Genomic DNA, 551027 nt, shown 5'->3' with positions numbered 1-551027 from the left:
TCCAGCTCAGGCACGGGCTGCCGATGGGAGATGGTTCAGCAGAGCGGGCAGGAGGCAGGACGGGAGGCAGAAACTTGCCAGCGCCACGGCGTGAGCTGGGAAGAGGACAGAGGGATGCTTCTTTGGGCGCTACCTCCTCTTCTTCCTCCTCCTCCTCCTCAGCTTGCATCGCTCCTTTTCTAAAGGAGGACCAGAGCACAAAGCCAGAGCCAGAATTTCCAAAACAAAGAGGATGAATCCGATTTTCTTCTGATTTTAGCTTTGTTTCTGCAGCCACAGGGTGGGGGGTCAGGGCCAAGCTTGCTGCGTGTTCCCAGCTCTGGGGCCAGCGGGTTTTCTCCCAGACAGGACCTCTCCCAAACTCACACATCCCAAGCCAAGGGACCCCGCTCCCCTATGCCACTGCCCGCCCCAGGATTGGGGCACAACCCGCAGGGGTGGGCTGCCCTTCGCCCGGTGCTCTCCTGCTTTCACCTCCAGGTCACCAAGTGCCCAGGCAGTGCCACCCAGCTGGCCGCGTGTCCCAGCCCTGCCAGCGCAGCGAGCTCAGCTCCGGCCACACTGTGGCAGCATTTATTCGTTTTATCCTGTGTTGGATGCTCAGCAGAGCAGGATCTCAAATTCTTCCAATGCCTGGAGCCCTTCTGCTCCTGGATTTTGGGCTGGAGAAGCTTCAGGGATTCAGGGAGTCGAAACTGCAGGAAGTGTCACAGCCCGTGGAGAGGGCAGGAGATCCTGACTGAGGGTGGGAATAACAGCACAGCCTGGGATGGGGGAGCCAGTGGGGCTTGTTCCAGGGGCTGGGAGAGCAGCAAACCTCCTGCAGCTCTTTTTGTGCTGCCTTTGGTTCAGGGCAGGTGATCTCAGCCCTGGGAAAGCTCCTGGACAATCTGCCAGTTGCCAGTTCAGGTGCTCGGCTCCATCCAGGCGTCCATGCACAGCTGAGCGGAGCGGGGCAGGAGGGCAGGATCAGCAGCTGCCACCTCGAGATGCCAACCCTGCATCCCTGCCCCCAGCACGAGCTGCAGGCACGTCCTGCTGTCCCTGTGCTGGCAGCGACGGAGGACAAACTTGGGATTGGCTTAGTTGGGTGCTGAAAACGCTGAGGTTCAACCCCTGGATGGGCCATTCCATCAGGAGCAGGGCTTGGTCCCTGTGGGCCCCTTCCAATTCAGAATATTCTGTGGCGCTTCAGGGTGCAGCAGGAGGAAGGACGCACAAGGTCACGTTTTCTTTCCCTTGCAGGCAGCTTTTCTCTGTTAGAGGCTTTCTGTTTTCTCCAGCCTTCCTGTGGTTGTGTTAACAAATTGCTTTTGGGGCCAGGTTTTTGCAGCAGGGCTGAGGTGTGAGCGTGTCAGAGCCCAGCACCTTTGCAGCTGATCTCACCTCCCTTCTCACATGAGGTGTCCTGGCTGAGACAACTCGTGGCCCTGGCAGGTGGCACAGAGAGGGCTGGCTCACCCCCAAAATGCCACACGTGTCTCCCTTGGCAGGCAGGTCGCTCCATGGTGGCACTTTCTGCTCCCTAAAATGGGGCTGGGATCTGCTGTCCCAGAGGTGCTGATGAGGTGTGCTAAGAGCTGATGGCTCTGGGATTTCAGGATGCACCGCTGGCACATCCTCACCAAGGACCTGGCGCCTCCATCCCCCTCCAAGGGCTGCCTTTGTTCCCAAGAGGTGCCTCTGGCAGCTGGAGCTGCTTCTGTCCATCCTCATGGCTGGGAGAGGGATCACGGCGTGCAGAGCTCTGGGTGCAGCCAGGCCCTCGGAGTTTGGCTGCAGATGGAATATTCCCTGACAAACCCTCTGGAGAAGTCACTGCCAGGAGCTTTTCCTTAGCCTGCGCATCAGCCTGTGCGTTCAGAGCGTGTGGGAGAACTTCCACGCCAGCAAAAGGTGGGGATTGAGCAAAAGGAGAGGCTCACAGGGAGCAGGGAAAGGGAGCAGGGAAAGGGAGACAAAGCACAGAGCCCGTTCAGGAGGAATCGTGAGGCGTAAATCCGATCAAAAACCACACAGCTGTACCTGGGCTGCTCGGGGGGGGGGGGGGGGGGGGAATAACTCATGGGCATGAGGGCATTGCACATCATCTGCCCCCAGCCTCGGGCATGAGCCCAGGTTTGTCCAAATCCAAAGGAAAGCCATGAAAACACAAGGATTCAGCCAAGCCCCGAGCTGCGGAAAGAGGGAGCCTGGCAGGAACAACCCCCAGCTCTGGACAAGCAACAAGACCTCGCCATTGCCCAGCCCCTGCCACCTCTGTTCGCCCCCAAAAATGCCCAGAAATGATCACAAAGGTGGTGATTTCATGCAGCTGTGAAATACCCTCATGGGAAGGAGGGGAAATGTGGAATTCTGGAAAGAGCCACTGCAGGTTATAAAGCCATCGAACTCCAGTGGGGAAACCCAGGGAAGGGGAAGGAAGGAGGTGAAAAGAAATGGCCACAGGACAAGAGCAAGAGGAAGAGGAAGAAAAGGAAATAAAAGTCGTCATCATCATCATCATCATCAGGACACAACAACAGGACGAGAGACAGAGCGCTTTCCATGGGCAGTTCCCCGTGGAAAAGGAGCCACCGTGTCCGTGAAATACAAAACCCAGTGCCCTCCAGCTGGAGGGGGCAGCAGGCGCTGGGACTGGTTTGGCATCCCCCGGGGGGCGGAGGGTCCAGTTAGGAGCAGAAAACCCTGCAAGGGAGAGGGGAGAAAGGCCGGCTTTAGAGGGAGCAGCGAGCAGCACTGGGATCATCCCAACCTGGACTTTCCATGTGCTGGGCAGGAGTCTACAGAGCTGGGTGAGGTGGGCAGGAAGGTGACCTTTATCCCTATCCACAGGTGGGAAACTGAGGCACTCTGATAGAGCCCAGACCCTGGAGTATGTGATTCCTTGCAGAAGAATTCCTACCAAACCTCAGGGACGTGGGGAAACCCACTGCAGGCGTTACACAGGGAAGGGATTTCACCCCAGGCTACTGAGGGCCAGCACAAGGAGCAAGATCCATGCAGCTGCCCAGCTTTTATCCTAAATAATCCTTCTGCTCAGCCAGGGAAAATCCCACCATGACCAAGCTGAGCAAATGGCAGCACTTGGTAGAGCAGAAACAAACACAGCAAATGTCAAGATTTCTTCTTCTAATTTTTTTTTTCTTTTTTAACTTCTGGTTGTTTTTACAACAGCAGGGAGAAAAATCTCTGGATCTTTCGTGAACGGGCATGGAGAGCTGAACACCTGGAGCCAGACAGGCCTCCCTGCAGATGGGGAGAGTCACCTCTTCCCGTGGGTTTTTCTAGCCTGGAAGCAGGCAGTGGGAAGGGCTGTTTTCCTTTACATCCCCTTTGGATGGCATTGGCAGGCCTGAGCACATCGGTGCAATAAATGGGGAAGCTGGGGGGATTTATCCTAGAGAGGTGACAGCTATTCCAGAGGCTTCCAGAGCAAAAATCCTTCCTCAGCCTCTGCTCTAAGGACCACATGTGCACAAAAGTTAAAGCTCCCTTTCCCACCCTTTCCAGCCCTTTCCCCCCCTTTCCCCATCCCTCAGCCCACGAGGCGACTGCAGGGGTTAAAATAAACCCGTCAGCTCACTCATCCGTGTCTTTTTTGCTCTCCTCGATGAACGCGATGGACTCGGATCTAAGGCGGTTTGTCACCTCGTACGTGCGCAGGGTGACTCCGAAAATATCCTCGTGGTACCGGCTGTCATCCTGGGAGAGAGGGTGGCAGAGGGGCACAGGGGAAAATCGCAATTTGTGAGCGGTTGGTGGCGGCCCCAGCAAAACCCTGTGTGGTGGGGAGGCACCAAATGCACGGTGAAGGGTTTGGGGTCTGTCACGGGTGGGACGGAGGAGGGGGAATGGCCTTGCCAAGGTCACACTCCGGGGCACAGTGGAGCTGCTCCGTGTGTTAGACCCCCTCAGCTGCTGGAAATTCCTGGCTGGCAGGGGCACGAGCAGCCCAAAGACAGTCTGTGGACAGCCAGTGGCTCTGGGCTCCCGTGGGGCCTGGATGGAATTGGGAACATGGTTCAGAAGGGGCAATCCCATGGGAATGGTGCTGAGTTCTCCTCCTGGGGAGAAGCAGAGCTGTTCCAGCATCCGTCCTCGGGCCCGTGTCCCAAACTGAGCCCATTTAAGCTTCAGCTGCACCATCTGTGCTTGGCCAGGGGCACACAGACAGAGACATTCGGAGAGGGGACCCACAAAACTCCCTGACAAATCCGATTTTTGACGGAGGGACTCTGCAGGGCGAACGAGCCGTGCCGGGGGTGCCCAGCAGCGCTGGCACCAGCGCTCAGCACGCTCCTCACGGGAGCCGAGTGACCTCCCTGCGCACCCAAACCTCCGGAATGTCACCCTCCCGAGCCTCGCTGGGTGCAGCCGTCACCTCTCCGGGCGGGAGGAGGCAGCAGGTGCGGTGCCCGTGGCAGGAGGTGCCGGCGGGGCACACGCAGGTGGCAGCGGTGTCACGCTGCACACGCGACTCACCCGCAGCTTGCTGAGGAAGGCTCCAGCCTCCTCCGCCGACAGCTGGCCCTGCTGCCGCACGATGCGCTGCACGGCCTTCAGGACGTCCCCGGCCATGGTGACATCCCCGCACACGTAAATGTGGCCTCCCTGCTCCTTCAGCGCTTTGAACACCGTCTGGGCCAGCTGCTCCTGCAACACGTCCTGCACGTATTTCTGAGGGACCAGGAGGAGGAGGAGGGAGCTGGGATTAGCTCGGGTTTCTCAGCCCTGTCCCGCCCTGGGGCAGCAGGGAGAGGTGACCCCTCTTTGGGGGACACAGCTGTGCCTCGCAGCACCCACAGTGACATAAAGGAGATGGGGACAGCGGCGAAGCAGCGTTCTGCTCTTGCATGGGCACACCTGCACCGTGTCTGTCACTGCCAGGCCTGTTCAGGTCCCAGCAGGGATTTGGGGCAGGGATTTGCACTGGCTCTGGGCCACCCCACTGGGTGACAGCTTCCCTTCCCTTCCCTTCCCTTCCCTTCCCTTCCCTTCCCTTCCCTTCCCTTCCCTTCCCTTCCCTTCCCTTCCCTTCCCTTCCCTTCCCTTCCCTTCCCTTCCCTTCCCTTCCCTTCCCTTCCCTTCCCTTCCCTTCTCAAGCAGCCTGGGCACTCATTCAGGTTGGCACCAGGATGGGGACACACCGTGGGAATGCTGATCACTGGGAAGGGACAGCCCTGCACATTTATGTGCCCTGGGGGTGAGTGACCACGGCTGTGCCAAGGAATCTTCACACCCTGCTGGTTCCCCGTGGGCACCCAGCGGTGCCTGGCGTTCCCGGGGCTGTGCCCACCTTTGGTTTGTCCGGTTCCCGGGAATAGGCTGTGTACAGCTCTCTGAAGACACCTTGGGTTTTGGCAAAGAGCGTCTCCTCCTTGTAGATGTGGTCAATCCTGGACTGCCGGCAGCCAAACACCAGGACCATGGGACAAGGCTTCAGCCCTGGGGACGGGATGGGGACAGCAGTCAGATGGAGAGCACCCCAATACCTGATTCCCACAAGCCACCACCCTCCCGACCCGCCAGCAGATCCACTGGGACACCCCTGGCAGGATGGGACCCCCATCCCTCCACCCCAAGCCCAGGGTTCCCAAAATCTCTTGGAGGGGAGGAGCAGGAGGGCCCCACCTTTGTGCTGGATGTCGAAGAGCCGCTGCTGCCAGAAGCTGCGGAAAGGGGCGATGCCGGTGCCGGGGCCGATGAGGATGCAGGGCACCTGGGGGTCCTGGGGCAGGTGGAACCCGGGCGCCCTGCATGCATCAGAGATCCAGTTAAACACAAGCTGAGTGCTCCCCCAAATCTGCCCGCAGCCAGCTGAGACACCTCCCAGAGAGGGAGGGGGAGAAAATGAGGTGAAATCCCAGGATGGGATGTTTTTGTGTGGAATTTCTCCCAGAGGGGAACCATTTGCTCACAAACCCAGCCCTGTTCTCTCCCACTGTGACAACAGCTGAGGGCAGAGAGCTCATCCTGCAAGGGGCCTCATGCCCTCTTCCTCAGCCCTGGCCCTGTGTGGGCCACTCACCCTCGTACAAAGCAGGGCACCACTTCATCCGTCTGGATCCGATTGAGCCACGAGGAGCAGACTCCGTGGTGGATTGGTCCTTCTCCATCTGGAAAGGGAGGGAAGGAGGTCTGTCCATGGCACATCGCCCAAGGACTCCATTTTCCTTCCTAAAGCCCTCCCTGCTACCTCCCTGCTACATCCTGCATGAACCCCTCCCTGAAACATTTCACATCTCAGCATCCATTCTCCAGGAGCGTGGCAGAGTTTGGTGCTTGGATCCCTCTGTGGAGCTACCCAGGACCCAGGCCTGGCATAGCTGGACCCCCACAATCCTTAGGGGAGCACCCAGCTCTCCTTTGGACCTTTTTGGCAGGAGCAGCATCGTGATGCTCCCTGACCCAAACCCTCCATGGCAGATCCACTGTCCTCCCTGTGTCCTGCAGAGTGCCAGGGCTGTGTCCATCTCCACCACGACCATGCTTGGACACCAGTTCTGTGTCCATCTGCTTGGACACACTGTGCTGTGTCCATCTCCACCATGACCGTGCTTGGACACACCAGTGCTGTGTCCATCTCCACCATGACTGTGCTTGGACACACCAGTGCTGTGTCCATCCCCACCACAACCATGCTTGGACACACCAGTGCTGTGTCCATCCCCACCACGACCATGCTTGGACACCAGTGCTGTGTCCATCTCCACCACAGCCATGCTTGGACACACCACTGCTGTGTCCATCCCCACCACAGCCATGCTTGGACACACCAGTGCTGTGTCCATCCCCACCACGACCATGCTTGGACACCAGTGCTGTGTCCATCTCCACCACAGCCATGCTTGGACACACCACTGCTGTGTCCATCCCCACCACAGCCATGCTTGGACACCACTGCTGTGTCCATCCTCACCACGACCATGCTTGGACACACCGTGCTGTGTCCATCTCCACCATGGCCATGCTTGGACACATCAGTCCTTGCACCGCTGCAGAGGTTTGGTTACCGGGAATGTGGATTTTGGGGTGGGCAAACAGAATCCCACATGGAGCTTGGATTCTGTACCTGCCCCACAAGTGACATCTCTGGCACTGCCACTCTCCACGACATGGGACAGCAGTGCCATGGTTTGAGGGGATCTGGTTAAAGGCTTTCAAATATCATCATCTCCCTGCTGGAGATTCTGTGGGGTTGCCCCTGTGCTGCTGCTGCTGCTGCTTTTCCCCAGAGCCCCAACCCCGGCACGATACCTCGGGTGCGGTAGGACACCACGGCCACGGTGAGGTGGACCTCTCCTGGGTACATCTCTGGGGATGAGCTGATGGAGTAGTAGCGAGGCTGGAGGAGAGGGAGCTGGGTGAGCAGCAGCGTGGAGGGCATCTGCACCGAGGGGAACTCCTCCAGCACCTCCACAATCGTGGGGTTCTTGGACCACTTCCACTCCTCGTACTCCTGCAAGCCCTGAGAAAGAGGGAGGGAGGAGAGAGCTGCAGGATCCACCTTTTCCTGGTGCCTCGAGTGGTATCCCACCAGGTCCATGGCAAAGCTGGGTGGTGGTGAAAGCACCTCGAGCCCTGCTCAGGGGTAGGGACTCAGCCTAACACAGTGTGGGATGAAAAGGCCCTGGCTGGGGCTGTGATTGTCCCCAGGGCCTTGCAGAACCTGGGGCTCTTTACCTTGCTGAGGACCTGCAGACGTTTCTTCTCCTTGTCACTGGTGGCCAGCAGAGCGAACTGCTGCAGCAGCAGCGGCGTGGGAGGGGTGGTGATGTCCAGGTAGTACGTGAAGGCCTGGAAGATGGTGCAGGGTGGGACACGGTTCTCGTCTGTCCAGTTGCTGATGACACCTGCCAGGAGGGAATCCAGCACAAGCCTGGCATCAGCTGAGCAGCAGGGCCGAGGTGGGCACATCCTGGTTTTCCTCCCCCCTGGAGACACTGGATTAGGGTTTTCCATCTCCAGTTACACCGCGCGTGGCAGTAGGGAATCTGACTTATCCCAGAAATACGGTGTCGGGATGGCCCCCCAAGATCCATTTGCTCTTCCTCCCAGTCCTAGACATTGCCCTTTCTAAGGGAACATAAACACCTCTAATTTTTCCACGGAGTATCTCCCCCAGCGCCCTGCCCACCCTTCAAACCCCTGCTCCACCTCCCAAGTGCAGATGAGCAACAGCTCTGGGCAGAGCAGGGATGAAAGAGGTGCTCCCAATCCAGGCCAACACGGCAGGGAGACGGAAAATTATCCCCCCTGGGGATTTCTCCCTGAGAAGCTACAAGAACTTCAGGAGCTGAGAAACGAGGAGAGAGGCCACGGGCACTCCCTGGTTACCTAGAGCCGTGTTCCTCTCCTCCAGCAGCTCCACCTTCACCAGCTGGTTGGCCGGAGGGGCATCCTCAAGCCTGTCTATGAGGGCATTGACCAAGTCCTCGTGGTTCCCTGGGAACACGCCCAGATGGTCCCCGGGCAGGTACTGCAGCTCCTGGTGCCCGTTGGTGTGCAGGCGCAGGAAAATCGTCAGGCGGCTGCAGGGGAAGGAGGAAAAGCAGGAAAAAGAGGTTTGGGGGAACTCCTCAGGGAATCGCTGAGCCCTGGCTGGGTGCGCTGGGCAGCGGTGGTGGCACGTCCAAGCTGTGGTGGCCATGTCACCAAGGTCACAGCAGGGAGAAGGGACACTGCAGCACCCCCTGACCCACCCCCCTTTTTAAAAGGGGAAAAAACAGTTTAACCTCCTGCACAGCCATTTTATCCGTCCTTTGCTGCCGCTCCAGCCAGCTCCCCACGGGCTGAGAGAGGCACCAGCAGGGATTTCACCGTGCATGGAGGCCGGGAACACCCTCCAGTGGCTTCCAGTCATGATTTGCCCAAAAGCGGATCCCATGGAGCATCCAGGGCTCAGGGGCCATTTGTAGGACTGTTTTGGGTGCACCTTGTGTGGCTTCAGCTCCCGGGAGAGCGGCATCTCCTACCTGGACTTGGGGCTCTGCAGGTTCTGGCGCGTGAGGAGCCGGGCTGCATAGACGCGTTTTTTGTGGATGCTGTACAGTCCTGAGGAGGAAAAGAGCCGGGAAAGGAGTTCAGCAGAGCACGGCCAACGCTTCTGGCTTATGTAGGATCATTGTGGGTTCAGCCCTTCAGACCAGAGCTGACCACAGGGGTTTGACCTCCCTCCTGCCAGCCCGAGGGATCAGAAACGCCCGAGGAGAACCAAGCACGGGTCCCTTTTTTTAGTGACCGAGGAGGACCCTGAAACCACCCCCACGAGACTCAGGGCTGTGGCCTCACGTTGCCCACAGGCTCCTCTTGCTGCCAGTGCCACCTGGCTGGCAGCAAAGCGCCTGGATTTGGGAAGAGCTGAGCCGGTGCGGCAGATCCTGCGCTGCAGGAGCCGTGCTGAGGGGCCAGGTGTCTGTGGGCCGGACCTGCCTTTGCTCCGCAATGCTCCATGGAGCAGCATTGGACAAAATAAGCTTGGAAAGATCCCAGGTTTCCAGCTCCTCGCTTCACAAAACAGGGTCAGGAGGAGGGAGAGCAGGTCCTATCCAAACATCTCTGTTACAGACACAGACAGGGACCGGCCAGAGGGGCCTGGGACCATCACAGGCGGCTCCTTGGGCCTGGGACGGGGGGAAAGGTGGGGCTGAAATGCTGGGAATTTAAGAGAGACAAAAAAGGGGGTTTGGCCCCTTTGCCCCTGTGTCTTGTCCATCTGCCCCACAGCCAGAGCCCTCCAGGTGAGCCCGCCTGTACCTTGTGTGAGCTCCGGGGCCTCGGCCACGTAGGTCAGGCGGAACTTGCTCCTCTTCCAGCTGCGGTCATTGCTGATGAGGGAGTTGTTGGCTTTCTCGATGTTGACGTCGTCCCCCACGCAGAACACGTCACACGCTGCCTGCAGCACGCACCAGGCCCTCAGGCACCTCCCTGACCCCCGCTGACCCCCCTTGTCCCAACCCTCGTGGAGAAGGAGTCCCCAGAATTGGAGGGCTATACCACGGGCACGTCTCGTGGTGCTCTCCTTCCCTGATAGCTGGGATAACGCAGGAACTCAACACACTGGTGGCTTTTGGGTGGTCAGCACAAACCAGAGCTCCACCAAAATGTGGAGAACCTCTTTATTGTGGGCTGGGGTGGTGCTGGAGTGTCCCGGTGCAGGGAAGGGGAGGCTGCGTTCAGATCCAGCTCTAACTCTGCCCTTCTGTCCCCTGCTCCTCCCCGGAGCCCCAGGGCAGCCCCAGCTTACCTTGAAGACCTTCTTGGCCCAGGTCCTGAAGGATTCCTCCTGGCCACAGAGCTCATCCCCCTCTCCCATGCGGAGGATCCTCTCTCCACCCAGCTCCTCCAGGAGCGTGTCCACGGCGCGGGCGAAGGCGCAGAAATGGGGGTAAGCGCGGGAGCCCAGCCCGAATACGGAGAACCTGTGGAGAAGGGGCACGGCTGTGGCTGCCCAGCTGGGAGGGACACTGGCGTGACCCCTCCTGTCCCACCACCACCCACAGCAGCCTGCACATCGCCAAAACACCTCAGGGTGAGGTGGGAGCGACAGGCTCTGTGCAGCCCCAGCCCCTGCTCTGTCCCCCCGCCCTGTGCCCCGTACCTGACGTTTGCCAGGGGCCCCGTGCTCTCAAAGTTGTCCCTGGAGTCAGGGCCATCGCTGGAGGATTTCCGTGCATCCGAGTAGGAGGAGACGCTGTTGAACCGCACCTTGTAGCTCCTGTGGGCAGCGACAGCACCCAGGGTTACCCTGGTGTCACCTGCGCGGCTCTCCCCTGGCTTCGTGCTCAGAGGGGACCCAGTTGTGGGGGACACCGAGCCAGAGCTCAGGGCTCACCATTCTGTGAGCAGGGGAATGCATTCCCTGCCCGGGTAAAGCCACAGCAACCCCTCTGCATCCCCCAGCCAGAGCAGGAATGCTCCAGGAGGTCCTTGTCACCTCCCCCTGTGCTGACCCAGGTGCTGGCCACCACCTTTTCCCCAGTGACGCAGAGCTGCCAGGACCTTTGGCTCTACCTGTCCTTCCCTGGCAGCACACAAGGTCGGGTGTGTGTCTGAAGAGATATTCTGAGGGTTTTTTTCACTCATAGGAAGTGGGAAATAAAGAAAAAAAAAACGGAGTGAGAGAAGAAGGGATGAGGAGGGGGAAGGGGAGCGGAGAAAAAAAAAAAAATCTGACAACAGCAGAAGTATTTCTGAATTGAACCATCTTCCAAAATTGCTCCACACAAGAGTTTCTAAATTTACAGCCAGAGCAGTGAGCAGTGGTGTGTGCATGAGTCACGGCACAGCTCCCGCAGCCGAGTGACAGCCGGGGTCACAGAGCCCCCGGTGCCACCTCTGCCCCTCAGCCTCCCCCTCTCTTCCCACACCTCCACGCTCCTCTGCTCCTCCACTCCGCTGTCCCTGGGCCGTGCCCTCGCCCCGGGTTACCCCGGGATACGTGGCCTCCCTCGCCAGCCTCTGGGATCTGTGCGGAGAGGCTCGAAGCTCATCTTCCAGTGATGGGGGATTTTCCACAAGCCCAGGTGCTGTGCAGGGCAGCACAACCCCCTGGATCAGATGGACACAAAGCCCCAGTTCCTCACGTCGGGGCAGCAGCAGCAGCAGCAGCAGCTTGCTCTGGAATGAGAAGGTCCTTGTGGTGCGGGATGGCTGCTGAAGGCTGGGCTGCACTTGAACAGCAGGCCCTGGAATAGGAATGGCTTAGGAATGCTTCGGAAAACCCTTGGAAAACCCTCTCTGTAAGACGTGAGGAGCCAAATATCAACCCCAGCACAGCCTCAGGGCTCAGGACAGAGAGCTGGGGCCGCAGAGCCCTAGCAGGGTCCTGTGGCACTGGGGTTTGGAGAGGCCACCCTGCCCTGAGGGGCCTCAGCACTCCCTGGTGGAGCTGGGAGTCCGTGGGCAGGTGCATGGACAGGAACTGCTCTCTCCAGGTCTCTTTTGCCAGGCTGACACTGTCTCTCTTCCCCTCACAGTCCCTTCCAGGTCTCCTTTTCTCATGGCAAAAGGATTTTTGCGTGCTCGATGTTAGCAAGGTGCTGGATATTGGTTGGGACAATCCCAAAAACAGGGTGCCCAGAGAAGCTGCGGCTGCCACTGGATCCCTGGCAATGCCAAAGACCAGACTGGACAGGGCTTGCAGCACCCTGGGGTAGTGGAAGGTATCCCTGCCTGGCTCTCAGAACCTCCTGCCAGCCTTTAAATCACACTTTGGGGTGTCTGGGACAGCAAGCACCAAGCTCAGGGGCTTTTAACTCCTCCAATCTCCTGACTGGCCCTGGGCAGCACCCAAGGAGAAGATCCTTGGAGTGAGAACCACGTGTGGAATGCCCCTATCTCCATCCAGACCCCTCCAGGGCAGCCTGCACGTCCTGCTCCATCACTGTCCCCACTGAGGCCACCAGGACCCTGAGGGGTTTCCAGCTGGGGAGCCCTGCAGGGGCCCATCAGGTGGCTGGGCTGCACAGCCAGGACAGCACTTGGGGCTGCAGCAGGGCCAGCTCCGGAGAGCCACGGGTCGGTCCCTGCCGTGTTCATCACCGCTCCGCAGCCTCGGTGGCACCTCTGCAGGCCAGGGTGCTGGAACCGCCCCAGATCCCCGGCCAGGGCTGGTCCATCCTAAATTAAGGAGCAGCCCTGTGCCAGTTGGTAGCTCAGGAGACATTCCAGGGCGGAGCCGTGTCCCAGTTCAGGGAAATATTTTATCCTTCACGGCTAAAAGGAGACCCCAAACGATTGTTCACACTGCCCTCCCTTCCCAGCCCCCCGGGGATCCGCACGGAGATGCTCAAAGCTCATCTTCCTGTGAAGGGGGATTTTCTGCAATCCCAGATTCCGTCTCCAAGGTACCGGTTACAAACATCACAGGATTATCGCGGCTCTTATTTTCCCTGGAAATCTTTTCACACCATGCTTGGAGCTAAATCTGGTTCTCGAGCCCTCCCCCACCTACATCTGCAAGGCTGGGAACTCCCTTCTACCTCCAACTCGTACTATTTTGGTGTCTCCTGGACAGGCCCTGGCTCTCAGAATCGATGACTTGGGGGAAATTCCTACTTTTATTTATTTTGCCATAGATTCTTGCCTCTTGAGAGAAGCTTTAAGGTGCCATCCCAGGGAATAGCAGGGATCCACAGGCACCCCTGACTCTGTGCTTTTGTCCTTCCTGGGACCTCCACCCTGTCCATTCCCTGGCTCTCCAGGCAGGCCCCATTCCTGGATATTTGCAAATGTGAGACCTGCCCGAGGATTTCCCACTCCCCTGTGAGAGGATGAAGGCAGGGAACCTGTTCTGCACGCTGGGGTTTGGAGTGGGAGGGGAAGGGGTTGGAGTGCTCTTACTTCCTCTCCTCCAGGTTGGAGTTGGGATTCTTCATCTCCATCAATGCGCAGCCAAATTTCTACAGAAAAGGAGTAAAAAAGGCCGTCAGTTTTGCCAGGTTTTGCAGGAAACAAAGCCCCGAGCACAGCCTGGGCCGTGGCTCTGCTCCCTGCTCACTGCTCCCGGCTGCCCAGAGCTGCATGAGGTGGCAGCCCCCAGCCAGGGGACTGTCACCTTCAGCGTGACGCTGGCAGGGGGTCAGTGGCTGCCTCCCGGCAGGGAATCAGGAGATGTCCCTGCTCTGGGGCAGGCTGGAGGCAGGTACAGCACCCGGACCTGGTTTGGGTCACTCCAGCTCAGTCTGAGCTGAAAGAGGCTGTTCCTGCCACTGTGCCACTGCTGTCCCCTGCTGCAGCCACCCCTCGCTGCTGTCCTACCTCTCCGTTCTCAGGGGGGTCCCCGTTGCCGAAGGTGCTGGTGACCACCAGGACCATGGTCTCGTGCTCCAGGTGCACGATGTCGTACTCGTCCATGGACATCACCTGGGAGCACAGGGAGGTTACAGAGAGCTGGGAGCCTCCTGGGGGTGGGAACAGCGCATCCCTGCTGAGATCTCTGCCCGGGAAGGGTGGGAACGGGAGCCCTGAGGGACACGGGCAGCCCTGGAGCTGCCACCCGAGGGACCATGGGCAAACGGGCGCTGCAATGGCTGCACGAAATCAGCCCTGTGCAGGCTCCAACCCAGACCCACAAGGTCACATCCTGAAGGCCCTTGGCAGCTGTTTTCCATGTATTTCCTTGGAGCACCCGTGATTTCACGCCCATCATGAGTCGGGAGCTGGTGCAATACCTTGGCGTCGAAGGCGTGTTTGAAGATCTCGCACAGAGTTTTTGCGTAGACCTGGGACTTTCCCGTCTCTGTGGCGTACAGGATGGTGGCCTTGACCCTCTTGGCCATGGCTTGGCCCATCAGCTTGGCTGAGAACTTCACAGCCCTGGGAAGCAGGAATAAATCCCAGTCAGAGCTTGGTCCTTGGCTGTGCCTCTACCCCAGACCTTTTCATTCCTTATTAAAAGAGCAGCCTGCCTTAAAAAGCTGCACCATCAATTTTGGGAAATTCGGAAAGCTCTGGAAGAGCTTGACTTGTCAGAGAGGAAGAGGAGATGGGGGAGCTTGCACACAGAGCTCAAATAAATGGGTTTAAGGAAGAAAATGCTCAACCAGGCACGGGGGTGGTATTTCTGCAGGGGCAGAGAAGCAGGAGAAGAACTTGGGGCACGTAATGCCAAAGGAAAAGCTGGAACCAAGCAGAGCTGGAGCTCCAGGAGGAACAGCAGCTCCTCCACCCCTTAAACCCAGCTGGGTTCTGCAGGAGCCACCCTGGCCAGCCCTGCTCCACACAGCCCCAGAGCCCGGGGACACCGAGGTCACACCGAGCTGTCTCAGCGCCTGTGGTTCGCGCTGCGGTGACACCGTGAAGTCCCCTGGCAGGAGCAGCTCTCCCGAGGCCGGGGGGTGCCACCTTTACCCGAGCCTTGGCACGGCTGTGCCCAGCTGGCTGCTCCCCCAGCCTGCAGCCGTGACTGGCTGCTTCTCCTCCAGTTTTCCCCACTGGCTCAGCTCTGACAGCAGCCCAGCGAGGTCAGCAGCCTCTCTCCGCTCCTGGAACGCTGATTCCCTGTCTGTGGCACCAGTGGGAGCACCGTGACGGGGGACAAGGGTTGTGGGTTTGTCGTTTTAGAGACATTCGGAATCACTTCAACACCGCTTTTCCCTGCACGCAGAACATCTTCATTTTTCCTAAACAGGTCACCAGAAAGGCAGAACTCCATCGGGTCTGGATTTAGACTGATGTTGCAACAGGGAAAAGGAGGCAATTTTTGGAAGGCTGAGGGAGCACCGAGCATCTCAGTGGCCTCTGCAAGAGGAAGGGCTGCTCGATTCACTCTGACAGCCCCTGCCCCGGGTTTTTGAGTTCAGCAGGACTCCTGCATCCTCTCCAGATGAGCTGTGGGGAACGGAGGCTGCAGCTGGAATGGTCACACTGGGCAGGAGAAGTTCAACTTCCCCCTGCCCCACCTGCCCAGGAATGCTCTGGGTTTGGGGAATCATTTAGGGAGGAAGAAAAGCAGGAAAGAAGAGGTAGAAACTCCCCCAGGCTGGTTTATCCTGCCCGTCCACGGCAGTCAGCCTCAGGAACGTTTCTGTTTGCTGCTGTCCCCGCTCCTCAGTGCGGTCCTGCCCCTTTCCTTCCCCACGGTGGCAGTGCCCCCTGGCCCCAGGACCCGCACTGGCCCCAGGGCAGGGATGGGGCGGGAGGGGCAGGGCTGAAGGCTCAGGTTTGGCCAGAATTTTGAGTCTGAGCAGGCACCAAATCACGCTCAGGGCTCTGGGCTCCGGCTGCCTCTTGTACGGCTGATAAGCTCAGGTCCAGGCAGGATTAATGGTGAATTACAGAGATAATTCCTTTCCCTACATCAGGAACGGCGGGGATTTTTTGTTTTTTAAATTACCTGCCACGCTCACGTTTTTACAAAACCATCCCTCAACGGGGCACGCAGCAATAAAAGCATTTTTCCTCCAAACTCCATGAATCCTCCTCTCTTCACCCAGCCCCAGCGTCAGCTGCAGGAGCACATTCCTCAGCTGCTGAGCCTTTTTATGGATGCACCACGGAAAACAGCTCGCAGGAGGTGACAGCTGAAGAGTGGGAACAAATTGATGGAAGGGATTCGGGGAAACTGAAGCGTGGGGAGATGCTGTGACGAGCCAGGGCCACCTGGCAGCCTGGCCACCGTCACCAGGGCACACCCAGCCCTCTCCCGCCTTGGCCCAGGGCTCTGCTGCCACGGAACCAGCAGCTCCTCTCTGCCAATGGCCCACAGGGGAGGAATTTGGGCCAGGATGGGCCAAAGGGTCCAAATTGCACTTCATTCCTGCGTCCCTGCTGCTGAGGAGCCTTGGCACGGAAGAGGGACTGGTGTGGCCCCTTGCCAGGGGTCAACTGACCATGAAGTGTGAATCCCAGCTCAGCCCTGATCCATCTGCTACCTGCAGGGAGATTCCTCGTTCCCACCTCCCCCCTTCCTTCCAAAGCAGGTGTTTGGGAGGGTTGGGCACGCACTGGAGGCAGGTGCTCCTCAAGTAGGGGAAAAGTCACTGGGAAAAGCAGGAATATGGACGGGAGTTTCATCTCGTTGGTGCCAGCACAGCCCCGAACAGGGACAGGGGGGATCTTCCTGCTCCAAGGGAAGGACAAACAGGCAAAACACCCTCAAAGAGTGGGAAACATCCAGTGGGAAAGCCATCCCCCAGCATTAAGACCTCCTTCCTGGAGAATGAACAGCTCGGGAGAACAGACAGTGCCCAAGATCTGGTATCCACCTGCTCACAGCCCTTTCGGTGGCCTAAGGGGATGTTCAAAGGGCTGCCTGTGTCCCCAGATGTCCCTCATGGCAGGTGAAGCCTCCAGTGGCCCAAAGTCCAGCCCATCATCCATGGGGTGATGCACGCACCTGTAGGGTGCTTAAATCCAGGACCAGCCCCAAACTTTCCAGGCCTTTCCAGAGCCTGCTGGTACTTACTTTGCCAGCTTCTTAAAGCCAATGGCCCTCTTCTTGGTGGGTGTCCCATTGACCCCTTTCCAGACGTGGGTGTTCCAGGGGTCCGGCTAGGAGAGAGAAAAGCCGGGATCAGTTGGTGGGGAGTGCTCAGAGCTCGGAGAAATGTGGCATCCATGGCATTGAGAGTTAAATTCCTCCAGTCAGGAAGGGGAGGAAAAGCTGCCACTCCACTGCTTTCCCTCTCCCCTCTGATCCTCAGAGCCTCAAGGGGCTTTTTTTTGGGCAGTGGAACATGCCCAGGAAAATTGCAATCTAATAAAGCCTCCTGGCTTGTAACAGCATCTGGCCAACCACTCTGTCACCTCTCGAGAGGAGCGTTAATAGGCCACAGGCAAAAAGAAGGCAACGGCAGAAGGGGAGAGGTGATGGAAACAGATCCTTCCCTCCACCCTGGCCACAGGTTTTTTTTCCCCTAAGAGGCCCTTGGGGAAGGGGAGGCAGCTGAAGCCAGGAGCGAGCACACAGAAGCTCATTCCGTGCCCTTGCAGGCTGCAATCAGGGCCAGGAAGCACCGGGGGGCCTGGTGGGTTGGTTACAGGAGTGAACAGACTGCTCCTGCTTTGTGATTATTCCTTAAGGGCTCTTGACTAAAGGTCACATTGTGTGGAAAGCACCGGAGCAGGGATGGCTGGATAACCAGGGAGGGTTTGCTCGGGGGCTTCTCTTCCCGTGGGCTGGAGCGTTAAATGCTCCAGCAGCAGCGTTTGATCCCTGCTGGGCCTGCTGGGCAGGAGCTCCTGTCCCGCTGCTGGATCCCCAGGATGCAGGAGCCATCCCCTCAGTCCTGCAGCCTGGAAAGGCAGGGATACAGCCTGGAAAGGCAGGGATACAGGAGCCTTCCCCTCAATCCTGCAGGCTGGAAAGGCAGGGATACAGGCTAGAAAGGAAGGGATACAGGGATAGAGGCTGGAAAGGCAGGGATACAGGCTAGAAAGGAAGGGATACAGGGATAGAGGCTGGAAAGGCAGGGATACAGGCTAGAAAGGAAGGGATACAGGGATAGAGGCTGGAAAGGAAGGGATACAGGAGCCATCCCCTCAATCCTGCAGGCTGGAAAGGCAGGGATACAGGAGCCATCCCCCCAATCCTGCAGGCTGGAAAGAAAGGGATACAGGCTGGAAAGACAGGGATACAGGGATAGAGGCTGGAAAGGCAGGGATACAGGGATAAAGGCTGGAAAGGCAGGGATATCAGAGCCATCCCCTCAATCCTGCAGCCTGGAAAGGGATACAGGAGCCTTCCTCTCAATCCTGCAGGCTGGAAAGGCAGGGATACAGGGATAGAGGCTGGAAATGCAGGGGTACAGGAGCCAATCTCTCAATCCTGCAGGCTGGAGAGAAGAGGGATAGAGAAGCCATCCTCTCAATCCTGCTCCTGGAATGGGCAGGGATACAGAAGCCATCCCTGCAATCCTGCAAGCTGGAAAGGCAGGGATCCAGGTGCTTTCCAGGCCATTTCCTCCCCCACCCATTAGGCACTTCCAAAGGGAAGGAGCTCCGTGTGATTAAAAAGTTGGGAGCTCAGGGGTCCCACATTCCCAAGGAGGGGCGGGACCCCACTCTTACACCGCGTTAGGGTGAAACGTCAATCGGACTCGTCACGGAGCTGAGGGACAGCCTGGGAAGGAATCGGGTGGTGCCCCTCTCCTTCCTGAGCTCCCACGCCCACCCCGCCCGTGGCCACAAGGCACCGGTGGAAGGCGAAGGTGGGGCCAGCACCTGGTACTCGAAGGAGGGCGTCAGGCGGTAGTTGAGCATCTCCTGGTGGAACACCGGGGTGATGCTGCCTGACATGGGCGGCACAATCCAGACCCAGTCGGCGGGACAGCCCCCCCGGCACCGGTACTCGTTCTCCATGTGCTTGATGAAGGACTCGGTGGCCGAGTGGTGATCCACGATGGTCACCTTGTCACTCTGTCGGGGGACAAGAGAGCAGAGCCAGCAGCTGTCAACGCACCCCAGAGGGCAAAAGTCAAAGTTTTACATTTGGAGCTGTTTCTCCCAAATATTCCTCACTCCCATGGTCTTACAGGACCTTTGGGGATGATCCAAGGTGGCTGCTGACCCTGGTCTTCCCAAGGAGGCTTCTATGTTCCCCCCATTAATTGTCCTGGGCCGAGCAAAGATGGGATCAATGGGATGGAGCATCCTCTGCTCAGAACCTTGGGAAGCTCTTCCAGTGGGGCAGCTCAGACCCAGCTCTGGGAAGGACTCCCACCCTCTGAGCTTGGCTTGCCAAGGACTGGTTTTGTTGCTCAGCCCTTAAGTGCAGGCTGGGGGAGAACCCAGGCCAGTTCCTGCCTCATGGATGAGCCAGAAGGGCTGGGTTTTCCCTCTATTGGGATATTCCCTCTGGATCAGCAGAACTCAGGTGCTGGCAGAGCTGTTTTACAACCTCCAGGGCATGGAGATGATTAGATCTCACTGCAGCAGCCCACGTTAGGGAGGCCCAGTCATCCTTGGGTGGATGTCTCCACGTCGGTCCCACCCACTCCCCATGTCCCTCCAGCCCAGCCCAGACCAAGCAGCGTCCTGAGGAACCTGGAAGCTGTAGAGCACAGCGATGTTGATCTCCACCAGGGCCTGGTCCTTCCACAGCGACGAGGTTTTCCTCATGTCCAGGTTCATTTTCTTGGCCACTTGCTGTAACAACACACGGCAGGAGGGGAGGCATTTAATGGCCAAAACCCAACGATTGGAGATGTCTGCTTGGGCAGAGGAACCCAGAGGAGAGGCCCAGGCTGACACAAGGCACCCACGGGGCAGGGAAGGGCTGATGTTGTGCCTTCCTCTGGGGAGAAATCCTGTCTTTCCCTCTCCACGGCAGGAGCACGGCCACTCCCCCACCCCAAGCAGGGCCAGGTGGCCAAACGCTGCTGAGAAGGCCACCAGGAGCAGCTGGACACTCACACTGCTCCAACCCTGCTGGGTTTCAGGAGACTGGGGAGGGATGGAGCCCCTCTAAAGAATAACTCAGCATTCCTTGGAAGGTTTTGATGGATCCACATCCCCTGCATGGAGACCTTCCCATGGCTTGGCTTGATCTCTCCCAGTGTGGGCAGTCCCTGAGCTGTGGGACCAGCTGGAGGTTCCCCAAGGACAGGCTCAGGTGGTCCCTGAGGAGCCACCAAGTGTCTCAGCACCCTCTCACGTTTCAGCATTTGACCTCAACCGAGGCGCCTGCTGATCCCTAAGATTCCTTGGGAAGCTCCACAGGGATCACACCCGCTCTGTCGGACACCTGCTGGCCCCACAGGACACAGAGGTTTTGCCAACCCTTGCCCACGTGGCTCCAGGAGAGGGGATATCCTGCACTCTCCCACTCCAGGCAACGCCCTCCCAGTGTCCTGCCTGCTCCCCAGTGACTCCTCACCCTCCAGGAGCACCAGGAATTACCTCCAGGATGTTGTAGCGGGAGTTGTCGCAGTAGTCGCGGACGCCGATCTCCGTGCCCATGTACCAGCCACTGAAGGGGCAGGCGGAGAACTCCAAGCCCCCGATCTCCAGGAGCATGTTGGAAACGGCTGGCAGCCCATACCACTTGAGGCCCAGGTCCTTAAACCACTCAAACCTGCCAGGAAAAATGTCAGGATTAGGCAACCAGCCGAGAATTCCCTGCCCAGTGCAGGCAGGGGGATGGGGGCGGTCACTTTGCCACCAGGATGAAGGACTTGAGCAGAACATTTCCATCAGTACCTCCCTTTGGGGCTGTTTATGGGGACAAAGTGACTACAGAGTGGTGTAAGGCCTGGGAGACAGCAAGGAAAGGGAAACTTCCCAAGAAAATCAATCTGGATATGAGGGAAAGCCCTGAGACGTGGACACAACTTCCTTCCCGGCCCTGCCAGCTTTACTGGAGGGAGGACCCGGGAGAGGGTCTTGGGTGAAGCCCCCAAGCCACGGCAAAGGTGGAACCAGAGGAGCTCAGCCCTGCTGATCCCCTTGAGCAGTTTTGGGGCTGCCCCTGACTCACTTGGGGTGCCGGATGGGCACTTCCAGCACGAGCTCCGGCGGGATTTCGAAGAGCTCCGGGTCGTTGCCGTTGGCCTGGAGGAGCAGGGGCAGGATATCGAAGCGCCCGTACGGCGCCTTCCAGCCCTGCTGGATGCAGATCTACAGGGAAAATAAAGGCAGGGTTGATGTCCCAGCAGGTCACCTGCTCTTCAGGCACTGTGGGTAGGGAATTGCACGCTCCTGGGCATGGATCTCAACAGCATTGGTTGACCAAAAACCTCCACCCAAGGGAGCTACAACAGGGGGTGGCCTGTCCCAGCCCACCCACAGGCAGGTCAGGGGGATTTGGGCTAAAAATGAGCCTGGAACAGAACCCCAGTAGGATCACGGCTCGTGTCTGTAACGGTGAAAGGGAAACAGGTGAGAAAAGCAGAAAAGTGACAAAACCCAGCCTTTATTCCCAGAAAAATACCTGAGGGTGACACAAAGCCAACCTCACCCTGCGGCGCCGCGCTGGCCGATCCCAAGCTGCTTGACCCAGCCCCTCATCCCTCAGCATTCCCGTGTGTCCCCAGCAGCCCCGGGAAGGGCAGGTTGGGTACCTCGGTCAGCTCCACGTTGGCGGGATCCCCCAGGATGGTGCCGTCGGGCTGTTTGTAGCCGGCGTAGCGGATCAGCTGCGCGTTCCAGATGCGGAAGTCGTGCTTGCTGTCCGTGCGCTGCGGGAAGATGGTGATGGCGGATCTGCAAGGGAAAGGCAGCGCTGGCGAATGCCAGGAGCAGCAGGAGTGGAGGAAAAGGTGCTGTCCCCACCTGCCACCACCTCTGGGTGCGGCCCCAAAGAGTTGGCACACTGGAGGAAGTCACGGCTCCAGAATACGGGGTGTTGCCAGCTCCTGGCTGCTAACAGGGGGTTTCAGCAGTCCACGGTCTGCCTTGGATGCAGAATATAGGGAAAGGGGAAATGATGGGGAAATCTGCCCTCTGAGGTCCCACAGGGAGCAAGAAGAGAGAGACTTGGACCAGCAGGACTCCTTCAGGCCCGATCAGGTCCCTCTAACGCTTCCCAGGAGTGGTGCTGTCTGTGTGGTGGCCCAAAGCCAACTCCAGCTGGCCCAGAGCTGGATTGTCACACACCCAGAGGCCCTCGGACACAAACCCTGGGACTCCCTGGTGGCTCACCTGAGGTTCCCCTTGTTGGTGGCGTACTTGATGTGGTTGCAGATGTAATTGAACATCCCATGGGCTGTGGTGCAGTCCCGGGCATCGAACACCTGAAACAGGGAAGCAGTGGTGGGGATCCTGCAGGATGTTCCAGCTCCTGGGGCAGAGCCAGGCAGAGGCAACACAGCCCACGGAGAACTCCAGGCACCACCGTGGCTTCTCAGGGATCTAAACCCCCATAATTATGTGTTCCCTGCCTTTGGAACATGTGGATATCAGATCCAGCTGCCCTTTTTGCTTTGGAGAGGTGACTCATCTGCTGCTCAGGCAAAATCCTCCTTGTTCCCGTGCTCCCAACCTGCTGCTGTGCCTGCCTTATCCCCCCACTGTTACGGATTCTGCCCGGCTTCTCCTGTAGATCAGCACTCAAAGCTGGAACAGGACAGCTCTGGGGGACAGTGAGTCATGGAATTATGGAATGGGTTGGGTTGGAAGGGACTTTTAAAGAGGATCCCATTCCACACCCTGCCCATGGCAGGGACACCTTCCACTAGCACAGCTTGCTCCAAGCCCTGTCCAACCTGGCCTCGGACACTTCCAGGGATCCAGGGGCAGCCACAAAAGCATGGGGAGATCAGGAAGGAGGATCACAGAAGGGGCTGTGCCCATTCCCTGTGTGGAGCAGCCACAGGAACTGCTCAGCAGCACTAGATTTGTTCCAGGTTACGGGAGGAGAGGACATCCCTGCACCAAGGGATTCCCTAGGGATCACATATTCCAGCCCTGTTCTGCGTTTCCCTTGCCAAAAGGGCACTGAGCCAAACCCTCTCCTGCTGGATCTCAGTACTGACAAATGTGTCCTGCTGCCTCTCTCCAGGTGGAACAACAGGTTTGGAAGCAGCAGGGGAAATGGATTGGAGCAGGATCTGATTTTGGAAAATGTCCCCTGGGAGCACCAGCTTCCATTTCAGACACAGCCACCTCGTCTCCACCCACCCCACAGACGCTTTTCAAGCTCCTGCCAACATCCCAAATCTGCCGAGGGGAGCCGTGCGTGCTGGACACCTGCCCCTGTACCTGTGCTGTGCTTCCCAGAGGTTGGAGAGCAGGATTTGCCTCTCCCAAACTCCAGCAAACCCTTTGACAGGAATCTCCTGGATGCTTTTGGTGGGATTGGTGCTCACCTGCAGCTTGGACCACTGGATCCTGCCCACGCACCGCGCCGCGTTTCTCCAGGCGTGCTTGGCCCCGTAGATCAGCTCCGTGTCCCGCAGCTGGTAGGTGTCAGTGGCCTCAATCTCCTTGGTCACCTCCTCCAGCCTCTCCATGTGGGCCTTGGAGCCGGATCTGTGCAGGTTGGGAGCAGAGGAGGTGGTGGGTCAGGCGGAGGGCAGGGAATGCTGCTGCTCTCCACCTGGAATTCCTTGTTCCTGCACACACAGGGCTTGTGTGGATGGTTATCCCAGCTTTGGGATAACAGGGGAGCGAGGAGCCGGGGGAGAGGGCAGCGACTTGCACAGAGACACAACAAACACCAGGAGTGAGACCCCACTGAAGAAGCCGCTGCTCAAGGAGCACCAGAGGGTCCCCGTGCTGTGACTCGCAAGTGTGGGAGATCAGATCATGGAATCATGGAATCATGGGACCATGGAATGACCTGGGTTAGAAAAGACCTTAAAGCTCATCCCATCCCACCCCTGCCTTGGCCAGGGACACCTCCCACTGTCCCAGGCTGCTCCAAGCCCCAATGTCCAGCCTGGCCTTGGGCACTGCCAGGGATCCAGGGGCAGCCACAGCTGCTCTGGGCACCCTGTGCCAGGGCCTGCCCACCCTCCCAGGGAACAATTCCTTCCCAATATCCCACCTATCCCTGCCCTCTGGCAGTGGAAAGCCATTCCCTGTGTCCTGTCCCTCCATGCCTTGTCCCAAGTCTCTCTCCATGTTTCTTGACTCCTTCAGGCCCTACAAGGCCACAATGAGGTCACCCCAAAGCTTCTCCTCTCCAGGCTGAACAATCCCAGCTCTCCCAGCCTTTCCTCCCAGCAGAGCTGCTCCATCCCTCTGATCATCCTGGAGCCTCCTCTGGACTCTCTCCAGCAGCTCCAGGTCCTCCCTGTGCTGGGTCCCAGGGCTGGGGCAGCTCTGCAGGTGACACGTGTGACATCTCGGCCCCAGCAGCAGCCTCGGGCCTCCTGCACCAGCACTCACCTCTTGATGGAGGAGTAGTACTGGTCAATGAAGTCCTTGGCCAGGAGCAGCACCTCCTCCTTGGTCCTGGTGTCCTCTGACTTGCGGACGTGGGGGCTGGGGGTCATCACGGAGCCCATGCAGATCTGCTCGGTGCACGCCGTGGCCTGAGGGGACAGGAGGGAGCAGGAACGTTCTGGAGCCACCGCGGCGCCGGTGGTCACCTGAGCTGGGCTGGGGCAGCCAGCGATGGCCCACACAGAGGGTGGGGGTGTCTGACACACAGGGACATTCCCAGCTGGCTGGGGGTGCTGTGGGATGACAGCCAGGCCATGTGCAGTCACCTCTTGTCCCCCCGATCTGGACAATCGGAGAGATGGGATTCACCCCAGCTTGGCACGAAGTCAAATGCTTCTCCTTATTTATCCCAGATTGATTTCCCTCTCTCCCTGTTTATTGCACCAGAGGTTTGAAATTCCAACCCTCCTGGAGACAAGACTGAATTCCTCCACTTCTGCATTCCCGGGTAAGCCCATCTCGGAGACGCCGCCATCCACTCTTTGATGCTCAGGGAATTTTGGCCAGCCCTACCAGCTCTACTCACCATGGCAGTCTTGAGGTGCAGGGTGTCGTGGAGCACGGAGCCCGTCTCCCAGTTCTTGATTTTCACGAACCGGGGGCATTTGGAAGGGCTCCCATTGAGGGTGTTCTTGGTCGGGGACTGGCGCCCGGATGGCGGCGGCTGGAAAAGAGGGAACACCCGGCACGAGGTCAGAATGCACCGGCACAATACAGGAAAAGGTCACAGCAACACAGGACCTGTGCTTGAATTCCGGGGCTGGCACAGCCAGGTGAGGTGCATTATCCCAGTATTTGGCATTGTTTGGGATCCCACAACGGAGCGGTGGAATTAAGAACTGGTGTCTGGTTATGGAATGGCCAAACCTGTGGCGAATGAGTTGAAATCAGAGGTGGAAGTGACTTGGGAGGATGTTGTGTTCAAGTTTTCCTTTGATACCAACGCTGGAAGATGTAGGAATGAGGGTGGATAAATTATCCCAGCGGGGGTGCTGCTGAATCACGAGTAGTTGGATTTGTCCCTGACTCTCTGCCTTGGGATGGGCCCATCCAGCACTCCTGGAGTTCTGTGCCAGCACGGGGAGAGCCCCAGCCAGCACAGAGCTTGTGAGGAGAAGAACAGGTTACAGGTGCTTCTTTTTGCACATTTTCACAGATAAAATTGCAATTTTCTGCCGTGGCCCTTACTCACCCCAAGCATTCAAAGCTTAAGGAGCCACCGGTGCCTGCCAGTGGGGACAGGGAAGGCTGCGGTGCCTCTGGGAAGCAGAGATCTGTCTCCTAGGAATCAGATCTCACACAGGGATGTAATTCCATCGTTGGCACCACGGTGCTGTCGCTGCAGCTCTCCAGAGGACACCTGAGAGCATCCTGGCCAAACCTGCTTGTGCTTGGCACCTCTTCAAGACTCTGCACAGACTGGATCTGCTGTCCCTTCCTACACGAATCCCGGGGCTGGTGTCCCTTTTGAATTAATCTGCGAGGTTTTCTTGAAGCTTCCTTGAAGCTGGCACTGCCTTCAGCAGCGTCACTCTCCTTTTCGGGGTCCTGGGCTCACGGTCACAGACTGGCAGCAGCAGCACAAATCCAGCCTGAAGGACCAGGCAAAGAACCAGCCCAGGGTAGGAGAAGCTCCTGGTTCAGCAGGGAGAGCAGCAGGAGCCACAGGGATGACAGAGCAGCTGAGGCTCCAGATCTGACTCGTTCCCACTTTCCCAGAGGATTGCTCTGCTTTTCCAAGCACAGGGAATGCCTGGCTGATTCCACAGCCTGGGCTGAGCAGACACCTCGGCATTGCCCTGCTGCCACTGCTGGCCAGACTTTTTGTTCAGTTCTTGTTTTTTACCATAATCTCCTGACATTTTTCCCCAGAAAACAGGGATTTCAGGCAGCCTGAGGCTCGCAGTGTAATGCCACGCTCTGAAAACATATTCTGGGAGCAAGGGACAGAGGCTGCAGGGGAAGGCAGGGATTTACAGCCTGACCCCTCAGCAGGACCTTCCTTAGCCCCGGCAGTTCCCAAAAGCTGCTCCCTGCCCCCTCAGGCTGTGCTGCCATGGAGCTCTGACATTCCTCATGTCACAAATCCCATGATTTTCCCAAGGAGTGTGTCCAAGTCCATGCCCTGAAGCCAAAAGAGCACACACCACATCTCGGCCTCTCCTTTCCTCGCTGCAGAAACCAAATATAAAACCTCATTTTGAGCTCAAACCCAGCAGTAAATAAAAAGCCTCCTCAATGTAGTCCTGGAAAAACATTCTTTTTAAGCTCATTTTTTTTCAATTTCGAGCAATCTAACCTGACTGAAGGCAGTGGCAGTTCCTGGTCATTTTTTCCCCCTGCTTGTTTTACTCTTCCAAGAGAATTAAATCATTCTTTAGTCACCACCAGCATCCTGTGCTCCCTGACCCACCCTGAGGACCAAAGGGGACAATCTGCCACCTTCCCTGTGAGCCCGATTGCTCAGAGCAGCTCTTTGAGACGGGCAAAACGAGCTGAGAACAGCTCAGAGATGCAACCAGAACCAATCCTCACCCGCAGCTCCACCTGCCAGACAGAAACCGGGAGCACCAGGCGGGAAGTGTTGATTGTGTCCAGCACTTTTTAATCGGAGTTCTGACCTCCTGACAGGGTGTGCTGCTAAAAGACTTCTTGCTGGAGCAGGTATGGCCCAAAAACGTGCTGGGAATGCGGATGGAGCAGTGTCCCCATCCTCGGGGCAAGCGGGGAGACACTGCCTGCTGAACGTCTGCCTGCAGATGTTCTGCCTCAAACCCCCTCAAAGCTGCTCCCTTTCCCTTTTGTCTTCTCCCTGCATGAGCTGGGCAAGCTGGAATCTTGGAATCACAGGGTCCTTAAGGTTGGGAAAGATCTCCAAGACGGTTGGTTCCAACCTTGGAGTGAGCACCAAGCTGTCAGCCAGAGAGAGCACTGAGTGACATTCCTTGGACTCTTCCAGGGATTAACAGGACCTCATTAATCTGCTCCAGTGCCCGACAACCCTTGCTGGGAGAGGGCCACGGAGCAGAGGGATGCTGAATCCTGGGATGCCAGCCAGGCTGGAGCAGAGGTGTCAGGTCTGACAACCCCATCCCGGAGCAGCTGTGGAGAGAGAGAACCCAGAGGAGGCTGGGAAGGAGCTCTGTGTGGGAGTCTGTGTGTGTGTGTGTGTGTGCGCCTTCCCTGCACGCCGAAACCGAAGCCAAATATTCCCCGTCGCTGTGCCAGGGAGGCTGTGCGAGATCCTTTCATGTTTTAATTAGGCAGCTGCGATATCGGTGACTCAGGAGCGGGACAAACCGGGCGACAACTGCGGCAGCCGGGGCGCACACGCGTTATGCAAACAGCATCTACCGGGAGCGAAGCGCCGGCGCTTTGCGGCTCCGGAGCTCTCCGCTCCTGCAGGGGAACGCGCCCCATGGCCCTGGGGGCTCCGTGGGGACGGAAGGACAGCGGACACCTCCCGCTCGGGGCTCTACAGGTCCTCACCCTGCCTCCACCCGCTCGGCTGAGCCGCATCGGCTGCGGGAGGGCAGCGGCAGCGGCAGCAGCCAGGTCGTGGATTTATTTCCATGCTGACATTTTCCTTCCAGGCTGCATCAACTCCGCTCGGCTGAGAGTGTGGCCTTTAGACAGCTGCAAATCACCCTCGCAAGCTGCTCCGAGTCGCTTCCCCCGAGAGCTACGCGGGCGCAAAGCTCCCGGTTGCCCTCGAGCTGCTCACAAATCAGTCCCCGGGGACTCAAGCAGGACCTGGTGCAGCCGCGGCATCTTCAGGTTTAGGGCCAGGGGGATCGGGCTCCTGGGAAAGCAGCGAAAAACGCGGTGTGGCTTCGTAAAAAACAACAGAGGGATGGGGATCGATGCCTAGCGGGGCTTTCAGCACCTCATTACGAGCCTCAGTGAGCATTCAGCACCTGGCCAAGTGAATCCACCCAATCCTGCTCTAAAAAAGCAAGGAAAGTTCCCACTTGGCTTGACTTTCCCCCGTGTTAATAATATTTATTGCTGCTTGAAAGAAGTTCAGCAGCCTTGACTGCACACAGCCCCGGGGAACGGCTGGGGGAAAAGCCACGCCGCTTCCAGAAGAGCAGGCGTAAGGATTCGGGGATAAGAAGGATAAAAAGAAAGCTGCGCATCCAGTGGGGGAAAAAAAAAATAATAAAGAGTTTAATAGCAGCTTAAGACTGGCGGTTTTGGCAGCCCCAACACAGAGAGAAATTAAGCTCTGCACACAGAAGGTTATAAAGTGCTTATGGTAGCAGACACGGACACGCACGGGGCTTAGCGAAGGAGGCAGGGAGACGGAGCCTTTCCAGAGCTGGGGCAAAGGGGGAGGAGCCCTGACCTGTCCCTGGGCTCGGGATTCCTGCCACACCGCATTATCCACGTGCTGGGACGTGGGGCTGCCCAGGGACATCCCTCCAGTGGCTGCTGCGGCTCGGGGGTGCTGCCACTCGTGTGGGGTGATGCCCACGCCGAGGCTTGGCTGTGCTGCTGGGACACCTGAGGGCCACGGTCCTGAGTAGAGGGCAGGGTGGAAATGGATCACCTCAGCACCCGGCCCGGCTGGTCAGAGCCCTGCAGCATGGGCAGGAGCATCCCAGTGCCCTGAGTGGGCATCAGCACCAGCTCAGAGGGTCTCGTGTCCATCCCTCCCCCATGGGTGTCTGACACTGGGAGGCTGCAAAAGTGCATGGGAACATCATTCCATGCAGGATTCCAAGAAAAATGCATTCAGCTCTGGGGCCCAGCACAGGCAGCACCTGGAGCTGCTGGAGGAGTCCAGAGAAGGCCACGGAGCTGCTCCCAGGGCTGGAGCCCCTCTGCTCTGGAGCCAGGCTGGGAGAGCTGGGGGTGCTCACCTGGAGAGGAGAAGGCTCCAGGGAGAGCTCAGAGCCCCTTCCAGGGCCTAAAGGGGCTCCAGGAGAGCTGGAGAGGGACTGGGGACAAGGGATGGAGGGCCAGGACACAGGGAATGGCTTCCCAGTGCCAGAGGGCAGGGCTGGATGGGATATTGGGAAGGAATTGTTCCCTGGGAGGGTGGGCAGGCCCTGGCACAGGGTGCCCAGAGCAGCTGTGGCTGCCCCTGGATCCCTGGCAGTGTCCAAGGCCAGGCTGGACAGGACTTGGAGCAGCCTGGGACAATGGGAGGTGTCCCTGCCCATGGCAGGGGGTGGGAGGGGATGATCCCAGTCCATTCCCCATGTCCTGCCCTGGATAATCCCATCAGGGAGACCCTTTGCCCAAGCGCTGGCAGAGCTCACACACGTCATGTTTTCCCAGAGGTGATCTCGGTGGCCTGGCAGGGTCTGCCTGACGTCTCTGGCTGTGCTACAGACGTGGAGTTAATCTCCCTTTGGCAAGGGAGCCTGAGAATTGATGGCCGTGGAGTGTGAGGAGATGAAAAGGCTCCGTGGAACGCGTTCTCTGAAGTGCTCTATTCAATTACCATCAGATGAATCCAAACGCCTTTAATGATGCAGCTTGGCCTGGTGCCACCAAAAGGGATCACATTCCCCAGGGAGGCTTCAGCGTCCTGGTCCCTGGCTGGGCTCCCATCCCACGTCAGCCCTTGGATGAAGAGCATCATTCTCCAGTGACCTCCATTCCCTGCCTGAACCTTGTGGACTTCAGCTCCTGGTCCAAAGGGGCTCTGGGATCTGTCACCTCCAGCTTTTGGGGTCAACCACACGTTGTCCCCACAGGGTCTTTGTACTTTGAGAACCCACTGGGATGGGTCACACTCCCGCAAACGCTGGGAATTTTGGTTTTCCCACCCAAAGCAGCCCCGGCCATGGGCTCTTACCTGCTCTGCTTCGGAGTAGGGGTTGTTCAGGACCACGGGGGCGGAGCTCTTCCCCCACAGGTCCCCCAGGACACGCTCGTTCTCCATCCGCACCGGCACAGCTTTCTGGGGGTTGTTCTCCTCTTCCCTGAAACTGAAGGGTTAAAAATCATTTGGGTCGCTGGGTGCTGGGACCACGGGCACAGGTCCTGCTCCCGCTGCTTCCCACAGGAGCGAAAACTTGGCCACTGCCCCACGGGAAGGAAGGAAAGGCTGAGCCCTGGCCAAGGCGATGAATCAGCGAGGTGAGGACAACCCAAACACAATGGAAGTTCCACCTCGGAGCAGCAGGAGAACCCTGTGCCCACGCTGGCTCCACAACAGAGCCTCTGCACCCCAAAACCCGAGCTGGAACCCAGGGAAAACAGGAGATGGGGAAAGGAGGCTGGAAAAGCTCGTGGCAGAAGGAGCCTGCAGAGCAGCTCGGTGTTTATGAGCAGGGAAGAGGGGAAAAAAAAAGCCCCAGAACAAACAGGAGGCTCCCAGGAGCTCTCTCTCCTCTCCCTGACCTTTCCAGATGCTGTGAGTGGAAGTGATTTCAGTCGAGCAAACGGATGGATTGCCCCTGGAATTGCTGGGGATGCGGGGAAGGCTGGGAACCAAGGGTATCCCACCCAGCGCCAGCTGCCCCGGCCCACGCGGTGCCACCGGAGTAACCCGGGTGTAACTCGGGTGTAACTCAGGTGTAACTCAGGTGTAACTCACTGCGCCATGCACGTCTCAGGGTGTGGGAGAGGCTCTGAAACACCACCTGAGCAGCTGCTGCAAAACCTCTGCCACGTGAGCCCTCGCCAAGGAGAGAAAACAAGCGGGGCTTAGGGACGTGGCATTCAGGCGAGGCAGGACCTGGCACCACAGAGGCCACGGAGGGAAGGGGCTCCCTGGGCTGGGCTGAGCAGGGGCACGGGATGCTAGGATGGGCACAGGCACTGAAAAAATGCCCTCTGGAATTGCTTTGCTCCTGCTGTCAGCCCTTAAAAGCCTTTCCAGATGCCTCTGGATTCCATCAGGAGGCTTCTCATGAATGGTGGCAGGGTTTGGGCGCTCACCAAAGCGGGATGCTTGCACCCAGGGCATGGATCTCGCCAGCAGGATGCTCCTGGTTCCATTTCAGGGAGACAAATAAATACAAATAAATTCAGTTTCACAGTCCTTGAAGCCCTTTGGCTTAAGGAAAAGACTTCATTTAAAGAGCATCTCCCTGTGCTTTGAGTTTTCTGTCATTTTCTGCTTTTACAGAGCCATGCTCAGCTGCCAAAATATTTCCCTGGGCTCTGGCCACCTTCCAAACACTGGAAAGTGGCCACCTTGGTGCAAGGGAGGAGGCACAGGTGCCTTGGGGCCGTTTTCCCTGGGATTTCTGTGCCGTCCAGGCCAGGAAAGCTGCTCCTCGATGACCTGGCTCCTGGGAGGACGTGAAAGGGTTTCAATCAGATAAAACACAAGAAACCCCACCCGCAGCACCGCGGCCCAAGGCAGCAGATCCCAATCTCAGCTGCGGTGGTGGTGATCCACAGAGACCCCAGAATCCACACGGATCCCGGGGACAGCCAGGAGCCACGCAACCCCTCTGTGCCCAATCCAAAGGGCAAGCCCAGGCTCTCTTGCCCAGTCCCTCCATCCCAGTAATCCCCAGCAGCCAGGCGGAGGAGAATTAGCAGGATGAAAACACAGCCGGTCTGGCTGTCCCCTCCGAGCAAGGCCCAGCTGTTAAATCTCCCGGAGAACTCTCATTTCCACGGCTGCACATCCCTGCCCTCCTGCCCTGATCCCCACCGTGCCGGCGGACGCGGGGCCAGGTCAGCACAGGGACACTGAGCGCACCGAGTCACCTCCAGCGGCTGACGAGCCCCAGCTGCTGCTCCTCACAAGGGGCCCAAAATCCAGACAGAAGCGCTAAATCCATGAGGGAGAAATCCTTTGGCTCTCCCGGAACCTGGGGCTTAGCAGAGGGGAGTGGAGAACCACGAGGCCTCTCCACGGGCAGGGGCTTTGCCTCTGCGCACACAGGAGAAGCTTGGGATCAGCCAGAGATCCCACAGGCAGCTCCAGAAGGATGCACGACCTGCTGCTCCCAGAGAGGTGTCTGCAGGGCCACTGCCAGCACGAGGGAAGCTGGGATAGGGATCCATCCATCGGCAGCAGCAGCTGGAGGGGCTGGAATGTGGGATCTCATTGTGTGCACGGCGGCAAAGCCGTAAATGTTGGCAGCTGGAGAAATCCCAGATGTTGAATTAAGTTGGGTGCTACTCTGGGTGGGTTGGGATTTACAAGTTCTGCTGGAGCAGGGATTACTCCCCTTCCCTGGCCTCGAGCACCACCTGACAGAGAGGTGCCCCATCCCGAGGGACTGGGACATCCAGGTGGGAATTACCTGGATGCTCCACGTCCCCTCGCGTGTCTGCAGGTGTGGCAGGAGCGGGATTCGTGCTGCTGTTCCTGATGGATTTCCAGCTGTGTGAGCACGGCAGTGAGGGGCTGACCCTGCTGGGAAAGCTGGAAAAAGCTCTGCTGGAAAAGCACAGCCAAGCGTGGCTGTGACAAAGCCATCAGAGTGACCTGGGGGCCGAGGGGGGTTCTGCTGCTGTGCCTGGCCAGGGGCTGCCCCGAGCCAGCGCAGACCTCCCCCGGATGAGGCTGCCCGGAAGGATCCGGCTCTGTCCTTTCGGAGAGAGGCAGGGAGAGAAAAGCCCATTGAGAGCAGCCAGAGCCTCACCCCAGCCCCAGCACAGATGGGGGAGTAAAAATAAAACCCATCAATTGCTTCATTTTACAAATATTTCCTGCCCCTTGCTTGTGAGGGCCTTGTTTGCGAGCTGGGACAGCGACAGGCGTTTTTTGGGATGAGTTGTTTTCCTCTCCTGACGCGGCTGCTCCGAGCCCCCCGAGGCACAGGGTGACCTGGCACGTGTCACTCACACTCGAGGAAGCTGAGGGGACAGCCACCACGCCGTGTCCGAGCTCAGACCCTGGACAGGGTTTCCAAAAGGGTTTTATCCGCAGCAGAACCCAAAGGGCCGTTCCGGTGGGCGCTGGGGAGGGCACAGCTCCCCCGAGGGAGCCCCGGTTGGATCTGCCCTGGGAGCTTCCCAGGGAGAGAGGAGCTGGCTCCTCTTCTTTGGAGAAATCCTGGCCAGGCTGGAAGGGGCTTGGAGCACCCTGGGATAGTGGAAGGTGTCCCTGCCCACGGCAGGGGTGGAATGGGATGGGCTTTAAGGTCTTTTCCATCCCAAACCATTCCATGAGATTTTTAATATCCCCACTTCAATGTCTTTGAGGAACTGGAAGCAGCTCTGATGATGAGTGGCTGAACTCTCCCAAAAGCCACATCCAGGATCTGGGTATCCCTCTCTGACCACTCCCAGATCCATTAAATCCTCTTAGCCAGATCTCTTGGATCCAGAGAGATCCAAACCCCAGTCTGAGGGGGTTTTTTTCTGTTCTGAAAGCCAAACTGGATGCTTTAAAAAGGAAAGAGGAATCCTGCCCTCCCCCTCCAGTGCCGGGCAGAGCCTGGGATGCTGCTCCCCTTGGAAAGAGCATCTGGCTGTTTGGAGAAATGAGAGGCACCACTGTTTTCTTTTGACTAATTTGATGATGTTGCAGTGCTCCGAGTGATGGAGCAGAAGGGAAGTTGCTGAGACAGCCCTTTCAGAAATTTCTCCAAAGCTTTTCCGAAAAGAAATTAAAGGGGGAAAAAAATAAAAAAAAATAAAGAATTTTTTAAAAAGAGCAAAAGGGAAGTTTGTCAGTTTGTCACCCGGATCCTTTGGATTTCCTGGGCACAAGGATCTCTCTGATTTCCCAGGCAGGGAGCAGAGATAGCCCTGGCTGCTGCCATCCCAGCTGGGATGGGTGATAAGGATGGCAGTGCCCACACCTCCGGTGACGCTCTGGTGACATCACCCTGCGCTGTGCCCAGGGATGGGCTCCTTCCTTCCCGGCCCTTCTCCTGAAAATCCTGAGCTTGGGGCTGCATGGGAAGCTCACACCTCAGGAGAGAAATTCCTTCTTCCTGCCCCATTCCCTGATTTTTCCTCGGGAATGGCTGCGCTTGCAGCGCTCCTCCTTCCAGTGCTTGGGGCCGGGATAATCGGCTCTGGCCTCACCTTTTTTTGCCCCATGGGAAACCCCATTCCTCAGGGTATGGCATCCTCAGAAGGGAAAATTCCCTTCCTGGGGCAGTTGGAAAACGCGCTGGAGGGTTAAGCAAGGTCTGGACACCAGCAGAGGGAGAGGGATGGGGCAGGAGAAGCGATTTGCAGGGCGCAGGGGATGGAGCAGGGCTCGGGAAGGAAGCGGGAGTTTGGAAGAAGGAATAACTCCAAACGCTGGGATGCACTCCCTGGAGAGGCAGCAGGGACGGGGTGCCCAGGGTGGGAACTGCAGGGCGATCCAAGCCAGGGGAAATGGGAGAGGGGATGTGGGACAGCGCAGAAGGAGGAGGACAAAATCCTCAGGAAGAACCTGTGGAATGATCTGGAGAAGATCCTGTGGCCTCAGAAAGTCAGGACATGGCTGGGATGTGCCCAGTGCTGGGATCAGGGCCTAATGAGCCTCGGGGAGTCTGTGAAAAATGAGGCTGGAAAAATGAGGGAGCACTGACAGATCCAGCCTGGGGACAGATCCAAGCATTCCCAAATCCCACCAGCACGGCTCAGAATTGCGCCAGCATCGAGCGGTGACCGCCGCTCCTGTCCCTTCCCAAACATTCCCGATGGGCTCCTGGGGGATTCCAGCCTCTCCGGAGGGAAAGCACCCTGGGAGTCACACTGGGATCTCCTGCGGGATCACCCCGGGGCTGTGGGATCACACACAAGGAGAAGGGCTGTCCCATCCCACGGGATGCAGGAGCAGCAGGGAGGGCTGAGCGGGTGAAGGGTGATTTGGGGACTGGTCTGATGTATTTGGGGGGAATATGGGATTTATTTGGGTGGAATATGGGATTTATTTGGGTGGAGTATGGGATTTATTTGGGTGGAATATGGGATATATTTGGGGGGAATATGGGATATATTTGGGGGGAATATGGGATTTATTTGGGTGGAATATGGGATATATTTGGGTGGAATATGGGATATATTTGGGTGGAATATGGGATATATTTGGGGGAACATGGGATATATTTTGGGTGGAATATGGGATTTATTTGGGTGGAATATGGGATATATTTGGGGGGAATGTGGGATATATTTTGGGGAAATATGGGATATATTTGGGGGAATATGGGATATATTAAGGTGGAATATGAGATTTATTTGGGGAGAATATGGGATTTATTTGGGTGGAATATGGGATATATTTGGGTGGAATATGGGATTTATTTGGGGAGGAATATGGGATTTATTTCGGGAGAATATGGGATATATTTGGGGGGAATGTGGGATATATTAAGGTGGAATACGAGGTTTGCAGGCACAAAATGCTTCTCTGGGTCAGAGTGACGGAGTCAGGGTGATGAGGAAGAAGCCTCAGCCGAGGGAGAAGGGGAAGGTTATTCCCTGCCAGAGCTCCCTGCATCCATTTCCAGAATGGCACAAACGTGCTAATCCCAGGGAACCTTTTCCTTCCCGAGGTTTTAAAGTTTTGTGTCCAAGCGCAGAAGAGTGACGAGAGATCAGAAATGCAAATGAAATGTTTTGAGCGACACAAAGAGATTTTGGCGGTGCCGAGGAAGGTGGGAGGGAGAGAAATGATGGGGTTTGTTCCAAGGCAAGATGGAGCCTGAAACCTCGAAACCTTTCCTGAACTGAATTCCTGCTCCCAGCACTCTTCTCCTCTCGGGGCTGCTGTTTGGACTGAAACTGCCATGTTTCCATCATGCTGCTCATGTTATGGAAGAGGCCTGGGAAGGAAAATAAATCCTGGCAACTTGGTGGGGAGGGGGGGAGGAAGGAGGGAAGATGGGACCTGACAATCTCCCCAGAGCTCCGAGGGAAAAACAGACCTGGGTTGGCTGGCAGGGAGTGAATCAAACTCTATTTTTGCTTCCTAGCCCACGGTGAGCCTCGTGGCAGAAATGCCAGCTCTCATCATACCTTGGGCCCCACGTCCACACTCCCTTTTCCGACTGCCGATGGCCTGAGCCGAGGAGCAGCCGCGGTCGCAGCCGTGCCGTGGGCACGCACCGAGGGCACAGGGTGGCAGGAAAAGGCAGCAAGGAGAATTCCCTTGGGGAATGCAGACCATGGGTGCAGGGCGTGGAGAGGAAGCGATTGTGTCCCCACAGCAAACTTAGAATCAGTCAATCAATCAATCAAGCACAGGATGGATTGGAAGGGACCTTAAAGATGAACTTGTTCCACCCCCTGCCATGGGCAAGGACACCTCCCACTGTCCCAGGCTGCTCCAAGCCCCCATGTCCAGCCTGGCCTTGGGCACTGCCAGGGATCCAGGGGCAGCCCCAGCTGCTCTGGGCACCCTGTGCCAGGGCCTGCCCACCCTCCCAGGGAACAATTCCTTCCCAATATCCCATCCAGCCCTGCTCTCTGGCACTGGGAAGCCATTCCCTGTGTCCTGTCCCTCCATGCTCCCATAAGAAGTCCCTCCCCATCTTTCTTGTAGGCTCCCTTCCAGTTTTCCCCAGAAGTGGCACTGGGGAGAGGAGCTGGAAGCCCAAAGCACCAGGTGTAGCTGGAATTGGTTTTGCCAAAGCCCATTGTGAGTGAAAAGTTTCTGGCTCCCTGTGAACAACCTCAGCCTTGCGCCCTTCCCTGGGAACGCTGCCACAGCTCCGGGAGCCGGATCGGCTCTGCCAAAGAGCCACGGGCTGGGAAGGTCAGCACCAGGCAAAGAGGAAACAAACCAGCATTCATCCCAAACCCAGCATCTCCAGCTGGATCCACAGCCAAATGGTCCAGGCTGGAGGTGTCCAGCCCAACCTTGAGCGAGGTTTTGCACCCTCCTGGGTGTAGGTAGAGCTCAATTCCTGTGCTGTTCCTGCCGGGAGAAGTCCCAGCCTAAACCATCTGATATCCATCTGATAGGGCTTGCTGGGGTTTTTTTGGCATTTCCTTGGCACCGACCAATGCTCTCCCCAGCTATCCACTCCCCGTTATTCCCTGACCTTTCTGCACTTCTCCTGCCATCCAAGAAAACTTGAGAGTGCAGGAGACCTTCAGGATGCCCCGGCTCTGCGTGAGCCCGAGGCGAGCAGATGAATCACCCGCAGCCCAATCCCTCAGAAATGCCCTTTGCCCCGCACAGCAGCTCCTGACGGCTTCTCCCCACAGTAAATCTCCTTTCCCACATCTCTGCTCCAGCCTGGGTCCTCTCCCTCAGGATCCAGGCTGCAGCTTTTCATCAAGCAGGAGAATTTTACCGAAAAGTGGATTTTCAACCCCAAGGTATAAAGATTACAAAGATTTTTTTTTTTTTTTTTTTTGCTAGGATAGTGAAAAAAAGAGAAGAGATTGAGATTTCAGTGAAGTCCTCACTTTGCTTCTTCAAGGTCCTTCAGTTTGAGTGAAATCAAAGCATTTCTGTTTCATCCCTGAAGAGAAAAGGCTCCTCCAGGTAAAACCACGTTTTTCATCCCTCCCCATGCCTGGAGCAGAATTTCCTCGGAGACCCTGCAGGGGTGGGATGGGGAGCAGGGTTTGTAGGGCGAGGCTGCTCCCTGCCCGAAGTCCCAGTGTTTGGGATTGTGTCCTCCAGGGCCTTTGCTGGTCCCTGAGCTAAACCAGAGGGGATTTTTAAGCCCCCCCTGCACATTTTGTATCCAATCATGACCCTGTCAAGGTCTAAGTTCTTAAGCCAGGCTCTCCCAGGATGGGTTGGTGCTGGATTAAAGGATGCACAGTCCAGACAGGTTTTTGGAGAGTGTGCTGAGCTCGGGGGGTTAAATCCCCTCCCATTGCACAGCAGATTTCCAAATCCCAACAATTTCCAAGCCAACAAGACCTGGAAGGTACCTGTAGGGGGGGGATGGCAGGAAGGACTCCCAGACACCAGACCGAGTACAGCAGATATTTTTTCCCTCTGACTCAGTGCGAGCACCCTAATGAGCTTTGAGGTACCGTGTCCTCCACGGGAAACAGGAATAATTTGGAGAGCAGGAACGACGTGAAAACAACTGAAAATAAACCAAGGAAGGCGGGAAACGCAGGGGGTGGGGGTGGGATTGGGATGAGAGTGAGCGGGAGCTCAGCCGTGGCTGGGAGCCCACGGGGGGGACCCCGCTGTGGCTCTCCCTCTTGTTTCTGATCAAGAAAAATGAACACGGGTTTTTTGGTTTTTTTTCCCTTCTCCTAAGAAGCGTCTGCAGCAAGAGAACTTGGAATTGCAGAGAACTCGAAATTACAGACCTTTCCGTGGCTGAGCCACGGATCTCCAGCTCCAGCAAACCCTCGGGGCTTTTCCAGCCCGGTCGATAAGCGAGGGCGGCCACAACCTGCTGCAGCACTTGACGCCGCTAAAACGTGTTTGGGGACTCGGGGGAAAGCAACAGGAAAAGGCAACCTATGGGTGCTAATGAACGGCCAGGAGCAGAGGGAGCTGGTACCGCAAAAAACCCAGCTACGAACAACAGCTTTGTAAAGCAGGAAGGGCCCCGGGGGCTGCTCAGGGAAAGGCTGGGGAAAATCGGGAGCTGTCCCACTTCCCCCTCTTCAAGAGGGCGGGGGACAAGCGTTGTCCACGTCCCCACCCGTGCTCACAAGTGCTGAAAAAGCGATCTGGCTCTAGGAGGAGCAGAGGCAGATCCATCCTGGCGTTTCAACAGGGATTGGCCCTTCCCAGCTCTCCGTGAAAAGCATTTCCCCCCTTCCCACCAGGCTGGTCCCGCTGCCCTTGCCCTGGCTTGGCTTCAGATGGAGCTGGACCGGGGTTCTCCTCTCCTCTCCTCTCCTCTCCTCTCCTCTCCTCTCCTCTCCTCTCCTCTCCTCTCCTCTCCTCTCCTCTCCTCTCCTCTCCTCTCCTCTCCTCTCCTCTCCTCTCCTCTCCTCTCCTCTCCTCTCCTCTCCTCTCCTCTCCTCTCCTCTCCTCTCCTCTCCTCTCCTCTCCTCTCCTCTCCTCTCCTCTCCTCTCCTCTCCTCTCCTCTCCTCTCCTCTCCTCTCCTCTCCTCTCCTCTCCTCTCCTCTCCTCTCCTCTCCTCTCCTCTCCTCTCCTCTCCTCTCCTCTCCTCTCCTCTCCTCTCCTCTCCTCTCCTCTCCTCTCCTCTCCTCTCCTCTCCTCTCCTCTCCTCTCCTCTCCTCTCCTCTCCTCTCCTCTCCTCTCCTCTCCTCTCCTCTCCTCTCCTCTCCTCTCCTCTCCTCTCCTCTCCTCTCCCAAAAGGTTTGGAAGCTCATTTCTCCTGGGAAGCACCATGCCCTGCCAGTCCAACCTTCCTGCCTCCTCTCCCGCAGTTCATCCAGGTGGATTTCTACAGGAGAGCTCTAAAGCAGGACCACCAGGACAGGAATATCATGGACCTAATTTGGCAGGTGGGGAAACTGAGGCACGGGATTTTGCCTCAACTTGAAACAATTGGGATTGAGAACACGGAGCAGAAATTTATCCCAGCCCAGCCCGCGATCCGCCACATCCCACAGCTCAGCTTTCCATGAGATCTTATTCCCGCTCTCCCCAATTTCCCGTGCTTACACCTTTCTTCCACAACCTTCTCCCAATTTTTCATTCATCTTCCCCTCATCGACCACTTCCCCCTTTTCTGCATCCCTGCCTCTCCATCTCCACCCCGCTGTGCCAGGCAGCTCCCAGCTGGGGAGAGGCGCTCACCGGCACCTCGGGGAGCCAAAACCAGCACGTTTCACCAAAGGTAAAAAATGTATTTAGGGACCTACCAGTCCACCTGGACTTCTATATCCCGTGTCTCTACCTTGGAGGGCGCATCTCCATCGCTGTCCTTACTGCTGCTCTTCAGCAGGTCCAGGACGGGCTCGATTTCTTTGAGCAGCTCATTGTCTTCCACGCCACCGTTGAGACAGGAGTGACCACAAGCCCCGTCCTTGCCCTTGCCGGCGTCCGGCCCTTTGCTGCCGGGAACGACGCCGTTAACGTGGACCATGGGCTCCACCTCCTTCCCCGTTTCCCTGCTCCACAGGGAGCCCATGGCTGCTGGCAGGGGCTGCTCTTTGCTGGGGATGCTTGGGTTGGACAAGTCAACCGCCTTCGGAGCCGGGCACAGGGGTCTGGTGACACGGATGGTTTTGGGCGTCCCGTCACCCGTGAAAGTGGTCTCCAGGTGAGTGGTGAAGCCCTCGGGGCCGCGCAGGATGAGGACCACGTAGGTCTCGGAGGCGATGCTTCTCAGGATCTCCAGCGCCGTCTCATAGCTCATGTCCACCAGGGGCCTGCCATTGACGGCTAAAATGATGTCCCCAGCCTGGATGAGGCCACTCTGCTCGGCAGCCCCTCCCCGGATCAGGTCAGAGATGATGACGGGCGGTTTGCTGACGCGCTCCTTCACCAGGAAGCCGAGGCCGCCCACCTTGCGCTTGAAGAGCCTCACCGAGATGACGTTGGGCTGGATCTGCTGCACGCTGAGCACATTCTCTTCCATGGCAGCCCCCTCCTCCAGCCTGCACCCCAGGACCTCAACACCCGCTGGGCGCAGGGGAATTCGCTGTCAGAGGCGCTTCCCAACGCTGGGGTGGGAAGGGGCAGCTCTGGCTTTTAAGGAGCTGGACTCACTGGAAAGCTCCCCTGGGCTTCGGCTGCAGGGCGGCTTTCTGCGGCATGCTCGGTGGCACTGCTCTCGGAACAGGAGAAAACAGGGAATGTCACCCCTGGGAAGCCAGGCTAGGGGCAGGGCAGGCAGGGCTGGGCATCGCGTGGAGTGGGAAACATTCCAGCTTCCAGTCAGCCGCTGGTCCTGCGCTGGGCAGAGAGGGGGAGGCAGCCCGCTCGCTTCACCGGCATCCCCGCCGACGGTGCGCGGGCTCCTTTATCTGGAAAGGAGGGGGAAAAAACAACAAAGGAGGGAGAAAAGTGAGGCAGGGCAGGTGCCAAGTGCCTGCTCAGCGCGGGGCTCGGCACGCCACAGGCACCCCGTCCCCACAGATGCCACCCCCCGGGCGGCGTTTGGGAGCCAGGCTGCAGCCTCGCAGCGCTCCGGGCTTTGTTTCCTCCACCTCCCCCTGCGAAAATCGGCACCATCTGTTCGGCGGGGGCCGGGAGGCGCGGGGGGAGCGGGGGAGCCCCGGCGAGGGCCGCTGGGCGCGGGCAGTGCTGGGCAGCCTGGCTCGGACACTCCCTGCTCTGCCCATCCTGCGCGGCTCACGAACAGGTGGAGCCGCGCGGAGCTCGGGGGAGATTTCTGCCTGCTGAGCATCCCCGTCTCCATGTGTTTTCCAGAGCATCCAACAAGCTGATGGGTGAGAACCAGGCAGGGGACGGGCACCCCTGCCCGGGAGGAAACCTGTTCCGTACGTGCTGTCACTCCGAGGTGGCTTCAGGAGCAGGAGCAGCAGCCACGAGCAGAACGAGGGAGCGGAAGAGGCCTCTCAGCTCCTTCTGAGTTAGGAAAACACTTCCAAAGGCAACTGCTTTTAAGGCTGGCTGCAGGGATCACCGCCCAGCTCCTCCTCTCCCCATATTTCCAGCCTGGCACGGGGAGAAGGAGGCATCGCTCGCACTCCCCCGGGCCCAGCCCCGCCATCCGGCTCCGAACAGTTCCCACACCAACTGCTTCAGCGGAGGGAAACCGTGGCGAGGAGAACACGCAGGGAGTTCATCCTGCCCTCGGGAGAGCCCCGTGCAGCTGGGCATGGCTGTGAACAGCCCTGCAGGGCTCGGGGAGTCACATCCCATTGACTCCTGATGGGCCCCTTGTTCCTACCCGGCCACGCTCGGCTTCCATCACTTCTGCTCCCGAGCCCTCCCCGCGCTCCCCTCGCGTTTCTCAGATGCTCTGGAGAACGTTTCTCTCTCCAGGACTGTGCCCTGACACTTTGCATCGAGCCAGCATCTTCTTTTCTTTTTTGAGTCTGAGTTTTGGGCAGAGAACAGAGGGAACTTGGTCTGCTGGAGGCACTGACATGGCAAGGAAAGCTCTTCTCTCTGCCCGCATTCAGGGCAGCATCTGCACCTTCAGCCCTGCTCTCCCTCCAGCTCCCGCATGGGACAAACGGGGATCTGAGGAGCAGGGCGGTGACAGCAGCGCCGCTTGGGCACTTTAATCCCCATGTGAGGAATGCTGCTGACCCCAGGCTGGGCTTTTTACCGGCGAGTTAGGAATAAAACAATTCGAGATCTATAGCCCAAACCCATGGGTTTAACCCCTGTGGCCCTTCCCCTGCTGTGACTCGGCCCCGCAGAGCAGCAGCAGCAGCTTGAAAAGGGTTAAATGCCACCGAGTCACAGCGTCAAGAGCTAATTAACGCCCTAATTGCCAGGGTACTTGCTGCAAATGACAATGGATCAGGACCCCGGGATGGGCTGTGCCCCCTCCCAGGGCTCGGGCAGCAGGGCAGGATAGGGAGGGTCCCGGTTTGGGGAGGAAAGCGGGAATTTGCTTCTTCCAGACAGATTCTGTCCCTTTCCTTCCACCCCATTCCTCCATCCCTTCCCATTCATGACCCCGCTTGCACAGAGAGACCCCAGCCGAGTCTTCCCCTCTTTCCCAGGCTCTTTGGGAATCACAGGAGCAGCCTCCTCCTCCCTGCCAGGGTCTGATTTTCCTGACCCCACTGCCCCAGCCCCGCCGCAAGGTGACCGCCACCCTGACGCGCAGGCTCGGCACCGAGTCACACAAAGCTCATTCCCAACGCCTCGCCCGACGCCGAGGTGGGGACAAAGGTGGCTTTGGAAGCAGCCGGAGCGCCACGGGAGCATGGGATGCCAGCTTCCTGCGGCGGGCCAGCCCCGCTCTTTGCCCGGGATTCGCCACCGGCAGCGCAGCGCAGAATTCCTCACCCTGGGCGAGGTCTGTGCCCACATCGTGCCCGTCCCAGGGGGCACAGCCCTCGTGGGCACGGCCTGGCACGGGTCCCCGTCACCGCCAGGCGTTCCTAGCCGCGCACACGGGCAGATGCTGCACAGCTGGAGAGGACCACGGATGTCCTTCAGCCCTGCTCGACCTTACAGAGGGACTTACTCAGCTCGCTGGAAAGAGCTGCGGAACCCCGGCGTTCAGCGCCTTGCTCTTCTCCCACCAGGATAATTCCCAGCTATTTCCAGGGAAAAGCTTGTCATTTGTGTGTTCCTGCAGTCCCAGGGAACACCGGCACTTCCAGGTGCTCATTGTTCCCCATCCCCAAACCCACCGACACCTCAGCATTCCTTACAAAAGGGATGAGAAGAAAAAAGCAGATTTTAAGTGCTACCTCAGCACCCATCCATGGATTTGTCCTTTTTCCCTGCTGCTCCTCAGAGTCAGGAAGGCCAGAAAAGGGCCAGAAAGGAGAGGGACAGGCAAGGAGAGTGAGGACAGCCAGGGGCTCTAAGCCCCTCAGCCTCCTGCTCCTTTAGGGAGCAGCTGGATAAGGATTTTCGCAGAATCATGGTATCATTTACGTTGGACAATTATCTTAAGATCGTTGAGTCAGATTATTTTCCAGCTGGAAAGTCTTGCACAAACTCAGACTGGAGAGAGGAGGGAGAGGGAGAAGTTCAGGGAGGTGGGAGGCACCTGGGAGCGCTCGGAAGACTCCCCCAGTGAGGGTCAGGGCTCTCCCATCCCAGCTCCCAGCATGTCCCAGGTGTGATTCCAGAGGGGACACGTTTGGATGGAACACAGACAGTTCAACCCTGTGGGGGGCTGAGCTGTGCTGGGCTCTGGGAGCCCACAGATTCCCAGATCTCCCACCCAGCACCACGAGGACTCTGATTTATGGACCCCAGAGCCGGGTCAGACATTGAAAGCTGCTGGAGATGTCAGGTCTAACTCCTTAAAACAGCGAGAGGAGCCCATTGAACGGGGTTTCACTGGGGTGGGAACACTTACTTCACCCCAAAGGACAGCCAGGAGATGGCAAATCCATCGGCAAAGCTGGGCTCAGCTCCCTGTCAGGACACCCTGCTGGAGTAAACCTCCAGGGCTGGTGCCATTCCACCCCTGCCTCAGTTTCCCTGCCCTTTCCAAAGCACAAACCCCACTCAAGCGACGGGAGAGCAACAAACCCTGCAGAGGGGCAGCACCCCAGGCAAGCTTTAACCCCGATCCCAACACCGATTCCTGGGAACATCCCTCCTGTGGAGGCTTTTGGGGAAGAGGGACAGAGCAGGCTCCCCTCTGGCAGCGACAAACTAACCCCACGAGAAGCTCCTTGAGCTGCCAGACAACATTCCAAGAACAAACTCCGGCACAAAGGTTAATGGGATGATTTGATTTCCAAGGCGAAGCGGAGGAGGAATCAGTCCTGGGGGCTTGAACACAATCTCCTTGCTCTGCCAGGCTGTGCCGGGCTGGGCCGTGCCCAACGCCAGCCCCTCACCGCAGCCACCCGGGCTGCCCTCGGCCTCACGAGTCCATTTGGAGCCCTGTTTTCCCGGTGATAATGGCTCCTGGATCCGCGTGCCAGCTTTAAATGGGCACCATTGTCCTCCTTAATTAGTTTTCGTGGGATTTATAGCACTCGAGGAAGAACCCCGGCGCTGATGGATTGATGCCCATTTAATTTTTACGACCCACGGAGCATCGGTGGATGGAACGAGGAGCGCTGGGATGCAACATATGCACAGTTCCTGTAAACCTGTGTGGCTGCACCGCCGAAAATGGAGCATTCCAGTGATTCCCTGGCAGGCAGCTCGCAGGTGCCAGCACTTCCGTGCTCCATCCCCGCCCGGTGTCCCCTCGTCCACGGCCTTTTAATCCTGGGAACCCACAATATTCCTCCAGCGCTCTCTGATTATCCACCTCCCCCCAGCCTTCCCAAAATCCACCCAGGATGGGCGAGCACCTTTTCCCTTCGAAGCCAAACGATGGCACCGCTTCTCTCTTCCCATTCCCGTCTGGCTGGGAATCATTATTCCAGCTGGGCTGCGACTTTGCCCCCAATAAACTGATTTCCACCCAGGAGTGACCGGAACGAGGCACTTTGCCATCTGCGCACCGCCCCGGTGCCAGTGCCCGCTGACCTGAGCTGGACACCAGCAGGCTCCGGAAGGACGCTGCCAAAGGGATGCAATGCCAAGGCCTCCACCCTGGAGACCCCCTCACGTCTCCACCAAAACCATTCCTGTTCCTGCAGGAAGGGCAGTTAATCAAATAAATCCTTGCTTCTGGTGGAAATAAATTCACGGCCAGCCCCCGAGAGGCTTCATCGGCCTCTAATCAGGGAAACAAACTGGAAAAGGAACCACTGCTCTTTGCTTGTGGCCACATTGTGGGGACAAAGCTGCCCCAAAGCCCCGGGACCTGCACCTTTACCCAGCTCCTGGGATGGTTTGGTGTCCATCCCATCTCCAGAGAGTGAAACAGCCAAGGAAAGCCCAGTCCTGCCGGCACAACAGCCACTGGAATTTCCAGGCAGCTGAAATGGTCACTGTAGATCCCTTCCAACACAAATACCCTATTTTATCCAATCCTATCCCATCCCATTCGGACCAGCATCCTGAACACTCCTAACCATGGAGCATTGGAGGAGGCAGAGCCACCCCAAAACTTCCCTGTGATTTACTGGAGCCCCCCTCACCCCGCTCCCCTTCGCCCCATCCGACACAACCCAAGCAGAACCGCCCGAAATGCATTTTAATGTTGCCAAGACAACTGTGTTTACAAAAATCCCCTTTTTTTTTAGCTGCCAGAACCGGGGTTTTGTTGTAATTTGGAGTTCAGGGCTGAGCAGATTTCTGCACCACGCCTGCCATTCCTCTTTTGCTGTTTCCTGCAATATTTTCCCGGCTCCTGCGGTGTGCGGCTCCAACGGAATTTAGATAAAAGCGTCAATTCTGCCGCTCGCCCCATCTCAAACTGATGTTCTTATTAGGGCTTGGCCCATCTGTAAAACCTCGATTCTGCCACCATCAATTTTCTGAGAGGCTGAGAATTACACCAGTGACTCCGGTGTGACAAATTGGAGCGGTGTTAACACACCGCCACTTTGTCCTGGAAGACAAAATAGGTAGGGAGGAAATAAATGGGAAAATGGCACTTGATGGATGGTCTGGCAATCCAATCACAGCACGAGAGGGGAATTGGGGCTCCATTTAGGAAAAAAACAAAGAGAGAGAAAATTTAAAAATCACAGCAGGTTGGCTGGAGCTGTAATAGCTCCGGAGCTGCCAGCCAGCATCAATAAAGTCAGGGACGGAGCTCCCGGCTCCGAGTCCATCCAGGAATAAACTCCTGGATCTTTTCAGCTCCTCACGTCCCCTCCTTTGCTGCTGACACCCCAAAATCCTTCTTGCACGGCATTAAATTTTCCAGCAAGTCCTATTGCCACTGGTTTTCTAAGGAGTGACTCATGTCCCTGGTTAAAACCCTCAGGAGAAGATCGGGCTCCTCACGGCACAAGCCCCCAACCCCCAGCCAGATCCCGGTGGAATTCTGCTCCTGAGACAGCTCTGGGATTTCCTGAGCGTGGTCACCACCCCTCTCCAATGTGGGACGGTGTGGGATTCCTCATTCCCCCATGGATGGATCCGGCACACGCAGCCAAGGCAGAGCTCTCGCCCTCTTTGCCTCGGCATCCTCAGGGATGTGCCAGGGGAAAATCGAGGATGATTTGTTCCCCCGAGTTCCTGTCCATGCTTTGCACTAGCACTTGTTGCCATAGTACCAACCACGGTGGCGAAGTTCTCCAGGGGCCTCCTGGGACCCGTTCCTTGTCCTACAAGGGCTCTGACTCTAATTCCGGCAGGATTCAGGTGGGGAGACGATGTGGAATTTTCTGCCTCCTGGATTTTGCTAAAGGGGCTGCCGGTGGGAGAGAGGCCGTTCCTCGGAAGCAGCAGCAGCCACATCATCCTCACCCCACCAGGGGTTTTTCCCCTTCCCCATGGGACAGCTCCTTCGGCCGAAGCAGCCCCAGCCCCTACCCTAAAACAGCTTTTCCCTGTGCCATGGGAGAGGATTCTGGCTGCCCAAGCCCCTGCTCCTCATGGCTGCCATTTGGGGCAGGCTGTCACCCCAGGGCCAGCTGGGAGGTGTCCCAGATGTAGCCGTGTTGCTCCACTTTGCTGCCCCTTGGGGACGAAGGATAATCCCTGCTCGGAAAACACTGAGCTCCCCTGCCTTTGAAAGCCGGGAAGAGCTGCACGTTTCCAGCACGTCTGAAAACACAAGCCTGAAACTCTGGAAAATGGGATTAAGACAAGCCTCCCCTAGAAGGGCATTGCTAGATCTCGTTAAGCATTTCGGGATCGTCACGGAGAGGAGAAGCCACGGAAAGCGTTTCCTTGGCACCATTGCCCCCGTTTTCGTAGGGACACACAGAACCCACAGCTTTCCGCACTCCACATCCAGAGCCACCATCCTGGTGACATCTGGGCTTCCCACAGCCACATCCTGAGGCGGACCCCACGGAGGGTGACAGCCCAGGGTCCCTTATCACACACGGCCCATCAGGGCTCATTTGGAACGAGCGTGATTTATCCAGCCTCAGCCAGACAGTGGCTCCCAGGCCTCTTCAGGACACAATACATTTATTTTTGGAGGGATCAGATTGCATCTATAGATTTGATTGAATGCACAGATACGACCGACCAGAGCAGTGGGAGTAGAACAAAGGCATCTGAGCTCTGCTCGGAGCCGCCTCTCCAAGCCGGCTCCTCGTTATCGGGGTTGGGTATCTTTAGGGAAAATTTTATGGTATCAACAAGTATCAAACAATATCCTCGTCACTCGGGAAAGGTAAATGCTAATCTGTGCGAGCTGAGCTCATGTGACTTATCAGTTACTAAAAATAGTTGTTTTCAGGCACTGATTTAGGGAATCTGGCAGATTTCCTAAGCCTTTGTACAGACACACCACTGAAACGGAAAAGACAAAATACACAAGCAAAGCAGCGGGGCGGGGGAGGGAGGGAGGAAAGATCTGACAGGGCCAAAATGGCCCCGAGGGCGAGGGAGGACCAAGCCCTCCCCATGAGCGACCACACAACGTTAATTCCAAGTGAGGATTCCAAGGAGGATTCAGCCCAAACCCCTCTGCCTAAGATGGCCTCTCCCTCACGGCCTTCACGCTGGCAGAGGGAATAAACAGAATCCAGAGGGCACCAGGAATTGTCCCTCTCCTGGGCTCCAGAGGGGGGGTGAAGCCTCTCCCAGAGCGGGAGTAGGGAATTGCCCCCTCCAACCCCACGGCCGCGGGGGAAGCGGCTCCGCACCGGGAGTTTGTTTGCAAACATCGGCGCGTTTCAGAACTGCAGAGTCTGTGCCTGAGTTTGTGGCGTCTTTAAGGAAATATTCTGGGAAACACAAGCTGGGAGGAAAGAGAGGGAGGAGGAAATCGCTGATGCAAACCTGAATTCTTTAAATAAGGCTTCCCCACCGGAGACCTTGAACAGAAAATGATAACCGACAAAAGGTGCGGGTAGAAATTGCCGGGTGAGTGAGATTTCCCCCCTGCTCCCAAAGCCTCCCTGCAGCGTCTGTGTGATCATCCCTGTAGATTCCCGTCTGCCAGAGCCACTGGCACTCGGGAATGTGGGTGAGGAAGAGGAGCTGGTGTTTAAAGCAGCCGAGCCCCCGGCCGCTGCAGCTGCCCCTGCGATCTCCCCGTCTCCCGTGCCAGACAGCCCCTGCTCCCCCGGGAAGGAAGGAAGGAGACGCTTCCCCTCCATCTCGGTGAGAGGCGGATCCGCTCCTCGGGGACTCGGCAGAGCGTTGTCAAGTCGCCTGCCAGAATTTCCTCCCGACAGTCATAACTTGGAAGCGTTGGGAGAAAATGTCCGCGCCTGGGCTGTGGGTGCCCGGGGAGCCGAGGCAGGGACCCGGCGCAGGACGGGGCAGCGCACACCCACCCCGGCACCAGATGTTCCAGATGTGCCTGCACAAAGATCTCTTTTCCCTCTGCTTTGCCAGTGAGAACCAAAAGCTTTCGGCTGCAAACCCAGCCGAGGCAGCCGCAGGGCGAGCGGGGTTCACCGCCTCTGATCCCTGCGGCAACAGCTCCCGCCCGCATTCCCGGCTCATCCAGAGCGACCTTGGTGTGCAGGCGAGCAGAGGGAAGGGGTAAGATCCAGACTGAGTCCCCGCTCGCCCTAAAGGACAGGAGCCAGCCATCAAGAGGACACCCCGAGGGCTGGAGCCTCGCTGGGGACTCTCTTCCTCACCCCGGGCTGAATGGGGGTATTGCTTCCACCCCAGCGCCCCGGGGACAGCGGGGACACCCTGGGGACAGCTGGGACACCCTGGGGACAGCTGGCACATCCCGACCCCGAGGGACAGGGCAAACAGCGAGGACAGGACGTGGCGCGAGCCACTCCCCAGCCCAGCACGGGGCTTGGTGGCATCTGCAATCCCAAGCCCTCCCCGTCGGGGTCCGGAGGCTCGAGGGCCCCGGTGCTCGGGGCGGGCGGCGGCAGAGGCAGCGTTCAGCACCCGGGACAGCTCTGGCGAGGCGGGGAGATCGGCTCATCCCCCCGGGACAACGCCGCTGCCCCGGGACAATGCCCCCCGCCCCCGAAACCGCCTTCTCCCGGGAAACGGCATCCCCGGGGAAAACTGCCCTCCACCCCGGCAGGCGGAAATTCTGGGGAAGCTGCCCCCCCTGCCCTCCCCATAAAACGCCCCTGCTAACCCCACTTCGGAAAACCGCCGCTCCCGGCGCCCGCCCGCCCCGGCCCCGTTCGCTGCCCTCCCCGGGCAAAGTGCCCGCTGACCCGGGCTCGCTGCCCGCCTGCCACGCCCGCACTCCGTCCCCGTGTCCCTGCCTGGCCTCCCCCGGCCCGGGCACACCGTGTGCCCTCCGCCGGTGCAGCCCCCTCGCCCCATCCCAACTTGCTGCTCCGAGTTGCGGGGGAGGGAGGCTCTGGTTCCCGCAGCCGGCTCAGCGGGGCCACGGGGCGAGCCGGGCTCGGAGGCGCTGGAGGAACTTTGCGGGGTGCTGAGGGACCGGGGGGGACACCCACAGCGTGTGCCGGGGGTGGGGGGCGAGTGGGAGCCGCCTCTCAGCGCGACCACCCGGAGCAGCAAAGTGGCTTTCACCGGGCAGGTCCACGCGTGTGCCCCGCTCCGCAGAGCCCGGCTGCCCGCACCGGCAGGGCTGGGGTCCCGCTGTGCCTCCCCTTCCCCGGGCCAAGGGCACGGCGGAGCGGCGAGGCCCCGGTGCCCGGAGGCGGCGGCGGCGCTTCCGACGGGGCGCACGGTCCCGCAGCCCCTGCAAAGTTTCCCGGAGAAGCGGCGCCCGGCGCGGGGCTGGGGGGCACCTACCGTGAGGCGGAGAGGAGCCGTGCCCGGCCCCGGCCCCGCGGCCGGCCCCGCATCGCTCCCGGCGGCTCGGCACGGACGGAGCCCGGCGCGGCGCTGGGCTCGGCAGGGCTGGCAGGGGGGGAGCCAGTCCGCGCTGCGCCCCTTTATCCCAGCATCACCGAAACGAATCCGCTTTGACGTCCAACCAGGGTTTTTATGGGTGTGGAGCGAGCCGGTGCAGCCCTCATTAGGAGCCACTCTGCTCTCCAAATCATACATCTTTTATATAACCTCATTTCCAGCGGGGCTTTTCTTCCCCCTCCCTCCTTCCCTTCCCTTGCCGGGGAGCATCGCCCACCTCCCCCCCAACTCCCCCACCAATTAAAGAGCTCAGAGACACCCCCCGGGCCCCACTTGTTGCTCGCAGGCTCCGCTTCACCCCCCGCGGGCCTGACTCAGCCTGCCCCGGGCGAGTGGGGGGCTCTGCCTGCCCCGGGGGGAACGGAGGGGCTGAGCGGTCCCCAGGTCCCTGCCCAGCCCTGCTGCAGCCCCCCACATTCCTGCTCCCAGGTAGGTTATGCTGCAGAAAACCCCCCTCTTCTCTTGCCAGCAGGAAGCCCCCCGTGGCTGCTCGGTGCCCAGGGCACACATCACCATTCCTTTGGGATCGCCCAGTGCTCCCAGCCCGGATCCAGGCGGCTCTGGGACAGCCTCAGCTGCCGGAGCTGCCCCTGGGCTGCACACGGGGCAGAGAACAAAGGGTCTCCTCACCCCATTTCCCCTCCTGACTCTTTATCTGCCCCCAGCACGGCCCAGAGCAGACCCAGGCTTGACATCAGTCTCGAGCCTTTGCGATTGTGCTCATTCCCATGGCAACAACAAACACACAATTATAGATATATAATATTATATAAACCGAGCGGGCTCTCGGGCAGGGGTGTGAGCTTCACCTGTTTCCAGCCTCCTCCCAAGCCCAGGAGACAGCTCCCACTGGAGCAGGGAGAGGTGTCCTGAGCCTGGTGAAGACGCCCAACCCGTGGGTGCCCGGCAGCTCCGGTGCCACCCAGCCCGGGCAGCCCCAGCGCCTCACCAGAGGCAGGCAAACAACACACGGCACAGCGGGCGATCCAATTACAGAACTTCCCACGGCGAGGGGGGAACGGAGCGGCCCCGCTCCTGCCCGGCGCACCAGGAGCTGTGCAGAGGTGGAGAGGACGGGCAAACGCAGCAGCGGAGCCGGGGCTGCCTCCCCCGTTCCGCCCCTCCTCACAGAGACCAGGCTGTAGCACTGTCTGGGGCTAATGAAAACGCGATCCTGCCTATTTAGGGCCAGGAGGACTCATCTAAGAGCAGGGACATCTGCTCTGATCCACCGGCCAGGGAACGCTGCCCCGGGCAGCGAGGAGTGGGCACACACCGGTGACAAAGGACTTCGTGACCCAGGCGCAGGCTGGCAATGGGCAGCTCATCCCGGGCTGGGAAAAGTCCAAACCCTTCTCCTTCCAGGGCTCACAGCTCGGAGCCTTAGAGCTGTAGGGCGCTGTGGGCTGGTGATGGTCAGGGAGGCTGGAGCAGTTTTCCTGGGATAGGGGTGCGGGCGGATGCAGGCGCACGCAGGGCTGTGCCTGTGATGTCGCCTGTTTGAGGGGACTCCGCACCGCCAAAGCCACCCCAACACACGGCACGGGCTCCGGCCACCAGCACCTCCTGCTCCTCCTGCCAGCGAGGCAGATCCATCAGAGGAAGCCAAGCGCTGACCCAGGCGAGCAGAGCTCCCCGTGCCGCTCTGGGACACGGCTTTGGAAGCGCAGCTCTCCCACCCACCACCCTCGGCGGGATCCCAGCCCAAGAACCAGCCCAGAATGCCAGGGAACAGAGCCCTGCTCATCCCTGGGCCACATCCCCACAGGACACGGCAGCGCCTCCTTCCCCCCCGGGAAACCGAGTGGGACAACGCTCGGTTTGGGATCATCTGGAGCTTTGCTGCTGCCCGGAAATCCGGGTGAGCCAGGAGCGAAGTGTCGCTGCTGGAAGGGAGCCGGCGGCCTGTGCGTGTCCTGTGCTCCCCCTGCGCCAAGGAGGAGCCCCAGGTAGCCTTTCCCTCCAGCTGGAAGCCGTGAGTCAGCCGGGAAGGGAAGGCTTGGAGGCTCATAAACAACTGAGGAGGCAGAGGTTGGGCTGTGAATGGGGAAGGTGGAGCGAGCCCCTCCCCAGCACACCCGCACCAGCGAGCCCCTTCCCGACACGGCTGCCGGTGCGACAGCAAAGGGCTGCACCTTCCTCCCTCCAGCAAAAAGCGCTTGGGGACAGGATTTCTCCCCAGGGAACGTGTCCCTGTCGTCCCGCCTCATCCCCCTTGGGCAGCCCCAGGGAGCAGCCCCCAGCTCTGGAGAAGCCCCCCCATTCCCAGCCCAGCCGAGCCAGCCCCGTCCATACAAGTTGTTTCCCCCTTTCCCACAGCTGGGAGCAAATTCAAGCGGCGCTGCCTGGCGAGTTGTCCCCCAAAACTGCTCGGGAGAGGGAAGAGCCGCCTCCCTGCCCCTCACAGCGCTGCTGCCCGGTTCCCCCTCTCCTCTGGAAGCCGCTCAGCGCCGCTCGCTGCCGGCCATATGCTGCCAGAGGTTAGGGATAGAAACCAAACATAACCCAGCACTTAACGCCCAAGTTTCCTTCCCACCCCGCCAATCTCGCTCTTCCCCCTCTCCTGCCGCCCTTCTCCCTCACCCACCTCTCTCTGGGGACCGTGCCGAGGAGCTGGAGCTGGATCCCTCAGCCGGAGCTCCCAGCCCGCTGGGATCCGCCGGGAATGTGCCGCTCAGGATGCTCGGCTGTCCCTAAGATCCTCAGGAACCCGTGGCCTCGGCACGGATCACACACACAATCTCCCCGGCAGCCGCGGCTCGGGAGTTACTGGGCTGCTATTTCCACGCGGCTGGAAATGCGTGCGGGGGATTAAAGCCCGCGGACTAAAGGAAGGGCTGAACATATTTGTACTAAAGCTTTCGGAGCCGCGGAACCGCGCGCACACGCGCGCACCAGCTGATAGCGGGGTCTGGCACTGCCACTGCGGCGATTTGGGACAAATCCCAGGATTGTCTGTCTGTGCTCCAGTTTAGAGCGAGAGACGATGCTGGGCTTTGCCTAGAGGTGGCAGTGAGCCTTCGCTCTTTCCTCTTCCCCAGCCCCCGGCACAGCCTGGGAAGTCCCGGGCGCTCTGCCGGGCTGGGGAAGGGTTGCTGCGACCGTCCCCACAGGGAGGGGTGGGAGCCGCTGGCCCCTCCGCGATCCCCTCTTTGCAGGCTCGGGGGATTCTCTGGCATCGTCCCCCCTGCACGGGGCAAAAGTCGGGGGTTCATCAAAGCCAGGTTTGGAGCAAAACTGGGCTTTGATCAAATCCTTAAAACCTGGGAGTTCACGGCCAGGGCAGCTCGCTTTTGAAACATCCCGGGGCCAGCTCCCAGCTCCTCCATCCCCGTGACATTTTTGGGGTGGCAGCTCTTTGCCCCCCACTTCCAGAAGCTGTCACAGCCCTCTGCGACCAGGTGGAGCTGTGACAACGAGAAATCTCCCAGCACAAAGCCCAGTATCCAACAAGACACCTGCAAACCCCACCAAAAGCCACTTTTATGTCCCAAACCTCGCCGCCCATGGGGGTCAGAGTTGGGAAACGCTGCTGGAAGGATTCCTCGGGAGCTCCTCTCCCCCTCCCGAGGGCACGAGGTGGGCGATGAAGGGCGATCTCTCTCTCTCACACGTGGGCGGGCGCACACGCACGCAGCAAATCTAATAAAAAGATATTAGTCCGAGAGAATTTGGCTCCTGGCATTCAACTATCTCGAGCTTCATACAGACACCAAAGAAATGAGATTATGGGAGCACACAAACAAGAAATTCCAGGGGGATGAATTCATGTTTCATCGCTGTTACAGGGCGGGGAAGGACCCGTCTGTCTTCCCTCGCGTTTCTTTTAAAATTCTACTTCAAAATATGAACCCTGTCCCTTCAAAATCACATTTCCTCCAGCCCCAAGCCCCACCACCTTCCCATCAAAACCCAAACTGCTCTCATTATCATTTTAAGGACGCGCTGAAGGGCTGACAAACGCCCCAAAGTTCAAGGACTCCTTGTAAACCCGGGGTGTAATTTAGATTTTTTAAAAAGCCTGCTTTAAAACCTCGCCTGGCAGCCTGAAAAGGGGCCCGAGACACTCCTGGGTTATTCAGATGCAAACCCTGTTTTGAAGCACGAGTGTGTGAGCTGAGCCATCCCCAGCAGCTGGAATTTCGGGGCAGATGCTTCGCAGCAGCAGCAGCAGCAGCAGACCTCCGCGGCTCCACTGGAATCAGCAGAATCGAGATCATTAAAGCCAGCTAAAACCAGCCAGTTCCCAGGATTTTGTGCCATCTGAGTCCCAATTTCCAGCCCGCTCCTTTTCCAGTGGGATCGGGCCCCCCGATCGGCCCCTTTGAACCTTTAGATCTGTTCTTGGCATAGTTGCAAACCAGGAAAATCACTCTCGAGTCAACCTTAAACAGTAAATTCAGAGATTTTAATTGGTGGGGTTTTTTTCCCAATGAGGTGACACATTTCTGAGGGCTGTAGGTTAAAGACTCTTTTGAAAAGCCCCGAATCCTTAATCTGAAGTGAAAAGTTCTCACTGGAGGACCTCGGGGTGGGTGGTGACAAGCGCAGGAAAGGGCCCTGCGTCAGCCGGGGCTGTGGGTAAAAAGGGCTGGGGAGGAGAGGCGAGGGCTGGAGCAGCCTGACGAGCGTGATAAGGCAAATCTGCACAGCCCTCGCTGCAAAAACCAGCACAAAGCAAACCCAAAAGCACGGGAACAGCTGCTGCCGAGTCCTTCGTTTCTAAAGAGGAGCAAGGAGGCAAAAATAATAGGACAAAAATAATCCACCCCGCAGCAGCAAAGCCCCTCGGTGCCGCCCCGCAGGGTGGGGGTGGGAGGAGGCTCCAGTTCCCTGCTCCCCCCGGACCCACCTCAATAAAACAGGGAATTCGGGCACCCCAGAGGGAGGAGAGAGTGGTGAGCCCCTCCTGAGGGCAGGGTTAGGTGGGATATTGGGAAGGAATTGTTCCCTGGGAGGGTGGGGAGGCACTGGGATGGAATTCCCAGAGCAGCTGTGGCTGCCCCTGGATCCCTGGCAGTGCCCAAGGCCAGGTCGGAGCACCCTGGGATGGTGGGAGGTGTCCCTGCCCATGGGAATGAGATGAGCTTTAAGGTCCCTTCCCACCCAAACCATTCCATGATTCCATATCCCGGCTTCTTCCAGCCAGGACGGAGCAGCAAAGAACAAGGAGAAGGTGACAGGGGGGAAGGCAAATCCCAGCCCCAAGTACAGCCCAGCAAAATCATAATAATAACGACAATAACAACAAAAAAGCCTTGAGTGAGGCTCACCTCTAACTCAGCCCCGTTTGGCTGATTCCAAACAGCTGCCGTGGATCCTTCCCAGCCCAAATCCCCAAAAAAAAGGGGGACAAACAAGAACTCAAGAGACAAAGCTGTGGGAATTCCCCCCTTTTCTTCCCCAAACCTGACAAAAACCCTCTGCTCAGCCTTCCCACCAACGGAGGAGAGGTTTGCAGGTGCTGTTCCAGGAATTTGGATTTATTCCTGGCACGGCTTTTATGGGATATTGAAACTGCTGGAATCTGAAGGTGTTTAACAGCTCCTTCCCAGCCAAGAGAAGGAAACCCTGCCCCAACCCACTCTGCTTTGAGCCAACAAACGCCAGCCCGGCCAGGAGAGCTCGGCACAGAGCCCCAGCAGCAGGTTTGGATATGCCAGGCCCCGAATAAGATTTAAAAACTCAGCATTTGGCTTTTTGGCCACCTCCAGGCACAGCTCAGGGGTTCACCTGGGAGAGGTTCAACAGCCAAATCCCGCCCCATGTGCAGCCCCCGGAATTCCAGGCCCCTGGGAGCAGGACTGGTCCCAGTTATGGGGGGGAACTGGGGCTCAGCAGCTCAGTGGGGTCACCCCGGGAGCCCCTCCTGCACTGGGCACCCCATCCCTGCGCAGGGTTGGGATCTCTAATGAGGTGGATGGAGATTTTGTCAAAAGCATCCCTGACATGCCCTTGTGAGATCCCACAGGTGGATTTCAGCCCAAATCACAGCTCCCTGTAGTTATCCCACCCATTCCAGCCACCCTCTTCCCACGGCTCCCAAACCCATCCTGTTTCTGAGGTCTTCCACTGAATTTAGCAGGATTTGTCAGGATGAGGCAGAGGGATAAAGCCCGGCTGGATGCACCCTGCTCCCATAGGAAAGGGACACCAAAGGGATCCCCAAAAAGAAAGTTCCCCAAAACCTTCCAAAATCTTGGTGCTGTTGGAGAAGGGAGATTGTCCCTGTGTTTAAAATCCGGAGGATTTTCCCCTCTGGATACATCCCAAGGGTGGTGGCAACTCCACCAAGGGTGGAAGTGCTGCCCAGAAATCCCAAACAGCTGCTTTGGGGGGGGACTAAAAGATGTTTTCCTCCAGCCATGGATAAATCCTAGGCAGGGAGAGGATTCCTGATCCCTGGAAGTGTCCAAGGCCAGGCTGGACGGGGCTTGGAGCACCCCGGGATAGTGGAGGGTGGGTGGAACGGGACGAGCTTTGAGGTTCCTCCCATCCCAAATCATTCCATGGCTCCACGCTGGGCACACAGAGATCTCCCCGATCCCACTGCCCACACCTGGATCCGGGTCAGTTTGCCACGGGAGGAGGTGAAATCCTGGGATATCCTGGCTCTCCATGCCAGGAAAACACGGCAGGGGCCCCACCTGGTTTGATTTCCAGGCTTTCCTTGCACCTTAAGGCCCTCCAGCTCTTGGGGACGGCTCATTCCAGGCTGGAATATTCCTGGGAATATTCCTGGGGAACAGCCTGGGTGGGAGGGTGGAGCCCCACAGGCTGGACAGACCCAGCCCCACAATGTTTGTCTGGAAGAATCAGGAACAGGAGGGAGGAGAGGTGCTCAGGAGAGCCAGCGTCCAAACCACTCCATTTTTAATTTAATTTAATTATTTTATTTTATGTTATTTTTTTAATGTTATGTTATTTTGTTATTTTATTTTTTAGTTTTTAGTTTTATGTTATGTTTTTTATTTTATTTATTTTTTCTTTTATGTTATTTATTTCATTTTATTTCATTTTATTTCATTTTATTTCATTTTATTTCATTTTATTTTGGGGTTTTTTAAATGTTATTTTATGTTATTTTATTTATTTTTAAATTTTATGCTGTTATTTTATGGGTTTTAGTTTATTTTTTTATTTTATGTTACGTTATTTTATGTTTTTTATTTTATTTCATTTCATTTCATTTTATGGTTTTTTAAAATGTTATTTTATGTTATTTTATTTTTATTTTTTTCTGTTATGTTATTTTTAGCAATGTTATTTTCCCCTCCTCATCCCAGGGCGTTTTGCAGCAGGAGCAGCTGATGGGCTGGAAAAAGGCTGGGAAGTTGGGAGTTGGGAGGTGCCCATCCATGCAGCCCAGGGGAGAGATTGGAGGTAAAAATGCAGTAAAACGGGAAAAACAACCTCACAAATAACCAGGCCAGCCAAGCACTGCCCCATGAAAGGCTGGAAAATAACCAATTCCTCCCCAATTCCCATTTCAAAAATGGGAAGCAAAGGATCGGGGTCAGCCCCCAGGTTCGAAGCACCCCCGGGGCCGAACTTCCAAGGGAAAAATAAAAATATCCCAGCACTTCCCTGTGGTTCCTCACGTGGCTGCTGGATGAGAGGCAGAGCCCAGGGGTTTCGTGGGACCACCAGGAGCGGGGGAAGGCTGGGAAACTCCCACCCCAATGGAGCAGCCAGAGCACGAGGAGCCCAGCCTGGGGCTGGCAAACCAAAGCTCCTGTTTGCCACCGAGAGAGACAAAATCAGAGGGAGAGAGACCAGGAAGGAAAGGAACAAACCCCGGACACGACCGGGATGGAGCAAGAAAGGAGCTGGTACAAAATGCTGGTCCTCTCCCTGCTCCTTGGGCTGAACGGAGCATTCCCAGCCCCACTCTGCTCCCCAGGGAGGCTTCGCACGCCAGGGTGAAAAGAGACGGATTTGGGAAGTTTGGGGACACCTGCGAGTGGATGGGGGAGGGAGGGAGGGAGGGAGGGATGTGGGAATGGCAGAGGCTGGGATTGCACTGGTGCATCACTGGGACCGGTACTGGGAGTGTGGGGGAGATGCACCCAGTGGGATCCCAGCACCGGCAGCACCTGGAGCTGCTGGAGGAATCCAGAGGAGGCCACGGAGCTGCTCTGAGGGCTGGAGCCCCTCTGCTCTGGAGCCAGGCTGGGAGAGCTGGGGGTGCTCACCTGGAGAGGAGAAGGCTCCAGGGAGAGCTCAGAGCCCCTTGCAGGGCCTAAAGGGGCTCCAGGAGAGCTGGAGAGGGACTGGGGACAAGGCATGGAGGGACAGGACACAGGGAATGGCTTCCCTCTGCCAGAGGGCAGGGCTGGATGGGAGATTGGGAAGGAATTGTTCCCTGGGAGGGTGGGCAGGCCCTGGCACAGGGTGCCCAGAGCAGCTGTGGCTGCCCCTGGATCCCTGGCAGTGTCCAAGGCCAGGCTGGACATTGGGGCTTGGAGCAGCCTGGGATAGTGGAAGGTGTCCCTGCCCATGGCAGGGCTGGAATGGGATGGGATTTAGGGTCCTGATGATCTTTGAGCTGATCCCAATCCCTGCCCTGGATTTTCACCTGAATCCCACAGTTTGCCCAGGCCAGGGGTCACATTCTCCTCTGCCCTGGCCTCACTCCAGTGCCAAAGGTGTCCCAGGGAAGAACCAGGACAGGATCAGAGCTGCCCCAGCCCCAAGTGATGACCACACATCAGGAGGCTGCTGACTTTTCCCTGCTGAAGTTACAAACCAGAATAAACCCCCTTTGGACTCCTCTCAGTGTAATTCCACTCTCCCACAAAGAAATCCCTGCCTCTCCGGAGTCTGTTCTCCGTGTCTCCCTGTTTCCCCTCCCCTCTCCGGCATCCTGCTGCTTCCTAAGAAGCCTCTCCCACCTTCTTCAGACTCTGGAGTGATAACACCACCTCAGAGGTGCTTTTCCTGCTCTCAGGGTCCCATCCTGGGACATCTCAGGGCAGCCTCTGGCCCTGAGCTGCTCTCCCGGGGTGCAGGAATGAGCCACAAGAACCAGAGCTCCTCAAACCTTCGGTGAAACTGAGAGAGAGGAGGCTGAACCAGGCTCCCCCTCCTCTTTTTCTTGCTCTCTCTTTATTTTTTTCCTTCTTTCCCCCCGCCTCTCTCCCCGACCTCCTATTCCCAGTGGCCAAGAACATTTAGTCTGGCCGGGAAAAGGAAATCTCATTACAGAATTACGGTTCATTTAGCAGGTCCCACTGGAAGCCCTGCAATAACCACTGGCTTCCTAACAGGATTAGCCGGTGTCTGAACCTCCCGCTCTCCCTGCAGGCTTCTCCCTGCCCCAAAAACCCCAAAAAAACCCCACAGAAAACCACGATTCAGGTGGATGCAGGGAAGGGAAGATTGAGGGGAGCCGAAGGATTTGTTGGTGTGAAGGTGGGCACTGCCAGCAGAGGTTATCCCAGAGTTATCCCAGAGTTATCCCAGAGTTACCCCAGCTTCTCCAGCTGCAAATCCCACTCAGCTTTGCTGTCCCAACCTGTCCATTCCCCCGCAGTGGTGTGAACTGGGGAGGTCAGTTTGGGACACACCAGGAACACCCTGGATCCCACAAGTGCTGCTCCTGGAAGCTGCTTCAGCTTCTCCTGGCATCAGTCTTGGAGTCTGAGCGGTTTTTGGTTGGACACACCAATTCCTGGCATCAGCTCTTGCTAAGAGGGTGGGAAAATCTAATCCAGAGGTGAAGGTGAGGAAAACACCAAATTATGCTGGGCCACAACAGCCCAGAGCAGCTTTGGCTTCAGTGAGGCTGAAAGCTCCCTGCTCCTCCCATCCCTGTCCCCACTTAGAACCAGGAAAAGTGGGCGAAAGAGCGAGAAACTCAGGAGCAGGATTCACCTGGACTGTCTGTTTTTCAGAGCAGGGAGAGGTTTAATCAAAAGGAATTGGGATATTCCCATGAAATTCCTAATCTATTACATTCCCACCATAGAATATTCCTATTAAATAGGAATACTCCTATTAATTCCTAAAATAGGACATTTTCTGACCAAGCTGGCCAAGCCTGGGCTCTCGTGGCCTTACTCCATCACTCCTCATCCTCACTCCATCCCTCCTCTGCTGACTGCACCAATTTTCATGGGGAAAAGGGGGATTTATTCCCTGCACCCCTTTGTCCGGCAGGGCCCCAGGACAGCCGAGAGCTGTGGGGTCACTCCCTGTGGTCACTTTGTGGGGACTCTCCATGGAGCAGCCTCTGGATCGGGGCGGGACTCATTTAGGGTGTCCAGGGACACCCCAAAACCCACAGAGAGACCCTTCCCAGATCTCCACGCTTTTATCTGAGCACGTTCCCCACGGGGCCCACACTGCCAGGTTAGGAAGCGACATAATTAATGCACATGTTAATTGAAAATTGCGACAGGCTGAGGTTCAGGGATTGCCACCCACTGCAAAAATGCACCCAAAGATCCGAGCCCCTGAGTCTGCCTCGGGATAATCCTTCAGCACACACAGAGTGGGATCTATCGACGATAGTAAATAGCAATAATATTAATAATAAATGGTAATAATAAATAGTAATAATAATTGGTAATAATAAATTGTAATAATAATTAGTAATAATAAATGGTAATAGTAAATGGTAATAATAAATGGTAATAATAAATGGTAATAATAAATTGTAATAATAATTAGCAATAATAAATGGTAATAATAAATGGTAATAATAAATAAGAAATTGATATACTACTACTACTAATACTACTACTACTAATAATAAAATAAAATACAAAGTGTGTCCTCAGCAAGGGGTGGCCACACTTTTGGGGTGGGTAACTCTGGGATGGAAGGGGGGTGTTAATTATAATTAGGCTAAAATCAACTGAATTCACCCCTGGAGAGTTCATCCCTCGTGTGAGAGCTGCTCTGAGCTTTATCAGCTCCAAATTCCCCTCCCTGCAGGGATTTCAGAGCCTGGCCTGGTGTCCCCACTCTGCCCCACCCTCTCTGCTCCATCCCAAGCGAGTGCTTCAGGCTGCAGATTGCGTTTGTGGGGAACCATCACGGAACAGGTTTTGGGGACGCCGACCCATCCAGGGAGCAGCTGCTCCATTTCCCCCGGCATTCCTGCACTGTTATAAACCAATGGGTCCCGTTAAAACGTGAATTTATTTTCCGGTTTTCCCGAATTCCACCAGGGCAGATTCCCCACCCCATGGAGCTCCTTGAGGACCATGCCCACGGACCCCAAGCGGGGTGAGAGCCCCGGGAGGTGCTGGAGCCCCCACAGCCCCGGCGCTCCCACCTTTGATGCTCTGAACGAGCTGGGGATGGCTGAGACGCATCATTAGGAGGAAATGAAAGGCCAGGGTGGGTTGTTTTTCTCAGGGATGAGCCCTGCAGCTCCCACGCTGTTCCAGCCGAGGTTTTCCAGCGTTAACAAGACTTTGTCTGGAGCTGCAGGGATGGGCTGGCCCCGGAATCGCGGTGTGGGCAGGGGTTAAGTGCTGGGGGCAGCAGCAAGAGGAGTTTGGGCTCGCAGGGCGCCAGGGAGCTCCTCGTGAAGGCAGCGGGGATCCCGGAGGGCAAAGCCTGGGGTGAAGATTGTGGGAAGGGAGGAGGGAGGGAGGATGAAGAGAGCAGGGGAAGTTTCCTTCACGGACACTCTGGAATTCAGCTCGCAGCAGCTCCTGAAGCCAGGAACTGAGGCCAGAAGGGATGAGGCGTTTCTGGAGCTCATGGGAGCACAGGGGCTGGGATTGTCCTGCCGGGAGGGTGCAAATCCCTGCTCCAGACCTTCCAGACCTCCCCTGGAGAGGGGAGGACAGATGACCCCTGTCCAGCAGCGAGGATGGGCAGGGAAGGGGCAGCCTGAGCCCTTCCAGAGCTCCAGCACAAGGATCTCATTCCCTCAGCCCAGCAATCCCCGTGGTACCCCTCACCTTGGCTTTGGGGAGGGTTTTCATCACCTTTTCCCTGAGCTGGCCCAGAGCTGTGAGTGCCCTGCCTCCCCCTGGCCCTGCTGCAGGGCCCCCGGAGCACCATTCCCAGCACCACTCCCTCCTTCCACTGGCAGGACAGGAATGGCACTGGGAGAACTGGGAATGGGCAAATCCAACCTTTCGGCAGGGCACGACAGCCCAAAGCATCACCCCGAGGGAGAAGGGGGCAGCAGCTCCTGACACCCAGAGCATCCCTGCGGCTTTGCCCCCGCCCCTTTCCCGTTTCCTCTCTCTCCTTGTTTGTTTATTTGGCCATCCGAGCCTCCAGCAGCAGCCACGGGGTCTGGCAACCCAAAACTTCCCCTGGGGAAGAAGTTCTGGCATCCAGCGGCCAAGTCGGGAGACTCTGGAAAGTTGCTCCGAGCCTGTCTCATCTCAGGGCTTGACATATCGCTGCTGTCCATTTCCCTTCCCAAGGAAATCTGATTTGTTCCAAAGTTTATAGTTTCAGTGACCTAATCCCAGCATAGCTGTTCCTGTTTCCCTTTAATTTACTGCCGCAGCTCGTATTAATTGATGGATTGCAGAGGGTTTGAGCCAAGCTAATTGTTTTAGGGGCAGAAAAAAGAAGGAGAAAGAAAGGGAGATGTGAGGTCCCTTAGTGGATTACGGAGGGATTCGGAGGGGGAAGCGGCGGCCACCGGGAAAAAGCTCCAAACAGGAGCGACCATCTGGAGGCTCTCCAGGCTTGTGCTCGCTGCAGCCGGGAATACCTTCCCTGGGATGACCTTGGAGCGGGAGAGGAGGGTTGGGATGGTTCACCCCTCTGGCTCTGCCCTCACGGAGCTGCTCCTGCCCCTGGGTGGTGCTGGGGACCAGGGGAGCTCCCCGAGCCCAGGGAAAAGGGAGATGTCACCCGTCATCCAGCAGGGATGATGGAGCAAATCCTCCTGGGAGCCGATCCCACCCGTGAGGGATGTGGCAGGCACTGGGAGCTGCCAGCAGGGATTTATCAGGTGGAAATCATGGCCAGTGGAGCTGATCCCTTCCCGGGAGAGGGGAACAGTGCTGCGGATCAGGAACAGCAGTTCCTGTGAGACCTCACTTAAGCCAGGCCTTGGACAGAGTCCTGTAGTGTCGGAGAATGGAATCCTGGATCGGTTTGGGTGGGAAGGGACCTTAAAGCTCATCCCATCCCACCCCTGCCATGGGCAGGGCCACCTTCCACTATCCCAGGGTGCTCCGAGCCCCAATGTCCAGCCTGGCCCTGGACACTGCCAGGGATCCAGGGGCAGCCACATCTCACCACCCTCATCCTTCCTTGTATCTCATCCAAATCAACCCCCTCCCAGTTCAAATCTGGGAGATATGAGCTGGGTCCAGTCCCATGGAATCCTGGGCCAGGAGAGGAAATGGAATCTCCTCTGCCTTCCCTCATCTCCCTGCCCCCATCCCTTCCATCCCTCCTCTCCATCCCTGGGAGAACCAAGGCAGAAGCAAAACCAGGACCTCTCCAGGCAGCCGAGAATCCTTCTGGAGATGGGGGTGCACGGAGGGGACACCCCCGGAGCAAATCCCAGCTCCCACGAGTCCCCAGCACCCTCTGAACCACGGCATCACCAAAGTATTAAAGTTTTCCAGGCGAGGATCTCTCTCCTTGTTGTTTCCCTGGCCAAACCCCTTCCCTTCTCCATAAATCAGCCCAGGCTCTTTCAGCACCGCTCTCGCAGAGAGGTTGATTTACTCAGGAGCAACACAGGGAGTTTCCAGATTCACACTAATTGCTCTCCCAAATTACTTAATAGTTGAAATTGCAGTCCTCTCTTTGGAAATTATCTCAGACAGCTCAATAAAAAACTATCAGCGGAGAGACAACTGCAAATTGATAAAGTCTTTGAGACGAGGGTAATATCATTGTTGTCTGGCAAATTTATTCAGCTGAAGCCCAAACGAGGAGGATAAACAGCCTCGCTCGGCGAGGAAGACACCGCCCGCTCCCGAGTTGCTCAATTTTCTCTTCCAGAGCTGCTCTGATTGCTCGGAGAGAGAAGAGGCAGCGCTGCTGAAACCAGGCAGCCACTGCAACGCCCGCGAATAAATCGCTCCAGCCTTTCCCTCGCCGAGGAGAAACAGAATTGAGAAGAAATAGAATAATAATTGTAATAATAACAACAGAAGTGCTTGTGCTGGCTCTGGCGAGAGGCAGGGGCTGCTGCTCCCCTCGGGGCTGTGGATTCGGGAGCTGGCTGGTGGCCACCGAGCTCCCGCGGGGCTGAAATTGTCGCCCAGGAGGGAAGGGGAAAACTTGTTTCATTTTGGCCGATTCCCAATTTCCCGGCCGCTCCGGGGGTGGGAGGGGAGGGAGGGCACAGGGGGGGTTGGGGCAGGGCTGGGGGTGCTGCTGGTGGGGCACAGCCCCATCGAGGAGGCTTCAAAGGGGCAGGACGGAACGAGGGGTGCCAAGCAAGCGCCGGGGGGATTTGGGGGGACGCTGTGCCCAGGACGGGCGCACTGGGAGCGGCTCTCCTCTGCCGTGCAGCGTTTTGGGGCTCTCCCATTTGGGGAGCTTCTCCTCTGCCGCTTGATTTTGGGGGAAGAGGGACCTCAGACTCCTCATCCCGCGGTGACCCCGCATGCTGACAGGGACAGCCCCCCCGGCCCCCCGTTCCCACCCAGCCCTGCCTGTGGTGCAGCCCCCTGCCCTCTTGGAGGCCAAAAAAGCCGCTCATTTCTTCTGGTTTTAAATCCGTGTCTGGAAGGTTTGGCAGGAGGGCAGTGGGGGAACAGGGTCGTTGTCACCACTGATGGGCAGCGGTTCAGACCCACAAACTTCTTCCCCTGCCATCCCCAGCTCAGGGCATCACACCAGAGACAGCAACGAGAAACTCCTGGCCTTAAATGCAAAATACTCAACGGAGAGGCCCAAAACCCCCCAGTTTTTTCCCAGAGAGCAGCGTGGGAGCGAGGGGGTTACGAGGAGCCGCTGCCCAGCACGGTGCCAGAAGCCGCAGGGATTTGAGAGCCGGCCCGGCCGATGGCTGCCATCTGCTCCTGGCACCTCGTGTCACTGCCGGAGCCCGACAGCGCCCGGGAGCGGCGAGAAAACAATCCCAAACCCCAGCCAGCCCCAAAAGCAGCCCCAGCCCCGCGAGCCCCCGCCGGGGGAATCGGGGCAGCGAGCGGAGAGATGCCGCGACCCGGCCGGGCGGGGACACGCAGTGACACATTCAAGCTGCTGGAGCCCTCCGGGGTGTTTAAAGAGCTGTGAAAACCTCACGGCCAGGGCCGTGTCCCCCTGTCCTTCGTGGGGTGGCAGCGGGAGGGCGGGGAGGAGGCTGGGGGGGTCCCCGTGCAGCCTCCCCCACTTCTGGCACCCAAGGGTGCCCCAAAAGCAAGAATTCCCTGCAGAAACCCCAGCGCCGAGCGATGCCCCGGGGACCTGCGGGAGCTCCTGGGGCTGCGGAGGGAGGGCTGAGGTGGCAGTGCCCCGTTAAAGGGCACTCGCCCGGCGACCCGCGGGGCCGCGGCTTTGATGCCACCCCAGGCGCGGGGAAGAGCAGCGCGGAGATCCATCCCCATCCCTCCGGGAAGGCGTCCAAGGGAGTCCGGCTTGGCAGAGCGGGCAATTAAAGCCAGGACCGGGCGAGCGGCGGCGCAGAGCCGCGGCTGCCACGTCCGGGTGACCTCGGAGCCGCGGGGGAGAGCGGCCGCGTTTCCTGACCCACATCCCAACCCCCCCTCGGGGCTGGGGGAAAGAAAAACCCTTTAAAAAAATAAATAAAAAGAAGTCTCATTCATCATTCAGCCTCTGTTTGTTTTCTGCACTCCGCTAAGCTCAAACAAGCAAAACAGATTAGCTGGGCTCATTTGTTTCCTACTTAATTACACCTCTTCGCTGCTGATGTAATATTTCAAGATTTGGGTTGCTAGGGCTGAAAATCCACCTGCCCCCTCCCACACCCACCTTGGCTTTTCATTCCCATCATGAAAAAGCCCAGATGGGGATTTTTTTCGGAAAAAACTCCCCTAATTATTGAGGAATTCAAGGCTCTGAATGCAGAAGCTGCCAGCGAGCGCTCAGGTTGTCAGAAGCAGATGGACGCCAGCTCCAGCTTTTGATCACAGGCTCGGAACCCCTCCCCGAAAAAAGAGGGAGAAGGGGGGGAAGGACCCCCACATCTGCAGCCGCACACGGCCGCGGATAACTTTAGTCATTCCCCCTCCCTCTCCAGGATTGCTTTGGCATCAATAGGACTTCCCAGGAAGCCGGAGCAGCTGCGGTGCCGACGCAGTTCGTAGGATGAGCTCCGTGCTGGAGGAAGGAGCGCACGCCTCCCCGCAGGAGATGCTTCCCTTCCCCTCTGGATGCTTTTCCTCCTCCCCTCCCCACAGCCGCACCCCACATCCCTGCAGGTGCCCGAAATCTGCCCTGCTTTACCCAAGGCAGAGCACGGCCCTGCCAGCCCGTGGCACGGAGGAGACGCCGAAGGTCCCCCAGGCGGAGCAAGGTGCACCTGGGAGGGGCTTTTAAGGCTGTCGGTGCCTAAAAGGGTCCTGCAGACCCCAGCCAGGAGGGAGCTGCCGACCTGCTCCGGGTGCTGACGGCATCCCCAGCCCACCCCGGCAGGGCCAAAGGTGCGTCCAAGGCGAGGAACAGGTGGAGCAGGCAGAGGGTTGGAGATTGGGAATGATCCCCCTGGGATTCCCAGGCCGAGAGACCAGCAGGGAGATGAACAGACCCCCCCCCCCCCCGATCCCATCCCGAACAAACCATCCTGGAAAACTGCGACTCCCGCTACGCTGGCAACCAGAGCCATTCCCACTCTCCGGGCCGCGCAGAGCCACCCCCACGGCGTGTCCCCGCCACCCGCAGCCTTACTTGTGTCCGGAGAGAGCCGCGGAGAGGCCACCGGGCATCGCGCCCCGCTCGCCCCCGCCGCAGCTGCCGCCTGGCCGGGGCCCCGCTCCTCCCGCCCCGGGCTCCGGGTCCCGAAAGGAAGAGCAAACAAAAGGCACACACCGAGGCCATGGCTCGTCCAGAGGCAGGGGCTGGCCGGAGCCAGGGGAGGAGGCGCTGGGCAGCGGCAGGAAAAGGGCTCAGCCGGCGCTGGAGCTGCGGGAGGGCTGCGTGAGCCGTGCCCGGCCGGCTGCGCGCTCCCCGCCGGCTTTCCCACGGTGGCATTGCCCCTCGGCGGGTCCGGCTGCGTCCTTGTCCTCTCACCCTGCTCATCGGCCCAGCCGGGACATCCCCTGGGGCTCGCCAGGGTTGGGATGGGGGGAAATCGCTGCTGCTTTGGGGGTGACCGGAATGCCCGCCGGGCACCGGGCAGCTGGCACCGGCCGCAGCCCCTGCAGCCCCCGCGGCTGGCGGAGGAGTTGGGTTATTCAGTAACTTTTAACCTCGCCAGCTGGAAGCTGCTCCACGCCTGCCTAACCACAGCTTCCAGACGATTTTCGGGCGTTTAGGGGGACTGGGGGTTGGGAAGGAGGGCGAGCATGGGAGACGCTCCGGGGTTCGGTTCCAAACATCCAACCCATGGGAAAAGCAGGGAAAGCCCAGCAGCCCCTCAGGGCCGCGGGCACGGGCGGTCGGGACCTTCCCTTCCCCAAAATGCTTTTCCCAAAGGTGCAGAACAGGGAAAAGGGCGTTTCCACCCCCCCAGCCGGGCCAGGCCAGGCTCTTTCTGCCCTAAACCACAGGAATTTTATCCATCTGTAAGGAAAGGTTGATTTTTTTAACCCACCCCCAGAGGAGCGGGCAAAGAGCTCCTGTCCTTGACGCTGCAGTGGGGTTTTGTTTGAGGTTGATCGGGAGATAACGGCGCTCTCCCGGCGTTTGGAAGGGTTTTCCATTGATTTTTCTCAGCTCCAAAGGGAGGGAGAGCAGAAAGGCACATCCAGGCTCCTCACCGCGACCTCAGCGCCCCGTGTGCTGCAAAGTCAGGCGTGCCCGAACAATTAGGGCTGCTGCATTAATTAAAGGAGTCCTTGGAGATTAAATCATCTCCGGGGACCCCGTTGTCCCTGTCCCCTCCAATTGTCCCATCCAGTGTCCGCCCAGCAGGACGAGCTGCACCTCAGTTCAGCGTCAGGTTCTGCTGCAAAGCCCCAGAACATCCCCAGAAACAATTTTTCTTTAAACTGAAGAGATTTTAACCCCAACGAGAGCCCCGAGCAGGGAGATATGAGCTTGACCCACCCATTGCACCAACACGGCCGTGGCTCTCTTGCCCAAAAGCCTCAGTTCAGCTCCGAGGAGCCCAATCAAATCAAATAAAAATAGTTTTGGGTGTCACATCGCTGCTGTCAACACCTCCAGAGCAGGTCCCTGCCACACTTCACACGATCCTTCCCATCCCGAGGTGACTCGGACACAGCTCCTGAGAGCAGGAACCCTGTGTGCCCTCACTCCAAACTCCATTTTTATCCATCTGGGAGCCATTGAATCTGGAAATTTCCTTTCCCAAAGCCAGAATCCATCCCTGCTGTTCTGCCCCAGCGCTATTTAACCAACAAGTCTCCGTGGGAAGGATTTTTGAGCAGCCACCTCCCAGCAGTAGGATCAGAGCAGTTCAGTGGTTCTGAAGCCCCAGCTGGGGTTTCCCAATCCCAGATTCCATCCCCACACACCAACCAGCTTCACGGAAACGAGGAGGGAGCAGTAGGAAAAGGGGCTGTGACTGATGGACAGGCCATTTTTCCGGTTTTATAATTGAATTTGTGAGGGGCTTGGACATCTCCAGCAGCAGTGGAGGGATGGATGGATGGATGGATGGATGGATGGATGGATGGATGGATGGATGGATGGATGGATGGATGGATGGATGGATGGGCACCCTGGAGCTGCAGCCAGGCAGGAACAGGCAGTTCCCACCAGGGAAATTGCTGTTTTTGCAGCTTCCCAAATATTTGAACCCTTCACCTTTCTCCCCTTATTCCCACAGCAGGAGCGGTGTTTGGATCCACAACAATTCCCATCTCCCTTCAGGAACACAGCACAACCTTCCCAGCCACTCATTCCCTAAATTCTCCCCACAACAGCCACCCCAGAGCACGTCATCCCATCCAGCAGCATCCCAAACCCCTGGCACACTCGGATCCAGCCCGGAGCATCCCCCCCCAGCCCCAGCACAGCCCGGATCCCACTCACGGCTGCATCCAGGGATGGCCACGGTGTTGTTTCCCAGGAAAAGCGCTCCCGGGGTGCTGCTCCGTGGGAGGCGTGGGAGCAGCTCCCGGGGCCAGGTGTGTTGTATTTAAGCTCTGGGATGGAGCAGGGATAATGAGGCCATCAATCCATTTCCCTCCCGGCGCCTCGGGCAGGGTTTGCTCCCAGCCAAGCCCGGGGGGTGGGACCTGAGGAGAGCCCCTGGTAGTGTCTGCCCAGCCATGGGGCAAGGAATTCCCGCTGCCAGAACCAGGGAATTCCCAGTGCCAGAACCAAGCAATTCCCATCTCTCCCACTTCCCAGCTCTCCGGAGCCTCCCTGCACCCCTGTGGAGATCCATGATGTGGAGATCCAGATGGCAGAGCCATTCCCACCCGGCAGAGCTGTGGTCTAGCTGCTCCCAAAGCACGGATGCACTGCTGGAAATGCAAAATGAACTGGGAAGCAGCCAAATGTTTTGGGGTGTGGGGGGCTCAGGGGCTGATCCCCACGTGGGAGGGGTCATTCCAGCAGCAAACCCCCCCATGGAAGGGGTGAGCAAGGAGCCATCCCCATCCAGGGTGCTGGAATTGGGGATGAACAGAGCAAGAAGGGTGGGAATAAGAGTTTCGGGAGGTTAAATCCCAAAAGGGAGCTTGGCCACGTGGAGGAAGGACCCATCGTGTTGAGCTTTATCACCCATGGGATTTGCAGGGCCAAAAATATCTGAAACCCAATCCAGGGACATCAATCCCAGTGTCCACGAGCCCGGGGGTGGCCGTTGCCTCCTGCAGCCTCCTGGGTCATGGGGCAGCAGCCAAGGCCACGATGCCACCGGACACAGAGGGACAGCAGAGCCCCACGTGCCACAGCAGCCAGCAAAGCAACCTCTGGAAAAACCTCTGGAGAAAACCAGGTACTCCTGGAGCGAGATTTTCCTTCAGGAATCCCACCGGGAGCTCCCAGCACTGCGGCACGGCTTGAGGGAATTTGGCAGAAGGAGCTTGGAAAAAATGGGCAGAAATGGTTTCCAGCCCCTCCCTGCAGCATCCCAGCGCTCCCGGACAGCGATCCCACGTGGAACCACGCGCTGCCAGGCCCTGCCCTGCTCCAGCTGCCAGCCCAGCTCGGGGTTGTGGGTGCCCCGTGGCCGTGGGGCTGGAGGAGGCTGGAGCTGAGCTGTCCCCTCAGGAGCTGCTGGCCAAAAAGGATGGGAGGAGAGGCCGAGGGCTCATCCACAGTGCCTGGCGCCTTCCAGGATGCTGGAATGTGTCTCTCCACCAGCTGGAAGTGAGCCAGGGGGTACCACGGAGCACCCCTGCCCCATGGCTGTCCCTAGGATGGGGGGCACCGGGATTTCCTCACCCTCTCCAGAGCCCCTCTGTGACATCTGGCACCCCGAGGTGCTGGGGAAGGTCACCCACACCCCGGTGGGACAATTCCCCTCTGGGACAACTTCTCTCCTCCAGGTGCCCAGGCACAAACGCTTCAGCATCCCAGACCCTTCCCCATCCCACAGGGAGCTCACAGCACACCCAGCGTGCCCTGACCCCCCCGCCCACCCCTCAATCCAGGCACAGAAAGCCACCCTGTCCTCAAAAACCCCAGAATAAATAAATAAATAAATAAATAAATAAATAAATAAATAAATAAATAAATATCTGTGGGGCACGGGAAAACCTTCAGCCAGTTTTTCTACCTGCTGCTGCCCAGGGCTCGGCTCTGCTCTCCGGAGGAGGCCGCGGGTGTCAAGTTTAGGGCAAAAAGCTGGGAATTGGGAATCTCTCCTCCTTCCCAGAGCTGTCAGGAGGGGAAAGGGTCCCGCGCTGGGAGCCCGGCAGGGGCTCAGTGTCTGCAGGAACACGGGGGGGGGTCAGGTTTCTGTCCCCGAGGGCAGCGTAAAAATAGAGGTGAGGAAAGGGAATCTGCTGAGCAATGGGACAGCGGGAGCGGGGGGACCTGGAGCAGGGCAGGCCCTCCCCAGCGGGCGGGCGGGAGATGCTGGGAACCCCCGGGGGCCGCCCCCCGGCTGGAATTAATCCCGCTGGGAGCCGAGTCTTTCTGCAAAGCGGGATCAGCTCCGCGCTGGCTCAGAGCGACAATCCTGTTAAAGGATGGCCGGGTGGCCACGACACAAGTGGCCAATTAGCCCGGGCTCGGGCAGTCGCCTGCCCGGGGCTCCCCGGGGCTCTCCCCGAGGCTCGAGCTGGCCCAGCGCGTTCCGCTCCCGGCGCAGGGCAGCCCTTAATGAGCTAATCAAGCCCTAATGAAGAGCTGGAGGTTTACCTAGGCAGGACCACCCCTGGACAGTGCTGGGGTGGCTGCGGGGGGCTCAGCCCAGCCCGGATCCCCAGAAAGGACCGGCCCTGTGCTCGCTGCGGCTCCTGAGAAAGCCCAGGCGAGCCTGGGGAGGAAACATAAATCAGAGCTCCGAACAATGCCCCATTGTCCGCTCTGCCGCAGCCCCGCGATGGAGCCCGGCCTGGGCAGGACCGGCACGGGCAGGATGGGCCGGGGCCGGCTCAGGGCTGTGGGGTCGCTGCCAGCCCCAGCCCGGCTCCCAGAGGATCTGTGGATTGTCCCCCTCTGCCCTCCCCGGGACCCCCGGGGACTGGCGGCAGCCCTGGCCGCGGGCACCGCTGGTTCTCACCCTCCCGGCTCCGGGCTCGGCTCCTCGCCAGCCTTTTCTTCCTCTGATCCGGAGCGGAAAGGGGAACCCAAAGCTGCCACGGTGCCTGGGCCCGGCCCTGCGGGGACAGCGCTGGGTCCCACGGCGAGTAGAGGTTGTGGCCACCGGCCAGGTCTAACGGCCGCACCTCGGCGTAGCTGAGGGTTTAAGTTCAGCTCAATAAAAGGCTTCATTTGGGCGGAGGATTAAACAAATCAAGGCAGATTTGTGTCTCTAACAAGCCCCGTGTGTCCGGAGGGAGGGTGGGTGACCCAGGCAGCACTGGGACACCACGGGGACATACCTAGAGCCACCCTCCCTGGTGGAAGCAGAGGTGGTTTGTAATCTCCAGCACCACAACCGGCCCCAAAAGTGTCACAACCCCAAAGCAAGCCCTGTTTGGTGCTGGTGCATCCCGATTGTGCCAACACCGCCACCAGCATCCAAGTGGGAATGACGCCGTGGGCTCACCCAGCAGCAGGGACAGGACAGCTCGAGCTGCTGGCCTGGGGGTTGAGCTCCTCTGTCACTCGTTGCGTTTATCCCTTGCCTGTGAAATATTAATGGCCCGTGACTCATCCCCAGGCAGGAGGAGGTGACGGCCACGTGTGCGCATTCCTGCGCCTCTCCCTGCGCACGCCCGCACGGATCCACGCAAGGATGGATCCAAAGGCATCCCTGATCCTCCAAAGCCGCCGTTAAAGCTGGTTTGGGGAATATTTTGCACATTCCTCCCCGTCCTGGTGCTGGCATCTCATTAACCACACGCCAGGGGCGAGCTCAGCCTCCCTGCGCTGGGCTTGGTGGTGGCTCTGTTCTGGAGCTGGAGTCACCAGGGCTGCCCAGTTGCACACCAGTGCAGACCAGTTACCCTCCAGACTGGTGGCAGCCCTCCAGATTTACCAAGCAAGCCCCTGTTTATTGCATATCCAGGAGACGGTGACACTGCAGTGACCCCAGCGAGGGAGGCAGAGAGGGCACCGAGCGGTGGCTCTTTCCCCCCAAATCCCTCATTTCTCCTGCTGGGAGAATCCACCAGCGCAGCCCCTTCCCAAGAAAATCCTCCCGGATGGCTCCGACCCTGCTCCCCGCCCGGGCTGAGCCTGGTTTAATTGGTTCCCAACTCCTGCAGGCTCTGCAAGATGAAAAGCCCTCGACAGGAGAAGTGTGGAGCGTTCATGGTTTATTAATGGCCAGCCATCATTATTTTACCTTTCAAGTGCTCAGGCGACGGCGAGGAGGGAAGGAGAGGGAGGAAAACCGTGTGAACTTCCCAGGATTTTCTCCTCCATCTCCTGGGTACCCCCAGCAGCCAGCACCGGCACCGCTTTTCCAGAGGGGCCGTTTGGCAGATTGATGGTGGCATCCCAGGAAAACAGCGTGGGAGAAGCAAACAAGGGGAGCAGCAGATGCCAGGAGCCGCCAGTGCTCCATCACCGGGCTCAGCCATCCCTGCGGGGCCCGGCTGCGGAGGAGCAGCCCCCTGGCTCTCACCCGCTGAGCTGGGTGGAAATTTATCTGCTGCCAACCCATAATGTGCCCACTTCCCAGGTTTTCTGCTGCTGTGTCTCCCATCCAAGGGTTTGCTGGGAATTATAATCCCCAAAGGGCTGGGCTGGGAGCTGGCACGGTGGGAGAGAGGGAGAAAGGGGTTTGGCAGTGCTGGATCAGGCAGAGATGGTCCCAAGGCTCTGATGGACTCATCCAGACCCCCCACCACGGATAAAAAATCCCGGGATACGACGAGGAGAGGACGCGGAGCAGCACAGGGCAGGGCAACGTTTTTTTTCAAATGTGTTTTGTTTTCTTGGGTTGTTTTTCTTTTTTTTATTGGCATAAATAATTCATACACTGTCACCTCACCAAACACTGCACGAGAAACCACGGGAACAAATGGCTATCCAGGTCTGCAGGTCCCAGAGATTCGCACCCAGCCAGACAGCGGAGATTAGAAATTACTTTCTTCGAGTGTAGAAAACGTTAGAAATGTTCCTGTACAAATTTACAGCGGGGAGAATCCATCGTGCCTTTCTCAGAAATCCCTTTTTTGTTTGTTTGTTTTGTTTGTTTGTTTGTTTGTTTGTTTTCTTGATGTTGTTGGTTTTTTTGTCAGTCGTTTGTGGGGGTGATTTGCATTTTCTTTATTTCTCACCAGCTTTTTTTTTTTTTTCCAGAGGTTTGTTTTGTTTTTTGTTTTGGTTTTTTTTTTTTTTTTTTTGCAACAACGACAACAAAATATATATATATATATATATTTATATATATATTTATAAAAAGAAAAAAAAGGAGAGGTGGAGGGGCGGGAGGTGGAAAGGGAACTGAAAATCAGCTCATTCTGCGGAACTACCACGGAGAAAACGAAGCAGGCCAGCGAGTTTGGTTGGGAACTGTACAGGACTGGGGGTCTGTATATATCTATATACATACATACGGAAATATGTATATATATCCATATATACCCTATGTACAAGGCGAGGGACACGGGCCTTTACAGGGACCTGAAATTAACGGCGGCGCTCGCGGCTGACCAAGCTCCTCCCCCACCCCCCCCACCCGAAAGGGTCGCTGTTGGCAACAGGAAATGGATAAATTCCAATAAATTCGGAGAAGTTCAAGTAAATTCGGATAAGTTCAATTAAAGTCAAGTGGTTTAAAATGGATAAAGGGTGGAGAAAGGAGGGAGGGCTCGAGCCAGGGCACTTGGGGGGCAGAGAGAGGCTCGTGGCACCACCAGCGCAGAGCCCTTCTCTTCACACGGCCAAAGAGGCCGAGATCCAGGCACTGGCTCGTCTGTACAATCCTAAATTGGCTCAGGGAGGGGTTGGATTGGCTGTTGGGAGGGAATTGTTCCCTGTGAGGGCAGGCACAGGGTGCCCAGAGCAGCTGGGGCTGCCCCTGGATCCCTGGCAGTGTCCAAGGCCAGGCTGGACATTGGGGCTTGGAGCAGCCTGGGACAGTGGGAGGTGTCCCTTCCACCTGGAATGAGATGAGCTTTGAGGTCCCTTCCATCCCAAAACATTCCATGATTCCATGCTCTGGGAAAGGCTGAGCAGCTCCTCCACCTCCCAGACATTCATTTCTGCCTCCCATCCATCCCAAACCTCCATCATCCCAGCTAAATGATGGGTAAATCCCGGATAAATGGCGTGGGGGGCCGAACTCTGAGCTCGTCATTCCCAGAAATTGCCCGGTCAGGGCTCAGCGAGGCTTTGGGAATTTATGGGGGAAGGGCTGGGGAGAAGGAAAAGCCGGAGCAGGGAATATCCTTGAGCAGCCAAAGGAGGACATGGAGCTTTGGGGCCACCTCTTCCACCACTGGCAGAGTCCACACGACCCAGTCCCAAATGTGGTTTTCCCATCAGCATCGGAACTCTGGGAAAAACCTCCGGCAGCAGCAAAGGCAGGGAGCCCTGGGAAGAGCCTGGGGAGGGTGATGGGAGGATGAGGCAGCCGAGAGCTGCAGGGCTGGGCCAGGAGAGCATCCCTGAGGCTGTGAGCGCCGGGGAGCTGCCCTGGGGCTGGGAGTGGCTCCTGTGTCTCAAAGCCAGCGCTGAGGTAAGCCCAGCTCTGCTGAGCTAAGCCTGGCTCTGCTCGGCATGGCTGGAAACAGCTCTGGCTCTCTGCTGGCTCCCAGCTAAGCTGAGTCTCCAGATGGACCCTCTCCCTCCCTCGGAGCTCCGATTGTGGAGAGCTTCTCCTGGACTCCCTCCCTGCTGAAGCGCTGGATATTTTTAAACTGGGCCAAAAAAGAAAAAAAAAAAATCCTTCACAAAGGCAGAGTCAAAAAAAACCAAACCCAAACAACAACAAAAATAAGATTTGTCGGTTTGGTGGGTGGGTTTGGTTGTTTTTTTTTTTAATAATGAGGACTTTAAAAATAAGAAGGAAGGATGGGAATAACGCAGCTGCCTGAGCACCCGGGGCTGGGCTGGATGGAAGGGAAGGAGCTGCTCCTTGGAGCTCCTTTGGGATAAATGCAGGGCAGCTCTTTTTCCATCGCTACCTTTGTGCTGTGCCAGCGGCTGAGACACCACGGCGAGGGGAGAGGGGCAGGGAGAGGGTGGAGAGGAGGGGGAGGTCAGCTGTAGGAATGTTTAGCGTCATCCAGATGCCCAAAATCCAGTGGAGAAAGGCGGGGCCAAGGGGGAATGAGATAGGACGAGGGGAATGGCTTCCCACTGCCAGAGGGCAGGGCTGGATGGGATCTTGGGAAGGAATTGTTCCCTGGGAGGGTGGGGAGGGGCTGGGATGGAATTGTTCCCAGAGCATCTGTGGCTGCCCCTGGATCCCCCGGCAGTGTCCAAGGCCAGGTTGGACATTGGGGCTTGGAGCAGCCTGGGACAGTGGGAGGTGTCCCTGCCCATGGCAGGGGTGGGATGGGATGAGCTTTAAGGTCCCTTCCAACCCAACCCATTCCATGGTTCTCTGGCCGAGGCTGCAGCAGAGCCCTGACACCACGAGGGAACCGGCCCAACACCCAGCAGCTCATTGTTCCCTCGACTCCCGGCCGATAAAATCCATCAGGTGTCTGCCAACAGCTGGGACACCCCATGGGGGACACATCAGGGTGAGACTTCCCAGGCCAGGCGAGGATTTGGGGCCCAGGGAGCAAACCCCGAGTGTCCCCAAGACGGACATTGTCCCTTCCACCATAAATCCACACAACACTCGCCAGGCTCCAGCCCTTTGCCACCCGGGTGATGAGTGTCACCCCGGTGTCACCTCCTTCCTCCTTCCGACACCTTCCCCTCTCCACTGCTCCCCTGAGGAGCTCACACCTGCTCAGAAACCAAACCCACGCAGCCCTGAGGGCACCGGCGATCGCACCCTCCGAGCGGGGTTTGGGGATGGGTGGCACCTCCCTGTGCCCCCCCCCCCCCCCCCCAGCATCCAAGGTGGGCAAGGGGGGTGTTCTGCCTCCCCCAGAGCCCGGGAGCAGCACAGGTGAAGGCATTGGTGAAAACTCAGAGAGACTCCGAGGTTTTAGTGCAACGTTTATGGCACGTGTGCGCAGCAGGAAGAGCTGGGATGGGGAGCAGGGGCAGCAGAGCCTCGGTGCTGCGGGCTGGGGTGGGATAGAAGGCAGGGGAAGAGGTGGGATGTGAAGGTGGGATGAGGGGATGAGCCCTAACTCAGGAACCCCCAATTGTGCTGCTGGAGTAGGGGACCATTAACCCAATCGAGGGCTCAGCCTGCTCGTCCCACTCAGCCTCAACCCCAAAAGCCATCCTGCCTCATCCCAGCCTCACCCCCAGAGAGGGATGTGGCTGCACATCCCAAAAACATCAGCAGGAGACTCCTCCGGATCCTTTTGGGGGCTGGATCCACCCCTCCCTGCTCCTGCCCGCCTTGGAATTCCCACACATGCACGTGTGGGGATTTTAATTCCCCCACAATTAAAACACCGTCTCATCCCAGCTGCAATTAAGTTTCTAATCTTCATTTACTTATGCTAAAACAATTCCAACACCAGCAAGGAGGAGCTGGAGGAGCAGCCAGACAAACCAGGGCTGGTTAAGTTTGCAAAGCCTCGTCATGGCTCCAAATTAAAGCGAAAACTGAGACTACAATTGAATTATCCGAGATGGTTCCTGTCAAGCGATTAAGCTCCACAAGAGCCTGGGAATGCAATTTGCTCTCATCTGACAGCTCGTCTGAGGGGCTGGAGGGCCCATCCGAGCTGGGGGGAGAGGGAAATGCCAGCACATGGAATTCAGGTGGCAACGGCAGCTCCCAAAGAGAATTTTTGGGGGAACCTCTGGGATTTGGCTGATGGGAGATGAATATGTGAGGGGGAAATGGTCCTGGGCACGGCTGAGATGTCCCAGTGTGGGGCTGGGAGATGCTCTGTACAACCAGAGCTTGTCTGCATTCCCAGCTCCGGGAATGAGCCCGGGAAGGCCATGGGAGAGGGGATGGATCCCAATCCCAACTGCCCTGCCGTGCCCAGGCCTGGAGAATCCCAAACCAGGGGCTTGGGGAGCGAGGAGCAGAGGCAGGAGCAGGACCGGGGAGGGCGAGAGGGCAGGGCTGGCTGATGAGAGACGCGCCGGGAAAAGCGGATAAATTAACGGGAATGCGGATCTGTGCCCCGCTGGGAGGGAGACCCACGGGGGGACACAGAAGTGGCCGCGGCTGGGAGGGAGAGGAGCCACTTGTGAAAGGTCAGCGCTGCCCACGAAGGGGCTGCGGGGGCGCGGGGGGAGCGGGACAGATGCATTTCCCCGCAGGGGGCAGCTAATGGCAGTGGCACTCCCTGGCCCCGCAGGGTCCGGGGATAAACTCGTGAATCAGCGACCTTCCCCCTTTTTTTCATGGCAAAAGCGTAAAGAAATAAATAAAGGGAATTAAATAAACCCACAGAGAACCGAGAACAAGCCCTCCCCAACCGAGCGTCGTCGTGAGCGCTGGATTGGGATCAGAGGAGCCCTGGGGGTGAATTGAAGTCATTGTCCTGTGGGTCACCCCTGCTCGGGGTGGGGGGGGACTGTCCCCAGAGCCACCGCCTGTGCACGGGGAGCCGCCCGCTGTGCCCATCCCACCGCAGCCGGGCGTTCCCGGGGCTGCTCCGGCTCCTCCCGCCCGCGTCGAGAGGATTCCCGGGGTGATGGAACGCTGCGGGGGAAGAGTCTCACTCCCGGCCCGCTGTCGGCCCCGCTGCTCCTCCGTAGCGCAGGATGGGAAGCGGAGAGGAAGAGGAGACCCGCTGGGGGAGGAAGGCACCGTCCCTTAACTCCTCCCGTCACAGCCTGGAAGGGACACAAGGAGCAGAGTCAGCGCTGGGCGCCTCCTCCCAGGGAAACGTGGGGGTTTGCAGGGAAGATCTCGGGGAAAAAAAACCTCTGGAACAGCTTTGCCACGGAGCTGCTCCCAAAAGCGGCGGCACCGGGGGAAGCCGTGAGCTCCTGCACCTCCCTGCCAGCCCTGCCTGGCTCCTGGAGCAGCATTCCAGAGGGGAAAGGGCTCCTTGGGTACCACCGCCATCCCTGTGCATCCAGGGTTTTGTGCCCCCTTGGCTCCAGGGGTGGCAGAGCCTGAGGGTACCGCAGACAGCTCATCCCTGTACGCAGCCAGGATTCCCGGACTCCGCAGGGAAGCCAGGACCTAACAGGAACAGCAGCCACAGCTGAATCCTTGCGGGAGGAATCAGCTCCCGTGGAAAGCTGAGCTGGCACATCCTGATCAGCAGAAGATTGGGCCGGTAATTAACAGGGAGCTGCGGGGCAGCCCCAGCCCAGGGCAGGCAGAGCGTGGCTCAGTGATTGGAAAAACATTCCCGAAGCCAGCGGAGCCATTCCGCGGCTGCCTTGGGGCCCAGCGTCCTTCAAGCATTCCCTGGTGCCTGCTTGGAGCGTGGCTTGGGAATGAACTTCCCTCCTGATTAATGGCTCCCGTTCCGGGTGGGTTGGGGGCCACCTGGCCGCGGGCTTGGCGCTGCTCCCGGCAGCCCCCCAGGGACAGGGAGTGGCGCAGGGGACATTCCAGGCACTCCTGGGCCACCCAGATAAGGAAAAGAGGCAGTTTGTTATCAGCAGCAGGAGAGAGGCAGTTTGTTATCAGCATCTCCAACCCTCTCTAAGTAAGGACCAAGAGAGATCCCAAAATGTCCTCACTTCTCTCCCTGGACTCACATCCCTCCCTCCATCCCCACTTCCAGCCTCCAGGGATGCACGCTGGGAGCAGGAAAAATCCCCCCCGTGAATGCCACCCCCGCACGGGCGAGGTTTTGGTTCTATTTGTCACAATATGACAAATTCCAGGGAGGAGAATGAGTTTCTGAGTGACTGCTCTGCGTTCTGCCTGCTGTTCCCACCAGGGCAGATCCCGAAATCCCGACTGGGGACCCACTGACGCTGTTTCCTGGAGCAGAGGGATGTGACTAAGTCAAAGTAATGGAGCGGAGCAGGATTTGGGCACGGGAGAAGAAGGCACCAGGCTGGAAGCTGCGGTGGCTGCGGGTCTGGGGACGAACCCCGGGCAGGGCATTCCCACATCCATTAAATCCGGGAATAGGGAAGGACGGGCAGGGATGGGGACTTACTCTGCCGATTTCCAGAAGTGCCCCGGGTGGGAAAGGCGGCGGTTGCGCTTTGGCAGTTTCTCCAGCATGTCCATGAGCTTGGTGAAGGTCGGTCTCTCCTCCTGCTCGTAGGCCCAGCAGAACAGGAGGATGTCCTGGAGCCACGGGGAGAGCACGTGAGGAAACCCAGCCAGGCCCTCTCCCACCGGGAATTGAGCCAGTCCCTCTCCCACCATGGCCCCTGCGCCCAACGGCCACGCCACAAGGATCCCGTCTCCATCCCCACATCCTTGGAGGGGCTGGGATGGAAGGGATGTGTCCATCCCGTGAGGACCTGTGTCCATCACTGGATCCTTGTGAAGGGTTGGGATGAGGGAATGTGTCCATCCCATAAGGAGCTGTGTCCATCACCACATGCTTGGGAAGTGCTGGGATGGAGGGCATGTGTTCATCCCATGAGCACCCAACTCCATCACCACATCTTTGGGAAGGGCTGGGATGGAGGGCACGTGTCCATCCCATGAGGATCCCATTTCCATGCCCACATCCTCGGGAAGGGCTGGGATGGAAGGGATGTGTCCATCCCATGAAGACCTGTCTCCATCACTGGATTCTTGGGAAAGGCTGGGATGAAGGAGGTGTGTCCATCCCATGAGGATCCCATTTCCATCCCCACATCCTTACCAAAGGCTGGGACGGAGGGGATGTGTCCATCCCATGAGCACCCAACTCCATCCCCACATCCTTGGGAAGGGCTGGGATGGAAAGGATGTGTCTCCATCACTGAATTCTCATGAAGGGCTGGGTTGGAGGGAATGCGTCCATCCCATGAGGACCCATGTCCATCACTGGATTCTTGGGAAAGGCTGGCATAGAGGGGATGTGCCCAACCCATGAGGATCCCGTTTCCATCCCCACATCCTTGTGAAGGGTTGGGATGGAAGGGATGTGTCCATCTCATGAGGAGCCATGTCCATCACTGGATTCTTGGGAAAGGCTGGGATGGAGGGGATGTGCCCAACCCATGAGCACCCATCTCCATCCCCACATCCTTATGAAAGGCTGGGATGAAGGGGGTGGCTCCATCCCCCCATCCTCAGGGAGAGCTGGAGCAAAGGGAATGTTCAAGCTGAGCACAGCAGTAGGACCAAGCGTGGCTGGATGGAGACTGGCAGATCCCAAGACCAGGTCCCTATCCATGCCCACCCCCACAGGGCCCCACAGCACCTACCGAGATCTCCTTGCCCATCCCGATCTGGCTGAGGTTGGGCTTCATCCCTCGTCCCACCTGCCAGATTATTGCCTCCGCTGGCTGCGTCTTGAAGGGCCATTCCCGGGCGTGCAGCTCGTACCAGATGGTGCTGTGGGGAGACACCGGGAATTAGAGACGGAGCAGCCAGGACAGCAGGGATTCGGGATGGCGTCGTGTCCAGCCACTGCACCCACATCCAACATCTCTCCCTGCTCCAGAACCACGTCATCCAGGAGATGCTTCATCCCAGGTGACACCAGAGGTGCTCAGCCCTCGCTACAGAGGTGTCACCTCTCCCATTTTCCATGAAAGCTTGACCTGAAGCGAGCCCTGATTCCCACCAGGGGAGATTCCTGTGGGAAGGATGACAGAGGCTGGTGGAGGCCCAGGCAGAGCCATCCTGGGACACTGAGTGGGAATGTCCCACCTGGATGCAACAGCACTGCCCACGGAGCAGCTGAAGAGAGGACCTTGGGGATCCAGATGCCACCACTCCAGCAAAATTCCAGGAAAGGATGAGCCCAAGAATTCACTTTCACTTCAGCTTTTCCCTTTTTCTCCTCCAAAAAGCTCTCCAAAAATCCGTCCAAGCCGTGCCATGGACCATCCCAGGTGTCCTCACCAGGTGATGGCCACGTGAAGCCCCGGCCATCTGCTCCCACTCCTATCGCTAAGCCAAGCCCTCTTTTCCGTGAGGAATCCAAAATCCGAGGGAATATCCCAAAACAAGAGCATCACCAATGGAGCTGGTGGGCACCCCCATGGTTTTCCACCCCCACTACTGCCTGGAAGTTTTGCATCCTCATTTTCTGGCACCCGGAGCCTGGATGAGCCGGGATTCCCACAGTGCCAGCCCCATTGTCCAAGGCAAATTCCCTGGATCTGCTTTTCCCTTCCAGGGATGCCCTCGTGACCACTTAAAGTACCAAAAAACAGGGCTAAAATGACATCGGGGTGGAAAAATCTGTCTGATAAACGAAAGATTCCTCTCAGTTAGGGAAGCTCAATGATTTCAGGGATGGGAATTCTGAATTCTGAAAAATTTCCAATTTTTTTTGAAAAATCTGCGCAGTTTGGCTGGAAATCTCAAAAAAACCCCAAACAAATTGGATAATGGGAGAATTATGGGGCTTGGAGAAGAGCAGATCCTGTGGGCATGGGACAAAATCCTCAGGAGGAGCATCTAGGCACCCTCAGATTGGATTTACTGCATCCAAGGCGTTAATTCCAGTTTCCTCACTGGGAATTTCTGTCGTCTTTAAAAGACCTTTTCCTCTTGCTGTCCCTGAGCCCCAAATCCCTGGAGGGAAGTGGCCCCTCTGGATCATCCCTGAGCCTCCCGGGCTTGATGGAGGGCAGCAGAAAGAAGAAAGAGGGAAAACGTGGGGAAAGCTTTCCATCTTTTCAGGAAACTGGCGCTTTCCATACGGGCAGAGCTCACACTTGAGGGGAAAAAAGGGAAAATTGCGTCTCCCCACCCACTCTCACTTAGTTGGATACGATCCTTTAATTACCTCTTTATTTTTGTGCTGGAGTTGTACCTCAGGGAGGGCAAAAAAGGAAAAGAGCCAGACCCTTCCAGCTGTAATTACTGCGGGTTTGATGGGAATATTGCCTCGGATATAACGGGCCCACGCTCCCTAATCCCACAGCCTTCGAGGTATCCATGAGAAAATTAATCCTCTGGGGAAAATCTGCGGCTGCCTCAGGAAGGGTTTATCGAGGTGGAATTGGGCTCCTGCCCTCAGGGAGGTTTGTGGGCAGATAAAGGGCAGGAGGAATGAATGGTTCGCTGAGGAAAACTTCGGAATTCTCATTTTCTTGGCTTTTGGCAACTCCTCGTAGAGCTGGCACCACCACCAGCCCCCTGCAGCGGCTGGAGGGGGGAATTGGGATGCCCAGGGGCTCCAAGAGCTCTGTTCCCAACCTTTGGCATCCCCATCCATCATCCAAGCACCTTCTCAGCAGTTCCCACCCCAGGAGCATGCAGGGGAGAGAGGATGCCAGGCTGGCATTCCCAGGATTCTCCAGATCCCATTGCCCAGAGCCATCCTGATCCATGGCCAAAATAGGAGAATTTGGGAGAATCAGGGTGCCATGGGGCTCCCAGAGCTCTGTTCCCAACCTTTGGCATCCCCATCCATCATCCAAGCGCCTTCTCATGGGTACCTGCCCCAGGAGGGTGCAGGGGAGAGAGGATGCCAGGCTGGCATTCCCAGGATGCTCTGGATCCCATTGCCCAGGGCCACTCGGGTCTAAAACAGGAGGATTTGGTTATCTGGGGAGAATTGGGCTGTCCAGGGGCTCCCGGACTTGTGTTCCCACCCCAGCCCGCTGCATCCCAAGCTGGCATCCTCAGGACACTCTGGATAGCATTGCCCAGAGCCAGCTTGGTCCAAACCAGGAGGATTTGGTGATTTAGGGAGGTTTCACTCAAAATTTTTCGAAGCAGGAAGGTTCTCCCAACCCAGAGATGGGAATTCCACCCGGCAGCATCCACTTGGATTTGGGGCAAGCCAACGTGGTCCTTGTCCCTTCCTGCCTGCTCAGAGCAGCTCCCACCCGACCCACCCACACCAGTTCCCTGCTGGCCGTCCCCTCGCCGTGCCCCGGGACTCACCCCAGGGCAAAGACATCCGAGTGCTTGGAGAAGGGCAGCTTGTCCTCCTCGGTGTCCGGAGAGAGCTGCCGGATGATCTCAGGAGCCAGGTGGCACAGCCAACCGTTCTGGATGCGCAGCTTGTTCTCCCTCCTGCCGGGACACGGAGCCCTGGGTACCACGGGGGGGACAGCACCAGCACATCCCCAGTGAGCAGCCCCAGCTTCCCACCCTCTTCCCAAGGTTTTTAAGCCTGGTTTTCCCTGTATCATCCTTGCAAAGCCAGGTTTTAACCCTGCTCTAGAAATGTTGTCCCTGCCAGGGAGCAGGACAAAATTTGGGCACAGGATGGTGGCTCCTGCCGGGACACGGAGCCGTGGGTACCACGGGGGGGACAGCACCAGCACATCCCCAGCGAGAAGCCCCTGGCTTCCCACCCTCTTCCCAAGGTTTTTAAGCCTGGTTTTCCCTGTATCATCCTTGCAAAGCCAGGTTTTAACCCTGCTCTAGAAATGTTGTCCCTGCCAGGGAGCAGGACAAAATTTGGGGACAGGATGGTGGCTCCTGCCGGGACACGGAGCCGTGGGTACCACGGGGGGACAGCACCAGCACATCCCCAGTGAGCAGCCCCAGCTTCCCACCCTCTTCCCAAGGTTTTTAGGCCTGGTTTTCCCTGCATCATCCTTGCAAAGTCAGGTTTTAACCCTGCTCTAGAAATGTTGTCCCTGCCAGGGAGCAGGACAAAATTTGGGCACAGGATGGTGGCTCCTGCCGGGACACGGAGCCGTGGGTACCACAGGGGGACAGCACCAGCACATCCCCAGTGAGCAGCCCCTGGCTTCCCACCCTCTTCCCAAGGTTTTTAAGCCTGGTTTTCCCTGTATCATTCTTGCAAAGTCAGGTTTTAACCCTGCTCTAGAAATGTTGGCACAGTGGCAGCAGGATAAAATTTGGGCACGGGATGGTGCTTAAGGGGAACTTTGGCTCTTCCAGTCTGGAGATGGGGATTTGGGGTCTGCTGGGGCTCCTGCTGTGCCCATTGCACCAAAACTCCTTAAAGGATCCAGGGATAAATTCCCCCACCGTGGTTGGAGCAGGATGTTGGAGTGGGGTCCACAAAGTGCATCTTCCAAGCAAACCCATCCTAAAATAACAGCCTGGGAATTGGTGTTTTCAGGTGTTTGGCCCCAAAACAGCCCCTCCAAGTCCAAGCCCCCAATGCCATCTCCCATGGGAGCAGCCTGGCTTTGTAGCAAGCCCTCATTTCACCTCATCTGTCCTCCCTGCACCTCCCCAAGCTCCCCCTGCTCGGGATAAACGCATCGGAATCCTTTGGCCAACGGCTGAGGATGACATCGGGGACTTCTCCATCCTTTGCATCCTCCAGCAGGCACCTGGGATACACACTGCTGGCTCCCAAATCCCTGGATTGTCAGTGGTGGTGACACCTGAAGCAGCTTCATCATGGGTCTGAGCCCGAATTCAGCAGCAGGAGGGAACAAAGCTGTCCCAGGTCACGTTGGGCTGGAGAAGGCAGAGCCCTTTGGCTCATGCCAGGAATTTCTCCTTGTTCATGCTTGGAACCCTCCCAAAGATGGGGATGAACAGGGCTAAGGGATGGCTGTGGGGTCATCTGTCCTCCTGAATGTCCGTCTGGGGCCAAAATCCCATGGGACACCATGCAGGGATGGGGTCCCACCTCAAAGCTGACTGCTAATCCCAAAACGACAATCCAGATCCTCCCGTCTGCAAAGCCATCCCCGTTCCCAGTCGTAGGTTTGGCAGTGACCAGAGGGAGCCCCTCCCTGGGGAAGGACACTGCCACTCCTGGGAAGCGCTGATGAAGCCTCCTCGTCCCCTCTGGGGCGTCGATGGCTCCTCTCCACTCCCTGCATTGGAATCTCCACCGCAATCAGCGGCTCCGGCGCTGCTCGAACCCTCCGGAGCACTTGGGCACAGAGGGGAGGCTTTCAGCTGCCCAGCCACCTCCCTCCACCCTCCAGCTCTTAATTACAAACCCACATTAAGCACCTGGGCAATTAAAAAGGCTTCGGCTTGCTCGTCCTTCCCTGTGCCTGCGTCTCCATCCTGGGAAGCAGCACTCGGATCTACTCCAGCACCCTCAGCAAGGTTGGGTTTGCTCCTGGGGCTTCCATTTCTGCTCAGGGCTGTGACATCCCACAGGCAGCCTCGGGATGCTCCAGGGGCTGCATTGGGATGCCCAGCTCATCCCTGGGCAAAGCTCCTGTGGGTTATGAGCTCCCAGCAGTGAGGGCTGGGCTTTAGTGGGATCCCAAAAGTGGCTCAGTGACAGCAGTTTGAGGGTTTATGACCAAAGTTTATCTGACTTCACAGCCACAACCAGCTGCGCAGCTTCCAAGCCACCCCTAGGGCAGAAGCAGGAGCAGAAGAGCTCCTCAGGCTCCTCAAGACCCACCTCATGCTCCTCCTAATTCCAGAGCAGCCCCACCAAGCCCAAGAGCACTCAAAGAGAGAAGGAATAAATCTGATTTCACCGGGATGAGACCCCAAGTCACCAAACCTCTGTGGGAAGTGTTTTAACCCCAGAGAAACCAGCTGAAAAAATGCCACCATCCTTAACCTGACCTCCAAAAATTTGCCTCCTTCTCCAGAGATGTTTTTCCAAGTCTCTAAAGACCCAAATCTGGGGTTTATCTCCCTTCTTCATCTGAGAGACACCAAAACCGGGAAAACCCACCTAGAAAAGGGGAGATCAGACCTACAGACACTTCCTGTTCCAAGATCCATGGTGGCCATGGATCCCTGCTCTTGTCTGAGCTCTCCTCCAGCAGAAAATGTGTGCTACCAGCAGCCCAGGGCACAAATTGTCTCATTTTCTCAATTTTTCCAGCAAAACGCCGCTCATTTCTGTCCAGCCTTGCTTTCCTGGCCATCCTTCCTCTCCTGAGTCGTCTCCTGGATTTTAATCCCCCAAGGGACATCCCAATCTCAGACAGAGGTGGCCACACATCGGCCACCTCATCAGAAACCCCATTTCCTCCATCTCTCATTCCCTCTCCGGAGCATCTCTGACCTTCACAGCAAAGATTCCTGGCAAAACTTGTCTGGTTTTGCCCAAATCCTCATTCCCTGCTGGAATGAGCTCTTCCTTCCTCCTGGCAGGCCCTGAATCCCAAACCCTCCGCCCAGCTGCCCAACCAGAGGCAAACCCCATTTTGCCACAGCGGGAGACCCTGGATTTCCTGGCCTTCCAAAGCTTTTGGCCAAGTTTGTGCTGAAATCTGTTGATATTTATCCAGGCAGAGTGGAAAACCTGGGAGTGCACAGTGTGGCATGGAGAGAGGTGGCCGCTGCCGTTCCCTCAAATCCTTTGACCTCACCACCGGGAACCTGGGAGAAAATCCATCATTTCCAAGGGGCTTTTTATCTCCTGAGTGTCTTTGCCATGGAGATGGAAGGACCAGGAGGAAACTGCCCAAGCTTGGCCTGTGCTGCTCTCAACACAAAGGATTTATTGGGAAAGGTGGGAAAAGTCAGCCACGTTCTTATTTCCCACTTAGAAAAGAAAAAGGGAAATATCATCTCTGTTCTTCCTTCCCCACTTCTGTTTCCTTTCCCCCCCCCAGCTTTGCTCTTCCTCCTTTCCACAGCTGCTGGAACTCTTTGTCCTGCCGTTCCTACAGCTGGAAAAGCTCCCCACAAAAAAATTTAATAAGAAACATTTACCAAAACCCTCAGATTTAAAACCCTCCGAGAGCCCAGTGCTGTGAAAGTCCCAAGCTTGGCTCTCATTTTCCATGTCTTGCTCCATGCCCAGCACAGACACCATGGCCAGATGTCTGTAATTCCCAAAATGTCACCAGAGTGGGGATGGCATCACTCAATCCAGGCAGGAGATGAAGCAGATGCCAGGGAATTATAACGATGGAAAGGGAAAAGCCAAGGAATGAACCGGCCCTGCTGCCACAGGAGCATCTCCTGGGTGGCTGCAGGGTGGTTTGGCCGTGGAATTGAGGTGTCCCATGGGAAGAGGTTGGTTCAAGGGGCACAATCTGCCTCTCCAAACCAAAATCCCAGAGATTTGTGTGCGGCACTGTGTTCCTTCCCACGGATCAAAACCAACTCCCTTCAAACCCAGGACACCCCAAGGCCCCCTCAACCCATGTCTGCCGAGGCTGGGGACACAAACAGGCACTTGGAGAGGGGGTTTTGGGATCTTTCCCCATGTTCCCAGCTTTAGGGCAGGGGGAGGAACTCCAGTGTGTCCATGTCCTCCTACCTGCCCGCTTGGAGAACTCCAGAGATGCTGAAGAGCCCGAAGTCAGTGATCACCACCTTCCCATTGTCATAGAAAACATTCTTGGACTTGAGGTCCTTGTGGAGGATGCCCTTGGCGTGCAGGTATCCCATTCCCTAGGGTGGCACAGAGAGAGGAAAACACCCCGAAGTTACAAAAGCGGCACAAAGGGATGGGATAATGCCAGAGCGGGGCCGTTGCCATGGGATACTGGGAGCATCCGTGAGCCACCAAAGGGTCCTGCAGGAAAGGAAAGTGGCTGGAGGGGTCCCTGCTTTGGGATGGGCTCCTGGAGGGAGATGGGATCGTGGCGTGGGTGTCCCAGCTGCCACGGCGCCCACTCGTCTTCCTGATTAATCGATTCCACGGGAAAAATTAACGGCAAGCCCACCCAGCAGCCGCTTCCCTGGAATCCTCTGCTGGGAAATGGATGGTGATGATGTTCTCGCCTCCGTTTTTTTGGGGGCTGGCAGAGGAGGGTAATAAGTCACCGCTCCCCATCTCCCTGGCGGAGCCATCGGCGCTTCCGACGGCCCCATCCGCCTGGAAACAGGCGCCTCGCGGGAGTCCTGCCTTAATTCCTTCCCCCAGGAAAAACTGCTCGGCGGTTAATTAAAATTAGTGCTAATGAGGCACAAAAAGGCCATGGGTGGGAAATCCGAACTCTCCTGTTTAGCGCTGGCAAATCAAGCAGAGTGCCGGCAGCTCCGTGTGGCGGATGTTCAGCTCCGCGGGATAACTCTGGGAATGGGGAGGGGGATAAAGCACATTTATCCCGACTTCAGCAGGGATTTTGATGCTGTCCCACTTTTCACCCTCCTAAGCAGACTCAGGGAAAACTTGATCTGCAGGATGTTGATGAAGGATCGATGCCCAACAGGCCGGCAAACTGTTGCTTAAGAGGGAATATTGGTTGTCTGTCACTGGAAAAGGGGGATTTATTAACTGGAATTCCGTGGGGATCCATCCATCCCGAGTCTCATCTTTTCATCTATCATCATTAACCACGCAGGCTGCGCGAGGAGAATTCATTTTTAAGCTGGTGGCTGATGTGGAGCCAGAAGACCCAACCCAAATTCCACCATCTGGAAAAAGTGGGAAAACAAACGGAAAAAACCCCGACCCAGCAAGGTATGGGGGTTTCACTGCAACCCGTGGGGAGTAAATCCTAAAGAGCTTCAACCAAGGGATGCTGGGGGAAGGAAAGGATTTGGGGCTGGATGCCAGGGCCATTCCAGGCACCAGGATTAATTAGGGGTCTCCAGCTCCCAGCACATGAGATAACGGTGGGATTTAAAAAATCAGCTCTCAAATGTCACTGTCACCTCCAGAAAGTGCCAGGGTGGAGCAAGGAACAACATTCCAATGTTTCTCTGGCCAGGGTGGAGTGCAGGGCCTTGAGCATCCACAGATGAACCCCAGTGCCATGGGAATACTCTGGGGGTGACGAGATGCCAGAGCAGCAGCAGGATCTTGCTCCCACCTGCTCCCACAACCAGCTGGGAGCTCGTCTCCATGGAATCATTAAACACAGCCCAGCCTTTGCTGAAGGAATTTCTCCGGGCAAACCCAAATCCCTCACCTGGCTCCGCACAGATCCCACTGCAAATTCCAGCCCTGGCACCCCGGCCCCTGGGATGATCTGTGAGGAAACACTCAGGGCCCAGTAATGCCTTAATTTGCTCGGCTGTGTGAGAAGCCAGCTCCCTCTGCCGGCACCGCTCCCGGGATAAATCATCCTTCCCCTCCAGAGGAACTTGGGATAACCTTGCACCCACTAATCCAATAATCTGGGCAGCTCTCCCGTCACATTCCAGGACTCAAGGGATAAAATCACACAACTGCTGTGACCGGGCAGCAAATCCAAAGCCTCTGGAAAATGCAGCCCCAAGTCCACCCAAACCAAGGTGTTGGGATTTGCCTTCGCTTCCCAACACCCTCCACCTCCAAATCCACCAAAACATCTTCTGGAGATGGGTGGGGAAAGGTGGGAAGGCTGGGAAGCTGCTCCTCCGCAGGAATGGGCCGAGTGGTTGGGTCATGGCATTGTGGCAGGGCTGGACCTCACCGGGAATTCCCTTCTGTGCCTGGAGAGAGCCTTTGGAACTCTGCTAGTTCCTCCAGGGATCTGGGCTGGATGCAAAGTCCATCTGCCTCTCAACACCACAGAGTTGGAGGTTTCACACCCGTTCTGAACAGGCAGCAGCTGCAGAAAACAAGGATCTCTCAGCCTCATCCTCGAAACCCACACGGAGCAATGAACCCACGCAGGGAAAGGGGCTGAACTGAGCCGTTCTTCCCACTGGGAACATCTGGAAGGCAAAAGCCCTGAGCACAAAAAGGGGGGAAAATACAAGGCTAAACTGTGATGCTTCAAGTGTTTGCTCAGCAGGAAAAATCCACGTCTAAAAGGTGGAAAACATGGATCAGAAGTAGGAATTAAGAAGGGAGAGGCTCTGGGCTGCCTCGGGCACCCCCAACTCAGGCTCCGAGGTAGCAAAAGGTTCAGGCTGTGCTCACCTGTCAGCTCCTGCCTGGAGACTCCAGTAGAATCGAAGGAATTTAAACTTAAAAGTTAAAACTGGGTCTAAATAAACACAAAAGAGGCGATTTAATAAGAGACAGCCTAAGCACCATCCAGGAAATATTGCCGAACGTGTTCTGCTTTATAACCTGGATGTGAATATTTAAGGGGGGGTTAAGATCTGCCAGAAAATCTGATTTTCTGCTGTCTTCTCACAGTTAAATGTGGGATCAGCTCCAGGTTTGGGCTCTGGGGTGGAAGTGCTGGCTGACCTCGAGCAGGGCACGGGGGCAGTGTCACAGCTCCCATGGCAGGACACCTGCCAAGTATTTTTGGTGATGAATACGTTTGGAATCACAGCGCAGCCCCGCTCTGGCAGACAGCTCAATACCTCAGTGCCATTGCCAACCTCCCATGGGAAGCTGTGAGGGCTCAGGACCCAAATTCCCAGCCACTCCACCCTGCCATGGGAGGATCCTCCCTGGGATTGTTTATAGGATCACGTCTGAAGTGTGGAAGATGCTCTTGGAGCCATCCCTGGGAAAGGGAAAACGTTTTTAGTTCTGGAAAATGTATGTGAGCTTGGCCTCATGGCACCATAGCACAGATTTCTCCAGGAGCTTTGGCCCTGGGAATGCTTTATGGGAATACTGGGAATGCTGGAAGTGTCCAAGGCCAGGTTGGATGGGGCTTGGAGCAACCTGGGGTAGTGGAAGGTGTCCCTTGGATGAGTTTTAATCTCCCTTCCAACCAAAACCACTCCATGATTCCATGACTATCACATTTTTTTCCCAAGAGGAGAGGAATATCCAACCAGGAACTCCCTCAAGCAGCAATGCTGGAATTAAAACACCTGAAATTCTGACGGAGAAGAGGAGCAGTGGCCAGGATGAGCCCCAAGCACGGGGAGCCCATGGAAGCTTTGGAGCCACCCCAGTTCAGCCACATGAGAGAGGTCAAAGAGAGCTGGATTTTAAAGCCAAGAGAGTTCTATCCTGCCCAGGATCCTTGGATTTTAAAGCCAAGGAGTTCTATCCCGCCCAGGATCCTTGGATTTTAAAGCCAAGGAGTTCTATCCTGCCCAGGATCCTTGGATTTTAAAGCCAAGGAGTTCTATCCTGCCCAGAATCCTTGGATTTTAATGCCAAGGAGTTCTATCCTGCCCAGGATCCTCGGCTGCTCCTCTCCCACTCCCCAGAATGAGTGGATCGGGCTCTTGGCTGGGTTTTTTGCTGGATCCAGACCCCACCAGACCATACCTTCACGATTTCTTGTGCTATCTGCCTCGTCTTGTTGACATCCAGGACGATTTTGGCGTCCCTCACCACGGAGTAGAGAGTCCGTCCTTTACACAGGCTGGAGGAGCAGGAAAAGGGAAAGAGAAGTTACAAACCCTCCTGGAGAAACACCCCCAGATTATAAAGCAGGGAGCTGTAAATAATCACTGGATTTTGGCCGGATTTTGGCCTCTTGGCTCGAGGCAGATCCAAGATTCCGCAGGGAACCGGGGGCTCTCCCAGTTTGGCACTGGGAGGGAGCTCTCGCTGCTCCTGGCATGTCCTGGTGGCACCACCGTGGTGCCACAAGGGACAACCGGGGCTGGCTCCTGGCTTTTCCCTGTGCCCCAGACCTCAACAAGCCACCTGGTCCTCCTGCTTCTGAGCTTTTGTGCAGAACTGGCCATGGCTCCCTCCTCCTCCTCCTCCCTCGGGATACAAAGCTCGCAGATGTAAAATGAGTCAAAAGAGGAAAGACAGGGAGGGGGAAAAAAAAATCCCCCAACCCAACCCCATGCACCGTACAATGTCCTCCAATTTTCCTTCTCGTACCAATTACAGTAAAATCTATTTACAGAGCCTTAATTACCAAAGGCAGCTGGATTTTGGGGAGGGGGGGGGGGAGATGGATATAAACCAATTAAAAATATATTGGCATTTGAATATCATAATGGAGGACGTGGGTGGCTGCTGCCTCGACTCCCGCCCACAAAAAAAGGGCTTTTTTTTTTTTTTTGCTTTTCTCTATCCACCCACACTCATTCCAGGCAACTTTGGAAAGACGAGACTGGATACCTGTGCCTGGGAAATAAAACACCCAACACTCAGCTCGTTAAAGAGGTTTGGTGACTGCAGATGTTGATTTGATTCTGTTCTGGTTAACAAATTAAAAGTTCCGAGCTTTCATTCTGCTGCTCTCCCCCAGCTCGGCTCCATTGCTTTCCCCTCGCCCAGTTCCTCCTGCCCTGGGAATTCCAGCACGCCCTGGTTTGGATTCATACCCTGGGAGAGGTTTCGTCCTTTTTAGGTGAAAATCACCCCAGAATCATAAAAGAGAGTCATGGAATGGTTTGGGTTAGAAGGAACTTTAAGGACCATATAATTCCAGCCCTCTGCCATGGGCAGGGACACCTTGGATGGGGCTTGGAGCAACCTGGGATGGTGGAAGTGTCCCCGTCCGTGGCAGGGGTGGAATAGGATGAGCTTTAACGTCCCTTCCCACCCAAACCATTCCATGGGTCCATGAAACCCAGAAGAACCCCAAACCTGCCAAAGGATCCTCCTGCTCCTAAGCCAGAAGCTCCACATCACTCCATGGGCAGAGAGCAGAATTTTCAGAACAAGCTGCGAAACAGGAATGGGATCAACCCCATATCCCATGGGTTTTGGAAAGAAAACAGCGCCCTTCAAAATATTTCCTCCCTGGGCGTGTTAGAAGTTGTCCTGCTGGGCATAAGTGACCTGCAGTGGGGATTTAGGGCAGCAAGTGCCCCCTCAGGGATGGGTTTTCCTTGCTCCAGTGTCCCAGCACATCCCTGAGCATCCCAGCTGGATTTAGCCCCGAGGCGGCTGCGGTACGAACACACTAAACCATCTTCCCACCTCCTGCAACGCTTCAGCTGCAGTCAAATAGGAATTTGCTGGAGATTAGGATCCAAGCACTTGGAAATCAGTGATAAAATCCTTGGGTTTACGCAACTGCAACGAATCAAAGCGTGCAGAATGACAACGGACACGAATTCTCCTTCCACCACCTTTATTTTTCTGCACTAATTTGCTGCATAAACCCACCAAGCTTTAAGCTCTGCCACACAACAGCCTTCTGCCACCTCCATGACCTGCCTGCACGCACAGGAGTTCCCCCAGCCCTTCCCCATCGCCGGAAAACACGTTTTCTCCCAGAGAAAACCATTTTACAGCCAGTTGCCTGTGATCTGAATTGGTCACAAATTGACATTGGAAATGCAATGAGTGGATTAGCGCTGGAACAGGGCTGGATTCCAGCCCTAGGGCGAGTTAAGATCAGCTGTTTTCCTGGGGAAGGGTTGTTTAGAGGAAAATCCTCACATTTCTGCCTATCTGAACTGCTGAGATAACCCCGAGAGCAGAGCTTGCAGCCCTTTACTGATGAGATTCCCATCTTTCCACTTCGTTTACAGGATTTCCAAACCCTTCCCAGCGGATGGAGCCACTGCAGGAGAGCAGCCAGACCCACGGTGGTGGCACTGGGACATGTCACTGTCTCCTCTGCTCCTCAGACCCTGGCAGAGCCATCAAAGCAGCCCAGGTGCTTCTCCCCTCCCCTCGATGAATAACGGCTCCGAATGAATTCACCGAGCGCCCGCCGCTGCACCGGCACATCCGACTTTTCCTGCCGGATAAGGAGCTGCCAACGCGGAGATAAAGCCCTTTGATACCTTTTGTGCAGCACCTGAGCCCATTCAGCCACCACCTGCAGAACCTTTTCACGGCACAGCTCAACAATTCCACTCCTCCTCATTCCTCAATCGCTCCCCATTCGGGCAGGACAAAGCGGCGCCCGGGGCACGCTCGGAGTCTTCTGCCTTTCCACTTGGAGTGGTCCCTGCTGAGCGTGGCTTTGAGGGACACGGCTGTGGATGACAAGGCCACGAAATGCCTACGCTCGACACCAAAAACAAGGCAGATGATTTGCATCTTCAGATGGATCACGGTTTATTCAGCGCTGAAGTGAAAACTCATAAGGAATTCTTGTCTTCTCCTCCCAAACTTCTCCATCCCACCTGGTAGCAGAGCAGGTTGATGACACGTGCCCCGGTGCCACGAGGTGGCCAAATGCCATCCAGAGTTGAGGGGTGGCAGGGACAGAGATGCGAAGATCCTTCTGGGGGTCCTCAGGAGTGCACCTCATCCCATGGCACATCCACATCCCGGTGCCTTTCCCGGCACCAGGACGGGCCCAGCCCCATCCCTCTGCAGATGCCACTCTCAATTCAAAATGAGTTTTTGAAGTGTTCAGCCAAGCAAGCCAAATCCCAAATTGCTTTATAAGCACTGCATTCCCAACGTGGGCTGGAGACATCGGCAGCGGGAGCAAAGCCAAGGCGGCTCGCAGAGGAACAATTCGGGTTGAGGGCGGAAGAGCTGGAGCGCTGCCTCTGGGTGTTTTTGCTGTTCCATGGGAAAACAGACTCATCTGTCTGTCATCCATTCGAGTTTTACACTCCTCTCTGCACTATTGATGGTCATCATCTCTACCCTGGTGGCCAGCACCTCTACACTGATGGTCGTTGTCTCTACATTGATGGCCATTACCCCTACAGTGGTGGCCAACACCTCTACATTGACAGCCACCACCTCTATACTGGTTGCCATCACCACTACACTTGTGGTCATCAAGTCTACTCTGATGGTCATCACCTTTGCATTGGCGGCCACCACCTCTACATTGGCGGTCATTATCTCTACACTGATGGCTATCACCTCTGCATTGATGGCCATCACCTCTACATTGATGGTCATTGTCTCTACACTGATGGCCACCACATCTATATTGGTGGCCATCACCTCTACATTGATGGTCATTGTCTCTACACTGATGGCCACCATGTCTATATTGATGGCCATCACCTCTACACTGATGGTCATCACCTCTACATTGATGGTCATTGTCTCTGCACTGGTGGCCAGCACCTCTATACTGGTGACCATCACCTCTACATTCATGGTCACCACCTCTACATTGGTGGCCAACACCTCGACATTGATGGTCATCACCTCTACACTGATGGTCACTGTCTCTACATTGATGGTCATTGTCTCTACACTGATGGCCATCATCCTACACTGATGGCCATCACCTCCATACTGATGGCCACCACGTCTATATTGATGGCCATAACTCTACATTCATGGCCATCATCTCTACATTGGTGGCCAACATTTCTGCAGTTGAAGCCCCATCCTGGCTCCAGCTCAGGAGCAGGGATCATCCCGAGCCAGCAGCCTGGCGGCTGTAGGGCACATTCCATCACTCCAGGAACTTGGTGCTTCCCTTCCTTCTTCCCATCCACATCAACGCCCGTTCAATGAGAGAAATGATAAATGCCAGACCCCAGGAAGTTCATTCCTTGCCGGGATATGGATTTATAGGGAAGCAGCTCGGATACCATGGTGACAATCAGCACTATAGACCCAGGAGAGACACTGGAGAGGAGAGCGAGGTGGGGAATTAATAAAAAATGCTTTCATATAAAAATACCTCTGCTCCCAGGTTACGTCTGTGCCGGAGGAAAGACACGGCAAAGGATGCTTGGATGCTCCCACATTCCCCAGCTGTTTACCCACTTGGAGGTTTTCATGGAAAAAGGACCCTTTGGGGAATGTCAAGAAAGAAACAGCGACAGGAAGCACTGAGCCGGGACTTATCTGATTTCATTTGAGCAGGACCAGAGAGGGAAAGAAGGAGCTCTGCACATTCTGGCACGTTCCTGACTTATTTGGGAAGTTTTCCAGCTGTTCCCATATATTGGCTTGTTCCTCTCTTTTCCTGGCAATGGCGCTTTTGGAACACGACAGCTCCTGAGATGTTTCACAACAAGGAAAATCAAACAAGGCTGGAAGAGCAGCAAAGGGAGAGCTTTGGGTTCATTTTTATCCCGAGGTTTTGTTTTCCTCTAAATAGATAAGGAATCTCGCCCCTTTGACTCCCTGCCAATGCCAGAGCGAGAGGAGCAGCTCAGTGGCAGCATCCAGCCTGAAATTCCTCAGCCCTCTACATCCAAACACCATGACCATGACCAGGGAGGAAAAATTAGGATATTAGGGAACATTTCTTCACTTGGAAGTGTTGCCAGGCCCTGGAACATCCCTGGAGTCCCCATCCCTGGAGGGATTTAACAGCCGTGTGGATGTGGCGCTTGGGAACACGGAGCAGTGATGGCCTCGGCAGTGCTGGGGGAATGGTTGGAATTGACCATCTTAAGGATCCTTTCCAATCTAAACAATTCCGTGGTTCTATGGAAGCAGCAGCCAGGGAGTGGCAGCTTGGTGGCAACTCAGGGCCATGACCTGAGCAGCAGCATCCAGCAGATCCCAGCCCCTCCCAGCTGGAAATACTCATCCCATCCGACCCCATGCCAACGGAACCCAAAGCAACCCCAACGGGAAGCCAAGGAATTCAATTCCTGCCATTTCCAGCAGAGCCCACAATCCCCAGCCTGGAGATGGGAGAGACCCTCCTGCTCCTCATGGAGGAGCCTCTGCAGAGCCAAACCAGCGGGAGGAAACAGAAAAGCCCTGGAGAGCCAACGCTCCCCTCATCCCGCTATCTCTGCCGATGGAAGCACCGGCTTTTGATGGATATTACTTAGGCAGCAAAATTTTCCTGCCGGCAGCTGGCACGCGAGATAACTACAGCCAAACCACAAGGGCTGCAGGAGGAGGAGGAAAAGGAGGAGGAGGAGGAGGAGGAGGAGGGGGATCAGCCTCCCCGAAAAGTAGCTCCAACTCCATCGTCGCCTTGGAAAAAAACAAGTTATTTGGAAAAATCCAACTCCATGCATTTTTATTTGGAGGAAATAGAGGAGACGAGCTCTTCTCCAGCTGCGGGGAGAAGAGCTCAGAGCCAGGTGAATGCAAAGCAGCCCCAGGGCTTAGCTAAAGCCAGACTTGCGAACAAGTCATCCGAAAAAACTCCATGCTCCAGGTGCTGCTTGCCACCTTTGGAAAGGACACACTCGGAATCAGCTCCGAGAGGGAGGGTTGGGCACACAGGGAGGAGTGGAGGCGCCTCGACCTCCTCCTCTCTGATATATTCTCTGCTCCTCCTGCTGTTTTGAACTTCAGGAAGGAAAAGAAATTAAAAAAAAAAAAAAATTCCTTTTGGAGACAGGAATGAAACCTTGGATCAAGCCGGCTGCTTCCCTGGAACCCGACTCCACTTTGGAATAGTAATAATAATTATTATTATTAATAAACAATTAATGCTGCTGTCATGGGAAGGAGCTGTTTCTTTGTCTAGGCAGGGTGCCAGCACACGGATCCCACACAGGCAGTCCTGCTCTGTCCCAAAGATGACCCCAAGCATTGAGAGTGCTCAGAAAAAATCAGGAACGATGCTGGGATGTCACTCATCAGGGACGGGAAGAGCTGACACGATCGGAAGGAATTTTTGGGACCATCTCTCAGCAGGCCACTTAATCAAAGGCATTTCCTTAAATCCCTTCCTCTCCAGCAAAGCGAATCCTGCTGTGTTAAGCACTTTCCTGGAGAATTCGGGGCCAAACCAGCGATATTTCCATGGCATTTGGAAACACTCTCAGAACACAAAGGGAAAACTTCCCCCCTGGAGCATCCTCCACGTTAAGGAGCAGCCGCCGGCAGGGATTTGATGCTTCAGCGGGTAAGAAAAGCTCAGCCAGCCCCAATGTTTCAACATCAAACACAGAGGATCAAGCTGCTGCTTTTCCCCATTCCCAGCCATCTCTTGGCTCGGGATATTCCAGGCCCCTCCCCAAGCTGCTGTCTGCCACTGGAAGATAGATCCAGGTTTAATGTGTATATTAATCCACGTATTGACTTTGCCGTTGTCAGTCGTTATCAAGATTTATCCAGCCTGATGGCCTCGTATCGATCGGGGGGGAGTGTATTCCCACGGGTCAATCCATTCTGGTCCCACGCCTGGCATGAAGTCGATCCCCATTTATTATATGATCTACGAGCTCCATTATTTAACTGCCAGGGAAGGGAATGCAGCAGAAAAGCAGGAAAAGGGAAAACAATGGGGGCAGAGGAGAAGGGCCTGGCTCCTAAAGCGGGTGTTTGAACGTGGACAGGGTTAGGGGAGGCAGGAATCCATGGCTTCCCTTCCCAAAACAGACCCAGGAGTGCGGAGAGAAGGGCAGGACCTGAAAGGCACCTCAGAAACGCTCCAGGATCGTGGAGTGGTTTGGATGGGACGGGACCTCAAAGCTCAGCTCATTCCACCCCCTGCCATGGGCAGGGACACCTTCCACCATCCCAGGCTGCTCCAAGCCCTGTCCAAGCTGGCCTGGAACACTCCCAGGGATGGGGTAGCCTGTCCCAAGGCCTCACAAGGAAGAATCTCTTCCCAAGGTCCTGTCTAACTGTGCCCTCTTCCCCATCAGAAGCCGTTCCCTGCATCCCATCAGTGCATGGCTCCCAAGCCTGGCATGGAGGAAAACAAGGTGGCAACTCCGTGCCTCAGTTTCTCTCCCACTGAGCAGGATTTAGAGCTTCTCCTTCAATTCCTAGTGCAGGACGGAATGCTGGGAGGATGCATTTTATGTCCATTGAGAAGAAAAATCCAATTTCAAATCCAGAATCCTGGAATGGTTTTGGTTGGAAGAGACCTCAAAGATCCTCTCATTCCAACCCTTGCCATGGGCAGTGATGCCACTCGGGATATTCAGGGCTCCATCCCACCTGACCTTGTTGTTCCTTCAATTTGTGGTTCATTAAAGCTCTAAGGACAATTTGGATCCCCTGGAGGGAACAGGGAGCTGGCTGCAGGCACCACGGAGCATCCACAGGGATGCCTTGCTTTCCACCCTTCCCCTTTCCTCCCATCCTTCAAATCAGGTTAAATATCCCCAGCTCCCCGAGCATTGAGATTTACAAGCCCCAAATCCTTCCCAGCTGGGCTGTGCCTGTAAATGTCAGGAGATCTGGCACTGGGAGAGGCTCAGAAGAGCCGAGAGTCTAAAGCTGAGCTTTGTCCAGAGCTCTTCCATGCCCACCAGGAACAGGGTCCAGGGATGGGAGAGCATCCCTTGTGAAGGGCTTGGTCCTCCCAGCAGCAGAGCTGAACATTAAATATTGGCAAAATCCAGCATGGAAAGCTATTATAGAATCAAAACAAACCCCAGTGTTTAGTCCATGCACTAAAGTTATCCAGGAATAAACAGCTGAGGTGCCTTGGCTATCCTTCCATCCCTCGCTCTCACACCTTCCCTATTAATTAGTGCCAGGGAATGTGAAATTAAAACCTGTCTTACACAGAGAAAAAGGAGCAAACTCTTATTTCATCTTCAATATCTCACGTTAGGACAGGGCCTGGGTTTATCTCCATCCCCCCACCACCAGCAGCTCCAGGGAAGGGTTTAGGAGATGCTCCCTCTCCAGCAGAAACGCTCCAAGTTCCTCTGCTCCAAAGGCACCTTCGACAAATTAATTCTCTTGACGCAGCTCTGCCAAGGTCAGGCTTAATTCCTAATGTTCCTCAATGTTCTCCTTGGTCTTCCCAGCCAGGGACATAAATCACGGCCACACAGCCCTGGTGGCATCACCGGCGGCACCCTGGAAAGCTGAAGCCACCCTGGCGTGACAAGAGAGGGGTCAAAACTCAGCCTGGAGCATCCCAAGGAGCAAATCCCAGACTCTTGGCACAGGCTCCGAGAGCCACGTTGGAGTTTTTAAGCAAAAACCCAAAGAATCTTGGAAAAGCTGCCCCAAATCCCCCTCACAAGCCAGCAGGAGCTCAAAGCCCAGGCAAAGCCCAGCTCAAACCTTCTCCCAAACAACATTCCCAACCAACAGGAGCCCCTTGTTGCTGCACCCAGCACGTTGATCCCCTGCTTCCATTACAGACCAAATGAGCGCCTGGAGCCTTGGGAAGCATCAATAAACATCCAAATCCCCCCCCCTTTTTTTTTTTTTTCCCCAGGAGGAGCACCCAGAATCCTCAAATGTGGGAGTTTCTGCTTTCGTGGGTGGCCAGAGCCATTTTCGCCAGATTAGGAAAGGACTTTACCCTTGGAAGGCCACCCTGGGTGGCTGAGGCTTTTCCTCTGTTCCTGCTCTGGGGGCCAGCACCAGGAGCCCCAAGGAGCTGGATTTACCCAGGCCTGGCTTTGTCCCACTCCCCACCAGCAAAACCAACTCGTTATTCCAACAAACTGGGAGCTTTTCCAGCCCTTTCATTCCTGCCGAGCCGAGGACTTCGCCACTGTTTCCCACCATCCATTAAGCAGCGCTCAAAGCACCAAGGCTCGCACCCGCTCCTGCTCCAGACTAATTAAGATGGATGTTAATTGTCCCCAGCGCTCATTACCCAAGAGAAAACCCATTAGCGGCTCTGATGGAAGCGATCCTTGGAGTCACCTCCCCCACTGCTGAAAAACACTGGATTTCTGCTTTTCCGTCGCTTTAAGAGACAACTCGGGAATCATGGAATGGGTTGGGTGGGAAGGGACCTCAAAGCCCATCCAGTGCCACCCCCTGCCATGGGCAGGGACACCTCCCACTCTCCCAGGCTGCTCCAAGCCCCAATGTCCAGCCTGGCCTTGGGCACTGCCAGGGATGGAGTGACTACAGCTGCTCTGGGAATTCCACCCCAACCCATCCCCACCCTCCCAGGGAACAATTCCTTCCCAATATCCCATCCAGCCCTGCCCTCTGGCACTGGAAGCCATTCCCTGTGTCCTGTCCCTCCAGCCCTTGTCCCAAATCCCTCTCCAGCCCTCCTGGAGCCCCTTTAGGCACTTTAAGGAGGGGCTCTTAGCTCTCTCTGGAGGCTTTTCCACTCTCAATCCCAGTGTTTTTATCACTGATGAAGATGTTAAACAGTGCTGGTCCCATTTATCCATAAATGTAGGGAAAATCAGATTTTTAACCCAAACCATCCCACCCTCGGCCAGCTGCTGCCTCAGTTTCCCCTTCCATTCTTTCCCCAGTGGGCTGTTTGGATGGGGAAATTTCGTTCTGCTAATGAGACGATCCCTGAATATCGCAGGCAATCAGGAAGGAAAACGTCGGCATGGGGAAAAGTAAAAATAAACCCGGCTATAAATAACCCCCTTCCGGCAGCGCCGGTGGCACGACGTGGTGAAGCCCCTTCCCAGGGACACGCAGCTGCTTCCAGACGTGCAGGGAAACGGAGATTTCTGCAGCAACTACAAGGAATTGCTGGGATTTTGTGGAAAAAACGGCCTCGAGTGGCCACTTGTGGGCTCCCAGAAGAAAAAGTGGCCGTTTCCACACACAGCATGTCGTGCCCTGGGAATGGGCATAGGGAGAGTGAGGAAATCCTGATATCCTGGCTTTGTATCCATAATCCCCACCTCAGGCAGCTGGGAATGATTTTCCCTCACTCCAAGCAAAGCCTGGTTTAAAGTTATTCCCAGAAATCCCCAGGGAGAACTTGAGCCCCCTTTGGGGGATTTCTGCTTTTCTGGCGCATTAAGAGACAACTCAGGAATCATGGAATGGGTTGGGTGGAAGGGACTTTAAAACCCATCCAATGCCACCCCTGCCATGGGCAGGGACACCTTCCACCATCCCAGGCTGCTCCAAGCCCCAATGTCCAGCCTGGCCTTGGGCACTTCCAGGGATCCAGGGGCAGCCACAGCTGCTCTGGGCACCCTGTGCCAGGGCCTGCCCACCCTGCCAGGGAACAATTCCTTCCCCATCCCATCCAACTCTGCTCTCCTTTGGTTTAAAGCTGATATCGGCTCAACTTTCGAGGGATGCAGATAAAAGCGGGTTGTAGGAACAACCCAACGATGCCTGGAAATGTTGTGAGCTTGGGTTATAGTTTTGGGCAATTGAATAAATTTACATTTTGACCTTAAAAAACAGGACCAAGTGCAGCTGGAAGAGGAACAGGACGAGCCGAGCTCCACAATCCTCATTTTAATTCACCAGGATGCAGCAGCACACGGACTGGTTTTGTCCAGCTGTCAAAAATGGCACCTCTCTGCTTGTACAGAAAGGCCCATTAGACTAGAAAATGGAAGAGAAAACATTCCATGGCTCAAAGAAAAACCAAAACCCAAAAATATCAAGGAATACATTCCCCAGGTTTTGCTATTGAACAGCACTGAAAAGCCGAGCAAACGGGGGCTGCAAAGGGACGCCGGAGCGGGATGGAGACGCCGCCTTTTCCTTTGGGAACGCGGCGTAACACGCGGATGGGGGCTCTGACTCATCCATCAATACATGTGTTTGCACACTTTTCCAAAAGCTTTTGGCCTGGAGCTACCCAATAGATGGAAATGCTGCGGAATTTTCCCCAGATGGCTCATTTTTGGTCCTGAATAAAAGGCATCGCTCTTCCCGTCGCCAGCTGGGGAGAGCCGGCCCCGCTGTGGGGTCACCCTGACTCCAGAGGATGGAACTCCCAAGGCAAACACAGTCCATGAACCCACCGGAGCGGGGAGCAAGGGGTGAGGTGCCACAAATTCGGGGTGAAATCCTTTTGTTTTGGACAAAGAGGGAGCAGAGCACCTGCAGAGCCGCCCCATCTGGGATCAGGGACTGGGAGGTGCCACTTCCAAGGGAAAAATTAGGGACATTAGGAGAAGATGATGCAATATTTCATCACTGATGGCTGTTGGAAGCGGTGCCATTCCATTGCTTTTGAAATACTGCCAGGAGGAAAATTCAGCCTCACCTTGGGGAAACTTCTCCGGGAGAAAATAACCCAGGGTGGGATGAAAAGAGGGATTATATCCAGCCCTGTGGCTGAACACACGGTCTGAAGGTGAAGAAAATCACAGAATTCCCAGGAATAAATGTAATTCCCATGAGAACAGCTGCTCTGGGAGCAGTTGCAGCCTCTTTGCCTCCAGGCCAGCTGGGAATTTTTTGCCCACCCACACAGGGATTACACTGGGAGACTCAGTGCTGCATTCCCACTGGGAATGTGGGTGAGGGCAGGTTTTTGGGAATGCCTCGATACCCAGGAGGAAGCTGTGAAGGTGTTGGATGGTTTGGGAGCCCTCAAATCCCAGTTTGCTCCCCAGAAAGCTGCTGGGAGCCTCCCAGTCTTCCTGTTCCTAAAGGGGCTCCAGGAGAGCTGGAGAGGGACTGGGGACAAGGGCTGGAGGGACAGGACACAGGGAATGGCTTCCCAGTGCCAGAGGGCAGGGCTGGATGGGATATTGGGAAGGAATTGTTCCCTGGGAGGGTGGGGAGGGGCTGGGATGGAATTCCCAGAGAAGCTGTGGCTGCCCCTGGGTCCCTGGCAGTGCCCAAGGCCGGGTTAGAGAGGGCCTGGAGCAGCCTGGGACAGTGGAAGGTGTCCCTGCCCATGGCAAGGGTGGCACTGGATGGGCTTTAAAGTCCCTCCCAACCCAACCCATTCCATGATTCCATGGCGCTTCCTGTTCCTGGATAAAACAAACTATTCCTGCCCGGAGCTCCACTTCTAGATAAGAATGACCTGCCTGGACACACTTCTGGATTTGCCCTGTCCTCCACACCACATGGAGAACATCCCTTCCTTAGGCCAGGAAACTCAACCCAACAACACCATCAGACCGGAAGAAAACCAACAGAAAACCCAAATTTTTAGAAGGAAGAAACGAATCTTTGGACGGAAAAAAACGACTCCAACCTGGTGATGATGGCGAGGTGGGGAGGGCTCATGCAGGCCCCCATGAAGAGCACCACGTTCTCGTGCCGGGTCTGCCGGTAGGCCATGACCTCCCTCTTGAAGGCCTTGAGCTGGTCCTCGTTGTCGCGCTCGATGTCGATGAGGCGAATGGCCACCTCCCCGTGCCAGCGGCCGTGGAACACCTGCCCGAAGCGGCCCTTCCCGATGAGCTCCCCGATCTCCAGCTGCTCGAAGGGGATGTCCCACTCCTGCAGGAAGATGCTGGTCTGGCTGGCCTTGCGCGGGAAGTTGCGCGCGGAGAGCAGCGAGAGGTTCATCTCCTCGAAGTCGTCCTCGGACTCCTGCACCTCCTCGGCGCCTTCCTCGTTCTGTGGTGGGCAAAGGGCATCGGGAACAATAAAACAGGGGAAAAAACTGGGGGAAAAAACCCCACTGATCCAACTGCTGCTCGCTCAGCCCCAGAGGAACCAGGAAGGCGCCTCCCAAAGCCAACGGAGCGGCCCCGTTCTACGCAAAGGCAGCGGAATCCCAGGTTTTCATAGAATCGTGGAATCCTTTAGGTTGGAAAAGCCCTCTGAGATGGGCTCCAACTCTTCCCCAGCACTGCCAAGGCCACCACAGACCCATGTCCCCAAGTGCCACATCCACAGGGCTTCAAACCCCTCCAGGGACGGGGACTCCAGCACTGCCCTGCGGAGCCATTTATTTACCCCGGGGTTAAATTTAAGACTGTGACCCAGCAGAGATTTAGTTAATTTGCCTTAAAACAGTTTCATCCTCCCCTGGCTGAGCTGTGCTCTGATCATTCCCATTATTTCCACCCTGGCACCCCCTGGTCAGCATTCCCAGACCCCCTGATGGTGCATTTATACTTCCTACGGGATTTTATCACACCCTTTAAAAGCCCCGTTCTCATCTTCCCCCTCCCTTCCCTTCCCTTCCGCCGCATTTTTAATGCATCCTAAAAAACCTCATTGAATTCCAAACTGGAAGCCCAGGAGGGTCCCTCTCCACAGGGTGGGGACACGGATGCCTGGCCTTTGATTTAATTATCAGCAGTTCCACTGCACAGATGGGAAACGTCTCCATTTCCTAGGAAATGTGCCCCGAGGTACCCTTAAAACCAAGGCCCATTAAGCACAGGAGCCGTCTCACCTCCGAGGTGGGCTCCACTTCAATTTGAAGCAATGGGTTTCCTTCCAGGCTGTTAAAAGAATTCCAGAATTAACACCATGGAAAAACACCGGGATTCGGGCAGCAGCCCCACTTCCCACCCCAGGAATAAAGGGATCAGGGAGGAGAAGGCATCACTAACCCGGGGTAAGGGACAGATTTAACCCCCCCACAGACTCTGGGGTACATCCTCGAGGTGTTTTTAGGGATTTCCAAGACTTTTTTCCCTACAACACCAGCCAAAGCAAAAGTGCAGAAGGAAAGAAAAGGAGTTTTTCAATCATTTTGGAGAAGTTCTGGGTTCAAGGATCCTCTCCCTGCAGTAAAGAACCCTAATCTGGCTGGTTTTCCAGTTCTTTTCCTTCCCTGTTTACTCAGCACCTCCCACCCCTGGGTCTTGCTGCTCCTGACAATTAACAGGGAATTAGGGAAGCTCTGACTGAGGGATCAGCTCGGGTGGTTTCAAACATCACAGAAATATATTCTAAATTATGATTGTCAATAACATAAACCACAGCATCCCTTCCCAAGGGAATTCCACTCCCCAGGCCACTTGGACATGGTGGTCCTGCAAGTCCTATCCCATTCCACAGCCACTAAAGACTATGAATCCCAGGATCCCATACAAAAGGAGTCAATCCTTGTATTTTGAGCAGTGTTGGAAGCCCAGGTGGCTGCAGAGCACCTCCATGGATGGGTGGTTTGCAGGACCAGCCGGCTCCTCATCGCTATCCCAGGCACAAATTTCTGTCTTCCAAGGATTGGGAGATGTTTAACCCAGCCAAGCCCGGGATGTTTTCAGTGGGGGGAGCCAGAGGGAATCACAGATTTCGGATATTGAAAGCTGTTCCCCCCCAAAAATCCTATGTCTGACACCTTCCTTGAGGCAGGGGAGCAAATAAAAGCTTCGACTTCACCACTTTTCCATGAATTCCCAGGGGACAGTGGCTCCATCCATCGCTCTCCCTCCACCAGAACCCCAGCAGAGCTTGGAGAGTGTGGATGAGCTGCCCATAAACTGGGGCCAGACCTCATCATCCCTTAAACTCCTGGCTTCCAAAATCCTCCAAAAATGGCCTTTAGGAAAAGGCTCAGGAAGAGGCCCAGCAGTGGAATGTCGCTGCTGGAGCGGTGCAGGCACCAGGACATCAGGGAATGATGGATTTGAGCCCAGCCTGCCGGGCAGGGATGGTTCTAGCACTGATTAGATGCTGCTTTTCCCGACTTTCAGCCCAAAGTTTATTGGGCTTGAAAATATTGGAGGTGGCAAAGGTATCCTGCTTATAATTTAATTATAATTTAATTAATCCCCTGGGCTTGGGCTTTTTGGATTGAAATCCATTTTTTTTTCCAGTGGCAAAGAGCTGTGGGTTATAAACGAGCCCCCCGCCCTCCCTCTCAACCTTCCAGAGCTCCGGGGTCTCACCAGGACCACCTGAGCACCCATGGGTGCCCAGAGGGAAGGGGATGGCAAGGGGGAGTCACTCACATGGGGTTGGAGGTGACGGGGTGCAGGACGACCTGCGGGGCTCGGGTCGGCGTCTCGGGCACAACATCTGGGGACAAGAGAGAGGAATCAGAGAGCTCTGGGGGCACCCAAGGGAATTCAATCCCACCCTTCACCCCCAGGTGGAATTCAGTGACTTAGGGCCACCCAGCCATGCAGAATCTTCATGGTCCTGCACCAACAGCCTGGGTTTGAGGAGAAATCCCACCCCAGCACAAATCCAGGGGTTTGGAGAGCTGGCCATGCACCCACCCCCACCAGGAGAAATCCCAGCATCCCACGTTCCAGGAAAAACCTCCCGAGAGCCTTACCTGGGAAAATGAACTGCTGCTTGTACTTGTAGTAATGGGAGGCTGGAAAAGAGGGAAAAGGGGTTCAACACCGACCTGCAGAGCTGGAAAAGCTCCAACCTATGCCCCGTTCTTCACCAGGAAACCTCAACTGCAGTTGTGTGAACCCCCCCTGTGCGATCCAACCTCTCCCACTTCCGTATCCCAGTATGAAATATTCCATATTCCAGCCTGGCACGTAGGGTTTGCTCAGGCCAAAAAATTAAGACTTCTGCTGGATTATAATTTGATTTTTTTCCCCCATCTACTCTTCAACACCATTTGGAGAGTGTTGATGTCATCTATGAAGTCACTGGTGGGATTTGGACACGTTTTTTCCAGCTAAAGCCCGCGGTGGGTTTCAGTGTTGGCCCTCAACCAGAATTTGGGAACCTCTTGGTTCTGCATGGGTCGTGCTGATATAAACACTTAGTTTAACCATCAACAGAAACAATGGACTAATTACTATTCCTTCTAATACTCCTCATTTTTCCCCCTCTATAATTGCAGAACCGATTCTATTATTTTAATGCATCAATCACCTTTCACACTTTCACAGAGAAAGAACAAGTGAGGGGTTTGGAACTGCTGCCCATTGGCCCAATTCCACTTTTTTTTCTCTTGCTTTGGAGCCATGTCCTTCCTGGAAGGAGTCCCGGGAGCCACTGCCCAAAGGCAGAGCTCAGAGAGGCTCTGGGTGGTGGGATCCTCCAGTGGCTCCCATCTCCAGCCCAAGGATTGATCCGACTGCCGTGGAGGCAGGCAGGTCATGGGTGGGAAGAACTCAGAGCTGCTGAGGCCACCAGAGGTTGGCACCAGCTCGAAAGCCACCTTCTTATCTCCAGCACCACCCCTCAGCTTCCCCTCTCCAGCTTGGAGACCCCAAAGTCCGACCTCAGCCCTGCAGCAGGACCTGAGCCAACATCAAAGGAGCCTGGAAGGTAATTCCGGCAGGAGAAGGTCACCGTGTCCCAATTTCCAAGCTCAAATCCTAATCCCTGAGATGACCATCTTGATGGGATAAACCAGGGAAAACTTCCCGGCTGGGAAGATGAAAGCAGGGTAAGTCCTGCTTTGGATCCCATTCTGCTCCTTATGGGAATAAAACCGGGAGCAAACACCCCCCAGAGCTGCCAGGGTCTGATCCTGCCCTGCCCCATCCCTGCTGGCTGGGAATGCATTCCAAGTCCCCAAAAAGGGGGTTAATTCCATGATTTCTGCTTTAAACCACAGGAAATAATGTCCCAAAAAGCCCCACAGGGCGGTCTCTGCTCCAGAAGTGACCCATGATGGGGTCACCAAAGGCTGGGTCCCCCCCGAGCCAGGCAGGGTCCAGGGCTGGCCCAGCAGGTGGATTGGGATGCCGAGACATCGGGATACTTCGGCTTTGGAAGAACTCCTTGCACTGGGTCACCCCAGCACCGAACCCGTGCCGTGTCCTCCCAGAATTTGGAGGCTCCAGGGCTGTACCTGGAGAAATCCTGACCCTATGGAGGGGTCACACCATTCCTGGGAGTGCTCAGGGCTTCCTCCCAGCTCCTCCGCTGTCTTCCTCACGCCACTCCGGGATCCTGCCTGAATCCCAGACACTCCAAAGGGCTGCCACCTCTCCGGGCACACAATGGGGGGTTGATTTCTGGGGGGGGTTCCCAGCTTTTGGAAGTGTTTGTCGTTGTGGTGATGGATTCTGCCAGGCAACTTCCTCCTCATCTCCCTCCTCCTCCTCTTCCTCTCTGGTTGAAGGCTTGTCAGGATGGAAGCACCACCACGGAGCACGGGGATGCCACCCGGTTCCTCTGGAGAAGCCATCCTGATCCTCCTTCTGACCAGCCCAGCTCATTAATCCGGGGATTTTGGGGGTGCAGGAGAGACCCCAACCTTCCAGCTGCTCCAGCAAAGAGGGCATGGACCAAGCAGGGCCCCCAGGACAGCCAGAAGTGCTTCAGCATCCCAGAGATCTCCTCACCTCTCGCCAGCTGTTTTTTGGGAGTGGCTGGACACGCTGCCAGGAGCGATTCTGAGCCATTCCCCTCCAGGAATGGACCTTTCCTGGAGCAGCAGGACATCCCAAAGCAAGGCAGACATGCTGGAACAGCCTTTGGTACGTCCTCAGCTGGAGAGGAGCTTTTTGGGCCGTTTTCTGCAACTTCTGTGTCCTGCAGCCACCAGGACCTCCCTGCCTCTCCCACCATCCCTGAAGAGACAGAGCTCCAGGAGCAGATGGATCCCAGGTCCAGATTCCGTGGGACAAGCCACGGCAGACATTTCCAGAATCATCTGTCACCCCACATGTGCTGCCAACAAACCCGTTGGGGACCCATCACCCCAAAACCACAGTGGGGTCATGGGTCACCCCAATTTGCTCTCACAGAGGGGTAAGCCCCTGGTTTCTGTTTGCACCTGGGGTGAAATGCCATGGAAAATCCATGCCTGGAAAGGTTCTGCAGCCTCAGGCGCAGCAGAAGTTGTGCTGGCTCCAGCCTTGGAGGATTCCAAGAGTAGATGAAGCTTTGGCCTCTGACCCTTCTCCAAGCAGGAGATTTAACCCAAGATGAATTATCCCAAACTCATCTTTTCTCCTCATTTCTACTTCCACCTTCTCCCCATCCCAGCGTAAATCCAGGAAGGGAATTTCAGTCAAATGGATCTTCACCCCAAGGACACCCCAGGACACGAGTCCCTCTCACGGGCCAGGTGGGGACACGGGCACAGCCGTGGCAGTACCTGGCAGGTTGAACTGCTTCTGCTGGCGTGGGCACTGCGGGGACGGGTGCAGCGGGGACGGGGGGGTGGCGCTGGGTGGCAGCGGCGGGGCCGGTGAGGACGGCGTGGACGACGTGGTGGACGAGGGGTTGCTGCTGGAATCTGGCTGGTAGGGCACTGGAATGTGGTCCTGTGGGACACAGGGAAGGAGGGAATAGAGAGGAGCCGGTGAGGGCAGTGCTGGTCGATGCCACCACAGGTGACAAGTGGCACCTGTGTAAATCATCCCACCCGTTTCTTCCAGAAGTCCCAGAAAACACCCAGAGCTTTTTCCAAAGCTGTTGGTGTTCCCCGAAGCCATTTCCCACCATATATTGGCTCCTTTCCCACTCTCAGCCCCAGATGAGGGCCCCAAATCTTCTGGCTCTGCAGAGCCACAGCCACCAAGGCCAGAATTGGGGCCACAACCCTGGGGCTTGGTCCTTGGGGACAACAAGGTCCTGGCAGCTCCTGCTGAGCTCCTTGGAGCCAAACCCCAGGACCTTGCAGGGAGCAGAGGGATCTGGAAGGAGCAGCCAATGCATCCCAAGAAATTCCTCGCCGTTCCTTGACTCTTCCCAGTCAAGGCCAGCGGTTTTGGGCCTGCACTGGGATGGGTGGGAAGGGACACCGAGAGCCAACAGGCAGGAGAACCTGCTTGGATATCTTCAACCCAAGAAGAAAAATCGAAGTCAAAACTTCCCCCCTTGCTGCCCAACCTGGAGCTGCTGAACAGGGTCTGAGCAGTGCCGAGCACTCCCATCCACAGGGAATTTCCCTCCAAGGTTAAAAAATCTGCACAAGCCTTCCCCAGCAGATGATTTTGTCCTAATTAATTAACTCTTCAATGAGCTGGTCTTTCCAGGAAGCCCATATTGGTCATCATTCCGTGCTCAACAATCTTGGCCACGTAAATTCCTTTTTAAGCAACCAGCAAAGGTCACAACAAAAAGATTTCACGGCAGGGCTGGAATTAGAGGATCTTTAAAGTCCCTTCCAACCCAGGCCATTCCATGATTTTATCCAGGATATTTCTAAAGAAATGTTTTTAGAGACACCAAAGTTAGAAGGGGGCCCTGCTGAAATAAGAACATTTATAGGGGAAACTTCAACCTGAATGGGAGTGCTCAGGTCAAAAGCTTTCTGCACCACCCCATAACAACAAAACCAGAGCAGATCCCTGCACTGAAGAATTCCTAAAGAGATTTGGGTTTTAAATCAGCGTCTCCAGGAGCATCTTGGTGCCCAGACTTTTCCCAGAGCCAGGAGATGCTGAGGGCTGGAGGAGCTCAGCCAGGCTTTGGGAATTCAGGCTTTTGATGATCCATTCCCCACCACATCAGTGATGTCCCTCTTCTTGAGCACTTCCAGCCTGCCAGCCCCACACCCTGCCCTTCCTCTGAGGAATTTTCCACTGGAGGCCAGCAGGCTCTAAATTCCTTCAGAACCAGCCCTGTGATGGGTTTATGGTATCAGTGCCGAGCAGGAGTGAGCCAGGTGCTCTGCCAGGTCTGGCTTGAGCAGCTTCGCCAGGGACAATCCAATTCCAGGCTTGTTTTATTTGCAACAGTAAATTTGTTATTTATGGAAGGCTCTGCCAGTAGCAGAGACCTCAAACCACCCCAGATTCAGCTTGGACCTGGAGGCTGAGAGGCCACAATGGAGCAGGAGCGGGACAGCGGGACCCAGGCTGTTCTGGAAGTGCTGATCCCATTTTATTTTTAAAAGAAATAACCTTATTGGAACATCCTTCTGTGTCCAGGGCAGGGAACGGAGCTGGGAAGGGGCTGGAGCCCCAGGAGCGGCTGAGGGAGCTGGGAAAGGGGCTCAGCCTGGAGCAAAGGAGGCTCAGGGGGGACCTTGTGGCTCTGCACAAGTCCCTGACAGGAGGGGGCAGCCGGGGGGGGTCGGGCTCTGCTCGCAGGGAACAGGGACAGGAGGAGAGGGAACGGCCTCAGGCTGGGCTGGGGAGGGTCTGGTTGGATATTGGGAACATTTCCTCATGGAAAGGGTGGCCAGGCACTGGCACAGCTGTGCAGGGCATGGTGGAATCATTTAACAGCCCTGTGGATGTGGCACCTGGGGACAGGGGTCAGTGGTGGCCCTGGCAGTGCTGGGGGAACAATTGAACTCAATTTTCTTTAAAGATCTTTTCCAGCCCAAACAGTTCCATGATTCTCTGAAAAGCTGTGGATGTTTGGGTGCAGGGGGTGCTGTGCCAAGGTTCTCAGGGCTCACCTTGTTGAGTTTGTTGGTTTTGGGGAGCGTTTGGCTGACGTGCAGGTCCGAGTACCGGGGGGGCTTCCTCAGCGGGTTGTTGATGTCGCAGGGCACCGACTCTGTCCGGACTAACCTTGCTGGATTAAGAAGGGAGAGAGGGAAAAGGGGATGGAGAGGAGGGGGAGAGACAGGGAGAGACATCAAAGCTCTGCGGGAGCGCCCGGGGTCACCCTGTGCTTGCAAACCGCTCTCCAAAGCGATTCCCGCGGCACTTCCAGCCTGGCATGGCAGCTGAACTTCGGGATCCTCCGGCACCCCGGCCACAGCCAACCCCCCCCCAAGGGCGTGAGGCTGCAGTTTGGGGTGTCCAGCAGCTGCCACGGCCCCTCCTTGAGCCGGGGCTCGGCCAGCACAATCCTGTTCCTTGCCGGAGCTTTTTGGGGTGGAGGGAAGGAGCCGGCTCAGAACACTCTCAGCAGGGAGATTTTTTTTTGGAGGGGGGAAGCCAGCCTGAAAGTTAGGAGGGGTAAAGAATGGTTTGAGTCCAAAACAATGGATTTAAGGGCTGAGTCTGGGGGTTTTTGGGGGTCGGGAGGTATTTCAGTGGTGCTGAGGCCACCCCAAAGCCATGCTGCTCCTAAAACACACAGCGGGCAGCTCCGGCTCCTGCAACATCACAGCCCTAAATCCCAATTCCTGCCCATCCCAGGAGTCCCCTGCTCCCGGGACGGGACGGTGCCTTCCCTGCCTGCCGGGCAGGGTTTGAGGCAGCTCCGAGCCTGACGGGGGAGGGGAGAGAGGGGGTCTTCAACCGCTTCCACCCAAATTTCCTGCAAGCGAGGGCGTGGGGGTGGAGTGGAGGCCGTAAAATTGCCCCCTCCGAGGTGCCACCGGCACAATCCTTTCTTTTCCCCGGGATTAAACCAAGGAGCGGGTTTGGGGGGGTATCTAACACAAAGGAACAGCTTCAAGAGCTCAAAATTCAAGGCAAAAGCGATTGGAAGCGTTTCCCTCAGGCCGTCGCGGTCCTCTGGCCAGCAAGGGAGCCAAAATCTGGAAGAAAAGAGGTGGGAAGCGCCGCCCCGTCGTCCTGCTGCACAGTTGTGCCTGTCTCTCTGTGGATTTTAGGCCGGGCTCTCCCGCAGGAGAGCGGGGTAAGGCAGCTCCAAAAGCACCACGAGCATCCGCAGGGCCACGGCCGCGTCCCCGGCGCGGGGACCCCGCATGCACCGGGAGGTTCGGGGTCCCACATCCGCCCTGAGCTCTCGACAGAAGCAAAAGGCTAAAACCTGGTTGGACTTACCCCGTGCGGTGGGGAATCTGAAAAGAAAAGGAGGCAGGGGGAGGGTGGGTGGAAGTGGTTTGCAATGCAAATCTGCCTCGCCCCGACCGGCTCGTCTCCCTACAAGCGGAAAAAACGGTGGGTAACATTTCCCCGGAGCGCCCAAGCGGTTCGGGAGCCTCCGTCCCGCCGGGGACCCCGCCAGGGTCCGGCTCCCGAATCGCCCGGGGGGCTCTTGAAAGCTTTACCCGCTGGCAACATCCCCGGAGGCACAGAGCGGGGGGACAGAGGGCCTTACCTCCGCGGTGGATGATCAGCAGGTGACACGGAGGGGCCTCTTTGGTGCATTTGTTGTGGCACTTGAGCCTGGCAGGGGACAGAGAGAAAGGAGTGACAAGGGGGCAGGGATGGATGGAGACTTGATGGAGCGACAGGATAAAGGGGAATGCCTTCCCACTGCCAGAGGGCAGGGATGAGATGGGATTTGGGGAAGGAATTGTTCCCTGGGAGGGTGGCACAGCTTGAAGCTGGGGCTGCCCCTGGATCCCTGGCAGTGCCCAAGGCCAGGCTGGACATTGGGGCTTGGAGCAGCCTGGGACAGTGGGAGGTGTCCCTGCCCATGGCAGAGGTGGGATGGGATGAGCTGCAAGGTCCCTTCCAGCCCTGGCCGTTCTGTGATGGATCTCAGGGCTTTTCCCCCCTTTTCCTCCTGGGAAAGTGACCGGATACGAGGCTTTGGTTGTTCACTCTGCCTGAGTGAACCCTGCCGGATCCCTGCTTCCCATAATTCCCAAGCAGCAGGCTCAGGGATAAGGAACAGTACGGGATGCACATCCTGGATCATCAGGAGGGGCTGGCTGGCGGGACACAGGGGCTGCACACCCTTGGAGAATGCATCCATCCCAATGGAGCGGCACAGAAATTCCCAAACCTCGGGGCTCTGCCCAGCTCCCCCTTTCTCTGCCAGCTGGGGGGGACCAACCAGGCTTGAAGAAGCCCCCAATTGTCACTTCTGCCAGCAGTGGCTGCAATAAAAAGAGCAGAGGCCTGCGCTGGGGGGGAAAGGTTTACTGGAAGGTGGGAGAGGATGAGCTTTAAGGTCCCTTCCAGCCCAAACCATTCCGTGATTCCATGAAATCCCCATTCCCACCATCCTGCTGCTGGATGCTTAATTAAATTCAGGAGCAGTGGAGGGGGAGGAAGAGGCTGGCCTGGGCCCTGGTGTGTCCCTATCACTGTGCCCTCCCCTCCTGGCTTTATTGAGGATATTTAGCCAAAATAAAGAGAGGATTTACAGCCTCTGGATATTCTGCGGAGCTTTTCCCGGTTTGTGGAGCCAGGGCAGGAGTCTGGAGGGCTTCACCCCCGGGTCATGCATACAGGCATAGGCAGACTCCCAAATCCTTCCCATTCCTCCTTAATTAAAGATGGAAATGCATCCCCAGCTCACTGCTCTGCCAGGCCGGCAGCAAGCCACGGGGGAAAAGGGAAAAAAGGAGGAAAGGATTTATCAAAACAAGGGGAAATTATGGGAAAAAAAAAAAAAAAAAAAAAGGAACGGCAGCTTCAAGTCAATGATCTGGGTAATGAAAATTCAGGAGCTGCCCGTGTTAGCTTTTATTACAAAGCTGTTCCTAGAGGGAAAGGCAGGAATTAATTTGGGATTTGAGGCTTGGGGGGTTTGGGGTCCAGTTGTTTGTTTTACCTGCCGGTTCCCCCCTGCTTTGTGGGGAAAGCAGCGCCAGGGCAAGGCTGGAACAAACCTAAATGCCTTGCGTTCAGTCCCAAATTCTGGCTGCCAGGAAATGGACTTGCTCTTTTCTGTGGGATTACAGGGAGCAGGATTGGCGCAGCCAGAGCCGCAGCGTCCCTGATCAGGAACCAGGCACAACATCCCTCCTCCAGCACGGAGAGCTCACAAGAAAAGCCTCCAGCTCCTCGAGCACGGCTACAATGGGAATCACCCCTTTAAAATCCCTGGGTTTGATACCATCCCTTCCAGAAAAGCCTCACCAGCTGTGCAAGTAACCGAGCGCAGCTCGGCAGGTTTAAATCCCAATTTACCAACTCATCAGCGCTTAATCAGCGGCAGCAGCGATCGTTAGCGCTCGGTTACCCGCGGACAATCGCACATTCCCAGCTCCCAGCCCTAGGAAAGGCAATCCCGGCTCCGGCAGCAGCTTCCCCCGGTGCTGCTGGCTGCCCGGTTCTGTCCGAGGCTGGGCTGGGGCAGATTTGGAGCAGCTGAAGCAGCCCCAGCCTCCGCCTCGCTGTTTTCCCGGTCCCATCCCGTTTTATCCCCTCTCCTTCGCACCGTGGATTCACCGGTCTGGGCTGGGTGGGCTCCGCAGGGCCACGACAAGAGGTGCCACAGAGGTGCCCCAAACTTGGCAGAAATAGAGGCTGCAGCCCAAAACTGTGGGCAAAACCCACTCGATGCCCAGAGCTATCCCTGCCTGGTCCAGCACATGCACCCCCCATGTCCTGCAGACAATTCCACAGGGAATCTCCATAACGTGGGGAGCTAAAGCCAGGCTTAGGGAAGGGGGGACTGTCAGGATCTGACTCAGAGCTCTGGAGCGAACAGAGCCGACGTCTGGCGGGCACATCCTCCCCGAGGACCCTGATCCCAGCCCAGACCCAACCCCAGCCCTGCTTTGGGGTGTTATTCACCCGATTCCACGTCTCATTAAAGCTTCCTGTGAGGATGAGCTGGCGAGAGCCTGGTCGGGCGCTCCGTGCCCGAATCCCTGCTCGGTTCCGCCACCAGAACCCCGATTATCCCCTCACAGTTTTAAGGAGGGACACAAACAGCTCCGGCACGGCGCCGTACTTGCAGTTTTTGCACTTTAAGCCGAACAACATTCCCTTCCCGCAGACGGTGCAGGTCTGAGACATCCAGTACTTGGTGGAAAACCTGTGGAGAGAAACACGGAGAGAGTGGGCGGGGAGAGCTGAAGCCTCGCTTATCTCCCGAGCCCGGCTTTATCCTCTCCCTGCTGCCCTCAAACCGCGCTGCAGGTGTTGAGGAATTTTTCTAGGGATGCCAAAACACCAACCTGAGCCTTGCTTTGGGTGTGGAGAGCTGTTCCAAAGGGAATCCAGTCCCAACTCGCTGTGATTCCCCGGCCTTGCCCATCCCAGGCACCCCCCAAAACCCCTCCCTGCCCTGGGCACCGGCGTTCCCAGCCCCTTGGGAAGCAGCTTCCCATCCAACAGCAGCGCTGAGACTCTTCCCAGTGCTTTTCCCTCTTCAGGGAGATATGGAAGGGCGATAATCCAGAGATGGGGAATTTGCTGAAGGTCACGGGTAATACACAGCTTTTATTGATAACGACTCGAGCCTTATCTCAACCAGATCTGAACTGAAATGGAATTGAAATGGGCTTGGAGGACAGCGCAGCCCAGAAAGAGTGGGGATGTCCCCAATCTCCGTGTCCTGGAGCAGAGAGGGAAAGGGGGATGCTCATCCCTCATCCCCCAGTCTGGCGTGGCAGCGGGGTGGGCGTACCTGTGTTTTATGGAGTTTCCTAAATCCCGACGAGGGATCTGCGGGGACCAGCGAGGCACTGACAGCGTATCTGCAGGGAGAGACCGAGAAAACCAGCACTGGTAACAAAATCGAGAGCTGGGATTCGAGTGTTTTGGGAAGGGGAGCAAAGGATGCACACACAAAAAAATTATGGGATTTTCCTGCTATTTCCCCTTGGAATGCCTCACTGAGCTCCCTGTCTGGAAAGCAGGAGACCCCTGGGCTTTGTGGGTGTGTGGGAATCGGGGTCTCCTGTCCCAGATCCCATCACCCAGTTTGGAGCAGGGAGAGGATGCACCCCTGTGCAGGCAGGGCGGGATTGTGAAACCTTTGGAATGGCATCATGATGTCCAAACAGGAAAGGGAAAATAAAGCTGGAACGGCCTCATCATCAGTTTTTAATAAGACATCGAGGCTTGAGGTGGCAGCTGGGGAAAAGCTGAGTGCCAGCCCCTCCAAAGGTGATTCCACTCATATTCCAAGGGGAGAACAGAGCTAAAAGCGGGCCCGGTGCTCTCCTTCCAAGGGAAAAGGAAGAAGAAGGCAAAGGAAAAAGTGGGAAGTTCATTGGCACCACTGGAGCAGGAAGGTGATCAGGAGCGTGGCCATGCTTGGATTCCACATCCTCCTTCAGCCTCAGCAAGGGTGGAAAAGCTCCTCCTCCTCCTCCTGCTGCTGCTCCTCTTCCTGCTCCTCCCGGCCACGGGAAAGGTCCTGCCCCACAGGATGCTCAGCCCCGGGAGCGGATCCATGCCAGGATCCTAAGGCTGGATTTCCACTCAGGGATTCGAGAGGTTTCCCAGGCACCAGCGGCGGCTCCCGGCTGTTTGCTCAGAGGGCCGGCAAATCCCTGGCCAAACAGGCGCTGGATATTATCCCTGGGAGCGGGGAGAGCTGCTGTTTGCTTTAATATCCCATTTTAATATCGCGGCAGGCACGCGGCTCTAATTGCGCTCGCCGGCTGAAGGTTACATTTACATCCCACTCCCCGGGACAGAAATCCTGGGAGCATCCCAAGCTGATCCGGCTCCAGCACCTCTGGCCAGCGGCGGCTCCGGATCCTTCTCCCCCTCTGGTCATTCCATAGGCAGAGGCAGCAATTGAGATGTCAGGACCACGGGATCATGGAATGGGTTGGGATGGAAAGGACCTTAAAATCATCCCATCCCATGGGCAGGGACACCTCCCACTGTCCCAGGGTGCTCCAAGCTCCAATATCCAGCCTGGCCTTGGGCACTTCCAGGGATCCAGGGGCAGCCACAGCTTCTCTGGGAATTCCATCCCAGCCCCTCCCCACCCTCCCAGGGAACAATTCCTTCCCAATATCCCATCCATTCCTGCCCTCTGGCACTGGAAGCCATTCCCTGTGTCCTGGCTTTATCCACCCGTGTAAAAAGTCGCTATCCCTAATTTTTACAAGCTCCCTTCAAAGCCAAGGAGGGAAATTCACCTCCCCAGCGCCACATTGCCAATATTTTTGGTATTTCCTCACCAGCCTTTGTGACAACCCAGCATCCCTCCACTACCTCCACATCCACCACCTCCCAGGGGTGGGAATTTGGCCCACAAATCCCAGAGGTGATGCTCCACTACCTCCGCATCCACCACCTCTCAGGGGTGGGAATTTGGCCCACAAATCCCAGAGGTGATGCTCTAACGAGTGACCCCTCCATGCACGGCCTCATCCCTCCCCGAACGTCGCTCCCCCCTCCCTAAATCTCTAAACCAGATCTCAGTTGTCATCATCGCCCCTCCCTGAAGAGCCGAACAGCCGGGCGAGAACAGCTCCTCTCCCAGAATCAAATCACAACCTCCGCGTTATCAGCCACAATTTATTCCCGCTAACTTTCGGCTGGCCTCAATTAAATCCTGCCAGCCCGGCGAGGGGGAGAGGGGATGGAGGCAACGGCGGCCGCTGAGCCTTTTAATTACTTTCTAAATGTGCTCGCTGCAAAAATGTATTGAAGTGTAGCGGGGATTTTGACCTCGTAACATAAATGAGCCCGACGTGACTCGCAGCTAATTACCTTCATTAGCGGCAGCGAGCCACGGAGGATCTCGGCGTTTAACAATAGAGCCGCTGTTGGCAGGAGGGAAAAGCAGCGGAGCGGGGCAGGAGGGCAGGGAAAGGCACCAGGGATCTGCCCCGGGGGTTTGGGGCGCTCTGGAGTTAATTGGGGATTCTCCCCTTTACCCGGGTTCCCACCTGGAGGAAAAGCTCGGAGGGGATGCCCGGTGGAAAGGTGGAGGTGCAACAGCCTCCCCCCAGCACCGCAGGAATATTCTCCCTGAAACCTCCTCAAATTACCACAATTAGCGTTAATTACAAGGGGGAAAGAAACCCGTGAGCGCGTCTTGTTTCAGGGTGGAGGGGTGAGGCTTTGTTGTGGGGACCCCGTGATGGAGAAGTGGCAGCGGGATCGGATCCTCGCAAGCTTTGGAGCGTGACAGCGGCTGCCTCTGCCTCATCCTCCCTCTCTCCCTGTTCCCTCCCCCCTCCGCCCGCTGCAGCTCCCCGGAGCTGCCCCCGCCCCATTGATGTCTCCCGACTCCCGCTGCCCCCGTGCCAGTCGTCACTGAAACCTTGATCACCAGCAGCCTCCTGCCTGCCTCGAAAATCCCAACTCTCCCGGCCATAATTCCCCTCGCATAATTCCCCCCTCTCTCCCGCTCCGAGCTGACGTTTCATGGGCACGAGCGGAATTCCGCAGGGAAGAGCGCGGCTGGCACCCCCTGAGCAGCCCCGTGGAGACTTTCCCCGGTCACCCACCCCATTCCTGCCTCCCGAGGGGTTCCCAAAAGCCAAACTCCGCTCCCCGATGCGGTGGCGCTGCCAGGGAATGCCACCCTCCATCCAACACCGCCGTGTTTGCCTTCGCCGCTCCGGCAAAGGTCAGGGCTCCTGCTCCGCGCGGCACAGCTCATCCCAAAATCAACAGCCGCGCTTGATGGGATCAGCTGTGCCAGGAGGAGAGCCGGGAAAGGGGAAACCAACCGGGCAGAGGGTGACAGCCACCTCCGGCGTGTCCCTGACAGGCGACACGGCAGCGGAGCGCTGCCACCCCGCTCCCGGCGCTGACGGGCAGCTGTGACAGCCAGCGCCGCTCCCTGAGTGGCACCCGCGCGCCTCGGAGGTGACGGGGACCGCGGTGCCACCTTGGCCGTGACGCCCTCGCTGCCCCCGCTGCCATCCCGGCAGCTCCGCGGTGAATTCCTGGGCATGTCTTGCATGGAGAAAAGCTCCTGGAGCTTCTCTGTTTCGTTATTTTGGGGTCGCACCCTCCTTGGGGTGGGCGGTGATGCCCTCAGCGAGCCCCAAACCCTCACCAAGGACACCTGGAGCACCTTCCAGGGGTGGCGGCGGTGCCGAGCCACACAGATGAGGACTGTTTCATCCCAATTCCCCCTTCCTCGTCTCCTGGCCCCTTTCTGGATGCCGGGGAATTGGTGTGAGCACGTTATCCATCACGGAGACAGCCTGATGAACAAACCCCCCTTCTCCTACTACAGCAAACAGCGTCGGGAGGTGCTCACATTATGAATGGGACGGATAAAATCGATGGAAGTGGCTCTGGAAAGAATCCCGGGATGAGTCACTGCAGAGCCAAGAAATGGCCAGGAGACTTTGCAGTTATCCCAGACACCCCAGGCTGTCACCAAAATGCTCCCAGGATGGGGGAGCCCCATGGAGAGATTAAGGGGAGACACTGGGGTGGAACATCTTTCCAGAAGAGTTCAACAACAAAAGATACCCAGGATCGGGAATATCTCCACCACCGGGCAAAAATCCCAGTCTAGAGGCAAATCATAATATCCATGGAATGGTTTGGGTAGGAAGGGACCTTAAAAATTATCCCATCCCACCCCTGCCATGGGCAGGGACACCTCCCACTGCCCCAGGCTGCTCCAAGCCCCATCCAACCTGGCCTTCCAGGACACTTCCAGGGATCCAGGCTTCCCTGGGAAACCTGTGGCAATTCCAGGGACACTGTCCCAGTGTGTCCCCACCATCCCGAGTTTAATTCCCACATGGTCCCAGCTGGGAGCCGAGCACCCCAGGGAGATGCTCTGCAGCAAAGTCCCTTCATGAGACACCTCCGGCCTTGCTCGTGCTGCTTTTAGGGCCGAAATAGGATGGGAGAGATCCCAGAGCAGCTGCTCCAGCAGCTTTCCCTCCCCAGGATGTAAATCCATGCAGGATTCAAGTCACTGCTGCCTCCGTTAGTGCACGTGGCAAATATTCCACACGGAATTTGGTGCAGTGGGAAGTGTCCCTGTCCCTGCAGGGGGTTGGAATGGGATGGTCCTTAAGGTCCCTTCCAACCCTCTGGATCACGGCCAGGTCCAGTGGGTGGAAGGATGATCCAGGATAGATCCAGCAGGATGAAAGCGAACCTGAGCCGGAATAGAGGGGATCATCCAAAGCAGGAGCTGTTCCCAGAGCCCCTCTCCAGTAAGGAAAGAGTCCAAAGGGACTCTCTAATCGGGGCAGTTCCCCTTTCCAGGGTGACAATCCCATTTATCCAGCTCAAATGTCACCTTCAGCTGGCTTAGAGCCTCACATCGGGATTTCCTCCCCCCTACAATTCCCAGCCTCGTAGGCTCAATTAGGCTTATCCAGACAAAGCTGTGCCCTCCGACTCCACTGCCGGGGTGGGAAACCCTCGGCAGCCTGGCTGCCAGCTGTGGCTGCTGGGAGCTGCCAGCTGTGCTGCCAACACAGCTGGGGAGTGCTCCTGTGCAGGGCGGGTCCAGGGAGGAGAGAACCCCTTCTTGGGTGGGCCCCAAGAGAGGAGGTTCCCTTGGGGAAGTCCCCTCCTGGAGGTGGTTGGGGCTGGGACAGCGTTAGGGAGAAGTGTCCCCCCACAAAGCCACCCCTGGCACTGGGAATGGGGTGACCACGGAGAGGGGGCACGGTCTGGGTGGCACTGGCTGCTTCCCCGCGTCACCTTCAACACCAGCGTCGTGTCCTTGGGGCTTTCCAGCAGAAAAGCTGGGTTTAGGGCTCTGGGATTCCCACCCTGACCCACTGGACATGATCCTGGATCCCTGTCCACCAAACCTACCTGAGGTCAGCCCTCCAGGGGCTCTTTCACAGATGGTTCAGGGGCTGAGGGGGCTCAAGGAGCTCTGGTGGCATCTCAGCACTTGTCACTTGGCCATCCCTGGCTGGGATCCACCATGCTCATGCTCCCACCATGAACTGCAAATTCCTTGCTCACCAAGCCGAGAGGGAGAGGCAGGAGCGGGATTCAGGAGATTCCCCCCAGGGACGCGGCCAGAGCAGCACCACAGTGGGTGGGGTGGAGCTGTCACACAGGACTGGGCTGAGGGCCCCGGCAGGGAGGGGACATCCCTGGAGACCCCATTGAACCAGGGGTTCTACAACTTCCTCCAGAGGGCCAGCTCCGATCTCTGCTCCCTGGGACAGGCAACAGCTGGAGCTGTGTCAGGAGGTTTAGGTGAAAATCAGGGAAAGGTTCTTCCCCCAGAGGCTGCTGGGCACTGCCCAGGCTCCCCAGGGAATGGGCACGGCCTCGAGGCTGCCAGAGCTCCAGGAGCGTTTGGCCAGCGCTGCCAGGGATGCCCAGGGTGGGGTTGTTGGGGTGTCTGGGCAGGGCCAGGAGCTGGGCTGGATGATCCCTGTGGTCCCTTCCAGCTCAGGATATTCCATGATGCTGTGTTCCCCCCAGCCTGGTTTGTGCTGCTGGAGAAAGAGGCTCCTTCTGCAGCTCCCAGCCCTCGTGCTCTGTGCAAATCCCTTCCCATCAGGACAAAGGGATGTTAAAAATCAGAGGGAAGCATCCAAACCTGCTCCCAACCCGGGTCAGGGATGACTCGGATGGGAACGTGCTCCTGCCAGGAGCAGCAAGGTTGGGGAAAAGAAATCCTGGAGAGACGGCCAGGGAGGGACGGGGCCTCGCTGGGCTCCCCTCACCCATCTCCAGCTGACAATGACCACATTTTTTGTGTTTCTGTGCTTAGGGAATTAATTCCACAGCAATCCAGAGCACCTGAGTGCTGCTGTGCTGCTCCCACAGGGGGAATAGGGAAGAGGGATTTTTACAAAATCCCATGGGGATGGGATATAGTGGAGAGCTCGGCTGTTGAAGCACCACAAGGATGGGGACAGGGAATCCTTGGGATGCAGGGAGGGCTTGGAGCAACCTGCTCCAGTGGGAGGTGTCCCTGCCCATGGAAGTGCTCCCTTCTATCCCAAATCATTCCACAGTTCTGCTCCCTACAAACAAATGTCTGCCCTGCTTGGCATAACTCCCACACTGATGTTGATCCTGCAAGGACCAAACGGCTCCGCTGATGCCAAAACCTCCCAACAGGGATCAACCAGCTGCGGAAACCCAGCTCCCATCCAGCTTGGAAAACATTCCCAGCAGCCAGGGAAGACGGAGGGAAATGAGAGGAGACACCTCTCCAGCAGCGTTAGTCACTTGCCAGCCCATCACTTCCCATCGCATCCTGCTCCGGCGGTGCCACGTTCCATCAGGATGTCACACCGCGGGATGTAATCAACACTGAGGCGTGAGGAAAACTAATCCGAGGAGACACAGCTGGGGGTGGCTGGGAATGGGGTTTGGGCCGTGGTTTCTGCTCTGTTGGTCCGGGCTGGGAGCTGAGCTCAGACAATTCCCATGGGGGAAAGAGCAAGGCAAAAAATCTCCCTCGCCCCGGGCAAATGCGGAGTCAGGTGTTGGATATCTCTGGGAATATCAGCATCGTCTGCCTGCAGGGCTCCTGCCAGGTGCCACTGTCCCCAAAGCCAAGGGGAGAGGGGGAAAATCCAGCAGGGATGGCTGGATGAGTCCTCAGTGATCCCAAACTGCAGGGGAAGGGAAGGGAAGGGAAGGGAAGGGAAGGGAAGGGAAGGGAAGGGAAGGGAAGGGAAGGGAAGGGAAGGGAAGGGAAGGGAAGGGAAGGGAAGGGAAGGGAAGGGAAGGGAAGGGAAGGGAAGGGAAGGGAAGGGAAGGGAAGGGAAGGGAAGGGAAGGGAAGGGAAGGGAAGGGAAGGGCGTTGGCTGCAAACCCTTCTCCAAGAGCTGAGGAGGAAGAACAAGTGGAAGACCCCAAAACAAGCCAGGAAGGTGACATTTCCAGAAAGGAAACAAGGGAAAAACCCAGGGAAGGGAAGGTGACAGAAATGCAGCCTGGATTTGTAGCTGGAGGAAGATTTTAGCTGAGGAACAAGAGGCAAGGGGACCTCGACTTGGCTGGGAATCACTCCCAGCAGCTGCCACGTGTTTCCAGGGAAGTTCTTGGGCCAAGAGCCACGCCTGGCTTGGAAAAGCTTCAATCCCTGTGGAATTAATCCCATCACTGGTCTGGGACTGGGAAATGAGGGACAGGTTGTTCCTCCCGGACCAGCAGCACTGCGCTGGGTCAGCTCCTAGAGCCAAACCCAGTGAGTGCCAGCAGCAGCATCTCCCAGGAGAGGAGAAGGGATCAGGGCTGGCTCCTGGGATCAATTCCATGGGGTTTGCTCCAGGCCTGGCTTCCCAAAACTCCACATCAGCTCCAAATGCAGGAAGCAGGAGAGGATTAAACACAGAGGTGAAACCGTGGCTGGGTTTACAAAGGAACCCTCGGAAAACTCACTTTTAGGTGACATCCGGGAAGTGCCACCAACTCAGACAGCACAGAAACCTCGTGGCTTTCCCAAAACCCAGAAATAATCAACTTTTGGGGGGTTATCATTGCTGGAAGCACCTGCACATCCCCAAACACCAACACGAGGCACCTCCACAAGGGCTGGGCTCATTCCACAACGCTCAAGCAGAGCACTCCAGACCACTGACTCCAAAATCCCCCCAGTCCCATCCTCTGCTTGGCATCTCCCACCCTTCGGAAGAGGGATCCGAGGGGGCCACGGGGACTTACTTGCTGAGAAGGTGGCTTCGGTGTGGACGGGCGGGGTGGAGGGCAGGAAGGGCGGGTACCCCACGAAGAAGGAGCGCAGGGAGCGCTCGGAGAGGAGCGGGGAGCGCTGGGCCGGGATGTTCTCACAGCTCCCCACGCTGTTGTGGATCTTGAGGTTCAGGGGCTTGTTCTTCTTCTTGACTCTGGGAGGGAAAAGAGGAAAAAGGAGGGGAAAGTGACGGGAAAGGAGCTGGGGATGGGCTGGTGGCCCCTGTGGGGTGGGGGTGTGGCTGCATCATCTCCCGTGTGATAATTAATCCCACTTCCCATCAAACGAAGGCAATTTTCATCAAGGAACATTCCAGGGCTTTTCCTCTTGAGAACCTGGGTGGGAAAAAAAGAATCAGCTGGTCCAAAAGCTCGTCACGCCCCGGCCTTGCTGACCTTGTCACATCCCCTGAATGATCACATTTAATGTCACTACATCGAATTTAGGGCCCAAGCAAGGCTGGGCTGCAGCAGAACATGCGAGGAACCCCAGCAGATTCCCAGGAAGCAGCTCCTCAAGGCACAGGACTTTGGTGTGGGCACCCCTAAACACTGGGAGAAGCTCCTCAGAGATGAAATCCTGCGGAGCAGGTGGGGGTGAGTCGCCCACCTCTCCCTCCTCAACCCATTTTTCCACACTGGGACAAGGACTGCTGGTTCAGATGATCCCAAAGCTGCGCCAGACTGGAAGGATTTGGGATGCAGAGTGACACTGCCAGCTCAGATGGGCCGGGCTGCAGGAGCCTGGCACTGCGGAGCCACTCCGGCTCCACCGCTCCCACCCCGGCTACTGCGGAGAGAGGAGGAGAGGGACAGCCCAGGGCACGGCAGCTCAGCCCTTGGGAGATGTGAAGGATTTGGGACAGAGATCCTTTGAGAAGATCCTGGCAGGGCAACAGCTCGGGGTGGTCAAGGACCGCTGGAATGCTCCGTACAATCCATGCATCCCAGCTGGAACACTGCATCCGACTCTGGGGCCCAGCACCGGCAGCACCTGGAGCTGCTGGAGGAGTCCAGAGGAGGCCAAGGAGCTGCTCCCAGGGCTGGAGCCCCTCTGCTCTGGAGCCAGGCTGGGAGAGCTGGGGGTGCTCACCTGGAGAGGAGAAGGCTCCAGGGAGAGCTCAGAGCCCCTTGCAGGACCTAAAGGGGCTCCAGCAGAGCTGGAGAGGGACTGGGGACAAGGCATGGAGGGACAGGACACAGGGAATGGCTTCCCAGTGCCAGAGGGCAGGGCTGGATGGGATATTGGGAAGGAATTGTTCCCTGGGAGGGTGGGGAGGCTCCAGAGCTGAGCATCTCCCGCTGCTCCCAGCGGTGCCCGGGGGCATCTGGCCCTGCCAGGCGATAGGAAATGACCTTTTTAATGAGGAAAATTAAACCATCCTCTAATAAGTTAATTATTTCCTCACACAGGGAAGCTGCTGCCGTGTTTAGGGTGGCTGCAGGAACTTCTTTGGGTGCGGTGGGATCAGGATGGGGTGGATGGTTCCAGGCTGGTCCAGCTGAACGGCTCTCCTGGCTTGGAGCTCCCTGGGGTCAGCCCCACAGCTGATGGTCAGGGAGTCATGGATGGGTGGGAAAGGGACCTTAAAGTGCATTAAAGGACCTGGGCACGGACACCTCCCACTATCCCAGGCTGCTCCAAGCCCCCATGTCCAGCCTGGCCTTGGGCACTGCCAGGGATCCAGAGGCAGCCCCAGTTGCTCTGGGCACCCTGTGCCAGGGCCTGCCCACCCTCCCAGGGAACAATCCCTTCCGAAAATCCCCTCTCATCCTGCCTGGTGGCCCCAAATCTTGCCCATTCCCTCCATTCCTGCCGCTCAATCCCAACCCAACCCCGGGGTCTCCACCAAAGATCCCAGTGCCGTTCCCCCGGCCCCGGCACGGCCCCAGCTCCCCCTGAGCTCAACCCCGGCCCAAAGCCCTTCCTGAAAGACAGTGATTAAGCACTAATCTCATTTTTTTTCCACCCATAAATCAGTTCCAGACCAAATATTTACTGCGAGCATCATTTCCTCGCCAAGCAGGGCTGCTGACAGCTCTCATTATTAGGAAGGATGAGTGATTTTGGACAGAGAGAGATTTTTTTTTTTTCCTCTCTCTGTTTCTTCAGGAGAAGAAAAAATAATAAAGAATAATAAACACCGAGATCCAAGTGGGGAACTGGGCTGGCTGCCGGTCTCCCCATGGCCTTGCTCTCCTGAGGGAGAGGGAGTGAGGATCTAATCCTGGAGAGGAGACTCCTCACCCATGGAAAACCCCCTGGCATGGGGGGCTCACAGCGATCCTGTCCCCTGGTTTGGGGACAAGGAGTGCCTGAGGGACATGGAGCAAACCGAGCCCTGTTTGGGGCTTCTTGGGCTAAAAAGGGTCAAATACCATCCTTGGGGCAGGGGTGGAGGATGAGGCCAGTCAGGGGCACCCCATAAAGGACTTGCTGCCATGAGGGGTCATCCTTCCATCCATGGATCCATCCATGGATCCATCCCTTCATCCATCCATCCATCATCCATCCATCCATCATCCATCCATCCATCCATCCATCCATCCATCCATCCATCCATCCACCCATCCATCCATCCATCCATCCATCCATCCATCCATCCATCCATCCACCCATCCATCCATCCATCCATCCATCCATCCATCCATCCATCCATCCATCCATCCCTCCATCCATCCCTCCATCCATCCTTCCATCCATCCATCCATCCATCCATCCATCCATCCATCCTTCCATCCATCCATCCATCCATCCATCCGTCCACCCATCCATCCATCCATCATCCATCCATCCATCCCTCATCCATCCCTCCATCCTTCCATCCATCCATCCATCCATCCCTCCCTCATCTATCCATCCATCCATCCATCATCCACCCATCCTCCTACACACGTTGGAACGAGATGATCTTTGATCCCGAACCACTCCATGATCCCATAGATAGTGAGAGGAAAAGGGGAAATGGTTTTAAGCTGAAAGAGGGAGATTTAGATGGGATATTGGGAAGGAATTGTTCCCTGGGAGGGTGGGCAGGCCCTGGCACAGGGTGCCCAGAGCAGCTGTGGCTGCCCCTGGATCCCTGGCAGTGCCCAAGGCAAACATTTCCATCCTCCCCTTGTTTACCCGAAGTGGGGAAAAACGTGTTGGAAAGGCATCCTGGTCCTCCCAGACTAAATTCCCCATCCCAGCTGGGCAGGAGGAGCCCCATTCCCTGTGCCAGGCTCCCAATCCCTCAAGGACGGCAGAGGCAAAAAGGGGGATTTAAAAATAAGAATAAAAATAAGAATAAAAATTAAAAAATAAAAATAAGAATAAAAATAAAAATAAAAATAAAAATAAAAATTAAAATTAAAATTAAAATTAAAATTAAAATTAAAATTAAAAAATAAAAATAAAAATAAAAATTAAAATTAAAATTAAAATTAAAATTAAAATTAAAAAATAAAAATAATAAAAACAACCAAGGAAAAACGTCATCCCAATTCAATTTTCCATAGGGATAAAACCCACCACAGCCCTGCTTCTGGAAAGGGAGGCAGGATTCCCTCGCTGCTGGGAATTTTGGCCGGATTAATCCCAGCTGGATCAGGAGGAACTGGCAAAGCGCAGCGGGAGATGGAACCGGGTCTCACTTCACTGCTCAGGGCGGGGTTGGCCGCGCTAATCCCCCCCATCGAGCGGCATTCCAGCCCTTCCCGGGAGCTGGAAAAGGCGGCCGCTCCCTCTAAACCATGGCTGGGATTAACGCGAAGCCCGGGAAGCGCAGGGAGAGCCGCAGGGGCCGTTTAGGTGGGTTTGGGTGGTGCTGATCCCTGCCGGCCCCCGGGAAGGACCATTTCCCTCCAGTCACAGCCGGACAATTCCCAAAAGGAGTCTCCAGGCGAGGCAGGAGTGGGGAGATGGTTATGGAGCAGATATTCCTTATTTAGGCTCCAAAGGGCTTGGAGGGAGCAGAGAGAGCCACACATGGTCCATCTCGAGGCTTGGAGCCCTCCAAAATCTGGGAAACATCCGCGACAAATTCCTACATCTGGACATCCTCCCTATTTTTTTTGCCACTCGGGTCCACTCTCCATGTTGTCCCACCCTCATTCCTGCTCCAGGAGGCTTGGAAGCCGGGTATTCCTGGGATTCTACCCCTCGCTGCAGGTCCCAGGCTCCCCATCAGCACAATGGGATCAACCCCTGCCCCAAGCAGCCCCTGGCTTCCCAAACCTTTCCCAAAATCCGGGATCTCAGCCCTTCCCACATCGCGGCCCCGCTCAGCATCCCCGCGCAGCTCCTCTCCTTCACCTCTCACCATCCCCTGACCCAGAATTCCTCATTTTGCTCCTTTTTCCTGTGCATCCCTTGGTTGGGAGAGCCCAAACCAACTCGTCGAGGCAGAGTTCGTGGAGCATCGGGTCTAATTCCTGCCTCGGGATGCTCGGGAGAATCGCCGGGAGCGATTCCATGCTCAGAGAGGTGAATGCCGACGATTAGGGCCGTAATTTCATGCAGGAATTTGCTAAATATATATTTTAAAAAAAAAAAAAAAAAAAAAAAAAAAAAAAAAAAAAAAAAAAGCGCCCAGCGAGTTTGAAGCGTTTAATGCAAATCCCTTTAGGTGTCAATCCCGCCTGAATGGCTCATCCCCGCCTGCTCTGTGGGATCAGTCAAACGCTTATCACCGGTTTTGGGGGAAAAAAAAAAATCGAGGGTTTCAACAGGCGCTGAAAAACAGGAGCAGACACCGGGACAAAGGGCCCGTCACTCCTTTCGGGAGCCGGCGGGGAGAGCAGGGACTGACAGCGGCCTGGGGGTGAGGGGAGGATCTTAGAGGATTTCCACAGAAAGGTGCCCGGGGAGGACACGGCTTTGCCCTGTTAGGATGTCCCGGCGTGGCTGAGCAGCTGGAAGAGGAGGATGTGCTGGGAGAAGCTGGAATATGAGCATGGGCACAGTGGGATCCATGCAGGGAGCAAAAATCCAGTGTTCCCAGGGCTGTGGTGCTGCTGGAATGTGGCTCATCCCAAAAAGCATCCCAACCGTTCCCCAGCAGAGCTCACCCTCCATTCCCAACTCTTAAAAAACCCTGGAAATGGAGTCAGTACCAACGTGCTCTGCAGGCATTTGTTGTTACTTCCATTCTTATTGCCATTAAAAAATAAAATAAATTAATTAAAACGGGTTTAATTTAAAATTTAGCCCCAAGACAGGAGCTGCCCCTGCAGGTGATGTTTTATTCACCACTTTGCTCCTCGCCAGCACACACCAATTTCCACGCAAGCGTTGCTCTTAAAGGAAGGGAAATAGAGGGGGAGACAAAATAAAAAATCCTCTCATCAGTATTTCAGCTGCGAAGGATTAAAGATCGCTGCTGCCTGGCTGGGAGAGCACAGCCCCGGCCGGGATTCAGCCCCAAAGATTTATGGCTTTTTGAAGTGGTTTAAGTGCACGATCTTCCCGATTCAATCCAAGCAGGGAGCAGGTGAAGGGCTGCCCCTGCAGCAGGGCAGGCGGCTCCAGCAGCATCTGCTGGAAGGGCAGAAAAAAGGAGGAAAAGCCTCAAATTCACTCTGGCATTTTTTCATGCAAGAATTACGGAATGCTTTGGTTGAAAGGGAGCTTGAAGAATATTTTATCCCCAACCTTGTCATGGGCAGGGACACCTTCCACTGTCCCAGGCTGCTCCCAGCCCCAATGTCCAGCCTGGCCTTGGGCACTGCCAGGGATCCAGGGGCAGCCACAGCTGCTCTGGGAATTCCAGCCCAGCCCCTCCCCACCCTCCCAGGGAACAATTTCTTCCCAATATCCCATCCAGCCCTGCCCTCTGGCACTGGGAAGCCATTCCTTGTGTCCTTGTGTCCCTGCCTTTTCCAAAGCCCCTCTCCAGAAGAGCTGCCACTTCTTTTCCCTTCCTGTTCCCATATTGGCACATAGATGGCAAAATCCGACCTTTTCCTTCAAGGATTCCTCAAATAAACCATAAAAAACACCCCTGGATAAGGAGTCTGAGCATTCCCAAACAGGCCTGGGGAGCTGGGATCAAGCCCAGCATGGCTGGAGCCATCTCAGCCAGGAAAGGGGGCACCAGGTCACCTTTGGCACCAGGATAAACACACAGCTCCTGTGCCTGGTGCATTCCCACATCCCAAATCCCCGTGCAGCGAGGATGGCACCAGCTTCTTTAGGATTTTCAGGATTCAAGGCAAGGCCAGTGGATTTTTTGAACCTGCCCGAAGAGCTGAAATTCCTTCATTCTCCACCCAGACCTGAACGAGCTCCACACAATGCTGGAGCTGATATAAAAACCCCGAACATGGAATATCCTCCACATGATCCGTTTATCCTCCTCATTCCCATAAAGAGGCAGCAAGCCCTCCCTCCCCCGGCCAGAGGAAAAGCAGCTCCTTCATATCAAAGCCTCAGCAGTGAAATATTTATCCAAGTGCCTGTCCCCACTTCCCTGGATGCCTGAATTTCCAGGCTTGGCTCTGACTGATCTATTATTCTCTTTTCCGAGCACAAAGTAAAACTTTTTTATTACAGCTGCAAATTATAAAGCTGGGAAATTCTTTGAAGGGAGTTTGAGCCAAACAGGCTTTTTCCCCCCACCCCTCCTCCTCCTCCTCCTGGGATTCGAGATGGGGCTGCAGGAGCAACACTGGGAGCAGACACGGGCGGGAAGGAGCTGGAAGAGGTAATTGCCAGGATCCTGGAGCTGGAGCTGTTTCTCATTAAGCCCCGTCTGTTTTCTTGGTTGCCACCGTGACGTTTCTTTGAGGGCCACGCAAGGGCAGCGAGGGTGAGCTGGGGCCAGCCAGGGCTGTGGGCTTGGGTCTCCTTTAGATGGAGGAGCTTCTACAGGGATTCAGCCCTGTCCCATCCCCAGATGACACAGCCTCAGCCAGGTGGGCCAGATCCGCCGCCAAACTGGACAGTCATGGAATGGGTTGGGTGGGAAGGGACCTCAAAGCTCATCCAGTGCCACCCCTGCCATGGCAGGGACACCTCCCACTCTCCCAGGCTGCTCCAAGCCCCAATGTCCAGCCTGGCCTTGGGCACTGCCAGGGATCCAGAGGCAGCCACAGCTGCTCTGGGCACCCTGTGCCAGGGCCTGCCCACCCTCCCAGGGAACAATTCCTTCCCAAGATCCCATCCAGCCCTGCCCTCTGGCACTGGGAAGCCATTCCCTGTGTCCTGGCCCTCCATGCCTTGTCCCCAGTCCCTCCCCAGCTCTGCTGGAGCCCCTTTGGGCCCTGCAAGGGGCTCTGAGCTCTCCCTGGAGCCTTCTCCTCTCCAGGTGAGCACCCCCATCTCCCCCAGCCTGGCTCCAGAGCAGAGGGGCTCCAGCCCTGGGAGCATCTCCGTGGCCTCCTCTGGACTCTGACATCTGCACTCCCTGCTTTGGTTCTCATCCCACTATTGCCAAGGAATCCCTGGAGCTGCTTGGGCCACCGCAGCGGGTCAGGGGTGGGCTGGCAGGAGGGTGAGGAGCTGCTCCCACCGGCCTCTTAAACCACAAAGACGTGAACGGGGGAGCTGCTTCCTGACTCTCCTGCCCAGCTCCAGCTGGAAGAGAGAGCTGGGAAGAGCCCAGGCTGTGCTAACAGTGGTCAATCCCTCTCCTGGCCACCACCCTGGACACTGCCCGCGGCCCCTGCCCTCTCCATGCCCTCTGTCCCCCCTGGACAGCCCGGAGGCAGCACACCAGGCAGTAGGAATGCTGTGCCACCTCTCCCAGGATGCTCATCCTGATCTAAATTCATCCTCACGCCCGCCTGGCTTTGAAAGGAGCCTCGACTCCTCATTAAAGGACACGGTGACAAGTTTCTCCTCGGAGCACAGTAAAGCTCCAGCGCCTCTGGATGGAATAGCAGGGCCGTAATTAACATTAATGACACTCCTAAGGAGCGCCACAGCCCGGAGCAGCGGGATCATTCCAGCACGGAGCCAGGTTGGTGTGGGGGCCACTCATCACTGTCACCTGGTGCTGTGCAGACCATCCTTTAAGGCAGCTGGACACGTTCCAGGAGCTGTGCACAGCTCCACAGCCCTGGCTCGCCGGCAAAGGCAGCGAGATTAATCAGGGGGATGATTTGGAAGCACAGGGAGAGATGCTGCTCGTTTTGCTCTCCAAATTCCGGCACTTCCGCGCTCTCCCCCTTGCAGAAGTTCCAGGCTGGGGCTCTGTTTTCAGGATAAATAACGCAGCGTGAAGATCACGGATCCACAGGGTTCTTTAGGTTAGAAAAGACCTTTGAGATCATGGAGTCCACCCATGTCCCCAAGTGCCACATCCACAGGGCTGTTAAATCCCCCCAGGGATGGGGACTCCACCATGCCCTGGGCAGCTGTGCCAGCCTGGCCACCCTTTCCAGGAGGAAATGTTCCTAATATCCAACCTGCCCCTCCCCGGCCCAGCCTGAGGCCGTTCCCTCTCCTCCTGTCCCTGTTCCCTGCGAGCAGAGCCCGACCCCCCCCGGCTGCCCCCTCCTGTCAGGGACTTGTGCAGAGCCACAAGGTCCCCCCTGAGCCTCCTTTGCTCCAGGCTGAGCCCCTTTCCCAGCTCCCTCAGCCGCTCCTGGGGCTCCAGCCCCTTCCCAGCTCCGTTCCCTTCCCTGGACACGCTCCAGCCCCTCAACATCCTTCTTATCACGAGGAACCCAAACCTGACCCCAAGATGTGAGGTGGGACACAGGGGACTGGGATGAGCCAGGTGCCCACTTGGGAAGATGCTCCGTATGGGTTATTCCCACACGTTGGCACCGTCCTGCTGCATCCACCTGCTCTGCAAACATCAATCTCCTGCTCATCCCTGATGCCAGGAGCCCACCTGCCTTTCCAAACCCGGGGAATGTCAGAGGAGCTGTCTGGACGCCGCTCTCCCGAATCCTGCCCGTGCGGAACATCAAACAATCGATCCACCGGCTGGGTGGGAATCGCTACAAGGGGAAACGTCGTTATTATCAAGGTTGCAGAGCAGCAGAATTAATGACCCACCAGGGCCTATTTAGGACCGGCTTAAATGATTAGATCTGAGGCACAGCCTAAGCATAGGCTGCTCGGTGGGGTGGGGGTGGTGGAGAAGACCTCTGCTCCCAGGTTTTGGGAGATCTGGGATTCATTTTTTCACTGTCTGGCCTCTGCTCCCAGGTTTTTGGAGATCTGGGATTCATTTTTTCACCTCTCTGGCCTCTGCTCCCAGGTTTTTGGAGGTCCAGGATTCAGTTTTTCACCTCTCTGCCTTGATGGCCCCAGTTGGGTGCTGGACTTGGCCAAGTGCCACAGGAAATATCCCGTCCTCAGGAATTTGTTACGTGGGATGGAGAAGAACACCCACAGGATGGAAAGTGTCCAAAGTTAGAGCTGGAAATAATACAAGGGAAAAGGCAAAGGAGAAAATGGGGACGTGCTCTATTGGAAGTTCACATCTGAACTTCACATCTGACTTCACCCAGCCAGGAAATCCTCACCCCAGCTTGGAAAAAACCCACCAGAAAACCACCTCGGTGCCAACGGGGCTAAAGGGAAGGAAATCAACCCCCAGCAGGCTTTGAACCAACAGGTTTTTCCAGCAGGAAAACATCCATGCCTGGAACGTCGCTGTGACAACACAGGATAAGGAGAATTCATGGGGAATTTATCCAAAATCCAGCTGCCTTGAGCTGGAGGAGCCTCCTCCCAGCCCAGACCTGACCTAGGTGCAGCACAAAAATGTCCCACCCTGGCCAGCAGCTGGAGATCAGCACATCCCCGGGGCTCAGCCCGGTCGGGTCATGCTCCAATCTGCCCTCTCCAGCTGCTTCCCAGAGGACGTTCCTTGAGGGCCACGGAGTTCATGGATGTGGCCAGACAGCAGCGTGGCAAAAGGAGCCACAGCTGGGAAGCAGATGGGGGTTTGGGCTCAGCTCCCCTTAGCCTGGGTCAGGGGATGAAGGGCGGGTCAGGGGACAGGCCTAAGGAGGGGTCCAAGCATGAAGGATGGGTCAAAGGACAGGTGTAAAGATGAAGGATGGGTCTAAGGATGGGCCAAAGGGAGAAGGATGGGCTAAAAGGTGAAGGACAGGTCTAAGGAGGGGTCCAAGGATGAAGAAAGGGTCAAAGGACAAAGGATGGGTCTGATGAGGGGTCCAAGGGTGAAGAAAGGGTCAAAGGACAAAGGATGGGACCCAGAAGGAAGGATGGATCAAAGGCTATGTCTAAAGAGGGGTCCAGGGATGAAGGACAGGTGCAAGGATGGGTCTAAAGATGAAGGAGGGGCCTAAGTGCAGGTCGAAGGATGGAAGATGGGTCTAAGGATGGGCCAAAGGATAAAGGATGGGTTGAAAGTTGGGTCTAATGAAGAGTTCAGGGATGAAGGATGGGTCCAAGGACAGGTCTAAAGATGAAGGACTGGTCCAAGCACAGGTCAAAGGATAAAGGATAGGTCAAAGGATGGGCCAAAGGCCAAAGGACGGGTCTAATGAGGGGTCCAGGGATGAAGGTGGGTTCAAGAATAGGCCTAAAGATGAAGGATGGGTTTAAGGATGAAGGGCAGGTCTAAGTAGAAAGGAAAAGTCTAAGTATGGGGCAAAGGATAAAGGATGGGTTGAAAGTTGGGTCTAATGAAGAGTTCAGGGATGAAGGATGGGTCCAAAGACAGGTCTAAAGATGAAGAGTGTCTAAGGATGGGTCTAAAAATGAAGAATGCGTTTAAGTACAAAGGAAAAGTCTAAGTACGGGCCAAAGGATGAAGGATGGGTCTAAGGATGGGTCCAAGGATGAGTCCAAGGACAGGTCTAAAGATGAAGGATGGGTCTAAGGATGGGTCCAAGAATGATGAACGCATCTAAGTACAAAGAAAAGGTCAAAGTACAGGTCAAAGAACAAAGGACGGAGCAAAGGACAAAGGCCAGGTCTAATGAGGGGTCCAAGGATGAAGGATGGGCTCAAGGGCAGGTCTAAAGATGAAGGGCGGGTCCAAGGATGGGTCCAAGGACAACAGGTGGGTTCAAGGGCAGGTCTAAAGATGAAGGGCAGGTCCAAGGATGGGTCCAAGGATGAAGGATGGGTTCAAGGGCAGGTCTAAAGATGAAGGGCAGGTCCAAGGATGGGTCCAAGGATGAAGGATGGGTTCAAGGGCAGGTCTAAAGATGAAGGGTAGGTCCAAGGATGGGTCCAAGGCTGACGGGTGGGTCTAAGTAGAGGTCAAAGGAGCAAGGACAGGCCAAAGGATGGGTCTGAGGGTAAAGATCACCCCTCAACCCTTTGGGCAGGACACCCCAGAGCAGATCCCGCCTCGGACACCCCTTCCAAGGGTTAACACCCGCCCTTAACGAGCTGGACTTTTTGGCTCCCCAGGCAATGGATTTTTAAGACTTCCCATTCCAAGTTGGGATAATCCCTGAGTACCCCTGAGAGATTCCAAGCCCGTGGAGCTCAGGAGGTGTTAAATGGGCATTATACCATCAGCCACTCTCGATGTTTTGCTTCCGTTTCGGGACCGTTCCCGAGATGTTTGTGGATGGAGGATTTATGGAAGTCAGGGGATCTTTTCAGGAGTAATGCTCCGGACCTCGGAGTTACGGTCAACAGCTGCAGACTCCGTGCAGGGAAACTGGAGGCTGGGAGCTCCAAAAAAATACCAAAAACACCATAAAAAACCCCCCCAAAAAAACTTAACCCCTGCCTCAGAAGGTCTTGGCACACAGAAATGATGGATTAAACGCTGGGAATGAGATCCGAAACACAACATTCAAAGGAGTTTATGAGCTGTCAGCGGGAATCAAGCGCTACACGGTGGCCTTGCTCCGGAGGGGACCCGGTCGCTGCTGCTGCTGTCACAAAGAAATGGTGGTGTTTTATTTTCTGTCTGTGCCGAGGTGGAAAAATCCAGCAGGAGCAGCCCTGGAGCACCCTGAGGGCTCCACTCCATCAATCCCGACCCACAGCTCATGGGGAGAGAGTTTTTCCTTCCACCAAAGTCACCCCTGGCTCCCCAGAGCCCGTTTCACCCCATCCTGAGCTGGGGAGGAGATGAAGGGACTTGGGACAAGTGCCAGGACACAGGGAATGGCTTCCCAGTGCCAGAGGGCAGGGCTGGATGGGATATTGGGAAGGAATTGTTCCCTGGGAGGGTGGGGAGGGGCTGGGATGGAATTCCCAGAGCAGCTGTGGCTGCCCCTGGATCCCTGGCAGTGCCCAAGGCCAGGTTGGACATTGGGGCTGGGAGCAGCAGTGGGAGGTGTCTCTGTCCATGGCAAAGGTGGGACAAGACTGTCCCTGACGTCCCATCCCACCCAAACCATCCCATAAATCAGCCTGAGGGACACCAAGCTCTCTCCTGGGAGGGTTTCAGAAGGGTCCTTGCAGGGAACAGGCAGGATGGGGGTAAATCTCGACCCCAAATCACTCCAGGAAATCCCACCTAGCACTTGGGATCCCCAGGAGTGTCCCAAACTCTTGGCTCTCCGAGCCCAGCCCTTCCTTCCATGCTGGAACAGGACACAGGGAACAGAAAGCCCCGATCCAAAGCAACCCAAGAGCCACGGGGCACAACTGAAACCAGCAGGGGCTGATCAGGGAAGGCTCCAAATCCCCTTCCAGGGATGAGCTCCCTCCGGCACTGGACTCGGACACCGCGGAAGTGTGACATTAAAAAAATCCTCCATCCTCAAATTCTGTGGTCATAAAATAACAATTAGCTGAGAAGAGCCCAAAATTTTTTCCATTTTAATCCACTTTTTATCTGTGCCAGGCATTTTCCACCTCATCCAGGCTAATAAACAACTCCCACTCCAGCAGGGATGCGCTGGAAAAAAAGAAGGAAGAAAGAAGAAGCTGCCTCTTTACCGCACTAATTACAATCCCGAAGCGCTAATGGGATTAGCAGGCAGGATTTAGTGGTTGTCTCCTGCAAAATCATTAAGTGCCATTAGAGAAAATGAACTTCCCTGCTTCTCCAAGAGGTTTTCGGGAATCCGGATCCGACCCAGCGCAGTGGCCCCTGGAGCACAACGGGGCCCTGCCAATATTGGCTGTTCCCTTGATTAATTCCCTAAGGGGGAGTTGGGATTGCCCAGCACCACTGGGAAGGGAGTGCTGGAGATGCTGGGAAAACTGGGTGCAGTCAGGAAAGGAGCAAAGGAATCATGGAATGGGTTGGGAGGGACCTTACAGCCCATCAAGTTCCACCCCTGCCATGGGCAGGGACACCTCTCACTGTCCCAGGCTGCTCCAAGCCCCGTCCAACCTGGCCTGGACATTCCAGGGACCCAGGGACAGCCACAGCTTCTTTGGGAAGTTCCTGCACCAGGAAGGTGGAGGGTGATGAAGACAGAGGGGACACCACTGTGTTTGTGTCACCCCGTGGGACATTTCCACCTCCACGCCCTTCCCTGCTCCTTCCCTTTGCAGGAAATTCCAGGCATCCCATTCCCACATGGAATCAGCGGCCAAAAGATTTGATGGTGATGATCCAAACCTCGCCCCAGCTCCACGTCAGGGTGACCACGAGGGCTGGAAGTCCCTGCCCTTGGAATGAGATCCGCTTTAAAGTCCCTTCCAACCCTAAACCTTGATTCCTTTGATCCTCGCCTGACTGCATCCAGTTCTCCCAGTGCCTCCAGTGCTCCCTTCCGGGTGGTGCCGGGCAACTTTAACTCAGGATCATCAGGGAATATCCGATGCCCACCCTGGGGATCAAACAGGGGGAGCTGTGCCCTCAGCCAGACCTTCTCTAGTGAGGGCAGAGCATGGATCGGGAGCTGGAACGGCGATAAAAGCAGGAGAAGGGAGAGGCTGCTCCCTGGGAATGCGGGAATTCTCCCTGGGAATGGCGGGATGCCCCCTGGGGACACGGGGGTGCTCCTGGGGACCGACCAAAGCAAACACTTTCTTTCCGGTGCCGAAGCACGAGGGCGAGGGTGGCCTTCCAGGAGGCATTTCCCAGCTGAAATGGCTTCGTTTCCAACAGCTAAAAGCCTTTGGAGACCAAAAATTCCCAGCTCAGGGAAAAAGGGGGACGGATGATCACCCGCATTTCGTGCAGAGACCGCAGCCACAGCCCGGGGGACAAGTGACACCACGATGCTGAGGCCACCAGACACAGCTGCCACCCCCAAACCCGCTCTGGTCCCCTCTGCCCCAACAAGGGGAGCTCCGGGTCTGGCACTGGGAGCATCTCAGTGGATTGAACTCTTCCCGTGTCCCAGCTGGAGCTGCCCAAATATCACGGATAGCCCGGAGGGTCTGAGCCCTGCCAGGGTATCCAGGCTCCCTCCACATCCCTCAGGGGACTCTTCCCGGGATTCTGGCACGGCCTTTTTATCCTCAAGATCGCCAAATTTTGGGACAGGAAGAGCAGTTCGTCCTGGGATTCTGTTTTGGGAGCCAGCGTGGAGCAGCTTCATCCCAATACATCCTCAGGGAGCGGAGGGGATGTCCCGAAGTGGCACCGGTGCCCTCCGCCACGCCGAGGCGTTGTCTGAGCGCGGCCACCAGAAGGGGTGGGAAGGGATGGAGAGGAGGGAATGTAGCGAGGCCAGGGAATCCTTTCCCTGCACAGCAGCAGCCTCTGCCGGCCCCGGAGCCGCAGAGCAGGAGCAGCGGGAATGTGGCTGAGCCCGGAGAGCGCGCTCCGAACGCCGCCAGGGATGGAACAGATCCCGGGGGGGTCTCCAGAATATAAACCGTCCTCTCCATAAGGATTTCTAAATCCCTAAATCCACTTTCCAGCTGGAAGGTGATGATTCCAATCTCTCTCCAGCGTGCACTCACCTTCCCCACGCAGCTCTCACGGCCATTCCCGTGCAGCAGCTGGAAAATCCAGCCCTCCCATCCCACATTCCAAAATGCCAGCCAACAGTCCTGGAGCCCCTGGGTGTTCCTCATCCCCCCCCCCAAAATGAGATCCCAGAGCAGCAGAACCGACACCATCCCACAACATCCCTGCGAAAAGGGTTTTCCACATGAAACCCCCGAACAAAACCCCGCCATTTGGGATAAAAGCCCTTTTCCCAAGGCGCTGGGATGAGCTTCATCCCCCTCCCAGCACGCACCAGCACCCGGCGGGCACCACTTACTTGGGGGTGTGCGCCTCATCCACGCGGTGCCCCAGCTGGAACTCGTGGGATTTGCTGCGGTGCAGCGCCGTGAATCCCGGGATGAGGTGGATCAGCTTCCGCGACGAGGGCGGGGGCGTCCCGGGGGGCTTCAGTTTGTTCCTGCGGCGCACGGGCGGCGTTCCCGGCGGCGTCATGGTGGTGACGATGTTGGGGGTGCGCGGGGGGGTGTGCGCGGCGTGGCGCTGCCGCGGGGACGGTGGCAGGGAGCGGTGGCCGGACTCCAGGGGTGGGCAGAGCCCCGGGTGACCCTCCACGGTCAGGCGGTCCACGTGTGTGTACATGGGGCCGTGGGACGAGCTGGCGTGGCAGTGGTGCTGCCCGCACTTGGGCTGGATCTTGGGGCTGGGGTGCGTCCTGCCCCAGGGTCCCGTCTCGGGGGGGCATCCGGGGCTGTTCTCCTTGCCCGGCTCCGTGCTGGGCCACTGGATGGTCCAATCCTGCTTGGAGAGGCTCCCGCCTGGATAGGGCACAGAGACACGGCCATGAGGTGGGGCAGAAGCTGGGAATGCCTTGCTCAGCCCTGGAGATGTTGGGATCACATCCCTGGAAGCGTTCAGGGGTTGGAAGGGGCTCGGAGTAACCTGGTTTGGGGGAAGGGGTCGCTGCCCATGGAATGAGATGAGCCTAAAGGTCCCTTCCCACCCAAACCATTCCATGATCGATTCTATCCTGGCTCTGCATCCCAGCGAGAAACTTCTTCGTGTTATGGAACCCTGGAATGGTTTGGGTGGGAAAGGGACCTTAAGGCTCATCTCATTCCATGGGCAGGGACACCTCCCACTGTCCCAGGCTGCTCCAAGCCCCAGTGTCCAACCTGGCCTTGGGCACTGCCAGGGATCCAGGGGCAGCCCCAGCTGCTCTGGGAATTCCAGCCCAGCCCCTCCCCACCCTCCCAGGGAACAATTCCTTCCCAATAACCCATCCAGCCCTCTGGCACTGGGAAGCCATTCCCTGTGTCCTGTCCCTCCATGCCTTGTCCCCAGTCCCTCTCCAGCTCTCCTGGAGCCCCTTTAGGCCCTGCAAGGGGCTCTGAGCTCTCCCTGGAGCCTTCTCCTCTCCAGGTGAGCACCCCCAGCTCTCCCAGCCTGGCTCCAGAGCAGAGGGATGGGTGGGCTGAAGAGCAGAGAGATCATCCAGTGCCCCCCTTCCCATGGGCAGGGACACCTTCTGCTATCCCAGGCTGCTCCAAGCCCCGGCCAGCCTGGCCTTGGGCACTGCCAGGGATGTGACATCCACAGCTTCTCTGAAGATCCCACGCTGGAGTCTCACCACTCCAAGTGAGGGATTTGCCGGCAGTGGAGGTGTCCCCACACCTCCCCCACCAGCACCAGCTCCCCCCGCCACCCTAAAAGGTGGCCCTGGGATGGGGACAGCCCCACTGGGATGGGGACACTCGACTGGGATGGGGACACCCCCACAGGGATGGGGACACTCCCACTGGGATGGGGACACTCGACTGGGATGGGGACACTCCGACTGGGATGGGGACAGCCCCACTGGGATGGGGACACTCGACTGGGATGGGGACACTCGACTGGGATGGGGACAGCCCCACTGGGATGGGGACACTCCCACTGGGATGGGGACACTCGACTGGGATGGGGACACTCGACTGGGATGGGGACAGCCCCACTGGGATGGGGACACTCCGACTGGGATGGGGACACCCCCACAGGGATGGGGACACTCCCACTGGGATGGGGACACTCGACTGGGATGGGGACACTCGACTGGGATGGGGATGCTCCGACTGGGATGGAGACACTCCCACTGGGATGGGGACACTCGACTGGGATGGGGACAGCCCCACTGGGATGGGGACACTCCCACTGGGATGGGGATGCTCCGACTGGGATGGGACAGCCCCATTGGGATGGGGACAACCCCACTGGGATGGGGACAGCCCCACTGGGATGGGGACACTCGACTGGGATGGGGACACTCCCACTGGGATGGGGATGCTCCAACTGGGATGGGACAGCCCCATTGGGATGGGGACAGCCCCACCGGGATGGGGACACCCCTCACTTGGCCCAGGCTGCTGCCCCATCTCTCCCCCCCCCCAATTTGTGCCATTTGCATAACGACGGGGCTGTAATTAACGGAGGCTCCTCTCCACTCCTAATTATCCATCGCCACCAGGAGCAAAGAGCTGCCGGCAGCGCCCTCAGAGCATCCCAAGGATGATCCAAGTGGAGTTTGGTCCTTGATCCCAGTTCAAGGCCCCCTGACTGATGGGCCCCCATCAAGGAAATCCAACAAAACCCCAAATCTCCTCATTTTCCAGCGCCTCCTTCCCACTCCCTGGATCCTCTCCCCTGGCTCCAGCCTTTCCACGGGAATGTTTCAGCTCAAGCTCCCGAGGAAAAGGAAAGGCTTGGGAAACAAAAGGTTTGGGTTGGAAGAAAGCTTCGAGTCAAGGGGTGGAGGATGGGGGACGAGGACTCGGCTGGAATCATTTTCTCGGAGCAGAGCATCAAAATAAAGGAGGAAAAAATTCCCAAAATAACCGTAAAAGATGAAAAAATTAACAGCAAAAAAATTCCCAAATAATTGTAAAATATTTTTTAAAATGTATCAATGAAAGAATAAAACCAGAAAATGATAATTGAAAATGTTAAAAATAAAAATGAATTCATTTGAATGAATAAGAAATTAAAGTAAATATAATAATATTTATTAATTTTTTATAAATTAAAAGTAATTAATTAGAGTAGAGAATACGTAAAAACAAAATCTAATTAAAATAATAATGAAATGTTTTAAATTAAAATTAAATAGCTGAAATTAAAAAGAAATTGAAATAAATAAAGTGAAAATAATAATTAAAAACTGTAAAAAATAAAACAAATGTATTAGAATTAATAAGAAGTACAGATGAATCAAAAGGAAGAAGTAAAAATGTTCTAAATTAAAATCAATTAAACAAGAAATTAAAAGAAACAAAACTTAAAATTATAAATGTTTAAAAGTAAAAGTAATTCCTTAGAATGATGAATAAATAAAAAGAAATGAAACTAAAAAGGCGAATAATAAAAATATTTGCAATAAAAATAAATTTGAAAAATCAGAAAAACCTCCGTGTATGCAAATCACCGCGCGCTTATGCAAATCCTGCCCATCCCATTGGTCGCTGCGCTCGCGCTGATTTGCATAACGCCGAGCCGGCCCGGCGCTAATTAGCGGGGTTAATGAAGATGAGGTGAGGATCTCCCTGCGCCCCCCGTGTCCCCGCTGTCCCCCGTGTCCCAAGGGGAAGAAAAACAACCCCTGGCCCGGGCTGAAAATACCCGGGAAGAGCCGGGAAAAGGCAATTCCCAGCAGGAATGCGGCGGGGAGCGGGCACTGCGCTCGGTGGCATCAGCTCCAAGCGGGAAGGCGCTAAGGAGGGGAAAACACCCCAACAAAAACATCCCAAAGCTCCTCTTGCCCCAAAACCCGCTAAGGGCTGGCGGATTCCGCTCCCTCCCGGCGCTCCCCGCTCTGATTCCCAGCTGGAAAAGCAAGGGAAGAGCTGGCACGGAGGGAAAATCCCCTCTGCCCAGTTTGCCCTCAAACTGGCGGCCTGGTTGCTCCTCCAAGCTGCGTTGTTTTGTCTAGATCCCAAATATTAATTATTTCTGGGATATCAATCACAGCTGCCCCCCGGTCCCGCGGGCACCTCTCCTGTCCCTGTGGATGATCCCTCTGGATCAATTTGGCTCCATTAATCCCCCTCAGGCCCCTCCCTCCGTCCCGCTTCAGCAGGGAAGCTTTTCCCAAACCGCTCCGTTAAAAACCAACAGGAAAACAAACTCCTGGGAAGAGCTGGGATGCAGCTCGGGGATGCAGAAGTGGAAAAATTCCACCTCTTTTCCACCTGTCCCAAACAACAAAGAGCAAGGTTTGCTTTGTTTTCCTTCAAATGAAAGGCTGGGGATAATGGGATGATCCCATGGGGGCCCTGCATCCCAGCTGCTCCTTGGGACGTTCCGAGCGCTCCTTCCCTTCCCAAAAGCTGCTCCCAGGTGAGCAAACCGGAGATTTCGGGATGCCCACGGGTTTTTTGGGAACCCCCACAGTGCCAGGATAGCACCCTCTGGAGCAGACTCTGGAATCTCCCAGCTTGGCAGCACCGGGATACCAGGAAGGACAACTCCTCCCTCCTCTCCACCACACCAGCACAGCTCCCAAATTCCCCCCAAACCCGGAATTTTTCCTGCTTTTCCCTCGCTGCTCCCGGCTCTTCCTGACCCCGCGCTGTCCCCAGGCCACCCTCAGCCTTCCCAGGGTTCATAAATATCCCATTCCAGCTCATTTTTCCCGGTAGGACACTGAGCAAGCTCCACACATCCCTCAGCAGTCACACCCCACCAGCTCCTCGAGCGGCCCCGCTCCGTTCGGATTTAATATGGAATTAATCCCGCTCCGAGACCAAACCCCACAACAAAACCCCACTCCCAAGGATCCACATCCAAGGAAAACCCAATCCAGCCTTGTTGGTGGACCAAAGAGGGGGGGTTAATGTGGATTTGCCGCTCTGGTTGATTTATGGGATGCTCTGGGGTTTTCCCTGCTGCTCCCAGGGCGCTGGGTTTGGGAAGTGCCTCTTTTTCCAAGCCCATCCCGGCAAAATCCATCTCCATGAAACAGCCTCCAGCTCCTCCTCCCCCCCCCCCCCCCCCCCCGGCAGGAGCAGCCTGGGAAATTAGAGGCTTCTAATTAATGACTCAATAAATAAAGATGGATGGGAAAGGTTAATCCTGGAGCTCATTCCTGCTTTATGAATACAAATCCTGGCGTCTCGGAATCGGCCGCTGAGGCTCCTGCCAAGGAATTCCAGCTTTTAAGGAGGATGTGACTTGTTCATTAATTACATTTTTGGGATGAATCTCCTGTTCTACTAGGATATAAAATGCAGATAAACGCAGATTAAAAGGCATTTCTGAGGCAGCTGGTGCATCTGGGGCTCCTTTGGGGGGGGCTGTGGTATCCCAACAGATCTAAAATCCCAATGGATCTAAAATCCCAGCGGATCTAAAATCCCAGCACTGCATCCCAAGAGAGCATCGCTGCCATCCCGGGATGCTTTTCTATCCCCATCCTAGAAACTCCCAGACAGCTCCTCAGGGCTGGGCCAACCTCGCTGTCAGGGAGCCACGGAGCTGTCCAGCAGCTCAGAATCCCTGGAATCCAGCAGAGGGATGGATGGATGGATGGATGGATGGATGGATGGATGGATGGATGGATGGATGGATGGATGGATGAAAGCAGCACAGCATCCCCTCAGCGCACCCCAAAGCCGCCACCCCACCGCTGCTCAGTCCGCAGCAGCCCAGGGGGACATTCCCAAGGTCCCAGCAGCGCTGCTCTGCCCATCCCAATCCCTCATCCCACCAAAACGCTGCCTGGACCGGAGGGAATCTGGGATAATCTGCTCCCAGCAGCCACACTCAGCCCAAGGCATCCAGGGAGCATCCTGCCCTGCCCTGGCCAGAAATCCCACTGTTCCCAGCCTGTTCCCAGCCCCTCCAGCAGGAGAGGGGCAGGGACTCTGCTCCCGCTCTCCCAGGGGACAAAAAGAGGGGGAATTTCTGGGATGGAGCTGTTTGACTCGGCAGAGGCAGGGAACAGGTAGCCCATCCCAGGTGGAGCTTCCCCCACCCAAATCCTTGAGAAATCCCAGGAGATTTGGGTTACTCCACTGCCTGGGAGCTCCTGCATCCTTCAGGGCTCCGCCCGTCACCTCCCTGTCCTCTCATCTGTGGGACAAGGCATGTCCAGCACGGCACGGACCCACAGCAGCTGGCAATTCCAAGGATCCCAATGGTCAGGAATGGCCACGGCTGCATCTCGGCAGTGCCGGAGGGACAGAGCAGCAGCTCCCGCCGGGAGCAGCGGGATGATGGATGGAGTTAAATGGAGCACCGGGAAAGGCAAACGCTCCACGCCTGGCTAGAGGGAGGCTCTCTCCTGCCAGGATCCGATGGATCACCGGGAATGCTGGCAGCCCCATCAGCCGCCCCATTAGGGAGCAAGTGGAGCAGCAGCATCCCACAGACCTCCTGTACTTCCATCTCCACCAGCCGGAAAACTCCGGGGGAACCGGAGGAACTTTGCCGCGGCTGCCGAGCCAAAGGCCGAGGCGGATTTTCCAAAGCAGGGAATTCCCTGGGCCGAGGGGGCAGAGGGAGGGAGCGGGGTTTGTTTGGAGCAACCTTTAAAAGTCAGAGGTGTTTGAACAAAGAGCAGTGAGAGCCTTCCCCGGGCTCCCGGGGAGCCGCCGCCCTTCCTCAAACAGCCGCGAGGCCTCATGGAAATGCCAAAGGGAAGGAGGGCAGGAGCCGGATTTGGGGGGTTGTGGAATGCTCCCTAGGGAACGGCAGGCTGAGATCAGCACTGGGGTCCCACTGCCACTGTCCCCAGCACGGGGGGGTGGCACTGCCACTCTGTGCCAGGCGGGAAGCCCGGAGAGGATCCAATAACCAGAACGGGGGGATGTGGCCAGGATCTCTCCAGGGAGGAGCTGGGATCCCTCTCTGGGACATTCCGTGCTGGTCCCACCAAGCTGCCCCTCATTGAGACCATGTCCCACCACCAGCTCTGTCCCCTGCTGTCCCCAGGGGCTGCTCCACCCCTGCAAAGCCCAGATGGAAACCCAGCAGGGTTCATTCCCAGCCTCCCAACCGCTGGGATGCAGCTGTGTTGGAGGAGCCCCTCCAGAGGGGACAGGAGCCGGGCAGATGGGTCTGGGGTCCCCAAATCATGGAGGTTTGCTGCTGCCCCAGAGTCCCCCGAGCTGGCACCACAGCCCCGGTTCTGTGGTGCCATCCATGTGCCAGAGGGGCTGGAGGGTGTCCAGGGAAGGGAACGGAGCTGGGAAGGGGCTGGAGCCCCAGGAGCGGCTGAGGGAGCTGGGAAAGGGGCTCAGCCTGGAGCAAAGGAGGCTCAGGGGGGACCTTGTGGCTCTGCACAAGTCCCTGACAGGAGGGGGCAGCCGGGGGGGGTCGGGCTCTGCTCGCAGGGAACAGGGACAGGAGGAGAGGGAACGGCCTCAGGCTGGGCTGGGGAGGGGCAGGGTGGATATTGGGAACATTTCTTCATGGGCAGGGCTGTCCAGCCCTGGCACAGCTGCCCAGGGCAGTGCTGGAGTTCCCATCCCTGCAGGGATTTAACAGCCCCGTGGATGTGGCACTTGGGGACAGGGGTCAGTGGTGGCCCTGGCAGTGCTGGGCAATGGCCGAACTCGCTCTTAAAGGATCTTTTCCCACCCAACTGATTCTGCTGTGACCCGTGAAGGCTCGGTTGGCCCTGCCCAGCCCCCGCCGCATCCCCCGGGCCCTCCCCGGGCAGAGGCGGCCCCGGCCCCGCTCAGCCCCCGCTGCCGGCGCCGCTGCAGCCGGAGCAGCTCCGTGCGCGATTGAACAGCGGAGCTCTGCTGCCACCGCCCGGGGAACCGCGCAGCCAGGCCGGGAAGGGAAGCAGGGCTGGGGCATTCCCTGGGAAGGGCTCTGGGAATAGGGAATTCCGCTCTGAGCCAGCCGGGAAGCGCTGCTGGAGCTGCCGGGGGTCAGGGTTTCCCCCTGAGCCTCCTGGCTGAGCTCCTGCAGGCACGGGGGGTCAGGGGGATCCTGTAAAAGTCATGGAATGGGTTGGATTTGGAGGGGCCTTCATCCCATCCCACCCCCTGCCATGGCAGGGACACCTTCCACTGTCCCAGGCTGCTCCAAGCCCCAATGTCCAAACTGGCCTTGGACACTGCCAGGGATCCAGGGGCAGCCACAGCTGCTCTGGGCACCCTGTGCCAGGGCCTGCCCACCCTCCCAGGGAACAATTCCTTCCCAATATCCCATCCAGCCCTGCCCTCTGGCACTGGGAAGCCATTCCCTGTGTCCTGTCCCTCCATGCCTTGTCCCCAGTCCCTCTCCAGCTCTGCTGGAGCCCCTTTAGGCCCTGGAAGGGGCTCTGAGCTCTCCCTGGAGCCTTCTCCTCTCCAGGTGAGCACCCCCAGCTCTCCCAGCCTGGCTCCAGAGCAGAGGGGCTCCAGCCCTTGGAGCAGCTCCGTGGCCTCCTCTGGACTGGCTCCAGCAGTTCCAGGTCCTTCTCGTGTTGGGGACCCCAGGGCTGGGGCAGCTCTGCAGGTGGGGTCTCACCTGGGCAGGGCAGAGGGGCAGAATCCCCCTTGCTGCCCCTGCTGCCCACGCTGGGGAGCTCACCCCAGGGCAGGGCGCTTTGGGGTCCCAGCTCTCACCCACCAGCACCCCCAAATCCTTCTCCCAGGGCTGCTCCCTGTGCAGCTCCAAGATGTTCCCTGCGGGAAACGCGTTCCCAGCCAGCCCCAGCAATGCAGGAACTCTGCCAACGTCCGCATCAAAGCCACGCTGCCGGTGCCACCACAACGGGACGGTGCCACCCAGCCCGGGCAGCCCCAGGGCACAGAGGGCACTCACCGGACTTGTGGACGCTGCGGAGGCAGGACAGGGAGGCGTTCAGCCGTGCACACTCCTCGCTGTTGGCCCCAAACTTCTCCACGGTGGCACAGACCTGGTCATCGGTCATGTCCAGCAGATCCTCCAGGCTCAGCTGCCCGGGGGCGATTTCCTGAGGGAGGAATGGGCCAGGAATGGGTCAGGAATGAGGAAGGAAGAACGAACTCCCCTGGAGCATCCTCTAAACCTCGGGGAACACCAGTGAGAATCCCTTTTCCTCAGGTCACGGCCCCAAACCCATCCATTTTCCACCTGAATCACCAAGAAAAACCTGGAGAAACTTAAGCTTTACCTCCAGCTTTCCCATGCTTTTAGGGATATCCGGACCCAGCTGAACATCTGGGAGCGCCAGGAAAACCCATCCCTGACTGGGAATGTGCAGGACTGTGACCTCCGTTACGGAATTCCCTTTTCCCTGGAGGCGGGATCGCCTTTGGGTGCCACCCACCCACCTGCAGGAGCCCGGGACGCGGCAGCAGGACACTGATGGGGACATGGGGGACGTCCCCACTGCAGCGGGGTCCGCGTGGCACCCACTGGGAGCAGCAGTGGGGTGTCCTCGCTGGTGGGTGGGGTGGAGAATCCACAAAATCCTGGGAAAAACCCTTCCTTTTCTGGGTGGGAATGCCCAGCCCGTACCTCCATCACCTCCTTGCGGATGTCGACGATGCGGAACCAGTGCAGGAGCTGGGGGAAGCCCTCCAGTTTGGCGTTGCGCTCCTGCAGGGCCACCTTCCTCTTGCAGGACAGCTGCCGGCTGAAATACTTCACCAGTTTGCTCTGGAAAAGAAGGGAAAACCCTCCTGGGATCCCTCACCGGCAGCTGGGGCTCAGCTCTCGCCCTGCCCCATCCCAAGGTTCCCAAATCTGCCCCAAAACACGGCCCTGCCGAGCTCCTGCAGCCCAGAGCATCGAGGTTTGGTGGCCAGGAGGGAACTTCCCTCCCCCCAAAAAAGCCTTTTCTTGGCTCCTTCATCCCCAAACTCGACGCTGGGGTCTCGTTCAGGGGGTGGGCAGCCCTCGGCACACCCCCCAAGTGGGGTGTGAGGGGGACAGGGGGGACGAGCACCACTGTCCAGCCACCCCCAGGACGCTTTTCCCGCTTTTAATCCCAGCCTCAGGGCCAAGGGACCCCCAAAGGACACAGTTCCCTCTCTTACACCAGAGTTTAGTGCCAAGGACCCCCCAAAAACCCCCCAAAGGCCACGCTCCCCCCCTTACACCCCCACAAAAACCCTACAAGGGGACCAGCCACAGCATCCCATCCCAAGGCTGCAACGCAGAGTTTTCTCCTCATTCCCCCCTCACCACCCCAAATCTCCCTCACCAGATCCATCCCCCCTCTCTCTGCTCCTCCGTACCCCCATCCCTGCTCTGATCATCCCCAAACCCCCCCCAAATCCTCGCACCCCGAGGCCGAAGCCGTTCCCAGCCGCAGCCCGGCAGCTCCCAAAATAAAGCTGCTGAGCGCCTGCCCTCCTTTCCTGGGAATGTAGAGCAGGGCTGGGAAGCTGCTGGGATTTCCTGCTCCCGGTTTTGCAGCTGGGTGATTCCCCGGCGCCGGCAGCACGGGATGGAGCTGTGCCCCTGCTCCCGCACACCCCAAAAACAGACGCATAAAATTCGGGATGGAGTTTGGGACGGAGAGACGAGGGGAGAACCAAGCCCACTGTGGGATTTGGGAGCTTTCCCATCTCTCCCGGTTCTTTCCCCCGTGGTGACCCACTGGTGATGCCCACAGGGGTTGGCATCACCCCCAAAATCGCCCCCCCCCAGGGGGGTGACCTGGTGACGGCCGTGCCAGGAGCTGGGGACAGGGGTGTCACCCCCCCCGGCAGCTTCTCCCGAGCCCCAGCCTGGCTGCCAGAGATGAATTCCCGAAAATTAACCCCCAAAAGCGAGGCAGGAACAGCAGAGAGCCTGACCGGGGGGGGGGGGCTGCAGGGAGCCCTCAGCTCTGCAGAGCCCTGCCCGGCTCCCAGGGCTGATTTTTAAGGGAAAACACTCCCAAAACGGACAATCAAAGGTTTAAGGATCAGCCTGGATCTCGCATCCCGAACACGCTCCAGGCTCTTGGAGCTGAAGCAGCCCCGGGCACCTCGAACGTGCCCAGAGGCAGCTCCCGCCTCCCAAAAAACGCCCTTGCGAGGACACAGCTGCAGCAAAACACCGGGAAAAGAAATTCCAAAAAATTCCACGTCCTGTCCTCCATTCCGCCGCTCCAGGTGGGATCCCAGAGGGAATAAAGGTGATGCCTGAGGCACCACGGCGTCACCAGTGCCAAAATCAGGGAGCTGGGGACAGGGCAGCCCCCGCCACCGCCGTGCAGAGGTGAGCTGGGAATGGGGAAAATGAAGGAATTTTAATTTCCAGGTGGAGGAAATTCACCCCCACAGAGCCCTTGAGTGACAGGAGGGGTCATTTTTACCCCAAAACAGGACCCCGCTGGGACCCCCAGGTGCTCCGGTCCATGGATTTGCTCCAGCCAGGGGAAAAAAAAAAGCCCCAAAACCCCTCTGGAAAATCCCAAAGCCCTCGGTGTTTTGCTGGGGCTGGAATGGGGAGGGATGGAGACGGCCCCATCCCGCAGGGAAAAATCCCCATCCCGCAGGGAAAAATCCCCATCCCGCAGGGAAAATCCCATCCGGAGGAGCTGCTCTGGCTCCTGCTCATCCCGGGATGGAGCAAAGGTGGGAAATGCCGCGTTCCTGCTGTGGCACAGCTTCCCCCTGCTCCTCCGTGCCTCAGTTTCCCCACCTGGAAGAGGGCAGGGGGCGCAAGGAGAGGGGGTGGGAATCCCGCAGATCTCCCCCTTCCTGCTGCTGGAATTTGCTGCTGGTCCAGCTGGGGATGCTGCCGGGGATGATCCAAAACCCTTCTCCTGTGGAGCTGGGGGTTGTTTCCCAAACCTTTCCAGCGCCTCTCCCTGCTCCAGCACTGCCCGGGGGAACGGCAGGAGCGATGCTCTGATACAAAGGAGCGAAACCGCCAGGATTCCCTTCCCTTTGGAGGCTCCAGCAGCTCCTGGAACCCCCCCAGCTCCTCGGAAAACAACGTCCCTGCTGCCCCGGGGGTGCGTGCTGGGACGGGAGCGATGTCCCCACTCCACGGCACCTTGGGTGACCCCAGCAAGGCGAGGGGCCGGGATCACCCAGGGCTGGAGCCGGATTTCCCATCCCAACCCTTCCCATCACCCCGAGAGGGAATTTCCCCTCGGCTCATCCCAAACCCAGCACGGCCGCGAGTGGCTGCTCCCCCCCCACCCCAGCCCCGCTCCGAGCCGGTCTCCAAGGAGCGGGAGGGCGGCTGTTCCCCCCTGGAATGGGATCCCTGACGTCAGCCGGGCTGGCGACAGCACCGGCCCTGCCTGGAGACCGGGACAGGCGGTGGAAAATCCAGGAGGGGGAAGTTCATTCACCTGGCAGCCCGTGAGCCGCCGGGAATGCCCATCCCATCCCATCCCATCCCATCCCATCCCATCCCATCCCATCCCATCCCATCCCATCCCATCCCATCCATCTCAGCAGGATCCCAGCACATGCCATGGAGTGAGGGGTTCCTCTGCACCCCTAAATTTCCTTCTCCACGACGCAGAGATGCGCCCAGAGCGACTCTTCCCCGGCTCCCACCGAGGGGCTCGTTATTCCAGAGGCACCTGGAGCAGCCTGGGGCTGGGGAATTCCTTGCCACGGTTCTGTTTTCCCACTCAGGGCTCTCCCAAGGCCCTGCTGGGCTCGTGGGATGTCTCTGGCTCTGCACATCCTTTATTTCAGGAGATGCTAAATGGTCCCTGGGGATTTTGTCGGGAATACAGGAGCCGAAATGTCTCCATCCAGCATCCTGGGAGGATCCAGCTGTGGGAGAAGTGTGCTGTGCTCACCCGTGGTGTGAGACACCAGAGAATCCACACGTTTGGGCAGTGAGAACCATAAAATCATGGAATTGGAAGGACCTTAAAGCTCATCCAGCTCCACCCCCTGGGCAGGGACACCTTCCACTGTCCCAGGCTGCTCCAAGCCCCGTCCAGCCTGGCCTTGGGCACTTCCAGGGATCCAGGGGCAGCCACAGCTTCTCTGGACAAATCCCAGTGCTGGGACAGCAACTCCACAGCCCGTGGAGGTTTGGGAATGGCCACAGCTCTTTCCTTGGAGCCTCTTCCCATCCTCACCCACGTGTTCACACAACATCCTGGGAAGGTTCCCCGTTCTCGGCAGGAGCACGGCAGCCCAGGGACAGGGGATTGTTGATCCCGGGATTATCCTTGGAGCCATTCACCAGGTTCTGGGAGCCCTGCCCCACATTTTGACATTAGGATGGGGTTTAACCCCACAGACAGAATGGTGCCATGGGACAGCCGGGAATATTGTCCAGCTCTGAGCAAGTTTTCCTTCTGCTGTTCCCAAACTCCACCGAATGCAGCACCCCCCGTCCATAGTCACACCCCAACCCCCAAATTTAGACCCATAAAGCCCAACTGCCACACTCAGACAGGGACAAAACCCCACAGCCCGGGCAGGGCTGAGGGATGAACGCTCAGATCCCTCTGGATGCCACCCCACAGGAAGCAAACCAGCCCCGATTTCCACTGTTTGATCCCAGCCGCTGCCTTGGCTCCCGCTGGAGCCTGTCCCAAGGCACAAGCAAGACCCAAAACACCTCCCAGCCCCAAGGATTGCCACTGGAACCAGGCTGGATTGCCACTGGAACCAGGCTGCAGCTGTGGCACCCATCCCAAAAAACGCTGCGCAGCGGGACGCAGGAGGATGGGAGCTCCCGTCTACCCTAAAGTGGCTTAAAACCAAAAAAAGAAAGGAAAAACTTGTATTAATCCAGCAAAACCAGGGTTCAGCCTATGAAGATTAACCAAAAAAAACATGGATTCACCCGTTCTATTGCAGGCTCGTGCTGACACAAGGGCTGGGCACTGTCCCCAGTGCCCTCCCAGTGCCACATCCCAGCTCACCGCTCCCTTTGCCATGGCAGTGCCCGGCCCGGGAACAGTGCCCAGGGGAAGGGAAGAGGCACCGAGCGCGGCCTCAGAGTCTGTGTCACGTCCTTGGGACGTGGTGGTGGCAGCAGGGCCTCAGGGCCACAGAGACTCGGGGACTCGGGGACTCAGGGCCAAGCTCCGCTCCTGGTGACGCTGGTGGCAACCCAGGACAACACCAGGAGCCAGTCCAGGGCTGGCATCGGGAATCTGGCCCTGGATTCACTCCCCTCGTGGGAATCACTCTGGTTTTGAGGTGAAAAACAACAGGAGAGTGTCAGCAGGGCTGTCCTTGGCTGGCACATCCCAAACTCCCAGTTTGGGGGTGTTTTAGGGATGGCAATGCCAGGGCTCCCTGTGGCTGGCACTAAGTGATCCATAGGGGCTGGAGAGGTGCTTCCCTGTGAGCATTTGTATGATAACATCCCTCTGATTACCCCCAAACCCTTCATCCAGCCCCTTTGGGCTGCCCCAGTGACACTGGGATGCTGGGAAGGAGCATCCCACCAGGATGGCATCCCCCCAAAAACCCCCAAACCCTTCATCCAGCCCCTTTGGGCTGCCCCAGTGACACTGGGATGCCGGGAAGGAGCATCCCACCAGGATGGCTCCACCACGCTCCCCTCCGTGTCTGTGGGACAGAGACAGGGAATCCTCAACAAGGCCATCACTCCATGTGGGATGAGCTCCTGGAGTCCTGCCCCTCCTGGCAGGTTCTCCTGGGGATTTGGAGCCTGTCTGCATCCCAAAAAGTCTCCGGCACACCCCAAAAGCACTGTTATCCCTCTCCCGAGGTTGCTCCAGGACCAACAGCTGGGATGGGATGGGACAGGGCTTGGATCAAGGGGAGATGACAGCAGGGTGGGAGCGGGAATGAGCACAAGTTGGGATGCAGAGCAGGGAGCTGCACCCCAAACCCGGGGTCTCCCCACGAGTGGCACAGCAGTGACGTGGTGATGTCCCCCTTGCTCCCACAGCACTCGGGAATTTCGGAAGCAGGACAGGGTGTTCCAGTCACAGTCCAGAGCCAACAGCTGCCCCACAGAGGGGTTGCAGGACCAGCCAAAAGGCCTGAGTGGGATCAGGCTCCGAAATCCCCCCACCCGCAGCCCCGGCTCCGCGTCAGCCGCCCCCACAGCACCAGCACGGCCCCGCCGGCGTCTCCCCAGGGTCACGGCCTCGCTTCTCCCCGCTCTGCGCCAGCTGCAGGGATCCTGCTCAGCCCTGGGAATCCCTGGCCGTTCCCTGCCCATCCCAGCCCACCGACCTCCTACTGAACCGTGGATTCACCCCAGCTGGGGCTCAGCACGCTCCAAGGGGAGCCTCATCCCCTTGGAGGCAGGAGTGGGGCCGGGGGGATGCCGCCCGGTGGGAGGGATGCAGGTGGATTGGAGGGGATGCAGGTGGGCCAGGGGGATGAGGTGGGGAGAAGGGATGCAGGTGGGCCAGGAGGATGCAGCTCAAGGAAAGGGATTCAGCCAGACCCCGGGGGCTGCAGCCCCGTGGAAGGGATACAGGCGGGCCGAGGGGATGCTGCCTGGTGGAAAGGATGCAGCCAGGCCCGTGGGATGCAGCCTGCCAGCAGGAACGCAGGTGGGCCGAGGGGATGCAGTCCAGGGAAAGGGATGCAGCCGGGCTGCGGGGATGGAGCCGGGCAGCAGGGATGCAGGTGGGCCGAGGGGATGCAGCCCGGCTGGAGCAGGAGCCTGGAGGAAGGGATGCGGCCGGGCCGGGGGATGCAGGAAGGGGGAAGGGATGCAGGTGGGCCGGGGGATGCCGCCTGCCGGGGCGGTGAGAGCCGGGGGAGGGACGCGGCCGGGCCGGGGGATGCCGGGGGATGCCGGGGGATACCGGGGGGATACCGGGGGAATACCGGGGGGCTGCGGCCGGGGCCGGGCCGCCCCCGTGGGTCCCGGCAGGAGCGTTCGGTGGTCCCGGACCCACCTCGGGGCCACCTGCAGAGCGCGCAGCCTCACTCGGGCGCACCGCAGCGCCGCGGGGGAACCCGCCGCGGCCCGGGGGGGGTGGGGGGGGAGAGTGATGGGGGGGTGTTGATGTTGGGGGGGGGGGGTCGGCGGGCCCGTACCTCCAGGGTGCGGATCTCCTTCTGCGTGAGGTCGTTGGAGGCGGCGCACTTGGTGCGGAGCCCCTCCAGGTTGGAGATGCTGATGTCGATCATGTTCTGGACCAGCTCGCACTGCTGCAGCGCCTTCTGCAGACTCAGCTCCTGCTCCTCGCTCCTCGTCATGTTGTCCTCATCCATCGCTCGCCGCCCCCCCCCCCCGCCCGCCCGCCCGCCCTCCCCTCCGCCCGCCGCCGCCGCGGCCCCCCCCTTCCCTCGGCTCCGCTCGCCGGCCCCCGCCGCCGCTCAGCCCCGCTCGGCCGCGGCCCGCAGCATCGCGGTGCCCACCGAGCCGTCAGCGCGGCGCCGCCGCCGCTACCCCCCCCCCCGGGCGCGGCGGGGCGGGGGCGGGGGCGGCGCGCTCCGGCTCCGCGGGGCCGCGCTCGCTGCGCGCCGCTCCGCGCGGGAACCCCCGCACACCCCCGGCCCGGCACCCCCGGCCCCGGCAGCTTCCCGGCATCCGCATCGCCCCCGCACCCGCACAGCAGCATCCTCATCATCACCCCCACATCCTCATCATCATACCCCCAACCTTATCAACACCCCCATCCTCATCAACACACCCCCCCAACCTTATCAACACCCCCACATCATCATCCCCCCCAGCCCCATCACCCTCATCCTCATCATCACCCCCCAACCTTATCAACATCCCCCCATCCTTATCACCCCCAGCTCCATCACCCTCATCCCCCACACACCTCCCCATCCTCATCATCACCCCCCAACCTTATCAACACCCCCAACCCCAGCACCCCCATCCCCATCAACCCTCCCCAGTCCCACCACCCCAGCCCCAGCACTTTCCTTCCTGCTATCCCCACCCACCCCCCATCCCCACACCTCATTCTCATCAACACCCCCCATTCCCATCCCTATCCCCATCCCTATCCCCATCCACCCTATGCCCCAAACCCCCACACCTCTCTATCCTCATCACCTCCACCCCCATCTCCATCCCCACATCTCCCCATCCCCGTAAGAGTCCCCCCCCTTCCCACTCCCACCCCATCCCTGTCTCCCCCATCCCCATCCCCCCAGCCTTTCCCATGATATCCCAATCCCTCTGATTCCCGGGAATCAGCCAGAGGTGAAGGGGGGAATGATGCATGGGGGGGCAGGGGGGTTCTGGGGCAATGGGGGGTTGGAAATGGGGGGATCTGGGGCAATGGGGGGCGTCTGGGGCAATGGGGATTCCTGGTCTGGAGCAATGGGGCCCAAGCCCAGCCAACACTCAGGAATTATTCCGGAGAGATGGAGCCAGGATGATGCTCCCCGACCCTCCACCTGCTCCAGGCACAGCCGTGACCTCCCTGCCTCTGGATATGTGACTTTATTCCCAGCTGGAATCCCCATCCCAGTCCTTCTCAGCTCTGGGAGAGCACAAACCAAATTCCCAATGGCTTTATCTGTGCTCGCAGCAGTCGATTCCCCCCGAATTGGGATATGGCTAAAAAAGCTGAATTTTGCCTTTTTTATTAATCAGGACTTGTAATTTCCAGGCTCATCCCTGTGCTGGGATGTCCCTTTTCCACCTTGTCCCCAAGGCTGGCTGTGAGGGGGCCTCAGAGGGGTGGGAAATGATAAGGAAAGGAAAGGAAAGGAAAGGAAAGGAAAGGAAAGGAAAGGAAAGGAAAGGAAAGGAAAGGAAAGGAAAGGAAAGGAAAGAAAGGAAAGGAAAGGAAAGGAAAGGAAAGGAAAGGAAAGGAAAGGAAAGGAAAGGAAAGGAAAGGAAAGGAAAGGAAAGGAAAGGAAAGGAAAGGAAGGAAAGGAAAGGAAAGGAAAGGAAAGGAAAGGAAAGGAAAGGAAAGGAAAGGAAGGAAAGGAAAGGAAAGGAAAGGAAAGGAAAGGAAAGGAAAGGAAAGGAAAGGAAAGGAAAAGGAAAGGAAAAGGAAAGGAAAGGAAAGGAAAGGAAAGGAAAGGAAAGGAAAGGAAAGGAAAGGAAAGGAAAGGAAAGGAAAGGAAAGGAAAGAAAGGAAAGGAAAGGAAAGAGGAAAGGAAAGGAAAGGAAAGGAAAGGAAAGGAAAGGAAAGGATAAATTGCAAGCAGGGAGACCCCACTGGGATAAAAGCACCAGAGCTGCAGGATTTTGTGTGCTCACCAAACCTCATGCTTCCCAAAAAACCCTACAGCAGCCTGTGGGACAGCTCCCACGCTTGGAGCTGGCCACAGTCCGAGAGGTGGATGAACATTCCAGACAGTGGGAATGGCACAACGAGTCCATATAAAATTATCTGGTAATGTTTTAATTGATTTCTGCTGGTTTTCTCCATGAGAAAAGGGTTTGGAGCTACTCAGAGTCTCTAAACTGGGTTGATGTTCCTTCAGTGCCAAAGGGGCTCTTCCAGGCACAACATCCTGCCAGGAAGGGAGAGAGAATCCCCTGGCATGGCCACTCCACCCTGGGAAACCAACACCATGGCACCACACCAGGGGTTTCCCACCAAATCCCCCCAAAACCACCCCATGAGGGTTCATTGCTCCGGCTCAGGGTGAGCTGCTCCACGGGATATCAGCACTGGGATTCCTTGGATATGACAAAGAACTTCTTCAGCTCCGCGTGGGGTGGGAGGATCCCTTGGGTTTCAGATCTTTAGGAACACCTGTTTTAATCCTCTCTGGAAGCACATCTCTGTCACCATCACCTCTGTCCCCATCATCCCTGTCCCACCATCTCCATCCAAGAAGGAAATCAGAGCCATCCCAGGGGGATGCTCTCATTAAACAACACCCCAAAGATTTTCCCTGCTCTGGAGCTCGGGATTTATTAATGATGGGGAAAACGCCTGGAAAAATCCATTTAGGAGGACAAGAGCCTGCCCCAGGCGAAGGCAGATCCAGGGGGAGAGCAGCAGCTCTGGATCCAGGCTGTACAGGAAAATCCCAGCTCCAGGCTGTTCCCAGGTGCCTGGGAAGGACCTGGAGGCTCCGAAGGGAAGGGCCATCTGTCACAGCTGTCACGCGCCCAGAGGGACGGCTGGGGCTGCTGACCTCAGCTTCCAGCTCCCGCTCTCCTTTATGGGGCTGCAGGGAAAAAAAATGGGGAAAAAAGGGAAAAAAAGCCAACAGGAAAACAGCTGCCCTCCAGGAGATTTTTGGGGGTTCATAGGATCTAGCCTGGAGCTCTTGATGTTTTCACTTCCCTTGTCAGCAACGGGATTTTTGCAGGGATTTTTTGCTTGCCCTGCACCTCCACTTCCCAATGGATGGCTTCCCATCCTCACTCCACCTGCATTTTCCAAGCCAGCACCTCTCACTCCTGCCTGCTTTCCGTTCTCCATCCGTGGCATGGGATCGGAGCAGCACCGGAGCATCGCCCCAGCAGCCTGGGCCGATTCCCCTCTCTAAGCCCCTTCTCTAAAGGAGGCTCCGGGGGTTTCCCAGAGGTGCTGGGAAGCAGCAGGGACAGGGATAAAGGTGTTCTGTTCTTGCAGCCGCCTCTGGAGTTTGCTGCTCCCGTCACACTGGGAGGATCCCAGCAGGTCTCCTCTCCTCAAGTGTCCCTGCACCCAAAGGTGCCCCTCTCATCCCAAGGGCTTTCTGAGGGCAGGGGCACTGTGCTTGCCCAAAACATTGCTCACAACCTTGATCCAGCAATTCCTGCTGCCCTGATTTCCCCAGGATCATAGGCACCATGGTGAACACCAGCACCGTGCTCTTCCCACAGTCACAGAATCGTGGAATGGTTTGGGTTGGAAGGGACCTTAAAGGTCACCTCGTTCCACCCCCTGCCACGGGCAGGGACAGCAGGATGGGGTGGGTTTCTCCCTCTCCACTCAGGTGGGATCCCATTGGGAATATTGTGTCCAGCTCTGGGGTCCCAGCACAGGAGGGACCTGGAGCTGCTGGAGGTGAATCCAGAGGAGGCCACGGAGATGCTCCAAGGGCTGGAGCCCCTCTGCTCTGGAGCCAGGCTGGGAGAGCTGGGGGTGCTCACCTGGAGAGGAGAAGGCTCCAGGGAGAGCTCAGAGCCCCTTGCAGGGCCTAAAGGGGCTCCAGGAGGGCTGGAGAGGGACTGGGGACAAGGCATGGAGGGACAGGACACAGGGAATGGCTTCCCAGTGCCAGAGGGCAGGGCTGGATGGGATATTGGGAAGGAATTGTTCCCTGGGAGGGTGGGCAGGCCCTGGCACAGGGTGCCCAGAGAAGCTGTAGCTGTCCCCTCCCTGGAATTGCCCCATTCCGGGCAGGAAGGGGCCGGGATTTTCCCGATCCACCGGGACCCGCCCGGACCCCTCAGACCCGCCCCGCCCCGGCGCTCTCGCGCGCTTCGCAGCGCTCTCGCGAGACTTCCCAACATGGCGCCGGCGGGCAGCGTGAACCTGCCGTGGTACGGCCGGGAGCGGGGGGATACCGGGACACCGGGATACCAGGATAAAGCGGCGGGAGCTGCCCCGGGGCTGACCCTCCGCTCCTTTCCTTCCGCGGTGTAGGGTGGAGAAATACCGTCCGCAGGCGCTGTCCGAGCTGGTGTCTCACCGGGACATCCTCAGCACCGGTAATTAGCACCCCCCCCCTCGCCCCCCGCGGTGACTCCCCCCGCCGGTCCCGAGTGTCCCCCGGCCCCGTTATCCCGCTGTTATCCCGTTGTTATCCCGACGTTATCCCGATGTTATCCCGTTAACCCGCAGTGCAGCGCTTCATCAGCGAGGATCGGCTCCCGCATCTGCTCCTCTATGGGCCACCCGGCACCGGGAAGACATCCACCATCCTGGCCTGTGCCAGGCAGCTGTACCGGGAGCGGGAATTCGGCTCCATGGTGCTGGAGGTGAGCGGGGAGGGGATGGGATGGAGCGGGAAGAGATGGGGTGGGATGGGACAAGATGCAATGGGATGGGGTGGATTGGGATGCAGGGATGCGGATCCACACTGTCTCCTTCCAGCTCAACGCCTCCGATGACCGCGGCATCGACATCGTCCGAGGGCCCATCCTGAGCTTCGCCAGCACCAGGACCATCTTTAAGTACGTGGTGGGGCTGTGCTTCCCAAAGCTCCCCGTCCCTTTGGCACCCTCCTGCCCTGGCACTTGGATTGGGAAGGGGATTTGGGAGGTCCCGGGGTGGGCAGTGTGCTGGAGCAGGTGGGAAGGTGCCCAGCAAGCAGGGAGGGTGAGGATGTAAGAAGGGCTTCCCAGGAGTCAGGCTGGGAACAAACATCCCAGCTCCCCCCTTCTCCAGCATCAAACCCACCCTTTTTCCTAGGAAAGGCTTCAAGCTCGTCATCCTGGATGAAGCCGACGCCATGACCCAGGATGCTCAGAACGCCCTGAGGAGAGGTGAGGGGCACTGGGAATTCCACACCGCGGGAATCCCACACTGTGGGCAGCCATCAGCCTCATCCAGCCCGGCACAGGGTGGGAATCGGGATGAGGCAGCAGCCAAGGATCCTCCTCCCCTCCCTCCTTTTTGCAGTGATCGAGAAGTTCACAGAAAACACCCGGTTTTGCCTCATCTGTAACTACCTCTCCAAGATCATTCCCGCCCTGCAATCCCGCTGCACCCGCTTCCGCTTCGGCCCCCTGACCCCAGAGCTGATGGTGCCGCGGCTCCAGCACGTCATCCAGGAGGAGGGGTGAGCGGGGGATCCCTCCCTGCACACCCCTCTGTCCCCATTCCCTGCCCGGGAGGAGCAGCAGGTTGGATTCCCACGGTTCCGCTTCCCTCGGCATTGTTTTCCAGGGTGGATGTGACGGAGGACGGGATGAAGGCTCTGGTGACTCTCTCGAGCGGGGACATGCGCAGGGCCCTCAATATCTTGCAGGTGGGAATGTGGCCATCAGCCCCTGGCCAGCTGAGCTGGAGGGGGCCTCTTCATCCTCCCTGTTCCCTCCTCTTCCTCAGAGCACCTTCATGGCCTTTGGGAAGGTGACAGAGGAGAACGTTTACACCTGCACGGGGCATCCCCTCAAGTCTGACATCGCCAACATCCTCGACTGGATGCTGAACCAGGATTTTTCCACTGCCTACCGCCGTATCCTTTGCCCTGGGGGTTATTCCCAACTGGGATAAATCCTGCTCTTTCCCAGGGATCTCTGTGACCTGTCTGGGGCGGGTGCTGCTCGCTGGGGAGGCCCCTCGGGGTCGCCGCAGAGATGAGGAGCAGGGATCTGGCAGGGAAAAGCCTGGAAGCAAGGCCTTGACTCGCTCTCATCCCAGAAATCATGGAGCTGAAGACGCTGAAGGGCCTGGCCCTGCAGGACATCCTCACCGAGATCCATCTCTTTGTGCACAGAGGTGGGCCCAGGGTCCGGCTCCCGATGATCCTGGAGAGGCCAAACTTCCCCCTGGCCCTCACTGAGCGTTTCCTTCTCTCCACAGTCGACTTCCCACCCTCCATCCGCATCCAGCTGCTGATCAAGCTGGCAGACATCGAGTAAGTGATGCTCCCCCAGTGTGGCGACACTGGGGTGGCTCCTGGTGGCCGCTGGGCACCGCTGGCACACAGCCCACGGCTTCGGGGGGCACCCACAGTGGTGGAAAGCCCCACAGCTGCCCTTGGCCCCCTCTCCAGGTACCGCTTGGCTGCTGGCACCAGCGAGAAGATCCAGCTGAGCTCCCTCATCGCCGCCTTCCAGGTCACCAGGGACCTGGTGGTGGCCGAAGCCTGAGTCCTGCCAGGTGGATCTGCTGCTGGATTTGGGAAGGACCATCAGCCCCGTGCCTGGAGCTGCTCCCTGCAGCTTCCCAGTCCCTTTTTGGAAGCCTTGAGCCCACAGCCAGGGCAAAAGAGTTGGGTAACGTTATTCCCAAGCTCCTTGGGGAAATACAGGTGCCTCCAAAGCCCAGCAGGTCGCACTGGTCTTTGCTTTTCCCTCCTTGAGGGAGGTGGGGGGTTAGGGAAGCACCAGCTTCCTGTGTTCAGCCGTTCCCAAGGGAAAAACAACATCCTGGGGATGTTTGGAGGAGAATTCCCTCCACAGAGCCTGCCAGCACACAAGGAATGTGCTGTTGCTCCAGCCACCAGCTAAGCTGGAGAAAGGGGACAAACAAAACACTGCTGCATGCTCAGCATGTCTGGGAATTGGGCTGATCGAGTGCCACGCTCCAGCACGGAGAGAAAACAACAGGAATGGGAGCAGGGCGTGGAGTGAAGCCACCTTTTCGCACAGATGGACACCTCTGCCACCCCTCCCTGGCAGCCAGGGCGGTGCCAGGCACTCCCAGGTCACCTGAGCAAGCCAGGAGGGAAATCATGAGGAATCAATTTTTGTTTATTGACACCCGCTCGGGCTTGTCCCGCTCCTGGCCACGCCAGGAGAGCGGCAGAGCCCGCGCTCCACCGGGATGGAGGGGCATTCCCAGGTGGGTGTTTTGAGGGGGGTTTAGCCCCATATTTGTGCAGGTGACAACAGCTCTGCTCCCACAGCAGCTGCCCCACCGTCATCCCACACCATTGCACTCGGAAGCAGAAGCACCTGACCCAACCCCAGCAGGCAGCAGGGGACAGGGGGACCTGTGTCCCACCCGTGTCCCCTGCGGGGCCACTGCAGCTCTGCCCCTCGCCCTCTGCGTGGGATTTTGCTGGGTTTTTGTATTATGACACCAAAAAAAGCCCTCCACAGCCCCAAAACCACGGGAGCAGCAGCGCTCCTGGCTCATGGCTCGGCGTTCCTGCAGCACCAGCAGCCCGGGCTGAGCCCCGGGGCTCACCTCCATGCCTCTGCTCCCCCTGCTGCCTTAAAAAGTCCGGTAAGTGAGGAATTCCTTCAGCTTCCTGGGAATGGGCAGCGCCAGCACCTGGTAGGTCGTGAGGAAGGTGCGCAGGGCTTTGCGACACAAGTGCTTGAGCGATGAGAGGACCCTCGGCGCTGTCCAGAACTGGACGTGGCCATCCCTGGTCCTGCAACAGGATCCAAACAACCCTGAGCACAAGGCAGAAGGACACAAGGAATTCCAATTGCCCCCAAATATTCCCAAGCTTGCTGCAAGCATGCAGCCCAGGAAAACCATCCACAGCCCAGGAAAACCATCAGGTGCCCCCAGGGAAGCCCAGAATTTGCTGAGCTGCAGGAGGAGGGAGCAGCCCCGTGTTTCTCCGCCCTCTTCTGCTGTTTACTCACCCTGTGGCAATGAATCCTCCATGTGGGAAGTACATGCAGCACAGACCGTTGGTCATGGGGGCAAAGGCCACTGGAGACCGAAGCTCCAAGGCCCAGATCCTCAGGAGCCTGTGGAGAAAGGGAGAGGACACGATGCGGTGCCTGCTGCCAAAATGAAGCCTCTGGGATCACCTGAAGACACACAAACTGGGGAAGGATTTGCTTCCCATGGGAGTGTCCCAGGCAGGACTGTCCCCTGCAGAGCGAGTGACATGCTGAGGGTGGCACAGCACCCAGGAGGATTTGGACCTCAGCTCAGGGTGCCAGGGCCCTGACCTTGCTACCCCTTGTCACAGCCAAGCCACGGTGTCCCAGCGGGCCTGACCTTTCCACTTATTCCAGGAATTGCTGGGGACCTGGTGCATTTATTCCCCACTTCCTGAGCTCCTGGTTCATTTTGGTCTCCTGCTGGGCCCCTCTCTGGGTCCCCACAGGAGTTCACTCACCTGTCATCCGCCACCGTGGCCAGGTAGAGCCCCTCGGGGGAGAAGCAGACGGAGCGCAGGGAGCTGGTGTGGATTTCACTGCTGGAATCCAGCGTGGAGTGCAACGGGACATGGCTGTGGGTGGGGACAACATCCAGCGTCAGCTCTGGGCTGCCACCAGCCCCTTCCCCGGCCGGGGCTGGCAGAGCAGCCAGACTTGGCAAGCCAGACCCCCATGCCACCCCTGGAAGCAGGGGAGAGGTGGTGGCTGTGCCCAGCGAGAAGGGAAAGCCACATCCAGCCCTAAAAGGCTCCCTGGCATTGCTGTGTCCCCTCCCAGGTCCGTACCGCAGCGTCCTGAGCTGCTCGCCGGTGTAGGGGTCCCACATGATGACACAGGCGTCGTAGGAAGCGGTGACAAGGAGCGCAGAGTCCGGGGAGAAGTCACAGGACACCACACTGCTCTGGTGGCCCTCCAGCCTCCGGATGAGGGTGTAGGATCTCATGCTCCACAGCAGCGCCTGCAGGATATGGGATCAGGCTGGGAGCATCCCAAGGTTTAAACCACACGGGCCCTGCTCCCAATTCCCAGCTCCTGAGGAGCCACGGCAGGATGGCCTGGCCCCTTCTCCCAGGGGGGTTTCTGGGGGCACAGAGGGCTGGATTTGGCAGGCACAGGGATGGCTCCCATCCTGCAGGACTCACCGATTTCTCGCCGGCGGCGGAGCAGAGCATGCTGCAGTCTGGGGAGATGGAGCAGCAATAGACCCACTGCACGTGGCCCGACAGCACCTGGACCTGCCGCCCTGGGGACAGCAGAAATGTGTCACCAGAAGGGAGCAGGACTCCTTGGCTTTGCTTTCCCTCCCTTTCCCCAGTGGGGATTCACACTGGGCTGGGGATTCCCTGGGTAAATCCCAAGGCAATGCCCTCCTGCACCTCCCAGGTTATACTCTGCTGGCCCCTTCTGCCTCCAATACTGTCCCCAAAGGTCCTCTCCCAACAAGGTGGGTTTCTCCCCCTTCCCTGACCCAGCACAGGGATATCCCTGCACATTCCTACCGTCCCTGCTCAGGTCCCACACACGCAAAGTCTTGTCCCGCGAGGCCGACACGAGGATGGGGCTTCCATTGGGAGCAAAGCTCAGATCCCTGACAACATCCTGGTGCCCCAAGAGGCTGAAGAGGAGGTGTCCTGAGAAGAGGAGCCATGCTCAGTGCCATCCCTCCATTGGGATTGAGGCAGTGCCCCTCATGCAGCCCTGCTTGGGACAGGACAGGTATTGGGGAAGGAGGGAGATGGGATCTCTTTCCACAGGGGAACAAGGGACAGCCAGCCTGAAGCCACGACAGCGAGGGCTGCTCACCTGTCTGCACCTCCCACACCTTGATCTGCCCATCGTTGAGCCCGGTGGCCAGGACCAGGCAGGGAAGCCCCACGGTACAGGCAGGATCCGTGTCCCCATCCTCAGCTGCTGGCCAGGCACTGAAGGCCAGGCCCCACACAATCTGCCCACACTCCAGAGTCTTCTCCTTGGCTGCCCCACGGCTCCTGGTCTCCGCTTTGCCGCCCCGGCTCTTGCGCTCCGAGGTTTTGCAGCTGCTGGAGGGAGGCAGGGATGGGTGGAACGTTCACCCCGGGATCCCCCGCCCCAGCTTTGTGCACCCATCTTCACCCCACACTGAGCAACCCCCAGGATCAGTCCAGGCTGGGAAATGGATGGATGGAGAGCAGCCTTGGGGAAAAGGACTTTGGTGCTGGTGAGTGAGGGCTGGCCATGCCTGAAACCACCATGTCCTGGGCTGATCCTTCAGTGTGGGCAGCAGGGGAGGGGGAATTCTGCCCCTCTGCCCCACTCAGGTGAGACCCCACCTGCAGAGCTGCCCCCAACTCTGGGATCCCCAGCATCAGAAGGACCTGGAGCTGCTCAAGTGAGATCAGAGGAGGAGATGCTCCAGGGCTGGAGCCCCTCTGCTCTGGAGCCAGGCTGGGAGAGCTGGGGGTGTTGACCTGGAGAAGGCTCCGGGGAGAGCTCAGAGCCCCTTGCAGGGGCTCCAGGAGAGCTGGAGAGGGACTAGGGACAAGGCATGGAGGGACAGGACACAGGGAATGGCTTCCCAGTGCCAGAGGGCAGGGATGGATGGGATATTGGGAAGGAATTGTTCCCTGGGAGGGTGGGGAGGCCCTAGCACAGGGTGCCCAGAGCAGCCGTGGCTGCCCCTGAATCCCTGGCAGTGTCCAAGGCCAGGCTGGATGGGGCTTGGAGCAGCCTGGGATAGTGGAAGGTGTCCCTGTCCATGGCAGGGGGTGGAACTGGCTGAGCTTTAGGGTCCCTTCTCCACCGAACCCATTCCATGACTCCGCACTCACAGTTCGGCCTCCCCCAGGGGCCACGGGATCAGCTTGACCACGCAGTGTCCCTGGGACCAGGCGAACCAGGCCCCGTCGGGGGAGAAGGCGACGCTCCAGGTCTCGCAGCTGGATTTCCAATCGTAGCGCTGGGGCCGGCCCGGCTTCAGCTCCGCCAGCAGCACCGGCTCCTCTGCGGCGGGACGGCCGCGTTACCCCCAGAGCCCCCAAAACCCCCGTCACCCCTCATATGCCGAGCCCCCGCCGTGTCCCCGCCCGGCTCCCGCTCACCTTCGCTCGGCTTCATGGTGGCCCCGCCGCCCGCTCGGCCCCGCCGGGCCCGCCCGGCCCAGGGCGGCGGCGGCGGCGGCGGCGGAAGCGGCGGCGCGGGGAGGGGACCCGGAGCCGCCTCCTCCGGCCCCGCCGCCAACGGCACCGCCCCACGACCGGGGAGCGCCGGGGAAGCGCCGGGGAGCGCCGGGGAGCGCCGGGGAAGCGCCGGGGAAGCGCCGGGGAGCGCCGGGGAAGCGCCGGGATCGGGCGGGAGGGGGACGGGGAACGGCTCCCCTGAGGGAGAAAGGGCGGGAACGGGGCCTCCCCCCGCCCGCCGGGTCCGGGGACAGTGACCGCCTCAGGGAGCCAGCACCCACACGGGGACACTGCCGGCAGTGACCCCCGTCCCCAGCACCCACACGGGGACACCCCCCGGCAGTGACCCCCGTCCCCAGCACCCACACGGGGACACTGCCGGCAGTGACCGCCTCAGGGAGCCAGCACCCACACGGGGACACTGCCGGCAGTGACCCCCGTCCCCAGCACCCACAGGGTGACACACCCCACCAGTGACGCCTCCCCAGCACCCACACAGGGTGACACCCCACCCCCCCCGTTCAGCAGTCCCCACAGGACCAGCACCCCCACATTCAGTGCCCCCAGCAGCCCTCAAGGATCTCATTGAGCCCCCCATTAGTAGCACCCCAATGACCCCGTGCCCCCACATCGTCCCCGCTAAGAATCAGCACCCCAACATCAGCCCCCCCAGAACCAGCACCCCCCCCCCCTCTGAGCCCCTCCAGCACCCACTGGGTGATGCCCACCCTGGCAATGCCCCCCGTGAGTCACGGCAGGAGACATCTGGCCAGCCCCCTCCCGCACCCCAAATTCCGCACCCTCCAGCCCCCCGTGTCCCCACTATGCCTCACCAGGGCAGGGATGCCCCCCCTCGCCCCCGGGTGCTCTCCGTCCCCCAGCCTCGGGCTCCCTGGTGCAGCAAGGCCGGGGTGCAGGGAGCAGTAGGATTGGGGTGCTGCACCCACAGACACCCCAAGACCTGCTGGAGTCCCCCCAGTTGGGCTCAGCGTGTCCCCTCTGAGGGCTGGGGTCACCCGGAGGGGGAGAGATCCCTTGGGGGTCCTGGGGGTCCCATGCACCTCCTTCCTCCCCCTATCCCCAAGTCCAGTGTTCACCCATTCCCCCCTTATTCTGGCACTTTGGGGTCCAGACCGAGCCCCCCACCCCTTGTGCCCCTCAGCTCTGACATGGCAGAAGCCCCCCATGACCCCAGGTGCCACCGCTCTGCCATGACCCCGTGCCTCAGTTTCCCCACCTCTAGCACGGGGGGTGGCTTTGCTCGCTGGTCACCGGCCCGCGATGGGACCCCCACGGTGGGCACAGTGCCACCTCACCCGCGCTCGCCCTGTGCCCTCCTGGGCTTTCGGGCGCAGGTGGGAGCGAAGCGGCGACAAAACCAGCTTAAAGAGGAAAGAGGAAGAAGCGACGGCGAGAAGCGGCGGAGGCGGAGGCCGGCGCTGGCAGCCCCGCCGGCGCTTTGGGGGGGCTCAGGGCACCCCCGGGCATCCATCGCAGCCCCCCAGGTGCCCACCCCCAAGTTTGAAGTTCGCCGGCATGGCCAAAACCACCTCGCTGCGCTGCCGGGTGCTGGAGGGGAAGGACCTGCCGGCCAAGGACGTGTGAGTGACTTGGGGGGCTCAGGGCCCCCCTATTTCCCCCAGACCCACCCCGGGAGATGTGGCGGGGAGGGGGTGCTGTGTGCTCTTCTTTCTCTGGGTGCTCTGCTCTCCGCACAGTTTTGGGGGTCCCTGCTTGCACCCATTGCCCCCACAGTGGGGGTCTGGGGGGTGCGGGCACTGCCAGCCCCCCCCACAGAGGCGTATGAGCCCCCCAGCCCCTTTAGTATCTCTTTCGTGCCCCCCAGCAGGGTGGGCACAGAGGATGCCCCCAAGCCTGGGGGTGACACTGGGGGGGGGAGGGGGCATAGCCCCTGCACCCCCGCCCCTGCTGGGCATCTGCACCCTTTGGGGGTGGGGTGGTGAGCGGGGGGGGTGCTGGGAGACCCCCGCCTGCTCCTGCCCCGGGGACACGGCTCGGCAGAGCTGGCAGTCCCGGGCACCTCGGGATGTGCCAACTTGGCACCGCCGGCCGCTCCCAGGGCCGGGCAGCTGGGAACGGTGCCGTGTCCGTGCCTCAGTTTCCCCACCGGGAGGTGGGGGGGGTTGTCACGGCGCTGTGCTGGGTGTCCCACTGCGGGGTCTGGTTATCTGCACAACGATGGGGTGCCCAGTGCCATTCCCAGCACCCCAAACCCAGCTTGGGGCTATAATGGGGCTGTGGAAGGGGTGAACAGCTCCCACTTCCCGTCCCGTGGCAGGGACAGAGACTGAGGTCACCTCCTTCATCTATCTCGGGGTCCCAATCCTTGTGGAAGCACCTCCTGGGGATTTGGGGCGCCAGCAGCACCCCAGGGTCGGCACCCTTCGGTGCTGGTCCAGCTGCCAGAAACCAGCAGGAAAGGGCTTTGCAGGGACCGTGTGGATGATCCCTGGATCCATCCCTCAGCCTCCATCCTGTGCTCCCTGAGGAAGGGGACAGGCCGGTGTCACCCTGGCACCGTGGGCTGTCACAGAGACTTGGGCTGGGCTGTGCTGCGGGACAGGCACCGGGACCCGCGGGTGGGTGGCACAGGGGCACGGGGTGGTGGCTTGGGGTGACCCACAGCAGGTCCCTCCGCTCAAGGAGGGCCGGGAAAAGGGGATGTCCCCATCCCAGTGTCAGCTGCAGGGCCAGGCTGAGGCCGGGCAACTCATCTTACCCCCGGGCTGGTGTTTCACTGGTGGGGTTTCAGGCCGCGCCAAGATGGGTGGGACCCACGAGTGGGGGCTGACCATGGGCACCCCCATGCCCTGCCCAGGTCCGGCTCCAGAGATCCCTACTGCATGGTCAAGGTGGACAACGAGGTGGTGGCCAGGTACGGGGACACTGCCACACGCTGGGAGGGGACACACAAGGATGGGGGATCTTCCCTGGGGGTGCGGCCACCTCTGCCATCCCGGCAGGACGGCCACGGTGTGGAAGAGCCTGAACCCTTTTTGGGGCGAGGAATACACCCTGCTCTTGCCCCGTGGATTCCACAGCCTCGCCGTCTATGTGCTGGATGAAGACACCATCGGGTAGGGGGACAACAAGGGCACGGGCGGGCACTGGGGGGGGTGGCATGTCCCCACCAGTGTCCTGCTGTGTCTGTTCCCTCACAGGCAGGACGATGTCATCGGCAAGGTCTCGCTCAACCACCAGCAGATCTCGGCCGAGCCACGGGGTGAGTGGGGGCCATGGCGGGGTGGGGGACAGCGGGACCCACCCTGGCACCATGGGGTGCCCACGCTGTCCCCCTCGGCAGGCATGGACAGCTGGCTCAGCCTGGCACCTGTGAACCCCGACCAGGAGGTGCAGGGCGAGATCCACCTGGAGCTGCGAGTCCCCGAGCGGGGCCACCCACGGGTGCTGCGCTGCCACCTCATCCAGGCCAGGTTGTGGGGCTGACAGCTCCGGGGGGCTGCGACCACCACGGGGTCTTATTTTTGGCAGGAGGGAGGAGAGGAGGGGATGGGGACAGCCGTGGCATGGGACTTGTCCTCCCCTTTCCACACTGGGAAAGGTCCTTGCTGCACCAGGCTGGGGACATCGGTGATGCCAACCCACGTGTGACGATGCCATGGGGGCTCAGTGGGAAATGTGCTGCCATCCCTGCTTGGGGACAGGGGATCAAAAGCGCTGTAGAGTGCCTGGAGTTGGTCCCCAGCCCAGTAGTCGGCTCTCACACCAGGTTTTTGCCCTCTGGTTTCAAAATTTGGGGAAACTGAGGCACGGTCCAGGCCGCCCATCTGGGTTTCGGGGGGTGTATGTGCGTGTACACGTGTGTGTGCACGCGTGTGAGCGTGCCCAGGGACACACGCACGGTGACACGCACGGTGACACACACAGTGACACACGCAGCCGACAGATGGAGCAGGCAGCAGAGGCAGCATCCCACTGCCATGGCAACCAAAGCGGCTACCAAGGCAACAGGATGGCCATGGGGACAGGGTGGCCATGGGGACAGCCAGGAGGGACAGCAGCACCCCCCACGAGGGGCTGGAGGAGGAAGGCCTCCTCTGGAAATGGGGGCACGATCCCCCCAGCATCCCCTGGCACCCGCTGGCTGCCCCCCATCTCCAGGAGGGCTGGGACAAAGGGGGGACGTGGGGCTGCCGGGACCCTGATGGTGCAGACAAACCCACTATGCCCCCACTGACCCCCATGTCCTCACAGGGACCTGGCCCCCCGGGACCCCTCGGGCACCTCGGACCCCTTTGCCCGGGTGTCGTGCTGCAGGCACACGTTGGAGACAGCCGTGAGTCAGTGCTGGGTGCTGGGTGTGGGACCCGGGGCTGGGGCACCCCATGGAGGCTCAGGCACCCTCAGGCGCCTCGTCCCCTGGGCCACCAGTCCCTGTGCCCAGCAGGTGATTAAGAAAACCCGCTTCCCACACTGGGATGAGGTGCTGGAGTTGGAGCTGCCGGAGCAGGAGCTGGGAGAGGCTGTGCTGAGCGTGGAGGTTTGGGACTGGGACATTGTGGGCAAGAACGAGGTGAGGACCTCAGGACACACCGGAATGGGGCAGGGTCCCGGGGGCACCTCTGCACCTCCATGTGCGGGGTCTGGGTGACCCCAGGTCAGGACCCACTGGGATGGGGGCAGTGCCACATGCAGACCCTGCATGTCCTGGGCTGTCCCCCAGCGGTCTGGCAACCCCACCCAGACCCTGCCTCTGTCCCCAAGTCGAGTTCCCCTTGGACACCCTCTGCCCGGGCCCCACCAGGGGCTGGTTCCAGCTCCTGCCTTTCCCCAGCACCACCAAGGACCACGGGTGAGTGCAGGCAGTGGGGACGGGTGGTTGTGACCAGGGCAGAACAAGGTGGCCCTACGGAGGGCACAGGACCCATGTGAGCCCCCGGTGTCATTGCAGGGGACAGCTGGGTGCCCTGAGGCTGGCAGTGAGGCTGGTGGAGGACACGGTCCTGCCCCCCCACCACTACCAGCCCCCCATTCAGCTCCTCACCGAGCCCATTGTCTGCCCAAGCCAGGTGGGTGCTGGGGCTGGGGGGAACCACCCCAGTGTGGAGGCCTCTCTGTGCCCACCCTGCCCTCCCCACAGCCCCCGGAGGGCACGGCCCTGGCTGTCCTGGAGGAGGTGACCTCAGGGGAGAGCCGGCAGGACGTGGCTACCAAGCTGGTGAAGATCTTCTTGGGGCAGGGGCTGGCCGTGCCCCTCCTGGACTATCTCACCACCCACGAGCTGGCCAGGACCAGTAAGTGCCAGGGCCACCCCAAGAAACACCAAGGCAGGGTCCTTCCAGATCCCCATAGAGAAGGAGTGAGGCCACCAAGGGGGAGGCAGGAAAGGTGCCACATGTCCCTGGGGTTGGGCACACCAGGGACAGCTGGCACATCACCCTGTGCCTGCCTTGCCACGGCCTCTGTGCTCTTCCAGCCGATCCCAACACCCTCTTCTGCTCCAACTCGCTGGCCTCCAAATCCATGGAGCAGTTCATGAAGGTGAGCACGGGAAGGGACACCTCCATGATGTCCCATGTCCCCTCCATGATCTGGGGACAAGGGCAGTGCCTTCCCACCCCTTGCAGGTGGTGGGGCTGCCCTACCTGCACGAGGTCCTGAAGCCGGTGGTGAACCGCATCTTTGAGGAGAAGAAGTATGTGGAGCTGGACCCTGGCAAGATGGAGCTGAGCCGGGGCAGGTGGGCACAGGCGGATGTCTGGGAGGGCCACGTGGCAGCTGGCATGTCCCCCTGCCTCCTGCAGGAAGGGTCACTCATTGCTGCATGGGTCACTCTTGGCCAGCTCAGGGCCCCCATTTGTCCTGACCCGGCAGTGTCCTCGCAGGAGGATCTCCTTCAAGGGGTCCCTGTCAGAGGCGCAGGTACAGGACAGCAGCCTGCAGCTGCTGAAGGGCTACCTGGGGGACATCGTCGATGCCATCGTGGGCTCGGTGGACAAGTGTCCCCTCCCCATGAGGGTGGCCTTCAAGCAGCTCCGCAGGCGGGTGGAGGAGCGGTTCCCCTTGGCGCACCACGAGGTGGGACCCACGGTGAGGCTGAGGATCTGCACAACCCCAAGACCACTGCCCTAAGCTCTGAGCTGTCCCCGTCCCCATCCCTGTCCCTGTCCCTGTCCCTGTCCCTGTCCCTGTCCCCATGCAGGAGGTCGGGTACTTCTCCATCAGTGGGTTTCTCTTCCTTCGCTTCTTTGCCCCCGCTGTCCTCACCCCGAAGCTCTTCAGGCTCCGGGAGCAGCACACGGAGCCCCACGTCAGCCGCAGGCTCCTGCTGCTCGCCAAGGTGTGGGACAGGATGGGGACACTGGGGAGTGGTGGGGACCCTGGGGAGGGATGGGGACCCTGGGGAGGGATGGGGACACTGGGGAGGGATGGGGACACCGGGGATGGATGGGGACCTTGGGCAAGGATGGGGACAGCAGGGAGGGATGGGGACAACAGGGAGGGATGGGGACCCTTGGGGAGGGATGGGGACAGCAGGGAGTGGTGGGGACCCTGGGGAGGCATGGGGACCCTGGGGAGGGATGGGGACAGCAGGGAGGGATTGGGACCCTTGGGGAGGATGGGGACAGCAGGAAGGGATGGGGACCCTTGGGGAGGATGGGGACAGCAGGGAGGGATGGGGACAGCGGGGAGGGATGGGGACCTTGGGGAGGGATGGGGACCTTGGGGAGGGATGGGGAACCTGGGGAGGGATGGGGACCTTGGGGAAGGATGGGGACCTTGGGGAGGGATGGGGACACGGAGGGAGGGATGGGGACCCTTGGGGAGGGATGGGAACAGCAGGGAGGGATGAGGACAGCGGAGAGGGATGAGGACCTTGGGGAGGGATGGGGACAGCAGAGGAGGGGTGGGAAACCCAGGGAGGAATGGAAACCCAGGGAGGAATGGAAACCCTTGGAGATGGTTGGGGAGCCCAGGGAGGGATGGGGACCCTTGGGGAGAGTGGGGGACCTGGAGAGGAATGGGGACACCAGGGAGGGATGGGGACCACTGGGAGAGACAAGGGGTGTGGGGAGGGATAGGGAGCCCAGAGAGGATTTGGGACCTCAGAGAGAAACCCCAGAAAGGCCAGAGACTTCGGGGAGGGGTGCAGACCCTGTGGAGAGATGGGAACCCACAAGGAATGGGGAGGCTGGAAAGGGATGGGGACCCCAGAAAGGCGAGGATGCCCTGGGGAGGGATGGGATCCAAGGCAGGAGGGCTGAGGACCCCAGAGAATGATGGTGACCCCAAGGACATCAGAGCCATTCCTGCCCCCATGCCACACACCACAGGCTGGCTCCTTCCTGTGCCACTTGAGGCCAGCCCTGCCTGTCCCCAGGCCGTGCCACCACAAGCTGCACACAGCACCAGGGCAGAATTTGGGTCCCATCACCCCTCCAGCTGCTCCGCTTTTCCTTTTGTCACCCCAATCCCTGAACCCTCGGGGTCCAGAGGAGCAGCTGGGGGGGTCCAGGGGGTCACACCAGAGGGGACACAGCAGCGTGACCCCTTCCCTGCGTGGGACAGGCGCTGCAGAGCATCGGGAACCTGAGGTTGCAGCTGGGGCAGGGCAAGGAGACCCTGCTGAATGCCACCCTCCTGCCCAGTGTCACCCGTGTCTGGGCCTTCCTGGATGCCCTGGTCACCGTAGAGAGCCCCGAGGGTGAGCGGGCACAGCAGGCGGGGAGGGGACATTGCTGCTGCCGGGTCAGTGGCATCACCCCGGTGCTGCCAGGAGCATCCTCGGGCTGCGGGAGGTGGTGGCACTTGGGGTGACACCGCTGCCGCCCTGCCACGGCCGCAGTGGGCGAGGTGCCGATGCCACAGGGACACTGCCAGCCCCGGGCCACCACCAAGGAGGGTCCCCTGCACACCTGCCCGGAGCAGGGGGTGGCACTGCTGCCTCGCTTCGCCTTCAAGAAGAGGCACTTCAGGCTCAGCACCCAGGCCCTGGCCTATGCCAGGACCCCCCAGGGGCAGGTGGGTGCTGCCCGAGACCCCCAACCCTGTGCCAAGGGGTGGGGGGGGAAAGACGTGGGCACAAGTTTTGGGGTGTTTTGGGGTATCGAGGTGAGTTGCTCCATGCCAGTGGGGGGAGTGAGGGGATATGGACATGGGCACATCTTTCGGGGTGTTTGGGGTTCCCCAGGTGTTCCATGGATGTGGGTAATGGATATGGACATGGGCACATCTTTTGGGGTGTTTTGGGGTATCCAGGTGCGCTGCTCCATCCCAGTGGGGGGAGTGAGGAATATGGACATGGGCTCACGTTTTGGGGTGTTTGGGGGTCCCCAGGTGCACCAGCCCATCCTGGTGGATTGAATGGGGGACACGGATGTGGGTGCACATATTTTGGGGTGTTTTGGGATCCCCAGGTCCTCAACTCCATCCTGATGGAGCAGGTGGGGGACATGGACATGGGCTGGTGTTTCAGGGTGTTTGGGGGGGTTCATTCCCATGTGCTTGGCTCCATCTCAGTGGAGTGAGTGGGGAATATGGACGTGGGCTCATGTTTTGGGGTGTTTGGGAGTCCCCAGGTGCTCAGCTCCATCCCAGTGGAGCAGATCCGGGCCGTGGAGCAGGTGGACGAGGGCACCTTCCAGCACCCCCACGTCCTGCAGGTGGTGGCACAGGGTGACACGGGGCAGCTCCACACCACCTACCTCCAGTGCAAGGTGGGTCACCCCACTCTGCCCCAGCACCCCAAAAACCCCAGGAACCCCCCAGGAACCCCCCAAGAACCCCAGGCCCCCTCCCCAGCACCCAGGCACGGGCACCCCCATGGGACAATGGGAATAATCCCAAATCCAGCTGTACCCAGGCACCTGCTGTACTGGGAGCACTGGGAGTACTGAGGCCAAGGGGGTAACTGGGTATACTGGGGAAGCTGGGGTGTCCTACCCTGGCTGCACTGGGGTCACTGGGGTGCCAGCCCTGGCTGCGCTGGGATCAGTAATGGTTTCTGGCTGTACTGGGATTACTGGGGTCCTCTACTGGGGTCACTGGGGTACCCTGGGTCCTGCAGCACCACCTCCCCTTCACTTCCCACTGGGCAGCTTTGCCATCAAACTATCACTCCTGTCCCAGGAGTGCCCACCCCTCCCTCCTCCCTCCCCCGCCCTGGCAGTGCCCAGCCTCGGGGGTGCCCCCGTCCCTGCTGTCCCCTCAGAGCGCCCCGGAGCTGTGGCAGTGGCTGTGGGCCCTGCGCCGGGCCACCAGCGCCAACCGGGACACGCTGCCCACGTGCCACTCCGGCACCTTCCGCGCCGGCCGCTGGACCTGCTGCCTGCAGCGCACCTGTGCTGGTAGGACTGGGGGTCCCCTGGGGTTGGGGTGCCCGGGATGGGGGTGTCGGTGTCCCTGAGTCCCCACTGCTGTCGTTGGCAGTGCCCGGGTGCAGCTGCACCCACGGCACAGTGGTGCTGGCAGAGTGGAGCGACCTTGGGGACCCCGCGGTGGCAGCACAGAGCCTCTACGGGCACCTGCGGTGAGCCCGGGGGACAGGGGGGGCCCGGGGGTCCTTTGGGTGCTGGTGAGCACGGGAGGAGCCTGCTGAGGGTCCCTGTCCCACAGGGTGGTGGGGATTGGGGATCCTGAGGGCAAATATGGGGGTCCTGAGGGTCCTTTAAGGAGTGGTGGACAGGGTGGGAGTGTCCTGAGGGTCCTTCTCCCCAAGGACAGTGGGAGCTGGGGGTCCGGGGGGACCTTTGGGTGCTGGAGGGCAGGGTGGGAGTGTCCTGAAGGTCCCTGTCCTGCAGGGTGGTGGGGACCAGGGGTCAAGAAGGTGGCACAGGGGTACCCAGGGGGACATTTAGGTGCTGGTGGGTAGAGTGGGAGTGTCCTGAGAGTCCCTGTCCCCCAGGACGGTGGGAGTTGGAGGTCCCGGGATCCTTTGGGTGCTGGTGGGCAGGGTGGGAGTGTCCTGAGGGTCCCTGTCCTGCAGGGCAGCGCTGGCCGGGGGTGCCGTGGGCAGCGCGGCGGCCGGGCCCCCCTGCCCGGGCCAGGCAGGTACGGGGAGCCCTGTGGGGCACTGGGGGTGCTATGGGGACCCTGCAGCCAGGGGTGGGGGCTGGCACACGCCTGCAGAGCCCCACGGGCACCACAGAGCACCGCACTGGCTCCCTCCACGAGGGGACAGCAGATACACACGGAGAGGGGACACGGGCACACGGGGACACGGGCACACGGGGGCACACGGGCACACACGCAGTCCGGGGACTTGGCGGGTGGTGGGGACACGGGGTGGGAATGTGATGGCACGGGGGGACCGGGTGGGGTGGGGTGGTCTGGGGGGCGGGGGGGACACCACGGGTGGGTGTCGGGGATGGATGCGGGGCGGAGTGGGTGCCAGGGGGACTGTCAGGGGGGTGGGGGCTGCGGGTGGGTGCCACAGGTGGCTGCTGGGGGATGCCACAGGTGGGTGCCGGGCCCTGACCCCACCCTGGGGTGCAGGGGGACCCGTTGGGGACAGGCTGCAGGAGGTGTTGCGAGACCTGGACATCACCCACGCTGCCTTCGCCCACTGCGACGAGACCTCGGAGCCACCCGCAAGTCCCCTCCCTGCCCCGAGACCCCCGGCACCCCCCAGCCTTCCCCCCTCAGCCCGCCCCGGGAGGGGCAGGGACGCCGGTGGGGCCACAGAGGGGACGCGGGGACAGCAGCCCGGCACGGGGTGTATTCTGTAACACAGAGATGTACATGGCACCGGCTGTGCGCGGCTCCGTGGGGCAGCGGCGGGTGACACGGGTGACACGGGTGGCACAGACGCGCAAAGAGGCCACGGGTAGAAAAAGACCACGACGCTATCGCCACGAGAGCGGGGCGAGCCGGGACGGGACGGGGCGACAGACAGACGCACACGGGGACACGTGGTGGGTGGCACCGGGTGGCCCGGGACGGGGGAGGAGCCCGCCGGGCGGGGCTGCGGTGAAGCGGCGCAGGCGGCGGTGGCACGGGCGGGGACACGGGGGCGAGGGGAGCCCCCGAGCCCGGCCTCAGTCCTTGAGGGTGGCCTCGGACACGCCCTGGGCCAGCAGCTCGGCCAGGACGTTGTCCAGGTAGTTGGGGTCGGGGTAGCCGTGGCCCGTCAGGTTGGAGCCGAACTCGGTCTTGTGGTGGATCTCGTTCCACACCACCGTGTCCGACTCGCCCGTGGTGTTGGAGGTGCCGATGGTGAAGATGAGCCGCCGGTCCCAGGCCACGATCAGCAGCTTCAGCACCTGCGGCGGGCACGGCCATGGTTCGCCCAGCTGGATGGGCGGGCACGGCCACCCGGCACTCCCGGCACCTCCTCCCGCTGGCACAGCCCCAGCCCCCGGGGTGGGATTGAGCCCCGGCACGGTGCCCACAGGATGCCACCCTTCGCTGTGGCACTCGCCAGCCCCATCCCACCCAGTGCAGCTGCAGCCTCTCTGTCCTATCCCATCCCTTCCCATTCTATCCCATCCCATCCCATCCCTTCTCTTCCTCAGCCAATCCCATTCCTTCCCATCCCATCCATTCTCCTTCTATCCCACCCCATCCCTTCTCTTCCTATCTCATCCCATCCTTTCTCTTCTCATCCCATCCCATCCCATCCCATCCCATCCCACCCCAGCCCTAACCATTCCATCCCATCCCTCCCCATTCTATCCTATCCCACCACATCCCCTCCCTTTCCTTCCCTTCCCCACCCCCTCCCATCCCATCCTTCCTCCTTCCACCCCATCCCTTCCCATTCTGTGCCTTCCTATCTCATTCCATCCCTGCTCTTCTTTCTCTTCCCATCCCATCCCATCCCATCCCATCCCATCCCATCAGGGTCTCACCTTCCTGCCCTTCTCGTTGTCGGGCAGGTAGCAGTGCCGTGGGAAGCCTCGTGCCGTGAATTTCTTCCCGGGATTGGGATGCTCCGGGCCCTGGGTGGGTGAGGGGACAGGGGGTGACCGGGGGCGGCACAGGATGGGGGTGCCCATCCCAGCCGGGGATCCCTCCCTCACCTGGATGCCGGTGGGGATGTCGTAGACGATCCGGATGGTTTTGGAGTCGGTGTATCCCGGGAGGGAGTGGGGGATGAGGTGGAATTCCATCTTCCCGGGGGGCTGCGTGCCCGTCTTCTCCCCGTAAATGGCCTTGCAGGTGGGGCACTGCAGGCTCCCGTCCTGGGGGCACCGCGTGGGCGTCAGGGGTGGCACCCACCCGGCACCCACCTGGACCTCCTCAGCACCCACCCAACACTCAGCACCGCCTCAGCACCCACCCGGAACGCCCCAGCACCCACCCAACACCCAGCACCCACCCGGAACGCCCCAGCACTCCCCAGCACCCATCCAGCACCCACCCAACACCCAGAACCCATCCAGCACCCACCCCTGCACCTACCCAACACCTCTCACACCCACTCCAACACCCACCCAGCACCCTCTCGCACCCCCAAGCGCCCACCCCGACACCCACCCAGCCCCGGGCGCGCGGCTGACCTTGTTGCCGTTGTTGTACATGGCGAGCAGGCACAGCAGGTGGTACATGTGCCCGCACTTGCCCAGCTTGCCCACCAGCTCCGGCTTGATGCCCCTGGGGCTCAGCACGCCCTCGTAGCCGGAGGAGGTGACCAGCCGCTCCATGCAGATGGTGCAATCCTGCCGGGAACGGGATCAGCATCCAGAGGGGATGAGGGGTCACCCCCGGCTCTCTGCCCGTCCCTTGCCTGAGCCTCCCGGAGCCCCCCAAGCCCCCCAGGGCCACCTCCCCCCCTCCACTTACCTCATCCGGGGGGTTCTTCACCTTCTGGATGTAGCGGCGCACCACGTCCTCGGGGGTCTTACCTGAGGGGAGTGACATCAGAGCCTGCCCGCGGTGCCACTACCGCCCTGCCACCAGGACGGGGACAGCCCTGCCGCCTTCTGCCGCCACGTGGCACAAAGCAGCGATGGGCACCACCGCAGGCAAACCGCTCGGGGGTCCCTCCGTCCCCCTCCGCGTGCCCCCCCGTCCCTGATCCTGCTGCGACATTGGTGGCTCCTTACTCTTCTTGAGCTGCTTCTTCTTGGTTTTCCTGCAGATGCCGTTGACGCCGGGGACAGGTTTGATGTCGCTCTTGCTGACCGGCGGCGGGTGCAGGATGGGTTTGGGGGCGCGGGTCAGGCACACGGGCAGCCCGGCGGCGCACATGAGGATCCCCGTCATCCCTGCGCCGGGAGAGCGCCTGTCCGTCCGTCTGTCCGTCCTTCCCAGCCCCCGGCAGTGTCCCCCGCTCCCCGCCCACGCTGTCACCTCGCGGTGACACCCCGCCGCTGGCCGGACCCCCCGTACCTGCGAGGGCGGGATGGACGGGGCCGGAGCCGTTCAGGTTCTTGACCGGGAGCGCTGGGACCCTGAGGAGATGGGAGGGGAGGGGGCTCAGCCGGGCTGGCAGGGCTGGCACTGTGCCTTCCTCGCATGGCACGGCCCCAGAGCAGCAGCATCCCCGTGGGACACAGGGCAGGGTGTCCCCTGGGGGCTGCTGGCACTGTCCCCAGGCAGGGTCCTTCCCATGGGACACAGGCAGGGTGTCCCCTCACCAGCTTTGGGGGCTGCTGTCCCATCCCACGGGGCTGTCACCCCGTGCCACCGGTCCATCTCTGGGCACCCAATGGCACCGGTGGCATCACGTCCTCCTCCACCCAGGGTAGGGGCCTTGTCAGGGTATCCCGACGGTCCCTGCAGGGATGTGCCGCCCCTCGTGTGCTCCCCAGGGACCCCCCACCCTCCGAGGGCTGCCAGCAGCAGGTAGCACCGGTGTCACCGTGCCCAGGACAGTGTGTGTGGGGCACGGGGAGCTGGGGACGGGTGTGCCAGGGACAGGGAGGGAGGGAGGGAAGCCCAGCAGAGCCCAGTCCCGAGTGCTCCTGCTGCCCAGCTCAGCAGCGTGGGAACAGCCCCCATCGCCCTCCCTGATCCCAAAATCCCCTCCCACCCCAGCCATCACAGTGATGAGTTCAGCAGTGCTCAGCCCCACACGAGCTGGGGCTGAGGGAGTTTTTCCTCATTCTCAAAGCTCCTGTGCCCACACCAAGGCCGGGGCAGTGATGGGGGCCCAGCCCCATCCCAGGGACTTCCAAACCCCCTCCCACCTGTCCATAGGTATGTGCCAGGACAGGGGGACAGTGATGGGGACAGGGACAAGGACTGCTCAGCCCAGTGCCCGGCACACGGAAGCGAAAGCAGGACAGAGCAGGGGAAGGAAATGTGCCACGAGCTGCCGGGGGCTCAGAGAAGCCACCTGTCCCCCCAGCCTGGTGCTGAGAGCCCTGAGGGGCACACCAGGCCAACCCACCACGGGGCACAGCCGTGAGGATGTGGGCGCCAGGGTAGGGACACCCACCAGGACACAATTCCGGGGGTCTGCTTGCCCACCTGGACCCCCCTGGTGAATCATTCCCACCAGGGCAGGGACACCGGGGCTGTGCTCCCTCCCCACAGCTGTGCCCTCCCCAGGGATCTGTCAGGTGGCATCAGGAGCTGGGTGACACAGCCCATGCTGGCACTGGGGACACGGTTCCCCTGGGGCCGGGCACTCCATGCTCTCCGTCTGCCATGGATAGCGTGGCACGGGCTGGCACAGCATAGCATGGCACAGTGTGACACGGCACAGCACGGATCACGGATCCCCCCTCTGCAGGGATCCAAGAACCACTGGGATGAGCCAAGTGTCCGTTCCCCCACCACATCCCCAGGGTGGGGACCCCGGGGCTGGAGGTGACACGGTGCCAGAAGAGCTGCTTGCGAGGTGACAGCCGGGGACGAGCCACCTCCACCACCCCTTTCCCCCCTCTGTGTGCCCATCCCTGCATCCCCCCCGCCTCGGTGACACCCCGGCCGCCCCCTCCCCACCCACCCATCTTACCCGGGGGGGACAGTGGCCCTGGCGCCCAGTCCGGCCCCGCGCTGCGTCCCGGGCCGGTTGAGGTTGTTGAGCCCGGGCAGCGCCGCGCTGGGCACGCCCTGCCCGGGGGCAAACCCCGCGCCGGCCACCCGCAGCCCTTCACCCTTGGCCGCGCCCCCCGCCACCACCGCCGGCGTCCCCGTGCCCGCCGGCCACAGGGTTCCCCCGGCGAAGGTGCTGCTCTGGCGGACGGCGCCGGGGTAGAGTTTGCGGCGCTGGGACGCCAGGATGGCGTTGGAGGCGGCGCGGGTGCTGTTGACCAGCAGGCACTGGGGGCACGAGCAGGGGGTGCCCGTGCTGGCGCCCACCGGCCACGACTGCGACTTGGGGATGGAGCCCATGGTGAGGGGATAGGCCAGGTCCATGCGGCGCCGCAGCCGCCGCTTGCGCTGCGTTTGCCGGTTCATTTGGGACATGCTGCTGAAGTAGATGAGGTAGCAGAAGCCCAGGGAGGAGAGGTCCAGCCAGGGGTGCTGCTTCTCGTAGGCGTTCTGGATGGTGATGCAGATGTCCATGTCGTAGGGAGTCCAGGAGTTGTTGTCGTTCTCCCATTCCCACACGATTCCCTTGCCTGGTGCTGAGGAGGGGTCGTAGAAGTTCCTCCGGACGGGGCGCATGGTCCCTGGGGAGACAGCGGGGGTGACACCGGCGGAGGGACCCACGCCAACACAGACACCTCTGTGCCTGACTGCCAGCCCGGCATCCCGCAGGGATTGGGATACAGAGGAGCTTTGGAGTACAACAGCCACTCTGCCCCTTCACAACAGTCCCCACTGCACACCAGCTTCCCTATGGATGCATCCCAACTTCCCTATGGATGCATCCCCGTTGCACCCAAGTGCTTCCCTGTGGATGCATCCCACCCTCAACCCCACTGGTGACAGAGTGGCTGCCAACCTCGGGATCACCATCCCGGATGCCCTGGGAAGGGAGATGCTGCTCAGCCCTTGTGCTTTTCCCAGCTTTTTTCCATCCCTCTGGTCCAAGCTCACCCCCACCCTCCCCTCCCCGTGGCCATCCCGGGGCAGGGGAAGCATTTCCCGGTCAGGAGAGGTTTCCTGACAGCTGCTGGCGCTGGCGGTGACACAGCCAGGGATTGTCCCACACGGCCCCATCCCAGCCCCTCGCCGCTCGTTTGGGCTGGAGCTGGATCCTGCAGCCCCTCCGCAGCTCCGTGGTGGGGGGAGGCACCGCAGCCCTCTCCTCAAGTGCCCCCCCGGCACGGGGCCTGTCTATCCCCTCGCCGGCACGGTTTGTCCAGCTCGATTAACGGCACTAATTAACGGTCATTAATCATCGGCAGCATCAGGCAGCAGAGCCAGGCCCCAGCTGCCGCCTTGTGCTGAGGCAGCTCCGCCGGGGCCGCGGGAGGGGAGAGGGGGGGCCCTGCTGCCCGGTCCTGCCCACACCCCAAATCCCACTGCTGGCTCCTGCCCACACCCCACTGCCCACTCACACCCCACTGCCCGCTCACACCCACACCCCACTGCCCACTCCCATCCCCATTCCACTCACATCCGTGTCCTGTATCCCACCTCAGTTCCCAGCCCTGCCTGCCTCCTTCCATCTGTGTCCCCCATCCCGCTGCTCACTCCTGTGCAAATCCCATATCCCGCCCATATACATATCCCGGACACACTGGTCCTTGCAACTGCACCCCACAGGTCCCTGCCCCTCACATCCCCATCCCAAATCCCAAATCCCCCTGCCCCTCACATCCCCATCCTGTATCCCCTTGCACCTCACATCCCCATCCCAAATCCCACATCCCCCAGAGGACATGTGAGGACCAGCCCATTCCCCTTGGCACATGCAGCTGCAGCTCCTGGTCCCCAGAGGCCACCAGCTGTCTCCAGCCCCCAGCCCCTGCCCCCTCTGCCAGCCGTGCCAGAGCCACAGGGCCGAGCCAGTGTCCCCAGGGCCACCGGGAGGGGACGCACGTCCCCACTCTCGGAACGGGGTCACCTCGTTTCCCTCCGTCACTGGGTTTCTCTGTCCCCAGGCGCCGCGTCGGCCAAGCCCCCTGAGCCCCCAACCTCCTGCCGACCTTCCCTGGGTCCCCATGTCACAGCAGGCACCAGGAGCACCCTCAGCTCAGGGGACCCTCTTGTCCCTGAACTCCATGAGCCATGTGGCAGCCTCCAAAGCCTGGGCCTCACCCGTGGGAAGGGAAGATGGGGAGAGATGGATACAGGGACGGGGCACACGATGCTGAGGACAATGGCCACATCCCCTGCCATGACACCCCTGGGGACACCGAGGTCGCTCTCTCAGCGTCCCTGTCCCCAAGCCCTGCTGGCACAGGGATCATGGTACCCAGGGACACCCTGGGAAGAGTTGTTTTGCCACCCCAAATCCATTCATGGCCCCACCGGGGGCACATGTCCCCAAGGAATACCCAGCATTGTGGCCGTGGGATGCGATGCCAGGTGCTGTCAGAGAATGGGTCCTGGCCAAAGCTGGCAGGAGGTGGCATGGGGACAGCCAGGGTGTCCCGGTGGCTCCCACAGCTCTGAGTCAGCGCAGACCCTCCGGGTCATGCCGGCGTCCTCGCTGACTCAGGGCTGCAGGTGCCAAGCTGCCCTTTGCCAAGTCTGTGACCAGCTGGAGACGGATTCAGAGCCAGGCTGGATGGCAGAGGCAGGTGGCAGGTCCCTGCTTTGGTCCCCAGCCCATGGCAGGAGCCACTTCCACACTCGGGATCATTTGGCATCACTGGGGACTGGGAATGGTGGCATCGGTGGCCGGGCTGAGGTGGCACAACCATGAGGGTCCTGCTGTGGGGTGTCCCCAGGCAAGACTAGGGGGTGTCACCCGATGTGTGGCAGGTCCTCTGCCTGCTCTGCCTGGCCTGGACCAGATCCTGCCCTGGGTAGGGATGCAGGGATGGGCAGGAATGCACCTGGAACGGCACATCCCCCACGGCACCACCGGCACGTGCCGGTTTAATGGGTCACACCGTGACAGGGACACGTTTAATGGGGTCTGGGCTTGGTCCCAGTGTGGGACCAGCTCTGATTTCCCACAGGATACGTGGCCTGGATGCGCTGCTGCAGCACCAACCGGCACAGCTGCAACCATCCCAGTGCCCACCACTGCTCCCAGTGTCCAAACTGGGGCCTCCCCACTTCCCTGGGGATGGAGCAGCTTGGAGGGGAAGACGAGGGGACAGTGGGATAGTGAGACACACCACAGCACCCCATGGAGAGGAGAGGGCATGGAGGGATGTGGGGACATGTCCCTCTGGGATGGGGGTCTGTGGTGGGTGGGAAAGGAAAGGGCTGAGTAGCCTGGAAGGGCCTCTGGGGGGACCAGAGCCCCGGAGAATGAGGGGAGGAGAGAGGGAACAGATGGATGGGCAGATGGAGGGATGGAGGGAGGGATGGAGGGAGGGATGGAGGGATACAGGGACGAAGTGATGGACAAATAAGTAGAGAGAGAGGAAGGAAGGAAGGAAGGAAGGAAGGAAGGAAGGAAGGAAGGAAGGAAGGAAGGAAGGAAGGAAGGAAGGAAGGAAGGAAGGAAGGAAGGAAATGGATGGATGGAAGGAAATGGATGGATGGAAGGAAATGGATGGATGGATGGAAGGATGGATGGATGGATGGATGGATGGATGGATGGATGGATGGATGGATGGATGGAAGGATGGATGGATGGATGGAAATGGATGGATGGATGGATGGATGGAAGGAAGGAAGGAAGGAAGGAAGGAAGGAAGGAAGGAAGGAAGGAAGGAAGGAAGGAAGGAAGGAAGGAAGGAAGGAAGGAAGGAAGGAAGGAAGGAAGGAAGGAAGGAAGGAAGGAAGGAAGGAAGGAAGGAAGGAAAGAAGGAAGGAAGGAAGGAAGGAAGGAAGGAAGGAAGGAAGGAAGGAAGGAAGGAAGGAAGGAAGGAAGGAAGGAAGGAAGGACAGATGAAGAGATATGAAGTGACAGATTCACGGATGAATGGAAAAACAGACAGACAGATACACACGGGGAGGGAATGGAAGGACAGATGGAAGTATGGCAGGATGGAAGGACGGAGGGAGGAAAGGAGGGAGGGAGGGAGGGAGGGAGGGATGTACCAGTGGGTGGAAGGATGGAGATGTGGAAGGAGAGAGAGAGGGAGTGGTGGCCGTGTGGATGGATGGCTGCGTGGACAGACAGACAGATGGAAGGACGGACGGGTGGCTGGATGTTCCTGGCTCGACGCCAACCCCTTACCCGTGTCCTGCCGGAACTGATGCATGGACTGGAGGTCGATGACGTAGGGCGCCAGCTGGACATCGACCTGTCCCAGCACCACGCTGCCACGGGCGTCCTCCTTCAGCACGTTCTCGATGTGGTGGCACACGGCGGCCGAGTAGGGCCGCCAGCGCCCGTGCTCGTTCAGCCACTCCCACACCACCACGCGGGCCAGGTTTTGGGGGGGGAACCCCAGGCCCCCCGAGGCCAGCATGGCCCCCGAGCCCTGCCGTGCCATGCCCGGGGGACGGCGGCTCAGCCCCGCACCATCCCCCGGCACGGCGACGCGGGGGTCACCCGGGGCCCCTCCAAATCCTCCTGGCGGCTCCCGCCGGCTGCGGGCTCCGGAGCTCAGTGCAGCGGGCGCTGCGGGGCTCTGCAGAGGCGGGTGCTGCCAGCCAGCTCCCCGAGGTCCCCGAGCCGCCCGGTCCCGGTCCCCCGAGGCCGCCGCGCGGGGCTGGGGCCATCCATCACCCGGCACGTCTTCCCCGGCTCTTCCTCCTCCCCGCGGTGCTGGCAGGGCTCAGGCTCCAAAAAGCCACCAGGACCTCGCAGACTGCGTCGGCTCAGGGATGGTGGTGTTTGTGAGCGGTGATGGGGACACGTAGCTACGGAGCTGTCCCCGAGACACCCACTCCTCCTCTTCCTCCTCGTGTCCTGCTGCTCAGCCCACGTCCTCGGTGGCTCCACGGCTGTCCCCGCCGCCCAGCACGTCACTGGTGGCAACTGAGGGGGGTGTCACCTGCAAAACAGGGCCACAGCGCGGGTCACCCCGGGTACCGCCAGGCGGGTGGCAGCTGGGGGACCGTCCCCGTGGCCCCGCGGAGCCGGCGGGCAGCGAGGCCGCGGTGCCCGCAGCCCTGGCAGCGTGGGCTGCTTGCCAGCCCTGGCCGGCTGCTGGCCTCCAGCGTGACAGCGGGGACAACGGGGACAGGGGGGGACAGGCCACCCTGCTTTCGGCCCCGGGGGGCTGCTGGGGGTCCCACGAGCCCGGGAAAGCCTCATCGCTGCCCGCGCCGGTGCTTTGGGTGCCGGAGAGCCCGCGGGCCCTGGATCCCCGCTCCAGCCGCCGCTGATTTATGATCTGCACTGCAGGCATCGGGCTGGGGGTGATCCCGGCCCCCCGCTCCCGGCCGGCCCCGATCCCACCCACGGCAACCCCCAGCCCCACGGCGGCGGGTGGGGGGCCCGGGCAAGGGGGGATTGGCTGCACAAACAGGAGGCAGACAGAGGGACGGCCACGGCCGGGCACGCACAGACACACTGACACCGAGAGACACGGGCACACGCGCTGGCACACGCACAGCCGGTGACACGGACAGACAGCGGGACCGACACAGGCGCGGACAGACACGGGGGAGCCCCGGCAGCACAACAACCCCCCCGCGGACACACACACGGCCACAGCTCCGGCTCGGCCGTGCTCACACGCACCGCGCACCCCACACGCGTGTGCACCCAGCCCAGCGCCCGCCGTGACCCCGAGCACCGCGGAGGGGGGGACCCTCACCCCAGCCCTGAGCCCCCCCCCCCCCCCCGGGACCGCGCGGTGGGGACGAGCCCCGGCGCCAGCAGCCCCCCTCAAACGGGGCCCGGCTGCTCTTCGTGGATGGGGGGGTTGAAAGACCAGGCCTGGCCCCCGTGCACGGTGTCCCCCGTCTCCCCCCCTCCGCCTCACGGCAGCCCCCCGGTGCACGGTCCCCCGCCGGTGGCCGGTCCCCCACGACGCACGGCAGCCCCCAAGCCGCCGGCGCACGGCCCCCCCCGGCGCACGGTATCCGCGAGCACGGCAGCCTCCCCCCGCTCGGTGCCTGTTGTGTCCCCCCCCGGCGCACGGTCCCCATCGCTGCACAGCAGCCCCCATCCATCCCTCCGGCGCACGGTGCCCCCGAGACACGGCAGCCCCAGCCCCCCCGGTGCCTCGTCCCCCCACCCCGGTGCCCGGTCTCCCGCGACGCACGGCATCCCCCAGCCCGCCGGTGCCCGGTCCCGCCGCCCCCCGAGCCGCCCCCCCGCCCCGCCATGGCCGCCGCCGCCCCGAGCCGCGGCCCCCGCGCCGTTACCTCCGGCGGCCGCAGCCGCACCGGGACCCGCAGCCGCACCGGGAGCAGCGGCGGCGGCGGCGGCGGCGGGCGCGGGGCCGGGCGGCGGCAGCGCTCAGCCAGCGCCAGGCAGCCACCGACACCGGCACCGGCGGCGCGCACGGCCGCGGGCACCCGCGCCGGGAACGCGCGCCGGGGAGCGGAGGCACGCACGAGGGAGCGGGCATCTGCACAGGGATCGGGAATACGCACGGGGTATACCGGACATCCGCGCCGGAGGCGTGCATCGGGACAGGAGTCATGGTCGGGGAAGCTGGGACACGCACCGGGGACACCTCTGGGACCGGGTGTCTGCACCAGGAACCCGTCCTGGGATCGGGCACCCACACCGGGGCCAGGCACTCACAGCGGGGACATGCTCTGGGCACTGCGGGGGCACACCTGGGGCATGTAGGGGACCAGGTATCTGCACCGGGGACCTCTGCTGGGTCTGGGCATCCACTGGGGTCACACACCAGGGACCGGGCTCCTGCAACAGGGCCACATGTGGGGTACCAGGGACACACACCAGGACCGGGCACCCGCGCTGGGGACACACCCAGGGACTGGGCACGGATTCCAGGGACTTGTACAGGGTCTGGGCACCCACACCAGGGCCAGGCACTCCCACTGGGGACACACACCATGGCCGGGTGCCCGCAGTGGGGGCATGCACTGGGGACCAGGCATCTACTCTGGGGACACACAGAGATCCAGGGTCACACACTGGGGACACAGAGAGGACCTGGCATCCGCACCAGGGACCAGGAGTGGGACTGGGACAGGGCACTCACACCAGGGCTAGGCACCCACACAGGGCACACACACAAGGCCATGCACAGGGGACCACTGGGGACACACACCAGGACCAGGGACACCCACCGTGACTGGGCACCCACAGCGGGGACACACGTGGGGGACCAGGGACACACACTGGGGACCGGGCATCTAAACTGGGGCTGGGTGCCCACACTGGGGACACAACCCATGGGAGGTTGTTCCCCAGGTGTACCACCCTGATGGGGGGACACTTTTTCCCCCCTTAGGACAGGTGTTTCCCACAGCCCTGTGGGGAAACTGAGGCACGGGAGGTGGCAGGAGGCCCTGAGCCACAAGGACACCCCAGTGTCTGTCCCCTTCAGCCCATGGGTTCGTGGCTCTGCCTGCCAAGGGACAGGTTTGGGGAGGGGATGGGAGTTGTCATTCTGGCTGAGACCATGAAGGGACAGAACTGGAGGCAGGGCAGTTGTCATGGCTGTGCCCATGGCAGGGCAGATTTGGGGACAGGGGAGTTGGCACCGCAGTTGTACCCATGGAGAGACATTTGGGGACAGATCTGGGGACAGGAGAGTTGTGACTCTGGCTGTGCCACGGAGGGACAGATTTGGGGACAGATGTGGGGCTGGGGAAGTTGTCACTATGGCTGTGCCTAGCAAGGGACAGATTTGGGACAGGGGCGTTGATACTGGGGCTGTGCCCACGGAGGCACAGATTTGGGGACAGGGTTAGGGTTGGGTTAGGGTTGTTTTGGGAGCCGGACAGCGATGGCCGCGGTGGCCTCGCAGTGCCACCTGGCGGCTTCGGGCACGTGGCGTGGCAGCCCGGGGGGTCCCAGCGGAGCGGGGTCGGGCATGGGGACACCCACCCGGCCCCATTCGTGTCCCCACGATGGGGGACTGGCTCCCTGCCAGCCCGCACGGACAGGGGCCACCCGCTGCCATCGGTGCAATGAGCTGTGCTCGGGTCTTATGCGGGGCTGGCACCCCACGGCCGGGCACGGGGCAGGGACACGGCACGGGGACATGGAGATGGGATGGGGACATGGAAACAGGACAGAGATCTGGAAATGGGACATGGCATAAGCACCTGGTGTTGGCGGGGGGACACAGCATGGGGACAGAGCTGGGTCATGCCACGGGGACACAAATCAAGGGCAGGGACACGGCATGGGGACCTGGAGCCAGAGCAGGGACATGGAGCTGGGACTTGATAAAGGGACATGGAGCTGTGATGGGAACACAGAGATGGCACAGGGCCACTGCACAGGGACCTGAAGGGGCTCAAGCCATCAGACGGGGTGGACATGCTGGGGGACCCCAGGGCCGGGTGGGCGTCATTTAGGGCCTTGGGGACAAGATCCTGTGCAGCCAAGGCTGGCCCTCCCTCTGGGGGAGACGCACGTGTGCATCACCCGGGGCAAGGACCCCGCTGTCCCCACCCCCGGGCCCCGCCGGACCCCGGGTGCCGCCGCAGCCGTGTTTAGTCTGAGCAGGAGCGCGGGTGACCTTCGGCTCCTGCGGCACCCATGAGGGTGATCAGCACGTGGGCCCCACCCCAAGGACACCGCGGGGGCCTGGGAGGGGTGGGGGTGACCCCAAACACTCCCATGGGTGCGGGTCCCTGGGGGGAGCGCTCCAGTGCCAGCTCCTCCTGTGTCCCCACCGGGGGAGGGGGGTGTGTGCTGGGGACACCCACACCCCACAGAGGACAAGGTGGGGGGTCCCGGGGTGCTACAGACAGACAGACAGACAGACTGTCTGTGGGGGCCCCCGGCGGGGACCACCCGCACACACCCATGCACACACACACACACACACACACACAGAGTGCTTGCACACCCCGACACGGGGACCACACACACGCACACACACATGGCAGAGGCAGCTGGAAGAGCAGCGGGAGACAGACAGACAGACGGACGGACAGACAGACAGGAGGGTGAGGGGGTGGCTGGGTGAACACACGCCCGGGCCGTGCACACACACGCAGGCGCACGCAGGCACAAGCACACCTGGGTGTGCACACGCGCGAGCGAATCCATGGGCACAAACGTGGATTCTGTGTGCACACGCGGGTGTGAATCCAGGGACACGCACACACACACACACACGCGTGTGGATTCCGTGTGTGTCAAAGCGTGTGAAACAATGGGCAAATGGGAATTTTGTGTGCCACGTGTGTGAATCCATGGGCACAAACATGGATTCTGCCCGTGTAAAAGCGTGTAGAACAACGGACAGACGTGAATTTCGTGTGCACACGCGTGTGCAAGTCCACGCGCACAGGGGTGCACACCCACGGTCCCGCACACGCGTGTGTCCCCACTCTCACACCGGTCCCCAGTCGCTCCCACAGGCCGGGCCCAGCCCCACATCGCGCCCCCTCCCCGCGCTGAGCCATCCCCGGGTCCCCCGTTCCTGCCCACCCCGGGCCGGTTTGTCCCCCCAGCCTCCCAAATTGCCCCTCCTCCCCCGAGTCCGCCCCGCCAGCGGGACCCCCGTGCTGGCGGGACGGAAGGAGGGGGAGCAGGCGGGGGGGCAGGCGGGGGGTCCCTCCTCCTCCTCCATCCCTCCTCCTCCTCCATCCCTCCTCCTTCCTCCTCCCCTCCCCCGCCGCCCGCTCGGTGCCGGTGCCGGTGCCGGTGGCCGGGCAGCGCCGAGCCCCGCCGAGCGGCATGGCCGGGGGCCGGGGGTGCTGCCGCCGCCCGGCCCTGCCCGCAGCCCTGCCCGCAGCCCTGGGGCTCTGCCTGTCCCTCTGCCTGCTGCTGCCGCTGCCCGCCGCCGCCTGGAGCCCGGCCCTGCTGCCGCCCGCCGCCCGCAGGTACCGGCACCGGGGACACGGGGATGCGGGCACCGGGCACGGGGGCAGCGCCTGCTGGGGGGTACCGGCTGCCGAGAGGCACCGGGCACCGGCAGCTGCGGGTGCTGCGGACTCCGAGTACTTGGCACCGGAGGCATCAGGGGAGCTCCGGGGACAGGGGGGCACCAGGGACGTAGGGATGTGGGCACCTGGGGGGCTCCGGGGGTCTGTGGGTACCAGGGGTCCAGGGTGCCCGGCATGGGCGCATCGGGTATGGGGGGCATCAGGCACGGGGGTCTGTGGGTACTGGGGGGCTCTGTACCAGGCGTGGGGCCACCATGGAGCAGGGGGCACTGGCCGCTGGGCACTCCAGGGAGGGGCTGCGTGGGCCATGCTGCCGGGGCTGCTGGGGGTACTGGGAGATACTGGAGCTAGCTGGACTTACTGGGGCTGGGAGCTGCTGGGGCCAGCAGGACTTACTGGGGGATTACTGGGGGGTTACTGGGTCTATCAGAGTGACTGGGTTATCAGAGCTGCCAGGATTAGCAGGGTGCTGGGGCTACTGGAGCTGCTGCCCGGGCATACTGGGACACGCTGAGGCTGCCTGGGCGTTTTGGGATCCTGGGGCTGCCTGGGCTTACTGGGGCTACTGGCACTACTGAGACATGCCTGGGACTGCCTGGGCATATTGGGATACTGGGGCTGCCTTGGCATGCTGGGACTACTGGGAATGCTGGGCATACTGGGAATGTTGGAGTTGGTGAAGAGTGAAAGTCCCCAGCCCCAGGGTCCTGCCCGTCCCTTGGAGGTGGCCCAGCCCGGGGCTCTGTGGGTGCTGTGGGGGGCTGCAGTCCCTGTCCCGCCGCAGTGGCGGGGGGATGGCGGCGGGAGGGGGGGGTTGTTTACAGGAAGCCCTTGGCTCTGGCCGTGTCTCCGGCACCGGATTGCCGGGACCTCCCGGTTCCGCTCGGCTCGGTGAGGCGACGGGCAGAAGCCGCCTCATTTCCCCTTCCCCTCCCGGCCAAGCCCAGGAAGCTCCCGGCGCCTTGGCACCACCCTGTCGTGTCCCCCCGGGACCCCCCAGGCCAGCACCCAGCACCCAGGACCCCCCACCGCATCCCACCCATCCCTCCCTGGCGCATGGCTGCGGTCCCACGTGCCCAAGTCGGGGGCACAAAGCCAAGCAGCTGCTTTTGGGAATGGGGGTGGGATTCGGTGCCAAGCGTGGTGTGGGATTTACCCCGGGTGGGCACAAGCCCTGGCCGCAGAGCCCGGACCTCCTCGGTGCCAGTGCGGTGCCGGGTGGGCCGGGGTCACGCCAGGCCACACGGGCGCTCACATGCCAAAGCCCGCCAGCTCCTGTCCCGCTCCTGGGAGGGCATTCCCCTTGGGAAACGAGCCGGGACCCGTCTCCATCCCATCCCAACAGGCATTACCACAGCTGGAGCTGGCACCGCCCAGGAGCTGGGTGCCCCTCCAAGGGGGACGATGGCACCCGGGACCCCCTTGGCATGGCGGGGTGGCAGCGGGAGCGTGGCGACAGCTCCGGCGGGCTCTGCGCTTCCATAGCCCTGGCATGGTGCCCGCCTGGGACGCTGCCCAGCCGGAAAGCCCTGTGCCACCCCGCTCTCCCCCATCCCTCCGGCACCTCCCAGACAATTGTCCCCCCGCGGCGCCCGCTCGTCCCTGCTGCCACCGCCTCCCTCCTTGCAGCACTGCAGCGGTCCCGAAAAGCTCATTTTTGACCCAAATTGTGCAGCCTTTGAGTTTGGAGCTGCCGAGGGTACGGCGAGTCCTTCCTGCCGCGGGGATGGGCACACTCGGCGTCATGGCACTGCTGTGTCCCCCTCTGCAGGGGGAAACTGAGGCTGGGGTGCCCAGGGCGGGGGTGGGCAGAGCCTGGCATGTGGGGCAGAAGAAAGGAGCCTTTGTGTGGGGTGGGCTGGGGGTGCGGGGGGGCTCCGGGCCCCGCTCCAAGCTGGCCGGCGCCAGCACCATGCCGGGAATGCAGCAGGAATGTGGGGCCCCAGCTCCCTCCGTGTGTCAGAGCAGGGCACCCCAAAAACTGGGGATGGGCATCTCCCAGGGTGGCAATTTGGGTGGCAGCAGCACCTCCATGGTGTCCCCGAGGAAGGGCTGGTGACATCGGTGGTTTCCCTTGCAGCAACTGGTGCTCCTACACGGTGACACGGACGGTGTCGTGCCACGTCCAGAACGGGACCTTCCTCCAGAGGGTCTTCCAGGGCTGCCGCTGGCCCCTGGCCTGCAGCGGGGGCAGGTGAGCGGGGCCACCGGAGTCCCCTGGGAGCAGGGAGAGCCGGGATGCCCCCCAGGATGGGCCTGAGCGCTGCCCCTCTGTGCCGCAGCTACCGCGCCGTGGTCCGGCCCCTCTATAGGGTGGCCTACAGGACACTGACGGCGCTGGAATGGCGGTGCTGCCCCGGACACACCGGAGTCAACTGCGAGGAAGGTGGGAGCTGGCGGGGATGGGGGTCCTCTGCACGGCCTCGGTGGGGAGGTGGCACTCAGGGGCTGTGGGACGTGGCCTTTGCTGCCGCTGGTGGGCGTGGGTGAGGAGAGGGACCTGTGGGTGGGATGGATGGATGGATGGATGGATGAGGGATGGATGGATGAGGGATGGATGGATGGATGGATGGATGGATGGATGGATGATGGATGGATGGATGGATGGATGGATGGATGGATGGATGGATGGATGGATGGGTGGAGGATGGATGGATGGATGGATGGATGGATGGATGGATGGATGGATGGATGGATGAGGGATGGATGGATGAGGGATGGAGGGATGGAGGGATGGATGAGGGATGGATGGATGGATGGATGGATGGATGGATGGATGGATGGATGGATGATGGATGGATGGATGGATGGGTGGATGATGGATGGATGGATGGATGGATGGAGGGATGGATGGATGGATGGATGGATGGATGGATGGATGGATGTGGGATGGATGGATGATGGATGGATGGATGGATGGATGGATGGATGGATGATGGACAGATGATGGATGGATGAGGGATGGATGGATGGATGGAGGGATGGATGGAGGGATGGATGGATGGATGGATGGATGGATGGATGGATGGATGGATGGATGGATGTGGGATGGATGGATGATGGATGGATGGATGGATGGATGGATGGATGGATGATGGACAGATGATGGATGGATGAGGGATGGATGGATGGATGGATGGATGGATGGATGGATGGATGGATGGATGAGGGATGGATGGATGATGGATGGATGGATGGATGCTCCCATGGCTGGCTGTGCCCATGGACAGATGGATGAGTGGACAGGTGGCTGGACAGATCTTCCTGGGTGGGTACAGGAGTGTCCCTGTGTGTGGCTGGACAGGGACATCCCAGTGGGCGGGGCAGTGGATGGACGGGGGGGGGGTGGCCAATGGGATGTGCCCAGGGTGGGGAGCTGAAAAAGCTCATGCATGGGGCATGGGTGGACGGACAGATGGACATTCCTCAGCGTGGCAGTGCCCACAAGGGGGGTGTGGCCCCCACCCACGAGTGGCCGGGTCCGGGTGGGCAGTGGCTGAATGGGTGCGAGGCTGTGCCGTGCGGAGGGGGGTGGGCGCTGCCAGCTCCTGACAGGGGGGTCTTTGTCCCCATTGTCACCACATCCCCCTCTTCCTCCTCCTCCTCCTCCTCCTCCTCCTCCTCCTCGTCCTCCTCCTCCTCCTCCTCCCTCTTCCCCAGGACCCTGCTGTGGGTCCCAGCTCCGTGGGATCCTGGGCTGTGAAGCAGCGGGTGGCACCCAGGGGTGGGGACACCCTGGGGTGGTACTGAGGGCCTGCAGGACAGCGGGTGACACGGGGTGTGCCGAGGCAGTGGGTGGGAGCAGCTCGGGGGAAGGGAGGGGCGGGGAGTTCTTCCTCCTCCTCCTTCTCCTCCTCTTTCTCCTCCTCCTCCTCCCTTCGTGCTTGGCTGCTTGCCCCACATCTGGCCCCACTTAGGGCTGTCCCCTGCAGCACGGCGGTGGCCGTGCCGGGGTGGGGTGACAGCGTGGGGGGGCTCGGGGGGGCCACCTCTGCTCCAGACACCCCTTTCCTGCCGTGCTGGGTGGCCCCAAGCTGCTGTCCCCAGGGTGGGGACAGGGAGCTGAGACCATGCCATGGGGCGTGGATGTGGGCAGCGTCCCCAAGATTGTGCCCCCCGCTCCAAAGCCACCCCCAGCATGGGGCTGGGGGCCATGGGGGTGTTTGGGGGGTGGGGTTCAGGGCTGGATTGGGATGACCAGGGCTGGGTTTGGGGGTGAAATTGGGGGGTGATCATGGGGAGATTTGTGGGGTCTGGTTTAGGACCGTGGGTGGGTTTGGAGGGCTGTGGTTTGGGGGAATCTGGTGTGTGGTCATGGAGGGTTTTGGGGGTCTGGTTCAAGACCGTGGGGGGGTTTGGGGGATCCTGCCTCAGGGTTATGGGTGGGACTGGGGGTCTGAGGCTCTGAGGATGGGGCCCTGCACCCCGCAGTGTTTTGGAGGGAGGTACAGCAGGAAGGTACCCCCAGGCTGACCCCCCCTTTTCCTCGGCAGAGGCTCACACCTTCCTCACCCTGCGGGACACCGGGCGCCCCAGCTCAGCCCCGCGCCGGCCCCTCCTGCACCCCACGGCCTTCTCAGGTGGGTCCCTCCGCAACCCCTCCGCTGGGGTGGGCACAGAGGGCTGGGTGCCCCCCACCCCACAGCCTGTGCCCCCCAATTTCCCCCACAGGGTGCCTGAACTGCAGTCGTGTCGGGGAGCTGACAGCCCGGCTCGCCACCCTCGAGGCACAGGCAAGTCCCAGTTTGGGGTCCGGCCACCTCCCCCTGCACCCCCTGGGGGAGGGTCACCCTGTGCCCCCTGCTGTCACCCATCCCTCCTGTGTCTTTGCCAGGTGGCCCGGCTGGCGGTGGCCGAGCCCCCCACCCCAGCAGCACCCAAAGGCAGCACCCCGGGCAGGGGGCCCGAGGCCGGGCAGCTCTGGGGGTCCCCGGCCGCCCGCGGGAGCCCCGGGGATGACGGTAAGGCAGGGTGACAGCGACACCCGGCAGCACCCACAGGGCTGGGAACGCACCCGGGTGTTGTCAATATTTGGGAGGGTGCAGGACCCCTCATTTTAGGGGGAATGCGATGCTGTCCCACCGCAGCTGTCCCCGGTGGTGACACTGAGCCACCCGCGGGGACAGGCCAGCTCTGGGGAGGGCGTGGCTGATGGTGGGGACCGGGTGTGGGTGGGGGGCACCCCCAGGGTCCCCCCCTCAGGGCGCTGCTCTGCCGCAGGGACGCCCGGCTGGAGGGGACCCCCCAGCCCCAAGGGTGATGCAGGGGGACGGGGACCGTCGGGAATTCCTGGAGTGAAGGGTCCAGTGGGGCCACCAGGTAAGGGGGGGACAGTGTGGGGGACCCCAGCCTGGTGCCTGGCCCAGCCGAGCCCCCGCTTTCCTGGTGGGCAGATCCTGGGGGGGGCCATGCAGCAGTTTGGGGGCTCAGAAGGGCTCCAGCGCTGCACAGCTTTGGGCACCCCCCGATCTTCACCCTCCTCTTCCTCCCCGCAGGTCCCCCCGGCCCCCCAGGACCACCAGGCCGGAATGGAGCCAGGGGGCTCCCCGGAGAGAAGGGGTTACCCGGGCCCCCCGGCCCCCCGGGCCCCCCTGCCCCTGTGGGGCCAGCGATTCCTCGGCTGGCCGAGCCCAGTAAGGGGGGCTGGGGTGGGGCATTCCCTCCCAGTGTGACCCCAAAAACGGGACTGGGTTGGGGGCTGGACTGGGGCAGAGCCGGGTTGGGGGGGCTGAGCATCTCCTGGGCTGGGGGTGGTGTGGAGACCTCCTGGTTGTCATTGGGGTCCCAAGGATGAAGTGTGGGGTGCTGGGCAGCACTGGGGACCTCCCTGCTGTCACTGGGGTCCCAGGGTTGAGGTGTGGGGTGCTAGGCAGCACTGAGGACCCCCATGTCATTATTGGGGTTCAGCGATGAAGTGTGGGGCACTGGGCACAGCCGGGCACCCCTGACACCACCAGGATTCCAGAGATGAGGTGGGGGCCACTTGGAAGAGCTGGGGACCCCCTGCCAACATTGGGGTGACAGGGACGAGACGGGGGGAAGAGCAAGGGACGGGAATGGGGTCCCCCCTTGTCCCCAGGTGATGCTGGGAGCCACGAGGGGCGTGGCCCCAAACACCCCCCTCCATTCTCCCCCCAGGGGACCCCCTCCTCTCCAACACCTTCACCGAAGCCACCAGGAGTATCGTGGGTCCCATGGGACCCCCCGGACCCGTGGGGCCGATGGGTGAGAGCGTCCCCCCTTCCTCTGTCACCCCCCAACACTTTCAGGTGTCCCCATGTGGGGCTGAGCTGCGTCCCCTCTCCTTGCAGGTCCCCCCGGCCCCCCAGGTCCCATTGGTCCCCCTGGTCCCCCAGGACCCGATGTAAGTGCTGGGGTGGGGGGCACGGGGAGGGCTGAACCCCGCTGTTCCCCCAAGGCTGATGTCCCCAACTTTGTCCTCGCACAGGGCAGAGCAGGAGCGCCCGGAGCTGCCGGGCCCCCCGGGGAGAAGGGGGACAGGGTGAGTCCCCCCAGCCCCGCACTGTGACACGAGCCGGGGGGGTTGGCTGTGGCCCCCGGCTGCTGACAGGCTTTGTCCCCACCGCAGGGTCCCCAAGGCCACCTGGGCAGCCACTGGTGTCCTCTGCGGTGGCCGTGCCGGGGTGGGGTGACAGCGTGGGGGGGCTCGGGGGGGCCACCTCTGCTCCAGACACCCCTTTCCTGCCGTGCTGGGTGGCCCCAAGCTGCTGTCCCCAGGGTGGGGACAGGGAGCTGAGACCCTGCCATGGGGCGTGGATGTGGGCAGCGTCCCCAGGATTGTGCCCCCCGCTCCAAAGCCACCCCCAGCATGGGGCTGGGGGCCATGGGGGTGTTTGGGGGGTGGGGTTCAGGGCTGCGGGCAGGATTTGGGATGGCTGGGGCTGGGTTTGGGGGTGAGATGGGGGGGATCTGGTGTGCGGTCATGGAGGGCTTTGGGGGGTCTGGTGTGGGGTCTCAGGGGGGTCTGCCAGCATCTCCCGTGGTGGGGGTCTGGCCGTGCCCCCGGGTGCTGACGGGCTCTGTCCCCCCGCAGGGTCCCCAGGGCCACCCGGGCAGTCGCGGGCAGGACGGGACGCAGGTACGTGGGTGGGGTGGGGTCCCCCCCGGCCGCAGCCCCCCGTGCCCCCCGCTGCCAGGCCCTCTCCTCTCTGTTTCAGGGCGAGCCGGGCCCCCGGGGCGAGCCGGGCGACAGGGGCACTTGGGTGAGTGGCACCGGCGACACCGGGGACGGGAGGGGGACACGGTACTGACAGGGGTTGGGTTGGGGGCGTGATGGGCGTGGGGGGACCCCGGTCCCCTCCCTGCTGTCCTCTGCATCTCGTCTCTGGGACCCCAATGACGTCCTCAGGGTCCCCACTTGTTCCCAGTACCCCACAGCTTGTCCCTGGGTCCCCAGTGGTGGCATGGGGGTCCCCAGCTCTGCCCTGTGCCACATCTCATCCCCAGCAGCCCAACGGTGGCACTGGGGGTCCCCGGCTGTGCCAATGTCACCTGAGCAGGGTGATGGGGGCACAGTGCCAGCCCCCCACCCAGCACAGGGGGCACAGGGTGGGCTCGGACCCTCCCGGGGGTGCCCCCACTCCTTCCCCTGGTGTCGTGGTGAGTCAGGGGGTGCCAGGAGTTGGGGGGTCCCCGTGTCCCCTCCCTGCTCCCCCCATGGGGGTGGCCTGAGGCCATTTGGGGTGCAGCCCCCCCTCACCCCATCCCTCTCTTCCCCAGGGGGAGGGTTTGCACCAGCTCCGCGAGGCGCTGAAGATTTTAGCGGAGAGGGTTTTAATCTTGGAAACAATGATTGGGCTCTACGGTGAGTAGGGGGACGGGGACCCCTGGGGTGACCCCCACCCCTGCCAGCAGGTCACCAGGTCCCCGTGACGTCATGGTGGCCCTCCACTCGCTGATGTCATGGAGTTGCAGGGAGGGGACCCTTGGCAGCCCCTCCTCTTTGCCACAGGGGGACTGGGACCCCCATCCCTGCCGGGAGGACACCAGGCCCCCATGACATCATGGTGACCCTTGGCCATCATGACATCAGCCATGCACGATGGCATCACCCACATGGTGACATCATGGCCAGCACTGGGGACCACTAAAAGGAAAGGCCAGCAGGGCCCTCCCCACCCTCACCCCCAACTGGGCACCCCAGAGCCCCCCCAGGCACTGCCCACCTCGGGCAGGGACACCTGTGACAGTCTCGGTGGCCCTCTGGGCAGGTTGGGGACGTGTCCCCCCATGTTCTGGAGAGCTCAGTGTGCCAGGGGTGGCAGAGGGAGCACCCCCAGCTGGGGACATCAGTGTCCCCCTGGGCAGGTTGTGGACACAGGACGTGTCGGGGGGCTCAGCGTGCTGAGGGGTGGCAGAGGGAGCACCCCCAGGTTGGGGACATCAATGTCCCCACCAGGGCACTGTCAGGGACATCAAGCCAGCAGCACCTGCCACAGGGCCAGCACAAGGGACCCTCCTGTCCCATGGACCCGCAGGGGTGGGGGAGCCCCCGGCACCCCTCTGAGACCGGGACGACCCCTCCTGGGAGACCTGGCACCCCCTCCTCGTGCCCCGGCACCCCCATCCCGCTGGGGCCGCATCCCTGCTGTGCCCCCCCGCCATGCTGTGCCACCCCTGCCGTGCTGTGTCCCCATCCCGTGTCCCCATCCCGTGCCCGCCGCGGGGCCAACCCGCTCTGCTCTGCTCTGCTCTGCTCTCTCCCTCTCCCCCAGGCCAGTAGCTTCCAAACCCTCCTGCGGCAGCAGGCCCGGCTGGAGGTCCTGGCTAGAAGGGTCACCTTGCTGGAAGCCATCATCTGGCCAGGTAACCACCCCCGCCCCAGCCCACCCCACCCCGCATGAGCCCGGAGCGCCGCGGCACCCCCGGGAGCGGGCGTGGAGCACGGGGGACTGGAGCTGCCGGGAATGGGACACTGGAGAGCTCCGGGCCCACGGGAGAGCTTGGAGACCTGCTTGGATTGAGAGGGGCAACCATGGAGAACATCTTGGATTGAGACAGGGAACCATGGAGATCCTCTTGGATTGAGGGAGGTGATCATGGAGAACCTCTTGGATTGAGGGAGGTGATCTTGGAGATCCTCTTGGATTGAGACAGGGAACCATGGAGAACCTCTTGGATTGAGGGAGGTGACCAAGGAGAATCTTGGACTGACAAGGCAACCATGGAGATCCCTGTGGGCCAAAGGAAACTCTGGAGCTCCCCAAGGTTCAAGGGAGACCATGGAGCTTCTCTCAATCCAAAGGATCCTTCCAGGGCTGAGGGAGACCACAGATCCCCTCTTGGATTGAGAAACACCCATGGAGGTCCTCCTGAAGCAAGGGAAACCCTGAACTCCCTGAAGGCTCAAGAAGCACCACGGAGCCTTTCCCAAAACCAAGGGAGACCATGGAGAGACCCTCTGGGACTGAGGGAGCCTCCCTGGAGCTTCCCAAGGTTTAAGGGAGCCCTTGGAGAGACCCTCTCAGTGCAAGGGAGCCCATGGAGATCCTCTCAGACCAAGGGGAACCCTGGAGCTCTTTAAGGTTCAAGGGAGACCACGGAGCCCCTGTCACTCCAAAGGAAACCATGGAAACCCCTCTTGGATCAAGGGGGCCCATGGAGGCCCCCCAGGGCCAAGGGAAACTCTGGAGCCCCTCTGGAACCAAGGGAGATCATGGAGCTCCTCTTGGATTGAGAGGGGCAACCACGGAGACCCTCTTGGGCCAAGGGAAACCCTGGAGCTCCCCAGGGCTCAAGGAAATCCCTGGAGAAGGGAGCCCATGGAGACCCTCTCAAGCCAAGGGAGACTCACGGAGCCCCCCCAGGCTCAGGGGAGACCATGGAGACCCTCTCGGACTGGAGCAGCTCCCGGAGCTCCCGTTGTCCCAAGGGATGCCCCAGTGCCCACCCCCCCCTCCCGTGCCAGGGTGCCAAGCTGGGGACGGCGGCTGCCCCCCACCCTCATCCCCCCCTCCCCATTCCAGCTGCGCTTTTCCACAGGGGTCCAACCGGGGGTGCCAGGCAGGGGTGCCAGCCGGGGGGGGTCCTCGGGTGGGTGTCCCCAATCCCTGGGGACACCCAGAGCCACGGGGGTGGGGCACGACCCCCATTTCTGTGGGGCCAGACACCCCCACCCCCAGCCCCCAGCGCTGATTTGGGGATTTTTTGGAGGGAGGGGTGACATCCCATTCCCTGATACCCCTTTCCGTTCTTCCCGCAGAGCCAGAGTCCGGCTCGGGCAGCGGCGCCCGCGACACGGCGACCCCCGGGGTGCCCCGTGGCAAGCGTGGCAGTGGCCAGCCCCCCTACCGCATCGTCAGCCCCCCCCGCCGGGCCCCCCCAGAGCCGTGACAGAGCCAGGGGTGTCACCCAGGCCACCCCCGCCGTGTCACCCTGGGGAGAAGGATGGGGTCACCCCCCGTCCCCCCTCTTGGTGCTAATGGTGGCACGGCACCACCCTGCCCCCCCTCCACGACGCTTCGCCCCCATCGCTGCTGCTTGAGCCCCCCAGGGAGGGCAAGGGGTGTCCCCAACCCCGTTTCTGTCCCCTCCCTCCGAGGTGCAGCTCCGGGGAGATGGATTCTGTCCCATCCCAAGCCCCATCCCGGGCACCGCAGGCTGCGGGAGAGGACTGGGGGGGCTGGCGGTGGGGACCCTCCCCGGGTGGGGACCCCGCTGCGCCGTGCGCTTCGCTGCTTTGGGACCCGCGAGGTCATTAAATGTCCCCAAATCTGTGTCCTGTGGTGTCACTCGGTGCGCCAGGGACCTCCCAGGTGACGTGGGCACCTATGGGGATGGGCGCTGACGCAGGGGTGGGAGGGGGTCACAGTGGGATGGGATGGGGATGGGGTGACATTCAGGGGCACCCAGGGGCCACGTGGCTGTGCCACGGGACACCCACCCCCCATGTGGCACCCATCCATACAATGTCACCCCTGGGACACCCACCCCCCATGTGGCACCCATCCATACAATGTCACCCCTGGGACACCCACTCCCCATGTGGCACCCATCCATACAATGTCACCCCTGGGACGCCCACCCACGTCACAGCACCCACGGGACACCCCCGCACCCCCCACAGGACACGCTGTACCCGCACCCCGTCCCGTGTCCTCGTGGGACACGCCACCAGCAGCGTGGCGGGATGACGTCACGCAGCGACGCCACACGTGACGTCACTCTGCCATGCTCACCACGTGGGCAGCGCGTCCTGCCGGGCACAGCGCGGGACCCCAACCAGCACCCGCGGTGCCACGTGACCTGTGGCACCTGGTGATGTCACGCACAGCCCACGGCGGCACCTGTCAGCAGGTGACGCCTGGATGACGTCACGCACCAAGGACATGCCGTCAGGCGACCGCGCGGCACCCGGGGCACAGCGCGTGCCGCCGGGCAGGGCGTGTGACGTCACAGCGGCCCCGCGCCCGCCCGTTACGCCGGCGATGACATCACTACTGCGGCCGTGACGTCACGCCCCCGCCGCGCCCCCCGCTCCGCCTCGCGGCCCGAGCGCCTCTTGCGCGACGGTCCCTAACGGCCGCCGGCTGTACCATCCCACCGCCCGGCGGGGGGGAAGGGCCCAGAGAGGCGGCAGAACCGCGCTCCGGAGCGGCGGGCGCTGCCCGCGGGGCCGTCCCGGTTCTCCGCGGACGGTAAAACCGGCGGGCGGGCGGCGGAGCGGGGCGGACCGAGCCCTCGGGGCTCGTTCTCCCGGTGATCCCCCCCCCGGCCGCAGGGTGGTCCGCGCGGCGGGGCCGGGCGGCGCATGCGCGGCGCGGGGCGGGGCCGGGCGGGCAGCGCGGAGGAGGAAGGCGAGAAAATGGCGTCGACGGGTGAGCGGGGCCGGGGCGGGCCGGGCCCGGGGCGGGGGGCGAGACGGGACGGGACCCCCCGGCAGCGCCACCGCCCCCGGCACGGCGTGGCCGGAGGGGCGCTGAGGCCGCGCCGCCGGCCCGTGGCGCCGCGCCCGGGGGCCGCCGGGGTCGGGCCGTGCAGGGCCCGTCCCGCCCGTGTCTCCCCGCGCCGCCCGCCGGGGCCTCGCCGGGGCCTCGCCGGGGCCGCGGGTGTTTCCCCTCAGTGTCTGTTGGTTCAGTTGCGGCCCCTCGGTGCTGCGGCCCCGCGGGATGCCCGGAGCTCCGCGCTCCCAGGGGCGAAGCACCGAGCCAGGGCTTCCTCCGGGCCTGCCGGGGCTCCGCGGGGCGGCTTTTGGGGCAAATATGGGATTATGGAATGTTCGGGGGGAAAAGGGACCTTAAGGCTTCTCCCATAGGCAGGGACACCTTCCAGTATCCCAGATTGCTCCAAGCCCCGTCCAGCCTGGCCTTGGACACTGCCAGGGATGGAGCATCCTCTGGGAGATTCATTCCAGCGCCTCACGGCCAGGAATTCCTTCCCAATATCCCATCCAGCCCTGCCCTCTGGCACTGGGAAGCCATTCCCTGTGTCCTGTCCCTCCATGCCTTGTCCCCAGTCCCTCTCCAGCTCTCCTGGAGCCCTTTAAGGCACTGGAAGGGGCTCTGAGCTCTCCTTGGAGCCTTCTCTCCCAGCTTTTCCGCCCAGGGAAGTAAGGTGTTCCATCCTCTCCATGGCTCCAAATTTCTTGGAATTAAATGTTTTTCCACGAGGTCTCCACCTGGATACAAATAGTTGAAAACAGAGATTCCGCAACTGTAGCAACATCACTTTTAAAGGCCAGCAGCCCAATATCTGATTTTCCTTAAAGAAGGGGGATTTTCCTTCTTTCCAGGAAGGAAAATGTCTCAGGCCATGGAGTGTGAGGGAATATCACCAGTAGCACCTTGGAGAGCTTGAAAAAGAAAAGTCAGTGAAGGAACATCTGCCAACGGAATTGTCAAAATGGGGGTTAAAACCACAGCTGTGTTTTCCCTTAATTCATGGAATTGTTCCTCCTGGGAGGTGCTATTTTCAGCCTGTGGTGTGCTCCTGAGCCTCATGAAATAAAAGGATGAAGATTAATTTCCCCCTGGAAATAAAAGCCGGGAGATGGGTTTAACTAAATGAACCATAATATTATTTTTTATTAATGTTCTATGTTCATCTAAATCCGAGCAAATTAAAAGGGAGGCATCACCACAGGCAAATGGCAAATTCCACACCTGGAATTAAATCCTACAGAGGGGGAAATGTTGGGTTTAGGTGGGACTGGGGAAGGGCCGTGAGGAGAGGGTTTAATTGATGCCCCTGTGTGGAGCTCGAGGCCAAAAAGGGGCTGAAAATGGAGAATTAAATGAGGTTTTGGTGGCTGGAGGGAGAGCAGGGAAACGAGTGGAGTGGGATGAGGGGGTGATGGGAAGGGGAAGCTGGGTGAGGGGGAATGGGCATTAATTAACACTCAGGATTTAGCAGAACCACGTGTAAAGCGAATTTAAAAAAAAACAAAAACCCAGAGCCCTGCACTGAACAAGGAAAATGTTCCAATCTTCCACGTGCCAACCTGTGGGGGAAGTGGGAATGATGCCAGAGGAGTTTTAACAACTTGTGCCCTGTGTCCCAGCAGCAGGGAAGCCTTTGGAGAACTCCAAGTGTCTTCTTTCTCCGTGTGAGGTGTTCTGGGCAAGGTCAAAGGGGTTAAGAACTCCCAGGAATTGCTGCTGGGATCGTGGATCTGGGGGCTCCACTCCAGCAGCAGCACAGGGAGCAGGAGGAAAAGCTGGGAGCACACCTGGAGGGCAGGGAGGAAGGGTTTAGTCGGATGGATCCACAGGCTGAGGAGCAGGGGGTTGTGGTGGATGGAAGCTGTGTTTTCCAAGTGATTCCTGGGGCTCTGTCTCCTTGGGAATAGTGGGATAGTGGCATTAAAGCTGGTTAGTTGCTTCCTCAAATTCTCCAGCACAGGAGTTGAACTTGATCCATGTGTGGGCCTCTCCCACCTCAGGATATTCCATGATTCTGGGATAAACTTGGATTTCTGACCAAGGTGTGATGGTGATGGGAACACTGGAAGCTCTTCCCACTTCCCACACTGTCTGGGAACAGCTCCACTGATCCAGCTCCTGCCTCTGGCTCAGGTGCTGAGGCCTCGACCAGGAAGTTCTGGGCTCATTCCTGATCTCAGGACTTCCGTGGCCCTGGGAGATTTCTGGCCACATCTGGTGGGAATGATGAACTCATCCCTGCTCCAGACACTGGGATAGGAGCTGGAGCTGTTGGTGCCTGTGAGGGAACTGGGAGCTGCAATCGTTTCAAATTCAGCCTCCTAATTGCCATGTGGATTCATTTTCCATCCCCGCCAGCAAATCAGTTCAGCACAGGCTTTGCTGCTTGGATTTTCAGGATTTTGGTTCTCCTCCCAATCAGTGTGCTGACATGGATTGAGGATTTGGGGAGGGAATCGCTCCCAGCTTCCCAGCTCCAACCCTTCCAGGGGACAAGTGGCTTTCCAGCCATTGATTTGTGTCCTTGAAAGGGAAAGAGTGAAGGTGGTGAAACCTTTCAAAGCAGCGTGGGGGGGGTTGTAAGGCTCAAATCCCTGGTTTTCCTTTGTTCCAACCCAAATCCCCCCCTGCCAGCCCCCTGGGATCCATCCAAGGTGGCAGTTAAATTGAAGCGGGGTCATTTGAGATCAAAGTCGCTGCTGCAAGCGGCAGGAACAATGAGGGGAAGAGAGGTTTTGTTCCCCTCAAAAAAAAGGGGCTGAAAATGTGCATTTACCTTCCACCCTTGGGAAACTGGAATTCCAGTGGTTTATAGCGAGCTGCAGGAGGAAATTCCAGCTGCTGTGCTCTTGGATTGTTTTTTTTTCATTTTGTTAAGCCTTTATCAACGTTTTTATTCCTTTTCTTCTCCTTTTCTTTTAGATTACAGTACCTATAGCCAAGCTGCAGCTCAGCAGGGGTAAGTAGCTTATCCTCCCTGTTTTAAAAAGGTGTAATAAAAGGATATCATAATTATGGTTTGGGCTTAACTCAGGTACACTTGGAAATCCTGAGGGTTTTCCTGGAGCTTTGCATTCCCGTAGAACTTCAGCAGAAACCGTCGGGCTGCGGGGGAAATTTTGTCTCGTGATGCAGATTTGGGGCAAGATTATAAATGTCTTTACATTCATTCCACAGCTACAGCGCCTATGCACCTCAGCCAGCCCAAGGATATGCACAGACCACCCAGGTAAAACACGGGAAGGGGGTGGAATTCCTGCTCAATCACCTGTTTTCCAGGAAAACATGCAGCTGTGAGAAACTCCGAGCAGCAGTGTCGAAATCCGTGGTTAAAAGTTGTCTTGGAGTTTCTTCCCCCAGCCCAAAGTGCTTTTTTAAAAGTGGAAATAACCTCAACAATCCCCCCCTTTTTATTTTTTTTTTGGTTAATTTATTCAATGCTGATCCCAGAAAAGCCAAATTCTTGGTGTATGTTTGACACCATGGCGTAGGTGGGTGTTGTAATCAGAGGTGTAGGAGAGAAAAAAACTGGGGAAAAAAGGGTGGAATTGCCTTTTGGGAGATGGCAGAATTGGACAAAGGAGGAGGAGGGAATACATTTCTTTTTCCTGGAGTTTTGATTGCTATAACTGTTCATACTCTCAGTTGGCTGGACTGCAAAATAATGATGATCTTTAAGAGATTAACTTAATGCTTATTTTTAACCTTTAGAATCCAAGTTACTACAACCACATTTGTCTGCAAACTCCAAGTATGTTTCCAAAGGTAAATTCCTGTCCTCAAAAAGTGCTGTAGGCTTAATTTTCCTTCCCAAGAGGAGGAAGGCAGGCTCAGTGTGGGCTGAAAGGAAGGTGATGGTGACTTTTATTTCAAATTAAGCTCTTGGAGACAACAACTGGAAGAGTTGCTCCCAGTTGTAGGTGAGGTGGAAGGTGGGAGCAGGATGGCAAGGGTAGGAACAGGAGGCCTCAACAACTAAAACCAGCTAATTAAACACCTAACCAGCTAATTAAACACCTAACCAGCTAATTAAACCCCTAACCAGCTAAAATCAGCTCTAGGCACGTGTCCATGGGGAGTTTGCAGCATTCCCTGCCTCTTGGTGTAGGGAACTTCCAGGGACAGGGATGTGTTCACGGGGTCAAGGCTTTCCTGCTCCTGGTTCAGACCTGTGCCCTGAGTTCAGGAAGGCTGAATATCCCAAAAGGTTTCAGCTCCAGGATCTCCAGAAGTCTGAATCCCTGGAAATTAAGGCTGTTTCCATGGCACTCCTCGAGCTGCATCCAGTTTTATCCTAAGCCAGGAGCTGTTGGGAGCTTGCTGGTGCCTGGAGCATGAGCTGGCAGGGCATGGCTTGGGCAGCTGGTGACACTGCTGGGCACAGCTGCTTCTCTCCTTTCCTCAGTGATTTTCAAGCTGGATTTGAGAGCAAAATCAGGGAATGGGTGAGGTGAGAGCTGATCCCTGACTCAATGCACAGGCACCGGGATGGGAGTAGCACTGCTGGGATGCTTTGGGTGTTCCCATGGATCCCATCCTTCCATGCCTATACCAACTCCCATTTTTCAAATTAATGGCTGATGGGCATGAAAAATATTCCAAATAATTAAATTGAAACCTTCAGCAGGTTTCTTTTAGCCAGCATCAAAGCAGTTTTTACACTGAAGTGACTTTTGCTTCGTGCAGTTTGACCCTCGGAGCGCTCCCATTCCCGTATTTCAGGTTAACCCTGGGATGGTGCCTGTGAGTGCTGGTGGTAATTGTGAGGAGCTGGGAGCTTTCCTGTTTGCTTTCCACAGAGCAGAGGTGTGTGGTGACAATGTCAAGAGCCTGTTCCTTCAGTCTTGGCAGGGAAAAACCACTCCATAACCTCCTTGCAGAGCTGACCCGGAATTTCCCGCGGCACCTAAACTTTCACAGCAGCCTTGGCTTTGAGAGTGCTGAGCAACTGCAATTCCTGAGGGTCACTTGTGCTCATGGATTGAATCTGTGTCCTTTTGGAGCAGACCTACGGGCAGCAGAGCTACGGGACCTACGGGCAGCCCACCGACGTCAGCTACACACAGCCCCAGACCACGGCGACGTACGGGCAGACGGCCTACGCCACGTCCTACGGGCAGCCCCCGACAGGTGAGAGGGGCCTGCTGGGCTGGGCTCAGCCTGGAGACCCTCCTTGGGCTGGGAAAAGGCCTTCATGTCATCTAGGACAATCCTTGCCATGGGCAGGGCACCTTCCACAGGTTGCTCCAAACCCTGGGCAGCCCCGGACACCTCCAGGGATGCGGCAGCTGCGGCTCTGGGTAACCTGTGTGACAGGGAACAATTCCTTCCCAATATCCCATCCAGCCCTGCCCTCTGGCACTGGGAAGCCATTCCCTGTGTCTTGTCCCTCCATGCCTTGTCCCCAGTCCCTCTCCAGCTCTGCTGGAGCCCCTTTAGGCCCTGCAAGGGGCTCTGAGCTCTCCCTGGAGCCTTCTCCTCTCCAGGTGAGCACCCCCTGCTCTCCCAGCCTGGCTCCAGAGCAGAGGGGCTCCAGCCCTCCATGGCCTCCTCTGGACTGGCTCCAGCAGCTCCACGTCCTTCATGGAATGGTTTTGGCTGGGAGACACCTTAAAGTTCATCCCATTCCCCCCTTTCCACTATCCCAGGCTGCTCCAAGCCCCGTCCATCCTGGCCTTGGACACTTCCAGGGCTTGGGCAGCCAGGTATAAGCAGGAGTAAATGCACTGCTGAATTTTCAGGGCATGGTTTGGGCGCTGTGGGACTGAGCAGGACGTGCTGTGCTCAAAGGGAGCAGTGTCCCTGGCTGCTCCTCAGCCCTTCCCTTCCCTGACAGTCCTGTCACTGGCAGTGACATGTGCCTGTTCTGATCCTGCACCTTCTCCTCCTCATCTTGTGCTTCCCACAGTGGAAGGGACCAGTCCAGGTTGGACAATGCTGCTCACTCTTGCATGGAAAATGCCATCTCATCCTGTCAGAACTTGAGGTCCCCTTAGGTGGGAACCCTTGAGGTGTCACTTGGTTTTAGTGGCAGAACCCTGGAGTGTCAGAGCTCACGCAGGCAGCGACAGCAGGGATTTGCAAGGCTGCAGTGCTCTTTGCCATCTCCATGGGTAAAATCCTGACCACCAAGACCTTTTAAGTGATTCCAACCCCATTATCCCCCCATTTCCTAAAGGATAAACAGCATCCTGCCCTCCACCTTTGCACACCCCGTGGTGGCTTTGGATTTGCAGAGCAGATACTTGTTCATTAATGCTCTATAAACTCTCCCAGCATGTTCTTGGAGCTGGAATTTCCTCCAGACGAGTGTCTTAATGTTTGAAACTATTGAGACAATGTTTAATTCATATATTTTCATGTTTATTTAATGTATGTTTGGGTTGAATATTCAGGAGGTTTTGAAAGCAGATTTTCCTCCCAGTGATTCCTTGGGTGCCGTGTCCTGCACATTCCTAAGAGACACATTATAAACATTTCCTAGATGGGATTAAACACTTCCCAAAGCAAGGGAATACCAGGACAGACAGACAGGCAGACAGTGGGATATCTGGCTAGAGAAGCCATTGAGGAATTCTTCACAGGGAAGAGCTAGAGAGGAAATATTCACCAAAATTAAAATATTTGCCATCTTTACATGGCTCAGGAAAATTCCTGCACGTGAGATCCATCTCCATTAGCCAGTGTCACTAGGGGTTATCTACAGGGCTTTTTCCTTTCATTTAAAACTACCTAGACAAAAGCTGGCAGCAAAAAAGGATTTGTGAACTTCCAAAATTCCTTTCTTAGAAATATTTATGTCCCTGTGACCCCTGTGGACTCCAGTCCCGCAGGGATCACAGGAAACTGCTCTGTTTATGTTTTTTCTTCTCCCTTAAGAGGAGATTTGCTGGAGGAATAATAATTAATAATAATAATAATAATAATATCAGGCATTATTTTTTTCTGCACAGCTGCTTTTTTTGGTTTGGGTTTTTTTTTTTTTGGTCGGCAAAAAAAGCACTTCATCTTCTTTTCATCCATAAAAAAACCACCAACTCAGGAAGTGGTCAAGCAAAAGATCCTATCAGCCCTTGGAGCACGGAGCGGGGCTGTGGCAGCTCCAGGCACTGAGCCAGGTTGGATTTATCCTTCCTCCACCTGCCTCTCCTTGAGGAGCCAGAGCTGTGGAAAGGAGACTGCAGCCTCTCTCTCCCTCTCTCTCTCCCTGTCTCTCTCCCTCTCTCTCTCTCTCTCTCTCTCTCTCTCTCTCTCTCCCTCTCTCTCCCTGCCTTTCACGCTCAATAAACCCCAGGGCCAGACATTGTCATGCCCTGAGAGACGTGAGGTTCTTACAGTTGAATCCCAGTCCTGTTTTCCCAAGAATCACCTTTTTGTACTGCAATTCCTTAAAGCAAAATGCCCTTTACTTTTTTTTTTTTTTTGCCTGAACAGCCTGGGGGTTGGGTAAGGTGGTGTTGAGGTCAAGGAAATCCGAGGTCTGTGTGGATGCACCCTCTTGGGATGGGTGGGAATGGCAGGGATGGATCTGTTCTTCCCACCCCTCTGTTATCCCACCTTGGCCTGAGTCCTGGACACCCCAGGGTGGAGTTAGCACCCTCCTTCCCTCCCTGGAGCTGTAGGAAGAGGTGTCTTGGAGCCACCCAGTCACTTTGTTCCAGAGAAAAAAGGGTTTGGGAGCAGCTCCCTCAGGTTAGGGATCACTGGGCACCCTCAGACCTGTGGCTCGTTAATCATTGCAGGGTGTTAGCAGGAATTACAGGAGTAAATAAAGAGCATTTCAGTGGCCTGGTGTGGATCTCTTGGAAGTGGGAATTGCTCTCCAAAGCCAGCCAGCCCCTGCTTCCCTTTGCCTGGGAAGTTTGGGGTATGAATATTGACATTTCTAATGGATTTGGAATTAATGAACACGCTCACAGCTGCCATAATGACCCCCAAGTATCCCAAAATAGGCTGGAAAGAGAGTGAGCTCTGCATCCCTTCTCCAGCCCCTCACTGCTGGGATATACACAAGCCAAGCAGGAGTCAGCTCTCTTCCAGAAGAAATCTCTTTGGAAGGAAGAAACCTCTCTGAATCCAACCTTTTGCAGTTGATATTCTCTGAGGATCAAATCCCACATGCTTCCCTTCCACCTGGAGAATCCCCAGACTTCAGTAAGGGGTTGGTTTGGATCCTTTGAGAGGAATTTAGACACTTTAAGCAGGTTATTATTTCTCCTGTTACTTTTTTCTTTCAGCAGCTCTTCTGCTGAGTTGACTTTTATCTTCCTAGCTGGGAGGGGATGAGAGAGCAGTGATGAAATAGAGATGCCACCCTCAAAACCACAGCCCTTGAGGGTTCCCAGAGTGTCTAAACTGGCCTTGATTTGTAATTTAGACCAGTGGGGTGGTAAATCACTGCCTTTCCTTTGGGACAAACCCCTCCTGCTGAGCACACTCTTCCACGAGGGAAATGCTCCATCTAGAGCTGAAGCTTTAAAATTCCACATCTCTTTTTTTTTTTTTCCCTTCCTCCCTTTTTATCCTGCTGCCTGTGCAGAGCCAGGTGTTAGCAAAGCTTTTTGCTCCCAGTAACAGCACTGGGAAAGGGGGCCCAGCTGTGGGAGGAGCATCCTGGGGCTCCAAATCCAACGGGAACAGCCCAGGGCAGGGCTGTGGCTGCAGCACAGGGGCTGCAGGCTGTACTTAGCCTGTTTTAGTGTGTGGTCAGGCTCTGGCCAGTTAAAATAAGGGTTTATTTAACTCCTGGGATCAGTGCTCCCTGTGGAATTGCTGTCTTGCCTCACATGGAAGTGTTTGGGCTGCTCAAATTTGCCCAAGGCTTTAGAAATCCTCCCGTTGGGCATGATCCCCTTCACCTTTCTCAGCAACAGAGAGCAGCAAACAGGAATGATGACCATAAAAACTGATTTCCTACTGATTCCTACAAGTTATTCCCCAGTAGGAGTCCAGTTTACATTCCCAGGTTGGCAGCCCTGGGATGGGGATGGGTTGGGTGCCAGGGGTAGGAAGAGGGAGGAGTGGGCAGAGTATCCAGGCTGGCCTTGTGTCTTCCTCAGGATCCTTTTTCACCAAAAAGCTGCACTTTGGGTTGGGTTTTTTTTGGTGTTTTTAATTAATTTGCTGTGCAAACTTCCTCCCCTGATCCTGTTGCTCTTTCCTGCCCGCTGGGAAGGGCCCTGGCGGGGTGGCAGGACCAGGAGGTGCCTCCTGGCAGCGGCACGGTGCCCCATGGGCACGCTGCCTTCTGCTGCTGCAAGCGGTGTTTGCCTTGCAAATGAGGGAATTGAAATAAAATGCTGCAGCCCAATTTGCCTAAAGGAAAAGTGTGTCACAAGGCTCCCGTGTTTATTAAAAATCAGAAGTGATGGAGAAGCTGTTGCCCTCACTGATCCCAGCCATGAGACCCATTGGCGGCTCTTTTTGCTCATTTTTTTGGGGTCAGGTTTAACAACGTTTTTATTGCTAGTTGTCCATCTTAAGTCTCATATTCTTAATTTGAAAGCTTGCTGGGAAGGTTGTTAGGAGCAAAAAACCCGCTGTGTTAATGCCAGCTCACCTTTGTGACAAGGCAAGTGGCCACTGAATTATACAGGAGCTGGTTTGGGATGTTGGATATTGTAAAACTGGTCAAAAAGGAAGTCTGGGAGCTCTCGGCTTTTGCCCTAAACCAAACTGAAATTCTGAGAAAAGGGAAGGTACATAAGACATCAGGAACTGCCTGATGTGTCTCTCTTGACCTTTTTCTCATGTGAAAGCAAATGGAAAGTGCTTTTCTTTTGTTTCCAGCTTTACTGATTTAAAATAAGCCTTCAGAAATGCCTCTGAAAGATTTCCCAGGTCAGGTTTTGTGCCTTTATTTTTCAGAAAAGCTAAAAGGATGGGACTGTACTTGCTAAATCAGTTGGATTTCTTTTACTTTGGAGCTCAGGGGGGGGTTTTGTTACCCTGCCTTTGTCGAGGAGATGCTCCATGTCTCAGCTTGCCCTGCCTGAGCTCTGGTTGCTGTAAACAATCCTGGGTGCTGCTCCAGGGGTGGCTTCCAGAAAGCTCCTGGGAGTGGAATTTGGGGATGCTGAGGGGCTGGAGGCTGAGGTTTCCCAAGGTGGCGGGGTTCTGTGAGGAAGGCAAAGGGGCAGCGTGGGGTAATGGATGATTTTTGGGTTGTCTGAGGTGGTAAACCTGTGTCTGTGCCCTGGGTCTGGGGGACCTGCAGCACAAGGGCCAGAGTCCGAGGTATTTGGGAAAGCTGGAGAGAGACTTGGGACTGGAGGGACAGGATAAGGGGCAATGCCTTCATGTGGACAGAGAGCAGGGTTGGATGGGATATTGGGAAGCTGAGGTGAGGAAGGTGACACAAAGAAGCTGTGGCTGCCCCATCCCTGGAAGCATCCAAGGCCAGGTTGGACGGGGCTTGGAGCACCCAACGATAAGTGGAAGGTGTCCCATGGCAGGGGGGTGGAGTGAGATGAGCCTCAAGCTCCCTCCCAGCCCAGCCCATGCGGGAATTGCACGGTTCCCGGTGGGGCTGTGGGACTGAGCTGTGGGAGCTGTGGGAGCTGTGCTGTGTGAGCTGTGCTGTGTGAGCTGTGCTGTGTTGAGCTGTGCTGTGTTGAGCTGTGCTGTGTTGAGCTGAGCTGTGTTGAGCTGAGCTGTGTGAGCTGTGCTGTGTGAGCTGTGCTGTGTGAGCTGTGCTGTGTTGAGCTGAGCTGTGTTGAGCTGAGCTGTGTGAGCTGTGCTGTGTGAGCTGTGCTGTGTTGAGCTGTGTGAGCTGTGCTGTGTGAGCTATGTGAGCTGTGCTGTGTGAGCTGTGCTGTGTTGAGCTGTGCTGTGTTGAGCTGTGCTGTGTGAGCTGTGCTGTGTTGAGCTGTGCTGTGTGAGCTGTGTGAGCTGTGCTGTGTGAGCTGTGCTGTGTTGAGCTGTGCTGTGTTGAACTGTGCTGTGTGAGCTGTGCTGTGTGAGCTATGTGAGCTGTGCTGTGTGAGCTGTGTGAGCTGTGCTGTGTTGAGCTGTGCTGTGTTGAGCTGAGCTGTGTTGAGCTGTGCTGTGTTGAGCTGTGCTGTGTTGAGCTGAGCTGTGTGAGCTGTGCTGTGTTGAGCTGTGCTGTGTTGAGCTGAGCTGTGTTGAGCTGTGCTGTGTTGAGCTGTGCTGTGTTGAACTGTGCTGTGTGAGCTATGTGAGCTGTGCTGTGTGAGCTGTGTGAGCTGTGCTGTGTGAGCTGTGCTGTGTGAGCTGTGTGAGCTGTGCTGTGTTGAGCTGTGCTGTGTTGAGCTGTGCTGTGTGAGCTGAGCTGTGTGAGCTGTGCTGTGTGAGCTGTGCTGTGTGAGCTGAGCTGTGTGAGCTGAGCTGTGTGAGCTGTGCTGTGTGAGCTGTGCTGTGTGAGCTGTGCTGTGTGAGCTGTGCTGTGTGAGCTGTGCTGTGTTGAGCTGTGCTGTGTGAGCTGTGCTGTGTGAGCTGTGCTGTGTGAGCTGTGCTGTGTGAGCTGTGCTGTGTGAGCTGTGCTGTGTGAGCTGTGCTGTGTGAGCTGTGCTGTGTTGAGCTGTGCTGTGTGAGCTGTGTGAGCTGTGCTGTGTGAGCTGTGCTGTGTTGCAGGTTACAGTGCCCCGACTGCCCCCCCTGCCTACAGCCAGCCCGTGCAGGGCTACGGCACTGCCGCCTACGACACCAACACGGCCACGGTGACCAGCAGCCAGGCCTCGTACGCCGCCCCGTCCGCATACGGCACCCAGCCCGCGTACCCGGCCTACGGGCAGCAGCCGGCCCCGTCCGCTCCCGCCAGGTACTGCCTCCTCCTCCTCCTCATCATCCTCATCATCCTCCTCCCTCTCCTTCTCTTCCTTCTCCTGTTCTTCCTCCTCCTCCTCCTTCTCTTGTTCTTCCTCCTCCTCCTTTTCCTTCTCCTCTTCTTCCACCTCCCCCCCATCCTTCTCCTCCTTTTCTTCCTCCTTCTCCTCCTTCTCTTGTTCTTCCTCCTCCTCCTTTTCGTTCTCCTTCTCTTCTTCCTCCTCCCCCTCCTCCCTCCCCATCCCTCTCTTCCTCCTCCTCTTCTTCCTCCTTCTTCTCCTCCTGCTCTTCATCCTTCTCCTCTCTCTTCCTCCTTCTCCTTTTCCTTCTCTTCTTCCTCCTTCTCCTTTTCCTTCTCCTGTTCTTCCTCCTCCCCCTGTCCTCATCCTTCTCCTCCTCCTCCATCTCATCCTCTTCATCCTTTTCTTCCTCCTTCTCCTTCTGCTCTTCTTCATCCTTCTCCTGCTCTGTTCCTCCTTCTCCTTTTCCTTCTCTTCTTCCTCCTTCTCATCCTTCTCCTCCACCCCCTCCTCATCCTCCTCCTCATACTTCTCTTCCTTCCCCTTCTCCTCTTCCTCCTCCTCCTCCTCATCATCCTCATCCTCATCATTCTCCTCCCTCTCCTTTTCTTCCTTCTGCTCTTCCTGTCCCATCTCCTCCACCTTCTCTTGTTCTTCCTCCTCCTTTTCCTTCTCCTTCTCTTCTTCCTTCTCCTTCTGTTCTTCCTCCTCCCCGCCATCCTTTTCTTCCTCCTCCATCTCATCCTTCTTGTCCTCCTTTTCTTCCTCCTTCTCCTCCTGCTCTTCTTCATCATTCTCCTTCTGTCTCTTCTTCCTTCTCCTTTTCATTCTCTTCTTCTTTTCCTTCTCTTCTTCTTCTTTCTCCTTCTCCTCATCCTTCTCCTCCACCCCCTCCTCATCCTCCTCCTCATACTTCTCTTCCTTCCCCTTCTCTTCCTCCTCCTCCTCATCATCCTCATCCTCATCATTCTCCTCCATCTCCTTTTCCTCCTTCTCCTGCTCTTCCTTTTCCTTCGCCTCCTCCTCCTCTTGTTCTTCCTCCTCCTCCTTTTCTTCCTCCTTCTCGTCTTCCTTCTCCTTCTCTTCTTCCTCCTCCCTCGTCCTCATCCTTCTCCTCCTCCTCCATCTCACCCTTCTTGTCCTCCTTTTCTTCCTCCTTCTCCTCCTGCTCTTCTTCATCCTTCTCCTCCTCTGTCTTTTCCTCCTTCTTCTTTTCCTTCTCTTCTTCCTCCTCCTCCTCCTTTTCCTTCTCCTTCTGTTCTTCCTCCTCCCCCCATCCTCATCCTTCTCCTCCTCCTTTTCTTCCTCCTTCTGCTCTTCTTCATCCTTCTCCTGCTCTCTTCCTCCTTCTCCTTTTCCTTCTTCTTCTTCCTCCTTCTCATCCTTCTCCTCCACCCCCTCCTCATCCTCCTCCTCATACTTCTCTTCCTTCTCCTTCTCTTCTTCCTCCTTCTCCTCCTCCTCATTGTCCTCCTCCTTCTCTTCTTCCTCTTGCTCCTCCTCTTCTTCCTCATCCTCCTCCTCCTCATTCCCCTTCTCTTCCTTCTCCTCCTCCTTCTCTTTTTCCTCCTGCTCCTTCTCCTCCTCTTTCTCCTCCTGCTTTTCCCCCCAGCTCCCTGGGCTCTGGCAGCAGCTCCTCCCCGCCTGTTGCCGCGGCGTTGCAGGGCCGGGGGAGCAGCGTGGGAGGGCTGTGCTGTGCTCCAGCCCGGTGAGTCAGCGCTGTTCCTGCCGGCCAAATCAGCCTCTCAGGGTACAGCAGAGAACCAAGTCCTGTCTGCTGCCGAGTCACGGGGTCAGGCAGGATGCTGGGGTGGATGCACAGGCTGCAAAACATTTCCTCTTTAAATCTCACCCCTCTGGGCACTGCCTGTCATCTGTGGGGTTGAATTGTTTGCTCAGAGGATATGAAAAATTTAGAATACATAATGGGAACTTGCTTAGAAGTGAGTAAAAGCTGATTTATTCGTTTACCTGGTGTGTGTAGCAAGCACTGTGGGAAGGAAAGGCAGAGCCTGGCGCAGCTCTGACAGGTTACACTTTAAAGGGATGTAAATTTGCAGGATGAATCCTGACATTGTGAACAATTTTTCCCAGCTTCTACAGCAAAAGCAGCTTCACTCTTTCAGCTCCACTCTTGAGAAACTCTTAGAAATTAAAGGCTCAAAGAATCCTCTGAGTTGGAAAAGCCCCCTGAGATCACTGAGGCCACCACTAACCCTGTCCCCAAGTGCTGTATCCACACGGCCTTTAAACTTTGGGACAAACAGAAGGGGACATGTGAACCACATGCAAAGGGTTCTCAATTTTCAGGCCTTGAGAGTTAATTCTAAACACACAATTGGGTGGTTTGGGTTGGAAGGGACCTTTAAAGGTCACGCAGTCCAAGCTCAGCATCCTTTCTCTTCCGTGGGATAATTGGGATAACGTATATGAGGCAATATCTGCGTGAGCTGGATTCTGAAGCAAACAATGGGGCATTTCAGTGCCTGCCTTGCTGGCTGATTCAGCTCCTGCTTTCCCAGGGCTCTGCAGGAGCAACCTTGCTGGCATTCCACATCCTCCACTCAGCCCCACAGCCAGAGTCTGAACGCTGTGGCTTTGGGGTGAACAGAAGCTGTGGTGTTCCGTGCTCTCTGTTCACGGCGCTGCCTGGGCCTTCCCTGGAGTGTGCAAACACCCAGGCAGGGAGAGCTAAAACTGTGTTTATTACATATTTATTGGCTGCTGCCACAGTGGCTGTCACCAGTCAAAGCCAGCTTTAATGCTACCCCAAAAAAGAGCTCACAACCCTCAGTCCTGGGGGGATCTGAGCCCTTCGCTGCTGCCACGTGTGGGGTTGGGCACCAACGTTGTTCCATGTTTCTGCCCAGACCCCAGGATGGCAGCAAACCAGCAGAGACCAGCCAGCCCCAGTCCAGCACAACAGGCTACAGCCAGCCCAGCCTGGGCTACGGGCAGAGCAACTACAGCTACCCCCAGGTGCCTGCCAGCTACCCCATGCAGCCCGTCACCGCTCCTCCCTCCTACCCTCCGACCAGGTAAGGCTTGGCAGTGCTCAGCTTAGGGCCTTTTCCTGAGGGATTTTATGGAGAGGGAGCTTTGGCATCCTGGGAGGGGGAGCTGTGCTCCTTGCAGTTGTTGTGGTGGGGTTTGGGAGGCTGTGGCTGAGTGTAGCAGTGGCTCTGCATGCACACCTGAGAAGGAAAATCGTGACAAACGGGTTTAAGACATTTTCTAGATTTTTTTTTTTTTAACTTTGTTTTGAGACTTGAGAATTTTAAGAATTTTCCTAGAGGGACCTTTTGCTGCCTCTTCTCACATACAGCTTGGCCAGGAGCTCCCTCCTTCCCTCAGGTATCTTTAATGTGGCTTCTAAAACATGCACTTTGAAATTCTCAAAGCCTCAGCTGCATGAGGGGGAACTTCTTTTATCCAGGCCCTGTTACCTCCGTTCCCACTGAGTTTTGCCCTGGCACTGGTGCCCTTTCCTAGAGCTGTGAATAAACTGGGGTTGGCCACGTGGTTTTTGCTTTCCCAGCCCTCCAGACTGGCCTCCATGGGATGACTTCAGCTTTTAAAGTGATTTACAGCACTAAATACAGCCTCTAATTGCATTGCCTTCCAGCATGAGCCACTCCACGCACGCTGCCAGGGAATTGCCTCATCATCCCACCTTTCCCAACGCTTTTCTCTTCCAGCTATTCCTCCACACAGCCAAGCAGTTACGATCAGAGCACTTACTCCCAGCAGAGCAGCTACGGGCAGCAGAGCTCCTATGGCCAACAGACCAGTTATGGCCAGCAGAGCAGCTATGGGCAGCAGCCACCTCCCACCAGTTACCCACCTCCCACCGGATCCTACAGCCAGGCCCCCAGCCAGTACAGCCAGCAGAGCAGCAGCTACGGCCAGCAGAGTGAGTGGGATCCCTGGGAAGGAGCCCTGGCCTTAGTCTGGATCTAAAACTCGGAGCTGTGGTGAAGGGAGGGAGGGTTGGAGCTGGGGTTTGGCCTTTCTTGCAGAAAAATGGCATCTCTGGAGGCCGTGGTAGGTTGGGATGATCCCCTCAGGGGAGGGTGGGAGCACAGAAGTACAAAATGTCTGTGGGGAGGAGTTGAGGAGGCTCAGCCTGGAGCAAAGGAGGCTCAGGGGGGACCTTGTGGCTCTGCACAAGTCCCTGACAGGAGGGGGCAGCCGGGGGGGTCGGGCTCTGCTCGCAGGGAACAGGGACAGGAGGAGAGGGAACGGCCTCAGGCTGGGCCAGGAGAGGCTCAGGGTGGATATTGGGAAGATTCCTCCTGGAAAGGGTGGTCAGGGTGGCACAGCTGCCCAGGGCAGTGCTGGAGTCCCCATCCCTGCAGGGATTGAACAGCCCCGTGGATGTGGCACTTGGGGACAGGGGTCAGCGGTGGCCTTGGCTGGGGGCACGGCTGGAATCGCTGCTCTCCGAGGGATTTCCCCAACCTAAATAACCCCGATGCTGCTGTTGTGGCTGCAGCTGAGGGCAGGTGAAGGGGCTGCCTCTCCCTAACCTGTTGCCACCCTTCCCCAGGCTCGTTCCGCCAGGACCATCCCAGCAGCATGAACATGTACGGGCAGGAATCTGGAGGCTTCTCCGGCCCGGGAGAGAGCCGGAATCTGAGCGGCCCCGATAGCCGGGGCAGGGGACGAGGGGGATATGAGCGTGGAGGCATGAGCAGAGGTGGGCGGGGAGGAGGACGCGGTGGAATGGGGTAAGAGCAAAGCTTTTCTCCTTTTCTCTAATTCTGGTTTACCCATAGGATTTGAAACGCAAAAGAAGGGACTGAAAGGTTGACGTTCCCAGCTGTGTTTCCATGGAGGACAGCTCTGCTTGTCATCCATGGAAACATTATCCTAAGGGAAATAGGAGCAGGATGGTTGGTTTGTCCTGCAGCTGGTTGGGCCCCCGGGGAGGGGGAAACTGGGGGTAATGCTGGCCCTGGCACTTTCAGCTCCCTTCGTGGTCGCCCAGAGGTGGAATCCTCTGTGGGGTTTAACAGTAACTCTGAGTGGAACACACACAAACCTCCCACCAGCTCCAGGGGGTGCTCCCTGGGCCTCAGGAGCGGGGATTTTGGCAGGGCAGGAGCCTTGTGTCAGCCTCCTCCCACGGAGCCTGCGAGCTCGGAAAGCCTGGACCGCTTGGAGCACATGGAGAAGGACCCTGAGAACAGAGAGAAGGAAGTGCTTTGGCTCCCAGGCCTGCTCCCCCTCGGAGCATTCAGGTGCTCCGAATCAGTTTGGCCATTTCACCTGATGGCGCAGCCTGGTTTGGTGCCACCTGTGCCTTCAGGTGTGTCCCCATGCGTGGAGGTCATTCTGATAGAGACGAGGGAGGAGAACTAATCCCAAAGGCTTCTCCGAGAGGGAATTGACAGCTTTGTGTGTGTTCCATCCCCTCACCCCGTTGCTCAGAGCTATGCAGAGTGTCCCCAGGTGTGGCACTGGGACACGCCGTGCCCGCCCCGGTGCTGGCAGGGTGGCTGTGACGGCAGCTGCCCTCCAGAGGCCACTTCTTCCCACGTGGCACAGCCCGGTGGCAACCCCAGTTTGGCAGTGGGTGGCCCCATTCTGCATAGCTCTGTCGCAGCCCGTTGACGTGGCATGAAATCTTTATCAGAGAAATCCAGGAAAGACATGGAAAAGGCTGGTTTGTGTGGGAATGCATCCAGCTTGGAATTGGCTCGGGTGGAACGGAGTTCCAGGGATCTGCATAAAGATTTCAGCCGTGCTGCATTGATCTCTTAACGATTAAAGTAGATGTAGACACCTGAAATGTCTATCATCACATCTTCAAATTTCTAGCCCCTTCCAAGCTTCTCATTGCCAAAGGTTTGTCACCTGTCTCTGATCTCACACCTTAATCCCAGCTCAAATTTGCCTCCCGAGTGATTTCCCACCTGGCCAGACCCTTACAAAGGGTCCTCCCCCCGCCTTATGGACGTAGAGTTTGTGCTGTCCATAGAACAGGTGGCTTCAGGGGACACCCAGGGCAGGTAGGGGAACTCGGCCCACCTTAGCATGCTGTGGTGATGGATTTCAGTGTCTCCAGCAGGTAAGGAGCTCGATGTTATTAACGTGCCCTTTTTCATTGCCTCGATGATTTGATATTTTTATGAAAATGGAAAACTTTTTAACATGCTTTGTCGCATTTATATGCTACAGGTTACAAAGTGAGAGCCTTGTAAACACCTCAATACTTAAAAAGTACCCGTACTCAGTACTCAGCCGGCAGCATAATGAAAAGTGGGACTAGACACGGTGTCCATATGGAGAGGAAAAATATACATAGAATATTTTTAACCCAATGTATTGATTGTATAAACGGAATCCTTCTGTAACTTTGGTAACTTGCATACTTGTTGTTTGGTAATAAAACCAGAGGAGGGTATACTACTACTTTAGAATTGTGTAACGTTAAAGAAAAAAAAAAAAAAGAAAAAAAAAAAGTGTAAAAATCTTCTGTTTAAAAAGAGAGACATTACGTAAATGGTGTGTACTTTTAACGAGAGGAGGCAAAGCTGCATGCAACAGCTCGAAATTCTGTATTGACTTTTTTTTTTCCCAGTATTAGAGGTGCAATACTTGCTAGAAAAAATTCACGGTGCTCTCCCTCCTCCGCTCGGCTCCTTCCAAACAGCTTGCTGGCTCACCCAAAAAAAGAGCAAGAAACAGCCCAAATCCTTTCTCAAGGTGGCATTTTCCTACTTAACCACCACGCTCCAAAGCAGTTTTAGCTGTGAATGCTTCAGCCAAAGCTTTTGGTGAAAGCTGCGGCCCTGTTTGCATTGGCACCTGCCCAAAAGTGAGTGTGTCCACAAAGCTGCACCCCAGGCCTTGGAGCCCCCGCCGTACTCTGTAAGTTCTCCCTCCAGAGAGTTGTTAAATTCAGAATGTATGGCTTTATTTCGAGGGTTTTAGGGGCGATGTCAGCTGAACTGTGTTGTAGGTCTCGCGTGTGGTTTGTCTCCTTTTACACTGTTAAATGTCAGGGACCCGCGGGCCCGGCGCTGCCACAGGCTGAGGGTGCGCCTTGGTGGACACACCGAGGGGAGGGAGTTGACCACTCAAACACCCCCAAATTACTCTTGAACACCAAAAAAAAAAAAAAAAAAAAAACCCAAAAAAAACCAAACCCAAACCAAGCCCACTTTGATTTACAAAACACAGCCCCCATTTCTTGGCCAAGTATTGCACTGATGATACCCGAGTAACGCCAGGGCACCGACAGCAAAGCGGTGCCTCAAACCACACCAAGGTTGCTTTATATGTAAAGAAAATTTGAGCGAGCTGCCCTGAAGAAAGGCCTAGTGCCGAGATGAGAGAGAGACAGAGAGATGTTTGGAGATGTTTAGCCAGTGCCCTTCTCCCCTGTGAGCCGCAGAGGCTCAGAGCGGTGCTGGCTTTGTAAAGGGAAAGGCCTTCATTTCTTCGTTTATCCCCCCAGCAGCGCTGGAGAGCGAGGTGGCTTCAATAAGCCTGGTGGTAAGTTTTTGAGCATTACAATGGATAGTGTTTAAAAAAAAAAAAAAACAAAAAAAAAAATGTGCAGTCAAGTTTTTTTAGCACAAAGTGTAATTTTTTATTCGTTTAAAGTGGTTTTAAAAATGACAATATGCAACCAGACTGTAATGGGTACTGCCGGCGATGCCCAGGGGTATGCGGACACAGTGGAAGAGTTGAGCAACCACTCCTGTAATTTTGGGGAAAAGAAATGGTTTGGATGTAATAAATCTTTTTTTTCTTTTTTTTTTAATATATATATATATATATAAAGTAACTTTTATTAATGAACTTAAAAACCGATTGGCTTGGTAAAACCTTTTAAAAAAAATCAGCGTTAGTGATTAACGGTTTGAAACCTGCTAAAAAAAAAAAAAAATCAGTGTGATAGTGGTTAATGGTTTGAAAGCTGCTAAACAATCAGTGTATTAGTGGTTATTGGTTGGAAAAAAAAATGCTTAAAACCAGTGTAATAGTGGTTTTTGGTTGGAAGAAGTGCTAAAAGAGCCACCTGATGGCCCAGTAAGGTGCAGTGCTGCTGCTTGTGCGGCGCAGGTCGTAGCTAGTGTTGTGTGTGTCGGTTCTCCAGCCCGCAGGGCCCCCACTAACACCCTTCCCTATGCTTCTCTCCCGCCTGGCAGGACACATGGAGGAAGGACCCGACCTGGATTTAGGTAATTGCCACCAAACTCCCTCCCGAGGTTGTGAGATGGACGCTCACGTCCTCGTTCCGAGGGCTGCGGCCGCTGCAGCGTCGCCTCGCTGCCGCTTCCAGGCTTTCTGGCTGTTCCCTTCATTTCTTTGTTCCCAAACAGCTGGGCTGTGGAAAACCACACGTGGTTGGGAAAGCCACCCTTCTCTGCAGGAATTAGGGGGGTTGGGGGCTTCTCTGGAGCTTATCCAGGGAGTCTGCAGCACCCCCAGAACCTCGTCCATGGCTTGTCCCTTCCTGTCACACAGGCGTGTCTGGAAGTTCTGCGTCAGCCTTCCAGCGTCGGAAAAGGGGGGAGGATGTCCTTGTGTGGGAGCCCAGGGGGCACGAAGGTCTTCCTCATCTCTCCTCTGGGATGTGTCCTGACAGAACCTGGGGGTCCTTCCCACGTGGGTGGGTGTGGGGTGTGTCTGGCCGTGGCCCTCAGGAGGTGAGGGGGGCACAGTCGCCTCCCTTGGGCCTGGGGTTTCCTGTCACTGCCAGAGAGCGAAGCTGCGGCCGTGGAGGCCATGACGGGATGGAAAGAACTCGGCCCTGGGGTATCCCTGCCCTTCCTCTGCCTGCACTGACCCCGGGAATTGTCTCCTAGGCCCCCCCATGGACCCGGAGGAGGACTCGGACAGCACTGCAGTCTATGTGCAGGGACTCAATGACAATGTGACCCTGGAGGATCTGGCAGATTTCTTCAAACAGTGTGGTGTTGTCAAGGTGAGGGGACACCAGTGACCCCCAGCTGACAGGGGGAAAAGGGTCACCCACCTCCTCCTCTTCCTCCTCCTCCTCCTGCTCCCTGCCCATTGCTCACATCCTTCAGGCCCATCATGTCCAGGCTCCAGGAGAGGCCTGGCAGTGCTGTTTTGGGCCTGTCCCTTCATTTTTGGGGTGTCTGGGCAGTTGCTGTTACCCGTGTTAGTCCTGGGGCCACTTTCTTCTCTCCTGGGGTCTCTGGAATGAGGCTCTGCTGGAAGGCAGAGCAGTAAATCCCCGCTGGGCTGTGGGGTCGCAGGGCCCTGGTGACATTCCACTGTCCCTTAGATGAACAAGAGGACGGGGCAGCCCATGATAAACCTCTACATCGACAAGGAAACGGGCAAGCCCAAGGGCGATGCCACCGTGTCCTACGATGACCCGTCCACTGCCAAAACAGCCGTGGAATGGTTTGATGGTGAGTGCTGGGGGGACGTTTGGGGATGGAATTCCAAAAAGTCCAGGTGTGGGAAGCAGGGCTGTGATTCACTGATGCTGCTGCCATTGTGTCCCTCCCAGGGAAGGATTTCCAGGGCAGCAAGCTGAAGGTGACCCTGGCACGGAAGAAGGGCCCGATGAACAGCCTGAGGGGCGGGATGCCCCCCCGGGAGCAGCGGGGAATGCCTCCCCCTCTCCGTGGAGGTACCGTGTGGCCCCCCCAGAGCTCCTTCCCGTCCTTCCCGTGGCTCCCAGCACTGACAGGGCTCCTTCCCACAGGTCCAGGGGGACCCGGTGGCCCGGGGGGCCCCAGCGGGCCCAGTGGCCCCATGGGCCGGATGGGGGGAAGAGGCGGAGACAGGGGTGGCTTCTCCTCGAGAGGACCGCGGGGATCCCGGGGAAACCCGTCCGGAGGGAGCGTCCAGCACCGCGCCGGGGACTGGCAGTGCCCCAACCCGTGAGTACCCCCCGCTGCCCACCTCCCTGTGCCAAGGGCCCATCATCCCAGGAGCTGGCCAGGGCAAGGAGGCCTTTCCCAAAATCGCTTGCTGGGCCTTCCCAGGAAGGACCTTGCACCTGGCACACAGGGAGGGATGGGGTCACTCCTGGGGGCTGTGGGGGAAGGGGCAGCCGGCCCCCCACCCCAGTGCCGGAGCTGTGCCCCAGGCCCTCCCCTCTCCACGTGCTCTCCTGCTCGTGCTTCCCAATGTCACCCCAGCTGGAATGCTGTCCCGCTCTGGGCTGACTGGAATTCGTCCCCAGGGGCTGTGGAAACCAGAACTTTGCCTGGAGAACGGAGTGCAACCAGTGCAAGGCGCCCAAACCGGAGGGGTTCCTCCCACCCCCCTTCCCTCCTCCAGGTACGTTTGGGGGGGGTCACAGCCCCACTTCCCAATGGGACACCCCAGGCCCGGCCTCGGGCTCCTTGGGGACTGGCTGGGCCAGCTCCAGGAGCTGCCAGGCCTTCATCCCTCCGTGAGCCAGGACATGGAGGCTGGGAGCACCATTTCTCCTGTACTTCCTGGATGTGGCGGGCTGTCAGCAGCACCCCGACTCCCCAGGGCCCTGCTCCAACCTGAACGAACCCCAAATCCCCTCGGGGTACCCAGCAGCTCCCAGCCCTTCTCCCGCTGCTGCTGCCAGAGCCGGATGTGCTGGGATCGTGGGGCAGGGATCACCGGAGCGGGGTGTGCTCCCTGGGGGTCACTCTGAGGGTCTCTGCTCCTCCCGCAGGCGGTGACCGCGGCCGAGGCGGCCCCGGGGGGATGCGGGGCGGGCGCGGCGGGGGCCTCATGGACCGAGGGGGGCCCGGCGGGATGTTCCGAGGCGGCCGCGGCGGAGACCGAGGGGGATTCCGAGGTGGCCGGGGCATGGACCGAGGCGGCTACGGAGGAGGCGGCCGGAGAGGAGGAGGAGGAGGAGGCCCCGGGGGACCCCCGGGACCCCTCATGGAGCAGATGGGAGGAGGAGGCAGAGGACGGCGCGGAGGGCCGGGAAAGATGGACAAGTATGGATGGAGGGCGGGGCAGGGAGGGGTGGGAGGGGATAAGGGGACACTGGGGAGGGGACACACTGATGGGGAGAGGGTGAGTGGGGTGGGACAGGTGGGTGGAGGGGCAAGGGGGTGAATGGGTGGGGGAGCGGGATGAGGGAGTGGAGGGGGTGGGTAAATGGGTGTCAGGGGGAGTGGGGGGGGGGGGTTAAGGAACCTCCCCGGCCCGGGGACGGTTCCTGGACCCCACGACTGACCCTTGTCCCCCACCCCCGGCCCACAGGGGCGAACACCGCCAGGATCGCCGAGACCGGCCCTACTAACGCCGCCCCCCCAGAGCCGCATTTACTACCAGATTTATTTTTTAAACCAGAAAAAAAAAATGTTTTAAATTTATAATTCCATATTTATAATGTTGGCCACAACATTATGAGTCCTCCTTGTCTGTACTTTAGTATTTTTCACTGTTTGTGGAGAAACATTAAAACCAAGTTCAACGGTAGCGTGATGAATTCTTTCTTCCCCTTCCCCCCCCGTCCCCCAAAATAAAACCGGTTGTTTAACGCGCCCCCACCCCGCCTGTAACGCTGTGAACGGTTGTGACGGTTGTTTTTTTAAATAAAATTCCCGCTGTTTGTAACCGCACCATTGCTGGCCTTTCTTGAGAACATCCCGGGGAGCCGGGGGGACGCGGCCCCCGGGCCCGGGACGGGGTAGGATGGGATGGAGGGGCGAGATGGAGCTGCCCGGTGGATGCCGCTGTGCCTCAGTTTCCCCACCGGGGGTGAGTTCCGGGGAAGGGGGGTGGGGGGAGGCGGCAGATCAATGGAAGCGGGCAGCCGCACCCGGGCGGGGTGGGGGGGATGTCACCGAGTGTCGCTCTGTGTCACCCCCGTGTCTCCCCCGTGGCCGTGTCGCCCCCTCCCCCCACCACCACCTCCGTGCCCCCCTCCCGTGTTTTTGTCCCTCCCCGTCTCCGTGCCGTGCCCGTGTCCCCCCCTCCGTGCCCGTGTCCCCCCCCGTCCCCGCCCGCCGCCGCCGCCGCCCCCGTCCCGGCCCTTTCTGGGCCGCCTCCAACTTCCCGGCCGGGGCGCGGCGGCGGCGGCGGCGGCTCCGCGGGGCTGCGGCGGCCGAGCCTCGTTGGGTGCCCCCCGGGCCCCCCCGGCCGCCCCCCGGGCCGCTGCCGGCGGCCGATGGCGGCGGGGGCCGCGGCGGGGCCCCCCCGGCGCTGGGAGCCGCGGCCCGGCCCGGAGCGGGGAGCGGGCCCGGCCCGGCCGTAGCGGAGCGCAGAGCGGCGGCGGTGAGTGCGGCCGGGGGGGTCGGCGGGTGGCCCTGGGCCCTGTGTCCCCCCCTCCGTGTCCCCGCAGGTGCGGATCCCCTCCCGCCGCCCCCGGTGCATCGCCCCGGAATAGGGACCCCTCCGCCGAAAGGGACCCCCCCCCCCACCCCGAGAAAGAGACACCCCCAGAGATGGACACCCACCCCACAGGGGAAAGGGGGAGCCCCGATACAGACACCCCTGGGCACGGACACCCCCCCTCCGAGGGTAGGGGACCCTCCCCAACAGAGACAACCCCCCCGAGGGAAAGGGACCCTCCAGACAGGGACCCCCCACCCCCTGAGGGAAGGACACCCCCCCATAGGGACACCCCCTCTCCGAGGGAAATGGACACCCCCCAACAAGGTCCCCCCACTCTCGTGGGATGGAGACCACCCCCAACAGGGTCCCCCCCAGCTCCGAGGGTAGAGGACACCCCCCCAATAGGGGCAGCCCCCCCCAGGTGAGGGGACCCTCCCTAAGAGGGACACCCCCTCCGACAGTAGGGGACCCCCCCTCAGCAGCACGGACACCCCAGGGGAAGGATCCCCCTCCCAGGGTGTGGGGCTGGGCTGGGGGTGGCAGTGGAGGTCACTGGGCCCCCCCGAGAGGGGGTGACCCCTCTGCTGAGGCGTCACCGGCTCTTGTACCCCCACCCCAGGTTGGGGACAGCTGGGGGGGTCTCCCCGAGGTGCAGCCCCCTCCCCAGGGCTGAGTGCTGGGGTCCAATCCCCCCATCCCCCCAGCCGGTGCAGCCCCTCGTGGTTGGACCCCCCCAGGGTTAGGGGGGGCTCCCTGCCCCTGGCACTGCCATCCCTCGGGGTGTCACCTGCTCCTGGGGTGGGGACACCGGGTTGAGGACACCCACCATGACTGGGCAGCTTTTAGGGCGGGGTTGGGGAGGGATGTCCCTGCTCTGCCACAGCCCCACAGTGGGGTGGGTGGGGGGCACAAGGGACTCATTAACCTGGGAGGGGGGGTGGCAGAGGGGACACAGGATGAGGGGACACGGGGTGAGGGACATGGAGGGTGGGGACACACTTGGTGGAGGGACACGAAGTGAGGGGACATGGGCTGTGGGGGGACACATGGGGTGGAGGGGGGGGTGCTGCAGGTCCTGGCAGGGATCAGGCAGGTCCTGGAGGGGTGGTGGTGGCAGTGGTGATGCTCCTGCCCACGGGTAATGTGGGGGGAGAAACTGAGGCACAGAGAGGTCACCCAAGTTGGTGAGTGGTTTGAGGGGGTTTGGGGGGCTTCCTGCCCATAACAGCCCCCATTGTCCCCCCGCAGGCAGGTCGCCATGGCTGACCCCAGCCACATCCAGTCGGCCGCCTCCAAGAGCATCCGCCCCTTCCGCTCCAGCGAGGAGTACCTGGAGGCCATGAAGGAGGACCTGGCCGAGTGGTTCAACACCCTCTACGACCTGGACATCCAGGTGGACACCTTCCTGGAGAGCCTGGAGACGGGATGTCACCTCTGCCGCCACGCCAACAACGTCAACCGCACCGCCCTGGACTTCCAGGAGCGGCACCCCGAGGCGGCCGCCCGCATGCGCGTGCCCCAGAACGAGGTGGTCTTCCAGGCCAAGAACGTGGTGCCCGGCTCCTTCATCGCCCGGGATAACGTCTCCAACTTCATCCAGTGGTGCCGGCAGGACCTGGGCATCCAGGACGTGCTCATGTTCGAGACCAACGACTTGGTGCTGAAGAAGAACGAGAAGAACTTTGTCCTCTGCTTGCTGGAGGTGGCCAGGAGGGGCTCCAAGTTTGGGATGCTGGCCCCCATGCTGATCCAAATGGAGGAGGAGATCGAGGAGGAGATGAGGGACCAAATGGCCGACGGCGCGCTGGGCACGCGCCGGGAGAGCCGGGACCCCCAGGCGGGCGCCTTCCCCAGCCGGGCCCGGCCCATCACCCTCTGCGACCTCAAGAACCTGGACGAGCTGGTGAGACACGCGCTCCCCTGGGAGCCCTGTGCCTGGGTGAGGGCCTCGCCGGCCACCCAGCGCGCTGGGGCACCACGAGGGCCTCGCTGGCCACCCAACGGGGCGCTCCGTGGTCTGTGGGAGGTCCTGTCCATCCACCCAACGGGGCGCTCTGTGGTCTGTGGGAGGTCCTGTCCATCCACCCAACGGGGCGCTCTATGATCCACGGGCAGTCCTCTCTGTCCACCCAACGGGGCGCTCTGTGGTCTGTGGGAGGTCCTCCCTGTCACTGTGGCCCCCAGGAGGTCCTGTCTGTCTCTGTGGTCCATGGGAGGTTCTCTCTGTCCACCCAACAGGGTGCCCTCTGTCTCCTGGGAGGTCCTGCCTATCCACCCAACGGGATGCTCTGTGGCCACTGGGAGGTCCTCTCTGTCCACCCAATGGTCACTCTGTGGTCTCTAGGAGGTCCCACCTGCCTGTGGCCTGTGGGAGAACCTCACCCAATGGAGTCCATGGGGGGTCCCAATGGGGGTCCCACCCATCTCTGTGGCCCCCAGGAGTCCTCTCTGTTGCTGTGGCCCCTGGGAGGTCCTGTCTGTGTGCCCCATGAGGTGCTCCACCATCCATGGGAGCTCCCATCTGTCCCCCCAGCACGGTGGTCCAGGGGAGGTCCCACCTGTCCCTGTGACCTCCAGGAAGTCCTTTCTGCCCACCCAGCAGGGCACTCCGTGGTCCAGGGGAGGTCCCACCTGTCTCTCTGACCCCTGGGAGCTCCTTCTGCCCACCACCCCTGTGGTCCATAGGATGTGCTCCACCCACCCATCCCAGCTCTCCATGGCTACGGGAGCTGCTCTCCACCCACCCAGCCACCCACCCAGCTCCCGTGGAGCCTCCTGACTCCAGGAGGGGTTCTTTTGGTGGCTGTGACCAGAATCACAAGGGGGACACAGGTGCCACCTGTGCCCTGCCACCTCCTCCCCGTGAGGGGGTGACTCACAGTGGTCCCCAGCCCAGGACTTGCCCCTCCTCCCCCTCCTCCTCCTCCTCCTCCCCCCACCTCGGGGCTGCTGTCCCCAGGGACGGACATGGGGACACGGGGACATCTCGGCTGCTCACAGGCACAATTTGGGGGGTGTCAGATGGGGGGTGCAGGGACCCCCCCCGGGCCGGGAGCTCAGGACGGATTAAAGCCGGGTGCGGGATCCGTCCCGCGGGCGAGGCAGCGGCTTAATCCGGCTCGGGGGGGGGGGGGGGACACTGGGGGGGGACAGGGGGGCTCTGCCCTCCCCTGACTCCCTAAGCCTTTTTTTAATTGAAACCCTAATTCCTCATTAAGTCCCTCATTAAAGAGCATCCTGACCCCGCCCTCCGCGCAGTCCCGCTGCAGGGGGGGCCCCCCCCGTCGCCGGTGCCCCCCCAAGCCCCCCTGGCCGGGCGCTGCCAGCCCCGGCTGCATTTTTCCGGGCTGCGTAATTCCTCGCCATCGGCTTTTATGGGCAGCGCCGGAGCCGGGGAGGAGCCTGGCGGGGACAGGATCCGGCCCCCCTGGTGCCCAGGTGCCCCCCCCGGGGGTGGCAGCAGGGTCACGACCCCCCCTCACTGCACGCACTCCCCCTCCTCACTCCGTGCCTCAGTTTCCCCAGTTGGGGCTGTCCCCGTCACCCGGATGGGAACCAGAGCGGCCACATCCTTCCTTCCTCTCACCCCTCTGATGGGCACGACTGTAGGAAAACCCCAAAAAATCGCAGAATTACTAAAGAAACCCCAAATTTCGGGGCGAGGCGGCGCTGTGTCCCCCCCCCCCCCCGCCCCTCGCCCCGGGCCGGTGCAGGATGCGGCCGCGTCCCCGCGTCCCCCCGTGGCTCCCGGTTTAATCCCTGACGTCAGCCCGGGAGATAGAGCCGGCAGCTGGCAGCCAGCGGGACCATGGCACTGCCCGGCCACCCCACAGCCCCGGGGGTCCCCTGCCCGGCCCCCCAAATCCTCCCGCTCCACTTTCACCCTTCGGGTTTAAAGGGAGGGGAAAAAAAAACCCGGGATTTACCCCATTTCTGTTGGTGGATGTGGGTCCTGCCCCATGGCGGCGGCTTGGGGGCAAATCCCCCGTGGTTTAGGATTAGTGGGGTGGGGGGTGTTTTGTGCCCACACCCGGGGGTCCCGGAGCGGGTGGGCCCCAAATGAAGAGAGTTGTGCCCGTTCTCAGCCTGCCGAGGGTGCTATGGGTGCTCCCCAACCCCCGGGACTGCCCTGGGAGCTGATCCCACCGAGCCCACCCGGATGCTCCCCACGGAGGAGGGGAGGTGCCAGCGTGGGGGGCACACGGAGCCCCTCCCTGTGTGCCAGTCCGAGGGGCTGCCCCTATAATGGGGATCCCCACTGACCCTGTAGGGGGATTTTGTGCCCCACCGACCCTATAGTGGGGGTTTCTGTGCCTACCAGCCCTGTAGTGGAGGGTCCATTCCCCACCAGCCCTATAACAGGGAGTTTGTGCTCACCGACCCCATAGTGGGAGGTCTGTGCCCCACTGACCCTACAGTGGGGCATCTGTGCCCACCAGCCCCATAACTTGGGGGTCTGCGCCCCACTGGCCCTATAGCGGGGGTCTGTACGTACCGATCCTGTAACAGGGGGTCTGTGCCTCACCGGCCCTATAGTGGGGGGACTGTCCCCCACTGGCCTTATAATGGGGTTTGTGCCCCACCAATTCCATAATGGGGGTGTTGTGCCCCACCAGCTCTATAATGGGGTTTCTGGACCCCACCAACCCTACAGCAGGGCGTCCACACCCCACTGACGCCTCCCCTCTGTGCCGGCAGGTGCGGGAGATCCTGGGCTGCTGCTCCTGCCCCTCGCAGTTCCCCATGGTCAAGGTCTCGGAGGGGAAGTACAAAGTGGGCGACTCCAACACGCTCATCTTCGTCCGAGTAAGAGCCACCACCGCCTCCCTCACCCCATTGTCCCCTCCCTCACCCCACTGTCACCCCATTACACCGGGACCCCCCCGCCCTCCTCTTTCCCCGCTCCCAGGCAGGGTGGGGCCCATCCCGAGGCACCCTGCAGCGGGTGGGGTCCAGAGCTGGATTTCCTGCCTGCTCCGGGGTTCTGGGGGGCTCTTGGGGGCTTTTTGGGGCCAGGCAGGGTGACAGCGCTGCCCGCAGGTGCTGAGGAGCCACGTCATGGTGCGCGTGGGCGGCGGCTGGGACACACTGGAACATTACCTGGACAAGCACGACCCGTGTCGCTGTGCTGCCCTCTGTGAGTGTCCCCAGGACCCCACACCTGGTGTCCCCTGCCCCGCTGCTGGCTCCTGGCTCGCTGTGGGGCTCCATTCCCTGGCTCTCCATGGGTTCCATCCCTGGCTCTCCATGGGTTCCATTCCCTGGCTCTCCATGGGTTCTGTTCCCTGGTTCTCCATGGGTTCCATTCCTGGATCTCCATGGGTTCCATCCCTGGCTCTCCATGGGTTCCATTCCCTGGATCTCCATGGGTTCCATCCCTGGTTCTCCATGGGTTCCGTTCCCTGGATCTCCATGGGTTCCATCCCTGGTTCTCCATGGGTTCCATTCCCTGGATCTCCATGGGTTCCATCCCTGGATCTCCATGGGTTCCATCCCTGGTTCTCCATGGGTTCCATCCCTGGTTCTCCATGGGTTCCATTCCTGGACTCTCCCTGCGGCTCCATTCTCTGTGGGGCTCCATTCCCTGCTTCTCCATAGGGCTTTGTTCTGTGGGGCTCCATTCCCTGATTTCCTGTAGGGTTCTGTTCCCTGGTTCCCCATGGATTCATTCCCTGGTTCCCCATGGGTTCCATTCCCTGATTCTCCGTGGAGCATCTTCTCCAGTTCTCTGTGGGGCTCCATTCCCTGCCTCTCTGTGGGGTTCCGTTCCCTGATTTTCCATGGCTTCCATTCCCTGATTTTCTGTGGGGCCTCATTCCCTGGTTCTCCATGGGGCATCCTCTCCAGTTCTCTGTGGGGTTCCATTCCCTGATTTTCCATGGCTTCCATCCCCTGACTTTCCATGGGGCTCCCTTCCCTGGGGCTGGGCTCCTCAGGGCACTGATCCGGCTGGAAAGGGGAAAAAGGGCGAGTGACAGAAGTGGGGTTTTCCCCCATATTAATTCCCGAGGTGTTCACCCACCTCCTGGGATTTCCCACCTGGAAAATCCGGGTGCTGTGAGGGGCGGGGGATGCTGAGCGCTGTCCCCGCTGACCTCCCCCCTCTCCGTTCCAGCTCACCGCCTGCCCCAGCCCCGCACCCCGGGCATGTCCCCCCAAAAAGCAGCTGCCGGCACCTCCTCGTCCCGCGCCCCCAGCCCCAGCACCCCCCGGCGCCCCCGGCCCGCCGGGCCCCCCCCGGCCGGGGCGGAGCGGGAGCGGGGCCCCCAGCCCCGGGGGGACCCCCCGAAGCCCCCCAGGCAGGAGGGTTTGCCCCCCCGCGGGGGTGCCGCCCCCCGCTCCGGCTCCGGCAGCCCCTCCAGGAGCCCCGCGGAGGCGCGGGGAACGGGAACGCTCAGGTACGGCCCCCCCGGGGGGCTGGGGGGACCCCAAAACCGCGCCGAGACCCCACAGCAAGGGCGCAGCCCCACGGAGGGGACGGGGAGGGGATGGGGGGGGTTAATGGGGGAAACATTGGGGGATAATGGGGGTGCAATGAGGGGAATGAGGGACATTGGGGGCAGTGGGAGGTACTGGGGGGGAATAGGGGGTGGAATGAGGGTAACTGGGGGCAGAATTGGGGGTGCAGTGGGGGACACTGGGGAAATCCTGGGGGGGCAGCGGGGGGGGGCAGTGGAATCAGTGGGGTGGCAATGGGGGGGTGAATGGGGGAAGCATTGGGGGGCAGTGGGTGAAGGGGGGCAGTGGGAGATACTGAGGGTGGAATGGGGGCAAGTGAGGGCTGAATTGGGGGTGCAGTGGGGGACACTGGGAAAACCATTGGGGCAGCAGTGGGAGGGTGCAATGAGGAGCAAGTGGGGGCATCACTGGGGGGCAGTGGGACGTACTGGAGGGTGGAATGGGGGGTGCACTGGGGGGCAATGGGAGGTACTGGAGGGTAGAATGGGGGGTGCACTGAGGGGGTGCAGTGCAGGTAATGGGGCTCAGCGGGGCGGTGCAATGGGGAAATCGTTGGGGGAAAATGGGGGGACAATGAGGGGTGCTGGAGGGGTGCAATGAGGGGGCAGTGGGGGCAAATTTGGGGTGAAATGGGGGTGCAGTTTGGTAGGGCAGTGGGGGCAGTGGAGAAGGACAGTGGGGGGGAAATAGGAGAATCATTGGGGGGGCAGTGGGAGGGGAATAGGGGGGCAACGGAGGAATGGGGGTGCAGTTAGGGAAGGCAGTGGAGGAGGACACTGGGGATTCGGTGTGGGGCCATGGGGGGCAATGGGTGGGTGATGGGTGCTGAAAGAGGGGTGCAATGGGGGGGCAGTAGGGGTTCACTGGGGGAAATGGGGGAACAAGGGAGAATGAGGGGGCAATAGGGGAAATGGGGGTACAGTGGGGTGTGCAGTGGAGGGGGATGGGATTGGTAGTGGGGGGAATGTGGGGTGCCATGGGGGAGTTCAGAGGAGGGAGGCAGTGGGTGTGCAGTGGGGGGGAGATGGGGTGCAGTGCAGGGAATATGGGGTGCAGTGGGGAGGGTTGGAGGGGAGAAGCGGGGAGAATGAGGGTGCAGTGGGAGAGTTCAGTGGGGGTTTAATAGAGGAGGAAAATGGGGGGCAGTGGGGAGGGAAATGGGGTTCTGGGGGTTGCAGTGAGGAGGAAAGGGTGTGGAGGGGGAGAATGAGGAGTTCAGTGGGGGGGGCTTAATGGGGGAGCAAGGGGAAGGGAAATGGGGTTCCATAGGGGGGATGTGGGGTTTAGTGGGGGGTTCAGTGGGGGTGCAATGGGGATGGAAATGGGGTATAAGGAAGGGAATGTGGGGTGCAACGGGGGTGCTATGAGGAGGAATGGGGCATAAAGGGGCAAGAATGAACGGGTGCAATGGGGAGGGAAATGGGGTGCAATGGAAGGAACGCGGGGTGCCGTGGGGGAGAGCGGGGAGGGTTCAGTGGGGAGGGGTGCAATGGCTGGGGGCACTGGGGGGTTCCATTAGGGCTGCACTGGGGGTATCAAGGGGGGGGTTCATGGATGCTGTGCGATCGGGGGGTGCACTGGGGGGGTCACCAGGGTGCTCATGACCCTCCTCTCCCCCCCCGGCCCCCACCCCAGGCCTCGCGCCCCCGCGCGCTCCCGGCGCTGCTCGGGCGACAGCGACTCCTCGGCCGCGTCCGCGCAGAGCGGCCCCCGCCGCCCCCCGGCCCGCCGGGACCCCCCGGACCCCCCCCGCGCCGCCGGGCTCCCCCCGCGCCCCCCGCGCCGCCGCGTCCCCCCGCGGGTCCCCCCGCGCCTCCCGCAGCCCCGGGCGCGGCCCCGCGCCGCTGCTGCTCATCCGCCGCCGGCCCGACGGGCAGCACTCGTGGGCACGGGCAGAGCCTCCCGCGGCCGGGGCCTGCCCCGTGGGGAGCCCCGGGGGACGGCGCGACCCCTGGCCCGGCCCCGGGGACCCCGAGGAGCTGGCGCGGAGGCTGCGGGCCCCGCGCTGGCTGGAGCCCGGGCAGGAGCAGCGGCTGTTCCAGCGGCTGGAGGAGGAATTCCTGGCCAACACGCGGCTGCTGGAGCAGCTGGGGGACACGGAGAGCCCCCCCCCCGCGCCCCCTGCCACCGCTGACTCGGCCTATTGCTCCTCGTCATCCTCGTCTTCCTCACTGAACGTGTTCGCCAAGCACGGGCTGCCCGCCGAGGACGGGCGGCGGGGCGGCAGCAGCAGCGACGGCAACAACGGCAACAGCAACGGCAACAACGGCGGCTGCCCCCCGCTGCCGTCCAACCCCACCCTGGCAGATGCGAGGCGCCGCTCCACCTTCTCCAGCTCCTCCGACGAGAGCTGCTGCTTCCCGGCCTCCTGGGACAACCGGGAGACCGCGGGGAACCCCGGCTCCGACACCGACTGGGCGACCGGGGAGGACGAGCTGATGGAGATGGAGGAGAGCGCCGGGCCGGGGGTCCCCGCGCCCCCGCCGCGGCCCTGGGCCAAGCCCCGGCTGGACACGCAGCCCCACAAGACGCCGTCCCGGATTCCCACCCCCCGGGGATACGGGGCAGGCGCCCACCGAGCCTCGAATGGCAGCCCCAAGGCCTGGGGGGCTCTGCAGAGCATCCCCTCCGCCCTCCTGGAGCGCCCCTGGGCCCCGCGAGAGCGCGAGGGGCTGGAGGAGAACGCGTGGCCGTGAGGGCTCGATGGCCGTGACAGCTCCTGGCAGCCCCCGGGGACATCCCCGAGCTGCTGCGGGAGGGTGGAGGTGGCACCTGTGTGGAGACACCCGGCCAGGCGATGGACACAGAGCTGGGGTGGCCAGGACCCCTGCACTTGGTGACTGTTGGCATGGGGGTGGGCCCTGTAAGGAGCCCCCAGCCCCAGCCAGGCCCGAAGGGTGCCGGGGGTATCCCCATGCCATGGGGAGCAGCTCCACAGGGGGGTCATGGTGTGGTCAGGGCAGTGGTGGCCAGGGCAGAGCTGGCACCTGGGAACGGGGCTGGAGAGCACCCAGCTCTTCTCATCTTGCTCTCTTCCTCCTCATTCTTCTCTGCTCGTTTTCCTCATCTTGACCTCCTCCTCCTCCTCTCCTCTTCATGCTATTCTTGTCAGCCTCCTCCTCTCCTCATCTCAGATCTCTCTCTCCTCTTCTTTTGGGCTGCATCTCTTGTCTTCTCCTCCTCTAGGCCTTCACATCCTTCTCATCATCTTCTTGACCTCCCCTCTTCTCAGCCTCTTGTCATCACCTCCTCAGCCACTTTCTCTTCTCATGTCATCTCCTCTCCACTGCTGAGATGGCTCGGGGACATGCAGTTTGTCACCACAACCCATAGTTCAGGGCACGAGGGATCACTCTTCCCTCTCCAGCCCCCAGCTGGCCACAGCACTGCCCACAGCTCGTGTTGATGTCCCCGGGGTGGGACAGGGCTGTGTCCCCAGCCCAGGCCACCGTGGCCCCCACCCCTGTGGCCCTGCATGTCCTCCCCAGCCAGTAAAGACCAACGGAGCTGAGCCCACCCTGTGTGGTCATCTGTCCAGGGGGATCCAGACCCCCCCCAGGCCCAAGGGAGGAGGGCTCTGGGGGGCTCAGGAGGGGTGGGAGCAGTGAAGAGCTGGGGTGAGGCTGAGTCCCAATGTCCTGTGCCCCGTTACAGCCATTGGGGCCCCTCCAGAGACGTCCCTGGAGCCCAAAGTGCCCCATGGCCAGGGACCTCCACCTCAGGGGCTGCTGGCCCAGGGGGCCACGGCCATGCTCCAAGGGCTGGGCAGGTTGTGGGTCACCAGGGAGGTCCAGACCTGCTGGTGGTGACCACCCTGCTGTGACTTTGGGGGTTCCAAAGCACCGTGTCCCCTGTGGTCCCTGGACACCTGCCCTGCCTCTCTCCCCTGTAAGTGGGGGTGGTGTCCAGCCCCGGAGTGGTGCTGGTGGCCTCTGCAGTGTGCCAGAGCAGGACCAGTGATTTATAGGATGTCCCAGAGCAGCTCCAGTGCTCCATGGGATGTTTGGAGCAGCTCCAGTGCTCAGTCACGGTGCCAGTACCCAGCAGAATGCCTGGCAGGGGTGTCAGTGCTTGGTGGGATGTCCCAGAGCAGGACTCCGTGGTGCTGCCCCTCCTTGCCAGGGACTGTCACCAACCCCACAGGGACCAGCAGCACCTCCTGCAGACCCCATGCTTGTCCCCAACCCTAGGAGAGGCTCGGGGCACCCAGGCTGGGCACCATGTAGGGGTGCAGGGCCACCTTAGGCCTTGGTGGAGCCCTGAGAGGCTCCAGGAGCAGAGCCAGGAGCTGTCCAGGCCCATCCTGTCCCCAAGAGATGACCAGCCCCATGTCCCTGGGCCACCAGCCCAGCCATTTGCTGTGTCAGGCCTTGCCGTGCCAGAGGCCACTGGCCCCAGCAAGGGCTTATCTGCCAGGAAGCTCCCAGGATCCTGCTTCCCTCGGGATCACAGGGCCATGGCCACCCTGGCAGCGTCCCCGCGGGCCGGTGTCACCTTTGTTCAACATTCCCTTCAAACCAGTGAACATTACAATATATTTATCTTTCATATATTAGAGATTTCCTGCTTCGAGGGAGGGGGGACCCATGGCTTGATTTGGGGGGGAAAGGAGCAGTGGGATCCCCAGAGGAGCACCCAGGGGTGCCAGGGGGGAGCAGAGGGAGCTGTGGGGCTGTGCAGGGGGAGAGGGGATGCTCAGAGCCCTCCCGGCCTTGTGGCAGGGGCTGGAGGGGGCTGGAAAAGCCCTTTTTAACCTGCACGTGAAGTACAGCCTCAAATTCGGGATCCTCAAGCCCTTCTGGGAGCTTTGGGAAGGGTTCCCATGGGAAGGAGACCCTCTGTGAAGGGCTCAGCCATGGCTCTGCTGAACCAGGGGACAAAATCAGGGAAAGGCAGAGAGAGGGGGGCGGGGGGGAGAAACCAAAGCTGTTTCCCACCTGCTCCAGCCCCAAATCCCAGGGCTCCGGGGGGACCTGCAGCCAGAGCCACCTAATCCCACGGCACTTTGGGCCCCCCAGCCAAGCCAGCAGTGAGCCCCCAGAGTTTGGAATGCTGAACCCACCACCAGACACCGCTCCAGGAGAGCCAGGATCAGGAGCTGGGGATTTTGGGAGAGCAGCCCCCCACAGCTCCGAGGCAGAGGGTGACACTGGGATCTGGAGGGAGCAACACCAGCGAGGAGGACACGGCATCACTCACACACGGATTGCTACAGGGATACAGGGACCAGGGACAGCTCCCCCGCCCCCCTCCCCTCCCCCCAGCCCCGCTGGGAACGGGACAATCCCAAGGGAATCCTTGGCAGGAAGGGAAGGGGACATGCACACGGATCCAGCCCTGCTTCCTCGGGCGGGAAAGGGAGGAGAGGAGGAGGAGGAGGAGGAGGAGGAGGAGAAGGGGCTGCAGCAGCACCTCAGTTCTTCAGGATGGTCTCGTAGGCTTGGTAGATGTACTGGGACACCTCTGGCGCTCGGCATTTCAGGGATAACTGTGGGCAGAGAGGGAAGAGCGGGGTCATGGAATCCCACCCCGTGCTGGAGAGCCACCAGCCCCAAAGCAGAGCCCTGCATGCTGCAGCTCCCCTCCCACGGGGCAGTCCAGCTCTTGATTTCAGCTGGAAAACAGTTATTAAACCCCTGCAAGCCCTCCCAGGGCAGAGCCATCCACATGCAGCGCAGGCAGGGAGCAGGCAGGGGTAACACTCCAGCTTTTGGGATTGGATTCAATGCCTGGCACTCCAGGGTGAAGGGTTCCCCAAAAACATCCTCCTCTCCAAAGAGGAATGAGCCCCTTCAGTGAGTTTGCTTCAATATGAAATGATTCCAAAGTCAATTAGCTCCTCAAGCAGGGAAAGCTCATGGAGAATCCTCTGGAATAAGGATTTGCAGCTATCCTCATCCCCAGTGAAACCAGGAGGGCGGCGGGGACATCCCAACCCTCAGAAACATCCCCCTCCTCGTGCCAGCCCTGCTGGGAAGGAGAAGCAGGAGGCACCAGGAGATTGGTAGGGCAGGGAAAAACATCAGGGGAGGGAGGAATATCCAGGCAGCAGCCAGGGAGAGCCCAAAGCCAGGGAAAAACCAGTGTCTAACCTCCAAATCCTGCAAGGGCGGGCAGGCCGGCGAGGGTGGGCGGGCAGCGGGGACGGAGACACAGAGAGAGGAGTCAGGGTGACACAGCTCGTCCCACCCCACAGAGAACAGGCTGCCAGGGAGGTGGGGAGGGGACAGGGACAGCAGGACATTGGGATGGCTCATGGATGAGGTGTGGATAGATCCCTGCTCAGGGAATGCTCCGAGGACAGGGTTTAATGGAGCTGGCTGGGTTGGGAGCCCTGTGTGTCCTTCAGCTGCTCCCACAGGAGCAGTGTCACCCTCCCCATGAGAGAGGGAGAGCGGGGCTGGCACCAGCACCACCAGCAGCTGCGGGGTGCCACCACCAGGGATGTGCCCCCAGTCTCAGAGCAGGGAAGGCGGGGAGCTGCCCCGGGGGGCTGGGATGTACCGTGAAGCTGGGATTGCTGGGCTGGATCCGCAGCTCTGCCAGCACCCAGATGCCGTTGGTGAGCTTCAGGGACTGGTAGAGCATGTCCTGGCCCTCCACGTTCCTCTTGGCAATGGTGAAGATGTTGCTGCCTTGGAGTTTGCTGCTCACGGCATCTGCGATGGAAGAGAGAGGCTGAGGGGGCTGGGCTGAACCCCTGCTCCCCTTGGACCTGCTCCTGGTCCTCCCCTCCTTGTCATGGAAGAGGTTTGGGTTGGATATTGGGGAAATTTCTTCATGGAAAGGGTGGTCAGGGTGGCACAGCTGCCCAGGGCAGTGGTGGATCCCCATCCCTCCAGGGATTTAAGACCCGTGTGGATGTGGCACCTGGGGACATGGGGCAGTGGTGGCCTTGGCAGTGCTGGGGAATAGCTGGACTCAATGGTCTTAGAGGTCTTTTTCCAAACAATTCTATGATTTTATGATCCCAGGGTGAGCACAGCAGCTGCCCCCAAGGCAGGGACATCCCCACCAGGCAGAGTGACTCGGGATCACAGAATCATGGAATGGTTTGGGTTGGAAGGGACCTTAAAGCCCATCTCATTCCAACCTGACAAGGTCTTGCAGGGAGCCAAGGGCAAGCAAAGCATCTGCTCCTTCCTGGGGTCCAGGGTGGGCGCAGGGGGAGGAGCTCTCAGCTGCCCACAGCCTGGGATAACTGGGATGAACTGGTCACCAGCAGCCAGCTGTGAGCTGAGCCAGGTCCTTCCCAGGGGGTGGGACCCACCTGCATTGAGGGAACAGTCTTTGATCTGGAACTGGGTCTCGTTCTCGTTGGGAATGTCCTTCCAAGTGGCCAGGAACATCTGCCTCTCTGCAGGGAGCGAGGACACCAGCACTGAGGGAGCTGCCAGACTGGGCACCCCGATGGGGACACAACACAGGTGACGTGACAGCAAAGGGATGTCACCCTGCCACACCCTCCAGCAGTTCCCCAAGGCCAGGCTCAGGGCAGCCACCTGCTTTTGGGGGCTCAACCAATGCGATCAGGAGGGTTCCAGGGGCTGGGATGGCACCCAGGGACAGGTGACAGAGCCACCCACACCCCGACTCACCCATCTTGCCGTCCTCCACGAACAGGATGTGCAGGGGGTACAGGGTGCTGAAGTAGAAGACGTCGATGTTGTTCTTCACTGCCACCTGGGGTGGAAGGACATGGGGGTTTCAACACCTCTGACCCACAGCAGGTTCCCAAAGTGTCATGTCCCATCCCATCCCATCCCATCCCATCCCATCCCATCCCATCCCATCCCATCCCATCCCATCCCATCCCCCCCTCTGGAGCCATGTGTCACTCTGGTTCCTGCTGTCACAGCTCCCTCTGGATTTCTCCCTGCCCCATCCCCAGCTCCCCAGGAGGGGTCACCTCCATGTTTCCCACCTGGAGGTTGTTGAGAGGGTCCATCTTCATGACGGAGCCCACGGTGTTGAGGGGCAGGGAGATCTCCACAGACTGGTTGGGGGCCAGAGGCGCGTGCACCTGGAGAGGAGCTGCCGGGGCCAGGCCGAAGCTGGGGGGGACACCAGGCAGGGCAGGGGGTCAGGGTGGGGACAGCAGGTGATGGCACAAGGCGCTGCCCATCCAACCCTGCTGCTCCCTGCCTTCCTCCACTGGCATCCCAGGGACACCCAGCTGCTGCCCCTGCACTGTCCGGGACAGGACTGGTTCCTGCCCTGCCCACCCTGGGGCAGCCCCAAAATCTCCCCCCTTCCTCCTACATCCATTTTGTAGCATTCCTGCAGCATTCCCTCAGGGCTTTTGAGGGCAAAGGAAGCATCAGTTCAGCAGCACAAACACCAGGACAATGGTCAGAGCCCTGAGGAACGGCCTCTTCAGCCAACTTCTTAGAGGCTTTGGTTTGATGCTCATCACCACCACAGCCATCAGAGAGAGAAAGGTCATCACCAGAGGCTGCTCCCAGACCTTGCAGCTCCTTCCACACAAAACCACAGGTCCCAGGAGACCCCAGCCCAGGTGGGACTCGCCTGTTGCGGTTGAACTGGATGGCGAAGTCGGACATGACCTGCAGGGCTTTGTTGGTCAGCACGAGGTCCATGGAGATGGAGCCCACCTGGCGGCTGAAGGTGCCAGAGATCTCCAGCCCCTTGGCTTTCATGGCAGGGAGCCAGACCTGGGCAAGGGGGACAAGAAACCCTTGAGGTGTCACCCAAAACTGGTGCTCCTCCACCTCCTCCAGGGGAGGGGGCACGGGGGTCTGTGCCCCCCCTTAACCCCAAGCTTGGCTGCCCCACTCACCGTTTTGGGGGCCACGTAGGATCCTGAGAGGGTCCCCACCCCACCGGTGAGGTCGAAGAGGTCGCCCAGGCCGCTGCCAAGGGGTGCCCCCACGTTTGTGGGTGCCGTGGTGCTGGGTGCTGGTGTGAAGCTGCCGCTGCCACCGCCGCCACCTATCTGTGGGGACAAGGCAGGGGTTACGGGGGGCACTATGGGGAGGGGGACAAGAGGAGGAAGAGGAGGATGAGGAGGATGCAGACAATGAGAAGGTTTGGGTGTGAGGGCACACTCACAGCAGGGCTGCCTCCCACATCGCTGCGCAGCTGCAAGAGAAGAAAGGGGCATCAGCAGGGGCAGGGTTGAGGGCACAGGGGTCCCCAAAATGTCCCCTCTGGACACTCCCTGAAAGCAGCAAGGGCCTGGAGTGTTGGGATGCTCCAGCGGTCCCAGACCAGGAGCTGTGAGGGGCCATGGCTGTCCCCAGAGGGAAGTGAGGTGTCACTGGGGCTTGGGGGGGAGCAGGGGCAGCCAGGGGTGGGCACGGGCAGGAGAGCTGGGCAAAAGTGATCCATACCCCTTCCGACTCGTCCCCCATCTCCAAGCAGAAGCAGGCAGGGTGGAGAGAAGAGCCAGCCACATGCAGAGAGAAGCCAGGAGAGAAGAGACAAAAAGAGAGAGAGAAGAGAAGGGGAGGAGGGGGACAGAGGTTAGTCCTGACACATCCGTCTGTCTGTCTGTGGCTGTCCTGGAGCCAGGGGACAGAGCCAGGCCTCATTCCCAGCCCATCACCAATCCCTGTGAGCCACAAGGAGCCAGGGGACCATTTGCAGGGTTACAAAACAGGAAAGGCATCGACGCTGCCTCCCCTTGGGATAAATCTGCTGCATAAATCCACTGGATTTTGTGAGTCACGGAGAAAACTCTGAACTCCATTCCTTCAGGGAGCCTGGCCCATCTCCAGCACCCACAGGGCAGGTGTTCCCACACAGGGAGAGGTTTCCATCCCGCCTCACCCCGAGGCCAAACCACTGCCAGGGCTGCATTCCCAGGAGGACACGCTGTCACCTCCAGATCTCCTGGCACAGGGGACACCCCATAAAGTACCCCACAGGCTGGGAGTGGGCTCATCCTGGCCCAGCCCTGCAGCAGTTTGGGGGTCAGAGAGGGGCCCCCAAGAGCAGCCACTCCTGCAGCACAGCACACGGAGTGGGAACATCCACACCAACCGAGAGAAAAGGCACCGGGAATGGGTGGGTGGGACCCCTCCAGCTGCTGGATACTGGCAGGATAAAAGAGGGTGCAGTGCCCCTCTGCCCCCACCCACTGCAGGAGGAAAGGACCAGCCCAGATGTCCCCAGGCTGACAAGTCTGTCACATCCCAGGACACCCCAGACCGGAGCCAGCATCAAGCCCAGCACGATGCCAACGGGAGAGCCTGGCATCAGGGAAGGAGCGCGGGAGCTGGGACGTACCAGGCTGTCCAAGCCGCCCCCGAGGAGGTCCACGGCGCCCATCTGCACGGAGGAGGTGGCCATGGGTGGCCCGCTCACTGGGGGGCCCAGGTCCAGGTTGAGCAGGTCGCCCAGCAGGTCCCCCTGGGTGGGGATCACCGAGGGCTGATCTGCTGCTGGCCCCCCCGATGGGGCCGCGTCCGGGCTCTCGGCACTCTCACTCCTGCAGGGAATGGCACGGGAAAGATGGGAGAGGGCGAGGAGCTCCAGCGGGGACAGGAGGTCCCACTGCAGACAGGGACCCCCTGCTGTGTTAGATCCCTGCCCAGTTGGATCCCTCATGCCATCCTGGCTCCCAACACATTCCCATGGAGATCCCCTTCCACTGGGATCATTCCTTCAGCTCTTTAAGGACAGTGTTGAACCCCTGCTCCTACAGAACCTCCCTTGGGGATGGGGACTTAGCTCTGAGCCCAGCAGCCCCACAGCAGCCCCACAACCGCTCAGCTCCACATCCAACCCCTCCATCCACAGCCCTGGAAGTCCCAGCACGGCGTGGGGACACAGGGATACTCACGAGCCCGTCCGTGGGGGCAAACTCTTGTGCACGACGCCCCTGCTGCCCTCCACGAAGGCGCTGGGGGGTTTGTGGTACACCGAGGCCAAGGTCCCGATGTAGCAGATGAGCTCATCCAGCAGCGTGGGCTCGATCAGATCCGTCTCCTCCGAGATCAGCGGCTTCTCCGCCAGCACCACCTCCTTGGCGGCCACGGGGTCCGTGGAGAGCAGGCGCCAGTAGATGTATCCACGATCCCGCAGGTCGGGGTTGTCCGAGTCCTTTGGGAAGCCATTGGGAAGCTGCAGCTACTACGGAGTTGCTTGGAGCAACCGCAGCTACTACAGAGCTACTCGGAGCTGCTTTTCCCTTCTAAGCCTTGCTGGGAGGGATCACAGGGATCAAAGTTAAAGAGGCTACAAGGCGCCTCCAGAGCCATGGGAGTGTCCACACTCTCCAGGCTTTCAACTGTCAGCATTCCCAGAGGGACGTGGGACAAGGGATGGAGGGGCAGGACACAGGGAATGGCTTCCCAGTGCCAGAGGGCAGGGATGGATGGGATATTGGGAAGGAATTGTTCCCTGGGAGGGTGGGGAGGGGCTGGGATGGAATTCCCAGAGCAGCTGTGGCTGCCCCTGGATCCCTGGAAGTGTCCAAGGCCAGGCTGGATGGGGCTTGGAGCAGCCTGGGACAGTGGAAGGTGTCCCTGCAGGCTGGAACAAGAGGATCCTTAAGGTTCCTCCCAGCCCAAACCATTCTGAATTAAGCTCCAATTCCCTGCCTGCTGCCACATGACCAGGCCATTCCCGCTGCCCCAGGGGATGGGAAGCCCTGGGAAGCTCTCCTAGGTGTTACCCACCTGCGTGGCCAAGCTCAGCACCTGCTGCACCAGCTCCTGTGTCTCTGTGGGCTTCTTCAGGAACAGCTTCACAATGGCTGTCAGCAGCTGCAGCTGGACCTGTGGGGGACAGACAGACAGGTCACACTGGGTTTGTGTAGGAACACATGGATTTACCCCAGGACCTAACCCCAACCTGCCTTTCAAGGGACCAAAGGCACAGTAACCATGTCAGGGCACCTTACCCAGCCTCATTCCAGCCCATTCCCACACCCTCAGACACACAGGATGACCCCAACATTATGGGGCAGGATCTCGGGAGCAGGTTACACGGTCCCACAGGGCACACACCAGAGCATCCTCTGAGTTCCACATGGATAAGCAGCAGGAATTCCCCTGTGACAGTCCCTCCTGGCCTCTCAGGGAGCCAGGATCGCTGGCTTGGCTATTTTGCACTCGCAGACTTTGCCCTGGTCACTGTCACTTGGTTACAGGCTGTTTTGCAGTTTTCCAGAGATGGAAACCCTCCAAAATTCCACAGGCAACCCCACTGGCCTCAGTCACCCCGGGAGACAGGGCAGGCATGGCTCCCTCTGCTCCTTTTCCAGCTCCAAAGGGATCACTGTGGGATAACCAGGTGACCGCTTGGTGCCTCCCAGCCACGGGATAGGGAAACTGCTTGGGACAGCACCATTTCACAGCTCGGGCTGGAAGGGACCTCAAAGCCCATCTGATTCCACCTCTTGCCATGGGCAGGGACACATTCCACTATCCCAGGTTGCTCCAATCCCGGACCACATTCCTGGGCCACATCCTACACCCAACCCTGCCGTGGGACACGGCTGCTCCGAGCACCTGCATGAACAACACCTTGGGAAGGGATCCGCTCCCTCCCAGAGCAAACTCTCACAGGAGCTGTGTGACGGTGTCACCCTGAGGCAGCGGGTCCCCCTGGCACACCTGGGTGCTCTCATCATGGAAGCCCTCCAGGAAGCTCTCCAGCAGCTCGTCGGCGTTGTCGATGCGCTCGGCGTATTCCCCCACGATCCAGATCATGGCAGCCCTGGCCTCGGGCTCATCCAGGGAATCAAGGTTCTCACAGAGCGTGGCGATCACGCTCTCGTACCTTCCCAGGAGAGGACAAAAAGCAGGAGAAAGCTCACCAAGAGCAGGAGACCCAAACCCTGATCCACCCAAAGTCCTCATCCCATTGCCCATAGCAGAACTGTGGCCAAGGGCACCCTGCCTGGGGCTGTCCCCTCGCCCCGTGGGCAGTGCCCACACTGATCCCAGAGCACATTCCCTGCTCCTGAATTCACCCTGCTGGTCTGATCCACTCCTCTCTGCAGCAGCCCGGAGCTGCCGGCTATTCCTGCAGAGCTCTGCTCGTTCCCAATCCAGTTCATTAGTATTTATTACCACTATTAGTTCCCCACTTCCTGATTACAGAGCTGCCTATTCATCCTGGCTCAGCTGGAACATTCCCTCCCCTCTCCTCCTGCTGCCCTTGTTCCAGCATCAGGAGCTGGATGGAGAGCCAGGGACAGTTTCTGCTGACGCAAGGGACCTGCACATCCCTGGCAGCTCCTCTCCATCTGAATGCCTGGAGCTGGGACTGCCACCACGGAGCCATCCTGGGGCTGGGGACAACTTCACTCACTCCAGCTGATCCCTCAGAGCACCAAAAAACCAAAGCCACATGTGCTCTGAGGACTTCATCCCACCAAGAGTTTGTGGGCTCCTCAAGCACAGTGAGGGGCGGGAAGAGCTTGTGTAGGACCGGGAGCATCCCGGAGAATCCCCACGCACTTGTTGGGGTACTTGCGGAAGATGTCCTTGATGACGACAATGGCCTCCTGCACCACGTAGTTGACCTTGGTCTGGATGAGGTCCAGCAGGGTGCTGACACAGCGCTCGGCCGATTGCTGCCAGAGGGACTCGGTCACACAGGGCAGGGACCCCCTCACATCCCATCCCATCCCATCCCATCCCATCCCATCCCATCCCATCCCATCCCATCCCATCCCATCCCATCCCATCCCATCCCATCCCATCCCCTCCACTGCCACTCCCCCTTATCCCCCCGCAAATCCAACCCACAGCAGAATGGGAAACGTGTGAGTGTGGTCTACCCTTCACACCCAAGTGTGGCTCCTCCTAATCCTCTCTCCTCATGGGAAGCATTCCAGCCCTGCAGAGCCACCTTTCCAGGGAGATTTTTAATAATCCCCTTTGGAAAATTATCCCCACAGGGAAGCAAGGCCTCCAAGCAGCCCCTCAGGAAGGGATTGGCTCCTTGCCAGACTCAGGTAAAGAGATGGGGACATTCCCAGGCCCTCAGGAAGGGATCAACTCCCTCACAGCCCCTCGGGAAGGGATCAGCTCCCTCACAGCCCCTCTGGAAGGGATCAGCTCCTTCACAGCCCCTCAGGAAGAGATCAACTCCTTCACAGCCCCTCGGGAAGGGATCAGCTCCCTCACAGCCCCTCTGGAAGGGATCAGCTCCCTCACAGCCCCTCTGGAAGGGATCAGCTCCCTCACAGCCCCTCAGGAGGGGATCTGCTCCCCCCCAACCCCTCGGGAGGGGATCTGCTCCCTGCCAGTCCCACTCTGGCTCCCAACAAGCCACTGGCATCAGCCACTGCATTAATTCATCAGGCAGAGCTGCTGGCTCTGCTTCAGGCAGGGATCCCAAAGCAGCTCCTTAGTGAATACCCTCCTGACACCCCACATGATCCCTGTGGAACAATCACGGCTCATCCCCAGGCCTGGGAAGGCTCCAGCTTGCAAATTCCTGGGGGATGAGATGCCCACCACGTGCTGGAAAGTGCTGCCCTGCCCAACCCTGCCGTGTGCCAGCCCTCACCTCCACCTTGATGGCGCAGCGGCCGATGGCTCTCACTGCCTTCCTGACAAAATCCACATCCACCTCCGTGGCGTATTCCTTCAGCTCTGCCAGCACCTGAGGGATGGCACAACGCAGTGAGAGCCTGGCAGCAAGGAAATGCCACCAGGAGAGCAGGGCAGTGACCCAGCATGAGCAGGCTGGGGGGGGGACGGCTGCTCCCAGGTGCATCCCGCAGTGCTGGGGCTGTGATTTGGATACCCCTGGATGCCCCAGGCCCAGCTGCTGACCTGAGCTATGTTGGCCTGGGAGGCCAGGCGGATCATGATGTCCAGTTTCTCCAGTTTGACATAGATGGGGTCGTTGTACTTGACAAAGAACACCTTCATCTCGTGCTTCAGGATCTCGGGCCTGGGGGCAGTGAGAGGCAGCGTTAGGGGGGGCGTGCACTCCCTTCCACCACAATCCCAAGGTTTTGGGGGCCTACTCAATGCCAAGGCATCTGAGTCACAGTGATTATCCCCCAGGATTCTGTCCCTTGGCTCCCCTTTGCTGGCACGTAGGGGACAGAGAACAACCTTGTCACAAACACGGGCCAGACGTGAGGCAACGGGGGATGTTTGCCCTGCCAAGGCTGGAAGGGACATTTTAGTGGGAGCAGGGACACAAATCCAGACCCCAGGGCTAGGCTGGACCTTTCTCACCAGCTCACCCTCCCTCTAAGCCAGGAAAGAGCTAGGCCAGGTCCAGCTCCAAGCTGCCTTCCCCATTCCCACTCCCAGGGACACTAATTGCTTTCCACTTCTCCCAGAAATTGCTGCTATTTTTAAGAGATGACCACGGCGCTGACTGAGAGGAGGATAAATCATCTGAGTGGGCTGGGGCTCTCCAGCTGCCACTCCTGCTCCAGGCACACGTGTGGGGCCTCGGCCACCTCCTGCCCACCAGGATTTTAGATCAGCAAAGGGACAAAAGGACTCTGAGCACTTGTTCAAAGAGGACAACTGTGGAGAAAGCAGCCGGCAGCACAAAAATCCCTCCCTAGACATGGGAGTGACTACTCCAAAGTCTCACAGCTTTTGGCTTTGCCATCCTTTGCTGCCCCAAATAAAGAAAAAATTAAATTAAAGGCAACATTAAACTAGAGATCCCAGCTTAGCTCCCTGCTCATTCCCCCACCTGCCTGACTCAAGGCCAGCTTGGATGTGACTTGGAGCAAAGCTGATCTAGTGGAAGGTGTCCCATGGCAGGGGGTGGGATGAGATGAGCTTTGAGATCCCTCCCAACCAAACCATTCCACGATTCCATGACTCTCCTTGGATTTTAAATAACAGAGAAGAAAACACCCCACAGGATGGGTTGTGACAGAGGGACTGAAGCACCTGTGGCAAAGAGGGGACACCTGGACACCCACCTTTTCTGCACAATGAGGTTGATGTTGCGGAGGGCCACGTACTGCAGCTCGGGCTCTGCAGACAGCAGAGTGACCAGTGGTGGGGCCAGCTTCTTCAGGAGAGTGCCATAATAATCCAGGTCCTTGGACAGCATCTCCATGAACTTCATCAGCACCTTGACGGCCGACAGCACCACGGCAGAGTTGGCGTGGGACAGCCGCGGCGTCACCCGCTCGCAGATGCTGCCGGGGCGAGCAGGAGGGGAAGGAAATGATCCCAGCCCTTCCTCCTGCTGAAAAACTCCCACCAGCATGGAGGAAGGACTCATAGGAAAGCTGAGCAGCACTTGGGACCTTCCCAAAGAGGCTGAACTGGCTCTTGAATGCCCCAGTGAAGGTTATTCCCCAGAACCCTCTGGCGGTGACCCCGTTTGGGGCCTGTTGTCCCCTGCAGCCACATTTTAAGCAGCTCAAGGAGCACAATCCCAGTGCCAGGACTCGCTACGGGACCAGGCAGGCTCCAGATGGCCATGCCCAAGGCACAGCTCCAGCAGATGCCCGCTGTCCCACCTCCTGCAGCAGGGTCAGGAGGATGAAGATGCTCCTCAGAGGAGAAGGGGCAGTGCCAGGGCCTGCCTGTCCCCTCCCCTTTCCAGCCCACTGTCCCCTCACCTCTGTGCTTCCCGGTCATCCTTGGGCATGTAGTTTGCCAGGCAGTCCAGGATGAAGATCTGGCCCCACTCAGTGCACTCATTGAGGGCCGTGAGCAGCTTGTTGATGGACTGGGGGTTGAGGTCCAGCAGGTTGCTGCTGGGGTGAGACTCCGCTATCTCCGACAGCGCCGCCACCGCGTTGGCCACCACCTGCCAGGGGGACAGGACACGGATTGGTGACACCAAATGTGGTGTGAGGGGATGAGCTGCCTCCTCACTGTCAAACTCTCACATCCTACCCACATCTGGCCTCCAGCTTCTCCTTCCCCCCAGCAGATCCAAGGGAGGTGGATGAGCCATCCCCACCGGCACGCTCCCGCCGCCCACGCTGCATCTCCAGCAGCTCCCACATGTTCCACGGGAGGCAGCCTTGGCTCTGTGCCCAGCTCCCCTTCCCCAGCTCCAAGGCAGCTCCGAGGAGCCCCAGAGCTTTCCACACAGCTCCTGGGCTCAACGCTACACCCAAGGTAAGACTTGGAAAGCAGGGAAGGCTGTGGGAAGATAAAACCCAGGGAAAGGTGGTTTTAAAGTTCCTCATGCCTGGGGAAAGGGAGGGAAGCCAAAGGCCAGCTGCCAGGAGAACCAGAGGCAAAAGCCACTGGCTGTGTAGGATCAGAACCAAGCACCAGCTTCCCTCTGCTCCCAGCCAGGTGGAGCAGCCTCCTTCCCACTGGGAACAGAGGAATAACACACTGCCAAGGGATGGGAGAAACCCTCTGTCCAGGAGACAGGGTTATGGGACAGGGAACACGGCCTGCGGTCCTGACAAGCAAGAATTCCCCAAAAGTGGTTTGTTAACACCAAAAAGAGAGGCTGAGAGTGAGTCTGGGAGGGAGGGAGTAGGATGCGAACACGATGGGAGAGCGGTCACTGCCGCTTGGACGAAGGGAAGGCGGAGAAGGCAAAAAACAATCACCATGGGGTTGGAGTCTGAGATGAGATCCTTGAGGGTGTCCAGGAAGCCCTGGTCCTCCACCAGCTGGGCGTTGATGTCGTGCAGCTTGGCCACGCAGACGGCGGCCGTCTTGCGCACGTAGGGGTCCTCGTCCTTGAGGCACTTCCGCAGGGGCTCGCACAGATATTCCGTGATCTTGTCCACCCGGATGCAGCCCATGGTCCGCACGGCCAGAGCCCGGATCAGCGGGTTGGGGTCCTCACAGTCCTGCAGGGAGGAGAGGGGAGGTTGGGTAGCCTGGGCTCCTCGAATCACAGGTTATCTCTGGTGGGTTCAGGTCCTCCAGGAGGATTTGGGTTCAGATCCTGAGGTTTTTATGTTCTGCTCTTGAGAATGAGTCACCCAAGAGAAGTTTCCCTCTTGTCCTGCACCCACTGAGTTCTAACGCCACCAATCCTCACTCCCAGAACTCCTCATTCCCCCCAGGAATCCCACATCACTTACAGCAGGTAGCTGAACCCAGCCTGATGTCAGAAACACACACATTGGGATTATGACGTGGGGTTTATCCTCCCTACAAAGCCCAAACTCCTTGTAATGCCTAGCAGGCCTCCTCACTGAGTGATTTGGCAATATCCTGGCTCCTAACGCACCCTTCAATCCCCAACTCCAACGGGAAGATCACGAGGGATCTCTCAGCACATAAATTCACATGACAGCTCTCGATCACGGGAGCTGCCCACACCCCTGACAGAGCGAGTGGCACAGCACAGCTGCCAAAAACTGCGTTTCTGCATTACTGGACAAACTCAATCTGTTTCCTAGAGCTTGGAGAGCCCCTCCTCCAGCAGGGAGAGGCTTTGGAAAGCTGCCCACTCTCCCTGAGTTGCAGCTTGGCGCGGTGACCTGGCACGTGGTGTCCCCTGTCCCCTCACCTTCACAAAGGTGTTCACTGCCATGATGGCCATGTCGGGCTGGCTCTTGGCATAGTTCATCAGGTAGAGGTAGACCAGCTTCTTCAGCTCCAGGTTGTCTGTCTGCATGCAGTTCACCACATCTGGGAAGAGAGCGCTGGAACACAGAGCAGCTCTGTGAGGGCAGGACACGGCCACGCTGCCCGTGGGATCCCCCTTCCCATGGAAAACCCACTCCTAAAGGCAGGGGAACCCAGCTCTCTCCTGGGAGGAAAGGCTGGGAGAGCTGGGGGTGCTCACCTGGAGAGGAGAAGGATCCAGGGAGAGCTCAGAGCCCCTTGCAGGGCCTAAAGGGGCTCCAGCAGAGCTGGAGAGGGACTGGGGACAAGGGATGGAGGGACAGGACACAGGGAATGGCTTCCCAGTGCCAGAGGCAGGGCTGGATGGGATATTGGGAAGGAATTGTTCCCTGGGAGGGTAGGGAGGGGCTGGGATGGAATTCCCAGAGCAGCTGTGGCTGCCCCTGGATCCCTGGCAGTGTCCAAGGCCAGGCTGGACGGGGCTTGGAGCAGCCTGGGATAGCGGAAGGTGTCCCTGCCCATGGCAGGGGGGTGGATTAGATGAGCTTTAAGGACCCTTTCCCACCCAAACCATTCCATGATTCCATGAGCTGAGCCCACCCTGCAGCAGAAATGGCTGAATTGCCCATACCACATGGAATTTTTTTCTATGAATCTGTATCAAAACCAGCCTGATGGACCAAAACTGAGCTTTCCCAACATGGCTCTGCTGCATCCTCACTCCAGGGCACATCCACTGCCCCGGGAAAAAGTGCTGGACAATTCTCTCAGGCATGGGGTGGGGTTGTTGGGGTCTCCTGGGCAGGGCCAGGAGCTGGACTGCATGACTCTTGTGGATCCCTTCCAACTCAGGATATTCCATTACTTTATGCACCATCATGGGATGGTGCCAAAAAGAAGAGCCCCACTCCCCTGGGGGAGTCCTGAGCACTGGGATGCTCCGCTGGGATGGAGGGGAATGGAATGGATCAGCTCCCTGCACGGAGCTGGGGCTTCCCCTCCCTAAACATCCCAGAGCTGGGGGACACCAGAGATGCTGCTTCATCCAAACACAGACCAATTAGACAATTAAACCACCCCAGGGGAGGCAATCAAGGGCTAACACAGGGGTTATCCCACCCTGACAGATGTCCCGTGGCTCCTGGGAGCTTCTCCACCTCCGCAAACCCAGCCAGCCCTGACAGGATCAAGCCCAGGGTCCCCCTAAATCCAGGGAGCTGGGCTTTGCAGAGCTGCCACCCACCTGGGCTGGTCTCACCCCGGGCTAAACCAGGCTTTGCTGGCACCTCCTGGGGAGCAGTGAACTCAGCAAACTGCTTCCCTGCAGCCTAAAACAGGCACACACCAAAACCATGTGCTGACACAGCCACAGGATCATGGAAAGGTTTGGGAATCGTGGAATCTTAAAGCTCATCTGGTTCCACCCCTGCCATGGGCAGGGACACCTCCCACTGTCCCAGGCTGCTCCAAGCCCCAATGTCCAACCTGGCCTTGGACACTGCCGGGATCCAGGGGCAGCCACAGCTTCTCTGGGAATTTTTTAAGCCCCCTTCAAGTACTGGCAGCTCCTGCCACATCCATGGGATCTCCACAGTGGTCCCAACACGGACACTCGCTGCTGCTGCTGCTGCTGCTGCTCTGGGAGCCAGGGATGCCCCAGTTCTCCCAACCCTGAGTGTGTTTTCTCTCCACTTCCTCTCAAATGCACCATGAAATCCAAATTGCTGATGCTGCCTGTGCTGGGACGGGTCTGTGCAGGAAAAGGCACAAGGAAGGGGCCATGTGCAGCTCAGCCAGAGGGAAAAAGGGAAGCAGGAACAGCAGCAGCCTGACCTTTTGGACTGGAGAGGCTGTCAAAGGCTTATCAGCATCCAAGCCCCAATGGCTCCGAGGGGGTCCTGCTTGTTTTTAGTAACACACAAAGGAAGTGGGAATAATCCCAACAAACTGAGCTGGCAGCCAGACCAATCCTCTCTTAGCCAGATTACAACCAAAGCCAGGAGAGCCCCCACCTGCCAGGTGGCCACGTGGACACAAACTGCACTCCAGGAGGTAGAGCTGCAGCCAGGAGTGTACCTGGGTGAATCCCAAGGGGAAAAGCAGCATGGAAACCCCCTTGGAAGCAACAGGGGGAAAAAGGGAACCCAAAAGCCCAAAAGGGTTTGGCTTGGGCACCAGGGTGAACGGCAGGAAGGGGAGGTTTAGGATGGATTTTAGGGAAAGGTTCTTCCCCCAGAGGCTGCTGGGCACTGCCCAGGCTCCCCAGGGAATGGGCACGGCCCCGAGGCTGCCAGAGCTCCAGGAGCGTTTGGCCAGCGCTGCCAGGGATGCCCAGGGTGGGGTTGTTGGGGTGTCTGGGCAGGGCCAGGAGCTGGGCTGGATGATCCTCATGGGTCCTTTCCCACTTGGGATATTCCATGAGCCAGCCCCAGCACACACCTGACGTCCTTGCCGACAGTCATGGACGCGATCACCTTCTTCACAGCCTCCTTCTTCTTCTCCTTCTTGTCACTGTTGAGCTCAGCTTTCAGCTCAAATATCTCCCCTGGAAAACCAGGAAAAGTGGGAGCTCAGGGGTTGGTGGAAGGGGCATCCCAGCCCTCAGCTGGGTGAGCACCCGCTGCGTGCCAGGGATCCTTTGCCACCCCCTAAAAGAGGGATTTAACTTCCCAAACCGAGGGCTGGGGCCGCCCTGGGGGCTCAGCTCTCATCCATGGGAATGGAGACAACTCTCCCGGTGAATCCCTGCGGCTCCTCCAGCCCCACAGGGATGGAAGATGCTGCAGAAGCCAGGAGCATCCCATGGGCACTGGATGGGGTTATGCAGAGGGTATTTTTGGCTGTGGGGTGGTTATCCCAGCCCCAGGAGGCCCTACCCTTCCCAGCGATGATGGCACATGCATTTTGGGCACTGCTCCTCAAGCCCATCTGAGGGAGGATGGCTCCCAGATCCCTCCCTGCCTGTGGCAGCAATCCCCCAGCCCAGGGCACCATCTCCTGCCCTCCTGAGGCCACGCTGAGCTCCTTATTCCCTCCTGGGCCAGCAGATTGAAGAGGGAGATGCCACACGGCTTCTCTCCGCATTAATTCCTTGCTCTGGAGAGTGCTTAAGGCCCTGAGTGCTGCCCAGGGGAGCTCCTGAGCCGCTAAAGCCGATCACCAGCTGCCACCAGCCCTGGCCAGGCTCAGGGGACAAAGTGTCCTGACCCCACAGCAGGCTGGCAGCGAGGAGCAGGGTGTGGTGTCAGCCACAGCGTCCCACGGGGGCTCAGGGCATTCCCACGGGAGCTTCCCAACCCTCCCTGCCTGGTTTATAAAGGTGTAAGAACCAACTGGTGATTTGGGGATGAATTGTGATATTCCTGCTCCTTCCCTTACCTTTCTTGGTGGTGGTGAAATACTTGGAGTCCGTCATGGTGGTCTCCAGCCAGCGGCACGGCCCTGGGAGGAGAGGCAGAGCACAGAGGTTCAGGGCTGATAATTCCCTTGCTGGGATCATTATGGAGAGCTCCAGGAAGGAAAAACCAGGGGAGGGAAAGAGTTTGGGATCTCATAGGAAGAGTCCCAATCCCTAAGGGAGGGTGAGCACCTCGCAGCTCTGCCATGATGGGGAATCAGCTGGTTCTCCAAAGAGGATGTGGAGGAGGAAGGGAATCACTGAAGATTCCAGGGCTGCAGCCCTGGCTTTGCTCATCCCACCCCGCACAGAGCCGGGCAGCAGGGGCTCAGTGATCCCCCCTGGATTCGCCTCTCCTCATCTAAAAAACACTTTCTTAGGGAAAACTCACTCCCAACCCTCCCTCACACCTACACAGGGAACAGCTCTGGGCTGGGGAGAGGAACCGAGCCAAACCCAAGGTTCAGCTAAACGGGACAGCGCAGCCCTGGGGCACCAATCCGCCAGATCAAAGGGAGCCTCTTCCAGAAACCATCCCTGCTCCAGCAGGGTTGCTTTAAATTCCAAGGGTGCAAGGTTTCCGCCCAGCACTCGAGGCTCCATTATATAATTCAGGCAGTTTAGGGCAGATTTAGGGCTTGGCAGGCTGAGGAAGGCGATGTGCAGCCCTTCGGAAAGGTCAGTGGGGATGTGGCTTTTAGGGCTGGTTTTCCCAGCTTTCCTTCAACAGGAAAGGAACCAGAGGCTTGTCCTTGAAAGCCTGCAGTGGCCTTGCTGATTTGGAGGGGCAGGAGCACGGGAAGCAAAGCCAAGTGGGAAAAAAAAAAAAAGATTAAAAAAAAAAGAGCTTGCAGATGGGTTTAAAATGCAAATGAGCATCTTGAAAGCCAAACACAGCAGGAGCACAGAGGAACTGTGTCCTCTGTTCCTTGTCCAAGCTGGAGAGGGATCCCCAGCAGGGATAAAAAGAAAATCTGGATGAAATCTGGGGGTTGAGCACGCTGGGCAGAGCACATGGCTTGGCAGGGAGTAAAAGGGAAGGAGTTCGTGTGGGTTTGGGGCTGCTCTGGGGGCTGGCAGCGTGATCCCGGTGCTGTTCCAGAGGGGGAAGGCTGTCAGCACGCTCCCACAGCCCTGCCCCTGGCGAGACAGGACACTCCTCCCTGCCTCGGTTACCTGTGATTGATTCAGAGCCTTTTTTATCCCACTAAGTCGATGGCTCTCCAGGGAACAGCGGGAGCTCCGGGCTGCGCCGCAGCTCTCTGCGCCTCACTGCAGATCCCGTCCTGCCAGACAGGGAGGAAGGAAGGAAATAAGGAAGGAAAGAGGATTCACTGCAGTCCCTCCAATTCCAGGACCTGGCTCACACTCAGCCCTGCTCTGCAGAAGTGCCTGGAAAGCAAACTTGAAGCCGAGCAGGGAATTTCTGCAGGCAGCTCGGAGCCATGAATCACACCGGCTGCTTCCCTGCAGCTTCCCACTTTCCCAGAGCCCAGGGAAAGCACAGCCTGTGGTTTTCCCATCCACAGCCCCACCAAAGTGGAGTTCAGCCACCCAAAACCTCACTGATTTCAGAGGCTCAGACAACCACCCATCCTCCCCGCTCCTTCAAGCCCTGCAGCAGCTCCGAGAAGGAAAGCGGCTCCTCCGGCTCGGGAACGAAGGCGCAGCCCTCGCTCCTCACACTGGCAGGAAGCACCCCAGGGCCTGGAGCAGGGTGATGAGGTGATGCACACAGCTGCCAAACCCCAGCACCCTGCACCCTGTGTGTCCCCCAGGGTGACAAGGCAGGGCTGGCTGCCAGCGCCGCAGGTGAATTCCCACAGCTCAGCCCCTGGGCGTGGGCCAGCGCTGCTGCCTGGCTCTGGTTTGAAGGATGCAACCGTGTGGTGCAGAGCTGGGAGCTGAGAGAAGCTCTTTGCTCCCTCAGCTCCAGCAATTCCCACCCAGCTCCTTTCCAGACCGATCTCCCAGGGAGAGGCTGCGTGGAGCAGCTCCTCACTCACAAAAAGCAGGATGCAAGCAACGAAACAAAGGAGATCAACCACCCCTGACCTTGTGGTGGCTCAGGTTTTACCCCATCCTCACGCCAAACTTGTTTTAAATGGGATTCAAGGAGTTAAGTGGCCATAAGGATCTGGAAGCTGCTGGAGGGAAGCACCCAGAGCTCCCCCACACCCAGTTTGGGCTCCTCAGGTCTGGTTCTCGGACAGGTTTTGGTAGTGGCACAAACCCACAGCCTCCCATGGCAACTGCTGGCAAAAAGGGGCTCCCCAAAGCCTCTTATCCCTGATTTTATTCACTCCACAGGACTAAATTCCACAACTCCACACAAGCCACAGCAGTGCTGCTCTCCTGAGCCTCTCAAGCCTCCAGCTCAGGGACAGGGCAGAGCTCAGCCATCCCATTTTTCCCACTGCCACACCAGCAGCTCCCAAATTCAGCTATCCTGGGGAGGTAAGAGGCTCCTAAACCCAAAATACAACAACAAACACATCACTGTGCTTCCCACAGAGGAGGGTGCTGCCCGTGGGTTCCTGGGAATGACACCAATGCCAAATGAGCCATTGCTGGTGCTGCTCATTTCCTCTTATGGAGAGCTGAGGAAAACTCCTTTCTTCTGCTACTTTTATCACCCTGTTTCAGGACAATTCCTCCATCCTTGAAGGCTGAGATGCTGCTGACCAGAGACTTTCACAGAACCATGGAATGGGTTGGGTTGGAAGGGACCTTAAAGCTCATCCCATCCCACCCCCTGCCATGGGCAGGGACACCTCCCACTGTCCCAGGCTGCTCCAAGCCCCAATGTCCAACCTGGCCTTGGACACTGCCAGGGATCCAGGGGCAGCCACAGCTGCTCTGGGAATTCCAGCCCAGCCCCTCCCCAGCCTCCCAGGGAACAATTCCTTCCCAATATCCCATCCAGCCCTGCCTCTGGCACTGGGAAGCCATTCCCTGTGTCCTGTCCCTCCATGCCTTGTCCCCAGTCCCTCTCCAGCTCTCCTGGAGCCCCTTTAGGCCCTGCAAGGGGCTCTGAGCTCTCCCTGGATCCTTCTCCTCTCCAGGTGAGCACCCCCAGCTCTCCCAGCCTGGCTCCAGAGCAGAGGGGCTCCAGCCCTTGGAGCAGTTCTGTGGCCTCCTCTGGATTCACTTCCAGCTTCCACCAACACAGACCCACTGCCAGGGCTGGGACGCAGCCTTTAACCATGCCCAAAGCATCCCAAATTCCCGGTTATCCCAGCCCACCACAGGTCCCAGGTCTTCCCAGACCCTGTGACAGCCCAGACCAGGAGTTCATCGGCTGCCAGAGCTCTGATCTCCCCACCCTGACCCAGGTCTCCGGAAGGAAGGAAGGGAGCAAAGGCAGGAGGTTCATCCCTGCACTCACATTCCAGCTGGAATTCAGGGGGGGACAGGCTGGCACCTAAAGCCAGGGAGAGAAGAAAGGAGCAGGAACTCAAAGGGGAAGTTCCTAGGAAAGGGCTCACCTGGAAAACAGAGGGGCAGCTGGAGGTTAGTGGGGAAAGGAAACTCCCACAAGTAAACACCATAGCTGGAAATGAAGCACTTGAGGGCCAAGGTGGCACAATTAAGGGAATTAAGGAAGACTCTAAAAAATTAATGGGTAACTGGAGCCGTGGGGAATCACATAACTGTCCCCTGCTGGCCTGAGGCAGGTCCAGGGCAGTGCAGAGCCCAGGCAGGGCTGAGGTGGTGATGGTTCCCCACAGCTCTGAGCACATTCCTGCCCTATGGATAAACCCCAGGAGCTGGCCCAGACACTAGAGAGGGGAGAGAAACAGCCCAGAGTGGAAGAAGAGAACCAGAGGCTGAGGATACAAAACCCAAAAAGAGCCTTGTGCTGATCCCTTGCTACTCACAGCGGCGTTTCCTGGCAATCCCATCCCACAGCCATGGGCACAGCGCCCATCCCTGGGCTCATCCCACCTCTGCCAGGCTGCCACAAACCCCCAGGGGCTCACACCAGCCCCACACACATTCCCAGTAAGATATTTTTCCTATAACTGCCATAACAGGAGCCGGTGTTTGCTCCAACTTGGCCCTGCAGGAGCGCAGGGCTGCGATTCCGCTGCATCCCGACCAGGACCAACCCATCCACATCCTCCCAAACCTGTTACTGACCAACCCCAGAGCCTTCCAAAAGGCTCCATCTCCATCAAACGAGGGGCCTCTTGGATAACTTGGGGGTAGGAGCCCTGCCAAACTCACTGTGCCATCAGCAAAGTGCCCAAAATCGTGGCAGATCCAAAGCAGTGGCACCAGCAAATGAGTTGCAACGGATCCATCAAGCAATCATTGGGAATAAACTCAAGGAAAAAGGACAATCCTGAAGTGTCCCCTGCAGCACACACTGCCAGCATCCCCCAGAGCCCAAAGCACCGTGTTCTGAGAGCTGGGGGGATTTTTAATCACCTTGAACAGGGATGGCACCCACAGGGGCTCCCCCCAAACTCTGGCTGAGCGTCCTCAGGGACACCAAGGACCTTGTTCTGGACACAGCATCAGGTTCCCATGGCAGAGGGGATGTTCTCCTCCTGGGAAAGCCAGGTTCTGCAGGGCTGGACACCTCCTGCCATGGAATTCCCAGCCTGGCTTGATCCAAGCAAGGCCCAACACCTCTGGAAAGCCCCTCAGGGTCCCAAAGCCTGTTCAGCCTGGCAGTCTGACTCCACAAGTGGGTGTGGGAGTCACAAAGCAGACTGATCCAACTGCTCATCTGAGGCTTATCCCATTTTCTGTCACCTCAGGAGAGAGCAGACACAAAACCCCAGCTGAGCACCTGACAGGAGTTAAAACTCTGGGGAACTCCACACAAAACACCTGCAAGAGCAACACCACCACCTCCAACACGGCTCCTTCAGGCTGGAGCTGTCTCCCAGCTCCTTTTTATCCAGTTTGGAGCTTTTCACCCTAAAATCCCCACGGAGGAGGCAGCGAGCACAGGATATCAGCCCAGCTGCCTCCCTGTCTCCTCCATGCCCAGCTCCCAGCTTACTCCATGCAAAGCCAAGACTTTACCCCACGGATGTGCCATGCCCTGAGGTGGGTGAAGGGGTCACCGCGTGCCCCCCAGCCCTCACAGAGGGTCCTGCCCCCAGCGCGGTGCCCATCGGGGCTCTGGCTGTGACCAGGACACGGTGCCCGGGGTGATCCCTCCGGGATGGAGCCGGGAGGGCAGCGCCGGGACAGGCGGGACACGGCTCTGGCCCGGGGGAGGCTGCGGGATGGGGGGAACCCCGTGTGCCCCAACCGGGGGTGGGAGAGGGACACAGCCCGGGCCGAGGAGGGGAGATGGGGACACAGCCCGGGGACACGGGAGGGGGCACAGCCCGGGGACACGGGAAGGGGCACAGCCCGGAACACGGGAGGGGGCACAGCCCGGGGACACGGGAGGGGGCACAGCCCGGGGACACGGGAGGGGGCACAGCCCGGGACACGGGAGGGGGCACAGCCCGGGGACACGGGAGGGGGCACAGCCCGGGGACACGGGAAGGGGCACAGCCCGGGACACGGGAGGGGGCACAGCCCGGGGACACGGGAAGGGGCACAGCCCGGGACACGGGAGGGGGCACAGCCCGGGGGCACGGGAGGGGGCACAGCCCGGGGACACGGGAGGGGGCACAGCCCGGGGACACGGGAGGGGGCACAGCCCGGGACACGGGAGGGGGCACAGCCCGGGGACACAGGGTCAGAACAGGGACACAGCCCGGAGCAGGAGGACACAGCCCGGCCACGGGGCCAGGCGGAGGCCGGGCCAAGGGTCAGGAGGGGACACAGCCGGTCCCGGAGGGGCAGAGGGGAGACACAGCTCGGGTCGGGGGGCGGGGGGCGGGAGGGGCCCGGGCCCAGAAGGACGCGGCGCGGCCCAAACCCCGGTGAGGGGCCCGTCCCGGCTGCGCACGGGCGGAGCTCGGGGAAGGAGCCCGGAGCAGGAGCAGCCGCGGGTCCCGGCGCGGCCCTGCGGGTCCCGGCTCAGCCCCCGGCCCGGCCCGGTCCGTACCTGCCGCCGCCGCCGCCGCCACCGGAACTGAGGAGCGGGGAGCGCTTCCGGGGCGGGGCGGGGCCAACGGGGGCGGGGCCGGGGCGGGAGGGGCGGGGCTGGGAGCGGGAACGGGACGGGGAGAGGGAACGGGACAGGACTGGGGACGGGGGATAGGAATAGGGGACGGGGAGAGGGAACGGGACAGGACTGGGGACAGGGGATAGGAATAGGGGACGGGGAGAGGGAACGGGACAGGACTGGGGACGGGGGATAGGAATAGGGAACGGGGAGAGGGAACGGGACAGGACTGGGGACAGGGGATAGGAATAGGGAACGGGGAGAGGGAACGGGACAGGATTGGGGACAGGGGATAGGAATAGGGGACGGGGAGAGGGAACGGGACAGGGGATAGGAATAGGGGACGGGGAGAGGGAACGGGACAGGACTGGGGACAGGGGATAGGAATAGGGGACGGGGAGAGGGAACGGGACAGGGGATAGGAATAGGGGACGGGGAGAGGGAACGGGACAGGATTGGGGACAGGGGATAGGAATAGGGGACGGGGAGAGGGAACGGGACAGGACTGGGCACAGGGGATGGGGATAGGGGACGGGGAGAGGGAACGGGACAGGATTGGGCACAGGGAATAGGAATAGGGGACGGGGAGAGGGAACGGGACAGGATTGGGGACAGGGGATAGGAATAGGGGACGGGGAGAGGGAACGGGACAGGACTGGGGACAGGGGATGGGGATAGGGGATGGAGATAGGGGATGGGGACATGGGTGACGGGATAGGACTGGGGACGGGGATAGGGATGGGGACAAGAGTCGGGACAGGGAATGGGACAGGGACAGGAATGGGAGAAGAGATGGGGAGAAGGACAGGGACAAAGCATGGGGACGGGGACAGGGATGAGGACAGGGCATGGGGACATGGGATAAGGATGCAGGATAGGGAGAGAGGTTATGGGGCAGAGAGGTGTAGGGACAAGGGACACCACAGGGAGTGGGACAGCACACAGGGATAGGACAGGGCATAGGGACAGAGACAGGGCGGGGGATGGGGACAGGAGACACTGCAGGGATTGGGATGGAAGGAGGGGGACAGGGCTTGGGGACAGGGGTCACATGGGGTGTGGGGGACAGGGTCACACCCTGCACAGGCTGTGTCCCCTTTCTGAGCCGGGTGTCCCCACTCCTGGGGGGCCATAGGGTGGGAAGGACCCCTTGGGGCATCGCCTGTCCCCCCCCATGGGTAACCCCCATGGCCCCGGGCTGGTGGCGAATGGCCAGGAGCGGGTCACTCGTGGTGGCCGGAGGGAGCAGGGCGGGCACGGAGCTGCTCAGGGTGGCCACTGCCTGCTGTCCCCATGTCCCCAACACTTGCCGAGGACGTGTCACCAGCGGCCTGGCTGAGGCTGGGGGGGATCAGCCTCCCTCTCCCTCCTGGGGCATCCTGGCTGCTCCCGGACCTGCTTCCATGACTTTTGTGGGATGAGGGATGTGGTGGGACCCTGCTCCCACACGGGACAGCTGTGGGGGACAGCGGGGACGCCATGGCTGCTCCTGGCATCTCTGCAGCTCCCTGCTGATTGGCTGGGATCTATGGGCCTGCCTGCTGATTGGCTGGGATCTGCGGGCCTGTGTGTCGATTGGCTGGCATCTGCGGACCTGGCTGCTGATTGGCTGAGCTGTCGGTACCTGCCCACAGGTTGAGCTCTGTGTGTGCTGATTGGCTGGGCAGCAGCTGTGCTGATTGGCCACTGGCCCGTAGGGGCTGACTGGCCTGGCAGTCTGTGAGTGCTGATTGGCTGGATGGTACCTGAGCGCTGATTGGTCGGATAGTACCCGAGTGCTGATTGGCCGTGCATGTCCGGGTCTCAAGGGCAGATCTGGGGGGGTCACACCCCCCATCCCCATCCCCATTCTTATCCTTGTCCCTATCCCCATCCCTATCCCTATCCCTATCCCTATCCCTATCCCTATCCCTATCCCCATCCTCATCCCCATCCCTGTCTCCATCCCCATCCCTGTCCCTATGCCTTTCCCCATCCCTGTCTCCATCCCCATCCCCATCCCCATCCCTATCCCTTTCCCCATCCCCATCCCCATCCCCATCCCCATCCCCATCCCCATCCCTATCCCCTTCCCCATCCCCATCCCCATCCCCATCCCCATCCCCATCCCCATCCCCATCCCCATCCCTATCCCTTTCCCCATCCCCATCCCCATCCCCATCCCCATCCCCATCCCCATCCCCATCCCCATCCCCATCCCCATCCCTATCCCTATCCCTATCCCTATCTCCATCCCCATCCCCATCCCTATCCCTATCCCCATCCCTATCCCCATCCCTATCCCTATCCCTATCCCTATCCCTATCCCTATCCCTATCCCTATCCCCATCCCCATCCTCATCCCCATCCCTGTCCCCGTCCCTATCCCTGTCTCCATCCCCATCGTCATCCCCATCCCTGTCTCCATCTCCATCCTCATTCCCATCCCTGTCTCCATCCCCATCCCTGTCCCCATCCCTTTCCCCATGCCTGTCTCCATCCCCATCCCCATCCCCATCCCCATCCCCATCCCCATCCCCATCCCCATCCCCATCCCCATCCCCATCCCCATCCCCATCCCCATCCCCATCCCCATCCCCATCCCCATCCCTATCCCTGTCTCCATCCCCATCCCTTCCCAGCCGGGATGGCAGACCTGGCCCTCTCACCCCCTCCCTGTCTGCAGCCCCCCAGCATCCCGCAGGGGTGTCCCCTGTCCCCCCAGGGGACCCTCCGGGCACCTCCCTTTCCCAGCCAGCAGAAACTCACCTCCCCCAGCCCCAGTCAGTGCCTGACCCCCGGGGGAGCACGAAGTGGGGGGGTTTGGTCACTGATCCCCACCCCAGGGTCCCTGCCCTGGCATCCCACCTTGGAGGGGGTGTCTGTGCCACCCGGGGGTCCCCCCTTTCTCCTTCACACCGAGGTGGGGACCTGCTCTGCCCTGGGTGGTCCCAATTCCCTTCCCAGGGTCCCACTCTCTATTCCTGGGGATGCCACTCTGTTCCCAGGTATCCCTCTCTCTGCCCGGGGTGTCCACGGTCCCACTGGGGTCCTGTCCTCGGGGGTCCCCCCTCTCTTTCTGAAGGTGCCACCCTCTATCCCTCTTATCCCACTCTCTGCTCAGAGAGTGCCAGCTCCCCTCTTCCCACGGGGTCCTCACTCTGTCCCGGGGTGCCCCTGCTCCCTTCCGGGGGCTCCCATTCTCTACTCCCAGTGGTCCTGCTCCCCGCCCGGGGGATGTGTTCTCCCTTGAGGCACACCCTCCTCCCTTGCCGGGGGTCCCACTCTATTCCCGGGAGCTCCACCCTCTGCCTGGGGGCTCCGTGCTCCCTTCGGGAGCTCTCCACTCCCTTCCCGGGGGTCCCACTCTATTCCCGGGGGTTCCACTCCCTTCCCGGGGGTCCCACTCCCTTCCCGGGGGTCCCGTTTTCTGCTCCCGAGCTCCCGCTGCGCCCCGGGGTCCTCCTGCCAGAGGGGTTCCGCTCCTTTCTCCTGTGACTCCCGCTCCCCACCAGGGCGTGGCAGCGGGGTCCCCCCGCACCCGCGGGGCTGCGGCGGCGGCGCGGGGCGGTGCCGGTGGCGGTGCCGGTGCCCACCCCCGCTGCCGGTGGCGGGGCGGAGCGGCCGCCGCGAGCCCTATAAAGCGGGCGGCCGCGCCGGTGCCGCAGCGAGGGCGGGGGTCACCATGAGCCTCATGCTGGAGACGCTGCTGGGCCCCCCGGGGGGGCTCCGCAAGGAGCCGAGCCGCGCTCCCCCGCGCTCCGCCGCCTCCAGCGGCTTCTACTCGTGGCCGGCCCCGGTGGTGGGACGGGCGCGGGGCGCGGGGGGCGGCGGCGGCAGCGCGGCCGCGTCCTCCACCGAGAGCCTGGACTCGCTGAACGGCGAACCGCGGGCGCGCAACGAGAAGGAGCTGCTGCAGGTGCTGAACGACCGCTTCGCCGGCTACATCGAGCGGGTGCGGGCGCTGGAGCAGCAGAACCGGGCGCTGGCGGCCGAGGCGGCGGCGCTGCGGCAGCAGCAGGCGGGGCGCTCGGCCATGGGCGAGCTGTACGCGCGGGAGCTGCGGGACATGCGGGGCACCGTGCTGCGCCTGGGCGCCGAGAAGGGGCAGCTGCGGCTGGAGCGGGCGCGCCTGGCCGAGGACGTGGCGGCGCTGCGGGGAAGGCTGGAGGACGAGGCCCGGCAGCGCTCGGAGCTGGAGGCGGCGGCCCGCGGGCTGGCGCAGCGCTCGGCGCAGGAGGAGCGGGCGCGGGCGCCGCTGGAGGAGCGAGCCCGGGCGCTGCGGGAGGAGGCGGAGCTGCTGCGGAGGCAGCACCGCGCCGAGGTGGGAGCGCTGCTGCGCGGGGCGCGCCTCGAGCTGCCCGCCGAGCCCCCCGCATCCCTGCGCCCCGGCGTCACCGCCGCGCTCCGCGACCTGCGCGCACAGCTGGAGGGCACGGCGGCCCGCAGCACCCTGCAGGCCGAGGAGTGGTTCCGCGGTGAGTGTGAGGGTGCGGGCGCGGAACGCGCCGGCAGCATCCCCGTCCCTCCGCGGGGACACCCTGGGCTGCCGCGCTCCGGGGCGGGGTTGGAGCAAGGGGGGCGAGGGAGTCCCGAGGGATGCGGGGACACCCCGCTCTCTGTTTTGTGTTAGGGTGCCCCCAGCCCCGGAGGTGCAGGGACCCCTCCCATCTGTGCTGTGCTCCTGGAGGGTGTTGGGGTACCCGCGCCCCAGGAGGGTGCAGGGACCCCCATATATTGTGCTCGGGGAGGGCGTTAGAGTCCCCCCGCCCCAGGAGGGTGCAGGGACCCCCCCGTACATTCAGCGCCCTGGGAGGGCTTCAGGGTGACCCCATCCCTGCCACCAGACCTCCAGTGCCTGCGGGTGCGCTGCCCGACCCCCCCTCTGCCCCGCAGTGCGTTTCGAGGAGGGTGTCAGGATCACTGGCCCGGCATCCCACAAGGTTTTGGGGTGCTGGACCGCCCCGATGCCGCAGGGTGTTGTGCTGGTCCCTCTCAGCCGGGGCGAGTGTTTGCAGTGCTGGGGGGGGAGGCGGTGGTGCCGCATCCCTGACGCGGGAGGAGAGGACAGGGAGGGGTCTTTCTTGGAGGGGGGGACACTACGGGCGCGGGGTGGGGTCGGCACCCCCGGACTCAGCCCCCGGGCGCGCAGGGCGGGTCCAGCACCGCGGACAGCGGCGATTCAGCACCGCGGGCAGCGGCCGCGCCGACCCCGGGAACCGCAGGATCGGTGTTCCCCGTTCCTGTCCCCTCCTTCCGTGCCCCTCCTCGTCCCCTGGGGTATCCGCAGGGCGCTGCGGCAAAACCCCCCCGCCTCAGGCCGGGCTTGGCGTGCCTGGGATGCGGCGGGGGGGCAGCGTGGTGGGGCAGCGGCTGTGGCACAGCTGAAGGGAAGGCGGGGGCTGCGGCGAGGATCTGCACCGGGTGAAGCCCAGGATGGCAGAAACACCCCCCGAGCTCTTCCTGCCCGTCCTCCTTCACTCCCCGGCACAGACGGAGCGAGGGGTGGGGAAGGCAGAGTGCTCAGGGAGCCTGGGAGGGCTTTGCAGAGGACAGGGATGTGTGGCATGGACAGATCGGAGTTTCCCCGAGGAGGGGAGGCTGCAGCCTCCTTCCCTCCCGCCCTGCAGCTCCCCCTTTCCCCGTTGCAGTGAGGCTGGACAAGCTCTCGGAGGTGGCCAAGGTGAACACGGACGCCATGCGCTTGGCCCAGGAGGAGATCTCCGAGTACCGCCGGCAGCTCCAGGCCAAGACCACCGAGCTGGAAGCCCTCAAAGGGACCCAGGAGTCGCTGGAGAGGCAGAGGCAGGACTCGGAGGAGCGCCATCATGCAGATGTCCTGTCCTACCAGGTACCGTGGCGCAGTGGGCAGCAGCCCAGGCTGGGGAGGGACCATCCAGCTGCTGGGGAGGAGCAGCGCTGGGGTTTTGGCTTCAGGGCTGTGAGTGAGCTGTGGCAAATGCTCGGGGCTCTGTCAGAACCGGCCTTCCCCAGCCCGCAGGGATCAGGAACCCAGAGCCTGAGGGGTGTCCGGGCTGTTGTGCCCTCAGCACCCCTGGAGCTGCCCCATGGCCCTGCCTGGTGCTGAGCTGCCTGTGAGGATGGTCACAAACACCATGGAAGTGTGTCCAGGGTTCAGGCCACATCCTGTGCCCCAGATCTGGGCAGTGAGGGCTGCGTTGGTGGCAGGGTGATGCCCCATCAGCCTCTGGCTGGAGTTTAGTTGCCATTGGACTCACCTGAGTCCTGGAAGCATTCCCACAGCTTGTCCCTGCTGGAGGGAGTGCTGGGGGTGGCCCAGGGGCTCAGCTGGAGTGCAGCTCCTTGCTGCAGGGGTGCAGGGCTCCTGCCAGGTCCTCCAAGGCAACTGGACACTCTGGGACAAGCCCTGGCTGTGTCCCCTTCCCTGTGTGTCTGCAGGAGGAGGTGGCTGCAGACTCCTCTGTGAGGACACACTGGTGCTGGAGACCAGGGGACAGTTTAGGGGTGCTCTGTGTCCCCCTGCTCCTGGGGACTGTGTCATGTGTCCCCCTGCCATGATTGCTCTGTGTGCCCACAGGAAACCATCCAGCAGCTTGACAGCGAGCTGAGGAACACCAAGTGGGAGATGGCAGCTCAGCTCCGGGAGTACCAGGATCTGCTCAACGTCAAAATGGCCCTGGACATCGAAATTGCTGCCTACAGGTACAGGGAGGGCAGGGGGAGGAGTGGGGGGGTCTCAGACAGGTCTGCTCAAGGTCCCTCGTTAACACCTGGGCTCTTTTTGGTGAGAAAATCATCCATCCACCAAAGCCATGGTGGGCAATGTTCAACTGGGTGACCCAGTGGTGTGTGGAGGGAAGGGCAAGGAAACCTGCTCATCCCAGGCCACAGGAGCAGGAGGGTCATCCAGGATGGGGCAGGGAAGGAGATGGAGCTGCAGGACATGGCTGGCAGCTCCTGGTCGTGGGAGGAGATGAGAAACCATCACTGAGTGCCCTGCTCTGGTCTCTCCCTGGCAGAAAGCTCCTGGAAGGGGAGGAATATCGACTCGAGACTGGCATTGGGATGCTCTCCTACCCCGAGGTGGTCCCCAAGGCTCCCAGCATCCCCAGCAGCATCAAGGTGAAGAGCGAGGAGAAGATCAAGGTGGTGGAAAAATCGGAGAAGGAGACGGTGATTGTGGAGGAGCAGACGGAGGAAATCCAGGTGACCGAGGAGGTCACAGAGGAGGAGGAGGCTGAGAAAGAGGCTGAAGAGGAAAAAGCTGAAGAGAAGGGGGAGGAGGAGGAAGAAGAAGAGGAGAAAGCTGAAGAAGAGGGTGAAGAAAAGGCCAAGTCTCCTGCAAAGGAGGAGGCCAAGTCCCCAGAGAAACCCGAGTCCCCCTCAAAGGAGGAGGCCAAGTCCCCAGAGAAACCCGAGTCTCCCTCAAAGGAGGAGGCCAAGTCCCCAGAAAAACCCGAGTCTCCCTCAAAGGAGGAGGCCAAGTCCCCAGCAGTCAAGTCACCTGAAAAGCCCCCAAGCCCCTCAAAGGAGGGGGCCAAGACCCCGGTCGTGAAATCTCCAGAAAAACCTGCAACCCCCTCAAAGGAGGAGGCCAAGAGCCCAGCTGTGAAGTCCCCAGAGAAACCCCCAACCCCCTCAAAGGAGGAAGCCAAGGCTCCAGCTGTCAAATCCCCTGAAAAGCCAGCAACGCCCTCAAAAGAGGAGGCCAAGACCCCAACAGTGAAGTCCCCAGAGAAACCTGCACCTCCCTCAAAGGATGAGGCCAAGACCCCGACAGTGAAATCCCCAGAGAAACCCGCACCCCCCTCAAAAGAGGGGGCCAAGACCCCGACTGTCAAGTCCCCGGAGAAACCCGCAGCCCCCTCTAAAGAAGAGGCCAAGAGCCCAGCTGCAAAGTCCCCAGAGCCACCTGCAACTCCCGCAAAAGAGGAGGCCAAACCCCCATCTGTCAAATCCCCAGAGAAGCCCCCGACTCCCTCTAAGGAGGAGGCCAAGGCCCCAGCTGTGAAGCCCCCAGAGAAGCCCCCAACCCCCTCTAAGGAGGAGGCCAAGGCCCCGGCCGTGAAGTCCCCAGAGAAAGTCAAATCTCCTGTGAAGGATGAGGCCAAGTCTCCACAGAAGGAAGCGGCCCCGGCCAAGGAGCCAAGCCCTACTCCAAAGGAGCCAAAAGCCCCCGCCAAGGAGGAGCAGCCCAAGGAGGTGAAGGCTCCCTCCAAGCCCGAGGAGGGTAAGAAGGTGGAAGCTCCCAAGAAGGACGTCCCGGCCAAGGCAGAGGAGAAACCCAAAGAGAAGGTGGCCACTGTGCCAGAGCCTCCAGCTCCACAGGCCAAAGAGGCCACCAAGCCAAGCCCCAAAGCTGCTGAAGAGGGAAAGGCCGAGGAGGCTCCAGCAAAACCTCAGCAGGAGGGCAGCAAAGCAGCCACCAAGGAGGCTGAGAAGCCAAAGGCTGAGGAGAAGGTGGAGGAGCCCAAGAAGAAAGTGGAAGAACCCAAGAAGGAGAAGGTGGAGGAGGCCAAGAAGGTGGAGGAACCCGAGAAAGAAAAGGCGGAGGAGCCCAAGAAGGAGAAGGTAGAGGAGCCTAAGAAGGTGGAGGAACCCAAGAAGGAGAAAGCAGAGGAACCCAAGAAGGTGGAAGAACCCAAAGCTAAAGCAAAACCCAAAGATGAGCCCAAAGCCAGTAAGGACCCCCCCAAAGTGGAGGCTCCCTCCAGCAAGGAGGGCACAGCCCCAGAGCCGGCGCCAGGGAAGAAGTGACAGGAGAATCCCGGGCGCCAAAGGCACCTCTGGGCACGGGAGCTGCTCCGCTCCCTCCGACAGCTGGGCCCGGGGTGGGACCCCAGGGACCCCCAGAGCCCCCAGGCCAGGCTTTCCCTTAGCAATAGGCCCGTGAGAGCCCCTCGGGTGGGCGATTGCTTCCCTCGCAGAACGTGATATTCGCCGAGCGCCACATTTAAACACTTGAATTATAACCCAGGAGAAGAGGGGGGACCCCTGGGGGCACCCCACCGCCCTTCTCCTCTAAGTGCATTTATTTAATGTATGTGCAATGGATGGATGAGTGCAATGCAGAGCTGTAGCTGCTTGGGGGGGGGCTGGGGGGTCCTGCCCTGCCCTAGGGGGTGACAGTCCCTCCAGGCAGAGGTGGGAGAGGCTGGGAGCTGCTGGAATGCTCACGGACACACCCGATGCACCAGGAACCTCAGCCCACTGATACTTGCTTTCTGTGCAATAACCAAATAAAAGTGCTTACGGAGACACCCCGGCTCTGCTGGCTCGTCCTGGGGGGAGGACGGGGAAGGAAGATGGGAATGTGGGGCTGGGATCTGTCACTCAGGGCTGGGGTGGGTGACACGGGGCTTTCCAGAGGGGAAACACACCCCACAGCAGGCAGGAAGGACCCTGTGCCCTGAGGATGGAAACAAGGCCGGCCCTGCTGTGCTTTCCAAAGGATTTCAGTGTGGTTTTTCCCTTCCTTCTTTTTTTAAAGCGTGGCTCCCCAGGGACTGGGGGAGCCTGGTTTGACCCAAGGGCTGCGGCGCAGCCCAGCACTGCAGCACTGCACCGAGGGCAGCGGTGGGGGGGGAGCAGGAGAGGGGCTGTCAGCCCTTCTGGGGGAGAAATCACTCCCAGGAGAGACAGGGAGAAGCTGGGATGAAGGAGGGACAGTGACCTTGGGAGGGGGGATGGAACCCCAGCTCTGCCAATCCGGGACCCCACACGGAGCAGTGCCGGGGAAGGGGCACATCCCAACTCCCTGATGCCAAGCAGGGCGAGCCAGGATGCTGGGATGTCCCAACCCTCATCCTGCCTCTCTCCCAGGACTCTGCTGTGCTCCCCTCTGAGGCCAGGGAGCAGAGAAGCCCCCCAGGATGCAGGGATGGTGCTGATGGGATGGCAGCCAGGTGGCAAGGACAGGCTGGGGCTGCAGTGCGGGCTCTGGAAAAGGGCTATTTTTAGCCATCTCAGTTTTTAGCCATCTCAGCTCCCCAGTCCCCGTGGTGGGGAGGGGAGGGAAGTGAGGAGGCAGGCAGAATCCCTGGAAAGGCTGTCAGAGCCCAGGGATGGGACACAGGGCTTGCTGCAGCCCCCACAGGTCGGCCATCCCAGCCCTCTGCACGGACAAGGCACCCACATATTTTTTCTTCAGTTCAGTTTAATCCCTTTGACTACAAAACCTTCAAACAAAACCCAGAATCTTGGAAAAGGAGCTGAAATGTCAGGATGGGAACACTCCCCCCACAGAGAGAACGAGCCCCAGAGTGATGCCCAGGGCTGCTCAGCGATGGCTGAAGAACCCCTGGGGGTAGTTGAACTTGAAGGGCTTCAGGCGCAGGGGACCCCTGGAAGAGGAGAAGAGGGAGAGGCTGTGACCCACAGGGATCAGGAACCCACAGAAAAAGCCCAGTCCCCGGGATACTGTCCAGCTGTGGGGGCAGATTCCCTCAGGACAGGCTTCCAGACTGGCTCCAGGCATCAGCAATGCCACCAGAGTCCGTGCCAGCACCCTGAGCCCCCAGCCAGCTCCCACCTGACCAGGCGCAGACACATCTTCTCCTGGGGGAACTCCTTGGGCCCCTCCACGCTGGGATCGTGGGGCTCTGTCTCCAGGTACACGTCCAGCACCATGCACAGGCGCTGCAGCTGGTTGGTGAGGAGCTGGTAGCCCGGTTTGGGCCCCCACAGCTCCTTGTAGTAGACATTGACCTCGCTCTCCATGGCCTGGAAAACAGAGAGGAGGTCAGCACAGGCTTGGATCTCTACTCTGCATTCCCAGGCGTGTCTGGCCACCAGCTCACCCCAACATTCCCTTGTTACGGACACAGAACTGCTGGGGACAGCCCCAAAAAAGGCAGGGGTGCTGCAGCCCCCTGTGCCCCCACCCCACAGTACCCGAATGTTGTCGTCGTTGCTGCTGTTCCGCTCTCCCTTCCAGTTGAGGCACAGGCTGAAGACGGGAGGCAGCGTGGAATACCCAGGGTTCAGCACCACGGCTGCCTGGAGCTTGGCTGAGCAGGGAAAAGGCATCACCCACGGGTGGATTATCCATGGAGGCTCCCAGAAGCCGCCCTGGGATGGGGATTGGGAGTTCCCAAGGGAAGGAAAGGTGCTTACCTGTTCCCCTCTCTATCAGGGCCATGTAGTAGAGGTGAGTGTCTTCAGCCAAGCCGGCCTCTATCACATCCTTAGTGTAGGGCAGCTCCTGAGAGGAGGAGAAGGAATGATGGCTCCAGTGCCATGTGGGAGCTGGAAAGGAGCTGGAAGGGAGCTGGAAGGGAGCTGGAAGGGAGCTGGAAGGGAGGGATTCAGCCTCGTGCTCAGCACTTACAGCATAATCCTCGTAGGGAATGGCTGTCCACTTCACCAGGCGCGAGACGATCTTGGTCGGGAAGAGCTGCTGGCACTCGCTGGACACGGGCACAACGCCGTGCTCTGGAACAAGGACAGGGCCCCTGAGCAGGGCAGGGCTGGGGACACAGCTCTGTCACTGCCCTGCAGCGGGGACACTCCCAAAGTGGGACCTGGGGATGCCCTTATCCTTCAGCAGCTCCATCAGGTGCCCTGGGCTGTGATCCCATGGGATCCTTAGACTGTGATCCCACTGGATCCCTGGGCTGTGATCCCATGGGATCCTAAGACTGTGATCCCACTGGATCCCTGGGCTGCTTGACGGGCACACAACACACATGGGTGTGCACTTCACCTCCCATCACATCCTAAATCGCTTCCCAGCGCTGGGATGGCCATTCCCAAAAAGGGCACCAGAACGGGCAGAGCCTTCCTCTGCCACCCAAAATAGGGCAGTTCCCTCATCCCTACAACTCCCAAGGGCAGAGGGAACAACTGGGAATGCTGAGGGTGGCAGTGCCACCCATCAAAGGTGACGTCAGCCAGCTGATGTCTCCTCTCCTGTGATTGCTGCTGTTCCACTCTCCCTCCCAGTTCAGGCACTGGCTGAAGATGGGCAGCAGCGTGGAGTAACTGGGATTCAGGACCACGGCCACCTGGAGCTTGGGGATGCTGCCACTGCACCCCTGTCCCCAGGGATGGCTGGGGGGCCTGGCAGGACCCTGTCACTGTGCCCTGTGCCTTCAGGGACGGGCAGGGAGCCCAGCACTCACCGAGGGATGCAAACTGCTTGTGCAGGGCCAGGCGGGACTGCAGGCGGCTCCGGAGCAGCTTCACCGTCAGCTCCATGTGGCTGGCACTCAGGGAGTTGTCAGCAGCCACCGTGTGCTGTGGGCAGGAGGGATGTCAGTCCCCAGCAGCCACCCCTCCAGAGGGACAGAAACCCACTGGGTCACTCAGTGTCACTGACAGGGCTTGCACCATGCCGTGTGTGTGACATCAACACGGCAGCATGGCCCCACGCACAGACCCAGCCCAGCCTGTCCCAGTTTATGGTTTGGGAGCAGCTGGTGCCAGCAGGGGGACGGGACAGGACCCCAAACCTCAGCAGGGGAAAGGGGAGGGGTTTGTGCCATGCCTGAGGCTGATCCTTGGGGAAATGCAGGCCACCCAGCTTCTGCACCCACACGTAGGGGTGTCCCAGCTCTGTCACGTAGTCACTCAGGGTCAGGATGCTGTGGGGACAACGAGGAAGGGTCACATCAAGCCAGGGAGGATTTGCTGTGCTGGGGCGAGGACCTCATGGCTGTGGCCTGGGTGACACTCACCCCACTTTATCGAACTGGAACTGGTTGGCCGGGTTGGGCGTTTTCCTCCCGTGGTCCCCGGGATAGAGGCAGTTGAGGAGGGAGTCTGGGGAGAGCAGGTCCCTGGCAGAAAGAGGGGAGAGGTGAATCAGCAGCAGCCTGGGCTCCACATCTCCCCACAAACAGCCCTCGAGCCCAGAGGAAGGGATTAAGAGCTCCATGAGCTCAAGACCTGAATGATTTTCCCCTAGTTCCACTCCTAAAGGAGAGCTGTCTCCTCCCTGGCTGGGAGAAGATGGAAATCACAGGGCACCAGCTCCTGCTCCCTCCAGTGCCATGAAATTCCTCATGTCTGACTGTACTCACAAGCCTGACCAAGCACAGTGGGCTGCAGGATTTGGGGTCTGGCTCAAGGCACAGCCTCCCTGGTTTGGGGTAACACAGCCAAGAGCAGCAGGAGGGAGGGAATGCCCTGCACAGGACCTCTAGCTGCTGTCACACAGGGTTTGGGGTGATTGCAGCAAGAAGAGAACCCCAAAAGGATGAGGAGGCTGCATATGGGACAGGCTGGGAGGCAGCACCCGCTCCCAGGCAAGCCCAGCCCAGTCTCTCCCACCCCCTGCCCCAGGGAGAGCCACCAAAAGAGCTGGCAGCTGGTGGGAGCTCCCTGGGCAGGCTCCCAAAGCTGCCACTTAAGCTGTTCCTCACAGCAGTCAGGCTCCAGCAGGCTCTGGGGAGCACAAGGAGAGGCAGCTGCATCTCTGGAGCTCAGGACAAGGTGACCTCAGGAGCAGTCAGGTGAGGGAGCTGCCAGGCTCTGCCTGTGGCAGGGAGGCTGAATGTGTCAGCAGGAGAGGCTTTCCCCCAGCTCCTGACAGCCCTGGCACTGCTGAGAGGTTCCCAAACTCCCTGACTGTGCATTGTCATGGCAGAGGAGAGGAGGAGGAAGGTGCTTGGGCTGTGCAGGGCTCCTGGATCCTATGGGAGCAGTGCCCAGTGATCCCCAGGCTCTGAAGGGCTCCTGGATCCCATGGGATCACTGCCCAGTGATCTCCAGGCTCTGCAGGGCTCCTGGATCCCATGGGATCACTGCCCAGTGATCTCCAGGCTCTGCAGGGCTCCTGGATCCCATGGGATCACTGCCCAGTGATCTCCAGGCTCTGCAGGGCTCCTGGATCCCATGGGATCACTGCCCAGTGATCTCCAGGCTCTGCAGGGCTCCTGGATCCCATAGGATCACTGCCCAGTGATCCTCAGGCTCTGCAGGGCTCCTGGATCCCATGGGATCAGTGCCCAGTGATCCCCAGGCTTGCTGCCCACGGGGCTCTCCTTACCCAGCACTGATGGCCGTGGTCATCTCCACAGCAGTGGTCACCTTGGCTTTCACTGTCATGACGTTGAGGTTCATCAGGTAGTGGAAGGTCAGGTGAAGGACGTTCTCATCTGCCCACACAGAAGGGGTGACATTGGTGTCTGCTCCAGCTCAGAGAAACCCCTCCCCACCCTCAGCTCCCCCCAAAGTCCCCAGGGTGCTGCTGGGGTCAGTCCCTGAGCTGCTGTCCCCCCCCAGAGCCCCTCACCTTTGCACTTCAGGTCGAGGGTGACGGACAAGGGATGTCGCTTCAGCATCTCCTTGCGTTTGTCGTCCAGCTGCACGCCCAGCGTGGGCCGGCGCCGCTTCTGGGGGGGTAAAACAGCTCTCAGAGCCTTCTCCTGCTCCTCACCAACCCATGGACCTTCCCAGCCCACTGCTCTTTCCCTCCAGTCCAGTTCCCCAATCCCCCAGCACCACGGCCACAGCTGCCCTGGGGAGGGAGAGGAGCAGGAAACCAGCTCAGCTCTGGTTCCTGTCATTCCTTCAGCTCCAAGGAATGTCTCCACTCCTGGGAGACAAAACCAAGGACCTGCTGGCCCAAAAGCTTTCCCACTGCAAGAGGCAGAACCCAGAATCAGCGAATCCTTTAGGCTGGAAGAGCCCTCTGAGAGCACCAAGTCCAACCACTCCCACAGCACTGCCAAGGCCACCACTGAGCCCTGTCCCCAGGTGCCACATCCAAACGTGTTCAATCCCTCCAGGGACGGGGACTCCACCACTGCCCTGGGCAGCTGTGCCAGGCTGGACAGCCCTTTCCATGAAGGAATTTTCCCTATATCCTCCTCTGGCAAACTCTGTTCCCTCTCCTCCTGTCCCTGTTCCCTGCGAGCAGAGCCCGACCCCCCCGGCTGCCCCCTCCTGTCAGGGACTTGTGCAGAGCCACAAGGTCCCCCCTGAGCCTCCTTTGCTCCAGGCTGAGCCCCTTTCCCAGCTCCTCAGTTGCTCCTGACCCTTTCCTAGCTCCGTTCCCTTCCCTGGACACCTGAGGCCCTTCCCTTCACCCTTCCCCACAGGAACACCCAGTGCTGGTGCCAGGAGGTGGGAGTGGAGGCCCAGAGCCCCCTCAGGCTTTGCTGCTGGGACCAACCAGCATTTCCAGCCTCTCCTCAGCACCTAGCAGGAATTATCTGTAGGAGAAACACTTCCTCCAAGGAGTGCTGAACAAGCCCTGGAGCACAGAATGCTGCTGGCACGGGATGGACACGGATCCCTCCCTGTTGGACACCAGCTCCCTGCCCTCAGGCTATTTATACAAAGTGGAGCAGCTCCAGCCGGAGATGTGGGATGTCAGCGTGGAGGGACACGAGAGGAGCAGCTCTGTACCCTGGCTGCTCCTGCATTTGGGACACAAACTGGAAATGGCAGCTCCCTCCTCCCAAGAAAGGTTGGGATTTGACATCGCTGCACTTCCACACACTCACGGAGTGCAGGGGCAGCTCCCAGCCCCACCCAGCCCCACCCAGCCCCACCCAGCCCCACCCAGCCCCACCCAGCCCCACCCAGCCCCAGAGGGGAACAGCTCTGTCCCTTACTGTGGTCTGCTCCTCCTCCGCGTCGGAGTCGCTCTCATCATCTGTGCAGAGAGAGGGGTGTCAGAGGGACCACCCAGGGCTCAGCTCTCCCACCACCAGCAGGACCACCAGCCCTCTTCCCAAGGCTATGGTCCCCCTGACACCCCTCTCCCAACAAAAGCAGAGTCCCAGGAGCTGCAGACACACAGGAACAAGTCCCCAGGGCAACACCACAACTCACCCTGCGAGTCCTCAGGTGGCTTGTAAAGGGCTTTGGCTTCCTCCACGCTCCCTTCGATGGCCACCACCAGCTTCTTATCTGCAGAGGAGACAGGAAAACTGAGTTAGGAATCCCACTCCTGCTGGAAAGGCAGTGGGCAGAGCAGCCCTGCCCCAAATGCTCCTGGTTCCTGGTGGAGGAAGCTCCAAAAGAGGCCCAGTGGGAACAGCAGTTGTCTGGAAAGTTCCGTGAGGTCACCACAGGGCTGGATCTCCTGGACAGGATGAGGTCAGAGGACGGAAAATGCTGGGTTTTGAGGGACTCTCCCTGACCCCATAAGGGCCAAATCATTATCAATAGCCAAGAGGGGTTGGGGTTTGGCTGGGACAAGCAGGGATTGAGGAGTGGTGTCACCATGGCTACAGATGCAGCAGGGACCTGGTGTGGCCAAGTGCCAAAGTGTCCTCCACAGCCTTCACCACACAGGAGGTGTGGACAGGCCTGTGGGATTCCCAACCTCTTCCAGAAATCCTTCCCCACTCAGGGAGGCTCCAGAAAGCTCCTTAAAATACAAAGCTGCCTGAGGGGATGAAGGTTTCCAGGTGAGCCGTGGGAAGGGGCTCTACAAGGCCAGGGAAAGGCACCACCCATCTTGGAGTCCCCCCCACCCACGGGTGGCACAAGGCAGGGGGTGACAGCTCTGGGGAGGCTGTGACAGCACCCAGCCAGCTCACAGGCTGCAAGGACATCCCTGTCGACCTTGGGAAGGGGGGAAGGGAGCTTCCCAAGCACTTCTTCCAGCGAGGCAGCTGAGCAAACAAGGTTTCAAATGCTGCTGCCTCACTGCGCCGTGGGGCCACCCCGCTGCTCTGCGCTCAGCAGAATCCTACAGCACAGCAGACAGCGGGGAAAGACCCCCAAAAAGTGGTGATTCCTGCAAGCAGGAGTGAAATCTGGCCCGTGGAGGGGCACTGCCCCCTTGGTGCTCACCACAGGCCTGTCCGTAGGCGCTGGCTTGGACAAAGAGGACGTAGAGCGGCGGCGGGAGGTGCCGGGCGGTCTCGTACTGCTTGTGTGCCTGGTCAAAGGGCATGAACAGGTACTCCTGGACTGGCAGGGAGGCCTGGGGAGTGACAAGGAGAGCCTTCAGCACTGGGAAGGGAACAGCTAATCCTCCTCACCCCGAGCAAATCGGAAATGAAGCTGGCACAGCAGCGGTGGGCAGGGTTAAACATGGAGAGCCCCAGGGAAGGGCTGGCAGCTGCCTCTGCTGGGAAGGTTTTGGATCTGGAAATAACCCAGTTCCTCCTCGTGTTCTTCCCTCCCAAGGCAGTCACAGGGGGCTGGAACTGCGTGGGGCTCCCCAGGGAAAGGCCCATTTAGCAGCTCCTGCAGCTGCAGGGCTGCGGGAGCTGCCGCATAAACAAGGAGACTCTGGAGGGGTCTCGGATCTGCCCCTCGCCCTCCCTGAGTGGGAACAAAACATCTCCAAACCCAAACCAGCCCAGGAGCTGCCCCTGGGACTGTGAGCTCCTGCAGAGCTCAGGTACCTGCATGATGCTGTTGAGTCGAGGCTGGAGGCTGCTCAGATACTCCTTCTTCACCTCGATCTCCTTCAGGATCTTCTCCTTGCTGGTCAGGCACTCCTTGTACTTCTCTGCCAGCCTGCAGGTGGGAATTCTGTCACTGCCACACAGCACAGCTCTAAATCTGCTGGGATCCACCTGGATGATGGGCTCCAGCATTCCTGCCCCGACACATGGAACCAGGAGAGCTCAGACATGGGGCAAACACAGAGCTCCCAATGCCAAGGGCAAGCCAAAGAAGGAACTGATTGGAGATGGAAAACGAACAAGGAAAAGGGGAAGCTCAGCCTCGTGCTGTGCTCCAAGGGGCAGCAACTGGATCTTCCCTCAGGAGATCTGCTCCCACAGCAGGCTCTGCTGCCAGCAGCCACGAGCCCTCCAAGCTCCCTCCCTAAGAGGCTTTTCCAGTTCATATTCCCAGAGTCACTTCATGTCACATAGCCAAGGTATAATATAGCAAATCCAGGGAAATGCAAGCCCACCACGATGCTCTGAGCCCTGGACACACTCGTGTTTAGGGAGAACTCACTAAATCTCCTTATTGCTGCTGACTGCAAGCTCTTTCCCAGCAGGAGCAGGGAAACTGGACATGGAAGTGACCAGTTCCTCTCCAAGGACAAACAGACCTGACCTTGCAGAACCTGAATTTTGTTTCCAAGCAAAGCTGTGTTTGTGGGGGTCAGCACACATCCCAACAGGCTCCCACGCAAGTTCTGAGCTCCAGGGTTCACACACCTTCCCAAAACTGAGCTACTGAAATCCCTGCACGCCACTCCAGAGGCCCCTCGCAGAAGATTCCAAAGCCAGCCCAGCACTCCTTGGGGTTGCACAGCTAAAAACACCAACACAAATGGATGGATGGATGGATGGATGGATGGATGGATGCCAACAACATCAGAAAAGGCCCAAAGCACCACTGGCATCTGCTCTTGAGCAGCTGAACAGGCCATGTCCCACCTCAGCAGCGGTGGGAGATGGACAAGGGCATTCCCTTGATACCACACAGTGAGGATTGGGAATTCCAGAGCTTCTCAGCAATTTAATGTCCAGCTGAGGGTCTGCAATGATCATTTTTAAGCAGGACCCTCAGAGTTCTGCTGGCTGAACACTCCTCTGCTTGTGCCACCGGCAGAGCCAGCTGGAGGATCCTGGCTGTGCCTTCCACCAGGCAAAAGCAGCCAGGTTTTAGGGAAAGGGTCTGGGAGAGGGGAAGCACGAGGGGTTGGAAGCACCCAGCACCTCTCACTGCTCTGCTGAGCTGCCCTCAGGCAGCACCCACCAGCACATTCCAACAGATCTTTCCAGAAGGTGCTCCTGGCCACTGCTACCCAAACACAGGAATGCTGGGTCATGTTTGCTTTTCCCAGGGGGCAAGAGTCAGGGAGCAGCTGGGACAGTGATGACACCACCAGCAGGACACGGGGCTGTCCCAGCCCAGGGTGGTTGGCAGCAGCTGCAGCCAGGATGGGCTCCCTTTCAGGGAGCACAGGGGTCAGCAGGCAGTGACAGAGAACTCCCTGACCTATGGAACACGGATCCCAGCTCCACACAGAGGGAATCTCCCAGCCACACAACAAATGCCTTGTTCCACGCTGATCCAAGAGGCAGTGAAAGACTTCATCCCTACATTTGCTCTCCCAGCAGCTCTGGGTGTCTGCCCAGATCCCTGGAGCAGAGGCACGGAGTGGGAACACCCCTGACCCACCTCTTGCGCTGCTCCAGCTCCCAGTCCAGGCGGGCCAGGGTCTGCTGGTGGGGCTCGGTCAGGGTGATGGCAGGGCGGCTGATTTCAGGGGGGGCCTCTTTGTAGAACTCCTCCAGGCTCACCAGCTCGATCTCCTCATGTTTGGACCTGCCAGGACACACGGATCAGACCAGGGAAAAGTGGGAAGTGCCCAATGTTCCCACAGGAGAGTGTCCCAGTGGTGCTTCCTGCCCCGACTTCCCTCTGCTACTGAGCCACCACCATCAGTGAGCTGAACTTGTTTTCTCCTCCATTGTCTGTGCCTAAAGGGGCTCCAGGAGAGCTGGAGAGGGACTGGGGACAAGGCATGGATGGACAGGACACAGGGAATGGCTTCCCAGTGCCAGAGGGCAGGGATAGATGGGATATTGGGAAGGAATTGTTCCCTGGGAGGGTGGGCAGGCCCTGGCACAGGGTGCCCAGAGCAGCTGTGGCTGCCCCTGGATCCCTGGCAGTGCCCAAGGCCAGGCTGGACATTGGAGCTTGGAGCAGCCTGGGACAGTGGAAGGTGTCCCTGCCATGGCAGGGGTGGCACTGGATGGGCTTTGAGGTCCCTTCCCATCCAAACCATTCCATAATTACACAACACCTGGAGCACCCGCTCTGCTCCCGCAGTGAACTCAAGGAACGTGGGAAGAGCTCCCAAAGACGGGAATCATCCACCCATCCCAGACACACCACTGCTCCCTCTGCTTCCTGGCCACACTCACTTGAACTCCAGGCACTTGGTGATCTCTTTCTGCAGGTGCATCACCTCGTAGAGCAGGTTCTGGAGCTGCAGGTGATAGGCATCGACCTTCTGCTTTGCCTGAAACAGGGCCAGAGCAGGGATGGAGCAGCAAAGACACCCCAAGAGTCACTAACACCCCCTGTCACTACAGCAGCTTGGGACAGCGGGTTTTAGGGTACTCAACAATTTTTGGGTGGAAGAATGACATTTTTAAGGGCTGGGGGAGCAAAGGATTGTGACATGAGCCCAATCCTGCTCCTCCCAGCATGTTTCAAAGCCAAGGCACAGGACAGGGCTCATTTGCTGGAGCACACAGAGCTCCCTCTCTGAGAACTCTGGGTATGGAGCTTCCAGGCCAATCACCCACCCATTTCTACACCTGCACAACACCAGACCCTTGAAACAGAGCTTTCTGACTCTCCACTATGTTCAAGACAGAAGTAGACACTTCCTTATTCACCTAATTACAGCTCCCCACACTCACCAGGAGTTTATCAGGCTCAGAGTCTCCCAGCAAACCCTCAACTCAAACCCCACGGCCTGGCTGAGGTGAAACTCCTCGCACCACATACACAGAACAGGCAGGACCAGCCCCATGTCCCACCCCCCAAATCCCAAGGTGCATTCCTCAGTCCCAGCCTCTCCTGGGTACCTCGTGGGTCTGGTCCCTGCCTTTCTTCAGCCGGATGTGAGCCAGGCGGTTCAGCTTCTTCAGGGTCATGAAGTGGACACAGCTCTGGACGCGCCGCTCGTCGATCTCCGAGGCCTGAGGGGCAGGAGGGAGGGGATGGAAGCAGGAGAGATGGCTGCAGGCAATTCCTGGCACAAAAGGGGCTCCACGCTCTGCTATGGAGCCACATTGATGCCACTGGGGCTTCCGAGGGAGCCTCCCCCTGCCAGATCACAGGGCACTGCTGGGAATCACTGCGAGGGGGGTCCAGGCTCCTAAAAAATCTCTCCAGTCACTTTTCCCAGCAGTAGGAACAGAGGTGGTTCAGCCTGAAGCACCTGACATGTCCCAGGAGCATGGGACAAGGGAGGCTATTCTATTTCCAGAGCTCAATCCCTGCCCCAGGAGCCCCAGTCAAGGAAAGCTGTTCCACTTCCAGAGCTCAATTCCCTGTGCCAGGACCCTAGTCAAGGAAAGCTTTGCCATTTCCAGGGGTTCAATTCCCTGTCCCAGCAGCCTTGGACAAGGAAAGCTGTTCCATTTCCAGGGCCTCAATTCCTGCCCCATCCTGCCAGAGAAAGGGAGGCTGTTCCATTTCCCTGACTCTGCCCAGGAGACATCATAGCTCCCGCTGCCTTTCCTCTGGGATTAACGGGAAAACACCAAAGGACAGACACGTGACACCACACACAGAGGCCTTCCCTTACATTTTCCTTGATGCCCCGGCTCTTCAGCTCCTGGATCTCTGCCATGAGCCTCTGGAGCTCCTGGCAGGTCTCCCTGTAGAGCTCGTAGTCCTTGATGGGGTCGCGCAGATCCACCTCGCTCTCCTCGCTGTAGTACCTGACATCCTGCCAAGGCAGAAACACCTCCCCTGGCTCATCCCTCCCACCTGCAAAGGGCTCTGTGGGACAAGCTGCAATTTCTGGCTCTGCCCATGAATCCCACAGGGAGAGGAGTCAGTTCCAACAATCCCAAACCCACCGCTCACTAAAACACCTGGCATGTTTATGTTTATTGTTATAAATGTGAATCCACACGGTTGGGGTGTCCTGGGCACGGCCAGGAGCTGGACTGGAGGATCCTTGTGGATCCCTTCCATCTCAGGATATTCCATGATCGACAGGACCACAGAGGATAAACCAGGAAGGTGGTTCCTCCTCCTCCTCCTCCACCCTGATCCCCACTCTGGCTGATCCCACACTATCCTGCTGCTCATGGGAGGGTTTGAAGGCACCATGCAAATCCCTGAGGGATCCTCCAGCCTTGTGCTCGCTCTCCAGAGGAGCGTTTGTGTCTCCTGAAAGAGATGGAAGCAGGTTTAGGAATTCACAGCAGGAGTTTAAGAGGCACTGGAAGCTGGGAGAGTTGGATCTCACAATTCAAGGAATCCCAGGATGGTGTGGGTGGGAAGGGACCTTAAAGCCCATCCAGTCCCACGGGCAGGGACACCTTGCACTATCCCAGGTTGCTCCAAGCCCTGTCCAACCTGGCCTTGGACACTTCCAGGATGGGGCAGCCACAGCTTCTCTGGGCATTGTTTTCCAGCAGGGAAAACCAGGCCAGCACAGAGAGGTGTGGGGAGGTCCCTGGGCAGGTCTGTACCTGGTCAGCGTCGCCCTTGCCCCGCTTGCCCTCGGCTGGGACCCCGTCCGTGCGGATCACCTTGGGCTTCCTCTTCTTGCTGGACTCGGAGGACATGGTGCTGCCAGCCGGGCTGGGGAGGGGGCACAGGGGGAGTCCGTGGGGGCCAAACCTGCCTGGACTGGGGCTATCCCGGGCTCCCCCCGCCAGCCCCGCCTGGGCTCTGCAGTGTCCCCTGTGCCTCCCTCCCTCCATCCTCTGCCTCCCAGCCCCCCCAGACCAGCTCTGAGCCCCACCAGCACCGCGGGCCCGGGGTCTCTGCTCCACCACAGCTCCCTCAGACCCTCCACTCCCACTGGGCTCCCTTGGGACACCGGGCTCGAGGGCTCGATCCCTCCAGGCCTCGGGGGCTCCACTGCCCCTGAGCCCCCAGACTCCAACACACCGGGACTGCGGCTTCTGCATCCCCAGAGCCCCCCAGATCCACAGATCCGGGACTCTCCGCTCCTCCAGAGCCCCCCAGACCCCCAGCACACCGGGACCGAGGCCTCAGAGCTCCCCCAGACCCCCAGCATGGAGCCTTCGCCGCTGCACACCAGGACCCTCCACTTCTAATGAGCCCCCAGCACACCGGGCCATGGGCCTTCCGCCTCTCCGGAGCCCCCCAACCCAAGGGACCCGGGATTTTCCCCTCCATCCCCTCCCGGGGGTCCCGGCTCGCCCCCCGCACTCACCGCGCCCTCGCCTCCGCGCCTCCCGGAAGTGACGTCACGGAACAACAGAGCGCGGAGCGGCGGCGAGAGGCTGGCACTGCTGCAGGCGCCCCCTAGCGGATCTGATGTCCTGGAGGACCCGCATGGCGCGATGGGGGCGTGGCTTCGCTAAATGGGCGTGGTTTGCGCGGAGGGGCGTGGCTCAACGGAAGTGGGCGTGGCTTAACCTAAGTGGGCGTGGCTTAACCGAAGGGGCGTGGTCGCTGTCCTTGCTCACAAACCCGGCTGGGGGGGGGGGGATGGGGCAGTCCTCGGGGTGAGACCCTCGCACTGGGGGCACTGGTGGGACTGGGGGGGCTCCTGCTGCAGAAGGGCCCCCACAGGAATGCGGGGAGCTTGGATAGGGGTTCCCGAAGCGTTGGAGGGTGTCCGTGGGATTGGGACGGGATCCCCGGTGGCACTGGGGGACATCCATGGGCTTGGAAAGGGTTCAGGATGGGGTCCCCAGTGGTACTGGTGGGGGCATGGGATGGGGTCCCTGATGGCACAGGAGGTACCTATGGGATTGGGATGGGATCCCAAATGGCACTGGGGGGTATCCATGGGGTTGGGATGGGATCCCCAGTGGGGTGAGGGGCATGCAGGGGCTTGGGGGGGCATGGGATGGGGTCCTCGGTGATGGTGGAAGGATCCATGGATTTGGGGAGGGCTTGGGATGGGGTTCCCAATGGCGCTGGGGGGGATCCATGAGCTTGGAGGATCACGGGATGGGGTTCCCAGTGGCACTGGGAGGATCCATAGGCTTGAAGGGTCATGGGGAGGTGTCCACAGCAGCACTGGGGGGTGTCAGGAGCTTGGGATGGGGTTCCCAATGGCACTGGGGGGTATCCAAGGGCTGGGCTGGGGCTTCACTTGGGGTGCCCAGTGGTACTGGGGGGATCCAGGAGCTTAGGGGGTGGAACTGGATGGGGTCCCTGGTGGTGCTGGGTGTATCCATGAGCTTGAGGGGAGCACCGGATGGGGCCCCTCATGGCACTTGGGGGTATCCATGGGTTTGTCAAGGGGTTCCCAGCGCCGCTGGAGGAATCCATGGGCAGAGGATGTGGTCCCCAGCAGCACGGGGGGTACACTGGGGTTTTGGGGGGTACCTCAGTGTATCACAGCACCCATGGTGGGGGGCCTTTGGTGCAGGAAACACCCATGACATGGGGCAGGGGGTGTGACCAGCCTGGGGGGGTCACACCGAGCACCCCCAGTACCGCCCTCCCCACCCTGAGAGGGGCCCAGGCTTTGGCATATTAAATATTTAATTGGCAGCAAAGGCACCCGCTGGGCTCATCAGGAGCAATTAAGCCCCCCCCCCACCTCTGCAGCCTGCCCAGCCCCCCTGGCAGCACCATCCTGGGCACCCACCACAGGATGGGGGGCTCCCACCTTCCCCTCCCCGCTCTCATCCCCCCCAAGGCACCCCAAAACGGGCTGGGGGGGAGAGCTGGGGGGGAGCAGAACCCCCCCAGGCCTTTCCCAGCAGGGCCAGGGCACAGGCAGGGAGCCCCTGGGGGTGCAGGGACACAGCCCTGGCACGGCCCCCCAATCACTGCAGGGGGGAGATCTTCAGGGGAATCATGATCCGTGATTCCATGGTCCGGATCAGCGGGACTGGGGAAGGAAAGGAGAGAGAGAGGTGAGGGCAGGAGGTCCCCACGGTGGGATGGGGTACCCAGCACAGGCAGGGGGTCCCCAAAGCGGGTGGGGGTCCCGCTCACCAGTGTAATAAACATTCTCATCCCAGCCCCTCTTCCTCCAGGCCGCGTTCCTCGTCTCCTCCCGGGACTGCAGATCCCTGTAGGCTGTGGGGAGAGGACGGGGCTGGCACCCTGAGCCCCCCAGCCCAGCCTCCAGGCCGGGGGTCCCCCGGGGGTGACACCCCCTTACCCCAGAGGTGATGCACCACGTAGAGCTCCCCGATCTGGGAGAAGAACCCCCCGACTGCCTCCTGGTTCTCCTGGCGGTATTTAATGGCCCGAGCCCTGCACAAAGCAGGGGACACATGGAGGGGCTGCCCCAGGGGTTCCCCCTTCTCCAGAGGGAGCTTTCCCCACCTTGGATCCCTTCCCATGCTGGGAAACCAGTGGCTTACCAGTTGTTGCCCCATTCGATCATGGTCCCTGGCTGGAAACAGGGAAGGAAAACCAATCAGAACCCCCTTGCTTGGGGTTTCTTCACCCAGGGAGGAGGAATTTGGGGGGCTGCCCCATAAAACCTGGGGTATATCAGCCTGAAGACCCCTCCCTGAGGCACCCCCACCTTCAGCTTGTAGGTCCTCAGCTCGTAGATGTTCGGTCCCTGCCGGGGCTGGGGCTCGTTCCAGAAGCTGAATTCCAGGAGCAGCTGGTTCCTGCGGGACAGCAGCATCCGGCTCCTCTCCTTGCAGAAGTCCAGGTACTCCTGGGGACAGCCCCAGCCGGGGGTTTCGGGGTGGGGGCGACGCGGGCCGGGGCTGTCGGGCACAGGGGTCTCGCCCCCACCCCGGTGGTACCTTGTTCTGCCGGAGCTTGCTCATGCAGTCCATGAGCGCCGGGTACCCGCCCGAGAAGCGCCACAGGTGCACTGCAAAGAGGGTTTTGGGGGTGGGGAAGGGGAGCAGCACCCCAAAATCCCACCAACATCTCTGCCTTCGGAAGTGGAGGCAACGGGATCCGCCACCTGCCCTCACCTGCCTGGTCCTGCTCGCCATACCACGTGTTCCAGTTGCCCACCAGGTCACAGGGGTAGTCGGGGTCCGAGTGGAGCTTGGGCAGCACCTCCTCTCTGTGGGGGCACAGAGGGGGGCAGTGGGGTGGGGGAGCAGCACCCCAAAACCCTCCCAGTGCCCCTCTTCGCCCTCCCAGGGTTTGCCCAAACAGGATCTGGAGCAGCTTTGGGGCTGCATCCATTTCACAGCGAGGGAACCTGAGGCACGGCACAGGGACACGGATCCACCCAGGAGCCCCGGGAGCCCTGCACGAGCCCTCCCACCCCTCTCACTCCAGAGCAGCACCCCAACATCCCGCTGGGATGCTGGGAAGCCCCCTCAGTGTGCTCACGTCAGCTTGTTGTAGGCTTCCAGGCACTCCGGCTTCACGTTGTGAACTGCAGGGACAGGAAAGGGGCTGGGAAGCGGGGAAGGAGGGGGAAGGATCCGGGAATGGGGGTCCCAATGGGTGAGGAGGGGCAGCAGAGCAGGGTGCTCCTGCCTTCCTCCCGGCAGGAGCACTCACACTGGATCTTGTAGAGGTTGCTGGTCTCCTTCTTGGAGAGGAGGTTGGAATGCGCGTCCTTGCGCGGATCCACCTTGTGCACGAAGAGGGAGCGGAACCAGCTGCCCTCGGCATCCCTGGAGTACCCCCTGTGGGACAGCAGGGCAGGGGAGACACCGGGAATGACCGGGAATGACCGGGAATGACCGGCTGGACAGCAAAACGGGATCCAGAGGCCTCACTGCCAGTCCTGCGGGCAGCTGCCTCCGTTGTCCAGCTTCCGGGGGGCCCCAGGACTTCACCGGCTTCTGCTCAGTTCATACTGGGAGCCCTGTCCCAGTTCTGGGGTGGGTCTGTCCCTAGTGCCAGTCTGTCCCCCTGAATCCAGATGGATCCCAGAATCCAGAGGGATTTTGGCCATGCTGCCCCAACAGAGCAAGGGCGCTGCTGTGGGGGTGTGGGACACGGGGGGCAGCCCCATGGGAGCCCCCTCAGCCCCAAGGGCCACTCCAGTGGCAGTGAGCCCTCCATGGGCAAGGGGACATGGGGCAATGGGGGCATCCATAGGATCCCCTTTACCCAGGGGCTGCTCCAGTGGTGGTGACCCCTCCGTGGGCAAGGGGACAAGGGGACATGGGGCGGTGGGAGCAGCCCCCCAGCCTGTCCCCCGGGGTTCCCCATCAGCCCTAGGGTGGCTCCGGTGCCCCGGCGAAGGTCGGGTCCTCCCCAGGGTAGTGGCGGGGGGGGGAACGGGGCCCCTCGGCCCCGGGTCCGAGCGGCGGCCGGACCTTTGTCCCCAGTGAGGCAACGACCGTGGGGCCACTGCGGGGGCCGCCCGCGGGGTCCGGGAGGGCCGCGGGGTCCGGGGAGGGTTCAGGGGGCTCAAGGACGGGGGGTGCGGGGTCCCCGCCCGGGGGGATGCGGGGAGCGGGGGGAGATGCAGGGTCCGGAGGGGGGTGAGGGGTCCAGGAGGGGATCAGGGTAGCGGGGTGTGGGTGTCCCGACCCGGGGGGATGCAGGGTCCGGAGTCCGGGAAGGATGCAGGGTCCAGGGCGAGGATCAGGGGAGCGGGGTGCGGGGGTCCCCTCCCGAGGCGCTGCGGGAAGCGGCGGGGATGCGGGGGCAAGGATGGGGATCAGGGGTCTCAGAGGCGCGGATACGAGTGTCCCGGGCCGGGGGGATGCGGGATCCGGATGGGATGCGGAGTCCGGGGGGAATGCGGGGTCCGGGTGGGGGGGGATCGGAGGGCTCAGGGGAGCGGGGTGCGGGAGGATGCGAAAAGCGGGGGAGAGCTGGGCCTCAAGGCCTCAGAGGCGGGGTCTCCACCCGGGGGGGATGCGGATAGCGGGAGGGATGCGGGGTCCTGGGGAGATGGAGATAGGGCGGGAGCATGCGGGGCGTCCCCGCCGGGGGAGATGCGGGGAGCGGGGTGGACGCAGAGTCCGGGGTAGGATGAGGGTTCCGGGGATGCCGCGGGGGCTCTCAGGGCGGGGGGCCCAGGGGTCCCCGCCCGGGGGGGCCCCCACTCACCGCGCGCCCCGCGGGGCCGCGCCCGCGCCCCCGCCCCGCAGCCGCCGCAGCGCCGCGCTCCCGCCGCGCGCTCCCGCCGCCATCTTCCGCACCGGGGCGGGGCCGCGCGCGGCGCGTGCCCACCGGGCCCCGCCCCCCCGGCCCCGCCCCGCCCCCTCAGAAGCTGGCCTGCAGCAGCGTGATCCTGATTGGCCGCCCGGCCACACCTTCGCGCGCCCAGCCACGCCCCCCCGCCCCCGCCCGCCGCCGCCGCGACGCGTCATTGGATGCCGGCGCGGGGGCGGTGCCCGCGGGTCCGGCGGCGCTCGGCAGCCAATCAGAAGAGGCAGGTGGAGAAGCCGGTGGCTGATTGGTCCCGATGTCTCGCTCCGGCGCTGCTCCGGGGGGGCGGGGCTTCTGCGGTTTCCGCCCTGGGGAGGCGGGGCCAGAACGGGCGTGGTCGATGGGGCGTGGTCGATGGGGCGTGGTCGAGGGCGTGGCCGGGGGGCGTGGCCGGGGGGCGTGGCCGGGGGGCGTGGCCGGGGGGCGTGGCCGGGGGGCGTGGCCGAGGGGGCGTGGCCGGGTCTCACCTGCGGGCGCGGGCTCGGGGGGTCCCCGCGGCCCCCCCCACGTGTCCCCGGTCCTGGGGGGACACCCCCGCGTCGGGGGCTCCTCCTGGGCTTGGGGCACCTGAGGAAGGGCACAGGGAGCGCTGCTCCGGCGTCCCCAGAGCCGCTCCTGCCCCAGAGCCCCCTCTCTGCCCACAGCCCCCTCCTCTGCCCCATAGCCCCCCCATTTTGCCCTATAACCCCCTCCCACCCCACAGATCTGCGCCACAATCACGCCAGTACTTGCCTCCCCTCTATTCCCCCCCCCCCAGTAAAATCCCAGTGCCCCCCATTCCCAGATCTCACCTCGCCGGGGGGCAGTGGAGGCACTGGGGGGCAGCGAGGAGGGGGCACGGCTGGGCCCCCCAGCCCCTGACCCGGGGAGTGTGTGGGCAATGGGGGCGAGGCGGGACCCGTGCTCCGGACTTCCCGGGCTGTCTGCAGGGAGAGGGAGCGGGGGGAGCTGGGAAGGGGGGAGAAAACAGAGGTTAAAGGGTTAACTGCCCCCAAGTGACCCCCACCCCAGATTCCTCAAACCCTCTCTGACCCTCACAAAGCCTCCAACCTCCTCCTGCAGCCTGGGATCCCCCAAATTCCTCAGTACCCCGGCCCCCTGTGCCCCCCGCCGTGGACCCAGGCCCCCCGTGCCCCGCTCACCCGGGCAGGGCCGGTGATCCCGGCTCCCCCGGTGCCCCCCCGTGCCCCGCTCACCCCGGCAGGGCCGATGCCCCCCGGCGCAGGGCGCAGACCCAGGCGTGCAGCTCCTCGGGGGTCTCAGCCCCCAGGCAGTAGGTTCGCATCCCGGGATGCTCAGCCTGGGAATGGGGGATCCTTGGTAGACGGGGCTCAGGTATGCAGGTCCCATGCTCCCCACCCAGGGCACCCCCGGATCCGGGCACCCAAGGGGCCGGGGCTGACCGTGAAGAGGAATTGGGGGGCTCGGGGGGCGCGGGGGGCGGGGGCCAGGACGCGGATCTCGTAGCCGGGCAGGGGGAGGCCGCCCCGCACTTGCTGCTCGCTGCTGTCTGGGGGACAGAGGAGGGGTCACAGTGGGGGCACCAGAACCCCCCTCTGCACCCCGATCTCTCCAGTACCATCAGGGAGAGGCCGGGGAGCTGCTCTGAGTCCCACCGGGTGCCCCCAAGCCTCCCGGAGCCCCCCAGAACTTAGAACCCCACCAAGGATCTCTTCAAGCCCCCAGGGACCTCCCGTGGCCCAGGGACCCCCGATTCTGGCGGGATCCCTGATCCAGCCAGAGACCCCCCAATCCCCCGGAATTCCCAAAGCTCCAGAGACCCCAATTCCCGGGGGATCCCTGACTCCCCCAGACACCCCCAAATACCCCAGCGATCCTAGATCCCACTGGAATCCCTGACCTCCCTAGGGACCTCCAACACCCCAGGGACCCCCAATCCCCCAGGATTCCTGGTCCTCCAAGGACCGCCCAACATCCCAGGAACCCTGAGCCCCTCGGGAATCCCCAATGAGTCAGGGACACCCCGGGGATCGCTGACCCCCCAGGGGCCCCAGGTCACCCAAGACCCCCCTCACCCCCAGGTCCCCACGCCCTCCGGGTGTCGCCAGAGCCCCCCGGCCCCCCTCACCCCGGTAGTAGTAGAGGCAGAGATCCACCAGTACAAACCAGCGGCGCTTCCAGAGCCGCAGCCCCGAGCTGTCCTGAGAGGCGCGGAGGGGGAAGGGGGACAGGGGCTGAGCCCCCGCAGCCCATCACCCCCCCCGGGACCCTCAATCCCTTCTGATTCCCCCGGGACTCCCTGCCATGCCAGACCCCCAAACCCCATAACCCCCCCAGCACCCTCTTCCATCTGAGACCCCATAACCGCCCCACACTGCCCAGTCCGACCAAATGTCTCTGATATCCCCAAACCCCGCAAACCCCATAACCTTCCCTCACCACCCCAGATCCCCTCAAGCCCCATATCCACTCCCAGGACCCCCTGACACTCTAAACCCCTCCAACCCTGTACACCCTCCAGCTCCTCCCCACCATCCCAGGTACCCCCAAATCCCACAAGCCCCCCAGAACTCCCCACCTCAAACCCCATACACCCCTGAATTCCCAGCCCTCCCCACGCCCCCCGCCTCACCTGCTTGTGCAGCCAGCCCTGCATGGCCGGAGGGGTGCGGGGGTCTCTCCGCAGCGCCTGCTCCCCCTTTCCAAAGGCGTGGACCCTCGGCACGGGCCGGCAGGGCTGGGCAGGGGGGGTCACCCATGGCAGGAGGCCAAGGAAGGCCCATTCAGCGCCCCCCTACCCCAATTTATCTTTGTACCCCACCATGACCCCCCAGCTGCCCGGGGCTCCCCCCTTGTGCCCCATAAGTCCCTATGGAGCCTTGGGCTCCCCAAATCCCCCAGTGCTCCACATGCCCCCCTCGAGTTCCCGTGGATGCCCAGGGCTCCCCAAGAACCCCTCCCAACCCCTACAACCCCCCCAAACCCAGTTTCCCCCCTCATGTCCCCCAGCCCTTTCGCCCACCTGGCTGCGGGGGCCGGCGGGGGCGGGGTCCCGGCGGGCGGGGTCGTCGCTTTCTGCCATGGGGAGTCCTGCGGGGGGGTCCCCGTCAATGTTCCCATTGTGCCCGCGGGGACAGAGGCCCCGTTCTTCCCGCTGCGGAGGCGGGGGCCGCTCCTGGATGCCCGGGTCCCCCCCGGGGGTGTCGGAGGAGCTTCTCGGCTCCCGCTGGTCCCTTCCCCCTCCTACTCCTGCCCGGTTCGGGTCGGCCTCGTTCCCCCGTGCTGGTCCCAGTTCCCGTCCCAGTAACCCCGAACTGGTTCCAGTTCCCGTCCCGTTACTCCATGCTGATCCCAGTTCCCGTCTCGTTATCCCCGTGAAGGTCCAGTTTCCGTCCCAGTATCCCTGAACCCCTCCGTCCCAATTCCCACGCCGTAATCCCCGTGCTGGTCCCAGTTCCCGTCCCAGTATCCCTAAACTGGTCCCAGCTCCCGTCCTAGTAACCCTGAACTGATCCCAGTCCCGTCCCGTTATCCCCGTGCTGGATTCAGCTTCCGTCCCACTAACTCTGAGCGGGTCCCCGTTTCTGTCCCGTTCCCAGCCCGTTATCCCACACCGGTGGGGGTCTCAGTCCCTCCCCTTGCCCTGGTGACGAGTCCCAGTCACTGTCCCATCATCCCAGCGCCGGTCCCGGTTCCATTACCGCAGCTGGTTCTGCTCCCAGCCCCGTCCCGTGTCCCGGTATTGGTGCCAGTCCCGTCCCGTTGCCCCGCGCTGGTCCCAGCCGCAGTTCCAGTCCCGGTCCTGCCCCGTGTCCCCGCCCGCGCCGGGCGCTGGTCCCAGGCTCTGCCCCCACCCACGAGCCCGGACACCCGGGTCCCCCCGGGACCGCGTGGGCCCCCTCGCCCTGGCAACCACCGAGGGGCAGCCCCCCGCGTCCCGCGTCACCCAGGGAACCCCGGTGTGCGGGGACACCCTCGGCGCCGGGGACACCCGTGACACGGGGTCACTCCGCGGCCGCGGGGACAACGGAGGCAGCGGAGACACCTCAAGGACCTCACGGACCCACAAACCCCGCTCATCTCAGGGATCCCTGACACCCCAAGGACCCCTTACACCCCACGGACTCTGGACACCTCCGGACAACCTCCGGACACCCCCAGACTCCTGACACCCCCACGGACCACTGACATCCACGGACTCCGGGCACCCCAGGAATCCTTGGCACCCTACGGACCTTGGATATCCCAGGACCCCTGACACTCCTCGGACTCCTGACACTTCATGGGCTCCAGACACCCCGGGGACCCCGGGCTCCCCACAGACCCTGGACACTCCACTGACCCCGCGGATCCAGAACACCCCACTGACCCTCCAGAGACCCCGGACTCGCCACAGACCGCCCAGAGACGCCGGACATCCCTGGATCCCGGACACTCCGCGGAGCCCTGAAACCTCACGGGCCCCGCACACGCCAGGGTCCCGTGCCACCCTCCCGTGTCCCCGTGTCCCCGTGTCCCCGTGTCCCCGTGTCCCCGTGTCCCCGTGTCCCCCCCGCCGGGTCCCGGTGCCCGCCCCCTCCCACGCCCGCGCCTGCAGCGCGCTCCGCCCGCCACCAGGGGGCGACATCGCCACGTCCCATCGCTTCCTCACACCTCCCTTCTGGCCCCGCCCCGCCCCGCCCCTTTCATTGAGCGGCGTCCGTTCTACCCAATCACAGCTGCTTCTGCTCCCGCCTCTCCAGCGTTGCCCTTTCTATTGGCTACACGGCGCGGCGGGGGCGGGCGCACGGCGCGGCGGGGCCAATAGCGTGGCGGGGGGGCGGAGCCAGGCCGCCATGGCGCCGCCGCCGCGCTGACCGCGCCGCGCCGCCATGGCCGGGGCCATCGCGTCCCGCATGAGCTTCAGCTCCCTCAAGCGCAAGCAGCCCAAGACCTTCACCGTGCGCATCGCCACCATGGACGCCGAGATGGAGTTCAGCTGCGAGGTGACGGCCCGCGCGGGCGCGGGGCACGGGGGTCCCGCTGAGGGGGGACGGGCCCCCCCACACACCCCCACACCCCCTGAGGCGGCCCGGGTCCCCCCTCCCAGTCCCTCCTGACCCTCCGCCGGTTCCCGGGGCCTGCCCTGGGCCAGCAGCGGCCCCGCCTTGTTTTGGTTATAAATCAGCGTTATCCTGATGTGATCCGGCGTGATTTTGGTTATAATTGGACATTATTCTGGTTATAATTCGTCTTTACTTCGGTTGTAGTTCACCTTTTCTTTGGTTATAATTCGGCTTTATTTTGGTCGTAACTTAGCTTTATTTTGGTTGTAATTCAATATTATTGTGGGTGTAATTCACTTGTATCCTGGTTATAGTTTGGCTTTATTTTGGTTATAATTCATCCTTATTATGTGTGCAATTCAGCATTGTTTTGGTCATAAATTGTTTTTTTTTTTTCTTTTCTGGGTCTAATTTGGCTTTATCCTGGGTGTAATTTGGCATTCTGCTTGTAATTCAGCTTATATTTTGGTTATAATTCAGCTCTATTCTGGCAATAATTCATCTTTACTCCAGCTGTAATTTAGCTTTATTTGGGTTATAATTTGGCTTCGTTCTGGTTATAATTTGGCATTATTCTGGTTAGAATTCAGCCTGTACTTTGACTATAATTCAGAGTTACTCTGGCTATAATTCATCTTGCTCCTGCTTATAATTCAGCTTTATTCTCATTACAATCCAGCTTCATTTGGGCTCTAATCCAGTCCTACCCTGCCATCCCAGCCCAAGCCACCGCTACCCAGTGGCTGTCACAGGGCTCGAGGAATCTCAGTGTCAAGGCTTGAATCCACAGGAATCCAACTCCCAAGTGCTCTGCAAACACCCGAGGACAGAATTTTGGCATTTTCCTGAGTTCTTAGCTCACCATGATGCTGAGGGATGCTCCAGGGGGTTGGGTCTGGCTTTTCTCTGCTAATTTCCCTTTTTTGGGCCCTTGGAACTTGTAAAACATTCTCCCAGGGTGTTGCTGCCAAACTGCTCTGCTTTTCCTGCTTTTTCAGCTGATCCAGAGGGATTGGCCACACAGACATTGAAACCATCTCTCCCCACTTCAACCTCTTCATTTAATAGTTTATATTTCATTAGCCTGACCCAAACCCTGACGGAATCCCAGCGCCCATCAGCCAAGGGGTGTTTGTCATCACCAATTTCCTTGCTCTGGAAATCTCTTGTCAGCCCTGAAGAACTTCCTGCTTTTCCTAGGGATTCAGGATTTGCTCTGGTAGCCGGGTGAGCTTCCCACTTCCAGTAGAGCACGAGTGTCCTGGCTCTGTTTTTCCTGCTTTCCCGAGGCTGCAGCAATAACTGGGGATGGAAAGTAAATAATTACTCATTTCAGTGGTGTGGCCGCGTGTCATTTCCCATTGGGATCGGGGGCTTTGTGCAGTGGTGAGGCAGCGCTCCTGTGGGATTTGACTGTGGAACTTGAGCATCTCCAGTTGACTTTTCTGGGGGAGGTTCCTGCCAAAAGAACTTGTTGCTGCAGGGAGCTCAGGAGCTGCTGCGAGTGTGGCCCTGCCGAGGGCTCCTGGGCCGTGTTGGGGCTGGTGCTGGAAGGAGGCAGAGGGAATTCAGGCCTCATCCTTCAGCACGGAGTATTGGAGCAGGAGGGAGGGAAGTGGTTGGATGCAGGTGGGTGATGTTTCACACCTTGCAGGTGAGGAGTGAGTTTTCATTGAATCATGGAATGGGTCAGGTGGGAAGGGACCTTAAAGCTCATCTTGTTCTGTCCCCTGCCATGGGCAGGGACACCTTCCACTGTCCCAGGCTGCTCCAAGCCCCAATGTCCAGCCTGGCCTTGGACACTGCCAGGGATCCAGGGGCAGCCACAGCTGCTCTGGGCACCCTGTGCCAGGGCCTGCCCACCCTCCCAGGGAACAATTCCTTCCCAATATCCCATCCAGCCCTGCCCTCTGGCACTGGGAAGCCATTCCCTGTGTCCTGTCCTTCCAGCCCTTGTCCCAAGTCTCTCTCCAGCTCTCCTGGAACCCCTTCAGGCCCTGGAAGGGGCTCTGAGCTCTCCCTGGAACCTTCTCCTCTCTAGGTGAGCACCCCCAGCTCTCCCAGCCTGGCTCCAGAGCAGAGGGAGCCCTTGGAGCAGCTCCGTGGCCTCCTGGGCTTGCTCCAAGCCCAGGGCAGCCCAGCTTGAGGTGTGACTTTTATCCAGGCTCTATCTGAGCAGTCCAGCTCCCTGGCTGGATCTCTGTCCCTGTTTTTGTGTTGTCCTTGGGAGGCTCTGGGGAAAGCTCCTTGTTTTGCTGACTCTGCAGAAACATCCACTGGATGGATCAGATGGATCAGACACACCTCGAGTCTCTGGGATCAGGAAGGCGGCCCAGGGGAGGGCTTGGCTTGCTCCACACCCACAGTGAGACCTGGAGCCAGGAGTGGAGTTTGCACACTCCTGAAAGTCAGTGGGGTAGGAGAGTTGATTTTTGGGAAAGACTCTGCTCCTCCCTGGAGGAATCAGGCCCCTATCCCAAGCTTTGCCGGGAGAAGAGTGAGCAGCACTGTTGAGCCAAGTATCTGTGTGCCTTGAGGTGTCTTTGAGCAGGATGGAGAGCTGCTGACACCAGCAGGAGGTTGGGAGAGGGAAATCTGCCTCACAAACACTTGAGAGGATCAGTGGAAGGACGTGCAGTGGGAATCCTTCAGTTTGGGGGCTCTAGAGATGTGGTTTTGTGGCCTGTGAGTGGCACCTGCTGCTGACAGGGACAGAGAGCTGCTGATCTGTTGGATGTCTGGAGTTGATCTTCCATGATCCCTGGGGATTCCTTCCAGCTCAGGACATTCCATGATTCTGTGACCCAGCTGACTCACCTTCTTTCTCAGTGTTAATTTTTCAGTCTGCTCCCTAGAAATCCCCAGCTGTGCATTTTAAGGGATTAAACCTGCTTTGCATCTGTTTATTCTGCAGTTGATGGCTCTAAATTGAGCCTAAATCTAAAATAATTCCTAGAAATGAAATCTTAGTCTTTCTAACACGTTGATGGAGATTAATAATCACGGTTGGGGTTTCACTTTAAAGACTTAAAATTTGTTTGGGGAAATCTTGGAGGCACAAAGTGAGTGTCTTCCTTTTGTTACTTCCATCACAGAGGTTTGAGCTGTACCTAATTAATTGATAACATCTGGAGGAAGGGTAGACATTTGCATAGCTCTTCAATCCCTGTGCTAAAGCAACCCCAGCTGCCTCACCTTCCTGAGAACCTCAGCCATGTGGAAGCCTCTTTCTTGTGAGGGTGGGCAGGCCCTGGCACAGAGTGCCCAGAGAAGCTGTGGCTGCCCCTGGATCCCTGGCAGTGTCCAAGGCCAAGCTGGACATTAGGGCTTGGAGCAACCTGGGACAGTGGAAGGTGTCCCTGCCCATGGCAGGGGTGGAACAAGATGGAGTTTAAGGTTCCTTCCCACCCAAACCATTCCCTGATCCATTCAATAATGAAAACCCCAGGGTATTTTTGAGTCCACATCCAAAGCACTGTTTATCCTGTCCCTCGGGTGGGATGGCAAAGGTGTGGTGCAGCTGGTGCCAGGTTGGTCTCACCCTGTCCCATGTGCAGTTTTTCCCCTCTAAGGACCAAGTTCCCTGGCTGATGGGAGAACCCACCCATCTTTCCTTTGGCCTTGTGGGTGTCTTTGCCAATTTCTTCCTCTTGCAGTTCTCAGTCCTGTTATCGTCTCTCCATCTCAGAGCCACGGCCTGTTTTCCAAAGGATGTGGTTTTTCTTTATCCTTTTCTGTTGTGTTTGTGATCTTGGGCTTGAATCCTGCAGGGATGGTCACTCCATCAAGGTGCAGCTCGCTGCCCAGCTGCTTCCCAGCCTTAATCCTTTGGCGTCTTAAAAATGAATTGGGAAAGCTTTAGAGCCAGCCTGGAGAAACAGCTTAAGTGTTCAAGCAGCGAGAAGAGGCAGGTTTGTGCTGATGTATTTGCTGGTCTAAACATGCATTCCATTATTGCTTCAATGCTTAAGCTGTTCCTCTCTGTCCAGAGGATAATCCTGGTTGGAAGGGATCTTTATTTTAGCCCAGTGCCCCACTCGGTGCAGAGCCAGTTGGATGAGGTTGGATGTAAAGCCCTTGTAAGTAGAAGAGTCTTGATTTCGGGCACGTGCGGCCGAGTGCTGTCCCTTTGTCACCAGACACAGGGAGTTGTGTAGCTGAGCTGCAAAGCTCATCCTCTGGAACAGGAACAACTGAGGATTTGGTGGTGGAAATCTGGGTGGAAATGAGTTTTTGAGGAAGAGCTGGTGCAGTAAATCCGAGCTGAGTTTTGAGCTCTGTCCAGTCACTGCACCAAAATAAAAAAGCAGGAGGAGGAAATCAGGGAGCGGAGTGCCCTCAGCTTCTTTCTGCATTGCAGGATACTTGGAAGGGCATTTATAAAAATCCATACATTCCCAGTTTCAGGCAGCAGCTCGTGGTGCTGGTAAGGGCAGTGACCTCTTGATGCTGCAAAGCTTCTGTGAGCGGGCACAGACTTGACAGGAAGAGACCAGTCTGTGTGCAGGAGCAGCTGTTTTAAAAAGCTGAGAGAAATAATCCCCCTCAGCTACAACATGATCCTCAATAAATTGTTGGGATACCAGCTGTCAAGTCAGTGTTTGGTTCCTCCATGTGCCCGTGTGTCCTGATCCTGTGCCAGCACTCAGGAGCACGTGCTGCTCTCTTTAAATCTGAGACACAGCAGGTAAGGGCTGTTTCCTCACTCATGTCTTGGAGGGGTTTATGCCCCAACACCTCAGAATTTCTGGTTCACACCAGTGATGTTTGGGAGTTAATGTTTTGGAGGTGTCTTGCTTGATGCAGTTCATTCCCTTAATCTGTGCTCGTAACTTATGGATGTGGATCCTCTTTGGCTTTGCTGCCTCATCCTGCACCTGAAAAATTCTCTGCATCCTCTGTTCCCCTCACAGCCTCTTCTAAGCCAGTTGGAAACTTCTGTTACTTCTCTCCAAAGACTATTCAAAACTGCTGTCAATCCCCAGACTCTGTTAATTAATCCAGAGATGTGTTGATGCTGAGGGGAAGGAGGGAGGGCATTTGGGACAGTAAATCTTTCTCTTTTGGTGTGTAGACTCCACTTTTGATGCTCTTTAATACCTCCTTTTTTTTTTTTTCTTTGTACAGGCAGTGTCTTTCGAGTAGGTGGTTTTTGAAATTAAAGGTACTTGAACAGGGAAGCAGTCCTGGGAATAATCTCCTTACTTGGAGCACTGGTAGGGAATCGCACAGCCCTTGTAATGGGAAGAGAGGCATTTAACCTGGCTTCACTCCGAGGTGAACTGCTGGCTGCCCCTCTCCTGCCTGGGTGAGCTGTCTGTGTTCGGAGCTCAGCAGTGGGTAAGGGTTCATCAGAGCAGGTCAGGCTGGTGCTGAAACACCCCGTGTCCATCAGCAATCAGCTCCTGCATGGAGGAAGGGCTTGGGGCTGTCGCTTCCCTGGGCAGGGAGCAGTGTTGGACTGCAGGTGTGTAAGTGCAGCACACAGACAGCTCTGGCTGATGTTACAGCTCTCTGCATCCTTCACAGAGCTCCCTGCAGGATCAAAATCCTCCTTTCATCCTCTTGGAGCTTCTTGCTCTGCACTGAGCTGCTGTGTGACCCCGTAACTCTTCACCTCTGTGGGCCCAACTTACAGGGCGAGGTGAGGCTTTGGAACATGGAACCATGGAATGGTTTGGATTGGAAGGGGCCTTAAAGATCATCCAGTTCCATCTTCTGCCATAGGCAGGGACACCTTCAACTATCCCAGGTTGCTGCAAGCCCCATCCAGCCTGGCCTTGGACACTTCCAGGGATCCAGGGGCAGCCACAGCCTCAATCTGTGCTTACAGGGAACAATTCCTTCCCAGTATCCCATCCAGCCCTGCCCTCTGGCAGTGGGAAGCCATTCCCTCTTGTCCTGTCCCTCCATCCCTTGTCTCAAGTCCCTCTCCAGCTTAGGAAGGCACCTGAGGTCTCTGTGGACTAGGTGAACCCCCTCAGCTCTCCCAGCCTGGCTCCAGAGCAGAGGGAGCCCTTGGAGCATCTCCGTGGCCTCCTCTGGACTGGCTCCAGCAGCTCCAGGTCCTTGCTGTGCTGGGCCCCTGGAGCTGGAGGCAGCTCTGCAGGTGGGGTCTCACCTGAGGGGGGCAGAGGGCACGTTGTCACCAGTTGTTGTCCCCTGCCTCTCCCTGGCTCTGTCTGGTCACAGCTGCCTGTTCTCCGTGTTCCCGCTCCGTCTCTGTCTCGGGCAGACACCACGGAACGTGCTTGGCTGCACCATCTGCATCCTCACGCCTGGGCGCGTTTTTGGCCTCCTCGGTGGTTAACAGAAATAGGTTTTAATTAAAAGCTCATTATCAAGTTGTCGTGTAGCATTAGTAAATAAAAATAACTTTTACAGCCCTGCCTTGTGACTCAGTAAGTGGCAATTGAAAATATTTGACATCACTTTATTTAAAAAAAAAAAAAATGGACGAATATTACATTTTTGATTCCCTGTTTGCTCCAAATGGGCTTTAAATCTAAATAAATGGTTGTCTGTGGCACTCTGGTTATCATTCAGGTCCAGAAGGAGAAATAAGCGTGGTCTGCAGTCTCAAAATCATCTCCATTTCAGTTGTAGACTGTTGTGGGCATCTCCTGTGGGACGGGGTTTTGGAATAGCTACAGCCTGTATCCATTTCCTCATTCCCGGGTGGTTGGTGGAGGGATGCTCTGCTCAGGCCCAGCTCTCTCCTTTCTGCCATCGCCACCCCTGTTTCAGTGAAGAGGTGTCGTGTTCTCTCGTTAAAATTCGATTCTAAACAGGAATAACTTCACTCTGTGGAAGCTGAGCACTTTTTCCTGGGGCTCGGTCCCCTTTTCCCAGCAATCCTTTGGCTGTCGTGTCACAGCAGGGGCTCTTGCCTCTCTTCTCATCCCTAGCACAGAGCTAACACCTAATAAAATTATCTGCAAAGCATAAAGCCGTTTTCTGTGTTATTTGCAGGTAAATTGGTGCAGTGAAATACTCTGTAAATGTGAGTCATTTCTGCAAGGTCGAGTGTTAACCTCATCCCGCGGGTGAGGTGTGCAGGGACCGCTGCCACGGGCTTCCCTGGGAGGCAGCTAAGCTTTGGTGTCCTCTGCTCACTTGTTTGTGCCATTATTGCCCAGCCTGATCCCTGGAAGAGCTGAAGCTCTGGGGGTTTGTGTTTGTGATGAGGAGAAGGTGAGATCTTCATCTGCTCCCCCTGAGCAGAGCCAGGTTCTGTCCCCTGGAGTTTGGGCAGCTCCCTGTTGTCCCAGGAGAGCCTCTTGTGTGAGGAACCTAAATATGAAATTAAACCCATCCCTCTTGCTTCCCCTTTACCACATTTGACATTGTTGGAAGGAAAGCATCAGCCTGACAATGTTTTGGGAATCTCTTTTCTGTGTAGACCCCTTGCTCAACCCTCTCCATGCAGGATGGTTGCACCCCCTTGTCCCTTGCTGCCCATTTTATAGAATCATGGAATATCCTGAGTTGGAAGGGACCTGCAAGGATCATCGAGTCCCGCTTCTAGCCCTACCCAGACACCCCATCAGCCCCACCCTGGGCATCCCTGGCAGCGCTGGCCAAACGCTCCTGGAGCTCTGGCAGCCTCGGGGCCGTGCCCATTCCCTGGGGAGCCTGGGCAGTGCCCAGCAGCCTCTGGGGGAAGAACCTTTCCCTGCTCTCCAGCCTAAACCTCTTGACAGCTCCATTCCCTAGCTTGCCCTCCCTCCTTGTCACCCCCTGATGAGGGGACCAGACAACCCTTCTGCTCATTTTTGGAGCTACTTTATCGACTTGGGAGCTGAGGAGCAGTTGTGAAACTTGACAGAGAGGTTATGCTCCGAAATAAATCGCGCAGTTGGCTGCAAGTTGGAAATGACTCCCAGTGCGGGTTAATAAATAATGCAAACCCTGTTAATAGATGCCAAATGCGCCATCTCTGCCGGAGAAAAAGATGATGCCAATAATCGGGACTGGAAATACTCTGTTGTAGCCATTGGCTGCAGAGCTTTAAGTGTTTAGTGCTGTTAATTTAAAATGCTTTGCTGATAGATTGTAACAGCTCTGTGTTTAGTAAAGAACACAAGCAGCTCGGTGGAGTAACAGCCTGTTCATAAAGCACCTCATTCCCGTGTCCCTTTGGCGACTCCTGAATCCCTGCAGCCCCCCGTGCTGTGATCCTGCTAATGGGAAAGGAGCTGCAAATGTCAGAGGTGATGTCTGCAGCACAGGGAGGATGCTGGAGTGACGCATCCCGCTCCGTCCTGACGGTCACATTGAGGTTATCATGATGTAGCTTTTTGCTGGGAGATGGAGCTTTGGTACAGCATTGTGCCAGCCACCCCAGCGTACGGCTGAGAAGGTTTTTTTCTGCTCTGGGCTTTTTAGTTTTGCTTGCAGGAGCTCAGAATGGCTTGTAAAATCATCTTTGTGCTTCAGGTGTCACTTGAGTGCCGTGCAGGGAACAGCATGACAGGCACAGGATGGATGGGAATGGCCAGCCTGTCCTGGCTGTCCACCAGGCTCCCTGGACAGCAGCTCACTCCATTCCCTCATGCCCTTGTGGGGCTTTTTTTTTAGTAGTTTACAACCACAAAATGTGGCAGTTAATGATACAAAGCCTGTAAAGTATGGGTGAGGAGGGCTGAGGTCCTGGATCTCTGTAAAGCAGTTGGAGTTCAGCTGTCAAAAGATGCCACTTGAATGCAGATTGTTATTGTAAGTACCGAGGTGTGGAGGGAAATCATGTCTGTTGGAATAAAGGTGGCTGCTGATCATCGATATATTTAATGAAGGTAATTCAGCGCAGTTGGGGAGGATCTGTGCTCTGTTACGGCTGGAGTCTTGAGCATTGTGCAGGAATGTTAAATGTCTATTCCTGCCTCCACAGAAACGTGTGGTGACAAAGCGCTGGTGTAAAATGCAGCAGCAGAAGCCTCACTTAAAATACAGCCCCTTAAAGGGGAACTTGTAAAAAAAGAGGGAGAGTTTTTAGTGCGGGTAGATAATGATAGGAGAAGGGGGAATTGTTTTAAACTAAAAGGGGAGAGATTTAGATTAGGTGTAAGGAAGAAATCCAGCTGTGAGACCCTGGCATGAGATCCCCAGAGAAGCTGTGGCTGCCCCTGGATCCCTGGAAGTGTCCAAGGCCAGGTGGATGGGGCTTGGTGGAAGGTGTCCCTGCCACTGGCAGGGGTGGAACTGAATGATCTTTAAGGTCCCTTCCCACCCAAACCATTCCAAATTCCCATAACCAGGTTAAAAATGCAGAAGTGGAAAACACACAAAGCTCCTGCTTTAATCCTCACTGCCGCTCTTCCAAACATCTGGTGGTTTGTGTTTTGAGAGGAAACCTTTGGGTCCTGTCAGCTCTTGGGCATAGTTTGGGTACCTGAGGTGGTTTGGTGAGGGGTCACAGGCAGTGGAAATTCCAGGTTAAATGCACTGATCCCATGGGATGTGGAGCGATATCCCAGGAGGTGGCACTGCGTGAGCAGCAGGCAGGAGCCTGTCCTGGGAAGGTTTGGTGCAGGCACTGCTGTGCTGAGACTGAAATACGGTCTTAGAGAAGGAAAAACAGCCCATAATGCTTTATACAAAGCAGTTTAGTGAAGAAATAGCCTTTTGCTGGCAGCCTGCTTTTATGTGCCTGCAAAAATGGTACCAAATAGCTCTTTTAATGGGCTTCACTCTGTTTTGTCTGAGCCCTCGAATTAACCTCCCACTTAAAATCATAGTCAGGAAAAGATCTTCTGCAGTCTGAGCCATCCTGTGCCGAGCTGGAGCCCATCCCGGGGGCTGGAGGGTAGTGAAATGTGTGAAATTAGGGGGGTTATAATTACAGCACTGCCAAACTTGCTCCTCCTGGCGTTTTGACCCCAAAGTGTTGACAGCGCCCGATCCGAATCGCGGCGAGCAGTCTGGAGGTGGTGTTTTTCGGGAGGGTGGCATCAGCTTTGTCCTATTCCGGGACTGTCAGCGTGTGTGTCTGTGCTCTCTGGGATGGGGGAGAGCAGTGACAGAGTCATTACTGAAAGGCAGAGCTTGGCGATGAGCTGGGCCTGGCTGCGCCCACAAGGCGGCAGTGGGTGACAGCGGGAGCGGCCCCGGCATTAATATTGATGTGTCCAGGTGGCTCCGGGATTGAGTTGTAGTGACAAGAGAGTGCTCGAGATCTGTTTGCCCAAGGGCTTTGGAGTAATGGCCGTATGTCTCGGTCCAGCAATTGTTTTCAGCCTGCAGATGGAAGACCAAAGTGGCTTTGGCATATTAGATTCATGTGGTTTATGTCCCTCTTCACCTCTCTGCCTCCCAACATCTCCTGCTTTTATGAGCAAACTTCAGGAGCATCATGGATGCAGCTGCAGGATTGCTCGAAGGACACGGTCCTTGAGCAGGACCCATTTTCTCTGCTCCTGAGCTGCTTTTGTCACCAACATTTTCAGCAGAAAATGCAGTTTGACTCTATCAAAATGTGCTCCCAGAGAACCGCTGACTTCAGTGGTAATGCTGGGGATTTTTGAGCTCTCTTTCCCTTCTATCCGTGCAGGGTCAGAGGCTCTGGATGCACACGCTCCGTGCGTGGATTGTGGCACTGCTGACTTTGTGGCTGCTCTCTCTGAGCCCCTGGTGTTGATGGTGGTGCTTGTGCAGAGCTTCTTGGGCCTTTAGGGAGACACGTTAAAGCCACCAAGGGGCAGCTCAAAGGGATTTTATTCTCTGCTGGCAACAGGCAGGAACCTAAACACATCAGGAACCTAAACGTGAGCTCAACAAGAGCCTAAATGAACCCTTAGGTTCCCAGGGCAAGAAACCAGAGCTTTGCAGTGTCATTTTTTGGAAAAGGGGGGAAATCACATCTCCGTTTCCTACTGAGGGAGGAGCTGGTGATCTGCAGATGAGATCAGATGGAAGGAGGTAACGTGTGCCTCCTTGGGATGTTTTTGTGTCTGTACCAGATGCCTGCGCAGGGGGGTTAAAGTTGACCTTGTGAGGTGAAAAGAGTGCATTTGGTTGAACAGAGAGAAGTTCTGAAATCCATCTTTACAACTCTGCTTCCTGTTTGCTCTCTGGCAGGTGAAGTGGAAAGGGAAGGACCTGTTTGATCTGGTGTGCAGGACACTGGGACTCCGGGAGACCTGGTTCTTTGGGCTCCAGTACACGATCAAGGACACGGTGGCTTGGCTCAAAATGGACAAGAAGGTTGGAACCAAAGTTCACAAAATCCCAGAATGGTTTGGGTTGAATGGGACCCTAAAGCTCATCTCATTCCAACTCCTTGCCGTGGACAGGGATATTTCTCTTGCAAGGTTTTGTGGGATGACAAAGGAGAATGTCCTTTCTGAATGCCCGAGGTTGTGTGGGGGGTGAACTGGGATAGATGTACTTAAATCCCATCCCCATGGCATCTGGGGGTGTCAGACCAGAAAAAGCTGGCAGAGACGCCCCATCCCAGCATCTGTGCACACCGAATCCCCTGGAGATATTTTGGGAGACAGCCATGCTGGGGTGCTGCACTTTGGGGTGACTGCAAAGCAAATGAAACCTAAAACTCTCTCTTTTGTGCCCCTGAACACAAAACCATCCGCAGAAAAGTGGAGTTGCCTCTTGTTTGGTTGTTGAGAAATACAGAGAGCTTGGGAGGAGGAAAACCAGAGTGAAAAGGAGATGGGGATAAGGGAGGAAATACCTCCCAAATATGTGGGGGTGGGTTTTGGAGGTGTCAGATGTGGCTCTGTTCGCATCCAAAGGATGTAACGCTACAACCAGATGGTCACGGACACTGAGGGAGGTTTGGGTGTCTCACCTCTCCTGCTGAGATTTTAAACCACCATTTAACTGGGCAGTACAAGGGAAAGGTGGTGAAAAACACCACTAAAATAAATCCAGTGCAGGGGAACAAGGAGAAGGTCGGGTGGTGGCGCAGCAGGATCCAGCCTCGCTCCGCAAGGACCAGGAGAGGCAACGAGCACACGGCAGATCAGGATCAACCTTCACTGTCTCATTTCTCATGCTGTTTGTTTCTGCCTTTTTTTGTTCCCTTGCATCATTAGGAGTGTCAGAAATGTTTGTTTTCTTTTTTTAACTACAGTGTCTGAACTATTTAGGTCTGCTCTAGATGTCTAAAAGTGTCTGACAAAAGATGTGCTGATCTGAACAGAAGGGAGCTAGGTCTTGTCTGGAAGAAACCAAATGGCTTTTGTATCCCACAGGTCCTGGATCATGATGTCCCCACAGAGGAGCCCAAAACCTTTCACTTCCTGGCCAAATTTTATCCTGAGAACGCAGAGGAGGAACTGGTCCAGGAAATCACCCAGCACTTGTTCTTCCTGCAGGTAGGAGTCAATATGGTGTTATCCAACCTGAGGGAGAGGGAGCCAGGATGAGCAGAAGGTTCCAGGGTCAGAGAGTTGGTCGGCAGAGTGTGCTCCACATCCTTATGTTCATATCTCTCCAAAGGGATGTGTCTTCAGCAACAAAAACTTCCTAAAATAGGTGAAGGATGGTTTTTGTGGAGGAAGCAGTCTGCCCAGACTGGCAGACCTCTGAACTGGCAGTCAGGAATGATGAAGTGATCCATAATATCCATAGGTGGTGGCTCCGGGACATGAATCTGTCAGCCAAGGGTTCGTGTCCCTCTGCAGGGTATGGGATGAGCTGTGCTGAGGGGTGGCAGCTGCCTTTGGACGTGATGGCATCGTTGTGTGGAGTAGGGAGTTTCATCCTGGAGAGCAGAGTGCAGCCAGCCCGTTCCCAGGCTGTACAGCAAAGTTCACCTCCTCACAAAGCAGCCTCCAGGTAACTGGAGTGGAAGAAAATCCCAGCAGCTCAGCTCTCTGATGGAAAAACAGAGGAGAAGGGGCAACCTCACGGTCCCACCTGCCCCAGGAACTCCTGCACTTCAGCTAAGCATTTGGGAACTCTGGTGAACACGTCTTGGTTGGGTTTTTGTATTTAAATTACTCTACAAAACTTTGTGTCCTGAGAAATCAGTTCAGCTGATGATGTGGCAGTGCTGCATGGCTGGTAACAAGGAGCTGCTATCACAGGAGTTCTCTTTCAGAGACATGATCAATTTTCCGCCACAAAATCCATTTTCTGACACATTTTTCCTCTAAAGAGTTGCGTCAAGCACAGCTACAGGGAATAGAGAACTCCTGGACAGACCCCTGGGTATTCACTGGGATGTTTCAGCTGCTCTGTGGCTGTTAATTTGAAGATAAATGATAAAAATTTTTTAAAAGTCACTCATTCTTAAGTTTCTTACACCAAAGTTGAGGCAACCTGAATTTGGGAATACCTCTGCAGCCTGGAGGGTGTCCTGCCCTTTCCAAGTGAGCTCACCAGCCTCTTGATGCTCCTCACTCTTCCAAAGTCCATCTTTTTTCTCCAGAGCCAAAAGTGTTCTAAATGCAAAGTATTGCTGTTAATTTCCAAGCTTTGTCTCGTGCACTGGTGTCCCTGTAGGGTTATTTCTAAATGCCTCATTTGCCAGGAGCTTTATCCACGGTGAGGAGAAATGCTGTTGGCATCTTTGAGAAGGAAAATCAGAGAGGAAAAGCCATTCAAGCTGCATTTTCTAAATGCAGACCATGACTTTGCTGCTGGGATTTCTGTGCTGAGAGGAGCCTGGGCTCCTGAATGCATTTGGGAGACAGGAGCACATCTAAGCTTGTAAACTCTCCTGTTTTTTATCTTGATGCAGCAGAATATCTGCTGTGATTATGTTGTACCCAACTTTGAGGACTCAAAGCACGTTATAAATTCAAATTGATGTTCCTGCATCTCTGACAATCCATCTAAGCCTCCCAGGAAATCGGTTTTTTTACTGGTTTTTTTTTTTCCCCTATCTTTAATCAGGAAAATTAAGTGTGCCAACCCAAAAAATATCGAACATGACAGGTTTAATTTTTTAATGCACAGAAGCCAGGGAAGTAAAGCCCCGTGTGGCTTCGGGGACCTGCACGTTGGCTCTCCTGGGAGCTCGCACAGGGCTCTGCCTGCTGCTAAAAGCTCTGCCACGGAGGTGACCTGCAGCTCTCCGTGCTGGGATCGAGGAACTGGCCTCCAGCACAGGTGAGCACTGACTCACAATGAGGCCTGAATGTCCCAGAGCAAAGCTTGCAGTGCTCAGAGGCTCGGCTGCAAGCTGCTCTTTTATTTAGCAGCGTGGCTGGATGTCCTATCAATCCCTAGCATATGCCTTAAGAGGTTTTATCGCTGTGTTTACATGCAAGGCTTTTCCCCCCCTTGCCTTTAGCAACAGGATAGAGGTGCTGTCATTTTCCACATATAAATTTAGCTCTTCTCACCAAGCTGTCTGAGAAAGGTGGTCTGTGAAAGCCTGAGCCCTTCGGAGCCGCCAGAGACTTCCTGGGCCTGGACTGTGATTAGTGTTAGGAAAATTGTTAACTCTGTGTGGTTGACAGCTCGAGTTGAAACAAACTGCAGCCATCTGCTGTGACAGTCATGCTCTGCTGTGCTCCACTAAACGTGTGTTATCTGTCCTTTGCTGCTCTGTGTGCAGGTGAAGAAGCAGATTTTGGATGAGAAGATCTTCTGTCCTCCTGAAGCCTCTGTCCTGCTGGCCTCTTATGCTGTCCAAGCCAAGGTAGGCACCAAGGGATGCTCCAAGGGTCTGCTGGAGTGATGTTGCTCTAGGGAAGCCAGGTGCTTTGTGGTGGAGCCACTTCCTGGGGAAAGGGAAGGCAGGGAAAGCTGTGAAAGCTTGGGAAGTGAGGGGGCTACACCAGCACTGCTGCCTTCTCCACATGGCTGCTTCCTGGCTACCTCCAGACATTGGATGGGTTTTTTGCTTTCTCTTTCTAGGACTCTTTAGCAAATGCTCAGCTCATGAGCTGCTGAACCTGCTTGAGTGTGGCTTACTGCTGGAGCAGGTGAATTCCCTGAGCCTGAGGTTTTTTGGATCTCCTCCCTGCTTTTGCCACTGTAGCCAGAGGCAAGCCAGCTGTGAGACCCCCAGCTCCACTGCTCCTCCAGAGTACCTGTCATCATGAGAATGACTTTATTTCAGGGCTGGAGCTTGCCACATCCATTTTATTGCACTGTGAAAGGGCTTTTCCTGGCTTCTCCCTTTATCTTGGGTTTGACCTTGGCTGCTTGGCCTCACCAGACAGAGGGAAAAGTCGGCGCTCATTGAGTTGCCCTTGTTGCTCTGCTGGGTTCTGCTCTGGGCCCAGAGTGGGTGTTTTGCTGAGGATTTATTCCAGAGGACACTGTTCTCCAGTTTGGAGTGTGCAGTCTTGGACAGCTTGCCCAGGGCAGAGATTCCTGGGATGGAAGGAGCAGCCCAGGGTTCAAAAGCCAGGACATTCTTGCAGTGGGGGACATAATTGCTGCCTGTGTATGCACAACACGTGCTGCTGCTCCATTAACAGCTCCAGGAGCTCAGCTCCAGTTCATGTGTGCAAAGATCTTGTCTTTGGGTGAGGAGCAACTGCAGTCTGAGCACAGCCCAGCCACGTTATCTCTGCAGCTCACGTTGGTTCTGACTCTGATGGGATTTTGGGAGGCTTTGGCTCACAGGAGCGCAGGCAGGTGGCCATACCCTGGGTCTGGCGAGTCCAGCTGTCCTTGAGGAGCACGGCTGTGGAGAGGTTTAGGAGGAGCAGGTCTGTGGGGCCACCTTTGCTGGCAGTGCAGGAGAGGGGGCTTGGCCCTGTTGTCTGAAGAGAGGGCCTGATCCAGAATGGTTTTTTCCCTATGGCCATATAATTTTCCTCATAATGGAACCCTGGGTACCATGTTCTTTGATGGTAAGTGTTTGGATTTACTAGAAACTGCTGTTTTCTCCCCATAGTCAGAGTATTGATGAAACCATGTTTTGTTCAAGAGACTGATGAGCTAGGAAAAGAAAAGTTGCTTTTAGAAATGTTTCTGTTTGTGTGAAACATTCATTACTCTTATTAGAGTGCATGAGTAAACACTTCTTGGCTTTCTCTCCATTGACCTGAGCTGAGGATACGTAGGGAATGACTTTTCCTGCTGCCAAGATGAATAAACGTTGGGTAAATATTGAGCTCTGTTACCTCTTGGCCAGGACAGCTCCTGCTCACGAGTTCAGGAACAGGCTGTGACTTGGTGCGGGTCGGTTGTGCCATCCCCTTTGTCCTCTTGGCACCTTGGACATCCTGGGGTGTTGGGAGGAGGTCAGATGGGGTCAGAGCAGTTCTGACCGTGCTGAGATCAGGAGAAGGTGGAGGAGGGATGACTTTTCTGCTCTTCACTAATGGGCTTTTCTTCAGACATCCCTTTCCTTGCTGCCCCTCCAGCCTGGGATTCCCCCTGCGCTTTCATTCCCAGCAAAAGCGAGAGCTGAAAGCACATCTTTGGTAGGGAACTGGGAAGAAAGATGTTGCAGGTCATCTCCTTCCAGTTAAATAGGATCATGATGTCCTTCCTGGACAAGAAAGCAGGCAGTCAGCGCAGTAATTTCACTAATAACGTGCTGATTTGCATGATTAGGGGCATAATAGCCTGACACAGCAGCGTGTGTGCATCCAACAGCCACTTACTGACAGCCAGGTGCTGCTGGTCCATCCACACCAACCTGAGACAGCAAAGGAAACAGGGGGGTCATAAAAATAACAGCTTATTTATTTCCCTCTCGTTGTGTTCATTTGGGGAATTACTATGTGCTTTCCCCTCCAGCCCTGTTCAAACCACCCACACTGCTTTCAGAGGTTGGAGGTGGTTCAGGTTTTAAATAGCTGGGAAAGACGTGGGATCAACAGGAAAAAAAAATAAATTGGGAGCATCCAGGAGGTTCTTCTATTTTTTGCCCCTTAAATGCAGGTCGCTGCCGTGCTGCAAGTCTCTCAGCACTTCAGATCTCGTAGCACAGCAAACAGCTCTTTAATTATTATTGTTTTTCCCCAAAACAAGCAATACTTGGTGTTAATTTGGAGCTGAGCGTGCCTGTGTTTATCCAATCTAAGCCAGGCGTGTGATTGTGGTAAAGGCAATTCCATGCCCAATCATGAATATTAATCACAGAGTTCAATTAACAGGAGCTGAAATTCCATGACAGTTTGAAAGTAATGATTTAATTGAAAAGGCCTTTAGAAAGTACGTTTGCAAAATCATTTGAGCCAACAAATTCTGCAATACTTAAGCCATTTGTTGATTTTTGACTTGTGAATAATTAATGTTCTCATCCAGACTCCCCTCTCAGTACAAATATTCCTCTGGGACACGGCAGTATTTTTCAGCACATGAAAAGTCACATAATCCATACTTAGTCTTGGATCTCCGTGGAAGATCACAACAGAAAATAATCGTGTTAATCCTATTTGCTATTATTTTCATCACCTAAAAATGATTTACCTGCTGCCTGTCCAAGGTTATTGGAGTTGTTTCCTTCAACAGTGCCACGTTTTTAGTGCTGCTTCCTTTGAGGGGGGGCTCAAGGGCCGTGTACCTGCAAAGTGCTGCATCCTGAGGAGCTCCAAGACCTTGGAAGACAGAGTTACTGCTGCTCAGCACCCTCCTGGATGAAATCCGGGCTGCTTTTGTTCTATTAATTGAAGTCTGAGTCAGTGTAGGTTGTTGTTACATGCTCCCTTCGCATCTGCATTGGCTCCAGATCAATATTTGTGTCTTTAATCCCCACGTGTTGTCTCCCAAGCCGAGAGGTGGGATGTGTGTAGACTTCTGATGCTGAGCTCTGGTTTTGGTGCACGATGCGATGGTCCTGGCACAAAAAGGTGGCTGAGAGGAAAAGCCTCCTGACTTGTTACATGACCACCGAGTGCTTCTTGGTCTTGGGTTTAAAAATTGGCACCATTTTGCACTTCCTGAGCTGAGGTTGCTTGGAAAAGCAGGAAGGGAAGGGCTGCCTTGCTTGCAGAATGAGTGGCTTGAGCAAAGGGTGCCATGTCTTGTGCAGTCAGGGACTGCCACCTGTGTCAGTGCAGAAGTCCTGGTTGCCAGGTGAGTGGAAGTCACAGCACTCTTTGTACTTGCCTCACGTGCTTCGTTCCTCTCCTCCTGAACTTGCTGCGTTGTTGGAGGAGCCGTTTTCCAGCCCTCTGAGGCCATGCAGGAGGTAAATTCATTTTCACATGCACCGCAGGGACACGCGGCTCTTCAATCTGTTAATAAGCGGTTTTCTTTCTCAGTCACTTTATATGCTGCTCAAAGAGATGTAAATCTAAACAAATACCAGTAATTAGTGGATGCACTTAACAAATCTGAATTGGATTCCATGACCCAGTTGAGCAACAGACCCTCTGACAGAAGAGCCACCACCTGCCTGAGAGGAGTCTGTCGAACTCCTCTAATTTTTTTGATATTTATTCATTAGGATGATGAGCAGTGGCAGAGGAACTGCCATCTGCCTAACCTGGATTGCTGCTATCCATCAATTTTTGGGGACAGGTCTTTGTCCATGGCTTGTTTCCTTGTTCCACTACCTGTGGAACTGCAAGGACCTCTCAGCTATAGAATCTTGCCCTGCATTGGGGGAAGTGTTAATTAGGACATGATAATGAGAATAGAATAGACAACCATCATCTAGTCCAGCTGGACTGATGGTGGACATCAACTGGTGATGGTCATCAACTGAAGCTGGGGGAAATGGTAGAGTCACCATCCCTGGAAGTGTCCAAAACTGAGCTCTTGAGGACCTTAGGGGTGTTCAGTCACCGGCTGGACTTGGTCTTGGAGACCTTTTCCAACCTTAATGATTCTGTGATGGTGGGAAGTTTTGTTCTGCTCCCACCTCTGCTGCATGATAAGAAGAAGCTCTTTGTTTCTCTTGGCAATGAAATGACAAAGAAACCCAGGTTATTCAGCTTAGAGAGCAGCAGGTTCTCTGCTCATGGGGTGGAGGGGTGAGCAGGCCATGTTTGCTGTCTCTCAGGGCTGGGTGTGAGGGGCTGAAGTGTTTGACTTGCCCTTGTTGTTAACGTGGGGTGGGCACCGTGTCTGTGCTTCTTCCCAGTACGGCGACTACGATCCCAACGTCCACAAGAGAGGCTTCCTGGCACAGGAGGAATTGCTTCCCAAGCGGGTAAGGCGCTCAGCGGAGCCGGGGAGTCGGTGTCCAAGCTGTCCTGAGGCTGGACATGGTGCTGGGACCTGTCTTGGTGGGTTTGGCTTTCTTGCTGAGCCAGGAGCAGCACTGTGACCTGGTCTGTGTCTCCCATCTGTCCCAGGTAATAAACCTGTACCAGATGACTCCAGAGATGTGGGAGGAAAGGATAACAGCCTGGTACGCGGAGCACCGGGGCAGAGCGAGGTGAGCCTGTGCTGCTGTGCTGGGGCAGGGCCAGTCCCCTCCCCTGGGGAGTCACCAGCCTTTGGGGAGCTTGGGCAGGCTCTGGGTGAGCTCTGCCAGCAGGTTAATCCCAGCACATCTCTGCAGCAGCCTTGGGAAGAGCTCAGAGCTTTTGCTGATGGCTCTGCATGTGCCCTGCTGTCCCCTGGTTGCTGTCAGGGCCCTTGAGAGAATTTAGGAATGATGCAAAGTAAGGACTCACCTCCATCATGGATCAGGGGGCTTCTGGGGCTGGGAAAAGAAATAGGGATTCAAACTGTGTATGGCTGCCTCAGGTGGCAAAATGCTCCTCTTGGGGGATAAACCTAAAGCCATGGATCTGAAACAGTGACATCCCAGCCAGGGATTTCCTATTTATGCTGAAGGGATTGGGAGGTGAACAAAGCCAGGCCTGGAGTGCTGCATCTCAGCAGCCACTCACATTCTGGCAACTGCAGAGTGGGATTTGCTCTTGGACTTTATTGATCTTGCCAGCAAAGACAGGATTGACCTGTGTGATAGAGACAGTCCAGGCTTTAAAGCCTGGTGAGTGCTTAGGATCAGCAGGAGCAGCCATGTCCCTCTCTGATCCTCCCAAATGCTGTTCCTGCCCCACAGAGATGAAGCTGAAATGGAGTATCTGAAGATAGCCCAGGACCTGGAGATGTATGGCGTGAACTACTTTGCCATCAGGGTGAGTTGGGTGGGTTGGGGCTCCTGTTTTCCTGCCAATGTCATCTCCATCTCCTGGAGAGCCAGGAGAGCTGGGAGGTGGCATTTTGGGGAGCCCCAGCTGTGCTGAGGGGAGGCAGCAGCTCCTGGTACCCAGTGCTGGGTCACTGCTGGGGGCTGGCTGAGGAGGGGACAGTGGTTCATGTCTGACCCTCCCAGTGATTCCTGCTCTTTCCTTTCCTCATGCAGAATAAAAAAGGCACAGAGCTGCTCCTTGGAGTTGATGCCTTGGGTCTTCACATTTATGACCCAGACAACAGGTTGACCCCTAAAATCTCCTTCCCATGGAACGAGATCCGGAATATCTCCTACAGTGATAAAGAGGTATGGATGTGTCTCACCTCCTCCCTGAGAGCAGTAAGAACACAACTGGGATTTAAAATTATTTCTCTTGGCTTCTCTGTCTGCTGTGCTTGCTCTCACCAGCTTAGCTAAGGGCAGCTCAACTCCTCCAGCTGAAACCTTACTCCAAGCCTTCCTGAAACCTTGCAGGAGTGGGCGTGCAAGGGGTCACTGCAGAGCTGCTTCTCCTCTTTGGTTTCAAACCTTCTATGTAATAATCTTTTCAAAAACCCCAAATTGCTGTTGATGTGCTTAGCCCAAATACCAGAGTTCAGAAGTTAAAATCTCTTCTTTACTGAATATATTACAGTATTTATTACTGTGGATATATTCTGTATTATGGAATACAGGGAGATGTATTCCTGGGGAGAAGAGCTCTTGCCATCTCATTACATCATCTTGGGTTTCAGGCTGCTGGGCTTGGCATAGCAGCCGAAATCTTTTTGGGATGTTGAGCAATTTAAGCCTGCTGTTGGATTTATTAAATCCAGTCTAAATATGGGTCTTTGGGATTGTTGGCCCCCCAACCTAATTGAGAACAGAAGTGCAATTGGCTGTGGAGGGGGGACTGAGCAGCTCCTTTGTAAGTCTGAGAGAGCTGCTCAAAGAAACCAGCTGCCTTCATGGTAAGGAAGAGAATTAACTTCTTAATTAAAAATGGTTTTCTAATCTAAACATGATATTGATCAGGGAAGCAGCTAAAGGTTTCTCATCAGCTGCGTTTATTGCATGTCTTGTGAAGTTTTATAAGCAGTAAATCCGTGCTGGAATTGCCTCCACTTGCTTTACTCCTTAAAGAGCTTCACGACTGCAAAAAGCCCAGCACTGAGTGACTTCCGAAGCTTCCCTGCCTGTGACAGTGCAGTGGGAGCTCCCCAGAATCCAGGGACTGACCCCTCCATAAGCAGGCCTTGCCACAGGACTGTAGCAGAGCTCTCTCCGGGGGAAAAGACGGATCCTTTCCATCAGCTCAATCATCTGTGTAACCAGGTGCCCACGAGCAGGCCTGACCTGATACAAGCAGGGCCAAGAGCTGGGAACAGCAGCTCTGCCAACACCACACTGGGGGTTATCCCTCCTAACAAAGATTGACTGTTCACATGGAGCTGAAACTCCTCTCCCAGCACGTTCCTGCTGCTGCTCTCAGTGACTGCTGGGGGCTCTGCTGGAGCCTCAATCCAGGGACGTTCATGCACGTCTGCTTTTGTGAAAGTCTTAAAAGATTGGCTCTTAAACTGCCAGAGCGAGGCAGTGCCAGGGCAGGGCCCTTTGCAGGCAGGGCCGGGTATTGACAGATCTCCCACTCTAATGGACACACTCTGTCTGCTCCAGCTCCTCAGCCCGTTATTTCTGTAGCGTGTGGGGGAGTGATGGAATATGTGCATGTCTCCTAAAAAATGCCATCTTGCAGAGCACTCCATCTCTTCAAGTACCCTTTTGATAGTGCAGAGGCTTCTCGTCGTCCCAGGGCTTCATTACCACTCTTGAGGGATTTGTGCCACCACTCTCCTCTCAAGAGAGCCACTGTGGGAGAGCTTTGGAGAGGGTGAAGCCGGGCCATGGGTAGAGAGGGTTGGCTGGCACATGGAGTGTAAATACAAGTTAGAGACAGGGAATAATAGTTTGAACTGTGGGGACGTCTTAGGGAACGGCTGAGTTCTGGAGAAGAAAATGCATGGAAAATTCTTGTGGGGAGCTCTTTTGAGTGGAGGTGTTGGAAGGGCAGCAGCTCCTTGCTGTGTTCCTAATGCAGCTCTCCTGCCCTTTTAACTCCCTGACAGGAGAGTGCAGCCAGATGGGAGTTGGGCTCTTCTCCCAGTTAACAAGTGACAGGATGAGAAGAAACAGCCTCAAGTTGTGCCTGGGAAGGTTTAAGTTGGATATTAGGGAAAATTTCTTCATTAAGGGGCTGCTAAACCCTGGCCCAGGCTGCCAAGGAAAGTGTTCAAAACACTTGTGGATGTGGCACATGAGGACATGGTTTGAGGGTGAACACAGTGGTGTTGGGTTGACACTTGAATTTGATGATCTTGGAGGGCTTTTCCAACCTTAATGATTCTGTGGTTCCATCAGGCAGCTGAGCTGGTTCTTCCTCCCTTTGGAAGCATCCTGAGTTCCTGCTGTGGTTGCTGTGTTCCCTGCAGCTCCCAGGAGAGCAGCACCTTGCCTGGGGAGGTGCTGAGCTGAACCCCCACCCCTGCAGGGTTCTCTGCAGAGGACACCAGCACCTGAGGCCCCAATGTTTTCCTGACTAGAGGAACAGTTGTCTCCTTGGCTGCTTTTGATGCCAGTCCTCTTGCTTGGCTCCGAGCCACGGGGACGGCTCTGAGCCGCGTGTCTGACCCTGCTGACCTGCTCTGAGCCAAAGCTTTCAGGAGGAATTTTATAGCTGCGTTTTTATTAAATGCACCACTCTCTGATAACTCTCTCCCTCTTTATTTTTTCCTTTTCAGTTTACGATTAAGCCATTGGACAAAAAGATTGATGTTTTTAAATTCAATTCATCAAAGCTGCGTGTGAATAAGCTGGTAAGTGCACAGACAGTCTTTTTTTACTGCCTGCAGCAGTGGGTTCTGCAGGGAGCGTGAGACAACGAGCTTTTGGGGCTTTTCCTCTGAGAGGGAGCTGCTGCTGTGGAGCTGTGATGGGGTGTAGCAGTTACTGCTCGCTGAAGGAGGGAAGGGGGAGGCTCAAGACAAGCTGCTCCACAGAACCTATCCCCCTTCCCTGTTTTTTGCTGCCTTTTGGAGCTCTTGGCTTTCAGCTGACCTAAATAGTGGAAGCACTTAGTGAATACAACTCCCAGCTTTGCTCAGTCCCTCTTTCTTCCCCTGTGGATCTTTCCCATTCTGCCCTGTGTTGTAGCTTTCCCTGTTTTGGGGGACACCTTTACCAGAGTCCTGGCTTTTCCCCCTCTGAGGACACTCTGCTTGGACAAGGATGGACTGCATTGAGCTGTCCATGTTGGAGACCAGCTTTAGCTGATGTTCTGGCTTTGGATCTGTTGTTGGGTCACACAGGGACCTTTGCTGTCCTGGTTGTTGGCTGTGCTTCACGTGCCATAGGAAATGGGGCTTCCTCATTCCCTGCATCATCAGGTTCATAGTGCTGAAAGCTCCTCTGACTCCAGAGCAGTCATTTGTGACTTGGGAAATGCCATTTGTGACCTGGGTTGTGGCTGCCCCTGGATCCCTGGCAGTGCCCAAGGCCAGGTTGGACATTGGGGCTTGGAGCAGCCTGACGGTGGAAGGTGTCCCTGTCCGTGGCAGGGGGTGGCACTGGATGAGCTTTAAGGTCCCTTCCAACCCAAACCATTCCATGATTCTGATCGTGATTTTATGAAATGGAAGAAGAGCATGTAAATCAGTCCTTTAGAAAAGAATCCAAATTTAGAACCCTGCTTTTATTGCCAAAAAAATCTTTTCACTCCTCTGTGTGCCCACCTTGTGCTAACCCTCCTCTAGCATTGCCACCTCCCTGGTCCTTACCAGAGAGAGACCCACACTGAGGCTCAAATCCCTTCAGCAAAGGTATCTGGAGATGCCCAAGTAAGTTTTTTGATAAGCCTTCTGTTTGTCCAAATGGAAAGTGGTTTTCCTTTTTTTTTTCCTTTTAATTTATTTTTCAATCTCAGTGCCTTAGACATACACTGGGGAGAAGGTGCAAGTTGATCTTGAGCCTAAAGAAAGGGGGCAGTGAGAACCAGGGAACCGGGCAGAGCTGTAGCAGTTTTTATTTCATTATTTGGCCTCTTGCCTTTTTAGGGTGGGTGTAAAACAACACCCAGGCTGTGCTGGAGGCACAGAAAATTGGTCTCTGCAGAGAGCTGCTATACCCAGGAGCTGGTGTTTGGTGTGGGACCTGGCTCCCTGCCCCTCGTACGGCTGTGAGAGCTCGCAGGGCTGGAGCTCAGTGGGTGGAAGCACTAACAAGCACCAAATCAAAGCAATTCTAGTGTTTTTGTGTGTCAAGAATACAAACCACCTCATCGCCATCACGTGTACAGCTGTTTCTCTCCGCTCTTCACCCCTGACTGGAACAGATTCTTCAGCTGTGCATTGGCAACCACGACCTCTTCATGAGGAGGAGGAAGGCAGACTCGTTGGAGGTCCAACAGATGAAAGCACAGGCCAGGGAGGAGAAGGCCAGGAAGCAGGTGAGCCACATGTCCCAAAACCAGTGAGCCAGAATCAGAAATGCAGATGGGCTTGGGAAGATCGGGTCTCTGGAACGGCGTCAAAGCAGCTTTAAGGGAAGGTCCAGCTGAACATGTTTCAGTAGCCTGCTCCCAGTTCTCCAGTCATCTCAGCTTGGCTCTGCAGGTTGAGAGCAGCCTGAGCCCAGCCCCCAATTTGGGAACAAAACTGAGAGGACAGGAGGAAAGAGCTGTCCTGGGTGTCTACAAGTGGCAAGATGTGTGTTGGGACAGTTGGTGCATGAGGGGGAGCTGTGCTGTGCCGTAGCTCTTCACCTCATTTCTAATTGTGGGCTGATGGAATGCATGCCACCATTCCGGGCTGTGCAGCCTGGAATGCTAATTCCACACTGGCCTCTCTCCGTGCCACGGGTCAGCCCGGGCGGCCGGCACGGCACGGCGGAGGCAGCGGCGTGGAGCCCACGAGCAGAGATCAGCAAATTGAATTGTATGAATCATTGTTTTCTGCTCGTAGACCTTTTCTACTCACTGAAACCCACACAGCTAATCTGAGCACTGGTGCTCGGAATATAAATGGCCCTTTAGCAGGGAAGCCACCAGAGAGGAGCAGGAGAAGCCAGAGCAGTCACTGCACCCAGCAGGGGCTTGTGCTCACGAGTCTGGTGCCTTACTGGGTTTGAGTGCGGCCACAGAGGTGCTTGTGTAGGGTGGAGGTGCCCAGCTGGCCTGGAAATGGGGCATGGCTGCTCCATGAGGCACCTCTCTTGGTGTTTGTGTGGGGTGGAGGTGCTCAGGTGGCCTGGAAATGGGGCATGGCTGCTCCATGAGGCACCTCTCTTGGTGTTTGTGTGGGGTGGAGGTGCTCAGGTGGCCTGGAAATGGGGCATGGCTGCTCCATGAGGCACCTCTCTTGGTGTTTGTGTGGGGTGGAGGTGCTCAGGTGGCCTGGAAATGGGGCATGGCTGCTCCATGAGGCACCTTTCTTGGTGTTTATGTGGTGTTGAGGTGCTCAGCCTGGCTGGAGATAGGATGAGACTTGTCCTTCAGGCACCTCCTGAGGCAGTTCCCCCTCCTGGAGCTCATGGAGTGGCAGGAGAAGACAGGACTCGAGTCACTACAAGCTCCACTGGGGAAGGGAGACTTTGTGCTTCCCACAGGGATTCCTCTGGTCAGGAAGGAGTTGGCACTATAGAACATTAAGGTTGGAAAAACACTCTGAGATCTCCAACCATCAACCCAGCACCGCTGTGTTCACTAAGCCATGACCTTATGGAGCAGAAGGTTCCTTGGAAGGAGTGGCACGGTGTCCAAGTGCTGGTGGCTTCAGGGATGGGTGGTCAGGCATTGGAATGGGCTCCCCAGGGAACTGGTGGGATCACCATCCCTGGAAGAGTTCAAAAGTGGATGTGGTGTTTTGGTGTACGCAGCAGTGCTGGGATAATGGTTGGGCTTGATCTTAGAGGGCCTTTCCAACCGTAACGATTCCATGAGTCTGTAGGTTTTACAGTCTGTGAGTTTTTGGTGTGTTTGGATAACACCAGATCCTGTGCTTCTTTGGGCTGCTGGGAGAGGTGAGGGCACTGGGAAGGAGAGGGCACTGGGAGGGAGCAGCAGCTTATGGCTTCATGTGAGCTCCCAAATCCAGAGCACTTGGACTATGTGGGAAAGGTCAGGCTCCTGCCCTGCTCCCTCCTCCCTCCCCAGCATCCACAGTTGTTAACTGGTTTCAGAAAGCCCTTTTAGATCAGGAATTCTTGTTAATGGAAGTCCTGAGCGGGATGCAGATCATAATGATAATTAATGAGGGGAACCTTTAATAGAAGGAAGCAGAACGGTTGGAACAGTGGGCGTCCCGCTTTCAGAGCACAGCTGGTGTCCAAGGAGCAGAGAAATGTGTCTTGTCTCACTTCCTTCCCTTATTAAACCCAGCAGGTCTCCTGTCCTGGCTGCAGCGTGGATATTTATAATGCCCCATCCCTGTGGGATAGAGGGATTAAACTCAGTGTGTTAATTAGCCCAATGGCTCCCTTGGGCTCTTGGCTAGTGGAGGGGCCATCCCTGGGCACAGCAACCCTGCCAGCATCTTCTGGGAAGAGCTGCCAGATCCTGGTGGCTTGGATCTTCCCCTCCTGGAGAAGCATTGCTGTTCCCTGCAAATGGAGAGGGTTTCTTGTATCCAGGAATTGCCAGAGGTGGTTGCACTCTGTGTGACCTCCCTCTAAACGAATGGAAGTGAAGGTTCCAGGATGCTGGGTTGGATATCTGATCAAAAGGAGCAGCTATCTCTGTCCTTCAGCCTCCTGCCACATGCTGTGGTGTTTGGGAGATGCCCTCGGACTGTCCTTAAACCCAGTCCTGCTGTAAGACACTCCAGAGAGTTAAACTGGAGATCTTGAGACCCACTTGTCCTGGTCTGCCCTGTGATTCAGCCTAGGAGGGCACTGTCTGGGGACATCATCACCTGCAGGCAGCTTCTGTGGCCATGCTGTGAGTGACAGCCTGAGCAGAGGATGGGAATTGCCTCCGGAATGGCACTTTTCAAGGGAGCTTCAAACAGGTTGCCCAGGGCAGTGGTGGAATCACCATCCCTGGAAGGGTTAAAAACACGTGTGGATGTGGCACTTGGGGACACGGTTTAGGGGTGCCCTTGGCTGTGCTGGGAGAACAATCGGACTTGATGATCTTGGAGGTCTTTTCCAACCTAAGTGATTCCATGATTCTGTTCTTTGATCAGGTCACCCCAGTCCAGGGATGTTCCCGTTGTCACTAAGCAGAGAGGAGGCAGCAGTGCTCTGACCCCAACTCTGGCTCTTTCTCATCCATGGAAAACCTTCCTCATGTGTGTTTTTCTCCTCACTTTCCCCAATCCCTTTTTCCCAGATGGAACGGCAGCGCCTGGCACGAGAGAAGCAGATGAGAGAAGAGGCTGAGAGGACCAGGGATGAGCTGGAGAGGAGGCTGATGCAGCTGAAGGAGGAGGCAACGATGGCCAACGAGGCTCTGGTAGGTCCCTGGGAGGCCGTTTCCCCAGCCCTGCAGCTGCTCCTCACTCTTTCCACTGCGGAAGCGTTTTTGGAAGCACACTACGACTGCCCTAAGACTGCTCCCAAACTGCTGCCAGTGGCCAGTGAGCAGCAGGCTGGATGGAGCTATTTCATCCTGCTGGGCTGCTTGGGAGGAGCACAAAGAGGATGATTTGGGACGGAGCCTGGGCACATCCCGGCCTCGGCGGCAGACGGCTGCAGGCTTTCACGGAAGGGAGGGATTCTATGGAGCGTGTCGGAGCGAGCAGCTCGGGGCCCTGCTCCGGGGGCTGTGGGCACATTTGGGGAGACATTGGCTGTGCTTAATGGCTTCGTGTCCTGGAATTGTCAGATGAGGTCGGAAGAGACGGCGGATTTGCTGGCGGAGAAGGCGCAGATCACGGAGGAGGAGGCCAAGCTGCTGGCTCAGAAGGCGGCCGAGGCCGAGCAGGAGATGCAGCGCATCAAGGCCACGGCCATCCGGACCGAGGAGGAGAAGCGGCTGATGGAGCAGAAGGTGCTGGAGGCAGAGATGTTGGCACTGAAAATGGCTGAGGAGTCGGAGAGGAGGTCAGAGGGTACAACCTTGCAGCTGCCTCTGCATTGCTTCCCACCCCCTTCAAGTTATCCCTCTGAGTTATCCTCCCTCAGCTTTCCCACATGTGTCCAACAGCAAATGGCCCTTGGGCCCAGCTGGTTTCCCTCTCCAAAAACCAGCTCTGCTTTTGGGTGCTTTCTGCCATCCCTCCCCTGCATTCCCCAAAGTATTTAACATTGATAACACTTGGAGGTTGTTCTTCCTCTGGATGGTAGATCTACATTCCCTATTCCCTCCTTATTCCTCTACTTATCTCGCAGTTGCTCAGTTCTCCTTTCCAGCCGTGAGTTCTGTTCCAGGTCAACCTTGAACAGAGACTTTGCTCCTTGTTAAAACTGGTGTTTCCACCCTCCTGACACCCGAGCCCAGGTCCCACGGTGAATGTGGCAGTGAGCAAGTAAAAGATCAGCCTTCTTTCCTTCCAGCTGATTACTCCTTTCCGTGTGAGAGCCTGCTGGGTGTCAGCCCTTCTGCTCGGATGAGCACAGCCCTTCTCCATCTCTCCCTGCCTGTTCCACACCTACGCTGGCATCCTGCTTCTCCATCCTCTCGTTCCTCCTGGCTCCAGTCTGACATGTGCTGTTTGCTCTTGGTCTTTGCAGGGCAAAGGAGGCTGATCAGCTCAAGCAGGACCTGCAGGAGGCTCGTGAGTCAGAGCGCAGAGCGAAGCAGAAGCTCTTGGAGATCACCAGCAAGTCTTCCTACACAGTAAGAGATCTGTATTGTAATTCCCAGTTCCATGCCCTCCTCTGTAGCCTGGAGGAGCCTCCTTCTCCATCCCAGCCACAGAGGGGGTTGAGCTGTCTCGTGGCTGCTCAGGAATCCTGAGCAGTGCTTGCCCTTTTCATCCCTGCATCTCATCCAGCAGAACTTCACTATGCTCTTTTTTTTTTTTCCCACCCACCTCTTGCTATGAGAGCAAAGGAGCTGCTGGGGAAATTAAAGCAGCAAATTTTAAACCAATTTAGCAGCCGTGTCAGAGCCCCACTTTGCCAGCATGTGTGGAGTGCAGCAGCTCAGCAATAACCTTTAAAATAGGGTTAAGTATGTCCTTATTCTTGTTAGGTGGGATAAACACTCTTCAGAACCTGTAAATTCATTCTTTGGGCATAAACTGGACTTTTATGTGCTGGAAAAAAACTTAACTTAAAGGGAGATTATTCCATAATTGTCCATTAAGAGGATTTCACACCTTCCTCTGAAGCATCTGGTCCCGGTTCCTGCCAGGCACCGAAATGCCAGACTAAATGACCATTGCTCTGACTTGTCTGGCAGCTCTTTTCCTCTGCTTCCCTAATTGTGCCTGCAAACCCCATTAGGTGTCCCCATCCCTGCAGCTCACACCTGCCAGCGTTCCTTCCTGGCCTTAGGGAAGGGGAAGAGCATCAGGAATAGGTTCGATGTGGGAGTTACAGACATGCCAGCACCAAGGCTTGTATTTGTACCTGCGGGCTCCTCCCCCCCTCCTTTGGAAACTTTAGAGGAGCAGATTAGGGAGGGGTTGAGAAGAAGCAACTTTACATCCCTATTCCCTGGAGTTCCCTGCAAGAATATTTGGAAGCTGTTAAAAATAACAGTGATGGAAAATAATCAGGTGCTCTCAGCTTTGGGACACTCAGTCAGTGAGAGCTGGATCAAGCCCAGCTTTGGGGTGCTCCTTCTTTTACAAGTCACTGGAATTCTGGGATGCACCAGCTCCTTAATTCTGGGTTTAACTTGTGCATAGGGAGTGGTGTCCTCATTGGAGCTCTTCTGCATGGCTACACCAGCCCAGTGTGGAATTTGGGCAGCTCTTCCCCATCCGTGTTCTCTCGTGTTGCCATGTCCATCCTTAGTGAAACCAGCAGAGCCTCAGCTCGAAGCCCTTGTGCCGAAATCCTGGTGCAGGGAGCAGCTGCGTGGCTCTTCTCTCTGCTCCTGTGGAGTTAGAGCCTCTTAGTGGGAATGTTGTGGGATTGCTCCACCCCTCCAGCTGCATCTGCCTGGAGGCAGAGCTGCCACTTCCAGACACATGGGGCTGTGTCCTCTGCCTTCCCTGAAGAGCCCTGGCCTTCTGGGCATGGCTGCCAGTGCCTGGTGGGAAGGGAAATGCTTCTTTCCCTCCCCGTTTTGGTGGCAGGGTCCCCTCATGCAGCTGCTCCTCCTGCCCTCTCCCTGCCCTAGGATGAGGGCCGTGCTGCACAGACTCCATGGCTGTTGTTTTCCAAGGTCAGGAGGAGGCTGGTGTGACCAGCATGTCCATATCCAGGTGAAAACACCTTGCTGGGCTCTTCCACCCTCTGTTACACTTCCCTGGATTGCCAGCACATGGAGGGACCCTGTTTTGAAAGCTGGTTTTGGGAGACTCGTGTCCCTCAGGTAAATGGCAGCTCTGATGAATGGTGCAGGATTCCGACTTTTCTCTTCCTGAACGGGGGTGTAACATTGGGCTTGTTCTTTTCCACGGTCCCAGACTTGTGCTGTGTCTTCCCCTGACACTGGGAGCTAAGCAGGACTTCCCAAGAGCAGGAGAGGAAGGAAGGAATGGATGGATGTAGAATCATTTAGGTTGGAAAAGATCCTTAAAAGATCAAGTCCAATCCCTAACCTAACTCTGTGCTGCAGAAAAGGCAAAATAAACAGTTAAATAGATACATTTTTCAACTTTCCAGTCTCCAGTCCTGGTTCTTTAAAGCTTGTTTCAGTGTCTTTTTAGTCCTTGAAGCCCAGGCTGTTTTTATGATGTCACTGGTAGGTGATGCATGAGAAGTGAGACGTGGATCTGAGTCTCAGGCCGTCAGGGCTTGGAGAACAATTCATTCCTTATGGACTTGGCGACAGCTCTTTGCCTCCCTCAGTGCCCTTCAGGTGCCAGATAAAGGCAATCACCTCCTCTCTGATCCTGTGGGAGCTCTAAGTAGCTGGTTTGGGCTTGCCCAAATTCTTGAGCAGCAGAGTAAAGGCAGTGGCAGCACCAGGAGGAGCTTTCCCTGCGGGGGGAACCTCCTGACCTGCTCTGTGCTCCCGCCGGATTCTCCGTCTCGCTCTGTATTCCAGAGGGATCAGAGGGATGACCACTGCCAGCGTGGTGCCTGCCTCTATTAATGGCAGGAAATTGCTGTAATGCAGGAACAGGGCTTTGCAGTTTGTTCCTGGTGAGGAAACACATATGGAAAAAGCTCCCTGTCCCTTTTATCACCCCGTGGCTACGCATTAGAAGTAACAGCACCTGCTGCAACACCTGCTGGGGATTGTTGCAAATGGCAGGGAATCTGCACCAGGAATTCTGCCCCTCTGCCCCGCTCTGGTGAGACCCCACCTGCAGAGCTACCTCCAGATCCGAGGTACCAACAGAGGAAGGACCTGGAGCTGCTGGAGCCAGTCCAGAGGAGGCCACAGAGATGCTCCAAGGGCTCCCTCTGCTCTGGAGCCAGGCTGGGAGAGCTGGGGGTGCTCACCTGGAGAGGAGAAGGATCCAGGGAGAGCTCAGAGCCCCTTCCTAAAGTGCCTAAAGGGGCTCCAGGAGAGCTGGAGAGGGACTGGGGACAAGGCATGGAGGGCCAGGACACAGGGAATGGCTTCCCAGTGCCAGAGGGCAGGGCTGGATGGGTTATTGGGAAGGAATTGTTCCCTGGGAGGGTGGGGAGGGGCTGGGGTGGAATTCCCAGAGCAGCTGTGGCTGCCCCTGGATCCCTGGCAGTGTCCAAGGCCAGGCTGGATGAGGCTTGAAGCACCCTGGGACAGTGGAAGGTCTCCCTGCCCATGGCAGGGGTGGGATGGGATGAGCTTTAAGATCCTTTCCCACCCAACCCATTCCATGATTCTGTTAAATGCTTTGCTCCACATATCAAGCCCGTGCCTTTGAGAGCCCTGAACCTGCTCACTCTTTGCTTTTTCCATACTCTTCCTCACTCCTGTTGCTCTCTGGCTTCTCCACCAATTTTTTCCTTGCTCCGTGGCAGAGCTGTGCCGAGGGAAGAGAAGGAAGTGGCTGTAGCAACCCTGATGAATTGGCTCAGGCCTTAATGGCTGCAGCAAGTGAAACTCCTGCTCTACTGTTACTGCTGCTGTTGGGAGTTTTTAAAAACAAAACCCAACAAAGCCTGTGCTGAAAAAAAACAAGCTAAAGGTTGTTTGAAGGCCAGCAGGCTGGCTCAGATGCTCCTGGCTCCCCTGCGCTGCAGGGACGGGAGAACCTCACGTGGGAAGGGCTTTGGGAACACCTGTGTGCCTTACAGGGAAGGGACTTGAATGTCAATGGGATGCAAGTATTTAAATCAGTTAAGTGCTTTGGCAGACCTGTCCCCTTTCCTTCGAGACTGGAATTTAGGTACTGAGCTGTCCCTTCCAGCTCCTGCTCCAGAATTAATGTGCCTTTGTTCCCTGCTGGCAGCAAAGGGGGAGGAAGGAGTTGGGTTTCCTTGTCATGTGGGTCTTAACTCACCTGGAAGGCTCCAGCCAGGCCAAGTGCAGTTTGAGGCACCACCTTGTTTATGCTTGTACGAGGTGTTTGTGTTCCACCTCTGCCGCTCGATGAAATGTTGTCCCTCTCACATTTGTCCGAGCTGGGAAGGAGCCCTGGCTGTTTGTGAATTCCAGGCTGGTGGTGAGGGAACAGGCAGGTTATTGTGCAGAGTAAATCTGTCACCCCAGTGCTTGCAGGTCTTACTGAAGTGAAAACAGTGCCTGGAGTACCCCAAATAGGAGAAATGAGGGAAAGAAAGAACCAGCCGAAGCTCAAACTCTCGTTTGTTAGAGCAGGTACCCAGCAATGCCATTCCAGGTTTGGGCACATTGTTTTCCTTACAGGAATCCCTTAAAGCAAGAAGGAGCATCCAGGAGGGAGGTGGGGGATCTTTTGGATGCTGGGCTGAGTTTCTCATATCCCAGAGCAGGGCTAAGCAGGCTGGCAGCAGTTGTGACTCAGCCCCATCTGATGCCACTGTGCCACCCTTGACGTGTGCCCTGTTTGCCACCTCATCCAACGTGCTGCAGGAGCAGAGCCATGACTCCATCAGGCTCTTCCTCTTCTCCTAATGAGCCCATTTGTTAGAGGTGTGACAGAATTTTTGACTGAGAGGAAGAAGGGTCATTTTTTAGCAGAACATAAAATCTGAGGGCCTGGCAGTGGGTGTCACTGGGGGATATCAAAGCATTTTGCAGGAGGAAGGAAGTCCCAAATCCTCGCTCAGGTGTTCCAGGAGTGATTTGCTGTGTTATCTCAGCATTTCCAGCTGAATCTAGAAGTGGTTTTTAAACCTTTGGAACTGTAAATTACTGAGGAGATAAAAATGTGTCGGTACATCTCTGTGGACCTTGCTGGAATGGCATCCTTGGGGTCACATTGGTCTTTGCTCAGGCTTTGGGGAGCTGTGGAGTGCAGGACTCTGCTGTCTCACGGGGTCTTACATTGTCCCTGTTCACAGCTTGAACTTTATAAACCTGACTGGATGTTAAATAGCTGACAGATGACTCCCCAAGAGGCAGCTTCTGTCCAGCTTAAAAGTGACATAGCAGTGATAAACCCTTGATTTTACCAAGGTTTGTCAACAGATTTTGAAGGCAGGTGGTGTTTTGTCTCCTCTTTAGTGCTTCAAAGAGTCCTGGAGGAGCAATGGCTTGGAATTGAGGAGCAAATTGGGAATGGAGCAAGGGGATCTCCAGGCTGATCTGGTGCTTGGGACTGTGGGCTCGAGTGTTGCTCTGATTTTACATCAGCGCTGCAGAGCGTTTGCTGTAGTGACACTCGTGTGGCCCAGAGTGATTAATTTGTGCTCTCTCTTCAGCAGTCCATGAACTCGAGTACCACAGCACTGCCCACTGACCTGCCAAGCTTCAACCTCATCAGTGAGAGCCTCTCCTTCGACTTCAAGGATACAGACATGAAGAGGCTGTCCATGGAAATCGAGAAGGAGAAGTACGTGGCTCGCATCCAGTCCAAGATGGGCTGGGATTTGTGCTGGACATGAGCCAGGTGTGGCCAAGAAGGCTGAGGGCACCTGGGCTGTGCCAGCCCTGGGGTGGCAGCAGGAGCAGGGCAGGGCCCGTCCCCTGTGCTGGCACTGCTGGGGCACCTCCAGTGCTGGGGCAGCTCTGGGACCCTCCTGACAAGAGAGACCTGGAGGGGCTGGAGCGTGTCCAGGGAAGGGAACGGAGCTGGGAAGGGGCTGGAGCCCTAGGAGCGGCTGAGGGAGCTGGGAAAGGGGCTCAGCCTGGAGCAAAGGAGGCTCAGGGGGGACCTTGTGGCTCTGCACAAGTCCCTGACAGGAGGGGGCAGCCGGGGGGGTCGGGCTCTGCTCGCAGGGAACAGGGACAGGAGGAGAGGGAACGGCCTCAGGCTGGGCTGGGGAGGATATTGGGAACATTCCTTCATGGGCAGGGCTGTCCAGCCCTGGCACGGCTGCCCAGGGCAGTGCTGGAGTTCCCATCCCTGCAGGGATTGAACAGCCCCGTGGATGTGGCACTTGGGGACAGGGGTCAGCGGTGGCCCTGGCAGTCCTGGGGAATGGTTGGACTCGATGATCTCAGGGGGCCTTTCCAACCTGAGCAATTCTGTGCTTGTCCTGGCTGAGCATTTCCCTGGTGGGGACCTGGTGTCACAGACCTGTCCCTGCCACCTGCTCACAGGTGAGCTCAGGGCCCAACTCCAGGTAATTCCTCCCCCTGTGGGAATCCTGGCTCCTGTTCAGGCTGGAATTGCCCACGGTGGTGGAAAGAGTTAACAGGAGGCTGAGTGCTGGAGCCCTGAGCTTGAGGGTTTGCATTGTGTGTTAAGGTCCTGCACTAGGGCTTTAACCCCTTCTCCTTGGAATTTGTGTCACGTTCAGTTCCCCTATAAAAAGTGTTCCCCGGCAAGTTTGGATGTGATTATGAGCTTTGATCTTGTGTTTTCCTGAGGGTGTAAGTGTAGCCTTAGAAATTACCAATTGAGCAGAAATCAAAGCAGGTCAGATTTTAATCTCGGTAGTAATGATGTGCTTTGTTCATCGATTGGGTCGTAGATCAAAGCCACAATGGCTCTGTCATCCCGATGGCCAAAACTTCCCCAAGGCTGGAATGCCACACCCCTGGATCCCTCTCAGAGGGTGCTTCAGTTTGCCTCTGCTCAGTGCCCTCTCCCGTGTGTGAAATCACAGACCTAGAGACAGGAGATTAAGAACTTCTCAGAACTTTTCCCAAAGCCAGAAGGAAAAAGAAGCTGAAAATAACAGGATAATTCCTGGTTCTGTAGCCAGGTTGCTAACTAGGTCATGCTGCTCTCCTGAGCAGGGAGAGCTGCCTCTGCCAAATGCTGAGAGCAATAGGATGCTTTTCCCGTCTTCTCTGGGGCTGTTCTCTTTCCTCTGGTGCTGGGACAAACCTCTCTACAAATTTTGGCACTGGAAAGGGTTCCTGTTACCCTGCTGGCCCTCTGACCTGGCTCAGGGGGCTAATCACAGGTACAAAACTCACGGTGTGATTTTTCATTGTGGAAGGCAATTCAGGACGAGTCTTGGGAATGGCTGGAGTTGGGGGTTGGGGTTTTCCCCCTTCCTTGCTTTTTTTTTTTGGGAGACTTTCTCTGTGCCAGGGATGCTGTGTGTCTACAAGATACCTGATATTTTGGGGACAGCGCTTGCCCCCACACATTTTACAAGCTAAATCCCTCTAAAACACAACAATTCAGCACATCAGGGTCCTTCCTCATGGGAAGATTAATGGATTTGGGTTGTGGAGCAGGTTTGGGAAGGGGTACAGGGGTGTAAAGCTGTCCTGAGTAGCTGCTTAAACCACTGTGTGGTGTAAACCTGTGTCAGCTTCACTTGCAAATTGGGAGACTTAAAATACCACCCAGCTCAGGTTTCATTTTGTGTAATAATGTCACTTACACTTTTATTGCTGGCATGGCTGTCTGGGTCCTCTTTAATAAGGAACAAATAATTGCTCTGAGTAGCTCACTGTGTGCTATAAACTGATAGTATCAGTTCCACACGCTAAAAATAATGAAGAAAAGCTGTTTCTGTTATAATTCTGTTATCGGGTGTCACATCGCCACGTGCAGCTGGTCAGTGCTGACCCGGGGCTGTTTTGTGTGTGTTAGGGTGGAGTACATGGAGAAGAGCAAGCACCTGCAGGAGCAGCTCAACGAGCTGAAGACAGAAATCGAGGCACTGAAGCTCAAGGAGAGAGAGACAGCTCTGGATATTTTGCACAACGAGAACTCCAGCCGGGGCAACAGCAAGCACAACACTATTAAAAAGGTATCAGAGGGCCCCAGTTTGTATCTCCCCTGATGAAACCCTTGAAAAAGAGCCCTAAAATCACCCTGCTTTTGATAATCAAATTGTTGGATCTAGGTTTTCTTCCCCAGCAGCTTAGCTTTGAACAGACAATTACAGCTTCTGGTGCTCCTGGTGTCCTGACCCAGCCTGGTCTCTCCAGTGCTGTGGGGCGGGATGTGAAGGTCTCCAGGGTTGAGGGTCTTGCTGAACCTTCAAAGCTGTACAGGGATGTTGTTGGAAGGAATCTGCATCCCTAGAGAACAGGAAAAGCCCTCCCTGCCTATTGCAGCCATTCCCTTCGAGCACTGAGCTGGTCTGGTGAATAATGAGGGCAGAAATACTCCTGACTTAGGAGCTCTCAGTGGAAAAAGCCAAAAGCTCTTCCTCTCTTTTAATCTCTAGAGAAACCTGTAGTGCAGCTTCAGTCACTAACAGCAAAGCCTTTGCTGGCCAGGGGTGTGAGACCTCTGCTCCCTGGAACCACCTGCCTCCAGAAATGAGGCTGACATGAGGAACTTCAGCCAAAAATTCAGCCTGCCTGGGTCTGCTGACCCAGGGGTCACCTGAAAGCTCACAACAAAACCTCTTTATTTCTACATCCCGTCTTTTTCCTTTGGCTCAGTGCTGGGCTCTGTAATGAGGGGCTGGGGACACATCCACGATGGATTTGGTGGGATGTGGTGTCAGCCCCACTCACCTGCAAAGGCTTTTTCCCCTGCAAAGGCTTTTTCCTGGCTGGCTTTCTGCTAGCAGCTGTCCTCGGGAAGGATTCGCAAATCCGTACGGCACAGGACGCGGGCTGTGGTAACAACTCCAGGCTTGAAAAACAAATCCTGCTCTCTTTACTACTCCCAGCCACGAGTTACGTCTGAAAGGATTTGGAAATATCAGTTCTTGCCGACTTTCTTGGCTGGGAGTTTGTGATCACTGAATTGGGGCAGGAAAATGGATCTAGCGGGGCTCACTCGGCAGTCTCCCCATGCTGGCCTGGAGCTATTCAGGTTCCTGTCACACCAGAGCAGAGAAAATAAAAATCTTCACAGCCCCTTTTGTCACTGTAGAATCTGGAGGCGTTTCTGCTCCCAGTAGGTTTTGGTAGGATTTGTCTCTGTGTTCCAAGTCCTTGGTTTAAACAGAAACTGCTAAATTTTCACTTCTGACAGAGAGGAGTTCATAGAGAGCTGATGGTCCCATTTGTTTCCCTTAAAGAGGGTGCCTGGGCCATCATTTCCATGTCTGTCAGGGCTTGTCATGGTGCTGTCACTCTGCCTTCCTTTGAAGCTGGACTCTTGTCCCATCCCCTCCCTTCCGGAGTGAGCCGAGGCTGCCCGGCTGCTGCATCGCAGCAAGGAGCAAAGGTTCCTGGGTAACAGACTATTAGTGGGGACATCAGAGGGAAATTACAGCCTGCTCTGCTCAGGGAGGTCAGCAGGGCTTTTGTCTTTGCCATGGTGAAGGCAAGCAAAACACAGGGCACTGGGAATGGGATATCAGTCCAGCAATACTTCAATGGCACCAACCCTCTGCCTCACCTGGAAGCTGCTGATGGCTCCAGGCAAGCCCTAAGATCCCACAAATCCCCTGCCCTTGTATCACACACGGGGGTTATTATTACTATTTGTTGTTGTTCATTTTATTTTGCTGGTTTAGCCTCAAGCCCAGGGCAGAAGACCTATCTGCATTTGAGCATTCCAAGTAGGTTATTCCAAGGTACTCTGCGTGGGGGTGCTGGGATCTGGCTGTGGCACTAACCCGTGCATGAGCTTGCCTGCGCTCCGGCGGGACCGGCTGCCCGCGGTCACCCTTCCAGCCCGGCTCTCCCTCCCTTGGGAGTGCTCCCACCTCTCTGCATTTGTTCCTACACCTGATCCTCCATGCTGGGAAGCATCTTTCTTGGCAGAAGTTGAGTTGGCAACCTCAGAGGGGGAGTGCAGGTAGAGGCACTTAAATAATTCAGCACGCCTCTTTTTTGCACCGGTGGTTGGGAATCTATCGGAGGTGCAGGGCAGCCTTTGAAGATTCCTTTAATGAAGTAAACCAGTACCTTCCCCCCTTGTTTGCTGCAGAAAGAAATTCAGGATGTAGGAAAAAAATACCCCAAACAAACAGCCAAACCCCATCAACTGCTGCCAACACTGTCAAAACAGGCTAAAAATGCACAGCTCCGTCTCGGAGCGGAGCAGCACGAGGATGCTCTGCCTGAGAAGTGTCCCAGGAAAGTAAAGGAGAGGATTGAGGACAGCTGGTGTCTGCGGGTGGCTCTTGGGCCAGGGGAAGGTCACTGGCACACCTGGGCACAGGAGTTGTCCTTCTCCCTGCACTGCCTCTGTCTGTGCCTCACCTCCTCCCACCCGGGGGGGTCCTGCTCTGTTAATGCCATGTCTCTTCTTCCCAGAGCCTGCTTTCCTTCAAGGATTTGCCCTTGATCCGCAGGCTGTGTGTGTGCTGAGCATCCAGTCCCTCCTTTGGGAGGATGAGTTTGGGGGAGCTTTCCTGCTCTGCCCTCGGGCGAGGTTCTTGCACAGCCGCGGGGTTTTGTGAGCTTGGAGTCGGTGGCACTCAGGGAAGTGCTGGGATGGTGGCACTCACAGGTGGCAGAGCTGGTGGAAAAGAGAGAGCAATTCCCCAGCACCTCTGGAGCTCAGGAGCAGAGGCAGGAGGATGTTTTACCCAGGAGCAGTCAGCACAAGTCTGTGCTGTCCTTCACTGCACCAGCCATTCCAGGGGCTCTAAGTCCCTGGAGTTCAGGGTTTGTGCCAGCTCTGGGGAGCTGTGGATGTTCCCCAAAACAGGCTGCTCTCATTGTTAAGCACTTCCATGGGGAAGAGGCAGAAAGGGGTGACCCTGCAGGTCTGGGCCACCTTGAGGGAGGTGTTGGACATCTGCACTCAGACTGGCCGTGGATGAAAACCATTATCCCAGCACACCTGCCTTGAAGAGCTCCACGGCAGGTAAATTTGGGGTGAAATCCACTTGCGGCCGCAGCACAGGGAGGTGAAATTCAGCCCTGGCAGTTTGTGGGAAGACTCTTCCAGCAGCTGGGAGCTCTCCAGTGCCCGGGAGGAGCCCCATAATTAAAGCAGCTGCACAGCAAGCACTGCAGTGTGACCTCTGGGGTTTGGTGCCTGCCTTTGAAGCCGCCTGCTAAGTTTTTCATGTTTAATTACGTGGTTAACATGCTAATCCCTTTTTATGAGCTCTGTGGGCACAGCACAGACACCTCATCTGGAAGCTGCTCTCCCTTCTCCGTAGCTCCCCACCGTGGGCTGGTGCTGTGGCTCCAGCTGGCTCCGATTCAGGAGGGTTTGTCACTTAAGCTGTGGTAGAGGGTGAAAAACCCACTTCTTCCTCATCTCCTCCACTGCAGGAAAGCTCCCAGGACAGGCTGCTAAAACACAATCAGGTCTTTGATTCCAGTTGCTTTCTTCTTGCACAGTCATGCTTATTTACTGGGATTTAAGCCCTTTGAAGTATCCAGGCAAGGAGCAAATCTCCGTGCCTGTTCCCAGACAAGCAGCTTTGTCGTTGAGCCTCTGGTCCTTCCACAGGCAGCCTTGGCCTCTCCTGCCAGGCTCTCACGTGGCTGAGAGCAGCTTCTCCAGGGCTTGAGCTCAATCCCAGGGGATCACTTCTGGGGCCCATGGGGATCGTGCAGATCCTGCAGGCTCCTCTCCTGGCTCTGATCCTGGATGTGGATCCAGTGTTGCCTTTGGCTTGGATAATGTTCATTGTGGAGATGCTCTGAGATGCTCTCCAAGCTGGGAGTGTTCAGGCTGGAGAAGGCTCCAGGGAGAGCTCAGAGGCCCTTCCAGTGCCCAAAGGGGCTCCAGGAGAGCTGGAGAGAGACTTGGGACAAGGGCTGGAAGGACAGGACACAGGGAATGGCTTCCCAGTGCCAGAGGGCAGGGCTGGATGGGATATTGGGAAGGAACTGTTCCCTGGGAGGGTGGGCAGGCCCTGGCACAGGGTGCCCAGAGCAGCTGTGGCTGCCCCTGGATCCCTGGCAGTGTCCAAGGCCAGGCTTGGAGCAGCCTGGGACAGTGGGAGGTGTCCCTGACTGTGGCAGTGCCGGGACTGGATGGGTTTTAAGGTCCCCTTTGGATTTAGGCACTGAACAGTTCCCAGCTGGAAGCACAGAAGGGTGAGTGAGGCAGAGCCAAGGGGACTCCTGCAGCTTTGGCTTCCCTCCTGCCACCTTTTGGCTGTGGTCTGTCCTTGTAAGGACACTGGTGGCTGGTGGTGGCACTGCTGCCTGAGTGTCTCGTCATGCAGACAGAAAGTGCCACCCCCAAATGTCACAAGGCTCCTTCATCATCTGCACAGGTGGAGGGAATTTGGGAGGCTGGCGCTGGGGCAGACACCTTCCCTGTTCTCCACCTGCACCGGGCGAGCAGCGTGCTGGGGATCACTGAAACATGTCCCTCAAGGACTTCACAATTCCTGTGGGTACCTGTCATCTCCTTTGCTCACCTCTCCCCCTCTGGAACTGCAGATTCCCTGGAATAGGTCTGTTTTGCTCCAGTGGTTTGGTGGGGAGATGGAGGATGATGTTGTTCCCCTGGTGCCTCGTCCTGCAGAGGGAAAGGACCAGCTCAAGGAATGCTCTGCGAGGGGCTAAAGGAAGCAGCCTGGGTGGGACAGCACAGGCTGAGCTGCCATCCTTCCCTGTGGATCCTGGGATAGGGATGAGGTGCTCTTGAGTCTCCTGCAGAGCTCTATAACCCGATCCCAGCTGGAAAGGGAAGGCAGAACAGGCACGCCACCAGCGGGGGACTTCCCAGCAGCAGCAGCACCGGCGTTTCCCATTCCCTTGGAAGCTGTGAGGTTGGAAAAGATGAGTGAGGCTGCCAGCTTCTCACTCAGCCTGGCACCTGGCTGGGGTGCAGGTGGGAGCTGGGAGATACCCGGTGGGCAGAGCAGCTCTGGGAACACATTTTCCAAGTGCATGAGGAGGTGGAGGCTCATCCCACGTGGATCTTGCCTGCGCACCCCCACGTGTGAGAGGCCACATCCCTTCCAGGTTCATTTTCTTCCCGCTTCTCCTCGGAGCTGGGAAGTGAAACTCCCAGGCAGTTAAACTGGGACACGGCAGCCTCTTTTCCTTGTTTACAAGGAACAAGAGGAAAGTAGGAAACGTCAGGCCTATCAGCTATTTCTGTGGCAGCCTTTGAAAAGCGTTTCCTTCACATGGAGCGTCATCTTCTCCTTTCAAACGGGCTCATCAAAGCATCGGGGGCTGGGGGACAGTTGTGCTCGGGAGAGAATAAACGGCAGCGTGGGAGTGAGAGAGGAGCGGGAGGGAAAGGGGAAGAATCACAGGAAAATAGGGTTTGGGTTCAAAAGTAACGCTGGGAATGGAAAGGTCCACCCGGCCGGTGGGACTGGGGAGTGGGCAGGGGTGGAGAAAGGCACCAGGGCAGCGAGTGGGGAATAAAGAGGATTTAGTGTGTGGAGCAGTGGGTGATGATTAGCAAGGACTGTAGATCTTCCTAGCCACAGGAAAACATCCTGGCATCGCACGGGGTGAGGGTGGCACAGGTCCCCCTCTCTTCCAGCCTGGCCAGGCTGCAGGATAGACAGCGAGGAAATGAGACATTTAAGCCTCTCCTTGCTGGGGGAGGCCTGGGGACAGGTTGGTGTGAATTGCATCCCCTTGCCCTGCCTGCTGCGTGGGGATGGCCCCAGCTCCGGGAGCTCGCAGGAGCCTCGGGGGGTTCCCCTGGATTGGGTTTGCCTGGCCCCAGCAGTGCTGTGCCTGCAGTTATTGGGTTACCTGCTCCAAACCGCCGGTGCCTGCCAGGCACTTATTGGGTTGCTTTGGTTTGTTTGTGTTTCCTAAATCAAATCAGTCCAGCAGCCCTGGGTAGCAGCAGGCTCAGAGGAGCCCCGGCACAGGAATGCAGGGAGTGGGACTCTTCCCTCTCTTCCCTTCCTCAGATCTTGATTCATTGGAGCTCAGGCCGCTTAATTGTGCTGCCTCTCTCTCCCTCTAAATTTTCCTTGATGGCTCTGGTAGAGCATCGGGAGCCCACCCTCCCTCCTGCAGGAAGGAGATTATCATAATACTGCTTGTAAATCAATTTTTTTTCCCTTTTCTCCGCACTGACGAGGGTGTAACTCCCTCTTAATCGCCCTGCGCAGCCTTACGCTATGGGGAGGGATATTTATTTCTCCTCTCCTGGCCAGGAAAAGGGGATGTGGAGACTGCGCAGAGTTTTTGGAGGTGTTGGAGGCTTTCCCCCCACAGATGATGGAGAGGCCAGCACAGGGTGGTGTTCTCCTCTTTGATTTCACATCCCAGTGCAGAAAAGAAAGGAAAACCAGTTGAAGGAGTGGGATTTCCCTGCAGAGAGCTCCCCGTGCCCACCCGCTCCCACAGCACCGGCTGGGATGAGTCAGGATGCCCCAGGAGCTCCCCTTGGCTCTTCCCATCTTCCCCCAGCACATCCTTCAGGACTGGTCCGTGTGGTGCTCCCCGTGGAAGCAAGGATAGCCCTGCCTGCTCTCCACAGTGAGGGAAACAACCATCAAAGAAGGAAAAAGGCAGGGGGAGAGTTTTCCCTCCTGGCACAGGCGGTGGAGAGTCAGGGTGCAGTCAGGAACAGCCCTGATTTCCTCAGTTCCGGTGCCTGGCTGCAGTCGGATGTGAGGAGGCAGCTGCCTGGAGCTGCTGGGCAGCCCCGATCCTGGTCCTGGTCCCCATTGGAAGGGTCCTTAGAGCCCATCCAGTGCCACCCCTGCTATGGCAGGGACACCTCCCACTGTCCCAGGCTGCTCCAAGCCCCAATGTCCAGCCTGGCCTTGGGCACTGCCAGGGATCCAGGGGCAGCCACAGCTGCTCTGGGCACCCTGTGCCAGGGCCTGCCCACCCTCCCAGGGAGGAATCCCTGTGGTCTTTGCCGTTCAGGTGGCAAAATCTGACCACTGCTGGGAGCCAGTGATCCACAGGGCACGGCCCTCTCGGGAAGTCTGTGCTCACACCTCTCCATGGGATCCCATCTCCTCAAGTCCCACCTTTGCTCCCACTCCCTGTATGGCTGCTCTTCCCGTGCCTCAGATTCCCTGGGTAGGTAAAAAAAGTACCACTGAGCCTCTCCAGGAGCCTTTGGATGTTGTGGATGAAAGCATCCAGCAAAGGAGCAGGGCTGCATCTCTCCTTTCTCTCTGTGCCTGTGCTGGATGCACCGGAGCTCTGCCTCTGCCCACTTCCCAAATCTCCAGGCTGAGATAGGCACAGCTTTGGGCTCAGGCTGCCCTCGGGGTACCCCAGGACCCCAAAAACACGTGGGAGGTTAATGGAGAGCTGTGTGTAGCTACAGGCAGAGAGCCAGGCTTGAAACAGTCGGATTCCTTGATAAGCCTGAGGGAAACATCTTCCCTGTGCTCCGTCAGCGGCTGCAGCGGCTCTGAGCAGAGCGCTGGGTTTGCCATGGGGGTCCTGGGGGCATCTCCCTCGCTGTGCTGTGAGGAATGAGCTCCTGTGGGATGGGGAAGGGTGGGAGGTGGCTCTGGTTCCCCAGCCAGGCCGCAGAAGGGATGGATTCAGAGGCACAGCCTTGGGAAAGAGATGGATGGCAGGTAGATCATGGATTTGTGGAATGGTTTGCATTGGAAAGGTCCTTGAAACCCATCCCATTCCCACCCCTGCCATGGCAGGGACACCTTCCACTGTCCCAGGCTGCTCCAAGCCCCAATGTCCAGCCTGGCCTTGGGCACTGCCAGGGATCCAGGGGCAGCCACAGCTTCTCTGGGCACCCTGTGCCAGGGCCTGCCCACCCTCCCAGGGAACAATTCCTTCCCAATATCCCATCCATCCCTGCCCTTCCTCCTTACCCTGTTGCTCCAGGCCTTGTCCCAAGTCCTTCTCCAACTGTTTTGTACCCCTTTAGACACTGGAACACTTCCAGGGATGGGGCTTCCTGTCAGATGGCCCCAGCAGTGGGTCTGGCACCAGCCTGGGGTTCTCTGCTCCTTTTTTTTCCCCCCTCCAGCCTTAGAGAGGAAAAACGCTGCCTGTAGCTCAGAGAATCCCTGTCCCACCTCACCCACCTCCCATCCAGCTCCAGAGGGGACGCTGGAGCAGCCAAGGGAATGCTGAGGAGGAGGAGAGCCAGCCCTGGCCTGGGAGCTGCTGCCAAGAAAGATTATTAAGGCCCTGCAGAAATTTCCCCTGCAATACAGATTTTTTCCCGACTGGCATTAGAGCTGTGAAGGAATTACTGAGGAAAAGCCATGGGGGAGAAGCAGGGAGGGGGAAAACGCCTGACAGCCTGGTTGAGGGGCTTAACTCGCTGTAAGGTGATCCCAGGATTCCTGTTCCAGCAAAACCGGCATTCCCGACGGAAGGCACCGTGCTTAATCCAGCTGAAGCCGAGCCCTGGCAATTAGCCGGCTGCTTTGGCAAACTCCTGGCGATCCAGCAGCTGCCGGGAAGGTGGCACTTGTCCCGGTGCACTCCATCGGGATGTCTGTAAATCCTGGGATTTCTTCCCCACCACTGAGGATTTCCTTTATCTCCTCTGGCCCGTTAGCAAACGAGCTCACGGCTACTCCGTGGGGTGTTATTTTTGGGATGGCTGTGGAAAGCTTTCCAAGGGTTTCCGAGTCCTGCAGGGCCTGCAAGGACAGTCCTGGGAGTGAGGGCTCTCCGGCTCTGTCCTCCAGTGGGATGGATGGAGCAAGGCTGGGATGAAGTCCCGGGGTGGCTGCATGGATCACACGTGCTGGGATGGGGTTGGATGTGGGCACGGACAGAGGACGGGCCCCGTTTGGTGACAGAAGGGACACGTGCCGGTGGCTGCTGGAGTTGTGGGTTCTCCCTCAGCTCATGGAGGTGTTTCTCCTCCAGCTTCCCAAGACCCCCCGTATGTCCTCCTTGTCAGGGGCCCCAGGACTGGCTCCTTGGATCCGCTCTGCTGTGTATCCCACATCCTGGAAGCCTCAGCCATGCCCATGACCTTGACTGAGTCTCTGCCCCTGCTTTCCCTGGGCTGTGCTTGCTGTGGTGGGGGCTGCATGACCCCCAGCTTCCGCAACCCCCCGGCTTCCACATTCCCTGGTATTTTCGGAGGGACACAGGAGGCAGCAGCTCCCTCCTGGGGGTGACTCTGGGGCGGGTGCCCCCTGCGAGGTTGGAGGGTGCCCCCTGATCCCGCTCTGCTCTCTTCCAGCTCACTCTACAGAGCACCAAGTCCCGCGTGGCCTTCTTCGAGGAGCTCTAGGAGACAACTGCTCCACACCGCTGCTGCTTCCCAAGGCTCCCGCCCAGCCGGAGCCTGTCCTGGAGCCGGGGGCTCCCAGAGGGATCACCCAGGACCCAGCCAGCTGCTCCAGCCTCTGCACATCGAAGGACTCGGGGCTGGCTGCCCATGGACTGTGTGATGCTCTCTAGCTCAGCATCCGTTCATCCTCCTCCTCCTGACACTTTGTTTTCCTGGGTTTTCCAGCTTTTTTCCTTATTTTTCTAGCTTTGCTTCCAGGCTCGGCCCTCCAGGCTTTTCCCTGGAGCCGGGGTTGGGGCTGTGGTCGTGCCTTCCCACCCTGGCAGCCAGCATTGGAGTGTGCTCGAGGGGCTCCCTGGCAGGGATGACATCCCTCTGGATTGCCTTCTCCTGTGGAGCTCTGTGTGCCAGCCTGGAATTCCGTGTGCCAGCCCTGGAGCCCTGCTCTGCTCCCGGAGCCCCTTGTGCCAGCCTGGAATTCCGTGTGCCGGCCCTGGAGCCCTGCTCTGCTCCCGGAGCCCCTTGTGCCAGCCTGGAATTCCGTGTGCCAGCCCTGGAGCCCTGCTCTGCTCCCGGAGCCCCTTGTGCCAGCCTGGAATTCCGTGTGCCGGCCCTGGAGCCCTGCTCTGCTCCCGGAGCCCCTTGTGCCAGCCTGGAATTCCGTGTGCTGGCCCTGGAGCCCTGCTCTGCTCCCGGAGCCCGGCGCGTGCGGCGGTGCCGGGAGCTCCATTAGGATCCCGAGCATGTTCCAGTGGAGTGCTGTAAATCAGGAGCGTCGCGCCGGCTCTCCCAGCGCCCGCTGGGGTGGGAGAGGAGCAGGGAGCGGGTTCCAGGGACCTGGGGCTGGGGGGATCCTTGGCTGCTTCCCTGGGGAGAGGAGGTGGGAGGAAGGGCTCCTCCTCCTCCTCGCTGCTGGGCACAGGGAGCGGGAGAACAGCTAGTGCCAACCAAATGAAACCTTCTTGTTCCTGCAAACTGTGACAAACCTGGGCAGCTTCAGGCTGGGGGGTCCGGGGGCACCGGGCTGGGCTTTCCCTGGATCCCAGGGCATCCCAGCCCCCCTCCCGGGCTGAGCCCTGGGCTGCCTGCTCCTGCCTGTCCCATCGCGGGTGCCTTTGCTCTGACCCCCCCCGCGGGGGGAACAGGGATGCCCTGACCTTCCGTTCCTGTCTCCGTCCCAAATCCTGTCCCCCGCTCGGGTGGAATCCTCTTCCAGCTGCGATTTACCCTCCAGCAGAGCCGGTGCTGCCCTGGGGATCCCCCACATCCCCTCAGGACCCCCAGTTCCTCCTTCCCACAACCTCCCTGGACCCACAGCCCCACCGCAGGCTCAGCCCGGGGCTTGGCGTGGAGTAAATCCCATCCCAACCCTTTTTATTTAAACCCGGGATCGATTCCCCGCACGTGGCTGCAGTTCGGATGGCTGTGGCTTGGCACAGCCGCTTTCCCATTCCCTGGACTGTTGTACTCCGAAGGAATAACTGTTTTCTCCTGATTTAATAAAAATTCACAGCACTAGGAGGGGAGCTGAGGCTTCTTTGCCTTTTTTTTTTCTTCGGGAAAAACTGCTCCGAGCCCGGCTGCCGCAGTTAGTGGTGCCGGGATTACTGGGAAGCGCGGCTGCAGTGCTGGGATCCCTCCGGCAGCTCCCACGGGATCGGGATGGCTCCGGGGTCTCGCTGTCCCCAGTCCCTTGGGGCTCTTTGCATCCCTCCTTGAGGGAAGAGGGGTTTGGGGTGCCCAGAGGGGCTGAGCCCGGTGTTTGCCGTCCCTGATCCCGTCCTGCCTGGAACGAATAAAGGATGTGCTGCATTGACCTCAATTTTATAATTAATCGAGGATGAAACAGGCCCAGCCCAGCAAGCCCCGACCCCCGGGGCTGTTCCCGGCCCTCCGGCCCCGCTGGGATCGGCGATGGATGCTTTTCATCCACGCTCCGGCAGCAAAATCCCGGGAGATTCCCCGGAGCTCCTGACCAGAGCTCGTCCCCAGCGCCGCGGGTGGGCTGGGGGATTTTTTTCCGGTTGTTGTTGTTTTAAGCAGGGCTGAGGGGGGAGGGACGGGGTTTCTTTTGGCAGAGGGATGCCAGTGGGATACCCACGGGAATTTTGGGGAGGCTGAAGGCAGCCGGTGAGGGATGTGGAGGGTGACCTGATTTCCCACGTGGCCTGTGGTGACAGGAATTCAACTGGTGTGTCACCTGCACTGCCTGCATCCTGAAATTCATCCAGAAGAGCTCTTTCCAGCACAGGCCAGGGCGGGAGGGCAGGGGGATGCACTGGGAATGCACAGGGGATGGATGTGCTGGGATGGATGGATGGATGGATGGATGGATGGATGGATGGATGGATGGATGGATGGATGGATGGATGGATGTGCTGGGATGGATGTGCTGGGATGGATGGATGTGCTGGGATGGATGTGAAAGGATGGACATGAAGGGATGGGATGTGCAGGGGTGGAGCTGCAGGGATGGACATGCTGGGATGGATGTGCTGGGTGGGATGTGAAGGGATGGACATGCTGGGATGGATGTGCTGGGATGGATGTGCTGGGATGGAGCTGCAGGGATGGATGCGCTGAGGATGCACCGGGTGAAGCCAGGGATGGATCCAGCATGGATCCACCTCTGGCATGGGGATCCCTGTTGCTCCCAGTGCTCTGCACAAAGCACTGCACATTCCCAGCCTTGCACATTCCCACTCTTGCACCCTCAGTATTGTACACTCCCAGCATCGCCTCTCACACTCCCAGCCCGGTGCCAGCTCCCTGCTCGCCCCCCCTGGCACATCCCAGGCCACTTCTCTCCTGTCAAAGGAAGTTTCACCCTGATTTTTTCCCTTTTTAGCAAACTGAACTCAACAGGAGCTGCGGGCGTGGGTTGGTGTGAGCTGACTTTGCTGGAGGAAAAGAAACCATCGAGAAGCCTTTGTCGTGTACCTCTCCCAGCCCCTTCCCCAGCCGTGGGTTCCTGAGGAAGGGAATTGGGGATTTGGCCAATCCCAGGCAGCACCCTGGGAGTGCTTTGGCAGCAGTTCTTCACTCTGGGGTCCCCAAAGCCTCCTCAACTCACGTTATTTCACTTCCAAACCATTAAATACTCTCAGCAATAACATAAAATGTCGAGAGCTGGGGATGAAAGGGACAGAAGGGACACAGAGTGGCCATGGGTGGCAAGTCTGGGGCCAAGAGCCCTGGCTGGGGAGTCAGGGTGCCAGTTCAGAGCCCCCCCCAAGACATGCACAGTTTTGGCCAGCAACTCCTGCAGGAAAAGAGCTTGGAATGGGCAGAGGGGATGGATGGGGAAACTGAGGCAGGGATGGCTCTGGCTTAGCTGTGCAGCCCGGGGACTGCTGGTGTGGCCTCCCCACACCCATGGGCTGCTGCTCTGTCACCCTCCCGCTGTCCCCCTGCACCCCGGGGTGCTGCCCAGCCCCCGGTCCCTCAGGGGGACAAGGGAGGGGGTCACTGTGGGGACAGGGGGACACTGGCAAAGCCCGGGCAGGGCTGGGGGGCTCCTGCACGTGTGTGGGGGGGCGTACATGAGGGAGAGGTTCGAGCACAAGGGCACGGCACGGTTGCACCTGGCCATGGGCCACCACAAGGTCGGGCTGGAGCTGGGGGGACCAGGGCACCTCAGCGGCTCTGCGGGGTCACCCACTGCCCACCCAACAGGGGTGGGAATTGGGGGGACCAGCCCACGGGACACCCCATCCCTGCCCGCAGGCACGCCGGGGTGTTCAGGGCACCCTCTGGTCCCGGCAGGTGAGGGGGTAAAACGCTGCTCCCAGGGATCGCAGCCGGCAGGATCCTGCTTTGAGGGCACGGGGACCTTATTCCCCCTCGGCTGCCGGCTGCCAGCCGGGCGCTGTCCCCGCCATCCCCATCCATCCCCATCCATCCTCATCCATCCCCGCTGATGGCTGGCACGGCGCTGCCGGCTGCGTCCCTCCACCTTTGTCGTCCAGGAAGAAAAAAGGGGAAGGAAATGAATTTAAGAGGGAGAAGGGAGCAGAGAGGCAGCCTCGAGGGGGACTGGCACCCAGGGCCACCCCGCTCCCCACGGAGACCTGGCAAGCTCCGTGTGTTTTGCCAGGTTAATCAGGCATTCATTGTGCAGGGAAGCCACAGCTGCGGAGCCGGAACCCCTGGCTGGGACCGGAGCTGCCCACTCAGCCCCGGGAAGGGATAATACACGGATGTTATGGAATCAAATGGATGTGGAGCTGCTCCAGCTCCCAGCGACCAGAGGGTGAATCCCTGGAGCCGAGTGTGGGGTTCTGGGTGTGGGATCACGGTGGGGAGCAGGACCAGGCGGTGGGGTGCTGCCATCCCTGCCCTGGGGTCAGATCGGGAGCAGGAATGTGGGAGTCCCACTGCCGTCACCTCCTGCTCGGCCTCAGGGACTGGGCGCTGTCACAGCCCCGCAGGGATGTGCCCGCTGCCCCTTTCTGGCCATCCTGGCACTGGGTACCACTGGATTCTGGCCTCACAGGGCATCCCCCTGCAACAGGTCACAGCATCCCAGAGAGGTGGAGCCGATGGCACTTGTTGTTGGCTCTGCACCAGCAGCGGGATGGGAGCAGAGCCAGGCCCGGTGTCCTGGAGGCACCGATGTGCAGGAGCCACCACCTTTCCTCCTGGAAAAGCCAGGTCCCACCCTGTGCTCCAACTTTCCTTCCTGGGCAGGCTGTGATGTGCAAAGCATTGCTTCTGATGCTGTTAATGAGTCTGAGGGTCTTTGACTGAGGTCTCTGGAGTTGTTTCCTGCTCCATCTCCTGGCAGGAGCAAGTGTGGTCACCGCTGCCCGCGGCATCCCAGGCTGCATCTTCTCGGAGGGGTGCTAAGAACAGGCTCATCTCAATTTTTCCCATTTTTCCATGAAGAAAAATTCCCCCTAAGCAGAATTCTTGCCTCCTCCCATGGAAGGGCTATTTCCCCCCTTCAGAACCCAAATCCAGCAGAGCTCTCTGAGCTTTTCCCATTCCCCCTTCCCTCCCCACCCGCACCGGCTGCCTGGAGCCGTGCCCGGCGTTTCCCCATCACGGGCGGGATTTGTTCCCAAGTGCATCCCAGTGTGGGAAAAGTCACGGCCACGCAGGGAGGCGGCTGCTGACCCCTCCCCAGGGGCTCTCTCTGCTGCCCTTCCCGGGTTTCCAGCGGGCGCTGGGAGCTGGCAGCCGGCGGCCGGGATAACCTTGTGGCTCGGAACATTGCAGCCATCCCTCTTCTCCCATCAAGCGTTCATTTAGGAAACATTTCACTAAATACCCACCTGACAGCACGGCCCCGGGAGATTGATGCCTCCGGCGCCTCCGAGGGCTCGGTGCCAGGGACTTTAAAATGTCACAACGACACCCCCGGGGCGCTCACGTCCCCTCCCGGTGCCCGGGGGAGCGATGGGAGTGTCTGGAGGACGCTCTGGTGCCAAATCCCATCCCAACCCCCTCAGGCTGCCAGGAGGTCCCTGGGGTTGTCCTGGGGGATTTGAGGGCACCCAGCACAGGTTTGTTCCATCCCCAGCTGTAAAGTTTCCTCATCCCTGTGAGCTTTCCCATGGCTTTGGGGCATCCCCATCCCATCTCCAATCCCATCCCCATCCCTTCCCCTCCCCACTCCTGTGAGGGATCCCTTTCACCATCCTCATCCCATTTCCAACCCTGACCCCATCCTCATCCCATTGCTATCCCTATCCCTATGTCATCCCCGTCCCAATCCTCATCCTCATCCTATGCCCATTCTCATCCCATTCCAATCCCATGCCAATACTCATCCTCATCCCATCCCACCTCATCCCTCAGGGCAGGAAGGAGCCCAGGAGTCTCGGCTGGGCAGAGGGCAGGGGGAGCCAGAAGGGCCCCTCAGCGCTGCCACGGGAGGGATAAACGAGGAGCAGATTAATTAAAGCTCAATCAGTCCCGTTCCTGTGCCAGAGCCACTTCAGCCCTTCTCCTTTCCATGCCCTCAAATCCCTGACGGAAATAAGGGTGTTGGTGTTGGGATGTGAACCCAGAGCGAGGGCCCTTGGCAGTGAGATCGCTCTGAAGCTGCAAATAAACCACACACCACCAGGCCTGGATCCCACCAGCCTCGTTAGTGGGATCAGCTAATTAGGAAAACACCTGGGAGTGCTGGGAAAGTGCTGCTGTCTCCAGAGGGACAAAGGGACAGAGGGGAGAGGTGGCACTGACCTGCTGGCAAGGCTGGCCCGAGCCCCGGGTGAGATAAAGGGGGAATTGTGGAAAAGATTCCCAAATAACGGAGGAATTGAGAAGAGGAACATTCCCAACATTCCAGCGGCTGTGGCTGGGATTTTACCTGAAATCCCTGGGACGCCGCTGCCTCCACCCCATCGTTTTAGGGCTGAGCTCCGAGGAAATCCCAGAGCTTCTCCGCACAAAATCAGTGAGGGGATTCGGCACAGGGACAGAGGGAGCCAGCACGGACCGTCCCAGCCTCCATCCCGGGAGGAAGGGAGCAGTGCGGCTGAGCCGGGCTCCGGGAAACACGGAGAGAGCTCCGATCCCTAATGAACGAAAACCCAATCAGGGCTTCAAACGCAATTAAGCCACTTAATTCTCCTCCCCCCGCCCTGTGCCGCCTGCCCACCCCCCCATCCCCAGGGAGCGGGAGCCGGGATGACCGGAGGCCCTCATTCCTTTGGGAAGGAGGCTCCAACAGGTCCCTGGCGCTGCACAGGGAGCTCCGCTGGGGATTTGAGGGGAAAAGCCCAGAAACTGGCCCTGTTATTTCTGCTGGGATTTGGGTGGTGAGAAATTAATGAGTTTCCATCCCAGGGCCTCTGGAGAATTAATTGGGAGGGAACTTCGTTAACATCGAAGAGCAAATTGATCTGTTAAAAAAAAAAAAAAAAAAAAAAAGAGGAGATTTTCAATCAGGCTTTGCTTTTTTGGGTTTGTTTCTCCCCAAAAGCCACTTGTTATTATCAGCATTTCCCCCTTCGAGTGCTGGGGTCTCAACTGCAGTATCAGACACTGCAGACTCCCCGGGGGACACAGATCCATGTGCCCCAAGCCCATCCCGACCTCCGGGGGAGAAGGGAATTTTAGCAGAGTTGGAAAAATCCACCCCCCAAACCACGACTCCCCGGGGAGGAATGACCCTGCCCTGGGAGCTGGGACCCCACAGCATCGGGAATTGCTCATCCCTGAAATCCCCCTCTCTGGAGCGCGGCCGTGGCGATTTTCTGCTGCCGGAGAGGGAAATTTCTCCCAACTAAAAAATAGCTTAAAGGGGACCCCAGCTGGTTACATCCAGCGGCGGCAGCGCTGGCGGGAGGCAGCGCCGGGCTTTGGGAGCCCCGGAGCGGGGTCCTGGCTGCTGCTCCGCCGGGAGATGGAGGGTTCAGCACGCAGGAGGTTGGAGCAGCCCGAAAATTCCCGGCAGCGGTGAATTGGATGAGGCTGAGCACGTGTCCGCGGCGACTGCAGGAGGCGAGGGGGGGCTTAGTGAAGCAGTTGGTTGGAGCAGCAGGAATCCTGTTCCAAGATTTTCGGGGTTCTTGTGACGGTGCCGAGATGAGAGGCACATCTGGAGCGGGTCCAGCCGTGCCTCAGTTTCCCCATCGCTCTGACGCATCCTTGGTGTCCGGTGAGAACCTGGGAGGTGCCAACTGTTCCCCTTTTCTCTCTCCCAGCCTGTCCACCACAGCATCTCCAAACGTGCAGAGCAGGAGCCTTTGGCAGCCCCCCTGTGCCACTGTCCCCTCCTCCAGAGACGCCACGGACACACGGGGGACATTGTGACCTCCATCTCCCAGCGGGCCGGGGTCTGCTGGGACACCCAGCCCAGGGAAGGGGGACAGCGGGATTTGGGAGCGTGATGGAGATGGCAGGAGAGGTGCCAGGTCCTGGAAGCATCCCTTGCCATGTGCCTGAGCGCAGGGATGTCACAGGGACACGGATGCCGTGGGGACATGGCACGGTGGGACCTGCACTGGTGCAGGAGCCCAACTGTGATTAATCAATGTCCAAGTGAGAAATAAGATGAAAAATGTGATCAAGGTTGGGGGGAAACAGAGGATGACTGGAAAAGGTGACAAGGACAGAGGGCTTCGCTCCTGGCCCTGCTTCCTGCCTCTTCCATGGCTCATTTTTTCCCAGCTGTGGGAGCAGGAGGTCCGGCCCTGGGGTCCCTGTCACCCCACAGCACCCCGGGGACCTCGGGGTGATGGCCGGCCCAGGGTGGCACGGGCAGGGGCTTTGGGGTGGTGGCAGCCTGGGGTGCCAAGTGCGGGGACAGTGGGGTGACAACTGCCCAGGCATGGGATGCCATGCGCGGGGACCTCGGCGTGGTGACAGCCCGCGGTGCCACGTGCAAGGACCTGGGGATGGCGAATGTCTGGGTGTGGGTGCCACATGCAGATGGTGGCTTCTCGGGATGATGACAGTCCCAGGAACCTGCAGGGACCCTGGCACGGTGACTGCCCCACGACCAGGGTGCCATGTGCGGGGAGCTGGGGGTGGTGGCACCCTGGGGTGTCATGCGCGGGGACCTCGGGGTGACAACTGCCCGGCCATGGGGTGCTGCGTGTGGGGACCCCGGGGTGACACCTGCCGGGACAGGGGGTGCCACGGGGCCCCCAGCCCTGCCTGCCGACCCCCAGCACCCCCCGAGCACCCCCGCGGTACCAACATCTCCCACTCCCCCCTCCCTGCGGCCCGGGACGCTCCCCCCTCACTGCCGCACTGCCCCCCCTCGCCGCCCCCCCGGGGGGAGGCCCCACCTCCCCCCCGCCCCCAGCCCCATTTCCCGGGCGGGACCGTTCAAAACCCACCCGGCGCCGCCGCTCCCCGGATTCCGCCGCCGCTTCCCGGGGCCGGGGCCGAGGATGCTCCGGCTGCCGGCGGCGGCGGGGGGGCGGCGGGAGCGCGGCGGGGGCTGAACCGCGGCGGCAGCGAGCCCCGGCCTGCCCGGGACACTTGGCGGGGAGGAAGAAGAGGAGGAGGAGGAGGGAGGAGGAAGACGAAGAGGCCGCCTTCAGCCTCGGCCCCGCCATGCCGGGCCCCACCGGGGAGCGTGGCCCGGTGGCAGCGGCTCCCCGGGGGCTGTGAGCGGCCCGGGGCCGGCGGAAGGGGGGCCCCGGGCGGAGGTGGGGGGGCTCCGGGCGGAGGGGGGGCCCTGAGCGGTATGGCCAGCCCCGTCCCCCCCGCCGCCGCCGCCGCTTCCACCGGGATTTAACCGGGGCTTGGATGCTTTCACCTCCCGTTTCCACTTCGGGAGGGCATGTGCGCGGGGGAAGCGGGCCGCCCCCAGCGGAGCCCCCCCGCGCCCTGACTCCACGGTGAGGGGCTCCGCCGCCAGCCCCGTCCCGCCGCCGGCCCCGGAGGACGGGGAGCGCCCGCCCGCCCCGGCCCCCCCTGGCCGGTGGGTACCGGGCGGGGGGCGGCGGGTACCGGCAACTTGTGTTTAGCGTCCGGCGGCACCGACCGGGGGGAACCCCCCCTCTACCCGACGAGATTTGGGTTTAAACTTTGGGTTTTGGGGAGCCCTGAAGATGCCTTTCCACCCGGTGACGGCGGCGTTGATGTACCGGGGGATCTACACCGTCCCCAACATCCTCGCCGAGCAGCGCCCCGTGGAGATCCCCGAGGATGAGCTGGAGGGTGAGCGGGTTTGGGGGGCTGCCGGGGCTGGGCATCGGGGGGGATGAGGGGGGCATCCCATGGGGTTGTGGGGTGAGGAGGTTTGGGGGACTGGGAAGTCCATCCCGTGGGATGCGGCTGTGGCGGAGTCGGGGTACGCGTTCCCCCGGCGCCGTGGGGAAGCTGAGGGCGAGCGGGATGCGGATGGATGGAGAAGGAGGAGGAGGAGAAGGAGGAGGAGAGGAAGGAAAGCTGAAGGAGGAGGCGTGCGGGGGTCCCGGGCCCCCGGTTGTGGCAATATGACACAGCAGGCACCGGCGGTAGCGGCGGGGGGCCGGTTTCCCCCTCCGCGGCGCGGCGGGGTCACCCCCTCCCCGCTGTCATAATATGACAGTGGCTGGTGGCGCGGGGGACCCGAGGGGTGGCTGTCACCCGTGTCACCCCCCGGGTCACGGCAGCTTCACGCAGTCCCGGTGTCACCGGACTCCGGCCGGGAGGAGCGGCTGGCGGGGCTCTGCCCACCCGTGCGATGAGAGGGGCCGAGCTCAGCTCGCTCGCTGCCACCAGAATGGCTTTTTCCACCCCAAAAGTTTGCCGGGGCGGCGGGACGGGCACTGGCGGTCCCCGGCTTTGGGGTATCCCTGGGGAGCCTGGGGCAGAGGGGTGCAGCACCCCCGGCTCCAGACCCGGCAGCGGGGGGAAAACTGAGCCACGGGGGGTGACCTCACCCACGTCCCCCCTCTGCCTGGGGAGAGCACCCTTGGCCCAGCACCAAACCTGGAGCCCCCGGCATCCCCGTGGGGAAACTGAGGCAGGGAGTCACAGGGCTGGGGGTGAGGGGAGCCCCAAAATCCATGTGGGAGCCCCGAGCAGGCGCTCCCGCCGGTGTGCAAGGGCTGTGTGTGTGTGTGTGCAGCTCTGCAGGCTGTGCGTGTGCGCTGACGTGCCTGTTACAGCCTCACTGCAGGGGCTGTGTGTGTGTGCACAGGCGTGTCACACCCCCTGCACCGCGTGCTGCGGGTGTGCTCCCGCCTCTGTGCGCTCACACATCTGTGTGCTCACACATCTGTGTGCACACGCACGGCCTCGCTGCAGGGCGGCTCTGTGTGTGTGGCTGTGCCAGTGTCAGTGTGTGTGTGGCCGTGCCAGTCTCTGTGGCTGTGCCAGCGTTTGTGTCACTGCAGCACGTGTGTGTGCCCATGCACCGCCTCGCTGCAGGAGGTGTTTGTGTGCGTGTGTGCACACGCTCGGCGTCCCAGCAGGACGGGTTTGTACGCACAGCCCTGCTGCAGAGGGTGTTTGTGTGCCTGTGCACAAGCACGGCATCGCTGCAACGTGGTGGGGTGTGTGTGTGTGTGCAAACACAAGCACAGCATCGCTGCAGCGGGGTTGTGTCTGTGCACGCTCAGGTGCAGCTGTGCACGGTGTTTGTGTGTCTGTGTGCACCAGCGCAGCATCGCCGTGACGTGGCTGTGTGTGTGTGTGTGTGTGTGTGTGCACAAGTGCAGCACCGCTGCAAGGGCTGTGGGTGTGCAGGCGCAGGGATGTCACTGCAGGGGGCTGTGTGTGCGTGCACAAGTGCAGCTGTGCCAGGTGTTGGTGTGTGCACTCGCGAGTACAGCAGCACGGCATCGTGGCTGTGCGTGTCCATGTGTGTGCACAAGTACAGCGTGTGTGTGTGCGTGGGCACAAGTACCCCAGTGCAGGGTGTTGGCGTGTTTGTGTGCACGCACAAATGCAGCTGTGCAAGGTGTGGGTGTGTGCACACAGGTACAGCATCGCTGTGAGGTGTCCATGTGTGTCAGTGTGTGCACACACAGGTACAGCATCGCTGTGAGGTGTTGGTGTGTTTGCACACACAGGTACAGCATCGCTGTGAGCTGTCAGTGTGTGTTGCATCCATGCACAGGCACACCACTGCAAGGGGGTTGTGAGTGCAGGCCCGTGTGTGTGCACGAGCACATCGCTCCAAGGTGCTGGGGCTGTGTTTGCACACTCACAGGCGTCACTGAAATGCGTTTGTGTGTGCACACAGGGGTGCAGCGTCACCGTGACGTGGTCCTGGTTGTGTCCCTGTGTGTGCGTGCCCAGCGACAGTGCAAGGGGTGTTGTGTGTGTTTGTGTTTGTGTTTGTGTTTGTGTGTGTGTTTGTGTGTGTTTGTGTGTGTGTTTGTGTGTGTGTTTGCACACACGGGCACATCCCTGCAGGTGCTGGTGTGTGACATCACCACGAGGAGTGTGTGCGTGCCCGAGTGTGCACACACCGGTGGGTGTCACTGCCAGGGTGTCCCAGCCCCGCTGCAGTGGGGTGTGTGTCCCTGTGTGTCCGTGTGTCTGTGTGTGCTCACACCCCTCCGTGCTGTCCGTGTGCCCACTCCCCGTGTCCCTGCACCGGCTGTTGTCCCAGTTCACCGAGTCCCCGGGGTCCCAGTGCGGTGTTCCCGCCCCAGCACCCACCTGTGGCCGTGGGGATCGATGGCAGCGCTGGGTGCCCCAAGGGGACCCCATAAGGTGCCAGCCACCCACCTGCTCCTACCTCCCCCTGCTCCTACCTCCCCCTGTGCCCTCAGTTTGGGGGACACCCGTGACACCCTGGCAAGGCCTCACACTTGGGGCTGAGCAGACAGGGCACAGCTGGGGCAGGGGGTGCTCAGTGGGGAGCTGGGACCCCGCTCTGGCCACTGCCAGGACACGTCTCTGTCTGTCCCCCAACACCACAAACCACCTTCGAGCTCTTTGGGATGAGAATCCTTGAAGGGTGAATTTTGGAGCATAATGAGGGCCCCCCAGGAGCACGGGGCAAAGCTGGAGGATCTCCCTGCCCAGGCAGGGACACTGGCCATGGAGAAGCTTAGACTGATGGGCCAAAATCCCCCAAAACTCCCCCAAAACACCTTGAAGACGTCACTGATGTGACACCATCCAGGCAGGGATGTCCCCCAGCACTGGGGGTCGGTACCATGAACCAATATGGGCTTTTTCCCCCAAACCCAGAGTTCACAGCCCATTTCTCCTGCTGGGATCCTCCAGCACCAATACCTCTGGCAGCCACACGGAGAAGGAAGAGGCACCAACATCCTGGCCTGGCTTCCCGCCATCCCCCAGTCCCAATTCCCTGCTCCTTCTTTTCCATCAGCCTGGTTCCAGCTCCACATCAGGTGGCATCAAAAAGCCAGAAACTGCCCCAAAAAGGAGCAGAGCCCTGAGTGCAGCAGGAGGTGGGATGGAGTCAATGGACTCAGGCTGTGCCTCAGTTTCCCTGCAGCCTCTCACAGCCACTCCACAGGGATCTTCCCCCACATCCCAGGGGTTCATTTTGAGCCAGAAACCCCCAAACCTTGCACTTCCATCCTCCTCTGCACCGAACAGGGCTGAACACTGCAGCAATTCCGTCAAGATTTGGGATTTTTTGGGGGTGAAGTGTGGCACAGCTCCAGCACCCACCCCTGGACCCCAGGATGGGGGCACAGACCCACCCTAAGACCATGGGATGGGGCACAATCCCACCCCGTGGTCCCGGGATGGGGGTGCAGCCCCGGCACCCTGGGATGGGGACAGTCCCCAGCCCCGCACGGATCGTCAGGGGTGCTCCCGACTGGATGCTGCGGCACCGTGGGGATGCCCCCGACTGCAGTGCCCACCTGGTGGCACCCCAAGCTCAGGCACACCCAAGGAATGTGTTTTTAGGGCAGAATGCCGTGGTTTCGGCTGTGGCGGCAGCAAGGGCAGGGTGGGTGCTGCGAGCGGGTGACTGGAATTGGAGACAAGATTTGGGGTCTGCTGGGGAGGCCGGACCCTTCCGGGGAGGCTGGGAAGGCGCTCCATGCTGGCAGGAGGGGGAGGTGGGATCCTCCAGGGATCCACAGGGCTTCTGTGGGTGCTGGAGGGGGAAGCGCAGCCGGACTCATCCCCGCTCCCCCCACAGAGATCCGGGAAGCCTTCAAGGTGTTCGACCGGGATGGCAACGGGTTCATCTCCAAGCAGGAGCTGGGCACGGCCATGCGCTCCCTGGGGTACATGCCCAACGAGGTGGAGCTGGAGGTCATCATCCAGCGCCTCGACATGGACGGTAGGAGCCCGGGACGCCGGGATGGGGACAGGGACGGGACCCCCCGTTGAGAGAAAGAGCCGATTCTCCCGTATTTCCACCCCGCATGCTGGACACGACACGGGATGTGGGATGAGCCTGACCCAGGCTCTGCCTCCTGCTGGAGCCTTCTGCTCATCCATCATCATCATCGTTGCCACTGCAGCTTTGGGCAGATTTAAGGATCCTGGGCGCTTGTGGGATCGTTAAACCGGCCGGGACCGCGCTGCCGGGGCTGGATCCCGCACCCAGGGCTGGATCCCGCACCCTGGGTCGTGTCCTCAGCACCCATCACCCTCCAGCACTCGCTGCCACCCTGACCCTGTCCCCACCTCTCCCGCGCCCATCGGGACCTGAAAGAGCTTCTTAATTTATTGCTTTTCCTTTTTTCCCCCATTTAAAAGCCTTTCCGGCAGCGCTGCCAAGGCGCCGCTCCCCTCATTACTCATCGTTAGTGCTGCTCTGACAGCCCCACGCCAGGGGACACGGCCAGGACAGCCACCAAGCACCCCCAGGGTCACAGCCACCACCAGGGTCCCGGCTGGAATTGGGGTCCCGGCTGGAACTGGGGGTCTGTCTGTTGCTCACAGTCCTGGATGGTGTTGGGCTTCCCCAGCCGGTACCGGTGGCTCCAGGTGACACTGAGTGTCCCCAGGTCACATTGGAAGGGGGCCCAAAAGGTTTTGGGGGCCCCCAGATGTTACTGGGGGTCCCCAAGCAACATGGGGGGTCCCTAGATGGCACTGAGAGCCCCCATCCAGCACTGGGGACCCCAGCCAGTGTTTGGCATCCCAGCTGGTGTTGGGGACCCCACATTTTGCTGGAGGTCCCCATGCAGTGTTGGTTTTGGGGGTTCTCAGCCAAAACTTGTGGTCCCCAACTAGCCCTGGGAGGCCTCCAGATGGCATTGAGGTCCCAGCTGGAATTGGGGGCTCAGCTCATGCTCGGGGTCCTGGGTGGAGTTGGGTTTCCCCAGCTAGCACTGGGGTCCCAGATCACATTGTGGGGGGATTAGGTGGTGTTAGGGTGCCCCCAGACCACACTGGGTGTCCCCAGTTGGCACTGGGGTCTGGCCAAAGCTGGAAGCTCCCTGACTTTGCTGGAGGTTCCCAGCTGGTCTTCAGGTCTCCAACTGGTTTTGGGGTTCTGTGACCACCCATGGGGCCTCTTCTGGGAGTGGCAGGGTCCCACGTGCCCTGTGCCCAGGCAGGGGGTGACAGCCACCCCTGTGTCCCACAGGTGATGGGCAGGTGGACTTCGAGGAGTTTGTGACATTACTGGGGCCCAAGCTCTCCACCTCGGGCATCCCGGAGAAGTTCCACGGCACCGACTTCGACACCGTCTTCTGGAAGGTAGGGACACCCCCAGCCCCACGGGAACATAGGGACACCCCCAGCCCCCATGGGAGTGTAGGGACACCTCCAGCCCCATGGGAACATAGGGACACCCCCAGCCCCCATGGGAGTGTAGGGACACCTCCAGCCCCATGGGAACATAGGGACACCCCCAGCCCCCATGGGAGTGTAGGGACACCTCCAGCCCCATGGGAACATAGGGACACCCCCAGCCCCACGGGAACATAGGGACACCCCCAGCCCCCATGGGAGTGTAGGGACACCCCATGGGAACATAGGGACACCTCCAGTCCCCTCCCGGGGACGGTGCCCCCAAACCTGCACCAAGAGCACTGGGGACAGCTCAGGGTCAGGGCCAAGGTTGGGGTTGGGGTCAGGGTTACGATGAGGGTCAAGGCTGCAGTTGGGGTTAGGCTGGGTGAAAGTCAGGCTCTGGGTCAAGGATGAGATTAGGGCTGGTTTAAGAGTCGGGATTAACATAGTTTAGGATTAGGTTTAGGGTCAAGTTTAGGGACAAGCTCAGGTTCAGGCTGCAGTTTAGGGTTAGTATAAGCCTTACAGTCAGAGTCAGCACTGGTTTAAGGGTCAGGGTTAGGGCTAGGTTTAGGATCAGGGTTAGGGTTGGAGACAGGGTTAGGATGAGGGTTTAATGTTGGGGCCAGGGTCAGGATTTTGGTCAGGGTCAGGGCCAGTGTCAGGATGAGGGTCAGGAACAGGTTCACGTCAGGATTGGGGTCAAGGTCCAGTCTGGGGTCAGGGTCGGGATCGGGATCAGGGTCAGGTGTACCCCTCTGAGCTCCTCTGCCCCTGGCACGAACAGGCCACATTTGATGCCAGCCCCCACTGGGTGCCCCTTGCTCTGCTGGGGGTCACCAGGACACCAGGCCTTTCCAGACAACTCTAGGGAGATCCTCCCAAAACACCCAAGGGTGCCGGGACACCTCAGAGCCCGCTGTGCCCCCAGCCGTGGGGTCACCCCGATGCCCGGTGCCCGCAGTGTGACATGCAGAAGCTGACGGTGGACGAGCTGAAGCGGCTGCTGTACGACACCTTCTGCGAGCACCTGTCCATGAAGGACATCGAGAACATCATCATGACGGAGGAGGAGAGCCACATGGGCACGGCCGAGGAGTGCCCCGTCGACGTGGAGAGTGAGTGCCGGGCACCGGGAATGCCAACCCCCCCGCGGGGATGCCAAACGCCACGGGGATGGCACCAGGTATCCGTGCCACGGGGAGGGTGTATCTGGGACTGGGGTAACGCGGTGTTTGTCCCACCCCCAGCCTGCTCCAGCCAGCAGATCCGCCAGACCTGCGTGCGGAAGAGCCTCATCTGCGCCTTCGCCATCGCCTTCATCATCAGCGTGATGCTCATCGCCGCCAACCAGGTGCTGCGCAGCGGGATGAAGTAACGGGGTTCCCCCGCCGCGGGGACCCCGCAGCGACAGCGAGGAGGAGACACCTATAAATATCTATAAATATCTCGATGTACATCCATCTGTGGCCCAGAGACGTGACCCGCCCCCGGGAGGGCGGCAGCCGAGGGGACGGAGCCGCGCCGGGGCCCCGCCGTGCCGGGCGCTGCCGTCGCTGCTGCGTGCAGAGCACGGAGACTTCGGTACCGACACCGACACACCGACCCCCCCTCGCCAGCCAAAAACCGCCCCGTGAGTGCATGTGACGTGCATGGAGCCCCGTGAGCCCCTCCCGCGGCGGATCCCGTCGGATTCTCCGATCTAGCGTTAGAGCTCATATTTAGGATAAACCAAATCATCCCCTAAGCAATACACGCGCCTGAGATGGTTCCTAGAGCCGGGAGCGTTTGCATGGACTTGGCTGCCAAGGGCTGGATTCCAACCCCCCACCCAAAGCCCCTCCCCGTCCCCTCGCCCCGGCCCCGTGCCGTGCCTCGGTTTCCCCACCTGCCCGGTGCGGGTCATTCCTGACCTCCTGCTTGATGCACTTTGAGCCGACCCCCCTTGGGAAGAGCCGGAGCGACCCCGAGGCCGGGGAGCCCCGCACGCCCCGGAACCCCCCAGCCTGTATGTAGCACCCACCTGGGCACGGACTGGTTCAGATTTGGGGCCGTTTCTCATCCTTTGGAGTTTTTTGGGGGTTTTGGGGTGGTGGGGTGTTTTTTTTGTTTGGTTGGTTTTTTGTTTGTTTTTTTGGGGGGGGGATTTTTTTTTGTTGTTCCTGGTTGGTTGTTTCCGATCTGAAATAAAACTGGGATTTCTGAAGTGTGGGCTCCTGGAGATGCTGGGGTGGAGGGTGATGGGGTAGGGCCCTGGGAGCACCTGTGGCTGCTGCTGAGTCCTCCTGGCACGGGAGGTAGGCACTGGTTTGGGGGGCTGTGATCCCCAGAATCCCGGGGGCTGGAGCATCCCTAAACTTTGGGGCAGTGGGATCTGGCTCCTTCCCAGCAGCTCCCGTGCCCCCACCCCACTCCAGCTGTGAATCCTGCTATAGGTCCTGCCCTATCCCATGGATCCAAGTGGTTTTATCCCCCTCTCCGTGTCTCATGCCCTGATATTTTATGTTGGGTTTGATGGATGTTTCACGCCCCTTTGCCTCGACGGGGAGGATGCTCAGCCCAAGCCCCTTCCCAGAAGTGCTTCCACCTGGATTAACAGTAATTCCAGCAGGATCTGTCTGGGATGCTCAGAGAGGCTCCACAGGGTCACCATTCCTGGGCCAGGCTGGGGATCCTGCCCCAAGGCTGGTGGGGGGGAAGCACCCTGTTACTCCTGATTTACACCACTGCGGCCTGGCCCCAGTGTGACCCCCCCACGCTAAAGGGACATCGGGAATTTCACAGCCTCACGTCCGTGTGTGTTGTGGGAGCCCATTCCCACCTAATGGATCGCTCTCCCCGAGCCCCCAGCGATGCATTTTTAATGGCAAAGAGATTAAAGGGATAAATAAAAACAGGGGAAGTGCTTGGGGCTGGCAGAGAATCGGGCAAAGCTGCTGCTGCTCCCTCATTATGGGGCACTTCCCACAGGGAACGGGGCTGGAGGAGCCCATCCCAGGACGTCAGGGCTGGGACATCCCCACCTTCACCTCCCCACAGAAACCACTTTTCCTTGCACCAGCATGGGAATTCCCACCCTGCAGCACCACGGGGGGGACACCCCATTTTTGGGATGGCAGGAGGAATTGGCAGCGTTTTATTGATTGGGGTCTGGGGGGGGCTTTTTTTTTTTTTTTTATCTTCTCTAATTTATCAAGCAAATTGAAGCGAACGTCCAAATGAGAAATGGAAATGGGAAGTGCTCCACGGCAATGAAATCATTCCGGCTGCCTCGCAAAGTGCGGGAGGCTCCGCATCCGTAATGAAATTTCATCCATCTCCCCACAGAAAGTTTGGATTTTTTATGGACTGGCATTTCCAAAGGAGCCACGTGGCCTTGGAGACATGTGTATATATATATATATATATATTTATTTTTAACCAGGTCTATTATAGACACTGTGAATAAACATAAGAGAAGCAAAAAAAACCCCAAAAAACCCACCAAAAAAAACCGAGGACAATTTAATTTGCCAGAAAATACAATAACGTAGAAGAAAAAAATGAGATAAAAGGAATAATGCCATCCCCCAAGCTCAGCATTTCAAAGCTGCTCAATTAATTTTAATGGGAATCGAGAGAACGGATTTCTTCGGGCAGGTTTGGAATGGCAGCTCCCGATCCCGGAGCAGGCGGGAAGCAGGAGAGGGGTCCCAGCCGCATCCCTGAGCTGCCGCAGCGGGGACGGATCGCTGCGGCTGCTGCAACAGCGATGCTCCGGGATAATTCAATTAAGGGATCGCCAGGAAAGGGAAAAACAAAGGGAATGTGCCGGGAGGTGGGGGCTGCCGTGGGCGAGGCGGGGTGGGAGGGAGCAGGACCCAGCGCGGGGTCTCTGGACACGGAGACAACGGAGCAAAGGTGGCAGCAAACCCAGCGGGGGCTGCAGGGCTGCAATTGCACAGCTCTGGGAAGTGTTTGGGATAGGAAGAAGTTGGTAATGGTTGTTTCTCTCTCTTGCGCTGCAAGAAGTGTGGGATGGGCTCAGCTTCATCCCTGTCTCGGTCCCCTTTCCATCCCTGTCCCTGTCGCAATCTGTCTCCATCCCCAACCCCATCTCCAGTCCCACTCCCATCCTTATTTCCATTCCTCTCTCTGTCCCTTTCCCCTCTCCTCATCCCCACTGCTGTCCCATCCTCATCTCTGTCCCCATCTCTGTCCCATCCTCATTCCTGACCACTCCCAATCTTGATTCGCGTTTTATTTCCATCCCTGCCCCTCTCCCCTCCCCAGTCCCCATCCTTGACCCTATCTCTACCCCTATTCCAATCCTTTTTTCCATCCCTCTCTGTCCTGTCCTCACCCCCGTCCACATCCTGTCCCCATTCCCACTCCTATTCCCGTCCCCCCTCTCCCAGCAAGAGCTGCCAGAGGACACGGGCAGAGCCCAGCGGGGCTGCGCTTGGCAGGGGCCCAGCAGCCGCTCATTTCCCTAAAAGCTTCCCGATAAATTACTCCAGCTCTTGCTCCAGCAAAGGCACTTTGGCTCGTGCTTCACAATTGGGCAGCAGCTCCTCATCCCCACCCTGGGGACAGTGAGTCCATCCCTGCAGCATCCCTTGGGATCTGAGTACCAGCCATCCCTGTGGGAAGGAGCCTGAGCCCCATCCTGCTCTGGTGTCCTCCTCCCGCAGCCTTTTTCCACGGATGAGCCCCCACTGGCTGTGTCCCATCCCGGTGACCCATGGCATTGTCACACCTCCTGCCACCCACTGTAACACGCACCCCACAAACCCTGCAATTCCCAGCCTCCTCCATCCCCCGGGAGTTACACAGCTCCATGAATCCACGACATCCTGCGGGCGATGCTCGGCTCAGCCCGTCGGCCACACATCCCACAGGTTTTGTGGGAAAACCCCAATTTTAATGAATCCCCCTTGCCAGCCTCTCTCACCTCCTCCTGGACTGGGCTGGAGCTCAGCAGGGAATGATCCCGCTCTTTCCTTTCAGGCTGTATTGGGAATTTCTGCTTCCAGAGCAGCTCAACTCCTTGGGAGCAAGGAAGAGCCTGGAAAGGCTGCGGCTGTCGTGTTTTACACCGGAATTTTCATTTACAGTCGGGTTCCAGAGCTTGCCCAGAGAACTCTACCTAATTTAAGCAGGATCTGGGGAGCCCTGAAGGTTGGGAGTGTTGGGTAAAACAATTCCTCCTGGATCAGCTGGAAAACCCACCAGGACTGGAGCACACAGAGCAGGGACAGGCCTGGGGGCTGATGAAAGCACAGCTCCAATCAACACGAGGATTTTGATGTTGATTGGGAAAAATATCCATGGAAGAGATGGGAGTGGGAGTTCCTTGATCTGTCAGCACCAGTGGCCTCAGAAGGTGTCTGGGAGCGTGTCCTGGCTGCCATCAGCAGAGCAGCCACTGTCCCTCCCTGGTCAGTGGAGCCCCTCAGCATTCCCCAGGGCTCTTCCCCTGTGCCAGGCTGGGGTACAGGGATGCACATCCAAGCTTGGAGAGAGCAGGCCCAGCTCCCACTCTGGAGCATCCCACAGCTCCTGGGGGTTCCCCACTTCCCACCTTCTTGGGGGCAGGGTTTCCCTCGCTCCAGGGACTCCCAGCCATTCCCAAAGAGGAGCCACCTGGGTGCTCTTGTTCATCCACCTGTCCTGCATGTGGAAGTGAGGACGGGACATGGGCTGATCCTACATCCTCCGAGCCTGAGCCCTGTGCTCCTGCTCTCCAGCAAGCCCAGGGCTCTCACCTGGAAGGATAAAACAATTCTTCAGTTGGACCTCAAGCTCATCCAGGCTCCAGCCAAGACTGTTTCCAGGCTGCTGTCCCATCCAGTCCCTGCTCCTCTCAGAGCTGGGTCCCAGGATGGGGCTGATGCTCCTGTGACAATTTGCCATCACATCCCGAGGTGGGAGCGATCCAGGCGGGATTTGGCTGCAGGTAGCTGGCTCCTGCCTGTGCTCTTCACGAATCTGGACCCACCACCTCCCTGCCCAGCCAAACCTGGAATGCTCTGGCAGCGGGATCCCTCCTGGACAAGCCTGCTGCCGGAGAGCTGCCTCCCGGGATGCTGCTGGACAGAATCCCCCCTTGTCCCTGGAGCTGCAGCACCCACCTCCCTTCCTGAGGCAGCCAAGGGCCTCGCTCACCCCTCCCCTTCCCAGCAAGGAGAGATGACTCAAACTCTCACTGTGGAGAAACCTTGGGATATTTTCCCTCCTTGCCCCTCGCCTCCAGCACAGCAGGAGCAGGGCTGAGGGAAGCTCCCCAGGCTCCCCATTGGGAGCTCCAGCACCAGGACCCAGGCAGGGTCACACCCTGAACTGATCAGGAACAAACACGGCACAAACACCCGAAGAAATTAAAGCCTGGATCCTTCTGCAGCCTGGATCACAGAGCCCAACATGGAGCTGGACTGAGAGCAGGCAGAGCAGCCAGCAGCGACCTGAGGGGATGGATCCTACCCTGGGAAACGGGGAATGTCTGCTCCAGGTGACAAGAGACAGCCCCTGCGAGGGGCTGGAGCTCTGCTGAGCAGGGATCCCCATTCCACAGGCAGGGAGAGAGCCATGGGAGGCTGCCAGGGGAGCAGGAACACGACACACACAGGCTGCAATGGGCAGGGGGAGGGTTTATTGATATCAAAGTGTGTATAAATAATCCTGTTCCTTCCCGGAGCAGAGGCAGCCAGCCAGCCCCAGCCAGGCTCTGGGGTGCCACTGCCTCAGCCCCACTGCAGGTTGGGGGGCACTGGCCACCCCCCGGGTGGGGGGGCCTGCAGGGATGGGGGCAGCTCCTGCACTGGTGGCCAGCCCGGAGGGTACTGGAAAGGCACTGGTTTCTCAGGAAGAGCACTGCGAGGGAAGATGGAAAGGGATGAGGTGAGAAGCAGCATCTCGGTCTGACACCAAGGCCATGCTGGGCTTCCCTGTGCCCCCCCCCCCCCCAGTAGCCCCCAAAGAGAAGGGGCTGGCAGAGGAGGGTTTTGGTTATCACCAAATGGGTTCATTCACCCCCTCATCCCAAATTCAGCACCAGAACAGTTGTGAGACCATTCCCAGCCTATCCAAGCAGTGCTTCCTAACACAGCGTGTGCTGGTGAAAACTCAGGTGGGAACACTGAGGTGAGAGGCTCTGGGGTGGGGGAGCAGCACAGCCCCCCGAGAGGGGCTCAGCAGGGCTGGTCCCAGCCCCTCCATCCCCACTCCTCACACAGCTGAGCTGGGAGAAGAACAAACAAAACGAGCAGATGTTTCTTTCCGAGCAGCCCGAATCCCGAGCCAGCTGTGCACTTCCCGAAGGACAAGGACCCCTCGGAAACAGAGGAGCTGCCAAACCAGCGGGGTGTGCTCACCAGAGGACCCTTCAGCAGAGGGAAGAGGCTTCTCCCCCGCCCCACAGCCTGGGAATCACTCTGTCCCTGCCCCTCTCCCTCAGCTTTACTGGTCGAGGCCACTGCAAACACCACACTGGGATGAAGGAGTGCAGGAGCAAGAAGCATCTCTCCCTTGTCTCCAGCTTGACTGGGGCATGTTTAAATTCACGGGAAACGTACCTTTTCCATTAATTCCCAAGTGCAGGAAGCTCATTTGTTCTCTCACACAAGCCCTGACAGCAGCCTTGCAGCTTCTCAGGCCTCTACCTCCGATCCTGATGAATCTTTTTAATTGTTATGCCAGAAGAAATCTAATCAAACTCCTTTACATAACCCCGGGGAGAAGCAGCACCCTCCTCTCCCTGCGGGGCCGTGGCCCAGAGCCAACTACAGGAGTAGTTTTCCAGGAACATTTTCCAGGCAACTAACACAGAGCAAAGTCACTTGGTTTAAGGTTTATTCCCTCAGTGGGGATTCTCCAGAGCCCAGGGTGAGGCAGGACTGTGAGGACACACACCAGCCCCTCTGGGCAGGGATATTTGGTGTCATTCCCCCAGCACTGTGGCTCAGGCACACGGTGGATACGGAGCAGAGGGAATGCTGCAAGGTGGAGCAGCAGAGCCATCACCTAATGAGCTGTTCCCTGAGCAGCAGGACTAATCAATAGGGAGGATGCTGCCTGGGTACTCAATTCCCTGGGGTCTCATGAGTTACAAGTGCCCGATCAAAGGTTTACCTACAGCTGGAGCATTCCCTATGGCTGACCCACATGGATTCTCCAGTGGCCAGCAAGGTCAATAATATTTCCTTTCTGAAGGTGTTCATGGGATCCCTCTCCTCTACCCACTTCCACCCTCATGGAACTTGTGGCATCTCGGAAGCTTTGAGGCCTTGGACCCTGTTCTGATGGAAATCCACACTGCACGTTTCCTTTGGAAATTGGTAAAAATCAATCCCATGAAACGAGGGGCTGGAGGGCACAAGGGGAGAACAGAGAAGATCAGGAGAGGCGTTGGCAAGGCTGGAGAGAGGAAGGGAAGTTCCAACAGTTGGTGTTTAGTTCCTGTAGCAGATGGTTTCTGAGGCTGCAGGGACAGGGAGGCTGGAAAAAGAGCAACAACTCTGGAAATTTGTTTTGTGCATCAGGGACCAAGTTCTGAAGGTCTGAACATTCCTCTGGGTATGACCAAGTAGTTCTGAAGGTCTAGAAATTCCTCTGGGAATAGTGATGGCTGTCTTCTGTTAAGAGCTGATTTACCCAAGTTCCAGGGATTTACAGGCAGGATAAACAAAATGGGGCAAGTGACGTGTAGGGGACAGGAATGTGGGCACCTCTGCAAGGCCAAGGGCAGCCAAGCCGAGGGACAGAACAATCCCAGAGCAACAAGCTCAGACAAGCACCAGAAGGAAGATCCTGCCCAGTCCAAACACAGAGAGGATGGGAACAGAGAAAGAACAGAAGAGAGATTTGGCACCTGCCCAAATGTCATCCCATTAAGTCTGCGGCACAGTCAGGTGAGTGAGGAAACAGCCGGTGCCCGAATCCGAATGGATACTGTGAGGAGGAGCCAGCTCCACCCTCCCTGGCAGGCAGGGGATGGGGGAGCTGTCAACAGATGAAAGCAGGCTCCTGCCGCCGAGCCCCGGGCGTTAATGAGCCAGCACAGCACCGGCTCTGTCCTCGCAGGTGTGTCTGTGCACTCTGCAGAGAGCAAGGGGCACCCCTCTGCTTGCACCCCAAGTGTGTCCCCTGTGCACACACCCCTGACAGGGGCAGCCAGGGCTGGATCTACACACGTGCCCCTCACGAGTGCTGGCTGGGTGTTGGCACCTCTGATCCCCTGCACCCTCTGCTATCCCAGGCCTCCTGTGGGATCCCCCTCTGCTGGGATCCCCTGCATGATCCCCAGGCCCCAGTACCTGTTACTCTGAGCTGCACTCAGCCTCTGGGCTCTCTTGTCCAGCCAGTCCTCGATGGTGCCAGGAGGGATATCTGCTCCCTCCCTCTGCAGCTCCTTCAGCCTCTTCTCCCCTGCTTGAGAGAGAGATTGAGATCAGAGAGGGCTGGATCAGAGGGAGGGCCATGAGAGAAAGAGCCACCAGGCTCTTGTCCTTTCACTCCATTAAACCTGCTGCTCATTACCCTGCACAGTTTACAGGGTGGAGAGAGTGTGCACCTCCTCCTCCTCCTCTGCTCTCCTGCCATCTGATGCTTGGAGCCATCCCTGGTGACAGCTCCAGCCAGGCAGAGCAGGGGACAGGAGCTAAGCCAGCACGGTGGCAGTTTGGGCACTGAGGGGAGTCTGACATCTCTCCCCCGGGACTGATCACCCTCATCCTCGCCTGGAGCAGCCTTGGCTGGCCCTGAGCCGTTTCCAGAGCTGTGTCCCTCCAACTGGCAGCAGAGACTGTGCCACCCCTGCCCTGCTAGGTGGGAGTGACAGGGACAGTGTTGGGATCGATGCAGCCTTGGCAGCTCGGGAGAGTCTTGGGAGGTTCCAGGTGCGTGTTCCAGCCGGCAGACGGATCCCGGAGCTGCTGTCAGGGCTGGTTAAGGAACTCGCTGCCTGATGTGCCCCCAACCCTTGCACAGCCCAGGCAGAGCTGTCACCAGCCCAGGGGCAGAACCAGGGCAGAGAGAACCAGGAGACAAGTTCCTGCATTTAGAACCATGGAATGGTTTGGTTGGAAGGGACCTTAAAGCCCATCCAGTGCCACCCCTGCCATGGCAGGGACACCTTCCACTGTCCCAGGCTGCTCCAAGCCCCACCCAACCTGGCCTTGGACACTGCCAGGGATCCAGGGGCAGCCACAGCTGCTCTGGGCACCCTGTGCCAGGGCCTGCCCACCCTCACAGGGAAGAATTTTCTCCATATATCACAGAATTACAGAACCAATTAGGTTCAAGAGAGATCATTGAGTCCAACCTATATCTAACCTCAATTTCCCCTCTTTCAGTTTGAACCCATTACTCCTTGTTCTATTTCTCATGCAAGCTAGGAATGAGGAAGGACACCAGCAGGAAACCTCTGCTGTTTACTGAATCAAGATTTCAACCCCTCCAATCACTCTGGAAGGGCTGTGTGGGGCAGGTGCCCATAGGCACCACGTGGGGAGAAGGGCACGGAGCCAGCGTGGTACAAACCCACAGCTGCCCAGTTAGCAAAGCTCCCCAGTTGCCCCCAGCTGCAGGGGGGGAGCTGGTGGTGAACAGGTCTAGCAGGAGTCCTGACACAGCCACACTCCTGCCAGCACATCAGGGATGAGGACAAGCCCCCAGTGATCCCATCTCCAGCCTACTGGAAACTTCCCACCTCACAGAACAGGGAACTCAGAAAACCAAACACCGGTGACGATAAAAAGGAAGCAGAGGCAGCTGCGTGCCATTCCCTCTGCCCCACTCATCCATCCCTCCGGGGGATCCCTGATCCCATTCAGGGATCAAGGTGCCTGCAGCCATGCCCTGCAGGAGCCTGCTTCACACCCACCCATATGTCACACGTTTAAGGAAAATATTATACCTTTGCAGACAGGGTATGAAATTAATAGTGCTTGGGCAGAGTGAAGGATCACTTCATCCTACTGGTGGCAACCAATTATTCATCTGCCTGTTGAATACTAATTGGGATGGCAGGGATGTGCTACACAATGAGCAGCCAGATGGATAATTTGTCACCCGGCCTTTTCAGCTGCTGCTGGGTGGGGTGATGATGTGCCCAGTGCCACCACAGCCAGCCCGCTGTGGTCCTGATGTCTGGGTGCTGCTCTGAACCCGTCGATAAGGTCAGAGAAAGGAATGTTCCAGTCTCCCACAGTTGTTCCCAAGGATCTAAGCCCCAGCAGAGCTACCTGGGGTGAACCCGACCAACAGGCCATGTGGGGGAATGGGGAAGCAAGAAGCTCAGCCTGGAGAGCTGGGCACTGCTCACTCTCAGGGTTAGACTCACCTGGCAACCTTGAGCATCTTATTTCCCTTTGTTTCACGTTTTTCCACCTCCTGAGCACATCCCACCTCGGCAAGGGGACAAACAGTGGCTGTGAGAGGCTTCAATGAGGCAGGGAAGAAAATCACAGAGAAAAACCTCTCCCATCTCTCTGTACCACTGCAATTTCCTCTTCTTCCAACTCCCCAACAGAGAAAAGACCATAAACAGCTGAAGCTTCTCTGTTCAGAGCAGGGAGCCCCAAGGTATCACACCAGGGATGGGGCAGCCACAACTCAAGGTCCCATCCAGAAAAGTTCACTGGATGCCATGGGACCACTCCAGGCTCACACTGCCCCAAATGAAGCCTCAGGTATCCACATCAGAAAGACATCCAGCTGTCTCCCTGTTCTCACAGCTCCAGGAGCTGCTGCTCCGGAGCATTCCAACCCTCAGGCTCTGAAATACGGTAGCAGGGACAGGCAACTCTCCAGCTCTGCCCACCTTGCTGATGTCCATGTCCCTCTGGAGCACACACATCCCATCCAGGGATCACTGAATGCACCCTGAGATTGGTAATACTCCCTGAATGCCAACAGATATTCCAAGAAGCAGCTCTGAAAGGCCTTTACCAGCCCCTGCTCCCCACAGGTGGCCGTGCAGCCGGACAGGTGTGAAGGTACTTCCCCCTCCTCCTCCTCCTCACTGTGGTGTTTGCTTCAAAGTCTAATTACAGCCCATTAAAAGAGCATCTGTAGTCATGAAATGCCTCTGATGATGCCAGAGTGGGGTCCACATTTATCTTCTCTCCCCAGGCAACTTTTCCCATGGGTTTTCTTCTTGAAAAAGGCATTGCTGTATGAGAGATGGAACCCCCAGTACGGGCAGGTCACCCAGCAAGGGGATGCACAGGAAATCCTTCAGCTCCCATCCAGCAAAGAGATGCACAGGGAACCCCTCAGCTGCCTCCCTGGTGGAGGATGTGGAACCCCAACTCCTCCAGAGCTCAAGAACAGCACCAGGGCGTGGCTGAGTTGAGGCTGAGGAGCCCCTGCCAGAGGAGCAGCCGAACAAGCGACCGCCCTGCAGCCGAGTGCCAGCGCTCCTCCCGCTCCCCGCCCAGTTACACCAGTTGACTCCAGCTGCCCCAGCGGGGTCCCTCAGATCCTTTCAACCTCATGGCCATCCTGCAAACACTCACCCAGCTGTGCCCTCCCCTCACAGCCCTGGCTGGCTGGAGTCACCAGAGCCCAGCCAGGTCGATCCCACCCGCACTGGGGACACGGATTAGAGGGGAGCCAATAACTCCAAGCAAGGAGATGGCAGTTTGACAGTGACTTTTCCTGACATGACTGTACTTAAAATGACAGCCTGGAAGTGTCTGGCTGATGAATGATGCAGCAGATGCAGAAGGCTAATGCTTTGATGGGGGAACAGCTGGGAATATGAGCTTGCTCCCTGCTGAAGGTGTAAACTGTTGCTTCTTGATGAGGATATTCTACAGGGTGCAGAGATGCTGACGCCTAAGTAGGCCAGGCTCCAAGCTGTTCTAGAACAGGGAATCATCCAGAATTTTTCCTACTTAACCCACAAAACTCACACAAACGACAGGGTGGACTCCCAGCATTAAAAAGGCCAAATGTTAAGGAAAATGTAACGTTTCCTTTGGCTGTGATAAAAATGCTTCGTTATCAAGGTGAGTTCACTGACACGGAGCTACCAACACCAAACACTCACAGGGACAGGTTCAATATTTACATAATAAAAACGTGCCATCACGGTTCAGCTGGGTTAAAAAAAAGTCAGACAAGGTTTTGCCTGCACCACAGCAGAGGAAAGGGGTGTTAGGCAGCACAGTGGGCCCACCAGGAGAGCGTCCCCCACCAGCCTGGCCACCCCCAGCATGGTCACCCCAGGCTTGGGAAGGCTCTGGAGCTTCCAGCCTCTCGGCTCATCTCAAATCTCTGACCACTCCTGGCTCCAAACCTGTCAAAATCTCCCAGCTGGGTCAGTGAGAGGCAGCCTGATCCAGATTGCTCCAATCCCGCTGGCTGTGGCTTGGGATGGCTCTCATGGCACAGAAACCCTGAGACTGAGTGGGAATGCACGTGGGACATTACTGATGGAGGATCCATCAGTGTGAATTGCACACCCTGCCACACGTGAGCTTGCCCTCAGCTCTGCCCTCAGCCCCAGCACCTGAGACACGGGTGCTTTGGCAGCTGAAGGGGTGCTGAAATGTCCCTGTGACTCACCAGACAGCATCTGATCCTTCCATCCAGTCTGTTACAGGCTGTCCCTCTCCTCCACCAAATCCCTCTGATCAGAGTCTGTGTGATGCCCAAAACCACACCAGCAGAGAGGTGAGCAGGACTGAATTCTCCAACCAAGCACCCCCTGTCCCCCAGCCATCGCTCCTTCAGGGTTAATTGGTAAATGAAATGTTTGACTCCAGAACACAAATGCGAGGTTTCCCAGTAATCTCCCTGGAACTGGCTCTCAGCAGCCAATCCTGCACTTACACCGACCCTTTGACACAAGTCAATACTCAGTAACAAGTGTAATTGGCAAGGAAAGCTGCCCGAGCGCAGAGGAGCTGCCAGCCTTCCCTGCTCCGCTCCAGAGAGCTCCCACTTCCCCTGCAGGAACAGCCAGCGCCTGGAAATGCTACAGGTTCCTGTGTCTGTCACTCTGTGCCACCCTCGGGAGCCCAGCAGAGAGGGGTCAGGGAGAGGCTCTGGCTGCAAGGTGACTCTGGGAAGGGCTGGAGCGCTCCGTGCCCGCCGTGGTTTTATCGACCGCCAGTGGCGCTCAGAGATTGATTCAGAGTCACCTCGGGGGCTCACACACTGACTCAGCACGGCCTGGAGTAGCTCTGTGCTGCCTGCCTGCCTCCCCCTGGCTCCCCTGAGCTCTTCCTCCCCAAATGGGATCCTTCTGAGGGCCAGGAGAAGCTCTACCCCACGCACTCCCCCCCGTCTCACATCCCACACTTCCAACACTTCAGCCTGGCTTTGCCAGACTCTTGGCAAAACAACAGCTGGCTCCAGCGAGGATGTGGGCATGAGAGCTGCTCCAAGCTGGGCTGCACTGGGACTCCAGCTCGGGGAAGGGATCCTTCTCTACTCCACACTGTGAGGCCACATCTGGGTGCTGTGCCCAGTGCTGGGCTCCCCAGTACAGACACAATGGGCATAAACCAAAGTAAAGGAATTTCTGTTAGGAATTTCTATTTAAATATTTAAAAATATATACACTTTTATTATGAACCTAGTCAAACAGTGGATCAGGTCACCCACAGACTTTCCAGCCTTGAGATACTCAAAATACAGCTGAGCACCCTGCTTGAGTTCACCCTGCTTTCAGCATGGTTGGGATCAGATGATCTCCAGTGGAGATTTCAACCATTCCACAAGTTCTCACCAACACCTCACTCAAACTCCCTGGAAGTGTCCAAGGCCAGGCTGGATGGGGCTTGGACCAACCTGGTCTAGTGGAAGGTGTCTCTGCCCATGGCAGGGGTGGAATGAGCTGAGCTTTAAGATCCCTTCCCACCCAGCCCAGTCTGTGATTCTGTGATTTTCCTTAACCACTAAAGTAACAACTCCTATGGAGAAAACACAGCTACCACCTCTTTTCCCTAAAAGAAAAGTAGTTCCAAGAATGGAAGTCCCAGAATGAGAAAAAGTTCAAAAGTGCTCTGCAGACTCCCAGCAGGGAGCAGCTGCCATCCACCCTCTGCCCACTCTTCACTTCCATCCAAAGCCACCCAAGCAGAGGCTGTTTCTGGATCCAGGACCCCTTTCACAGCTCGACAGCAGGACAGCTCTTCCCACCAGCTCTTCCCACGGGTGGAAGCAGCAGCTCCCTGGTAATAGCAGCAAGGTGGGGGGAAATCAAATCCATAAATTTAAGGGGATGTGATGTACCAGTGCCCTCTGCTGCTGACAGTTTTTATTCCCTGACTGAACAAAACCCCGAGGGCTCACGAAGCCCACTCCAAACTCTTGCTGCCAAGTGGTAACAGCACTGCTCAGCTCCAGGTTTGTGTCTGTGCCAGCAGCTCGAGAGCAGGGAGCATATGACAAACTGCAGCACTTCCAGGCTCACACAGCACTGGGGAGCAGGAGGGAGGGATCCACGCTTGGCTAGCTCTGCACAGGCAGCAGGGGATCACAGCCTGCACGACCCCCTCCCCCGCCAGGACCCCCCTGCAGCAACTCTCCCTTCAAGGAGATCCCTGGACATTGCCTTGTTGGAGGACTCACCTTGAACCTGGGCACTCAGCTTCTCCAGGTCCTGCTCTGTCATGTGGGAAAATCTGCAGTTGGACCCAAAATCACACTGTCCTGGAATGAAATGGTGAGATTTGAAAATTCTATTTCAATTTCAAAATCCTCCAGATTAGATATTAGGAAATATTTCTTCACAGAAAGGGTTGTAAAGCATTGGAATGGGCTGCCCAGGGAAGTGGTGCAGTCACCATCCCTGCAAATGTTAAAAAAAATGTGTGGATGTGGCACCTGGGGACATGGTTTAAAAGTCAACATGGTGGTGCTAGATTGACATTTGGACTTGGTGATCTTAAAGGCCTTTTCCAACTTTAATGATTCTGGGAAAAGGCACAGAGTTCCATGAGAACCACCCACACGAGGTCCCTGTGCAGGCAAACCCAGGCTCCATCACACCTGAATGCCAGACACAGGCCCAAACTCCTCCCTCCAGCCTTGGGCTGGCTCTGGAAGGAGCTGCTGGAGCCAGGCCCTTATTTCCACCTCAGAACTGCTCACCTGTTTGCAGAAACTTCCGACAAGGTTTCTTGGTTTGCTCCTCCTGCAGGATAGCAGCAGCATCTGGGGAGACAAGGGATGAACCCAGGTAAAGATCCTGGGCACAGCAATATCCCATCGTGCCTGGGACCAGAAGGAAGCAGAGGGATACCCAGGCAATGGTTTCCCAGCCAGTTTAACCCATTCCCACCACACTCCTCAGGCTGGCACTAACACACCTGGAGCTGTGTGGTGAGACAGGTCAGAGCCACACACGAGAGTTTCACCTCTGAGACTGCTTGAGGCAGCAGCATCAAGTGCTCAGTTCGCAGGCACACAGAGTGTATAAACCATCAGTGCTGATTTATCCTCTATTCCCACTCCCCCACCCCATCCATCACCTCCTCAGTCCCAGGAAGGGAGTGGCAGACAGCTGGGAGCACCCACCTCGGAATAAGTCGTACCAGAGTCTCTTAGCCCGGAGATGCTGCACTCCATTGAGGTGTTTCTTCCTGTTGTGCAGGTTGTCCTGGAAGGACCTGTCACAGTAGTCACAGAAGTACCTTTTCCCCATCTCTCTCCTGGCAAAACAGCATCAGCATGTCCTGGAATCACCAGGCAGCTCCTCGGCGCCCAGCCATGGGAATGGAGGATCCAGGATTTACAGCGCCTGCTTCCAAAGGAGGAGAACTCAAATCACTTAGGGTTGGCAGACAGAGAAAGAGGTGAGACCCAACAGTTTATATCCTTGTCCATCACAGACTGCTGGGGCAGGATCTGCTGCCTGTACATGGGAGAAAAGGCTTGGATCTGCATTTATCTCTGTCATCCAAAGCAACAACAGCTCTGCTGGAAGGATTCTCCTTCCCTGAGTTCAGACCACATGAAACAGAGAGCCAAAGGCTCCAGGGAAGGTGCAGCACAAACCATCCAAGGTGCAAACAGGAGGAGCTGAAGGTGCTGGGGACCTTTGACCACAACCTCCACGAGCTGACACAAAAGAGGAAGGAAACTCCCATGTGTCCATCTCTGCAAGGTGAGGAAGAAACTCAGCAAAGCAATTTATTTTATCCTCAAACATAAAACCAAAGCTGACCTCGCCTGTCCTGCAGGTGGGAAGCTGCATTACAAGCACTACAGGACATATTTCCTACAACCCACTGAGCCACCTGTTTTTTCCTGTACATCATGGATTGCTCTCCTCATCCTCCCCAGCCTCTGGCACCAAGGTTGAGCACAGCACTAAGATCACAACAGAATTTGGGAGCTCCCACCTGGGCTGGCCCTGGAGCCACTGGCAGTGCAGGTGAGATCAGCCTTATCCTTCACCTGCCCCCATTGGATGTCCCTGCTGGAGGTACAACAGACACCCTGAAGGAGCTGCAAGCTCTCTCCCGAGGGATATAAAAGCACCTGATGAGTGGCAAAGATGGATGGACTGGGAGATAAACTCCAAAAGCAATTCTCCAGGTTCTGACACTTTGACAGCTGAATGCATTTAAAAAATGGCACGGAGACCGGTACGAGAAATAAAGATTTTATAAATAAAACGGGTCTGGAATCAATCACAGCCTCCTGGCCAATTCCTCCGGCTCAGTAGGAAGAGCAGAGCACCAGGCAATCCCGCAGAGCCCGGCGTGCCCAGCTCAGGCAGGGCTGCCAAGCCTCCTGCCAGACATCCATCCCAGCACGAGCACCAGCACCACGCTGCCTTCCCTCCCCTGCTCACCAGAACTGCTGCTTCGAAATCAAACCCCTGGAAATCCCCGAGCCCCCACACCACGAGTTAAAGCAAAGCTGCATTCGATGGGAAGACCTTCTGAGATTTTTTAAATTGGATTGAAAACCTCCACACCGAAGGTAAAATGTTCAGATGGTCCAAGTGAACTGGAAATTTCGTGTTGAGGTTCTTTCCTTGGGGGGTGAGGATTGGCCATGCCCCAGCCATGTGTGCTGGGACCCCAAACCCTCCACGCCCTGGGCTGATCCCAACCCAGCTCTGCAGGGCTTGAGGTCTGAAATCGTCCTCCTCCAGCCCAAGAATCCAAAACCAAGTGTTGCTTAATGAGCACTGAGCCATAAATTCCCTCAGTCCTTACATCCCTGAGTTTTGCAGCCAGGTTTGCAGCGCTGTGGTGGGGCTGCTGCAATTCAGAGGGAACATGTCCGGCCCACTGGCAGGGTCTGCTTTTAAATACTGAAAAATCCCTGTTCCACATGTTATTCCATAGTCTCCCAAAGTTCCTGGTGACACAAAAAGCTCCCTGTCTCAGCTGCTGGCTCCTGCACTCCATCTCTGCAGAAGAGAATGCTGCAAACAGGGAAAACAAATGAGATTCTGCAGTGGTCCCACACAAGTTTCCAGAGATCTCCCAGGGAATTCTGCCTGCGGAAGCCCAGCAGCAGCCAGCCTTTGAAATCGTATTTCAAACTTTCTCTTTCATCACCCCGACAGCAATAATTGCAGAAGCTCCTTCCCCCTCCTCCCCCAACACGCAGGGCAGAAAGCTCCTGCAGATTCCAGACAGCCAGATCCCACATCCCACGGCTGCCTGCTCCCAAATTCTCCAAGCAATTGCCATTGCAGGGGACAGACGGAATGTAAAAAGCAATTAGAGGAGTATCAGATTCTCCCTGAGACTTCCCCCTTCAGTGATTATACCCAACACTTATTCCCATCTTTTCAAGGATTCCACTGCACGGATACCTTGCTGGGTTCTGCCAACTCTCTGCAGCACCAGCACTTCCCAGTGCTCTGCGAGTCCGGAGGAATAAAAAGCTGCTTCTGAGCAGCACCAACCTATTTCCATCTCCCCAAACGGCTCCAGCAATAAACAAAGAGCATTATTCAGCTGAAAACGGAGATGGTTCCTAATTAAATCCATCTTAGTCATTATGAAATAAAGTAAATGTAGCTGTTCTATAAAGAACTGCCTCAGCTTGGCCGTTTCCTCTCAGCATCTCCAGCCCCTGATTTGCAACTGAATCAGGGCACTCAGACCTGGACCCACCGCAGCCATAAACGCTTCCAGCCAGGCTTTGTGCCAGCTTAAAAGTCTTCCTGAATAAATACAAATACAAAAAAAAACCCACCCAGGGCTCTGTGTTGTATGAAAGTGTAACAGAAATGCTGTGCTGTGTCTCCTGGAGCCCTGCTGGGTGAGCAATGCCCTGTTGTGAGGCACCTCGAAGGTGTGTCCCTCAGCCTTGGGACAGCTCCAGCCGAGATCTCCTGTGCACCATCCTACATTTTCCCTTCTCCAGCTGCTGCCAGAACACTCCAAGCTGCTCTGAATCAGCTGCAGATTTTATCAGGGACTCTCCGGCGTGTTTCACGGGCAGAGGGAGGAAGGTGACCCCGGAAGGGGCACAGACTCCTTTGTCCGAGGGGAGTTGCTGCTCTCCACACCGAACCCTGGAGGTGCTGCTGGGCCGTGACCTCAATTTCCTGCTTTCTCACAGCCCGGGCTCGGGGCCATTCCAGCCACTTTGGATATCCAGGCAGATGTGAATTAATTAAATCCAAGTGTCAGGCTTATGATCCTCAGCTGCCAATTTAAACGGGCTCAGATCTGCAGGGAGACTTGGAATGGCAGCAGAGTGTGCCAGCACCTTCCTGATGACAGAGGAACAGATCCTGCTTTCCATCACACCCAGAGGAAATCATGGAATCATGGAATGGTTTGGGTTGGAAGGGACATTAAAGCTCATCCAGTGCCACCCCTGCCATGGCAGGGACACCTCCCACTGTCCCAGGCTGCTCCAAGCCCCAATGTCCAGCCTGGCCTTGGGCACTGCCAGGGATCCAGGGGCAGCCACAGCTGCTCTGGGCACCCTGTGCCAGGGCCTGCCCACCCTGCCAGGGAACAATTCCTTCCCAATATCCCATCCAGCCCTGCCCTCTGGCACTGGGAAGCCATTCCCTGTGTCCTGTCATAGACTCATGGAATGGTGTGGGTCAGAAGGGGCCTTAAAGATCTCATTCCAACCCCTGCCACAGGCAGGGACACCTTCCACTGGAAATCCAGAGCTCATTTTGGGATTAACACCAACCTGACCATACACAAACCATCCTGCTGGCAGCAATTAATGGGCGATTGGGGGAATTTGTCTTAGATAATCCAGAGCAGTTACATTTGAAAAATAACAATTGAGTTTTTCTGAGCTCTGCTCTGTGGTGACCAGTGACAGAACCCAAGGAAACAGCTGGAGCTGGGCCAGGGCAGGCTCAGGCTGGAGAGCAGGGAAAGGTTCTTCCCCCAGAGGCTGCTGGGCACTGCCCAGGCTCCCCAGGGAATGGGCACGGCCCCGAGGCTGCCAGAGCTCCAGGAGCGTTTGGCCAGCGCTGCCAGGGATGCCCAGGGTGGGGTTGTTGGGGTGTCTGGGCAGGGCCAGGAGCTGGGCTGGATGATCCTGGTGGGTTCCTTCCCACTCGGGAGATTCTGGAGTTCCAAAGGGATAACACTACCCACAGAAACGTGCCAGGCACCTTCCAGGCTTCCAGAACGAGCAGAGGTCTTGCCCTAACCCAGAAAAATTCCATGGATCCCCACAGTCACCGTTTGAGGGAGCAAACATAAATAAATCAGGAGAAATGACTCTGCAGCCAAACCTTGTGCTACTTCTGAGTGGGTGAGACAAACAAAACAACAGAGCAGCATCACTTGAGGGTCTGCTCTGGAATTTCATGTAGATACCCATTTAACAACAGCCCAGTGGGCAAACAGCTTCAGTGTTAGGATTCCCCTGGCCCATCCCTGTCCGTTCTGCCCTCCTAAATCCAAATTTACCTCTGTCCCATCCGTGCTGGAGTCACCCCGGGGCTGCTCTGCCCTCACTGAGGTTAAAAAGAGAGAAACACAAAGAGAGGACAGCAAATGGGAACGTTCCCACTTTTGCTTTGCCACATGGGGCCAGGTCCCACTCTTCCCGAGGCCTCTGGAGCAGCTGTCAGACAGTCCTCTGGTCCTGGCACAGGGTGCCCAGAGCAGCTGTGGCTGCCCCTGGATCCCTGGCAGTGTCCAAGGCCAGGCTGGACATTGGGGCTTGGAGCAGCCTGGGATGGTGGAAGGTGTCCCTGCCCATGGCAGGGGTGGGACTGGAGGAACTTCAAGGTCCCTTCCCACCCAAACCATTCCATGATTTATGAGCCCCACACCCCTCTCCTACTCCCCCCACACTGACACCAACCACCCCTTGCAACCCCAAGCTGCAGAAAACACCCCAAATCCCCTCCCACGCCCCCGCCGGGAGTGAGAGCAGTGACCGCAACCCCTTTCCAGTCCCTTCACCCTTGCCCGGACACCCGGGCAGGGCAGGGCAGGGCTGGCCCGGGGTGTCTCTGCCCCCTCAGCCCCGTCTGGGTCCCGCCCCAGCCCCACCCGCGGCCGGGCCGGGCCGGTTTCACCGCACAAAGCCGGGCAGACACCCCGGGGTTGCCCAGCGGAGGCCGCTGAGGAGAAGACGGGAGAGACAAGCCGAGCGAAGCCTCACAGGGACCCCTCACAGGGACCCCTCACACGGAGCCCTCACACGGAGCACACCCCGCCACGCTCACCCACCTCCGGCCAGGCCCGCGCCGCGCCGCCTACAACTCCCACAATACCCCACGGCAGGGGCGCACGCGCAGATCACAACCGGCACAGAGCGCGGCCTACAACTCCCAGCACGCCCCACGGCGCGCCCAGCACGGCGTCCTAATTACAGAGCACCGCCTACATCCCCCAGCAGCCCCCGCCACGCGGCGCAGGCGCGGAGCGCGCGGCCAAGATGGCGCTGCTGCGGCAGGTGTACGGGTCGCTGTTCCGCCGCACGTCCACGTTCGCGCTGTCGGTCGTGCTGGGCGCGGTGCTCTTCGAGCGCGCCTTCGACCAGGGTGCGGACGCGCTCTTCGAGCGGCTCAACGAAGGGGTAAGGGCTGGGTAGGGCCCGGCGGGGCCGCCCGCGCGCGGGCCCAGCGCTGAAGGTCAGGGCGGCCCCGCTGGGCCCTGCGCGGGCCTCGGCCCCGGCGCTCGCTGAGGGTCAGCGCGGCTCGGCCGCGCCCGAGGGGGCTCCGCGGCTGTCGTGGCGCTCGGTGGTTGGGGCTTCTCTGTCCTTGGGCTTCTCTGGCCGCTTGGAAGGGGCGTGCAAGGGGTGGGGAGCGGGAGGGGTAAAAGGAGCTTGTTTTGTGCTCTGTAGACCCCCGGCTTGGCCGATCTGCCCTTGGCAGAGGGAGGGGATTAGGGCTGGTGGCCTCGGGTGTCCCCAGCGTGAACCTTGGGTGAAAGGGGTCAAGTCGTCCTTAGGTTCCTGAGTACAGCAGTGACGGGATGATGACTGCAGGATACTGAGGCAGGCTTGGGGGAGACCTGAGAGCTCTATTGAGTGCCTACAGAGGCTCCAGGAGGCTAGAAAAAGGCTTGGGACAAGGCATGGAGTGCCAGGACGAGGGGGAATGGCTTCCCACTGCCAGGGGCAGGGATGGATGGGATATTGGTAAGGAATTCTTCCCTCTGAGGTTGGGGAGGCCCTGGCGCAGGGGGCCCAGAGAAGCTGTGGCTGCCCCTGGATCCCTGGCAGTGTCCAAGGCCAGGTTGGACGGGGACAGTGGAAGGTGTCCCTGGCCGTGGGAATGGCACTGGATGTGCTTGAAGGTCCCTTCCCACCCAAACCATTCCATGGTTCTATGAATAGGAAAGTTCTGTGCATCCCTTATGTGCGGGAGCAGAACTGCCCTCTCCAGTCTGGGTGGGAATTCAAGGCAGTGGCTCTGGGCCACTAATCCAGAGCAGGGGAAGGGGAATCTCTGCAGCTTCTTGCCTGTCCAGATTAGAAGCCAGGAGCCCCCATCTGCATCCTGTGTCCCCCAGATCCAGTATAGGACTCCATCACCACGGCCCCAGGCAGGATAATTTGGGTTTTGGATTTTGTTATCCCAACATCACTGAGAAGCTGCCTAAAATATCATGATTTTTTTTTTTCCTGCTTGTTTTCCACACAGAAACTGTGGAAACACATCAAGCACAAGTACGAGAACTGAGCAGCTCAGCAGCAGGAGCCAGCCTGGGGTGGCTGCAGGCACTGCAGGGATGGGTTCAACCTCCTGAAACTGGGAATGGATTCCTGATGGAACAACTCCGAGCCAGATACTGTCAGCCACCTCCTGATATGATGTGAAGCAAGATGGACTCAAGGAGTTCTGCTGCTGTACTCAACTCACTGTGTTCAAATAAAACTCCTGGTCCTCTCTTGTGCCTTTGTGTTCACCTCACTTATCCTTTGGCCTCTGTGACTCCTCCTCCTCTGGGAGGTGGAGCATCCTTAAAAGCCCTGTTCCTTAGTTCCAAGGCACTGTCAGGAACCACGATGCCTTAACATGGATTTGAAAGCACTTAGCTGTGGTTCAGTGACAACCCTTGGCTTCTACCTGGGAAGGGGGAGAAGCTGTCTGCTTCTTCTGCTCTGTCCACAGGAAAGGGGCTTAAAATCGTTCCCAGTACCTTTTGTAGCTCAGATGTGATAGAAGTTCCTGGCCTGGCCCCTTTCAGAGCTGCCCTAACAGGGAGGAATGTGCTCTGCACTTTGAGCAGGCTGGCTGTGCCCAGCTCTGCTGGGCTGAGAATGGGGACCAGGTGTAACTTTCAGAGAGGAGGTGGATCCCTTTCCTAACTATTCCTGTGCCTTCTGCCTCCTCCCATGGCTTGAGGAGCAGAAGTGATGTCAGGTTTGTGTGTCACACACCTGCCTCCATCCCAACTGACCCAAGGGAAGGTGCTGGAAAGGGAGAGGGATCACAGCTGGCTCAGAGGAGTCATGGAATGGTTTGGAGGGGAAGGGACTTTTAAGATCGTCCAGTTCCTCCCCCCTGAACGTTCTCTTGCCCTGAGCAGCGTCATTCCCCTCTCCCTGAAGAGCCCAGCCTTGCCTGACCCTGTCAAACACTTCTTTCTACATGGGAAGGGAACTCTGGGCACTGCCTGGGGTAATGACTCAGTTAATTCCTCGGCTCTCAGGTGGCTGGAGGGAGATCTGGCTGAGTGACTCCTCTTCCCACTTTCCCAGCCCAGCAGCCCCATCCCTCCCTCCTCGATCCTTTTTCAGTAACAGGAGGAATTTCAGCAATGGCTGAGGCAGAGCCCGTTAGAGCCAGTGCTCACAGCAGCTTTGTTGGGTTTGCAAACGAGTGCCAGGGGGGTAAAGCATTTACTCTGAGAACACAACGAGCACTTAAACACTTGTGCTTGTGTTTTTGGAGCCAAACCCAACTCCAGCTGTCCCAGTCCCAGCTGGGCTTTACGGAGATGGTTAAGAGGAAGGTTTAAGCTTTCCTAGGACAATCCCATCTGAGTGAGTGCCAGCCCCCTGTGCTCTGCTGCTGTTCCACATCAGGCTGAGCAGCTCAGAGAGAGTTGCAGGCTCTGAGCAGCAAGAACCAAAGCTGAATACAGGATGAGGGGACAGCACTGCAGTGGGCAGCAGGGAGGAGCTGAAGCCATCAGTGCAGAGAGCAGGAGCTGCAGGAGAGCAGCCTTATCCCAGCAGGGGATTTCCCTGGATACAGTATTTAGGGATACTGGTAAATGTAATTCCTTTTTCTATGTCTGTCATTGGGAGGTTTGGGCAGCACTGATAGGCAAAGAAAAATCTCCTCCTCAGAGCACTCAGGACTTGCCCTCATTTCGTGGCAGTGGCTGTTCTGCTGCATTTCTGCTTCTCTGCAAACAGCCTCACAGCAGCTGCAATCACATCCCTGCCCTCTGCACACCACCAGGCACCAAGGTACAAGCCTGTGGACTTTACCAGCACCCCACTGCTCCTGCAGCACTGGGACTGCCCTGGAGCACAACCCACTGCTGATTTTCTCACTGTGGGGGTGACAGCCACAGGCACTGCTGCAGTGCTAGAAAACACAGTGTGGTGGGGAGATGGCACTCAGGGCACATTAACCAGTAAATTAACCCAAGAAAGCCTAATTGGATACACCAGGGAAGTTCATCAACACTGACTGTAAGAGCCTAAAAAACCAACTAAAACATCTACATCTTTTATTTGTACCTTCTGTTTTCACAGGCCTCACTCAAGGGATAGAAATCCATGAGGTCTTACTCACCTGAACCCCTGTGGGTCTGTCAGCAGTGGGAACAGCCTGAGCCTTTCCCTGCCAGCATGGAGCTGTGTCAGGAGGTTTAGGTGGACATCAGGGAAAGGTTCTTCCCCCAGAGGCTGCTGGGCACTGCCCAGGCTCCCCAGGGAATGGGCACGGCCCCGAGGCTGCCAGAGCTCCAGGAGCGTTTGGCCAGCGCTGCCAGGGATGCCCAGGGTGGGGTTGTTGGGGTGTCTGGGCAGGGCCAGGAGCTGGGCTGGATGATCCCTGTGGGTCCCTTCCAGCTTGGGACCATCTATAACTCAAGTTCAGGATAAGGCATTTCCATGGAAGCTGTGCTCTCAGAGCTGCTCACTCCAGGGTGGGCAGGGAGGGCGCAAGGAGCCAGTATGAAAATAAAACTCTGTGAACTATAAATAGTACAAAAGGGCAGGAATGGCTGCTGCAGCCTGTCCCATGTATTGGGTGCAGCCACTGGCACACACAGTCAGGGCAGCACTCCCACAGGGAATGCAGATCCGTGTGAGCTGAGGTGCCGGGTATTGCACACAACATCCATCCCCTGAGCAAAGGGAATGCTGAGGAAACAGAGCCTCCTCCTGGGCAGGGGCCTGGGGATGGTGCAGCCCCTGGCCCGGGAGTTGCTCAGGAAGGGATCATGCCCTTGCTGCGCTTCCTGTCGGCCATGGCCCGGCGGTTGTGGTTGGCTCTTGTGCTTTTGTTTGCTTCCTTCTTCCTCCGCTCCTGCACCGTCTCCCGGTTCTGCCCGTGGCCCTTGGCATTCCCAACAACGGCAGAGCTGTCGTGCTTGTGCCTGAGGGACACAAAAAAAGGACATCACACTGCACTCCTGGGGATAAAATCCCAGATCCCCACAAACACCAGCGGGTGAGGGGTTCAGCCCTTGGGCCTCGGCTCATCCCAGGGCTCCCACAGCAGCCCAGGAGCAGCATCAGCCACACCACGACTGTGTCCTTCCACACATTGAGCCCATCAGCTGCAAACAGCTACCAAACTGTCCCAAAATCCCTGTGGGAGCTGTTGGAGATCTGGAAGTTGTACTCTCCAAGATCCTGTCTTGCACAGGGCTCTGCTGCTTGGAGTGACAGGACAAGGGGGAATGGCTTTGAAAAAAGGGGAGATTTAGATTGGGTATTGGGAAGGAATTGTTCCCTGGGAGGCTGCAGAGGCCCTGGCATAGGGTGCCCAGAGCAGCTGTGGCTGCCCCTGGATCCCTGGCAGTGCCCAAGGCCAGGCTGGATGGGGCTTGGAGCAGCCTGGGCTAGTGGAAGGTGTCCCTGCCCACAGCAGGAGGTGGAACAAGATGGTCATCAAGGTCCCTTCCCACCCAAACCACTCCATGATTCCATGACATTCCCATTCAATGGGATAAAACAACCAGCAGTGAAGGGTGGGTGAGGAAGTTCACCCCACTGTGGCAGGACCCTGAAACATGGGAATGTCAAGGAGCAGGAACACCCTCAACAATTCCAGTCAGCAGCAAAACAGCTGCCAGCTGCAGAGCCAGAGGGAGATCCTCACTTACCCCTTCCTGGCAAGGAATGCCTGGCGCCTGGCTTCAGCCCTCTCCCGCAGGACAGCCGGGTCCTGCACAAAGTGGTCCTGCAAGGAAGCAAGGGAACAGGTCAGGAAACTCATCAGCACCATGCAGAAGCCTGGAGAGGAGGGGATTCTGTTGGGAACAGAGTCAATTCCTGGTTCATTACCTCTGGACCAGCAGGATTGGTGTCAGGGACTCTAAACACAACACCCAGCACAAAACCTGCCTCAAAACCTTCCCCCACTGTGGCTACTCCCAGTACTTCCATGGAAACAGAGTGCTCTGCTGGCACTGTCTGTCTCTGGGATAAAGCAGATTAAAGCTCCCCACAGAGGAAGTGTCACTGCTCCAGCACAGTTAGGCCAGGAGGCAGTGGAGAGCTGTCCCTGGGGACATGTCACAGCCCAGCAGCCACTGAACAGCAGCTCAGTCCCTGCTGCTGCTCAAAGATTCCCTCTCTGAAACAGGAAATCTGCTCCACATCACCTGCAGGTGAAGCAGGGAAGAAATATGGTAAATCTTAATGCAACTCCAGCTAAATGTCACCTTTGTTCTTTCCTTTTCAGCTTCCTCCTCCTCTTCTTCATCCTCTTCCTCTGTCTCCTGTCCTTCCTCCTGTCCTTTGGGTCTCAGGACCTGAGGAATTGTGAATGGCCTGGGAATTAAGACAAAAAAAGTTAGAAAAGAAAAGAGCACAGCCTCAAACGTTTCTCTGAACAGCATATCCTTTTTGGTTGGCATTACATCTTTAAAAATGAGAATCTGCAGATTTCATGGACTTTATTTTCCTGAAGAAAAAGCCAGGAGACCCAGGAGTTAATACCACATTCCTATGGGCAATTAGCAAACACAAGCTCTTCACTGGGGAATGTTCACTATGAAGTTGTCTCTGAAATTAATAATAATAAAAAAAATAATAATAGTTAAAGAAAACAACCCTGAAACCTCACAAGGAATTTCTCCACAGAAGCAACTGCTTCCTTTGGGAAATGGGCATCCAGACACAGCCACAAGGCAATATTAAGGAGGATCCTCTGCTAGGCTTTAGCTCAGCAGCCAGGGAGCATCTGTTGTACAAGACAAACTTGGACAGAAACATTAATGCTCAGCCAGTGCTGGGCTCCAAAGCCTCTGACTGGTCAGGGCTATCCAGGGAGTCCCAGTTCCATTGCTGTGCCCATTTCCTGCAGGGGGAAATCCCTGGAGAAATTAATCAGGCTTTATGAATCACCCTGGACATGCAGGGTGAAGGGCCTGGGGATGGAGGCAGAATTTACCACATGCCTATAACTCTTCTTTAACATAAATATGTGTCTGTGTTTAAATTCCATTGGAATTCAGACCATTCCACTGCCATGGAATGTAAAACCAGAAAAGCCTTTGTTATTTCAAACCAACAGATCCAGTTTTCAGCAGTGACATCCACTAATTGTTTCTAGGGGCAGTGAGACCTGAGAGAGGGGAAAATACCTGGGTGCCACAGTCTTACAGGCAAAACACAGATAAGATTTAGATTGAAGCTTCTCAGTGCTTTAGGAGGGGGGAAAAAAGGGACAAAAGAACCTCAAAGCTCCAATTTGGTTTGAGGTTAGGAATGGTGACAACTTAATAATACATCAGAATTCAAAAGGCCACTTTCAGAAATGTTAAAGCAGCTTTTAAACCACGTTTTCTAAAATAAATATTCTCCAGCCTCCATCCCCACTAACCCTTTGCTTTCCAAAAGCTCATTGTGTGCAGCTGTCAGTCATGGTGCAGAGTGCTGTGCAGCCCATCAAGGACTCAATTCCAGCTGTCAGCACTCAGAGGGGATCGGCAGGGAAAAGTCTGGCTGTAAAATTTCCCAAATGTTGAAGTTTTCCTTTGCTAACCAGCCATTTTAGGCTGCCCAGCTCCACTGATTTGCCAAGCCATTTGTCCCTGCTGCAGGGTAGTTTCGCTAGGGAGAAGCACTGCTGAATACAAGTTGGAACACACTGGGAAATTTCCCCCTTGGATTTGCTGATTAATTGAGGCAATTGCCGAGTGGAAGCTGGAGAACATCCTGGGCACATGCCATGGCAACATTCCCCACCCACGGGAGAAGGGAGACCCAAACCTCCCTCCTTGCACACCGCAGTGAAATCGGAGAAAGGGCTGCTTTGAAGCTCTCGTGGAAGAACAGAATCCAAAGCAGCGTTTGTGGGAGGCAGAGAATCCCGCGGTGATTCTCCCGAAGCTCCCTCCCCCTCCCCTCAGCATTCACCTCCTGGAGATGAGCTCGTCATCCGAGTCAGCATCGTTAGCGCCCACTTGGTTCCCGTCGTAGGTGTCGTCGTACTCGTCCTCGTAGTCCTCGTAGGGCTGGGCTGCTCCCGGCTCCAGCGGCAGCTCCTCCACCACCACGCTGTACTGGCTGTAGCGCTCCCGCTGCTCCGTCACCAGCCGCTTGTCATTCACCAAGCTCCGGGTCGTGTCCTTCTCCCTCCTGCCCGGGAAGAGGGGGGGGGAAAAGGCAGAGGGTCAAAACCTTCCCTAGAAGCTGCTTTTGCTCCTGTTAGTCAGTGGAAAGTGAAGCGATGCAAGTCTCATCCCTGATTCCACACGCACTCCTCACCATACCTACTGCCCCGCTGGTTTGTTTATAGGATCATGGAATGGTTTGGGTGGGGAGGGACCTTAAAGCTCATCCAGTTCCACCCTCACACCTCCCACTGTCCCAGGCTGCTCCAAGCCCCAATGTCCAGCCTGGCCTTGGACACTGCCAGGGATCCAGGGGCAGCCCCAGCTTCTCTGGGCACCCTGTGCCAGGGCCTCCCCACCCTCCCAGGGAACAATTCCTTCCCAATATCCCATCCAGCCCTGCCCTCTGGCAGTGGGAAGCCATTCCCTCTTGTCCTGGCACTCCAAGCCCTTGTAAATGGTCTCCCTTCCATCTTTCTTGTCAGCCCCTTCAGGTCCTGGAAGGCCACAATCAGGTCATCCCAGAGCCTTCTCTTCCCCAGACTTTTCAACACCAGCTCTCTCAGCTTTTCCTCACAGCAGAGCTGCTCCATCCCTCTGATCACCTTGGTGCTTCCTCTGCTCTCACTCCAGCAGCTCCAGGTCCTTCCTGTGCTGGGCCTCAGAGCTGGATGGAGTGAGCCAGGGGGGTCATTTGTACCAGGGCTGTTTGGCCACTAAAAAGGAGCAGGAATTGGAGACCACCACCATCACTTGAGACAGAGAGGAAGCTTTCACAGGAAGCCAAATGCAATTCTGTTCCTTGGCCAATGTGAATGGAGCACAAATGTGATGGGAAAAGGACAAATTTAGATGGGGAGAGCCAAGAAATAACCAGTGCAGCAGGTGAGGATGCAAATAAACACAAGCACCAAGGCAAAGAACAAAACAGTAGAGAGTGATTGTGATTCAACCTCTCAGAGCACTGCAGGGGCTTGTTTTTTAAATTCAGAAGGCAGGTAAATTATAGTCATTTTAAAGAAGGGAAGACCAAGAAACAGAGGGATTAAAAAGGAGCTGCTGAGTGTCTCAAGCTGCACAAGCATAAGCTCTGAAGTCCCATTTTCCAGACCAGCCAAGTACATATTTACAGCAAAGCATCAGGGGATTCCACTGTCCAGCAATTCCCAGGACAACCTGCAGCCCCCAGAGTCCGGGAGGACCCAGCTCCATGGATATTATCAGAGAAAGGACCTGTCCAAGGCAGTGGCAGCCACTCAGGAAGGAGATGTGATCCAGCAGCCCGATTTTCATTGGGAATTTCAAAACAAAGGAAGTTTACAGCTGGAGGTGGTTTCCTCTCTCCCATGACTCACTGCCTGCATTCAGCTGCTCAATGCCCTCCCAAGCACGTGGTGAGTTCACCCATCCCGGGATCCCTGGGATAACACCTTCTGTGGGAATTCAGCTGAGGCTGAACCAAGCACTTGGTAATTGCTTCCTGTCGAGCTGGTCTGATGACTGCAGAGGAGCTGCCTGAGATGGTCTGGGCACCAATCCCAGGAAAAACAGTGGGATAGCTCCTCTAGTCCCATGGAGCTCAGGACATGCTCTGGCTTCAGGAGACAGATTCAGCTGACAATGAGGGCTGGGCAGGCACAGACAAATGTCATCACTTTTCAGGATCAGCAGAGTCTGTGGTAGCACATTCACTTCCTCATGTTTGATTCCCTCCTCATCCTGGCTGGATTTGTCTTTCTCCAGGACAGTCCCTGCCCCAAACTGCTGATGCTGAGAGTGGCCAGAACAACCTGCTCTGGTTCTTTAGGCACTATGGTGACACCAGGCTTAGCAACAGCACCCTGAACACAAGAGAATTTGATGAGCAAAAGGCATTTAGAAGGTGAAAAAAAATTAAATATTTGATACAATTCAAATCCAAAGCAGATCTCAGACTAAGCTTGGAGAGCCCTGTTACCCCAACACTGGGGTGAACCATCAGGCTTCTTGCTGGTGGAAAATCTTCTGAGGAAGTGACACTTTCAGCACTGAAAGGAAACTTCATATTTATGGATTGCTGGATGTTAAATCCTGGAGACAAGTTACTGCAGCTTTTCCTTGGATTCAGTTGGATATGGTCATCTTCAGGCACTGCTGATCTCCAGGCTTTAAACTACTCAAACCACAACTAATAAGTCTGGAGTCCTGCAGAGTTTTCCCAAATGCTCTGAAATGAAGGGAGGCAAAGGACACCAGGAAAAGCAGCAGCAAGAGGATAATCCCAAGAGGTCACATAACTACAGCAGGAGAGAGGAGAACTTCTCCAGGAGTGATGGTTCCGCTGGAGAGAAGGCACAGCTGGAGGGCAGTGCCATGGAAGCAGATCCCAGAGCCCAGCTCAGGGATGATTTACAGCTTCCAGAGCTCTCCAAGCGATCTGCAGAGGGAGCTCCGAGCAGGGTATTCCAGCCACTGGATGCTCTGTGCTGGACTCGGTGCTCTCTGGCCTTGACCAGCTGCTGCAGCAAGGTTCTGGGAACCAGGGATAACCCAGCACATCTGTGCAAGGCTCTGGGAGTCAGGGATAACCAGCAAGGTTCTGGGAACCAGGGATAACCCTGCACACCTGTACAAAGCTTTGGAAATCAGGGATAACCCAGCACGTCTGTGCAAGGCTCTGGGAGTCAGGGATAACCAGCAAGGCTCTGGGAACCAGGGATAACCCTGCACATCTGTACAATGCACCTGTCTCACAGAGCAAGGCACCACCATGAGGAGAAAGGTTCTGTCTGTGAATTCTCAGCTGTGGACACAACAAAAGTCATTGCCTTGGCCAGAGAGAAAAGAAATTCCTTTCTTGCCCAGCCAAGACAAGATCAGCACCGTGGCACTGCTCTGAGGAGCTGGGCCACTGGACTTGGGGACAAAAGTGGTTTTCTCCTAGAGTTTGATGCAACTTTGCAACCAAAACCTTCACTGGGAGCTCTTAGGTCATGTGGCTCCAGCTCCAGACAGACTTTTAGTTATCTGCTGTGTAAATAGATCCCAACACTAAGATCACACTTGGCTGGTTAGAGGAGGTGTTTGAAGTCCAGTGGAAGGTGTCCCTGCCCATGGCAGGGGGTGAACGAGATGAGCTTTAAGGTTCCTTCCAACCCAAACCAGTCCATGATGCTGTGATCTGTTTTAAAAGAATCTGGAACAAGGGAACCACATTATAGAGTTGACATCAGTGGGAGCCAACACCACGCACCCAACCAGGCAGAAAGCAAAGTGAAAGCTGGTGGGGTTTTGTAGAAATCCCTGCTCACAGCAGGAGGATCCCTGCTCATTGCAGGGAGATTGCTTAAATGACCTTTAAAGGTCCCTTCCAACCCAAACTACTCCACGAGTCCAAGTGCCCTTCTGCAGGAAGCTTTACAGCAGCAGGAACAACAGAAGTAGTCTAAGGCACTGAATGTTATCAGATGTTGAAGTAGATGGATATTGAATCTTCCCTTGGCTCTAAACCAAATCATTATTTATTCTCAGCTCTGAGTCACAATCCCAGGCTCAGGAATGGTGCTTTTCAAGGTTTGTTGTTCAGTGCGAGTTTAACATTAAGCCCAAGGAGCAAGAGCCTGACATTACAAATGAGCTTGGCAGAGCAATCTCCAGCAGCAGACACAGGAAAGCCAATTAGGAAAAACACTAAGCAAAACCAACCCCCTCATCATATTTCATTTTACTTTCCCAGACAAACAGGTGGGAAACATTTTTGATAAGCCTTCCCCCCTGCCAAAACACTCCTGCAGGAGGTTTGTAGGAGAGATAAATGTGCAGGTTCCCAGGTGTTTGTTCCTCCTGACAGGCAGAGTTAATGACTGGGTGCCAACACTCACCTCTTGCCTTTCTGGATCCGAGACACATCCACTGCATCCCTACTGAAAACATCAAACTCATCATTCTGGAAAACGTTATAGCGAGAGCTGACCAGAGGGGTAGGGTCTGGCTTCAGCTGTCTGTTAAAAAACAACAAGGAGAGAGAATAAAAACAAAACTGAAGTGAGGAAGACAAATCCTGTCCCTTCCCTAAGCCCTTGGCTTCTCCTTTATTAGTCCCAAAGCAATCCTGAGCATGCCAAGAGGTGCTGGCTGGGTCACAGGGCACAACCCCTTCGCTGCACAGCCATGCTCTGGCACGAGCACAGCACTGCACTTCCCAAAGCTTGGATGTGAGGGGAAGCTAAAGCAACCCACAGAAAGCCATGAGAAAATTCTTCTGTTCATTTCAGAGTCTATCAAACCATGCAGCACAACAGAGTATTCAACAGACTGCCTGGTCTCAACACAGTGACTCAGGGAAGACAAACACTAAGTGTGATGAATTACACGCTGGAAAAAAATTCCAATAATTTGTTGCTGCTGATTTCAAGATATTTATCTCCCTTGTTAAATCTTTCTCAGGGTTCCAGGTTTATGTTTGTTCCACTTATAAGTCAAAAGACTGTACTTCTGACATTCATTTTGGTGGTGCAGGCAGCTCAGCTGGGCAGCTGCAAATGCTGCTGTGCTCCCCTATAAATCAGCAGGGGTCAGAATTCGACATTTCCTATCGAACCAGCAGCTTTGTTTCAAGATGCAAAAGGCTGGGAAAAAAAAACCAAAACAGCTCTATCTTGGGGAACTGCTGGCTTTGCAGAAAAAACAATCCTTCCTAAAGCCCATCCTGCACCAGTTGTGCCAAAGTCAGCAGATCTGACTGCAGGAACACAAAGATTGTTGCAAAACTAAGATCTTTTACATCATTTTTCCGATAAAGATGCTTTCCTGTAATGCAACAGTGAGACAGCCTGCCCATAACTCCATGAAATGTGAACAAACAGCACATTCACATCCTGATGCTCTGTCAGGAACTGCTGGTGCAGCACAAACACACACTCACAGCTGCAGGCAAACTCCAACAACTCAATCCTACCACCAGCTATAAACCCTCCATCCCTTGTCCAACCCAGGGAAGCGGGACAAACCTGGCAAGTTTGTCAGAAGGAACACAAAAATGGAGCTGAATTGCCAGTTCCAACCTCTCTCTGGCCTAACTTCACTCACAAAACAGCAGCCTGTTAAATAACCATATTTGACCCTATGGGTTGAACTCCAGCTGAATTGGTGCCTCTGAAGATGCCCTTTTCTGCAGGACAGCTGGGATTTTCACACCTGTGACACCAAACTGCAGCAAAATAACTTTTGAAGGCAACATATTCTATTACCCAGCATTCTACTCTATTCCAATTCTATTTGAGCATTTCATGTACAAATGGTTTTGTCCCCTGTCACAAAACACAACCCAGCACCTGCTCTACTCCAACACTGAACAGTGAAGGTCCCACTCCTCTGCAGGGACACGATGAGGGCAGAAGACTGGTGACAGGTGACAATGAGAAGCTCTCACTGCAACTCTCTACCCCAAAAATGCAAATTCTTAGAGCTCTACAAGTGTTGAGGCTTCAGTGAGAACAATTAAGCGAGACAGAAACAACCAGAGGTTGTCCCACACCTTTGCATCCTTCGGTCCAGCTTATCCAAGTATGGCACCAGCTTATCTTCCAGGATGTTGTTGATCACTTGCTCTGTGTCATATCCATACTCCTCCAGGCAGGCCAGGATGAATCCCTCACCAAGGTCTGGCAGCAGATCCTTCACTTGGGAGATGAGCGAGTCCAGCTCCACGCCAGACACGCGGGCGACGGGCGCGGCCGCAGCGCCGGCACACTGCGGACACCGAACACAACTGGTGGGTACTGGGGAGGGACAGAGCTGAGGGCAGGCAGCGTGCACAGAAATACAGGGGAAAGCAGCACTCTGGGTTGTCAGAGTTTAAACACAGCAGTCCAAGAGTGGAGCCAAAAGAGAAACCAGATGTTTAAACTACACAAGGTTTCCAACACAGATTTGGGCACACAGCTACTTTTGCCAGTCCCTGAGGCAGCAAGGACACGCTGGAGAATCCCTTCCTCAAATAATAGGCGAACTCTGCATTTCAAAAATATGCACATGAACTGCAGGGATGAAGCAGAGTATTTGAATAATCCCCAGCAAGGGAAAACCCAAGCCATGGGAGTTGGAAGCAATTTGCTCAGAGATAACTCAGGATTCCGGTGTAGCTTCAGTTCTCATTTCCCAAGGCTGCATGGAGATCCAGCAAAGGTCAGAAATGACACCGAATCTCATGTTGTCCCCAAAACTGAGCAAATCAAGCCTGTCCTCACAGAAAAAAGAAGGCCTAGAGGAGCAGAGCCCCCAGGAAGAGCAGAGCACCACAGAGCTGTACCCACCTCATCCTCCAGGGCACAGGCAGCCCCCAGATCCTCTCCATCCTCAGGGGTGCTCTCCACTATCGCTGAAGCTCCGTTGGATGCTGCTGGATCTTTACCAGCTTGTCCTTTTTTCCTGTCTACCCCTTCCCAGGCACTTTCCACTGCTTGGAGGATATAGGCTGTCCTGGTCTCATCTCTAAGAGCATGGCATTAAGGACATTCCTGGATGCACGTGTTCAAGGATCACCCAACTATGGGATTGTCAGCGACTTCCAAACTTGTGCCTACATCAACACTCACAGAACCATGGAATGGTTTGGGTGGGAAGGGACCTTAAAGCTCATCTCATCCCACCCCCCTGCCATGGGCAAGGACACCTTCCATTAAACCAGGTTGCTCCAAGTCCTGTCCAGCCTGGCCTTGGACACTGCCAGGGATGGGGCAGCCACAGCTTCTCTGGGCAACAACTCCCCCATCTCCCTTCTTTTCTATTAAGGGAAAACTTTCCAGTACTCCTTGCCAGTCATGCAGCTTAACCAGAGGCAGAAATGTCACTGGTGTGAAGGAATCCAAGAGCAGGCAGGTGTGCAGAGCCCAAGGTGGGAGCAAAGGATACAGTGCAGAGGATGCCTGCTGGAGCAGGCTCACATCATCCTCAACTGGGAACAGCTCGTCGTAGTCACGGAGAAATCTGAAAACACAGGAGCAAGTTTAATCAGTTGAGCTCAATTAATTATCACTGCTGTGCTTCCCTGACTGCCTCAGTGCTCAGGTAGGAACAGAGAACCTCTCACCCAATGCTGGATTGCAGCCATGCCTGATTTTGGTCCCACTACACCACAGCAACACTCCTCAGGTGTGAGGGCTGGAACCCAGTGCTGCATTACAGAGAAAATCTGCTTTACCACGTGAACGTGCTCAGAATGCCAGCATGGGCAGGAGGACAAGATGGAATTCCCACTTCTGCCACTTCCTTTGCATCTCCAGCATGAGTGTTTAATATTTTTCTGGTCTGGTCAGCCCAGCTGGAAAGCACAGATCAGTCATAACAGGCTAACTTGTCAAGGGAGCTAATGGCTAAATTGCTCTTCTCTTCTTTGAGGAGCTGAATTAAAGGGAGTGAAGAACAGCATTTCTCAGTGCCAGGGTCTGTGCTGCAGGCTGAAATCCTCTCCCTGCACTTCTCCTAACTACTTACAACGATTTCTGACTCCCAAATGCCTCGTAATGCTGCCTCAGGCAATTCTGCTGTGAAGAATGGCAGAGGAAGGAGCCAAGACCCCCCTCGGGCCTCTTGCCAGTCAGACTCACCTCCTTTCCTGAAGCACCGAGGTGAAGATCTGCAGAAATTCCTCAATAAATGGCTGAATATTCTCACAGCTGCAGGAAAAGCAGCAGAGTGAACACTCAGAGATAAGTCTGCCTATGTTCTGCCCCACCAGCCAAACGACTCACATTAACACACCAAGGGAAAGCCCCATTTGAAAACAGATTTCAGGCCACTTTTTGGCTTTCACAGGAGCAAAGAGTCAAATGGAAACAAGTGGTTTTTAAGGCTTCAGCAAAGATTCCAGCAGTTAGATCTAAAGCTGTATCACACTCAGAATTACAAGTCTTCAGAGAGACTTTACAAATAGTTTGATGCTTTAGACTTGCAAAAAGGACATGTAGAGCTTTTGTAACTGTGCCTTTATGATGTCTTGGGATTACATCTCTGAACCCTCCAGAAAGTTTGTGCTCACCTGTGCAAGAACACCTGCCAAGCAAACTCCCATTGCAGCCTCAGTGCCCAAACCCCTGGGTGCTGAGGAGACTCCAAACCTCTCTCCAAGGCACCTTTAGGTGGGAAGGGACCTTAAGACAATCCAGTGCCACCCCCTGCCATGGGCAGGGACACCTCCCACTATCCCAGGCTGCTCCAAGCCCTGTCCAACCTGGCCTTGGACACTGCCAGGGATGCCCAGCTCCTCTGGGCACCCTGTGCCAGGGCTTCACCCACCCTCCCAGGGAGCAATTCCTTTCCAATATCCCATCTAACCCTGCCCTCTGTCTGTGGGAAGCCATTCCCCCTTGTTCTGTCACTCCAAGCCCTTGTACACAGTCTCTCTCCATCTGTCTTGTTGGCCTCTCCAGGTCCTGGAAGGTCACAATTAGGTCTCAAGGTGTTACACATGAGGGAAGTTTGCATGAACCACATGCTGTGGTCAGAAAGCTTGTTGGACCACAGCTCACTGCAGAGATTCTGGACCAAACAGCTCCATCTGGAACATTTCTGATACACAGGACAACAGAATTTGACCTTAGCCAAGTCTTTGGCTACAATCCCAACACAAAAAGCAGTTTCTGTTCGTTTTCTCCAGTAAATTTGTAAATGAGAAACAGTTTCTCCCACACAGCAACCACGTAACTGGCGAGTAGCACAGAGCCAAGTGCCAATACCTGCTTTCTAGGATGGGCTGCAGACACACTTGGTTTATTAGGGTGTGAAAAACTTCTATCATCTTCTTTCTGGAGTGTGAAATCCTCCTCCACAAATCAGCAAAAACACTTCAGAGAGAGCAAAAGACACTGTTGGTGTCAGCACAAGAATCTGTAGCACACCTTTATGCCAGAGTTAACCCTCTGGAAGAAGAATTTCCTTAGCAGAATCATTTCCTTGCTGCAAAGACCAGATATTGGACTCATCTCATGGTCATTAAAGAAAATCCATGCTCCAAATAAAGCTGGTTTCAATCCCAATTGTCCTGGCAGCTCCACACATAAGACCCCCATTGTAGCAGCACAGCCTGTGCCTTACAGTGAGACTGAGCTTCACAGAGATATCATTCATGTTCTCACACTTTGTTACAATTTGAATGCACCTCCCATCAAATTCCTTCTTGCACAGCACTAAAAATGATTAGTCACCCCACTGCCCAGCAAAATTTGGAATTACAGAAGTCATCTCTTCAGAGCTCTTTGAAGCAGCACAAAACAGCCAGGCTCTGCAGGGATGGGTAAAGCAGCATGAAGTGAATTTTTAACTAAGCCCTGGGAAATCTCACTGAAAATCCAAGGCAAGCCTTTGCAGGAATTCTCACCTGTTATCTTCATAATGCCTCTTCTTGATTGCAGATTCCAGCTCAGGAATTGCCAGTTCATAAAACGAAGCTAATCTGTACAAAGGGGGAACAAACCTGTACCTGTCAGCTAAGGTTCCAAAAATCATTTGCTAAAAGGCAGAACAAATGTCTGATTTCATTAAACCCTCCTCACCAGCAGTACTCATGAGCATCACCTCATTTTGGTATTTTCCCCCCAGAACACAAGCAAACACACCACAGACAAAGAGCAGCACTCTAACAAAATCACAGAGAGGTCTTTGAAGAGGTAGGAAAGAAATGCATTTCAAAAGCATCCTGGTGCTGCTCAGAACCATCTGCCCAACCCAGAAACAGCCCCAACACAGATCTGCAGCCTGCAAAGAGCCAACAGACTCACAGAATCCTTCAGGTTGGAAAGGCCCCCTGAGAACATCGAGTCCAACCATTCCCCAGGACTGCCAGGGCCACCACTGACCCCTGTCCCCAAGTGCCACATCCACGGGGCTGTTAAATCCCCCCAGGGATGGGAGACTCCAGCACTGCCCTGGGCAGCTGTGCCAGGGCTGGAAAGTCCTTTCCATGAAGAAATGTTCCCAATATCCAACCTGAACCTCCCCTGGCACAGCTTAAGGCTGTTTCCTCTCATGCCTTGTCACCCTCTCCCAGCCACAAAGCTTTTGTCAAACCCCACTAATATTCTCTAGCATAAAACTTGGGCATAACATCAAAGACATTTATCTTCAGACCTTGAAGAACTATTTCTCTGAAATACTTTCTGCTTCCCTTGCTTTGGGTCCTACAGCAGGAAGCTCTTTTTGTCCATAACTCATCCTTCTCCACCCTTCCCAGAGCACACCAAGCATGGTTCAGCTGATTTTTGAAATTGTCATGGATGCCTGGCCTTAGGATCACTCCTAGATGACATACATAGAACAGAAAATCTACACATCCCTATATCCATGTATTTATTATGCTGCATTCCTGTCAGAGAGAACCCAGCAGCCTGTGCATGAAATCTGTCTCCTCATTGAACAATGGGACAGGACACAGCAGCACATTCTGTATTTTTACATGGCCAGGACGAGCTCTGTTTGCACTCCAAGACATACCTGTAACAAAACTCGTGTTTTTGGAAGGTCTGGCAAGCCAAGGGAAAGACATCAAGAAAGGCCCAGAGAGTTGTGCAGGTGTCACATAAATACAGCACAATGTCCTTCAGCTCCTGAAAGGGAAAGAGTCCTACTGAGGGAAGAGCCAGGCAAGTTTTCCCAGGAACACAGTGTAACTCCCCAACAGGGACACAGAATATTGGGCCAGGCCTTCTCCTGACTGCACAGAGTCTGTATCAACCATAAACCTCTTACAGGTCTGGGGGTAGACACAATGCCTCTCCTAGAACTCCTATCCTTTAAAGATCTCTAATGCAATCCCAACTGTTTGCTTTCATTAAAGATCCTGTGTGATTATAAGAATCCTCATCAGATCCTGCTCTGGACAGTGGCTTTGCCCTCAATACACCCTCCACATATGGAATTCTTCCCCATGCAGCACTTTTCCATGAAGCACTGCATAGCAGAAACATGGGAATCAAAGGGATGTTTTCAGCAGTCTGGTCCAGTGCAAGCTGCATTTCCAAGGCAGCTGAAACAAATGGAATGACACACTAAATGATAGTCTGAACTGATAGTTTGTTTCCCCACACAAAGGGAATGACTAAGGTTTTGTAGAGGACCATGTTCACTGTCTTTGTACAGCCCTCAGCATGTAAAACCCCTCTTAATTAACTGCAGTTAAATTACATTGTTGTTAAAACACTCATTTCTGAAGAAAAAAACAAAACAGCTCTTATCACTGCCAGGGTTAGGTGGAGACTTCTGTGAGATATTCTGCTACATTATTTATAAGCTGCTTAAGCAAAAAAGTTGCCAGGTTTGAAACTATCCACATTACAAAGGATATGGTTGAAATGGATCAGCTCATGGTGGAAAGGTTTTATCACCATGTCCCAGGACAAAGAGTGCAACAATGGCCCAGAACCACGAGCTGGAGGAGATTTTGGGAACAGAATGACCTTGGGTGGTCTGTTCAGTGTGCAGGAGTACAGAGAGTTCAGTCCCACCTGGAGGGGCATGTTCCCTGGAGTCACACTGACTTTCTCTTCCAGTTTCTGGGGCTCAGCAGAGGCTCCTTCAGATTGCAAACCACACTTGTGCAAAATATTGTTGAACACCTAAATCAGGAGAACAGGGCAGTGTTAACAGACAGGAGCCAGCAGAGGGACACTGCAGAGAAGGCCAGAAGCTGAAGGAAGGTGGGAGAGAAGAGTCCTCAAGTATTAATTTTAGATAAAGGTTCAAAACCTCCCTGACACACATTAACATAAACTAGGGAAAGGGGGCAAGAACTAAGTCAGGGGAGGTTTAGGCTGGATATTAGGAAAGTTCTTCCCCCAGAGACTGGTCAGAGCTCAAGGAGTGTTTGGACAATGAGTGGGATTTGTTGGGGTGCCTGTGCAGGGCCAGGGGTTGAACTCGATGATCCTTGTGGGTCCCTTCCAACTCAGGATATTCCATGACTTCATGAATTACATTCTGCCTGCCTACAATGCTCCCTTTCCTCTCCCCAAGCTATGGCACCTTTCCAGATGAAGTCCCAGCAGGAAGGCAGTACCTGGAGGACAGTGGGCAGAGTTTCATCAAGGTCACTGAAGTAACTGGGCTGCTGAGTGAAGATATTTCCTGAAAAGGGGAAGGAGAGCATTTCCATCAGTTCAGATATTGATGCCAACAAGCAAATTTGCACCAGAAAATGGTACTTGTTACACTGTACTTGTGTTATTCCTGACACCCCCCAGACACACCTACTCACTGAGTGGGACACAGCCCACCCTCACTCCTCAGCTCATGCACAGGCCCTGCTCCCAAAAAGCTGATCCATCAGCTCTCCAGTGCCACTGGAGATCCAGCAATGGGAATATGCTCACGAGAGGAGAGCAAACGAGATGTCAGATGATTCATGCTCCAGGGGCTGAATCAATGAATAATGCAAATACTATCACTGAACATCCCCAGTTCCTTTATTTGACAACTGGAGTTGACTTTTAATTACTGATAACAGTTCAGCACACACCAGGAGATGTGCAGAATATTTCTTAAAGGTAATGAGGCTTTGGTAACACCTGCTATTATATTACTAGGACTCTATCATCTTTACAAAATACTCCACTGAGTAATGCCACACCATAAATCCTCACCAACTAAGCACCGAGGCTCCTATTTTCTTGGGAATTCAGATGATGAAAATTAGGAGTTCTCCAGCAAGGACAGAACTCAGGTAAGAGTTATGAGACAAGTTTCAGAAAAATTTATACCCTGAGAAGAATCTCAAGTTTATGAAGTTATGAAATACACACCAGAACTGCTCATGCCATTACTGTCACGACATAATGAAATAATCTGGTGAGCAAATCCTTGGTCACCTGCATGCAGCATGATTTGTGTGGCACTCCAGAGTGTAATTCAAAGGAGGTTTTATTACTTAGGTCATTTTTTTGGAATATTTTAAGACCCAGATAATCTAAGCTTCACATCTGAAAGGGAAGTATCTATCTTGCCATGACTGCTTTCCACCTCTGAGGCTCAACAGAGGAATTTAGAGTAGAAGCTACTGAAAAAGGATAAAAAGATTAAAAATGCAAAGGTTTATCTAAGATTTTCTGGCTGCAAAGCTGTCTGCATCACATGATCTCCAACACTTCTCATGTCAGTGAACTTGGAAATGAGACAAAAACAGAAAACCAAAAAGAAAACAAACGAAAACCAAAGAAACAGAAAAGCTTCATCCCATGAGCTGCAGACAAAGTGGGTTAGAATTCAGGAAGAGCTCACTTAATCCAAGGCTAGATACTCTTCCACTCAGGTGATGTTAAAGATCACAGGATTGTGAAGGGAGCACAGGATAAATAGAGAAGCTAAATCAATATGCTGCATCTTCACTCCTCAGCATCCATGGCTGGAACGCCCCTCCCTGTGTACTCACCACTAAGAGTGTGTGTACAGACACAGAAATCCAGGGATAAGCACAGCTTGAGCAAGGCTCTGAAGTGTTTGTGGTTTGCAAGCTCTGGATACATCAATGTCTGCACTGAAGTTTCAGGTTCTCCCACTTCCCAGAGCAGCGATTACCTCACACCGAATGTCTCACTCGGCTCCCAGCTCTGGGAACAACAGCACTCCCAGCTGGACTGTGCCCCATCTCCCAACCCTCCTCCCCCTTTCCCATCTCTACCAGGATTTTACAGAGCCCCCACACTCCTCTTATAAGGGACACATTTAATTGGCACGGAAAACAACTGAGCCTGGGTTTATGTCTAACAACATAAGCCCAGCTCAGGGCAGCAAAGCAGGACACGAAGCTTTCCTTAGCACAAAGTGCACACGGGGAAAGAAAAGCCCAATGTGATCTAGAAATGACAGATCTTACTTGCTACAACAATTAATTTTCAAAGCAGTTCCACTGGTATAAACCCCACTAAGTCACTTGTCATACAAGCAAAAGCCTAAATGTAGCAAGTTGTTCCTTGGCTTTTACTGACCAATCATCTTCTGGAGCAGGAGGCCATTTCCTTTCCCAAAAAGGACACAGAGATCCAGAATCTTGGGGATGTCGAACAGGAAGTTATTGTAAATAATTTTTCCAAAGACAGATGGAGTGATAAAATGATCCTACCAAAAAAAAAAAAAAAAAAGTTTGAAGGATAATCCATATCTTGCTCTGCAGTAACTCCAGCATTATAATGACACCTACAAAAACACCTCTCAAAGGTGTATTAAGGAATTTATTTCATAGAAGGCAGCAACTCTACTTGGAACAGCTTCTGTGGAGCCATCTATTCCCACACTCCTGTCCCTGCCACACCAAGCACCCCACTGATCCATTCACCAGGAGGTGAATTAATCTACCTAAAAGTTTAACAGAAAAATCTCCCCACAAGTCCCCAGTTCCCAGCCTGGCACCAGAACAGCTCAGCCCAGGAGCAGGAATAAGTAACCAGACACAGGGACAGCCTGAGGTTCTCATACCCTGGGAGAGCTCCAGAGACCACAGATCCAGGGACGAGCAGGGAGAAACCCCAGAACTGCAGCTCTACACCCTAACTGCTGAACACTGTGCCAAAAACTCTTCACACTGAAGGAATTTCTTACAAAATTCTAGATGAGAAAATTCCATTGAATTTGCCTGAGAAACAGGCAGCTGAAATGTGATTTTGGATTTTTGAAAGCCCCGTTTGCCTGTGACAGCAAATGTTTTCAATCCCAGTGAAAGGCTGGGCACATTCTCCCTGCTGAAGCAAAGGGATGGGGCTCAGTGCTGGCCAGGTTCCCTTTCCAGAACTCCTGCTTACTCCTGCATGACAACAGACTATTCATTCCCTGCAAATCACTCAACTATAAAATGGCTTCACATGCTCGCCTGCCTCTTGGAGCGGTGAGGTTTAATCAGATCCTGCAATGAAAGACACCACAGAGGTGTCGGGTACTTCTGCTGAACTGGTGCCAGCTGCAGGCTCCAGCATTCCTTCAACCTGCTCCTGTCCCAGTCCTCCACTCCCAGACCTTTCCCTCAAAACATCCTGAACGTGATAAGCAAGAGAATCAACACAGCCCTGACACAGCATGAACCAATGAGGAGCTCAAGGGAGTAATTGCTAAAACACAAGGTGCCTCACTCATCCTGCCCAAAGGCTGGGTGAAAATTCCACAGCTCCAGATGGAAGTTGCACTCACACAATTAGTGCTGAGTATGGCTCTTAATTATAGAATCCCAGAATGGTTTGGGTTGGAAGGGACCTTGAAGCCCATCCAGTCCCCCTCCCTGCCTTGGGCAGGGACACCTCCCACTGTCCCAGGCTGCTCCAAGCCCCAGTGTCCAGCCTGGCCTTGGGCACTGCCAGGGATCCAGGGGCAGCCACAGCTGCTCTGGGCAGCCTCTGCCAGGGCCTCCCCACCTTCCCAGGGAACAATTCCTTCCCAAGATCCCATCCATCCCTGCCCTCTGGCAGTGGGAAACCATTCCCTGTGTCCTGTCCCTCCATGCCTTGTCCCCAGTCCCTCTCCAGCTCTCCTGGAACCCCTTTAGGCCCTGGAAGGGGCTCCGAGGTCTCCCTGGAGCCCTCTCCAGGCTGAATGCCTGATGATGCCAAGATAACAGTAATTTACAGAAATTTCAGTGTGTCCAAAACTTGGGACAAGTTCAAGGAGAGGCAAGCATTAGCAGGAATTTTGTGGCACCACGTGGCCCTGAGGGAGTGAACGCTCAGGAAGTGGTGGCCTGAAGAGCCTGTCCCATGTGGCCACACAAAGGCCAACGTGCTCTCTCTCCTCTTACCATGACATATCCAACCACCACACAGGGATAACCTGCTGTTCCTCAGGGAGGAGATCCAGGCAATCAACCAAGGAATCACTGCATAGTTCAGATACTTCAGCCCTGAGTGTTATCTCCACATGGAGAATCCAACTGATAAAATCATGAGGGAGAGGAATGTCGTGCAAGGAGCAAAAAGGATTCATTTCTCTAATTCTCTTTTTCCCTAAGTCACACAGCCTGGAGCACCTGCAAGGCATAGGAATATTTACTTTGGACTCCTTGTGGGTGGACATCCTGAGGAAAGTGAGGAAGACACTCCGATGGAGGCATTTCTGCAGCTCATTCACCTCTGGGTGGCAATCCCACAGCGCGTCGAACTTGCGAGGGGCAGAGCGCAGGTAGGAATCCAAACACTTCTGCAGGGTCTCATCAAATATCACCTGGCACAGGCAAAGACAGGAAAATGGGAAGGAGGGAATGTCACACCTTCATAGGTTATGCTCACGAGCAGCCCAGTTAAATTTAAAGCAATCTAAAACACTCAGGCATATTAAAAGGACTCCCACATCCATCAACTACAAGCAAACTCTTAAATTCCACAGTGGAAAATCCTCAGGGAAATACTTTCTTTGCATTCTAAGGGGCAGTAATGGAAATTAAAATGTTTCCTGAGTGACATAATAAGCATAAACAAATCTTTATGAAAATGATGTAAAGCTCATGGCTTTTACAAGCACCTAGATATTTGTGTTGTATCTCCAGATAAAAAACAATGATTACCTGGCACCAGAATTTGTCATGAGGCAAAGCCAGAAGCCAGTTCAGGTCATCTGCAATGAATTTTGCTCGCTCCAGGAATTCCTCCACCAGAGCAGGGTCTCTGATGGCAGGAGGGGGTTTGTACAGCACGAACGACCGATCTGCTTTAATTTCTGGGTGCTGCAGAAAGCCAAAATTCACTGTGTTAAAACTCCAGAGCAAGTGACAGGAATGCCCAGTTACCATCTGCTCACTGAATTCCAGGAAACACAAAGTCACTTTTTATTACAACTTGGCATTATAGAATCACAGAATGATTTGGGTGGGAAGGGACCTTGAAGCCCATCCAGTGCCACCCTTGCCATGGGCAGGGACACCTTCCACTGTCCCAGGCTGCTCCAAGCCCCAGTGTCCAGCCTGGCCTTGGACACTGCCAGGGATCCAGGGGCAGCCACAGCTTCTCTGGGCACCCTGTGCCAGGGCCTGCCCACCCTCCCAGGGAACAATTCCTTCCCAATATCTAACCTAAATTTTGGTTTGAACCAACTACTCCTTGTCCTGTCACTACAGTCCTGATGACAGGAACATTCTGTTCCCTGGTGACCTCCCATTTTCTACCCTTTCAAAGCAGTGAGTTTGTATCTTTCTTTATGAGCAACATTTTCAGACCTTGATAATTTGGCAGATGTTGCTCCTTGCTTTCTCTTAACCAAAGCCTGACAAAGCAATCCTCCCACACCTTTAAAACAAAGAGCAGGAGCTTCCTGGCATGCCTTTGAACTCTCTATTTTTCCTCTGAACTAGTTCCTGCACAATATTCCATGAACTCAAACTGACACGACCATCAAAGACAGAAAGAAGCACTTCACTACCCTTTACTGAACAGGCTTTGCCCAAATATCTCCACCCTAAAACAAGAATGCCAATGAGCAGCAGGTTTGGGCTCTGCCTCATCCCACACGTGTGCTCAGGGTAAAGCTCCTCAGGAATGAGCAGCATTGACAGCCCCACTCCTGCAACACATCCAGAAGGCTCTCTCCAGGCCTTATTTCTGGGAGAAAAGGGTTTCTATGGGTTGAATTTTCTGGTTTCATCAAGCTGAAGGCACAAGGGACTGATCCCAGTGCCACAGCTCTGAGCTAAACTTGAGGCAGAGCTTTCAAAACCTCCCTCTTGGAGCATCTCTCCACTGCAGCAGAGATTATAGACTCCAGAGAGGGAGATGTGCTGGGAAAACACAGTTTACTCCTGATGTTGAACAGAGTAAGTTTGGTTCTTGTGTTTTGGGTTTTTTTTTACGGCGGGTAAACAAAACCTCAACTGTCTGAATGCATTACAAAAACCTTCTCTAACAGCAGACTGAACAGATTTCACAGAATCACAGAATATGCTGAGTTGGAAGGGACCCACAGGGATCATCCAGCCCAGCTCCTGGCCCTGCCCAGACACCCCAACAACCCCACCCTGGGCATCCCTGGCAGCGCTGGCCAAACGCTCCTGGAGCTCTGGCAGCCTCGGGGCCGTGCCCATTCCCTGGGGAGCCTGGGCAGTGCCCAGCACCCTCTAGGGGAAAAGCCTTTCCCTGATATTCACCTAAACCTCCCTCACACAGCTCCAGCCATTCCTGTCACATATCCCAGACCAAGCCTCACTATAAGACAATTATTTACTAAAGGTCTGTTTGGCTTTCAGGAAAAACAGAGCTCACCAGTGCTGGTAAAGTTCTCAGCTTCCCTGTCTTGGGATCCCTTTCTGTCAGCTGGAGCTCATCCAGAGGCAATGCTGGCATCCTGGTGGCTTGTTCCTGTCCTCAGCAAACAAAAGCAGCACAGGATGCACTTTACAAGGTCGCTCAGGCAAAAGCAGAACAAAAGAGGCTGCAGCCCTGCTGTAATACACACACACTGGCTGGGAATGCATTTATGCCAAGCAATTTATACCCAGCAATTTATACCCCACCAAAATGCCAAATCCTGAGGGAACACCCAGGAGCCACCTGCACATGTCGCAGAGGAAATGTGGAATGTGGTGCTGAACTTTTATCCCTGTTCCTTACTGAAAGGCCACAGATGTCTTCCAGGACAACAAAACGCATGTGGGGACACTGTTTAATATGGAAATTAGATATTTAAATCGCGTTTCTGAAGAGCTGTGCTGAACTCTGGCCTTTGCAGCCTCTTTCAACACTTTCAGTGTCTCTCCTGACAGCACAAACTACAGGGACAACCCCAAACACAGCCTTGTCTGTGCTTTCAAAGAGTATTTTTGGTGCCTGTGTGCAGAATCTCCCAGCACTCAGCCAGACAAGGGACACAGGCTGAGCCTACAAAAGCCTTCCCTGCTCCTGCCAATTCCCACGTGCTCACAAAACCACAGCTTCATCTTCAACTGCATTTGTGGGCACAGAAATGTTTCAATTAACTTTCTGAAATTAACTGGAAGTCAAATATTAGAGTTACTCAGTAGAAAGAATGAGTGCTGTTAAAAAAGTTCAGACTAACAAAAAATAGAAGTTGCATGTTAACAGAGCTTTTAAATTCTTTAGGGGATTATGGGGTTTTGAGTTCTGCAAAATGGTACTAAAAAGTTATGTTCTCATTAAGAAGGTCACACATCTCCTCAGATGCAAGTTTAATTGCAGTCACATTGCCTGGGCTGAATAACAATTAAAACAAGAGCAGTGTCTCTACAGCTGAACAACTCTGACTCAGGAGTGGGGTCATGGTTTAGACAGCAAGTGAAAAAATAACATTTTTCATCCCATAAATTTGTTGCCTATGGATTTAGGCAGAAATTCTGTCATCTAACATTTTAGAGCTCAAATAAAAAAGATACAGCAGAGCAACAGCAATATCCACAGCTCAGAAAACTAAAAATAATTCTGTCTTTCCAGGGGAGTTTAAAATTTAGAAGGTTGACAAGAACAACTATTATTTTATGATAAACAATTTATTTGAAAAAAAAAAAAAGAAGCCACCAAAACTTTTCAGCAGAATAAGCCAAAGTGGCTTTCAGTTCAGTTTCATCATATATTTAATTTGGCTCTTAAAATTTCTAGAGTCATTCTGAAAACTGCACACAGAAATGCGTGTTTATAATGCAGAAAAACATGCCAAGTGTCTCATTTCAAGCCTGGAAGGCATCAAAATCTCCAGTCCAAGTCAAAAACATCCTGTAAGAGACAGAACCTCTGCCCAAAAGCTTATTCAGCTAGAGAAGAGAATAAAGCTGAGCATGGGATAAGCTCAACAGAGAATCATTCCTGATTCCTGACTCTCATAAGCTTTTCCCCTGGAAAGAACTTTGGTCTAAACCACAAGCCCACGAATAATCTCTTGTGCCCTGTGATTTCAGGTACAGTGGAAGAGCCAAAGAACATGATGAACCCGGGAAACTTATTTTCCCAGGTTTTTCCAGGGAAACTTATTTTCCCAGTGCCAGAAACGATCCCTGCCCTGCACTTTCCACTGAGGTGCACATTCCTGAGGACATCCAGGGTGAGGTGACACTGCTGAGGATGAGGCACCCACCGCAGCACAGCTGGCACAGGGAATGCTGCAGCATGGACTCATGGAATGGTTTGGGTTGGAAGGGACCTCAAAGCTCATCCCACACCCTGTCCTGGGCAGGAACACCTCCCACTGTCCCAGGCTGCTCCAAGCCCCAATGTCCAGCCTGGCCTTGGGCACTGCCAGGGATCCAGGGGCAGCCCCAGCTGCTCTGGGCACCCTGTGCCAGGGCCTGCCCACCCTCCCAGGGAACAATTCCTTCCCAATATCCCATCCAGCCCTGCCCTCTGGCACTGGGAAGCCATTCCCTGTGTCCTGTCCCTCCATGCCTTGTCCCCAGTCCCTCTCCAGCTCTGCTGGAACCCCTTTAGGCACTTTAGGAAGGGGCTCCGAGGTGTCCCTGGAGCCTTCTCTCCAGGTGAGCACCCCCAGCTCCGTCACCCTGGCCCTACCCCATGGCTAGACACGCTCAGTTAACCCAACACCGCCGGTTACCCCGGGCCCTGCCGCTCCCGCCGCCCCCCCGGCCACGTTCCCTGTCCGGTCCCTGTCGCACCGGGCCCTGCCCAGCTGCTGCCACGGCTCCCGAGCTCCGACACAGCCGCTGCCGCTCACCCCAACCCAGCCCCGCCACAGCCGCCCGAGCCCCGGTACCGGCACACGCGTCCCGCCGGCCCCGCACGGCACCAGAACCCCGGTACCGGCACACGCGTCCCGCCGGCCCCGCACGGCACCAGAACCCCGGTACCGGCACACGCGTCCCGCCGGCCCCGCACGGCACCAGAACCCCGGTACCGGCACACGCGTCCCGCCGGCCCCGCACGGCACCAGAACCCCGGTACCGGCACACGCGTCCCGCCGGCCCCACGACGCTTCCGTGGCCGAGCGCTGCTTCCGGCCCCGAGCGGAACTACCGGGCTGGGCGGGGCTCGGTGCGGCTCCGCCCCGGCGGCGCGAGCGTCCGGCTCCCGGTCCGGCTGTGGATCCGAGGGGCGGGACCGGGGCTGGGTCTGGCTGTGGATCCGAGGGGCGGAACCGAGTCCGGGTCCGGGTCCGAGGGCGGGAGCCGGGCTCGGGCCGTGCTGCAGTGACCAAACAGGCGGGTTTAGCTCCAAACGCCCACCCGCCGTCCGGACCGGCTGCAGCCGCGGGGCTGGGCGTAGTTACTGTCAGCGGGTTGTCTTTGGAGGGGAAGGAGCCTCCAGCTGTTCTTCCTTTGAAGGAAAACCAGCTGGTTCAATAAATCACCTTTTTGAAGGAGGCGTTTTTAACTTAGCTGCCCTGCCCCATCCAGTGTCACGGGCAGGGGAAGGGGTTCTGCGGGAACAGGGACCTGTCACAGCCGGCGACCCTCACAGCCCTCTCACCGCTTCCCTCGGCTGGGACTTCTCCTTGCTCTCCAGGGAGATGTCTGTGCATTACAGTCGGACAGCGCAGGAAGAGGGCAATTCCTGTCAAGTCATACGAGCACAACCGATAATAAGAGCAGGTTACATCAGTCACATTTACACCGCGCTGAAACTCCTGGAACCGGGCGCTTCCCAGCCCGCGGGGTGACACAGACACAACCAGCCGTCACTGATCTCTGCTCCGAAGGGTCTCGGCTCTCCGCCTTGACCACAGGGAACTCCTCCTAAACTTAGCCCAGAGTCCAGCTTTAGATGGCAAAGTGGCCTAAAATAGAAACCACGCCATGCGCTGTGTCATGTGGCTCGTTAGGGATGGTCTGGAACCAGTCCTGCTCCCAGTGCCCTCCATGCCCGCACACTCCGGACAGCCGGGGGTGCAGCTGGGTGTGCTGGCACTGGGGCGCCCGTGACCCCGCAGGGGGAGCGAGCAGGGGGCCGCACACCCCAAGGGCTCTCCCAGGGCCAGCAGCACGCCCGAGCTCTGTTCCCATCACGCAGAGCTGGGTGTTACGGATTCACACTGCAAATGTCACGACGGGCTGTCTGGAACCTGCCATCTCCCCCATTCTGTTGAATTACTAATTTTTAAATGAAATATTCATTGTTTCTATTTCTCAAACATAGCTGCACCTGTCAGACCTTGGGACTGGAGCCCCAGCATCAACACGCCGTGCAGAGCAGCCTACCAGAATCAAATTCCGGTGATGATGTCGATCCAAGCTTTGCTCCAGTTCTGTTTCCTGGAGGAGAACGCTTGGCAACTGAAACATGATTCCCTTGTAAAGGCATCTCCCCTCCTGTGCCAACCCTCCTCAGAGCAGTGCTGGTGAGATGCCAGGTGACTCAGTGGGCTTTGAATGTGTCATCGAGCTGTTTTGAGTCACTATTCCTCTTTTTGGGGTGTTTTTTGTAACCTTACCAACTGTGTATTCTCTATTTGATTTCCTAAAGCACGGGGAGCTGTTGGAGCCTCTGCCCAGAATTGGGGATATTAACTCCTCATGTATAACCCAGTTAGATAATTATATGGAGACACACTATTCATACAAATTTATCTGGCAAAAAAAAAGTGCATCTGTTCACCTGTCACAACATGCCAGAGACCTTCAAGACTTCACAAAAGTAAAAGCTAAATCTGAAATCTTAATGGAAATCACAGCTTTCCGATCTCTGTGCAGGGAAACTGCCGACCTGTCTCGCACAGATAAAGCAAAGCATTAAAATCAGCTTGCTGGCTGCTGGTTCTGCTGAAAATCCATTTTCTGAGGTTCAATCCAGAGCCATCTGAAGGTACAGGGCAAGCAGGCTTTGGATCAGATGTGAAGAAGAGAATTTCTCCAGCAAAAAAGGCTTTGGAAAGGAGCTTTTATTGAAAGGACCCTTCCCCGGTGTGATTCATGGCCAGGAGGAAGTTGTTCAGCACTGAGTGTAACGGTGAGGATGATAAGATGTCACAAGTCAAGGCCTGGGACGAGTGCCCTGGTTCCGGCAGCGCTGTCCCAGTGCTGTGACAGCTACACAGGGATCACCTCCTGACTCCAGCTGTGCAGGGAGGCCGCTCCCCACTCGGATGGTGACAAGACACAAAAGCAGCTTTTTCATTTCAAGTGGCACAAAAAGCACCAGGAGGAAAACTGAAAGGCTGGAGCGACCCCAGGAATGTGCTGCTGGAGGTCAGTGTGTTTTCCTTGCCGGGCTGTCACGGACGCTGCCGTCCAGCATCCTCCTTCCTGAGCAGCACCGAGGCTTCCACAGCTCCTCCTGCCTTTGCTCAAATTCCACCTCAAAGTCCCAAATGACAGCCTGGGGCTGGATAGAGGATCTGCTTTGCTGTTGAGCAGCCCCAAAGGGAGCTGTTTTCCCACTCACACAGGAGTCTCAGCAGTTTCTGGGCCCCACACCCAAACCAGATGAGGCCCCTGCTGTCCCCTCTGCTTCTCCAAGGGACATCACAGAGGGTTTAACACTGCTCATGCACCGGTCAGAGGGGCCAGGGAACTCTGAAGGGCCAGCACTTCTAAACATACTTAAAAAATAGTGTCATCATGTGTAATCTAAAAAAAAAGAGAGACCCACAGTACTAAATTGCAAAGTTGTAGAAATTGGCCATTAAATGTTCAAAGCAGCTGAAATGCAATTACAGTAACAGGCATGAATCAGGATAACCCTGGGCTTTGCAATATTTCAATCCGACTCTACTTTTTCCTTTTTTCCATTTTATTTTAATGATACATACATTAACTTATCAAGGACTAATGGAAATTACAAACCCTGGAATCACAGAATCACAGAATCACGCAGATTGGAAAAGACCTCCAAGTCTGACCAATCACCACCTTGGCAACTAGACCATGGCACTAAGTCCCATCCATGCATTTTTTTGAACACTTCCAGGGATGGGAACCCCACCACTGCCCTGGGCACACTGGTCCAGGGCTTTACAACCCTTCCAGTGAAGAAATTTTCCTAATATCCAACCTGAACCTCCCCAGCCCAGCCTGAGGCCGTTCCCTCTCCTCCTGTCCCTGTTCCCTGGGAGCAGAGCCCGACCCCCCCCGGCTGCCCCCTCCTGTGCAGAGCCACAAGGTCCCCCCTGAGCCTCCTTTGCTCCAGGCTGAGCCCCTTTCCCAGCTCCCTCAGCCGCTCCTGAGGCTCCAGCCCCTTCCCAGCTCTGTTCCCTTCCCTGGACATGCTGGAGCCCTTCAATGACAATGACACCTTCCACAGCATGTCCTTGACAGCCACAGAGCCAAAGGTGTCAGTGTTAAACTGTTGACCTGATGGATCCAACAGTAATTTATTAATTATTTTTCCAATTTCCCATCATTCTCCAATTAATCTCCTCCAAGTTTATTCTTAGCCTAAAGTCTTATTGTAGGATATTTTTTATTTCAGTCACTAATCAAAGTCACCTGAGGTGACCCAAGATGATTCTTAACTGACCCCCTGCCTGGCACTGCAGCAGTGCAGGGGCCGGAACACCAGTTCCCATTGCTCCAGGAGTCTGCAGGTACAGCATCCTCCTGGCCAGAGGAACCAAGGAATTGCTCAGCTTTGGAGTTTTAATGGTGCAAGTTCCTGTGGGTGGGAATTCCCAGCAGGCGCAGCCCTGAGCAGGTCACCAGGCTGTGTCTACAGGAAAGAATTATCACTGAAGATATTCAGTTAAAATAATATGATCTTCTAATGATATTTCAAGCAGCTTCTCCAATCCAACAGCTTGTTGCCCTCTCTTTGCCTGCTGTTTCTCTAATTATCCAACCTCAGGAGGAAGGTGATTAAGTGCTTATTAGGGAAAATAGATATGGTTTATTATGAAAAGCATTTTTTTCAGGCAGCTTTGTTGTAGCAACACAGCACATGACACAGGTTAGAGTTGTGCCAGTTTGCTTTTCCAGAGAAAAGACAGGTTCAGCAGAAAATGTTTTCAACCTTTTACTTATTTTTAGCTCACAAGGCAAACAATGTCATGGGATGGTTTGAGTGGGAAGGGACCTTGAAGTTCACCCCATTCCCACCCACCGCCATGGACAGGGACACCTCCCACTGTCCCAGGCTGCTCCAAGTCCCAATGTCCAGCCTGGCCTTGGACATTTCCACGGATCCAGGGGCAGCCACAGCTTCTCTGGGCAGCCTCTGCCAGGGCCTCCCCACCCTCCCAGGGAACAATTCCTTCCCAATATCCCATCCAGCCCTGCCCTCTGGCACTGGGAAGCCATTCCCTGTGTCCTGTCCCTCCATGCCTTGTCCCCAGTCCCTCTCCAGCGCTCCTGGAGCCCCTTTAGGCCCTGCAAGGGGCTCAGAGCTCTCCCCGGAGCCTTCTCCCCTCCTGACTGAACAGACCCAGCTCTCCCAACCTGGATCCATAGGAGAAAATGAAGAAGCCATATTAATCTAGTATTAATCTCATATGGATTATTATTTCCAGACATTCTGTCCACACTGAACTCCTGGCACATCCTCAATACCAATGGCTTCATCTTTGACTTGCAGGTGGCATCCTTGCAGAGCCAGGCTCAGCCAGCTGTGCTCCTACCTGGAAACACGGTCCTCAAAGCCATTTTCAGTGTTTGCTCAAAAATGTTGTCTCTGTTCCACTGAACTTGAAGTTCTGAGTCCCCCAAATCTTCATATCTGAGTAGTCCTGTGATAATCATCTTGATGGGCAGCCAAGACAGCTTCCTCGAGCTGCTTCCCTGCAGCAAAGCACTAATGGCACATCTTGTAAAATGGGGTTATTACAAGACAAAAAAATCCTAAAATGAGGCTCTTGCAAAATGTTCTGGCCAAAATGATATGTATGTAATAAAAATCTCATTATTTTCAAATTATTCATCTACTTTGCAAGAGAATGAGTCACAGCATCTGTTTTGGGGCCCCATCAGGATGACTGGCAGTGGGTGCCTGTCTCCTGGCACATTTGAGTCAGGGGGTGGCCCTCATGCTGTGCTGACCCCAATGTCACCTGCTGCCACTTGGCTTGAATGAACAATAAAATAGCACTTGTTGGATGGGAGCAGGAAGAATGGAAACACCTACACACGGAGGAACAGAGTGTAAATACTGTGGTCAGGGTCAGCATTCTTTTCAGGCATTCATCAAAAACCCAGGAGACCAAAATGAGTGAAACATTTAAATAGGATGAAAGATGAAAACCCAAAGCAAATGGGATGAGAAGAGCTGGTTTTGGGTAAAAAAACTGGCCAAGGGAGCCAGTTTGGAGCCCTGAGAAGGAAAACACCCATGTGTTCTGTGGTCTGACTATTCTTACTTAACCAGGACTTGGTGTGCTGACTGTTTTTTTAAAGACATATCTAACCCTGCCATCAGTTTTTCATCATAACAGAAACAGCCTGCAAAGGCTGAGATGGCTGTTGGGGCCACAGGAGGGAAGTGTATTAAAGGTCACTGTGTGGTACCAGGGGCAGCAAAGGACCTGGCACACCTTTGGTTTTGCTGTTCCTCTCTGTTCCAGGTGGGGATGGCTCCAGGACTGCAGCTCATGCACGGGATGGGCACGAAAGCCAGCCTCTGGAAAGGTGATCTGAGGGACCAGGGTGGGATGACCCAGGACAGGATGCTCTCACCTCACCACCACCATGTGCAGATTTTAACACAGCCAATAACTCAAGTGACATTTGTGCTGCAACTGCAGCCCAAGGAGTATCTTCCCACACCAGGCACCTCTTGTCTTTCCATAAGAAGCCAATTGGTAACTCAGTGGCTGTGCCTCAGATGGTAAGAGAGGTTTGGAAAGGACTCGTTGGGCTTTTAGGGTCAGCTGTTGGTGGCAATAGCATCAGGGGATGGCAGCTCTGGGAAGGATGACCCAGAGCCTCGGGATTGAGCTGCTGGAAGCTCTGGTGTTCTCATGTTTCAGCCCAGACTTCTCATGGCCATCGGATACTTGTTTCCCTGTACATCACCCTTGCTCTTAAGGGAGATGTGTTTACTGCTGTGTTTACTCCCTAAGTTTCACAAAGAACAACTGTATCTTTTCTCAGCATTCAGGTTTTCTGGCTAAACGAATTATTTCAATATTCTTGTACAAGAAAAAAATCAGGATTAGCCTATAATTGCTTTCCAGTCACATTTTAAGTTTGTGTCTCCTGATTAAAAGTGACCAGAGCTGCATGCATAATTCCAGAGAAGGTGCAGCAGAGCCTTCTATAATGGCGTTACCATTCCCCCACCTCCTGGAAATACCTCCAGGGATATGTGATTTTTGTCAGATCTGCTTCAGATTGGGAGTCTGTCGTCATCTTGAGATCAACAAATACACCCAGATTTTTCCCTTCTTCTGTCATTTCCAACTGATGAGCTCCCAGCTTGCGGCAGAGATTCTTGTTAGCAATTCCCAAGGGCATGACCTTGTACTTTCCACTATTAAATTTCATCCCATTTCCAGTGTGCCAGCACTCCATGTTATCCAGCTCTTCCAGCAATACAGCTATTCCTGCTGCAGGGCTGGTGCCTCCCAGCTTTGTGCCATCAGCAAATGCCATCAGCTCACTCCTGCCTTTTGTTCTGTCTGAAAAATATTGTGCAAGAGCAAAAGCACACACGGGCCAGGCTGTGGTCCTGGGATCCGGGGAGGTGAGGCTGGTTAGAGGGAACATGGGAATCCAGGCACTTTCTGACCACTCTTCCCTTCGTAATCTCACAAATTCCCTTTGTGCATCCACAGCTGGTGTGTGTTTGAGGTGACTTTCCTACCCTTTTCACCTAGCTATCTTTTTTTATGGACCTGCTTTCCATTAATTTATTGAATAAATTAATAAATCTATTCTATATCCATGTCTAGGAAACAATTATCAGGAGAACAATCTTAGTTAAAAGCAATCAATCTTTAGTAAAGACACAATGCATTTTTACTTTACATTTTTAAACTTACTTGTCTGTCCCCATGACACCCCAGCTTTTTCCTTTTTCTTTTATATTTTAAGCTTTTAATGCTCTTGAGGTCACACTAACAGGTGTCTAAATGACTGGATTGCTTTACTTCCTCCTGCTTAAAACCAATCAGTGCTTCAGGAGCTCCTCCATAATTCATTACCACCCTCCACCTCCCAGATTAAAACCCCTGTACTGGATGAGTGAGGATATGCTCCAGGTCCTTCAGGACTCTGGGTTTGGGATCCTTGTTCCCTGAGCTGTGTGTCAGGTTCTCACAAGCCTTGCTCTCCCTTTGGGTCCAGTAATTTCCATTTCCATAAAATAATTCTCATCCTTTGCCCTGATCATCATGGAAAATAGAAGCAAAAGTCATTTAACATGGGGCCATGTATTAAAAAATAGACAGGAACACAAGATATGGAGAGGTTTGGGACACAAGACATGGAATGTCTCCATGTGCTGTGTGTGACCAGATTGGTAAAGATAAAATATATAAATATAACAAGCAGCTGGAAGTGCCAGCTTTTCCAGCCACGGAGATGGCACTGCAGGATTTTCCCCTCTTTAAGGACCAGAAGGAGCACCCAGCAGGTTCTGCTGTACGGGAGCCCCAGGTCTCCAGGATCCAGCTTCCCAAAGTAGGTCACATTTGATCTCCCTCCAGGCACACTGCAAAAGGCAACATTTAACAGGGACTTCTCAAAATTCATATTTTGTTTGCTGATGCTGCCAACACACATCCTTTTCAGCTACAGCTCTACTGGCTCTACATATTTTCATTGCTTTCCGGTGTAAACAGGCCAGCAATCCTGTTTTTCCCTTCAGTTACCTGTACTTCTTCCAAAGTTCCTCTGAAAGTACATACTGACATTCACATCACATTTGCATTCAGATGATGGCTTGTTGTTGGAAAAAATCCTTTCAGAGGGGCTGATTAACTTCCTTTCAAATGTTTGCTGTCCCTGACCGAGGGAGCCAAACCAGAACACAACTGACTGCGTGGCTCATATCTGAGTGTGAAGACACAGGATCCTGTATTTTGCATTGTTCCCTCTGAACATTTATCCTCCTTCCAGCTTAGACATGACCTAATGACAGACTGAAGTCCATCTGTTACAATGACTAGCCTTGGACTCAGAGGGAGAGTCCTGTGGATAATTTAGGAGTGCATTTTATAGCTACTTGCAAGCATTTCATTTCAGATCAAGGCAAACATGAGGAGCAGGTGGAAATCTCCCGCAAAAGTACAACCTGACCTACATACGGTATTGTAAATTAAAGATTTGTATAAAAATAAAACATTAATGATCCATCACAGTTGCAACAAAACCCAGATATAAACCTTGCCGCTGGAAAGGAGCTCCATTGCACAAGGCTTAGCTAGAGCTTCATTTTGGAACCAGCAACATTCCTGCCACCTCCAACACTGCTGCCACTCTCCAGCTTTCCTGTGTTTTCTGTAGCTTAACGCTCACAGGCCTTTTACTTCATCACTGGTCTCTCAGTTTCCATGTGTTTTTTGGCAGTCCTGCCTCGTGCTGGCTCCCAGCTCCCCATTACCTCATGCTTTAGGAGCTGAGGGCTGTGCAGGGTGGCTTGGACAGAGCGTGTCCTGGTGGTGTAGGGCCACACATGTTCCTACAGCTGAGCTGAATGTCACCAAAGCAATGCAGGAAACATCGGCCAGAAGACCTTGTGCACCAGAATGGCTTCTGTAGATCACAGAACATTCTGAGTTCAATGGGATCATCAAGTCCAACTCACAGGTGAATGACCTGTATAGGGATTGAAGCCACAGCCTTGGAGTTACCAGCACCATGCTCTGACCCACTGAGCTAATCTCAGGTTATAGTTGAACAGGGTGTTCTCCAGGGGTTTTTGAGGATCCTAAGGAGGATGGATGGCAGCGGATGCTGCGAGGTGTGGGTACACACACCTCAGCCCCCCTCAGCACACACTTCCACTGTTACCTGACTCAGATTGGCAGAGGTGGCTGCCAAACCTCTGCTGAGAGGCTGCCTGTTCCACAACCTCGCTCAGCCAGTGCTGGGCTTACGGACTCCACAGGGGGATAACAGGGAAGGGGTGAGGTGGCTTCACAGAATCACAGAACCACAGAATAGCTGGGGTTGGGAGGCACCTCAGAAGGTCACCCAGTCTAACCCGCTGGAGATGGTTACCTTGAGCAGGTGACACAGGAACACGTCCAGGGTTTGGATTATTCCAGATGGGGAGTCTCCATGCCCTTCCTGGGCAGCTGGTCCAATGTTCTGCTCAATGGATAGCTCTTCCTCATGTTGAGGTAGAACTTCTTGTGTTTTAATTTATGGCCATTGCTCCTCGTTCTGTCTCTGGGAACCAATGAAAAGAGTCTGGTACTGTCCTCTGACACCGCTTGGAGATATTTGCATGGATTGATGAGATCTCTTCTCAGTCTTCCCTTCTCCAGACTAGCAGGCCCGGCTCCCGCAGTGTCTCCTCCTAAGCGAGATGCTCAGTCCCTTATTCATCCCTGTGGCCCTGCCTTTCACCCTCTGAGGGGCCAAGGGATGGCAGCCGCCTCCTGAGGGCATGGCGAGCGCTGAGGCAAGCAGGGCCGCGACGTTACAGATTAGAAAAAAACTTTTCACCGTCCGGGCGGTCAGGCCTTGGAAGGGGCTGCCCAGGGAAGTGGTGGAGTCGCCCTCCCTCGGGGTGCTCAAGAGGCGTCTGCATCTGCCGCTGGCTGATGCGGTGTGGAGGTTTAGGGGTTACGGTGGTGCCGCTGGGCTGACGGTTGGAAGAGATGATCTTAAACCAGCAGGTGACCTTAAACCAGTAGGTGATCTTCCAGCCTTGATGACGCCGTGATTCCGTGACTCCACGATTCCGTCATTCCCTGATTCCAGGATTCCACGGGCCCCCCAGCGCGGGCCGGGGGCCGCCCCCCCACTCCCCTCAGGGCGGAGGGTGGGAGCGGCGCGCGCCTGGCCCCGCCCCGCGGGGGGAGGAGGGAGGAGGCCTGGCGGCCGCCATGTTGTTGTGTCCGTGAGGCGGCGGCGGCGGCCCCGAGCCCGTAGCGACCCCGGCCCCGGCAGGACGCCGCGCCCCGGCACGGGCGGGGGCTCCGCGCCATGCCCTGCCCAGCGGTAAGGACCCGCCAGGGTGCCCCTTGTCCCGCGGCGGGGAGGGCCGGCCCGCCGCGCCGGGGCCTGGCGGAGCGCGGCCGCGCTGTCACTGAGGGCCGCACACGCCCCCTCGGCTGCGGGTGAGGGGTGGCGGCGGGGCCGGCACGGCGCCCTCGGCCCCGCTCCGCTCGGCACGGCCGGCAGGAGGAGGAGAAGGCGGCCCGGCTCCGCGGCCGCGGTGCGGCGGCCTCCTGTCCCCGGGCGGGCGGCGATGCCGGGCGGCCCCGGGCCGGGCCCTGCGGGGTTCGGGCGGCCGGGGCAGGGTGGGCTCCCCGGTGCAGGGGGGCTCCTGGTGCCCGTGTTCTGTGAGCCTCGCCCGGCGCTGCCGCCCCCCTGCCCGGCCCGCGGGGGTGGCCGGTCCCCGCCGAGCCCGGCCGAGGATCGTCTCATGCCTCTGGCAGCCGCCGGCCCTCGCTCGGCTGCTCCGGCCGCTGGGGCCGCGGTGTCAGCAGTGTTCGGCTGTCCTTGTGCGTGCGGCCGAAATTCCCGTTCCTTTTATAAGTGGGACTTGTTAAGGCTTTTTATTTACGTGGTTTTGGGACTTTAATTGCGCCTCTTCCCCGTGTTCCTTTTGACAGTCCTGTTCTTTCGCTGGGATCTGAGCAGATGTTGCCCTTCCCTGGTAAGTGCTTTGCCCCCCAACATGGAGTTTAAGTTCGTGCGTGGAAATTGTTCCCGCTCTTACTCTTTTAGAGAATGTTTTTTGTTCAGCAGATGAGACCTGGTCTTTCTTCACAACTCTGTACAGGAAACTGATTTCTTTCCTTTCTGTGCACACTCCCCTCACTGTGGGGAGGTTGGGTGTGAGCTCGGAACTCTTGCAGACTTCAGGTCTCATAGGCACTCTTCTGTGTGCCTCACCTGTTTGTTTTCTTGTGTGATGTAGCTGTGTGCAATAAGGCTTTCTTTTAGAAGAAAAGAACTTGGCTAGTGAATCATGTTAGGTAGTGCTGAGTGGAAGTGCAGCTTGGCTTTCTGGTGAATATAAAGGCATATTTATGTTACAAAGGCGAGTCCACTGGGAAGGGATGGCAGCGTGACGGAAGGAGCTGTGACAGGTTTGTTGTAGTGCCTGTCATGTTCTGAGCCTCAGATAAAGCACTGAGATGCCTTTTGTCTGTTACTAAAGCATGTGGTATTTGGAAATGAACTTTCCTTGGTGGAGGTGAGGGAGGTTTTATGAAGGAGTGCTTGTAAACTGGAGGGGAGGAGGCTGACATCTGATACCTGCTTTGCTTCAGCTGTTACTGATTACAGTGGGTTTGCGAGATAGAAGTGGTGCTTTCTTTCCTAGCACAGGAAATACTGGGCTGTAAGTGTTGAAACTTTGTGCAGATAAGTGAAGGAGGGGCATGAGGTTCTAAAATGCTTCAGTGACAAGTGGTTCTGTGCCTGCTTTGGAGCTTGGGGAAGGGCAAAGGTGCACCAACAGTGATGTTTTTCTGAGTGTGTGCACTGAAAAGTGCTCTTGTCCCACTTCAGGTTATAGGAATGATGAATTGAGTTCTCTCACTGGCAGTGCTATAGGTGCCTATCTGGGGTACTGTTGCTATCTATTGCATGAACTGTCTGCATTAGCAATTATTAAAATATCAATGTTAACCTGCTCAAGGAACAAGCCATGGAACCCACAAATGATACCACAAAGGTGGAATAGGTCAGCTTGATAAGCTCTCATTTTATTTATTTATTTTCCATAAAAACGACCATCTGCAGCTGGAAGAGACAGAAATGGAGCCTGCCCAGGCTTCTGAAATAGAGGATACAATATTTTATCTCAGATCTCATTCCACCTACGTGCAAGCCAGGATGATGGAGAGAAGTATGTTGTCAGCTTTCAGGAGTAGGAGGAACGTGGCTGTGCAGTGCTTTGCTGGCAATTAACCTGGAAAAAAGGAGTAACTTAAGGAGAAGGGGATCGTTAGGCTGCTGGAGTAACGGGCAGGAGCCTGGCAAGTCTGATGGGGCAGGGAAGAGGAATTGTCTCCGTGGAGGAACTGGGTTGGCACCCAGCATGGAGTTTGAGATCTTTTCACCTGCCCAGTTCAAAGGGCTGTAAAGGCTGTTTCTACTGGGAAGTGTACCTGGATACAACGGGATAGAACTCTTCCACTTGGTATGGGTGGTGTCTTCAGAGCACATGACTCCAAACAGCCTAATTAGTGCTTATCACATCCTGTGAACCAGAGTGAAACATTCAGATACTTAAACATGCACTTGTTTCATAGTAGCTTTCACTGGCTGAATCAAAGTAATGTCATGTTTCTCTCAAAATAACCTCTTAGGTACTGAATTGTCCCAGAAAAAAACGTGCAGCTGTTCTGCATTTGTCTCCAGCTTGAGTAGCTGGTGGTGTAAGATCTGCCTATGACATCTCATGTGGGTTTTAAACTCTGAGAAATGAGCTTCATGACTTGTAACTTCAGCCCTCTTCTAGGTATTGGTGCTGTAACTTCCCAGTGCTGTCAGGAAAGCTTTAGGGATGTGCCTAGAACTCAGTTTGTGCTGTAATTCTTGTGAATTAACTGGATTGCTAAAAGACAACTATTTCTTTCTTCACGGCGCTTCAAAATTTCAGGATGACTGACTGGTTTGCATGAACGACCTCAAAATGAAGTTAGTGGCAAAGCGAAGACCTCAAAGTGAAGTCAGTGGCAATTCAGGAATTTGGAATACTGACATTTTACTGGGACTATTTACTGTGCCCAGCAAAGAGCTGGAGCCCTCAGCCCCTGCTGCTTTCCAGCTTCTATCTTTGGATGCATTAGCCCCAAATGGTGCAGGATTGCTGTGGGCATTGACTTGCATACGTGTCAGCTGCCTGTGGCATGGGCAGAGGTCACAAACCACAGCCTCCTTCGGTGTCAACTGGCCTTATTTGGAGGGCAGCTTTAGCAAAACAGCCCAAACTTTGTCCCTTTGCTTTGGGCAGTTGAGAAGCACTGAGAGAATGGACTTGATACCACAGAAATCTGAGGGTAAACTGGAGTGTGAGTAGCCCTGACCTGTTCTTCCCCTCACCTGCCTAATAATTTCTGGTACTGGTGTCAAGGAGGTGACCCCCAGCTGGCTGTGGGTTTTCCAGGGGTAATGTGTCATCCCTTAAGGAAGGCCTCGAGTCCATTGCTGCTGCTCAGAGCTACAGGGAGGAACCAGCCTGTAGTAGCAGGGAAGAAATGCAGCATGATCTTGTTGCAAGCAGTGGTATCTCGGACGTTTGGTCTGTTACAAGGTGTCAGGTTGTGCTGCTCTGAGCCGAGTTGCTCTGTTCTCTTTCAGGAAGTACCAGTGTGCACCTGGAAGTGAGGCTTGGGCCTGCAGAGCCATGCAAAGTGAGCTGGGGACGGAGGGCAAACAGGCAGCTTTTTGGAATGTTGGTTGAAATGGGAAAGCTGTTTCTGGAGTCATGGATGTCCAGCAAAAAGCACTGTTTGTAAAGGCTTCACTTAAAACACAGTTGCTGATTCCTGGCTTTGGTTTTCTTCTGAAACTCCTTGGATTTGGAATCTTCATGTGAAGTCTAGAAAGCAGCAGTTGTTTTGACACGTGAATGTGGCTGCAGGTTAAGCTGTTAACTGGATGTGTGCTGTGTAGGGCTTGCTGGGGACAACTGGATACTTCAGAGGCCTTGTTCCTCTTCATGGGTATTAATGCTGAAAATAGTTACAACAAGGTAACTGTGGTAAGATCCGTCTGGAAATTTTTTTGGAATTTGTGTGTGTATATGCATGAGTGAGGCAACTAAGGACATTGTAATAGCTATCATGGTGGTGGTGGAACTTTTCCAAAGTCTGATAAGGAGGGGGGAAAAACCCAAACTCTGCAAAAGACTTCCTTAATAGGGTGTTCTTGGCCTTCCTTTGGGGAGCTGGATTTCAGAAGACTTGAAGCTGGATGTTCCTTGTTCAGTGATACTGTAACTAAACTTATCCAAGCTGCTGTACTGAATTATTGCCATTTCTGAAAAATGAATACCTTGAGCAAGACTCCAGTGGAAGTTGGAGTAGTAAATCTGTTATTTTTCCTCTTGATTAGGAATGCAGTGAAGAGCTGTAAAGCGGCATTGGTGGGCTGGCTTGGGGGCAGGCAGTTGTACACAGCCACTCATGCCAGTAATGAAATATGTCTTCAGTAACACAAGCAGATAGATCCTAAGTAGTATTAACCCCCTTTTTAAAGAGAAATTGACCCAAAATACTGAATTGTAAGTATTTCAAAATACAACTTTGCAGTTTGGCTTTAGTTGAAAGAGGGCAGAACATCAAAGAAACCGAGGCTTGGAGAAGCCCTGGGAGGTGACAAGCAAAGCAAGTTGTCCTTTGCCTTGCTCAGCACATCTCACTGTTGTTTGCAGCGTTCATTGTGATGGGCTGACAAACCACCATGGAAATAAGGTTGGGGTTGCTGTAGAGAGCTTCATCCAAGGTGCTGATGGAGCTGATGCTGTCGCTGACTTCTGTGGCATTGCTTGTTCACCAAAATACTCTGCAGCATGCAAACAGCATAGTGGGGGTCAACTTCAGCGTTTGAGTTATTCTCTATCTGGTGAAGCATTAGAACTGGTGCTGGATGAGCTTAGCTTGGACAATTATCCTGTCATCTGTGGAATTAACTTGAAGCTGAAATGAAATCAGAAATTTGGTGTTAGTCCCTGGCTACTTGGGAAGAGCTGGGTTTTCTGAAGGGCAGCCACAACAGACCACCCCCCAGACTGGGGTGTGTTCTTCAGAGGGAGAGCCATAGCAGGGAATGTTCAAATGTTTGGACTTCTGGGAGTGGACAGCAGGGAAGGCTGCCATGGGGCTCAGAGCTTCCAGAACGTGGCCATATTTCCCACTGAATATCCATGTGGGAAAGACTTGTATTCTGTTACTTTGATACTTAACTGTCTTCTTCCATCCTGTGTGTGTTGGTCTCAAGCTGAGTGTTCTGTGCTCCCCTCCATTCGATTTTAGTCCAGTCACTCCTGCATCATCTGTGGAGTGACATCGTTTTGGGTTAATTTCAGAACTGAAGTTATTCTTTACTAGCAGATGTACCAGGTTTAACCTCTCAGGTCCTGCTTGGTTTAGCCCTTACTGGGATAAGAATTGAAAAAGACTTTTTCCATTGTACTTTCTGCTTCCTACTTTTCAAGGAAACATCATTGTCCAAGTAACTTTGCTACCTGGATGTGTTTCTCCCTTGCTGTGAGCACACCAGGCCCATGGCTAAGACTTCTACCAAAGGCTCTTTTACCCTATTTTAAGAAAGACTTTAATCAAGGAAAACCAGTGAAAATGGTGTAAATCTTCTTTAACTGAGATTTCTGTAAACAAAGTAGCATGACATAAATCTCTAGGGTGCCTGTGTGTATGATGAAGTCTTTTGTACATACAAGTCTAATGGTCTCTAAGTATTTTGGATTGTTCTGGTACTCTGAGGTTTCGTTTCTGGAACATATAATCAGTATGGGGGGAAGTAATGCACTTCAGGTTGAATTTGTGGAGGAAGGCTGCTGCATTGCCATAATTAAGTCTTTGTAGTTTTTCTTTCGAATACCAGAGATTTGTGCACTTGTATAGACATTATTTATAGAAACACTGGTAGAACAGTTTTGTGTTGCCCTTTTGTGGGCCTCATTTGCTTCTCCAAGTTTGGGACTGCAAGCTAGGGCTGTAATCAAAGCATTGATTCTGTGGTGTTACCTGAAAGGACAGAGAAATAAAAATAGTTTCTTTTTCCCCGTACCTTTAAAGGAAGGTTTTGACTTCTCTATCAACCAGGAAAGGGCAGACTCCTGACAAAATGAGACTTGTTTTGTCCAGTGCTGCTTTTTCTGCTTGTGGAAGTGCCTGGGGGAAGCTGCTGCCAGGCACCTGAGGGAGGAGAGGACAGAAATCCTGTCTGTGTAGGTTGACATGGAGTCTGTGAAGACAAGATGCACTTGGTTGGCTTCCTGAGTGCCCTTGGAGAGCAGAGCAAAGGCAGGACTCGCTGCAGGGCATCTCCCCAGCTCACCCTGAGAGCAGCCTTTCATGTAGGGCTCATGTGCATCATAAGACTCTGAGGTCCTGTGAGTCTGACTCCTCAGTTTCTCTGAGGTTTGACTGTTCTGGGCAAGCAGGGTTCTTATTTTTTGGGGTTTCTGTACAGCTGGTGGCAGGATTTCAGCAAACAGATGGGAAATCAGATCTTCCCTTGGGTATCCTCCCTGGCATGTGTAGAGTTTAGCTCTGTCTAGGTCAAGGGTAGACTACTAGAATACTGCTTTGGGTTTTTCAGTTGCTAGAAGTAGTAGTTGAAAGTATTGAAAAGTTGAGTGAAACTGAAGGGTGGATTAAAGAAACTGTAACAAAAAGACTGAAGAGACAGACGTTAAGAACAATTTATTTGAACTGTACTGGTAGAATTGCCTATGTGGGGTCTTAATACCTTCCACATCCTACACAAGATGCTACCTGAGTAAAGTAACTTCCAGTACTTTGGAAGTGAGGCCTCAATTTTGTACAGGAGATGCATGAATGATCCAGTCTAGCAGCTGATCTACCATTAAACTCTGTCCTATCACTTTTATGATATCACTATATCCATTCAAAATGAATTTTAACTCCAAAGCTGCTCATGGAAGTGGCTGTCGCTAGGTCTGGAATTGGTGGAAAGTTTCCTTGGAATTTCTAGGTTTGGAATTGGTGGAAAGTGTTTCCCTGGAATATCCTATTCAGTAGTTAGGAGGGCCCCAGCAGCCTGGCTGTCCCTGTTCTCCTTGCAAGTAGATAAGGACAGGGAGGAAGCCAGTGGCTGTGGCTGTCTGATCTCATCTCTTGGAGCCATAATTGACCTAAATGTGTACCTGGGAAAGCTTTGCTTGTTCCATTGCTATCTGCAAGTGTGTAATTGCTATCATGGAAACTTAAACCAGAGACAGATGAGCTGCTGGGCAGTTGTGTTGTTTGCTGCATCCTTATTGGGCTGTTTGCTTGGAGACATTTTCAGCCCTGGTGCTGGATGTGCTGCAGCTGGAATCTGTCCTCAGTTTTTTCTGCATCCAGCCTTTGGTGTCTTCCATAACTAAAATTACTGTTGTCAAAGCTGACTTCTGCTGTTCTGTGGGTCTCTAAGTTCAGGCTTTTCCAACACTTGTCTGTCTCCTGACAAAGAACAGATGTGCCAAAATTAGAGGCAGTGAGAAGAAAACTCACCTGCCATATCACAGAGGAGCTTGGCTTGAAAATTAATGTGAGGACATTTCTCTGTCCTCTGTGCAGCCAGGTTGCTGTGGTCTGACCAGAGTAGAAACACCTTTTTTAAAGTGTTTTGACCTGATAGCTTTGATTTTTTTTTTTAATCGTTGTATTTGAATTTTCTTTATTTCCTTTTTATTCACTTCTGAGAACAAATACTTAGTGTAGTGTAGGCATGGTTGAACTTTTGATCCAAGAAACCTGACTAAAATGTCTAAGCAGATTGCATTTCTAGATTATTTTGATTATTTTCCTTTAATAAATGGAAGCTTGAAAGCAAGTGAAGTGTACTTAATGTAAACTTGCAAATTTACTGCCTCTGCCTGCAGAACTTTTCTTTCCATCTAAACACTGTGCATGTTTTTTTAAGAGTGGATAAGCTTTACATCAAATTAATGACTAATCCTTATCAAACAAGTGTTCATCTTTACAATTAGAGAACAGGAATGCTTAATTGTGTGCTGATTGGTGAACATACTAGTCATGAGTACATTTGAGAATTCAGATTCTTAATTTTCTCTCACTGCTGGTAGCAGGAATTTGCTGTGAACAGGGCATTATATTCTGGTTGGATACCCATTATAATTAAATTATCATCTTTGTCTATGTTCAGCGAACCTTTCTTTGAGTAACTTCCAAAAGAATGCACCTTTTTGCACTTTGGGAAAATCTGAACTCTCTGAGGAAAAAGGAGGAAGATGGAACAAGGTAAATATTTTGAGGTCTGCTCGGCTTTCCTTGTAGGTTTGGCTGGTGGATTATGGTCAAGGCACAGTTGTGTTCTAATGCAGAATACAATAGCTTGCTTGTTTTCTTTTACTTTGGGCTGGAATCTCTTAATCCCTTGAGACTCAAGCATGAGTATCACATGATTTGGAGGTGTTTGGTTAGTGTACTTCACTGCTGCAGAGCATCCCTGGACGTAACAGATGAGTAAATCGGGGCTGCACAGAGAAGCCACATGGAAATTTTCAGTTTTGGAGATCCACGGCCAAGTGTTTAATATTTTGTGCTGGGTTGTGTTCTCACAAAGCCATCTGGTCAGTTACACTTGTCAGTAAGGAAGGAGATCAGACACCTGCTCCAAAATTCCAAATTCCTTATAAAAAGGATTCCAGCTTCAATGTACTGACACCATACGTGCATGTTCAGTATCCTACAGTGTTCAAATCATTACAAGGGGATTTGGAGGGAAGCTTCCTTGCAGGAGAACTGGTGGTACAGCTAATTGTAGGTCCTTCTTTTAGAGTCTGTGACCACATGGGACATTAGTGGATATAGAGCTGTATTGGTAATACACATAAACCCTTGTTAAAGTCAAAGAATAATAAATATTCATTAACAGTGAATTTCAAAAAGTAGTAGCTCCGTGTATAGCTGCATAATGGTACCAATGTGCCTGGTCACTGTCGTGTTGCTTTTCCCCCCCTTCAGTTCTGCAGGCTTTAGAAGCTGGAACCAAAATGCCTTGCACTTGTCAAACTGGAATTTTGGCTTTTAAATGACAGGCTGAATGCTGACACTTGATGAGGGTGACTGCTAAACACTGACCTGGGGAGAGGACTGGGCAAGGGGTTTTCTAAAATAGAACAGGATTCCCTAAAGTGCTGAAATATGGTAATGAACTGAGGATGGCAAAAAGACTCCAGTGTGTTAGAAAATGTTGGTCTTGACTCTTGGTGCTGCTTTTGCAGAGTTTGGTCTGCTAAGCACTGGACCAGGGCAGTAGCTTCCAGTCCCTGGTCCTGCCTGCAGCTGGAGCCGGCTCTTCCCAAGAAGAATTCGGAAGAATTGCAGAGGTAATTGGGGCACTGGAATCATGGTGGCTCTATACTTAGCTCATTACTCCAGGCAAATTATCCTTTCCTTCTCCAGTGTTGACTGGCAGGCAGGTTGGAGAGCTGTCTAGCTTTCCTTTGCTGGGGCATTCCAACTGCTCTGCAGTGTTTTCATTGTGCAGACACTTCTTCCTGTGAACTCTTGAAGGGCTGGTGATAACTGAGCAGCAGAAGAGTCTAAGAATGGGAGTTCTGGAGGAATTCACTGAGGGAAACAGCAGTGCCAAACCTGCTCTTATAATCAGCTTGGAGTAGGAAGCAATTTGGAAACCTGCTTGATGCTCTGCTCACCTGTGGAGGATGGTTGGGTTCATCACTGCCACTGCTGATGCCTGAGCTGGGTGGGTCTGGTGGAGGAGTCAGCCTGGGGAGTTGTGGACAAAGGATTTTGCTTCATTTGGCAAGTGTAAGACTGGTATAGCAAAGACAATAAGAGCTATTTCTTGCTTTCTTTTTGAAGCCTGGTTTTTTACTGAGCTGTTTGTGTATGGTCCCAGTTGAGGTGCTCCCTTCCTTGGAGGGTCACGCCCAGAGAGCAGCCCCATTAAAACTAATGGTGCCATTGCATCATGTCCCAGCCCGCCGTGGTCCCATTCAGCACTCAGGTATGAAGACTTTTCCTCTTGCATAAGGCACCTTGATCTGCTTGGGTCGGGAGGAAGCAGTTGGCACCTCCCTAAAGAGTAAGTTACAAGCTACTGTGCCCTGTAGCTTATTTTTCTAAACATTAGTATTTCAAGTTACTGTCCAGTTTTCTAAACTGTACAAGTGCCTGAGGCTGGACCACCGCTCACAGAGGCGGGGATTACCTGACCAGCTCTTGCTGGATGCAGATCCTTCCCTGCTTCTTGCATGCTTCTTTCTCCTAGACCAAAATTATTTGGTATTCAAAGCAGAAACCTAGTAGGGCTAAGCCTCATGTATTTGAACAAATTTTCCCAGGATTGCAATATGGCTTTAATCTACTTTGTCTCCTTTCAATTTCTAAGTATTTCTAACTACTGTTGGATTTTTTCTGGTTCTTTCAACAAAATTCAGTTTTTAGTCTCATCATAAACCCATGCTACCATGTGTCAATCTCAGCAGACCAAGTTATGTAGTAGTTAAGAAATGATTTTTCTATAAATTTACTACTGGTCTAGTAATGTATATTGAGATAAAGTGACTTTACAAAGGCAAGGAGTAGTCACTTAAAACATGCCTTGTCCAAAGAAATTGGTCTGAAGTGACTTGGATCCTGACAAGGACAAGAAAGGACTGAAGGTTTTTGTGCAAGAAGTGAGCAGGTGGGCTGGGGAGAATCTAGTTTAGCTTAGAGTTTAAAGAAAGGCCTAATGGCAAAACACCCTCAAAAACTAATTTATGTGCTTAAATTCCACCATTTTTTATGCTGCCTCTTGCCAAGAAAATGAATTTGTAGAGCTAATTTGAATTTCCAGGCTGGGTTTGGAAGGCAATAGCCACTTCTGCAGGTGCAGAGAACATTCCAGTCTGTTCAGCTAGGCCGATGAGTCTAGGTGGTTGCAGTGCTGATGTATTTGATTTTCAGGAGTCTGAAGATGTGGCTGTGGAGCACATTTGTGGTGCATTTGTAGCTGTGGCCAGCTGGGGTTTTGCTGCTTGTGAAAGGTGAACTTTTAAACTTCCCTGGATTGATTAGCAGTAAACTTTAAGCTGGTGTTGCAGCACCTGTTTTCTAGAGCTTCAGACCTCCTGTTTGACTCTGGCAAACTTAGGAGGAAGAACTTAGGTCCCTGTGTGGGGTTGCTGCTCTTAAGATCAGCTTAACTATTTGTAAATAATTAAAATACGGAAGGTGAAGGAATACCCTGGGGTCAGTTGAGAGAGGGCTTGTGCAGCTGTGTGAAGATCAGTTGTGGTAGGACAACCCCGTGCATCCATCATGCCTGCAAAAGAAAACACAACCAGCACCTTGATTGAACAGCAATTAGTCAGGTTGTGCCACTGTATTCTCCCCTGGGTCACCTTTTGGTGAGTGTTGTTGAAAGACTTGACTTAGCAGAGTTTGTACATGTTGAAACAAATTTGATGGCTTGAAACTTGTCTGAAGAATCTGCTGCTTGTTAGGTGACTCCTGAGGAGCCGTGACCTCTAAAAATCCTGACTTGGTTACTTTGATTATTTTATTAATAGCATTTTAAGCAGAACTCAGAGATTAAACAACATACTGAGAGCTTATTGCATATCAGAATGTGAAAGTGTGAACCTTTCTGTGGAGCTGGGAATCCACAGATCATGCTGGGTGAGTGACAGCTCAGCCTCTACACGGAATTCAGAGCATCTTTGCCATGTTATAAAAAGCTTGTTGCCTAGTGCTGATCTGTTCCTCCACCACTGAGTTTTTTGTAACCTCTAAACTCTAAGCATAGGATAAGAATTTATCCTGTTAAAACCTGTGTTTGTTTGAAGAGTTAACTCCTGCTTGTTCACCTCTGTCCTACATCTCTAGATCTCAGTTATTTAAATACCAAGGTGTGTGTCACTCAAAACCTACCTACCCAGTGAGTTCTTCCTTTAGCAGAAAAGTAAATGTGACCTGGAGTGAACAAGCAGCTGTGCCTGTCTTGCTACACCTTTGTCATTCTTCAGTTTTGCTTATGGAACTGCTAAATCAGGATTTAGGAGTTGGTCTGCTGGTGAGTCTTTGTGGAACCCTGGAAATTTCTTGAAATATTTGAGATGAGTGTCTATCACTTGTCTTGAAGTGATATATTTTACATTGTATCTGATGACAATTTTGGGGGAGGAACGGGGAAAAATCCTTACTAATGTCTCATTTACACAAAATAGGCTGTGTGAATGCTCTACCATATGCTGGATATACGGAATATCTTTAAAATGAAGTAGGTTGGATGGAAGGGTCTGAAGGCTTCAATTCTGAAGTAAGGAATTAATCCTCTAGTTTGTCTAGTTAGGTGTGTCCTGCTTTGAAGCCTCACTGAATTTTCAAGTGGAAAAGTAGCAGATTTGTTTGGTGTTACACAGAAGGCTTGAATTGTATCCTTTTTAGTACTTTGAGAGAGCTTTGTGCAAACCTTTCACCGACTGGTGCTCTTACTGAGCTGCTGGAGGGAAGTTAAGTTCATCACAATTCCAGTGTTGTTCTTTCTCTTCCATCCCATGCTTTAACTCCTTGTCACAAGTGACAGAGTGACGGTGGCTCCTTGCAGACCCATTGGAGGTAGAAATCTGCAGCTCCACCTGTGTGTTGTGTCAGCCCGTTGCCTGTTCAGAGTTTAACAAGCAGTCTTAGTGCTCTGCTCAGCATGACTACACTGATACTCTGAAGGGAACTTTTTGCCCTTCTAGACCAAGCTTGCTGCAAGTAAGAATTGAACAAATATTTTTGCAGTGCTTTGCTGTGTTTCTGTGGTTAAAAGGTACCTGTGCTGATGGTACTGATTTAAAGCAGCCTTCAGTGGGCACAGAGCTGTAGCCTGGGATAACAGCAGGGAGACAGGGCTGTTCCATGGATCCTGTGACTCTGGAGGCACTGGGGGCTTGGGCTGACCTAGCACAGGAAGGCCTCAATGCTGAAAGGATATCCACTACTGGTGATTTCAAATTTCCTTTAGAAATGCAGCTCCTGAAACTTTTTGTATCTGAGGTACTGCTTCAGATGTACTTGAGATTTATGTAGGAAGTGGAAGCAGATGCATTCCTTTTCCTCAGAGCTTTTATTAATTGTTAACTGAAGCAGTTGAGTTGCTGGGTTTTGTTTAGTATTTGTGGTAAAATTTGATATGTTGCTTGATAAATGCTCATGTGTTTTGCACAGATAAAATGTGTGTACTCCTTGTGGGTTATGGAGTAGTGGGCTGCTGGATTTGTGGCTGTTAAGATGCTTATGTATTTAATTCAGCAGTGAGAACTAATGCACTGAAACTTCATCCTGGAGAGTTACTTAGTAACTCTGTTTGTCCCTGAGCTGCAAAAAATAATGCTGAGGAAATTAGCATGTTAAATGGAAACTGTACAAAACACAAATGTATCTATTTCAGAGCCTCTGCTAGAGATAATAAAGCCTTCAGTGGCTTCTGGGCTCAGGCAGAGACTCCTCTTAACCTATAGAATTAGGACTTGCAGTTCTGACCTCTGAGTTATATTTGATCAGAGTGATTCCCTGTGAGCTTCCGGTAAAGCTCAAAGGTGTGATTCCCTCCAGAGCTCTCCCAGGGAGAGCAGAGCATGGCATGGCTGCCTGTGAGTTACTGCAGAGCACTGGCAGTCCTCTGCCACGGGATCACGTATCCGGCTGGGAGGTAAAGCCAGTCTGCCAGCACACTTAATCTATTTTTGATTTGTCAGGATCTCAAAGACAGAAACAAAAAGCACTTTGTCCTGGCTGCTCTGGAAGACTGACACTTGAATGGCTCTTTGCATTGTCTATTCAGTGGTGTTGGAGCACTGCTGTGCAGTGAGCACATTGTTGTGTGGCAGTCACTCCTCTGGGCAGTTCACGGGCTTTCCTGAGCATCTCAGCAGCAGCTTCACATGAGCCACTTGTCTGACCACCTCTGAGTTCAGCCTCGGCAGTGGAGCTCAGGGAGACTTCCATGGCAACTGGTGGCCCTTCAGCACAATCAGTCTGTGCCAAGGCTGACTCTCGACTGCTGCCTTCATCACCCACTGGGCGCTGGAGTGCTTTCCCCTCAGTCGAATGAGAAAACAGTACCACTGGAGGTACTTTTTCATCAGTGCTGAAGAAGCTCCAGAGAATCTGTGGAGGTGTGGTGGACTCTCCAGAGAATCGTTTATGCTTATTTATGCTTTATTGCTGGGAGAAATCTGACAGAATATTCTGAAAATATTGTAATATATGGTCTAGTTATTTTTTATGTGTTAAAATAAAATTTTTTATGTGTTTTTTTATGTGTTTCTTTAGTGCTAATCCCAAGTGTTAAGATACAGGAAAAATGCCTGAGTCTTTACCTCACTATATAGTTTTCCTGTGGCCATTTTCTGAAGCTGTAATTGTCAGGGCTTTTAATTTCTCATTCATATGAGAGCTGTGTGAGAATTTCCCAGATACTTACGAGTGATCATGAAGTATTTGGTTTACCTTTACATAGTCGAGCTTGGCTTCCTACTGCTTATTCCATGCTGTTTAGGTTTCTGTTTGCATTTACCTCAGGTCAACAACAATAATTAACTCAAAGCATTGAACTGATGCAGTTATCATATTGGGAGAACAAACCAATGACCATAGTGCAATAAGCATTACTGCAACTTCCTGGTAATGAAAATTCCAGTAGCAGAGTACTTGATTTAATTTTTAAGCTTTGAGAAAATAGTGGTGGTGATAAAATGACTTTATAACTGACTTTCACTTATGTACCTACTTAATGCTGCAAAAAACCTTGGGGTGGGAGGAAGAGCTGTAGTGGCTTTTTTTGTTAGTAGAGGGAATGTCTGAGCTGTTGTTCGCATTTGAACCCCAAGCTGCAGTGTGCAGCTACTTTTTTAAATGACTGATGCTTCCCCAGACAGTCTGGATGACATTGGTTACTCCCTCCTAGTGAGTCTTAAGTGTTTTTAAGCTGGAAACTGCAGAGTCAAAGATATTTGGATATTGCTGTCCTGTCCTCCCAGCAGACCACACAGCTGCATCAAGTGTGTCTCCTGAAGTGTGTGGCCAAAATAGGTAAGAGCTGCTCTCTGAGGGATAGGATGTGGGATTGCTGAAAAGAGACAATATCAGACACAAGATCTGGCTGTTGGTGAGGAGAATCTTCCTTAAGGTCCCAGGGGCAGTTTTGGTGTACAGCTGCTGTGGGCATGGCACCGAGGATGCTTCCAGGAGAGAGCAATCTCTCTCGGCTGTGCATGGCTTTGGCAGTTTTCTTGGCAGGAGAGCCTGGTTAACCAGCACAGCTGTAAAGTAGCACAGATGCAGCCTCTGAAGGGCTTGCTGAGCAGCTCTGAGGAACTTGGATGTGTTGTGTAAGGACAGCTCTGACTCAGTGGGGAATGTAAGCACGTGGTTCAACTTCAGCAGTATCACCATACAAGTCAGAATGGGAGCTCACAGCCTCAGCACTGAGGGCATCAGTTCAATCCCATTACCCTCTTACATGGCATCACACCTCGAAAACGTGTGTCTTACCTCACTCTGTGGTGTTGTGTGTTGATTGTTGTGTATTGAGGCACTGTTCTGTGTAGGCTGAAGCACAGCTGTGTGCCCTGCTGATCAGCTGAGGCCTGAGTGGGCACTGACTGCTGGGGGAGCACCTTGGCATGGCTCAAAGGCTCAGGTATTCCTGCACACAGATGCTCCTCACAGGGAGATGCTGCTCCATACCACTACAGAAACTTCTCACATGACAGAAAGTTGCTCCAAAGTCAGCTTTTCTTAGTTTCTTACTGAATTTTCTGTCAGTTTTACAGATACTGCCATGAGATTTGTATCCTAAATATTGGCATTTTGAACAGTAATTGAAGAATTGAAGTTGAATGCTTGTGGGACAATAGGGGGTTTGCAGGCTGGGATCTATTAACACTATTGTGGAAGTGAGCTATGATATTGACAGAGCCATTCTAAATATACTGCAGCACTGCAATCCTGACAGTGATGGTGATGCCAGGCCTGGACTATGAATACATCCTCCATGTGCACACTCACGTGAGAATGACAGGACAGCACGTGCTAGGCTTGAAGATAGTGTTTCTTTCAGTTTGATAAGGAGTGTGGCACCCTTGTCCTTTGCTTTTGAAGTGTCACACAGACTCAGTGCTCTGTGGCTGTTCAGGAGTGAGTGCAAGCAGCAGGGTGTGGGGAAATCTTCCCCTTGAATGAGAATTTCTGCGGTCCATGCAGAGAAATCTGCTTCTGTTGGGCCCTTCATTGGCTATAACACGTCAGGGAGATAGTTCTGGTTTTCCATGTGCACGAGAAGCCCATCTTCTAGCTTTGGTCTCCCAGGCTTTCTGGTTTTCCCTCTTGCTTGTGTTTTTAGCTTGCTTGTGTAGTAGTTTATTCCTCATCAGGCAGGCTGTTAGAAGGGAACACGTGCTAAGTAACAGCTTCAGGTTCTGTAATGGATTGGTGTGAGCTGTTCAAATGTCCTCTGCTTTCTTACTTCTGGCTGCCCCTCCTGCTCCTCCTAATGTAAAGGAAGTATGGGGGTGTTCTGGACAGGAAGGAACACGTGTCCTGAGAGCCACGCTATCTGAAGGGCACTGCCAGGCACAGCTGTCCTGACAGCAGTGAGGATGGACTTCACAGTGAGGACACCAGTGAAGTACCAGCTCTAAACATCTTCTTAAGCTGCCTGGTCTTTTAAACATACAAACTGCTCAGGCAATCTAGAGCTGGATTGTTACTGCAGGCAAATGATGACCTGAAGGACACTTTGGTCTTTCTTGGAGCTGTTCTCCTCACTACCTGCACTAGCAGGAGGTGTACGTTTTTCACAGAGGAGTGAGCATTTACTTGTAGCCACAATGCATCAAGCTCTATAGTGAAAAGTGTTCGTTGAACTAAAAGTGGAAGTGAGGCAGCCTGGAATGCCAGATGAGATTGCCAGTGACTGATGAAGGATCTATTCCTTGCTCCAGACTTGCCTTTCAGTAGGTGTCCTGGGGTTCTGATGGAGTTTAACAGACAGGTTGACTTAGCAGCAGAGACAAATGGTGACTTGCAATGGGATTGACACTGTAAAAGAGGAAAATGTGAAGAGCTGACATGCTGTTACTGCCTTGATTCCCATACCTGGGCAAGGCCTATACATTAAATATGGGCTGCTAAAAACCTCTCCCTTCTGTGGGAGCAGTGACAGGCTCCAGTTCCTCACTCCTGCTGCTTGAATTCCTGATTTCTCCTGGAGCAGCTTTGCTCCCGAGCTGTCAGAGCAGCCTGCAGCCTTTCTTTGGGAACACCACTGCTGTAGCAGTTGAGTGAGCAGTGGAAGCCTCAGTAAGTACCACTGGCTGTTTCTCAAGTCTGACATCATATCCAAGAATTAGATGGCTCTCTCTCACCAGGGGGATAATGAAATAATTCCTACTGTGTTATTCATTAACTCACGTTTCATTCAGTGGCTCCTAAGAGGATAACGAGTACGTTAGAGGTGAACTTGCATAAGACTTCTGACATCCTTTTGATAAGTTAAGTAAGAATTAAAGCTGTGGCAGACAAAGCACGGCAGTGGGGCCTCACTGAGGCAGGTGGCCTGTGCTGTGTTACACAAACTGACTTGTGAGCTAATTTAGTGGCTTTTTTTGTCAATGGTTTCAAGAAAATAGCCTGCTCCTAAAGTTGCTGAAGAAATAACTGGGGCCCAGAGCCAGATGAACTGGGCTTCCTGGTACCAATGGCTGTGGCTGAAGCTCCCATGCCAACTGGGAGTGCTGGCTTCTTCTGAAGGCTTGCCAGGAGTTTGCCTCCCTCCCAAAGAGGTTTGTCTGTGCTGTGCAACTGAGCCAATAAACTAATATAAAGACTAAGCAGTTTGTGGGAGGAATGATGATTGGATATTCAGGTATCTAACAATCTGTCTGATCTTTTGAGCACTGCTGTGAGTGTGCTGACATCAGTAGTTCATCCCCACAGGTAATAACTGAGGTAATTCTACACAGAGGCTGCAGTAGGATGGGACACCTGAAGAAATCCAGAATTTCCAGGTGGCCCAATAAGATTTTAAATTACCTGCTATTTGTAGAAGCACTGGGTGAGGTGGCTTTATCTGGGAAGAAGTTGTAGGTGGTGGTCTGGTGAGTCAGGCCAGTGCCATCCTGGAGAGGCAGGTGTGTCCCTGCCTGGTTGTGGATTGTGGTCCTGGCTAGGAAGTTGCTGGGAACCTTTCCAGGTGTGTGTAGAGTTATGGTTTGGGTGCTGAGTACACAGCTCCAGGCCTGAGTGCTCGACTCTGCTGCTCAGACCCCTGGCAGTGGAGTTGTATTTCCCAACCACAGAGCAGGAATACTGTAAAAATTGGGAGTATTCAAAAAACTAAACTCTGGACATATGTTCTGGGCACAGAAGATCCTTCTGATGGCATGAACTCTTACCATCCTTAGTTTTCCAGCCTTTTAAAAGTCCATTACTGGCCACTTAACATAAGGAACAATGTAGTAGCTTTGCTGAGCGCTGTGGATCCTTAGCAGAAGAGGTGCCATAAAATGAGCAGTGCAAGAAGGACTGACTGCTTCAGGACTCCACACTGACTACAGGGTTTGAGGAAAATGACTGAATGGAAAGGTCTGGGTTCAGAGAATATTGTCCTACTCAGCTCACTGGGTGAGGGTTTATGGGAAGGAGAGGATGGAGAAGGGAATTAAGGATCATACATATTCCAAGAGAAGCTGAGCAGAAGCTTCACAGGTGATCACAGTGCTTGCATTTCCTAATGTGTAACCCTTCACTCCATGGGTTTTATGTAGGGCTACTTCAGGCTGCAATTACAAGTTGATTTCCATGGCGTGTAAGAGCAGTGAAAATACCTGCTGGGTCATTAATGCTGGGCTTGGGCTGTCAGCTTTGCCTCCCTTGTTTACTCATTGTGCAACTCCATGTAACAGCTTAGTCCAAAAATCCAGCACCGAGCTGTGCCAGCCTGTCAAGGATCCCTTCCCTTAACACCAGTGCTCTGACTTCTTGAAATATGTGAAATAGTAAAATACCAAAACAGGCCACTCTGTTCTTGCAGGATCTGTTTTTCAGCACCCAACCCAGTGGCAATTGGAAAAGAGAAATCTTTAGTTCAAGCTTCAAGTTGTTCAGGCTGAACATGGAAGTTTGGCTGTGAGTGGCTGGTTCATGGTGGCATTTTTTATTTTGGAGGCCTCTACCATCAGGGAATTCTTGTGGAACAGTTCTATCAGCTGGACCTGATGCAGAGATGTCACATCTCCAAGCTAATGACACAGAAATGGTACTTTTCATAAACATGCATACCTTGGATCCTTGTCCTTCCTTGACAGACTCATCTCAGCTTCCAACTAAGCTTTCCTGCATAAAGATGTAATCTTTCATCCAGGAGAGGAGTTGGGCTGTTTTTTGGCATTTGAATCTAAATGAGCAAAACTGTGCAGGCTCTGAAATACAAGACCTGAATGCTGAGGTTGTTCCCGCAGTGAGCTGTTATTTATCTAAATTACAGATGCTTTTTCATCTCAGCTCTGAGCATTTGCTTCTAGATTTGTCTTCACATGTAGATTTGTGTTATGCCAGCTGCATAACCTTCTGAAATAAAGGCTTACAATAAAAGCAAGGCACATTTAAGTATTCTGAGCATTGTTCCTACCCTTGTTCTGGTTTTGCTCAGTGTGTGAAGGTTTCTTTTGCCATGGAATATTTCTCTGAAGTTGGTTTCAGATTCCAACTTTAATATTGGAATTGATTGTCTAGAAAGGATATGCCTGGTGATCCTCAAACCTCAGCTGGATGAGTCCAAAGAGCAGCTTGATGTAATGGAACTGTGCCAGTGGGGGCTTGCACTCCCTGCTGAGCTGTTCTCCCACTCATCCCAAATTGTTCTGGATTTTTTTGCATGTGTGTTGATCTTGGTTCCTTGTACCTTCCAATTTGCACTCAAAGGGGCAGAAGCAACTTCGGTTTGTTTTGTAATTAGATATTCAACTTCATTTCTGTGACAGGAATCTGGTGGGGACTTTGCGTGTCTCTCAAAGGAAAGCTTTCTGGGAAGTTTCATCCCCCTGAATCTGAGGGCAAGTGTTCCTGCAGGCAGCCTGGAGAGTTACAGGAAGGGAAGAAATTCCTGCCCTCTCTTGGTTTGGATTTTGACCAGGGATAGCACCTCCTAAGATGTTTAAGGAGGTCCCTGAGTACCTGAGCAAACGGAGGCTCAGAGCTGTGTTTGTACATTTTCAGCAGCTCAGTCCTGTGCGTGCAGCACGACCCAGGGTGTCAGCTGAGGTCAGGGGGTTTTGCCATTTAATTTCATCAGAGGAAACCCCAACGTTTATTGCTCCTTATCTATGTTGTATCTAACTTTTTTTAACCAAAATTTGCCAGATTTACCTTTTCACTTCAAGCAAATGCACCTTGAATATTTTACCCTCATGGGTTTAATGCAGACTTCTCAGAGTTCATGTTCAGTAAGTACAGGCTTGGTTTTGCTGCTCAGGTGGTTACCAGAGGGTGCTTCAAATGGAATGATAGAGACCAAAAATAGATGTAGTTGGTCTTAATTTTTACTGTGGAGTGCTACTTTTGTATATTTAATTGAAGCTTTAGATCTGAAAGTCACAGGTAAGAGCTGTAGTGTTACAAATGTGACTTGTGCTATTTTCACATCTTTAGGAAAGCTCGTGGATTAATACACACGTGCTCTTATATGTTTTTATAAAGTGCAATTTAAAGGGGACATGGTAAATTCACTGTAAGGATGGTTATTAATCTTTCTATTCTTTAAAGGAGGGTTAAGTCCTGCTGGCTGATAATGATTGAAATGCAAAAATTGGAGAGCTGCAGTCTCCTGACATACATATTTTTTTAAATCTGGAATTAAATGAAAATTACCTTCCCTGATGCATCAATAACAGAGTGAGCTGTGAACTGCACTGACTTCTGCAATGCCTGTGGGAGAGATGTGGATGTGTTGTGTTTGGATAATGTGCTGAAGAGCCCAAACCTTTGTTTCTTTAAAATGATGATTTATCTTTTAATTGCAACCAAGTCTTTCTTAGTAAATTAGGTTTGTTTTGAGTCACACAGGGAAGGAGTGAATGTTCTCTAAAGGATAAAACACTTAATGACTACTTACATTCTTTGTACTGTTATTCTTCCTTCTCAGGGTTTGTTGTATCTACCAAAAGGAATGAGTTTCTTTAGGGAAAATAAGTGAGAGAGGTTTTAAATAAGTGTCTGTATATACTAATTTGTTGTGCTTTTGAAAAGGTCATTTAGTACAAAATAGGATACTGGAGGAATATCTCTTTTAGGTAAAAACAGATCTGCTGTAGACAGCTTGTTGTGGTCTGCTTTAAGTGAGGAGGTAGGAAGGGACATCTTCCTGTTCCCTGGAGAAACTCATCCCTGTTGGAATCGCTGTTTGGATTGCAAGACTGACCAAAGGAGATGCAGGTACCTTATAGAATTAATTCAGTTTTCCACATCAACCAAGTATCTGCTGGTATCCTGTGGAAGCTTGAACTTCAATGGATTTTTACTTTAAATAGGAGAAGGGAGAGACTGTGGCTATTAACTGGAGACCTGTCAAACCTTGTTTCTCTAGCAGAGCTGCAGTCTGTGGCAGAACTCAATTCTAGCTGAAACTCTGTGTTTTGATACACATCTGTGCCTCAAGCAACCACAAACCCTTCTTGGTGTCTCTGAAATGCCTAAATATATTTAACTTTGGCTTCGTGCTGTTTAGTTTATAGAATAAGCATATTCTGGTAATCCAAGTAAATTCCTTCCTGGCACTGAAGGGCTGTGCAACTTCGGGGTAAGGGAACAAGCCTGTATGCTTTCCGTATTATGGAAGTTGTTGTGGAGAAAACATTTTGGGGACTTGTCCTGACTGAACTCAGCCTCCCTGGGCAATCTGGAGATGTGACTTTAGAAATTGTAGTTGTTCTTGTCCTTGACACATTCAAGATTTGAAGATTGCAGAGCATCTACCTTGATTTAGTTGATGGAGGACTATTGGTCTAACTATTGCATTAGAGTCAACTGGTTCTGAAGCAGCTCTGTTGTGTCTCTAGAGGAATACAGATGCAGTGTGACAAAATTAACTGCTCTATTAAAGACCTTTGTACTTCACACCAGATACTGCTAATGTGTGTAATTGATCTTCCAAACCAGCTACGGAAATTGAAGCCCATTAAAACATTTCTTGAGGCGATCACAAGAGCTGCAAGACTCCTCCATGGGCCTCCTGCCTCCCACATCAAAGGGCTGTGGTGCTTCAATCCCTGGTGGCTGCTCTGCTGAGGCTCTTGGTGAGATGCAGTTTCACTGCTCCTCACTAAAGCTGGCTACTCAGATAGCTCCGTGTCCCTTTTCCGTGTGCCTTCGTGGGCAGGACCCTCTTTAAAATCCTTTTTCTTTGCCTGTTGTTTGTTTGAGTTGAGGTCCATCTCCAGCTCTTATTTAAGTGCAGCTCGCAAATGGAAAGTAGTATTTTGCTGTTACATTTCCTGCTTCTGAAATTAACTGTGACTTTCCACAAGTGGAAAAAGATAGGAATAACCAACTGTCTTAATACTTGGAAGATACTGAGGCAGTTTACTACAGGAGGGAAAGTATTTGCTTTTCCTGCTTTTTCTTTTTGCTTTAGTGAACTGAGGACTTCCAAGGCCAGGTTGGACAGGGCTTGGAGAAACCTGGGATAGCAGAAGGTGTCTCTGCCCATGGCAGGGGGTGGAACTGGATGACCTTTATGGACCCTTTCAGCCCAAACCACTCCATGGTTCTGTGAATCAGCTGACCAGGGAAAGGCCAGGAAGCAGCAGCTTTCCTGGAGGCAGTGTGCTGGTAGATTATCCAAACCTGTTTGTCCCTTGTGATCTAAATGCAGGAATTAACAGGGGAAGGCATTTGAGTCCTGTGTGTGTCTTAATTCCTTTAGGGCGGCAAAGCTCTTCCCTGCTCTGCCTGGCTGAGGGCAACGTCACTGGGAATCTTCTCCCTCTGTAGGTAACTTGATAGGAAACTGCTGAAAGTTTGGAGAAGCTGGAACTGGCAGTGGGCTGGTGGAAATGCCTGGCTGTTCTCCCTGGAAGGAGTTGCTGCTCAAGTGCAGGGAGGGCAGGACCCTGTTCTGGTAAATCTTGGGTCTGGCTGGAACTTGCTGGGTAAACAGGTGCCAGTATAAAGCTCTGTGCCGTCCCTTGAGCTGCTGGGGTTTCCTGACCCAGCTCTTGCTGGTCCCCTTATCATGGACAAGCACACTTGGCTTTATCTCCTCCAAACTCGACTTTTGCAGTATTTGCACACACGGAGCGTCTGGTGAACGGTGAGTGCTCTTGGTGTCTTGACAGCCTCGTGGGTGATGCCCAAACAAGTGTGTGGACTGCTCTAGGAAGCAGCTTTTTGTGAGCCTAGAAAAGCTACTCTGATCCTTGATTAGCTCCTGAAATGTGGAATTTAGGGGGTCACTTTGTCAAAAGGGGTCTCTTGTAGCTGAAAAAAGCTGGCTCTCACCTTAGGTCAGCTCTTTCAATATGGTTATTTGATTCCCTGCAGGATTGTTCTGCATGGCTTAATAAGGGAATACCTGAACTCAAGGCTTTTCTTGGATTGAGCTAATTACTGCTTTATACTGTAAATAATGCTGTGATCAAACATACTTGTGCCCTGCCATGGTAATTGAAGAGACTTTGAAGGGAAGGGCTCTTCATCCTCAGGTTCACAGATTTTGGCAGAAGTACGTGAATTACTCCTAAAAGCCCCTTCAATTCCCTTCAGTACAGAATGCAGTCGTGTGCTTGACAGCTCTAAAGTGGATCAGGGTTTTGGGAGGGTGCTTAGTGTCTGAACTGTAAACTCTGCCATTCAAACGGAAACTACTTGAATATTTCTCAAAGAATTGAGCAGGTTAAGAGATGAATGAGCTAATTGATTAGTTCTGTAAAGAAATGTCATTTCTGCAGGAGCTGAAGTGATTCTTAAGCTGCCTCAAATTCTATAAATCCGAAATGTCCTGCAGTTTTTCAGGCTGTGCTGCTCTAGAAGCAAACAACATGTACAGCACTGTAGAGTGGTGGTTCCATAATCTGCTCTCTGGGTTAGTTTTGCCTTGTATCGAGGAGTTGGAATATGCCATGATGGGTCTGAAATGCCAGAGCTGGTGTAAAATAAAGAAGGGGAATGTTTTGTTTGGGAGGAGTATGGGAGCAGTACCCTTTCTGCTGGCTCACCATGCTTCAGGGAATAGCATAGTCTGTTTTAAAGCAAAACCACCTTAATACCACATCAAAGAAGGCTTTTTTGGAGTGTGCCACAATTTTACCAAGTGCTGGTGTTAGTTTGAAATATTAACTTTCCCAGTTGTGTAAGATGATCCAGTGTGAGTCCTGGAACACGGAGCCTCCCAATGGCCTCCGTTCCTCGATGCAGCTGGGGAGGGTGGCTGTGTGGATCTTCCATGACCTCCTTGACAGGACAGGTCTTTTCAATGCAATTGAAGAATTAATGGATTAAAGCTTTACATTGTGCAAGGTGTGCAAGCAGAGAAAGGGATGTCTCATTATAGGCCTTGATACCAGCAAACAGAATTTGTGTCCTGCCTGTTCTGGGCTGTGCAGCACAGCAGCGCTGGAGAAGGGGTTTTGTAAGGAGTATGGAGGGACAGGACACAGGGAATGGCTTCCCACTGCCAGAGGGCAGGGCTGGATGGGAGATTGGGAAGGAATTGTTCCCTGGGAGGGTGGGGAGGGGCTGGGATGGAATTCCCAGAGCAGCTGTGGCTGCCCCTGGATCCCTGGCAGTGTCCAAGGCCAGGTTGGACATTGGGGCTTGGAGCAGCCTGGGACAGTGGGAGGTGCCAGGGGTGGCACTGGATGGGCTTTAAGGTCCTTTCCCACCCAAACCCATTCCATGGTTGCTGGGCCTCCTTGTTATTACACCTTCTAAAACTTAGGCATTTATTTCTCAAAGCATTAATAGATTATTAGTAACAGGAATTTGCTATTTCAAGAAAGTTGTCTTACAACAAAAGCATCCAGTGGTGTTTTGTTAAAGAGATTTTCAAAGTTTTTATGCCAGGAAAAGTGTGGTGAAAATGAGGTCAACTGAGGAGCTGAGGGCTCTGACTGCCTGTGTTGTCCTGAGGAAATTCAGTGTGGGAGAAAAGTCTCATGGGAGTGCATCTTGAAACTCCAGAGGAACCTTCAAATCACGTTTGCTTCATGATTCTTTGTATTTTCAAAACTTTGTTTCTTTTTCTAAATTACTTGTGAGTGTCTGTAGTGCTGCCTTGGCTGTCAGTAAATCCCAGCAGGTGAGGAGCTGTCCTGGGCAATGTGGGATGCTCCTCTGGGAACAGCACTTCCCTCTGCCCCTTCCCTCTGCTCAGGCACTTACGGGAAGGTCTGAGCTGAAGCAAGATGTGACTGGAGGAGGGAAGGGGGATGCTGAAGTGTTTTGGGAGGATGAGTAAAACCTTGGAGACTTTGATTAACAGCCACTTCTCCTTGTTTGCTGCCTTTCTTCTGGAACGGCAGAAAGAGGGGAGGGAATGTGATTCATGGCAAATGGGCTGTGAGGACCTTTAATGGAAAAATGGGAACTGTGAGGAGCAAATTATTCCCTTCTTTCTCCATTATGCCTTTTCAAATGGAAACTTTTGCTGCCTGCTCTAACCTTGCTGTTTGTTTCATAACTCCAGTCTAATACTGCCCTACATTTCATGGCTCTTTGGTTACCTGTTGACATAAATCCCCTTCCCAGCACACCTGGTCACCTTTCCAGCTTAGAATGTCCACAAATCCACTGGGTCCGTGTCCTGTCAGCTTCCACACTAAAAATCCAGATCCTGAATTCAGATCCCATCGTTCCAGGTCTCTCCACAGTTCAGACCAATCTGTGTAGCTCGTTGGTCCTTGGTAGCTGTTCCTCATCTGTCATGCACATAAAACTGAGGAATATGGAATAACTGAACTAAAAGGAAAATTATAGACACAGTACAGAAGATCTCTGATGGGTAAATTGTATCCTGGCTTATGTATGAATAATTGCAGCCTTTGGATCCCAGGGTTTTATCCAAATGAAAAAGGAATTAAAAGAAAAGAGAGCCTGAAATTTTGTAAGAAAAAGTGACATTTTGTTGTGGTTTTTGTCTTCAAGCTTGCTGTGGTCTTTTGACCTGGGTTGTTTTGAGATCACTGAAGGAAAATACTGATGTAGAGTCTTTCATTCAGGAGCACTTTCCTAAAAAGCCTCTTATTTTTGGAATAATTAATACTGTTATCCCAGCTAAATATTGATTTTTATTCTTGACATAAATTATGGAGAAAATTGACCTTTCTTAATGCAAAATCAATTTTTCCTGTACTATCCTTTGCTATCAGACCCCCAGAAATGCTTCTCCTGCCTTGCCTCCTGCCTTCCTCAGCCATTTCAAAATCTGCTTTTCTTTCAAGGTGTTTTTTTTTTTTTTTGTTTTAACTTTGAACTGTTGCTTCTGCATTTAATTTCTGAAGAGTGCAAGAAGTGATCTTTAACAAATATGCAAAGATAATCAGCTTAATCAAACTGCTTTAAAAGCAGATTAATGCCTCTTCTGAGTGGGAAGATGAAGGAAGCCCGAATGCCAACCTGCCATTAGTGGATGAGTCAGTGCAGTGACAGATGTTGACAAAACTTTTTTGATGCTTTGGTCTCTTATAATTAATTTTATTCTTCACTCATAAAAGCAGAGAGAATAGAAAGTGGAAGGAGATCTTTTCAAAATGCTCTGATGCAGGACAGTTCCCATTTGTGCTGTGGGAACGTGGGATGCTCCATGTGGCTGTCCCTGTCAGGTATTTCACTGTTGCTGTGTGCACACCTTCATATCCAGCTGCTTTCCAGCTGGGAATGATGTCATTTCAGCCAGGGAGGTGCATGATTGACAAGATGGGGAGAACTAGGGTTGTTCAGCCTGGGGAAGAGGCTCAGGGGGGACCTTGTGGCTCTGCACAACTCCCTGACAGGAGGGGGAGGCAGGCTCTGCTTCCAGGGAAAAAGGGATGGGATGAGAGGGAACAGCCTCAGGTTCCACCAGGGAAGGTTAAGATGGGATGTTAGGGAACACATCTTCATGGAAAGGCTGGTCAGGCACTGGCACAGCTGCCCTGGACAGATTTAACAGCTCCGTGGATGTGGCCCTTGGGGACGTGGGTCAGTGGTGAACACGGTGGTGCCAGGTCAGTGGCCTTAAAGGTCTTTTCCAGCCTTAAAGATACTGTGACACGTGGCAGTAGAAACCAGAAAATGCCTCCCTGAAGATCTGCATTCCTTCTTCTCCGTGTGCTTGTTTTAAAACTTTCTATTAAGGAGCAGCCTTGCCCCATCCAGCCTCGGGAGCGGCTGCCTTCCCAGTGCTCCCATCCCTCTGTGGTTTCCACAGCCACAAGCTGACCACATCCCCCAGCTGGTGGGCAGCTGATGGGAGCACTGTGTTCCTGCTCCTGAGCACGTTAAGAACTGTGTAAAAATAGTAGGGAAAGGAAGCTAAAATCCACCAGGAAGAACAGAAAAAGGAGAGGGTAGGAGAAGAACAACCTGTGAGCTAAAGTGAGCAGAGAGCAGCCAAACCCAGAGGTGATGAAATAACTGGGGGTGTGTGTGGTAATCCTGTGCAAGAGAAGGTCCCCCATGGCAGAGGTTGGGTATATGGGAACAGCGATATTGGGAAGTTCGAAATGTAAACAGGAATGCAGAACTTCTCATTAAAAACCACACTTGCATAATGTTAGGTTGTGACATGGTGTGGCACAACTGGTGTGGAAATGCCATATTTCAGCAAAGGGAGGGGAAAATATATCTTCAAAATAGTCAGCAGGAAAAAAGCTTCATTTGGTTGTGTTTGTTTACATCTTTATGAGGATAACTTGCAGCTAGAGAAAATCTGGATTTGTTTTTCTCCCAAGCTATTTTTCCCCGGTGTCATTTCCATGCTTATCAAATCATGGCTCTCCTGCTTTGGCTGATGGAGCCTTTCAGCAAAGAAACTGTAGAGACAACTTTCCAATCACCTAATTAAACAAACATGTTGATTGAAACTTCTCCAGAGTGCTTTTCCTAGCTATTTGCCAATGTTTTATTAAAATAAATGTCAAGAAAAACACTGTCACAGGCTCGTATAATTTAGATTTTGGAGTTCCTGTAGTCCAACGCTGCTCAGAGTAGGGCTGACTTTGATGTTGGATTGGGTTGCCCTTGGGCAGGGGTTAGAGTATGGCCAGGGATAAAAGTATTACAACTTGGAAACCATTATTTGGAATTTCCCCCTCCCAACTGTATTATTACTTGTGTTTCACTGTATCATTGATATACAATGCAACCACTCTACTTGTCCATAACATCTTCCAAGAAAAAAAACTGGAGGCAAGACCTTTGTGCTGAGTGAAGTGTTCACCCACTGCCCAAGTTCCCAAAATAGGCTCCAGAGCAGGATTTTAGAAGATGATTCAAAGGAAAAGTGAAGTGTTCCCATCCCCTTCAGTACTGGAGCCCTGTGGCAGAGTCACTTGTGGCATGGCTGGGTTGAACAGTGACAGGATGCCCTTGGGCACCTGTGCTGGAACCAGGGGAGGGGATTCTGCCCTGCCCAGGTGATTCCCCACCTGCAGAGCTGCCCCAGCCCTGGGGCCCAGCACAGGAGGGACCTGGAGCTGCTGGAGGAGTCCAGAGGAGGCCACGGAGATGTTCCAAGGGCTGGAGCCCCTCTGCTCTGGAGCCAGGCTGGGAGAGCTGGGGGTGCTCACCTGGAGAGGAGAAGGCTCCAGGGAGAGCTCAGAGCCCCTTGCAGGGCCTAAAGGGGCTCCAGCAGAGCTGGAGAGGGACTGGGGACAAGGCATGGAGGGACAGGACACAGGGAATGGCTTCCCAGTGCCAAAGGGCAGGGCTGGATGGGATATTGGGAAGGAATTGTTCCCTGGGAGGGTGGGCAGGCCCTGGCACAGGGTGCCCAGAGCAGCTGTGGCTGCCCCTGGATCCGTGGCAGTGCCCAAGGCCAGGCTGGACATTGGGGCTTGGAGCAGCCTGGGACAGTGGAAGGTGTCCCTGGCCAGGGCAGGGGTGGCACTGGGTGGGGTTTAAGGTCCCTCCCCACCCAAACCATTCTGTGATAAACCAAACCAGCTCTGAGACTGTGACAATCCAATAAAGGTGCTGCAAAGCCTATTCTTTAAAAGACACACTTGACTTAGGATTTACTGATCTCCTACCCTTGGCTTTCCTGATGATGCTGAATCCCTTCTCTGTGGCTCACACAGCCGAGGTGCTGCAGAGGAGGTGGTGGGAGCCCCTGGAAGGGGTGGCTGCATCCCTCTCCTGAGGGGCAGCTCTCTGGGATGTGTTAATTAAACATCTCCCCCTGACCTGGGACTGTTCCCATCAGGAATTAGTGTTTTGGAGAGGGGCAGTAGAACTCATAGCTGCATTTCTTCTTACAGGCAGCTTTTTTCCCCTTATTTTGGCAGAAGTTGTTGACTTAGGAAGTGATAACATTGGAGGGGCTTATCAGAGCCCAGCAGCCTTGCAGCAGGAATGCTGATGAGCGTGTCAGGGGGTGTTTGCCAAGCTCTGGCAGGAATAAAGCGGAATTATTAATGCTTATATTGGAACATTTTTCTCCTGTTTTTAAACTTCTTGACAAAACTCTTGAGATTTGGTGGCTTCTTCCAAGCCTCATTAAAATCAATAAAATGCTTGTTGCAGATTTTGTGAAAATGTTTGTTTCTTTTTTTTCGTTTGGGCTGAAATGACACAAAATCAGTCCAGCTCCTGCACCCGAAATGTGTATCTTGCCTTTTGAAAAGCAAATACCTGGCCAGAAAACTGTCTCAGAGGAGTCATTCTAGAATTGTGTAGCCTGCCTTCATAGCTTTTTTTGGTGTGTTTAATAAACCTGCTCCTTATTCCTCTGAAAGGTGACTTTGTATCAACAGGCAGCTGGGAAGTTGAACTTGTTGCAGGATCAAGCTGGTACCTCACAGTTAAACTGTGCCCATTCCCATCTGGGTGCTGGGGCTGATTATCGACCCATGAAGTTATTGGGATTGGTGTTTGGCTTGTTGGCTGAGAGAGATTTTTTAAAAATGAAAACAAAGTTGACCTCTGTTGCAGGTAATGAAATGTTGCTTTTAGAACCTGTTTTATAAAACGGTAAATCAAAGTTCAGCTGAGGTTTTGGACAGCTGGTGTCGACACAGGGCCTTTCTGTTAGAGCACATCCTCACGTCCCTGTTGTGCAAATACTGAGATTCCCTAAAGTGTCCATCGTGGGAGATGGTAGAATTCCTCTGGTGCATCTAAATTTGTATTAGAATCTTAGAACCATGGAAATCCTGCATGGGAAGGGACCCACAGGGATCATCCAGCCCAGCTCCCGGCCCTGCCCAGACACCCCAACAACCCCACCCTGGGCATCCCTGGCAGCGCTGGCCAAACGCTCCTGGAGCTCTGGCAGCCTCGGGGCCGTGCCCATTCCCTGGGGAGCCTGGGCAGTGCCCAGCAGCCTCTGGGGGAAGAACCTTTCCCTGCTCTCCAGCCTGAGCCTGCCCTGGCCCAGCTCCAGCCGTTCCCTGGCTGCTGTCCCTGCTCACAGAGCAGAGATGGGAGCTGCCCCTCGGGAGGAGCTGCAGCCCCTGGTGAGGTCTGAGCTCAGTGTCCTCTGCTCTCAGCCCCTCCAGACCCTTTTCCATCCCTGTGCCCCTCCTTTGGTGCCCAAAACTGTCCCCAGCACTCGAGGAGAGGCCACCCCAGAGCAAAGCAGGACAATCCCCTCCCTCACCCAGCTGGCGATGCTGGGCTTGGGGCACAACTCTTTAAAAAGCACAATTTTTGATGCACAACTTCTTAAACTGTTTCTTTCTACTGCCTCAGTCCTAAAATTATATCTCCTTTTTCTGAGTATTACTTAGTTTCTCATTATAAGCCATAAACTAAAGGACACAATGAATGCAAAATACAGAAATATTTTATTTCATTTACCAGAATATGAAAATTATCCATAGTGGTGGCACATCAAACTCCAGGCAAACTGTTTCCAGCAGCAGGATTATATGGTGGAGAAATTGGACTTTCCAGGCACATCCTCATGCAGGGTGCTACTGGGAGAATATCCAAGTTACTGTGAAAAGCAAATCTTTGCATACAAGGGAGTGGTGTCCCCTCAGTTTGGCTGCTTGTGTGCTCTAGGAATGGTTTGGGTTGGTCTGGAACTGTAATTTTAGGGTTTGGGTATTTTAGTGTGAAACTTTTTGTCCTGGGAGTCATTGTGATGCCACAGGAGACATCTGTTGGTCCTGTTGGAGTGACTGTGGGAATGAAGCAGATCAGATATTTTCTCCACATCCTTTTTGACAAATGTATATTTGTGGCACAATACCTCATTTTTGAGGCAATAAATGTTTGTACAGCACTTGAAAATCCAAAGGATAGGGCTTGGCAGGAGTGGCCTCATGAGCATTGCTGCTTCCTGGGATTTTTGCACCATTGGACCAAAGCACAGGGGCAACAACCCCTGTTTGGGGGGTCTTCATTGGCTTTCTTGGGGCCAAAAATGCCAATTGCAGTGTAAAATTTAAACCACTTTGAAGATCAATATAAATCCAGTTGGATCTTCTATAAAACTCTCTCTTGTAGCTCGTATTGTGAAGTAATTTAGGTTTTGTTCACTCATTTATGAAAATTCTGAATTGCTTTGTGGCCACGATTTCAGAACTGCTCCTTATCCACGTGTGTCCATTGGAATCCAGTCCTGGCATTCTCTCTCTTGTTACAGCTACAAAGCACCCAGACTTTCTCTTTTTCCTTTTGAATCAGTCCAGACTCCTGTACCAGTGGAGTGTCTTGTCTAGGCTGCTGGTTCAGAAGTGGGTTTTTTCAAGGGAAAGTTCATGTTTTAAAGTGTTGCCTTTTTATTTGCAGCTGCCAATGTGAAGTATCAGAATAGAACAGTTGAAACTTTCTGGGACAAGAGAGGACTGTTCATTCTCTCATTCTGTGGTAAGAATTGCATTATTTTGATGAGATGAGCTGCTTGTTTGTGGATTCTGTGCTTATCATTGATTATTCTCTTAATTTATTTAATTAAGAGTTTTCCAAGATCTTAGACAAAAATTAGTATTTCGCTGAGCTGGAGTTTGCAACCTTTAATTATTAAAAAAAAAGGCTCCTGACTCTTAGTTGTGCTCAGTCTTCAAACATAATTCTTTGTCTTGCTCCTATTCCTGAATAACATGCAAATATTCGTGTTGTCAGCTGCTCTCCCAGTAAATCCTGGTGGAAGTTACTCAGTTACTGCAGCCTGCCGTGCCAGGAAAGAGGAGAAACCTCCCTGTCAGGGATTGAAACGAGGGAAACTGAGTGTTTATCCTTATCTCAGAAATTTCCTTCCACCTGCCAAAGGGGGAGAAGTGTTCTCAGTTTGCAGCAGAAGCATCTTTTGCTCGAGGTACAGCGCATTCCTGAATGTTTAAATCTCAAATTTTCTAATGGTCCTTTGCCAAAAAATTTGGATTCCAAACTCAGATTCAGAGGGTAACTGTGCCACAGGATGTAAACAGCTCAGGGGGCAGCTCAATTTGATTTTGATATTAAAATAAATGGAATTCATTCGGGATGGGTAAGGTAAGGGAACAAAGTGAAATGCTTGGATTCTTCCTCTTTCCTTTTCTCCCTCCAGTTCTCCTTGCTCTAAGTCCAACTGCATTGAAATATATGTGAATTTAAACGATCCTTTATTTATCTAATCTTTTTTGTTTAGAATCACTGGCAAACAGATGGTTATTGCTACTCTTAATTATGTACATAATTTAAACCAGAAGGCACATCTGAAACAAAAGGTAATTAAGATGTTCCCGTAGAGGCTGAACAGAGTCTGAGGTTACAACCTTTGCTCATCATTTATCCTTTCAAGCAGAACATAAGGATGGAGAATTAACAAGACCAATCTACTTTTTGATGTAATTTAACACACATGGAATTGCAGGTAAAAGGGCAGACAGTAAATTGATAACATCACCTTTTTTTGGCCTCAGTCCTGACCAAACCCAGTATTGTTGGTAGCAATAAAACCAAGTTTCACTGCTCAGCTGGCTGCTATTTTTATGTGATCCTGTTGATAAGGAGGAGCCTGAATTTAAGGCTGCTTTCCTGGCCAGGTTTTTTTATCTGAGCTGTGTTTGTACCTTTCCATTTCATTTCTGGAAAATGGCTTTTACTGTCAGGGCAGAGCTGCAGTTAAACATGAGGAGAATTCTCCTTCCATTCTGCAGCTAATCCTAAAACTGCTGTGGGTCAACTTGAGAATGGGTTTGTGCAGCCCCTTGGTGCTGGGCTGGCTTTGTCCCAAGCTGTCCCTCGGAGCAGCACGGTGAGGAATTGTGGTGGGGACAGTTCAGGAGTGCTTGGTGGAGCTGATGATATGAGGAACGTTCTGCTCTCACTTCCAAGGCTTCTAAAGCCAGAAATCCCCTTATGAGGTGTCAACAGTCACTGGGATCCTCCTTCTGTTCCCATGGGAAGAGTTTGGTGAGCTGGCAATGGGTTAGAAAGCTTTGGGATAGAAGGAAATGTCAGTTCAGGTGTGGTTTGGGCTGTCCCTGAGCAGTGTGTGGTCCATCCCTGCTCCCAGAGCTGTTCTTCTCCGCTGTGCTCAGCCCAGTGACCTTGAGCTGCTGGAGGGAGCAGGATCAGCTCGTTGACTTGATGGGAAAGGAATAATTTCTTTCAGAGTATTCACTGCCCATCAGCCCAGAGAGCCTCATTGTAACAACTGAGCCTTTTTGCTGTTTCTGTCAGCAATTTTCAGAACTCCTTTGGTGGCAGAGAAGTCGCTGAAGCGTTTCACTGATGCCCAGCAGCAGCCAGAGCAAAGTGTTTGCTTTAGAACCAGTCCTATAACTTCTTGTACCATTTATCTTGGCAGCATCACCCTTTGGGTCTGATAATCCTGATGCAAACTGAAACAGGCAGATTTTTTTTCCACACAGCTTTCCCAAAATTCGCATTAAAAAGGAAGATTCTCACATTCCTGGAAAAAGCCCCACTGTTACAGTAGAAACTGTTCTGCACTGAATGCAGGAGTTAGACTGAAACTTGGTACTTTGGGTAGTCTCTGCTGGAGGTTTATGCTGGATTGTAGGAACACAGCTGTAAGATATTTTAAAAGACCCAATTTTCTAAGTTAATGCTGGTTTTACTAATATGTAGGTGGTTATATAATAAACTTATAAATTACATATATCTAATCAAACTGAAGTATAAAAGAATTTTTTTTCCAGCATAGTGCCCATTAAATTAAAACTTTTCCTCAGAGATATTAAGCAAGCTTTGAATTTGTAATAAAGCCAATTTTTTTAATTAAGTTGGTGTTTCTTTGATAATTGTGTGTGAAGCTGAAGGAGTTCCTTGAAATAACAAGGTATTTTTTATATCATAGAATCCCAGAATGGTTTGGGTGGGAAGGGACCTCAAAGCCCATCCAGTGCCACCCCTGCCATGGGCAGGGACACCTCCCACTATCCCAGGCTGCTCCAAGCCCCAATGTCCAGCCTGGCCTTGGACACTGCCAGGGATCCAGGGGCAGCCACAGCTGCTCTGGGCACGCTGTGCCAGGGCCTGCCCACCCTCCCAGGGAACAATTCCTTCCCAATATCCCATCCAGCCCTGCCCTCTGGCACTGGGAAGCCATTCCCTGTGTCCTGTCCCCAGTCCTTCTCCAGCTCTCATAGGATTTTATATCTACTTTTTGCATTAATTTTTAGTGACTTCATGGCAGTTTGAGCTCAATTTTGCTCATAATTTCCTCCTTTTGTATAAATATACTCACAAACACACATATGTGCACATCCTCAGTGTGCATCTTCTGCTCCTTTTCCCTCTGTCCATATTCCATGCAAAGCACAGGATGTGTTCAGGGCTCCCTGCAATGCTGCTGTGCTGTGAGCTGATGGATTGAAGTGGTTTTCTCTGTCAGCCTCAACACTGATAATCTGAAATATATTTATAAGTAAAGTGAGATATGAACTGAGAACTGGCTGGACTCGTGTGATGTATTTTCATTTGGAACTTTTATGTGCCATAGTCTGCAAACCCCATAAAATACCTGAGTGAATCCTGGTTGAGCAGAAAAGAGATGAACCTTCCTGGATCTCAAATTGTAACTCCTGAAGTCACTTCAGTCATTAAGTCCCTAATAGGGTGATTTGCATAAACCTCTGTTAATATTCCCAGAAAATTTGCAAATGATCAAAGGTTGGGGGGTTGTTGGGTAGGCAACAACCTTGCTTGGAGAGAGCAAGTCCCCAGTGTGTGATCTGGAGCTCTTGGAAAGATCAGTGCAGGAAAATGGATATTTGGATGTATCCGTGGATATCCAAAAAGAGTCTTGAGTGTAAAATGAGGATTTTTATCCCAGTAAGAATTCCAGTTCATATGCCAAAGGTGAAACGAGGTTGCTCCAGGAGGATCCAGACCCTGTGTTTCATACCAGATCAGCCTAAATGATCCCAGCGATCCCTTTGGGTTTGTAACCCACAGATTTGTGATTCACTATCTGCAAACAACTCGGGAGAAAATTCCAGGGGATCCAGAAAGATGAACATGTTTTAATTTAAATTATATAAACACTGGTCTAATTGCTGCCTTCAGACAGGTGTTCTCCCAGCAGCACATCCAAAGCTAATTTTTCAGGATGAACAGAAGGAACCAGACACATTTTGAAACAATTTTGGCTCTCAGGAGAGGGAGCTTCTATGGATTTCATCTTTTCATAATTACTGTTTGCTCTCAGTTTTCTAACAGCTACATTCACAGTCTTTAAAAGTTAATTTGTATTTATTTGCCCAAAGAAAATGAATTTTATTTCATTATACTTTTCTGGTTTTCTAGATTTTAATAAGTCAAGAGCCTCAAAGTATTGCAAGTAAAGACGAGGATTCCTCCTCCTGCCCAGGGCCTGTCATGGTAAGCAAAGGGGCTTTGTAGGGGCTGTGACAGAGCAGAAGAGTTTAAAATGGGGAGAACATTAGGGAATAGATGTTTATGTGTGGGGTTGTTGAGTTTTAAGCATAGTGCTAGTGCTTTTTTCCTAATGCTGCTATAAATCTTACAGCTTTTTAATGACTTTATTAATCAGGCTGCAGGAAGGAAACCTGTTTCTAGTACCAAATTTGTTGTCTGAGGGCTCGTGTTGGAGAGTTTAGAAACTTTAGTGACTTACTGCTCCTGGAATTTTCTGGGCACTTCATCCTGTGGGAGCCTTTCCTTGGCTGTGGATGGTTGGGGAAGGTGGCAGTGGGTGCCACGGCTGTGGGTGACTGTCACCCTTTGTTCCTCAGGATGAAGAGACTCAGCACAGCCTTGAATGCATCCAGGCTAATCAGATTTTTCCCAGGAAGCAGCTGATCCGAGAAGATGAGAACCTTCAGGTAATCACCAAACTGCTCCTTGCCAGTAAAAATCACACTACCTCCAGTTGGTTATGGATTCTCAGGGCTCTCCTGTAGAATTTTAATTCACAATTAGCACAGAAACTCATTTTCTTCTTAAATACTCCTGTACTGTTGGTAGGACAGAGAACTTGGGCATTTTATTAAAAGAAATTCCTTCAAGTGTCTGAAAAATATCACTGCTACCTGTGCACTAAAATCAAGTGTCAGGTGTTATTCCATTGTTTAGAACTCTGTTGTTTTGAAAAATCAGCACTAAGCTGAATAAACACTGCCTTTGCATCTGGTTATTGTGAAGCCAAAAGTCTTCTGTTGCACAAAAATAGATATTTTTTGATTTCTTCATTTTCCAAAGCTCCTTTTGAAATCAGTTTAGTTCAAATAATTTACCACAGAATTATGGAATAGTTTGGGTTGCAAAGGACCTTAAAACCCATCTGGTTCCACCCCTGCCATGGCAGGGACACCTCCCACTGTCCCAGGCTGCTCCAAGCCCCAATGTCCAGCCTGGCCTTGGGCACTGCCAGGGATCCAGGGGCAGTCACAGCTGCTCTGGGCACCCTGTGCCAGGGCCTGCCCACCCTCCCAGGGAACAATTCCTTCCCAATATCCCATCCAGCCCTGCCCTCTGGCACTGGGAAGCCATTCCCTGTGTCCTGTCCCTCCATGCCTTGTCCCCAGTCCCTCTCCAGCTCTGCTGGAGCCCCTCTGGGCCCTGCAAGGGGCTCTGAGCTCTCCCTGGAGCCTTCTCCTCTCCAGGTGAGCACCCCCAGCTCTCCCAGCCTGGCTCTCCATGCAGACACTCTTACATCAACTGAAGAGTTTGTTTCATTGTAATATAAATTTTTTTTTTAATTCAAGCTAAGTTGGTGTAAAACCAGTTTGCTTTCAAGTTGAGCATTTACACTTTCCACCCAGCTCAGATAAACTGGGCTTAAGTCACGTTTTGATTAACCAGTGACAATTTCCATGTGTGGTGTAATGAACTGCAGGTTTTCTGACTTTCTAAAGCAGCAGTTTGTTGTGCATTTTCATATTTACTGTGAGAAATTGGGAGCAAAAAGCTCCCAAGCAAAAAGCTTGATTTGTCCAACTGAGCTCAGCTTTTAGGGATCCAGTCTAGGCTGGTTACCTGAGCTTGCTGGGTGAAGGTGGGGAAATAGCAAGGAACATTATTCATCCTGGATGTTTTGCCTACTTTAGGATGAATTTAATAACATTATGGAAATGCCACTCTCCATTAAGTAAGGAGTGAGAGCATAAATCAAGCGCTTTGTCAGCCTGCTTGCCAAAGTGTGAGGATATTTTTCATAAAAATTCATTGCTTTCCCTGACCAGGCACTTACCACTCAGGAAAAGTAACATCAAGTAAGGGATCATTTAAGAAAAAGGCTGCACTTAACCTCTGAGCCAACCCTACCTGATGTTCCTCCTTAGCAGCAATAATTGTGCTGAATTCTCAGCAAGCTTTGTTTGATTTCTTGTGCTGCAGGAGGGGCAGATTTTTGGGAAATGGTCTCTGAAATCCGATTTTTGTTGCCTTTCTGCAGGTGCCGTTCATTGAGCTCCACGGGGAGAGCACGGAGTACGTGGGGCGAGCAGAGGATGCCATCATTGCCCTTTCCAACTACAGGCTCCACATCAAATTCAAGGAATCTGTTGTGAATGTAAGTTCTGTCCAGGTGTTCTGATCTCAGTGGGAATAACAGAATTTAGGATCAGAGTGTGATGATCCACCCTTTTAAAGAATGAAAAATCTCTTTCTGATGTTCAAATCCCATTTCTCAGGGACAATAAATACATATTTAGGCACCAAAGGGTGACTCAGCTGCTCTGGAAATCAGATGTCATAAGGAAATGGCACATCACTCAACCTGGTGGTCACTTCACAGCTGGCTGTGTCAGCCACGTGTTGTCCCCAAGCTCTGCATGTGCTCAGTGGAGAAATAATCAATCTTCCTAATAAGGGGCCTTTGAAGCACCTAAACTTGATTTGTGCCTTGCTTGGAGCTTCAGAAGGTGCAAGTGGGTCCAGCTGCTGAAGTTCTGTGCCAGATGTTGGGTGGTTTGAGTGCAGTCCTTGACCTCACCTTCAATGCATTTCTTTAAGTAGCTTTATTCCAAGTGTCCATTCCTTAAAGTGGCTCCATCTCCACCTCCTCTGGTGACAGACACAGTTAAATGGTGTTGGACAGTCCTGGCAGTGCTGTAGCACTCACACAGACCAGTCTCACCAGCTGTGGACACTTCCAGTGTGGAAGTCAAGAGTCTGTCCTGGGGAATGCCAGGGAATGATGGAGCTGCTTTATTAGAGAAGCCATTAGTGCATGTGCTACACTTCTTGTCCTTAGGATAATTAGGGATATTACTTTGTAGGGGTTTTCAATTCAGTAGTTTTGATCAGTAGCAAGAATTGATGTTTTCTGAAATCACATTCCTTGATTGTGTTCAGGGAAGAGTCCCCAGAAGTTTGTCAATATTCCCATGTTAATTTTGCTTCCCTGACTTTCATATGCAGTGTTCTGCCCTCTCATTCTGTGTGATATCTCATTATCATCAGCATCATTAACCAGAAATAATCAATCAGTGGATGAGGTAGAGCAGAATATAAATCATTCTTTGTAACCATATATGACTGTCACTAATAACTTACTGTGAACTCCACTGAAATCCAGGGCAGAGGGGGCTTGCAATGTCTTTAAGGATAAAACATTATTCAGTAATTAAGAACCATATTTAAATTGTTCATTTTAGGAGTGGTAATCCTTTTGGTAATTGTTGACCAAAATTCTTGATCAGATGGTGATTGTCTAACTTAAATCTTCACTGAGTAATTTTTGATTGAGTTCACCTTGATTCTTTCCTGCTGTTTTTAAGTCACCTCAGCTGTTCAGCAAATACCTGTAGGAAATTCTTCATTCCTGGTCTGTGGCTTTTCCCTCTTGTTTGGTTACAATTCCCTGGCTGTGAAAATGGTGCTGTGACACCTCAGTGAGCAGCACAGAGTTCCAGATCACCTGGGCTGGGAAAGAAATCCATTCAAAGTTGTTAATGTTCCCATTGCAACAGTGCAGAAAAGGGCTGTGTGTGGAGATCTTTCCCATGGATAATTTCCTAGATCTCAGTGCTAATAGGAACATGGTGTTTCAAATGCAGAAACAAAAGGTCCCACAGACCATGCATAAACTGGGGGGATTATGACATTCAGGAGTGTTGACTTACATTTATCCATGGGATAAAAGTGCAGACTCGACAGGGATCTCTCGGTGCACAGGGGAGGTTTGGTTCCCAGGCCCATCTCTATTGATTCCTTAAGAAAATGTCAAACTTTGCAGCTGCTGAGTGTTTCTGTCTAATCACTTTTCTCCCTGTAAGCTAATTGCATTGATGGGAGAATTAACGTTTTAGTGGAGTTTGTGAAGGCATGGATTGCATGTAATCTCTTTCCAATGATGGATTTTGGCCACAGTACCAAAAGAAAGTCATGATGGGGGAGGCTTTGATGAGGAGGTGAGTTTTAGTGTGAGCTTTCCCTTGCTTGGAAAAATGGTTGGATTGGGATGCTCCTCATGTTTGTAGCTGTTGTGGTTCATCTCTGCTGGAGAGTGGCATAATCCTTGTCTTGTCCTCAGGCCCTGCTGCCCAAAGTCACGCTCAGAGCACAATTGTGAGAGCAGAGGGGGCTCAGAGGTGGCCTTCGAGGCAAACCCAAAGTGTCATCAGCTGTAATTAAAAGCAAAAATTTGCATCAGACATTCCTTGTGGGTTCTATGAACCCTGGGGGGGATTCAACTCCCTCCACCCTGGAGCCTTTCAGAGCTGTCCTTGTACCCTCAGTTCCTCCGTGTGCCACCTCATGCCACACTCCAGGACACCCAGCACCCAGCCTTGGTCTTGTGCTTGTTAAAGACACTGGCCTGTACCATAACCCTGACATTATTCCAGCTCTGAGGTGGGAAAACAAGGAGGAGATCCCAATTCCAGCTCCCAGGCTCACTCGTGCTTACAGCAGTCTGGCCACGATCCACTGCATCCCACTGGGAATTGTGGGCACGGACTGGGCCGTGGCGTGGTTGTTTCAGCTCTGAAAATGTAACTTGTGCTGTTTCTAACTACAGAGCTGTAATTCTCTAAATTTATCTTGTACTGCTCTTAGATAACAGACATCTCCAGTCATCAAAATCATTTAAAAAAACCCTCAAAAAGAAAAAGTTGGAGTTGTAGAATGTTGCTGTTATTTAAAATGAGATAATTTTAAATAAGAGACAGTCAGGAGATACTGCAAGAGCAGGATGCTCCTGTACTCTCTATAATGGGATGTAGTTTGCCTCAGATAACAATGCATGTTTAGTCTTCTAAAAGCACAAATGACTGCTTCTCCCTGCCTGGTTTCCATGCCATTATTAGAGGGAAGTGCCTGCAGATAGAATTGATGGCTCTTCCAGGAACGGGCTCTGGGTGTTGGATGGCAGCAGCCTGAAGGATGTGCAGTGGGAAGGGAAGGTTATCAGGGAGGGAGGGAATGACGGGAGATGATTCCACAGAGCTTTACTGGGGGAAGAATAATGGCTAGGAAGGAGGTTGAAAACACAAGAGGACCAGAGGACAGATTTTTATGAGTGGGAAGGAAAATTAAAAAGATTAATGGGAAGGTTGTCCTGAAGAAAAACCTGCAGATTGTGAGGGAATCACTGGTGGACTGTCGGAGGGGAATGGATGGCTGGGGAGCAGAGGGCACAGGGAAAGGGCAGGGAACAAGGAGTGACTTTGAAAGAAGGAAATTAAAAATAATGCAGGAGGAGAAGAATTAGTTTGTCATTAGAGTGCAGACAGGAGGAAGAGAAGCCACAAACAGAATGCCAGGAGGAGGGAAAAGGTGGAGAACTGCTTAAATGAAGATGGACATGGGAAAGAACAGAATAAAACAGGGCTTGGGGAATAAAAAGATGTTAACAGACAAAGCAGCACTGGACTTAAAAAGCAAATCTGGACTCTTAACTCAGCTGGGAAAGATGCCTTACTTCCCATGTTGGTGCCATTGAACTCAGTGGTAGATTTAAATAAGTTATTTCAGAATCATTTAAGTTGGAAAAGCCCTCCCAGGCCATCAAGTCCAAGCTGTGCCTGATCCTCACCTTGTCCCCAGCCCAGAGCTCTGAGTGCCACATCCAGGCCTTCCCTGGACACCTCCAGGGATGGGGATTCCAAACCTCCCTGGGCAGCCCCTTCCAGTGCCCAACCACCCTTTCCATGTAGAAATTCCTCCTGAGAATTGTTGTTAGGTGTATGTGGGGCTGTCCAGTCATGAAAACAGACTGGAAGATTCTCCAGTCAGAGCCCCATTCCTGTCCATTGATCAGACAATTTACCTGCCTGGCAGACCGAGAAGGCTTGGAAGGAATGAGCAGGTGAAATACCAGGATCAGCTGTGGAACAGAGCACCTGCTGTGGTCTGTGCTGCATTTCAGTCCTCTGCTGCTTTGGTGGAGTCACCCACAGTCAGGCAGGGCTCAGGGAGGGCAAAGAGGGGCTCTCTCACAGGAGGGATTCCTCATTTCATGCCCCCTTCATGTCACTGACTCTGTCAAAGATCTCAACCAGTGCCAATGCTGAAAACATGGACAGAAATTCAAGTTCCAGCTTTATTTGAAATGCAAAATTGAAAATCCAAGCTACTGGACTGTGGGGTCAGACACCCTCTTGCCATGGATTTTCTGTCATTTAATGTCCAGTTACAACAGAAGGAGCAGAGTAACTCCCCTGTCCCAGCCTCGCTGGCCATGGCAGGGGAGGGTTGGTGGCTCTCCAGCTCCAAAGAGCCCAGAGCTGCCTCTGGTTGTGGTCTGACAGGGGCAGGGGAAAGGCTGAGCATTAAAAAAATCCCTGCCTGTTGTGTCTGGGGGCTGTGAATGTGGGCAATGATTTGAGAGCCCTCTGGGCTCTGTCTGAGGTGCTGCCCTGAGCTGTGCCTGCCTTCCCCAGAGACAGCAGAGTTCTCATCCCTCTCCTGGGCACAGCATTTGCCGTGAGCTTGCTCCAGGCATCTCCCTGCTCAGAAGAAGTTTTCCCCTGGTTTGTACTTTTGAGACATCTCTTTTCCTTGCCTGCTGGTTTTAGTTCATTTCCTTTTTTTCATTCCACTGAAATCAGGTACTTTTTAAGCTTTCTGGTGCCTGAGAAGATGGTGTCTTGATTCCTTATCCTGGAGCTTTGATTGGAGGTGACCTTCAAGGACTTGCCTAAGCATATGGAAAGGCCCTGGCAGGGCAGGCTCTTACAGCCACATCTTGTAATCCCCAGATTTTGTAAGCCAGACCTTAAACTGCTGGATCTTAGTCCTGTGATGGCGAAAATCAGGGTATTGGAATGTTGCTAAAGGCTGGCAGAGGTTTTATTGCCTTGTGCAATGTCCATATAATCTGCTAAACAATTCAAACAGATTTGTGCTTCATGTTCATTACAGGTTATTTATGACTTCTGTTCATTTAAGACAATAATGTACATTTGCCCATCTCAGGTAAAGTTCTAAAAATAATACTGACAATTAATCTTTTCATCTTGTGGGTTTTCTCATCTCTAAAGGTATTTGCATATGCTCTGACCAACCTGCTGCTGGTTAAACATGCCAGGAAACAGCAGTGTATAGAACTGCACTTTAATGTGAAAGATTCAACATTACCACTCTAAATTTGGCTGCTCCATCAGAAGTGTTGATCTAAACAGGCCAAAGGGTTTTTCCCTGAGGAGGAAATATGGGATATTGCCATAGAAAAGCATCCAGACTGCAACAGTCTGTTAAGGGGATCTTGCTTGGCAGTTCTTTTTTGAACACCAGCAGCTAAAAATATATTAAGATTCCTAAATTTGGACCTATAAGAGAGAAAGCTGCTTCCATGAGAGAGGAGCTTGGATGTCTGCTGCCTTTCCTGCAGCCTTCTCAGCTGTTCCCATGGGATCCCTTAAAGCTTTTGGGCTACACAGGACTGGAGCTGGAATATGAATACCTGGTACCAAACTCCAGAGCTGCTGAAGTGGTTCCACTTGGGTTCTGTTGTTTTCCTCTCTTCAGACTCCATGTAGCCTACAAGAAATCCTTGTGAGGTATGCAAAGAAATTGTTGTTACTGCTGCTGAAATCAAGTAATGTGATGTGTTTAATTGCAGGTTCCATTGCAGCTCATCGAGAGTGTGGAGTGCCGGGATATATTCCAGCTTCATTTGACTTGCAAGGACTGCAAGGTTATAAGGTAGGAGAGGCTCAGTGTTATAGGGGGGGAGAATTTGCCTTCCATGTGCCATGGGCAGCTGGGATGGTTCAAGGAAATGGGGTTTCTTACTTGATTTCCCTTAAAAGCTTTTTATTTTGTCTGATTTTTATACAGGGTAAGCTGTGTGTCTGATTGTTGTGATACAGGACAGCAGCAAACCTTGGTCTGGGCCCACGTGGCTGATCTTGGTTTTATTCTGACATTAATTTTAGTCTCACTCTGTTTTCCCTGCTTTACAATCAGTTATCATGTATTATAGATCTACTGATAGATACAAATCAGTAGATACAGAAGTAGATAAAGCCACTGACACACATATTGGAAAAGTGTTTAATCAAGATTTGGGGTTTGGAGGCTTCATCCACGCTGCATTTTCAACACCCATGAGGGTACAGTCACTATCCTTGAGGCATGGTGACCTGCTGGAAAAGAAAGTGAGGGAATAAGGGAAAAGCACGTGAGGGAAGCTCCAGGTGTGCAGCCAGCAGCTCCTCCTGGCTGCCCTTCTGCAGGCTCCAGACCTGAGCCAGGATTCTCTGAGCTGCCCAGCCTGAGCTACCCTTAGCTGGGTTGTTTTGTTTTTTTTTTTACTTTTCTGCTGCAGAAATTAATTTTGATCTATGAACTTTAATTAAGAAGAAAGGAACATTTCTTTTTGATTAAATGTTTGCTGGCAATACCTTTTGTGTAATGAAAGGAGTCCCAGCCATCTCCAAGCACTCAGAATGTTTAACAGGTCAGCTGCTTCCTGAAAGGCTGTTTTTTTCACCAGGACTGATTTTACTTTGGAAGTAATACTTAGTTTAATTTGAATTCAATGTTTAACTTCCTCTTCATTTGTAGCTCTTGACATTTAAGAAAGTCACCTTTCCTCCCTACATTAATTTGTTATTTCCCTTCAATTGTAGAATGAATACAAATTGATTGTTTGTATTTTTGCCTTCCTTATCAATTTCCTCTTAAAATTGCATCTCCAAGACTGAGGACTTTGTGACGATTGGTTGGGAGATGGTGAAGTTTGGGGCTGAGACAGAGGATTTAGAACATATTCTTGTTCTTTTTTATGAGCAAACTTTGTATTTTGAGTAGTAGAATTCAAGTAAAGATAATGCTTGTTATTTGCACCACTAACTTCAAAATAATTTAGAAAGAATTTAGGGTGAGATGTATCTTGCCTGAGTTTGAATATTTAATGGAGAATTATCCAGTCTCAGCGAGTAGTCTGGGCTTGCTGTACAGTCAGTGATGGGAAAGAAATAAACACCTCAGGCTGCAGTTCCTCACAACTCTTGGGAGATGTTGGACATGGCTTTTTCCTTCCACGTTGTGGCTCTGAGCTATTTGCAGGTAGGGGTGATAAATCTGCCCCGAGGGAGTGCAGATGCCATCATTAACCAGCAGCACTCGGACTGAGCCGAATGTAAATACTTGGGCAATATTTAATAACTATAAAATCTTGAAGAAAAATGTCAGAGCAAAATAAATCACTGATTTATTTCCACCCTTTTACTCTAAAGAGTCCAGGAATCCTCTTTGAAAAGAAAAGCTAATGTAATTTTAATGCACTGCTTTAAAGGTTTGTTTCTCCTGTGCAGGGAATATTCTCTCTGCTTGTTGTTAGTCTGTAACATTGGGCAGAGCTCAGTCTGTGCTTCCCAACAAAGCCACAAAGAGAAGGGTTTGAAATGGACTTTAAAACCCATCTTGTTCCACCCCTGCCCTGGGCAGGGACAACTCCCACTGTCCCAGGCTGCTCCAAGCCCCAATGTCCAGCCTGGCCTTGGACACTGCCAGGGATCCAGGGGCAGCCACAGCTGCTCTGGGCACCCTGTGCCAGGGCCTGCCCACCCTCCCAGGGAACAATTCCTTCCCAATATCCCATCCAGCCCTGCCCTCTGGCACTGGGAAGCCATTCCCTGTGTCCTGTCCCTCCATGCCTTGTCCCCAAGTCCCTCTCCAGGTGAACACCCCCAGGTCTCCCAGCCTGTTCTTGTTTACAGGACTGTGGTTACAGTTATATTGTGTAGATTATAATGTGTGGGATAGTTTTCTGAGTTTCCCCCTGATTCCAGCAGTCAGAAGGGGCTGTAACACATTCCTGTCTTTGACCTCAGTGATCTTTCCTTGGTTTCATAGGTAACATATGGAGAAATGTCCCCCTTATTCCTGGCAGGGCACACCCTGGTTATTCTCAGTCCCAAAACGTTGCTGCTCAGTTAATCCTGACTCCCTAAATGTGTTTCCTTACTCATATCCACAGGTCTCATTTTTACTTCCCATTAGAGTGCACATGGAAGCAGAACTAAATTGTCAATAAGTTGTTCACCCTCACTTTGTGCTCTCACAGACCTTTTCATGCTCAGCCTGTCACCTTCTAGAGCGGCATCTCTTACTGAAAATCACCCATGGAATGTTTGTCTCTGGACAGGTGTCAGTTTTCCACCTTTGAGCAGTGTCAGGACTGGCTGAAGAGGCTGAACAATGCCATCCGCCCCCCGTCCAAGATAGAGGACCTGTTCTCCTTTGCCTACCACGCCTGGTGCATGGAGGTTTATGCCAGTGAAAAGGAGCAGCACGGGGACTTGTGTCGGCCAGGTATGTGGGAACACCTTTGGGATCACCAGAGCAGCACCTGGATATCCCCAGGGAGTTCCTGGGGTGGATTGGATTCAGTCAGGTGTAACCATACCTTGTTCACCACAGCAGCAGCTTTCAGTCTGAACCATTTTGGGTTGATTGCCACGTTTTCTGTTACTGTCTGGAACAGTGATCTCCAAGATGGGTGTTGGAGAGGAGAAGGGAGCCCCTGAGCTGCTCCTGAGGTTCATTCACAGCCACAGGCAGTGATCTTTTTTAGTGGGATAGCATCCTTGCTGGAAAGCTTTAGAAGCCCACAAGTAAATAAAAGCTCAAGCTTGGCAAGCTGGAGGTTGTAACACTTGTTTAAGATCTGATTTCCAGGCCCTCTGGGATCTCCTGTCAGTCACAATTCATTGCCTCAGGGAAGTGTCCCAGTTACCAGGCTGAAAGATGTTCCTGGGATTCTGTCCTGGTTGCTCTGGAGCTGGGCACAGGCTCTCATGTCTGTGGTATCTGGGGAGGAGCAGGGATCACACAGTGGGAGGAGGAGCCTCCCTGGCCCTGTTCCTGTTCACACACTTCGTTAGCAGCTTCTGGAAAATGCCAAAAAACTCCTCAGAGCAGAGTTTCACACCCAGGGCTTTTCCCTCCTAACTAAATTAGGGAAATGGGAGCTAGCAGACTTGTGGAAGGCGTGCTGAGTCTCCTCTTCCTCGCTGAAACAGAGATTTCAGCCTAATGCTAGCTTAGGATAATCGTGGAATCGTGGAATGGTTTGGATTGGAAGGGACCTTAAAGCCCATTTCATTCCACCCTCTGCCATGGGCAGGGGCATCTTCCACTAGAGCAGGATGCTCCAAGTCCACCCTGGCCTTGGACACTTGCAGGGATAAGAAGCAACGTTTACCTTTTTATTAACTTCTACCAGTCAACTTTTTTCTTGCATCTCTGTCTATCAAATCATTTTCTTTAACATAACTTTATCTCCCTGTAGCTGCCTGTGGCTGGGGGTAGATGTTCTCCTTCAAACAGCTGAAATAAATCAGTGTGAATGGAGTTGAAGAAGTCAATCCCAAGACATTGTCATTTCTCTTCTATGTCCAAGGAGCCCATTGTTTGCTAGATACAGACAAAAATACCAAAGTGCTTCAAAATCCATCCAAGTGTCAACAGAACACATTTTCTGGGAAAAATATGTTAGCAGTGTCTGTAGTAGAGATCCAGGCTGTGGCTCACAGAGTCAGCTGTAATAGGAAGCACAAGCCCACAAAATATCTAGCTTGCTTTTCCTGGCATTTTGAGAGTGGATTGGGATGCTTCTAAACATTATCAATGTTGGCTCAAAGTGCCTCTTAAAATACCAGCAGTTCAGGAGGAATGGACTAAATGTTAAGGTTGGGGCTTCTTTTCTAAGAGGAAAACCTGTGGCTTCACAGTAGCTAAAAATTAAGAGGGAAAAATCAAACAGAATATTTCATTTTCATGTAGTTTTATGTGTTTCTCTTAAAACCCACCAGGGCTGAGCAGTGTTGATTGGGGATATTTCCATTATTCTCATTTGCTATCCAAAAAAATCCTTAAGGATGTAGCACAAGTTTTAAGGAGCAGCTGATGGTGAAGCCCATCCTTGTGGTGCTCCAGCAAAAGGATTTGTGGGGTTTTTAAATTTAAAAAGTCACTGCTAAGGACAAACCTGACAGAGGTTGTTGCCTGGCTGGAATGTCCAATTTCACCTCTGCTCTTGACAAAGGATCTGTATAACACTGTAATTAATTAAGTCCTGTAATTAGGCTGCCATCTATATTCCTAATTTACCTATTTCTATTTATCTCTCATTGTTCTGTAACCTGGCATTAAAAATCATTCCAGACATGTGCATTTACATCTTGGAGTTAAATGTGTATCTACAGATAGCTGGGGGGTTGAAAGACTTTAAGGGTTTTCTAAAATATTTAATGGAAAGATGTAATACTTAAAGCATTAATTTTTCAACAGATTTTTCCCCCCTTGGGTGCTGCTCTGCCTCAGGATTTAATGATACAGTAATTTAAAGAGACAAGCAATGGATGGACTTTCAGAATCACTTATCTAGTGCTGCTCACATGCTCATTAAATTTAGCACTTCTCTTAGCCCTGGAAACTTGGAAATTTTGTCTCATTTTCCAGACTTTCTGTCTTCTTATTCTTTATTGCCACTGTATATTTTTCAATTGTATTTTGAGACTTTAAAAGAAAGTGTCTAGGAAATAAATGGGGCTCATTCCACTTCCTTTAATGTATTAATCCAGGAATTTGTGAGGCTCTTGTGACTGATATATGTATCAAACAATCATTTATGCATTTTACTTTCTTATCTGCACATGACTCACGGAGGAATAATGTCCAATTTACGATGGAAAACTGAGATGCAGGATAAATGACAGGACCTGCCTCCAGCCATACAGGAAAGTTGGAGCTGGAAATGCATATTCAATGGATTGCCCACGTTCCAGGGCACATTCCAGGTCTTACCCTTTCACCAGAGCTTCACATTCTTCTCATTGATACCAAATTCTTCTGAACTTCAGACCATCCCACTTGGATTGCTGATGGATCTCAGTTCCTTTGTTGATGTCCTTGGTTCTGGTCTGCAGCATTGTTCTTTTTAACACGAATTTCCAGAAGTTGGTAATTTCAGGGAAAAACTCCTTGTTGGACTCTGGCACTTCTGGAGAGTTGGCCAGAGAGAGCCATCAATGCAATTGTCAAAATGAGGCTGTGAAATGCAGGTGGTGGGGTTGGACTGAGGGATGTGCTGGTTTGCTCTGTTTTGCAAAGCAGGAATCTTAATTCCTTATTTCCCATTCATTTTCTCCCTCTGCTCTGGATCCCCAGGAGAACATGTAACTTCCAGGTTTAAGAACGAAGTGGAGCGGATGGGGTTTGATATGAACAATGCCTGGAGGATTTCCAACATCAATGAGAAGTACAAGTGAGTGATGGGGCTGCTCCTCCACAGCCAAATTGCATCTCAAAACACTCAATTACTGAAACTTTTTTCAGCTTCTACAGTTCCAAAGAAGGGACAATCAGAATTAGGATTTTTTGTTGGTTTATAGAAAAAACGTGCTTTTAATTTCTCAATGTCTTATTAGCTGCTACAGTTTTTTAGGCTTGGAAATACCAGATTTTGATGTGGCTTCTTAGAGAATAAGCATTCTAAGGGAGATCTTAAGTGAGCAAAGAGTGGAGTTTGAACTTTCTAAAATATTTTTTCATAGTGTCTCACTCTCTAACTTACTACAAAGACGTGTATTTAAAAAAAAAACCCAAAACCAAACACGTTTGGAAGAGTTAAATTTGTGGATGAATAAGTAAGAGAAAACCCTTTCTGAGGTACTCAAAGTGCAGACAGAAGTCCTCTTTAGGCTCTGGAGCAGGGGAAGGTGCTCTGTGACCTACAGCAGGGAGGACAGGGTGTTCTGGCTGATCCCTGGTCCTGCTCAGAGCAAACCCAGCTGGAACACTTTGTGATGGAGCAGTGTCAGTGCTCTGCCTGTGCAGGGTAATGACTCACAGCTGGTGCTTGGTGTCCCTGCAGGAGGAATCTCTGCCTTGGCCTCTGGAAGTGGAGGGAAGGAGAAAGAGCCATCCCTCCGTATTTAATGCTGGAGAAGGGGGAGTTTATTAACATCCAGGGAAGCAGCAATTAGCAAAAGGGGCATCAGGTTCCTCCACAGCTGCTTTGTGCTCTCTGGGGGGTCTGGAGCTGCTCCATATCCCTGACTTTGCTCCCTTTCCCCACAGGCTGTGTGGCAGTTACCCCCAGGAGATCATCGTTCCCGCCTGGATCACGGATAAGGAGCTGGAGAGCGTGGCCAGCTTCCGCTCCTGGAAGCGCATCCCTGCCGTGGTGTACAGGTGAGGAGCAGCTGCAACAGCCTTCACCAGCCTGGAAACAGGCAGTCCTGACAAAGAAAAGCTGGAATAAGTCATAACTAGGAATTTTGGGAGGTGCTCTGGCTGCTCTGGCTAAGGCAGACGCTCCACGTGCGCTCCGAGTGGGAATAATGGGTTGTATTTAGAATTCCAAACGCACACTGGAGGAGCACTCAGCATTTACATCTCCTGCAAATCATTCCTGGGGCAGTCACCCCAGTTAAGATTGATTTTTAAATTTTTTTAATATGAAAATGAAAAAATGGAAGGTGAAGACATCAGTGGAGAACTGATGAATGGCCCCCCTGGCTGGGTACTCTTTCGGCTTTTCCCTGACTCATCTGGCTCATTCTCAGACTGCAGTATAAACAAGGACAAATATCAAAATTACTTGAAGGAGATCTAAAACTCCAAGTAAAAATTAATGTACAATTTAGCTCTATCTCTGTATTTTAGATAGTTTTTATTACACAGACCCTTCCTTAGATTGAGTCCAGCAATTCTTCATAATAAAACTGCTTGTCTGAGATACTGGGTTTTGGCAGCTTCTTTATTAGGAAATCTATTTCAGCATCTGTTTTTTCAAATATTCTGGATTCTGTGGATATTCTGTGGCTGCCCCATGCCTGGAAGTGTCCAAGGCCAGGTTGGACAGGCCTTGGAGCAGCCCCATTTAGTGGAAGGTGTCCCTCTCTGTGGCAGGGGATGGAATGAGATGAGCTTTAAGGTCTATTCCCACCCAAACCGTTCTATGATCCTATAAACCTGTCACTTAATCCCGTGGCCCCTTCCCTGGGGTGGTTATCCTCCCATAAATCTTTAAAATCTTTTTAAAACATCAGATGACAAAGGGATTAAAAAGATAATGAATCTGATATTCCCTAAGCCTCAGCACCCATTCCCTGTGAACACGGAGAGCAGCAAAGTTGACAAATCCTTAGCCTGGGTCAGAGGAGCCAAGGGCAGGAGAGCTGTAGGCCACAAAACACTGTTTGCTGAGCTTAAGGGTTCTTGTTCTGTGAAAGCAGAACAAATTGGCTCATGGCAGCAAATTATCTTTAAATCCTCCTGTCTTTCCTCCTTTTCCTCCCAAACAGCCAAGGGGTTTAGTGTGGTCTCTTTTGGAATGGTGAAGGAGTTGTTTCCTCCTCTGCTTAGCTCTGGGAAGGGGAAAAATGCTTTCCAGCATCTGCTGACTTTAAAAAACCTGTGTATCTTATTATTACAGTACTAAATGTGTGTATATAGATTATATTTATGTATAAAGGAGAAATATGTGATTTATGTGTGGGTGTGGGTTCAGCTTTTGGGCCTTTTCTGCAGTTGTCACATCATTAGGGGACACCTCACCTTCAAACACTTCCCCAGGGCAGCATTCCCTCTCCTGTCATCACTGCACAGAAGGAAAGCACTTTGTTCTCATTCCTGGGAACACCTTGCATTCCAGGGATTTATAGAAGAGCAATTGAAAAGTCAAAAGACCACAGAGATTGAAATTGTTCTGTCCCCATGTTCAATTTTCTGCAGTTCTGCTGAGGCTCTGGGTGTTAAATCACATGTGGGGTTTCATTGCTGAGCTTCAAATCAGCGAGAGAAAAGTGTTTCTCTTTTTTGATTTCTTTTTTTTGTCCTTATCTTGACATTTAGTAATAGCTTTTTCAAGACATCCAGTTCATCAGTCTGGGCTCTAATAGAGCTCACAGCAGTGAGGGGAGGAGGATTTCTAGGTTGGACTGGGCTTGGAGCATCCTGCTCTAGGGGGAGGTGTCCCTGCCCATGGCAGGGGCTGGAACAGGATGAGTTTTAAGGTACTTTCCCACCCAAATCATTCCATGATTCTATGATTGGAATTCCATATATATTTTTATATATATAGCCATAAAAACAGCTTTTTTTCTTACTTTTGGAGGAGTAAGGGCAAGAGCTTATTCAACATTTTTCATCCATTGAAATTATTTTGGGACTTAACAATTTTAGTTTCATTATTGATCACATTACTAAACCTCTTTTTGCTTTACTTGAGGGGAAATAAAAGCAATCAGGATTTTTTTAAAATTAGTCCAATCACTTGTCTCAGATACAGAACATTGGGACAGAGACCAGAGAGACACTGGCAAACTCATTGTCCCTGTGAAGCAGTCAAGGCTGAAAAGCCAAGCAGGCTGATTTGGAGACAAGCTCCAGGAATGTTCCACAGAGATTGGACTGGCAGGAGCGTTGCATTCAGTGATTGAATTCCTAGAGAAATCTCACACCCAGACCCTACAGTTTTTCTTTCTGTTTCCAATTTTTTAAACCTTTTCACATATTTCATAGAGTCACTGAAACATAGATTGGGTTGGAAAGGAGCTTACAGCTCATCTCATTCCACCCTCCTGCCATGGGCAGGAACACCTTCCACTATCCCACGTTGCTCCAAGCCCTGTCCAGCCTGGCCTTGGACACCTCCAGGGATCCAGGGGCAGCCACAGCCTCAACCTCTCTGGGAACAATAATTTATGTAGATAAATCTGGCTCCAGAAAATCAATGTCATGGAGAAGGCTCTTAGGATTTTTTGGGAGGACAATAGAGAGGCCTTCCTACCTTGTGGAAACAGCATCATGAGAGCCTCCCTGTAAGTTCTCTGTGTGGAAGTGTCCCTTCAGCCTTGCACTTCTGAGGGTGAGCACCCACCCAGGCACTGGGATCCTGTGGCACATGGAAATTCTGTTCCTGCTTCTGAGTTACATCCCTGAACTGCAGCAGTGGGGTTTCCATTACAGGTGCTGGTAGTTCAGAAATGCAGTATAGGGAGCAATTCACCCTTCCTTAGTCCTCTCTGCTCTGTGGTTACAAGGACTTGGGGGATTTATTGTTGTACTCTGAGGTGGTTCGAACACGGGGAGGATGAAGCCTGTGCAGAGGTGTACGTGCATCCTGCAGCTCTACAACAGCTTGTAAAGGGCTTTAGAGTTACCTAATGCTGATTTGCTCTTGGTTTCTTCAGGGGGATGCAAGTTTCCTTGTCTCTAGGGAATTTTCCATGGAGGTTTTGCTTTAAGTTTTTTGACTCGGTTTGGTTTGTTTTGTTCCTGAGCTCTGAGTGATGCCCTCTTATCCCAGCTCTATCCCTGGGGACCTCAGCATCTCACTGGCTGTTCTTTATCCCTATGGCCAGTCCAGTTGGAATGAGTGGGATTCCTCAGCCCTCCAGTATGCCCCTAAATAGAATTGTATGCTGATTTCTGGTGCCTCTGAACGTGGCAGATTTGTGCAGGGCACTGGTGGGGCTGCACAGCCACCAACGAGCTCATCTCCTGGCCTAATGAGTCTTCATTATTTGTGGTACAATGGAAGGCAAGGACCTGGAGATGAAAATATAACTCTTTATGAACCTATGAAAATTATTCTGCAGCAGGTAGTAATGAAATCTGGGAGAACATATGGAAAAATAAATGAGCTGCTCTGTTCAAAATAGATTTCTTACACGTATAATGATGTTTTATTTTCTTTTATTTGTGCAAGCGTAGCGGGGAACTAGGTGGCCTTTCAGTGATTGGCATGTATTTTTTCCTGAACTAATTTGCTATGGGTAGAGCTGTTTGTGGAAGGCTATTAATTCCAGCAGAAATCCATTTCCCTGTGCCTGCAGTCGGCTGGCACCTGGTGTAAGAGCTGTGGCTTCGCATCGCTTTTCCTTCGCCTCGCTTAACGCAGCGTGTCAGTGCTTCCTCTAACTGAAGGCTTTTTATATGAAACAATTATAAAAGAGCTATGAGAAATACTTCAAACTGCGTATCCCAGCCTGTTTGATCACTTGAAGGCTCTGCACCATGGAGCCGTGTCCCTGTGTTGCTGTTGGATGAGGAGCAGGAGGCGGCGGCGCCCACGCGGTGCCCGCGGGGACGCTGCAGAGGAGGTGCCGCGCAGCACCCGGGGGTGACAGCTCTGACAGCACAGCACAAACCAGCCTGTCACACCTCCAGAAACATCCATCAGAGTGCTCAGAGCCAAAAAGTCAACATTGGCTGCTTTGGGTGGGCTGGCTTCCTGCTCAGGGCTGAGATTGTTAAGATTTGCTTAAAGGTTAAGCTGACCCTCAGCACTCTGGGTTCCCTGATTAGAGGGAATTGAACAGCTCCTGGCTGCCCTGAAGCTCAGGTGGGTGGTTTGTTTGCAGGAAGGCTCTAAAATCTTTTCCTGCATCATAAGGTACAGGAACTGTAATTGGCATGTGCCTGCTTTGGAAATGCAGGGTTCAGGTGGGATTCCTGGGTGAGGACAGCATTGCCTGGAGGCACCTGTGCTTGAAAAGCTGCTATTCCCAGAAATCCACCTGGGTGCTGGGCTCATCCAACAGCGTGGGCAGCAGGGGAGGGGGGAATTCTGCCCTCCTGCCCTGCTCAGGTGAGACCCCACCTGCAGAGCTGCCCCAGCCCTGGGGCCCAGCACAGGAAGCACCTGGAGCTGCTGGAGGAGTCCACAGGAGGCCACGGAGCTGCTCCCAGGGCTGGAGCCCCTCTGCTCTGGAGCCAGGCTGGGAGAGCTGGGGGTGCTCACCTGGAGAGGAGAAGGCTCCAAGGAGAGCTCAGAGCCCCTTCCAGTGCCCAAAGGGGCTCCAACAGAGCTGGAGAGGGACTGGGGACAAGGGCTGGAGGGACAGGACACAGGGAATGGCTTCCCAGTGCCAGAGGGCAGGGATGGATGGGATATTGGGAAGGAATTGTTCCCTGGGAGGGTGGGCAGGCCCTGGCACAGGGTGCCCAGAGCAGCTGTGGCTGCCCCTGGATCCCTGGCAGTGCCCAAGGCCAGGCTGGACATTGGGGCTTGGAGCAGCCTGGGACAGTGGGAGGTGTCCCTGCCCATGGCAGGAATGGTGGAATGTGATGAGCTTTAAGATCCCTCATAACCCAAACTGTTCTATGATTCTTTGACTTAAATAGTGAAGAGCAGTGTGGATGAGTGCTGGGATATTTCAGCTGGGACGTGAGGCAGGGATTAAACATTTTGAGATGCTCCAAAATTTCTGTCTGTGCTGCTCTGGCCTCTCCACCTGCAGCTCTCTGTACCCACAGCTGGACCTCCTTCTCCCAGGGCTGAGCTCCCTGAATTCAGGGTGCTGCTGGGCAAGGTCAGGGAAAAGGTTGTTCTGCCAGCTGCAAACACTTTGGTCACTGGGGAGTCACAGAGCTGGTGGCAGCAGAGGGATGTGCCAGCACAAAGGCAGTGAGTGGAATTACTGTGATAATACATTTCAGTCCTCTTTTTATAACAGATTATAGGGAAGAGTCCTCAAATCTTTCTGAGTGTGTTTGCAATGGTTCAATAAGTTTTAATTATTCCAGATCTGTTCTTTATGTGTAGTACAAGAAGCCAGGTCAGATTTAAGGAAATAACTACTGACTCTCCAGACATGTAAAATAAAATTTTTTTTGAATGTCACCTCCTGGGAGATGAGAGCCATGTCCAGGTTAGGGTGTTTTCAGTTTTCCCCCATCCATATTGAATTCCTGTCTCATGCCTCACCTGCTGTTCCAAAACACTCCCTAGCTTTCACTGGCCAACAGGCCACAATATTGAGCAAGAAGATGCTTTGTTTTCTCTTCCTGACCTTGCTTTGACTTTCACCTGTCAGTGACTGCAGTCACAGCCATCGTTCTGAAGGGAAGCTGAAACCCAGCTTGGGGATAACTGCTGAACGATGGTTCCTGGTGGGAGTGAAGCTTCTGGAGCACACCACTATAATTTTTGTGCCCTCTATGCTCTTTATCCTGACTGTAAACTCTGTATTCCCTCTGTTTCCAGGCACCAGAGCAATGGGGCAGTGATCTCTCGCTGCGGCCAGCCCGAGGTGAGCTGGTGGGGCTGGAGGAACGCCGACGATGAGCACCTGGTCCAGTCCGTAGCCAAAGCCTGTGCCTCAGACTCCAGGTCCAACAGTAACAAGTTAATGAATGGGAATTGTTCCAGAGATTTCTCCAACGGAGGGGACCTCTCAGATGTGGAATTTGGTAAGGCTGTCACCGTTGCTTTTCTGTAGAGGGCAGAGCTTTATGTACAAGTGAAATCTCCGGTGCTGTAACAGATTGAGTCTGTTGTATTTAGTCCCAGTTCTCGTTGTGGGACTGAGTGAATCATGCTGTAACCAATGTCAGAAGGATCCTCTGAGCTCCTCACCTGTTTCTTCCTCCCCAGACTCCTCCATCTCCAATGCCTCAGGAGCAGAGAGTTTGGCAATCCAGCCGCAGAAGCTTTTGATCCTGGACGCGCGATCTTACGCAGCAGCCGTGGCCAACAGAGCCAAGGGGGGTGGCTGTGAGTGCCCAGGTGAGCAACATTCCTCCTCAGTTTTCCAGTAAATCAGTCAAAGGGATTTGCTCAGATATAATTGCCCTGACACCCTTCAGTACTGCCTGTACACTGCTCATCGGTCTGAACGTTCTGGATCATGGCAGCCCCCACCCAGCCCTTCAAAGGGCAGGTTTAGCTGTTAATTAGTCTGTTCTCAGGCCATTAACCCAGCTGGCAACAGTGCTCAGCAAATGCTGAACCCTGTGGAATCTGCTGAAGAGCTTTCCCTTGCTGAGTCAGATGTATAAACTAGAGAGAGACAAAGGTGTCCAGTGTGCTCATGTCTAAAACCCCTGAACTTTTAAAACCCACTGACTGCAGAGGAGAAAAATACTCTAGAATGGTTGTGCAAAATACTCAGCAATTTTCCTAAAGCTGAAGCATTTTTTCAGTATTTGTATCATAGCAGCTGCAATCCTGCCTCACCTTGCATGTGTAATACAGTTGCAACACCACTTTCTGTGTTCTTTGGCACTTGTGAATTGGTGGTTTTATAAACAAGGTATTATTTATGGTCGCTGTTGGGTATGAATGCAGCCTGTTAAAATTCCATGGGTGGAGAAACTGGAAAAAAATCCCAGACACAAAAACTGGAGATAAGATAACAAAAGCTCTTTTGACCATTTATTTTTGTTTTGATCTTTGCTGCAGTAGCTGCATTTTGATTTGTAGCCACCAGTAAAAAAAAAAGGAAGTTTCCATTTGCCTCAAAAATGCTAATTCATTCTTCATCAGAGAGTAAAATTTCAAAACACAAAAGCAGAGTATACAGGAAGTTTGATTTTCTTCCTGTATATTGGTTCTTTAATCCTGTGGAGAAGGCTTTCAAGCAGCTTGTCACCTTCAATGGAACCTGTATTGCTTTTTGCTGCTACGTTTTCTGCAGGTGTTGCCAGGTTTGCTTTATTCTCTGTATAAAACCAGCTCATTTATGCTGTGCTTTATTTTAGATATAATACAGTAAAAATACAAACACCTCTGAAGTTGTCTGATACTGTCTGAGGCTGCTCCTGGAGTTACAGTCTCTCGTTGTGTTTGGCCCAGCATTTGTTGGGCTGATAAAGAGTTGGGAACTGGAATGATACAAAACATCAGAGACTCCTGAATTTTCTTGTGCAAGCACTCAGTATCCCAGATTGTGAATCCGGATTATTTTTCTCCAGTAGAAATGGTCATTTTAGTTATTGTGTGATCATTCTTGTGCAGACTGAAGCATCACAGCAGAGGGAAGACTAAATCCAGGAAAAGCTACTAAATGGGTATTTTCTGGCCCTCTTTAGGTCTGTCCAGGCCTCCAGTGTTGCTTGAGCATATCCAGAGTAATTCCATGTATCTTCTGCTTTCCTGAGCTCCCAGGATTCCTCACATGTGTGATGCTTCCTCATACAATTCCCCTCAGAAGAAAGCAGTGGATGAAGCCAACCTTTTGGCCTTTTGAAATGCTTAGGGAAAGGAATCTGTAATCTATATAACTTACATCCTTAAATTACCACTTAACTATTACTTGTGTTTCACATCTTTTGTCTTTTTACATCTCAGTCTTTTTACAAACATTCTGGCACCTGGAGCACGGCAATATCCCTATTCCCATAGGTTTGCACTCTGCTTTCTGTAACCTGAAGTGAAACATTTGAAATAAATACAGCAGGACTTTGCTAAATGCTTCCTGTTTTGCTGGGCTGTGGAGTCATGTCTGGAATACCCAGTGAGCTGTGAGGACTTAGGGAATATTCATAAACAAATTATTTCATCTGCCCACAGCAACAGGGGTTTGTTTTTATGAAAAATCTCCTTTTAGCAAGGTAGTTGTTACTTTCTTCCCTCTTGCTCTTTCCCTGCAGAATATTACCCAAACTGTGAAGTAGTGTTCATGGGGATGGCAAACATCCATTCCATCCGCAAGAGCTTCCAGTCGCTGCGTCTGCTCTGCACACAAATGCCAGATCCAGGAAAGTAAGTGGAAGTTTGGGGATTTGGGCCTTTGGTTCCATGTTTCTGCAGCCACATTCTTCTGCTGATGATCTGGAAATTGAAATTCAGTGGATTTTCCCTTGGTAATAATGCTAAGCTATGTTTTTCCATTTTTGTGGAAGTCACTGGTTTATTCTGATTGAAGTGAACCTGGAAGATTAGTTCTGAAATTAGAGTGTAACCTTGAATATTGATACCAGAATGTTGTTTCTTCTGGTGGGCTTCTGAGCACTTAGGCTGATCTGCTATTCCCAGCTCTTTAATCCTCACCGTTGGCTCTCATTTGGAAAATTCTGGTGGTGTTCCATGTACTTCACTCCTTTATAATGTCATATCAGGATATTTCATAGTATTTCATAACCATCCAGTGGTGTGGGGTAACTACCCTGTAACAGCCCATCACCTTGGGAGCTTCTGAGCTTGGGTCCTCGCTGTAGTTACCCCAGTCCTGTTTTCCTTCCCACTTCCCTGTTTGGCATTTGCTGCTAAAGCCTTCCATAGTTTCAAAGTACATCCAAACCTTCAGCTCATCCCAGAGAATGGCAGTTCCTTGGGTTGGCTACGTGGCTTTGCTGCTTCCACCTCCTGGAAAGCGCTAACAAGACACAAATGAAAAATACTCCAGGGTGACACTCACAGCTTATTAAAACAGGAGCTTTGCCATGATACACTCAGACATCCAAACCTGAAAGCATTTTAAAAGAGCAAAAACTGTCTTGCCTGGTTTCCCTCTAGTTGGCTGTCAGCTCTGGAGAGCACCAAGTGGCTGCAGCACCTGTCAGTGCTCCTGAAATCCGCGCTGCTCGTGGTGCACGCCGTGGACCGGGACCAGCGGCCGGTGCTGGTTCACTGCTCCGACGGCTGGGACCGCACCCCCCAGATCGTGGCCCTGGCCAAGCTCCTGCTGGACCCCTACTACAGGACCACAGAGGTGGGTAAAGCAGCTGGGAGTGGTTGGGGTCTTTGGAGTGAGCCTGGCTGTGAATGATTTCAGGTTTCTCCACTGGCAAAGGCACTGAAGCTGGCAGGAGTTTATCACCTACAGTCTGCAGTTACACACAGGTGTAGGTACCTCTGTAACTCAGGAGTAGCTCACATTCCCTCTGCTGCAGCTGCACAGTCATGGTCTGTGCTTCCCCATTTTAAGTTTAGGAATATGGAGTACAAAGTGCTGCAATTGCAGCTTCTGCTGCACCCCTGCAGCTTCTCAGCCTTCCTCTTTGCTGGATTTCCCAACTGCATGTTTTCCAGTTTCACATTTTCATTGCTCTCTGTCACTTACATTTCTCCTCATTTTCCCCCCTTCCATCACTTCTCAGCTGTGGGATGTGTGCTGGCTGGGCTCCATCTGCCAGCCCACAGGCAAGATGCCTTTGTTGTCCAGAACAGAACTCTGTGTCTGAACACTGCTGTGAGCTGCTGCTTAAAGCCTCACACACACAGGGACCAGAGGCTGGAACTGCCTTCCACATGGAAGTGTGAAAACTTCCTGGATCCTTTTGCACGTGGATTCTAGAAGCTGGCATCCATCAGGCAAAATGTGCTGCTCTGGCCTGGGCACAGGATCTGCTCCTGGTCCTCCAAAGGGTGCTGTGCTTCCTGCTTGGGGAGCAGAGTTGTGCTGTGCACACCCTGGGGCTTCCCTGTCACCCAGAGCAAGCCATGAACTGTAGCTGTCTGTACCAGGATCAGAAACATTGAGGAAAATGAATTTTCAGCACTGTCAGATTTAAAGCTTCTCAGCTGCCAGCCATTATTTTGGCTCTAATCACAGCCATTATTTTGGCTCTAATCACAGCCTTTGACTCAATAAACATTCTCTACAATTTTTCTTTCCACTAAGAACCAAAACCTTCCTCCCCTGTGATGGATTTCAGGTCCTGCAAGACACGGTGTGACATTCAGCTGCTCACCCAGGCACTGTTTGGGAATGTTCTTTGCCCTTTTCATGAAAAATCACTCAAGTGAACCTTTAATCAACTTTGTGACTGGTGTACACACAGACAAGCACCTGCTCTCCCTGAGCTTGGATGTCCTGTTGTGGATGGATGATTTTCTTTCCTGACAGATGGATCTGACCATCATTTTCAAGGAAAGTTTTCATATGACTTGTCCAGATATTGGACACCATGATCCAGAAGCTTTGGCAAGATGAAGTTCCTACTTGTCACTGCCTGGATGAGATAGGGCTCATCTCAGGATGCTCCCTGCCAGTCACTGATTCCCTTTCCTGTTCATGTCGTTTGGGATTCCTTATCTGTCCTAATTTCATTGCAGAGCACAGAGGCATTAGGGAAAGCAGTAAAGAGAAGTAATGAGCCCAGTGCTGAGGGGAAATAGGAGAGAGGACACGGCCATTCCCACAAGTCTCAGACCATCTCAGAAAACTGAACCAAAGAAAAACAGGAATTCTTCATCTGTCCTCTCCTTCCTGCAGGGTTTCCAGGTACTAGTGGAGACGGAGTGGCTGGATTTTGGCCACAAGTTTGCAGATCGCTGCGGCCACGGGGAGAATTCAGATGACCTCAATGAGCGCTGCCCAGTGTTTCTGCAGTGGCTGGACTGTGTCCATCAGCTCCAGAGGCAGTTCCCCTGCTCCTTCGAGTTTAACGAAGCATTCCTTGTGAGTTGAGAGATTGCTGCTTTATAGACTGCTGTTAAACACTGCTGGAAAGCCCAGGGTGGGGATTTTCCCATCTTTCTGTGACATTCTGTGTCCAAGGCCAGGTTGGACGGGGGTTGGAACAGCCTGGGATAGTGGAAGGTGTCCCTGCCCATGGCAGGGGTGGGATGAGATGGGCTTTAAAGTCCCTTCCCACCCAAACCATTCCATTATTTTTATATATATATATATATATATATATATATATATATATGAGTATATTCTATATATGCTCTCACCTGATGAAGGGAACAGGAAAGCTGCCAGGACGCAGTGGACAAAAGCGCTTGCATAGCCCACGGGGTCTGTTCACTCTTAAAAGCAGGACCCTCAAGGACTTGTTTTAGACTTTAAAGAAATAGATGATGTTAATTGAATAGTCTCACCTAAGAGGTGTAAAACATCCACACAGCCTGAAAAAAATCCTTCCTACAGCCAATGCAAACTCCCTCCTGCTTTGATCTTGTTTTGACTTGAATACTCCTCCTCTAAAAACAACCTGCTCCGTTCATTTTTTTTCAGTTTCTTTGCTGAAAATGTGTAGGGTATAGGAGCTGTGCTTACCTTCTTTGGAAGCAGACAGCATTCCTATTAGGAATTCACCCAGGATGGTCCAAGTCAGTTCTCAGATCTCTGGGGAAGTGGCAGTCATGGACTGCAGGACCAGTAATCTGAAGAGTAGAAGCTTTTATGAAGTGTCTGATCCACTAAGAGATTTAAGGCACGTTCCTGTGATTGTGGCTGGCTGGAATTACCACTTGCCAGCTCAGCCATGTAACTGAGTCCATGTACAGTCCCCGAGTAGCTCAGTTGTGAAATGAGATACAACAGGTAGTAACTGGCTTCACAGCACACTGCTAATCTCCACGGGCTGGGAGAGAACGTACCCGTGGTGTGCTGGCCTTTGTAGAGTGAACCCCTAATTTATTACAGTATTGAAGTACTTGTCTTCATTTAAACATCTGAATAATCCCAAGGAAGTCATTGATATGCCTAAAGTTAAGCTGGCATTTGTTAGGCTGGGCCCACAGCATGGAGTGATTAACGAGCAGCATTTCTGTGCTGCATGAATGTTTTGTAGCAGAGGAATGATGATTCTGCTTTGCCTGGCCTGCAGGGCAATGAGTTTGTATCAACATGACTTGATTAGGAACAAATATTTTGTCTTTCTATGTTACATTTTTCCTGAATTTCTTCCATTATGATTTTAGAAGATTCCTCTCCCCTTGCATTCCTTTGCAATTGGTTTGTAAGGAAGTATGCGAAAAATGCTGTGGATTGGTGTGGCAGCCCTGGCGAGGGGTTTGGCCCTGGGCAGGGAGGGTGAGGCTGATGCCTTGTGCCAGCTGACACTGTGTGTGTGTGGCTCTGTGCAGGTGAAGTTGGTGCAGCACACCTACTCCTGCCTCTTTGGAACATTCCTGTGCAACAATGCGAAAGAGAGAGGAGAGAAACACACTCAGGAACGGACCTGCTCCGTCTGGTCTTTGCTGCGGGCAGCAAACAAAGCCTTCAAAAACCTGCTCTACTCCTCCCAGTCGGAATCTGTATGTATCCCAACCCCTTCCTGTGGGAGAGCCCTGGGGTCTCCCCTAAACAGCATCCCCCAAAAGGGGGGTCCCTTGAGAAACACCCCAGCAGTGGGACATGGTGACCTGGGGTTCAACCACAGCTGAGGTGGTGGCTGCCCCATCCCTGGAGGTGTCCAAGGGCAGGTTGGACAGGGCTTGGAGCAGCCTGGGACAGTGGAAGGTGTCCCTGCCCATGGCAGGGGTGGCACTGGATGAGCTTTGGGGTCCCTTCCAGCCCAAATCCTTGTGTGGTTCTCTGAACTGTCACCATGGACAGAAAGGTGATTCCAGACCAGCTCAGCTCTCCCTGTCATTCACCTTAAAACACCCAGCTCAGGCTGATGTTTGAAGTGTTGGGTTAATTTTGCTGATATTTGAGGAATGTCAAATGCTGCCTCAGAAATTTCTCCGTGCTGGAAATGTGCTTTCTGGGACTAAATATTTTATTTTTTTGTAACAGAAAACATTTCAGTGTTTGATAAATAGACCTCTCTGGAGAACTAGCTGTGTCAGAGGAGTGACACAAAATTGCCTGCAAACCTAGACACTATGTCTAAATTCATCTTAAATCTAAACAGAGAAAGTGGCTCAGATTATTTAGTGTATCTTTGTTTCTCTTGATACCTTCAGGTTTTTAGTTTGGCTCCTTCATGGTAGGAGCTCCCTGAAGGTTCTGGGAATGGGCTCAGTTGTGTGTTTGATACAAGGTCATGTGAGGGATTCAGGGTGCAGAGCACAGGCAAGAGAGCAAACACCAAATGACATCATGGTTAGGATTGCATGGCCTTGTATAAATATTTAAACCCTTTTTATTTATGGAAGTATCAGATGTCATAAACTGAACTGTAAGGACTGTGCAGTGACTGTGCATATGACAGATGTGGCTTGCAGTTGTTTCTTAGAGCAAAATTAAACCCTGGCTAAGTAGGAAAGAGTTTTATGCCCTCAGTGGTTGTAAAAAGATGGATTTTCTACTCCCTGAGCCCTTCTTGGCTATTTGTGCCCTGGCTCTGGGCTGTCACTGCAACGAGCCCTTGGAGCCTTCCCACCTGACACTTGTGAGGACAGTGTGTGAGGCAGAGCAGACACAGCCTAGGGGGATCTTTAAAGCTATGGATGGATCTAAATTTCCCTGAAAATGCCGGGAAAGCATGGGGAGGGCTCTCACAGTGGCTGTGTGGACAGGTCTGTCCTTGGGCTGCCCTTCTGTGCTCTATCCCACTTGGCCCCTGTTCTCAGGAAATACTCACAAGGACACTCCTTCTGCACGTGGGAGTTTGGGTAATTTCCTGTCTTGGGTTCATCTGCTTGTGGTTTTACTTCAGGCTTTAAAAGATGCCTCTGGTGCAGCCACATCTCTTACACAGCAGGAGTTGTTTAAGAGCAGCAGCCACCCCTCAGCCCTTGCCCTGCTCAGTGCCAGGGGAGCAGGGTGTTCAGAGAATCACTGAATATCCTCATTTAGGAAGGGACCCACAGGGATCATCCAGTCCAACCCCTGGCCCTACACAGACACCCCAAAATCCCACTCTGTGCCTGAGAGTGGTACCCAAATGCTCCTGGAGCTCTGGTAGCCTCGGGGCTGTGCCCATTCCCTGGGGAGCCTGGGCAGTGCCTGTCTGGTGGAGCAGACTGTTTCTCTGCCATTGCCTGCTTTTCCATGGGAAAGTTGCTTGGAAAAGAGTGGAATTGCTAGAGCAAGGCCAGGTGATTTAAAGTAAAACAGAAAGGACATTCCACAATCAAGGAATCCCTTTTAAGAGCAAGCTGTCTCTTCAAAGAACTTCTGCATGTACTCAATATGTACCCGTGAGTGCCTCTGCTGGAGCCAGGGTGGGCTCTGGTGGATTGGGGTCCATGGAATGAGTGCAGCTCCCTCTGGCACGGGGTAACACAACACCCAAGGGAACCTCAGCACTCACAACAAGCCACTGGATTCCGTGAGTTATGAAGGTGTAGATTCACAGAGAGCTCACTGCAGGAGTTCATTCAGGAGGAGCTGAAGGCCAGCATTGTTCTGCCTCTGACAGAAAAGGTCACTCTAGCCCCGAGTGTGGCTGATGAAACGCTGTCACCAGCCCTTAGTGTGGGCTGGATGTGTCCCAGCTGAGACCTGCCCAGTGAACTGCCACCCTCAAAGCTGAACTTCTGCTGGGAGCCAGCAGCTGACCCTTCCCGTGTGCTCCCCTGCCAGGTGCTGTATCCCGTGTGCCATGTGCGGAACTTGATGCTCTGGAGCGCTGTTTACCTGCCCTGCTCCTCCCCCTCCACGCCTGCCGACGACACCTGTGCCCCGTACCCTGTGCCAGGCTCTAGCCCTGAAGAGCAGCCTCTGGGCAGGTGAGCCTAGAGCCCAGAAATCCCGTCCTGTGAAGTAAGATCAACAGAGAATATCGGGGGATATGGAAGGAGAATGCTTGGGTGGGAGGGCAGGATTTCTCCCGGGTGTATTGGTGGGACTGTGGGACTGAGCTGCTCAAGCACAGCCTGTCTGTGGGGTGGGTTTGGAAGCTGTCACATTTCAGGGCTGACAGCGTGGCAGAGAGAAGCTGGGCAAATAAAGTTAAGGTCTGGGTGTCCCATCGGCACAGAGAATTCCTTCTATCCTTGTGGGATATTAGTGTTCATTGGTTATCTTGAATTTGAGTTCTTTTTCAGTGTTGCATAACCATTTCTTTGCTTTTTGTACAATGAGCACATGTTAATTAGGAGGTGTGACCAGGCTGTAAGCATTGGGGCTTGCTGGTAAGGGGATTAATCTGGGAATGTTTGAAGTCTGGTTGAACATATTTTCCTGATGGCAAACAAAGGAAGTACTGAAGCAGCTCTGCACTGCAGATGGTCAGAATGTGCTCCTGGATAATACTTCCCACAAGTCCTTTAGTTGGCAGATTGTTACTGTCCTAATCAAGGGGCTGGTTTTAAATCACAGTAGCTCAGTGTTTATAAAAACATCCTCTGACTTGGGAGTGGGATTGTTTGTCCCTCTGCAGGTTACCAAAGACAAGATCCTTTGACAATCTGACGACAGCCTGTGACAGCAGCGTGCCTACAACCAACCGCCGGAGCAGCGACCCCAGCCTCAACGAGAAGTGGCAGGAGCACCGCCGCTCCCTGGAGCTCAGCAGCCTGGGCCCCCCTGGGGACGACCCCTTTGAGGGGGATGGGCTGGGCAGGCAGGGCAGGGCCCCCGTGGGGGCAGAGCTCTCTGTGGCAGCCGGGGTGGCAGAGGGACAGATGGAGAACATTCTGCAGGAAGCCACTAAAGATGATGTTGGGCTGGAGGAGCACTTGAGGGGTGGCCTGGAGGCAGCAGGGAAAGGGGATGAGGTTGGCCTGGATAAGGAGAAGAGAGCTGACAATCTGTGTGGGGAAAAGGCCGAGGCGGATACAGGTATCGTAACGAACAATCCCACACCCACCCCACACCCGGCCTCACGCGGTGCTTCGGAGCTCAAAGGACAACAGGACGAGCACAGCGACCCCAGCAGCGCTCTCCAGAAGGCACCTCAGGGGAGAGGAGTGCAGGCTGTTCCTGCCGAGGGCTCCGGAAGCAGAGATGCTCCAAACAACACGGAGGAAGAAGGCGTTGGGAAAGGCGAAGAAGTGGAGAGCCCGTACGGCACGGCCCAGGCCGGCCTGGCCTTCCCTCTGACAGCCCTGCCGGAGGCGAGGACATCCAACATCGAGAGCTCCACGGAAACCTTAACGGAGACTGAAGCAAAGCCCGAGCTCACGCCCAGGGCTCCGTGCCACAGACCTCACCCCTTCGACAACAGCGCTGACGAGCTGTCCCGAACTCTGGAGAACAGGCCGGAGGGGGAGTGCATGATAGAGCTCCAAAAACTGGGATCAAGAGTGCATAGGACTTCTGGTAGCAGCACCACACACCTCCCGATGCCTTCCCCTTGTGCCTTGCCTCTAGCAGACCGCAAAGATGAGGTGGTGTGTAACGGGGAGCTGGAGCCGGAGAACAAACTGGCGGAGAAACCCGCGGGATTCACGGCCCCGAAATTCCCCGCCACCAACGGACACTGCGTCAACGGCGAGGATGGGCGGATCAAGGCCTCGCTGAGCCGGCAGGTGTCCACGGCCAGCTGCAGCTCTGCCCAGCTCCACCTGAGGAACTTGCACCAGAAATGGATGTTCAGCCAGCTCGGGAAGCAGCCGGCCGGCAGCCCGGACCAGCCGGCCCGCAGCCACCTGGACGACGACGGGATGCCCGTCTACAGCGACGTCATCCAGCAGCGCCTGCGCCAGATCGAGACGGGCCATCAGCAGGAGGTGGAGACCCTCAAGAAGCAGGTGCAGGAGCTGAAGAGCCGCCTGGAGAGCCAGCTCCTCAACAGCTCCCTGCGGCTCAACGGCGACTACGGCGACGAAGTGGTGAGTGAGCGTCACCGCGCCCTCAGCTCCTGCCTCACGGCTCAGGGCGTGACTTTTGGGCTCTTACAGACCTCTCCAGGCCATCCTGAGGAGGGCAAACACTGCCTGAGTACCAGATACTGGCAGATATTGATGATTGATACTGTCACTGGACTTCAGTTTAAGCAGAAAGGTTTCTTTTGGGATGGGTGTTGCACAGCAGCTCACACTTGCCTGGCCGTACCTAAACACCTTCCCTGGCCTCAGGAAAACCAACCAAACCCTTGGTTTACCAAACCTCAGGAAAACCAACCAAACTCTTGGTTTACCAAACCAGGAAAACCAACCAAACTCTTGGTTTACTGCTGTCTTTATGTAGGGCAAAGATCTTTTCCTGTGCCATTTTTGGGACAGCAGCATAGGATGATCCCTTAGTTCTCTGCAGGTTCCAGCTGCAGTGGCAGCTCTGGGAGCTCAAACCCATCAGGGTCACACCATCCTTTTCAGGTGCTCCAGGCTCACTGACTGGAATAATTTTCTGGAATTCTAAATTAACTGGAACAAATTACCTGAGCTTTTGTGGCAGCTGTATTTCAACAATGCTTTTTCTCTCAACAAATTAAGAATTCTAAGGGAGCTTTTAAACCATTTGTGCTTTTATTTGGAAGTGTTTAAAGTTGTAAAAGTAGAGATTTTTGTAGAGAATTGTGCTTTCCTGTGGGTTTGCCTGTAATTCCTTAGGCTGTTGCAACACCCATCAGAAATTTCCTTTTCCTACATGGTTTATATGCCTGCAAAATTGGGGAAAAAAAGTATTTATAGGAGGTTCCCAACTTCTGTTTGTTGAATTCACTGTTTAGAAGTGGCAGAGGTGCTGGATAGTCCCAGGTACGTTTGTTGTGAAAAATCCTTGGAGCCTTCTTGGCTCTTCCCATTGGAGATGCAGCACAAGGTGCTCATTGGGCTCAGTGTCACTGCTAAAAGCTTGAATTCCTTGGAGAAATTGGGTGCTTTGGCTTAATGGATTCTGCTCCCATTTTTTTAAGGGCCTTCAGAAGCTGCAATGTAGGGCTGGCAGTGCCTCCAGAAAATTCCCTGGTTTTAAGGACCTGATCTCTGCCTTCTGTTTGTGCCTCTTGGGAGTTGCAGGTTTTTGTCTGGAACTCCAGGACTGCCATCCCTCAGGCACAAAAATACATGAACTCAAGATTTCTTGCTATTTTGATATATTTTAAGGGCTGGCTGAGTTTTAATTGAGTTAAAATCCACCACTACCTGGATAGACTATATTAAGGAAGCATTATTCCCCAAAACCTATATATAGAATATACATGGCTCTAATTCTGAGTTTCCCATATGCAATTTGGCTTGTATTTTCCCAAATCTTTGCCAACAAAAGGATATCTGTATTACTAATTATAGTTTTGAAAGTGAAACACCCTTGGAAAGGAATCAGGACCCTGGAATTGGAGCCACAGGGAGCAGGTTTTGGTTAATCACCCAAAGCCTTCCCAGAGCTTTGCAGCAGAAACTGGATTCTAAATCCACTCTGCCTCACATCATCTCATCACCAGAGGGTCCAGCCCTGCCCTGTTGGGGTTTCTGGGTTTTATTTGTGTGGAACAGGGATCTGGGGGGTTCCGTTCAGCTGTGTTTGTTTGCCAACAGACGTCTATTCCTGACTCGGAAAGCAATCTGGATCAGAACTGCTTGTCTCGCTGCAGCACAGAGATTTTCTCTGAAGCCAGCTGGGAACAGGTGGATAAACAGGATACAGAGGTACAGACTAAATCCCTGTAAATTGCTCACTCTGGGATAATCCTAATTCAAATTATCCTCCAGCCTTTGGTCGTGTGCCACTTCTTGGGAAGTCTCTTCCTTGTGTTCCGCTGGTCTGACACTTGACATACCAGTACCTGTGCCTATGAGCCCTCTGCTGCACAACCTCTGGGAGCTGGGGAGGGGGCTCAGGTGAGGAGTGTTGCCACTGCCCTGTCCCTGATGCCGGTGGCCGTCCCCACAGGTGACGCGGTGGCTCCCGGATCACCTGGCCGCGCACTGCTACGGCTGCGACAGCGCCTTCTGGCTCGCCAGTCGGAAACACCACTGCAGGTAACTGGGAGAGGGGGAGCTGGGACACTGCTCCATTCCCTGCACACCACAGGGCTTTCCTGGGACACAGCTCCTGTCTCAGGGATGGCTGTTGGAGCTGCCGAGGGAACAGAGCAGTTCCTGCTGCTCCGTTCAGTTCATGCAGGGAGATATTTAAAAGCCACATTTGGTGTTGGCTCCACTCCAGCCCAAACAGATCCCACCTTTCTTTCCTCAAACTGGATTTAGAGGCAGTTTAGATTTATATAAAATAGAGCTCTGACCTGCTAGCACCCAGAAATTCAGTATATGAGTTACATGAAAGACAGGAATAGCATCTTCTTCCCACTGCTGGTTGTGAACCTGCTCCTTTCCTTCTCTAACCATTCTCCCCTTTTCATTAACTTGCTCCTACAGAATCTGAACAGAACACCTGTGTTAGATCAAGGTTTTCTGGATTATTCTTTGCCAGACCTATTGCCACAGAGGCTGCAGCAGCTCAGGCAGCAGCAGGGGCTTGACGAAGAGCAGGAAGCAGAGACCACTTGGCTCAATATGCTCGAGTTAAAGCCACAGAATCTCCAGTTTCCAGTTCTGTTTCAAATAAATTCCTATTCCTGGTTTCTGAACATGCAAAAACTATTACAGGAACCATCATTTAAATAAATCTCAGTTACCACATTTTGATGCTCTGCTGCTTTTTAAAGTTGCAAAGAGTTATGAACATCGTTTTGGGTTTGTGTCTGGTTTATATTTTGCTCCATTTAGTCTTGTAAAGTTAACCAAACCCAGGGAAGAAGGAAGAGAATCTGAATTTATTTTTTTTTACCATGCCCACTGTCTTTGTGCAAATTTATATCCCCAGGGCTGGGCTTGGAACAGCTCCCAGAGCCTGGATACACACAGATCACCCCCAGCCCCACAAGGAGTTAAAATGGACTCAGGTTTTCAGGTCTGGCTCAGATCTCCCTGTTGGATCTTTACTCCTTCAGCTTCCACATGTGCAGTGACCCAGCTGTTGGTGAGACCAACACCATGAGTATCTCCATAGTAAACATTCACACCCCTCCCCTGGGAGTGGGAATGAGTTGAACCCCACAGTGTAAGGCCTTGAGCAGGGTAAAACCTTCCAGCTTCCTTGGTTGCCAGTGTTTGCTCCCTCTGCCTGTTCCCTGAGCTCTCTCTCCCTCCCTGCAGGGACACTGACCGAGTTGATCAGCTCTGGTGAGCATTTCCAGCAGCCTCTGTCCATTGTCCGTCTGCCTCTCCTGGGTGACTTCTCCCAACTAACTCAGCTCTTCTCCCTCTGTTTCTCACTTGCCTGGAAATCACCAGAACTAAGCTGGGGGTGGTCAGCACGAGCTGTTGGGGGTTGGATCCGTGTGAGCAGGCCTCTATCCTCACAGAAAGGCTTTTAGGACTTGGCTTTTGGGAGCTTAACGAGGATGTGGCTCAGACTAACACTCACTGTCAGTCCATGTGTGTACTGCTCACTGACAGGAGACTGTCCTGCAAGTTTTATGCATTTAGTTTTGATCATTTCCCTTTTTTCCCCATATTTTTGGGAGAGGGCCACGTGTTATCAAACACTTCAGTATTGCTGTTTGGGGTGTTGGCAAAAACCCACCACTTGTTTTAGAAGAACTGAAAATCCCATGGCTGGAACAGGTGCCACAGAGCTGGTGGAGGGTCAGGATCACTAAAACTGGATGAACATCTGAGATTGGGGATGAGGAGGAGGCGTGGGGAGCATGACTTTCAGCCCTCCTTCCTCAAATGAGCAACATCCCTTTTCCAGCCTGTTTTTTAATGTCTCTTTTTAATGTCTGAAGCGAAGCAGGGACCACCGGGATAGAAGGATGAGCTGTCCAGAGCTTTCCAAAGCGGTGTCAGAGCACCATTATCTAGGATAAAACAACACAAACCCCGAGCATATGTTAGGAATGGTGAGCTCCAACAAAGAGATCCTTGTTTTAATCCCTCTGGTTGGTTTTCCCCACATCCATCAGTGAGCTGCTCTGGGATAATCATTCCTTGAGCAGCGAGATGGGGCTGTGGGGGCTGTGTGGCACCTCCCAGGGCTGTTCCCACTCCTGCAGGTTTCCAGCAGGGTCCTCCAGTCTCCAGAACCTCTGCAGAGAGGCTGGTCCCTGTCAGCCTTCCCGTGCCGGGGTTCTGGCTCCGAGGCCCAGAGCCGCAGTGTGGAACTGAGGAAATGAGCCCACTGAAGTGGGAAATGGGATTTCTCTGCTGCCTCTCTCCCCATCAGTGACCAGCAGCTGGAAATCTCCTTTCTTGGCTAGGAAGGATTAATCAGAGCTGCTGGGTGTCAGCAGAATTCCCTGGCAGCCTCTTGGCAGCAGCAGCAAATCTCCAGTGCAGAACAATGATCACAATCCTGGTGCCAAAGAGTTAATGGACATGGAAAAACCCAGGTCCTCGGAGTGCTGCTCCCAGCTCCTTGTAGGAATTGATGAGTTCGGAGGACAGGGCACACAGGGCTCACAGGTTTTGAGGGGGGGCTGCAGGAGGTAGTTAATGACTCTGAGCTGTAACGAGGTGCATGTGCCGGTGTGGCTCCGCCAGTGCCAGGAATGCCACCAGTGCCCACCTGTGCATGGAACCCCTGCCTGCCCACGCCGGGCTTTGCATGCTCCTTCCTGGCTCAGTTTCCTGGATGCAGGAGTGTGGGGCCGTGGGGGCAGTGGGAGGTTGGCAGCAACAGAGGGCTTTGATATTTCCATGTTTAAACCTTTCCAGCTCTGAGCAGAGCCTGGGAGCAGAGTTCAGCCTGCTCCCAGCACTGCCACATCCGTCCTGTGACCCGGGGCTGGATGAGCTTCGTGAGCAGGGCCAGAGCCCCCATTCCCACATTCCCCACATTCCCCACATCCTCGATCAGGAAGGGCCCGTGGTGGCTCTGCTTCAGCCCCTCAGCTCCGTGCCCCAGGGTGGCATTGGCATCGTGCTGGAGCTCCTCTGCAGCACATCCAGCCTGGCAGTGTCCAAGGCCAGGTTGGGTGGGGCTTGGAGCAGCCTGGGACAGTGGGAGGTGTCCCTGCCCATGGCAGGGGTGGCACTGGATGAGCTTTGAGGTCCCTTCCCACCCAACCCATTCCCTGGTGAATGGCAGAGAGCTCACTGTGTGACAGAGGGCACGGCCTGTGCAGCCTGGCTCAGGGCAGTGCTGAACAGAGGCATTTAATGACCTGCAATCCCACACTATCCCTGGCTCCATGCTCCTTCCTGTGTCCATTCCCTGGATCTCTGCTCCATCCATACGAGGGAGCACTGCAGACGTTGGAGCTGTCCCTGCCCATGCCCTGGTCCATAGGGAGGTACCAGCATCTCCCCCATCCCAGCACTGGGAATATCTCATTTTACAGCTCAGGGGACTTTGTCAAACTCCTCCTAATCTTTTCTTTTCCATTTCTCCTCTGTTCCTGATACAAGGAATTGTGGCAACGTGTTCTGCTCCAGTTGCTGTAACCAGAAGGTGCCCGTTCCCAGCCAGCAGCTTTTCGAGCCCAGCAGAGTCTGCAAATCCTGCTACAGCAGCCTCCACCCCGGCAGCTCCAGCCTGGACCTCGAACTGGACAAGCCCATCACTGCCACATCCAACTGAATTCCTGGCCTGGGAGCGGCGGGGGAGCAGCCGAGCCGACCCTTCCCCACGGACACGCGGGTTCCCGGGGGGCCGAGGCTGGGAGGCTGCGCGTGGAGCTCGGGGCGCGGGGCGGGACAGACCTCGAGGATGTGCCGCTGGATCGTGGGATTCTCCTTGTCCGGCTCTTCCCCTTTCCTGCCTGTCCTGTCTGTGTGTCCGTGTCCCCGCGCGTGTGTGTGTGTATATAATAATCTATCTGTTTGTTTGCGGGAGGGGCGTGGAGGTGGGGAGGGGGCTGGTGCCAGCACCAGGATCCCGTGGGTATTTATCTGTCCCGCTGCGGAACCGCTGCAGGCCGAGGATTTGGGGGAGCAGGGAGCAGAGGGAGCTGGGCCGGCCGGAGTGCAGAGCCTGAATAGCTGCAGCCTCCAGTGCTTTCAATCACTCCTGTTATTCCAAACCCAAAACTGCTGTTTGGGAACCTGTTGCTGCTAGAAGAGGTGGGAATCTCCTTCCCCAGAGACCCGTTCCCTCTCTGTTCTCACAGTGGGCCCGAGGGTGTCTCAGCCAGGTTCCTGTGCTGGTGGCTCTGTACCTGCACGCACAATCCGTGAGGTCTGAGCCCTCGGAGCAGGAACACCTGGAACGCTGGCTCAGGAATGCTGTTGGTGAGAGCCGAGCCAGGCGTCACACTGGGCCTTGCCAGGATTCAATCCAGCTAGGACAGGAGCAGACCTTTGCCTTGTCCTTGCCCCATCCATGTGAGATTCCCTCTGGGAGCAGAGTGTTGCTCTCAGGTCCTGGCTGGTCACTCGCACTTTATTGGACGATCCAAACCGACGGAAGGTGGCCGGGACCCGCCGGTGTCGCCGGGCTCGGCCCGTGCGGAGTGCGCTGGTGCTGGGCACCCCCCTGGGATGTTCCTTCTTTCCCAGGCTGTGTTCCATGTACTCCAGATAGGAAAAAGCTGCCTGAGGAGCTTAAAACAATCCAAAATACATCACGGATTCCCCTTCCTCCTTCTGTCCCAATCAGTCACCTCGCTGAAGGGTGAAACTCCCAAATATCCGTTTGTAACCGACTGGTAGGTGCTCATCCCATTCCCTTCCCATAGATCCTGCTTAGTGCAATCTGGCAAGGAGGAAGAGTAGATCCTGCTCACCGTGCATTCCCTAGGCAAAATCCCAAATTCTCTATGGTGTTCCCAAGAATCCTGCTGGAGTATTTCAGAGTTCTAGATACAACAGCTCAAAATCCAAGAAACCTTGGGAAAAGAGCAGTTCCCTTCCCTGGAATGTCACAATCACATCATCCAAAGCGAGGGTCTGGTGGAGAAACCATCTGGCAGAGCCCAGTGGGTCTGAGGAGAAGCACTGGGATGGTTGGACTGTGCCCTTCCCACCCTGCCGGGATCCGTGTGCTGGTGTGAATGTCCAGGAAGGAGGAGGCTGCGTCCTTGTGGGAAAGGGGTCTGGGAACGGACGGAGCATCTTGGGATCTCCCTGGCACAGGTTTAGAGAAAGAGACAGTGAGGGAAAAGCAAAGGATGGGGTTTCCAGCTAAGGCATGTTTAGGATCTGTTCCTACCCCAGCAGCAGGGACTGGAAGAGAGGCACAGGCGTCGCTGTTCCGCACGGAGCAGGACGAGGGAACGCCCGGCTCTTCCCGGGGGTGGTGAGGGGGGGACACCCCAACCTTGTGTGGCTTTGTGGTGCAGAATCAGCCGGAGCCTCCGCACGTGCCAAGAGGGTCCGCTCCGGGCCGGGGCTGGGATGTACAGTGTGAATAAAAGCTTGCAGCTCTTTAGGCTTTTTTGGATCGATGAAGCACTTTTTTTATTAATATTATTTTTCTTTGTATGTAAAGGAGGAAGCCGTCTCTCCGTAGCTGTGTACAGAAATAACCCTTCTCTCCACAAGAGAGTAAAGTGCTCCTATATTTTTCATTTTTGTCAAAAGCGAGAAGTAAATACTTTAGAATTGTTAAATATATAAATAAAAGTGAATAAAGTTTAGACTTTTGCATGGGAGCATTTGCTAACACACTTCCTAATTTTTTATTTTCCTCTCCTGTCCCTCGGAGGGGACGTGTTGGAGGCTCAGCAGGAACGCCGAGGCCTTGGAAAGGAGGCTGCAGCTGCTGCCCTTGGCTTTCTGTTCCACGCTGTGTCATTCCAAGGAACAACAAACTGTTGCTCCTAAACTTAGAAGAAAAAATTAAATGTTGGGCTTGGTTTTCCTGGTGCAGGAGTCTCCTGGGAAGGGGGAAGGACACAACGTACACACCCTGCCAGGTTCTGTTGGCACAATCAGCACCATTTTCCAAGGATGGAGAAAGGTGCCAGAGTCTCAGCTCCCTCCATACCGTGTTTTTCTTTTTCCCCTTATCCAACCATCATATGATGATGTTACCCAAATGTAGGAGCAGCCCAGATCTCCAGGGAATTCCCCCTGCTCTCGGTGGGGTTTGGCAGAGGAAGCCCTGTTCCCACTTGCACCTGTCCTATCCCGATGCTGGATGCTGGAGCTGTGGCTCTTGGGGAGCAAACCAAACTCACTCAGGTTTAAGATCTTTTTTCCCAGAAGGTGGAAAACTCAACTGATGTTTGTCCTGCACAAGGATTATTCCCATTTTCCAAGCACTGCCTGCTCATTCTGGCTGTGCACAGTCCTGTCCCCTCTGATCCCCCACCATCATTTATTTCTTCTCTTACATATTTGAGGATTTACCCTGAATTCTCTGGGGTCTGAGCAGCTGTGAGTGATGTGGGGCCAGACCTGTGTAATCACAAGACCTTGAGCACAATCCCTCTGTGATTTGATGGTGGTCATTAAATCAAATCAAACCAGGTTGTGCGATCTGGAGTGGAAAAGAAGCAGGAATCACGTTTGGTGCTGTAAAGAACACGCAGAGTGATTCAGTTACACCTCACGATGTGATTCCCTGGAGCTCCTCTCGTACCTGAGTTTCTCCTGAGTGCTTTCTCAGGAGCTCGTTGTCCTGCAGACGTCACAAGCCCGACAGGGAACTGCTGGGATGTTCTCGATCCAGGAAATGCCGGGTGTGGGTCTCTGCCCCTGGCAGAGGGATCGGAGAAGTTCGGAACTTCCCCGCGGTGCAGAAGGGCTCCTGTCAAAGGGCAGCAGCTCTGCCAGAGGAGGGCACGGCTGAAGGTGTCAAAGCTCATTTCCCCCGATCAGTTCTTCCTAAGGAGCCTCCTTCCCTCTTTTCTTTGTCCCAGCTCCCGGACGGGCCATGAGCCTGTCAGGACAGCGGCGCTGCTGTCGCGATAGGCGGCTTCAGTGCTGCCCCCTGGGCTGTGGGACAACCTCCGGAGGCAGAGGGGATTTTGGGATCTCACAAACAGCGTTAGGAATCACTGGGAACTGAGGGCTCCGCTCATCCCCACCTGCGATACCAACAGGGCCCCTCTTCCCTGACAGGGAAGAGGGAAGGTGGCACTGGAGTCACTGGGCAGGAGGGCTCAGGGATGTCACCCTGGGAGGGCTCCGTTCTCAGAGCCGGGCACAGGTGGGTGTAGGGTGGAAACCAACAGCTCTGGTGGGGAGGGAAGGGGAAAGAAGGGGAAGGAGGTGTTTGGGAACTGCTCCACCCCCTGGGAAGGGCTGCAGGGGTGGGATGGAGCCTGCCCTGCGAGAGGATTTGAGGTGTTGGAGGCTGCAAGGGGCGATAACCATGTGCGGGAAGCTGAGCGGGTTCAGGGCCTGTTGAACAGATGGATCCTGGAATTATCCAGGACAAGCTTTGGAGCCAGCACGGAGCAGAGGGCAGCTCTGCCAGGTGCAGGACTGGCCCAGGTGTCCCACAGTCCTTCGAGCTGTTCATCCCTTCCCACAGTGCAGCCATTGCTGCATTTTGGGATTTCAGCTCACCGTTCTTTGACATTTCATAAATGCTGCTAAAGTTTCACTTTATTATTTAACAAATCTGGGGTTTAAATTGATTTCCCACAGCTCTGTCACAAAATGATTTTTAGACCTCTCAGTGGCAGCAGGTGATGGGTTTGATTGTCCTCTTTTTGGGTGGGATTTGTATTAAAATGACATCTGAAGTCTCAATTACTTACCTGAAGCACATGAAATGTTTGAACCCATGCAAAGCTCTGAGGGCAGAGCTGTTCAGCAGCACTGGAAGTGTCAGACCCTTGTGTGTTAACAGCCTTTATTCTGCTGTAGCCTCAGAGTGAATATTTTAGATCTTAATAAATTTGTCATTTTCCTACACAGTGATGAATTCACAGTCCCTTGTTCTCTGTGTTGGTGAATCTGCAGAGCTCCCAGTTTGAGGGGCTTATTTTTAGGCAGATTATAGCTCATATATGAGGAAAAAAGTAATCCTGGTGTTCAGAAATGTAAAATAGGCTGGGAAGAAGGAAAGCCTGGTCTGGCAGCAGTTGGATGGAGATGAGCCCTTAGGAGAGCAGGGGATCCAGGGGTTGGTAGCTCTGCAACCACTTCCAGCACAAGGACCTTCCCTCCTGGGTCACATCCACCTCCTGCTGTTGGACCCACGGGCACATCTGCTGGTGGCTGTTGCTGCCATCATCACTCAGAGCCACACGTTGCTCCCTCACTTTCTGTTCTCCTGAGTTTTACGGGGCACAGCAGCTCCTGTGCATGGACACCTGTGAGATCTTGGACACCAAACTGCAGGGACAGAGCCTGGTGCCAGGACACAGGGAATGGCTTCCCAGTGCCAGAGGGCAGGGCTGGATGGGATATTGGGAAGGGATTGTTCCCTGGGAGGGTGGGAAGGCCCTGGCACAGGGTGCCCAGAGAAGCTGGGGCTGCCCCTGGATCCCTGGCAGTGTCCAAGGCCAGGCTGGACATTGGGGCTTGGAGCAACCTGGGACAGTGGGAGGTGTCCCTGCCATGGCAGGGGTGGGATGGGATGGGCTTTAAGATCCCTTCCATCCCAACCCATCCTATGGCTCTGTGATTCTGTGATGCAGGAGATTTTTCAAACCCAAACACTCTTTATTCCCTGCAATGCACAGACAACAGAAGCCCTTTGGTCCTGGGGCTGGTTCATGGCATTTGTGTGATTCCAGGGAAGCTCTTCTTGGCTCAGCCTGTGATCCCTGTGCCAGGACACAGGGAGCCCATGGAGCCTCGGGATTGCTCCACTCTGCTTCTCCCTGGAGCCACCATTTGTGTCCTCGTGGCTCTGCCAGCTTTGAAACTCTGGACAACTCCAATCTCAGCAAACAGCTCCTTCCCCCTCTTCCCACTCAGTGTCTGGCTGCTGTAGCATTTCCCAGCTATAAATTCCAGCTGTCTTTGGTCTATTAGTGCTTTTCTTCTGCTATTAGCAACTTCTTAATTAAAAACTTGTGGCCAGCAGGGCAATACCAAGCCGGTTGACTGATGGGCTGAGGGGGAGGAGAAGCACACAGCCAGTGCTTAGGTGGAGAATTACTGGATTTTAATCCAAAACTTCTGTAGAATTTATGGCAGGATGGATTGCAGCACCATTAGGACACGTGCATAGGGAATTAATCAACTTTCTGGAGACCAGAGAGAATAAAAATCCCTTTTTTTTCAGAAAGCAGCAGTTCCTGAGGAGGTCATTGTGGTCCACAGCCACGGTGGGTGGAAAGGGCAAACCCCACCCAGGGCAGGTGCAGGGGTGGAAGTCCGTGGTCAGCACTAGAAAGCAGGAAGGTGAACAGGGAAAAATGGTGGTTTCTGTATTTAATCAGCTTCAGAAAATTTTCAGTTGGATTTTGGTTGGTTTTCTTCAAAAAAAAGAGGGTTGGCAATTGAAGAGCTGCTGCTTCTGGATTTTGTCACTGGGGCTTTGCCTAAAGCACTGAGAGAACATTCCAGCACCTTGGAGTGACTCTCAGGACTGTGTCTGCGTTAGGAAACCTCAAAGCTGCGGATTTCAGCCCGGGGCAGGTGGGGGGGTCACTCCTAAAGGATTTGGTCTGGCCCCTTGTGGAACGGGACATTCCACAGCACCTTTTATTTGCAGCTACCTGAGGATTTTGGAGGGTTTTTCTTTGGATTGCAATCCACCTCGTGTCCGTGCTGGGGCTGCGGGCGCTCAGAGCCGGCTCTTCCCGAACACCAGGGCGCTGTCCTGGAGCGCTGCCCCGCCCCGGTAGCTGCCCCTCCCTGACTCCACGGCCACCGGACACAGCTCCTGGTTGCACCACCTGGATGGACAGAGGGATGGGATGGGATGGGATGGGATGGGATGGGATGGGATGGGATGGGATGGGATGGGATGGGATGGGATGGGCTGTGCCAGCCCGGCCACACCCACGGGGCTGGTGCCAACCTGAGCCGTGCCCAGGTGGGATCCCGCCCATCAGTGCGGGAATGCAAATCTCCCGAGGAGGGAAAAGCCCCGGGGCTGAGAGCAGCCACTGCTGGTTCCCAGCGGTGCTCGTGGGTCTGGCCGTGGCCAGGAGCTGGATCACTCCGGAGGCAGAGCAAAGCCTCTGACACTGCCCATGGAATCATCCAGAACGGCCAGGGTGGGCAGGGCTGTGCCTACCTCAGGGCAGCACAGACGTCTGTGGAGGAAGCGTCAGGCCGAGCTGCGTGTTCCATTAAAAGAGCTCCTGTGGGGGAGTAGGAGGTGTCAGTATTCCCAGGCTCCTGCCAGAACAGCCCAGGACTCAGGAAAAAAGAACAGTGGTCACTTCTCAGCAGTGCTTGACGGCTGAGCTGCTTCAGCATGAAAGGTGGGGACTGAGCTCTAAAGCTCCACCCTTGACCCAGGTGTGAATCAGGTGTCTACAGCTGATTCCCAGCCCTTTCCTGGTCTGAAATCCATCAGCACAAGGCTGTGGAGCTGCTGGAGCCAGTCCAGAGGAGGCCACGGAGCTGCTCCAAGGGCTGGAGCCCCTCTGCTCTGGAGCCAGGCTGGGAGAGCTGGGGGTGCTCACCTGGAGAGGAGAAGGCTCCAGGGAGAGCTCAGAGCCCCTTGCAGGGCCTAAAGGGGCTCCAGGAGGGCTGGAGAGGGACTGGGGACAAGGCATGGAGGGACAGGACACAGGGAATGGCTTCCCACTGCCAGAGGCAGGGCTGGATGGGATATTGGGAAGGAATTCCCTGGGAGGGTGGGCAGGCCCTGGCACAGGGTGCCCAGAGCAGCTGTGGCTGCCCCTGGATCCCTGGCAGTGTCCAAGGCCAGGCTGGACATTGGGGCTTGGAGCAGCCTGGGACAGTGGGAGGTGTCCCTGTCCATGGCAGGGGTGGCACTGGATGGGCTTTAAGGTCCCTTCCCACCCAGACCATTCCATGGTTCTGTGATTCCTGTCTTTGCCCTGCCTGTGTAGATCCGTGCCAGGCTGTAGGAGAAGTCCCTGGCTGCCAGCTCCATGGTCAGTGCCTGCTCTGAGCCCGCGGCTGCCATGAACTCTTGGAGGCTCCCGATGGCTTCCCGTGTCCGCTGCACGCCTGGGGCCAGTTCCTCAGTGCCTGAAGCCAGCTCCAGCTTTTTCTGCAGAGAGAACAACCACAGGAGAAATTCCAGTGTATTTGCCTTGTGCCAGGAAGGGGCTGCTGGGACCCTGGGTGCACCTGGCTGCTGGCAACAAGCTCAGATCCAGGTGGCTGCCCCTGGCACGGGTGGAGCAGCCAGGGAAGGGGATGTGCCCAAAAGGAAGCTCCCAGCCTTGCCTTGGGGATGGAGAATCCCTGTGAGCAGAGCCAGCATGGTGCTGTTTCCATTCTGGCTTCCCAGCTACACATGGGGATCAGCTCTCATCCCCCAATTCTCTCCAGCTCCATACCTGTATATCAGGGTCTAATTCTCCCAGGGTTATATTATTACCTGCACAAATATGCTCAAGCTGTGTCCAGGCAGGAAAATTCATATTTAAAGGAGCTTTCCTCTGTAAATTGTGTCAGTGGGAACAAGAGACAAGAGGAAATGGCTTCAAGCTCTACTGAGAGAGGTCCAGGTTGGATATTTGAGAAAATTTCTTCATTGAAAGGGTGGCCAGGTACTGTCACAGCTCCAGGGCAGTGGTGGATCCCCATCCCTGGGGGGATTTAACAGCCCTGTGGATGTGGCACTTGGGGACGTGGGTCAGTGGTGGCCTTGGCAGTGCTGGGAATGGCTGGACTTAATCCCAGAGGGCTTTTCCAATCTAAAGGATTCTGTGATTCTGATGGACACTGGCCATTTAACTGTGCCAACAGCACTGCCTGAAACCTCCCCTGGCTGAGCCAAGCTGCTGTTCTGCCACATCCCAAATCCCTTGTGAAAGCACCAGGGATACTCTGCTGAGAGAGTCTGGAATTGTTCTTTGGGCACGGCCTTCCCGTGCTGTTCACCTGTGTCTCCTGTGTATTCCCTGGTAGGAGGGACGGGACACTGCCTGTGTTTGGGGGTGGCCCTGCCTCGTGGGCTGTGGTCCCATCTTTCCTCACTCAGACCCCTCTCTCTACAGCAGGACTGAGGGATCAGCTTGGAGAGCATCCCCAAAGGCTGGATGGGAGCAGCACAGCGGGTGGTGGGAGGCACTGCTCATTAATTAGCTTCATCAATAACCTGCAGACGAGACTGAAGCCTGTGAGCAGCAGCTACACAGAAGGAATTCTTTATGTTTCTGAGGCTTTCCATGCTGAGGTGATCCCGCAGCTCCTCTTGCTGGACCAGAAAATCCATCTGGGCTGGGCTGAGCTCAGGTTTGTTCTGTGTTCTCCGACTGCTCAGACCCCAAACTTCCACACTTCCACACTTCCCAGTGCTGCTGTTCCGGGCTCCAGGGGCAGAAACACCCCCAGCATGTGCTGATCAAATACAAAAACAACTCTGGTGCCAACATAAAGCCCATAAACCTCCAAGCCCACAGAATACTAATGAGGTGTTCTAAAGTAGCTCGGAGGTTGTTGCTAACGAGGATCACGGATCCCAAAGGCATCACCCACCGTATTCCCACAGTCTGGGTGGGAGCCAGCACGGCACCGGCCGAGCACGGGGACAACATGCACTGCTTGTGGCTGGGACATGGACATGCTGTCACAGCTGGAAGGTTTGAACACCTGGGAATATGGAGCAGGAATGTAAAAGCATCATTTATCCTTAAGGGATAAAAAAGACCTTCTACTGTCTTTGCTCAACAATAATTTACTTTTTTTTTTTTGGTTCCAATTGCACTTATTCCTTTCCTAACCAAAAGCCCTGGATCTCCTGGAAGGTTTTTCCATGCCCTCTCTGCACTTGGGATGGAGAGGCTGGAAGCTGCTCCAGGGCAATGCTCGAGGCAGGAGCAGCTCCTCTTCTCTCCTGGCTGCTCTGCTGCAGCTCTGGGGGGAGGCACACAGAGCATCACTGCCCTGCCATCCCTTACTGCCTGAAACAATCAGCAGAGGAGCTTCAGAGCTCCAGTAGTTCTGATTCCCTGTTTTCATGGAGGAATTTTAAGATGCTGCTTGTTTGTTTGCTCTCACTGGCTCCCAAGCAACGTGGTCAGAGTGGTTTTTACTTACAAGATTAATCATGAGTATCTAAAAATACAGTGACAGGAGGAACATCCCAAACAGGGCTAAAAGCACAATTTCGTGTCAATGCTTGGAGTGAACACATGACCCCACATCAATAACCTCGATTTGTTTCCTGCTGCCTGGAAATTGGGGTTGTGGTCTGAAAAGGACCTGAAAACACTGTCACGTGTCTGAGATTGCAGGGCTGATTTACAGCCTGAATTACAACCTGAATTACAGCCCTACACAGAAATTCTTGAGGCAAGAGTTGATTCTGAGCCCTGCACGACACATGCGGGGCTGCTGCTGAGGCCCTGTCCTGGGATGTGCCCAAATTTCACCTGAAGTGACTCAAATGCAATAATCAACAAACTGCCCAGGGCTATTTTAGAGGCACTTTTCAGATTGTAATTGAATTTGAAAGTACACCCAGGGCTCTGGCTCAAAATTCCAGCTAATAAAATTTTAGTACAACATGAACTGACTGGCCCTGAGCAGTATCCACCTGAAATTCTCAGCACAGCAGAGCTGGAAGTCAGGATGTGTCCTGGGCTGATCCCAAACCATGGGCAGAAGGGGAGGGGGGATTCTGCCCTCCTGCCCTGCTCAGGTGAGACCCCACCTGCAGAGCTGCCCCAGCCCTGGGGCCCAGCACAGGAAGCACCTGGAGCTGCTGGAGGAGCCCAGAGGAGGCCACGGAGCTGCTCCAAGGGCTGGAGCCCCTCTGCTCTGGAGCCAGGCTGGGAGAGCTGGGGGTGCTCACCTGGAGAGGAGAAGGCTCCAGGGAGAGCTCAGAGCCCCTTGCAGGGCCTGAAGGGGCTCCAGGAGAGCTGGAGAGGGACTGGGGACAAGGCATGGAGGGACAGGACACAGGGAATGGCTTCCCAGTGCCAGAGGGCAGGGCTGGATGGGAGATTGGGAAGGAATTGTTGCCTGGGAGGGTGGGCAGGCCCTGGCACAGGGTGCCCAGAGCAGCTGTGGCTGCCCCTGGATCCCTGGCAGTGCCCAAGGCCAGGCTGGACATTGGGGCTTGGAGCAGCCTGGGACAGTGGAAGGTGTCCCTGCCCAGGGCAGGGGGTGGGAATGGGGTGAGTTTTTAGGTCCCTTCCAACTCAAACCATTCCATGATTCCATCTGTGTCTCTCACACTCGCTCTTCTCTCCAGGATTTCCAGATTAATGACCTCTAGACAAGGTGGTTTGTCACAAACTCACCTGTGGATTAAAACCCCTAAATATCCAGCTTCTCATAATCACAGTGTGCAAGGATGGGGAAGTTCTCTGCATTTCCCTTCTCCTGAGGATAATTACAACCCTTGGTTCCTGCTCCTGACCCCAGCCCCAGCAGCACTGGGTATCTCACCATCAGCAGAGACAACTGATACAGGAAAAAAGCAAGAGCAGGAGTTACCCTTGAAATGACCTTCAGAGAAGCAAGTGCTGCACAGGTACTAATGCTGCTTTCTGCAAAGCACTCTGACAATGGGCACCAGTCCTGCACACTGAGAACCTTGATGGACAAACATAAAATAAATTGTACTCGGTTTGTGTGCATCAATAAAAAGGAAAGGGATTGGAGCAGTAAAACCCCTTTATGATGGATTAAATTATTTCCTTGCTAGACAGGATTGGGAGGGATGTTTCAAAATGAGCCAGACTCACAGACTGAAAGAATTTGGACACCTGGAGCTCAGAAAGATGTTGTTTATCACCTGTGAGTGAAAACCTGATTCTGGTATAGAAACTCAAGCACATTCCTGCAGAACTCTGCAGACAGAAATCCCTCCCAGGCTGCCTTTCCAGCACCTGGCTGCCCCAGGCATAAAGGAAAAGCTGAAATTGGCCAGGTCTGATCTCTTCCATCCAGAATTGGAGCATCCACACTGCTCTGAGCCCAACCCAGCCACTTTCCTTGGAAATGCAGCAGCCTCAGCGTGACATGGCCAGTAAAGGCAGTGGCATTACTGGAATTTGGAAACCTTGAAGGCAGCGCCCACCCCCCTCCAGCCTCACCCACAGCGTGATTGATGGGAGCACTGAGGAGCTCGTTAATTAATGAATCTCAGTACTCGTGTTACTGCTCTGCAGGTCCCTGCTCTGCATCACCACGCTGTGCTCCCGAATGCTTCCCTGATTATCCAGTTGTTGAGCTGCAGCAGGGAGGTGCTCCAGGGTGCAGCACAGCACCTTTGTGGGGTTTTTGTTTAAATTATTACTACTGTGGAGGCTGTTTCTTCCCAAATTACTTTAGAGCCTACCCCCAGCTCCTTTACTTCCCCCTGCAGTGTCAGCCTAAACTGCTGTTTGCCAACAGCTGGATTTGCCCTCAGCAGGTGTGCTCAGTCCTGCCCCTGAGCAGATCTGGCTTCTTGTTTGGTGGCCAAATTGTTTGAGGTATTTCTCCCTTCTCAAAAGTTGTCAGAGAGGATAGCAAGGGAACCCTTATCCCTGGGGATCAGAGAGGTGCTGTGTACAGAGCACAGCTGAGCTGGGGGGGTGAGATGGGACAGAAGTTGCCAACTGCAGCCATTGGGAGAACTACTCAGGCTCTGGAAAGCTCTGTCCAGTTCCCTGTGCTGCAGGAGAGCAGTGACCCAGACCCTTCCTTTCTCACGGGGTCTGGGTGGGAAGCTGAAGGCTGCACACAATCAAATCCAGCACTCCAAATGCCCAGGGTTCCCTTGCTGTGCCTGGGCTAATGAAATCGTGATTCCTGTGTCTGGATTAATAATGTCCCCTCTGAAACAACACCCTCTGATCCTGCCCCCTGGGCTGCTCCTGTCTCCTTTTTTGGGACACACCAAGCCAGGTGATGCTCCTTCACCTTCATAAAACACTGAGCTGCTTCTAACTCCTGTCACCTGAGCAGCTTGAAAAGTAGAGCCAAAGAACAGCAAATCCAAAGAGGCAGCAATGGAATTCCTTTGGCTCTTTCCATCTTTTCAGGGAATAAAAATAGAAAGTCATAATGCAGTAGATAGCCCTAGTGAGGTTCAATATTCAGCAGTCCTGTGGTGATTTTCCAGTTAGGAAACAAAACCACAAAATTATTTTGGATTCAGGAAGGTGAGTCACGTTAAAAATATACTTATTTTGGTACCTGTCATGAGGAACTCTAGAGTGCCAAGCTCCTCACTGCTGAGCTGAAAGTATCTGCACACAAGGATCCCAGGATGAGCACTGCCTGCATCCTGCTTTTGGAAGAGCTATTTAAGGAGCAGAATTGTAAGACAGCATTGGAATACTTGTCTAAAGCTTTCCATTTGGGCCTATTCCCTGCCAGTTTCAGGCAGGTGCATAAACCCCAAACCAGGCTCTGCCAAGGTGTGTGAATCAGGCTGAGCAGGGCTGCAGGTGTGGGCTCACCTGCACTGTGGACAGGAACGCAGCCATCACCTGCCCCTGGCTCTTGGTGAGGGATCTCAGCACATCCAGGGACAGGATATTTGTTGTCCCCTCCCATATGGACAGCACCTGTGGGGAAGAGGAGACTGTGGAAGAATATGAGGGAGCCTTTGGAGTGACAGCAGCAAGGAAGGAGAGTGTGAGGGAACAAAGACACACAGCAGAAGTGAGGGATATCAAGGATATCTCCAGAGATGTCTTGTCTCACAACAGGTGGAAGGGAGCAGCAGAGCCCAGCTCCATTGCTGTGCTAGGGAACAACCTCAGCACCAGGAACACATCCTGTCCCTCCCTGGGGGTGACTGGGCTCAGCAGGGAGGCAGTGAGGGAGGAGCTGCCACACCTGAAGTGAGCCCAGGAGGGCTGTGTTCTCCCTTGAGTGTGTCTTTAGCAGGGAACCAGAGTGCTGTGCAGGGGACTTGGTGACACACAGGACCTTCTCCTGCCACTCTCTTACCAGAGTATCCCGGAGCATGACTGGCAAGCCTGTGTCCTCCATGTAACCTTGGCCTCCAAAACTCTCCATTGCCTCAACAGCCACAGCAGAAGCCTGCAAAATGCAGAGAGCTGGTATGATCCACAGTGTCTGAGGGGAAAATCCAACCTCTCACACCACATAGCAGCTCCTGCTGGGATGGGCTGACTGGGTCCTGCTCATCTGCTGAGGCAGGTTGGTCCTGCTGAGGCAGGAGGAGCAGCTGGAGAATGAAGCCTGAGTGACACTGAGAGGACCTGCAGGAGCAGCAGCCTCCAGAGCAGGAACTGCTGCAGGTCCTGCAGGTACCCCCTGCTCTCACTGCTGTGTCACGCACTCCTCTTCCCAGCTCTGTGGCTGCCAACATTCCACACTCTGGGCTAATCCAGCTGTTCCATACCTGCTTCCCTGTGTACAGTTTGGCAACTGGGATGAGCAGCCTCAGGAGCAGCTGGTCCTGCTCACTTGCCAGGTTGGTTTCAGCCAGGCCCAGCAGGCGAACGATCTCCATAAGCAGCAGAAACGCCCCTCTCACCTGCACCTGTGAGCAGAGAACAGGGGCATTCACTGGCTGGGATCTTGGACTCTGCTGATTCCAGGATTCCATGCATGAGATTGCCTCCAGGGTAAAATGCCACCCCTGCCTGCTCAGACCCACAGCTTCAGAGACAGAGACCTCTGAGCAGCCAAGGCACAAAGTATGGAATATTAAAGGTTCTCTGCCACTCTTGGACACTGGGATGTAGTAGAGGAAAGGGGCAATACATTTCATCAGGCCCACCTGAGCCTTAACAAAGCTCCTAAAAGGCATCCAGGCCACAAATCCACATCCTTTCAAAAGGTAAGGGATGTGAGATGATGGTCAACCTCTGAGCACCAGGAGCTGCAAGGCCTGTGACAGATTTCTTCCTGAGCAGCTTACTACCCTGGCAAGTTTTGATTTGGGAAGCATCAGGATATGGAGCTCTGTGTTGTGGGACTATGTAGGATCTGCCCTTTCTTTCAGAGGGGAGTTCTGGCTACAGACAAGGAGATGCTGGAGCTTGAAGTGATGTTTGACAGATGTTGACTGCTTTCCCCCACCTTGCAAGAGAATTTTTAAATACTGTTTACAGCCCATCTCCTGGTGCAGGAGCTACCAGGGAAGTTGGATGAGTCTGTACCAGTCTTGGACAAGAGTCTGGTAACTGCAGTTCAGGTGACTGTGGTGTCAGGCCTGGATTCTGAGGCCAACACCCAACTTCAGAGGCCATGGCTTCTCACAGCAGGGGCACTCCTTTCACTCAGAGGAACTCCCAGGTAATTGTTTAGGATAACCTGAGGTCCAGCAGAGGAGTTAGGTCTCTAATCAGACCAAATCCCACTACAGTACAACAATTCCCTTGATGCATTCACCTTGCTGTAGCAGGAATGGCCTCCTACATCTGAATGCAGGCAGGCTGGCTGTGCTCACTAACAGGATCTCTGTCCTCTTTCCTTCCCAACAGGTCCAGCTTGGCTCCCAAAAGCCTCACCTCCATTCGTGCTATCGTCTGCATGTGCAGGGGATGGTCCTTGAGGAGCTTCCCGAAGGCCACGCGCTTGCGGGCGTAGTCCCTGCTCAGACTGATCATCCTGGAGGGAGCACACACAGGAACAGTGACACCAGCAACTTCCCACTTCTGAGCATTCCCTTCCAGCCCCACCCCACAAAGGAGAACCCTGCCCAGCTGTGCCCCACCTTACAGGTCACCCACTCATAGGCCACCCTCCTCCAGCACTGCTGGCTCCAGGCCTGTCCCACAAAGGTGACACTCGGCTGCAATGCTGAGCACTGCAAAGTCCCCCCTTGTCCTGACCAGCTGCTCCTTCAGCTCTGGGGGAATCCATGCTGCCTTCACCTTCTCATGGAAGCCACTGCACCAATGACATTGTGGATCCGAGTGATGTTCAGCATGTTGGAGATGGCGGCCACTCCACGACCCTCTGCAGAGATCTGCAAGGAATGAGGGCTGACGTGAGCCTTTCACATGCCTTGGATGGGGATGGATATGGAAGTGAAAGTGGTGTCAACAGACACATGGACACGGGCTGTCCACTCTGTCCCTGTCTGCCCTCAGGCACTCAGAGACCTGCTTGCTTTAAAATACATCTGTCCCATTTTAGCCAAGTCTGTGGCATGATGTGGCTGCCCCATCACTGGAAGCATTCCAGGCCAGGTTGGATGGGACTTGGAGCAACCTGGTCTAGTGGAAGGTGTCCCTGCCCATGACAAGGGGTGGAATGAGATGAGCTTTAAGGTCCCTTCCAATCCAAACTATTCTGGGACTCTGTTTCTATGACCAGAGAAGTGGCTTTTGGGAGATGGTGTCAGTATGATCAGTTCTGGTCCCTGCTGCTTGATCCTACCTGCACACTACACAAACTGTCCCTCAGCTGGCTCAGCAACCTGGATTAAGGAAATGACCAGCCTAAAATAAGTTTGTTGGTTTGTTTTTTTTTTGGTTCTCTCTCATCTTTTCCTGAACTCTTCTCAGCTCTGCCCCACAGAGAGCCCCACTAGTGAATTGTTCTGTGATGTGGACAGCCAAGCCATGGAGGTGGAAGAGAGGAACTTTTTCAGTTGGGATCACTGCTGAAAGCCTCAGGAGTGTGTGCCATGCCAGGGCAGCCTAGTCCCCAGGGCAGGTGAACTCTTACACACCAGCTCTGCTCTGGCTCCTTGCAGCCACAGCTCTGCCGTTGCCATCTGCCTCGTGCCCAGCTTGTCCTTCAGCCTTTGCACCTGGATGCTGTTCAGCTTCCCCTCCTCATCCCGAACCCTCAGGAAGAACAGGGACAGGCCTCTGGAGCCCTGGATACACTGCAAGGCATGCAGAGAGGATGCCATTACAATGCACCAAGGAAGAAAAAGAATGCCCCTGCTCCTTCCCCTGGCTCCCAATCCAACAGAGCAGGTTTACCTGTCCTTCAGCATCCGCTATCCTGGCCAGGGTTAATGTCACATCAGAATCAGCTGCTGATGTGAACCACTTAAATCCATACAGACGATAGGTGCCATCCGGCTGCTTCCTGGCCACGGTCTCGGTGCCGTTAGCTGAAAGAGAGGAGAAAATTTCTTGGTCTTATGGGAACTTCTGTGTCAATTGATGCTGATTTTACAGTGTAAGCAGCAGCTCCTTTAAGTCACTTCTTGCTAGGAAATGGAGCATGGGTTAGCTGTTAATCTCTTTCATTGACCCTCGATAAGAAATGCAGTGTATATAATCCAGTGCCTCCAGTTCTTTAGGGGATACAAAGGATTCTATGGATTTGGGACTCCTGCAGTGATGCACATCTTTCACTTCACAGCTGATCCTTTCACTGCTTCCATGGAAAACCAACTGCAGCTTCATCAGATGCAGGTGACTCCCCTCCCACAGTTCTGCCTCTGCAGCAGAGTTCTGAAGTTCCCTGCCCATTATTAATGTTAGAAGACAAATAACTGATCTTAGTAATAACAAGCATTAGCCAGGAATAAAAGTTGAAGGCCAAAATGCTTCCTCAGTCCCAGCTGAAATGGGCCTATGTGGCTCCAGGTTTAGATTTTAGAGCCAGGGATCTGTGCGCTACCTATGCAAGGAGCAGAGCTCTGTGCCTGCCTGCATGTCCTGTGTGCACCAGAGGACAGAGGTTGGCCTTTCATTGTTAAAAAGCAGAGCTATGCAGAGGATTTGGATTACTTTTGCTGAAGTCCTAAACCAGCTCCCTGGCTTTTTAGATTCCCCACACCCTTGACTTTCTCAGTTCTCACTGCCACATCTGCTTCCCACCCCAGAGCACGTACCAACATCTGAGCCACCCCTTCGCTCGGTCATCCACTGGCCAGAGGTCCAGAACTTCTTGGGGTCACGGGATGTCAGACGGACAAAAGCGTTTTTCAGAGATCCAGGAACACCCAGTGACTGTTTGAGGGGAGGGAAAAGAAACTGAGATGATCCTAACACAGTAGGTGACATTATACAGTTGCCTTAACTGGTGTGTTCGGGGCTCAGACAGGCCAGTCTGGAAGCAGGTGGGTGTCCTGCACTGCAGAGCATCTGCAGGTGCTGCTGAGAGCCTGTGAGCCAGCCCAGCTCCCTCCTGGCTGCTGCAGCACTGTGCAGGCAGAAGGTGCAGACCTGTGTTACAACAGGGAGTGCTGAGCATCCCTATCCCTTTGGATTTCTGGGAGAGAGGTCTCAAACAGCCCCTGTGCCAGGTTCAGGTATGCTGGATGTCACCAGCACCCAGAGAACTGCAGGGAAGAGGGCACTGCCTTGTGCTGCTTTAAGATTTGGTGAATTAAAATGCCCAGGGTTAGCTACCTAAGGGGTATTTTCCTCTGAATCCTATGTACCCACTGAGGCTATACAGAGGGGGTCACTAAGATGCAGAGCCAAACGTTCCAATTGGTAAAGTCTTGGTGGCTTGGTGAATTTAGGTATGGATCCACTAGGTATGGATCTGGCCTATTATACCTAGCTGCCACTGCACACAAAAATGGGAAAACAAATTATCTCATAGTAAAAACATATCACAGAATCATAGAATTAGAGAAAGCTTTGGGTTGGAAGGGGTCTTACAGCTCATCCAGTCCCACCCCCTGCCATGGGCAGGGACACCTTCTACTAGACCAGGTGGCTCCAAGCCCTGTCCAACCTGGCTCTCAACACTTCCACTTGGGACACCTTTCCAGCTACCTGCAGTGCCACAGGTGCCATGTGCAGCAAAGGCCTTATTGAACACAGTGCTGTAAGTGAAGCTAAAAGCTGGCGTGGGCACAAAGGCTTTGTCCCTAATGGAGAAAGGCAGTGGGAGACTCAGCTGAGTCACAGAGCAAGGACAGGCTGTGCCCAGAACCAGATGGATCAGTGCTCCTCCATCCTTGGCCAGTGCTCCCATCTCTAACCAGCAGTGCTGGTTAGACATGGGCTGTGCCCTCAGGGACCAGCTGAGCTCATACCTCAATGACTTTGGCTGCCCCATCAGTCATGGCCAGTGGACAGCTGAAACCTCCAGAGGAGCTTGAGAACAAGTACAGTTTGACAGCCTGGTACAGGCGGCTGGGAGAGGGAGAGAGAGAGGGAAAACAGACGGGTTACACAGCAGTGCAACAGCAGGAGGATAAAATAGCTCGACTGGGAAGAGAGGAAAAAATACAGCCAGAACAGGTGAGGATCAGACCACTCATCTCAGAGAGGGCAAAAGCTGTTCCAGCCAGGAGGAGGGAAGAGAAGAAGCAGAGTTTCTCAGTCCCAGTGGGACTGCCAGCACCAGGCCAGCTTGTGCAGCTTTTAACAATAAGAAATGTGGGTCTGTCACCATGGTCTGGAATACAAAAAACCTGCAAGCGAAATCCCACATCTTTAGCTGCATTACAACTAACACACATAAAGCTGGAGTGGCGCAGGGAACTGCCAGGCCCCACAATCAGGAAGGTGACATCAAAGAATATTATGATCAAGTGTGGGCCATTAGTTATGGCTTATCATTGGTGAGCTGGAACATTGCAGTGGACAGACAGAGCTGCTGGGGACAGCAGGAGGTGTGCTGGTGTCCGTGCAGCATCTGCTGCCCATTATACAACCAGCTCAATCCTGCAAAACGCTGAATAAACCTTGCTAAGAATAACCAGGAAGGCACTGTCATTCCCATTTTCCCCCAGTTACCTCCAGCTGGAGTATCTTCTCTCATAGGCCTCAGCAATCAGCCCCTCTTCTGCCGAAATCTCCTTCATCCTCCTCCATGCCGAGCAGGTGTGGATGTGATCCACGCGCCGCCCCCAGGCATCGTACTGCCGGAACGCGGGGGGGTTCAGCTCACATTCCCAGCTCAGAGGTTGGATCTTGGTTAGTAGGCGGTTTCCAAACCTCTCCAGGTCCTGATGCACCTCCTCCAGTACCTGTGGAGCAACAAGGAGAGCTCTTCAGCACATCCCAGCCTCAGTCCCAGCTGGAAAGGCAGAGGACTGACCGAGTTGTCCTGTAGTGCCAGTAGTCTCTGGCCACTTGGCCCTTCCATGCATTCCACAACACAGCACGACAGCTCCCTCAGCCTCTGCTGGCACAGCTGTGCTCTGCTGTCACTTTTTCTCTTTTTTCTCTCAAAATCATTTTTTCAAGTTACTTTTGGCAGCATGTCTGGATTCACAAAAGACAGAAGCACTTTAGTGTCAAGGCTGAGAATGACACAGATGCACATGAGCAGGGGGGTTGGACGAGATGGTCTCCAGAGGTCCCTCAGCCTCTCTGTGATTTACTGCTGGAGAAGAATGCCAGGGGAAGGGCTGCCAAAAACTGAATGCCTTCATCTGTACAGGAAAACTTCCACTGGGCTCAGCAGCTACCTGCCTGTCAGATTAGAAAAGGAGGGATGGAGCAATCTTTTCAGCTTCAGCCTGGCACACAACATGTCTAGATTCAAATTCCCACCCTGTACCCAGCTTCCTGAAGGATTCATGTGCCCTTGTTTCTGCTGGTCTTGGCTGACCTGGATGGAGTAATATGTCCATAGTTAATGGAGGGAAAACAGCACTCAGAGAGGAGTGATTCATTCCCTACACCTCAGATCCCTGTTTCAGGCTGAAAGGAATTGCATTTTGCAAGTTCTCTTCGGTGCCTATGACCAAAACCAAGTGAAGTTGCCCAGGCTTAAATAACCCCAATTATAGATGATTTAAATCAGGCCAGGAGGTCCCAACCTCCAGCACTCTTGGACCTTGTTGGCCTAAACGCATCCAGAACTGCACTGGGGGTCAAAGAAGGAGCTGATTTGCTTCCATCAGAGGAAGTATTGTTTGCTGTTCTCTGCCTCTCAAGAGATGCTCATTCCCTCCTCAATAAAATAATGAAGGAGGTGAATGCCATAATTGCTGCACCCAAAATTGTGCAGTTATAAACCCTATTAATTTGCTGTTGATGAAATACAAACATGGCTTTTTCCCTTCCCTGCCTCCCCCTGTATTGACCTTCCATTAATCTACATTCTGTGTGATTGATTCCTTCCTCACTCTGCCATTCCATACGTGTGATGAGGATCAAACACACACTGTCCAGGTGCCACTCCGGAAGTCTCCCTTCTCAGAACAGCCAGTTAAACAGTGTTAAAAATCACAAAACAAGCCAAAACCATGCACGAGAGCCTGTCAGCTGCTCCAGCTCATGCCACACCCATGTTTGCCAGGGGTGTGCACCTCCAATCTTTATCATGTGTGACAACAATTTGAAGGTTGTTTTCAAGGCGTAACCCAGGAATCCAGAGTTCATGGCCTTTGCTGATCCCTGAAGCACAAGAATCTTTGAACTGTTGACCTGGTGGGTTTTTTGTGGGCAGAAGAACCTGAGTCTACCGAATAGATCTCTTGGTTTGAGTTCATACAAGGAACTCACAACAATCCCTTCACTATCTGTCCTATTTCCTAAAAGCCCCCAACTGCCTCACTGGGAGCTCATGCCCTGACCACACACAGCCTGACAAACCACTGAATTACCCAAATAAATGTGTTTCTTTCCAAGGTGAAAGAAGAAAATCAAAACTCCTACACTTGTGACTGCTGAATGTCACACACAGCAGCCTGGGTGCTCCAAAGAATGGACACTGGGATGTGGAGAGGGCTGAGGCTGCTGGGTGGTCTCATTCACCCTAATCCGTCCTTTGATGTTCCAAGCATGAAGATATTGGAAATGTGCAAATTATTGCACATTAGGAGTGCAAATAGACATCCTTTCTATTAAAGGACATATTTTCAGGGCAGCAAAGCCTGATAGATCCCTCTTCACAACAACACCCAGAAAAAGCAGGTGCTTAATTCTGTCTTCTCCTTAAATCAACTTCAAAGAGAGAAAGAAATTTTTTGTGCCATTTCAATAAAATTTCTGTGTTTGCCATGGAATAGCTCAACAGGAATCAGCCTCCATCTCCGGTGGGACACCCAAAGCCTCCAGGGTTGCTGCTGTCCTGGAGAGGGAGATGGAGATCAGGCTCTCGGTGCTACAGGCAGCAGCCCGGACTCTCCTTTCCAGCAGTGAGGCAACACTGCCCCGCTGGGACCGAGCGCAGAAACGAAAGGGAGGTGCTGCTCCCGGTTCTCCGGGAGATTTTGCAGCCACCATTCTCAGTTCGGGGAAGGAGTGGAAGCAGCCTTGTTGTACTGATGCTTTTACTCTCTGGGAGACCTGAATCATGCTTCTTACAAAGGGGCAGATTAGGAGCAGGGTCTTCATGCTTGTCCAGAGGCATCCTCCTTTCTTGTCCTCTCTTCTAGCAAAAAGGCCACGGTGATGCTTAGGGAGGCCTCATTCCTCTCTTTTGGGGTGGCTGTGGCAAAAGCAAGCTTCCCATACTGCCACCACACTCTTCCCATGTCTGCCAGGCCTCACAGACCTGGAGAGCAAGCAGGGCAAGTGGGAGCCTCACTGAAACCCAGGTCCCCTCCCCTCTGGTCACCGGGTGGCTTTAGAAGTCGTGGTATTGCTCCTGCTGGAATAAATCATGGAGAGAGGTCACACTCTGCTCCATGAAAACTGGTCCCTGAAAAGTGGGTGATGGCAGAGGATATCCAGTGAGGTGAGCCAGGGGTACCTGTAGGACTGGAGCTCACAGCACAGACACCCAGAGTCTGGGGATCTCACCTCCCCACCTGCACCTCTGAAATCCATACAGAGCATTTCCTGTCTGAAAAATGAACCCAGAAGTGCCACCAACCTGTGCTGAGAACAGGCAAACCCCAAAGGGCCTTCCCACCCTCTTGAGCACTCGGCTGAGAACAGCCCCATTCCTTAGGAATTTTCCTTAAACGCCCCTCTTTCCCAGGAAAGAGAGGTGGAAGAACACAGAAGAGTTTGGAAGCGCCTTAGTTTGTTTCTTCTCTCAGAAATTCCTTTCTCTACATGACCAGAAAACAAATGCCCACACTGACAATCCCAAAACAGCATTGCAACACTCAGCCCAGTCCTAGGAGCCCACTGAGTTGCTTGCTGGGTATGTCCTGGCAGTGTTTGCCACCCCTGCCCTCAAACACAACAAGTTTTAAGGAATGCTGGTAAATTCCCTCCAGTTAAACACTCAAAGGCACAAAAAGGCTCAGACAAACGTTCACTTCAGAGTCTGAAGCAGTGACTCAGCAGAGTCGTGGTGGGTACACACAGAAACACAAACAGACCTTGGGAGGAAGGTGTGTTTTCAAGTAACTCCGAAGCAAAGTATCTTCCAAGTACTGGTTCCCAGTCTCAGGCTGCTCTTGGAAGAGGGTCTCCGTTTCTCTCCTTGCAAGGGGCATTTCCAGATCTTCTAACACTTGTTTTTCCTGCATGCTGGCCTGTTGCTCCTGCCCCACGGTCGTGCTGATTCCTTTAATACTCAGCATTTGGCACCTCTCCCGAGGCAGAAAGTGACCTGATTGCCTCAACTTGCAGGCGGCACTGGATCTCCGCCAGGGCAAGCGACCGACAAACATGATCCAGCAAAACCCTGGCTCTCACCTGCAGACCCTTCCTCACCCGACAGCAGCACCAGTCCTGGTTTGTTTGAGTGTTGTGAAGTTATTCTTGAAAAATCTATGAAGTCTTCTCTCCTCCCTCAGGGAGGAGCTTTCCAGCAGCTGCTGTCAACTGAACTAGGGAAAAGGTCTTTGGAAAGTGATCAGAAAATGGCCTGGAAAAACACAAGTATTCAGGAAACACAGTGTTCTCCCCTATCAGCTGGGCAAACTATCATAACCGGACGGACTGGCATTTCTAGAGCTAGGAAACTGGGAAGGGACGGGTGTGCTCTCACCAGCATCCCCTTGAATTGCTTGGAAAGGTAATTGCTTGGAGTAGAAATGAAAAGGAAAAAATATGTTTCCTTATCTGAAGGATAACAAATTGCCTGTAGATGGGAAGAATTGGTTTAGGCAGATTATTCTGTAAATAAGATACCAATGAAATAGAGAACTGCCTCTTTGCCTAGGTTGTGACACTGGCTCCAAAATACTCTGCTCCTTGTGAAGTCCCTGATGCCTTTGAGTTGGGATGATACCAAGACTCCCTTTCCCTAGAAAAGAACCAGAATATTCTAAGAACGTGGATTTGAGTAACTTAAAACTGCACCTCCTTTGGGATGATATGCTGCTAATAAACCCAGTATTTTACTATAAAGTGATTTTAAGCAGATATTATATCACACCACCGCCCCCGCCACGGCCGTGCTTTTGCAGGACCTTATCCTGCCCGAATTCCTGGGACAGGGCAGCAGGGATAGGGACAGGAACAGATACAGAACCAGAACCAGAGACAAGGGCAGGGACAGGGACAGATACAGCTACAGGGGCACAGCAAAGGCAAGAATAGCCACGGGGCCACGGAGAGGTGACGAGACAGGAAGGCGGGCAGGCGCAGGGCAAGGCCAAATCTCCGCCTCACGGGCTGGGCCGCCCCCGCCTCTGCCCGCCCCCAGCACCGCCCACGCCCGGGGGTCCGGCGGCGCCGTGCCCGGGGGAGAGCCCGCGGAGCCGGGGTGGGCGGCGCAGGTACGGGAACCGCCCGGGAGCAGCAGGGCAAGCCCTGGCCGCGTTTCAGGGGAGCCCCAGCGCCTCAGGGGTCCCTCAGCGCTTTAGGGTCTCCCCGCACCTCAGGAGGACCCTCCTCCCCCATCGTCCTTCAGGGGCTCCTCTGGGAGCTCCTTACAGGGCGCCTCAGGGGGCCCGGAGCGCCTGAGGGACCCCTCAGTGCCTCAGGAGTCCCTCCGCTCCTCAGGAGGATCGTCCGTACATCACAACGATTCCCAGTGGTTAAGGGGAACTCCCTGCATCTCAGGGGGACCCCAAGTACCTCTGGGGGCTCCTCCCGCTCCCCACGGGGACCCTCCTCTGCCTCAGGGGTCCCTCAGCGCCTCGGGGCTCCCGCGCCTCAGCCCCGCCGCCCCCGCACGGGTCTCAGGGGTCCCTCAGGGGCTCCGGTGCCTCACGGTGCTGCCGTGTGAGGGGCAGGACCCGGCCTCGTGTCGAGCCCGGCCGGGCTTGGGCTTCCACTCATTAAAAAACCCCAGGAACCTCCCCAAAAAAAAGCAGTAAACCCCATCTTTAGAGCCGTGGCTGTTTTTTTAAGGGTTTCGGTGCCGCATGTGTCCAACATCAGGCACAAGGGGCAGAATGGGGGGTGCAGGGCTGAGGGTGCCGGGGAACAGGGGGTTCCTGAGGGTGAGGTTTGTTTTTTTCCCGTTTAATAGTTATTTCCTGATATTCGGTGATAAGGTGGCTGCAGAGTGGGGAAGTGTTGGAGTTCCAGGGCACCTTTTGTCCCTGCCAGCCCAGGTGAGACACTGATACCAAAGTCTTGTACCTGAGCAGCTGGGCCGTAATGGATCAGCTTGATCTGTGTGATGTTTCCTCCTCAGTAAATCAGTATTAATGTGGTATGGTTTATAAAACCATTTTCTTATGTCTTACTTTATATTTATTTCCTCCTATATCTTTGTCTCACCTAAGTCAGATTTATTTAATTAACAACCTCACGTTGTAATTACAACACCTTTGTCTGCTTTGATTGCATTCCAGTCCTGCTCACAGTGCCTGGGTAAAAAAAAAAGCAACTTTGCTAAAATATTTAACACATTAAAAATTTTGCAGGTGTGTATTTGTTTAAATATACTTTTATAGCTGTAATCTGTCCTCATTACTAAGAGAAGCGCTAAATTTAGCATAAAAGCTGTCACCATATTCCAATCAACATGTCTTAATGACTGCCAACAAATGGAAATGAGGCTTACACAGGAAAAAAAATGCACAAAAGGTGCAACTGTGGAACAAGGTTGGATCAGCTGAGTTAATAAAAGGCTGCATTAGGTCAGGAGTTAAATCACCCTGCCATGTTTGTGCTATTACTTTAATTGTTACTGGGAATATCGACTGGCTGCGGACACGGCAGCGTCCCTCTGGGACCCATTGATGGTGTTTCCTTTCATTAACATCCCCCACTTACAATGAGTTGTGGAGATCTCCCAGCAAGTCGTTTTTCAAACCAGTTAACGCAGGTCTTGTTAATTCCAGCTAATGGAAGTTTTTAATCAGGATTGTCAGATGGTGTTAAATCAAGCACCTCACTCAAGTGAGAAACATGGAATATCCAATGTTATTACCTGTATCAATCAGCTCCCCATTCTGGTAAAATGAGTATTTTCCTCTTCAATCTAGGCTTGTCTAACTGAAACAATTTGGACTTCTCTCTTTTTTTTTTTTTTCCTCTCCTCTTTTTTTTACCTTTCAAGGTGTCCCAGAAGAATCATTCCCTTATTCTGGCCAAGACTGATGTTAGCGCTTTTCCTGCTTACCCTTGCTAAAATATTAACTGCTATTGGCAGACCTCCAGTTCTTTCACATTCCCCCTTCACACTTTCTAATGGTTGTAGAAATTAACATTTGAGGTCTGGAATATGAGAAATGCATTCTGAAGTGGCACCGACTGACACCAGGTGCAGTTGTGGCCCTGAATTCCAAACACTATTGATCATTTACCAGCGAGCAGTTTCCATGCTCTGCAGGCTCAGTGCCATGGAGTACCCTTGGTTTGCTTTGCTTTACCTGTCCTGCCTGGCAATTAGCTTTCAAACTCTAAGGAATCTCATTATTACTTTAATATAGATGAGAAATAGCAGTAACTGTGTTTTCCATGTGTCTCACATCTTCTTTATTTTTCAGGGTTTAGTTACAAGTGGAAGGCAGGTCTTTGAAACACAGGATGGCTGCTCAGCAGCTGCTCAGGCAAAAGAAAAAGCTCTCTAAGGTAAAAGATTAAAATATGGTGGTGCAGACAATCTTAGCTCTCAGTTTGGGACCTGGCACTCCTGTGCCTGTGGAAGTGGGAACGCTTTCTGTTGTCTGCACTGTTCTCCGTTGGATTCATTCCAATTCAGGGAGAAGCAGTGTGGGGCTCTGACATGATTTGACTCAATAAATGTAGGCTCATTAGGTGTGCACAGAGCTTTATTAGCAGGAAGAACAGCAATAAAGTAATAGAAGAACTAAATTTAGTGCAGTGTCCACTGCGTCGTTCCTGTTGGCATCACACAGTGTGTATTTACCGTAGCTCCAGGTGCTGTTTTACAACTTGGAGTTAAAACCACTCTGTTGGCAACTCAGGCTGCTGTCAGAGCTCAAAACAGCACCCTTTGGTACAGGAGTGGCTGCCACACCAGCCCTGGCACTTGTGTGGCTCCACAATTACAAATACACACCTTTTTTGGGGGGTGACTGTCTGTTGAGTGCCAGCATTGGTACAGTGGAGAGGGTGGGAATGTGGTAAAGGGGAGGGAACGTCCAACCAGTACCCTCTGCGTCTGAGTAATGATGTCAGATCTATTGATCTCTACCCTTAAATCATTTAATTCCACCCACCTTAGACATGAGTTTTCCCTGCCTAGCTTAAACAGCAGAGAAACCTTAAAATTACATTTCTAAGTTACCCTCTTTCCACCTGCTGAGACTTGTTTCTAAATATAATCCCTGTGTTACACTTGAGAGGGTGCTATTTTTGGCATTGCCTTGCTTTTCCAGGAAGCAGTGCTATTCCCTGAGAGCATCACCACGGAGCAGCAGTCCCTGGTGCTGGTGAAAAGGCTCCTGGCTGTCTCCGTGTCCTGCATAACCTACATGAGGGGGCTGTTCCCAGAGAGCTCCTACGGCACTCGCTATCTGGATGGTAACACTTGCAATCTGTGCTGAGTGCTTCTTTCTACTCACTGTATTTTAGCTATAATCTGCCTTGTGTGTTACCTTCTGGCTGTGCATATGTGTGAGTGCACTTGGGGTAGGAGTTGGCTGCAAATTCTCAAATCTTCTCAAGTCTGGGTGCAGACAGAGCTTCTGATAGAGAGCGTGGAAGACAACCTTGAGCTCCTGGCTTCTCTGTTGGTGTTTCTCTTGGTTTAGAGTCATTCCTTGGTATTGCCAGCCCCGTGAATCAGGTCTCAGAGCCAGGAGAGTGACTTAAAAATCTGAAAGTTTTAAAAATTTGCTCTTATTGGAATGGTTTTTTTTTATTTGGGATTTTTGAACCTATGATGCTCACATTTTTAGTTTTCATTGGGAGATCAAAAGTAGATTTGTTGTTTTTCTTAGAATTGTATAATGGTTTGGGTGGATGGGACCTTTTAAAGACCATTGAGTCCAACCCCCCTGATGGGTGGGGACACCTTCCAGTAGACCAGGTTGCTCCAAGTCCCATTCAACCTGACCTTGAATATTTCCAGGAATGGAGTATCCACCGTCTCTCTGGGCAACCTGTGCCAGTGTTTTACCACCCTCATTGTAAAACCCTTACTTACATCTAATCTAAATCATCCCTCCTTCAGTTTAAAACAGTTCTATTGTTGGGGTTTGGGTTTTTTTTTCATGAAGACTATCTCACATGTGCTTTGGGAATCAGAACTTTTTAAGGAGAAAAAAAGGACTTTCAGAACCAAACTCTTGTCACACAATCCCAAGAATTAGCGATGCTTTGATTCATGAATGTCTTTATGATCATGCAAAGTGTGAAATGTCTCCATGTGTTCCAGTCCATCTCCATGATGTCCCTTACGGCATCAGTTGCCCTGAAACATGTTCATGTGTGCTTTGTAGATTTGGTTGAAGGCACAGAAATCCCAGATTGGCTCTTGATCCCCTAACTCTGAAAAGCCTCTGGTCAAATATCAGGTCTGAATAGTGCCTTTTTGATGGAGCATGTTAACATTTGGCCTGCTCACATCTTCAGGAGCCCCTTAGTTGAGTGCTAAGGTGTTATTAATCCACCTCTTCACGGGCAGGACAGGTTTTCCTTTTGCCATTGTGAATGCCTGGAAGCACAGGTAGAAGGAGCTGTGTGGAAGAGCTTCACAGAAATAGTTTATTGTGAGCACACTCACAGAGACATCACCTCACATGGATGTTGGTGAAATCTGAAAGCAGATGGGAAGGTGTTAGGGATAGGATGGAGTGGAGAAGAGGAGGGAAGAGAGGCTGAAGCTGCTGGTGTTTTGAAATAAAGCTGTAACTCCAACTCTTCTTCCTGGGGAGCCCAGGGCTTCTGAGGAAAGCTCTGACATTTGCAAACCCAGCAATAAGTTTGTGTCAGCCCACCTGGGACTCGGTGGAAACCCAACATTTCCGCTCAGGAAGGACCTTCAGATAAAACTTTATCCAAAAAAGGGAGGGTGGACTGGCTTAGTTTCAGTGTTTGCCCAAGAGCTGTGATAAGGATTGTAACTATGTGCTAAATCTGGTTTTGCAGACCTCTGTCTAAAAATTCTCCGAGAAGATAAAAGCTGTCTGGGATCATTGCAGATAGTCAAGTGGTAAGTGAGTAACAGCGAAACCAAGACAAGATTGTGCTGAGTAGGAGACATCTGCCCCTGCATTCTTCTTCTTCCTGAACTGGAAAACATCATGCCCTGGTGCCAGGGGAGCTCCCACTGCAGCTGGGGGTGCTTGGCCCCTGTGTAAGCAGGACAGGATTAGTGGCTGAGATCATGTGAGTTCGAGGTCTGTGGAAGTGTTGGCTGCAGTGAGGTCATGGTCAGGCCCCAGAACACATGTGGCAGCAGAGGTGCAGAGAGAGGGTAAAGACTGTCATGAGACCCTTTCCATCATGTTTAGTCTTTTCTAGTTTCACTTTGATAGGGATTCTTGCACTTGTTTTTCAGTATGTACAGTATTTTATCTCCCTCTCCAAATATCCCACAGCTTTGTTCAGGATGTATTTCACAGTTGGCATGTTCCCAACAAGCAGGAAATCTGTCTCTGATGTGCTAAGGAGATACCTTGCTGCACATCCTTTGACTCCAAGAGTAAATATCTGGCCATTGCTGCTTCAAATAATATTTACTGCTTTGAGAAAATCCATTGCTGTAAACTCTGCATCAGATAACAAAGATTTACAAGACCAGACATGTTCAGATTGAGCCGAGCTCTGTACAAGGCTGATGGGAAAAGAGCCATCAGTGCTCTGGCTGGGGAGCTGGAACAGAGCACTGAGCAGGGACACACTCAGAGCCAGCCTTTGGCCTCCAATCCTTGTCTTTGTCAGGATTCAAGCGGGCTCTGGGCTGACAGGATAATGCCCCAGAAGTATAAACAATGCACAGATGCAGAAAGGAGGACGCTGCCTTCAGGACTGACCTGAAAAGGACTTTGCAAACCTCAAATGTTGTTGGTTGTGTTGTCCTAATTCCAGAAAAAAATGCTCTTTAACCCACATCTAATGAGTGTGTTTATAGATCAGGAGATAAGTATTTCTGGTTAGTATTAACATGGTTTTTTTCCCTGGCAGGATTCAAGGTTGTTTTGATGCTTTGGAGAAGCAGTATGTAAGTGTTTTTTTCACTTTTTTTAATGGAGTGTCCTATTTCTTCATAAAGTAAGGACAAAGCTGTCCTTCCATTCCTGCTGTATTTCTCTTGTGATCTTTGATGCACACAACAACCTTTACAGCTGTGGGACAGGGGGAAGAGCCTGCCCTGTGTATGAGATCTGAGATTTTATGCCTTGAGCTCAAGTCCTGACCACTGTTGCTCTCTGGGCTCACCTGTCCATGGTGTGGGAACCAATTTGCAGCCTGCAATGGATTTCTCTTAGTTCTGTGCTCTACATTTGTGTTCTCTAATGTCTGATAGAGACTCTGCCAGGCAGAGCTGTTATCTGGATCTCCTGCCTGTTTTTTTGAGAGAGGTTCTGTGCTGCTGCTATCCTTCATTTCCTTTTCCCTGATATTTCCCCTTCATCTCATTTTCTCTAACACTCCTGGCTTTTCTCTCAGGCTCAGAATTTATCCCTTTTTTTTTTTCTTAATTCATCGAATAAGGTATGTAACTGCTTCCAGGACAAAACCAGCTAGCAAGTGCTCATATTCCTTGCTGATTCCCACATAAAAACTGCCCTGCACAGGGAAAAGCACCAGTTGCTGTCCTCTGTGTCAGCACTGTTGACCAGCCCAGCTCCTCCCGACCAGGTGGGGCACTGGTCATTCTGGCACTGATGATCTGAGTGTTTCGCAGACATCAGTACAGCTGTCAGTGTGCACAAGATCATTAACAACGTTGTGAGAACAGTTTAGTGCCTGCTGACAGCTCTAGGAGGTATTTAGTCCTTTGTTATTTATGAGAGACATAAATTAATTGTTTGACAAGGATTAAGGAAAACCTGAGGGATTTAATGTGTGTTTTAAGATTGTTTTTAAGGGCAGTCCCATGTGCAGTTCCTTGATAGAAGCATAAATTAAATACCTTTGGGGAATTTCACAGCAGAAAGCAAATATGAACCTTCACTAGGGATGGGTGTTCCAGTAAAGAGTTTTAAATCAGTATTTGGGGATTTGTTTGAAAGGAGTCCCAAGGGAGAGTGCTGAGCATGGAGTTATTTTTTGGGAAGCTGTGAGTCAGGCCAGGCAAACTGGCCACTAGGTGTTGCTGATGCTGTGCTGGGAAGAATCTGCAAAAAGGGTTTTAACTCCTGGTTTGTTGAGTGTATCTATTCCTTCTCCCTGTGTAGGCACTCAGGGTTTGATAGGACTTGCTTTTCCTTGCCCACTAAGGTTAGATGTTGATTTTGTGTTTTGTTTTGATTTTCCCTCCTTAGCTACACGTGGCTGTCCTTGCAGTAAGTAAATGAATACAAAGTGGTTTTCTTTCCCCTCCCCTGCTTGAAAGAGATACGGAGTCAAGGTTGTGTCAACCCATTTGGGCCTTTTTAAAGGAGAAGCCAAAGTGTGTGTGATTTTTTAATAGAGCTGTGACCTTTCTTAGATACAGTAAACGTGGAGTTCAAGGCTGCATGGAAATGTTTTTCTCAGCATGTCAGACTTCTGACTGAGGCCTTATTTGTGTCCTTAAACTCTGAGAAGCACTTTTATGTGATTCCTGCCATGGAAGCTGCCGTGTCCTCTCCATTTCCCCCTGCAGAGGAGTCCTCCTTATTACTCTGATCCTGGAGAAACCACACACTGGTGGTTCCATAGGCAGCTGTTGGCCCCAGCCCCCTGCAAAGCACCAGGAGCTTTGCTCACCATCTACTCTGTGCATCATCTGAGCAGTTAAACCCCAGGCATCAAGAGCTGCCTGTGAGGGTTGGAATGGGAATTAGCCTCATTCCTCCAATATTACATACACTTCTACCTGTCTTTGAAGTGGTAAGTATTGACTGCTGATAGAGGAAGGCTCTTTCCCAGCCATTCCTTTCTCTGATCCCACACTAAAGATAGCACAATCTCTGCTGTAAACTGAAAATATCCTTGTTAGTCACTGGTTCAAGTTGTCCCGGGGAGAATGCCCTCACTGTGCTTTCTTGTAACAGATTTACACCAATCCTGAGGTAAGAAAGAGTCTTAATTAATCTTTGAGGCAGCTGAAGACATGGGTGAGTACATTTGTATTCAGAGTGAAGTTGGAAGCTTAAGTCCTACCCTGACATAGCTACTTGGTGACCCCATTTCTGTTCCTGTGCCTTCACTGCAGAGTGCCAGCTCAGTGAGCTGCATTGTGATCAAACACCAGGCTGAGGGCCCACCAGGGCCTCAGGCAGGGATGTTAGCAGACAACTAATGGGCATGTTCAGAGTTTTGTTTTAGTTTCCCAAAGAAGAAAAATGGGAAGTTCAAAACAACTCATTTGCAAACCACCTTTTTAACAGCCCTGATGAAAAGAGCTGGTTTGTCATGCAGAGAGGTGTAGGACAGAAGTCAGGAATCCTTTCAGACCTGGATGGATGCGTTGGGTAGTGCCTGTCCTTGGCCTCTCAGTGTTCCCTGCTGTGTTCCTGTTTTGTTTCATCTGGGGGTGTGATCCAGGAGTGAGGGTGTGCATCCATGCTGGAGATCAGAGAACAGCTGCAGACCCTTTGCACCTGAACCAGTTCTGCTGCGTGGCACCTCAGAGTCTGGGGACAGAGCAGGAGCTGAGCCATGCCAAGGCTGGGATTGGCAAGGAAGGCTCAGAGTTAAGGGCTCAGCTGAGCTCCCACTAATCGACCTCATTGTCTCTGGAAGAAGTGAATTATAGGCATGGAATTGGTGTACAATAGACCCTTTCTCTTGGGGGGAAGCTGTCTGTTCTTCCTAATTGTTTTATTCTCTGATCCTTTTAAATGGAAAATCATCCCCTATTTTTGTCTACCTCAAAAAAACCCCTGTGAAATTCAGCGACTTTTTCCCATGCAATATTGTTTGGATTTCCCTGTGGGAAGAGTCCTCCAGGCCCTTGTCCCCATACAGAGCACGGGGCCAGGCTTCCTTGTGACACTGGTCACCCATGCAGCTTCCCAGTTTTCCTTTTTCAAGGAACACTCTGAGGATTGGCCAGCCCTGGAGCCTTGCTAGAGACTAAAGTTGGAGAGCCAGGCCCATGGAGGAAGTGGAAGGAGGAGGCAGGAAGTTTATAATTTTGTTGTGATTCTTTCAGTGCTGGGTAAGATGTGGCTGTTAAGAGAATTTGCCAAAGCCTGTGCAAGCAGTAATAGAGTTAAAATTGTCAGCATGTCACTAAATTAATGCTGTGCTCCTGTGAAAGGACTCTCCAAGGTCAGGACACATCTTGTTACTCAAAGTGACCCATTTCTGCTTCTCTTCTCTCTTGTTACATCTCTAGACAGTCACTGAACTGTATCAATTCAAATTCAAGTACAAAAAGAAGGTGCCCCAGATGGACATCAGCAGGTAAGGATTTGGGTTGTTTTCTTAGGGTACACTAGAAACTGTGTTCTTGAAGCATGAAGAAGCTGCAGTTTATGATTGCTCAGAGAGGCTGTGGACTCCCCATCCCTGAAAGTGTCCAAGGCCAGGTTGGATGGAGTAGCCTGGTTTGGTGGAAGGTGGCTCTGCCCATGGCAGGGGGTGGAGCAAGATGAGCTTTAAGGTCCTTCCAACCCAAACCATCCTGGGATTCTGTGGTTTGAGCAGGTCCAAGTCATTAAGCAGCTGTAAATACCATCAGAGTTGAGGATATTCACCTTACAGGGTATGAACTGCTGGGGGGATGAGCTGAAATGCTCTTACGTAGCACCATGAGGCCCTCAAAGTGCACCTGAGCCAAGGACAGCTGACAGAAGCGGTGCCTCATCAGGGAGGCGATGCAGAAACCAGCCCAGTTGTTGAGCTTGCTGCTGTCTCAGCTGACAAGAAGTGTTCTTGCACTTCCACCAGACATCCTCGTGCTTTCAGATGAAGCTTGCTCAGGTTTGAGCCCTTTCACCATGAGCCTGTGCCCAGGATTTTTTTCCCTCGGGTATTTGCATACGTGTGTTCTGCTTGAGCAGCCCTGCATGGGTGACCTGAGAGAACTTTCACTGAGGATGCCTGAGCTGATGGTGCAAAACGTGTGTGAGGAAGTAGCAGCTTTTTGCCTCTTTTTGGCACTCTCTGTTAGATAAACTGTGTTAATAGACCATAGTCCTGTGGAGCTTCAAATAAATACTATCAAAGGCCGCTGGTTATAACCAAAGCAAAGAAAAATAATTAACCTGTTTTTACTTCGTTCTGCAGTTGCCATTGGTGAAAGATGGATCTTGGAACCTGCCTGGACAGCAAGAGAGCTCTGCTGTCTTGTTTGCTCCTCAGGAAGCTCCTCCCCAGCACTCCTGGAGTGTGCCCTTAGCTGCTCTTTCTCTAAACACATCCGAATAATTTGTACCACAAGGCAAAACTATTTTCTTTCGGGAGAAACTGAATTATCTCTGGAGTGACCTGTTGGCTGTGTCCTCCATTTCTGCTTCGAAGCTGCTGTCCGTTGTCCTCACCACACTGAGGGGAAGAGGAGATCTGGGATTTGAAAGATAATAGAGAGTCCTTGAAAACTTTGGGGTTTTAATCAGCCCTACTCATTAGTTCCTAGAAATAAGGACAGTCCCAACATGGAGCTTGGGTGTCATTCATGTCATCCAGGGAGAGGCCAAGCCATCTTCCTTTTGTGTTTGAATGTGCTCTGAGGCTCCAGAGCCCGTGGCACTGGATTCCTGGGCTCTGTTTTCTCAGGGATTGGCAGTGCTATGGCAGGCTCATGCGTGTCCCTGCAGTCCTTAATAATCCGACATTCTGGCACAGATCAGGGAATTGTGTCATCTTTGCTAGCAGCTCCTTCAGCTGATAGTGCTGCCTTTTACACCTGCAGCAGTTGTCCTGTGCAAACTCAGAGTTAATCACTCTGGGAGAGACGTTTTGTGGGGCTGCATCATCACATCCAAGGCATAAGGGGAAACTTTCTTCTAAATGGTCTTTACCTCATTTTAGATGGATTTTGAAGGAATTCCTTGCCATGGATCCCAGTCCTTCCAAGGTTCAATTCCTTCTGCTTTTTGACTCATGCCTGCATGAAATTCTCAGTGTTATTCCCATATTGAAGCAGTGCATGACCTGTTAATTCCTATGGACATCTCATTTCTTTTTTTCTTACGAACTTTCCTTTTGCCATTTCTGATCTGCTAATCCCACAGCTTGTGAAGGTGATAGATATTCCACTTTAGGCACTGCCAACATTTTCCTCTCACTGTGTATTTCTGAACATACAGGACTTAATCAAGGACCACAGTGCACATCTAATACCACAGAGTTTGGACTTCATGATCTTAGAGGTCTTTTCCAACCTAAATGATGCTGTGATTCCATACCTTGGGAAGTCAAGCTGTTCCACAGCCACCTCAGTTTCATGACACAAAGAAGCTCAACTGGAAGGAGGATTCAGTCTTAATTTGTTCCTTTCTATGGTTCAGTCAGTCAGGTTTACCATGGGATATTCTTGGGATAGTTTTTTACTGCTTTTGATGCAATTTGGAGTGATTATGTTGGGCACCCTCCAGCCTACGTGTAATGTCAGGGGTCTTCCAAAGACATAATGAAGGAGCTACGCATCTTTGTGACCCCTTCTCATTGAAGGTTAGGAAAGATCAGGTCCCTTAGTCACACGGTGATTCATCTGCTCTGTCTGAAGTTAGCTGACTGCTCTGAGTTGTTCATCTCATCTACCTCTGTTTTAATCAAAGAGAAACAAACTCCTCTGGAGTGCGATTCATCCCACTCATGTCATCCGTGGGTTTCTGTTTGGACTGCTGGCATGGAGCAGCCAGCTGACATTTGGATGGGTGAAGGAGGTGAGAGGAATGCCCCTTTGTCACTGCTGAAAAATGTGCCTCTGAGCTGCTTTTTCTTACATGGAATTGAGTGAGAACATGCAATTCACTTCTCTTCAAAAACTGCAGAATGGACTTGAAAATAGCCCCCGTGATGAATCGGCTTTAAATGGGATCCTCAACTCATTCCTCTCATTCCTGAAATTGCTTAGGTGAAAGGCACTTGTTTTATGATCCTTTGATCCAATTTAATCATGTTCAAAGAAGTGAGTCATGACATTTGTATAATGGTTGCCCCAGCTCCGAAGTCTGTTCAAATGTAAATGCCAGGCCTCTGAGTTTGGAGCGGGTGTTCTGCTGATGCCACCCCATCCCTGGAGCCTGTTTCACTTCCCTGTTTATCTGGAAATTACATAAAGACATTGTAGCTTTGTCACTGGTGGTTTCAGACAAGTCAGTGGGTGCTCTGTGTGTGTAATTGGATCGTGAATATTCATGACTGAGGATAACAAATCCCTTATTCTTCTTCTTCCGATTGTAGCAACCACAGGGAATTTGTGACTGGGCTGTGCAGCGAGGATGTCAAACAGGCCAGCAGGCTCCTGCTGCGGACACTGTACCTGCTCATGCAGGACCTCGGGCCACTGCCCAATGACATCACCCTCACCATGAAACTCCTCTACTACAACGATGGTAGGTGGAGAGCAGTGTGTGCCTTAGGGAAGAATTCCACCGGTCTCTGTAATTAGCGTGAGCGCTGTGAGTAAAATAAAGCATAGAAAAGGGGAGATGGGAGAAGCTGTTGGCTGATAACACTGAGAAATGGTGTAACAGTAAACCTGATGCACAGGGATGGCAGGTGTTTTTAGGAAAGGTTTGAAATCCATATAAGAAGTATAGCCCATGTGGTGTGAAAGGGAGACATCCTTCTTCCCTGGGGTTTTTTTGAGTTTGTTTCTTTAAGGTACAGACAATATCAGGTTTTGCTCCAGCACTTTAATGGTATCTCAGCATCCTAAAATAATTTTTTCTTTGAGCTCCCTGATAATATTTGCTCAGCTCATTTTTCCCTTTGCATTCTGTCCCTTCCTCCTAAAAACAAAAAAAAAAAACCCAGAATATTTTTAGTAGTCAATGTTACTTGAAGCTGGTTCACAATTGTTCTTTCTAAATCAGACTAAGGAGAGATGGAGCTCAGTTTCCCTGACCTCAGTGGGTTTCTTCTCCCTGTGCAGTCACTCCCAAGGATTACCAGCCCCCTGGCTTCAAGGAAGATGGCAGCCCTGGTGACCTGTTGTTTAGTGGGGATCCCATCAACCTGAGAGTGGGGTCAGTGTCCACTGACTTCCACCTTATGAAAGTCAGAGTGACAACTGAGAAGAAGAGGGTGAGGAAGGCTGACAGCAACCTGATCCAGAAGAATGGCCCTACTGAGATCTCCCACCAAGGGCTGGACTGCGAGGAAGAGGAGGAGAGCACAAAGGTATAGAAATAGCTCTATTTGATTCTCACTGCAAGAACAGAGTTTATCTAGCAAAAACCTCCTTAAAAGAAACATTTTCTTTATGGATTTACCTCCTGGGTGTATTTCTTAGGTTATATTATTAAAACAAAACATCATTTGCTTTACAGAGTCACTCTCCCCCTGTCAGAGCAGATTCAAGTGAGCATGAAGGGGACAAAAGTGACACCCATCCAGGCAGGAAAATGGAAGCATCTTCTTTTTGCCTTGAAGATAAAGGTAAATGTCCAGTTTCAAAACTCCTGATTGTATCCCAGTATACTGTATCCCACACAATGTCTGGGGAAGGTCTTTCAGTGCTGTAAATAACAGTAGGTTATTTGAGGTATTAGAGGAAGGAATTGTTCCCTGGCAGGGTGGGCAGGCCCTGGCACAGGGTGCCCAGAGAAGCTGTGGCTGCCCCTGGATCCCTGGCAGTGCCCAAGGCCAGGTTGGACACTGGGGCTTGGAGCAGCCTGGGATAGTAGAAGGTGTCCCTGCCCATGGCACTGGACGAGCTTTGAGGTCCCTTCCATCCCAACCCATTCCTTAATTCTGTGATTCTGTGACTCTCTAATATTTAGATTTTGGATGAGCAGAGTTTGTCAGGCTGTTTGAATTTTGTGTCAGATCAGAATGACCTGTAACAAAGGGCTGGTTGATTATGCTCAGTTTGTTACAGAAACATTTCATTTTGTATCAGTATCTTTGCAGCCCTTTATCTCAGCAGTTTTTTTGAGATACAGAGGAAATGCACAGATCATCAAAACTGAGTTACATTATCTCCCTGTCCAACAAAGCTCTTTTCCTTCAGCTGTTACAGTTTGACTTTTGCTAATAACTTCCATGTGGGAAAACATATATGAAAATACATGAGAAAAAAAAGCCTTTTCTCTTGCCTTTAATCAACCCAGCCTCTGCTATACCATGCTGTGTATGACCTTTGAGGCTCTGGGATATAGCCTGTGGAACAATACCATCTAGTGACAAAATGGTAAATAGCATTCCTGGGATTGCCGGGCAGTAGGATAAAGCAGCTTCCCTGCCTGTGAAATCACCTTTGCAGGTCTTTCTCCTGCTGATTCCCTGATGACTAATAAGGAGTGAACTCGTCCTGCCACTCTTGTTGCTCTGGGGATTTTAATAGGATCCTCCTCCTCTAAGCAGTTGCCTGATCTCATGAAACTGAGGCACTTTGGACACCCCCTCAAATTTTAATGAAACTGTTAATGAAAGGCTAATAAATATTAACCAGGGGAGATCTCCCCTCCTTTCCCCCACCCCTCACACTCAGGGCATGTGTAGACATAGGCTTTGTTTTCTTAGATCCAGGCTGAAAGGAAGATTATATTTGATAGAGCTGCTGCAAGCTGATGTTCAGATGACACTTTATGCTGAAATCTCTCTTTCTAGGAATAAACTGCCACTGCTGGCAGTGTCTGAGAGCAAAGGTTACACAATTTCATGGGATTTTTGCCTTGGTGGTTTAGTCAGGCTTCTGGATTATTTTTTTTTTAAATTAAGCACTTTGAAGCTAGTTTTTCTTTGCTGTTTGGGTTGCAGGTAGAAAGAGGAAGATGGGAATAAAGGAGACGAACAGGATGCCTTGCTCAAGAGCAGGTCAGCAGGTGAGGAAGCTTTAGTGGTTCTGAGATGCTCCAGGCACAGGGGAATTCACTGCCATGGATCATTGCATCATCAAAGATGACACCAAATTCACTACCATTAGAGCATTTATTGTGCAGGATCACAATACATAGAGGCTACAGAGTAGCAGAGGGATGTAAGCATGAACTGGAAGCATGTATGAAAAAGCTTTCCACGATCAGCTTATTTTCTCCATCCAATACCAGAATCTGATTCTGTTCTCTAGAGTTGGTACCTGTGAGTAACACACACAGACTAAGCCTATCTCTGTCCCAGCAGGGCTGGTTTACCTATGTGTGCCTCTTGGTTAAGGGTCTGAAATCACCACCCTATTTTAGGTTTGAAGGGTGTGTTTTTTGCCTAATATGGTCTTCACCTCTCCCCTCTTGCTTCCAGACTTTCTTTACATATGAGTCACAGGTACTTAATGAATCCTATCCCATTTTGGTTACCCCTCTGGGGTAGGAAGAATTATCCCCTGGAGGTACTGATCTCTTTTTTGATGGTTGTTGGGGCAAGCCAAAGAATTAGGATAGACCAGATAGGTAGGTTGTTTTAGATAAGTAAAAAGTTAATCTCACCCTGAAGGCTGCCCAGCCAAACCCTGATTCACCATCAGAGCCCAAACTCGTGGGCATGTGCAGAGGTTTGTTCAGTGACAGGGCAAATCTCTGAATACCACCAATGCCCCTTGATCCTCCTCCCATTCAAATGAGCTGAGAGTCATGTGAGCTTGAATGGTCAGAAACTGCATCTTTACAGGATAAGTTAACGAGAGTAGGAAATTGCTACTAAAATTTTCCCCGCCTCTGTTGAAAAGAATCCCAGGGTGTCTAACCCAGACAGCAACTGCAGACTGCAACTCACCCTGTCATTCTAAAGGCATCTGCGAGGTATTTGCCTTGACTCTGGATCTTAGAAATGAACTTCTGTGCCTAGGCTGGTATTTTTCAAACTTTAACCATATTTTTTTTTCCATGTCACATCCTCCGGTTTCCTTCTGATCATTGTTTATTCTGTTGTCTATGAAAACAGGAGCCTTTTTTGTTTGCGACTCATGGTTGCCCCACTGATTCATGCTCTGACCTTCTTTTGGGGCTGTCACGGTGGCCAGCAGAGCACCAGACACCTCTCTCAGCATGTGCATTTCATTAGAATTCGGTAGCAGGAGTGAGAGTGTCTGAAGGTGGTGGAAACAGCATTAGTTGCTGAAAAATGGAAGAATCACTTTATCCATCATGTGCTTCCAAAGACTTTTAAAAAAAAATCCCAAGCCCTGGGAGATTCTTTTATTTATGTATTCTTTGATACTATTTTTAAAACCTCATAGCTTAGAAGCTGGCTAATATTTCACTCCGTTTAGGGAAAAACAAAGTCAAGCCAGTAGTTAGAATCATCACTGTAAAGCCCGCACTAATAAAAAATTGACACTCTTTTCCATATGAGAGGGACTTTCCCTTCTTTTCTGAAGGAAGTGGTTAAAACAAATGACCATTGTGTATTCCATGTGAATCAGGAAGCCAAGCTTCTCTTGAAAAATGAGGAGAAGCTGGGATGGATGGGAAGTGTGAGTTAGGTGCTGTCTGATAAGGTCAGGTGTAGGTGAGATGGGGAGGAGCAGACCTATTGGGATGTGAATGTGAACACCTTGTTGCCATCCAGACACTATTAATAGTGTTTTCCAGCTCTTGGGTTGGGGTGGGAATGCCAAGATTTTCTGAACTAACCAGAACAATTTGGAGTGTCACAGAAAATTGCTGTGATATTCAAGAAGTTCTGAGTTTGAAACCATTACCCACAGTCACAAGTTGCTTTTGGAAATGTGGGTGAGCACATTTCTGCTCTTCATCTGGAGTGAATGCTTCTGACTGCTTGGTTACCAAAAATAAAAACTGTGCTGTTGGAATTGAGTTTATTGGTCATTATCTTCCTGACCTATAGCTCTTCAGGAAAACCAGGAATGAAAGTATTAAAGGCTTATTTTTGTCTAATCGTCATGGGAGAGGCGAAGGATGTGGATCTGCCAAAAGAGAAGCAGCTCTTCCTGCCCAGTGAGAACTGGAACTGGCCTTTAGGAGTGGCCACAGAGAGTCTCTGACAGAGGGCTTTGCAGATTGGGGAAAAATTTCCATGTACTCTACTGGCTTCTTATCTGCCATCTCATGATTGATGATCCTCGGGATCAAATGAGAGATTGCCCTTTCCCAGCAGAGCATCTCTGCACTTAATCATCCAGAGTTAGACACCAGCATGTAAATTAGCCCACCTCTGCTGGCTTCAGGAGCCTTCTGATTGCATCAGCCAAGGCTTTGTCCTCCTGTGCTATCTTTGTGCATCTTCCTACTTTCCACTGGCATTTTAAGAGCTGGGAAGAGTTGGGGAAAATAGAGAATTGCTGCCCATTGGTTTAACTTATAGAAATCTGCTGGCAGGAATGAGGTCCTGCACTGAACTTGGGATAACTTATCAGTTCTTTGGCAAAATGCTCTATCCTCTTGTATGGAACATCCTTTAAAGTCCTTGTCCTGAAAATTGATTTTGGTCAGTGTTGTCTTCATGTAAGCTAACATGTTGCAGTGGAATGAGTTTGGAATGAAACAGAACTAGAAGATGAGTAAAATCTGACCATGTGAACGCCTCTGCAGGCTTTTATCTCCCATCAGGAAGCTGTGGGCTGCAGTTCTGGGGTGGTCCTTGGAGCACAGTCTCAGTGCACAGTGAGGCAGCCGTGCAGGGAGCCCTGGATCGCCCTGAGCTGGGAATGGTGTGGCTGTATCAGCACAGCACCAGGCAGCTCTGCCTCCCAGGCTTCTGGCTTCATCAGCTGCTGCCAGACACTGCTCCTGCTGCTGGGCTGGCCCTGCTTGTAGACTGCTGTGGGACATGAGGGAGAGTGTTGACACTTGGCATTGTTTGGACATCCCAGTGGGATCAGTGATGGCTCAGGGATTCAGCTCTGGGATTCACTGGCTGCTGTAGGCAGCCTCCTGCCATGTGGATCAGCTCTCCTGATGGGAGCTGTCTGCGACTGAGATGTCTGGGTTCATACCTAAGTGTTGTGAATCAGGGCTGCTTTAGGCCTCAGAGGACAGTCTGTCTGGCCTCCAGCTGCTGCTCCTTGTGCAGAAGACTTGGCTACCTGGCCATGTGCTCTTTCTCCGAGGGACTGTGGCAGTGATGGAAGCCAGTGTGGACACAGACTTTCATGGATGATGCAGTAATACCTGTCTGGTTTGCAGGGATCAGGATCAGTTACCCTGATGGAGACCTCAGAGCCCCTTTCAATGCCCACAGGGGCTCCAAGAGAGCTGGAGAGGCACTTGGGACAAGGGCTTGGAGAGACAAGGGGCAATGGCTTCCCAGTGCCAGAGGGCAGGGATAGATGGGGTATTGGGAAGGAATTGTTCCCTGGGAGGGTGGGCAGGCCCTGGCACAGGGTGCCCAGAGAAGCTGTGGCTGCCCCTGGATCCCTGGCAGTGTCCAAGGCTGGGTTGGATGGGGTTTGGAGCAAATGGGATAGTGAAAGGGGTGGAATGAGAGGGGCTTTTAAGATCCCTTCCAATCCAAACCATTCCATGGTTCCTGTGCCCTGCTGAGTTGAAGTTTTGTACAGAGCTTCTTTCTGGCAGTGAAGGTCAGCACAAGTGTGTTCAACTGCAGAACAACAGCTTGGAGATCAAGACCTTTGTTGTCTGATTTTTCCCAGGCAAGCCACGTTCAGAAGTGCCACGACAGAAGGCGGTTGAAGGATGAAACCTGCCATGTGCAGAGCAATAGGAAAGCATTTTTCTGTGGCAATGTCATTATCTTGAACTTTTACAGAAGAGAAAAAAAGCAGCAAGGTTTATCTCTGTCTGTCTATCAAGAGAGGCTGTATCTGATGAGAAGTTCCCAGAACATTTTCCCCTCCAAATCAGCTGAAGCTACACAGACCCAAGCAATGAAGAGAGAAAGATTCAGAGATGAGCTTGCCTCTCCTTCCTGTGAGCTCAGGCCATGCTGGGAGGAGTGAGCCAGGGAGGTCAGGAAATTCCTGGCTTCTCTCAGTTCACGTCAGATCCTTAGCTGTATCTTGGGGCCATTCATCCCTTCCATGAGTTATCCCTGTCTAGCGTGCAGGAAGCAGTTTCCTAGTGATCTCTGCATGCAGAGGTGAGGCCTGTCACCCCGCAGATCCAGGGAGATTTAACCCTTGCACCCTCAGATTCCCTGGAAGCTCCCCCAGGGACATCTGCGGGAAGACGTGGCGCTTCCGTGCTGGCTGCCATTCCATGTGTTCATGCCGTGCATTCTAGCAGCCAGACCCTCTGGAGAAATCCCCATAAATGAAGGTTGGACACGTCCAATATCCCATGAGGGGCTGCTGGGTAGCAGCCTAGGAGGCAGGAGGAGTATCCATTGTCTTTTTTGCCTGAGTTACAAAGCTGGAATCAGGATTCTGGGAAGTGATTGTGATCCAGCATTGAGAATGTCCATCAGGGAAGTGGACAGTGTGATTGAGGGCCCTGGAGGAGATATTGATAATCTTGTCTTCTAACAAGAATTTTTGAAGCATTTATTTTTATTCTCTGGAAAGATCTGTTCATTAATCCTTTAAAAGCTACAAGGCACACGAGGTGCAGAACGAGATGTGAGACAAAAGAGTGGCACCAAATGGCAAAGGTGTTATCAGGAGCTGAGGAAAAGGAAGAGGACTGGTGATAGTCAGCGATGTGTTGGCGTGGTTTCCTGGGCACAAAAACGTGGCAACTTTCCACAGTAGCACCACACTGAGGGCCTTTCATTCTTCCACCTGCGTCACTTGGCTTTCATGCTAACCAGCATGATCCTCCTGCATGGTCACAGATGGGAATCAGGATGGATTCCACTGATGTCAGTGTGACCGTGGCACTGGAAACTGATGGGAGCCCAGTGCTGCGCAGCCGCCGGGGTCAGCAGGGGCAGCTGGGGATCAGCAGGGCCACCCGACCTGCTCAGAGCACAGGGAAAGGGAGAACATTCCTCGGGACCTTGTCCACTCAGGTGGTGAATATCTCTGAGGAAGGAGGCTCCACAACTTCCCTGGATGACTTTTGGCAGTATTTGGTTGCCCTCACAGTAAAAAAACCCAAAACTATCCTTATGTTTAAATGGAATTTCTTGTGTTTCCCTGGAAGTGCTCAAGGCCAGGTTAAATGGGGCATGGAGCAACCTGGCCTAGTGGAAAGTGTCCCTGCCCGTGGCAGGGGAGTGGAATGAGATGAGCTTTAAGATCCCTTCCAATGCAAACCATTCTGTGAATCTGTGATTCTGTGATTTCCGTTCGTGTCCATCTCCTCTCATCCTTTCACTGACACCATGATGTGTCCTGTGACCCTGGGTTTTTGCTGTGCTTGGGAGCACGGAGCACCCAGCTGTCAGTGAGCAGGCAGGAGTTAGGTCTTAGGGGACCAATTTGAAGAGTCACCGGCTTGGTTTTTGGAAGTGACAGGAGTTTGTTGTGCTGTTGACTCAGTAACAGCTGCAGCTGAAATCACAGGATGCCTCAGGTCACTCTGATTAACTTTGCTGATGATGAGAGTCCCCCGCACAGACTGTGTTGCCCTGACACCTGAGGGTCACTCTGCCTTATTTCAGCAGCTCACTCTTGTATCTCAGTCCTTATTCTTCCAGCTTGCTCGATGGAACTGCACTTCTTTTGACATTCATGTGCTTGTGAGTTTGTCGGGATAGTTACAAGGTACCAAACAAAACCCTCCGTGTCCTGGACAAAGGGAACTCTTCTGAGGGCATAAAATTTGCCAAGTGCCAAAACCCAGCATGGGGCAGGCCAGGGACAAAGAGGGACACAGCCGAATGCTCTTGTGCAATTTTAGCTGTTCTGCATAGGATGCCTTGGGAAGCAAAACACATGTCAGAAAAGCTGTAAATTTTCTTCGATTTATGCTGGGAATTTTTGGCTGGAATACGTGGGGACACTGGGGATTGCAAATTGCGGAGCACAAAACTAGGTCCTGATTGTGTCTATCTAAGAATAGCAGTGTGGCTGTGGTCTGCTCACTCCGTTTTGTCCACCAGTCTGCCTTGGGAAGGTTTTAATGGAAGTCTAATCTATTTTTAGCCTGATATCTTCTCCAGACAACGCGCAGCTGTCCTGTGAGTTTTATGCCAGAAATTAGTAACACTTGTATGATTCACAAGTTAGCTGGAGTTCTGCAGGAAAACTCCTGTGGCAAAATATTGCTTTTTTACACGTAGTAAAACAGGAGATTCAAACTCACTGTGTGTTCATGGTGTGACCCAGACCCTGAACTCTGCCTTGGACTCAGAGTCAGGAGGTCACAGAGCTGCTGCTTCCTTTGCTGCTTGCTCTGGGCTTGTCCCACCTGTCAGCATGGTCCCTTTTTAGGGTGAGGGTGCAAGGGGCTGCACCTTGTCCTACCTGCTTTTACAGCACCTGGCTCATCCGTGGGGCTGGGGTTGTGTAAGAGGAAAAGCAACATTCTCACAGCCCAAGCTCTGACATCAGTTTTTCAAGTGAAGCATCCCAGTACATGGGAAAAATTAGAACTAATGAACTTCTGGAGGCTTTGATTGTATGTTTAATCAATGGGAGGGATTTCCTGCTTCTCACCACACCGTTGAAGAGGTTTACTTTCTGCTTCAAGTCAAATAAGCACACGTCGGATCTGACTTAATCCCCTTTTGAGCAGCTTTTCTGGGGAAGAAGCTGGAGTGTTTGGTTAGGGATGGGAGCTGAAGTTGGACTTGGGGTCTGTTCCTGGCTCCGAGTTCCTACGTGAGCTTGGGCAGGGACAGGCCGGGACACGTTGGCTTTGGTGAAATACCTCTCACTCTTGACATCTGCTTCATTGGATGGGTGAATAGTGCTTCTCTAGAGCCCTCCATGGCTTCCTTGGATGTTTTCACTCCTCATCTCAGGTTCCCGAGAGGTGCTCGTGCTGCCTGTGGTAAAGGGCAGGAAAACTGGGGGGAGCTGGAGTGAAGCAGCTGCTCATCATGGCTATTTCTCCTCCTCACAAGTATCCCATCCATGCAGGAAATTCTGGAGGGATAGCAAAGGGGTAGAATCTTCACTGAGTAGCTGTCTGGGCTGTGGAAGATCCATTCCTCAATAGAGGAAATTAAAGCACCAGCTCTAGCTAGGTTTAGGCTAAAATAGGAGAGCTGCCTCATCCAGGTGATGGGGCTGGGAGACTGGGAATTGTGACCCTGCTTCGTTGTGTGGCCAGCAGGACAGGGTACAAACCCTGCACCTATGTTAGCACAGCAGATGTTTTGGATGCAGCGTTTCTTCCTCTGGGCCCTTCACTTCAAAAAAAAAAAAAAAAAGAACCAGACAGGTTAAAACGATGCCAGGGAGAGTCAAGTAAAGAGCTGCCAAAAATGCCAGTTGGAGCAGCTGAGTATCAGGTGAGGAGCTGTAACACAGAGCCACTTACGGCTCTGTCCTCAAGCAAACACGCCTTGGGCAGCCTTGGAAAGCTCTGTCAGCCTGACTGTGCAGGATGGGAGAGAACCTGCCCAGCCCACTTTGGCACGTTCTTGTTTTCTCTGTTTTTAGGGAAAGGAAATTGTACTTTTGCATTAAGCAACATTGTGTTGCTCATAATGAAGAGGAGGGAAGAAAAACAATTTGAAACACGATAGAGAGGCGAAGCGAGGTTGTTTCAAAGTATTTTGCAGTTAATCCCTAATCAGAGCTATTTCACACATTAGAAAGCCCATTGCTATGCAGAGATTGCCGAAGCCTCATTCCAAGGTCAGATGGCAAGCAAGCCTTGGTGACGTGAGCGGGGAATTCTATAATGACCACATCTTGTAATCTGGAGACCTTGTGCTCATCCCCAGGATGTGTTCTGGAATAGCTCCTTATTAACCCCTTGTGCTTCCCCTGCTGCAGTTCCGGGGTTCCTCGTGCCTTGCAGTGACACTAGAGGGAGGTACTCCTGTTTGGGAGCAGGAATTCTGTTAGCACTCCTTTCCCTCTCCATTCACCTCGTTGTCATCCAAGTGAACTTAGTTTTGGAGAGAAGCTCTGTGCCGTGGTGTGTCCCCTCAGCTCAGCTCCAGTGAGGGAGGCCACACTGCCAGACTGTGCTTCGTCCCTTCTGGGTGGGCGACAACACACGTTGCTCTCAGCAGCTCCAGATTATTATTGTAGAAATGCAAATATGTGACATGATAAGGAGGATAAGTGAGCTTGTCCCCTGGCACAGCCAACACTTCAGCTGTCGTCCTGGCCGTCCATCTCCCTGTGGTCTGTCTGAAGTGTCTGTTCCATTGACTCATTTATATTCTCACATATATTTATCTGCGTTTTTTAACCTCTTGGTTTGCAGGCTCACAGTATTTCTGGGAGAGCTTTGTGTCTTTCTAGAGGGAAGTCAAGCCTTTTGGAAAAAAACTTGCTTGGCTTAGTTCTTTTTCAGAGACTCACAGGTAGTTTTGAGGCCTGGGATTGACCAGCTCACACTGAATTCCCTGATGTACAAACAGAGGGACTGTGTGTCTTATCCTGAAAGGCTGTCACCACAAATTTGACCTTCTTTTCCATATATTATGATTGTCAGAGGCTGGTGGAGAAACCAATGCCCTGTCAGCTATTACATTCCTCAAAGATCTCCTTGCTCCCTCTGTTTTCTGTCAGTGCTGGGGAGATGGGTTCTGTTCCCTGTGCCACCAAGCCCATTCCCTGTCCCTGAAACTGAACCTGTTGCTTGCACAACTCTTACATTCCCAGCTCCATCCAGTATTCCAGTTTTGATTCCTTGCCTAATTGCTTTTCTGGGGAACAGGATCACACTGAGCAAAGCCAAGAGGATCCAGGCACACACATGGCAGTTTTGGAAGCTGCACTTTTTAATTTGTGTTGCAGGAGTGTGCCCTGTGAGAATAAGCCCTGTTTCTGATGGTTCTTACAGATAAACCTCCTGAACCTTGCCTTCAGCCAGGAAGAGGTAATAGGACCCGAGAAGAAAAGGAAGGTCAGTGAACCAGAGAAGCTGCCTCTGAACAGCAGGAAATTATGTTCATTCTGACACAGAATACATTTGGAAGGTGTGAGTTTGCATTGTCATCTGACTGGTACAGATCTTTAACTCTTTCCCATCCCACGTGTATTTCTGCATGTTTATTTGTCTCGTGAAAGCTGGATTGCCAAGAGACAACAAGCACCAGAATTGTCATGGCACTGTCAACCAGCTGCACTTGTTTGATGTTCTAAAGCTGAGGATTTATCATTCCACTTGAATGGTGTCTGTGTGCTTCTTTCTGCCTCTTTCCCTCACACCTCCTGCCCCTCACTGGATAAATCCCCTCCTCTGGGGCTGGACTGTCCTGTGCCACTCTGTAACCCCTATTTAATGGCATTATTTCCAGATGAACTCTGAGGTATCAATGCCAGCAGGCAGCATGTCTCATGATCCACCACACTGTGCTTAACTTCATCCTTTCTGCTGTTTCCAGAGCTTAGATTTTTTTTCAAAGAAGGGGTCTTATCTGTGCTGAGTGCAGAGATAAACTAATCTGTTCACATTTTCTGCTGGTGCTGGATGTTTAGGGTTTTTTTCTGACTCTGCAAGTAGTGTTGCCATGACTGAATTATCAGCTTATTTCTAAAGCAGCACCGAGGGGCTCAGCAGTTGTGTGATATAAGTTGTGTTGCAATACACCCAGTTTAGAACCAGCTGTAAGAAGGGTACCTGGTGGCTGCAAATACAGGTAAGGAGAACAACACCTGACAAGTACCTGACCCATAGAGTCTGCAGCTGTCATCTGCTGTGGTAGTGTCCAAGATTGGCTGCAGACATCAGGGCCCTTCCTTACTTCTGGAGCAGTGATCTTTCCTTGCCTAAAGCTGCCAGGAGATGGGATTGATGCATCTCCCTTCTGCTTTGACTCTGCTTGGCCAGAAAGTTGAAAAGCCTGAGTTGAAAGCCAGGCTGGACCTGCCTGACTGAACAGAAGTAATGCCCAAAGACGAGTCCCCTGAGGTGTTCTGCCACCCTCCTTCTCCAGGTAGTGGAGGGTTGGATTGCCATCCTAATGCAAATCCTGCAGCTGTCCCCCCTTGGCCCACAGCAAACAGACCCCTGAGCCCCCCACAGTGTCTGGCAGGTTCCATGGCCTGATACCCATTTCACAAAACCTGCAGAACACAGGCATTCTCCATTTTATCCTCACTTTCACTCCCGTGTTCTCATTTTTGCACCTGTGGCCTAATAAGCCAGTTTGTTCACATGCCAGAGCGAGCCAGAAACTTTCCTTCTGCCTGGGTTTTGTAACCATGTTTGCTCTCAGGGCTGTGCATCCACGAGTGAGCCACGTTCTGCACGTGGGCCTGCTCTCACCTCACAGCTCTGCCCTGGCACTGCTGGGCTCTGAGGGCCACATTCCTTTGGCTCTGCCTGCACCCAAAGCCGTGTGGTGTTGTTGGGTCACACACAGAGGTGAGAGTGAAGCATGGCTGTGATTATGGCTGCTCCAACAAGGTAATCTCCCTCCTCTCCATGTGATTCCCAAGGGTTAGGGGCACGTCAGCCTGCCAGGTGCAGACTGGGGGATGCCAAGTGTCCTGTCCCCCAGTGAAAGTGCACACACAGCCACCACCAAGCCAACACACGCCTTTCGCTGGCCACACGATGCCCTGGTCTCGTAGCCAGGGCCAGGACTCACTCACTGTCTCAGTTCACATTGGGTTCTAATCAGCTATTTTACGGTAATGACTTTTAGTCATTTTAATTTCAGGCTTGGTTAGAAATAAAGCAAGTGTTGATGAAGTGCCACAGTAAGCGTCTGATTTTTTTTTTTCCCTCAAAGTTGTGGTTACCATCAGATTCTAAGAAAAGTCTTTCCACTGCAGATTGGAATCATCTAAGCCACTTACACATATCCTTTTATTTATTGGTGATTCTGCTTGGCTAGTTAAAGGTGAAAAACCCTTTTTCTTGTGTTTAGTCGCATTTCTAGTTAATACTCATTAACTGACTTAATGTATGTTACACATCATCAACCTGATTCACTACTGACATAAAACAGAAGCGATTCGTTAGTAACGGTCCCTTGCCAATTAGTGAACTAAATTACGTTTGAACAATTTTCTTCAAAGATTCTCCTCCTCCCCTCATGCATCATTTGGCAAGTCCCCTGCATGCTTACAGTAATTGTGTGCGTGCAGTGAAAGGAGACTGTTACCTCCTCAACCCAAATAAATGAATATGTGATCCCGGTGCTAATGCAGCAGTGAGTAATACAAAGAATCACGGCCATCCTCCCTTTGATCGCCCAAAGATCCCAACAGCAATTAAGATTAAAAGCTGCTTTAAAAAAACCCCAGAATATTGGGAACATTCTGTAAGGGGAAAGCGAATGCTCCCCAGGGTTTTTCAGAAAACCAGCGAAGAAGGGGGGGGACCTGTTCTCGTTTATCACGACCACAGGCTCTTAAATTACTGTGTTGTGGATATCCTCAACCTGCTGAGCCACAGCCAGGTGAGTGGGGCTTCTGGAAATCCTTCCTTCTTTCTGGGACGGCGTTTAACTAGAAGAGCGATCTCTCTGTTTCAAACTGAAAGTCAAACCGAAAAACAGAAAACGCATCGTCTCAACCACATCCTTAAATACCCTGTCCTCAACAAGAAAATAACCCCAGCCCCTGGTGCTTTGTGGGAAACAGGTGGACCAGTCTCAGCATTTGGTTTTCACCTGAAACCAGAGGATTCTTTTGGGATTTCCACGGCTGTGTGTGTGACTTAGGAAGTCATCTGATCTGATCACTGCTGCTGCTGCTGTTTCAGTTTTGGAAGGACAGCAGAGAGGAGAAACGAAACATGACCCAGGAGCAGGAGAAACGAAGATGAGTTCATGCTAAAAACAGGAGAGTTCTACCCTTGATTTTAACAGAGCATGGAGGGGCTCTATCCATGGTGGTGAAACAAAAATCACTGTCCCAGTGAGCTGAGCACTCATGTTTTCCCTCCAGTGGATTTAGGAAGTGACCCCAGTGGAATGTCTTGGCTATACCTTGCTCTGAAGGTGTTTAGAAATCAGCCAGTGTTTTCCTGAGTGTAATTCTAATCATTAATCTTTTACCCCAGGGGCTGTTCTGTGAGATTACCATCTCGGGATTTTGGCTGGAAGTTTAATTTTTGTAGGTTCTGCATTCTTCCTCTTGAGTCAGCAGGTAAAGTATGTGGCTGTGGCCTGCATTTGTCATGCCACAGGGCTGCCATTCTTGGGGGCCAAGGACCTCGTGCCAAAAGCATAATGTCACCCTGCTGGAATCCCACCCACGTGTGTCACCGGGCAGGGCCTTTTCTGTTAATGCATGAGTAAAATTTCACCAGGCTTTTGTTGTCATCACGAGGTAAGTAAGAGGGATTTGCATCTGAGCTGGCACATTTTCCAGAATCAGTTTCCAAGGCTAATTTAAGTCTGGTTGGCATGTAGATCTTTCCTTTAAGCGGAGGCTGAGATTCCGAAGGCTCACAGTTTTCCATAGGAAACGCCACCCTGGGTATCCATGTGCCAGACGGGCCTGCTTGGCATTTCCCGGAGCATCAATGACCTACTGTTCTAATGCAGAATCGATTGGCTGATGCTGTGAATACCTGCCTGTGGAGTTGGCTTTACACTGGAAAAATGGGAATGCAAATACTCTGGCTGTGATCAGTGGATTCAACACTCATATCCCTGGCAGTGCCCAAGGCCAGGTTGGACGGGGCTTGGAGCAGCCTGGGATAGTGGAAGGTGTCCCTGCCCATGGCAGGGGGTGGGACTGTGTGGTCTTTAAGACCCCTTCCCATCGAAACCATTCCATAATTCTATGATTTACTGTCCTTCAGGAAGGTTCATGGCTGTTTATAAGAAAAGCACCCAGCCCTGCCCTGAAGGGCTTTGAGCAAACACCAGAGCGAGAAGGGGGATGTGGGAGGCAAATACAAGGTACTGGTTTCTTTTCCAAGCATGTCATGCTATATTCTGTTCATGGTACTTGTGTTTCTCTACAGGACGTGCAGTGAGGGGATGTTTACTCTGATGAAAGTCTGGGCTTGATAACAGGAAACCAAGTCCTTTGTGCAGTAGATTGACCTTGAATCACACACAGATCTTTTTTTCAGTAACAGAGGGTAAGACTGTCTAAAACACAGGGAAATGGTGTCTCCAGAAAACAAAACTGGCATTTGGAGTTGGCTAGAAAGTGCCCAAGCCTTTGCCAACCTCAGCTCCGTGAATGTCAGCCCGAGCAGGTGGTCGAGGCGCAGCCGGGGGTCGGGGCCTTGTAGGAGAATCATGGGGACAGTTGCTTTTTGTCCCTGAATACTTTTCCTTAAAAGTTCACTCTAGCCAGAAAAAGCTGCATGTGCCTGTGGGTGAGGAGCAGCACTGGGATGCGGGAGACCCTGCAGTGTGGGGGCATTCAGCGCTTTAGGGAAGGACTCCCTCCCTCGCACTCTTTGCCCACGTAGGGAGTGCTGGCCTTTGGGGCAGGAACCATCTCAGGAGCCCTTGCAGGAGCTTTGTTACAGGGCTTTGATCTGTTGGATGTTTCCAAGTGCTTCCTCAGTGTTATTGAAACAGCATTGCAGGATGCAGCTCCATTAATGACTGATAATTTCAGAGTGAAGGAGCTCTGTTTACATGCAAAAACGGACATGCAAAAACATGCTGAACTCTGCTCACACATCTCCAGCTGTTCTCTGCTACAGCTCTCCAGGCACAGAATCACAGAATGGTTTTCAGGGAAAGGGACCTTAAAGCTCACCCTGTTCCACCCCCTGCCATGGGCAGGGACACCTCCCACTGTCCCAGGCTGCTCCAAGCCCCAGTGTCCAAACTGGCCTTGGACACTGCCAGGGATCCAGGGACAGCCACAGCTGCTCTGGGCACCCTGTGCCAGGGCCTGCCCACCCTCCCAGGGAACAATTCCTTCCCAATATCCCATCCAGCCCTGCCCTCTGGCACTGGGAAGCCATTCCCTGTGTCCTGTCCCTCCATGCCTTGTCCCCAGTCCCTCTCCAGCTCTGCTGGAGCCCCTTTAGGCCCTGCAAGGGGCTCTGAGCTCTCCCTGGAGCCTTCTCCTCTCCAGGAGAGCACCCCCAGCTCTCCCAGCCTGGCTCCATAGTAGAGGGGCTCCAGCCCTTGGAGCAGGCCCATAATTTTCTCCGGACTGGTTCCAGCAGCTCCATGTTCTCCTTGTGCTGGGACTCCTGAGCTGGAGGCAGCTCTGCAGGTGGGGTCTCACCTGAGCAGAGCAGAAGAGTCAATCCCCATCTTCCAGTGCCGGCATCTTCCCTGCCATTAACTCAAGACTGGACCTTATCCAGTGAAGGCAATTCCTTGCCATTGTTCATTCCTCCTGGAGCACACAATCCCACAGCAGCAGGTGACTCCCAGCTGTGTCCCCTGAGCAAAGGGCTGGGAGGGGACAGCACAGGTAGTTACAGCCGTGGCATTACCTGTGTGTTCTCCTGAAAGCTTGGATCAACTTCCCGTGGGTGGGGTTAGTTTTCATCCAGAACCTTTTCCTAACTTGACTCCCCCTATTGCCAACAGCTGACAAGGGTGGAAGGGGAATTATCCATGGGGCAGGGACAAGGACCTCTTGTTTTTGGCACAAACCTCCACGTTGACCAAGTTCAAGGGGAGCCAGAGCTTGTAGCACAGCACGAAAACTCCTCGGAAACAATTTGGTGTTACTGCACGGCAAATCAGTGCACGCTTCAGCACCTGGAGGATGCTGGCAAGCAGAACATCCAGGCACAGCCGAGTTGCCTGTACACAATCAAATATTTCCCATTCCTGATGGTTGTTACCTGCTATCCCTGCCGAAGCACTGGAATTCCACTGAAATAAAAAAAGACTCAGGCCAGTTGCCTGACACCATGTTCTATCTACTTTCAAAGTGCTGCACAGAGAGTTGAACTGGAAGCTTTGGAGCAGGAATATCCAAAAAAACCCCAGCTCCCAGTATTTCTGTACATTTTAGCTAAGGCCAGATGGGCTCATCCAAAGATACTTCGCTGCATGTGTTAATTTGGGGGAAGCTTTGTGTACTTTAAAGCTTTTGGTGACTTGGAAATCTGACCCACAATCAACTCACAGCATTTCTGCAAAGGAGATCCAAGGATTTGACATGGATGTGTCAATTTTCTGCTTTAAAAAAAGACGTCAGCCTGCAAGTAAACTTGCCATGGCAGTGCTTTGTTGGAGGGCCATTACCTACTTATTTCCAAAAATTATTTAGCCGACTGGCTGGCCGCCTTTCTTTTTTCCCAGGCTGTTGGAGAGAATGTAAGAGCTGAGCTACTTGGCTACAAGAGATTTTCTCCTCTGGAATTGGCAGCTGCTCATTCCGGAAGAGCAGCAGCATATTTGGCCACTGATTGCAAAAGAAAAGGGAAAAACTGTTCTTTTTTCATCTCGCTTTTTTAACTATCCAGTGGGAGACATTGACTGTTTTTGGGTGACCCTCGTTGCTACAGCATTGCTAAGGCTTCCCTATTCCTTAAAAGTGAAAAATTAGGATATTCAGTTCTCAAAAAAGCATATATTCCCCTTGGCTGGGCTCGGAGCAAGCGGGTGCCAAGTGTCTCATTGTGTCAGGCCTTACACAGCAGTACATTCAACGTCACGGCTTCATGAGTCAGGATTTTCTGTCTGAAAAGGATCACGTCAAGAAAACCAGGACAAAAATTCCCTATAGCCCAGCAACAGAGCGTGCTGTGTAAGAAGCTCTGTTCGGAAGGAGAGCGAGATGTGAGAGTCAGATCTGTCCGCCTGGGCATCCTTCCACGCCGGACAAAGGCAGCGCTCAGTAACGGTCAGCGCGGCTCCGTGACTCAAGCGCTTTGATAATCGCTCCAGGAGGAGCTCGGCGCGTGGGCCTGGCCAGACCTGCGGCCGTGCCGGTGCCTTTGCTGATGTCAGGGCGCCTTTGAAGTCACTCCACGAGCGCCTCGTCGCTCGCGTTGCCGGGCTGAGGAGGCCGTGTGGGACCGCGCACGCCGTGGCTCCCGTTCAGACGTGCCGGGATCGCACGGAGCTGCCGGGAGCTCCAGGGCGTTGGATGTGTTACGTCACGGGGGCTCTGCTGGTGTCATCACCAGCCCCATGTGCATCACTGTGGCAGGAAGCGCTGCTTGTGGGCAAGCTTGGGTTTTTCAACTGGTATTTCCTCTGCTTGCCTTTAGTAATTCCATGAATCCATCGGCATCTATTGCATCCACAGGTCATAGGGTGCTTTGCAAAGGAGGTTGAACATCTCATGTAGGGAGTGACGGGACACAGGGAATGGCTTCCCACTGCCAGAGGGCAGGGATGGATGGGATATTGGGAAGGAATTGTTGCCTGGGAGGGTGGGCAGGCCCTGGCACAGGGTGCCCAGAGCAGCTGTGGCTGCCCCTGGATCCCTGGCAGTGTCCAAGGCCAGGCTGGACATTGGGGCTTGGAGCAGCCTGGGACAGCGGGAGGTGTCCCTGCCCATGGCAAGGGGTGGAACAGGGTGGGTTTTAAGGTCCCTTCCAACCTAAACTATTCTACAATTGTATGACCTTTATGTCCACTGTAAAGAGGGAGAAGCTGAAATTCAAAATGGAAGTGACTCTCCTGAGGTCACAACTCCGCCAGGAGTTATTTGACAGAGCTCAGTTCCTCAAGGTGCTCTCAGCAGAGGCTTCTCTGCAGTTTCTGATGCTGTGTAGATTTCTATGAGGAATTTCCTTTGTTAATCTGGAATATTCCTGGAGAGCTTTTTGAAGCAAGGCTTTGGGAAATTAATTTTCCCTAAATTCAGCGCTCTGCTGGGTGCCATCTCGCTTTCTCCTGTGATCTGCACCTTAGTGGTGACATTTGTTGTTTGAGGGAGGCATCAAAAAAAGGTGCATATAGAGGGACGTTGCTGAAGCTGAAACCCTTTCTGTTGGTGCACCCACTCCAATTTGAGGTGTTTGAGAGCTCCAGCTGAAGGCCAACGGCCCTAAACTCCGTATTTGGTTGAAGAGAGATCAGCTCTTTCCCGGGGTGATTCAGAGTGGAGACAAACTCTCCTTTTGAATCACTGAAGGAAGCCTTTCATCTCTCTCTCCGTTATCTGCACAGGGACATCTCCCCTAACACTGCTCTTTGAACGAGCTGGTGTGGATCCCACTGGTCTTGACCAGCAAAGCCACTGGCCTTGCTCCTGTGCCCTTGTGGGGGATGATCAGAAGTCCTGCTCAGGGACATCATTTTGTGTCTGTGCACTGAGGAGGCTTTGCACCATCCTCTGGAGCATCTGTTGGGAGTTACTGCCAGAGGCAGAGATGGGCTGGATGGGCTTTAGGTCTGATCCGTCTTCCTTTGATCTAGAATAATGTTTAGCCATCGCTCAGTGGTGCAGGAAGGACGAGGATTTTGCTGATTTCAGTATTTGTGCAGATTTTTTGAGAAACAGAGAGTCACTTTCTTTGGGTTTAGTGAGATTAGCACTGATCCCCATGAATCCTGCGGCATGTGCAGCATTCCTGGGAGCTGTGTAGGGACTCCCTGGGTGAGCACAGTGCGCCTCGGGCGGGCTCACAGGGTGGATGTGAGAGAAGATGGTTTGGTGTATGACAGTGGAGCAAAGATGGAATGAGATGGGAATCATTGGGGGGCTGAGTTTTGGGTCATGTTCAGATGGTTTTGGTGCCTATTTCCAGTTTCTCTGAAATTCGGTTTTCTGCTGAAAAAACTGACTCAGGTGCATTTCTGTGAGGACACTCAGGAGCCACACTGCATTTGGGGGATTTTTGAGCCTTATCTGTGGTATTTTCTGAAGAAGACAACAGGTGACAAAAGGAAGGTGATAAAATTCGCCTGGCTCCAGCCTCTGCTTCCAGGACACAGCGAGGGCAGCACTGGCTTCCTCAAGCCAAGGCAGGAGGGAAAAACACTTCATTCCTGGGAGCCCACCTGCTCTCCTACTGCTGCTCCCGCAGCCAAGGAACATTCCTTTGCTCAGGAAAGCAGGAGCTCTGTGCCAGGCACTCCCCCACCTGCATGGGCTGGGAGGAAGAGCAGGCCAGGCACGGCAGCTGCCCCTCGCCAGGCAGGAGCTTACAGAGAAAGCCGGATCCCTTCTGGGTAACCTGAATTCCTAAGCCAAGCAAGAGTGCAGATTCCCTTTGCTGGGAGCAAGGCAAGTCTGTTCTTGGTGGGAAGTTCCTTCTCGGAGGCTCACCTGGGGAAGAAGGAGGAGGATATGGGAACATCCGGCCTGCGTGGGACTGCGGGGCCACAGCCTGCTCCATGATGGGGCAGGGAGCAGTGGAGGGATTTCCCTGGAATGTCGGGATGTCTCACCCATGGACATGAATGAACAAAGGTGGGGGAGGACCTTGGGTTTCCCATTGCCAAAGGTGCTCTGATTCCTGGTGCTCTCCCATCTAGACTCAAAGAGAAGCTGCCTTTTGCCCCTCTCCATTCTCTTCCCAGTTTGGCACACAGCCGGGAAGGATCCTCATGGATCCAGGGACTTGGCTGTGTCCTGCATCAAGGGGGGCCAGCATGGAACAGCCTCCTTCACTCTTTACATCGGATCACAGAAAAGTTTGGGTTGAAAGTGACCTTAAAACCCATCTCATTCCACCCCCTGCCATGGGCAGGGTCACCTTCCACTATCCCAGGCTGCTCCAAGCCCTGTCCAGCCTGGCCTTGGACACTGCCAGGGATCCAGGGGCAGCCACAGCTTCCCAGTATCCCAGCTATCCCTGGCCTCTGACAGTGGGAAGCCATTCCCTCTTTTCCTGTCATCCTTGTAAAAGTCTTTCCTGTAGTGTCTGTTTAGGCACTGCAAGGCCACAATTAGGTCACCCCAAAGCTTTCTCTTTTCCAGGATGAACAATCCCAATTCTCTCATCCTTTCCTCACAGCAGAGGGGCTCCAGCCCTGGGAGCATCTCTGTGGCCTCCTCTGGACTCTTCCAGCAGCTCCAGGTGCTTCCTGTGCTGGGCCCCAGGGCTGGGGCAGCTCTGCAGGTGGGGTCTCACCTGAGCGGGGCAGAGGGGCAGAATCCCCCCCTCCCCTTCTGCCCACGCTGAAGGATCAGCCCAGCACACGGAGGGACCATGGCTGGGCCATGGCCAACCCTCACCCACCAGCCCCCTGAGTCCTTGTCCCTGGGGCTGCTCTCGATCCCTTCATCCCCAGCCTGGATTGATCCTGGGGGTTGCAGCACCAGCACTTGGTCCTGTTAAACCACATGAGATTCCCATGGATCCTCTGCTTGAGCTTGCCCAGGTCTCTCTGGATGGCCCTGTCCTTTGGGAGTGTCACTGTACCCTCAGCTCGGTGTCATCTGCAAACCTGCTGAGGGTGCCCTCGATCCCTTCCTCCACATAATTAATGAAGATACTAAATAACACTGGTCCCAGCATGGACCCCAAAAGCAGCTGCAGCTGAGGCTGAGAGATGCTCAAGCTCCAGGGAACTGCAAGATTCCACACAGTGCCTCCCTCCTGCCCTGCTCCTCAGGGCTGTCCCGTGCTCCATGCTTGGACCAAATTCCTGGGCTCCAGGCAAGGCTGAGCACCTGAAGGTTCCCTGTGCCAGCACCAGCTGCTGGCTCTCTCCCAGCACATGACATGGGGAGCTGAGGGCTGACCCCGCGGGGCTGCGCCTGCCTCTGGTACCCAGCACATCCCGGCGGGAATGGCAGGTGGCCACGGGCCAGGATTTCAGGCTGGGATGGAGCGCCCTGGCCTGTCCCTCCCTGCCAGCTGCCTGCAGTGCCCCGAGGCAGCGGCTTCGCAATTCGGAGCAGCGGAAGTGGCAGCCACACGTCGAGCCACTCCTGGCAGCGCCACGGGTCACTGCCAGCCCCGCCGGCCGCGCTTCCTTCCCCTCCGGCTCCCGGGAAGGGAAGCTGCCCCAGCAAAGTGCCCATCAGCAAAAAGGCTGCGGGTGCCGCAGGGACACCCAGCTGCCTTTTGGATCGGCGCCCAAGGAACTTGGCAGGAATTGCGCCAGAAGAGTGGAATAGCAGAGCTGGGAGAGCCAGGGGGTTTGGGAGATATAAACGGGATACCACGGGGCTGGGGACAGTTGCTACCTCAGGTTATTTTTTGGAGGTGTTTGGATATTTCTAGGGAACTGCCCTGCCTGTGTTTTCTGCCCAGCAGGCTCTCTCCTCCCCTGTGGTTATGGAAAGATGTTTTTCAGCCAAAAGTGCCTTGGTTCCGCAGCGCTCCCTGTGAGCCGTGGGACACTGCCTCCAGCGCTGGGATCGGTGCTCAGTGCTTTCCCACAATAGGCTGGACACCGCTGTGAGGACGCCAAAAACCCTTCTGGCTCCAGGAGGGGTTTAGCCCAGCAAAGCCTTTCTGCTGCCTGAATTCAACCCCTCATTCTGGCCGTGTCCAAGCTGCTCTTGCTTCCATCTTCTTTCAGCCGAGCTGGTTGCACATCCCAGCTGGGAAGCTGAGGTTGGGAGAAAGTCTGTGGAATTGGGGAGTGAAGCTTGGAGATGCTGCGATGAGCAGCTCCTGCGTGAGAGTGAGCTGCCTGCTCTGCATCCCTGTCCTGCCTCTTCCTGGGGCTCTTCCACAGGCAGCCATCCCATAGGAAAGAAAATCTCTCCCGAATGTCTCTCACTGTGGTCAAAGCCCGGGGTGTCTTGTCCCACCCTCCAGTGACGGACAACAGATCGCTCTGCCCTGCTCCACCACATCCCCTGCACCTCCCACTCCACCTTTTCCAGGCTAAGCAGGCGCTGGGCTTTTCCAGCCCCTCTGCCAGGCTGTTTCCCGTGCTGGGTCAGGGCTTTCTCAAAGTGATCTCCTCATCCCACGAGCTGGCTGCCGCGGGAAAAGTGGTTCCCATGTTCTGCCAGTCCCTGCCAAAGCTGCTGCCAGATCCTGCTCATCCCTGCTCTGAAGCCTGCCTGCACCAGCTCTGCTTCCCAGTGCTCTCCCATCGCATCCTCGAGCACCATTTTGGTGGTCCCCACCCAGCTCAACCCCTAAGCTGGTGCCGACACCTTTGCAGGTAACCAGACCTGTGCCCAGCGGTCCCCTCCAGCCGTAAGCCACCAAGCCCTGTGCCCACTGGGAGAGGGTGGCATCTCTCCTCCCACCTCTCTCCAGGCGTTTGCTGCAGCGCTTGCGTGCAGGCAGCTGGAGGGAATCAGAGGAGCCGCTTAGAGAAAATCTGGGCAAAGACAAGGGAAAAAAAAAAAAATCCTGGGACCTGGCAAGATCCTACGCAAGTTTCCATGAGAAATCCAACGTGGCCATCCAGCCTGTCTGTGCTGGAGAGTTCCCAGGCCTCTCCCAGGGTCAGTGGCGCTGCCAATGCCCACCCAACTTTCAGCAGAGCCCTGACCAAGCCTGGTCGCCTGCCCACGGCTCCAGCGGCTCCCGATCCCCTTCTCCCTCCCTGCTGCCGGTTCCCAGCCGCCCGGGGAGCCGCCTGCCTCCCGTTGCTCCCGTGACATATTCACTGCTATCAGTTTAGTCTTTAATTTCCTTTGTTTCAGAATATCTGACGGCGCAGTTAAGAAGGCCCGAAGGGAAGCGTGTGTGTGCTCGGTCATCAGACCTGCGGTTACCGTCTGTCTGGAAGCGGCGCTGGAGCGGGGCTCGGGAACAGCTGCCAGGCTTCCAGGCTTGTTTTCATTTTCTAAGAGGTTAACTGAGAGCCCGACGCGAAGAGACACCCGAACACACCCAGAAACCCCGCCACACACACGGAGCCACACGCACCCGTACGGAAACACACACATAAACACAGATGTGGGCCGGCACGGGGACATGTAAACACAGCCCTGTGCGGAACCAGCCCCGGGAACGCGGGATGGGACCTGTCTTATCCCGGCTTTTCACAGGTCGTGGTGTGGCAGGACGGGGCTGCCGCGCGGGGAGCGAGGAGCCGGTTGCACCCCGCACCTCCGATCCGCGAAGTGCGGCTTGTTCTGCCCCGGCTCCGGCACGGCGGGGCAGGTCCCTCCCGCTGCTCGGCCGAGACCTTCTGGGGGAAGAGCCCGGTCACAGTAACTGTGAAGAGGCACAGCTGGGGCTTGTTTCCTTCCGGGCTTGGCTGCAAGGCGAGCAAGCGAGGATGTGGATGCGCCCGGGGTCGGGGCTGTGGAGCTCTCCCCGCCGGCACCGGGAGCTGGGCCGGGCCCCTCTGCCCAGGCGTGCTGGAGGGGGCAAAGGAAGCTTTAATATTAATTACAGCCGGGTTAGGAAAGGAGAGAGCCTTTCACTTTGTCCGTAGGGAATGGTAAATCCTGATCCTGAGGGGCTGCAGCTCCTGGTGCCCTGGGGACTGGTGGTGCTGGGCTGATGGGGGCCCATGGCACCGGAGTGATGGGGACTGGTGGGGGCCCAGGGTACTGGGCTGATGGGGACCTGTGGTACTGGGGTGATGGGGACTGGTGCTGGAGGTTGCTGGGATGATTTGGACCAGTGTGTCAGGGTGATGGGGGCCAGTGATGTCAGGATAATGGTGACCGGTGGTGCTGGGGTGATGGGACCAAAGGTGTCAGGGTGACCTGTGAGCCCAAGGTGATGAGCACCTCAGAGAGCCATTGCTGCCCCACAGCAGGCTGACACACAGCAGCACCAAGGAGGGGTGTTTGGCAGCAGAATTTGGCAACACCAAGGTGGGGTGACCGCAACTTCCTTATGGAAAACCCCATCCCGGAGCCTGGCAGGCATCTCACCAGGGCTGCCAGGAAGAGACAGACTTCGCCCACCCATCGCTGTCCTTCCTGCCCCAACAGCAGAGCCCATGTGGGAAATGCCAGGCCAGGAATAAAGCAAGCAGAAATCTTTCTAGGAGCAGGTTTGTGCCTCACAGCGCCCAGCTGCACAGGAGGAGAATCTCTGGTGGCTTTTAAGGCCTGGGCTCATGCTGCTGCCGTGGGGCCTCATTTGGAGTTTGCTCCTCTCCTGCTCCTGTCTTCACAAGACGTGTAGGAACTTCCTATCTCTGGAGCCTCAGGCCCTTAGTCAAATTTGGTTGGCAGCCACAGGCGCGCACACACCTGCCCGGCGGGATTGCACGCACACCTTGTTTTCTTAGGAAACGAGAGGGGAGCGTGACCCAGGCCGGGTAGCGCTTCATTCTGCTGCAATAAATTAACATGTCAACTGTTCTGGCCCTAAAACCTGCCCCAGATGCAGTGAAAACCGGGGAAGAAGCTTGGAATCCTCGTGGTGACCTCAGCTGGGTGAGGGAGGTGCAGCCAAGTTCAATGGGAACACCCAAAGCGTCCATCAGGGCCCAATCCCTGCCTTTGCTGCGGCCATGGGCTGGGGATCCCCAGAAGAGGGGTCCTGCTGGGAAGGCCTGAGCAGGGAAATAAAGGGTGGGACATCCCACAGTTTTAGCTGGGAGTGTCCCCCTCTTCCCCTCTGGTGCCACTGGGCTGGAAGTGCTGCTGTTCCCTGGGGTCGGGGAGCGTGGGGAGAGCAAAGAGCAGGTGAGCACTGCAGGGACAGACCCATCGGTCTCAGGCAATCCCCTTAATATCGAGAGAAATCTCTGCTTTCCTTTTCTCTGTTCTCCACTCCTTTTGCTGCTTCTGAGTTAGTGGGGAAAGGGACAGCAGGATTTCATCTTCCCCCGGAGCTGTGTGATGTGCAGCCAAAGGTGGCACAACCCCCTGTGCCCTGCAGGGCCAGGGGCCACCAGCTGAAGCAGCAGGAGGGGCTCAGGGGCTTCAGTGGTGTGTGCCCACTCTGCAACCCTGGCTCCAGGGACCCTGGGGAAATGCCACAGCTCCTGATTATTCCCAGGGCTGGTCCATCCCCACCATCCTGGTGGGTCTCTCCCAGTGTTGCCTGCTCTTTTGGGAGTCTGCTTGGGATTTGCTTCCAAACGCTTTTCTTCCCACCCTCTGCCTCATCCCAAAGTGCTCTTCCCTTTCCTTAGGTGGGATCTTTCCCTTGAGCCCTGATTTTCCCCTCATGGACAGGAATTATGGATGTTCAGGCCATCTGAAGCGCCTCGTTAAGCAAATATGTCTCAAACAGCTTCAACCCCACAGGTCCTGCTGAATTTTGGGCTTTGGGCTCAGTCTGCAAGGCAGATTCCACATCCCATGAGA

General features: G+C 55.4%; 22 protein-coding genes, 1 long non-coding RNA gene and 1 other non-coding gene across 56 annotated transcripts; 11 read left to right on the top strand and 13 right to left on the bottom strand.

The window, feature by feature from the left end:
* Nucleotides 1-2049: 2049 nt before the first annotated feature.
* NOS1 (nitric oxide synthase 1) lies at nucleotides 2050-68035 on the bottom strand. Of its 2 annotated transcripts, XM_069030797.1 has the most exons (29): nucleotides 67500-68035; nucleotides 39965-41071; nucleotides 30143-30275; nucleotides 24860-24997; nucleotides 24277-24422; nucleotides 23253-23415; nucleotides 22087-22178; nucleotides 21507-21648; nucleotides 20924-21063; nucleotides 20347-20521; nucleotides 19492-19593; nucleotides 18670-18864; nucleotides 16913-16998; nucleotides 14178-14322; nucleotides 13765-13869; nucleotides 13348-13406; nucleotides 10604-10720; nucleotides 10250-10424; nucleotides 9760-9898; nucleotides 8979-9057; nucleotides 8341-8534; nucleotides 7687-7856; nucleotides 7261-7471; nucleotides 6032-6119; nucleotides 5635-5756; nucleotides 5300-5448; nucleotides 4486-4680; nucleotides 3587-3705; nucleotides 2050-2688 (listed from the first exon to the last, which is right to left on the bottom strand). In XM_069030797.1, exons 2-29 carry the CDS (start codon nucleotides 40681-40683, stop codon nucleotides 2673-2675), a joined length of 4314 nt encoding a protein of 1437 aa, XP_068886898.1. In that variant the 5' UTR covers nucleotides 40684-41071; nucleotides 67500-68035; the 3' UTR covers nucleotides 2050-2672. The 2 variants fall into 2 exon arrangements, with proteins under 2 accessions (XP_068886898.1, XP_068886899.1); XM_069030798.1 differs by lacking the exon at nucleotides 67500-68035 and having other exon boundaries at nucleotides 40000-40109.
* Nucleotides 68036-80331: 12296 nt separating this feature from the next.
* Nucleotides 80332-156097, bottom strand: KSR2 (kinase suppressor of ras 2). The gene is made up of 19 exons (XM_069030931.1): nucleotides 155921-156097; nucleotides 149487-149627; nucleotides 148809-148959; nucleotides 140338-140836; nucleotides 125260-125441; nucleotides 117347-117416; nucleotides 116669-116752; nucleotides 114134-114201; nucleotides 112572-112696; nucleotides 110316-110484; nucleotides 107574-107615; nucleotides 107245-107311; nucleotides 105738-105786; nucleotides 104583-104950; nucleotides 92228-92324; nucleotides 88427-88560; nucleotides 84187-84318; nucleotides 81546-81675; nucleotides 80332-80469 (listed from the first exon to the last, which is right to left on the bottom strand). Exons 1-19 carry the CDS (start codon nucleotides 156095-156097, stop codon nucleotides 80332-80334), a joined length of 2823 nt encoding a protein of 940 aa, XP_068887032.1.
* Nucleotides 156098-160237: 4140 nt separating this feature from the next.
* Nucleotides 160238-162740, top strand: RFC5 (replication factor C subunit 5). Of its 2 annotated transcripts, XM_069030933.1 has the most exons (11): nucleotides 160238-160286; nucleotides 160390-160454; nucleotides 160588-160724; nucleotides 160840-160919; nucleotides 161158-161231; nucleotides 161368-161527; nucleotides 161635-161716; nucleotides 161797-161926; nucleotides 162112-162189; nucleotides 162274-162328; nucleotides 162467-162740. In XM_069030933.1, the coding sequence occupies exons 1-11, from the start codon at nucleotides 160255-160257 to the stop codon at nucleotides 162561-162563; spliced, it is 990 nt and encodes a 329-aa protein (XP_068887034.1). In that variant the 5' UTR covers nucleotides 160238-160254; the 3' UTR covers nucleotides 162564-162740. The 2 variants fall into 2 exon arrangements, with proteins under 2 accessions (XP_068887034.1, XP_068887033.1); XM_069030932.1 differs by having other exon boundaries at nucleotides 162112-162328.
* Nucleotides 162741-163148: 408 nt separating this feature from the next.
* On the bottom strand, nucleotides 163149-167205 carry WSB2 (WD repeat and SOCS box containing 2). 2 transcript variants are annotated; one of them, XM_069031014.1, is made up of 9 exons: nucleotides 167120-167205; nucleotides 166850-167021; nucleotides 165846-166081; nucleotides 165542-165673; nucleotides 165185-165285; nucleotides 164828-165000; nucleotides 164501-164614; nucleotides 164016-164123; nucleotides 163149-163795 (listed from the first exon to the last, which is right to left on the bottom strand). In XM_069031014.1, the coding sequence occupies exons 1-9, from the start codon at nucleotides 167133-167135 to the stop codon at nucleotides 163633-163635; spliced, it is 1215 nt and encodes a 404-aa protein (XP_068887115.1). In that variant the 5' UTR covers nucleotides 167136-167205; the 3' UTR covers nucleotides 163149-163632. The 2 variants fall into 2 exon arrangements, with proteins under 2 accessions (XP_068887115.1, XP_068887116.1); XM_069031015.1 differs by having other exon boundaries at nucleotides 165846-166078.
* Nucleotides 167206-168733: 1528 nt separating this feature from the next.
* On the top strand, nucleotides 168734-178151 carry RASAL1 (RAS protein activator like 1). The gene is given in 20 exon segments (XM_069030801.1): nucleotides 168734-168798; nucleotides 170037-170093; nucleotides 170182-170295; nucleotides 170380-170441; nucleotides 170523-170652; nucleotides 171434-171515; nucleotides 171627-171786; nucleotides 171944-172031; nucleotides 172131-172248; nucleotides 172320-172473; nucleotides 172656-172720; nucleotides 172807-172919; nucleotides 173065-173257; nucleotides 173382-173519; nucleotides 174749-174884; nucleotides 175026-175201; nucleotides 175759-175896; nucleotides 176391-176708; nucleotides 177165-177229; nucleotides 177674-178151. Coding segments are annotated over 20 exon segments (2850 nt in total).
* Nucleotides 178152-178215: 64 nt separating this feature from the next.
* DTX1 (deltex E3 ubiquitin ligase 1) lies at nucleotides 178216-186585 on the bottom strand. The gene is made up of 9 exons (XM_069030864.1): nucleotides 186327-186585; nucleotides 182085-182745; nucleotides 180512-180573; nucleotides 180226-180387; nucleotides 179963-180024; nucleotides 179680-179838; nucleotides 179200-179361; nucleotides 179029-179118; nucleotides 178216-178440 (listed from the first exon to the last, which is right to left on the bottom strand). The coding sequence occupies exons 1-9, from the start codon at nucleotides 186583-186585 to the stop codon at nucleotides 178216-178218; spliced, it is 1842 nt and encodes a 613-aa protein (XP_068886965.1).
* A 5252-nt stretch (nucleotides 186586-191837) lies between these two features.
* Nucleotides 191838-202827, top strand: EMID1 (EMI domain containing 1). 4 transcript variants are annotated; one of them, XM_069030732.1, is made up of 15 exons: nucleotides 191838-192028; nucleotides 194172-194285; nucleotides 194374-194477; nucleotides 196585-196671; nucleotides 196763-196824; nucleotides 196926-197052; nucleotides 197312-197410; nucleotides 197587-197724; nucleotides 198230-198316; nucleotides 198403-198455; nucleotides 198540-198593; nucleotides 199146-199190; nucleotides 199270-199314; nucleotides 200827-200917; nucleotides 202314-202542. In XM_069030732.1, the coding sequence occupies exons 1-15, from the start codon at nucleotides 191883-191885 to the stop codon at nucleotides 202442-202444; spliced, it is 1383 nt and encodes a 460-aa protein (XP_068886833.1). In that variant the 5' UTR covers nucleotides 191838-191882; the 3' UTR covers nucleotides 202445-202542. The 4 variants fall into 4 exon arrangements, with proteins under 4 accessions (XP_068886833.1, XP_068886834.1, XP_068886835.1 ...); XM_069030733.1 differs by lacking the exon at nucleotides 200827-200917 and adding an exon at nucleotides 199832-199916; XM_069030734.1 differs by lacking the exon at nucleotides 202314-202542 and adding an exon at nucleotides 199832-199916 and having other exon boundaries at nucleotides 200827-200914.
* A 1034-nt stretch (nucleotides 202828-203861) lies between these two features.
* EWSR1 (EWS RNA binding protein 1) lies at nucleotides 203862-227350 on the top strand. Of its 5 annotated transcripts, none has more exons than XM_069030457.1 (18): nucleotides 203862-203928; nucleotides 206914-206950; nucleotides 207169-207220; nucleotides 207703-207756; nucleotides 208998-209121; nucleotides 215584-215770; nucleotides 218666-218833; nucleotides 219494-219708; nucleotides 220345-220525; nucleotides 223261-223298; nucleotides 223958-223990; nucleotides 224618-224736; nucleotides 225064-225193; nucleotides 225295-225417; nucleotides 225493-225670; nucleotides 225976-226073; nucleotides 226447-226720; nucleotides 226989-227350. In XM_069030457.1, exons 1-18 carry the CDS (start codon nucleotides 203862-203864, stop codon nucleotides 227026-227028), a joined length of 2118 nt encoding a protein of 705 aa, XP_068886558.1. In that variant the 3' UTR covers nucleotides 227029-227350. The 5 variants fall into 5 exon arrangements, with proteins under 5 accessions (XP_068886558.1, XP_068886560.1, XP_068886559.1 ...); XM_069030460.1 differs by having other exon boundaries at nucleotides 203876-203928; nucleotides 223264-223298; XM_069030459.1 differs by lacking the exon at nucleotides 207703-207756 and having other exon boundaries at nucleotides 223264-223298.
* Nucleotides 227351-227860: 510 nt separating this feature from the next.
* GAS2L1 (growth arrest specific 2 like 1) lies at nucleotides 227861-238035 on the top strand. Its single transcript, XM_069030453.1, is given in 7 exon segments — nucleotides 227861-228005; nucleotides 229314-229968; nucleotides 232764-232871; nucleotides 233106-233202; nucleotides 234181-234463; nucleotides 236160-236268; nucleotides 236270-238035. Coding segments are annotated over 6 exon segments (2193 nt in total). The 5' UTR covers nucleotides 227861-228005; nucleotides 229314-229323; the 3' UTR covers nucleotides 237221-238035.
* A 1010-nt stretch (nucleotides 238036-239045) lies between these two features.
* AP1B1 (adaptor related protein complex 1 subunit beta 1) lies at nucleotides 239046-262449 on the bottom strand. 3 transcript variants are annotated; one of them, XM_069030450.1, is made up of 24 exons: nucleotides 262408-262449; nucleotides 257562-257671; nucleotides 256367-256429; nucleotides 255428-255533; nucleotides 252930-253065; nucleotides 252016-252261; nucleotides 251059-251249; nucleotides 250408-250629; nucleotides 249284-249404; nucleotides 249015-249110; nucleotides 247958-248073; nucleotides 247109-247274; nucleotides 246170-246268; nucleotides 245332-245591; nucleotides 244776-244977; nucleotides 243878-243898; nucleotides 243597-243626; nucleotides 243325-243480; nucleotides 243054-243199; nucleotides 242449-242578; nucleotides 242123-242207; nucleotides 241795-241881; nucleotides 241029-241183; nucleotides 239046-240012 (listed from the first exon to the last, which is right to left on the bottom strand). In XM_069030450.1, the coding sequence occupies exons 3-24, from the start codon at nucleotides 256401-256403 to the stop codon at nucleotides 239938-239940; spliced, it is 2883 nt and encodes a 960-aa protein (XP_068886551.1). In that variant the 5' UTR covers nucleotides 256404-256429; nucleotides 257562-257671; nucleotides 262408-262449; the 3' UTR covers nucleotides 239046-239937. The 3 variants fall into 3 exon arrangements, with proteins under 3 accessions (XP_068886551.1, XP_068886552.1, XP_068886553.1); XM_069030451.1 differs by lacking the exon at nucleotides 243878-243898; XM_069030452.1 differs by lacking the exons at nucleotides 243597-243626; nucleotides 243878-243898.
* Nucleotides 242886-242990, bottom strand: LOC138119503 (small nucleolar RNA SNORD125). Its single transcript, XR_011155527.1, has one exon. It is a non-coding gene; the product is annotated as a small nucleolar RNA SNORD125 (small nucleolar RNA).
* A 3682-nt stretch (nucleotides 262450-266131) lies between the features above and the next one.
* On the top strand, nucleotides 266132-271280 carry NEFH (neurofilament heavy chain). The gene is made up of 4 exons (XM_069030720.1): nucleotides 266132-266924; nucleotides 268098-268297; nucleotides 269006-269130; nucleotides 269448-271280. Exons 1-4 carry the CDS (start codon nucleotides 266132-266134, stop codon nucleotides 271183-271185), a joined length of 2856 nt encoding a protein of 951 aa, XP_068886821.1. The 3' UTR covers nucleotides 271186-271280.
* A 100-nt stretch (nucleotides 271281-271380) lies between these two features.
* THOC5 (THO complex subunit 5) lies at nucleotides 271381-285344 on the bottom strand. The gene is made up of 20 exons (XM_069030721.1): nucleotides 285239-285344; nucleotides 284526-284637; nucleotides 283628-283771; nucleotides 282903-283016; nucleotides 282231-282328; nucleotides 281482-281628; nucleotides 279741-279855; nucleotides 279181-279313; nucleotides 278212-278289; nucleotides 277992-278032; nucleotides 276665-276764; nucleotides 276419-276527; nucleotides 275106-275207; nucleotides 274916-275012; nucleotides 274551-274665; nucleotides 273758-273861; nucleotides 273544-273631; nucleotides 273322-273437; nucleotides 272960-273150; nucleotides 271381-272771 (listed from the first exon to the last, which is right to left on the bottom strand). Exons 2-20 carry the CDS (start codon nucleotides 284619-284621, stop codon nucleotides 272708-272710), a joined length of 2052 nt encoding a protein of 683 aa, XP_068886822.1. The 5' UTR covers nucleotides 284622-284637; nucleotides 285239-285344; the 3' UTR covers nucleotides 271381-272707.
* Nucleotides 285345-286525: 1181 nt separating this feature from the next.
* Nucleotides 286526-290249, bottom strand: NIPSNAP1 (nipsnap homolog 1). Its single transcript, XM_069031030.1, has 10 exons — nucleotides 289987-290249; nucleotides 288478-288605; nucleotides 288304-288349; nucleotides 287934-288028; nucleotides 287757-287827; nucleotides 287525-287665; nucleotides 287358-287389; nucleotides 287153-287247; nucleotides 286984-287067; nucleotides 286526-286876 (listed from the first exon to the last, which is right to left on the bottom strand). The coding sequence occupies exons 1-10, from the start codon at nucleotides 290247-290249 to the stop codon at nucleotides 286812-286814; spliced, it is 1020 nt and encodes a 339-aa protein (XP_068887131.1). The 3' UTR covers nucleotides 286526-286811.
* Nucleotides 290250-290302: 53 nt separating this feature from the next.
* On the bottom strand, nucleotides 290303-293131 carry LOC138119462 (pleckstrin homology domain-containing family A member 4-like). Its single transcript, XM_069031353.1, has 8 exons — nucleotides 293072-293131; nucleotides 292682-292786; nucleotides 292178-292250; nucleotides 291492-291598; nucleotides 291285-291388; nucleotides 290880-291036; nucleotides 290556-290655; nucleotides 290303-290382 (listed from the first exon to the last, which is right to left on the bottom strand). The coding sequence occupies exons 1-8, from the start codon at nucleotides 293129-293131 to the stop codon at nucleotides 290303-290305; spliced, it is 786 nt and encodes a 261-aa protein (XP_068887454.1).
* Nucleotides 293132-294870: 1739 nt separating this feature from the next.
* Nucleotides 294871-342228, top strand: NF2 (NF2, moesin-ezrin-radixin like (MERLIN) tumor suppressor). 5 transcript variants are annotated; one of them, XM_069030593.1, is made up of 17 exons: nucleotides 294871-295034; nucleotides 306171-306296; nucleotides 307307-307429; nucleotides 309622-309705; nucleotides 314059-314127; nucleotides 314273-314355; nucleotides 314992-315067; nucleotides 315295-315429; nucleotides 317901-317975; nucleotides 319490-319603; nucleotides 322484-322606; nucleotides 322979-323196; nucleotides 323827-323932; nucleotides 328993-329120; nucleotides 331284-331443; nucleotides 333115-333159; nucleotides 340635-342228. In XM_069030593.1, exons 1-16 carry the CDS (start codon nucleotides 294921-294923, stop codon nucleotides 333148-333150), a joined length of 1770 nt encoding a protein of 589 aa, XP_068886694.1. In that variant the 5' UTR covers nucleotides 294871-294920; the 3' UTR covers nucleotides 333151-333159; nucleotides 340635-342228. The 5 variants fall into 5 exon arrangements, with proteins under 5 accessions (XP_068886694.1, XP_068886693.1, XP_068886692.1 ...); XM_069030592.1 differs by having other exon boundaries at nucleotides 328990-329120; XM_069030591.1 differs by lacking the exon at nucleotides 333115-333159.
* A 7975-nt stretch (nucleotides 342229-350203) lies between these two features.
* Nucleotides 350204-357144, top strand: CABP7 (calcium binding protein 7). The gene is made up of 5 exons (XM_069031124.1): nucleotides 350204-350312; nucleotides 354217-354360; nucleotides 355618-355730; nucleotides 356731-356884; nucleotides 357017-357144. Exons 1-5 carry the CDS (start codon nucleotides 350204-350206, stop codon nucleotides 357142-357144), a joined length of 648 nt encoding a protein of 215 aa, XP_068887225.1.
* Nucleotides 357145-362375: 5231 nt separating this feature from the next.
* On the bottom strand, nucleotides 362376-377474 carry ZMAT5 (zinc finger matrin-type 5). 3 transcript variants are annotated; one of them, XM_069030826.1, is made up of 6 exons: nucleotides 377393-377474; nucleotides 372279-372501; nucleotides 371853-371915; nucleotides 371331-371411; nucleotides 365060-365174; nucleotides 362376-362618 (listed from the first exon to the last, which is right to left on the bottom strand). In XM_069030826.1, the coding sequence occupies exons 2-6, from the start codon at nucleotides 372403-372405 to the stop codon at nucleotides 362489-362491; spliced, it is 516 nt and encodes a 171-aa protein (XP_068886927.1). In that variant the 5' UTR covers nucleotides 372406-372501; nucleotides 377393-377474; the 3' UTR covers nucleotides 362376-362488. The 3 variants fall into 3 exon arrangements, with proteins under 3 accessions (XP_068886927.1, XP_068886929.1, XP_068886928.1); XM_069030828.1 differs by having other exon boundaries at nucleotides 365060-365171; XM_069030827.1 differs by having other exon boundaries at nucleotides 372279-372504; nucleotides 377393-377460.
* Nucleotides 377475-377567: 93 nt separating this feature from the next.
* UQCR10 (ubiquinol-cytochrome c reductase, complex III subunit X) lies at nucleotides 377568-379057 on the top strand. The gene is made up of 2 exons (XM_069030829.1): nucleotides 377568-377741; nucleotides 378811-379057. Exons 1-2 carry the CDS (start codon nucleotides 377601-377603, stop codon nucleotides 378847-378849), a joined length of 180 nt encoding a protein of 59 aa, XP_068886930.1. The 5' UTR covers nucleotides 377568-377600; the 3' UTR covers nucleotides 378850-379057.
* Nucleotides 379058-380842: 1785 nt separating this feature from the next.
* ASCC2 (activating signal cointegrator 1 complex subunit 2) lies at nucleotides 380843-405825 on the bottom strand. 2 transcript variants are annotated; one of them, XM_069030878.1, is made up of 19 exons: nucleotides 405754-405825; nucleotides 403111-403206; nucleotides 401424-401582; nucleotides 400913-401083; nucleotides 398869-398998; nucleotides 396945-397012; nucleotides 396394-396504; nucleotides 395384-395496; nucleotides 394272-394346; nucleotides 393631-393738; nucleotides 392503-392571; nucleotides 391808-391882; nucleotides 391210-391387; nucleotides 390432-390646; nucleotides 388777-388896; nucleotides 384720-384941; nucleotides 383021-383129; nucleotides 382460-382536; nucleotides 380843-381727 (listed from the first exon to the last, which is right to left on the bottom strand). In XM_069030878.1, the coding sequence occupies exons 2-19, from the start codon at nucleotides 403189-403191 to the stop codon at nucleotides 381559-381561; spliced, it is 2250 nt and encodes a 749-aa protein (XP_068886979.1). In that variant the 5' UTR covers nucleotides 403192-403206; nucleotides 405754-405825; the 3' UTR covers nucleotides 380843-381558. The 2 variants fall into 2 exon arrangements, with proteins under 2 accessions (XP_068886979.1, XP_068886978.1); XM_069030877.1 differs by lacking the exon at nucleotides 405754-405825 and adding an exon at nucleotides 405566-405724.
* Nucleotides 405826-413085: 7260 nt separating this feature from the next.
* LOC138119484 (uncharacterized) lies at nucleotides 413086-415646 on the bottom strand. Its single transcript, XR_011155519.1, has 2 exons — nucleotides 414897-415646; nucleotides 413086-413385 (listed from the first exon to the last, which is right to left on the bottom strand). It is a non-coding gene; the product is annotated as an uncharacterized lncRNA (long non-coding RNA).
* Nucleotides 415647-415745: 99 nt separating this feature from the next.
* Nucleotides 415746-490429, top strand: MTMR3 (myotubularin related protein 3). Of its 8 annotated transcripts, none has more exons than XM_069031388.1 (22): nucleotides 415746-415844; nucleotides 416462-416505; nucleotides 447512-447589; nucleotides 451478-451552; nucleotides 451927-452016; nucleotides 453588-453704; nucleotides 459201-459283; nucleotides 461733-461899; nucleotides 464759-464855; nucleotides 465671-465784; nucleotides 471588-471793; nucleotides 471978-472109; nucleotides 473975-474086; nucleotides 474840-475035; nucleotides 476542-476727; nucleotides 478143-478313; nucleotides 480532-480677; nucleotides 481331-482723; nucleotides 484371-484481; nucleotides 484726-484814; nucleotides 485991-486017; nucleotides 486631-488237. In XM_069031388.1, the coding sequence occupies exons 4-22, from the start codon at nucleotides 451550-451552 to the stop codon at nucleotides 486704-486706; spliced, it is 3516 nt and encodes a 1171-aa protein (XP_068887489.1). In that variant the 5' UTR covers nucleotides 415746-415844; nucleotides 416462-416505; nucleotides 447512-447589; nucleotides 451478-451549; the 3' UTR covers nucleotides 486707-488237. The 8 variants fall into 8 exon arrangements, with proteins under 8 accessions (XP_068887489.1, XP_068887485.1, XP_068887486.1 ...); XM_069031384.1 differs by lacking the exon at nucleotides 486631-488237 and adding an exon at nucleotides 488247-490429 and having other exon boundaries at nucleotides 415747-415844; XM_069031385.1 differs by lacking the exons at nucleotides 416462-416505; nucleotides 486631-488237 and adding an exon at nucleotides 488247-490429 and having other exon boundaries at nucleotides 415747-415844.
* Nucleotides 490430-490520: 91 nt separating this feature from the next.
* LOC138119481 (acyl-CoA dehydrogenase family member 11-like) lies at nucleotides 490521-511306 on the bottom strand. 4 transcript variants are annotated; one of them, XM_069031395.1, is made up of 15 exons: nucleotides 510907-511306; nucleotides 507416-507648; nucleotides 506710-506809; nucleotides 505552-505669; nucleotides 504689-504822; nucleotides 504430-504588; nucleotides 503627-503721; nucleotides 503261-503360; nucleotides 502147-502287; nucleotides 501729-501821; nucleotides 501233-501340; nucleotides 495705-495876; nucleotides 494926-494992; nucleotides 494442-494581; nucleotides 490521-493031 (listed from the first exon to the last, which is right to left on the bottom strand). In XM_069031395.1, exons 1-14 carry the CDS (start codon nucleotides 511198-511200, stop codon nucleotides 494470-494472), a joined length of 1926 nt encoding a protein of 641 aa, XP_068887496.1. In that variant the 5' UTR covers nucleotides 511201-511306; the 3' UTR covers nucleotides 490521-493031; nucleotides 494442-494469. The 4 variants fall into 4 exon arrangements, 3 of the variants coding, with proteins under 3 accessions (XP_068887496.1, XP_068887495.1, XP_068887494.1); XR_011155517.1 differs by lacking the exon at nucleotides 490521-493031 and adding an exon at nucleotides 493940-494069 and having other exon boundaries at nucleotides 494402-494581; XM_069031394.1 differs by lacking the exon at nucleotides 490521-493031 and adding an exon at nucleotides 493940-494069.
* Nucleotides 511307-512187: 881 nt separating this feature from the next.
* HORMAD2 (HORMA domain containing 2) lies at nucleotides 512188-536201 on the top strand. Of its 4 annotated transcripts, none has more exons than XM_069031398.1 (14): nucleotides 512188-512253; nucleotides 512952-513036; nucleotides 514420-514504; nucleotides 515275-515419; nucleotides 516989-517052; nucleotides 518027-518063; nucleotides 519331-519351; nucleotides 520045-520062; nucleotides 521334-521401; nucleotides 524348-524499; nucleotides 525042-525289; nucleotides 525439-525547; nucleotides 526871-526927; nucleotides 535879-536201. In XM_069031398.1, the coding sequence occupies exons 3-14, from the start codon at nucleotides 514460-514462 to the stop codon at nucleotides 535947-535949; spliced, it is 1035 nt and encodes a 344-aa protein (XP_068887499.1). In that variant the 5' UTR covers nucleotides 512188-512253; nucleotides 512952-513036; nucleotides 514420-514459; the 3' UTR covers nucleotides 535950-536201. The 4 variants fall into 4 exon arrangements, with proteins under 4 accessions (XP_068887499.1, XP_068887497.1, XP_068887498.1 ...); XM_069031396.1 differs by having other exon boundaries at nucleotides 526871-526935; XM_069031397.1 differs by lacking the exon at nucleotides 520045-520062 and having other exon boundaries at nucleotides 526871-526935.
* The last annotated feature ends 14826 nt before the right edge of the window (nucleotides 536202-551027 follow it).

The sequence above is a fragment of the Aphelocoma coerulescens genome, chromosome 15 (assembly GCF_041296385.1).
Source record: "Aphelocoma coerulescens isolate FSJ_1873_10779 chromosome 15, UR_Acoe_1.0, whole genome shotgun sequence".
Taxonomy (NCBI): domain Eukaryota; kingdom Metazoa; phylum Chordata; class Aves; order Passeriformes; family Corvidae; genus Aphelocoma; species Aphelocoma coerulescens.
The sequence above is the reverse complement of the archived record's forward strand: the minus strand, read 5'-3'. Positions and strand labels throughout refer to the sequence as shown.

Excerpts from the sequence above, each read along its gene's own strand:
- NIPSNAP1 (XM_069031030.1), bottom strand. The coding sequence starts at position 290,249 with ATGACGCGTCGCGGCGGCGGCGGGCGGGGGCGGGGGGGCGTGGCTGGG. Across the intron at positions 288,029-288,303 it reads GAAGCCTACAACAAGCTGAC|AGAGGAGGTGCTGCCCAAGC; the intron begins GTGAGCACACTG and ends GTGCCCCCACAG. Across the intron at positions 287,068-287,152 it reads CGTGGTGCATCACCTCTGGG|CCTACAGGGATCTGCAGTCC; the intron begins GTAAGGGGGTGT and ends CTCTCCCCACAG.
- AP1B1 (XM_069030450.1), bottom strand. The coding sequence starts at position 256,403 with ATGACGGACTCCAAGTATTTCACCACCACCAAGAAAG. Across the intron at positions 251,250-252,015 it reads TCTCAGACTCCAACCCCATG|GTGGTGGCCAACGCGGTGGC; the intron begins GTGATTGTTTTT and ends TCCCCCTGGCAG. Across the intron at positions 243,481-243,596 it reads ATGTGGGAGGCAGCCCTGCT|ATAGGTGGCGGCGGTGGCAG; the intron begins GTGAGTGTGCCC and ends TTGTCCCCACAG.
- NOS1 (XM_069030797.1), bottom strand. The coding sequence starts at position 40,683 with ATGGAAGAGAATGTGCTCAGCGTGCAGCAGATCCAGCCCAACGTCATC. Across the intron at positions 20,522-20,923 it reads GTGCCCATCCGGCACCCCAA|GTTTGAGTGGTTTAAGGACC; the intron begins GTGAGTCAGGGG and ends TTTTCCTGGCAG. Across the intron at positions 14,323-16,912 it reads GGCTTTAAGAAGCTGGCAAA|GGCTGTGAAGTTCTCAGCCA; the intron begins GTAAGTACCAGC and ends CCTGCTTCCCAG.
- HORMAD2 (XM_069031396.1), top strand. The coding sequence starts at position 514,460 with ATGGCTGCTCAGCAGCTGCTCAGGCAAAAGAAAAAGCTCTCTAAG. Across the intron at positions 518,064-519,330 it reads ATGCTTTGGAGAAGCAGTAT|CTACACGTGGCTGTCCTTGC; the intron begins GTAAGTGTTTTT and ends TTCCCTCCTTAG. Across the intron at positions 525,290-525,438 it reads AAGAGGAGGAGAGCACAAAG|AGTCACTCTCCCCCTGTCAG; the intron begins GTATAGAAATAG and ends TTTGCTTTACAG.
- KSR2 (XM_069030931.1), bottom strand. The coding sequence starts at position 156,097 with ATGGATGAGGACAACATGACGAGGAGCGAGGAGCAGGAGCTGAGTCTG. Across the intron at positions 104,951-105,737 it reads AAGTGGAGCCCACCTCGGAG|AACGAGGAAGGCGCCGAGGA; the intron begins GTGAGACGGCTC and ends TGCCCACCACAG. Across the intron at positions 92,325-104,582 it reads CACCTCGCCATCATCACCAG|CCTGTGTAAAGGACGGACTC; the intron begins GTTGGAGTCGTT and ends CTGCTCCTCCAG.
- ZMAT5 (XM_069030826.1), bottom strand. The coding sequence starts at position 372,405 with ATGGGGAAAAGGTACTTCTGTGACTACTGTGACAGGTCCTTCCAGGAC. Across the intron at positions 371,916-372,278 it reads CTGGTACGACTTATTCCGAG|ATGCTGCTGCTATCCTGCAG; the intron begins GTGGGTGCTCCC and ends TTGTCTCCCCAG. Across the intron at positions 365,175-371,330 it reads GCTGAGTGCCCAGGTTCAAG|CAGGGGAGAAGAGGCTGAAG; the intron begins GTGAGTCCTCCA and ends CTCTCTCTCAAG.
- THOC5 (XM_069030721.1), bottom strand. The coding sequence starts at position 284,621 with ATGTCCTCCGAGTCCAGCAAGAAGAGGAAGCCCAAGGTGATCCGCACG. Across the intron at positions 275,208-276,418 it reads ACCACGGCCATCAGTGCTGG|GGACCTGCTCTCCCCAGACT; the intron begins GTAAGGAGAGCC and ends TCTTTCTGCCAG. Across the intron at positions 273,151-273,321 it reads GCAACGACGACAACATTCGG|GCCATGGAGAGCGAGGTCAA; the intron begins GTACTGTGGGGT and ends TCTGTTTTCCAG.
- LOC138119481 (XM_069031395.1), bottom strand. The coding sequence starts at position 511,200 with ATGTTTGTCGGTCGCTTGCCCTGGCGGAGATCCAGTGCCGCCTGCAAG. Across the intron at positions 504,589-504,688 it reads TAGCGGATGCTGAAGGACAG|TGTATCCAGGGCTCCAGAGG; the intron begins GTAAACCTGCTC and ends CATGCCTTGCAG. Across the intron at positions 503,722-504,429 it reads AAGGAGCCAGAGCAGAGCTG|ATCTCTGCAGAGGGTCGTGG; the intron begins GTGTGTAAGAGT and ends CATTCCTTGCAG.
- ASCC2 (XM_069030878.1), bottom strand. The coding sequence starts at position 403,191 with ATGCCAGCATTGCCTCTGGATGAGCTCCAGCTGACAGAAAGGGATCCC. Across the intron at positions 397,013-398,868 it reads CCTGCTCCAGAAGATGATTG|GAAATATCTTCACTCAGCAG; the intron begins GTCAGTAAAAGC and ends TCCCCTTTTCAG. Across the intron at positions 383,130-384,719 it reads GACGAGCTCATCTCCAGGAG|GCCATTCACAATTCCTCAGG; the intron begins GTGAATGCTGAG and ends CTTAATTCCCAG.
- UQCR10 (XM_069030829.1), top strand. The coding sequence starts at position 377,601 with ATGGCGCTGCTGCGGCAGGTGTACGGGTCGCTGTTCCGCCGCACGTCC. Across the intron at positions 377,742-378,810 it reads TCGAGCGGCTCAACGAAGGG|AAACTGTGGAAACACATCAA; the intron begins GTAAGGGCTGGG and ends TTTTCCACACAG.
- LOC138119462 (XM_069031353.1), bottom strand. The coding sequence starts at position 293,131 with ATGGCAGAAAGCGACGACCCCGCCCGCCGGGACCCCGCCCCCGCCGGC. Across the intron at positions 291,037-291,284 it reads GGGGCATCGGCCCTGCCGGG|CTCCCCCCGCTCCCTCTCCC; the intron begins GTGAGCGGGGCA and ends CCCCCTTCCCAG. Across the intron at positions 290,383-290,555 it reads CCCCGAGCCCGCGCCCGCAG|AAGCCCCGCCCCCCCGGAGC; the intron begins GTGAGACCCGGC and ends CGGAAACCGCAG.
- MTMR3 (XM_069031385.1), top strand. Across the intron at positions 464,856-465,670 it reads AACATCAATGAGAAGTACAA|GCTGTGTGGCAGTTACCCCC; the intron begins GTGAGTGATGGG and ends CTTTCCCCACAG. Across the intron at positions 472,110-473,974 it reads GGGTGGCTGTGAGTGCCCAG|AATATTACCCAAACTGTGAA; the intron begins GTGAGCAACATT and ends CTTTCCCTGCAG.
- DTX1 (XM_069030864.1), bottom strand. The coding sequence starts at position 186,585 with ATGGCACGGCAGGGCTCGGGGGCCATGCTGGCCTCGGGGGGCCTGGGG. Across the intron at positions 179,362-179,679 it reads TGTACAACAACGGCAACAAG|GACGGGAGCCTGCAGTGCCC; the intron begins GTCAGCCGCGCG and ends CGGTGCCCCCAG. Across the intron at positions 179,119-179,199 it reads ACATCCCCACCGGCATCCAG|GGCCCGGAGCATCCCAATCC; the intron begins GTGAGGGAGGGA and ends TCACCCACCCAG.
- EMID1 (XM_069030731.1), top strand. The coding sequence starts at position 191,883 with ATGGCCGGGGGCCGGGGGTGCTGCCGCCGCCCGGCCCTGCCCGCAGCC. Across the intron at positions 198,317-198,402 it reads CGGACCCGTGGGGCCGATGG|GTCCCCCCGGCCCCCCAGGT; the intron begins GTGAGAGCGTCC and ends CTCTCCTTGCAG. Across the intron at positions 199,315-202,313 it reads CGGGCGACAGGGGCACTTGG|AGCCAGAGTCCGGCTCGGGC; the intron begins GTGAGTGGCACC and ends TTCTTCCCGCAG.
- NF2 (XM_069030590.1), top strand. The coding sequence starts at position 294,921 with ATGGCCGGGGCCATCGCGTCCCGCATGAGCTTCAGCTCCCTCAAGCGC. Across the intron at positions 306,297-307,306 it reads GGCTCAAAATGGACAAGAAG|GTCCTGGATCATGATGTCCC; the intron begins GTTGGAACCAAA and ends TGTATCCCACAG. Across the intron at positions 322,607-322,978 it reads CGATGGCCAACGAGGCTCTG|ATGAGGTCGGAAGAGACGGC; the intron begins GTAGGTCCCTGG and ends TGGAATTGTCAG.
- NEFH (XM_069030720.1), top strand. The coding sequence starts at position 266,132 with ATGAGCCTCATGCTGGAGACGCTGCTGGGCCCCCCGGGGGGGCTCCGC. Across the intron at positions 268,298-269,005 it reads CAGATGTCCTGTCCTACCAG|GAAACCATCCAGCAGCTTGA; the intron begins GTACCGTGGCGC and ends GTGTGCCCACAG. Across the intron at positions 269,131-269,447 it reads ATCGAAATTGCTGCCTACAG|AAAGCTCCTGGAAGGGGAGG; the intron begins GTACAGGGAGGG and ends TCTCCCTGGCAG.
- EWSR1 (XM_069030457.1), top strand. The coding sequence starts at position 203,862 with ATGCGCGGCGCGGGGCGGGGCCGGGCGGGCAGCGCGGAGGAGGAAGGC. Across the intron at positions 209,122-215,583 it reads CTACGGGCAGCCCCCGACAG|GTTACAGTGCCCCGACTGCC; the intron begins GTGAGAGGGGCC and ends GCTGTGTTGCAG. Across the intron at positions 226,721-226,988 it reads GGGCCGGGAAAGATGGACAA|GGGCGAACACCGCCAGGATC; the intron begins GTATGGATGGAG and ends CCCGGCCCACAG.
- CABP7 (XM_069031124.1), top strand. The coding sequence starts at position 350,204 with ATGCCTTTCCACCCGGTGACGGCGGCGTTGATGTACCGGGGGATCTAC. Across the intron at positions 350,313-354,216 it reads CCCCGAGGATGAGCTGGAGG|AGATCCGGGAAGCCTTCAAG; the intron begins GTGAGCGGGTTT and ends CTCCCCCCACAG. Across the intron at positions 356,885-357,016 it reads GTGCCCCGTCGACGTGGAGA|CCTGCTCCAGCCAGCAGATC; the intron begins GTGAGTGCCGGG and ends TCCCACCCCCAG.
- RFC5 (XM_069030932.1), top strand. The coding sequence starts at position 160,255 with ATGGCGCCGGCGGGCAGCGTGAACCTGCCGTG. Across the intron at positions 160,287-160,389 it reads GGCAGCGTGAACCTGCCGTG|GGTGGAGAAATACCGTCCGC; the intron begins GTACGGCCGGGA and ends TCCGCGGTGTAG. Across the intron at positions 161,717-161,796 it reads GGGCCCTCAATATCTTGCAG|AGCACCTTCATGGCCTTTGG; the intron begins GTGGGAATGTGG and ends CCTCTTCCTCAG.
- WSB2 (XM_069031014.1), bottom strand. Across the intron at positions 166,082-166,849 it reads CCCCTGGGGGAGGCCGAACT|CAGCTGCAAAACCTCGGAGC; the intron begins GTGAGTGCGGAG and ends GCCTCCCTCCAG. Across the intron at positions 164,615-164,827 it reads GAGCAGCTCAGGACGCTGCG|CCATGTCCCGTTGCACTCCA; the intron begins GTACGGACCTGG and ends CCCCACCCACAG.